The sequence below is a fragment of the Thermobia domestica genome, chromosome 7, assembly GCF_964235325.1.
Source record: "Thermobia domestica chromosome 7, izTheDome1.hap1.1, whole genome shotgun sequence".
In the NCBI taxonomy this organism is placed as follows: Eukaryota; Metazoa; Arthropoda; class Insecta; order Zygentoma; family Lepismatidae; genus Thermobia; species Thermobia domestica.
Genome location: NC_137460.1, coordinates 53,008,789 through 53,460,578, shown reverse-complemented (window position 1 = coordinate 53,460,578; position 451,790 = coordinate 53,008,789). Strand labels below are relative to the sequence as shown.

Here is a 451,790-nt window from a genome sequence, read left to right as displayed (position 1 = left end):
TATGCCACTAATCACGCTTCAGAATTACTCTGCATAAGGCCCGAAATGATGAGGAAATAGAAGAAGCAGAAGAAGAGGTGGTAAAGTCAAGGATCTTATAAAATAGAGGATCTGTCCTTACTACAAAATCTTGAAGCCATACGTCATAGTTTCGTCACCCCTACTCTGCCCACTCTACCCAATAGGATCGCAATGTTTTGAGCCAACAAACATGGCGGAAACTAAAGTAGCCAATCAGACGTGCCGATGCTCGGTTGTTTTCTGGCTTCATTATCTAATATTAAACCCTTATCTGGGCAACCGGGGCCTCCCAGACCCAGTAGCTTCATTTTTCTAAAATTTCTCAATAACCATACATATTTCGAAGACATAAAATACTGAATTCTTCTATCTTTCGTCGAAGTTAAAATCATGAACATATCGAGTTGGTAAAGCTTTTTTTTTTTTAAAAAAAAATTGAAACTCTTTTCCTGACGTAACCGGGCCTAGGAGGCCCCGTATTTCTTTATTGAAATTCCTGTCATATATTAGATCAAATTGTCACATAATTATATATTGAACACGTGACTATTGTAACCTTTAGTCGGAACAGTATGCGGCAACAGACATTAAATTTTGAGTGTTCTGCACTTAAAATATATACTGGGCCTGACAGGCCCCGGTTGCCCGTTTACGTTACAAAAATGTCTGGACCGGATTTGCTATTCTGCTTGGTCGGCTTACAAAAGCGTGACACGAAGTTTCGCTACTTGACAAAAATATATACCGGTACATTCTAGACTAGTCTGAACAGTAAGTGACAATAGGCATTGATTTTGTGTATTCTGCACTTAAAATATATACTGGGCCTCACAGGCCCCGGTTGCCCGTTTACGTTACAAAAATGTCTTGCCCGGATAAGGGTTAAAACTAGCAACCAGCAGAGATCCGCGCAAGCGTGAGAAAATATGTTTAATTCGCTCTAATTATTACAGTACAGGGTTTTCATAAAGTCTGGACGGATTTAATTTGCTTATAATTTTCATAAAAATGCTCATAATGAAATCAAATAAAGTGCAAACGGTAGCGGAAGGATTAAATTTTTAGTTGGCAACACTGTTAGATAAGCGGCAACTCTGAACACGTTGAGAGAGGGAGAGGGATGGCAAGGGTCAGTTTCTTACCAAATTCCATCCATTAGGGAATTTCTCGTCAAGGAACTGTCTTACCTTGATTGCATAGTGAGGGGGTGCCCCGTCCTGTTGGAACACGATGTCGTTCTGGATTCAACGTGCCTCCAGTTCCGGAATGAGGTATTTCTGCAACATATCCAGGTACGAATCTCCATTCACGGTCTCCTCTTCAAAAAAGAACGGTCCAATCAGATGATCATAGGACGTAAATGCAGGGGTGTCATTTAGAGGGGGCAGGAGGGGGCAATTGCCCCCCCAAGAGTTTGAGCAATACATATACTTTAATCGATTGTCTACTAATATACTAATACAAAATCTGAAAATCTTATGTCAGAAGTGCTCTTGCACCCCCAAGCGAAGTTTGAAATGACGCTCCTGCGTAAATGGCGCCCAGTTGGAGGTGTGGCGGTGAATGAACTGAGCTGGTGCAGATTACAGGTAAAAATTTAATCCTTCCGCTACCGTTTGCACTTTATTTGATTTCAATATGAGCATTTTTATGTACATTATAAGCGAATTAAATCCGTCCATACTTTATGAAAACCCTGTAGTTACTAATTAGCTAGCTTATCTGATTATTTTTAAAAATTCATCCTCTCCCACCCCCATCCCAAGGATTGAGGATGAACTTGAACATCTAAAACTGATACCGTTAAACTCAGCGACAACGAAAACTGTGAATTCAACACTAATATTTGTCGTTTTCGATTACTTTTAAAATCTCGCCTACTCGCTGGGGAGTGGAATATGATCTTGAATTTAAAATGGATTAAAACTGTCGCTATTCATCTCAGAGACCCCAAAGACTATCAATTTAACTTTAATATTGGTCGTTTTCGAGGGAGTGGCAAATTTCGTGCGGGGAGGTGGCAAATTATTTAGAGCACAGGGGCGCACAATATATAAATACTGGCCTGCATTATAGTTATCATTTTTCTTGTCGTAAGTGCAGTCTGGTCTATAATGTTAAGTGCCTATAATTCAAAGTTCTGTTTTTCAACTTGTTTCACCCTCAACACTTATTATTAGTAGAAGCAGAATTTTCCAGTCTGTCTTGACCCATGGATGCTTTAACTACGAAAGAATTAGTTTTAATTTGCAGAAATGATCTTTCACAGTTGGCAATTGAAATATTAATGTAATGGTTAACATTATTAACATCCTCATCATCATACTGCACGATGAACTCGAAAACTTTTCAACTGCAGCGTGAGTTCGGAACAATATTTTGTAGTTCAAAATTTCCTAATATGATTGATGTATCACTTTCCTCAAGACTTCTGGTTTTCTAAGTCGTTGTTCTCAAAATTATAACACGTGTGTTGACATCCAAAAGAACAGAACCCGAACCTCTAATCAGCATCTTGCAACAAAATAAAATTTTCATCCATTTTCATGAGAACACGCTCACATGATTCCTTATTACTTTTTACAGCTCGTATTTTACGGGATCTCACCGAGTATAACTTCCTTTCTTCTTTGACGTCTCTCAACTTCAACATTTCATTGATAATACTGCTTGTAGACGATCCAAGAAAGCTTGAACAAGAGTCTTGTTCAAGACCATTCAAGACTATTTGATGAAAAAGATGCCAGCACTGACGCCATTTTTGTCTTGAATTCAATAGTTTCGTTCAAGAAATTTCGTTCCGTTCTCAGCGCTCGAGTTGAGTGCAGGAAAATATGAAAGAACTATGATGGCGTCGTGATAGAACGGCAATTGTTGAATAAATATCTTTTCATTACTCTCTTCCATAATTATCTAATGTTCAGTGTGCTTATAATAATAAACGAAGTCTAATATCTGCGTTGGAAAATATTGTTAGTATTTTTGTTGATAATATACACGATTTATGTAGTTACAGTCAGGCCCGTGCTGGCCCACCGGGACACCGGGACGTGTCCCGGTGCGCCCTCCGAAATGTCACAGTATAAATAAAGGTACAAGTTTTTAGTAGTAAATTCTTACAGTTTTATTGGTAAAGAACCCGTGAAAGGTGCAGTGCGCTCTTTCAATTAGACGCTCTTGCGAGACCACATCAAACATTAACGATTTTATTTACTCTTTTGTATAGCACAGTTCTGTACAATAAATACATACAGTTACTGTTGGTGAAGAGTCCTTGAAAGGTACAGTGCGCACTTTGCGTAAGGCGCCCTACGAAACATCACATTATATATAAGTGGTTTTAGTTATCCTGTATACCAGCTTTGTATAATAAATTCAAATATTGACTGGTAGTACAGAACCTGTGAAGAATACAAGGCGCCTTTTACATAAGATTCCCTGCGAAATATCACATTATATTTTTTAAAGTTTTATTCTTCTGTATTTCAGTTTTGTATTATAAATTCATACAGTTGCTATTAGCAGAGAACAGGTAAAGAGTATAATCACTTATTATAAAGTTATGTAGCTATAAAACGAAACAATGTGATACATCAAGAATAGTTCGGATAGTCAAACGTACGATTCATTTATGTACACTACACTGACACCAGTCTCTAATTTACGATTTTTACGGCATCGAAGCTTTCACAGTCTTAATACGCATCCATATATCCGAACATATTGATTGTTCCTGTGTGTTTTAAAGCAGTGTTCGGATAATCAGTACCTATTGTACAGTATTTCTGAAATATAGCTATATTAATTCCCGTAAAATGTGGTCTTCCTGTCACCACGGCACGGTGCGTCCTCATTGTTATGTTGTGTTATTATTGTTAAAAATCTTTTGTTGTCGCTAATTCTGTTGAGGAATTTGTAGCTCAAAATATAAAACGATAATCATGCCTGTTGTTCTGTATAGTTTCGAAACATGGTCACAGACTCTGAGGGAAAATCGTAGACTGAACGTATTTGAAAACAAGATTCTTAAACCAATATTCGAACTCCAAAGGAACGGGAATGGGGAAAGGCGGAAAGGAGGAACTGCATAATTTTATACCGTTTACCAAACATTGTTATGGTCATCAAGTCTAGGAAACTCAAATGGGCAGGTTATGTAGCCAGAATGGAAGAAATTAGAAACGCTTTCAAAGTTGTAATTGGAAATCCAAATAGGAAAACGACCATTAGGATGACTGAGGCGCAGATGGGAGGACAATACTAAAGTGGTTTTCGCAGAGATTGGAATATAAAGTAGAAACTGGGTCTAGTTGGCTAAGGACAGAAATCAATGTAGAGCTTTTGTAAACGTGGCACTGAACCTCCTGCGTCCATAGGCCATAGAGCTATATTAAGTTGTTGATACATTTAGTTTCTTTTTATTTGATAGAAATTTTATTACAGGAACTAAAAAGTTTTTCTCTAGTAAAGAGGATTTCGATTCGAGGTTAGCTATTTACGTTAATACTAAAACAAATTTGGTGATGATTTTGATATAAAATGGCACCCATACTTTCTTTCAAAGTCTCTCTCTCTCTCTCTCTCTCTCTCTCTCTATATATATATATATATATATATATATATATATATATATATATATATATATATATATATATATATATATATATATATATATATATATATATATATATGTGTGTGTGTGTGTGTGTGTGTGTGTGTGTGTGTATATTCCCGTTTGTATGGGCGCCCTTTCAGTAGACTTGTCCACCGCCCTCATTAGTATCCCAGCACGGCCCTGGTTACAGTGCTTGCATGTCCATAACAATTGTTAAATTTCGTGGCAATGATATAAGTATTAATTTGAGAATTTAGTATACAAGAATATCGGGTGTAGATTAAGAAAGAAGAGTCCATCAAATAAAAAACATATACAGGAGTATCTGACTTTTCTTGCTTTAATCAGACGTTTTGTACTGTTGTTAATCTGGGATAATTTAAAAAATAATTGCGTACAGATTGATTATATGCTCGCAAACTGAAGTACCGTGGAAATGATTACATGTTATCCTATTATAAGATTACAATTATTTTATTACGGAATTCACACGTAGCATTTCAGAAGTTATTTCTTAAGATAGGATTTGCTTTCATACGTGCAGGTTAATTTTACGAGGACTTTCCCGTAATTTACAAATGCGCATCCATAGATATGCCACATATACGAAAGTGAAAAAAAAAAACTAAAATCCAGAATGCTATTTAATAGAACCAGGGCAGAAACAAGCTTTCTTGGATCGTCTACAAGCAGCATGACACAATACAAAATAATCTTCCATCCAGAAACTCACAGACTTACTTTCCATTTCAGGATAAAATTGATTATTGAAATTTTTCAAATCCATGGCAGCATCATAAAGCTCATCTTTTGAATTCGCTCGATTGAATTGAATATTAACAAGGATAGGACGACAATACGTCCCGTTTTGATCAGGACAGTTCCGTTTTAGTTACATGTCCCGGCCTCCCCGTCAGTAGATGGGAAAAAGTAGTATTTGTTCCGTTTTATGCAAGTGGAAAAAGTAATAACAAACCCAGTTCTTTTACTCCTTACAAACAGGCAAGAATTGAGCTGAAATTCCCTACATTAAACATGATCTAATTCGCAGTACTGCTCGAAAACCAGCGGAGATGTCAACAGTTGCTTGTTTGTTGAACAAACTTCAACATGTCTTTCGTTTTTCATAATTATCGAAATACTTGATCCCGCCCTATAACAAAGAGAAAGAGAGAGGAGGGGGAACTCTGATATCCGGATGCTGATAAGAACAAAGGTAGACCTAAAAGTCCAGAGTTGCCGGAACCTGTCCCGTTTTCAGCTTAAAATTTTATGGTCAGCCTAAACAAGGAACGAACATGAACGTATCCTGACATCCCACTTAAGCCTAGTCCATTCGATAAACATAACAAAGATATGTTCATGGGCTAAACATTTGCTGCCATGGACCGTGGAGTAAGTCTCTGGGACTTATTAACTTGTTAGTACAAAGAAAATTATAGAATCGCAGTGAATTAGCTACTGTATCAACCAGTCGTTCTTCAGAAAAAGTGTTCCGGGGAAGCACACGTAGCATTCCGAGGGCTACTATTTTATTTATTATTATATTATAGACGCATTATTTTGGTATCGTCCGGAGGGGCACTCCCCGAGCTCAGGGGGGGGCAGTGACCCCCAAAAATATTTCTGGAAGAAAGACTGCTATCAACATTGTTCATTGGAAAGTTATGGTTTATAGTTCATTCTCTTCAACATGAAACAAGCTTTCCAAAGGTGCCATGTATTGGGGCCCATAATGTACTTGAACAGGGAAAATTGGGAGAATGTCGGGAAAATTCTCTAGAAAAATCCTTCCCAAGTAAAAGCAAATAATTCAAATGTATTTCGAAAATGTCACTCTTGGAGACACACTCAGGGGATAAGAAATGAGTATACCAAATTTTGTTTTGATAGACTGAATAGATACGAGGAGAAAGGTGTTACTAATATGTTCTGTATATACAAAACCGAACCTATGACCTAACCTATAAAGAGAATATAATATTTAAAAAACATATATATAAACGCAGTACTATTTATCCTGATATCAAGATTTGTTCCGCATTCTCTGTAGAATGAAGCAACTGTGCTACAGTTGTATTGGGGTAAACTCACATTATCCACCAACACCCCTACCTATGTGTATTTACACTTCCATAAATTACCATAAAATTAGATTCACAATTCTACTTAAAGAAAATATCGTAGTCACGGCTTATACATTTTATTTGAAATAATACTATGAACTTGTATACACTTGTAAGGAAAATCTTTCATATCTATGTGTTTACAACTTTTTCGATAAATGGTTTCAAACAGTGGCGGCGATTGGACGTTAAAAGTGGGGAGGCATGACATGATCTGAATATCTGTATATCAACGTAAGTTTATCTGGTTGATGATAACACTTAGTTGGACGAAATGTTGTATAACTAATAGGATAGGCCTACTAGCTTTTTCAGTTAAAGTACTATATATTGTATTTCATATTTTATTAAGTAAATTGACAAGAGCAACGCAAGTAGGTACTAGCCCTTTGTACTCTTAAACAACGAAAGTGTAAGAAGAGATTTGATGCCTTGCTCATGAACATCTTAAAATTCTGTCTGGAAAATTGTGTGATCAGATTATTTAATAATAAATTTTCAAAACAATATGCAGTTTTCACTTTCTTGGAATACATCAAAACTCAACAATACAATCACTCCACAGTCCAGTTATACAAAATAATCCTAAAACCTAGAATTATGTTGAATTCACTAAATTTAGATCTTATTGTATATACACTCGTACACACAGGGGTAAAAGTGGATCTGAAAAGGTAGAGGGACTCATAAACAGGGATGTAATGGAGGGTATACATAGTGTTGCCACGAGACGAGACGAGACGAGACTTCAGGCCGTCTCGTCTCGTCTCGTGCAAAGCATGTCTCGTCTCGTGTCTCGTCTCGAAAAAAAATGTGCTCGTCCCCTCTCGTCTCGAGAGGTTCTGTCCCGTCTCGTCTCGTCTCGTTTGTCTCGTCTTGTCTCGTAAAAATATAGCAGCATACCATGGGAACGAAAGTAAAATGTAGCAGACTGCACAATGCTAATCAAGATACAAATAAGTTACAAGAATTACCCAGAAAACACAAGACAAGAAATGTCACGATAGCTACACCGTGAAGCCTTCACCTCTGGTGTATGTGGTAGTCGGTTCGATCTCGGTTAGTGCCATGTGAGCTTTGTGGTGGACAAACATTGAATGTGTGTGGGGACCGCGGTGGCTCAGTGGTAGAGCGTTCACCTCTGGTGCTTGGGGTCTCGGGTTCGATCCCAGCCCCGCCAAGTGAACTTTGTGGTGGACAAACACCGTGTTCGTGGGTTTTCTCGGGGTTTTCCCGTTTCCTCCCACTTTCTTCATTCCACCATTTCATTCATTACTCATCATCACTGTCTCCTTTAGCCTAACCGGCATAACCGTGGGACGTAAAACTCAAAGATTTCATTTCATTTCATTTTTCGAATGGGTGTGTTTTCTCGAAGTTGTCTAGTATCCTACTACTTTCTTCATTCCACTAATTTCCCCATCATCATCCATTCGGCCAAAGTTGCCCAAAGGTCTTAAAAATAAATTCAAATAAGCTCACAAGGCAAGGACAAATAGTTTTCAAGATAATATATCTCTGCTGTTAGTTGTCTGAGGCTTCTCGACCTTGGCTTCTTCTTCTTTTTTTTAACATTCTGAAACTGAAATTTGTTTCACCAGTTTCAATACACGAATATACAGTAAAATGCTCATAGGTACGTCGAAGATGAAGACACTAATGTCAAATAATGTTTACACGACGAGCAAAGTTCGATGTAAAGGTGTCACCATCCCCGACACTACCGTATACTATCAACCCACTTGCTTTATAGTGTCTATATATATATATATATATATATATATATATATATATATATATATATATATATATATCAGAGAGAGAGAGAGATGGGAAGATACCGTATTTATCCGTGTATGCCGTGCACCTTTTCTGCACAAAAACGAAGTCAAAAAACAGGGTGCGCGGCATACACGAGGAAATGTAGAATTGACTGAGCCACCAAGCATTTAAAATCACGGGGAGTTTTTATTAACCTAATACTGGAATATTGTGAGTAATTTTACAAGAGTAGAAAAGTTTTAATATAAAATGACAAGTTGCAGCTCATCTTTCCTCTTTGCATCAACCGACCTTTCAAGAACTACTTGCGGCGACTGTACACTGAATGGATGGCAACTGCAGTACATGAAACTACGGCAACTGGCCGAATTAAGAAACCTGCACTTCGCCTTTTGTGCGAATGAATTATTGAAGCATGGTATTCAATTCCAGAGGATCTTGTCGTCCGCAGCTTTAAAAAATGCTGCATTTCCAATGCCAGCGATGGGAGCGAAGACTTTATTTAGTCCGATGGTAATACGTGCTCCAGCTCCTCGGCGACGAAGAAAGCTAGGCACGGGAGTGATTTCTGTTAATAATCACAGTATTGTTGGATTGTCTCTGTGTATAACAATTTTAATGATTAAAAGTAGGATGAAAAATACATTGTACCTTTTTTTTTTCAGAAAATTGATGTGCGCTGCTTACACGAGTTTTTATTTATTTATTTATTTATTTATTTATTTATTTTCAATTGTAACGTTATAGAAATTGGGGGTGCGCGGCTTACACGGGGACGCGGCATACATGCGTAAATACGGTATATAGATAAATAGAGAGATAGATATGTGTGTACACTTTGATTTCATATATTCCAGCCTTTAGGTTTCACAGTGTTAACCCATACCAATCAAAAAACTACTTTCCATTTTAGCATGTTTAGATTTGTTGCAATAATTTTTTTTTTAAAAAAAAAGCTCGGAACCAAATAATTTTATTGAGTAATGGAAAGTATTTGATTGAAATTTTATATGTTACAGCAGCTCTACATAAAGTGCCATAGTAATGGGAGCTGAACGACACATCGGACGAAAGAATGCTTGGGGCCAGTCTTCACCTCCATGGTTCAAATCTGTTCCCATAACCGCGGGATGTGTGATACTATATGGTGGTTGCCCCGTTTGTGTAACAAACTCATGACAGTACACCCAGATTAGCTAGTGGTCTTAAAAAAAGTTGATTTTTGGGTGGCCATTTTGGATTAAAGTTTGTTGTATTGTCGTGATCTATTCGCAATCATACAACGTACATCTTCATACCAAGCCGAACGGTCTGCGGCGATAGACCATCGGCTTGAAGTCCCCGAGTTGAGTCCCGGAAGGGTCATATGTATGGATTTTAACAGCATTTGTTTTTTCGTATTGTGTCAGGGGGGAAGTCGTACGGAATAAAAGGATTTCAGTCTGAAAAAATTGGAGAGAATATCCTCCCCCAAGATACTTTCATGGGAGTAAGGAATTAGTAAAAATATAGGATATACATTTTATAGCAGGTTTAAAAATATGGTTTGGGTATCCTATTTCTTTTCTGTTAATTATATTCTTCAATGTTCGAATTTTGATCATTCTCATGATATTTTCTGCTTTCAACGGAGTTCCATGAATATTATACCAAATGTTCTTTACATTTATCAAGTTCGAAAGGTTTTATGCGCCTGTAAGAAACTATTTTTGAAGATAATTCAGGTCCTAATGAATATTATTCACCAGGAAAGGGAAGTATTCCCTTCCTCTCAATATGGAATCAGAGGGCAATTTCGCACTCTGGTCAGATCAAACATTTCCGCGTAACAAAAGGAAGGCCCCCCCTGTAAAACCTCTTCACCTCCAGTGGTATTGTTAGTACCATAAATTTGCTGAAAGCAAACAATTTGAAGGGTTCGTCGACAGTATCTTTGCTTTCTTTGTCCTTCGACCGGCTTCCAAACAAAGAGGTGAATTTTACAACATGACTGCTGTATAATAAGCGAGCGATTTGTAAAATTGTATAAGTGTGTTTTTATATGTATGTGTGTGTGTGTGTGTGAGAGAGAGAGAGAGAGAGAGAGAGAGAGAGAAGACAAAATTTTAGTTGCAAGATGACATACTTCAATTGCCGTTTTCGGTTCATATAGCAAAAAGAATACCTCAACTACAGCCTGTGATGAGTGTAGACCTTACCCAGTTTTCCAATTGAATAGCTGGTGGTGGTAGTTCGGTTTCTTGACCTTGTAAAAATCTTCCCTGTCTTTGATTTTGTTTGTCACCATTCCAGCCAGAAATGAAAAAAATGAGAATTCCTCAGGTTACAGCAAGGGGAATTGGGGACAAGACATTAAGGATGATATTCCTGGAAGCTCATGTATCACGATTGTTTCATTCAATAGACAGAGGACACTTTTCTATGAAGGCTTTTCAACATGTTTTCTCACAAAGGGGATTTTCCTTTTGCAACATATGTGACCACTGGCAATTTCAATCTTGGCCATTCCCGCCAGCGTTTTTATTTTCGAGACACGAGACGAGACGAGACATTTCACGAGACGTCCCGTCTCGTGTCTCGTCTCGTTTTCGAGACGGGACAAGTATTCTGTCTCGTCTCGTGTCTCGTCTAAAAGGGTTCTGTCTCGTCTCGTGGCAACACTAGGTATACACGGGTATACGGCGTATACCCACCTCTAATTTTTGGTAACCACCGTATAGCCACCTAAAATTTACGAAGTACGTGGGTATAGAATACGCTACATTCGATCCGTAGCGTACTCATTTCAATGGAACAAACAACAACTGGTTTTCATTTACTGTATTTCAAAACAAAAAAATCTCACTAAACAGCTGGTTATCAGGCTGTTGCTGCGAATGATGTCTAAATTCAAGGGCGCCGATTTCTCTGTAACTTTGGGGGGGGGGCCAAACATAAAAAATACATATAATAATACATATAACAAGAAAAAATACAAATAAAAATACATATTCATAAAAATACAGGGGGCCTACATGAGCTTTGGGGGGCCGGGCCCCCCAGGATCGGCGCCCTTGTGTAAATTCTTTTAAAATGTTTGTGTTTTGGTGGTATGGGAATCTAGTTTTCCGAGAATCCCTTCTATAATGGAAAACAGCACTCTTAAGCTGCAGCCTTTAGCATGGGAGAACCGGGTTCAACTCCCGACGGGAGTTCATGTGGTTCGGATTCCATGTTTATCACTAGGTCCCGTCTCATATAGCCTCGCTGCTGCAAGGGATGTTAAACTCAAAATCAACTCAACTCTGAAGCTCAAGATGTCCCTATCTTCTGAAAGCTGATTTCTGGTATTATAATAAAATAAAGCCAAGCTGTTTCCAAATGTTTTTCTTGGAAACTCTTAGTTCTTTTGTTTCTAAAGATTAGTGAGAGACAGGCTTGAGTGGTTAGGTGAGGAGCAAGGAGGGTGATGTGTAGGGCTTATATTCATGTGGTGACATTGAAGATGTTCTATTTTGACATAGCAATGACTAAAGTTTTCATAGCCTCTTTGATCCAAATTCAAAGTCTGCCGATTGGATTCAATTTGAGAGAGGCAATACAGGATAGAACAAGTGTCTTTTTGATCGTGGAAGGAGGTTCCGAAAAAGAAAAACGTGGGCTTTACTTTAGTCCAAGGGTAAAGAGGAAATTAAATTAACTTGCGCCAAGATCGTTGATCTCCACAAAAATAACAAAACACGTGACTTATCGTCGGTCTAGTTTAAAGCATTCACCATCGTTCCCAATATCATCAACTACAACAGTGAACCTCGGATTAGTACTGCTCATCTGTAATCGCAATTGACACCAAAGAAAGCGGCGATTGATTTCGCTAAATATTCAGCAGCTAGTAGGGTCTACTAGTACTATTTCTGCAACCTGCTGGGCAAAAAAGGGGTAAAAATAAACATTTTTCTTTGTTGTTTCGTTTTCGTTTAGATAAAAAAAATATTTGAAGAACATTTGTTAACAGTAGGGGACAGAAAAGAAAAGTCAGGGGCTTGTCTTGTAGTGTATGAGCGTGTCACAGCAATCTTTGATCATTTCAGTGCGTCACTTCGGAAATATTGGGTTTATAGCGTGTAAACTTTCTTTGTGGGTTCACGAATTAAGAGTCGCTTCACAATTTCGAAGATGTCCAAGAAATTGTTAGAATTGATTAAGAAGGAAAAGAGACAATAGTTACGTAAATTCCATTGGTGAAAATGTAAAAGCAAAGATATCGAGAAATAGCGAAGAAATTCCAAAGAACACGTTAGTTTGCCAGGTATAACTTCAGAGAAAAACGTGAGTATATTTATTTATTCACACTATGAAGGTTGCTATGGTATCTCCGACTTGATGATGAAGATGTCAGAGGGATAACGTCCTTCGTTAAAGGCATTGGAAAAAGACTACTTGCGATCTATAAATTCCATTCCAACATTTGCTGATGCGATTGAAGAGAGACCTCTCTTAGGATAGCTGATCTGCAAAGGCTTTTTCACACCTTCTTGACCGATTTATTATTATTATTTTATTGGACTTTACATAATGAACGGCCCTAGATTTAAATTTTGCTGGAAACAGCTGTTCGACTAATTCTATTTAAAAAAAATCTATAGCCAGCCATTCCCACTGGTTTTTCCAAGCTCTTCTTTGACAGATTAAGTGAATGCTGGAATAGTACATCAGCTACAAGTCTGGGCAACGCCCTTTTAAAATCCCTTTTATCTGATAGTGTGCTCAAGGTTTAATAATTTAATAAGCAGTGATGAAACGTCTTTCAATACCTGAGAAAATGTCTGATCACGGAAACTGTAATCTAACTACACTGCTTGACAAATGCTAAGGAAAAGTGTCATTTTTCGGAATAACTCAGACATGTGGGAAAGAAATGAAACAGTACATATGCAGTAGAGAAACAACGTGGAATTATTCTAATGGAGAATGATACAGATTGCGCCACATGGAAAAAGAAGAAAACAACAAAGAAAAAGATGCTCTACGGAGCATGTCCAGATACCCACGCAAAATGAGTCTTTTTGCCAGAAGGACACAGATATGAGTACTTCAGTAAGATGTGTGACCTCTTCGGAACCAATGCACATTTTGCATCTCTCATTCGTGCTGTCTACTAAACTAGTGAGGAGTCCTTCTGGGATATTGTCCCTTTCCTCTCGCAAGGCGCCTGTCAGTTCTTGTATGGTTCGGGGAGGGGAAGTTCGTAGTGAACCACGTCTGTCAAGGATATCCCAGGCATGCCCAGTAGGATTAAGGTCCTGAGAACAAGTAGGCCATTGCATACATGTAATATATTCACGTTCAAGTGTGTCCCATACCTCAGGGGTCTTGTGTGGGCGCGCATTGTCGGCCGTAAACAGAAAGTCTTGACCTATCGCACCTCAGAAAACGACGAATATGATTCAGGAGAATTTCTCTGCAATATCGCTGCGATATCAGGCCACCTCGCTCAAAGGTGTGAAGAAGGGTTCTGCCATTGTGAATAATGCCTGCCCACACCATCATACCTTGGCCTTAGCTATCACGTTCATGAACATTCTGTTGTGCATAACGTACGTTTTCGCTCTCTCCCAGTTACTGGTGGACAGAATCCCTTGTCACAGTAAAACGGGATTCGTCGGAGAACATCACTCTGGACCGCTGTTGCTGATCCTAACCAACTTATTCCTGACACCACTGTAATCGTTCGCGACGATGACATGCTTGAAGTGAGATACATTTAATAGGCTTCTCTGCATACAAATCGATCTGATTTAAGTGCCAAAAAATGATTCTGGCAGATGCATGTGTACCGGTATCGGTTGCAAGATCTGCAGCTATCTGACACGAAGTGCGCTCTCCGTTCCTTTTCGCGACTAGGGATACATATCAATCATCTTGAGGTGTGATCTTCCTTCGACGACCACCGGCATGCTTTCGCATTGCATTTCCACTTTCCGCATCCTTTTTCAACAGCGAGATGACACTTTCTGACACTCCCATTGCTATCACCACAGTAGTGACATTTTGGCCAACTTTAGCCATCCAGCTGCACGTCCACGATCCTACTCACTCATATGCTGTCTTGAAGCCATTTTGCACTTAATTATTGCCCCACTACTGTGAATTTCATATAACTGAGTTCCACCAGCTACGGCGCTATTTACGTCAAACACCTTACTCACGGGTGTCTCTGGCGGGGGGACGCGTCCCCCCAATATTTTGAAGTACAAAATATTCAATATTTTATTCTAATTTAATTTATTTACTAACGACAGAATATCATATAAATAATAATAATTATATTTATTTGGAATATAATATTCAGGCTGTGAAAGGATTGTAATCGAAAAACGAATTTTTGAGTTTTACGTCTCACGGTTATGCCGGTGAGGCTAAAGGAGACGGTGATGATGAGTAATGAATGAAATGGTGAAATGAAGAAAGTGGAAGGAAACGAAAGAACCCCGAGGAAACCCACGCACATGTGTTTGTCTACCACAAAGTTCACTTGGTGGGGGATGGGATCGAACCCGGAACCTCAAGAACCCGGAACTTGAACGCTCTACCACTGAGCCACCGCGGCTCCTACGATTGTAATCGAGTTCTTGATATACCTTAGGGGGTGCGTGAAGGTAAGCAGAAAGGTAACAAATAGAATCGAAGTTAATAAACAGGTTGGGCTAGGTAGTACCCTTTAAATCACATTCTTTGATGTCCCACCCCTAATTTTACATGCCAGAGACACCAGTGACTTTACTGCATGCACTTTCGACTGAATACAAAGCTTTCGTGCACTGTCTCTTATAGATACCGGGTCCAGCTCAACTATGCCCTCTGCATTGTATTTGACTGTAATTGATCGGCTGCCTGGAATGTTACGTGACACAAATAATTGTTCCATAGCATTTTGTCAAGTAGTGTAGAAGAGCTAGATTTGAGGGTTTTCTTACTTGCTTCTTCTAGGGGAGCAGGCTTTTTATATATTAAAAGCAAATCAAAAGTTTATTTCCAGATTACGAAAGCTTCAATAAGACAATAAATTGATACATATTACACCTGTACATAAATACATAATATTATTATATTTCCAGTTAGTTCCTTTTTGAAACCTGGACCTTGACAAAGCGTAAATTTAAAACCACAGCTTTCGGGAAATGTATGAATAAGTTAGTTATAAGAAATCGGAAACTGTTCATGGAAGTCCATTTGTTTGACTGTATTTATCTTCTGTACTCTTATATAAAAGAGTAAAGATGAGTGATTTTTTGGGCATACTACTACAAGTAGAGTCGTTAAATTTTAATTATAAAATATCATTTTCTTATGAAAGCAGGACATAAAAAAGAATTTTTGGAAATAATTAAAGTGAAAAGGGTGGGGCAAGATTTTTTTAAAGGGTAGTGTATTTCGCAAGTTTCTGAAGCTAGTAAAATGAAACTTGGGATATAAACTTTCCTGTTAAAAAAAACAACTGAAAATTGAACACATAAAAGGGAAAGAGCAAAGGGAGCGCTTTTTATCTTCGAATTCCCCATTACTTACTCAGAAAATATGTAAATAAATTAAGGAAGGATTGTTTAAGTTAGATGCGTGAAACTCGGTATTTGAACTTTTAACTAAAAGTAATAAAATACTATGTGTTTCAGCGTCTTGAAAATTACACTTCTAAGGGAAAGGAGGGTCAATTTCTATAATATTAAAATATCCCACTGCTTATGGGATTTGGGCAACAAAGTGGCTGATTAATTAGGTTCTTTTAATTATTTTTAACATGTTGACGTAGTTTAATTCTTTTAAAGCTGTATTCTTTTACATTCTATTATAAACATCCATCATTTGCTGTAATTATTAAGCACGTTTAATAAACATAAAACAGACTAACCCTCGGTCCCGGCCAGGAATGTGTTTTTGGTGTTAAGCCATCATTTGCCGTTCGTAACATAACCTTTGATTTTAACTTTACGTACTATCAAGACTCAAGTCTCAGAAATGTAGCATATATGAAATATACTACTACTACTTCTACTACTACTACTACTACTACTACTACTACTACTACTACTACTACTACTATTACTACTACTATACTACTACTACTACTACTACTACTACTACTACTACTACTACTACTACTAATAATAATAATAATAATAATAATAATAATAATAATAATAATAATAATAATAATATGTACTTCTGAAATACGTATGTATCTGTGTTATTAATTCTTTCATAATTTTGAAAGAAACTTTTTATTTGTTTTTAGTTTGTAAAAATCAAGGCCCTCTAGAATATCTTGCTGGCTACTCCCTGAATGACTATGTATTCGTTTCTGTACACGTATTGTGTTATCTCTTGCTAGTCTAGTGTTATTTGTAGAACAAGACAATGGTTCTTGTCTTGGAATATTACTAGTTTGGTGTGGTAGTACAGGGATAAAGTGTGACCTATAATTTAATTTCCCTGTAGGATATGCTATCTGCAATGCAATAAACTGTATATGCTTCTTCTTCCTAACAAGGCTGGGCGATAAGCCCCTGCAATTCCATTACAAATAAGAACGAAATTATTTTATAAACTACTTGGTGAACCTTTGTTAATATAACGCTATTAGTTCTTACAACCTTTTGTTAATCTTATTTAACAGTTGCAAAATTGAATAAGAGAGAAAATATATAATGATGATGATTGTTTATTTACATAAGGTATACATACAACAAAAGGGAATCTGTTGGTCACTACTGCGTATCTGCTAAGCCAGGGTCAAACTCTGTGTCACAAAAGTTAGTTTAACAGAGTTTAAAATAATATATATTTTGTTTATATATATTTTGTTTGACTTACAAAGATTATCATATTAGCAAAATGATTTGAAATAACACGCCAGGCATAGGATAAGCCTTGGGCTATATAGCTTAGAACTGTTTTTCTATCATTTATGCATTAAATTTCATTACTGGCTTACACGTTTTAGCTCGTATTGGAAGTCAGCTTCTCGTGTTCTTTTCATATCCCACGATAACTGTTTTAATTGCACACTAATTATAGGCACTACAATTTACTAGATGCATCACGTCTTCCTCTTCCAAGCCTAGAGTAGCGATCAGGTTTGAGCCCACTACAAACCTCTTTGTGTGGCTACGTAGTCGGGATCGAACTTTTGACCTTTAAAGACAGCATCAGTGGTAGCCCACAGCAAACCTCTTTGCGTGGCTATATAGAACGGTATGGATCTCAGGACCTCTGAGGTAGGCAACCGTCACAGCCCACAGCAAACCTCTTTGCGTGGCTTATGGAGATGAATAAAACTGAACTGAACTCTGGGCCTCTCTCTTCCGAAATCGAAGCAGCCTGTTAATCAAGAACTCCTCGGCAAACGTGCAGCACCTTGGCCTACCTTCCGAGAAGGACCTCCGTGACCTCAAAACCCGAAGTTTAAATACTCCTTACTGTTCTTGGTTTTTTAGGTCACGAACTACTTTCTGTAACTAAATTTTACTTGGGAAGTTAATTTTTAGTTTGTGTTCCGTGTCTTAATGCAGCCACAGAAACTTTTCCAACGGTTTCTTGTTAACTTGTAAGAAAACACAGCTTTATTTTGTTTAATATTAGATTTTTTTTTCATTCTCACAGTGTATACTGTCCTGATCGTAGGTGATCGTTACATTTGTTTATTTTTTCCGCTTATACATAGGGCTTCGGTGGCTCAGTTATAGAGAGTTCACCTCTGCCATGTGAACTTTGTGGTGGACAAACACCGTGGGCGTGGGTTTCCTCGGGGTTCTTCTGTTTCCCCCCACTTATTGCATTTCCTTCATTTCTCATCATCACCGTCTCCTTTAGCCTATCCAGCATAACCTTGGGACGTAAAACTCAAAGATTTCATTTCATTTTTACGCTTTTACTCGTACATAGAGTGTGTATTTAATGTTTAATCATAAAATATGTATCTAGTGGACTTTTGTTCTAGACATGAAAGCTTTTGGATGGGTTTTGTCTGTGACCGAATGTATTGCCAGGTGACCATCAAAGTGGAATTTTCTCCATCTTGCTGGCTGCCTATCAAAGTTTATCATCAAGAGTCTTACACTGAGAAAAAAATGTATATGGCGTACTTAAAAAGGTAGGTTACATGCGTAATTCCTGTAGTTTTTAGACTTAACGTACAGCGGACGTATAACTGAAAACGCATGTTTTATAATACTTTCCGTATAAGTGTTCCATCTATACATACTTTCCGTATGAAACAATATAGGCGGTGAGGATCTCACATACAAATGGACGTATATAACATATAGCTGATGAATGTAACATACATATATGTATGTAATATAAGGAAAACTTAGATGTCAGACATCGTGCAATGGCATGATGTAACATCTAAGGGCATTGCGTATGTAGCATATGGATAACGTATGCTCCGCATTGATTTCTTTAGTAAGCAAGAGGATTCCGTATATTTGTACAATATACCGCTGTCCGGAGAATGTTTTTTTCTCAGTGTAAGAGTGGAGATTTTCATATGACACAAAAATTGTATCAAGACGAGATGGCATTTGCATCATACCACAGGAGACAGCCTACAATCTTCTCTCGCCTCATCTCGTGACAACATTATTAAGTAACTTTATCTTAGGAAGACTTTAAATGTCAGTAACAGTCGAAAACGTTAAAATAAATGAACAAGTAGTGAATTCCTGACACCTATCGCATTTGGAGCACTGAATGTAGTTATTCACCACCAACAATTACATAAATGTTGCCACTAAGATGGAAATGAGAGTATTTTTTTCTTTTAATTCTATGAGTACCAGTAGCGAAAAATATGACATTTATTATATAATTTATATGAAGAAATAAAAAAAGTGTTTATAACCTACAAAACGATGTTCCTATGAACGCAAAGAAAAGAAATTATTTTTTAAACAATTACAGTAATTGCCCACACTCTGCTTGAATCGAATGTATTACTGAACTTCTCATCAAGCAATGGAAAGTGTTGTTTTCGAAGCTCGTTTGGTGCAAGACTGCCGTCATGAAATAACCATGTGTTTCGTTTTACCTTCGTGTTCTATCACCTCCGATACTTTTGCTGATTTTGCGTTTTATCAATGAATAATTCGTAAGTTGTAGAAAATTGCTCCATTATATAAAGAAAAGGAGAGTTTCTACCGTAATAGGGACTCGAATCTACGTCCGTAAAATTGCAAGCATTATGCCTTAAACCCCTTCGCTACTCTGTTAACTTAGTAATGGTTCACAAAAGCCGTGAAATATTAGACAGTCCTTTTACCTTGTCATGAGAAATCATTTAATAAAATGAATAATTTACTCTCGTTGCTATCAATACTTCAATTCAATGTAAAATGTATTCGTACAGTATGAATAGTTTCCTAACAAGTAAATAATGCTTCTGTGTTTAAATTGATGTTTCTATTTTTTCTATTTTTTCCTTTCTTTTCCAAAGAACATCGAATGTACACATCACAGAAGCAGAGCATCTAGTGAACCGTATTCTACATAAAAGCTATTCACTTTGGAAAGCTATTTACTATTTGGAATCCCCTCATAATATGCAGTATATTCTTACGTTACTCTTCTGTCAATTTCTCCGAAGAGGAAAGCGAGAGGTCTTTTCCTTATGAACTCGGTGTCTTTCTGTTCTGCCTAAGGGTCCTCTAGCACTTTGTAAAAAAATATTATAAATATTCTTGTCTTTAAGCAGAACGGGAATTCCCGTTCTGCTTAATCTTTGAAGGTGCGAATTCTGTACAGGGAGAGATTTCTCCTAGGAATGTTTTTCTTCTTAATTGTAAGAGATTCTGTAAGAAGAATAACTATTTTTTCAAATTTCATCATAAATTTTAAATGTTATTCTACTTGTTCTTCTCGGAAAAATGAGTAGATACAGTTTTGCTATTAGCAGTATTATTCACATCTATTTTAGTAAAAATGAATGTGATTTCTTTAAATATCTGCAGAGAAATGGAAAATTGATTGACTCAGTTGCAAGAAAGTCGTTTGACATTGTAACTGAAACAAACATAAATCAAACTTAATTCGGTCTAATATAAAGTCATTTCAAAACAAAATTTTTCTCAGTTTTCCAGTAATTCATGCCCAACATGCTAAGGTTAGCAGTAAATAAAAGGTATCACATTTCACATCCCCAAGATATGTTTGGCCACACATTAAACAAATAATCCAAGACGGCCCTTATCCCCGATTATCTGACCTTTTGATTTCGTTGGAACTCTATAAAAAACATACAAGTATTTGAAAGTGTTATATTGATATTTTGAATTGGTGCTATTTACAAGCTTGTACATTGACAATATAAATATGAGAATGGAAGTGTTATCGCATATAGTATAGATTTATGTATAGAAGACAAATAAGCTGATAAGGTGATGCCGAAAAAGAAGTTGTGATGTACAGGAGTAAGACTCTTTCTTAAGGTACTCCTTATGCGTTCTCTTGCATTGCTTACTTAATATGTGGCCAAACATCTCTTGAGGATGTGAACTGTGACACATTTTGCGTACTGAGAGCCTTAGCATGTTGGAAATGAACTTCTGGAAAATTGAATAAAATTTTGATGTGAAATGACTTGATATTAGGCCGCATTAGGTATGTTTTATGTTCGTTTAAGTCACAATGTCAGACGGCTTTCCTGCAACTGAATCAATCGATTTTCCATTTCCCTGCAGGTGTTAAAAAATTACATTCATTTGTACTGAAGTGATGTGAATAACACTGCTAATGACAGAACTGTATCCTAGTCATTTTTCCGAAAAGAACAAGTAGAATAACATCTAAAATTTATGATGAAACTTGAAGATATGGTCATTCTTCTTACAGACTTCGTTAGAATTACTAAACAGATGATTATGAATGCAAGACAAAATCCAAGAGGATAAGACCTTGAAAATTCTTACAAAATGAACTAAAATCAAGGGACAGAATCATAGGCGCAGCCTAATAGAAGGATGATTATTCTTTTCTACAACTGTCACACAACTTTGACAGAGAGAGGGGCGAAGAAGACTACAATTGATGGACGATATCAAAACAGAAAAATCGTACATGAAGAGAAAGAGGTTAGCAGAAGACCGTGGAGCGTGGAAGCTTCTCAGTTGTAGCAACTAACCTGCCAATAATGGCAGAACACCTATGATGATGATGATGTCATGCACCTAAAATGTTATCTGTAATTCTTCACTTTATAAGTAACCTGTTTAAAATACTGAAAACTCAATAAAACACGTAAGACAGTTGTACAGACGTGTTCAAATTATTAGAATCACTCTCGAAAAATGCGAAATTGATGTTGCAGTCCTAATTTCGGAGTTCTTGAACGGATTCTTCATTTGTTTACTGTAGACTTGAAGTGGTGATATCACCGTTGAACAGCAGATGGCATTAGTAGAGGGGAGAGAGTTCTGAAAGTGGTATTTCAGCTTAGACAGCTGTTGTGATTTCGAACAACAAGTTACAATCTGAAGTATTGTGTCGTAAGCGGTTACGACATTCAAAGCGTTCAACAGTTCGTATGGGCAGGGCCGCCCACAGGGGGTACGTATGGCGCAAGCTGCGCCATTGAGAAAAAATTTGGGGGGGATTTTACTCTACTTTCGAACTAGCAATTTTACTGTCGGAATAGCATTAAAACACGATTTTGAGAAGCTAATTTTCAAAAATTTCCCGGGGTGAACCCCCGTACCCTCTGCTTCGATACTCGATGAATGAAGTACCGCGCAAGTAGCCGTATGAAAGGAAAGGTTGGTTCGTTTTAAGAGAGAAGGGCCGCCCACAGGAGGGATGAATGGCGCAAGTTGTGCCATCGATAAAAAAATTGGGGAAGAATTTTACTCTAATGTCGAATAAGTAATTTTGCTGTCGTCAGAATAACATTGGAACACGATGTGATTTTTTTTTTCAAATCTCGAGAATGAATCCCCCTACCCCCTGCTTAGAAACTCTATGAATGAAGTACCGCGCAAATTGCTATATGAAAGGATGGGTTGGTCGGTTTATCGCTTTGTGTAGGTAATTTACCCATTTTCTGCTGGGAGCATTTATTTATTTCTTATTTATACCATGTACGACACTTAATAAGTAATGCTGTTCAATTGCTACATGATGCATAATAAATGAATTAATGATAATATTTTGTATAGTTTTCTTTTTGTGCGATCGATTACATTTTCCAGGGCCTGTGGTAAACTGAAAACCAGCTCAAAAGTGGCATCACTTTGGGGGGGGGGGGAGTGCGCCATCAGCTTTGGGGGGGATGGGCACCCCTGCGTATGGGTCAGTTCGAAATGATCTTGACGTGTTTTGTGTATTAATCTTTTATTCTATGAAGTCCTGTATCGCGGCACAATTTGAAAAGCCAGAGACCTTTATTCCCGTAAAGTGGAAGTTGTCAAAACATTTCTGGTGAAAGGAAGATATACACGACAACTTGCTATTAGAGTTGGGGTAGGGCAAAAATCTGTGAGTAAAATCTCCGTTGCGATGAGCAAGAAGCAAATGTGTCAGCAATATAGGCTTTGGAAGTGTGGGTGAGATCCAAAGCTATCGCTAAGAGGTATCAAAAAACTAAAAAAGATTGGCTCTGGGAAACAGAAACGCAATTTCTAGAGACTTAAGCATAAAAATGGCTGAGTATGGTGTAGACATTTCGCCTGAAAATGTTCGAAGGGTTCTTTGTATTAAGGGAATAAAAGCACTCAGGCAAAGAAAAAAAGCAAACATTACTCCAATCATTGCAAAGAAGCGCCTCGAATGGGCACGAGGCAAAGAACATTGGACTGCTGGTGATTGGAGAATAGGAGTTTTAGTGATGAATCATGTGTCTTCGTGTCTGATGAATGTTCACAATATGTGCGATTAGTGTTGCAAAGGTCTAGGGAAAAAAACGGAAATTTTATGTAAAAAAACAGTTTTTTACCGTTTTCCCGAACCTGAAAAAAACGAAAAGATTGGGGAAAATTGAAATTTCGAATGTTTCACACATTATGCCTTTAAAATGAAAATATTTTATATTTACTACTTTACAGTTAAGATCATTAAGTGGTTATGTTTCTTGTATTAGAATAGGGAAATTTTATGGTAATAAATATATTTACACCATTCCTTTAAAGTTAGCACCGTGATAGAATGGAGTTATGGCTACAAAATATACTGAAATATAATCGAAGTTAGATTAAATAATATAGACGCATTTAAATTATCTTAAGTAATCTTATAAAGTTACCGTTTTATGGCAGGGAAGTGTTAAAATAACAGGATGGGGACACGTATCTTCCTTGTCCTGTGTAAATTTTTGTAAATTTTGAACCCATTAGAAAAAAATCTTTTGTTCGGAAATATTGGCAAAACCCGGATAATGTAATTTAAAAACTATTTATTCGCCTGATGCTAATCTTATTTGCTGTAACGTGTCTGCAGCATCTATACATACAACGTATTTCGCTAGCAGGAAAAATTGTTAAAGCAACATCTTTTAATTTTACTTTTTAGTTTTCTGATATAAATACCTCTTTATTATTTGTATATTTTTCGAAGAACTCAAAAAGAGAGAGGATTTTCTTTACATATACAGACATACACCACATAAGTGCGTAAATTTGAGCAGCGACAAATATATTAAAGAATTTAACATGTGAAACTTCTGTTCGTTATTCTTAAAGACTAGCAGAATACCCGTTCTTCACACGGGGAGAATAGTTTCATTTTCGGTATCACTGGCGGATCCACGGGGAGGGCGGAGGGGGCGACCGCCCCCTCCAAAGGCTTTGTTGCACTTCCAGCATTTATCATTGGAAATACTAATATGGTCTTTTTCCCGAGCGATCCAATCTGTGTGACAAGCATAGCAGAGTCTAATCAAAATGTGTAGTACTTAATAGTACTTAATACAGACATATTTGAATTGTAAATACTTCTCTCCCTGGGGTGGTCACCATAAGCCCTAAAGTAGCGAGAATATGATTCATTCGTTGGATGAACAGCTGTAGGAAGGAGGATAAGACGGCTCATCTTTGGACAAAAATGTGTTATTGTGTCCTAGGAAAAGGATATGAAATGGAATTCGGAATTCCGGATTATAACCTCAATTATCTTTACCTTTAATAAAGAGAAATATAGAAAAGCTCTCTGAATCTAAGAGGAGACTTTTCGGTTGGTTGATTGATTATTATGTATTTAAGTCGTTTGTCAAAAGCGATGCTTTACAGAACGAGAACTAGAGTTTAAATTTGGATCTGAGCCACTGTAGTTGGATCTGAGCCACTGAGCGTTCAATGCTCACTCACCGGGAATTAAACCACAGAACCTCATGCATCAAAGATCATAGGTACGTTCACTAGCTACTAGATCAACAAAGAGAGCTGTGACTTTTAGAATTCAACACGGAAACATTACGAAGGGACCAGGGATTTATTGTGAATTCAAATGGCATTTCATCGTTTCTTGAGAAATAGGCATTTTAATGAACTTTTTTTTCCTTCTCTTCTACGTTAAGTGAAAAAAAAAAAACGTTCAAATACATGTTGTTCAAATACATTTACTGTTTTTCATTTCATTTATCTACAAGCTGTTATTGTAATTCATACATAAAAGACGATATCCTGAGTGAGTAACTTCGCACAGGCTAAATCACTTAAGTCAGAAACTTGAAATTAGAACAGTAGATAAGATTTGTTACGCAGAGTATCACTAAGGAAGTTTTTTTTTGGGGGGGAGGGGGATTCGAAGAAAGGAAGGGAGAATGGGGTTTAATAAGATGGTCATCTCTTCGAATCCGTTAAAACTAGAGACTTGAACTTTGGCATTTGGATTCCTCATTTAAAATAATTTGACACACGTTTCACAGTTTTTTTTATATTATAGTAAAACGGAGAAAAAAGAGATGGAAAGAAAAAGTGGCGGCGATTGCAAATATTATAATAATATATCAATATCTAAGAATCTTTGAAGGTTAGAAACATGAAATTTCGTATATGGACTTTCCACGTAAAATAATTCAATACGTATCCCAGCGTTTTTGATATTTTACCTAGAAGGGAAGAAAAGGGTTGGGGTTATTAATATTATTATTATTATTATTATTATTATTATTATTATTATTATTATTATTATTATTATTATTATTATTATTATTATTATTATTATTATTATTATTATAAGATGCCCATATCTCGGGATCCCTTGCCGTTAGAAACATGAAAGTTGGTAGTTTGATTTTTCAATTAAAATAATTTTAACATGTATTTGAACGTTTTTTTTTTTTTTTTTTTTTTCACTTAACGTAGAAGAGAAGGAAAAAAGGTTCATTAACATGCCTTACGAGGTGTTTGAATTTCGTGACACAGTTTTAGCTCAATCCAATTCTACATGAAAGACAGAAGGAAGAACGCGAAATATTGTGCCACAGTACCACGTAGGAGCATTTGCTATATTGTGCAAGGCCGTATGCCGAACAGATTGGGGATCTGGGGGCGAAGCCCCACCTAGACGAAGGCTAGTATAATATATCTAGGTAATTTTATTGTTGTTGTAAGCATAACTATAATTATATTATGTTTCGTGGACCCCACACAAATATAGAGATAGATTAATTTTTCTAACTCCGGTCCCGCAATTGTTACTCAAAATATAAATGATTAGAGCAAGTAAACTCTTTCGTTAAAATGAATGTTATCGTCAATGCAGTATTATCTTTTGTGCAAGTACTGTGCAAGACAGTGCATCTCATTGCGGTATTGCGGTGACTGTGTGTGAAGTGAATCATGACACCACCACGCCTCCGAAACGAAAGTATGTATTTAATTAAAATCTACAGAAAAAAATACTTCCATTACAAGAAAAAAAAAAAGTTCAGCTCCCAAAGAGGAATCTGGGAATCTTTTTTACACCCACCCCCCTCCAGCCTCGGATTCATATGAGTCCCATTCTTGCAAATTAAAATTCTGGTCACCTTGAAGCTACGCTCATATTCGAGAAAGGGAACCGCCCCTCCCAAACGATCCTTCTGGATCCGCTAGTGTTCGGTATAAGGAGCATCAAAACTGTCACCAGTGAACTTAGGGACCCCAAAACTATGAGTGTGACACTAGTATTAGTCATTTTCACTTACTATTACATGTCATCCTCTCCCTTTAGGATTAATAATGGGGGCTGAATTTGGATTTAAACGGCATCGGAAGTGTCACTGTTCATCTCAGCCACCCAGAAAAGTATGGATTCGACACTGATATGGACCATTTTCGACCATTTTTATATACCCACATCTTCTTCCCCCACAAGTTGCGGTGCTGAATTTGGATTTAAATGCAATCGGAAGTGTCACTGTTCATCTCAGGACCCCAAAAACCATGAATTCAACACTAGTATCGGTCATTTTGGATCATTTATATATATATATATATCCGCCTCCAAGTTGCGGGGATGCATTTGGATTTAAACTGCATCGGAAGTGTTACTGTTGATTTCAGCGACTCTAAAAACTATGGATTCGACACTATTATCGGTAAGTTTCGATCATTTTTACATATATCTCTCCGCCTCGAAGTTGCGGAGATGAATTTGGATTTAAAGTGTATCAGAAATGTCACTGCTCATCTCAGCGACCCCGGAAACTATTGATTTGACACTAATATCGGCCATTTCCAGCCATTTTTATGTATCTCTTCCTACCCAAGTTGCGGGCCTGAATTTGGATGTAAACGGTATCGGAAGTGTTACTGTTCATCAAAGCAACCCCAAAAACGATGTATTCGACTATAATATCGGTCATATATATATATATATATATATATATATATATATATATATATATATATATATATATATATATATATTCCCCTCTCCTCTGTCCCCAGGTCACGGCGCTGAATTTGGGTTTAAACGGCATTAGAAGCGTCACTGCTCATCTCAGCAAGCCCAAAAACTATAGATTCAACACTAATATCAGTCATTTTCGATCATTTTTTATATATCACTCCCTTCCCCCTCCCTAAAGTTTCGGCGTTGAATTTGGATTTAAACTGCATCGGAAATGTTACTGTTCATCTCAGTGGCCCTGAAAACTATGGATTCGCACTGATATCGATTATTTTGCATCATTTTAATATACCTCCCCCTCCCTCAATTTGCGGAAATAAATTTATTTTTTTAAATTGGCATCGAAAGTGTCACTGTTCACATTAGCGACCTCGAAAACTATGGATTCACACTAATATCGATTATTTTTCATCATTTTATACCTCCCTCAATTTGCGGGAGTAAATTTGAATTTAAACGGCATGGAAAGTGTCACTGTTCACGTCAGCGACCCCAAAAAGTATGGATTCACACTAATATCAATTATTTTGCATCATTTTTATGTACTCCCATGCGCAAAAAATATTGCGCGTATACTGTAACTCACAATTTTTCGTAATTATTCCATTTTCCATATGTTTATTGGTAAAATTCAGTTATTAGTACGTGGAGATAATAGAAAGCAATCCATCTAAGGAGATACTTCCAAAAAATATAATAAAATAATAAAAATATAAGCAAAAAACAAAATTATGTTCGGTTTTGTGTATACTGGCAATAATGTTTTCGAGGGAATTTTTGGAGTAGCACAGCACGATTGCAGAGGGAATAACAAGATTAGTAGGAGAACAACTGAATCAAGGAACTGGAAATTGGAGCAAAATATTGCATTTATTGGCTTAAATCTAGGGTGTAAATTGTCTGCCAAATATAAATTAGCTTCTGTAAGCAAGATGTTATACGGAAAATATAAACAAAGAGAAAAACTGTTGTTTTAAGTTTGGAAGTGACATGCTCTATAGCCATGAGCATTTATTTCTCAAGAAAAAGATAGGCAACAGAAGAAAATCTGTGTGGTCAAGTGGGTAGAGTGACGGACTAGTAATTCTTATACTGTTTTGACACCAGATCGAATCCCATCCGGTCCTATTCATTTTTTTTCTTTACAAAACATTGTAGAAAGTGTATAATTTTTATGTTAATAAGAAATGAAATAATATAATAATGAAATAACTTTTTGTTTTTCTGATGACGTATTTATTCAGAATTAGCTTACTATTTATTACTAATAGCGATTGTTTTTAGTTTATGGTATGGTATGCTAAGCCGTTCCCTCTCCGTTTTTACACCGCTTCAACTCACTGCGAGTGTCTGTGAGTCAGGAACAGGAAAAAACAAAACAAGAGCAATCTGCAGCTTTACACACAGCGTGAGGAACACAGTCACAGCGATAGCTCCTTGTCATGAAGAAAAAAAATGTTCTAGTGTTTCTGTGTGTGTGTTTCTTTTTAAAGTATTGACTCTCTCTCTCTCTCCTTTTGTTTCATATCCACAAGTGCAACAAATGCAAGTCTGTGTGAAAAAAAAATCAAGAGTGCTTTCTTTAAACACAACTAAATTTTACAGCTCTCTTTGTGAGGAACGCGAATGCTTCCAAAAGATGCCATGAATATTAACTATAATCGTACCGAATTATACAGTAGCGTGAAAAACTGATAATAAAATGATGTAACATGCATAAGCTTTTTTTTTTTTTTTTTTTTTTTTTAGAGTAACCACACATTAAACATAACAAATTAAATTTTTGGGATTACAAATTATCACATTACGTGTCGGTTAGGCCTATTCGTTTTCACATTCGAGCGACGAAAAAAGAAAGTGTGGTGATAGTTATAAAAACCGAATACCAGATTTCAATAAATTCAAGTTACATGGCTCCTACATAGCGAAAAAAATGATTTTTCGATGTCTGTCCATCTATTTGTCTTTCGGTTCGTCACGCTTTTACACGCACTCAAATAGAGGCCATACTGTTCAACGTATCTGCACCGAATTCTAGACATAACGTTTTAGTAACATAATATCTTTCGAATTTTATGTCCTTCGACACCTAAAAGCAAGGGTAATTTACTGAAGGATTAAAATTTAAAATAATTCAATTTTCTCAAATAAAAAAAAAAGCTATGACGATTTTATTTACTTTTGATAAATATATATTTTATTAACAAATCTCCACCACATATGAATAATTTTTCTGAAAAAATATATATGGTGTAATTTACTGTATGGTATGCGTTCTTTTTGCACAATTTTCTCAACCACATTTCATAAATAAACGTATCATTAATTACCTAACAATATGTCAACTCGTTGGAAGGAGTAGCTTAATCTTAGGGTGAGCTTTCCCCCGATGGTTTTCCCATTAACGCCTCAGGCAATTTTGTTCATATTTCGTAAAGAAATATTTCATTAATAAACTAACATAGAGCATAAATAGTTTATTCCGATAACATACAGAAGAAGTGGTTTTCTCAAGGGTTGATTTTTTTTGGACAATTGTCTCAGTTATTACTGAAATTTCTATTTTTACTGAAATTTGTTCTAATTTCAGTAAAAATATTTTCTGTAATAATCTTACAATATGGTATAACTCGCTTGTTCCGAAAAGAAAAATCCAAAAGAGATAGTTTACTTTGACAGTGAAATTTTTCCCGACGATTAGCTTAAAACTTACTCGATATACTGTCAAAATTACAGATAGAAGAGTTTACCTTTGGGGGTAAGCTTTTCCCGATGACCTTCCTAAAAACAACTCAGGAGATGTTTGTTGTTCATATTTTATAAATACGTATTACATAAATAACCTAGCTATATGGTATAATTCCCTCATCCGGAAAATCTAGAAATGGTATATTACTTTTGACAGTAAGTTTTACTCTGCGATTTTCTCAAGAACGACTCAGGCGATTGTGTTCGTATTTCATAAATAAATGTTTTATGAAAACACTAACAATATAGCATTGCTCGTTTATACTGAAAAGATCCACAAGGGATAATTTATTCTTGGGGGTGACTTTGTGCATAATTTTCTCAGAAATTACTCAGACGCTTTTGCTTATAGTTCACATACAATTATATCCTTTATAATTCTAATATATGGATCAAGTTATTTCTAACGGAAATATGACCAATGGGTACTTTACTTTTGGGCCTGAAGTTTCTTCTAGCAAAGTTTTCCAAAACATTATTTTATTCGCAATTTCCCAAATAAATGTATCAATAACAGTTGCAGCCTAACATAAGTCAGTGCAGTGACGACGCCAGAGGGGGGGCAAGGGGGGCGAGCGCCCCCCTAGTAGCTACTTCTGCCCCCCTGACTGCCACCTAGACTGCCCCCCCCCCAGAGTCCTACAATCTTTAAACATTCTACATGTAGTATTTTATATCAGTATCATAACCAATCTCATTGTCAAATTGTAGTCTACTTTCCATGCATTTACTATGTGGGAGATTAGTCCTCAAGCTTTCTTTTTTGAGCGTCTGGGTATGCACGCATATTTCTGTTTTCAAATTTAGCGCCTTTTGATGTAAATTTTAGTTATACCTCTTTCTTATGATTTTTAATTATTGTGCCTAGCGAACAATAGTAGATTTGGTCGACTTGTTTTCTTCTCATTGGATCAATTTCGATTGGAAACAAAAGAAAGGTAAAACCAGTTACGTAACTTGTTTGTATTTATGCAGGTTTGAAGTTTTCAGTTTCATATTTTGTTTTATTTAAAGGTTTAGTACTTATTTTTTCTGAAACATTATTCTCGGCTTTCAATATTCAGAGGATGTGCTTATAACAGCTTAGTTTGCAACTACCAGGGCTTAATTTTTTGAAGGGGATAAAAAGTGTTGTGTTTTCCCTTCCTGCAAATGATAATAATAAATTTATGGAATTAAATTGATTCCCAATGAAACGTATTGTCAGAGTGCTGATCTTTAGTTAGTAATTGGTTTATACTAGTGCTCCCTTACTTATTTTGTTTCAAAGTACTGACGTGACGTCTACCATATTGACTAGGAACTGCTGAAAAATTCGTAGCCCAACCCAGAAGGAATGCATGTGGAATGGTGAAGTTTTGCTTCTTCTACACTTACCCCGAGAGTCAATATACTATATTGTACAGTGCTCCAGTTTTTGCAGAAAAGTTAAAAAATCTGAAGGTTTCCTCGCACCACTGTTCGTAGCACTACTCCTATCAGATCTAAAATGACGTCCTTTCAAGTGTTATTTAAGTTTGGGAAATAAGTACACGTAATAGTTGAACGGAGCTAAATCTGTGGAATAAGAATGATGATCTAGACATTGAAATCCTAGATTATGCAATGTCAGTTGTGTTTGCAGGGGCTTGATGGACAGGTGTATTCTCCTGAAGGAACAGAATTTTTTTCTTTTCATTTTCCGCGGCGTTGAACTTGGAATTTTTCTTTCAGTTTTGTAAGTAATGTAGAGATTCTGGATTAAATATCTGACTGTTGCGGAGGTAGTCTATGAGTACGACTCCATACTTCTCCCAGAAGAATGTTGCAAACAGCTTCTCAACCTACTTCTGTGTCTTGAACTTCTTGGGGCAATGGAGAAATGAGTGCTACTACTCCATAGACTGTTGCTTAGATTCAGGATCATAGTGGTACAACCATATTTCATCTATGGTTACTACTTGTGAGCAAAATTGATCAGCATTACGGTCAAATTGAAAGAAGACTTCTCTTAATGCCGCCACTCTTTTATTCTCCTGACAGATATTTTGGGAACCCATTATGTCGAGAACTTGAGCATACCCAAGCCATTCTGAATTATGCTACCGACGAGTTCCAAAGAAATGCCCAGGATCTCTGACACAAGTTTTGCTAAGAAGGTAAAAACTGAGAAAGCGGGGTGCAGCCAGACCTCAGATTATAATAAGTATATCGTGAATTTACTATACACTTTAAAAACTATAAATAATAGCTTAAATTATTTTTGTCACTCAAAAACAAAATGTTATAACAGTTAGGATGTGGATGTTCGTGAAATTATCTATTTGGGTACACATAATCACATCAGAGGCCTGAGAAACAATAAGAATTTCATTATTGATATGAAAATTTATTTATACATACAGAGATATGTTTTTCTAAACTACGGTTTCATTTTTCTACCTAGTACCTACACTCCTTCTGGATTGGAGTAGGACATTTTCAGCAGCTCGTCGTAAATTCTCTCTCTCTCTCTCGCTATATATATATATATATATATATATATATATATATATATATATATATATATATATATATATATATATATATATATAATATATAGAGAGAGATACGTAGCATATAGTACTAGACGTATGTGTTACTTGTAGCATACGCAAAAGTAATTCAATTTATGTTTAGGCTTCAAAAGTTTCATTGAAAAATATTTCATGTGCAGACGTTACTTATTTGTTAGTTACAAATTTTACTTGTAATCATATAGGTCTAATATGAAAACAGAAACGAAATTACACAATGTAATGTAAAATAAGTCAAACGTAATAAATATGTTATTTTTGGTATGGCAAATAGCCCCTCCCCGAAAATGTATCTGCCCCTCCTTTGCCCCCCTAAGAACTTAAAGCTGGCGTCGTCACTGAGTCAGTGTAAAATATTCGAGCGAGAAAGTACAGTGCGTTTACTCCGTACCCTTTCTTAAATATATTTTTAAATGTTACACCTAATTACAATTTTCCGAACAAAATCGAAACTTCTTTTTAAATGTGCCTTGTTGTGGTCAAATGGTTCAAGTGCATTGGTTCTGGATTAGATTTCCAGTGAGAGCTAGTGTATCTTCATCCAAGAGATGTGACACGTCGGTGCAAAGAAGAAAGTGTTTAAATAAGCCTAACCAAGCTAATCAACAAAAGAAATAATACAATGTTACGAAATTATCGTAGAAACGTTGTTAATATTAGGTAGGTTCGACTGGAATGTCCAAACAATTGTCAATTCCAAAGGTCTTTGTTTTCGTCCGGCGGGAGCTCATGTGGTTCGGATTTCACGTTAATCAGTAGGTCCACGTCTCATATAGCCTCGCTGCTGAAAGGGACGCTAAACTCAAAATCACATCACACATCTTTGTTTTCGCCTTTGTTTTAGCTCATAAATGTCTCTGTTCATAAGCTCCTTAGTGGTTAGCGTACGCGCCTTTGGCGTGGAAGACCCGGCTTCGATTCCCGGCGAGAGCTCACGTGGTTCGCAGTCCACGTTAATCAGTAGGCCGACGTCTCATATAGCTTCGTTGCTGAACGAGACGTTAAACTCAAACTCAATGTCTTTATTCATAAATGTCTTTGTGTATGGTTTTTCATATACGTGGCATGGACATTAAATTTTGATTTCTACGCCATATGTATCTAATTACATACACATGGCAATCAACGTATTAAGAAATGTATAATAATAAGAATTATTATTATTATTATTATTATTATTATTATTATTAATAATAATAATAATAATAATAATAATAATAATAATAATAATAATAATAATAATAATAATAATAATAATAATAATAATAATAATAATAATAATAAACAGAAAACGATACGATCACTTACATAATTTATAAATATAAGTTAACATTTAATAAGCATATAACTGCAATGGAATTAAGTTGTTTTTCTCTCTCCCTGAACGCTACAGCCCTTATTGTTCTAACGCGTAGAAGAGAACTTGTGGCACCCACGATTTGGGGCGGTGTGTGGTCACAACTTGGTATCCCTTTGTTGTTAGTCCTAGCTTTCTAGACGGATGCAGTTATTACCGGTAGAATATACAAGCAAATAGACTTTTGTATTACTATTAAAGTAAATAATTACACTCATTCCTTCAATGTGATACTTGTGGTTGCTTAACCGTATACAGACAGCTGATCCATGGAAAAATCGTTAATAATAATAATAATAATAATAATAATAATAATAATAATAATAATAATAATAATAATAATAATAATAATAATAATAATAATAATAATAATAATAATAATAATAATAATAAATAACAGGAACTCGACAAATATTCTTGCAAATAATAGGAAAAAGCTTGCGTCACACTGTTCACTTTGCTGGACACACCAGTGTGGCGCGTTATACCGATTGTGGCACACTCGAATATAGGGTATGTTTTTTTTTTTATTTTATTTTTTTTCCAACTATTCCAACTGCTTCAATTGAAATGGATCTATAATAATAAGAGAATGAATTTAGTCTTCTTACCCTTCAATTTAGAAATAAGGTTCGCGAGAATTTCATAAAAGAATAATATACTCAGAATTGTATATAGTAGTTTGTTTTATTCGAAATTACATACTTCCTGCAACTGTTTTTTGATTGAAATGATTTGAAATGAAATTTTTAAGTTTTACGTCCCACGATTATGCCGGATAGGCTAAAGGAGACAGTGATGATAAGAAATGAATGAAATGGTGGAATGAAAAAAGTGGGATAAAACGGGAGAACCTCGAGAAAATCCACATACACAGTGTTTGTCCAGCACATGGTTCACTTGGCGCGAGTATAGATCGAACCAAGGACTCCATGCACCAAAGGTGAACGCTCTACCACTGAAACACCGTGGTCTCTGAAATTACTTATGGAACTACCGAGAACTATGCTGTAATATTTGAATGTGTTTCAAGTTTACAATAATTAGTTTAGTTAAATTCATTATTAACAATTAAATAATTGCATTCATTATTAACAGGTAAATGCTGCTGATGCAAAGACTTAAATCTAGCGATACCGCGAGCGTAAGTATTAAACAGAGGGATTTTAAAGGGCCCCCTGAGCTGGGGGCCCTGGGCTCCATTGGCTCCGCCCTTAATCCGCTAATGCCTATAGATTATAAATCATAGGCCGTTCTAAAAATTCCGGCCCGTGCAGACCTCTAGCTCCTGTGTATATGCTATCTGAAAATACAGTAGAGTTTCGCTTATCCGACATAAAACAGGCAGGCAGAACGCCGGATAATATGGATGTGTTAAGGAAAGACCTATAAAAAGTCAAACTATGATATAATTTTACATATTACGCATCTAATTATCATCTTTGCAAGAAACAAATATAATGCATTGACTCAGTGACGTATCCAGCGTGAGGTCCTGGAAGCTGTCCCTTACCAAACCTCAAGCACTTTTTAATAAGCCTACTTTTTCCCTTTTGAGTTTTTTTTTTTTTTTTATTTATGTCAGATTACTTTGAGTCAGTGTCCAAACTGTGGACAATGCGTTGTTGTTATAATTCTAACAAGTAACACTTCCCAAGTGTAACACTCCGATTTTGATAAAATTTGGCAGGTAGATACTATACATAAAATAAACAAATAAGTGCTTCTTTATTTATTTATTTATTTTTTTTGCTGAAAAACGGTTTTAGGGGGCAAAAGCCCTCACCCAAAATTTGAAAGTTGACGCTCGAAAGGCAAAAACAAGTAGACCAAAGTGAACGAAATTGTGAACAGATATTGCGGACATAAAATTAGAGAATACGTGTTTTGTATTTTCCTGGAAAAAACGGTTAGGTGGGGCACAGATCCCTCCAAACCTTTGATCATGAAATATCAAAAGTGCTAATAACAGTATGTCAGAAGTGCCTAAATTTACATGAAGAATTGGAACAAAACTTTGTGTTAGGACAATAAGCAAAAATAAACAAATTCTGCTTTTTTATTTCCTGCGAAAAACCGGTTTTAGAGGACAAAAGGTCCCCCGCATGAATTTTGAAATTTGACGCAAGAAAGGCAAGAAAAAATGTACCGAACTGAATGAAATTGTTCACAAATGTTGTAGAGGTAAGATGAGGAAATACGTGCTTCGTATTTTCCTGAAAAGAGAAAAAAACCTTTTGAGTGGACCGAGGTGTTGAGTGTCAGAAGGATTGGACCAAAGCGAATGAAATTGTCTGTAGATATTGGATATGAAAAAAAAGCCTCTCGTGTTTCACAAGTGTCTCCATCAGATTTCTTCAAATTTGGCAGATCAACAACAAGCACAAACAGTATAGCGTATTTTGTAGTATTTCACGAGGCAACTTTAACCCTTACAATGTTTTTCTGCATAAACAAAAACACGTGCCGATTAATTTCCTGTTTGCTGTTGATGTGCCAAAATTGATAGGGACATCTTTAAAACACGATAGTCCTTATTTTACATACAGTCTATACAATATCTACACACAATTTCATTTGCTTCGGTCCACTCCTTCCTGCACTTTTACGGTAATATTAACTTTTTTTTGGAGGGGCTCTAGGCCCCAACACTGTTTTTTCATACAAATTAAAATGCATTTCATTTATTGTTTTGCAAATTGTCCCTATACGAAGTTTCGTTGCAATTCTCCATACTCTTTAGGAACTTCTGACGTATACATACTCATTTGCACTTTTGATATTTCCTAATCAACAGCTTAGAAGGTCCGTGCCCCACTCAATCCCTTTTTTTCAGGAAAATACGAAACACAATTACTTCAATTTACGTCTAGAATATCTGTGCACGATTTCAAAATTTTGGGTGGGGAATTCTGCCCCCTAAAACCAATTTTTCGCAGAAAATAAACCTTTTTTTTTTTTTTTTTTTTTTTTTTTTGCGTATTGTCCCTACACAATGTGTCGTTCCAATTCTTCATGTCCTTTAAGCACTTCTGACATACTGTTATTAGCACTTTTGATATTTCACGATCAAAGTTTTGGAGGGGTCTGTGTCCCACCGAAACGGTTTTTTTTTTTTTTTTTTTTCAGGAAAATACGGAACCCATATTCCCTCATTTTTCGTCTACAATATCTGTGCACAATTTCATTCGTTTCGGTTCACTTCTACTTGCCTTTCGGGCGTCAACTTTCATCATTTTGGATGGAGGATTTTGTCCCCTAAAACAGGCATTCGTTTAGTTTTTGCGTATTGTCCATACACAAAGTGTCATCGGAATTCTTCGTCCTTTACACACATCAGACATATTGTTACTAGCACTTTTGATATTTCATGATCAAAGGTTTGGAGGGGTCTGCGTCCCACCTAACCGTTTTTTCCAGGAAAATACAAAACACGTATTCCTTCATTTTACGTCTGCCATATCTGTGCACAATTTCGTACACTTTGGTCCACTTGTTTTTGTCTTTCGGGCGTCAACTTTCAAAATTTTGGGTGAGTGCTTTTGCCCCCGGAAAACAGTTTTTCCGCAGAAAATAAAAAACATGTATTCGTTTATTTTATGTGTAGTATCTGCCTGTCAAATTTTATCAAAATCGGAGTGTTACACTTGGGAAGTGTTACTTGTAAGAATATACCGTAATGCCATTGATACCAGGTGGAATTAAAGAACAGTTTTAAATGGGATTACAATTTCGTTTCCGGTCTGTTTATAACATTACTGTATTAGAACGATACACTCATTGCCATTTGCTATTTTTGTTATGTGATATACGTAGCAGACAGTTTTCCTTACATGTCTCTAGAAAATATTTTTTGATTTCGTGTGAGTTAGAATTAAGTTTGACCGGTTCATAAATGACAAGTAAGAAACGTTTAAGAGAAATACAGAACTGTTGCATTATGATGATGATGATGATGATTATTATTATTATTATTATTATTATTATTATTATTATTATTATTATTATTATTATTATTATTATTATTATTATTATTATTATTATTATTATTATTGATATTTTTGAAACATTAGAATTACGTGCTTACGAGGATTCGTGTCGGGTCCCCTCCGAAAAGAAAAGCTGGATATGTGCCTGCACTGAATGATAGACGTATGAGTCAAGGTATAGACGAGCGTGCTAGGCGATCGAGTCCGGAGCATCAGAAACAGACTAAGACCACAACTTGCAGTTCTTCTTGCCGATTGATGCTGCTTTTTACCTGCTATGATATGTCGGATAATAATGTGAAATAAACGAAGGTCAAGACCATGGCGTATTGGTGTTTCATGCACCTAAACCTGTAAAATATTTGTGCCGAAAACATCTTTCACTCACTAGCTAAATTTGAGGGTATGATCGCTCATCTTGCCTTATAAATTATAGTCTTATAAAGAATATATATAGCATAATAAAAACCTTAAGACCAAATTCAATGATTTTCTATAGTTTTATTTTTTAATAACGGGAAACTTGTTTATTTCATCACGATAAATCATGTTTGATATTAAGATGTCTGTTTCTGACTATATATATTTTTCATACTTTATTGGAGACATTTTTTTTTTCAAGAAAAGAGGATGATAAAAAAAGCTATACAACACCATAAACTGAAAGCAATCGGTATTGCTAATAGTACACTAATTCTAAATAAATACGTCATCAGAAGAAACAAAAAGTTATTTCCTAATTGTATTGTTTCAGTTTTATTAACATAAAAATTATACACTTTCTACAATGTTTTGTAAAGAAAAAAAATTGAACAGGACCGGATGGGATTCGATCTGGTGTCAAAACAGTATAAGAATTACTAGTCCGTCACTCTACCCACTTGACCACACAGATTTTCTTTTGTTGCCTATCTTTTTCTTGAGAAATAAATGCTCATGGCTATAGAGCATGTCACTTCCAAACTTAAGACAACAGTTTTTCTCTTTGTTTATATTTTCCGTATAACATCTTGCTTACAGAAGCTAATTTATATTTGGCAGACAATTTACACCCTAGATTTAAGCCAATAAATGCAATATTTTGCTCCAATTTCCAGTTCCTTGATTCAGTTGTTCTCCTACTAATCTTGTTATTCCCTCTGCAATCGTGCTGTGCTACTCCAAAAATTCCCTCGAAAACATTATTGCCAGTATACACAAAACCGAACATAATTTTGTTTTTTGCTTATATTTTTATTATTTTATTATATTTTTTGGAAATATCTCCTTAGATGGATTGCTTTCTATTATCTCCACGTACTAATAACTGAATTTTACCAATAAACATATGGAAAATGGAATAATTGCGAAAAATTGTGAGTTACAGTATACGCGCAATATTTTTTGCGCATGGGAGTACCTTCCTAAATTTGCGGGAGTAAATTTGAATTTAAACGGCATCGAAAGTGTAACTGTTCACCTCAGCGACCGCAAAACCTATGGATTCGACACTTATAGCGGTCATTTTGGATCATTTTATACATCTTCCTCTCCTTCCTCCAAGTTGCAGTGCTGAATTAGAATTTAAGCTTCATCGGAAATGTCAGTGTTCATCTCAGCAACCCCGAAAACTATGGGTTCGACACTAAGATCGATAATTTTTAATATATATCCGCACTTCCTTCCTCCAAGTTGCACCTTCAAAGTGAAATGATAAAACTATTTCAGGCCAGTGGCGGCCGGTGGATTGTGGTTTCGGGTGTTGCAGTACGAACGATCGGAGACAGAAGATATAAAGTGGACTCATTGACTAATCAGCACAACTTTAGATGCAAATGCTATGTGACATGTTAAATTAAATAAAATTCTGTTTTTAAAAAGTAAAAATGCAGAATATTTAATCCGATTAATCACCTTATTTAATTAGTAAGTTCATTCTTCTCTCTTCGATTGGAATAAATCTGCCTAATACATGCTAGTTGAACTCTAATATTCTTATTGTCAGGTCTTTTTCGATGGAAAGCATAACCAATAGTGATAACCTTTCTTGGGACATTCAATTTCTTGAAAGTGTCTTTTTGATGTGAAAAAAAAAAACTTTTCTTCTTTTACTGACGCCATAGGTACAGTTAATATTAATTTCAGAAGCTTTGTAGATTCACTAAATATCTTTTCTAGATTATTGCGAACAGTTCATTCTAGCAAACTCAGTCCCTGACAGTGATCCGAATTCCTCTTCAGTGTAGACTGAAGAGAGTTCGTAGCAGAGATTAATGTTATAAAAAATGTACATTGAACACGCTTTATTCACAATTTATCTAGAAAAAATTAAAATAAATTGTGGAAATGTACACCTTGTCTCAAAAAGGTTGAGCGCATTCTTTATTGGTGTTTTGAGGCAAAAATTTTCTAAGTTCAGCTTCGGGTATCTTCGGGAAAAAGTAAGCCAGGTTCGAACCTCCAAGCCAGCCTTTGCAATCGGGAAAAAGTTTGCAGATGTGTTTTTCTTCTTTTAAATATAATAAGACTTGTTACCAAGTGTTTAAAAAAGCAACATTGATTGAAACACTTAATGATACAATATTTCGAAACCTTTTTTTTTAATGTTAGCACATGCTTGTTTGTCATTTAGCTCTCCATACGTAATGGAACATTTAAATACGTTAAAGAATCTTTCCATATGTAAAAGAATGCTCAAAGTTAAGAAATAGAACATAATTATCGCCTGAGTACTAAAATAAAAGTCAAAGTAGAACAGAAACAGCGTTTGTAATGGATATGAATGTCATAATTATCTTGAGATCCGTTATACATCGCTAGAAGGTTGTGTTAGTTCGTTGGTAAGCTGTCGGATTTCAAATCATAAGGTTGAGGGTTCGAATCCCGTCTAGGCTAATCCTTTTTTTAAAATTATATTTTCCGCAATGCATGAAAAATTATATAAAATAATTACATTAGAATACATAAATTGTGTATATATAACATAATCATTGCAGAACATAGTAATTATTATGTTTAAAATATAACATCTGGGATAATTTTCACAGTAGGTCGGTATTATATATGAGGATGTAAATACAAGTTAGGAAAATCATTTAATAGCAATAAATAAGTTATGTAGTGTATTTATTTGCATCTATTTGTCATACAGATGTAACTTCTCAATATTCTCATTACAGCATGTCATTTACATTCGTGAAATACAATATATTCCTACGGATATAGAAAGTGTATAAACAGAGTATCCAAAGTCGTATCCTGCTTCAAGACACATAACTTTTCCCGATCCCCTTAACGTCACGGGAAGAAACACAAATTCTCTTTAGAACGGAATGTCGTTACTTTGAGTCTCATTCGAATACGTTGAATATGCTTTTGTATATTCATCTCTCTCTCTCTTTCGCTTTGTTTATGTGTGTGTGTGTGTGTGTGTGTGTGTGTGTGTGTGTGTGTGTGTGTGTGTGTGTGTGTGTGTGTGTGTGTGTGTGTGTGTGTGTGTGTGTGTGTTGCGGAATATCCCAAGTTGAATACAACATTTGCCAAGTATATGAGCATCATCGTCATCGAATACCAGAAATTGAAAATCGTGTTTCTTCAGATTGGGTTTGTGTGTTCATGTTAGCTCACTGGTAGAGTACGGACTTGCCAATAAAGAGGTCTTGAGTTCAAAACCTACAGCTAATTATCATTCTTTTGTTGGTAGGATTGCACAGAAATCGGATACAAGGAGTGGTTTACTTCTAGAAATATTTTCAGAAGCGTTTAGGTAGCCCTGAAAAGGGCTGTTTTCGGGAGTTAAGGCGGGGACATTAATATTGTGTCCAATTTATTACACGCTCCATTCTTCTGGGCATGGAATCTATTACATGGGTGACAAATCTATCTCCTTCCCCTACCTCCAGCCATGCTTCGGAAACAAGATGCCACAGGTCATCCTGAGTTCTTGGTGGATCTGCCTCAGGCCAACTTTCCCTTAGAGTACGCTTCACTTCTGCCCACATATTTTCCATGAGATTGAGGTCTGCTCCACGAGCGGCCAGTCGATTAAATCAATCTCAGGGTGCCCTGCGAACCATTCCTGAATCACACGGGAAGTATGTATTGGCGACTGGTATAGCTGGAACTGAATTACACCATCAGGCTGAAATACTCGTACAGATAGCACCATGATATTACTGATAATGTCTAAGTACTGAGCATTGTCCAGATGTCCTTCAATTCTATGAAGCTGTCCTGCTCCGCGACTGGAAATCCAACCCCAACATAAAATAGATACATGGCCACTGCGATTGCAAGCAGCCACATATCCATGGTCATATCGGGTGCCTCTCGGACGATACACAAAACGGCGTCCCTCCTTTGATGTTGTGAATATGGATTCATCTGAGAAAACTACGTTTTCCCAATTGAGACCCACATTCGCCTGTGCAAACGCGAGACGGTAAATTTTGTGGTCGCCTGAGAGTTTTTCCTTCACGGCAGCAACACGGCCACGTAACCCAGCATGACGAAGCCTTCGCAGAGCTGTATGCTTACTACCAGGAAAGAGAGAAACTTCCCCTAGCTGTCTAGACGTCCTTAGTGGGTCTAACCGGGCTTCGTTTACTAATCTCGCATCTTGGGCTTCGGTTGACACATGCGGACGACCAGGAGATCGTAAATTATCAGTCTGACCTGTAGCACCATATTTCCGAATCCATCGCCTTCCTGTAGAGGCCGGGACATCTACTCGCCTGCTAGCTGCAGTTGCAGAATAACCTTCCAACTCCCATAAAGTAATTACTGCTGTACGTCTATCCATAGTTACCAATGTTCTGAGCTGTGAGAAGGAAGCAATAGGTAAAAGCTAGTACCTGACGTGTGATTGGTTACTTGCACGACACGCCTATTGTGGGGAACAGCGTTGCCAGATCTAGCATAATTTGCATGTCTCTAGCATCTAGCATCTTGCTTTTAGCATCCTGCCCAAATCTAGCACAATTTCAGCAAGTTTATCAAAAAGCCGTAAAACCTGGAGATGAGAAAGAAGTTGGTCGTGGGAAGAAAAAGAACGGCAGAAATGTATCCTCTTCCATTGATTCATACAGTCGGTAAACCATACAGGCAGTCTTATTTTTCGAAGTAAGTTCGAAACGTCTTTGGGCTTTTTTGTGGCTCCACCCAGGGTTTTCTAATCCCTTAACTCCGACGCATGGGCGGAGCTATGGGGGCCATTCTCCCCCCAACTTTTTGACAACTTCACCATCTTTATTTCTGACTTCATGATCATATTTATTCCTGAAATGACAGCTCCGAGACCGACCAAAAATCTGCCCCCCCCCCCCCCAGCAGACGATTCCCAACTCCGCTTATGCTGCGAAGTAATTTTCTTTCAAAATATGTAAACAAAAACTTTGCATTCATTTATACGACATATACGCCATTGAATCTGGCAACGACTGCATTAATTTAGTTGAGTTAAAATTTTGGTGCGTGAAGTATTGAGTTCTATCCATGCATTCTTGCTCTCTGTGTATTTTAAGTTACGTTATCGTATCTCAACTTCGTTTTTTTAAACTCCTGAATTAGTAATTATGAGGATCTAGCATAATTTGACCGAATCTGGCATAAGTTCGATCAGGTTTTGGAATAATTCCGAGCTGTGAGTCTGGCAACGCTGGTGGGGAACGACTTGGTCAACGACTCGCGAAAGAAATCTGAAAATGGTGCGCCGTAATAATAATATTAAAAACAGTTTTTATAAAGGAATATTAATACATACGAAAAGCTGTTTAAAGAATGAATTGTTATACTGACTTTACACGTATAAAAACTTATACCATATACCAAACAGATTGAGCGATATGATGATAGCTGTTTTGAGACAAACACTTTCGAAGTCCAACTTCGGGTATCTTCGGAAAACAGTAAACTAAAGCTGCTGGTTCGAACCTCCAAAGCCAACCTTAGTAATCGGGAAACGATGTACAGATATGTTTTTCCTTCTGTTAAATATAATAAGACATGTTGAAATGGTATTAAGTGTAGAAAATAGTAACATTGAAATACTTAATGATACAATATTTCGAGACTATGTATTCACACTCTCGTTTCGTCATTGTGATTTCCATACGGAAAAGAGCATTTATGTATGAGCTCAGTTATATTTCAGAAGCAGCTTCCGAAAAGCGGTCATATTAGCTCAGTGGTACACCACCGAGCGCTTAAATCGTGAGTTCGATACCCGTTCAGGTGAAATTCTTTTATGATATTCTACTTTCCTCAATGCATGAAAATTATGTAAAATAGTTACATTACAATTCATCAGTTGTATATATCAGTTGAATATATATATTCATATCATCAGTTGTATATATCAGTTGAATATATATATTCATATCATTTCACGACATAAGTAATTCTTATCTTTAAAATATAACATCTGAGGTATTGACAGAACGTCGGTGTGTTATGTGTGAATATTGAATACAAATTTAAAAAATCGTGTAATAGCAATAAATAAGTTATGTAATGTATTTATTTGCAGCTACTTTCATCGCAGATAACTTCTCAATATTCGCATTACAGCATTTAGGTAGAGCATATCGAAAATCGGATCGTGGTCCAAGGCAAAAAAACTAGCTAGCCCCAAACTGTCACGCAAGAAATTCGCGAATCGCAAAAGTAAAGTGAAGAGATTGAGAGCGGCAATTCCTTAATCGCTCTCTCTCAACTCTCTCTTATCTGCATTTATACACATAAAAGTGTATGTATGTATGTTCCAACATAACTCATGTATGCCTAGAGCAGGGTTTCTCAACCTGGGAGTCGCGGCCCCTAGGGGATCGCGAAGATAGGCGGAAGAGATAAATATAGTAAGAATCTAATACCAGAAATTATTTTTAAATATTATTTTTAATTTTGTTCTGATAAGCATACTTTTATTTTTTATACACACTGTAAAGAACAATAAAAAATAAGTCTACTGAACATTTTCAAAGGGTGTAGAATTCGTGTTACTATTCGGTTCAAAGTCTCTTGTCGTCGCGAATTCTGTCGAGAAATTTGAAGCTTAAAATATACAAAACGATAATCATGCCTGTTGTTCTGTATGGTTGCGAAACATGGTCGCTTACTCTGAGGGAAGAACATAGACTGAAAGTATTTGAGAACAAGATCCTTAGACGAATATTCGGACCCAAGAGGAACGGGAATGGGGAATGGCGGAAACTTCATAACGAGGAACTACATAATTTATACGGTTTACCCAACATTGTTAGGGTCGTCAAGTCTAGAAGGCTTAGGTGGGCAGGTCATGTAGCTAGAATGGAAGAAAGTAGAAACGCTTTCAAAATCTTGACTGGAAGACCAATCGGAAAACGACCATTAGGAAGACCTAGGTGCAGATGGGAGGACAATATTAAGATGGATCTCGCTGAGATAAGAATACAAAGTAAAAACTGGATCCAATTAGCTAAGGATAGAAGTCAGTGTAGAGCTTTTGTGAACGCGGCATTGAACCTCCGGGTTCCATAGGCCATAGAGTTAGTTAGTTAGTAGAGTTGTTTAAAAATGAATTTAAATCAAAGAGGTATGATATAAAACTAATGAGAACTGTATATAGAAATACTAGAAAAATACACATGCAACAAAACCTGCACATTGAAATACAATTAAAATTAAAACCTAATGAGATACCTAAGCATGGTGTAATTTCACTAGTGCAGCAATGTCCGGTTCAATCTTCATTACGAACATTATCAAACCATTTTCAACTGATAAGCGATTTCTTATCTTTGTTTTAATGTTTACCATAAAAAAAAAACACTTTCGCACAAGTACGATATAGCAAATGGAATTATTACTTTTAAAGCAGCAATCCCCAGACCAGGATATTCTTCTCTCCTCATCAGGCAGAACTGTCCAAGTCTTCGTTACAAAAAAACCAGTTGCAAAGACTTGTCGCATGATCATTCTATTATTTGGTCAAGAAGTTGTGGGCTTAGATCGAATACGTTAATGGCCTCTTCAATGAAGGAGTTTAACATCCATCTTGAACCAGCACCTTCGTCATTGGGAATATAGATATTACAGTTTACTGTATCCACTGTCAGTGCCGGGCGCCGAGAAAAGGGGCCACACATTTCGGAGGAAGTGTGTTACTCATGTTAGGAAAGTACATGTGCACATGTGTAAAATAGAAGGAAAAACGTAATAAAATGTGCTCAAAATTAAGGAAAGGTAGGGTTTATTTTGAAAATGTTATTGAGCTTCGTGCCAACCATGGTGGCGCTTCGTAGCTAGTCTGTCGACGTCACTCATATATACGGTGACATCGTACTATACTCTCGCCCCGGGCAATGATTTTCCATGGCACTGTTCACTATAAACAAAAAAATGGATTCTACTATTATAGAAATAGGTATGTTAAAAATCCCACACAAGCTTATTATAAAACAAATTATAAAAGGGTCGCTGGCAAGAGCGTGTGATAAAAGGGGATCGTGATAGGAATTAGATTGAGAACCACTGGCCTAGAGTAATTTTAACCACATTTCTTATAGTTTCAAAAAGAGTGCTGTCGGGTTATCTATGGTGAATGGGAGGGGGATACATATAAAAGATTGCTAGAAAATGATCGATATTAGATTCATAGTTTTGGGGGTCGCTTAGATAAATAGTGAGACTTTCAATTTCGCTTAACTACGATTAAGCTCTCGTTAGTGGGGATGGGCACGAACGACTTTTCTTTGAAACTCGACTCGACTCGAAACAGACATCTTTGAGGTCTACTCTTGGACTCGGCGAGAAAAATATCTTCCAACTCGACTCGGATTAGAGTCAAGTCGAACCAAAACGAGCCAAATCCTGTGTGTAGTCCTACCTAGACAATACATAGACAATAATTATTCTATCATCAATTATACTACTATTACTACAAATAATAATAATAATAATAATAATAATAATAATGATAATAATAATAATAATAATAATAATTATTATTATTACTATTATTATTATTATTATTATTATTATTATTATTATTATTATTATTATTATTATTATTATTATTATTATTATTATTATTATTATTATTATTATTATTATGACAACACCGTGTACAAACATGAACAATAGATGGATAGTAAAGGAATACTAAAAGCTAGTTGACTGCCGACGTCGGTAGTCATGAACTCTACAAGGCAAAGACATCGTTCATTACTCTAAGCTGTAAGCGTCGGTGGACTACAGATGGTCAACTATTGACCTCTCGCCAGAAATTGGTGGCCCCGCAGCGACGATCCGTGGTGGCCCAAATTCCATTTTGAAAACTTTACCACCAGCAGCAGAGACACGATGAAACGCCAACAAACCACAAAATTACTCTCCCAAAATATGTCAAAATGCCTATATGTGTGATTTGTTTATATTTAGGTGAATCAAAAAAACACAAAACAAATACCCGGGGTGGACGCAAACTATCAATATTACGATTACTAGGCACGTGTTCTCCTGACTTCCCCACGGAAACGATCATAAAAAGCTTGGTTGTTGAAGGATAAATCATTGACGTCTTAATTTAGCCAACCAGACAAACCCCTACATCTCGAGTTCTAGAAGGTGATACCGTGAACCGTTTCAGATTTATTGCTTCCTGGTGGAGTACTATCCATGAGCAAAATTTGAGCATAATAGCCGACATGCATCTTCGGTGCCTCTTATCTTTAGTACAATTTTAACCAGAGATGGTGTGGGTCAATGAAAATTTGATAAACGACCCACCATGACCCACTATCACCCACCACCCAAATGCCCCATTGGCCCACTCTGACTCATCAACCATCGTGATCCACTCTGACCCACCACCAACTATGAACCACTCTGAACCATTGCGACCAACTCTGACCCACCAAAACCCATCGACATCAACTCTGACCGATGGCCCACGTCCTCCCCTCCATTGACTAAAGAGGTTACACTTGTAATAAAACAAGACTGTGAAATTATCACTTATCGGAGTTTGAATTTCTACCGTCAATGGCTCAAGCACCTCTCTGTTACAATACTGGTGGGTCTGACCTTTACGATACATAATGGCAAAGTGTTTCTCATCTTCCAAATTAAAATGAATTTAAATTTATCATATATAATTATTTCTTTGTTGCCTTACAGACACATTTCAGTAGAAAATAGGGTGAAATTTGAAAGTTTCAAATCAAGGAAAAGTAGACCAACGTAAAAAAAAAAAAAAAAAAAAAAGAGGGAGAGGGAGAGAAACTAATTTTCTATATAATTAAGCATGCCGTACTAATTGAAAATGCCCATGTAATTAAGTTTAGAATACAAATTTTATGGCCATTTTTCTCTAACTTTATGGCTTGATTGCCTTATGCTCGGAACGCTCCATATATTAAACACCAGCTTCAGCAATTAGAAATAGAAAGCAGTGGGTATAAAATTAAAAAAGAACTTTAGTTTGCATTACTCAATTTTTTTCTCAACTAATATCAATCGTTTTCGATTATTTTTACAAATCAACCCACTACCAATTTCCAATATATAGAAAATGCACCCCCGTCCCCCCGCTCATAAAAGATAATTTTAAAAAATGCCAGGACATATTTTCTTTATTTTTAATAAAGAGTTATATGTTGAATTTCAGCTCTCAGTTGAACGGCTTGTAAGATACTAAATTTTTCGCAAAAATTCGGACTTCTACTCCCCCTAAGGATATGTATTATAATGAAAGTGACACGCGTATGGTAACTTCCCAGTTGGGAATGGAGCCTGATTATATACCAAACGTCAATTCATTTGACTTTGCAATTTGACCGTGATGATTACGCAGACATAGTTACTTTCAATTTTTTATGATACATATCCTTATTTCATATGTTACAGATGATTCAAAAATATTTTTTCAAGCAGTTAGCTCCTCTAGAATCTCACAGGCTGCATCCCAAAATCCAACTCCTACTATCCTATGACAATCCAAAAGTGACTGAACTTTTTTATTAGGAACAAATGACAAAAGAAAAATGGAGATCTTGAAAGTAAAATGTAGAAAAGCTCGGTGCCCCCAATAACTACATATTTCTCCACCCCTTCATCCCGAACTTAAAAATAAAACTTAATTCGAATATGGTTAATTAGTGAATTTATTACAGTTAAATTCCACTCACTACATGCTACAGCTACAACTATGTAACAAAAAACAACAACTGTGAAATATGTTCTGAATTACTATTAGATTTCTTACGCTATTATTAAACATATTAGAATAGTAAAAGAGGATTGTTCGTGAAATAGTATATTTGCTCTTGATTTATAACTTTTTCATACGGAAAAAATTAAAATATTATTCAAGTTTTAAACTTTGCACTCTGCAAATATGTTGCCCTCTAGGCAATGGGACTAATGTGAAATGTGGACTAATGTGGACTAATGGGAAATGCTGCACTGTTAGCGGCGCTGAAAACTTACATGTCGCTACGTAACCACCCTGGGTGCTAATGGAAGCTTAATTGGACTTGAATTGAAAGTAGAACTATTCACCTAAGCGACCACGAAACTATAGATTCGATACTAATATCGACCCGTTTCTAGCATTTTTGATATGTATCCCGACAGTACTCTTTTTCCAGACTGTAAGAAATATAGTTAAAATTGCTCTAGATATATCAGAATTATGTTGAAATACACACATAAATCCACTTTTATATTCTGTATAAATAGAGAGTGAGCGAGCGAGCGAGAGAGGGCGACTCAAGGCATCACCACCTCCACATTGCAAAAGCATATATCAGGAATTGAATTGAAAATCTATGTAAAGACTTTCTGCTGTGGCATGCTTCATAAGGACAATTCCAGTCTGCTCACGTGACCTTTGGGGTTCATGAATTTTTTTTGCGAGCGTTCCGACTTTGGATTATCTGTTTATACCTTCTGTTTATGCATCGAATAACTTTTCAAGAACATAAATGACATTCTGTATTATGAATGTTGAGAATTACCCTCTATATGACAAATAGCTGCAAATAAATACACTACATGATTTATTTATTGCTATTGAACGAGTTTCTTAACTTGTATTTACATCCTCATATATAATACCGACCTACTGTGAAAATCATCTCAGATGTTATATTTTAAACATAATAATTACTATGTTCTGCAATGATTATGTTATATATACACAACTTATGTATTCTAATGTAATTATTTTATATAATTTTTCATGCATTGCGGAAAATATAATTTTAAAAAAAGGATTAGCCTAGACAGGATTCGAACCCTCAACCTTATGATTTGAAATCCGACAGCTTACCAATGAGCTAACACAACCTTCTAGCGATGTATAACGGATCTCAAGATAATTATGACATTCATATCCATTACAAACGCTGTTTCTATTCTACTTTGACTTTTATTTTAGTACTCAGGCGATAATTATATTCTATTTCTTAACTTTGAGCATTCTTTTACATATGGAAAGATTCTTTAACGTATTTAAATGTTCCATTACGTATGGAGAGCTAAATGACAAACAAGCATGTGCTGACATTAAAAAAAAAAATTTCGAAATATTGTATCATTAAGTATTTCAATCAATGTTGCTTTTTTAAACACTTGGTAACAAGTCCTATTATATTGAAAAGAAGAAAAACACATCTGCAAACTTTTTCCCGATTGCAAAGGCTGGCTTGGAGGTTCGAACCTGGCTTACTTTTTCCCGAAGATACCCGAAGCTGGACTTAGAAATTTTTTGCCTCAAAACACCAATAAAGAATGCGCTCAACCTTTTTGAGACAAGGTGTACCTAGTGCATACAACATTACTGCCATAAGATGACCTGTAAATTTAAACTTTTTTTTTCGAACACTCTCCTGAATTGCACTTTCCTTGTTTTGTCTAAGCCTTAATTGTAAGTTTTTCCTCAGTTGAAAGCTGGGCATTTTTTTTTAAAAGTTGTTTACAGAAGTCATGGTATGCAATTCATTCAGAATTTGTAGCTTATGTACAGAATTAATGCACACACAATAAAATTAAATCTAATAACTAATAACCAAAACAGCTGATACAATGAGATACTGGTATATGAATTGCGAATGCCACATATTCATACATAGGGCTGTCAACTGGCCAGCTTTTCATTGGCCTGGCCGGAAAAATTGCTTTTATTTTGATTAAAGCCGGTGACGGGTCAAACTTCTCACCAGCCCCTTTATAACCGTTTTTTAAAAATTTGTACCGTATCTAGTTCGAAGTACAGATGCTGAAAATGTTATGCCCCACAATTATTCTTGTTTATACCTTTTGCTTGTCATGTTGTTTGTTTATTTGTGTCTTTGCTTTCCTTGTTTATATTCGTGTTGTCCATTATGTAGATTTTATTTGTTATATGTTTTGTCATATGTCAACTTATTTCTTGGTCGGTATCAGAAATTAATCCTTGGAAAACTAAATTTAATTTATTTAAATATTAGAGGAAGAAGAAAGATATAATAAGAATAATAAGTGAAAGAAATGTAATTGTGATTGGTAATTGTTAATCCGTTAACTTCTAACTGCAAATTTAATAAAAATAATAATCTTCAGAAGTTATTAATGTGTTTGAATCGTCATCGGCTAAAAGTTGTATAATTTAATTTGTAATTATTCAAGTTTCGAACGTGTTGTGGATATTTTAAAAGTGCCAGGAAAGTAATGAATATGCAGAGTTAAATACTTTCTTCTGGGGCTTAGGCCCTTACTCTTCCATACCGCCACATCACCTTAAAATTGTTTTGATGTAAACTATTGTGTAATCTGCAAGTATACAATCCAAATTTTAGTAATCTTCTACAATGTAATTAATATAAATCTCATTTGAAATTAGTTATTTGTCTCGGCACGACTTTACAATAATCATAATGTCTATTATGTTACTGAACCTTTATCTGCATGACTGAATGTCATATGAATCCGCGTAGCATTAAACATAATCTATTCCATTGTATAAAACAGAGTTAGTCAACGAAGTCTGAATATTGAATCATGAAGTTAGGTATCATATACAGCAATGCCAAAACGATTATTATATATACAGAGGCTATATAAAAGGGATAAAAGAGATAATTATAAATATGAATATTTAAAGATAAATGTATTTATGGAAGATAAATGTATTTATGGAAGATTTAAAGAATGTACTTAATATATGACAGAATTTATATTTAATATACGTTGCCTTTGTGGAATTAATGAGCTTTGGGTAATGCTGATTATATAAATAGTAACTTCAGAGTCATAACAAGATAAACTCTGATCATGGAAATGCTAGATGCGGAAATTCTTAATTAAGTTCGGTAACCAAACAGTATTATTGATTTGTCTTAAATTTAGTTGTGGAAATCCGAATTTTACTTGAATATTTCCATACATTCAATCAGTTAGTCACGGTTTCTTTTCATATCGCACCGTGCAATGTGATCATATAGGTCTTCATGGTGTTACTTACTTCCGAAATCAAGGATCTGGAACTAAACACTATTTTCCACGTTTTGCATAAACGTGGTGGCGACTCAGTTTTCGGGCTATACATAACTCCAAAATAAAAGTCAGATTTGTCAGAATATGAAGCGTTGTCGATGAGCGTGACAGAGAATTTGGCGACCTATCAGCCAGGATTGGATAAAGAAGTCAAGTCGTCGTGAAGATTTTAATAAATTGCTTTAGCGAATGTATGAGATATGAAGGAATTTTGTTGAAATCCCCCCCAAATATTAACTGTGAAGACGAGGAAATAAATATGGTGAGTGTGGCGAGAAAGAAGAAAAGGTGCTACGGTCCTAGAAACTATAAATATTAACATGTCAAGTATTGAAGTTGAAAAAGACTTTTTTAAGTGTTGCCGAGAAGTAGTTCCGACAATAAAGAAAGGAGGCAAGAGGAAACTTAATGCACGAGATAAAGCAATTACCTGTGGTAACTGCACAAAATTGTTTCACCAGCGATGTGTGGGAATCATGGAAAACCCAGATGATCAAGATATTGAATACTTTTCGAACTGGATCTGTCAAGACTGCCAATTGAAAGGAAGCGAAAATAATAACAAGACAGATAGTGAGGATGATTTTGAGGATACAGAAGAAGACAAAGGAAAAGGAAAGGAGAGAGAACTGGGAAAAGAAGAAGCTCAACGGAAAGAAATACAGAATTCAAAAGAAGAAGAAGGAGTGCCAAACGAAGAAACTAGACAGGAGGAATTGCAGAATTCGAAGGAAGAAGGAGAAATTGAAGAAAAAGCACAGTCAGATAAAACAAAAGACATTTGTATTCTGATGGAATCAGTCGTTTTACATGAAGCCAAGGAACAACCGAATGTGCCACCATCAGAACTAAATAACCAAGAAATGTTTAAACTGTTCATGCAACAAATATCCCTATTTCGGTTAGAAGTTACCAATAATATAACAACATTGGCTAATAACATGCAAACATTCGGAAAAGAGTTGAAGGAAGAAATACGGGAGGACTTGAATATAGCGATTGGAGACTTGAAGAAAGAAATTGTAGGTATAAAGAAAAAGGAGGAAGAAACGGAAAAACGATTAGAAGAGGTGGAAAAAACGGTTGATTCGTTAGTCAAGGCTCATGATGACGTCAGTATGGAAGTAGCCACGACTAGGAGCAGACAAGAGGAGAATTGTCAGAAAATTGAAAATAATACTCGTCGAATTGAAAATCTGGAGGACGAAGTGAAAACTCGTATAACAAAGCTAGAAGAAGAAATGAGGAATCAAAGACCGTGTGAAGAAAAATCTTACAGGAATGGGAAGGACGTAAGTCATGAGAATTCTCCGGTAGTACCTATACTACTGAGTTCTGCGACGGTATGTAGTACTACTATCACAACGGTAACTAGTAACCAACATAGTACCTATGCCAATGATTCGTTGATGACGAACAGATCCAGTATTGGTTCCATAGTTATACCCCAACCTGTACCTGTATGTTCCGTGGTAGAGCACTCTGTGCCTAATAATCCAGTAATGGGGAATAAAACCATCAGTATGAATCCGATCGAAACATGTGGAACGATAGGACGGATAACAATGAATGATTTAAGTCATTTTCCTAAGTTCGACGGTCAACCCAATGGAACAGCAAAAGCTTTTCTGGAAGAACTTACCCAAACGCTGAATCTCTTCACGTTGCGTGAAGACGAAAAATTGGTAATTACGCAAAGATGTTTACTTAAAGGAGCAGGAGCATGGTTCAGGAACGTGTTGCCAAATCTGCAGACATACCAGGATTTTGTTGACAGCTTCAAGCGACAATATTTGTCCCCAAGACTAGAGAGGGTACAAAAGCGGAGATTGCAAAATATGAGACATGAACGGAACCAATATCCTTCTTTAACGGACTTCGTATGGGCAATAGTTGAGCGCTATCATGCTATAATAACAGATGGGAATGAAAAGGAACTCATGGAAATAATTTTAGACAACATACCGCCAGAAGATGCCAAAATTGTTCGAGCGAACCCTAGTCGAAATGTGGATGATTTGGTATTAAAGATAGCTGATATGGAAGATTACGGTGATCCGTGGAATTATAATGATTCGATGAAACCTCGATACTTAGGGAATAATAAACCATACATGCGAACACCACAAATAAGATATGCGAAAAGGATGAAGATGGACTCCGCATCCCAAACAGAGAATACGGATAATAAGCCATCGTTTGTTAACGAATCACCCTCTGAGAACATTAACCAGAACAAATGGAGATATAACTACGGAGCTTATCCCGATATGAGAAGAAATAATCGAGGATGGTATATGAATCCGTATGGTCCTCCACCACCTTGGTGGAATAGAAGAAGAAACTTTCGAATGGGTCGAAATCAGAATGGAAACTCCAATGATTCAAGAGTTAATGATTCGGAATTGGAGAAAATTAATGTGTCATCATCGGCTACCGATGTGCCACGTCCGATTCAGAATCCACAATCGGGAAACTAACACCGCAGCCTACGGAAACAGGGGTAGGTGGCTGCGATGGAAATGTATCCCCTGATATAGTTACCAATGATGACATCGCACGTAACCCGAAACAACTGGGTCAAGATATTCACCAATTATATGGTAATTTTATATTTAAAGAAGATCCTGATTTGTATGATCCGGAGGAAATGAGGAGGAAGCAATCACAAGATGATTATTGCAATTTATTGAAGAATAAAATAAAAGTAGAAAATTCTGAACATATTAAATTATTTAGATCCTTACTGTTTGTTAAGAACGTGAAACGTGGGAGTTGGCTTCTGGTAGTGCCCCAAACTATGGCCAAGGACATTGTTCGTCGAATCCATCAGAAGGGTCATTTTGGTCAAAAGAAGTGTTTAGCTTTTTGCAAATCAATTTTCTATTGGAAAACATTGAAAAAAGACATGATACACTGTATCCAAGATTGTTTAGAGTGCGCTAAAACTAAACCAGCGAATCGTAAAATCCAATGTGAAACATATCATCTGGACGCAAATTATGCACATGATAAGATCTGTTTAGATTTAGAAGGTAAACTTCCTAACAGTCATGGTTTCCAGTATATTTTATCCATTGTTGATGTATACTCACGCTTTGTTTGTTTCTATCCACTACGTAAAGCTAACACCACGGAAATAATTAGAACGCTAGAAAAATACTACTTTTATGTATTCCCTTATCCATCTTCCATTGTAAGCGATCAAGGAGCACAATTTACCTCGGCGCAATGGAAAAAGTTTTGCCAGGAACGTAAAATTAAACATTGCCTAACATCTCCTTATAATCCTCGAGGAAATGGTATCATAGAAAGAAAACATCGAGATCTCAACCGGATTATAAGACTGTATTGTGCTGAAGAACAAAGTAATTGGAGTAAGTTGTTGAAACCTATACAGGATCTTTTAAATAATTCTGTGAATACCATGACACAACAGGTTCCTGCCGAAATCTTTCTCGGGCATTCATCTGTTGACATATTCAAGAAAGCGTATAATTGGCCGGAGGAATTATATCCTTTGGATATACATGATAGGATCATAAGTTTACGAAACCCTGTCCTGCCGAAATCATCTACTAAAGCTACGAGTGAGAAAGATATTGTGCTGAAACCTGGAGATTTAGTTATGAAAAAGACACACTATTTATCATCTGCGTTCAAAAGTGAATCAGCAAAATATTTGAACTGCTATGTGGGACCTTATTTAGTAAGTAAAGTGTTACGTAATTGTGCAGTGCTGGATACTCTAGACAATAAATCGATTGGAACTCATAACTTCCGAAACTTGAAACTTTTCAAATGTTCACCTGAACAGAAAATTAAACTAATGGAAAAATATGCTATAGAGGCGACTTAAAAAAAATATCACTGATAATTTTTTTTTCTTGAAGAGGGGGAAAGTTGTTATGCCCCACAATTATTCTTGTTTATACCTTTTGCTTGTCATGTTGTTTGTTTATTTGTGTCTTTGCTTTCCTTGTTTATATTCGTGTTGTCCATTATGTAGATTTTATTTGTTATATGTTTTGTCATATGTCAACTTATTTCTTGGTCGGTATCAGAAATTAATCCTTGGAAAACTAAATTTAATTTATTTAAATATTAGAGGAAGAAGAAAGATATAATAAGAATAATAAGTGAAAGAAATGTAATTGTGATTGGTAATTGTTAATCCGTTAACTTCTAACTGCAAATTTAATAAAAATAATAATCTTCAGAAGTTATTAATGTGTTTGAATCGTCATCGGCTAAAAGTTGTATAATTTAATTTGTAATTATTCAAGTTTCGAACGTGTTGTGGATATTTTAAAAGTGCCAGGAAAGTAATGAATATGCAGAGTTAAATACTTTCTTCTGGGGCTTAGGCCCTTACTCTTCCATACCGCCACATCACCTTAAAATTGTTTTGATGTAAACTATTGTGTAATCTGCAAGTATACAATCCAAATTTTAGTAATCTTCTACAATGTAATTAATATAAATCTCATTTGAAATTAGTTATTTGTCTCGGCACGACTTTACAATAATCATAATGTCTATTATGTTACTGAACCTTTATCTGCATGACTGAATGTCATATGAATCCGCGTAGCATTAAACATAATCTATTCCATTGTATAAAACAGAGTTAGTCAACGAAGTCTGAATATTGAATCATGAAGTTAGGTATCATATACAGCAATGCCAAAACGATTATTATATATACAGAGGCTATATAAAAGGGATAAAAGAGATAATTATAAATATGAATATTTAAAGATAAATGTATTTATGGAAGATAAATGTATTTATGGAAGATTTAAAGAATGTACTTAATATATGACAGAATTTATATTTAATATACGTTGCCTTTGTGGAATTAATGAGCTTTGGGTAATGCTGATTATATAAATAGTAACTTCAGAGTCATAACAAGATAAACTCTGATCATGGAAATGCTAGATGCGGAAATTCTTAATTAAGTTCGGTAACCAAACAGTATTATTGATTTGTCTTAAATTTAGTTGTGGAAATCCGAATTTTACTTGAATATTTCCATACATTCAATCAGTTAGTCACGGTTTCTTTTCATATCGCACCGTGCAATGTGATCATATAGGTCTTCATGGTGTTACTTACTTCCGAAATCAAGGATCTGGAACTAAACACTATTTTCCACGTTTTGCATAAACGTGGTGGCGACTCAGTTTTCGGGCTATACATAACTCCAAAATAAAAGTCAGATTTGTCAGAATATGAAGCGTTGTCGATGAGCGTGACAAAAAGTAGCTGTGATTCTGTAAACTCAAAACTGTTACCTTTCACCATCTATCAACGATTAATATATTTTGTTCACCTGTTTAGAAAATTTTAGAGATATGACAGGGACTGTATCAGGGAAAATTTTAAATTTACTTTCAAGGAATTTTATACATTTACTAAGAGTGGAAAAGGACTTTTTAAAGCAATTTCCTATAGTTGAAGTAGAGACTATATGTTTAAAGAGTGAATTTCATTTTCCAAATCCAAAATTGTCACGTAAAGATTATTATACTTTTGTTTATCTGTTTCGATAATTTAAAAAAAATGGTAGCTACTGGTAAATACAATAAATTGATCAATGCCGATTGATCAATTTCAGTTTCTCATTTATAGCACAATGTATCTATTAAGCTTATTAGTGAATGTTCTAAGGACATACAGAATATATGTGTTAATGCACTTTTGTTCACGATGGTACATTTCCTTTCCATGGATGGGTCCGAACAGAGATACTTCACGCTGAGACCTATATCATAGAGAATTTTGAGGAAGTGCCGTTTTATTTTTATTTTACAGAGTTGGCAACCCTATTCATACATCAACACACACACACACACACACGTACGTAAAAGAAAAAAACTACATTCCAAATCATCCGTCTTGATTGTTACGCAATGCACGATGAACACAATATACTTCCACATGAAGAGAAACAATGTTTATCAATTTCATACATTCTGGAAAGAAACCTTGAAACCCGCCAGACATAGGAACTACATGTTCACTGGGAGGGGTCCAAAGTATTTGAAGGAGGTCCAATCGTCTACGTAATAACGAACCTGTCTTATACTGTACCCGAAAAGATAAGTAATTCTTAATTACTGACACCTATATTTTTAGAAAAAATGATAGAACGATTATTTCTATAAGAAAAGAAAGAGTACATGATGAGGCGTAAAATAAAGTATTTAGCGTACATCAATCATTTCTCTGTTAAACAAGTATAGTGCGTTAAGAGAGTCTACAAATGTTAGTCAAGTTTCGAAATGTTTGGGAGGTCCGGACCCGGTGGACCTCCCTCGTGGCTACGCCTCTGAGCATTGCTAACTAGTCCCAAATTCAATGTGGCGTTCCCCACCATACAGTTTTATCAAGAGTATAAAATATACTTATTTTATAAAAGAAATATGTATTTACTAAAATACTATCCACAGAGGGGGGGGGGATTCTGCATATTGACTTATTAATATTTGGTGCCAAATTACTGTAGAAGAAACCTTCATTATCTATATAAGCTAAGAATTAACTTGTAAATGCGGGTCTACTTTCATTTGTTTTCTCCTCTACTAGATATTTTCTTTCTTATTTTGTAATTCTGCAATCAGTTTTTTTAATTGTCTTTATATTGATTTGCTTCAGAATGGTCCTGTAATTTAAAAATATGAATGCATAAAAACAAATTCCATTTGTTAATTGCTAGTGAAATAAAATTCAGAAATCTTATTTAGCGCGAAAAACCTTCTCGTTCACTCAAAACCGTGCTGTGTTGCAGAAGCACTGCAACGACCAGTCCCTTTAACTTCTGAGATAGGGGAAAGGAGACTTAACATTTGCTCCAATTCCCGCGCTGAAGGAATCTGGTCGTTCCATGCTCGCTGCAACACAATGTAAATTAGAGACTCTGTGACGGATTATTTTTCGCTTTTTAAAACGGATTAACGAAACGGACAGTTACAGAAGTAAAAAAAATATGTTATTTAAAGTATATATGGGAGTATTAGAAAGTATTTTTTCTGTTCTTTACTACTATTGCTAATAATATTTTTTTTCTTGAAATACTTTGGTCGTTGCGCAACGCTGCAACACTAACATTATCCGCCACTGTTTCAGGCCCGAACCTCATCTATGTTGAAAGTTTTTGTCGAGATCAGTCTGGTGGTTTAAGTGTTGTTAAGTTACAAATATAGTTACTTTCATTTTATATATATATATACCGGTATATATATATATATATATATATATATATATATATATATATATATATATATACAGATAGATAGATAGATAGATAGATAGATACGTTCTTTCATTTCTAGTCAGTTGCATTCTAGTATACTTTATATATATATATATAAAACTCAGCTATTGCTTCTGCACTATTTCAATGGTTCGTTCTTTAATACATCCCTTCCTCAACAATGGTTGCGGAATTCATTAAGCGTAATGTTCTTGTATTAAATAAATTTATTTTAAATATATCTTTCTCATTAATTTCAATTAAGTTGCTTTTCATAGATCCTCTAAAATTTCAGTGACGCACTATGGGCTATAAGCCATTAACTTCTATGGCCACCCTGCTACAAACTACAGACTTAAATATTCAATAAAGCATTTCAGTAGTAAGTAGTTGCATAATACCAATATGAACGTATTTAATTCCAACGGTAACAACTATGTTAGTAACACTAAAATTATTATTAATAATGATAGCGAGTAAGAGTAGTTAATTACGAGTATGACAAATATTTGCTACAGAAAGACTTCTGTACAAGATATATATATAGAGAAAAACAGACATTATGAAAGATCTGGGAATCACATTTGGTAGGAAGTTAAAATTTTGTCAACATAGAAATATATCATGGAAAGAGCAAGAAAGGACAATAGGCTTCATTTATTTATTTATTTATTATTTCAGAGACAATATTAAGATGGATCTCGCAGAGATTGGAATACAAAGTAGAAACTGGATGCAGTTAGCTAAGGATAGAAATCAGTGGAGAGGTTTTGTGAACGCGGCATTGAACCTCCGGGTTCCATAGGCCATAGAGTTAGTTAGTTAGTTTATTTATTATTTCAGAACGATAGAATATGTATTTATACAAATAACTTGTAAGAACTAAGGTTCTGTAATTTGAAACAGTATATCTAAAACTTTGACTAACAGATTGACAGTATTCTTCTTACGGACGCGATGGTAGCGCCACAAGAGATTTTTTAGGACTTCTGCCTAGAGCTGTTCCGATGATCGAGTAATCGATAACAATTCGATAAAATTTCAAAACCGTTTCATCGATAAAGAATTTTAATTTTTTCGAATTATCGAACTTTCGAGACTCCCGAAATGATTGAGACTCCCGAAATGATTGAGACTCTCGAAATGTTCGAGACTCTCGAAATGATCGAGACTCTTGAAATGATCGAGACTCCCGAAATGTTCGAGACTCCCGAAATGTTCGGGACTCTCGAAGTGTTTGGGGCACTCGAAATGTAAGATACATTAGACAACTTCGAGACAATCGAACTGTTCGTGAGTCTCGAATTGTTTGAAAGCAGCAAATACAGAAATATATCAATATGATCACATTTGTCGAGTCGCTTGAATATTTTGAAAAGTTCGGGGTTATCGGAGTGTTCGGAAGAAACAATGCATTCGAGGTTATCATAGTTGTATATAATATGTATTACATATATGCAGGGTGTTCATATTAAAACTTCTCCCCTTAGCAATGAAGTGAAGGAAAAGTTTTTTTTCCCCCACAGATCTGTACAAGGTTTAAGCAGTCTGTCAGAAGAGAGAAAGAGGAAGAGAAAACATGCATCACCCGAATGGAATTGGAACCCAAGACACCATTAGTCTACTAATAGTCACTTTGCCGATTGCGCCAATAACGGGGCAAGCAGAAAAATAATTTTACATATGATTTCGACAAGTACAACTTTGCAATAACTTATCAGATGAAAAAAGTTGTTTGATTAGTTTGCCTGCAAGAAGAAATCATTGGAGAGGTGAAGGAACCGAACTGTCCATCACTACTTTTGATAATACCCGAAACTTCTATAATACTCGAAATGTCGATATCATCTGAAACTTCGATAATACTCGAAATGTCGATAATACCCGAAACTTCGATAATACTCGAACTTTCGATAATACCCGAAACTTCGATAATACTCGAAATTTCGATAATACCCGAAACTTCGATAATAAACGAAATGTCGATAATACCCGAAACTTCGATAATACTCGAAATGTCGATAATACCCGAAACTTTGATAATACTCGAAATTTCGATAATTTCAAATATTCGAACGGTTTCGAGTAACCGATGACAACACGATAACTTTTCACTCCCGAAGTTCGATAGGTCCTCAGCCTTATCGAACACCCCTACTTCTGCCTTTTAGGACTTCTGCCGTTTAGGACTTCTGCCTTTTAGGACTTCTGCCATTTAGGACTTGTGCCGCAAAATAATTTTTAGGACTTGTGCATATTAGGTCTAATGCCGTTTAGGTCTTGTGCCTTTTAGGACTTCTGCCGCGTTCCCGTCCCCGGTCATCCCAGCCACGTGAGGCTTAGCGTTGTCCTGTGACAGGAGGACACCTTTGCGATTCAGAAGTGCTGGCTCCCGAGTTTTGAGTTTTTCTTGAGCATGGCTCAACTGCTGACAGTACACAGTTGCATTGATGATTTGATCAGCTGGTAGCAGTTCCCGATGCACAATGCCGCGAGCTGTCCACCAAACACACAGGAGGACCTTCTTGTGGTGCAGTGCTGGTTTCGGCTATTTTTGGAACCGGTTCTTGGGATGCTAACCAGTGATAACAGCGCCGCGAAACTTCGTACAGGACCCACTTTTCATCACATGTCAACACCTGTCCAGAAATGCTCCTTCCTCAGACGAGACAGCAAAGAAATACAGGTGCCTGCTTGCATTGCATTCTGGCCCGGAGTCAAATCATGTGGGACCCATCGACCCAATTTGTAATGCTTCCCAAGGTGATGGAGGTGCTGCCGAATGGTTTCTCCACTCACACTGAATTGTAGTCCTTGTTCCTCACATGTCTAGCCCCTGTTAGCCTCAATTGCTGCCTGAAGATCTTCATTTTGTACACGTGTTGGTCTTCCGGCACGTGGTGCGTCTTCGAGTGTTTCGTCACCGTCCTTAAACTTGTTTAATCACCGTTTTACTGTCCATGTAATCAACCCCAGTTTGAACTCGTACAGCATACACGCCCTTATGACGCTCTGTGGAGGATTCATGTTCACTCTGTCTTTACGCAGGTTCACGGTGTAACTGAACTGTCATAGTCAGGTAGTATGTTGAATATACCCACACCAACAATTGACCTTCGCCTTATCTCCATTAGCATTTAACACGGTGTGAGGGCCAACTGAACACAGACCTTCACAAAAAGCGCCAGAAATTTCTTGGGAACCTTCATACTACTGAAAGTAAACTGCAAAGGCGTTTGTGCCAGTAAATACTGAAACATCTCAAGTAAATTCTTCCCGAAAAAATCTATTTGTATATATCATGGAGAATATTAATTGCCAGCGTATACATGGAGGATTGCACACACACATCAAGCATTATGTAGCGGCCCATATGGTCAGCCAGACTACTTCACGGGCTTTCGTGACATGAAGTTTAATATCGTATTTCAGGACACAGAAATGAGGTGAATTGTAGATAAGAAAAAAATACTTTTTTATTGTTTCTTTAGTCACAGAATATTGAAATACTGACGAAATTTAATAAAAAGTACTAAATTAAACTTCGTGACACTACAGTTATGAAAGACTATGCCTAGCCAGATGGCTCAAGTTCAACAGGTGATGAGTAACTAGCGTATCGGTTTGCAAATACCATTCTTTCTGGCTCTCTAGATCGGAGTTAGCTATATCTTAATGCAGGTAGCTTTCTAATTGCCTCATGATGCTCGTCAATACCAGAAAATTTTAGTGATTCCAGCGAGAATAGAACCAGGGATAATGTACTCCGAGATCCCACACGCTGACAGTGCGTCTAAAGCAGAGCTAATAATAAAATTTAAACATCCACTTTCTTTTTTAATGCTCTCGATTCACACCTGCAGGTAGTAAATTTTGATTTCTATGGAAACGAAGAAGAAAATTGAAAAAAGATTAAGAATACGGTATATTACTACTCTCCTGAAATCTTGTGTAGGGTTAAGAATAGGGCTTGCTTGTTTTTCTGGACAAATTATCTATATAAAAGAGTCGTAACATGTCTGTACAAAAGAGTCACAAATTGAACATACTACATAAATTCAGAATTCGTTTCGGTATCAATTTACTAAAGGGAGAAAACTTAAGCAGAATCAGCGTTCTGCCTACGTCATTGATACAAACTAAAAACTGAGAATAAGTGGGGAAAAAAATCTGTCATTTATTTGATAATAAGTGTTAATAGGATATTTTGGAAGTTTTAACTAGAACTGAAGAAATAACGACGTAAAAGTTACTATCAATGTATTTTGGGAATATTAGTTAAGGGATAACCATTTGAAAAGTTAGCTCTTGTCATTTGGAATAAAGCTAACTGCGTAAGAGGGCGCCATTCGAGGCATTGATCTGTCTGAGAATGCGTCCAGTCGGCGCCTTTCTTTCTCTCTGTGAGATGAAAACTCATGTGGAGGTTCCTATTTCTCCATTGGACCATTTCATGCTCTCAGAGAGTTCGAAGAGCTCGAGTAAAATCTAGTGTATGTGATCAATCACTTCTCTGGCAACGAACAGTCAACGAAGAACGGAAACAACAAGAAGTTTTCATATGAAACGGAAGACGAAGAAGCAACAATCTGCTGCGTTATGTACACTAGTAAACAAAGAAACAAACACCTGTTTACTTCCTAGTAACGGCGAAGCAGTACCGTAACTTGGAAGTTTTCCTGAAATTGGGAAACCGTACGTATTTGGTCTCCGCAAGAAAAATATGAAGTTGTCTCTCATAGAGAAATATCAAATATGAAATCTGGGCTCCCTAGAATGTAAACCCTTAATAAACATTTCTATTACTTCTAGGGGACTCTGATGGTATTTTACTGAAGTAGGCCCCATATGACATTTATGCTTCATCACAGGAAATGATACTTTATAAAATAGCACAAAAGTAACTGTATTTAATTATAACCAGTTGAGAATGCTCCAAAACCATTCCCAGAATTAACTTAAAAAGAATAGGGAGATGGGAGTGTGAAGATAACTGTGATTTTTCCTACATGTAAAAGTAAATCATTTTATCCGCACCTTCTTCTGTTTCTCGCAAAAATTCGCAAAATATCATCTCTCTATAGCTTATGGTTCCCGAAATATGGCTCCTTAAATCTTCCGAAATTGAACATTTTTTTTGACCAATATCTCAGAAACGGTAAGAGTGACGCGAAAAATTCCATCACTTTCTCAGGCGGTTTTTGATGCTCTATCAAATGGAGGGCTCAAAATTGAAAAATTCGCTAGTAACAGACAGACAGACAGACAGAGACACGGACATAGAGAATTCAATAACGAACTTTTAAAGTTCGTTGAAAATAAAATTATTTAAAATATATTTTAACTACTGTTGGCTCTTGACAACCAATGTGAATAACAATCTAATAGTCAACACGAACTGTCGCACTGTGTACTTAGGGATATCTTGCTCCTATTTCATACAATCCAAATTTTACAATAATCAAAATTCTGACCTTCATGTCAGTGGTGCTACCTTAAAACTCTTTAAAGGTAACCTCTGGTGCTTGGTGTCCCTGGTTCGATCCCAGCTCGCGCCGTGTGGACTTTGTGGTGGACAAACACCGTGCTCGTGGGTTTTCTCGGGGTTCTCCCGTTTCCTCCCACTTTCTTCATTCCACTATTTTCACTCATCTCTCATTATCACCGTCTCCTTTAGCCTAACCGGTATAACCGTGGGACGTTAAACTTAAAGATTTCATTTTTTTTCTTTAAAGGTAATCTGATTTTATAATGACACAAATAGATCCACGTATCACTGAGGCGAACTGTATTTCACACTTCCTCCTTAATCAACAAGAAGGAGATTAAAATCCTTGACAGTAGTAAGAATGAACAAAATTATGAACCCCTTTATATTTCGGAGAAATAACACAAATAATAGAGAAAAATGTTCTTTGTTAAGAGAGAAAAAAACAACAACATGTAATTAAGTGGAAAGAGTAAACTATTTCCTCAACCATTTCTAATCAGAGGCCCATCTTGAAGGAGTAAAACTTAGCTAGATATTTTAAGTTAAACACTTGTCTCTGTTATTCCAGACTTTATTATTCTAATTAAACACTTAAATAATAGTGTTTAGTATTACGCGTCTCATGTGTTTGCGCAATTATTACTGTAGTTTCGTTGTTTACGAGTGACGTCAAAGATATAGCAGGGGTACCGACCAGAGATGGAGTGAGCTAGTGGGTCGGTGGGTCAGTAGGTCAAGTGGGTCAAGTTTTCTGAGTAGGTCAGTAGGACTTTGGTCAACAGCATGTGACCCACTGTGACCCACCACCCACCATGACCCACTACGACCAACCGACTCAGTATGATCTACCGACTCACTCTGCTCACTGCATTGAAGACAGTATCTTCTGAAGACTGGTAAATTTGTCTTCGTTTTACTTTCAAGTCCTTCATTTCCCTTCCTTTTCCATTTGTTTCTGTCTACTTGCCTGAGATGAGTATATCTAACCAAGTGAAAAATGAACTTCAGGCACTTTTGGATATTGATATTTTTAATTGTAATAATAGCAATAGGACTTACACTACTACTTGGCTTTCGAGACCTGTGAGTTTTTAGAGAAGTTAACTACTGGAAAAAATTACATTTTTGGATCACTGTAATATATAAATTATTATATAAAAAATTGAATGTAACTATGTGTGCCTGATCATCACGGTCAAATTGCAAAGTCAAATGAAATTACTTTTGGTATATAGTTAGGTCTTAATCCAAACTGGGATGTTATATTGCTTTCATTATAATGCATAATATCTAAGGAGGTGGTGAGGATCCGAATTTTTGAAAAAAAAAAATGAGTATCTCGCAAACCGTTAAACTTACGGAGCTGAAATTCAGTGTATTAACTCTTTATTGAAAATAAACAGAATGTGTCCTAGCATTTTTTTAAATTCTACTTTATGGGGGGGGGGCTTTCTATATATGGAAAATTGGTAGTGAGTTGGTTTGTAAAAATGATCGAAAACGATCGATGTTATCTTAGAAAAAAATCAAACAAAAAATACAGTGCTTGGCTTCATATATCCATTGCTTTCTACTGTAATAATTGCTGAAACTTATGTTTATTATATGGAGCGTTTACACCACAGGGCAATCAACTCATAAAGTTGTGAGAAAAATAGGCATAAAATTTGTACTGTAAGCTTAATTACACGGAAATTTTAAGTTTGGATTGTGGATTAAGTTTGGAAAATTTTTCCCCTTATGAAAAATTTTACACTTTTTCTCCCTTTACGTTGGTCTACTTAACTTGATTTGGAACTTTCAAATTTCATTCTTTTTACCGCTGAAAAGTATCGATAATTCAACATTATGATAATTTAATTGAAATTCGTCGTAATTTGGCACATGGCAAACAGCAGTGTGGTAATTGAAGGGGAAGAAGAAGGTAAATTCCCATTCACCTCTGAACACTTTCCAAAAACCTCATTCCCTTTCGCTTTCTAGACGGGGTAGGGAACTTGGTTATGGCATCAAACCTTCATGTGTAATTACAAAAATTAAACTTATAAACAAATAAGAAATCATCAGTTTAGCAGGCTTTAATTGATAATTTATTCACAAGATTCCCTATCGAAGGCGTGGTAGATGAAGTTTCTGTTCTCCATGAATCGACATTGGCAACTGACATGGTCGACATGGAAAAGATGTTGTATGGTGATAGAGAGAGATACTTCTTGCTGAGTATTTCAAAACTGACCAAGAAAAATCGTTAACAGACTTAAGTCTAATAAGCAGATTGTCGATGAGGAGTTGGAGAAATCAGGTAGAAGTATTATCAATTTCCACGACAGAGTGCGAACGAGGATTTTCCCTTATGAATTTACAGATGACTGATATTAAAAATAGACCAAGTGCTCAAACATTGTCTAACTTGTTGTCCATCAATGCTAATGGCCCACCGCTAGATAAGCTCAAATTAGACGAGCTAGTTATTTCTTGGCTGAAGGATGGACATCATTCCGCTGCGGATGATCTACCACGAAAACGTTCTGGAGGCCAACCGGAAATAAACCCGATTTCAGATTTGTATTAAGGTGGAAAATTACGAATTATGGAAAATGTATACTTGTATTACTAATGGCTTATTTGTGTTATTCAACTTTGTACCTAATTTTTAGTAAGTCTCATCTTTGCTTTAGGTAAACTACAGCCCCCCCCCCCCTAATCCGGGCCCGCTTTCCACCGTTGAGTATAACAGGGGAACCAAGTTCAAACTAAAAGTTTTACTTTGCATAAATAATAAATTATTTTCTGTTGTCAAGCTATTCATCATTGGAGGAAATGACAGCTTACATTTTGTCCAATCAATCAGCTGAATGTAGCCCTTGACATCAAGTATTCAAGAAAGGCATAAAGGTTCTAACAGACTTCCCTTCGTCTGTTGATTCTAAGCTTTCAGTATTTTTCTGTAACCCAACTTTCGTATGCGTTGTCTCTCAGACACTATCATCGTCAATAACATGTTTTCAGGATGACAGAAAAACGTGTTTCTCTTATCGGACTAATCATTCTTGATGTTGACATGTGCACCGGGTCTTAAGAATGTTTATTTCTCAAACGAGTCCTACATATGAATTGAAGATACTAGCCACCTACATTGTGAAGATATATCCTGCTGTCCTGTTATATTAACCGTTCAAGCCGAGGGCCGAAGTACGCTCACCATTAAATACCTATCCTATGAGTGGGAGATTCCATGCACTTGCTAAATGCTGAGTATTCAAAAATTCAGCATTGCTCTGACAACTATGGAGTTTAACTGCCAGTAGAGTAGGAAGTAGGGGTTTATAGGCCAGTTTGAGGGATTAAAAGAATACGAATCAGTGAAATACGGTAGAAAGCGCCTCTTGCAAACAACGAGGCATATGGCGAAGAACATGAAAGAAATCATTGATCTAGGCATTAAGAGAAACACGTTCTTCTGTCGGGGATACTAGATCTAAACAGTATTGAATCTAGACGGCATTGGCCCTAAATCCCTTTGACGGTGCAACCTAGGAGAGAGGGAGGGGATATTTTAAAATGATCGAAAATAGCCGATATTAATGTCGAATCTATAGTTTTCTGGGTCGCTGAGAAGAACAGTGACACTTCCGATGCTGTTTAAATCCAAATTCAGCCCAACAACTTGGAGGAGGGGAATATATATATAAATGATCGAAAATGACCGATATTAGTGTCGAATACATTTCGGAGTCGCTGAGATGAATAATGATACTTTCGATGCCGTTTAAATCCATGCCACTATAACATAAACAGCATATTTCACAGTTACCAAACATATGAAAGAAGGAGTTGAACATTTAAAATTTTTATTTTAACCCAGTAATCGATACTATTACTAATATAACATAGAATAAGAATAAAATCTCCTACTACAGTCAGGATTCAAATCCCTGAGCCACCTCAGTAAAACATAGCAGGCAAATATTGGGAGAGTAGATGATCATAAGCCAAAGATTTAAAACATCTTTATTAAATAGACTTGTCTTTTAAAAATAAAGAGTAGGCGTTTTTGGTAGAACAGAAATGTTCGAAATCTTTTCTTGAAAAAAAATCATTTCTAGTTATATATTTTTTTTCAATATATTCTATTACTAGCATCAATTACCCACTTCGCTGGGTTAAATTACGAAAATATAGTAATATGTTCCGTAAGTGAGCCACTTTTTGCTATTATTAAAGCGCTTTTTGCTATCGATCATTTTCGATGATTTTTCTCTCTCTCCCCTCCGCATGTTGCGGGGCACGGCATCGAAAGTGTCATTGTTTATCTCAGCGTCCCCGAAAACTACGAATTCGACACTGATATTGGTCATTTCGATCATTTTTATATATATCCCGCTCCCCAAAGTTGCGGGGTTGAATTTGGATTTAAACGGTATCGGAAGTGTCACTGTTCATCTTAGCAACCCCGACAACTATGGATTTGACACTAATATCGGTCATTTTCGATCATTTTTAAATGTCTCGCCCCTCCACCACCTTCAAGTTACACGGTCAAAGTGATATGATAAAAATCATCTCAGGTTTAGATTTCATCTACTTGGTAAATTTGATCGAGATCGGTCGGGTGGTTCAAGAATTATAAAGATATATATATAATCGTTTGGTTCAAGTTATTAAGTTTTATTTATTTTTTAACTCCGCCCTCCACCATACCCTAAGTTCTATTGTCAAAGTGAATACCATCCCAGGACCGAACCTAATCTATGTTGAAAATTTGATCGAGATCGGTTGGGTGGTTCAAAAGTGATGAAGTCACAAAGACAGTCGCTTTTATTTTTACTTTTTGACATATATCTCCCCTCTCTGATCCCTACGTTGCACTCTCAAAGTTAAATGACAAAAATTATCCCAGGCCCAAACGTCATCTGTGTTGAAAATTTGATCGAGATGGTTGGGTGGCTCAAGAGTTAAGTTTTATTTATTTTTGTATATAAGTCTTCTCCTCCCCTCCCCTCCCCTACATTCTAACGTCAAAGTGAAAATACAACAAAAACTTTCTAGGTCCGAATTTCATCTATGTTGAAAAATTGATCGAGATTGGTCAGGTGGTTCAAGAGTTATTAAATTTTGTTTATTTTTATAGATATCTCTCCTCCCCTCCCCCTCTCCTAAATTCTACTGTAAACGTGATATCATAAAAAGTACCCCCAGTCCGAACCTAATCTATATTGAAAATTTGGTTGGGTGATTTAAGCATGATGAAGTCACAAAGACAGTCACTTTTATCTTTATTTTTTTAACGTACATCCCCTCCCCCTCCACTACGCTGCATCGTAAAAGTAAAATGACGAAAACATCCCAGGCCCGAACCTTATTTATGTTGAAAGTTTGATCAAGATCGGTCGGGTGGTTCAAGAGTTATTAAGTTTAATTCATTTTCATATATTTCCCCTTCTCCCCTCCTCCTCCTCTAAGATATACCGTCAAAGTGAAATGATAGAAAAAAGTTCCCAGGTTCGAACATCATCTATGTTGAAAATTTGATTGAAATCGATCTATGATTTAAGAGTTATTAACTCACGAACATGGTCACTTTTATTTTTATATATATTGATTTTAGTATATTTCCCGCGCCTCACCCTCCCCTACGTTGCACCGTCAAAGTGAAATGATTAAAAAAAAAAAAATCCCAGGCCTGAACCTTATCTATGTTGAAAGTTTGATCGAGATCGGTCGTTTGGTTCATTAGTTATTAAATTTTATTTTTTAAAATTTATAATTCCCCCTTCTCCCCCTCCCCTAAGTTCTGCCGTCAAAATGAATAGCTAAAAACACCCCCAGGCCAGAACCGCTTCTACGTCAAAAATTTGATCGAGACTGGTCGGGCGGTTCAAGAGATTAAGAGTCACAAACATATTCACTTTAAATTTTATAATATAGAAGATTAATGGTCTTTGCGTAACATGAGATAATCGCACTATATGTCACATACTGATACTCAATCAGATAACCCACACAAGAAGAATTCGGAAGTTTCCAGATCTTTTTAATGCAGTTCTTTTTCATTTTTGTGTGTGTCTGGGTAGTGTAGTGTTGGAAAAACAGAAGTGGATTTTGAATAATTTCAGTTTTTAAGCGAAGTGTTTTTAAATCAAATAATGGGACTGATTATATTTATCATAAGAAGATTTTCTTTTTTTTTTTTTTTTAATGTAACTGTTTTTCGTTTGTACAGCCTATGTGTAATTGCCCAATGTAGTGTTGAAATAATAGAACTATCTATATCTTTAGTAAATTCGCTTTTTAAGTGCAGTGTTTTCTATTTATAATTATCTGATAACGTTACATGGAGAAGTAATTTTATAATTTGTTTGTACTAGTAGCGAGTATGTACTACAAAAATAAAGAGAATGTAGTTGCATTGCTTTTATTTGCAGGTTGAACACTGTAATAGCGAATTTGATGAGCGAACAAAAGTCGTTATGGGCATGGGCGCCCAAAAGGGGAGTAGCGGGACCCACCCTCTGGCTCACGAAAATGTATAGGTACGTAATATAGTAAACCACGTATATTAAATACCAGACATAATATAGCAACCATGAAGATGCTTCCCCAGTAAATTTTCTTCTCTGCGCTCATTGTTATGAGTGTGGAATCTGTGTGAAAAAAATCTATGAGCATTTTCAAATGCATTAGGTGTCTGCGGAAAGGGTCCCTGGCTAGTGACACCTTCCCGAAAGCAGGAATGAGTCACTTGCTCCCAGGAATTTTTTACCCTGTACTACGAAAATCAGGAGATTTTTTTTTGAGATACTAATAGGTCTACGATGAAACATGGGCCCATCGCTATCACCCAGAGTTAAATCAATGGAAGTATACTTATTCACCAACTTTAAAGAAAGCCCTCTCCAATCCTCGGTGGGAAGGACGTGCTGATATTTTTTTTCTTGGGACCAGTATGGAATATACGTCTGATGAAAATCTTGGCTAGAAGATCGAAACGTCACGTGTAAATGTGTTTTTATATTAAATAAGTGCAGTCTTGTTCAGCAGTGTGTTTATTTTTCAGTATGAAGTCTGATTATGGATTTCCTGGTGACGGATACCACAATTACAAGGTCGCACTATGTTTCACTGCTACAAAAATTACGGGATTCGATTGAAACCAAGAAGTGTGGAATGCTGATCAAAGAGTCCGTATCCTTCAAGATCACGTTTCAGGCCATATCTTGCATGTTGCCAGACAGAAGCACGATCATTTGGATACGAAATCTTTCCCAATTCTCATACTACCCTGACATTGCACCATCTGATTTCACCTCTCCCACCCACTAAGCTATTTTTGAAGGGAAATCATTTCCAAGAGGATGAAACGCTTATTTCTGGAGTCAAGCCGTAGTTTCTGTTACATTCTATAAACAAGATAACCACAAGTGCATAAAGCTATGAGAAAAGTGTAGGAGTCTATAGAGAAGTACTAATACAGAAAAAATATGTATCGAATTTTGTTTATTTCACGGTCAGTCGATGGTAAGTGGGTTAGGGAAAATCTTTAACGAACATCCGTCGTATAATAGATAATAATCGTACTTGATTTTTAATGTAATAAATTAGAAATTTGATATAAAGGAATTAAACTTTCAAATGCCCCATGAAGCTTCCACCGGTACAGTTGTATTAATGCAGGGCGCAAAATTTCTGGTCGCCAGGTCGCCTAGAAATTTAGAGCTGGCGACCAGTGTGCAGTAGGAATGGTTTTAGCCTAAACTCACAGGGCTACGCAGTTTGTTTTGCACGAAAATAATTGTTACTAAGAGAAAACACAGAATTTTAAAGTCTTCACAACGGAGATGGAAAGTGAAGTCTTCACAACGTTGTAATTCGCCCCTTCTTTCCCACTCACCCACATTTTGTGAAGTTTTACCTGTGAGCACTGCTTCATGTGAGAAGAGACTTCAGCAGTCTCAACAGAGTTAAGACTCCTACAGGAATTTATTGAGACTGACAGACTGGATGATTTGCTGGCAATTTCCGTAAATGGCCCTTCACTTAAGGACTTGATCCGAAAACTGCAATCGACAATAAGTACTTCAGTGCAGAGAAGATCGTTACACAAACGCGAAGTCTTAAGGTAAGATATTTTTTGACATGTACAGTGGCATATTTAGCCCCCCCCCCCGAAATCTTACTTACTATAGTAAAGTATATGAAATATCTTGCACAATTTTCCCATTTTCAGGCAAAGCCCCCCCCCCGAAACAAAATCGTAAATACGCCACTGGACATGTATATGAATTGACCAATTCAAAATTGAGTATCCTGAATCTGTCTGGTTTTGAAATTTTTATGCCCTGATGTAATATTTTTCTTTGTCAAACCAAAGGGTGTATGGAGGGGGGGACTATTTTAATTTGCCCCCCTGAGAGATACTGGCGACCATCATTTTTGGATTGGCGAGTGCGTCTGACTTTGAAATGTTGCGACCTCTTGCTTTCATTGAACTACTGTATTGTATATAACTTAAAGAAGGAAATTTCATAGCAGGGGTGAACCAGGACAGACTTCTGGGGAGGGGGTTGTAATACTGCTACTTAGAGCTACTTTCAAGAGCTCCAAACTCTGGGATGGATTATATTTATATATAAAATAAGAAAGTTTCCTCTCCTGTGGGAGGGCAATCGCCCCGATCGCTCCCCTGGATCCGCCCCTGCTTCTATAGACCCATATATATGTTGGGAGCAATGTTCGAAAACGGCCATTGGCCGAAGAAAGTGATCAATTCTAAGTTTGGACAGATGCAATTATCCAAAGTACGAAGAAGTCTATCATTTCGGGGTTTGGTCGCTTAATAGTATCCAAAGCTAGGTTTGGATAATTACAGTTCATCCAAAGCTCAATTTAGTTATTTCCAGTTGTTCTTGCGAGATGTCATTGCAATTTTTTATTCGTGGCGCATGCGCATTCGGAGAATATAGGGAGGGTAAAGCAGAAGTCAGTCTTCAGTCAGGCGGTAGCTTTATGTGTTAACGTGTATGCTTTCTTTGCCACTCACAATTGTTTATTCGTTGAAGTGAAATTGAAGACCGTGCACAACAATGAGTATGGTTGCAGCAGAAGACTTCAAAGCAAAACTAGACGACTACGTTCGAGCTAGTACAGCAGATAATACGTTCTTGTTATCTCCAGAGAAGTACAATGAATTGCTGTTGGAGGTGAAGGCTTCGCAAGAGAAAAAGAAAAGAGGTGAGTCACTGACGTCACTGGACTATCGTCGCCTGAAGAGATATGATGTTTTAAGTATTGGTGGGGTTGAGAAACGTAAAGATGGTGATAGTGTTATTAGGTATTTCTGTCACACCGGAGAATTATACAGTGTCATTCATAAAGCTCACATTGACACTGGCCACAAACGTTTGAGATGCTTGGACAAAGAACTTAAGCTAAAGTACTGTAATGTAACACGAGAGATCATCAATATTTATCTCAAATTGTGTGGGCAGTGTCAGTTGAAAAAGAAGCAAAAGTGCAAAGGACTGACTGTTAAACCTATTCTCAGTAATCTGCTTAATTCTAGGGGTCAGGTTGATCTTATCGACATGCAGAGTGAACCGGACAAAGGATACAAGTTCATATTAAATTATCAGGATCATCTCACAAAGTTTCTGTTTTTGCGCCCATTAAAGACAAAAAGAGCATCAGAAGTTGCTTATCATCTGATGGATATATTTTGCATTATTGGTGCACCTTGTATTCTTCAAAGTGATAACGGACGTGAGTTCGCAGCTGAAGTTACAAGTGAGCTGGCCTCAGTGTTTGGGTCGAAAATAGTGCACGGCAAGCCGCGCCACTCTCAGTCTCAAGGAAGTGTTGAGAGAGCGAACCAAGATGTTCGAGACATTCTTATTACATGGATGGCAGAAAATAGCTGTTCGTCTTGGGCTGAGGGTCTTCGTTTTGTCCAGATGAAGAAAAACAGGTCCTTCCATAGGGGCATTAACCGGAGCCCCTACGAGGCTTTGTTTGGCGTTCCCATGAGAAATGGACTTTCGGATTCATCTCTTCCATGTGATTTATTACGAGACTTGACCAATGAGGAAGATCTACAAGAAATATTGGCTCGTGATCCACATTGTGACACCATGCAGGAAGGGGAAGGCTCAGGACAGGATGTACAGAATTCATTGACTCGTGATCCACACTGTGACACCATGCAGGAAGAGGAAGGTTCAGGACAGGATGTACAGAATTTATTGACTCGTGATCCACACTGTGACACCATGCAGGAAGAGGAAGGCTCAGGACAGGATGTACAGTATTCATTGACTCGTGATGTACAAGAAGACACTTCAGGACAGGACGCACAGCATTCATTCGTTCGTGATTCCCTTAATAATCTTCGGCAGGAAAGAGAGACTTTTCCAGAATTTCCAGCTTCTTTAGAGACCATCAACACTGCAATTGTGGAAGCAAATGAATCTCCATGTCCGTGCGCAAATCAAGAAAAAAGATGCAACATCTGCACAAGAAGTGAGAGTATACGAGAGGCACGTGAGGGATCCAAAATACATTTAAAGCGACAAGCAAATGAAATGTTAATGGCGTCAAGTAAAAAATTCCCTCGTGCAGACGTAGGACAAACTGTTCTAATCAAAATCCCAGAATTGGACAGAGGCAGAGCTGCTCCGAGGAACGTCATGGCTGTGGTTATGGGGAGAAACGATAACGATCTCTACCAGTTGGGGACTTCTTCGGGAATTATTAGAAAGCTGTACGCGCGCAATGAGTTCCAGTTCGCAGATGAACAGTTTCTTCAGATCAGTGATGTTCCGCAGAGAGACATTTCACTTAGAAGTGTAGCTGAAGCAGAAACACACTCCAGGCAGGGGTTTATTAAGTGCGGCTGCAGGAACTTCTGTTTGAACAAAAAATGTAATTGTGTAAAGAAGGGTGTAAAGTGTAACTCAAAGTGTCATTCCTCAAGTGCGTGTAGGAACAAGTAACTGGACAGTTGACCTATTACAATGTACTTGAAGAGCCTGTATATGTGGCGAATCTGCATTTCAGTTATTCCATTTTATAACTGTAAGTTCATTATATTTTTTCGCACTTACAGCTTAAAATTTTCAGCACACGTTTTTCAAATTCTTCACTGTTTCATTGTGTTAATAACTGAACTTAAAACATTTAACGCACTTTGCTGTTAATGCTTAATTAATTATTGTACTTATTTTTATATGGTGCATATTTTCTAAAAGTCTTCTAAAAAAGAAAGTAAGCTGAATTAGAAGGAATTAATACGAAGAACTATTTTTATTCATATACGAATTTCATACTTCTTATTTGACAGAATTTTGTGATATACATTTTCATTTCTTAAACATTGAAAAATAAAAATCTTGTAAAATGTGTAAAATGTGAAAAAATTAATAAATTTTTTTCTTATTTTCCTTTCTAAATTGAGCTTTGGATGAACTGTAATTATCCAAACCTAGCTTTGGATACTATTAAGCGACCAAACCCCGAAATGATAGACTTCTTCGTACTTTGGATAATTGCATCTGTCCAAACTTAGAATTGATCACTTTCTTCGGCCAATGGCCGTTTTCGAACATTGCTCCCAACATATACAATAAAAAGTGTTAGTGGTGTTTGTTAAAATGCTAAAATCGAAGCTGTAGACCCACACTAGCTGTTTGGAATTATCATATACGTCAACACAGAGAGAGAGAAAAAAAAATTTTTTTTTTTTTTTCATTTAACTATGATCACCAATCTCTAGTGAAACTAAACATGACCAAGTACTTTTAAAAACCAAATAACAAATTAATATTTTATGCGTTTATCTAATATATGGAAGAACGTATAGATAGAACAGAAATTATGTTATTTCTCATAAAGAACGAAAAATCTTATGTGTTGATTCTCATATTACATGCGCCCAATACCATTACAAACTCAAAGCAGAGCAACAGCTGACTAGCGGCATTGCGCGTAACGATTTTATTCTGTCTTCTGCTTGGGGGTCTCCCACTGTTTTCAAGTTGTAGTGGATGTGTGCGGGTGCTTCTGAGAGAAGCTCTACGAACAATTTCGCAGGGGATGTCACAGGATTCTGGAGATCATGTTACAGAGAAAAGAAATGATGCTAGGGAGAGCGAAGACTATATTGATCCGAAATATGGTAAGTAAATTAGACTATAGAGAGAGACAAGTCACACAAGTGAATGCTGTACGTACTTGCTATGTTAAGATGGCATAGGGACCAAATGTATTTTGTTCTGTTTTTAACATAGTGAATATTTGTAAGTACGATGTGACAGTCCATGTAAACGCAGTTAATATTCAATACAAAATTCGAAAATCGTTTTAAATGTAATTCAGCACTTCATAGTGTTTCAAACCTATTATTTTGCGATACACTTACGATTTACTATGTATTGACACTTGTATGAAAGCATGTGTGTAGGAATTCCCTCAAGTTGAGTAGGCCCTATTTTGTAAAATCACCATATTGCAATTTTAAAATATAAAATGCTTTATTATGAATAGTAATAATAATTTATGCAATTTATATTATGTAGTTTTACGATGATTACAAAAAATTCTCGGTAAAACTTGTGAGACATTTACTCCCCAATTCGTTTTAGTGTCTAACAAGCATTTCTTAATTTATGTTTAGAGTTCCCTTGTGGATAAACAGCGTACGCGCCTTTGGCGTGAGAATTCCGAGTTCGATTCCCGACTGGAACTCATGTGGTTCGGATTCCACGTTAAGCTGTAGGTCCACGTCTTATTGAGATTCGCTGCTGAAAGAGACGCTAAACTGAAAATCAAGTCAATCCGATTTGTGTTTATAGTGCATGGTGGCTCAGTGGTAAACACCGTGCTCGTGGGTTTTCTCGGGGTTCTCCCGTTTCCTCCCACTTTCTTCATTCCACCATTTCATTCATTTCTCATAATCACCATCTCCTTTAGCCTAACCGGCATAACTGTGAGACGTAAAACTCAAAGATTTCATTTCATTTTTTGGCTCAGTGGTAGAGCTTTCACCTCTGATGCGAGGGGTCCCGATCCCAGAGCATGTAAGTAAGTAGTGAACAATATCGAGTCCATGAAATTTTATCGGAGCTGTCCCGTTTCTTTTCATATTTCCATTTCACGAATTCACAATCATTTACTTTCATTAATAATTATTCGTCTCATTTAGCCTTCAAGTAGGACATAAAACTGAAAGACATCATTTCCTTCATTTACGATTTGTTCTGGTTCTGAGCTAGCAAGCGCTCTTCAATCCGGATTCTATGAGTCGGCATCAGATAATTTACCCCTCCCCCGCCCTTTCCTAAAAAAGAACAAACCTTAAAAGCTATGACTTTTAAGTATGTTACACATAATAGCATTAATATAATAATAAACCGTTAATAAGAAGAGTTGTAGGTCAGTGATAACATACAAAGTTACAGTATGTTTGTCATGAATTCACCTTAAATTATGAATTTTAAATATTACATTCTTCATATATTTCAATTTAATACCAGCTTTTTGCGGCCCTCCAAAACTTGTCCCCTCTCCCCGTGCAAATGTATGTATTGCTCATACGGTAGAACCGGCTCTGGTCAACACATTCCGTAATCTGGCATTAATTGAGCTGCAAGAATAATCAATTAAATAAATGTTTATTGTTGGAATTTAATTTTATATTCTATAGAATTATAAACAAGAAAGAATATTTTAAAACATATAATGACCAAACATTTTGTACAGTAAGATATTTATATCATTTGCACAGGCTCAGAATGTTCATAAACATATAAAATACAAGTTTTAATATATATTTGCGTAAAAACTATATTGACGACTGATGATCCGGCATGGTCGTGGTCCAGAACATGCCGGATTAAGGAGCACTTACTATACAAACTTAAACATGTGATCCAACGATTGCATAACTTTATTTGCAGTCGCAAGATCTGGATTCACATAAACATATCTCACTTTACTAACAGTGGTTTCGTCGTTTTCTCTAGTAAATTAGTCGCAGTTGAGCATACTCCAACACAGCAAAAACCATCACAGATACATACACTAGAAATACATTTAATCAGGTATATATCTATATATACATACTTGGGTAGTTCGAAGAAGGTATAGTTCTCCCTGTAAAGTAGTAATTTCTGTCTCGCAGATGTATGACGTAAGAGCGGGGTTTTACAAACAGAGCTAGAAGAAAGAGAATAGGTACGGAAAAGAGAGAACGTGATACGTGTATTTGAATAAAACTAGGTTGGCAGTGTACGATTAGTTATGAATCCACGAGCAGTGCATCTGCAAAACTATCCACTACGCTTTGTTTGCCTGTCGTCACTGTCCTCTATCAACGCTAGGTTTGTTGGTTTCATGCTCTCTGAGAGTGATTTATTGAGAATTCGAACCACAAACTGTCACACCACAGATCATCATGGTGAATTAAATGACTGATTTAGAACTTCGGATATAAGAGTAAACTCAATATTTTCATTTAAGGTTTTGTGCACGACGTTTTTCGTTCAAAACATTTTCTGGCAGTAGCGTACGCAGGAATTTATTTCGGGGGGGGGGGTCCAAACTCAATATGAGGTTAATTCGTATTAAAATTCCTAAAATTGACCCTTAAATTAGCCTAAATTTACACGAAAGTCGAAATTTCGTGGGGGGGGGGGGAGTCCGGACCCCCAGGACCCATTTCCTGCGTACGTCCCTGTTTTCTGGGGTCAAACCAGGAAACTTCACGTAAAAGTGAGTTTTATTGTACTCTAGTTATGGCTAATATAAAGTCTGGAACTGGTGCTAAAGACTGTTCTTATTCTTATGACATGTTCGGTCAGAATTGCTGCAAACTTAATGAAAGTTCTTTTTTTATTATTATTATAATAACGAAGATTTCAATTCTGCTTATTAATTTTTAATTACCAGTTCTGTGTTTAATGTTTGTGCCCTATAGGTTAGAGATACACTATAAGAAATGAATTACGGTGATGTAATTAATAATGAAATTTAACACTCATGCTCTAGGGATAATTGATTAAATGGATCAAGATCTTTGTAACCCATAACAAGTAGTCAGACCCATGAACCGGAGTGACCAAGTCTAACCTGGACAGACTCATGACCCAGTAGGACCCGGAGACGAAACTACATCATATAGACGTGTGAGGCTGCTAGTGCAATTCTAACGAACATGATTCTCTACTTTCCCATTGCTTTTTCACTAAATACCATTTTCTTCCTCACTTGTTTGCGTATGCGTGTCAGACATTGCAATGAAAGATAACTACAAGGTTTATTAGAGTACAAACGCCGTCAGGATCACAGAAAATATAATTTACTTGTTTATTTTAAGAGGGATCATCAAAGTTTAATCAATCTGTAAAACTTATTTAGATATTGCTGAGCCGAAACAGTGTTTTGTTAAATGCTCTTGTATAATCTATGCTCAAAAACCACGTATGGTAAGACACGAATGAACATGAAATTGTATTTGAAATGTTCAAGACATAATATCTTGATTAAGAAATGTCAACAAGGAACGGAACAAATGAATGTTTGAACTCGAATAGTGAACATCATTCAGCCACTATAAATTTCTGCAGTAATGCTGCAGAAATGATATTTCGGCTGCTTCTGGGTCACCGGATCTGAGAAGCGAGTCCCAGATCCGAGTGACCCCGACAAAAGTCGTTACCCATGACCCGCTCCATTGCTGCTAGAGAAAACTCGACCTAGCGACTGTCACACTTCGTTCTTAAAATGAAATGAAATTTCTAGTTTTACGCTCCACGATTATATCATATAAATTAAAGGAGGTGAATGATTTACGAAAGAGAATGATTATGAATGAGAATGTGGAAGAACACCGGGAAAACCCACTGATACGATGTCCGCTACAAATCCACATTTCCTGACATTGAAACAGGGATCTTTCCCACCAGAAGTGAGTCCTCTGCCATTGAGTCACCGTGTTCCCCATTAGCCTTGCGCTAAAGATCAGTTAACTATAAAGGCCAGTGAGGGAGATTTTGCTACTTGTACGATATCGCATTTAAAACAAAAAAATGTGTTAATGTACACAGGGCCGTAACTTGTGGGGGCAAAGAAGCCCCCGCCGTTCGAGAGGGCCCACTTTAAGACAAAATTTTCTTACTTCACATACGATATGAACATGAAATTATAAATGAAGCATCAAACAGGTTCACTACATTACACAAACAAAATAGCACACGAAAGGTAAATAGAGTGGTCCAAAAGTAGGTATACAGTCGTGTGTTTTTTATATGTAGGTCTGTATAGTACTTTTGGACCACTCTGTATAATAAAAATGATTCGTTGGCCCATTACAGTAAAAATTGTCTACTATTAGGGGCAATAGATATAATATTTATTCGTATGGGTTTGAGATTTATCAATATTGTTCCCTTAATTAATTTGTCATATATGGAACGGGCCCGGGGGCGTAACTAGCAACCCTGTAGACCTTGGCGTGCGGGAGGGCCCACAGGTTTCGTGAGGCCCACAAAGAGTAAGAGAAGGGTGGTGCCCTGGAATTTCGAGGGAGGTAGAAAAACAACTTTTTCTAGGGGGGCCAAATATTAATGCTTCTCCTCCCCCCCGAGAAAAAACTAATTTACGGAGCTGAATGTGCCTAGTATTATGATATTAAGAGTTACGGCCTCTTTCGCAAACAAATTGTTTGTGATGCCATCTTTGATGCGAAGCCCTGAAGCTCGGATCTCATATTAAACTATAGAACTGTAGAAATATAGATAACATACAAAATATATAGAACTGTCTATACAGAACTATAGAACTTTATAGATAACATGGCTATATACTTATATTATATTACATGATTCAAATTGCATAATAAGCTATAAGCCCATGTCTCATATATCTTTGGTGCTGAGAGGAGAGCTAAACTCCAGTTCAATAATTATAGAACTGTAGGACTATGTTTCATTTAGCGTAGGCGTTGGAAAGGGGCATTGATTTCTAAATAAATAACAATGTGTTTTGTTTGAGTAGTTATAATGACGTAATTTTCATAACACGCTCATATTAGTTAATGGATTACCTTTGTTGTTTCGGAGGACAAATACAAGATGGCTCAAGGTATTTATTATACAAAAAATCAGATGAACACACGTATTTTGCTTATTGAAGAGAAATTAAATAATAAAAAAAGACCGCAATTGCACCTGCATTGTAGGTAAGCCAATAAAATATGTGGATGAATTGAAATGAGGTCAAATTGCACGAAAGTGCATTGCATGTACGTTATATTTAGATTGTTATTCAGTTTACTGGTCAGTTTTTATTGTGTGAATTGAATAGTGGTCAGTATTATTCTGGCCTTGAAACTTGATAAATCGAAGCGATGCCTTTATATGTAAAAATCAATATAGAATGCAGTGAACGATGCTAGATTAATTCATGTGATCTATTCAGTTCAGAATATGTCTATCGTAGTTATATTGATGTCATTGAGTTCTTAGAAAACTGTCCTATTTACACTTTTTTTTTTAAACTCGTAGTTTAACGTCTTCTTTTCAGCGGTAAGGCTAGATGGGAAGTGGACGTACGATTTAGATCTACAGAACGCCACACGTTTATGCTCTGTAGACTACAAGAATCGATTATAAATGTAAGAGAAACATGATCAAATAAACTCTTGTAAAGACAGTAAAGAGGATCAAGCGAATTTTTAATTTCGTCCGGTATATGTCAACCTCTGGAGGATATTTAGTGCCATCTAACGGTGAGATGTGTAACTTCTAGTATTCTACAATGATACACATTTGTTTCATTCGCGCACACAACCATCGTTGATGTTACTGTTATCGATAAAGGTCTTAATGGATTGACTCCAGGCCCGTATCTACTGGAGGCATAGAGACCGGATCCCCTAAAATTTTTACTGGCCCCCTAAAATTTTCACGGTAGGCTTGCAAATGAACTATAATATGGTGTTGAACTATATGTTTGGATCGGGCCCCCCTACATTTTTGGGCTGGCTACGGACCTGATTGACTCTATTAATGAAATTGAGCGAGACAATCGCTTTTGCTTTCTATAGCAATAATAATAATAATAATAATAATAATAATAATAATAATAATAATAATAATAAAGTAATTCGATTACGTTCAAATGTTATCGTGTGGAATAACGGACAGACAAAAGTAAACGTCACCCTTTAAAATGATAACGGATTGACTTCATTAACCTTTAAACGCCCATTGACACAACTGCTGCAGGCTTTAAACCCCAATAGCTCATCCCCTAATTAAGGTAAGAAGATGAATTTGGTACCAATGCATTTCTGAAGGATGCAGCTTTCCGCCGGTGTACATTTTATGTATACCACGACGGGGGGAGAAGGGTAAAGGTCGTGTTTTTTTCAACAGGTTTCTTTGGGGGGTATTCCCTCCATTGGGGGTATACTCATAAAAATTGTTATATGAAGCAATGAAGTAAGCCACTACATGGTAATATCCTGTATTTATGCTTTTTGCTTATATGGGGAAAGTAGGGAGGGGGCAAAATTGGCCATTTTTTTTAGTCTAAATTATTTTGACGTAAATTACATTTATTTTCAGGACGGTTCCTCCAGGTTTCTTCTTCTATGAATATGGTGGCAATTGCTCGAATGTTATCTCGTTGGAATCTTTGGTCTATAAGCTTTCCAATCATGACTCTGTGATATTTAGGAGGGTCACCGGAGCCCCTAACGTTGGAGTCTACGATTTTGTTAAAATTCCTGGTGGGTTTATTAAGGTTAACGAACTCGGTTGAGATAATTGTTGTAACTGCCGTGTGGAGTAACGGACGGACATACGTACGTACTAACATTACAATCCTACTTGCGTGATCCTAATGAATTGGTAGAATGAGAAAGTGGAAAGATACGTTGCAACCACAGAAGCCATCTAATCTCACGTATGATCAGACCAGAAGGAAGAGTTTTACCACTAAACGACCATCTTCCTGACAATGTGAAGCACGAATCATTTATGTCCCATAATAAAGGTCATCTCGGAACTAGGTATTGACAGAAAACATGCCTAGCAACCACTCGACTGTTCGTGAGTAATTCTAATTTATACAAACGGCCAACCAGCGAATAATAATAGGGAAGTATGAAGCTCAGTGGTAGAGCGCTCACTTCTGGTGTGAGGGGCCCTTGGTTTGATTCCAGGACATGTGAATTTGTTGTGAAAATCATCATGTACTTGGATTTTATCTACATCGGTAGTTCTCAAAGTGGGGTCCGTGAGACCTAGCCAGGGCGTCTGTAGTTGTTAGGGATGCGCACGAGTCGAGTCGAGTCGAGATTTAAGCCTGTCTCGACTCGACTCGAGAAAATGTTGTCTCGACTCGAAAATATGTTGCTGTCTCGACTTGTGTCTCGACTCGACAGTCTCTGTCTCGACTCGACTCGACTCGAATTCGAGTCGAGACGTCTCGAAATTCGAGTCGAGACAAAATATACGAGTTAAAATATACACACACATCACCCAGACCATTATGACTACCTACCTAATTGTTAGTATGTCCACCTTTTGGCACGAATAACAACGGCAACGCGTCTTGGCGTGGTCGCAATGTTCCTCGGTGGGTCGCTGGAGAGAGTTGGCACCACATATGCACACACAGGTCATCTAATTCCAGTAAATTCCGGGGAGGGGGTGATGCACCCTCAGGTCACGTTCAATCACATCCCAGATGTGATCGATTGGGTTCAGATCCGGAGAGTTTGGGGGCCAGCACATCACTTGGAACTCGCTCCTGTGTTCCTCGAACCACTCCATCACACTCCTGGACTTGTGACATGGTGCATTATCTTGTCGAAAAATGCCACTACCGATGAGAAACATGGCCGTCATGAAGGGATGTACGTAGTCTGCAAGAAGCGTGTGACGCCTCGGCCGTCATGGTGCCTTCCTCGAGCTCCAATAGACACAAGGATGCTCACCTGAATGTTCCCCAGATAATAATTAAACCGCAGCCAGTTTGTCTCCGCCCCCCCCCCCCCGTACAGATGTCAAGGAGCTGTTCCCTTGGAACACGACGGATTCGCACCCTCACATCGTCATGATGAAGATGATATCGGGATTCATCAGATAATGCAACGCTCTGCCATTGTGCCAAGCTCTAGTGGCGATGGTAACGTATTCATTTCAGTTGTAGTTGCCGATGTCGTGGTGTTAACATTCGCCATCGGTAGGAGTGTTCGGTGCACTGTGTGTTCAGACTAGTGTTGTGAAGGTCTGTGAAAAAAACAGAAATTTTGGGTTAAAAAAAAGTTTTTTAACGGTTTTCCCGAGCTGGGGAAAAAACGGAAAATTTGGGTATTATCAGAACCATCACTTTTGCTAATCACAGAATCATTTTAGTTAATATGTTAATTCAAACATATTTCATACAGATATCTTCATTGTTCTATGTAAAATTCCGGAAATTTTGAAACCATTAGAAAAAAATAATTTGTTCGGAAATATTGGCAAAAACAGGAAAATATAGTTTAAAAACTATTTGTTGGCCTGATGCTAGTAATCTTACTTGCTGTAACATGTCTGCAACATATACAGTGGGAAGTCGAAAATTCGAACTAATTGGGACCACAGGTAGTTCGGATTTTCAAATTGTTCGGATTTTCGAAAATGACCAAGAAAATGCCATTTAGGCTTACATATACTGTACGATATGTTCTTATATCGATACAGTGGTTATTCAGTACATACAGTAATTACAATACCGTACGTAAGGCTACTTACATTTAGTGTTTCTGAAGAACCTGCTTGTACTCTAAATAACACTGTTCTTGTAAGTCACACTTAAAATTTATAGGCCTAAGAAAAAAATAAAAATAAAAATACATGACGAACAATTACATATAAATGAACTTTTGTAAAAACACTGACTTCACATAACGTCGATGGACACGCTATTGTTTGTTTCTCGCTAGCGTTAAGACAAAATGTAAAAAGCTTCTAGGGACCGCGTTCGGATTTTTGACGTTAGGATTATCGACGTCCTACTATATATGCAATGTATTTCGCTAACGGAAACATACTTAAAGCAACAGGTTTTAATTCTACTTTACACACATACACCGCACAAGTGAGTAAATTTGAGCAGCGAGAAATATATTAAGTGAAACTTCCGTTAGTTATTATTACAGACTAGCAGAATATCCGTTCTTCGCACGGGGAGAATACGTTTCATTTTGGACGCAAAGGGCACCAAAACTGTCCCCAATGAAGTTGTGGAGCCCCAAAACTATGAATTTGACATTAATACCAATAATTTTCAATTATCTTTACATGTCACCATCCCCCTTAGAGTACTAATGGGGCTGAATTTGTGGATTTAAACGGCTGTTGATCTCAGCGAGTATGGATTCGATGCCATTTTCGATCATGTATATATATATATATATATATATATGTATATATATATATATATATATATATATATATATATAATATATATATATATATATATATATATATATATATATATATATATATATATATATATATATATATATATATGAAAGAATACTTCTGTCCGTTGCCATAGAAACCGCCGTTTCTAGGGCAACAGATCCTGTCACGGTTAGCCAAAATTGAAAGAAAACGTAAAAAAAAATTTAATGAAGATAAAAGAGCTAATGTAGAGGAGTCGCTACAAATTAATTCTCTTTAACGAGGACGATTACGAAACATCACCTACTGATTGAAATCCAGATTATTTTCCAATAGAGTAACTTCCAATAAACCTTTTGTTATTGTTAATTATTCCATATCGGACTCCCGAAGAAAACTCATCGAAACAACTTATTGACCGTGCCAATAGCGACTACTCTCAACCATGACTCCGTTTTCTTTCATTTAGAAATAGGAAAGAAAGAGAAGAAAGTAGAAGGGTAAAAGAAGGAGGTAGGTAAAGAAGAAAGAAAAGAAATAGGGTATTTTAATGAGAAACAAATTACTGGATAATTCCGGAAATATAGTAAAAGGTCGGGAAAGTCGTTGAAAGATGAATCATTCTAAATGTTATTAACAACTAATCAATTTTGGAATGCGTCGGAATAGACACATGTTCCCTCATACCACCCAGACCTAGCTCCAGGCACCACGATCATGGGGTTGCCCAGACCTAGACCTGGAAATGAGAAAAGTGAAGTTTAATTCTTTGTAAAGTTATTCCAACCGGTGATTGATAACTATCCAGCACCTGAACTCTGTCCTCTAGGATCGACCACACATATGAATTAGCCAAGAAAAAAAAAATCAAACTTATAAACTCAATATAAATTTATGTATCGTATCAATAAGAATCTCAACTTCCTGGAAGAAAGATGTCGTATTTAGGCTTATCCTGCTATTTTTGCTTCACTCCTCGAGCCGATTTAAACCGTTAGTGACGGTCCTTCATGACCTAGGTTATTTACCTTAACACATATATTAAAACATGACACATATATTACAGATGTTAATATGACAAATGATATCACTAAAATTACTTATATTAAATCTATCATGCATTCACACGCTCACTCACTCAGGACAGTGTATATATGGTTAAAGGAAACCAACTAACTACAAGGGTACAAATAGTTTATTACATTCATAGTGAAAAAAGAAAGACAAACATATAATTATGAAGAAAATATTAAAAGCACAAGTTCTTGGTTATATATTAATAGAGTACATAGTATTATATTTTAGTAAATTTTATATATTCAATCATATTGACAAATGGGAAAAAAAAATAATTACATGTATCATATCTTAGGCATGCTAAAACAAAATTATGATTTGCGACATACGCAAAAGAAAAAAAACTTATTTCACTTAAAAAAAATTGGACGAAGAGGAAAGAAAAAAAAACTTTTTGGTGTATTAGAACTTATATGAGTCTCTACCTCACGTCGAGATATTAAAATATTAATAATTTCGAGCGTCCAAATCACAACTCACGCACTAGTCGTAGTGTCCAAAACGTTTCGCTCCATTTAACTTAGTTTGTGGTCATTTATATATATCTCTATATGTATATATATATATCTATTGGTTTACAAAACCATTCGTCGTCTATATTTGGTTTGTAACTGGTAACAGTTTATATCTGCAATCGCACACTGCTACGTCTATACCCATCTAGGGATTTCGAGAAAATAACTTTCACTAGAGGAAGTTTCTCCTCTTAGACGGTCTATTTCCAAATTTATTAATCGAATAATTTCAAGTTATTTATCCAACACTGGGACACTTCACGAGACCTTTCATTAGGATCACTTTCGTATATGTTTATACATGGTTCGGATTAAAAAAAAAAAATGATCTTCCACAGGTGTACGGAGTATGATGGTTCAAATTGAGGATAAAAAAAAAACTGGTCAAGTCACAGGATACATATGAAGGTGAGACGGATTCAAGGTACACTTTCCACAATGGTTTTAGGTTAATTGTTCAGGGATAATATTTGTTATGATGTGGGTAACGTTTAGACCTGCCGATATTTTTTTTCAATGCATGCCATTATATAATTACAGAGGTTATCACTTACATTGATTCAGAAGAAAAGGAAAATTACTTAAGTGCACGGCGGTATTCTTAACAAAATCTACATTCTTAAATTCGTCGGAAGACTTCTGGTAAACTATAGCAACCAATACACGTCTAGGGGGACAGACACGAGCGCTCTTACATATATTCATAATACATTTAATATTATACTTTTACTTTAAAATCATATTCACATATTAAGTACATATACATTTCGACGTATTCATTTCTCTCTCTCTCTCTATATATATATATATATTTATATTCAATAAATGCGCACACATTTAAATTAATCACCCCAATAATAAAATCTTTACAAGGTTGCAAACATTGTCCAAAACAAATGACTTCCGACATTACATATGAAAAAGAAAATCGCTTTTCTACCTGATACCGCGCATCTATAAATTTTTAACTTTTATATACTAAATTCGTGCTTAAATAATGGGAAAAAAAACTTTGTGAAGCAGGCACGTAACACAGAGCATTTCTAAAAATATAACTAGATAAACCAAAATACAATTTCTGGGCCCAGGTTAACTACAAGGTAATTGAAAACAAAACAGAAAGGAAAGTGACCAACGGATTAAAAAAAAACTTAAGAGGAACGACGGTGAAAGAACGTAATCGAAGTATCGTCAAATACTAAGTCTTTGTTCATTTCAGCGGTAGGTCAAAATGTGATGGAGGACCCAATCATTATCTACTCCATTCATGAATCGTGTCTTGCAACGTCTCAGCTGGTAATTTCAGATCAGAGTTATACGTTAAATAAATTGTAAGCAACAAGTTCAAAATCTTGGGGGGGGGAAGGTTGAAAAAAAGTTAAAAAAAAAACTTGAAGAAATGAAGACAGAGAGAGAGATAGAGAAGAAGGAAGACGAAGAATAGGGGCGCCAAAGACTTAAGTGAGAAATAACTAACGCTACAAAGTTAGAAGTCGAATTTCGCTCTCAACAAAATCCATAGCCAAAATATTCTTAACATGCCAAAAGGGGTTCGGCTTACCAAATAAATAGCCGATAAAACTGTCTGCGAAGATGAGACAAGTCTGTGTCCACAATGGGATTTTCGGAAAGACAAAGGCTTTAGGGAAATCCCACCACTCACCGTATCCGGCCAACACCCTTGCAGACCCCGAAATCCTCCGGAAGGTTAGAGACGGCGTTAATTTAGGATTTCAAAAGAAAAAAAAATCATCCGACCTCTTGGAAACTAGAAGATTCCAGGATAGTAATGAAATTAGAGTAATAGCTAAGATATCCCTAATTAGTGATTTGCCAAAATAAAAAAAAAATTAAATAAACTGAATTTTGGATCGGTGATTTCTATTGCCAAACTTCACCGATAGCTACCCTGCGCAGACACGCCACAGTCTGGGATGTCGTTAATTTCCCTCGTCTAATTAAACTAAGAAAAGAAACGAAAATACTTAAAGGGACTAGGGGTCGACATCCGGGTACGCGAAAATAAATTTCAATAACTAATTGTTTTGATTCTGTACCCAGTCAGAGCTGTCGCCTCCATGAACATTGTAAGCTAGCCTGAGTAGGTAACGTGAAGAAAAAAAAAATCTCACGGAGCAGGATATTCTATTTAAAAAAAAACCGACCAGAAAATATAATTCACTACAGCCCTGTTGTATAACTACTACTGTCCTTTCATAATTTATTATTCAATATGTCTAGTCTGCGATTATATGATGCTACCTATTCTATCAGATGGTATTACTATGGTTGATTATTATTATAACACATAAAACTACAAAGTATTACCGTAGTCCGACTATATATCGCCCTCCGGTCCGCGTGATATTATGGTGCAGGGGTCAGAACTTGAGATGTTTGTAGCCACACATATCTATTCAATATCTATATATATCAACACACGGCGAAGTATTCACTGGGCTACTATATATTTAACTATATGGGTGTCCTATATTCTATATTCATCTACTACAATATTCATATACTTATTAATATTCATATTCACATTAATATTCATTTGCCACGACGCTATATTCTACAAACACCCTGTTTCCTCTATCTACGCCCAGCCTATTTACACATTTCATCATAATACTTTAAAATCTATAATCACTACAAACATTTCCCGCTCCGATCACCGCACGACAACCTCACTCGAACCCAAGACTCTTTCATCCCACACACAATACTATGTAATACCTGGTAGCTTTATTAAGAACGAAAGAAAAAAAAATCCTATGTATGTTCACTGAAAATAGAATTGTCTGCGATAATGTTTAATGTTTATGAAATTCTGCAGCAACAATAAGCTTCTGCAGCCACGAAGAAAAATGAACATCTAATATAATTTCAAAGCGAAGAACTAGCATCATATCGCCCGACTTCTGTTAAAAATTTAAGTATTGTTTATTTATTTAAATATTTAGATTTCTAGACTAGGCAGAATGTTGAAATTTTTTAGAATATATTAATTTTGGGTCACTTGACCTAACTGTACATCCATATAGGCTGTGAATTATACCTTCCAGGTTTTATTTTGAAAAGAAAGGTCAATTTCACGAAAACTAAATCACTAAGCACCTCGACAGAAGAATGGCGGTTAGTACTGACTTTTGACACTAGGGCTAGCGACGATATAATGAACCCTTGAACAACTGAATGTGACCTTGTACACGGAATTATTATACTATATTACGTTCACTTAATGACGGAGTAATAAAAATTTATCGCATAGTAAATATTACACTGTCCAACACACTCTTTCATCACTTAATTATCACTATCACTGATACTACATTACAAATATACACATACTACTCGAACTACAAGACACATCATGCCACATTCATACTACACACTACATTAATACATGTTATACTAATAAATATACACAGAAATCATTCAGATTTTTCCATGTTAAATCGGCTCTATGAAAGGTAACGAAAGGAAAGAAATGAACAGGGCCAACTGGCCCTTATATCTACTAAATCATATTCTTGAAATCAACTTGTTTAATCGATGCCCTGAGGGGACATATCGGAGTATTAGCTAACAATAGGACCCCTGCCCTGAAGGGGCAGGAACCCGGAACAAACTGAATGTTCAACTCATCCCGCTGGAAGCCGTACTCCCAATTTGGGAGTCAGATAGGAGCCCTTACTGAAATTTACACGTGCATTGTGATTACTGGACTGACTACCACAAAATTAAATACCGCCATGTTACTAATAGATAAATACAAAAAGAAATCACATCCACTACATACACGAACACAAACGGTAGTGAGGCAGGCCTTACGTAACTAGAAAAGGAATAATTTTAAGGATAAGAATATTTTAAGGGAGAAAACACCACTCCTCCGAAACTGTTTATAGATTCCTAAGAAAACTCGCAAACTGATGCACTTTACAAAGCCTGTCCATAACTAACAATATCTGCTCAACATGGCGTTGCAATGTTGCACTTCCTATTTCAGTTCAGTTTTAGTATGAAATTTAATAGTTTTTGGCTCCTAAAGACTTCCAACGATTTTAGGTTAAAAAACTCCCAAATATTACCTTGTTTGCAGCTTTCTCACTCCGTTGCGACCTTTTAAGCTCGACGATCGAAATCTGGCTGTTGTCAGCAAGATTTTCCGCCTTGGAATGGAATAATTGCGCCCTAATATCATAGCGTGGGTTTATCATCCAATCAAAACTAAGCATTTTGGCGGTGGGGCTTTGAAACGAATAAAATTTGGTAAAATCTGGATTAAACTAGATTTTAGAAGGACCTAGGTATCTAAAAGAGAGGTGAAGGGTGGTCCTGAAAATTCTGTCGAATTTTAGATTGGTTATTTGATCTGGAAAGTTCCGTCCAATAGTGGATCTATATTTTCAGATAGCACTGACACCGTAAGAATTGTAATAATCCATTTACATATCCATATACAAGACTTATAACTAATTTAAAATATAAATAAAGGTATTGATTCCCAAAACTATCATTCCCAATGAATTTTTTTACAGTTTTTCCATGTTAATTTGAAATAGAATAATGAACAATATTACGAATTATATGAACGGCCAGAAATTTTTTGTTAAACGTCAGGTACAGTCGGTGCAAAAAATTTCGGGCACCCTCCTATTAAGAACATAATATCATTAGACTGTAATGGCATATTACAGTTCCCCGGCGTCGTTAAAAAAAAATTTTGTTTGAATAACAAAATTTTGTCGAATAGAATTAACATGTATTAATACTAATAAACTAACTACTCACTCATACTCTCATGCACTCAAATGAGACAGTGTAACATTCACTTTGGGTATTGAGATAGAAGTTCCCGTTTTTTGTCCTCGGTACAGTTGAAAAGCTTAAGATTTTGGAAATTGTGAGTTCCGATACTTTCACCTTTTAGATTATGTAATACAGCGCAATTTTTCAATAATTTAACTGCTAAAAACGGGCCGGTATAGACTTTCATCCATTTTGCTGACTCATGCTTTATAAGTGAGGATAAGTTATGCAGTTTCAACATCACTAATTGCCCTTCTTGCAGATTTATAGCGTTTGACGACTGTTTAACATGACTTTTTAATTTTACCTCTACTTCAGCGTATCGGAAACGGTTATTTACGGAATCTAACTCTTTGGGCCATGGGAACACTTTCCTATAGCTATCAACGGCAGAATAACTAAGAAAGCGTTCCGCAGGCGTAAAGCCAATACTGGAACAATATGAATTGTTCAGAAGGTCCTGAATTTTAACTAAGTACTTGTGCCAAGTGGTTTGATCCTCATGACACCATAATCTAACTAATCTATTGAGTTCTTTATGGCTACGTTCTGTAACGCCGTTAGCCTGCGGGGAATAACTGGAAGTTTTCTTATGTTTAATTTTATATTTGTTACAAAAGTCCTGCCATAACTTAGATTGGAACTGTGGTCCTTTATCAGATAAGAATTCCTGTGGGTAAGGCAATAGATGAAAGTATCGTCTCTCTAATACGGTGATTATTTCCTTAGTATGAGCCTTTTTCAGTGGAAGGAAAGTAACGAAACGAGAATAAATATCTGTTAGAGATAAAATATAATAATATCCCTGACTGGGTGGCAATTTTCCAATAAGATCCACCCCCAGAGTCTCATGGGGTACGGTGGCTTGAATATGATATTCCTGCTTAGCTATAGCACGGTTTGTAAACTTTGTTTCGGCACATTCTATGCAATTTCGTATGAAGTTTTTAATCGTGGTTTTTTGATTCTTCCAATAAAATATAGCTCGACAAAAGCGATAACACTTTTGAACTCCAAAGTGACCGGTAGAATGGACAACACTGATAATTTGGGGTATACAACTCTGCGGTATCACTAAGAGCCATTTCTGAATACGCAAAGGTTTAATATAAATTAACCCACAGTACATTGTTACTCTGTCCAGATTACGGTTGTTTTCATATTGCTTTAACAGGTTCTTACATAATTCATCCGTTATTTGATTTTCTCGAATAAAGTCTAGATTAATATCGGCATCCTGCGTTTTGGTTAAAAAATGAACATAATGTGTTTCGGGCTCAAGCAATACCTCAGGTGGGTATCTACTAATTGTGTCGGCTACAAAATTTTCTCTGCCTGGACAGTGTTGGAAAATTAAGTCGAATTTCTGCAGTTTCAATAGAATGCGGGTGGTTCGTGGCTCAAGGCTCTTTTGGGTGAATGCATGTGTGACTGCCGCGTTATCTGTATGGACATAAGTAGTACGACCCATGATATACTGCTCAAAATGTTCACAGAGGAACAGGACTGACAGGAGTTCCAGCTGAGATATTGAAAGAGACAACTCATAGGGTTTCACCCGTCGACTGGCACATCCAATGACATTAGGATCTAGTTTCTCGACTATCACTCCCTCGATTCACTAGAATTCCATTTCCGCCATTAGTTTGTATTTGCGAAGGGGCAGAATTCTGAGATCTACTTGCACAGTTATTGTTAACATTGCCGTTTTGACCATTACCGTTTTCTCTTCTCCGGTACGCCCCGTTAAAGTTCCTCCTATTATCGTCCCTATTCGGGTTCGATTCCCCCATTGTGCGGTCATAGGGGCGATAACCCCGGCGATTGTTAAACATCGGTCGGTTACGAAACAGACGTCGACCATTATATTGATTGCTTTCTGAGCCACTCCCACTCGGATAGCGAGATCCAGCTTGGGTGTAACTCAGAAAGTCCGTTTGGCAACTAGCCGTTGCCTTGCTTTTCACGGGTTTCACAACTTTGGCTTGTCGGGCGAAATACCTCTTTGGTGGGCCTCCAGTTTCTTTCCCACACAGGGCAGCTAGGCGTGACGTAACTTCTCGCACTGTTTGGCATAAGTGGGAAGCAATAGCCCGCGACTCATCTGGTGGAAGAGCGTTCACTATTATGTCCACTAGCTCGGCTTGCGATGGATTTTCTGCGATCTGGTAGTACAGTTCGATGATCTTCCAAGCATAGTCCAAAAGGGACCCATACTTGGCTCGATCATATCTTAAAGATTGGAGGTTGCGTTTCTGAAGCCTCTCTATATGTTCGTTGCAGTATTCTTCCTTAAAAAGGATCAGAAAATCATCAAACGTATGGATTCTATATTTAATAGAAGCAAACCACGCGCCTGATGCTGCAATTAAAAGTTTTTCAACTATTTGTAAACGTTCTCTATCGGTCAGCCGATACATTTCTAAACACTGCTGCAATCTACGCAGAAAAACACGAGGCTGTCCATTGGTAATATTCCCGTCAAAAGTGGGAAAACGTTCGATGTCCCTCAGCGAAACCTTGGAACCCATACTAACATAAGCAGGGGAATAGTTACTGGGAATTAACATATTATCCTGCACAATCGGAGTCGTCACCGGATTTACCACCGACGACGTAGTAGCGGTGTTATAATTACCCATGTAATTAAAAGGGATTCTATTGGTCGTATTAAATATGTTGGGCTCCATCCCCGGACCAATCGCACCCATGAACAACGACTCAGAATGGCACCCATCTCCTTTTCCCGGCAACACGCTATGTGATTGTATACCTCCATGTAAGGAGGGAGCACTCACGCTAGTGACCGTAGTCGTCACAACACTCGACTGATTCGGCACACTATTAGAATTGAACCACGACTTTGGTTCTGACCGATACATGGGGTAGTGAGTCGCAATATCCCGTGCATCAACTGACGTTAAATTTTCTTTTCCTGCGCTACATGTAGTTGTTATCGCAGGTAATATTTCTGAGAAATCGCTACCGGGGAAAGTATAGGTTACCTCTGATTTTTCGCGACTAGATTTTGTCATTTCTTTTCGAATATTTACTATGTCGTTCTGAATTTTCGAAATTTTCTGGTCAGTTACTTCCAGTTCGGTTTTCAATGATAAGTCTGACAAGGTTGACTTTAAACTATCAATTTCGGCCTGCTGTGTTTCTAGTTTATTGTCGATTTTATGTAATTTTGTATCCATTTCTTCAATTTCAGAATTTACATGATCTAATTTACTTTCAGTCTCCTGCTGAAGTTGCTTTATGGACTGTTGAGCCTCGCATCTGACCAAATCGATGTCAGTAGACGTTTGCTCTCTCAATTTGTTTATTGAGGAAGCAAAGTCCAAACATATGTTGTCTATTTTGTGAGTTAATACTTCGAATCGAGATTCGGTTTCTCGGTTCGAGGCATCTATTTTTTCATTTATTTCGCGGCTATTTTCATTCATTTCGCGTCTCATCTCTCGGCTATTATTATCTATTTTTTCATTTATTTCGCGGCTATTTTCATTCATTTCGCGTCTCATTTCCTGTAGCATTTGTTGCAATGAAAGGAGGAGAGCGTCATTATTAGATGACCCAGTCTTCCTTTGCTTTTCTTTGGTTTTATCACCACTTGGATCCCCATCTTTTTCATCATCATCGAGGTCAGATATCTCCACTGGAGATATTTGGCCTCGGTTCTTCGGGGTACTATACCCTCGTTCACCGTCCGAATCGGGATGTTCATTTCCCTTTTCAGAGGATAAACTCATGGGTTCACGCGACTGGTGGAGCTTCCCTTCACATTCTTTACAATATTTAACTATTTCACCAGCCCGGACCTTTTCTGCATTTTCAGCAGTATCCTCTAAATTAATACAACTGAAATGAATCCATTTCAGCCCACATTCGTGACACCTCACTAGCCTACGAGAGACGCGAGCTCTTTTCTCACTACTTTCTAATGTACATTGTGTACATGAGACTTCCGCGTTCTCGTGTGATACGACTTCTCTATTGGTTGCCATAGCTTACACCCAAAAAGACACAATATAAACACATGCAATTATATACTTATCAACTAACAAGACTTATTATTCAGGTACTATTCATAAATTAAGGGACTCCTATCTAATTCCCTCCTTGGGTCAACTTCCAGCATTTTCAAATTTTAGAATTTACTTTGACAAATTCCTTCATTTCCCCCTTTCTACAGAGAGAGACAAAGATAGCAGAATAGCCAATGACTATAATTATTTAATCTCACTGTGACTTTTTAATTATTCATCTTTGTGGCCAAGTCAATATGTGCTCGATCCTAAACAGTGTTTAATAAATAATTTCAGATTCGTTACCAAGGAAAACAATTGTTTCCATGGTAACTGTCCGATGTCAACGGTCGCCAAAATTGAAAGAAAACGTAAAAATTAATTTAATGAAGATAAAAGAGCTAATGTAGAGGAGTCGCTACAAATTAATTCTCTTTAACGAGGACGATTACGAAACATCACCTACTGATTGAAATCCAGATTATTTTCCAATAGAGTAACTTCCAATAAACCTTTTGTTATTGTTAATTATTCCATATCGGACTCCCGAAGAAAACTCATCGAAACAACTTATTGACCGTGCCAATAGCGACTACTCTCAACCATGACTCCGTTTTCTTTCATTTAGAAATAGGAAAGAAAGAGAAGAAAGTAGAAGGGTAAAAGAAGGAGGTAGGTAAAGAAGAAAGAAAAGAAATAGGGTATTTTAATGAGAAACAAATTACTGGATAATTCCGGAAATATAGTAAAAGGTCGGGAAAGTCGTTGAAAGATGAATCATTCTAAATGTTATTAACAACTAATCAATTTTGGAATGCGTCGGAATAGACACATGTTCCCTCATACCACCCAGACCTAGCTCCAGGCACCACGATCATGGGGTTGCCCAGACCTAGACCTGGAAATGAGAAAAGTGAAGTTTAATTCTTTGTAAAGTTATTCCAACCGGTGATTGATAACTATCCAGCACCTGAACTCTGTCCTCTAGGATCGACCACACATATGAATTAGCCAAGAAAAAAAAATCAAACTTATAAACTCAATATAAATTTATGTATCGTATCAATAAGAATCTCAACTTCCTGGAAGAAAGATGTCGTATTTAGGCTTATCCTGCTATTTTTGCTTCACTCCTCGAGCCGATTTAAACCGTTAGTGACGGTCCTTCATGACCTAGGTTATTTACCTTAACACATATATTAAAACATGACACATATATTACAGATGTTAATATGACAAATGATATCACTAAAATTACTTATATTAAATCTATCATGCATTCACACGCTCACTCACTCAGGACAGTGTATATATGGTTAAAGGAAACCAACTAACTACAAGGGTACAAATAGTTTATTACATTCATAGTGAAAAAAGAAAGACAAACATATAATTATGAAGAAAATATTAAAAGCACAAGTTCTTGGTTATATATTAATAGAGTACATAGTATTATATTTTAGTAAATTTTATATATTCAATCATATTGACAAATGGGAAAAAAAATAATTACATGTATCATATCTTAGGCATGCTAAAACAAAATTATGATTTGCGACATACGCAAAAGAAAAAAAACTTATTTCACTTAAAAAAAATTGGACGAAGAGGAAAGAAAAAAAAAACTTTTTGGTGTATTAGAACTTATATGAGTCTCTACCTCACGTCGAGATATTAAAATATTAATAATTTCGAGCGTCCAAATCACAACTCACGCACTAGTCGTAGTGTCCAAAACGTTTCGCTCCATTTAACTTAGTTTGTGGTCATTTATATATATCTCTATATGTATATATATATATCTATTGGTTTACAAAACCATTCGTCGTCTATATTTGGTTTGTAACTGGTAACAGTTTATATCTGCAATCGCACACTGCTACGTCTATACCCATCTAGGGATTTCGAGAAAATAACTTTCACTAGAGGAAGTTTCTCCTCTTAGACGGTCTATTTCCAAATTTATTAATCGAATAATTTCAAGTTATTTATCCAACACTGGGACACTTCACGAGACCTTTCATTAGGATCACTTTCGTATATGTTTATACATGGTTCGGATTAAAAAAAAAATGATCTTCCACAGGTGTACGGAGTATGATGGTTCAAATTGAGGATAAAAAAAAAACTGGTCAAGTCACAGGATACATATGAAGGTGAGACGGATTCAAGGTACACTTTCCACAATGGTTTTAGGTTAATTGTTCAGGGATAATATTTGTTATGATGTGGGTTACGTTTAGACCTGCCGATATTTTTTTTTCAATGCATGCCATTATATAATTACAGAGGTTATCACTTACATTGATTCAGAAGAAAAGGAAAATTACTTAAGTGCACGGCGGTATTCTTAACAAAATCTACATTCTTAAATTCGTCGGAAGACTTCTGGTAAACTATAGCAACCAATACACGTCTAGGGGGACAGACACGAGCGCTCTTACATATATTCATAATACATTTAATATTATACTTTTACTTTAAAATCATATTCACATATTAAGTACATATACATTTCGACGTATTCATTTCTCTCTCTCTCTCTCTATATATATATATATTTATATTCAATAAATGCGCACACATTTAAATTAATCACCCCAATAATAAAATCTTTACAAGGTTGCAAACATTGTCCAAAACAAATGACTTCCGACATTACATATGAAAAAGAAAATCGCTTTTCTACCTGATACCGCGCATCTATAAATTTTTAACTTTTATATACTAAATTCGTGCTTAAATAATGGAAAAAAAAACTTTGTGAAGCAGGCACGTAACACAGAGCATTTCTAAAAATATAACTAGATAAACCAAAATACAATTTCTGGGCCCAGGTTAACTACAAGGTAATTGAAAACAAAACAGAAAGGAAAGTGACCAACGGATTAAAAAAAAACTTAAGAGGAACGACGGTGAAAGAACGTAATCGAAGTATCGTCAAATACTAAGTCTTTGTTCATTTCAGCGGTAGGTCAAAATGTGATGGAGGACCCAATCATTATCTACTCCATTCATGAATCGTGTCTTGCAACGTCTCAGCTGGTAATTTCAGATCAGAGTTATACGTTAAATAAATTGTAAGCAACAAGTTCAAAATCTTGGGGGGGGGGGAAGGTTGAAAAAAAGTTAAAAAAAACTTGAAGAAATGAAGACAGAGAGAGAGATAGAGAAGAAGGAAGACGAAGAATAGGGGCGCCAAAGACTTAAGTGAGAAATAACTAACGCTACAAAGTTAGAAGTCGAATTTCGCTCTCAACAAAATCCATAGCCAAAATATTCTTAACATGCCAAAAGGGGTTCGGCTTACCAAATAAATAGCCGATAAAACTGTCTGCGAAGATGAGACAAGTCTGTGTCCACAATGGGATTTTCGGAAAGACAAAGGCTTTAGGGAAATCCCACCACTCACCGTATCCGGCCAACACCCTTGCAGACCCCGAAATCCTCCGGAAGGTTAGAGACGGCGTTAATTTAGGATTTCAAAAGAAAAAAAAAATCATCCGACCTCTTGGAAACTAGAAGATTCCAGGATAGTAATGAAATTAGAGTAATAGCTAAGATATCCCTAATTAGTGATTTGCCAAAATAAAAAAAAAATTAAATAAACTGAATTTTGGATCGGTGATTTCTATTGCCAAACTTCACCGATAGCTACCCTGCGCAGACACGCCACAGTCTGGGATGTCGTTAATTTCCCTCGTCTAATTAAACTAAGAAAAGAAACGAAAATACTTAAAGGGACTAGGGGTCGACATCCGGGTACGCGAAAATAAATTTCAATAACTAATTGTTTTGATTCTGTACCCAGTCAGAGCTGTCGCCTCCATGAACATTGTAAGCTAGCCTGAGTAGGTAACGTGAAGAAAAAAAAAATCTCACGGAGCAGGATATTCTATTTAAAAAAAAACCGACCAGAAAATATAATTCACTACAGCCCTGTTGTATAACTACTACTGTCCTTTCATAATTTATTATTCAATATGTCTAGTCTGCGATTATATGATGCTACCTATTCTATCAGATGGTATTACTATGGTTGATTATTATTATAACACATAAAACTACAAAGTATTACCGTAGTCCGACTATATATCGCCCTCCGGTCCGCGTGATATTATGGTGCAGGGGTCAGAACTTGAGATGTTTGTAGCCACACATATCTATTCAATATCTATATATATCAACACACGGCGAAGTATTCACTGGGCTACTATATATTTAACTATATGGGTGTCCTATATTCTATATTCATCTACTACAATATTCATATACTTATTAATATTCATATTCACATTAATATTCATTTGCCACGACGCTATATTCTACAAACACCCTGTTTCCTCTATCTACGCCCAGCCTATTTACACATTTCATCATAATACTTTAAAATCTATAATCACTACAAACATTTCCCGCTCCGATCACCGCACGACAACCTCACTCGAACCCAAGACTCTTTCATCCCACACACAATACTATGTAATACCTGGTAGCTTTATTAAGAACGAAAGAAAAAAAAATCCTATGTATGTTCACTGAAAATAGAATTGTCTGCGATAATGTTTAATGTTTATGAAATTCTGCAGCAACAATAAGCTTCTGCAGCCACGAAGAAAAATGAACATCTAATATAATTTCAAAGCGAAGAACTAGCATCATATCGCCCGACTTCTGTTAAAAATTTAAGTATTGTTTATTTATTTAAATATTTAGATTTCTAGACTAGGCAGAATGTTGAAATTTTTTAGAATATATTAATTTTGGGTCACTTGACCTAACTGTACATCCATATAGGCTGTGAATTATACCTTCCAGGTTTTATTTTGAAAAGAAAGGTCAATTTCACGAAAACTAAATCACTAAGCACCTCGACAGAAGAATGGCGGTTAGTACTGACTTTTGACACTAGGGCTAGCGACGATATAATGAACCCTTGAACAACTGAATGTGACCTTGTACACGGAATTATTATACTATATTACGTTCACTTAATGACGGAGTAATAAAAATTTATCGCATAGTAAATATTACACTGTCCAACACACTCTTTCATCACTTAATTATCACTATCACTGATACTACATTACAAATATACACATACTACTCGAACTACAAGACACATCATGCCACATTCATACTACACACTACATTAATACATGTTATACTAATAAATATACACAGAAATCATTCAGATTTTTCCATGTTAAATCGGCTCTATGAAAGGTAACGAAAGGAAAGAAATGAACAGGGCCAACTGGCCCTTATATCTACTAAATCATATTCTTGAAATCAACTTGTTTAATCGATGCCCTGAAGGGGCAGGAACCCGGAACAAACTGAATGTTCAACTCATCCCGCTGGAAGCCGTACTCCCAATTTGGGAGTCAGATAGGAGCCCTTACTGAAATTTACACGTGCATTGTGATTACTGGACTGACTACCACAAAATTAAATACCGCCATGTTACTAATAGATAAATACAAAAAGAAATCACATCCACTACATACACGAACACAAACGGTAGTGAGGCAGGCCTTACGTAACTAGAAAAGGAATAATTTTAAGGATAAGAATATTTTAAGGGAGAAAACACCACTCCTCCGAAACTGTTTATAGATTCCTAAGAAAACTCGCAAACTGATGCACTTTACAAAGCCTGTCCATAACTAACAATATCTGCTCAACATGGCGTTGCAATGTTGCACTTCCTATTTCAATTCAGTTTTAGTATGAAATTTAATAGTTTTTGGCTCCTAAAGACTTCCAACGATTTTAGGTTAAAAAAACTCCCAAATATTACCTTGTTTGCAGCTTTCTCACTCCGTTGCGACCTTTTAAGCTCGACGATCGAAATCTGGCTGTTGTCAGCAAGATTTTCCGCCTTGGAATGGAATAATTGCGCCCTAATATCATAGCGTGGGTTTATCATCCAATCAAAACTAAGCATTTTGGCGGTGGGGCTTTGAAACGAATAAAATTTGGTAAAATCTGGATTAAACTAGATTTTAGAAGGACCTAGGTATCTAAAAGAGAGGTGAAGGGTGGTCCTGAAAATTCTGTCGAATTTTAGATTGGTTATTTGATCTGGAAAGTTCCGTCCAATAGTGGATCTATATTTTCAGATAGCACTGACACCGTAAGAATTGTAATAATCCATTTACATATCCATATACAAGACTTATAACTAATTTAAAATATAAATAAAGGTATTGATTCCCAAAACTATCATTCCCAATGAAATTTTTTACAGTTTTTCCATGTTAATTTGAAATAGAATAATGAACAATATTACGAATTATATGAACGGCCAGAAATTTTTTGTTAAACGTCAGGTACAGTCGGTGCAAAAAATTTCGGGCACCCTCCTATTAAGAACATAATATCATTAGACTGTAATGGCATATTACATATATATATATATATATATATATATATAGGTAGATATATATATACATATATACACACAGAGGCGGATCCAAGGGGGCTTTCGCCCCCCCTCTCTTCACACTCAAGTATACACTAGAAAAATGGGGCACATATTGTTGTTGGGGCACGGAAAACCTTGTTCACATGGCTCATGACACAAGACGGTTATGTGTGTACCTCTCGAACTGCTCACAAACAGGCAAGGCAACAACACTGATTGTTCCTTAATATGTCATATGATCACTTCGAATAGCCAACAGAGCCTCGCACCTGCGTGGCATGGATTCAATCAGATTATCGATGAGTTCTTGGGGAATGTTGTGCCACTCATCCAGAAGAGCGACTTCCAGCTCTGGAATGGTTAATGGATTTACTGGCCTAGCGGCAATTCGTCTGCCATGCATATCCCAGACATGCTCAATTGGAAATGAAATCCGGAGTAGAGATGCAAAAAAGCCGGCTTTTTTGAATCGATGGTTTTTTTCACATAAAAAGCCGGCTTTTTTGGGAAAAAACGAGAATTTTGGAAATTTTGGCTTTTTTCATTTTCATGATTTTTCTATCTAAATAGCTATTCTATACTTAGATAAGAATTTCATGACCTAAATGCCATATTTCGCTCTAAAATTCACCATCAAGATGGATGGAGCACATGTTTTACGAATTAAAGCTAACATGAAGAATGTAGTATTTGAGGGCAATTTTAAAGGCTATTTAACTTTATTTTAACTTTTGAGTTATCGATATTTTTTCTTCTCGATATCATTTCAGTTTGTCGTCTGTTTCATTTCTAAGAGCTTAGTACTCTACCTTCTAACGCAGAAGTTAAACTTACGTTTTTCTATATATCCGTCAAAGCGTACGTTTTTCAATATATCCGTCTAACCGTACTTCCACATTTCTGTTATACTGTAGCTGTGCAACGATTTAGCAATAATTTTCCGGATACAACCTTGAATACTAATTTGTACAAATAATCAGTAGCGGATTTAGAAAAGTACTTTGGGACGGGTTTCTCTGATTGTTTCATTTTCTAAAATCTCCTAATTTTATTTGGGAGGAGCTTGAAGTTTATGAGTACAGGCATAACTAATACTGTATTTCGTTTCGTTTATATATTTAGCGATAATCTTCCGGATACAACCTTGAAGATCATTTTATACTGAGAATCAGTGGCGGATTTAGAAAAGTATTTTGGGAGGGTTTTTTTCTTACTAATGTTTAGTTTTTCTAAGTATTCGTAATTTTTATTTGACGGCAGCTTAAAGTTTATGAGTAAAGGCATAACTAATAGATATTTCGTTTGTTTTAGACATTCCGTAATTTTGGGGAACAGGCTTCAGTCCGAAAGACCGCCCCCCCCCCTAACCCTCGCAAAACCGTCACTGCTGGTAATTAGTAATAATAACGATTTAAAAACAATAAGAAATGAAGTCAGCCAACTCACAGTACACGCACTATTTCTACTTCATAGATGGAATGAAGAAAAGTTTTGTCAGAATGGTCGAATGCTGAGTTGAATTCCGGACTTCTCGATAGAAGCGCAAAAGCTCCAGTCAATCATGTTTGTTGTGCAGTTGTATTTATCTTAACTTAAATATATTCCGTAGTCCTTTTTTTGTGTGTTTGTGTTGGTGGGGTGGGGAGAGTTCCATAATGATATGAAGGGTGTGAGCCAAGAACATGGTAACTAACAAATTTTCAATTGCTGAGTTACGCAGCATCAGATAGGCAGCAACGCATACAGCTTCGTTTAATCCCTCATGTATAGACTTATGTGAAAAATCAGCTTTCCGACTTTCAAAATGAATTGTGCAGCAGAAAATGTCTAATTTCTTAAAATAGTAAAATTATGGGTTACCATGTTCTTATCTCACACCCTTCATGTTCAATCCCTCTTGTTAAAAATACAGAAAACTTGAGGACTGAATAAACCGTGATGGTGCTTATATAAAACTGTAGAATTTCAAGAATATACAAAACCAAAAGCTCTAGGTGTGCAGCCTTTAAGTGTATCATATAAATCTAAATATTTTTCTTATGTTTTATTTTAATTTTATTTTGTTCCAAAAAGAGGGTATGGAATATTTTGAAGTAAAAATACTACATAGAATTTTGCTACTTATTTGAGTATTTTTTTAAAAGAAGTATTTACTTTTAGGGTTGGCTGGTTTACACCAGCTGTTTTTCTTCTTTTTTTTTAAATAAACAACTGGTTTAAACCGAAAAAAAAATAAAAGGTACGAAAAATGCGAATCGTGTGAACTTCATGGGACGTTTCCATACATCAAACCATCTGCATTAGTTTTATTTCCTTTTCACCTTTTAATCAAGGTGTCCCATGTTCAATTCTCGGTCGAACCACAAGCCCTTCTTTCATGCGTAAACAAAGTAGCGGTTCGGATGTCACTTTAAGCGAAAGTCTTCTCCTTGATAACCTCGGTATTACGTAAGGATGTTAAGCCTGAACATACGAAACGAAACTAAATTGTATATTTCTGCATGCCTAAATGCCTGTTGTTTTGTAAAGAAGCCAAGATTGCTTAAATATACTGATATAAATTGACAAAATTTATCGATTGCCTACGTAGCTTCCAACATTAGCTTGGATTGTATTTTCAATGATATATACGCACTAAATTTGTAATTTAATACCTCAGTTTTAGCGTACTGATTATGATACGTTGACCTTTAAATTTTACATGCAAAGCAATAACAGGATTTTTTCCGTTATTGTTTTACATTTAGAGTAATGACGGGATTTTCCCGATGGCTAGGGCGGGAGTTTCTCAATTTAAGAAATTTACTGACCGGGCTTCTTTAAGCTTATGTGACTTCTTCCAGCATAACCCCGTTGTTGCATAATAACACCAAGGCGAAACAAACTTATATCTGTCAATATGTAGACTAATATAAATACATAAAGCAAAATATCTAAACCCAAAAAAACCTGGTTTAAATCAAAAAAGCCTAGTTTAAACTCCCCCCAAAAAACGGGTTTTTGGCATTTTCAAAAACAACCATGGCTCTTGCCAACCCTGCTTACTTTTGTATGTAGGAGGTTAAAAAAAATCTTATTATATACATTGGTTAATCCTTTGGAATTCATAATGTAAATATGTTGAGAAGTAAAACTGTTTGAAATATCTGTTCGAAATTCATGGTTTATTTTCGAGGTTTTATATTATTATCGGCATCAACCCCTAATTAAATGACTTTTTGTGTTGTAGAGAAGCGAAACAAAATCTGGTTTATCAATTTAAAGCAGAATTTTCAAAAAAGCCCAAAATTTCCCAAGCAAAAAAGCGAAGCAGAAAAAACCGAGTTTTTTTCCCAAAAAAGCCGGTTTTTTTCCGAGCCCTTGCATCTCTAATCCGGAGAGCATGCTGGCCACTTCATCCGAGCGATACCCTCAGCATCCAGCATCTCATCTACTAACCTAGCTCTATGAGGACGAGTATTGTCATCCATGAAAAGGAACGAATCACCAGTGGCACCAGCATAGGGAAGAACAAGAGTTTTCATGATCTCATCCCTATATCTGAGAGCCGTCAAAGAGCCATTTCGGATGATGTGGAGCTTAGTACACTCATCAATTACTGATTCCTGCCCATACCATCAGTCCACCACCATGATACTGGGATCTTTCTCGCACAAACATGGGATTCTGTCGTGTTCCACAATCTCTCCAGATTAAAACACGTCGATTATCAGGCTCCACACTGAATCGAGACTCGTCAGAGAACAAAACATTGCCCCATTCATTGCGTCCCAACCCTCGATGTTTCTCTGCCTTCGCTCTTCGATCAACACGAATGGGACACACACCATAGGCCTACGTGCGTAGAGACCACCTTCTCGAAGGCGATTGCGGACCGTTTGAGTGGATATTGTGCGTTCTGTTGTTGTTCGGAAGGCTTGCGGGAGCAAAGTTGTATTCTGACGCCGGTTTCGACGGGCTGTTAACAAGAGATAACGATCGTCTCTGGCTTTGGCTGCTAGTGGTCGGCTCTGTCCTTGTCTTCTTCGAACACTTCAAGTTGTTTGTAATCGATTCCACAATCGGGAAATCACACTTTGTGCCACTCCTATGGCATGTGACACCTCTCGCTGTAACTGACCAGCTTCCAACCTGCCGACAGCTCGCCATGCCAACGATTCTGGCAAATCATGTTGTTGCGCAATTTCACTACGTAGATTTGTGACGCACTAAACACAATGAGAACAAAGGTATCCTGGAGCTGGAATGTGTTGGCAGCGCCACACTACAAAATGATATCTGTTAGCGCCACGTCACTAATCACGTGCACAGATGTTTCAAACGGTTCGTTTGCACGTTGGGCCTTCAGGATTTACAAGATACAGTGTTCTCACATTATTCGTAAGAAGTTTTACATGTGTTTTCATCTGATTCCCTAATTTTTTTGATCAATATATATATATATATATATATATATATATATATATATTAGATAAATATACCCATTCTTCGCATGGAAGTCAAGCCTGTGGAAGTATTACCCTCATTTCCGCGACCGCGAAAACTATGGATCTGAGACTAAATCGATCATTTTGTATTACTTTTACATGTTTCGGTATCCCCACCCCCCGCTGACTCCCGGCCCACATGCAATGGTAGCTGAATTAGCAAGTGATCACTAATGAAAGTGTCACCATTCATCTCAGCGACCGCGAAAACTATGGATTTGACACTAATATCGATCATTATGGATTACTTTTACATGTTTCGGTATCCCCACCCCCCGCTGACTCCCGGCCCACATACAATGGTAGCTGAATTAGCAAGTGATCACTAATGAAAGTGTCACCATTCATCTCAGCGACCGCAAAAACTATGGATTTGACATTAATATCGGTCATTGTGGATTACTTTTACATGTTTCGGTATCCCCACCCCCCGCTGACTCCCGGCCCACATATAATGGTAGCTGAATTAGCAAGTGATCACTAATGAAAGTGTCACCATTCATCTCAGCGACCGCAAAAACTATGGATTTGACACTAATATCGGTCATTGTGGATTACTTTTACATCTCTCGGAATATCCCCCCCCCCGCTGATTCTCGGCCCGCATACAATGGTATCTGAATTTGCAAATCATCGCTAATGGAAGTGTCACCATTGTTCTCAGCGATCACGAACTATGGATTTGACACTAATATTGGTCATTTTGTATTACTTTTACATGTTTCGGTATCCCCGCCCCCGCTTACTCCCGGCCCGCATGCAATGGTAGCTGAATTTGCAAGTGATCACTAATTAAAGTGTCACCATTCATCTCAGCAACGGCGAAAAGTATGGATTTGACACTAATATCGGTCATTTTGGATTACTTTTACTTGTCTCGGTTCCCCCCCCCCCCCCCCCCGCTGACTCCCGGCCCATATGCGATTGTAGCTGAATTTGCAAATCATCGCTAATGGAAGTGTCACTATTGATCTCAGAGGCCGCGAAAACTATGGATTTGACACTAATATCGGTCATTGTGGATTACTTTTATATGTCTCGACATCTCAACTCCCCCTTCCCGTTGACCCCCGACCCGGTGCCGCATAGCATGAATTTGGAAGTTAATGCGATCGGAGTTTCACTATTGATTTCAGCGACCGCGAAAACTATGAATTCAACACTAATATCTGTTATTTTCTACTACTTTTACATGTCCCGGTAAACAACCCCTTGTGGAGTGCAGGGGAAGAAAAGAGAAATCTCCGTATTAAATTCATATGTAAATCTCTCTCTTACTACCCCTTTACTTACAGGAATGTTGTATAATCCAAATTTAAAGAGAATCAAAAGATATACCAAATAAAATAATAGAAATTACTGAAATTTAGATAAAAGTCGGTAGAGCTAAGATAAAAAAATATAATATATATATATATAATTTCTATAATGCCATTCCTGTAAGTGTGAGTTCCTTATTTAAAGTCCTGTAGCCCCTTTCGGACTTTCTTTGATATGTGGACTTACGCATGAGTTATCTGCCACCTTGGTTTATCAAAGAATAGGTGTGTGATTACCTTACTAGTTTCGAACATCTGATATTAAAGAACATGGAATCCAGCAAACCTGCAAGAAACAAACAAATTATTCTGGTACTTACCATACCAGCCGAAATTCCGTTAGGGAAGGTGATAACTCCATGTAGTTTAATAAACACTTTTATATATATATAAAAAAAAGAACACAACACTTAATCACTTAACCACAACACTAAATTGATATCGATATAAGATATGCTCACAGTTGAACTAAAATAAAAGAAAATCTTATGATTTTTTTTATCACTAGTTCATAGTTAATAATATGTAGTTGTATATATTGCACAGTTCATCTTCTTTAATTTCCAGGTAGGTGTGTCCGTTACTTCACAGCGTTAATCACAATTTTAGTGTCTATTCTTTCATGTTGATAGTATTCTATTAGAACGGTTTCCGTAGCATCCTAAAGTAGATTACGTCCTTGGTGCCTGCTTATAACTAAGTCCACCACTTTGTAACCACATCAAACTTGCTTTTAGTTGCACTTCTATCTCTCTCTATCTATATATTTTAATGGTTTGTTGCTGCATACGTAAGATGTATGTATTCGTTTCCAGTGTTGTCCGATTGGATCTAAAAATGCATATAGTCTAGAAAACTGACACACTTTATTTAACTTATTTTGAACACCAATGGTGCAACTTATCGCACTTAACTAAGTTCACTTTGAAAATAAATGTATGCACCTATCTTCCAATTCAACTAACTCTGTTGAATCTATAGATTTCATGATGAAAATAACTATTTTCACACGAGCAGCAACTTCACAGGCCCGATCTAAACGCCAACTGCCTTGTTCTTCTCCAGAATTTCGGTTTTGTAAAAGGGGTTTGACGCCCAAGAGTCGTGCTTCGCATCAAAGCTACTGGCTTTTCAATAGAGATAACCTTTTCTATTGTCTATCTACCTGCTAACGGAACTTTGCAAGGAAGTATGCTGAATTTTATTTACATTGACATTATACGCAAATACTTCACTTCTTATAGATTGTCACCTAATTTCAAATCAAGCACTAAAATCTGCATTCTTTGGCCTTTCATTAGATACCAAATATGTCATAGTCCCCTTCTGATATAACCTTAAAATTTTGCATTTAAAATAGGCCGGTTAATATATTTTTCACCACCTGACATGTTCTTTTCTTATGTTTGTCTAGTCACTGGAGCCCTCTAGCGGAAAGAATTAACAATGTCACGGACAACCATAATAGTTCGGAGTTTTCTGCTTCCGCGTGACAATTTTACAAATTATTGATTATAGAATGAAATTAAACATACATCTACTTTACTTACAAGTATATACATATCTTTGCTACCATATACATATGTGGTATGGAGTTATCATCCTCTATTAACTTTATTTGATACAATTTCTTAGGGTAAGGATTCCCAGTTCCATCTGTCCCCAGCAGAAAGCCAAAACTCCACCCTCCAATACCAGATAGTACTTGTTTTTTTTTTCTTCTCACGGCTAAAAGAAAGTTTTATGATACGATATACGGAAGGACGGAAAAGGTAAAACAAACAATAAAGGTACGCGTAGCTTTCCAATACATAATTGACTCTTAAACACTAATTCTTACATATTTTAATTATTATTATTATTTGATATTACAAACTGCTTCATCTGGTAAACCTGGAACGAATTCACAGCCTGTTTTGATAGATTCGCTACGCCAGCTCGAATTCTTGTGAAATCGGCGGTTAACCCAAGATTCTCACACATCATTGTCCTTCTGTTTTTATATCTATGTGTTAAATTTTGACAATAGACAAATATCCGACTTTCTGTCGCCTTTTCGGTAGAGTTACAACTCAGGGTGTTTTATGGTTTTTTAGTTCTATACAGTATTCTTATAGCTGCTTAACAGAAATAAAAGAGTAATTTTTAGTTTCAACTCACAATATAGTTGGCTAGGCTGACCAAGCATAGGTGACTGACCTTTTGGAGCTTAGTTGTCTTCTACAAGTTTTCCTTAAAAAAAATCTAACTCACTAGAGTCTATCTTTCTATATATGAAATCCAATATATATAGTTACATTCTCGATATAAACTTGAATCTTACCAATACTTAGGAAATAAAATAAATATGATTCTAAGTTAATTAATAATATAAATAATATTTGAAAATAAAGAAAACCATTTCCATTTTGATATGCAAATTAATGATAACATTTAAATATACTACTATATAAACTTTATTAATGAAACTAATGTGAGACTGCGTCGTACATTTCCCCCCTTTGAGTTATATATTAATGGACAGGACAATTAATATATTACTCACAGATACAATACTTAAGAACTATAATAACTATGTAATGACTACTTGACAAATTAATATTCCTAACTTATTTTCAATAATAACATTGATAATACATACATATATAGCATAATGATGATACAGAATTCTGATACATATGATAGTTTTAAGATATGTACATAGACATTGTTATTTCTCTTTTTTTATTTTATACGAGGAGAGACTATCTCATGTCTGTTGCTCGGATGTGTTATTTTCCTTTTCTTTGTCTTCTCTCAGATGGTATTTCTTTAAGAGAAATGTATTTCTTTTAATTATCTCTTTTCCTGTGGCTACATCACAAAGTGTGTAGACATTTTTATCTGTTTTATCTACGATACGGAACGGTCCTCCATAGATTAACATCAACTTTTTAGATATTCCCGCTAAAGCATCGGATTTAGGGAATAGTCTGATGAGTACCAAATCACCTAAATTGTACTCGATTGTCTTATGCTGCTTGTCAAAATAAGCTTTACGGGATTCAGCCTTTTTCTTCAGATTTCTATGTGCTAGTTCAATGTAATACTTCATATCTTTTCGTTTATCCACGTCTGGGATGTCAAATAATTTAGCGATATCACTAGATTGTGACAATCCTAAATGGACTTCGTACGGGGCTAGACCCGAGCTGAGGTGCTTTGCTGAGTTTAGACACTTTTCCACTTTGTTTAAGTATTTTGGCCAATTCTTATGATTACTATTCGTGTACTTCTTTAACATGCAAATAGTGGCTTTGACAGCAGTTTCAGCCATCTCTCCTTGAGGATAATACACGCTACTCATAATGTGTTTTATTCCTAAACTCTGGAGGTGATTTTTCCATTGTTTCGAATGGAACTGTGATCCTCTGTCACTTAAAATGAACTCTGCATTTGGGCATAATTTCAGAAAGTCTGTTAACTTCTGAATGGCAACGTGTGTAGTAGCACGCTTGCAGGGATAAAGTCCAACTAATTTCGAAAATGCATCTAAAAATACTAGAATATATTGGAATCCACCACTGCCTTTTACAAGAGGCCCGCAAAAATCGATACAGATCAGCTTTCCAGGTCTATCTGTAACTACAGAGTGTAATTTTCCTGTATAATAGCATGTTGGTGGATTGGCCTTTTGGCATAAATCACATGAACCGCAATATTTTCGTATACTGTGCCTCATTTTTGGCCATACAAAGTTTTCACTTAGCTGTGGCAACAATTTACTTGCTGACAGATGGCCATTCTGGTCGTGATAATAATGGAGTAAGGGATACACCATTACTTCAGGGATACAAATACGTACTCCTATTGTATCACGTTTACAAAGTTTTCCATTTATTAACTCGTATGAGTGATGTTTCCTCTTGATGCATTTAGATGTGTCGTTTGATTCGACTTTTCGTTTTATGTTTCCATAGAATGTGTCAGAGGTCTGTAACTCTGACAACATTGCTATGAAGTTTCTCAGTTCACCTGGCAGTTCCTCTATGATGCCCATTAGAGATTCTTTTATTACAGGCTTAGCATCTATCTCAGAAGTAAAATTTCCATCAGGAGGATATCTTGAATGGAAATCTGCCAAGTTATCCGTGGACCGAACATGTTCAAAAATAAAATCTAAATTTGCCAAAGATAAAGACCACCTAACTAAACGTTGGTTCGTTAACCTGCAATACAAAATAAACTTCAAAGCCAAGTGATCAGACCTTATTTTAAATTTTCTTCCTATCAAATAATGCTTGAATTTTGAAACACCCTCTATTAGTGCCGCTAATTCTTTTTCAGTTGTATTATAATTTCTCTGTGCTGCATTGAACACTTTTGATGACATGCCTATTATTCGTTTGTCATTATTGTCATCAATTTGATAGAGATGACTAGAACAAGCTACATTACTGGCATCTACCTCTAAAATCATCTCTTTATTAGGAAGAGGCTTCTTGAGTACTATATCTTCTTGAAAAATCAATTTAATTTTCTCAAGAGCATCTTGATGTTCTTTGGTCCATTTGAATTTAGTATTCTTTTTAAGCAAGTTAAAGAGTGGGTGTAGTACTTCTGAATATTGGTGGCTAAAACATCTATAGAACCCTAAGTGTCCAATCAACTTTCTCAACTCTTTTACGTTGCGTGGTGCTCGAAACTGCATTACATGTTCAATTTTCTGTGGATCTTTCCCAATTCCTTCATGTGATAATTCAAAACCCAAAATTTTTATTTTCGGCTTAGCAAACTCGCATTTCTTTAGGCGTAAAGTTACACCACCTTCTTTTAGCAAAGTTAATACTCTATCTATATGTAATAAGTGTTCTTCAAAGCTTGTAGAAGCAATAATTGTATCATCTACGTAATTATTACAATAGGGCCTTACTTCTTGTCCCAAAATTTGATCTAATGCTCTAATGCAAGAGGCTAGACTAGTCTTAGTTCCAAAAGGTAATTTCATAAAACAGTATGAGAGGCCTTCATACACAAAGCCAAGGAGTGTTTGGTCTTCTTCTCTGACTTTTACATTCAAGAAAAACTCAACTATATCTAGCTTAGTAAAGAAAGATTTATCACTTAGTGATTCTAATATCTCAAGTGCTGGAAGAGGTTTATCTAATTCGCTTTTTATCACTTTTGATAACTTACGGCCATCCAAACATAAACGAATAGACCCATTCGTTTTCTCAACGACCACCAACGGATGATTATACTCACTAGGCGCTTTCTTGATAATATTAAAAGCTAACCACCGATGAATTTCATTTTGTATCTGATTTTTGTACTTAAGAGGAAAAGGATACATTTTTGATTTTATTGGTGTAGGATCTGTAAGTTCTATCTTATGTTCATAATTTTTAAATTGTTCCTGGCTTTTCGTCAAAAATGTCTATGTGTTTTATTAACACGGACGCTAATTTACCCCTTTGTTCATCAGTGAGATCTTTATAGTTATTTACATGTTCATAAATATCTTTCTCAGTGGCCTTTGTGTTGATTTTCTCCCATTCTTCGGGAGACAACACTCTTTCTTTCAGTTCTGTGGGAGTTGGGAATACTCTTTTACCCAACTGCAGTGTGGGGTCACTATCAAATAGCCTTGCCTTTGAATTCCCCAATCCTACCTTAGGAAACTGTATACTTTCTACATTCTCTCCTATCCCACTTTTCTCACTTAACTCACTAATAATGCCACTTTGCAATGATTCCTCTAATTGTCTAAGAACTAAATAATCACTCGATATTTCTTGATCTCTAAAGTTAACTTCAATATAGTGGGGTCTTTGTAATATCAACAGCGCTCTTGAATAATCTAGAATAGCAGAGGATTCTACGAAAAATTGGGATCCTAGTATATCATCTTTATTTAATCCTTCTACAATGATGCCAACTGTATAATAAGTTTTCCCCTGTACAATAACCTCAAGAAGAGTTTGACCTTTGACCGTGGCTATCTTCTTACCAAACGCTGATGTAACTTTTATGTTATTTGCTTTTAAAAATGGTGGTTGTGTTTGGCTACCTAGTATCGTTTCAAATAAATTGTTATTTATTGCGGATATACTTGCTCCAGAATCTAACAATGCATTTACAGATTGAGCATAAATATTTACATTTATCTCTGGTAAAACTACTACATTGTTTCTCACAACTGGGTCGTCTTTTGTATCCAACAGATTATCAAAAATTCCATTTGCCTCATTAAATGTTTCCCTCTCTAATTCTACCTTTCTACCATCTTTCAATAACAATGAAATAGTGTCTTTAGTATTACTTTCAAAATTTTGAGTACTATTTATTTCTTCGCATTTTACATATTTATTTTCATTCTCCTCAATACTTTTAACATATGTTTCATTTTCGTCTGCCAAGTCAGAACTATTGTTTGCGAGCACACACAGGGCTTTATTCGTCTGTTGGATATCATATGTTCTATTCACAAGTACTACATCCAACTTTCCCGCTGTATGTGCTGGAAAGCATCAGTTGTTATAATGAGGACCACCTGTCACACTTGGTGCATTTTGGTTAGTTTGGTAACCTTGTCCTTCGCTATTATGATAGGTTTCTAGCAGTTGTATTTGTTGCTCCGGAATGTAGTTGTTTTGATTTCTACTTCCATTCCGTGTACTGTTGTTATTTCCCCTTCTCGAACCTCGCTGTCCTCTGTGGTTTTGTCTATTTTCAGGTGAAGGGTAGCGCTCATTACGGGGTGATTGACCTCCTTCCCTTCTCCCGTTATGACCTGAATTTGGGCTCTCATTACTATTGCCTCTATTGTCTCTCTGTTGCTGTCCTTGTGTGTAAGGGACATTCCTTCTATTATTCCTACGAGGATGTGTGTCTACCCTCTCAGAGGACACTTGCAACATATTCATATTTCTACGAGGAGGAAATCTATCTCGGTCGTAATGAGTTCCCTGTACTTCGTTCACAATCGCGAGTAAATCTGTCAGAGATTGTGGTTTCGAAGCCACTAAGGTCCTAAATATATATACAGGAAGTCTTCTCGGTAAGAGTTTCAATAAGCAAGATTCGTCTACAGGAGGATCCAATATTGAATTTTGATGTAGGATGTTCAACAGAAAATCAGAAGGATTTTTATGAACCTTATTGTCGAATTGAACTGTTAACAAATTAGCTCTTAGTGTAGCCAATCGTTCCTGACTTACGTAGGTTTCTCTAAATTTAATCACAAACTCTTCATACGTAACAATTTTCTGACGCATGACTTTGAACCACGAAAGTGCTGGCCCTTTTAACGTTCTACTAATAAATGACAAACGTGCTTCATTAGGTACACCTGTTAATGCGAAGTAATTGTCTAAGTCTAGCAAAAAGTTATAAGTTTGTGGTTCGTCCTCTGTACCCCGATAATTTGGTAGGCTTAGATCACGATGAATAAAAGGGTTCATGACTGTCGACAACTGTGCTGTCTGATTATCGAGTGGTGAAACAGAGGATGCAGGTGGTGCTATGCTCGGCGAAATTGTTTCATTAGGAATAGTACGTGAACATGAGGGCATAGCCTGTTCTGGTGGAATGCTAGTGTGTGAGGAGACTTCTATGCGATTTGACTCAATGATATTTAGCCTGGCAGAAATCATTTCTTCTATGGCCTCTACTTTTCCGGTTATTCTCGAATCTACACTCTCGATAGTGTTTCTTAATTCATCAGTTACATTCGCGTGTACAGAAATTATATCACTTAATTTTGTCTCTACTTCTGCCCGATTTCTTTCAACATGACCAATAAGATTATCACCTTGCTCTTCTAAAGATCCTATCTTATTTCCTAAATCATTTCTAACTTCTTCTAAATTTCTAGCTGTCTGATCTAAATTTTCAGAAACTTTATTTACTGTTACATTTAATTGTTGTACGGTGTTCTCTATATCGTTATGTAGTTGTTGCTCTGTATTTTGTAGTGACCTACTCAGCCTAGATTCAAGCTCTTTCTGTGAATGTTCTAAATCCCTTCTTGTATTTCTCAGCTCTTCATTTGTATCTTCTAGCTTACTAGACAATGCACTAATTTTACTATCTAACTCCTGGTGAGTTTGTGCTAGTTTCGAGCCCAACTCTTGCACCTCTTTCCTAATTTCGGTTTTCAGTTCACGCTGTAACTCTTGTTGGGATCTATCTATCCTACTATTTAATTCTTGCTGAGATTTAACAATTTTGTTATTTAATTCTTGCTGCATTTGCATCAAGAATTGCAACACTGGGTCTGATGAACTAGTTGTGTTTCCTATCCCATCTGTCTCATTGCCTACTTCTATGTTTTCGTCTCCCACTTGAATTTCATCTCCCTGATCTCCTACTTCTGTAAATGACATACTTTGCGCTTGTTTTAACTCTCTAAGTTCTTCATTCATCTTTCTGCTTTTCAGCCTAGTCAAAACCATCAATTCTAATTAATCTAATGAATTCACTAATAAAAAGGAAAGAATCTCTATTTTATTTAAATGTTATCTCTATAAAATTATCTCCCCCCTTCAAGTTTACAACTTCTTAAGTATTATATATAAACACATTTCTACACACATTTTACTTTTATATCAATTATGTTTTGGAAAGCATTTGGGACAAAATAAATTCATTACACGAAATATGTACCAATCTTTAAGTAATCACACACTCGGTTATACGCTAGGATGCGAACAACAGTGTGTAACCTGCACACTTCTTGCTAAACACGTAGGGTGTTCAAACATTTAAGTAAAGAAATGATCAACGTGTTTAAGCACTCACACATGGACGCCAAAATTATGTGATTGTACTGCGCCTTTGCCTGTAATCCTAGCATTTAATATGGCTACTACGCTGGGTGCCAAACTAATGTGTAAAATAACTATGCACACAAGCGTAGTAATTGCCTTACGCTGGGAAGCCAAACTTATATGGAGTGCAGGGGAAGAAAGAGAAATCTCCGTATTAAATTCATATGTAAATCTCTCTCTTACTACCCCTTTACTTACAGGAATGTTGTATAATCCAAATTTAAAGAGAATCAAAAGATATGCCAAATAAAATAATAGAAATTACTGAAATTTAGATAAAAGTCGGTAGAGCAAAGATAAAAAAATATAATATATATATATATATATATATATATATATATATATAATTTCTATAATGCCATTCCTGTAAGTGTGAGTTCCTTATTTAAAGTCCTGTAGCCCCTTTCGGACTTTCTTTGATATGTGGACTTACGCATGAGTTATCTGCCACCTTGGTTTGTCAAAGAATAGGTGTGTGATTACCTTACTAGTTTCGAACATCTGATATTAAAGAACATGGAATCCAGCAAACCTGCAAGAAACAAACAAATTATTCTGGTACTTACCATACCAGCCGAAATTCCGTTAGGGAAGGTGATAACTCCATGTAGTTTAATAAACACTTTTATATATATATAAAAAAAGAACACAACACTTAATCACTTAACCACAACACTAAATTGATATCGATATAAGATATGCTCACAGTTGAACTAAAATAAAAGAAAATCTTATGATTTTTTTATCACTAGTTCATAGTTAATAATATGTAGTTGTATATATTGCACAGTTCATCTTCTTTAATTTCCAGGTAGGTGTGTCCGTTACTTCACAGCGTTAATCACAATTTTAGTGTCTATTCTTTCATGTTGATAGTATTCTATTAGAACGGTTTCCGTGGCATCCTAAAGTAGATTACGTCCTTGGTGCCTGCTTATAACTAAGTCCACCACTTTGTAACCACATCAAACTTGCTTTTAGTTGCACTTCTATCTCTCTCTATCTATATATTTTAATGGTTTGTTGCTGCATACGTAAGATGTATGTATTCGTTTCCAGTGTTGTCCGATTGGATCTAAAAATGCATATAGTCTAGAAAACTGACACACTTTATTTAACTTATTTTGAACACCAATGGTGCAACTTATCGCACTTAACTAAGTTCACTTTGAAAATAAATGTATGCACCTATCTTCCAATTCAACTAACTCTGTTGAATCTATAGATTTCATGATGAAAATAACTATTTTCACACGAGCAGCAACTTCACAGGCCCGATCTAAACGCCAACTGCCTTGTTCTTCTCCAGAATTTCGGTTTTGTAAAAGGGGTTTGACGCCCAAGAGTCGTGCTTCGCATCAAAGCTACTGGCTTTTCAATAGAGATAACCTTTTCTATTGTCTATCTACCTGCTAACGGAACTTTGCAAGGAAGTATGCTGAATTTTATTTACATTGACATTATACGCAAATACTTCACTTCTTATAGATTGTCACCTAATTTCAAATCAAGCACTAAAATCTGCATTCTTTGGCCTTTCATTAGATACCAAATATGTCATAGTCCCCTTCTGATATAACCTTAAAATTTTGCATTTAAAATAGGCCGGTTAATATATTTTTCACCACCTGACATGTTCTTTTCTTATGTTTGTCTAGTCACTGGAGCCCTCTAGCGGAAAGAATTAACAATGTCACGGACAACCATAATAGTTCGGAGTTTTCTGCTTCCGCGTGACAATTTTACAAATTATTGATTATAGAATGAAATTAAACATACATCTACTTTACTTACAAGTATATACATATCTTTGCTACCATATACATATGTGGTATGGAGTTATCATCCTCTATTAACTTTATTTGATACAATTTCTTAGGGTAAGGATTCCCAGTTCCATCTGTCCCCAGCAGAAAGCCAAAACTCCACCCTCCAATACCAGATAGTACTTGTTTTTTTTTTTTCTTCTCACGGCTAAAAGAAAGTTTTATGATACGATATACGGAAGGACGGAAAAGGTAAAACAAACAATAAAGGTACGCGTAGCTTTCCAATACATAATTGACTCTTAAACACTAATTCTTACATATTTTAATTATTATTATTATTTGATATTACAAACTGCTTCATCTGGTAAACCTGGAACGAATTCACAGCCTGTTTTGATAGATTCGCTACGCCAGCTCGAATTCTTGTGAAATCGGCGGTTAACCCAAGATTCTCACACATCATTGTCCTTCTGTTTTTATATCTATGTGTTAAATTTTGACAATAGACAAATATCCGACTTTCTGTCGCCTTTTCGGTAGAGTTGCAACTCAGGGTGTTTTATGGTTTTTTAGTTCTATACAGTATTCTTATAGCTGCTTAACAGAAATAAAAGAGTAATTTTTAGTTTCAACTCACAATATAGTTGGCTAGGCTGACCAAGCATAGGTGACTGACCTTTTGGAGCTTAGTTGTCTTCTACAAGTTTTCCTTAAAAAAAATCTAACTCACTAGAGTCTATCTTTCTATATATGAAATCCAATATATATAGTTACATTCTCGATATAAACTTGAATCTTACCAATACTTAGGAAATAAAATAAATATGATTCTAAGTTAATTAATAATATAAATAATATTTGAAAATAAAGAAAACCATTTCCATTTTGATATGCAAATTAATGATAACATTTAAATATACTACTATATAAACTTTATTAATGAAACTAATGTGAGACTGCGTCGTACACCCTGAGACCCCCCTGGTTCGAATTTTGACAAAATCGTTTAACTGGTCTGGAGCCTGGACCAAGGTATTCGTGACTAAAATTTGGTAACTCTCGGTCAATTTGTCTGGTTCCCAAGTCGGTTCCGGTAAACTCCTCCCCATGAGACTCCCCTGGTTCGAAATTTGAAAACAACTTTTGGTCTTGATCTCGGGCCTAGGCCAAGGTACCCCTGACCAAAATTTGGTAACTCTCGGTCCACTCGTCTGGTCCCCAGGCCGCATACAGACAGACAAACACACAAACAAACTGTTTATTTTATTTATATTAGATTAGATAGATTCTTGGAAATTATACCAGATTTTCATATTATCTTTCCGAACTAATTTTAAAGACCCGCTCCTACTTATCTTTATATGTATACAGTATATCTATATTTATATCTATATATGTATATAACAAACGCAGGAATTACGCCATAAATAACGCTCCTGGAGGACCCCTTTCTCAAAGAAATTGCTGGGGAAACACTTGTACAAACTTCAGTTTTCGTACCGGATGATTACCGAGACCTGGTGGAAAAAAAACTGCTTTTGCGTTCGAATTAAAAAAAATAGTTCTCCTCAGGTTAGTATTCACTGATAATATTTTTATAAAATTTAAATTTGATGGGTAAATCAGTGGACTTTGAATACATCCACATCGTATCCACTGAGTTGCGAAATTGTGTACCTCCAGACATGGACGGCCGAAGAAAATTTTCTAGGAGAACATCTTCAATGTTTGCTATATTAGTCTGGCATTTAATGTACATGGTTTGTTATATTACGTATACATTTTCGTGAGCCAGGGAGGTTCATTCTTATCAAACACGGAGATTATGAAGGAGCAGATCTACTGTACAAAATATAATAAAAACATCTCTTTCGGATTTCTATCATCCCGCAGTCCAACCCCGAGACGGAAACATAAGAGATAAGCTTTTTGTTTTTAAACAAGATAACGTGTCTAGCGAATGCTTTACATTGTGAAGATTATATTAGTGAAAATTATACGAATATAATTTTACAACTTAATATACATATTACTAAATGTTTAGCTCCCCGTTGCTATGTTGTTAGCGATGCGCCTTTCTCGAACGAGGTTTGATTCATGGTAGGAGCTCATGTGTTTCACATCCGACATTAAACTGTACGTTCACGTCTTGTAGAGCTTTGCTCCTATAAACGACGCTAAACTATAATCTAATTTAATATTATTAATATTAAAAAAAATAATGACTTATCAGTGTGACGTCAATTTGGCAGTCATCAAATCCATTTTATACTTTCTCTTAATCCAGTGGATATTAATATAACAATTACGAGACACACGCGCATATAAATATTCAGAAACAAGCACATACACACGTACACATACACAAATATGAACACTTCAAATCTATTTACATGTGTTGGACTGCACTGCATCAAGTATCTTCTCATGTATCTGCATTTTCTGATTCATCCACAGATTTGTTATTTGTACGCATCAATCATTTTAGCATTTTCGGGAAGGTTCAGGGTTCGTTCTTCATTTAAAGAGTCGGTTCTCTGTAATGGAAACAGAATGAGGGGAGGGTGGGGGAATTTATACTTTATGAATGGATAACATTTTAAGAAATATATACAAAACATGCCGCTTCCGACGCAGTACTAAAACATTTCTTTTAGCGGTGTACTACTAGTGGTACCCTGATGATAATACCCCTCCCCTCTCAAATTGTAAAGTGAGAAGGGACAGAAACATCCCAGACACTCTGGGTTCAGTTGACAATAATAAAACTATGGGTAAGTAAACATCTTGTGCAGAGTCACGTTTTGCTTATTTTTGAACATTTCTGTGAAATCAACAATACAACAGCGGAAATACTAACTGGTTTTATTGCTCCAACCATCGCTTCAACAAGGGATAATTCCCAACGGTCAGTGTTCTCTTTCTCTTTTTCTGTCCTCGTTCTTATTCTCCACATCTTTAGGGCCGCGGTGGCTCAGTGGTAGAGTGGTAGAGCTAGGGGTCCCTGGTTCGATCCCAGTCCCCGCCAAGTGAACTTTGTGGTGGACAAACACCGTGTGCGTGGGTTTTCTCGGAGTTCTCCCGTTTCCTCCCACTTTCTTCATTCCACCATTTCATTCATTACTCATCATCACCGTCTCCTTTAGCCTAACCGGCATAAGCGTGGGACGTAAAACTCAAAGATTTCATTTCATTTTTTTCTCCACATCTTTAATGAAGTAGCGGGCGCCCAACCCCTCGACATTTGGACGTCTTTTCCTCTTGGTTTCGCCACTTGTTGAAGACAATCACCACAGCACTCTTCGAACACCTGACAAGTCCTGCAGTTTCCGAAATTCTCGTGCCGAGTGTTTCTGAGCGAGTACTTTCTTCAAAATAATATTAAAAATTATAGAAAGATTTTCGAGACATTCGAGTCGAGTCGAGATTTTTATCAGCTGTCTCGACTCGACTCGAGTCTCGACTCGAAAATTCGAGTTGAGAAATACGTTTGTCTCGACTCGTCTCGAATTTTACAAAGAGTGTCTCGACTCGAATCTCGACTCGAATTCGAGTCGAGTCGAGTCGAGATTCGAGACATGTCTCGACTCGAGCGCATCCCTAGTAGTTGTACATTAACTGTACGACGCCTCGGAATTTCATGGATTTCATCGTCAAGTGGCGGAAAGCTTCCACCACTAATACCAATTCCAGATTTTAAAAAAAGTAAATGTTAGTCATTCCTGTGCTTATGAACATCAAGCGTCCCCCCAATTCTAGGATTTCTAATAAATAAATAAATAAATAAATAAATAAATTAGAAACCCCTCCCAAAATATGTTCCTAGATCCGCCACTGCGAGTAACTTTTGACTCAAATTGGTTTGCGTGTGCGCTGTGAGTTGTCTGAAAAGGCATTGTAACATTTGATGCCTTTTCCTACCACTTACTTATGTGAGACCTTTTCTGCTCTTAGCAGTATTAAAACCTTAAAGCGAAATCATCATAAAGTGGAATCTGACCTTAGTTTGATGGTGACAAAAATCATTTCAGGTTTCAATTCAATTATAGAAGAACACAAACAATTTCATTCCTCAGATTAGTGACCCCACACTTAAGAACATTGTTTATCAAGGGGATTTCCTAAATAATAATAATAATAATAATAATAATAATAATAATAATAATAATAATAATAATAATAATAATAATAATAATAATAATAATGTCTTGAACGTTACTGTATTTGGAATTGAAATTTCGCTTGTATCTTTAGAATGTTACTTATTGCATTTTTTTTTTTAATCTTTTTGTCAGTGATAATTCTAATTAGTACCGTATATCCTTTAATACCATGGGAAATTTCAGATACAAGGGGGCCCGCAGATCACTTTCCGATTGACCTGGGGGTCCGCGTTATCGGAAAGTTTGAGAACCACTGATCTATATTGTTTCCTCCCACATTCTTATTCCATCAGTTCTTTTAAAATTATTTTATTTAATTAATGATCCTCCTCCTTTAGCCTGAAAGGCATTAGCATGTAACATTAAATTGATGATTTACTTTTTTTTCTTAGAGTGTAATTTATTGTATTATTGTATTGTATTAGACTAAAACAAAGCACAGTAATTTGATACAAGAAACCACAGCACAAAATAAAGAGGCGTTTTAATAAACATGAATTGGAAGTAGCTTTGTTTTGCGTATATTAATACGTTTACAGAAATTCGATTGCTACATATAAGTACTTACGTATTGTGTCAGTTCCGGACCAGGTAATTCGAATAAAGATAAACTCAATTATACAGCAAACCGTAGAGAAAGACATGCTTGATTTTATAAAATACTTAGGCCTATTATGTAATAGAGCTGAGAATTTCAAGTGAAAAGTTTTGATTAAATAGGTGTAAAATTTTGATTAAAAGCAGGGGGTAGAAGTGAGGGGGAACGCTGGTGGATGTCGTCCCTCCACCTCCAAAATATATGTACCCCGTTCTCCCAGTTTCTAAAAAATTACACTGAGCAAAGATAGACAGGGGGACGGCGTGATCTCCCCACCTTTTCAGGTCCACTCTTACCCCTGGTAAAAACGAGTACTAATTTCAAATAAAAATATTCATTCATAATACAAAATTACTTACATCATATCCTGAATAGGGATTAAATAATCAGTGATGTATTAGCAATTATGATTAAAACAAGATCTAGAACACAATGTTATTAGTCACTATTTTTGTTTATTTATTTTGTCAGTGAGGCTACATCTCCGATCTCTAAGTAAGGCTTGTGCCATATGGTTAGCGTACGTGCCTAGGCGTGGTAATCCGGGAGCTCAAGTAGTTCAGATTCTATGTTAAGCTGTAGCTCTACGTCTCATGTAACTTCAGTGCTAGACAGAAATAACATTTATATGCACAAGAGCACTCCAACAATACCAATTGGTGAGTTTGATGTCATCTCCCTTTTTACTTTTTATTCAACAGTTTTCGGCTAACGAGGTTGGAATAAAGCGAAAGTAATGTGATGCCACACATGATCAGTATTTCTTGTTAATATAGTGTTGCAATGCGAAATAGGAAAAAAAGAAAAATGTTTTCAAAAGTTGAAGAACGTGATGACATGTAGTAAAGATGCTTGTACTGAAGAAAGAAAGTACAAAAGAGTGCAACCAAAACAGGTAGGAGTTTGTATTTTAGAGATAGTCAAAATTTTCCGGAATCGGAAATTTCATTTTCCAGATTTCGAAAAAAAATCCGGAATTTTTCCGAAATTGGTATTTTCTAAATTCCGGATCTTTTTCGGATTCCGGAAAGTAAAATTCCGCAATTGACCATCACTAGTTTATTTAATGTTTTCTTTGCAAGACAGGCTAATTTGAGACTTTCAAAAGAAAAGAAAAAATAAGGTACAACTCCTAAAATTCCGAATTCTGTATATTTATTTTAGTATTATGATTCTGTATGCGAGCAGTTCAAGAAATCATTTAACCTACTGCTTTACACTGATTATTGCAAGGGAAATTCGATAAAGAAGGATAACTTTGAAAATATTAAGATGAAAGTAATAACCACATATCTGTCACCTTCAACTTCGTTCATAATTAGTCAATTGTATCTTTTTCTTCTCTTACAAGCTCGTGTCAAGTAGGCTATATGACAGGCGCGTGGATTTTCTTGGGGTTATTCGACTTCCCTTCCACTTTCAACATTCCATCATTTCCTTCTTTCTCAGGGTCACCATCTCCTTTAGTCTACACGGCGTAAACGAGGGACGTAAAACTAAAAGAAATCCATTTCATTTCTTCTGTCACATAATAACGCTCTAACATTTTATTGCCTCTTAGCAAAGGGGAAAATGAAGTTTCGTTCTGTTTTAGTTGAATGAACCTGCACATAGGCGCCGACTTGAAGAAAATATTGGGGGAGCGGGCCAAAACAATGAATAAATATATAATCATATTCAGCCGTTTTCTACCAACTGCTGGATAAAGGCAGATCTCCCTCCAAATCTCGGTCCGCTGCATCCGCTCCGCTGCTAAATTCATGACCTAAGTCAAATTTGTGTAAACGCATTAAAACAAATTCAAGTTCAAATTCTGGGAACTTCACTGCGCCACATTGATCTTCACTTCTCATATCAGTGTTGCCATAGTGCTGGTTGAAGCTTCAGTGCTCTATTAAACACCGTTTTGAAAATGGCGCTTTCTATCAAATACGAAGGCTGTTTCTAATAATGAATTAAAGGCACAACGAAATTTACAACAGGAATTCTCGCTCCTCTTTGTTAATTCTTCCTCAACTGAATTCTACTAAGGGGGGCGAGGATCCCACCTTTAAATATTGGGGGGAAGGGGGCAAAAGTGTCCTGCTTCCCAAAGTCGGCGCCTATGAACCTGCAAAATTTTATTTAATACATTGTAGAAAAATCGTCCGAGTAATTTTACTATATCGGTACTAAGGATATAGTCGTGTCGCAATGTTTCCCCTAATCCACGTTCTAGCTATCCAATTATCTTATGTTGTTATGACTAGGGATGCGCTCGAGTCGAGACACACTTTGTAAAATTCGAGACGAGTCGAGACAAACGCATTTCTCGACTCGAATTTTCGAGTCGAGACTCGAGTCGAGTCGAGACAGCTGGTAAAAATCTCGACTCGACTCGAATGTCTCGAAAATTTTTCTATAATTTTTAATATTATTTTGAAGAAATTGCTCGATCAGAAACACTCGGCACGAGAATTTCGGAAACTGCAGGACTTGTCAGGTGTTCGAGGAGTGCTATGGTGATTGTCTTCAGCAAGTGGCGAAACCAAGGAAAAAGACGTCCAAATGTCGAGGGGTTGGGTGCCCCACCTCATTACAGATGTCGAACGTCGTAGGCTGGGCAGACTGGTAAAACAGAACAGGCGGCGAACTGCGTCGGAACTAAGATCAGAGTTTAATGCTGGGCAAAGTACAAGTGTGTCTGAACTAGTGTTGTCAAATTTCCGGAAATTTTGAACCTGTTTTTTTTTTAAAAAAAAAACGTTTTTTTCGATTTTCCGGAAAAATTGAAAAGATAAATATGTTTGTATTAGGTTAATTTTACTAGTAATGATATCTCTTTTTTTTTTTTCAAACACGCGAAAAATTTAAGTTCAAAAATTTCAATATTGCGAATATTAAAAAATAGCACTCAAAAATAAAACTATTCCAATTATTATCTATATATTAAAATACTAGATACACCGTGTGCGTGGGTTTTCTCGGGGTTCTCCCGTTTCCTCCCACTTTCTTCATTCCACCATTTCATTCATCACTCATCATCACCGTCTCCTTTAGCCTAACCGACACAACCGTGGGACGTAAAACTCAAAGATTTCATTTCATTTCATTTTAAAATACTAGATTTACGCGTATATGTTTCTCCTCACAGAAAAGTTTATATGTTTGTCTCCAATCCTTTCAACAATGAGATCTCGATCCCAGAAGTGCTAGAAACGTGCCGTTTTCATTTGTCGATTCGAAATTTTATGTAAATTGTCCAGTTCTAATTGAATATTTTTATATTAAAAAAACATGGCCATTAGTTCTTTATTACATTTATAGGGGTACACAAGAAGTACTGTGGGGGCGCGGTGACTCAGTGATAGGGCGTTCACTTTCGGTGCATGGGGTCCCTGGTTCGATCCCAGATCGCGCCGTGTGGACTTTGTGGTGGACAAACACCATGCTCGTGGGTTTTCTCGGGGTTCTCCCGTTTCCTTCCACTTTCTTCATTCCACCATTTCATTCATTTCTTATCATCACCGTCTCCTTTAGCCTAACCGCAATAACCGTGGGACGTAAAACTAAAGATTTCATTTCACTAGAAGTACTGAAATTTCTGAAAAAGTAAAGCATCATACCCTACGAGAGCTCCTCCTTGGCTAAGCGGTTAGCGTACGCGCCTTTGGCGTGGGAGATCCGGGTTCGATTCCCGGCGGGAGCTCATGTGGTTCGGATTCCACGTTAATCAGTAGGTCCACGTCTCATATAGCCTCGCTGCTGAAAGGGACGCTAAACTAAAATCAACTCATACCCTACGAGTTATATATTCCAACATCACATAGTTGTATATAGGGGTTGTATATCTGTCAGACGTTTGTTTCATGGCCAAATGATAATGAAAACGAAGGATAACCATTTCTCCAGTCTAAGATTAATCTTCATTGTTTGGAGAGGGTTTTTTTTTCAATAAACACCGTTTATCACTGACATAATTAATTGTGTGTGTACTTTATTTATTTATTAAATAATGCATGCAGATGCATGCATACACGATATGAGCATTCAGTAAATGAATACTTGAATATTTGAATTCAATTATCTATGTCCAAACTACTCTTTGGGATGAGCTTCTTACCAGATGTGTAGCCTACCGAAGGACCACACATATGTTATCGAAACTATTGTTTATATATATATATATATATATATATATATATATATATATATATATATATATATATATATATATATATACAGTGGCGGATCCAGGATATGATCAAGGGAGGGGCTAAACCATAATTTGCCGTTTTATCCAGTGTAAAGCAGAATTGAAGCCCATTTTATCTAGTGTAAACCTGAGCGTCAAGGGGGGGGCTATAGCCCCGTAGCCCCCCCTTAGATCCGCCCTTGTATATATATATATATATATATATATATATATATATATATATATATATATATATATATATATATATATATATATGCTTTGGCAGAAAGTTCTGTAGATATCGAAGCCCGCCAGTGAAGCCATATCCAGCATCTTGGTGCTAGATCTAGCATAATTCACTCCCATTTAGCATATAACATCTTGACTTTAGCATCTTGGCAAAATCTCATTCTTTCCTCTGGAGAACAGAAAAAGAACGAAAATTTAGATGGCTCACTGACCGTTGGGAATTATCCCTTAGTTAAAGCGATGGTTGGAGTAATAAAACCAGTTAGTATTTCCGCTGTTGTATTGTTGAATTCACAGAAATGTTCAAAAATAAGCAAAACGTGACTCTGTACAAGATGTTTACTTACCCATAGTTTTATTATTGTCAACTGAACCCTGAGGGTCTGGGATGTTTCAGTCCCTTCTCACTTTACAACTTGAGAGGGGAGGTGGTATGACCGCTAAAAGAAATGCTTCAGTGCTGCGTCGGAAGCGGCATGTTTTGTATATATTTCTTAAAATGTTATCCATTCTTAAAGTATAAATTCCCCCTTCCTCCCCTGATTCTCTTTCCAATACAGAGAACCGACTCTTTAAATGAAGAAAGAACCCTGAACCCTCCCGAAAATGCAAAAATTAATGATGCGTACAAATAAAAAAATCTGTGGATGAATCAAATAATGCAGATACATGAGAAGATGATGATGAAGATAACAGTGTTTGATGCAGCGCAGTCCACCACATGTAAATAGATTTGAAGGGTTCATATTTGTGTATGTGTACGTGTGTATGTACTTGTTTCTGAGTATTTGTATGCGCGTGTGTCTTGTAATTGTTATATTAGTATCCACTGGATTAAGTGAAAGTATAAAATGGATTTGATGACTGCCAAATTGACGTCACCTTGGTAAGTCATTATTTTTTAATATTTAGTAATATTAAATTAGATTATAGTTTAGCATCGTTTTCAGGAGCAAAGCTCTACAAGACGTGAACGTACAGTTTAACGTCGGATTTGAAACACATGAGCTCCTACCATGAATCAAACCTCGTTCGAGAAAGGCGCATACGCTAACCACATAGCAACGGGGAGCTCAACATTTAGTAATATGTATATTAAGTTGTAAAATTATATTCGTTTAATTTTCACTAATATAATCTTCACAATGTAAAGCATTCGCTAGGCACGTTATCTTGTTTAAAAACAAAAAGCCTATATCTTATGTTTCCGTCTCGGGGTTGGACTGCGGGATGATAGAAATCCGAAAGAGATGTTTTTATTATATTTTGTACAGTAGATCTGCTCCTTCATAATCTCCGTGTTTGATAAGAATGAACCTCCCTGGCTCACGTATACGTAATACAGTATAACAAACCATGCACATTAAATGCAAGACTAATATAGCAAACATTGAAGATGCCCCCTAGAAAATTTTCTTCGACCGCCCATATCTGGAGGTACACAATTTCGCAACTCAGTGGATACGATGTGGATGTATTCAAAGTCTACTGATTTACCCATAAAATTTAAATTTTATAACAATATTCTCAGTGAATACTAACCTGAGGAGAACTATTTTTTTTAATTCGATCGCTAAAGGAGTTTTTTTCACCAGGTCTCGGTAATCGTCTGGCACGAAAACTGAAGTTTCTACAAGTGTTTCCCCAGCAATTTTTTTGAGAAAGGGGTCCTCCAGGAGCGTTATTTAGGGTGTAATTCCTGCGTTTGTTATATACATATATAGATATAGATAGATATAAATATAGATATACTGTGTGTATATATATATAAAGATAAGTAGGAGCGGGTCTTTAAAATTAGTTCGGAAAGATAATATGAAAATCTGGCATAATTTGCAAGAATCTATCTAGTCTAATATAAATAAAATAAATAGTTTGTTTGTGTTTGTCTGTCTGTATGCAGCCTGGGGACCAGACGAGTGGACCGAGAGTTACCAAATTTTAGTCAGGGGTATCCTGGCCCAGGCCCCAGATCAAGACGAATCTTTTTTTTTTTCAAAATTCGAACCAGGGGGTCTCAGGGTGCGCTTACAGGGACATGTAAAAATGGTAGAAAATGGCCGATATTACTGTCGAATTCAGTTTTCGCGGTCGCTGAAATCAATGGTGAAACTCTGATCACATTAACTTACAAATGCACCCTATTCGGGCCGGTGGTCACCGGAGGGGGGGTCGGATACCGAGACATGTAAAAGTAATCCAAAATGACCGATATTAGTGTCAAATCCATATTTTTCGCGGTCACTAATATCGATGGTGACACTTCCATTTGCGATGATTTGCAAATTAAGCTATAATTGTATGCGGGCCAGGAAAAAATCTTTAAGTTTTGCGTCCCACGGTTATGCCGGTTAGGCTAAAGGAGACGGTGATGATGAGAGATGAGTGAAAGGGTGGAATGAAGAAAGTGGGAGGAAACGGGAGAACCCCGAGAAAACACACGCACACGGTGTTTGTACACCACAAAGTTCACTTGGCAGGGGCTGGGATCGAACCCGGGACCCCAAGCACCAGAGGTGAACGCTCTACCACTGAGCCACCGCGGCCCTCAATGAGGTTGGAAGCTGGTCAGTCATGGCGGAAGGTGGCACATGCCATAAGAGTGGCACAGAGTGTGATTTCCCGATTGTGGAATCGATTTCAAACAACTGGAAAAGTTCAAAGAAGACAAGGACAGGGCCGTCCACTAGCAACCAAAGCCAGAGAAGATCGTTATCTCTTGTTAACAGCCCGTCGAAACCGGCGTCAGAATACAACTCTGCTGCCGCGAGCCTTCCGAACAACAACAGGACGCACAGTATCTACTCAAACGGTCCGCAATCGCCTTCGAGAAGGTGGTCTCTACGCACGTAGGCCTATGGTGTGTGTCCCATTAACTGCACGACACTGTGTTGATCAAAGAGCGTAGGCGGAGGAACATCGTGGGTGGCGACGCAATGAATGGGGCAATGTTTTGTTCTCTGACGAGTCTCGATTCAGTGTAGAGCCTGATAATAGACGTGTTCTCATCTGGAGAGAGTGTGGAACACGACACAATCCCATGTTTGTGCGAGAAACATCCCAGTATCATGGTGGTGTACTGATGGTGTAGGCAGGAATCAGCATTGGTGGGCGTACTGAGCTCCACATAATCCGAAATGGCTCTTTGACGGCTCTCAGATATAGGGATGAGATCACGAAAACTCTTGTTCTTCCTTATGCTGGTGCCTTTGGTGATTCGTTCCTTTTTATGGATGACAATACTCGTCCTCACATAGCTCGGTTAGTGGATGAGATGCTGGATGCTGAGGGTATCACTCGGATGAAGTAACCAGCATGCTCTCCGGATCTCGTTCCAATTGAGCATGTCTGGATAATGCTTGGCAGACGAATTGCTGCTAGGCCAGTAAATCCAACAACCATTCCAGAGCTGGAAGTCGCTCTTCTGGATGAGTGGCACAACATCCCCCAAGAACTCATCGATAATTTGATTGAATCCATGCCACGCAGGTGTGAGGCCCTGTTGGCTATTCGAAGTGATCATATGACATATTAAGGAACAATCAGTGTTGTTGCCTTGCCTGTTTGTGAGCAGTTCGAGAGGTGCACACATAACCGTCTTGTGTCATGAGCCATGTGAACAAGGTTTTCCGTGCCCCAACACCAGTATGTGCCCCATTTTTCTAGTGTATCTTAAAACATTCCTTCTTGTATGATAATATGAGTCAAACACAAGTTTATTCATACACTATCGTAAGGTCTTGTGTGATATTTCAGCTGAACCCCTAATTTTTTTGAGCATTATATACAGTATATATATATATATATATATATATATATATATATATATATATATATATAGTGGCGGATCCAGGATATGATCAAGGGAGGGGCTAGACCATAGTTTGCAGTTCTATCCAGTGTAAAGCAGGATTGAAGCCCATTTTATGCAGTGTATACTTGAGTGTGAAGGGGGAGGCTATAGCCCTCTTGGATCCGCCTCTGTATATATATATATATATATATATATATATATGATCGAAAATGGCCTCGAATCCATACTCGCTAAGATGAACAGAAGATGCCGTTTAAATCCACAAATTCAGCCCCATTAGTACTCTAACTAGGGTGGTGACATGTAAAGATAATTGAAAATTATCGATATGAATGTCAAATTCATAGTTTTGGGGCTCCACAAGTTCATTGGTGACAGTTTTGGTGCACTTTGTGTCCAAATATGAAACGTATTCTCCCCGTGCGAAGAACGGATATTCTGCTAGTCTGTAATAACTAATGGAAGTTTCATTTAATATATTTCTCGCTGCTCAAATTTACTCACTTGTGCGGTATATATGTGTAAAGTAGAATTAAAACCTGTTGCTCTAAGTATTTTTCCGTTAGCGAATTACATTGTATATACACTAGGACGTCGATAATCCTAACGTCAAAAATCCGAACGCGGTCCCTAGAAGGTTTTTACATTTTGTCTTAGCGCTAGCGATAAACAAACAATAGCGTGTCCATCGACGTTATGTGAAGTCAGTGTTTTTACAAAAGTTCATTTATATGTAACTAGCAGCGTTCACCCCGCTTCGCTGCGGTCACCCCGGAACGCAATAAACGTTGTTACTTAGATAATTTTTACTCTTTCGCTTTCAATGCAGTAAATGTTAACATTATATCGCCTGTCATTTATGTTAACCCGCCGAGTGACACGGTCATGCGGGTTGCATATAAATACGTTTATTTTTACCTATGATGAACTAACAAAGGATTTGTACGTTATGGACACTTGAATGGTCAATTATCTCAAGACACTGGTAATTAAAAATTAAAGTGATATGATAAAAACCATCTAGGGTCCAAATCCTAATAACCCCCCAAAAATGAAAGAAATTGGTTCAGCCGTATTAGCGTGATGAGGGAACAAAGGATTTGTACGTTCTCTTTTATATATAAGATTGTTTGTCATGTATTTTTATTTTTATTTTTTCTTAGGCCTATAAGTTTTAAGTGTGACTTAGAGTACAAGCAAGTTCTTCAGAAACATTAAATGTAAGTAGCCTTACGTACGGTATTGTAATTACTGTATGTACTGAATAACCACTGTATCGATAGAAGAACATACCGTACAGTATATGTAAGCCTAAAAGACATTTTCTTGGTCATTTTCGAAAATCCGAACAATTTGAAAAACCGAATACCTGTGGTCCCAATTAGTTCGGATTTTCCACTTCCCACTGTATATGTTGCAGACATGTTACAGCAAGTAAGATCACTAGCATCAGGCCAACAAATAGTTTTTAAACTACATTTTCCTGTTTTTGCCAATATTTCCGAACAAATGATTTTTTCTAATGGTTTCAAAATTTCCGGAATTTTACATAGAACAATGAAGATATCTCTATGAAATATATGTTTGATTTAACATATTAACTAAAAAGATTCTGTGATTAACAAGAATGATGATTCTGATCATACCCAAATTTTCCGTTTTTTTTTCCCCAGCTCGGGAAAACAGTAAAAAAAACTGTTTTTTTACCCAAAATTTCCGTTTTTATCACAGGCCTTCACAACACTAGTCTGAACACACAGTGCACCAAACACTCCTAACGATGGCGAATGTTAACACCACGACATCGGCAACTATAACTGAAATGAACACGTGACCATCACCACTAGACCTTGGCACAATGGCAGAGCATTGCATTGTCTGATGAATCCCGATATCTTCTTCATCATGACGATGTGAGGGTGTGAATCCGTCGTGTTCAAAGGGAACAGCTCCTTGACATCTGTACTGCGGGACGGAGACAAACTGGCTGCGGCTTAATTATTATCTAGGGAACATTCAGTTGAGCATCCATGTGTCCAGTGGAGCTCGAGCAAAGCACCATGACGGCCGAGGTGTCGCACGCTGCTTGCAGACTACGTACACCCCCTTCATGACGGCCATGTTTTCCATCGGTAGTGGAATTTTTCGACAAAATAATGCACCATGTCACAAGGCCAGGAGTGTGATGGAGTGGTTCGAGGACCACAGGAGCAAGTTCCAAGTGATGTGCTGGCCCCCAAACTCTCCGGATCTGAACCCAATCGATCACATCTGGGATGTGATTGAACGTAACGTGAGGGTGCATCACCCTCTCCCCGGAATTTACGGAAATTAGATGACCTGTGTGTCCAACTCTCTCCAGCGACCCACCGAGGAACATTGCGACCATGCCAAGACGCGTTGCCGTTGTTATTCGTGCCAAAAGTTGGACATACTAACAATTAGGTAGGTAGTCATAACAGTCTTGCTGATGTGTGTGTATATTTTAACTCGTATATTTTGTCTCGACTCGAATTTCGAGACGTCTCGACTCGAATTCGAGTCGAGTCGAGACAGAGACTGTCGAGTCGAGACACGAGTCGAGACAGCACCATATTTTCGAGTCGAGACACGAGTCGAGCCAACATTTTCTCGAGACGAGTCGAGACAGGCTTAAATCTCGACTCGACTCGACTCGAGCGCATCCCTGGTTATGACATACATTATAAGATTTATCTTCGCTGTTTTGGGCGAAAGAAGGTAGCAGTTTTGCCTAATTCTCGTTTCGGCTAAAATGACAGACAAAAAAAAATCACGGAATTAAAATTGGAGGGAAATTAAGGAAGGAAAATCCCTGCTATGTAAAGAATTGAGAAACTGATACACAGTGAAAAATTCCTTAACAGCCTCCTTTGAGAAGCGGACACTTCTAGAATACGGACAAACTTTTTTAGTCTCTGGAAAATATGTATCTTCCTGAAAGGAAATCTTCTCTTCTGCGAACTTGGACTTTAAAAAAAAAAAAAAAAAAAAACCTCGAACGTTTCACTAACCTTTTCATAACGGACAGGAATAATTGTTGATATATAAATGTTTGGCACAGAAAATACTTCTGCAATTTAAAAATAAAATTTTATCACTTTAAAAAATAATTAGCGTTGCAAGATTACATGGCAAAAAACTATTGTAAACTTTTTCCCAAGGAAATTCATAAAACGTCATGATTGGTTAGTTCGGTATATAATTTCAGTATTTAACAATAATTTTGCATGTTCTTATTGGATAATTTTACTTATAATACAAAGTGAATTAATAGGCTTTTATAGAGGTATATCTTACTGGGAAAGAAAATTACCAAACAAGCATTAGCTGTATTTTGCAGTACACGTTGGTGAGTATTTCAAATTATGTCTGTAACCAAACTCATTTTATAAAAATTGTTGCGTGAGTATTGTAGGAATCTGAAACGTGTATTTTTGGATAGCGCACATTAGTTCCTAAGCAGAATCTTGACCCAGCTACGATAGATCCCATAGTATTGGAGCTATGAACATTTAATTTTTTTTTTTTTTTTTTCATGTTTTCGGAAGCCTATAACTCCGAAATGACGGATTTCTGCACCCAGGTTAGTCTATACTTTTTGTCTTATCTTGGTGTCAGGAATCGCCTCCCAAACGTCGGTGTAGTTTTGAAATACCCTGTATAGTTTGAATGTTAAAAGGGACTCGATACTTCAACAAACAAACAAATCGTTCTATGGGCACCCCGATTTTTGCTATTCTCCTTACCGTGCGGTCTGTGGGGCAATTTTTTCCGCCACTGAACTTAGTTTATTTACCAATAAAGAAGAAGAAGAAGAAGAAGTAGTAGTTAATAGATTAAAGCTTCTGGAGAGAACGAAGAATATTCTTTGGTTGAAATGCAAAGAAGAAAGTAAGGTCGATGTATCCATACAGGGTCCGGTTTATTATGATCATCATTCTAATTGTCTAACTAACTAGATTTCTTAGGTGGTAATAATTGTTTTTCAATTACCACTGTTGTTTCAACTCCGTTTGTTATTGCAAAAGAATAAAGGGAGTAGGGTGTTCCCCCGCAGTGGGAGTGCAGTGTTTTCTCTTTGTGTCATTGATCGATGCATTTGTGCTGTTTGTACGCGGTAACAGGCACGAGAAAGTGGTTTGGAGACATTGACTTCAAGGTTGCCAGTCCATTTGCATCTAGCCATGATCAATTTGCGTCACAATTTTTGTAGTAAATGGATAACGTAATGTCAACCATACTTTAGGCTCTCATAATGTTCTATCTTGTGTTATTTTGCCTTCGAGATGTCTCTCCACCTGTTTATATTTAACAGGCTATTATTATTATTATTATTATTATTATTATTATTATTATTATTATTATTATTATTATTATTATTATTATTATTATATTAATACTAGTAGAAGTGGCATTCGTCACACAGTTATAAATTTAATGGAAACAAAATCGGAAATTTTGATATTATAGAAATTGGTCCCCTTTCCCAGTTAAAAAAAAGAAAAGTTAGATTATTATAAATATAGTTTATAAAAGCAGTTCCAAAACGTTGTTGCTGCGAAATCATAATTGATTATCATTAAATTATATTATAATCATTGATTATATACAGAATTACATACGGTATGATCAATGCATTTTATGTAAATTGTTGATGAATTTGAGATAGTTTTAAATCTACCTACCTGCATTAACTAGAGATACAGGGACACAGTCGGGTTCGATCCTCGATGGGGCTGGGAATTATTTCTCGTAGCTCCGTTCCAATACAGCTCAAGGATTCTCACAGCTTTGCAAGGAGATATTTTATACTACCACTGTGATTGATGAATGATGAGCTAACTCTGCATTTAGGCTATATTCGTTTACAGTATAATGAATATGAAATGAAATCACATTTTTAGTTTAGCCTCTCACGATTATGCATCAAATTGAAGGGAGACGGTGGTGATAATGAAATGGTGCAATAAAGAAAGTTAGGGGAAACCGTAGAACTCCAGAAAACTCATCCACACAATGTTCGTCCACAACAGAACCCACTTGACACGATCTGAGATCGAATAAGAGACCTCACGTATCAGAGGTGAGCTTTATATCACTGAGCTACCACAATCCCTAGTATTATGAATTTATTTCACTATTTGTTGTTGTTCTGTATGCAACGGCGTAGCGAGCATTACAAGATTTGAGGGGGGGGGGATGAAACTTGAAATTGCCAAGTCTTGATTAAAAAAAAAAAAATACCAAGTCTTGATAATAAATTGCCAAGTGTTTCAAAAATCTTAGTCTCACTTACACCAACCCTGTGGAAAACTATTACAGCAACATTATTTTCATATTCACGAGAAGTCAATGGAAAATTATGTATCTTGCTTTATTTCTTCGACAATTTACCGATACATTCAACAAATAAGTAAATCTGAAAATAGTAAATGCAAAGCAACTGAGGATAATTGTGCAACAAAAGACTCGATTTTTAAAGTGTTTTTCCACACATTCTTCATTAAAGAAAATACACCATCTAACCCAGTTTGTTTTGGCTTTTTATTTTTTCATGTTGCATTTTAAATACTTGACTTACATTTGGCAGTCCGACTATTTCGCCACCTTTTACTGGGACGTGGGAGAATGGAGGACGGGGGGTCCTGACGTCCTCATTATAATCCTCAATCAATCAATCAATCAATCAATCTGAATCCATGACGATAGTGTGGGGAGGATCCCAAATTGAATTGTGAATGAAAAATATGTTAGTTCTATTGTGCATATATTTAATATTCACTGGGAATGTTTCTGCACTTTCTGACATACTTTTACATTTTTATAACATACCCCTCCTTTGAATCGCCACCAACAAACAATCAATTTTGCTCTCCCCGCTAGTATAGTGGCTAGAACGCGAGCCTTTAGCGCTTGGGGTCTCCGGTTCGATTCCCGGTGGGAGAGCATTGAACGACCAAAGTGGTTCGGATTCTACTATAATCAGTAGGTCCACATCTTCTTTAGCCTAACCGGCATAACCATGGGACGTTAAACTAAAACCAAAAAATCTTATTGTCTCACCCTTTAGTTAACAAAGTCGTAAAGGTCAGTGCTGTTTCCAACGGAATAATATTGTACACAAATACCTCTTTAGCTCATCTACTTCATATTTTAAGGACGTTTGGTAAAACACTGGAGCTTGTTGGGTAGGGTGCAGAACAAGGTTCTGACAGACAAGGGGAAGAAAGCCTGAGAGAGTATCTTTGTAGAATAATTTTCTACCAAAATGAATAATGTCTGTGGTTAGAGAAAAAATTCACTATAATACATATAATGCACTGTAATACTGTACATGTATGAGATTTCATTCTACATTAAATTCATTATTTATTATTGAATTGAAATAGTGGAATTTATGATGAAAAGTAGGGTGCGAAATCCTTGGGGAAAAGGGAATTCCCCCCCCCGATTAAATATTTTTGGCAACCCCCCCCCCACACTAAAATCTTGCTGGGTAGACAATGCAGTGAAATAATGTCAGAAGTTTGCAAAATAATTATAGTAATTCATATGTAATCATCAACGTGTATTTTACAATTATTAGGTGAACTAGTAAACAGTACTATACTCGTAATACACTACCTAATTTTGTATAGTTTACTACTTATGAATGCCCAAATACGTGAGCTGCCTATATTGAAACTTTGAAGTGTAAATATGTACAGAGCTTTTGTTATTTATTTATTTATTTATTTACTCTTCAGTGCTCCGGTCTCCTCTCACTTCGATCTATGACTTCGCACTCTGATGAAAAGTATTAAATACCGGCAGGAAAATCACTGGGGCACGTGCCTCGCTTGCTCCCCTATAGTTGCGGCTCTGTGAGCTACATAAGTAACATACAATGGTTACGTAATGTTTAGAACCCAAAAATGTGACTTTTGGAATCTTGCACGTAAGTTCACAGCTGAAGCGACGAAATGACTTGACTCATCCATTGTAGCTTTCCCCCCACCGCACAACACCGCAGAGAACTACTGTGATACCATTTCCAAACACACTTTTATTCAGTTTTCTCTACTCGAAAAGCTCTGTAAATAGAAAGTCTTACTGCAAAACAGAACTAAAATAGCCTTTTGTTGTCCTTTGTATTAATATGATCACCTTTTGTTTCAAAGCGAAAGATCTATTCACACTCAAAGAAGACACGGTTACACAAGTGATATTCACTCTGGTATCAAAATCTACTTCCTCCTGACATTTTAGTATATAAAAAAAATGTCAAATTTACATACTATACTCAAGTCCGTATTTATATATTGTGCACCCCTGTGCTCTAAAAAATTTGCCGTTCCCGAAAACTACCAATATTAGAGTTGAATTCATAGTTTTTGGAGTCACTGAGATGAATTGTGACAATTTTAATCCAATTCAACTTCAAGGTCATACTCCACTCCCCAGGGAGGGGCGAGATTTGAAGAGTAATCGAAAACGACATATCAGTGTTGAATTCATAGTTTTCGAGGTCGCTGAGTTTAACGGTATCAGTTTTCATGATGTTAAAGTTTATCATCACCTCTTTGAGTGGGAGTGGGAGAAGGCGACTTTTTGAAAATAATCAGGTAAGCTAACTAATTAGTAGCTACTGTAATTAGAGCGATAAGCACATTATCATGTTTTCTGGCATTTGTGCGGGACTCTGCGGGTTGCTAGTTTTAAATATTACTTTATTGTGAATCTTTTTTAAAAATCCTGAGGGCCGCGATGGCTTAGTTTTACAGCGTTCACCTCTGGTGCATGGGGCTCTTGGTTCGATCCCAGCTCGCGCCATGTGAACTTTGTGGTGGACAAAATCGTGTAAACCAATATACGTTGCCAGTAAAGTAGTTTAGATTGATGGAGCTCCTGGGCCTTCAGTATTTCATGTTACCCTCCCCCCCACATTACGAAATCCTGGCTAAACGAACCAATATATGTTCCAGTAAAATAGCTTAGAATAATCCAGCCCCTGGTGTGATGACTACAGTTGTTCATGGCACGGACCTCCCCGCCCCACTTTACGAAATCCTGGTTACGTGCCTGGTTCTTATGATTCCGGGAGCCGTGCCACTTTGATTCTTCTTTCTCGGTAATTAAAACATTTTACAGTATATATAATTGCAAATAAGAAGGTATATAATATGAATTTTGTAATTGAAAATTTAAAAATACAGTATGATTAATTATAAAGTACTAATTTTATTTCATCACTTTCAGAACAACAAATGAAATTCAAACAATTCGCACCCTGGGTCTTGGTTATCAATACTGCGTCTTATTCTTTGTCTTGCACAGTCAAGTCTTGGTCCTGCATTCCGTAGTGGTCTTTCATGCTATACAGGAGCCAAGAATGCTAACCTCATTAGTACAAATGAAGACCAAGTGTAATTTTTATTATGGTCTTTCATACTATACGAAAAGCAAGAAAATATGCTCATCGCTACTTGGTGATCACCAAAACAAGGCCAAGAGCAAGATTAGTATGCACTTCGTCTTGCATATCCAATCTTTATTTTGGTCTTGTATCGATGTTCTTGGGCTTGGTGAAATGAAATGAAATATTCAGTTTAAGGTCCCTCGATTCTGCGTCGAGGCTAAGTGAGATGGTGGTGATGAGAAATGAATGAAATGGTGGAATGAAGAAAGTGAGAGGAAACAGGAGAACCCCGAGAATACCCACTATACGGCGTTTCTCGACCACAAAGTCCACTTAGCACAAGTTGGGGTCGAACCATGGATACCACGCACCAGAGATGAATTCTGTACCACTGAGCTACCGCGGCCCCGCTTGGTCTTGGTCTTCCATATCCAATCTTTCTTTTGGCCTTGCTTAAACAACTGCTAGTTTTGTTCTAAATACAGACTCCATCATGGTGGAAAGACTACACCATGGACTACAAAGTCTTTCCACCATGGACTCCATATTGGCGTAGATATTAATATTCCAGTCGATTGGCAAAATCAATCTTCCACATTTTAAAAATTGAAGTACACACAAGTACAAAAATAAGCACTTACCCTAAAAGCACCAGCTGCAAGTGTTCAAAATAGATTTATGGTTTCTACAAAATCAATTTAAAATTGTTCAAAATAGATTTATGGTTTCTACAAAATCAATTTAAAATTGCTATTTTTAATTAGGAAACTAGTGAAAAACAGCAACTTTCGACTCCAGCCGAGTTCAAACTCAACCTAAACTCAGTTGACCAAAGTAATCTGACCCGACCCGAACTGACCCGACCAGACAATCCGACCTGAGCTGACCCGAGCTGACCCGACCCGACCCGTTTGAGAGCACTAACTGTCATACTAAAGTTATCCATAAATGTTGGAATTAAACTTCCAAACTATGCTATGCATGAGTGTAGAACGGCTTTGTCCGTCCGTCTTAAGAGACATCGAGATGCGATTTTCTGCAATCGATTCAGCGTCCCAAGAAAGGTCCCATCTTCTTCGTTAACTCTCTATTCAGACCGGAAGTGACTCAAATTAGTCAATTCCGGTTTCAACGTTTATCGCCATTTAACGAAAACGGTAAGAGATAGCGAGATTTTTTTTTTTTTTACACACGATTCAGTCTCCAAGTAACATATTATGGCTACCCTGAATACTCTACTAAAACCGAAAGTGGTTCAAATGTAATATTACTTCCGGTTTCAATATCGATTTCCACGGAGCAAAAATGGTAAGAAATATCGAAATTTTAATTTTTTTGAAATTAATTCCCAAGAATTGGCTCCGCCTTCTCCATTAACCCTCTTCTTAAATTGGAAGTGGTTGAAATTAACTAGTTCCGGTTTCAACATTTATCGCCATAGAACAAAATGGTATTAGATAGCGACAAGCTGTTTTCTAGAATCGATTCGGTTTCTTAAGAGTACATACCATCACTACCCGCAACATTTTATCAAAACCGGAATTGGTTGAAATTTACTACTACTTCCGGTTTCAATACTGGTTTCCGAAAAGCAAAAGGTTTCAAGGTCTGAAGATTCATTTTTTCTGCGGCCGATTCAGCTTCCCAAGAATAAGTTCTGTCACCTTCCTTAACCATCTATTCAATCGTGAATCGGAAGTGAATCAAATTAACGATTTCCGGTTTCGACCTTTATCGCCATAAAACAAAAACGGTGAGAAATAACGAGTAAAGGCTTTTTGATATGGATTCAGCGTCCAAAGAACAGATTTTATATTTGATTTTATTAACCTATTGCAACCGGTATAGGTGTACTGCTTCAAGTTTGAGTATTGAATTCTCATAGGTATGATTTTGATTTGATTTGATTTTCAGTTTAGCGTCCCTTTCAGTAGCGAGGCTATATGAGATGTGGATATACAACTTAACGTGGGATCCGAACCACATGAGCTCCCGCTGCAAACCAAACCCACGTTTCTCTCACCAAAAAGTGCGTATGCTAACCGCTTAATCACGAGGGAGCTCCCCATAGGTTGAAAGTGAACCGTAGTTTCGCAATGTAAAACGAAACTCGCTTCTTTTTGTGCTAGAATCATGTTGTGCGTCAACGTATTTGCTCATCCAGTACATAGATGGCAGCATGTATTCTAGTGAAGTGTGTGTTTGTATATCTAATAATATCTACACTACTGCTCAGTGGTGGTACTAACGGACTATTTGTATCAGAATAAGTAGAAGTTGTACGAGTAATGGCAACTAGAAATGCAAGGGTTCGGAAACAAATCAGCTGTATTGAAAAAAGAAAAAAAAAACTAAGTTTCTGCTTTTTTGCTTGAGAAATTTTGGATTTTGTTGAACATCTAAGCTTTAGTGAAGTAATAACAGAACATTCACCATTCTTTTCGCATTGTAAGACAAAAAATATTTGATAACTACATTCTGAAGAAAATAAAATTGTAGAAGTTCACTAATTAAGGTTTGTTTAAAGGGACAAGCTTTGCTGATAGATGTCACTACAGTCTTCGTATCTCTCTTATGTATTTTTTATCTTTCACGAAAATTTACGATTTCTCTTACAAATTACAATCTAGAGACTTCAAATTTTTAGAGAAGGAACTTCATAACCTGTCGAAGGCAATAATCCGTGCCATTTTTTTTTTATTTAGAATTTTCTTCATTGTTGAAATGGCTTGATTATTGAAATGGATATCCAAACCTTTAACAATATAACTGTTTCAACAATGAAGAAAATTCTAAATAAAAAATCGGCGCGGATTGTTGCCTTCGATAGTTGTGACGAATTCGTTAAAGATCTTTTATATTAATGTTCCACGATAAAAATGTTTTAGTGAAAATTTAATGATCTTAGCACTGACTGTTCTCAAAAGACAGTAGTTAGACATAGTGGAACATAATTGACAAAGTTTATGCTTGAATTGTTATATTGATAGTTTTTGAAGCAAAAGACATTTTATGTCGGAGGTTATGCGGAACGAGTTTATCTATCTAATACATAGCATGGCATACATGTTCTTAAATGAACTTGTAGTAGGTTATAATAGAATATCTGAAGGTCACCTTAAAGTGTTTCAGAAATCGAATTGTATACCAAAAGAAAATGTTTTTTTGTATCTGTTCTTTGGTTTATGATACTTTTCACTTGTGCCAGTTTGAATTTAGCCAAACGTATCATGTGTAATTTTTAGGTAGATCTCTCTGCCTAGTGGCTAACGCGGTCCCGGGTTCGATTCCCGGTGAGATTGCACAAACAACATAGGGTATATGCTGAAAGAATGCTATAATTGTGTTCCGTACATTCTAAAAAAATGGCTGTGTTAATTCAACCCAACCAGGGATTAATTCAGGGGGTAGCCGGGGGAATCTCTCCCCCCCCGAAGAAACAAAAAATTTCAGTCACAAAATATACAAATTACTTCACCCAATTATTAGCTTTTCTTTCCGTGCACGTGCAGACGAAATCCGATCTCTCAATATACATATAAATGGCGCAGACCCGTTCTATATAAATAATAAACGTGTTACATCTAAGATAGGATACCAAATAGTCAATAAAACCTGTATTTCTTAACGCTATGACCGAGTTTAGCAGAACATGAAATTGTCAACTGTTGAAGAAAGGTTTGTATTTTAGCAGGTACTATACTCTCGCCCTATATTATATATTAGTAGGTAGCACTAGCACAGATTGAGATAGGAAAGGAAAGATAGGGAAGATCTTTCGATCATCCCATATGATATCTGATGTCAGCAGATTTCAGTTCTTGAAAATGTACAGTTCTTGCATTATTTGAAATAGAGCGCCTAAATCCCATTTCTCGCATCGGAAGTAACAGACGTAAATGTGTTTTACGATTGTTAAAGTAAACACACCTTTCTTTAATTAAAAAGTCAGTTAAAGGGTGAGATTCAGAGGGCGTTATTTAGAGGGATCAGGGAGGAACAGTTATCCCTCCTGGGTTAGAGATTTATATAGAATTTATCAATATAACAGTAGTATATAAGTGAAAGATTGCTATTGAAGGTGATGAAGATCCTGCTCAGTGCCGTGCTATGGGGAAGGGGCCAGTGGGCGACGGCCCCGGGCGCCGAAGTAAGGGGCGCAAAATTCGGGAGAGAAAAGAAAAGAAAAAGAGGAATGAAACACATGTGCACATGAAATGCTTTATTCTAAATACAATCAGTTGAACCCTCTTTCATTCTATAAGTTTGTATTTATATAGAGAGTGGATTTTAAATTGAAGACCAGTGTCTCATAACTCAAAGTAAACAATGGTAAGGAAATGTAGAGGGAGACGAGGAAAGAAGCCATAACACGTGTACTATGTCTGATAGTCTACTCTTAAAGGCCAAATAGATGACGTCATGACTCCCATGGACAACTTTTTACCGCAATTGAGAACCTTACATTCTTGTTTTGCATTATCGGAGCCTATCCAGCTAAGAGTTACGCCCTTTCCTGAAATAATCTCCGACAAAAATTGTTCGAGGTGATAATAGGTGATTGTATGATCAGGAGCTATGTGGAATATAATGTTAGTAGACGTAGCAGTTATGTATAATAATCGACTGTTAGACTATCATGAGCTGTGTCGAAAAGAGTTGTCTAGCATTATAATTAAGAAAACATGAATTTTCATATTTTCGATTTTTCTATTTGATATAACACAAGGAAAGTCTATTCAATGCTATTAAGAATCATGTGTAATTAGATAGTTCAACGTGATATGATGGGCTATTCAGAGATTATGTGGTTTAACCCTTTCGGGATTTATTGTAGTTATGAGTTGAGTTGATTTTGAGTTTAACTCGCCGTTCAGCAGCGAGGCTATATGAGGCGTGGACCTACTAAATTAACGTGGAATCTGAACCACATGAGCTCTCGCCGGGAATCCAACCCGGGTCTCCCATGCCAAAGACGCGTACGCTAACCGCTTAGTTACGAAGGAGCTCGTTATGGTAGTTATATACAGAGTGTCTATAAATTTCCGAAACCCGAAGTTTGATTGTGTATATCTTTTGAACCAAGAACGGCAAAGACCTAACACAAGACTTGAAACAAGTGTAAGCGTGTTCTATGTAGATATTTTCGAGATCATGACCAATGCTAGAATTTGTAATTTTTTTGTGTAGTAACGAAAGAAAGTACCGAAAGTGTAAAAGAAAAAATGTACAAAATGAAAAAAAATCAATATTAATTGCAGAAAAGTTATTTCCTGCGGATGAACCTCTGTGTATATGTGCAGTATGCATCAATATTAATCCATTGGTGCGAAAATGTGATAAAGTTGATGCAGTGTTGCCATGTAAAACGGCTATTTAATGCAAGCCCGTAAAATGGGTGTTTTTTTTTTTTTTGGCAGAAACGCGGCCCCTGCAAATACTGTTGTAAAATTACTGTACCAGGTATGTTTTGGATTAACTAATAATAAACAATGAGAATTTGCACATAATCGATAAATCTGTTCTTTTTTGTAAAAATTGGTGATAAAACAATTACTTCCCTACAGCTGGCAACCCTGGAATCCTCGTAGAAAGAGAAGGGCGCTTTACAGCAAATGTTAGGGATTTTTTTTTGTGACCACATCTCCAAAAAAAATTGTGGCCCTCCCGTTCTCCAAACTTAATATCACCTGACTTTTTTTTTTATCAGGTTATCTGAAAAATGTGGTGTATAAGAATAACCCCAAGTCCATTGAGGAACTGAAGACGAACATTGGAATAAAAATTCAATCAATCACCAGGAACACTCTTAAAAAGATGTCAAGAAACATGATGAAGCATGTAAATTTGTTCTTACGAGGATGCGGCAGCCACTTCGAGCATTTGCTATAAAGTGCCCTTCTCTTTCAATAGATTCCAGGGTTTCAGATGTAGGGCAGTAATTTTTTTTATCGCCAAATTTTGCATAAAAACTCAGGTTATTAATTATGTGCAAATTCTCATTGTTTATCATTAGTTAACCCAAAACACACCTGCTACAGTAATTTTACAACAACAGTTTTTGCAGGGGCCGCGTTTCTGTCAAAAAAAAAAAAAAAAAATTACGGGCTTGCATTATATAGCCTTTTTACATAGCAACACTGCATCAACTTTGTCACATTTTCGCACCAATGGATAAAAGTTGGTACATACTGCACATATACACAGAGATTCGCACACAGGAAATCAGTTTTCTGCATTCTGTAACTGAATATTAATTTTCTTCATTTTGTACATTTTTTTTATTTTACGCTTTCGATACTTTCTTTCGTTACAACACAAAAACATTACAAATTCCAACATCGGTCATGATCTCGAAAATAATTTCATAGAACACGCTTACCTTTTTTGTTTCAAGTCTCAGATCTTTTTCGTTCTTAGTTCAAAAGATATACACAATCAAACTTTGGGTTGAGCAACTTTACGGACACACTGTATATATAACTACGTATGTATTGCTTTAAAACACTTCTCTTACTGCTGGATTTTTTATTGTTCAGTGGTACATGCATTGTGAAACAGTTCGCATGTGGTTTGAGGAGCTCATCAAGTTAATGGGAGTCATGACGTCATCTATTTGGTCTTTAAGAGTACAACGCAAAGTGCTTATTTTGGTTCTATCGCGCAATGCTGTCTGAAAGGTTTCATAGGATCCAAGAACATATACCTCGTCGATATGACCATCAGACATGGTACACGTGCTATGGCTTCTTTCCTCCTCTCCCTCTACATTTCCTTTACATTGTTTACTTTTAGTTATGAGACACTGATCTTCAATTTAAAACCCACTCTCTATATAAATACAAACTTATAGAATGGAAGAGGGTTCAACTGATTGTATTTAGAATAAAGCATTTCTGTTCATCACAAAATGTAAACGATGGACAATAAGCTTTTATTATTTTTTTTAGTCACCACTACAACAAAATATGAGGATAAATAGTGATATGTTAGGAAATTTTTATATTACGTCCTATTTATTTAGAGACTTCTGGGTTATTTTTGGGATATTCATCTCACATTGGTTTTCACCTCTTTAGTTTTCAAGATATCAGATTGATATTTTGTACACGCATTGCGCACATTACTTAGTATTTTTCAAGTGATATTGAGATCTGTACGATAACACAGCACTAGTCCAGAGGGGAATAAACTTTAGAAAAAGGGATTTTTTCAGGAAAAAAACAATTTCCCTCGAACTCCCCTTTTCAATTATACGATACGGAAATGCGAATTGTACCGTTTGGAAGATCACTATATTCTGGAGAGAATGAGGTACGAACCATGATTGTAGGAATGATGCAGTAGCTGCTTGACTGAAAGCCTAAAATTTAACTTCAAAATCCCAAAAGGGTTAAGTAATAGTATTTACTGCTTATGAAGTTTGTCAGGAGCTGAGATTTAGGCTACATATCCATATAATAGTACCGGACGTGTAAAATACTTTTAGCGAGATTGTTTTTATTCTCTTACTGAATATGTAGAAATAAATAGATAATATCAGTAAATGTCTATAGCGTAGCATTTGATGTATTGTATACAATGTATTTGCTTACTTTTTGTTGTAGCTATATTACAACAAAATATTCTTACATATGTATAACTATGCATTAACTCGACATAGCATCATGAATTATGGCCCAAGAACCATATAATCTTGGCCACACACACACCCACACACATGATTTTTTCCAACGGGGTGTGTGACAAAGACCAAAACAAACGGTATGTGCAAAATACCCAACACACAAGCGAAGTCGTGAATATACACACCTTAATGCACATAACACTTAATGTAAAATAATTATTTTCGCACGTTGCGTAATTTATACACAATACTTAACTACAGTAAATATATTAAATAGATACTGTAGCGTGTATCTAAGCACATCTAATGTGTTTTGTTAGGTATTTCGAATATCCTAGGGAAAATGTCTCCCTCTATGCAGGGCCAAATCTCCCTTGGAGCTTGGTGATGTCCAAATCCTCTGAATTATCTCGAACACCACTGAAAGTATGGTAAAAATCTTTCCATTGAGTCCAGAGTTAATCGAAGATATCGGCACACAGACACACACTATACATACTGATCGGATATGAAATTTTCCTGTTTGGAAGTCTGTTAATGAAGCTTTTATCAAACAGAAAACATATTTAAATGTTGAAATATTAATTGAAGTGCATATAAGCAAGCTTCTACTGGTCCATGCGTTGCTGTTCCACCTTAGCCTAACTTTCGTAAAATATATTCAATTTAAGTGAAACTTCATGTGTACTACTTTTTTCCAGAATTACTGAATAGGTCCATTGCTTTTGGGAGTTAAAAACCTGTCAGCCACAATGTTCAGGATTGTGCAAAAACAAAATGTGATATGAGGACAATGTTCCACAATAACGTTAGTAAAATTTATCCGATTTTGATGGAATATAGCATTTTCTTTTTTTTATGACTTCGCGGTCTATCTGTTGCTTGTAGTTGAAATGGGCGAGGAATAAGGGGACATATTTTCCTGATCTTAAAAATTGTTTCAAGATAAATTTCATAACTGGCCTCCGATTTTTATTAAACACTAGCTGAACATGCGCTCTCTACACAGCGCATCATTCGCATATGAGCATAAATCTCCTCATTCCTCGCAACATCTGTACATGTCCCTTTGCAGACACAAGTAGAAGATGTCTTGATTTAAAAAAAAAATCGGCAACGAATACAAAGGGGAGATTTTTTCGATTATTTTTTCTCAATATCTCGCACCGTTTGCAAGATTTGAGCCTGTTTCCGGTTGGAGTTTTTATTCATATATGATCAGTGTCTTCTTTCTTCTTGCATGTAGTATGTAATAAGCAAATATATTACACACACAATTAATTATAATGTCAGTGATATATGGTGGGCAAAACACTCTATTGGGCAAAACACTCCGAACTATAAAGATTCAACTTACTGTTAGAGTGGAGAAATGGTTATCCTTCGTTTTTCATTATCATTTAGCCATGAAACAAACTCCTGAGATGGATGCAACCCCTTTATACAATTATGCTGTTTTGGAATGTATAATGTGTAGGATATGATGCTTTAGTTTTTTTCTTTTTTAATTTCAACACTTCCAGTGTATCCGTAAAAATGTAATAAAGAAATAATGGTCATTTTTTTTTTTAAGAACTGGACAATCTACACAAAATTTGTAATTGAACAGTGAAAACGTCATCTTTCTAGAGCCTGTAGTTTCCCAGATCTCATTGTCGAAAGGATTGGCCACAAACATATAAATGCCCACAAACGTATAGTTTAAAAGAACTCATTCATTAGCTTTGATTTTGGAAAAGGCTTATTAAAATACAAGGGCTTTGAACAATAATTTAAAAAAGTAAACTTTATATGAAAAACGATCTACTTAAATAATTTATTAAAAGTACACACAGTTTAAAATATTTGTTTCTGTTAAACGTGAAATCACAAATAACCGTAAATCAAAGGTTTGAAATCAAAGTTTGTAGGTTGGAGCTCAGGGGCTTTTATTGGTATTGTAGTATTTTAATAGATAGATAAAATTATTCAGTCAGCGGCAAGCTCTCAGCTTTACACATTTTAAAAGCAAATCGAACGATAAGTATTTAATTTTAAGAAAATGTTTGATAACTTCTATCATCATCATTATCAATAATAATAATAATAATAATTTCTCACGTACGAACACATTTTATGAATTTAACAAGTTAATCTGAGAAATTATATCTATTCGATAGATGTAAACTTGTAATTAGCAATCGCGCTCCTAACGTCTGCAATGAATCTGAACATTATTCCACGCTGCTACACTTACAAAACATATTTCTTTCTTATTTTATGATGCAAATTCCAAGAAATTTCTCACTTCGTTACATGTCTCATAAACAAATTACAAATTGTTGATCCTGCATAGCGTTCAAAATTATATTGGCTTAGTTACTTTTGTTGCGTATCTGTATGAACCAAGTAAAAATCTGTGCCATGCTGCAGATTTCATGCCATTATTTTTCATTCGTTCAATGTTGCATACCACGTCTGAAGATTTTTTTTTTTTTTTTTTTTTGCAAGATAGAATTCATTTTTCATCTTCATGGTGTTTCTAGCAAGTATGTAGTTTCAAAGGAGATCGGTTTAAAAACTAGTCAAATAGGAAGGAAGCGAAATATTTTCGATTTTCGTTAATTAATTTATAAGCATGGAGAAATGTTTGTATTTCAAGCATCTGTTTTTGTGATGTTAAAGAACTAACGATCATGTCACTAGTAAAAACTACCTATTCTTGGATAAGTTTCTAAGTGTGCTTTTTATACCTACTAATTCATAGATGGTGAAAATCCAATAAGACTATTTTTAGACGTATCTGTCCATGGGGTCACGAGAAAAATTATCTCAAAATTGTGGTATATTTATTTATGTCCTATACTTGAAAACACTTTTCTAGGAATCCCACACATTATGTCCGTGGGTTTTCGCGAGATGCAGCCGTTTTCTCCCATAATCTCTTTCCATCAATTCTTCCATCATCATTCACTTGCATTAATCATCCATCTCTCTTTACCTAAAGGTCATAAGCGTGGGAAGTTGAACTGAAAAATTTCAATTCATTTCTAGGAACCCTATGGCTGCACGTTATTCAAAATACTTTCATTGAATTTAATGTCTTCAAATTGGCATAAAAAATACAATCATAAAAATATCGAAGAGGTACTTTTACTGTTGGGTTAAGAAGTACTTCAGATATCCCCAATTTGAGGTCATTAGGTCATTGGACTCGCATATTCCAATAACAGCAGAAAATATTTTCGGATAACAATTTTTGAAAGCATTAGTAGGGATCCTTAGTGTGTATGAGGTATTTGTATCTTGGCGGACATAAATCATTGATCAGGAAATGGCGACTGCTTTCAAACAAATGCAGAGTATGAGAATTAAATCTGTCATATCAGTAGTTTGGTGTTGAGAAGAAACAAACTTCTAAACCAAAGGCTTAAGAACAACTCAAGTTATTAATATAAACCATGCCGAAGATAATTGACTTATGATAAAAGAAATACGAAAGACGTTTTGAAATGAAGGAAAGTATCATACAACTTTTCAAGCAAAGGTAAAGAAACCTAACGTAACCACACTAAAGACGAATCATTTACCGCGTAGTGATCGTGGTTCAGTGGTCAAGGCGCTCGACCAGTAATCTGGAGTTTTTTGGATCAAATCTATGTCGGGGAAGTATTTTTCTTTCTTACTTTATAATTTTTGGTGGCGATGACACATGTTTTATTATTTTCAGATATTCAATACTCGGATGTTTCAATATTTGAACTATCAAATCTTCAGGAATAATAATAGGAATAATAATAATAATTATTATTATCTCGTAGAAGATTAAAAGCTAGGAGGAAATTATCTCTCAGGTCATACCATTACAAGCAGAAACGCAAGACAACATATGATGGTTGATTCCTGACACCAATATAACATAAAAAGTATAGACCAACCTGGGTGCACAAATGCTTCCTTTCGGAGTTATAGGCTGCCCGAAAACATGAAAAAATAAACTCCAAAACTATGGGACACGTTTCAGACGAGGTGCCTCGAGGAAACCCACGTGCACGACGTTGTCCATGTCAAGTTTACTTGCATTGGGAACGAACTTACCTTGATTTGGGACTTTAAAAATTTTATCCGTTTTTCCACTGAAAAGTATGAATAATTCAACAAGGAAATAATTAGACCATTATAATTTAATTGAAATTCATCGGATTTTTACCCATGACAAACACTTTACCATTTTATATCGTCAAGGTCAGATCCATAGCCATTGTAACAGAGCGGCGCTTGAGCGATTGACCGTAGAAATTCAAACTCTGATTAATTAGAATTTCACAACCTGGTTTTATTACAAGTGTAAACTCTTTAGAGAAGAGGCCGTGGATCATGTGTCAGAGTTGACGATGTGTTTTGGTAGGTCAACGGTTCATGGTGGGTGGTGGGTCAGTGGGTCGTGTGCAAGTTTTCATTAACCCATGCCATCTCTGGTCGGTTAAATGGTTTGGGTTCGGTTTAAGCTCCAAACAGAATGTGTCCTTTATTTAAGAAAACGAACCGTAATTTGGTTCAGGTTTGTTTGAAAACACACTATATTGCCACTTTTCAGAATATCCGTATATATTTTGAAAAAGTTTCAAACTATGTAATGGTTTCGTTTTAGGTTAAGGTATTATAAATCTGTTGTTTCACTTTTGAATGTAATTACAATTCCCCATTTTTTCCTCTATATATTTTTTGTGAAAACACGTTAATGAGCAATAGAAAATACAACTGTTTTTCGGCTCGGATTGGTTTGGGTTTACAGCTTGAAAATGTAATCTTTACATTTGATGTAAGAATATTATGCCTGTTAGGTTGAGGAAGACCATGATTAAACGAAGTGAATTATGATGGACGAATTGGTGGAATGAGAAAGTGGGAGTGTTCTCAGAAAACCCACGAGCACGATGTTGTCAGTCTCAAGCTTACTTGCCTTGGGAGCGAGCCAGGTACCCCACCCATCAGATAGTTTAGTGGGCGGGGTCTCAGTTTCGATTCCCGGTGGGAGACCCTTTAAAAGTATTAAATGTCCTCGATGTATCTATGTTCGTGTCCCTGTCGTTCAAGGTTGTTGGAAATAACTGTTAAACAAGAATAACCGAACATAATACAGATAAGTTACGCAGATACTTTCGGTGAATCAGAAAAAAGAGTGGTCTGAGGCACCAGGTTCCAGTTAATGATTCGAATTACACTTAAGACCACTTTCTCCTTTATATTCTTGCGTGTTTGTAAATCTTTTTTTTATTTAAATTTGAATTCTCTGGATTATAGTATTTTATCATAACCGAAATCAGTGTTTCATCGTTAAAAAATATTGGAATCATAAACATTTGCAATTTGCTACATACACGAGTATTTTTTGACTCTTTCTTGAAAAAGGAGTCTTAGGGCAGTGACTTGAGAATTCGTTTCGTAATTTAGGGGTCCGCGGTTCGATTCCCGCCGAGAAAATTAAGAAATATTTTATAATTTACAATGTTAATATTTCTGACGTATAATAATATGAAAAATAGTCAATTTCTCTCGTTCTTACAAGTTAGAGTTGAAATAACTTCCTTCATAGAAGAAATACTGACAACATGACGTCACAGTCTACAATCTCGATTCGTACTCTCTAAAAACAGTGTGTTTGGCAAACAATTCATGAATGCATAACGTATGAGTCATAAATGTGTCTGAAACATTATTGTTTCATTGTGGAATTAACATAAGTTCTTCCACTCTTACTAGAAATGAAATGAAATGAAATCTTTGAGTTTTACGTCCCACGGTTATGCCGGTTAGGCTAAAGGAGACGGTGATGATGATAAATGAATGAAATGGTGGAATGAAGAAAGTGGGACGAAACGGGAGAACCCCGAGGAAACCCACGCACACGGTGTTTGTCCACCACAAAGTTCACTTGGCGGGGGCTGGGATCGAACCCGGGACCCCAAGCACCAGAGGTGTCTTTTTAGAAATAATAATAATAATAACAATGTTTTCGTTCGCCATTTCCAACACGTTTCGTATATCTGTTCAACCAAAATTTGTAAATAGGAACTATTGTTTTTTTTATATATATTTGTATGTATATTTTGTTAAAAATATCAATATAACGCATACATAATCCAAAGTCTTTTACCTAAAGAAAGGGCGTTACTATGTATCGTGATGAAGACAAATCCTACTTAGTTTCTGTTAAGGCATCCGAAGGTTCGAATTTCATATTGTCCAGGAGCTTACACCTTTCCCCCTTCTTTTCCTTCCAAAGCATCTCTTATAAGGCAATTCATCCTTATAGAGGTCCAAAAAATTTCTTTTCAGTTTCCTTAACTTCAGTATGCTAATTTGCATTTTAATAGAACGTAATATTGAGGTCTCAAATATTCAGTAATAATAATAATAATAATAATAATAATAATAATAATAATAATAATAATAATAATAATAATAATAATAATAATAATAATAATAATATAGAAAACGAATTCCGTATGAGGAAAGATTGTATTAAATCTGTAAAATTGCTCCTAGCGTTAGGCAAAGTTACAAAATAGTCGGGATTGGAGAGAAATGTCAGGACCATCAGGACATACCCTCTGCATACGTCCCTACAACTAGCTAAATGTTAAACGGAATGTTTTCAGGGAAATTTCATGTAGAAAGTAAGGCTACTGAACTCATAAGAGCCATAAGAAAATTTGTTTTAAGTAATGGTTATGCTGGCTAAGCTACACAAGACGCCGATGATGAGAACGAAAGAAATATTGGAATAAAGAAAGTGGGAGGAAGCGGAACCCGGAGAAAACGTACACACGCGGCGTGTGTCCAGCACAATGTCCGCTAAGCAGGAACTGGGTGGAACAGGGTGATCCATTAAATTCACAACACTTCAATAATAATAATAATAATAATAATAATAATAATAATAATAATAATAATAATAAGAGATGTAATGGTATTAAAAGTTTGGAGTTGCCCTAAAATTTGGTAAAACTTACTTAAAAATAGAGATTTCGGGGAAAGGTCTCCGCACCTTCAAGGACACCTCTACAACTACCCAAATTTTAAACGTAAGTATTCCACTTAACTTTCATGTCGAAAGTATTCTACTGTATGTTTTAAGGAAAATAACTGTAGTAAAAATAACTGAATATCACTCAACAGTAAGGTATATAATAAACTATTTTTAGGATATGAAGAGGTAATTATAAAAGCTTTGTTACAAAAATACCTACACAGGCCACAATTCAATGAGCTCTGAAATACAAAGTAACAAAAAGCCTATAAAATTCAGTCTACAGAGCAATTGTTACTTAAAGGATGGACATACACTATTTCGAGAATCGAGACAAGACGAGAAATGTTTCTTATCTCCAAAGCGAGACGATAATTTGTGTTAGCCTTGTCCCGTCTCGAATGTATAATGTTAATTCTCATGTTATTTTGTTTGTTTTAGAAAAGAGATGAGAAGTTCCTCTTCTCGTGGACAACATTAAACAAAACCGAAATATTCTTTCCTAATGTCACGTTTCTGCTTGTATGCTCCTAGCTTTTAATCTTCTACGATATAATAATAATTATTATTATTCCTATTATTATTCCTGAAGATTTGATAGTTCAAGTATTGAAACATCCGAATATTAAATATCTGAAGATAATAAAACGTGTATCATCGCCACCAAAAATTCGAAAGTAAGTAAGAAAAGAAGAAAGAAAAAAGAAGAAAAAATACCATCCGGACGGAGATTCGATACAAGAAACCGCAGATTACTGGTCGAACGCCTTGACCACTGAATCATGATCACTACGCGGCAAATGATTTGTCTTTAGTGTGGTTTCGATAGATTTCTTTGCCTCCGCTTGGAAAGTTGTATGTTACTTTTCTTAATTTCAAAACGTCTTTTGTATTTCTTTTATCATTATATAAGTCAATTATCTTCGGAATGGTTTATATTAATAACTTGAGTTGTTCTTAAACCTTTGGTTTTGAAGTTCGTTTCTTCTTCACACCAAACTACAGATATGACAGATTTAATTCTCATTCTCTGTATTTGTTTCCAAGCAGTCGCCATTACCTGATCAATGTTTTATGTCTGCCACGATTCATGTGCTACTGTCGATACGCGGTAAATTATTATCCTATATTATTATTATTTTGAGTTGAACATAAATAATATTGAAACTAGGATAACGGCTTATCTCTGCAAGAAGAGAAAAACAAGGAAAGACAATAAGGAAAGAAAGTTACGAATGTTACTAAAAGCTGCTTGAATCCTCTTTATAAAGATAAATGATGTTCTCGCAAGCGAGTATTTGCTCGTTTTCCTATAGAAAAGTTTGTTCGGGGGAGAAATCACAATGAACTGGGCCAAATTTGCATACCATTTGATATACCTTAGCTTCGGCGCAGAGTGATGTTTCAACTCCAAGGGTGAGAAAAAGTACACCTAGAAAAAAAAACTGAACTAACTTGCTGCCGATTGTATTCAGCATTTGACATTTGAAAATTAGTCTCGCCAATATTTTCCTCATGCTCTGCCACAGATTTGTGTGTTCAGCACTTCATCAGATGATGTTATAACCAGGGTTAGAAAAATACAACAATAATAATAAATAATAATAATAATAATAATAATTATTATTATTATTATTATTTATTTATTTATTTATTTATTTATTTATTTATTTATTTATTATGGATGATAAAGACCATAGCCAAAGCCATAATGGTCATATATACAATTATGTACAATAAAATGTTACAAAAAAAAAATACAAGCAAAACAAAGAGAAATTAAAATACATGAAGTCATAACAACCAAATACAGAAAAAAATTTATACCAGTTGAATACAAACTAAATTATAAAATAAAATTACAAACATATCCTCAATTCAGTAAATATTAAATTAAGCAGGATATATTACTAAGAATTTACATATGTTGATCATAAAAAATAAACAAATTAGAAAAATATTACTAATAAAACACATGGACAAATATAAACAATATAGGTAAAAGAAAGAGAATGAAAATTCAATAGACAATATACAAACTAAGGTTGAATTTTATATATTAATTAAATACAACAATCCAAAAACTGTCTTCTAAGCATTGTAAAATTCGAATCAAAGAAATCAATTTTAAGTGACTTTTTATTTATGTTGTCAACGCAAATAAATATTGGAGAACCAACTAATTTACTATTACACAATATAGAACGATAAACCCTAGATTTGTACGGGGAACTTTAATATACAAATATTCAATTAAGTTCAGTCTAGCATGTATTATATCATGAATAAATTTAATTTGCTTTAAATTACGTCGAACTTCAAGAACAAATAAATCCAGTTTAGCAAGAATCTCCCTATTAGTCAGATTGAATAATTTAAATTTATATTTTAACCAAGCCAAGAAGGAAATCTGGACTGACTCCAGAATTTGAGTAATACTAATAAGATTACGGTTCCAGATTAAACTAGCAAATTCCAAGTGGGATCGAACATATGCACAATATAGGATTTTGCATGTTGCAATGTCTTTAACATCTCTAGCAACCAATTTGATGAGTCCCAGATTCCTTCTAGCCTTGGAAACCATGGTAGTAACATGATGATCAAATAGTAATTTAGAGTCCATTATAACACCTAAGTCTTTGTTGATTGAAACAGGTTGAATTGTATGCTGATTTATTGAGTATGAAAAATACGATATATTCGTTTTCCTGGAGAACGATATACTTTTTATTTTGTTCATGTTCAAGGGAAGTAAATTTTGTACAGACCATTGATAAACTGAATTAATATCGGCTTGTAATTTAAGGTGATCCTGATTACTTGCTATTTCTGAAAATATCTTCAGATCATCAGCGTACAGTAAAAAAGGACATTTCAAATAATTACCAATATCATTCACATATATTAAAAATAATAATGGATCCAAGTTGGATCCTTGAGGAACACCCGAAGAAATCTTGTACACAGATGACTTACAACCCATATATCTAACTACAAATTTACGATCAAACAAGTAGGAAGCGAACCAATGTATCAAGGATTTAGGAATTTCAAAGGAATCAAGTTTGTTAAGAAGCATATGATGAGATATTTTATCAAGGGCTTTAGCAAAGTCAAAATAGATAGTATCAACTTGACCACGATTATGCACAACAGGAGAAACCAAAGTCAAAAATTTATTCAAATTTAGTTCAGTTGATTTACCCCTCAAAAAACCATACTGTTCAGGTATAATAGAATGTTCAACGGAACTATAAAGATAATTGTAAATAAGCTGATCAAAAATTTTTGGTACTACATCAAGAATAGAAATAGGTCTATAATCAGTTACGAACTTTCCATTAGTTTTCGGAACAACAGTTTTCCATACATTAGGATAGAAATGAGATGCTAAACTCCAATTAAACAATGATGTCAAAATTGGTGCAATTATTTCAGATATACCTTTAATTATAAAAAATCGGAATTAGATCAAGACCTACAGAAGCTTTAACATTTAAAGATTTAATAACATCAATTACCTGTTTAGTAGAAAAGAATATTTGATCACTACAAAATTGACTGGCCATAAAAGTAACATTATCATCATTCACATTAATATCATCTTTATGATAAACAGCTGCAAATTGTTTGGCCATAGCTTCAGATATCAGTTGAGGATCAGAGATAAATTCGTCGTTAACTAATATTGCTTTATGTCCATCTTTAGCATTTATTTTATTATTCGTATACTTCCAAAATCTTTTAGGATTATTTTTTAAACTATTCTCAATCTTATTATAATATTCAGTTTTATCAATAGTAAGTTGCTTCTTAAAATCAGAACGAAATTTAGAGAATACATTATAATCTTGAATAGATTGGGTTCTTTTATACTTCTTGTGAGCATTATTCTTTTTTTAAGCAAGTAAATTAAATTACGAGAATACCATCTCGGATATTTAGAAATTGATTTGGTTACTAAAGGAACATTATTCCTAATTGCATTCAATATAACATCATTAATATTTTGAGCAACAAGATCAATATCTGGATTCAACAAAATATTGGCCCAGGGAAACCCTTGGATTTCTTTATATAAAGAAAGATAATCACCCTTTTGATATAACAAAAAGCTATCACTTGGTATGTCCTGTATTAGAGATAATAATTTAACAGTAATCTCAATCGGATCATGATACTGATCAGGCGGAACCAAAGATACTACTGAATTATTAAATTGAACATAAGTGTTATACAAAATTAAATCAAGACCAGATGTTTCTGAAACAACGTTCAAATTCATATCATCTAAAAAAATTAAATAGAATTTTAGCCTTGGTTTTAGAATAATAGTTTATATCATTTGAAAGATTTCTATTCGTCCAGTCAACTTTGGATATATTAAAATCACCAATAATCACTAATTCATAGTTCAAAAAGTTCACTTTGGAAACAATATGATTAAGATAATTCGTAAAACTTGTAACTGAATAAGTTGGATGAAAATAACAGCATGCCACTAATAATTTTTTTTTCCATTAGACGTATCAATCTCAATCCAAACACACTCACTTTCAGATTCCAAAGGAGATTTTCAAAATCTCCTTTGACAATTTATATTTGTTTTCACTGCTAGCAAAACACCACCACCTCTGCTACACTGATCAGTAATATAATTCCTATCGGAGCGAAAACATTTATAAGTTTCAGGAAAATAGTCATCAGTATGTTGTTTATAATTAAACCATGACTCAGTTACAGCAATAATATCAAAAGAACAGTCGGCAACAGAAGAAAAGAATATATTACTTTTTGTATACTAAGTCCTCGAACATTTTGATACAAAATATGGACTTCCATATTGAACTAGTTGTTGTTATTAATATTATTAATTTGATTTTCAGAATTAGTTGTTAAAAGTTTGCCATAAAATGGACCAATTAATATGCCACTGGGCCAAATCATAGGATCATCAATAATCCCAAAGTCAGATTCAAACACTTCAACATGAAAAGAGGCATAAGTATCGTACTTAGTTTTTAATCTAGTACATTTGACATAGGTTACATTTCTATCACTCACAATAGACTCAACATCACTTTCTTTTACTGATGGATCAAATCTAGTAACAAATAATGCCATTTTTCTACTTTTAGCAACCAAATCAATTTTATCAGAACCACTACCAGAAGTCAACTTACGTTGCTTTTTATGTAAGCTGGTACTAAAATTCCCTCTATTATCTGTCTCTCTTGATCTTTTGTTCTCTAATCTCCTTTTATTACGTGAAATAACTTGAACCCATTGATCTTTGTTCGCATCAAACTCAACTTCTTCCTGGTTCACCTCTGGTGCTTGGGGTCCCGGGTTCGATCCCAGCCCCCGCCAAGTGAACTTTGTGGTGGACAAACACCGTGCTCGTGGGTTTTCTCGGGGTTCTCCCGTTTCCTCCCACTTTCTTCATTCCACCATTTCACTCATCTCTCATAATCACCGTCTCCTTTAGCCTAACCGGCATAACCGTGGGACGTAAAACTCAAAAGATTTCAAAAAAGATTTCTTCCTGATTAGAGTCTACAAATTGTATATTCTCATTTCTACTTAATTCAGGGAAATGATCAGGATCCTTATATCTACAAACTTAGGATTTTTACGAGAAGGTTCAACTGATACATTCCTCAAACAATTACAGGATTTATTCACAAGTAATTCATTAAGTTTTTCATTTTGAGACCTTAATTGCACTATTTCCTCTTTCAAACTTTCAAATTCCCTTAGAAATATTCTCTTCAGATCATTCAGTTAATTTTCAAAAATTTTCTCCAGAGAATCTTCAAAATTTGACTTTTCAAAATCTCCAAAGTTACCAACTTTATGATATATTTCAGAAACCCTTTCGCCCTGTATACAATTATTACATAAAAATTCAGATAGCTGAATGGAACTACTGTCCATTTTCGAATATGATTCAACGCATGCAAAATGACAATAATAATAATAATAATAATAATAATAATAATAATAATAATAATAATAATAATAATAATAATAATAATAATAATAATAATAATAATAAAAAAGAAGTGTGTTTAAAACATGAAAAAAGTGTTCAAAATGTTTTAAAAGACACACGAACAAAACATGTGTTAAACATTTTGAAGAGTTTAAAACATTACACGATTTTGAAATATGTTTAAAATCATAACGTATTTATTAAGAATTTTTTGCTCTTACAACCGATCTTTTCATTTATTTTATTCTCGTGAAGACTACCCTGTGTTGGGTACAGAATATTTCAGTATATATAAGTAATTCTCAACTTATTTCATACCACGACCCTCTTTTGTTACACCCTCTTGCCAGTGATTCTCGTAAGCGGTACGTGACGTTTGGGCGCCGCCGTTTGGGCGCGGGCGTTTGGGCCCCGCCGTTTGGGCACTGGACGTTTGGGCGCGAAGCCATTTGGGCGCCAGACGTTTGGGCGCGAGTTAAAAAGTCGTTATGTTAGGCGCTGAGTACTAAGTTCGAATCAAGATATCACAAGGTGTCTACTGTAGTGGAAGTCCTTGAATTATACTGGATTTTGTTTTACATACTAGAAATACTGGAATTTCAAAATTATAAAAACTGAATTAACAATTAAATTTTGTAAATTTAAGTTTCAACGAAAGTTAAGTGTGCTTTTTATTTGATAACTTTTCAAGCCAAATGTAAGTCGACCAGACTACATATGATTGACTGCATTACATACATAGTGAGCCTATTCCATTAAGAAACTTAAAGCAGGCCTTCTGCTGTAGTTACGCAATAAGTGTGAATGTCAAACACATTTCTAGTGGCTAAATGACCAATATATGTACACTTAACTAATATTTTTCACTTTGAAATCGTTGTTTTTTTTTTTTTCTTTCGCCACTTTCTTTAATGCAGATTAAATGCTTACAATGGGACGAAAAAAATGTGTGTTAAGTTTTGATTTTTATATTGGAATGTTAATAAAAAAAAGTGATGCCAGAAATACGGCATACTACAGTTCCTAAACTCAATGTGTTAGACATCCTGTATGCAAAATATCTATCCCTCAACTCGATTAGGATATAGGATTTTTAGATTTCTGGGCTCTCGGCATCTAAGGCCATTTAGCCCATCACGTTTGAGGGAGCACACTATCCGGGGAAAGGGAAGGAAGAAAGGATTGGGGAAGGAAGGAAGCTGCCTGGACCTATAAATTAGGTACCACCCCGGCATTTGCCTGGTGTGAATGAAGAAAACCCAGGAAAACCTCATTCAGGGTGGCTGGCCTGAAAGAGCGTGTTACACTTTTTCGACCGAGTGCCCCCACCGGGAATCGAACCCGGAACCGATCGCACCGAAGGCGAGAGTTTTAGCGACTACGCTGCAATCTTTTATTGGTAGTTCTTTATTGGACTTAAGGAAGAGAAGAGTTTGGCAAACGTAATACGAAAGAAAACAAATTTTAATATTCATAAATATGTAATTATTAACTTTCTTTAAAAAAATACAAAAATTAAATCAATATGTTTTAATTAACATTAAGAAAATTAACAGTTCGTCTGATTCCTTTATTTCCTAGCTTTCTTATATAATACAAAAATTAGATCAGAAGTACAAGAATCGTGAACAAGCGAAAAATCAATCCATGACGAGGTTAGGCAACAAATGCCACAAACGCATTAAAGTATTTAATTTAGATGAATAAATAAGATAGAGATAGAAAATATACAGATAAATGAGGTGAGATAAAGATAGAAGTGTAGGAAATATATATATCTTGATTGGCGCTTAGTTTTCAGTGCCTAGCTTACTTTATATGTCGTAAATTGTGATTTTTACTATGTACCTCGCGCCCAAACGTCTGGCGCCTAAACGGCTTTGCGCCCAAACGTCCGGCGCCCAAACGGCAGCGCCAAAACGTCCGCGCCCAAATGGCGGCGCCCAAACGTCCTGTCCCGCTCGTAAGTACCTTCTTGGTTGTAATAAGCTTTTTAGGTAGATTTTAAAATCTACCTCTATGGAGATCTCTCACAATCTATCAATATACATGGTGAAATGAAAGTCCTCACCACCCTTGTGTGTTGAGAATGAGTTGAGAGGGAATGCTGAAACTTAAAAGTGGTCTGATACATCAAATGGAGCTATCAAGCATCATGGCAACTATCTTTGATTGGTATTCGAAATTTCAAATGCAAAGGGAGTCATGTTACATGTTTTAAGGCTAGAATTTTACCAAAAATACGGTTGTATGGTTGTTGTAGCTCTATAGCAAGTCATTTCGAAGTTACCGCTTCTGAATGTTTTCTAGTTATGCCTTTAGGAGTTAAGCTCGCGTTTCGTGGAGGTGGGTGAGATTTTTGTTGCAAAAATTTGATTACTTTCTCAGAACACTGATGCTAATAAAATTATTTTAAAATAATATGTACATTTTCGAAAAGTAATGCCACTTCATGTTGTGCTAACTTTAGAATATTTTCTGCAAGCCTATGTAATTGGTTGTTTTTTGAGTTAATAATTTAAGATTTGGGGCGTTCAGAGCACAATGGATTCGAATCCATTTTCAATAAAATTCAATTTTGCTCAGCAAATGAATTCTATTTCAAAACGTAATATCTTCACAGTCAAGAGTCCAAAACAAATGTAACTAAAACCATGCGAAAAGGCGTGGGGTAGTTTCATATCACAGTCGCTAGACAGGGGGCGTCAGTGGGACAGGAGGGCAACCACTCCCATCCACACTCTGGATTTCAGATTTTGGGGGCAGTAAGGCAGTTTTAAAAATCTTTTATTAAGCAAAGTCAAACAGAACAAGCTTGAGGTCCTTACACCGAATAAATACGGAGAATATACAGATGATTAAAACTGGAAGGATTGCTTAGGCCCAGTTTCCAGAATTTTAAGCAGGACCGAAACTCGAAAGTAGAGCCACCTTTGGAATCCTTTAGCCAAAAAAATATACAAGAGAGCAATACAGGTCTATAGCTCGTTACAGCGAATGAAGATGGATTATAACTTATCAAAATCCGTATTTATTCGGTGTAAGGACTTCAATTTTTTAATGTTGCACTTTACTCAGCAAAAAGTTTCAGAATTTGCATTACTGCCCCCAAAATCTGAAATTCAGAGTAAGGGACGGATGACTTCTAAACGAACGCTCGTTGCTAGCGGTAATTATATAAAATTCTAGATTGCATGTTGTCATGTAATTTTTCCTTCTTTCATCTCGGATTCGTGATTGTGAAAATATGACGTTTTCCGTCGGTATATTCTTTTGGACACACTCTGCATTTATTTACCGTAATTATGTATCATTGACTGTAGCATTCGGAGCTTAACTTGTAAATCATTCCCATGCTGAGCGTACACAACATAATGTTAATATCTTAAATTTATGAGCAAGGAGGGGTAAATTAGCCCTCCTCCCCATTCCATCAACGCCCTTGTCTATCGGTTGTCCTATGAACCTCTAATCCACACCCTTTCACATGGCTTTTGTTAAATTTATTTCGTACCATTGGCTACGAAGACACTACGTTTACTGAGCAAAGGTGAACCTTTCTGAAAATGGACTTGGATCCCTTGTGCTCTGAATGCCCCATATTCAAAAATATTTTATGGGAACTGAGTTGGAACCTAATTTATCCTGCAACCCAAATTTGTTCGAAACGCATAAAATTAATTTGTTTAGTTTGATTGATTACAGTCTTGCCTTACATCAGTAGCAAGGCTATATGAGATAGGGCTTTTTTTTTAAAGTTGGAACCGAACCACTAATTTTGAAATTTTACGTTGGATTGCATTCAAAATCTATACAGCAAATTCGGACGTCTCGTGCCTCTACCTTCAAAACTTAATATTGAGAAACCGAAAATTGCGTCCAGCGTTGTGCGTACATACAGACAGACGAACAAATTGAGATCAAATTGTCCCAGACACTGATGTTACAATAAGTATAAGGTTTTATGGTTAGTTACGCGAGCGACTGCCATACTTTGCGCTTTCTCGTCTGTTCCATTCATACAAGCTATGCCAAGATGTAAAGTTTTTAAGAAAATTTAAAGTGATGTGGGAAAGAGGGACGGAATAAAATTTTCATAGTATAATGAAAAAGATATTGTTGATACAAAATTAATTCTTATCTGAAGTTTCCAATTGCATCTCAACCACATCACTGACGTTAGAATCATCAGAAGCAATTTTCGGATCAACACTTTCAATATTTGTTTGGGTTTCCATTTTTTTTTTCACAGCATTGCATTTTTCATTCTTTGAACTAAACCAACCATTTCTTTCTTACACGTTTTGCAGCCAGCTCGTATGGTCGTTTTTTTTTTTTTTTTTTTTTTTTTATCTGATGGAGTTTGAGTTACTTTAATAAATTTGCTCCAAATGATGTCCTATTTTTTCTTCCCATAAAACTCGTGTTAAACGATTCCAAGTTGTACGGAGACTAAGAACCAACATGTACTGTTGTATCAACGAATGCCTGTGATATTCCAATTTCAGAACCGCAATTTAGCAAATAATCTTTTTTGTATGTTTTCTGAATGCAACACAAAACTTTGTTTCCATGATAATTATTTTATTTATTTTTTAATGTCAATTCTACAAATAGTCCAACCTTCAACTACGACACTTTTTCGCAAGTTAACTGAGAAGCATTTAAACAATACACGTTAAAAATAAGGGGAAAAAAGAGACAAAATAAATTGTGCATCACCACCTTGACCTGCTGTAGCCACGAGAAATCAAAATATTCACATGGAAAGAAAATAGTCTTCTGAATGGGGAGCACTTTTGACATTTTTTTCCTCTGGATTTTTTTTTTTTTTTTGCAAAAATAAAATAAAACAAAAATAAACATTTGTTTAAAACAAGTCTTAAAACTACACGTGTTTAAAACAAAATGTTTAAAACGTATACAAAATTTGTTTTAAACAAAATCAATTGTTTAAAACCAGTTTTAATATTTTGTTTTAAACAAAACAATCCTGGTTATAACCTCTTATAGGAAATGCCAATAGCTTCTATAATATACCAAAGGTATTCGATTCTGCAATACTATGTCATGGATGACATCAATGTTTTCTGTTGAATATGCACTGGATTGAAGTTCATCATCAATGAACGTGTGACACTTGAAAAGCTGCAATTCAATTTCTCACAGTAGCATTAGAAGTTGCACGGTTTCTCAATAATTGGCAAATATCAAGAGTTTTTTTTTTTTTTTTTTTTTTGTTGTTGTGATATCCTTTTTCTAGAGGTACTCAATAACAGCTTTTTTCACCCACTGTTCCCTGGTTATGCCTATTCACGGGACCATTCTGTCTGTCATGGAGCTAGGAGGCAGAAGTAAAATGTAAAACCAATGATGTAGGTGACAATTCTGTATACAACATGACTATTTTTTTTAATGTTAGCTTTAACAATTCATATCAATTCCAGTGATATTTCGCTAAATGTTTAACAATAAAGATGCAGGTGTTGGTGGTACTACTACTACTATAATACTACGCGGTTAAATAATGCATGTGTGTTGTCTTGAACTAAACAAAGATTTCTGCATTTGCCAAGGTACTATTTTGCTATGAAACTAACATTGCAGTAAGTTATGGAATAGGACCTGAATATTTCAAACAACAACCAACAAAGTGTGCTGGAAAGGCTTCACTACTCTTTTGACTTCCCTTCCTATTACTGCGAGTGTTTTGTTGCCAAATTCTCAATTTTAAGGGACTTAAAAAGGGAAAGCAGACTTTGGTAAATTAACTTCAGGGCCATCTTTCGCAAGGTAAACACACTTAAAGTGTTAATATTACAAACTGGAAGAGCGCAATGGCCAGTAATAGTGGAGAAAAAGCGTCTTAAAGTTTCCGACTCACTGCTTATATGATACTGCGCGAAAACTTAATAAGTGACGGCGTGGCAGAGTGAGGAGCATCTATGACTCACGTGCAAAGGATCCCTTGTTCGATTCTCGCTCGAATTAACTTTTTTTCTTTTTGCTTTAATCAATAAAGTAGCGATTTGTAACTACAAGTAAAATATCATTTCACAATATGTTGATCATTCGTCAAAATAAGAGTTCAAATTGTTTTGAAAACTTGCTTTTCCGTGTCCTCTTTATTAGTAATGATCGACAAAATGTATGCTATTCTGGAAAGGAATGAGTAGTTACATTTTTACAGCGTCTCCTATGCATTGATAGAATAGGTATCACGAAGGATGCCAGAACCACCACATGGTCTAGTAGATAGAGTGCTCTCCGTCGGTGCTCGGTATAAAATCTGTGGGGTATACTTGAATGTAATGATGCGAAACACACTTTACCAAAAAAATGTAGGTGCTGTCCACAGAAGCTCAGTCATTCAGAGGAAACAGGATGGGGCAATTGCCCCATCAAAAGTTTGAGGAATACATATACTTTAATTGATTGTCTACTAATATATTAGTACAAAACTTGAAAGTCTTATATCGGTGGTGCTCTTGTCCCCTCAAGCAAAGTTTGAAATGACGTTTCTGGTTATAGCACACATGCAGTATTACCAAAGGGGATTTCCCCTTCATCCTCCTTGTAGTTCGTACACTGTCCACAGATATAGACACGAAGCGTCAAGAACATGTTTTACACAATGCTTGTGCTAACAATACTATAACCCGTAATATCTATATATTTACGGAATAGATTCTGTTGCTAGTTAACATGGAACGATTTTACAACTGATTTGAAAATTTCCAATGTTTTATGCACTTTAAACATATGGTGAATCAATATTTTCCTTGTAGTTACAAATTGATACTTTATTGGTTAAAGCAACAAAAAAAATGTTGACACGAGCGGGAATCGAACCCGGGATCCTTTGCACGTGAGTCGTAGATGTTTCTCACTCTACCAAGCCGTCATTTGATAACTTTATGCGTAGTATCATATATGCAGCGAGCTGGAAACTTTAAGACTCTTTTGCCGATATTTCTAGCTATTGCACTCTCCCAGTTTGTAATATTAACACTTTAATTTGCAGTAATACTTTGTGAAAGATGGCCGAGAAGTTCATTTACCAAACTCTGCTTTTCCCTTGTTAGAGAAAAATTTCAGGTGCGTAATTATATTTTGGAGAAGTGTACAATTGTAATTTTTGTTGTTGATATTGTGTTAATATGCCTTTCTTTCCTGACGTATTTTGACATTAGTAAACATCTTGAATGCTTACCTGTCGATAAGGTTACACGGTATATGGTTGTGTGTTAAGGGACATTTTACTAGTGGAAAAACGGAACAAAGAATTTGCATTAAAATTTTGCTTAAAGCATGAAATAAAGTGCAGAATGAAAATGTTTAATGTGGCTTTCAGAGAGCCTTTCAGGAATAAAACTAGGATTTAGAGTGGTACAAATATTAACAAAAGTGTCGTGATGACGTTGAAGATACCGAGCACTTACTGTTAGATGCCCCAGCTTATCAGCAACTAATAACAATGTCAAAAATGAAGGAAATTATAATGGTCAATCCTTGAATCACTATCAGAAAGGTTGCTAATTATGTTATTGAAGCAGTAGAAATACGTTGGCATATTTGGCTCATGCCAATTATTATTATTATTATTATTATTATGTTTTGTGTATTCGCTGGACATGATCTTCCACAATTTCTTCTTATTCTTGAAGATAAAGTAAACCATGAAAGAAGGACCTTTTGCTAGCACTGGGGAGATAGATATAATCGTTGAAAGAAATGCCATACCAAAAATTGCGTTTTAGAAATGCTTCGAAGATTGGAAAAATCTGTGGCAGCAAGTGCATCATGTTTGATTTGATTTTTAGTTTAGCGTCCCTTTCTGCAGCGAGGCTATATGAGACGTTGGCCTTCCAACTTAACATAGGATCGCAACCACATGAGATAGCGCCGGGAATCGAACCCGGATCCCCTACGCCAAAGGTGCGTATGCTAACCGCTTAGAACACGGGACAAAATTAATATTGATAAATATATAACTTTTTTCAAAAAAGAGAAACTAAAATTTCGCATATTTTTTATCAAACCTCATACACTTTAATTAGTTCGTCCTCCTGTCCAGAGAAACTTAATGGGAGATTCAGCAGGCTTTCCACATTCTAAAACAAACTGAATTTTCTTGTATGCTTCTGATCAAAAGTTGATCTTCAATTTTTAAGTATGATCTTCAATGTTGGTCTAGTGGCTAACGCGCGTACCTTTAGTACACGAAGTCCCGGGTTGGATTCCCGATGGGGAAGACTGGAAATTTGAACATATTATAGTGATTCGGATTTAACTTCAAACTGTAGGTCCACATCTCATATAAGCCCGATGCTGAAAAGGAATGCTAAACTCAATCAACCTATCGATTTGAAATAACATGCTTTTGCCGAATACTTAATTTCTTAAATGAAATGGGCAATTATAGTGCAGATCTGAAGTTATTGCATCATTAGAACCTTACTACGAGAAGAGTATTCGTTAGAGGAGTTTCATTTTTGAGTATAACAGCAACGAAAAAATAAACTACGTTGAACTGTACATCGCAGAACAGGCTGTATATTTTATATTCGAGATTACAATGTCCATTAAGTGTCTGTATAATGAACACGCTCCGTAATTATAGGATATCAATTTTGATTGAATCTTTCAGCCGACTAGAATTTCACCACGTACATACGAACGTGATTAATTAAAAGTCTCTCTTCAAATATTTGAGATAGTGCTGTCTGTCTCCAATCGTTCCATCCCATGGAGTTTACTCGTAAATTACATTTGCTCTCAACATTTGATCATATATTCCATAAATTAATGTTTCCGGTCTGGTAAGTTCTGTGTGATTTCAGTGCACAAACAAGATATGAGAATGGTGTTTTAAAACAAGAAAGACCTTGAAATAATACCTACATATGTCTGGAGAAAATCACGCAACTTGTATGTCAAGGTTGAGGTTATGACATAATCCTTACCCTTGAGGGGAAAATTTGGGGCTAAACATAGATATAACAACAGACTGAGACATTGCTATGGAATTCATCTTAAGAGTAGTGATACTATGACCTTTCTTTTGTTTTCCTCTTAGGAAGCAACAGATCAAAGACTGACTCACAAGGATAAATGCTGCATGTTTCCAGCGTCCTGGTAGTACGACATCCACTATAACACTTAGTGTTACCCAGTGGTGTAATACTAGAATTTTTGGTTGGTATACGCTCGATCGTTTTCAAAAGTGTATTATACGCAAGACTACTTGGCGTATACGCACATCAATATAAGCTCATTTTTTCGTAAATTTAAGGTGAGTATACGCTGGGCTATAAAAATTTTAGGTGGGTGTACGCCGTATACTCCCGTATACGCCCCATTACATCCCTGGTGTTACCATGCTTAATTTTCTGCTGAAATAGTGCAAAAAGTGGCATTTCACAGTAGCTTAGGTCTGGGTTCGAGTCTCGTGAAGCTGAAGAGCCAGGTCTCTTATGTCCTCCGTACTCTTCAAGGAATGCATTGTGGTCTTTGTAGGTTGAACATTTGATTCTATAAAACAGAAGATTAAAATTCAAGTGAATAGTTGAAAGTTTCGGGGGAAAATGAAAATGAAATGGAATTTTTCAGTTTAATGTTCCAGGTTTATGTCCTCTAGGCTAAAGGAGACGGATTATTAAGGCAAGTGAATGATGATGGAAGAATTGGTGGAATGAGAATTTGGGAGGAAAATATAGTACCTCGAGAAAACTAAAAATTAAGCAAGTTCCAATACCTTAATATACCTGTAGTTGTATTATTATAAAGTATGTATTTTTTATCTATTAATACGATATAAAATTGAGGAAATTTTCACTAATATTATTTTTAAGATATGTTCAAAACATTGTAAGAAAATGATGAATTTGATTTCGAAGGGGGCAAGAGTAAGGTGATCCATAGTACATTTTGACTAATAAAAGTGGTCACTATTGGAAAAAATAAATTCAAAAACGCTGCTTTAGAGAATCGGAAGCTGTAGGAATTGGGTACACATTTGAACTATTGTTGTTTAGAGAATCTGGTACGTTATTGGTTTAATTGTATCGTATTTGCCATAAGACATTCATTTCCTTTTTGGTTAAATTACTTACCAATTCTACTTTATAAATTTCTTTTAAAAAAGTTTTCCGTGTATAAAATAAGAATTAGTGTAGGTCAAATATATATATATGACGAATTTCATCTAAATTTTCCTTATATTTTATCTCCTTACCTTATAAAGCAAAACTCCTTGAAAAGTTGAAACTTTCTTAATGGCCCCAGTACTTTTTCCTTAACCACAGACTTGGTTAAAACTTTTTTGCTATAAATTATACACTAATACAAATGTTAGTTGCTTCTTACTTTAAAATTTATAGTACTTTTCCTCTGTACTCTTTTCTACGATGTCAAATGACACATTTTGCGTCATGATATCTCCTTGTGAATATATCTTGTGTAATTTTATATTATATTTGTTGAGATTGATAAAGATCTTCATTGATGAGTAGTGTTACGAGCAATTTCTCGTCTCGTCTCGTCTCGAGAAAGGAGACGAGAGAATTACATTTTCAAATTCAAGACGAGACAAGAAATTTATTGAGTCTCGTGGGGGGAAAACTAGTTCGCTCAAGTCTTCGATAAGTAATTGTACCAACATAATGAACATCATTTATCAACGTTTAAAGGTACGCAAGTCATTACACAATCAACTGTAACAATAAATATGGTTTCTTCCCGGTGGGAGCTCATATGGTTTGGATCCAACGTTAAACTGTACGTCCACCTCATATAGCCTCGCTGCTGAAAGGGTCGCTAAAACTCAAAATCAAATCAAATAAATAAATATAGTTTTGATCTTGTTATTAGTTTGTCGGGCTTACCCTACTTGTTGGTATATATATAGTAAGAAGAGAATAGTGTTTGTTATAATTATATTAGCAGCCTTATAAATACTTTTCTTGTGTCTGATGATATTTCCTCGTCTCTAGGTCACGAGTTTGTCCATATCGTTAAAACTTTTCAAATGTATACCGTATTTTTTTTTCTGCAATACAATTGGGTTTATTGGAATTGAACACAAATGATAGGTTTACTTCCCGATCCTCTTCGCTACAATTTTTATGGTGGACAATATCGTGTCTGTGAGTTTTCTCGGGGTTCTTCCGTTTCCTCCCACTTTCTCATTCTACCAATTCTTCCATTATCCTTCACTTGCCTTGATCATCGTCTGCCTTAGCCTAAAAGGCATTTTTGTGTGAGGATAAACTAAAAGATTTCATTTTTCTTTCTTTCTTTCTTTTCTTTTTTTTTTTTTTTTTTTTTTAGTCTACGCTACAAATTCATTTAATTGTTCTCGAAAAACTGCCTACTTATTATCTTCTTATGTTAAAATTAGTTAAGCAATTATGTTTACTTTACTTTCATGGCTACTGTCTACATTTAGGTGCCTTCGTAAATGAATGCACAAGAGCCAATATCCACACTTACTTTTCTTCTTAAGATATTGGTATTTATTGAAATCAGTTCACATAAGAGGTGGAAAAATCTTCACTAACCTTGCAAACATAGTCTACGTTTTCTTGGTACACAAACTGCACAGTGGGATCTAAAAATGAAATGAAAAATGAAATCTTTAAGTTTTATGTCCCACGATTATGGCGGCTAGGCTAAAGGAGACGGTGATGATGAGAAATGAAGCAAATTGTGGAATGAATAAAGTGGGAGGAAACGGAAGAACCCCGAGAAAACCCATGCACACGGTATTTGACCACCACATAATTCACTTCACATATGATTTTAAAAGTATATGTAAAATTATCTAAGAACTTTGACCCCACTGAGCGGGCCGCGGTGGCTCAGTTGGACAGCGTTCACGTCTGATGCATGGGCATAGGCGGAGCTATGGGATCATAGGGGGCATTGCCTCCTAACTTTTTGATAAAAAAATAAAAATGCCACCTATAAGATCCATCCTTCAATTCTCATATGCATTTACCGTGCCCCCTGCAGACAAAAAGTCTGCCCTTCCAGGAGACAATTCCTAACTCTGCCCATGTGTATGGGGTCCTTGGTTCGATCCCAGCTTAAGTCCTGTGAACTTTGTGGTGGACAAATACCGTGTGCATGGGTTTTCTCGGGGTTCTCCCGTTTCCTCCCACTTTATTCATTCCACTATTTGCTTCATTTCTCATCATCACCATCTCCTTTAGCCTAGTCGCCATAATCGTGGGACATAAAACTTAAAGATTTCATTTTATTTTTAGATCCCACTGTGCAGTTTGTGCACCAAGAAAACGTAGACTGTATTTGCAGGGTTAGTGAGAATTTTCACCTCTTATGTGAACTGATTTCAATAAATACCAATATCTTAAGAAGAAAAGTAAGTGTGGATATTGGCTCTTGTGCATTCATTTACGAAGGCACCTAAATGTAGACAGTAGCCATGAAAATGTGATGATTTGAAATCAAACTTGACACGACATACTTTCCGGATGAGCGATTACTTACATTTGGTCTATATTTATGAAACACTAAAACAGCCTTGTAAATACGAATCGGAACGGAGGAAAATGATGTTTTGCCCTGACCCTTATGATGAAACGAAAAAATACTTTTGCAGCAATTGTAAATTAAAACTGACCCACATAAAAGTTGGAAACTTCATGCATATTCACAGGGAGAAACAAATGGAGTTTCGCACGCAATTCGAAAATCTTGTATTGATCTTTGAGTTAGTTTGCCATTACCTAAGCTATTTTCTTCTATATTGATGTAAAATATTAATGTTACTGTTTATGCAACATAGAAGTTAAAATTAGATATGGATTAGTTTTATAGTTTTTTTTTCTAACAATCTAATTTCTTGCTATCGAGTTTCCAAAAAAAGAAAAAGAACCTTCCATTTATGTTACTTTTTCGTAAAAGTAACATGTTCTGTTCATCGTTCTACCCTTAATTTTTTTTTTTTAAAAAAATAAAAATCATCCCATTCCTCATTCCGTAATATGGAGTGAATTTGTTTCGTTACCGTTTTTCAGCGTTCAACTCCAACTCCTTTCATTTATTTATTTATTTATTATTATTTATTATTTATTTATTTATTTATTTTAAGGGCAATATCAATAAGTAAGTCTCTGGACTCTGAATGCCTCAGAACTCGAACAACGTGAAACCTGAACAAAAAATTCCAGCAAATTTTGCCCTGGAATCTGAACGCTGCTTCATAATCCGAATATCCAGCTCATTGTTCGTGTGTGCCTGTACACACAATTTCCCTGCGCTCGGGCCAACCGGCCAATAATAATAGAGTGGTCCAAAAGTAGGGATACAACCCTGCATTAATCAGTATGACATTTTAGTTTAAGATAATGTTTTTTTTTTTTTTTTTTTGTTTGCTTCTGTCTGTTCCGAGCTTGTGGAATAAGCGAAAAGAAATTAAGAACAAATAATAAACTAAATCAATACCCATGGGCGGCTATTAGGGGGGCAAAGGGGGGCAGTTGCCCCCACTTTTCTGAAGTGACCCATTGATGTATATAGTTTCATTTGGAAATGTGAAGTTATTGTATATATTACTAGTTCATAGAAAAGAATGATGCCATGTATTTGCCGTTGCGTGAGTACGTATTGGTTATTTCTCTTACGGTGGTGTTAAGAAAGCTATAGGAATTGAGTTTCAATTGCCACGGAAAATGGTCCAAAATTTAACCTATTGGAGCGCAATAATTGCAGCATACTTTCATTTCTTACTTACAATGTTAATCAGCCGTTTTGAAAGTAATTGAGATAACATTTCGTCAAAAAAAAAAAAAAAGTCTTTCACAAGTTATTCTTTAATTGCATAAAAATTGACAGTTCCCAAAATGTATTTTCTTTTTTCTAATAGTAAGGAACATTGAATGAAAACAGTAATAAGAAACAACTTCTACCTTTTCCATTGTTTTGCAGTGTAATATACGAGTAAAGTGGTGTGTTTAGGGAGGTACGAGTGTATACAATTAAATTTAGTGAATTCAACATAATTCTAGGTTTCAGAATTATTTTAGTATACCTGGAGTGATTCTAAGTATTGTTGAGTTTAGATGTATTCCAAGAAAGTGAAAACTGCACCTACTGGCAACGAACATGTTTCGGGAAGCTACAAAAGTGTTTCTTTAAATGTCGTAGCATATGCTCGCAGTATTTACTGTCTTTTTAAGAGTAATAACATACATTTAATAGCATGTGGGGAATTCAAAATAAGTTGTTCATTATTCCCCGGTTTCTTGCAAAACAAGCCTCATTATTCCTTACTGGGATTAATATTATCTTTTCTATTTATTTGTTTTGCAAATTTGTTATTAAATAATATCACACAATTTCCAGACAGAATTTTAAGATGTTCATGAGCAAGAAATCAAACTTCTTACACTTTCGTTGTTTAACAATACTTCCGTTGCTCTTGTCAATTTACTTAATAAACGATGAAATACGATATACGGTATTTTAACTGAAAAAGATAGTATCCTATTAGTTATACAACCTTTCGTCAAACAATGTGTTAGCAGGCAAGCAGGTAAACTAACATTGATATACAAATATTCAGATCATGTCTTGCCCCCCACTTTTAACGTCCAATCGCCGCCACTGTCAATACCTGTATGGATAACAATAAGCAAATGATATAAAATGCCATGAGGCGATCAGTATGGAACTTATACCTGTTTTTGGGCCACCCTGTATAACTTGTGCTAATTCTTCTTCTTCTTCTTATTCTTCTTCTTCTTCTTCTTCTTATTATTATTATTATTATTAATAATAATAATATTTGGTCTAGGAATTAATTCGTGCGGTTGGTACGCACACATTGAAGCTGTAGTACAAACACAAAATACATAAATACCTTAAGAAAAATATTGTCCATCGCTAGCCACCACTTTCGCCCATCTGTCAGGCAATGTACGGATTCCGTGGCGAAAGAAGTCCTCATCCTTGGAAGCGATCCAGTCAGAGACCCATGTTTCGATATCTTCTGAAGAAGTAAACCGCTGTCCAATCAAATCGTTGTTCATGCAATCGAACAAGTAGTAGTCCGAAGGAGCAACGTCTAATGAATACGGCGGGTGGGGTAAAACTTCCCATCCGACATTTTCTAAATAGGTTTTGACCGGTTTTGCGACATGTGGGCGAGCGTTATCATGTTGAACAATAAGTTTATCATGTCTGTTCTCCCATTCTGGTCGTGTTCTGGCCAGAGCTTGCTTCAAACGCATTAATTGTCGTCGATAACGTTCTCCATTCATAGTTTCACCCGGTTGCATCAGCTCATAGTACACCACACCTTTCATATCCCACCATATGCACAGCATAACCTTTGCACAGTGAATATCTCGTTTTGGTTGTGATGGACCTAGTTCACCTGGTTTCACCCAGGCCTTTTTTCGTTTAGGGTTCTCGTAATGGATCCACTTCTCATCACCCGTAATAATTCGATGCAGAAACCCCTTTCTGCTCTGTCGTTGAAGCAGCAATTCGCAAATGGTTTTTCGTCTTTCAACGTCTCTGTCTTTCAATTCATGTGGAACCCAATGTGACATCTTTTGAATCATTCCCATGGCTTTCAAGCGTTTGGAGACTGTTGTTTGATCAACGCCTAATGCTGCTGCAAGTTGTTCCTGCGTTTGACACGAATCCTGCTCGAGCAATGCTGTCAATTCTTCGTCTTGAAATTTTTTTGGCTGTCCAGCTCGCTCTTGGTCTGCCAAGCCGAAATCACCACTTCTAAACCGTGCAAACCACTTCTGACACGTTCGCTCAGCTAGAGCATGGTCACCATACACTTCCACCAAAATACGATGACTGTCAGTCGCACTTTTCTGCATGTTAAAGTAATGCAGCAGGACACCCCGCAAAAACACTTTATCAGGCACAAATTGCGCCATGTTCACTTAACTACAAACTGGTGTTGTTGACGCTTTAATCCACTGCCCTATACTACGAACGATACGCGATGAAAGGGGTTTGCAACACATGTGTGGATACACGGAACTGTGGGACGCTCCGTTCGTTGCGCCATCTCTTGTCCACCCGCACGAATTAATTCCTAGACCAAATAATAATAATAATAATAATAATAATAATAATAATAATAATAATAATAATAATAAGACAATGTAAATGATACCATGTGTATATTTTAAGTACTAGATATACCTGCAACTCTATCCATCACGACTCTGGAACTCACTAAAGGAATAATGAACACTTCTGACCAGAGTACATATACTTATTTATTAAACTCTAGTCAGAAGTGTTAATTATTGCTTTAAATATACCTATATCATGCATTTGAGGATTATTTTTTTCTTTTTAAAGACCGAAAGGAAAATAATAACCATATTAAAAACTTCAAAGCAATTATTTTATATAGAAAGTGCTAAAAAGGAACATGATCTATCTATCTATCTATAATATACAGGGTGGCCCAAAAGTAGGTATACAGTACCGTACTGATCAGCTCATTGGATTTTATATCATTTCTTTTGTTATCCATCATGTAGGCTTAGTTTCTTTATTATTTGTTCCTAATATTCTTTTACTTATGCCTTAAGCTCGTAACAGCCAAAGCAAATACGTGGGATGACTGAAAAGTTGTCGGCCTATTCAATAAAGATTGTCAGTAGCATAAATGTTTATAGTTATTTTTCGACATACTCCCCCTTTTAGGGCCACTTTTTCTACCGGCCCTGCAAGGCCATTATACCCTCCGTGTAGAAGGTTTCTTCCTACGTGTGCAAAAAGCTCTCTACCGCAGTCTTGACGTCATCATTTGATGGAAAGTGGGTCCTGCTAGTTTTTTTTTTAAGTTATGGAAAAGATGAAAGTTTCAGGAGCCAAATCGGGGGAATAAGGCGGATGTTGAACCAGCACGAAGCCACAGGATTCAATAGCAGACGTCCCAATGGCGGATGTTTGCACGAGTGCATTGTCCTCATGAAAGAGAGGACACAGCATTCCTGGACGTTTCAAGTTGATTGCATCCCTTAAACGCTTCAGTTGAGCAGCATAATATTCTCCGTTCACTTTCTTGAGGTACTCAGCCAGAATAATACCTCACGAATCCCAAAAAAACAGAGACCATCAACTTTCCAGCTAATGGGAGTGGTTTGAACTTCTTGGGGGGAGAAGGAGGGGTGTTTCCACTGTTTCGATTGAACCTTGGATTCTGGCTGAAAATGGTAAACCCATGCTTCGTCCATTGTCACAAAACGTTTGAGAAATGTTACAAGATCTTTTTCAAAAAGGGTAAAGTTTTCGACGGAAATGACGTGTGTCTGTCGTTTTTCTTTTGTCAACATTCTTAGAACTCATCGACATGACACCTTGTGCATGCCCAGTACAACTCTTATTATGTGTCCAACGCGTTCTTGAGATACGCCCACTCTCTCAGCAATGCAGCGTTCTGTCACAAGCCGGTCTGCCATGACGATATCTTGAATTGCAATGTTTTCCTCAATACTGGCCGTGACTGGTCGGTCTTCCACTGCGAGGGGCATCTTCGATAGAGATGTTGCCCCGCTTGGATTCCGACACCCACTTTTTAACAGTAGAATAGGAAGGGGCATCCTCCCCTAATGTTTGCATCATGTCATTGTGGATCTTCTGTGTACTCATGCCCTTTTTCAGCAGATAGTGGATGACCGCACGTTTGCTCGCTTTATCCATTTTTCAAAATGTGGTCATCTTGGCAACTTCAATATCTGAAAGAAACAAAAGATGTTAATGTGAAGTTTGGTATGTAAGCTAGCAAAACTACATACTATAGTTACCAAAAGGATATTTGGCTAGGACAGGGACGTAGCTAGGGAGGGGCACGGGGAGCACCGCCCCCCCAAATCTTGGTTTGGACCCCTCAAATATTTATTTAAAATTATGTTACAAATTGTTTTTATCCAACAATAAATGAAAAAATTATTCATAGTAAACTTAAATTATTCGTACTTCTAAGAAAAGGTTATTTTTTAAACCCATTTATAGGCTATTTCTTAAACATTAAGTGAACGGTAATGTGAGTATAAGACCAGTAACTTTGGGGCTGGGAGTCGTCATTTTTAACATTGCTAGGTTCTTCCAGCCCATAGTGATTCCAGCCTTATAGTCGCTTTGAGGTGCCAAGGGCTAAAAATCTATGCGAAACCACTTTTTATAACCGACTAACAAGTAAAGGGTCCAAATGGATGAGTTGAGATGCAGGATGAGACATAGAGTATGTGAAAATATTTTTATGTGCAAAATTATAGCGGCTGAGCGCCATAAGGAACGGAGGGGGAGGGAGTCAAATTTGGTGGGAGAAGGGCTATGTTACGTTATAGAAATATATCAAATAAACTGTTGAATTGTAAAAATGGTGAAAGATAGACAATTCAAACAGTGGTAGTTTCACATATTGACAAGAGAAAAATGGGCAAAGTAGATCAGGAACCTCCGCCGCTATTTTGCAATTTGTAATTTTGAAATATGTGATATCTTTTTGAAATGGAAAGGTATTCACGTCATATATCAGTTAGGGCCAACATGTTCTTAAACAGTCAATTATGAACTTTAGTGATCGTTACCTGTACTTATTTGGAAAATTTAGGACCATCTTTATAGTTATTTACGAAAATTTAGGAGAATGGTGACAACATTGTGAGCGAGTTTGTCAGAAAATTCTGCAAGGAAAATATATCTGTAATTGGTGGCATTCAAGCATGTCATCCTAAAACAAAACTGTTCTTGATGGAGGAGGCAACGGAAGAGTTTGCTACGCAATTCGAAATAGATTTTCCTGAATATGAATTCGTTATTGTAAAAATTACATAGAATCTCTTATGGACAAAGAAATTACAAATATCTCGTACCTGAAAGCTGTTCTGCCCAAGGCAATTTTCCCCAAAAATACGAATTTGGTGGAAATAGTCTTGACGCTACCTGTGTTATCAGCTACTTGTGAGTGTTCTTTCAGCGTGCATAAGACTCTCAAATCCAGTGGTGTATTTACGATTTTGTTTCGGGGCTTTGCTAACTTTAGTCCTGGAAATATGAAAATTCTGCAAGATATGTCATTTACTTTACTACAGTAAATAAAATTTCGTGGGGAGGGCTTAAGCCTAGAGCCTCCATAAATACGCCACCGATCAAACGTGTCACTAGACTAATGTGTCACAACAGTCAATAACAGTGATGTAGGCCTATATGAAAGTTTCCTATTGTCAGTTTGCTGTTAATATATCTAAACATTTTTGATACTATAAATAAATGGAGAGAAAAAAAATCAAATCTTTAGTTTCACATTCCACGGTTATGCTAAAGGTGATGGGTGATTAATAATGAAATAAATGTGAATGAATTTGTGGAATAAGAACGTGGGAAGAAACGAGAAAAGCCCGGGAAAGCTCATGAACTCAATATTATCCATCACAAATTTAAATAACACGCACCTAAGGTTAGTGCTCTACCACTGAGCTAACATCTTGACCTCTGGATTGAGACCTGACTGTTTTCGGAGGTAGTAAGTGTGGTTCTTATCTCAAATGAAAAACCATCAGAACAAAGGGATTAAGAAGGACCGGGAGTGTTCCAAAGGATGTCATGGGGAATATACGTGAGTCTGTGATGTATATTCACCTAATATTTTTATAGTCTGGTGTATGGATACTTTAAATTTACGAAAGAATAATCTATGCGGGAGTGGGTATAAGCTATATTTCTGAAAACAGACTATAAAAATTCCAGCATTACATCACTGAAGCGTTCGTTCTGCAGGTATGGAGAACAACAAAATTGGTTAGGTTTAACAAAGAAACCCGCGACGAAGTGTTACGGAGAACATTGGAAATAATTGTAGTGTTGGAGAATAGTTAGTTAGAAGAAACTGGTCACTGCACTGTTTGAGAAGTTGTATTCCGAGGAAGATAATGGAAGGCACTAGTGCCAACCCTGAGGGGAAGATAAGGTCCCCTTTAGGCAGGCATGAACCCTCGTATTTATATTAAAATTCCATTGATTTCTTGTATACTGACAATGAAATACCCATACCAGAACGCCCTCTCCCCGAAGTCTACAGAACTCAGGGCCAGTGACGAAATGTATTGTGGAAGGAAAACGAGGGAGAATGACACGATAATTACAGTAACTGATGGACAATATTCATAAAACAATTCCTATGTTAGTCCTCCCCGCTTGTCCATTTGCTAGAGCATGTCTCTTTGGGTGCACCTGGTCTCAGATTCGATTCCCATTGGGAGAACATTAAAACTTTGAAGGCGTTATGGTGGTTTGGATTCCACCTTAAATTGTAGGTTTACGTCTCATATAGCCTCAGTGCTGAATGAAGACAAAAAGATAAACTGCGAATCATAATGAATGAGTTATTCTCAATTTGCTGCATGCAATCTGTCAGTAATGTTCGTATACTAATGATGATAGTTCCACGCTAAATTGTAATCCAGGTTTAATACTGTTAGTGTTGTAAACGGATTTAAAACTCCGAAGATTACTATTGCTTTTTAAAATCCATAATCTGTTTGGTTGCGTGTACTTCCTTTTGAAGATTATCCACAACTCTCATTGATATTTAGAACTTTGCACTCCACTTCCTTCACGTTGTCAAATGACTTCCTACTTCCACTTGGTTTCCTCTCAGCGAACACCGACAGAAGTGTTGCCAAATGTAGTTAATAACAAGCCTGTAACTAACTTGACCTTAAGTGTATACGTGAAGTTTGGTTTAAAGAGACTTTACGTAATCGCTATTTGTATGGTTTCGCTCTCTCATGTTTGTATTTCGAAAGATAAAGTTATTTTCTGCTGGGTGCAATGGATTCTGATCCGTTCCTGCGACACAACAACAAAAATGGTGAGTAACATTTCTCATTTTAATTAATTCCATCATTAACGTGAATTACTTAACAAGTAAGATTATAACTTTTAAAACTTTTTTGAATATGCATACGTCAGTTTGGTGATACTAAACTTGATGTTAGTTTCAAGACTATTCAATGTCAGCAACAACATACTAAGAAGCGATGATCTTGAAATTTAGTTTTACCTTTTTAAGCAACCATTGTTTCTGATAATCTTGAGCCTGCTTTACTAGCAATTCCATTATGTATGTACCGGTACATGGCAGATATCGAAATCCTCATAGGGTAATTATTTACTATTTGACAAGGAAATGTCATATACACTTTCATATAACATTTTAAAACGATATCGTCATACGCTATATTTGAATCTGATTTTTCATTGTAGCGACACTTACTTTTTTAACACCTGATAAGATAAACGTTAGGTAAGAATTTCCTTATTCGCCAGTTAAACAGAAAAGATAAGATTAGTACTAGTTATCTCTAGGTACTATTTGATATCTGTAGCCAGTGGTGTAACTACAATGGAGCAAGTGGAGTTGCTTCAGGGCGCACAGTAAAAGTGCGCAAGGGCGAAAAAAATACGGAAAACTCTTCCGTATGCAAAGAACGTTTGAAAACATTTCAAAAGGTACGCTCAGTTAATTGGATACCGGTGGGTGGACCCAGGAATTTTTGAGGGGGGGGGGGGCAGGTCTGAAAAATAAACTTTAGACATTTTTTCGATATTTGGCTCGCTAACTAAAAATGTGGACTGCAGTGCTTCATAATACGTATTTATCTCTGCCCTTCTGGAGGCGGCATTGAGGAAACCCATGTTGTTCAACACGAGAGAATCTAGGATTACCATGAACTGGAAGTGCATATATTATCTGCAATGAGTGGAGAACTCACTCAGAATCTTCCTTTTGAGAAATTTTAAAACTTTTTTCCCAAGGGCTTTGATCAAGCGCTTCTTTAGGGACTAATTTATATATTTTACTCCTCATGGAGGGGCGCGCGAGCCCCGCGCCCCCTTTCTGGATCCTCACTGGGCGATACCCGGACAATCGTCGCTGCAATGTTTGTCTAGCTAGCTGCCTACTAAAAGTCTTGTGTAAGGAGTTATTGCAATCATCAGTGCGCCGCGCCCCCTCCTGGGTTCCACCGTCACCTGGGAATAAAACGAAAATTGGGCCTGTTTCAAACCTAGTTGACACTTATAAAACTATTCTGTACTAACGGCTTACATTAAGAATTATAAGCAATGATATCATTCTACCTTTAATGTATAAAAGTAGCAGTAAAAAACAACAACAAAAAACTTTTTGTCTAAATCATCCTCATTAAAATAATAAACCTGTGTACTAAAGTAATCATTCATAATTAAATATAATTTACATTTTTTTACTAACCATATAAAAGAATTTTTCGCATGCTCTCCTCCTCAACTGTGTGAGAAAAATATTTTCCAGGGTAAAATGATCTATAAATGTGTATTGATATTATAACGCAGCAGCTGAAATGCGTGGGGCATTGGGCGGATATGAATAAATCGATGATCGATCGATCCAGGGCGCAGTAAAACTAATTACGCCACTGTCTGATGTTGGCCGAATTGCTTAGCTTAGACCCCTATACGCAGTGTTTCTTCTAGACATATTTTTGGCCGCATTGCCTCCCCGGAGCTCTGAGAGTGCTCCCCCCCGGAGGGGATCAAAACAATACGTTTATAATATACTAATAAATAGAATAGTACCTTGTGAAAATATGTGGCCCTCCGAATACTAAGTGTGTCCACCCGGAACATTTTTCTGAAAGAAACGTTGCTTATACGTAGTTATGCTTGCATTATAATCTCGATATCTTGGGGAATTATTTCTATGGGCGACAGGAATGTATGCAAGATATCGGTCCTCGGGGAGCCAGGCTCCCTCGAAATCTCGACTTTTCTGTAAATTTAGTATAATTTTAGGGGCAATTTTACAAATGTTAATATAAATTATTCTCATATTGCATTTAGAAACTTCCAAAATCTTTGGACCCCTGAAATAGATTCCTGCGTGTGGCCCTGAGTTGCGATATCCTGATGTACCATGTCTAAATTTGCGATAAGTCTCTTTCATTAGAGCGTATAGAAGTTGAAATCGATGAAAGAGCGAGAGAAAATTTTCATATCTATATCTATATCTATATCTTTATCTATATCTATATTTATATCTATCTCTGTATCTATCTATCTATCTATCTATCTATCTATCTATCTATCTATCTATCTATCTATCTATCTATCTATCTATCTATCTATCTATCTATCTATCTATCTATATCTATCTATCTATCTATCTATCTATCTATCTATCTATACCTACCTATCTATCTATCTATATAACTTAGTATTTCCTGAACTGAAGCATTGAAGTGTGTACCTGAGTTTCCGCCGGGATTGGAGTGAAAAGGAAGGAAATATTGTAGCTTTCAACATACGGATATACAATAACTGATGAGGAAATTTATGCGGAAACAAAATCAAAATATGAAGAGACTTCACTGGGACATTATTTACTTATGACTGTATCTTGCACAAGGATAACATGTAATCGCAAGTTATCTTTGCTCCCAGGAAGAAGCGGTTCGGAAAATGCAGGAACAGTTTCTTGTCAGCAACTATCCTGCCTACATAATTTGCAAGATAAAGTCAAAGAAGTCGTTTATATATGAGAAAAAACTCCCCCTCTTTATCATTTTTGTTGTATGTGGATCAATATTGAAACCAGAAGTTGCAGTGGATTCTTCCCTCTTCCGGTGTCCATAAAGACTTAAGGGATGGAGGTGAAATGTATTCTTTGGGGCGCTTAATCGATTACAGGAAACCGCTCGGTTTTTGTTCTAAAGTGATCAGCGTTAAAATCTGGACCGGTTGATTTCTATTACTTCAGATTTTAGTATCACCTCCATCAACGGACTCGGGTTCTTGACTTTTGGGAGTGGCGGATCTGCAGTGTGTCCATTATACAATGCAACCCGGAGTTTAAACTAATATAACTTTTAAACCTGAAACGATACACAAACAATAGTTATACCAAAATGAAGCTTTGTTCATGCATACATTTTTAAACTAGGAAGCAACGACTGGAAGTACTACGAACCACACAGTGCTGCCAGACGTAACCCAAGATGTAAATCTTTTTTTTTTTTTTTTTTTTTTTTTTGCAAAAACTTAAATTAGCTCATACGTATGGATGTTCTGTCGTTAATTTTCAGTTTGTTTATTGGAATAGCTTGAAAACTATGGAGCAGAAAAAAGAAGTTTTCTTTTCCAGCGAAAACTAATTGGATGAAGCCTTTGTAACGGGGAACTAGGGAAATCGTAGTTTTCATAAATTAACACTGAATTGGCAACACGACTTATGTTTCAGTGCATCAAAATGTGTTGTAAGGATCTGTTTACATTATGAAATTCCTAAAAACAACGAAAAAGAAACTTTGAAATTATCATGAAAAAACTTTTATTTACATGCACCCGGCAATACTACTATTCATTTCTATGGGAGCAAGAGCAATCCTCGAACTATGTAAGACCTGGAAACGAACATTCGCAGTGCCATTCAGCACATTAACATTTTTTTTCTCTTCGTAAAGTTGCTGCCAACATGATAAAACGTGTGAACCAGTGTTTAATCAAAAGAGTCACTTCCAGCATCTGTTGTAGAGCTAATAACTTATTTCGTGGTAACAGCAGTGTTTCTGGGTGCATATAAGTAAAAGTTTTATCATGATAATTTCAGTTTCTTTTTTGTTGTTTTCAGGAATCTCATAATGTAGATAAATCCTTACCACACCTTAGATGCACTGGAACATCAGCAGTGTTGCCAATTCAGAGTGTTAATTTATGAAAACTACGATTTCCCTATTTCCCCCTTACAGAGGTTTCATCCGATTAGTTTTCACTGAAAATGAAAAATTCTTTTCTCTGCTCCATAGTTTCGCAGCTACTCCAGAACATCCATACGTATGAGTTACTCAATTTACGTGTTTTGCAGAAAAAAAAGTTACAACTTCGGTTACATCTGGCAACACTGTGTGGTTCCTAGTGTACTTCAGTCGTTGCTTTCTATTTTAAAAATATATACATGAACAAAGCTTGATTTTGGTATAACCATTATTTGTGTATCGCTTCAGGTTCAAAAGTTCTACTATCCCAAACTGCGGGTTGCATTGTGTATTGGACATGGACACCTTGTAGCAGATATAAAATGGGAGCAGCGAGATCCCAGACTATAATAGGTGTATCATGAGTTTATTATAAACTTTAATTATTTAGAAATTTAAATAGCTTAAATTGTTTTTTGATTCAAAATCTAGGAAGAGGTATGCCCTCCTGGCCCCGGACAAGATCCGACACTGAATTTTGTCCCTCTCCGGGCGAAAATCAGTGATCCATCAAGTAGGGTTCTTCTTAAGATTTGTTCCCTCTCTCGGACGGACAAACACACATGTAGACAAACAGGATAAATACATCAAAGAAGTTTTAGTAAATCAGACTGCTTTATAAAAGAAAGAAAGAGAAAATGGTGAACTTCAATTTTGAGTAACGTATACTTGTTTCATCTCTATTAAATTTTATCACTACAAAGAAAAGTAACTTTACATGGGAACATTGATCACGGATCACCTTCCTGCATATATATTTTTCGTAAGTCTTGCTACAAAGGTGAAAGTGAAAGCATTAATTATCTCTGGAATTTAGGAGTCTTCCTTCTGTCATTTACGGACCATTATTATTTTCGTCCGTAACCTTGGCGAAACGAGAAGTGCTGCCACCTTTCTCGTCCTTTTCAGCTTTCGTGGTGTGCGTGTGCTAATAATTGACCTTTCGAATAATAGATGCCGCTGGCGGTTACATGACCGTATCATCGGAGAGGAAAGATAGCAATGTGATTATTATTGTTTTCTTCAGTAGTGCACATGTCTGTGTGCACAAGCACCTGTTGGTTGTGCCAGTAGGGAAATCAGTTCAGAGTGAGTCGAAGAACGACGCACAGCGGCGTGGCGGTCAGTGCTGTTTGTCATAAACTGTCTTCCTTTCTAGAAAAAGAAAAGAAAAACTATTTTTATGTGTGTTGACGTTTGTGATATTTAGTTCGTTAGTCAGCTGTGCAGTGCTGTATTTGTGATTTTCTTATCAGCGGCATTGCTATCTGTAGAGCGTAACTTGAATTAAAAAAAAAAAAAATCTACGATAGCATTGATATTGCGGCAGTATATTTGGACGCTGTGAAGGTATACATGCGAAAGTTGTAAACAAGACCGCGCCTCCTCTAATAACGTTGTCAGTGAACATCTGTGGGTGGCAGCGTTGAGACGGAGGGTATTTAAATTTAAACACGCTCTCTCGGCAAGTTTTTAAATGGACTTGTGAAGAAAACCCTCATCTCTCTGTCAGAAATGGTGAAAACAACTCCATCAGAACTTCGTGGTTCCCGTGGTAAGTGCCATAAATATTAAATATCTTATTTAATTCCTATGATTAAGATCTGTTTTTCTCTCAAAGGCGATACTTCACTCCAGTTAAGTAGCCATTAGCTATTTAAGCGTTTTATTGCCTACATCTTTTCGACGAGTTCATTTATATGCTTTGTGTGTGCAAACGTGTATCGTTTATATGTAGTAATATAATTCCTGTCATTGTTTAATCCAATTAAATTATCGTTACTTCTCTAAACTATGTTAGTATGTGTAGTTTATATTTTCTGTGTGCGAATTGGAATTGCACACAATCTGATTATGATTCAAATTTAAAGTGTGTAATTAACATTCTAGTGTATTGCGGTTTGAGGCAACCTCAATGCAGGCTGTTTATATATATATATAATAGTTATTGTATGTTCAAATTGTTATTTAGGCCTATTGTTTCTGTTGACAGTGGATAGTGCGAAATTGGAATCGTGTTGACAATATTTTCCCCACGCGGTGAATGTTGGCATAGTGTCTTTTAATATATATAGACCTGACCGACTTCCAATAGTTTCCTCCACATTATTATTAGTAGTAAATTTCCGTTGTTATGTGGCCACTAAATAATACAACTGTTGTTAATAGAGTCCTGGGTTCGCGCCTTCGGTATAGAGTACGGGGGGTTCAATCCCGATGGCAGAACATTAAGCATATCATAGTGGTTCGGGTTTCTCATCAATTTCTCATATAATTAAAAAACCTAAATGTCAAACAAACTAGTAATTGTGTGACAAATTATGTTTAAATCGACTTAAATATCCTTTTGTTTGTATCTAAGCGGCTGCATTTTCACGTGTTAAGAAAGGATCTCAGAAAAAGGCCTGATCAAAATTGTAACTTTAAATTACGATTCTGGTTGTGATTTGAAGTAACGAATAGTGGTGTACGCAAGAGGGGGGGGGGTTCCGGCAAGGGCGCCGATTTCTCTGTAAATTTGGAGGGGCTCTTTGAGATGCAGAAGGTATACATATGAAGATTTTAAGACAAATTGCACTCAAATTATGCCAAATATTTGCATACTCATAAATACAATAGGGGGCCCACATCGGCTCCCCAGGATCGGCGCCTTTGGTTTCCGGATGTAACCCTCTCTCGAGCAAAGTATGCATAAATAAAATTAAAATATGTATTCAAACACCTGAAATGATGGATCCACGTGATAAAATCATGCGTATTCCACTGCTCGGATATGTCTAAACCGAGCACGTTACGTTAAGTTTGGTCTTCATCACGTTTGATCTAGGTCTCAAAATGCATCAAAGAGATAACTGTCATCGTGTCATGTCATTTGTAAAACCAACAAATAACACTAAATTGTGTTAAAGTGGCTGGTTGATTTGGGAGTTTAGCGTACTTTTTCAGTCACCAAGGCAATGTGTGAGCTGGACCTACATCTTAATGTGAATCTCCAAACCATTTGAACCTTCATTTGAGATCAAACACCGGTCCCACATGTCTCGTAATGAAACTAGAACAGATTAGTGCATAGCTTATTAGATTTATGCTGGTTAGTGACATCCACGATATGAGGCACGACAGAATTTTCGTGGCGGGATACAGGACGAGACAGTCTCAAATATATAGAGTATCACATGCAGTAGCGTCATTTCAGTTAGTAGGCCTATATTATTCGTTAGTATATTATTATAGTATTGATTAATATTTATTTATCAAACTCGGGTGAGGCAATTTCCTTTCCTCCTACCTTTTCCAAACGATGCATCTGCTCGTGGACAACACTTATGCAGATTAGTGCATAATAATAATAATAATAATAATAATGTTCTCTGTAAAGTGGTAGGGTAAAAAGATTTTACTTATTATTATTATTATTATTATTATTATTATTATTATTATTATTATTATTATTATTATTATTAGAGGGATGTTAATCGCTGCTTGAAATTTTCTCTGTTAACAGCAACATTATATTAGGCTATTAAATGCAAATTATGAATTATTTCCTAATATCATGTGGGAAAGATTAATCCGTTGTCTGAATGAACTGATCTACTGTGTTGCGTCATGGATTGCTACTGTGATATGTTTTGCTTCTGATCTGAACTGTATGGTTTTAAAGGTATTATTAAATAATGATTTTTTTTTTTTTTTTTTTTTGTAATTACACATGGAAAATATTATTTTGATAATATTGCTATAACATATCTATACATCTGTTAAATATTCCTGACAGGAACTCAATTTATTTATGATTTTTTGAGTATATGCTCCTGATGATTCAATTATGTAGGTTTATTTGTGAGTGAATATTTGAAAAAAGATCTAGTCTAAATGTTTTAATCATCTTCATGTAAACAGCGAGTATTGTAACTGGGTGAAGGTATGTAATGGTTGAATTGTTACTCTCTCTCTGCTCTACGTATCTTTTTATGTAAAGAAGTTGCAGACTGCAGACCGTCTGGTTTCATTCACGCAACCAAGAACGATTCTCTCCTTTATGCGAATGAAAGGAGGAAAAAGAAAAAGATCAACCCTCAACTGGGGAGCGATAACTGGTCTTCATTCGTTGGTTGGTATTAGAAGCCAGGAAAGAGGGTGAATGTTGAGACTTCACGTTGTAACACAAACGAATGGAAAATCTGTAGGCAAACTTGAGTGTGGTTAGTTTTCTAGTATCCTAAGCAATAATGCGCTACGTCTTCTATTAAGAAACTGTTCTATTGACTATTATATATTTACATATAAAAGCTTGATGCAATGTACGTATACAGTAATGTAAGCATGTCTAAGATGCATCCTTCTCTCACGTAATCACAAATTGTCGATCAATAAATCTGTAATAATAATTCTCTACCAATCTTTCTGAGAATTTAGTATATACATTAATATATATATATATATAATATATATATATATATATATATATATATATATATATATATATATATATATATATATATATATATATATAAGGTAAACACACCGGATTTCGAGAGGTTAAGGACCTTTTTCAAAATCAATTGCCTATTGTGGCCATAATATTGGTCGGTGTTGGCCCATTTTTTTTCCTTGAAATGTACAGTCTCTACTAATACTAAAATTCACTTCAAGGCTCAAATGCTAATGTTAAAACTTTTTATGAAACTGGAACTCGCCAATGGAACCCGAATTCGACACACTTCACCTGGTTTCGACAGTTGCGGTATCTAAATTCGACACCTTCAATTATATCCATGTAAAACATTAAGTCGGCATTATTAGTAGTAGTAATCTCTTCTAGTAGTAGTAGTAATCTTTGCACTACTGAGCATGAATTCGACAACCTTGACGAAATCCGGTTCACGTTACAAATAAAGGCTCGTGTTTTCGACAACCCCCCGTTCAGGTTACATCACAACCTTTGTCCTCACAGAAGAAAACAAAACGCACTGATTGAAACTCCTTTACAACATTAAAGTACCACTATTTGCTTGAAGCAAACCTAACTTTAATAAAAGTCTTACGAGAATAACCTGCCATCTTATGATTTTCTTAAGATTATGTGTTTTTTCTCGAAGAGTGTATCACACACACAACAATGTACTTCTTTTCTCCATGCGTATGACTCATCTACTGTAACCGCACTTTTGACACGAGAAAAGACACTCTCATAATGTTGCCACTTCTATTCACGATCGCAGGGATGACATCTTACGCTTATTTCACAACATTTAAGCACAGGTATGTCGAATTCAGGCGCGTTTACCTTTTATATATATATATATATATATATATATATATATATATATATATATATATATATATATATATATATATATATATATATATATATATATATATATATATATATATATATATATATATATATATAATATCCTTTCCAGCTATCAAAGAAAATACGTGGACACTTTAATCAATGAAAATGTAATTCTGCCGATGTACATTATGTTCGTGTTTATTTGTGTGACATGTGTTTATAGTTTTCTGTCGAAAATGTCAGTTTTACGTTGTACTGACACAAACCGATATGAAATGGAACTCTGTATGTTTTTGAGATTTTTATTTCACTCACACAGGCACCGCAGCTATGTTTCATAGTTTATTTTTTAAGATCTAATCGGGAAATTGAAAGGGTTTGGACGGTTACGAAACTCAGAATATTGTGTTACAACTGTTACTAGTATCATTGTAAGTAATAAGCATACATAATAATATAATCGTATAGCAGTAATATTGATACTAAGTAAATGAAATCTTTGTGTTTAACGTCCCACAATTATGCCATTTTAGGTCAAAGGAGACACATGATTAACTCTTTGACTACCAACGGGACACATGTATCCCATGCGAATATTTCAAACATAGCTGGGATTTTTTTTAGAAAATATATATATATATATATATATATATATATATATATATATATATATATATATATATATATATATATATATATATATATATATATATATATAATATGTTGTTCTCCCATCGGTTCAGATGTGATTAGGAGACTGTTTAGTTTCCAAAACTGTGTACAGATGTCAGGAATATCACATTAAAGGAGTCATACATGTACACTCATGTCCAAAATGATTGTCAAAGAATATAACATAGAATATAATTTGAAAATGATTTTGCAGGGCACTTTTAATATTGATACTATGTGTATAATGGGGAAATGTATATGTGTGGTAAATTTCATAAGAAAAGAGTTATAAATACGAAAATTAGAATGAATAAAACAAAATGTTGCTAAATGGACAAGAAAGTCTTATTTTCGTTTTATTGTTCTTATTTACTGCTCTTTTGACATGAAAATTACAACTCACATGTCTTTGCCGATTATACACATGCTAACATTATACGAATACCGCCCGAATTCGTTATCAAATTATATTCCTACAACATATTTATAGACATGCGACAATAATTTTGGACATGGGTGTACATATAAAAGAATATTCCCATTTAAAATTGCTAGTCAAAGGGTTAAAGCAAATGAAGGATGATGGATGAATTGTTGGAATTAGAATGTGGGGGGAAACAGTACGAGTACCCTGAGAAAACCCACGAACACGATGTTGTCCACCACAAACTAACTTCCTTTAGGGATTGAACCAGGGACTCCATGCACCAGAGGTAAGCACTCTAACTCTGACTGTGAGCCAACGTGCCCCATGTTGATACTAAGTAATTATGTGAATGACACCACTGTTTAGTGCTTACAAGGATAATAATCTCCCCTCTCCCAAATGAAAATAGCTTGAATTCATCACTGAAGATGACTACTAGTGTAAAAGTGAAGAAAGAACACAATTTTTACCAGTCTCCATGTAATAAAACTTAATAATAACTTTAGGAAAGGCGTAGTGTAGGGGTCTATATAACTAGCATCGTAGATGAAAACAGCAGGAAAAGAGAATACAGAGCTTTTTTCATGGATTTTTTTTAAAAAGAACATATTCATAATTCTGCTTTTGTACTTCGTCGTTTTGCGTGGTCGTGGCGTAATATGTCCAGTTTAACCTACGCTTGTTTCTTTGTTCCACTTGTTGATGTAATTTCTTCCACATGTTTATTTCCGTGTGACTTCTAAGAAACGCTCGTGATGATTCTTTGTCTTCACTCGTATCGTATAAGAAAGGAAATGTCATTTACGGAGCTTAACCATGTTCTAAATAAAAAAAAAAAAAAAAAAAAAAACAGTACATTATTCCTTCCTACTTATTGAGTATCGATGGTTACGCGGATATTTGGGATCCCTGCGCTAGGATTGCTTTATGTTTCGGAATTTCCGGGATAGTACCGGAATTGAAATCTGCGTCCCAGCGTCCGAGACAAGTTTTCCTCAATATTAAAAAAATTTAAAAAAAAAAATCTCTGTGGTTTATGGATATAGCAGTCTAGAGCACAAAGAAGTTGAACATAAACTGACGAATCCATAACAACATTTATTGTAGTATTATCGCTATTACTCTTTCCATCCGTCTAGAAATCAGAAGTTGATATTTAAAATACAATACTGTCCTCCACTAATTTCTTTTGTATTTCTCGAGCTTCTATGTGTAACGATGCAAAGAGAAAGTTAAGTTTATGGTAGAAGATGCAAATAGCAAATTTTGATTAGGTTTCCAATAATGTTGAAATGATGTAAACTATGTCAATATATCATTTATTTTTCGTTGTTAGGAAGTAAATGTTACTTTGCCCTTTTTATTTCGCCCATTTTAAAGATGAAAGCATACTGTTCTGAATTTTCACTTTCGAAATATACACCTAGCATCCCTACTCCATGTATGTCTCACAATAAATTAATTTCTCAAAAGACAATGGTAGGGGGACACGGTGGGTAAAGTGGTAGATACCTTACCTCTGGTGCATGAAGTCCCAGTTCGATTTCCGGCCAAGTAAGTTTGTGCTGGACAACATCGTGCCGTTGGGTTTTACAGCGGTATTCCTGTTCATTCCACCAGTTCATCTATCATCATTTACTTGCCTAAATCATGGTCTCCCTTAACCTAACAGGCAAAATCGTAGGACGTTAAACTGAAATATTTCATTTCATTTTCAAAGACAGTGGTGAGCCGTTCAGGAATGTGTACATTTATTTCAATTCAAAGCAGAGAATGTACTAATCTCCTGTAAATGGAGACTGTTCGCTTTGTATGTTTATACTTTTTGATTCCTAGTGACTTAAGTATTTCTTTCATGCACACACATGAATATAAAAGGGACTTTCTTTGTTTTCGAGTAGAAAAGCAAGGGTTGACTGCTGGTGCTCGCTCCCTTTTGTTAAGGTTTCTGTTTTAATCACTGTCCGTGTGAGTTTATATGCTAGAAAGTGTCCGTGACTTTTCTTTTTTTTTTTTTTCCTGTTCTTACAATATCATTCCTCCCAATTATTTCATCACGATTCACTTTCGTTTACCTCCCTCTCTCTTTAGTTTGCAGGATATAATTGTGGGTTTGGCGGGACAGGTGTCGTATCTTTTTTTTTTTTTTTTTTGAGACGAGATGGTGAGGTGAGAAACGACCTATATTGCATGCTTGAGCGACTCGGCTCACGGCTCAGTCACCACCGAGCCGAACCGAGAAGTGAGCCGAGCCAGCAGCTCACTCAACCGAGCCGGGTCGAGCTCTCGGGTCAGGCTGGACCGTACCGAGGCGATGGCTCACCCCAACCGAGCCGGCTCGAGCCGATGGCTCAACTGAGCTGAGCCGAGCAAGGCCGATGGCTCATTCCTGGCTCATCTCGACTGAGTTGAACTGAGCCGGTGGCTCAGCTGAACCGAGCCGGTGGCTCATTCCAATAGAGCCGGCTCGAGCTATTGACTCAATTGAACCGAACCGAGCCGGTTGACATCACTAACTGTATGATGGTCTGCGCACCCACCAACTGCATCGTGTGAAGCTCTGGTTGTGATTCCGAGTCTCATATTGACACGAATATTAAGTCCTATCGTTCATAACGTCATAAGGATGTAAAATTATAATTGTGGATTTGAACTTAGTAATTTCGTTTTTTTTTTTTCTTTCTTGTTCAGTTAATATGTAACGCAAGGTAGGCTATCAGAAACGTTATTAACTTCTTGTGATTAATATATGAAGAACTCTTTAAGTATTCTTCACAGAACAGGTTAATTATGTTTTGTATTCTTCCTAATATCCTGTGGAGTGAGAAAGATGTTCCGACGGAAATCGCTTATCAAACTTACACATGCACCAGAAAAAAAGGATAAAGAGTATTGTCGTATGTTACGGTGTTGATTTAAGGAACGAGCGTCTGTAGCTGAAGTGTGTGGGAGAAGGTAACTCGCCAACATGGTGACCATCCTAATTAAACAGTTTTTAAGCTCATTTGTTATTTCAGTTTTGTTACCAATAATCTATATTTTTGATCAGCAGATCGATTATATTTCAGTCAAAAATTTTCTTTTAGGCTTTATATCTGAAGAACTACATATAGTGTAGCCAAGCTCAAGCTATCACTTAACTCAGCATGATGTGCTTATTCCGTAAAAATTAAGAAAACTCGATTTAGGGGCCGTTCAAAAATTTTATGGGCCCTAATCCAAAAACTAATTATTGGCCAAGATGGCAATCTTTTGATCCGTTTTTTAAAATCATTCCTAACATTCTTGTTGGATACTTTTTTTATTTTGGGCGTTTCTTTATGTATATAATAGTATCAAACTCAGAGGGGCAATTGCACCCTTACAGTCTCAAATGAGGCCCCTGTATACGCTATCTTTGTGATATTTTAAAGAAAGATAAAATGAATGACTAAGAAAAAGGCGAATACTTTTGCAATTTAATACATTCAACAGCCAGGATCAAAACAGCGTAATTTAAAATTAGAGAACTGTCATTTTGCTATTTGGGTAGCATACGCGCCTTTGGTACTGGACACGCGAGATCGGTCCCGACCGTAGTCGCTAACGCTTTTGCCTTCGGTGTGAGCGGTCCTAGGTTCGATTCCCAGTGAAGATACTCGATCGAAAAAGTGTAAAAAGCTTTCCAAGCCAGCCACTCTGAATTAGGTTTTCCTGGATTTTCCCCATTCACACCAGGCAAATGACAGGTTGGTACCTAACTTATGGGTCCCAGATCGCTTCCTTCCTTCCCTTTTCCCAGATAGTGTGCTCGCCGAGGGACGCCATCCCCCAAACGTGACGGGCTAAATGGCCTTAGATGTCGAAAGCCTAGAAATCTAAATCCGATTCCCAGCAGGAGCTCATGGGGTTCGGATTTCTCCTTAAGCTGTAGGTCCACATCTCATACAGCCTCGCTGCTAAGCGGAACGCTAAACTCAAATCTAACAAAAACAAATTAGAGAGAACGGGAAAAAAAACTACTTCCGGATTGGAATTGTTAATTTTAAAATTAACTTCGGTGAGTCTAACAGAAATTAACGGTCCTATTTCTATTATTATTATTATTATTATTATTATTATTATTATTATTATTATTATTATTATTATTATTATTATTATTAATAATAATAATAATAATAATAATAATAATAATAATAATAATATTTGCTTAAAGGAAATATTGAAAATATTCGGTTTCAATTTCTTTATCTAACAACATTCTAACTTTATAGAAAGATATTTTTTTCCTTCTACAGTATTTTATCTAATTTCATGCTATTTTCACATGTGTATATTTCTTGGAATAATGTCATCCATCGAGGTCAGCTGGTTTGTACATTAGTTAAAATAAGTGATCATAATATCGCCGTTTCATACATAATAAAATGTTTTTTTTTTTTTTTGTGATAACATTAGGTTGAACTGTTAAATATTGATTAAATACTTTTCATTCATTTTTCCTGGTGTACCTCCGTGAAAATGTATGAGTAATATAATATCAATGGCATTGTTTCTACGCGATTAGATACAAACACTTTGGATATAACAACGAAGTTTATGTATCAATGTATTAATCAGAATCTTGAAACAAGTCTTAAGGCTTATTAAATAATTGACAATTGGGAATTAAAAGTGTGTTGATAAAATTCATTATCTTATATTGATGTATTATTTTGTTTTATATTGTTTAAGGAAAAAAAAAAACGAAAAATCTTCATACATGAATTTCTTGGAGCATTGAGTAAGTTCTAATGGAATCTTTAGACTAGACATGTGAAAGTTGGACATGAAAGTGACTTATTGGCGTCGAGGACCGTACGAGACAATGTATAACATTTTCACAAGAGAAACTCGTTCATATTCATAGAGAAACTCACTCTTCGTAGATCGTACACTAACGTCACAGAAAAAAAAAAACTGTTATAACGGTAACCAAAGTATTTACTTACAAAAGAAGAACAGAAAACATCTTTTTAGGTGCCATTTTAGTGGGAAATTTGACGTTTTTATATTCTGAACGCTCAGTGTTCGGTGGTACACTGGATGTTCCAATGCGGCGAATATATTTTCAAAGTGGATATCAATTATTCAGGGGAAAAAATCAATTCTGTGTAAGAGATTGCGTAAGAAATAAAATAACGAATCAGATAGACCGATTAAAAGGGTTCAGGGATTGCGACGTCATAGTAAATATAATCAGTGTTAATTTCAGGCATACTTGCGGGACGGTGGACAAACCTGTCTCCCAGAAAATGAAATAAATATCTAGTTTTACGACCTATGGTTTTGCTCATTAAGTTAAAGATTATATTGTGAAAGTGAACGATTATGAAATATTTAGTGAAATAAGAATGTAGAAGGAAACGTGACAACCCTAAGAAATTCCATACACACATTGTCCACCGCAATCTCAGATTGCATATAATTGAATCAGGGATCCCTTTCACCAAAGATGAACGCTCTACTACTGAGTCACCGTGCCCCAATCCCATCTGAAATTGGCCAAATACCCCTTTCTCCGGAGCTAAGATATGGTTACGTCACTCTTGTGCAAGGAGCATAATTTAGCAGGTGATGTCAAAAGAACTATCGTCTGTCGTTCCTTCGGCCAAACATGTTTAAGTCCGCGTCTTTGTATTTTCAATGAGCTTCATTATACTGTATCTATACCAAGATATGTAGTGTCCACATTTCACAAGCCCAGACAGAACTTTCTGGAATAAAGCTTGAATGTAAGTAAATAATCTTGAAATAATGGAGAATCGAGGAAGTCTGAGAGAACACCAAATCAGTAGGGACAGAGGCGGCTTGTATGGGAAGTCACATCAGTAAAAATTAGTTTTATAATTTCAAACTAAGGAAATGAAACCCAGGATTTTTTTGATAGACAGAAAGTAGTGCATCAGGTAATTTTCCTTCCCTTAGTTTGAAGCAATAAGACTTCAATTTTTACCAAAGCGACCTCTTACAGAGAATGTGTAAGCTCAGGCCTCAGGTGTCTTGATTTCACACTTACGACCGTGCGCCCACCAGCGAATCTACAACTCTGCTGGGGTTACAGAATGGTGTTTGGCTGTTTGAGAGGGAAAAAAAAAGTGTCTCCCATACGGGACAAGCCTTTGTGGCCGATGAAATGTATAAAAGTTATCTTCCTATTAGTATGGGCACACAGGCATCTCTAAGGTGGCGTTTCTGAAACTGTGGTCTTCAAGTATACCCTTTCGATCCTTTCAAACATTAGTCTTAGTATTACAAAATAAAACGAGTTATAATAAAATTCAAGTTAATGACATATCGCGCACTATGGTTGAGAATCTCGGACATGTATAAATTATATATAAATGATTTTTCTTATATAGGCTACTAGCAGCGTTCACCCCGCTTCGCTGCGGTCACCCCGGAACGCAATAAACTTTGTTACTTAGATAATTTTTACTTTTTCGCTTTCAAGTGATATGATAAAAACCATAGAAGATTGCAGTAAATGTTAACATTATATCGCCTGTCATTTATGTTAACCCGCCCCGCTTCGCTGCGGTCACCCCGGAAGTTTTCGCTTTCAAGTGATATGATAAAAACCATAGTAGATTGCAGTAAATGTTAACATTATATCGCCTGTCATTTATGTTAACCCGCCGAGTGACACGGTCATGCGGGTTGCATATAAATACGTTTATTTTTATACCTATGATGAACTAACAAAGGATTTGTACGTTATGGACACTTGAATGGTCAATTATCTCAAGACACTGGTAATTAAAAATTAAAGTGATATGATAAAAACCATCTAGGGTCCAAATCCTAATAACCCCCCAGAAATAAAAGAAATTGGTTCAGCCGTATTAGCGTGATGAGGTAACAAAGGATTTGTGCGTTCTCTTTTATATAATAGACTAGCATATATTACCCGCTTCGCTGGGTTGAAATGAAAATTTAAATGCACAACTCCATATCTCATGTGTTTAATACCCGTGAAATATGCTTGCAGTAAATGTTAACATTATATCGCCTGTCATTTATGTTAACCCGCCGAGTGACACGGTCATGCGGGTTGCATATAAATACGTTTATTTTTACCTATGATGAACTAACAAAGGATTTGTACGTTATGGACACTTGAATGGTCAATTATCTCAAGACACTGGTAATTAAAAATTAAAGTGATATGATAAAAACCATCTAGGTTCCAAATCCTAATAACCCCCCAAAAATAAAAGAAATTGGTTCAGCCGTATTAGCGTGATGAGGGAACAAAGGATTTGTACGTTCTCTTTTATAATATAGATATATATTTTTTCTTATATAAATGAGACATGATGTCCACAATACTCATCCACATGTTGCACAAAGGATGGTGCAGGTTCTTCTTGAGTTCCAGTATGAAACACTTCCTCACTCACCATATTCCCCGATATCTCTTCCATTGAGTATCACCTCTTCCAGCTCGATCACTTCTTGGGAGGGAAGACCTTTCCTGATAATCAGAAGGTGCAATGTGCGATTGGGACTTTCTTTTTTACCACAGTCTTCAGAGTTCTTTCGCCACGGAATCTAACAATTTGGGTGATGGCGACTATTTTGATTATTAGTTTTCTTTTCTTTCTTTCTTTTTTATTCTTCTTCTTTTTGCATTTGGAAGTTACGCCTTTGGAGTGGACATTTCGTTGGCATCAACCTAATATTACGAAAATATTAGTACATGGTATATGCTGAAAGCATTGTTTTAAATGTTTTGATAGATATGATAAATTTGTTTTCGAAGGGAAGAGGTGATCCCTAGAACATTATGACTAATAAATCTTGTCCTCAGTTGAAGAAGAAAAAAAAAAGTTTGGGAAACGATGCTCTATGGTGTAAGTTTCAGAACCCTTATAAGACAAGCTATAAGATTTTAGTTCAGGAATAACTAACAAAATAAATACATTCAGCAACTTAACAATTTTCATATTCGTACACATGAATGCAAATTGGCTGATTTTTTCAATTTTATGCTCAATGCTATTGATTAATTACTATATACAATTCCGTTTAGATTAGGAACGCAGCAATTCATTCAGGAAGAAAAAGTGTATACAGACTCTTCATCCTTCTGAAATGTTCGTAACCCGTTCCTCATGCATCATAACATGTCTTGTATTAGGATACTTGCTTTGTTTTACCTGACAACTGCCAAAGCATACGCTTGCCAAGAAAAATATCAATCAACTCTGACGTATACAATAGTTACGTCACAATAGTTAAATGTAACCACGTTCAAAAATTTTTTACTAGCCTCACTTTAGCTGTTAATAAAAGTTGTCCTGGCTTGTGGATATTGAAAGTGCGAAGCTTATAATGTACTAGCGTTTAGAATAAAGAAATAATACATCTGCAGTGTGTGATTCTATGTAAGTGTATGCATTTTCTGTATGTAGAGCTGTAAGAAGTACAGTTTGTTTTCTGGGACTTCTGTGTTTCCTTTTCGTTTTAAACTGTTTGCAGAAGAAAGTAACTCCACTCCGTCTTCACCCCCGTCCCAATCCCTGAGTTCATCTGCAGGATCAAAATATTTATTTTCAAATTAAGGTTTTACACAAGTTCAGGTTTTAGACCGTTTACCTAGATTGTACTTCTTTCCAGGCCCGTAGCCAGCCCCAAAATTTAGGGGGGGGGGGGCGATCCAACCATATTACCACATTATAGTTCATTTGCAAGCCTACCGTGAAAATTGTAGGGGGCCAGCCAAAATTTAGGGAGAGCCCGGCCCCCCTAGACCCCCCTGGATACGGGCCTGCTTCTTTCCGAAAACCAGCTCAAAATATGTTCAATGCGCATAATACTGTATATAAAAGTAGTTTTAATACGCAACTATGAGGTGATATCGTAGTTATGCTATCATTATAATATTTCTATCACCGGTTTCCAATTACCAGCAATTTTTAAGGAAGAACAGTAGTATGAGTTTTAGGAATGTGCAGTTTTATTTTAACAGTTATTCTCTCAGTGGCGTATTTAGTCGGGCTCAAGTCTCCCCGTAATAAATTTGTTGGTTTAGGAGGGAAAATGAACTTCATTAAAATGAAAAATATAAGTACTTATTCACGTGTATTGAAAAGCCCCTTCCCCGAAACTAAATCCTAAATACACCACTGTTCTGTATTCAGGGAAGAAGAAGAAATGTAGGGAAAGAGTCAGAGGAAGAGTGTAGTTTAGCCTTGTTTACTTCTCAGGAGTGTTATTTCAGGTTTAACATGAAAGGAAGGGAGTACTCTCCATCGATATTTGCAGAGGTTCATGTTTTTTTTATTAACATACTAGCAGCGTTCACCCCGCTTCGCTGCGGTCACCCCGGAACGCAATAAACTTTGTTACTTAGATAATTTTTACTTTTTCGCTTTCAAGTGATATGATAAAAACCATAGAAGATTGCAGTAAATCTTAACATTATATCGCCTGTCATTTATGTTAACCCGCCCCGCTTCGCTGCGGTCATCCCGGAAGTTTTCGCTTTCAAGTGATATGATAAAAACCATAGTAGATTGCAGTAAATGTTAACATTATATCGCCTGTCATTTATGTTAACCCGCCGAGTGACACGGTCATGCGGGTTGCATATAAATACGTTTATTTTTACCTATGATGAACTAACAAAGGATTTGTACGTTATGGACACTTGAATGGTCAATTATCTCAAGACACTGGTAATTAAAAATTAAAGTGATATGATAAAAACCATCTAGGGTCCAAATCCTAATAACCCCCCAAAAATAAAAGAAATTGGTTCAGCCGTATTAGCGTGATGAGGGAACAAAGGATTTGTGCGTTCTCTTTTATAATATAGATTGCCACACTGTTGATAAAAATATATACAATACATAAAACTCAGGGGACGGTTGCCACTATTCCCTAAATAGAGTCTTTGTCGCTGTTGATTTCTTTTTGTTAGTAGCTTCCTTATGGTGCGTCTAAAATTATAATTTCGAACTTGCAATTAGAATGTTACTCTTGATTATGGGAACTTAGAGATAAAATCGCAGGAAGATCCGCCATCAAGTACTGTGTGTGTGAATATTACTTCCACAGTTCAAGGATAATCTTCCTCACTCTTTTGTGAAGAGTTACGTAAGACCTGCCTAATGGAGCAATAGTGTTCTGGTATAAACACCACCCACATTCATCAGTAGCCATTTGCAATTGTAGGTAACGAGAAGAATGACTTTGCTGATTGCTGCAGAGTTCATGATTTAAATGCATTGCATGACTTGACTCATGAATAAATAGTATTAGAGCAAGTAACTTGTCTTTTTTCAGTGTTGGACATCTGGCTGTACAATTGTTGGAACAAAGTACAGTAGGAAACGCTGCTTTGTCATATACAATACATGGATACATGCTTCATGGCAGATGGATGTATTGAGTCTCTTGTTTTCTTCCGTGAATTTTTGTTTTCAGCTAGGCATACAAGATGCTAGGGACTTTTTACTTCATTTAATACAACTATTAACATTCCATTTTTATTACAACAAGCAGGGCATATACGGATATGTCAACAAGAATTCAACCATCGAAGTTCATATCGCTTCAGAATGTGCGCGAGTTAAAAGAAATCAGTAGAAAGGAGTATGTGTTAAAACCTGGTTAACTTCTTTTTTGCATACGCACTGATAACTAATATCAGTAAGTTTGAAGTGTCATTCGGTTTGCATAGGAGGGCGGTGGCTCAGTGGTAGAGCATTCACTTCTGGTGCATGGAGTTTCTGGTTCGATCCCAGCTCGCGCCAAGTGGGCTTTGTGGTAGACGAACACCGTGTGCGTGCGTTTTCCCGTTTCCTTCCAAATTCATTCCACCGTTTCATTCATGTCTTCTTTAGCATTACACGGCATAAAAATTAGTATTAAATGAAATCCATATCTCCATCGATATGGATTACAATTTTGTTTTTTTCCCCCTTCAAACAAAATTGTATCCTCGGACGTAAAACTGAGGTTTCATTTTTCGGTTTGCATAGGGAAAACTTGTGTAATTTATAAATATCAATTAAAAAAAAAACTATTTGATAATAAAAGAACTGTAGGATTTCGTAAGCAAATAAATTGTCTATTGATTTATTGTAGAGTACGTCCCGTTCAGCAGCTAGGCTATATGAGATGTGGACCTACTGATTCACGTGGAATCCGAACCACATGAACTCCCACCGAGAATCAAACCCGGATCTCCCACGCTAAAGGCGCGTACGCTAACCGCTTACCCACGAAGGAACTCCTATTTACTATCGTACAGGGACGTATCCGGATCATTGCGAAGAGGTTACCCAAGTATGCGGTAAATTACCAGTATTTCTGAGTCTAGCTGAATAACCCGAGCTATAAAATAATTTATCTTATGACATCTCATTCGCCATATCAGACACTATGCGATTTATTCTTTCCGAATTCGTTAAAGATATTGTTGAAATACAGAGGTTGGTTCTGTTATATTGATCCACATTCAATGTCCAACTGTACCGCGCATCACCGTGACATTACTACGAGGCAAGCAACAGTATCTCGTTAGTCACGTAGTAGAGTAATGTGTTCGAGCGTAGTCTGATCCCCGCCGAAACTGAACAGATTCTGGGAGGAGTTCCTTGTGGCCCCTTCCGACGCTAAGTTCACGGCGCAGGCGTCATGCATCGTAGAAATGTATAAAGTGCGTAATTTTCTTGTAGGTCATACCATTGTGAATCTTATTATGTGGAAATATGCGGCATAGACTCTTGGCTCTACCATACCAACGCAACTAGCTAGAAACTGACCTCCCGTGAAGAGGATCCAGCTGCTATTGTGTTTTGTTCGTCATATGGCGATCTTAGAAAATCCTCCTGCAAAGTGTGCGATGGTCAGCAATTGCCGCACACCGTAAGCGACATATAAACCGCGCCATTCACAGACGCCGCAAGAGCAGTATGTACTTCTTGAAATCGTATCATATGGCTGAACGAAAAATGAACTGCAGGAGACTGTATAAATATCTCAAGGATGGGCTTAGTCTTGATGAGGTGTGGATTTACCTCACAGACAGTTGCAAAGTTCGTGCTATTACATACAAAGAGTTTCCCACTCCCATAGGGGCAAACTGCGTCTTCGAAAAAATGGAGTGAAACGTCAAAATCAATGCTACATACTACCAGATTCGTGTCTTGATTGAAATATACCGCGGCACTAAATAACAGCATTATACGGCCAAGACATGAACCAGGTTGAACTGCACCAAAGACAAGGCATCCAGCCACACAGGAAAAGCATTACTGAAATTTTATCGCGGCACGGAACAGAAAACTGGAATTATGGTAATTCCCTTCACTTACATCACTGTCAAGGTTCCGAATGTCAGCCCAATGAACTGTTGGGATTTCGGACTCTTCAAGCGGCGCCTGTTCCATCATCGCGTCCGCACAGTCTCCGGCCTGGGAAAGCCTGTAAAGAGGAGTAGGATGCAATACCCATGATCGAGCTGCAACGCAGTCTCCTGCAATGGAAACTTCGACACCGAATAATAGTCAGTAGAAGTGGCTTGTAGATCGCACACAACCGGTGATGGAAACACGGCATTTAGTAGGTAAAATCCGGCTCAATATAACTGAATCAACATCTGTATTATCATTAGAATATACTCAAATCGCTTCAGTATCTTGCTGATCGATTAGCACGTATACTGAGTGATCTTTGTAGGAACTTCAGTACTGTGTCGATATATGCAATGTGAACAAAAGTGTGCCCATTGAGTGATTGTGATTAGCGCGTCTCAAACTTGCACAAGCGCTCTCCTTAATGGAGCAGCTTATACCCATTTAAATTAACAAGTATCTGCTTTATTTATTTGCGAAATCTTTCCATATGAATATGCTATACAGTAAATCATAATCATATGATATTATGTTTAAAATGTATAAATTAGCGCTTACTGTTTTAGTTTATACATTGAAAAAGAAAATCTACCAGCAGTGTTGGAGATACATGCGTACCCTCGGATCCTGCAACCTATGGTTAAGTTGCAAGCAAAAGAGTCTTGGATGTAGTGGAATTATGAAAAGATAGGACCGTAATATGGGGGTTGTAGAAGGAAGTGAGAATACCTATCTCCACTGCTGCAAGTAGATCAGAAGTATTGCTTTGTACGTATTTTAGCGTGGAATGATTCACTCTTTGGTGATTTCATTATCATGCGATCTCATTACCTCTTTTATCTATTGCCTTACAGGTTCATTATTATTAAGAACCTTCACTTGAGTTAAACTAACATTAGTAAGATCAAAGTCTAACTTTATGTTGATTCATATATTATGTTGTGAATGTATTTTTCTGCTCTGAGAAAGCATCGGTAGTTTGTGGTCTTCATTACGTGATTGCAGTTCAGCGTCCGTTTGATTTTCATTTGCCGCAAAATGAGCAATGACATTGCATCAAATTTTGTCAAGGTGATAATCATCTATCTATCTATCTATTGGAAAATTCACCATGCTTTCGGCGACGTCTCACAATTTCAGAAATGGTATATACAACCGCGTGAAAGAAGGCCTGTGAAGCAATGTTTCCTATGAGACAAGAGTGGAGACTATCTTGTCTCGAAAAAGTCTCGTGAAGAATGTCTCGTCTCGGAAGGGGTTTGTATTAGAAGTTCTCTGTCTTGTTTTGTATCTCGTTTCGTCTGATGGACAATCCTATTGTGGAAAACTATCAAACCACATAGAGATTTTGGTCGTCGACATACCGAAAGAACAAATGATTGACAAAGTTCAAACTGATTTTATAAGGTTGTACTATTGTCTAGAAATTTACAGAGATAAAATAAACACTACTGGTGCCGTACATTTCAGTTTACGAGAGAATTTGACAGTGCGGAGAGTATTCGCGAATTTTGTATCGAGGCTGATTCAGGCAGGCAGTGTTTCTTTCGAGAGAAAAAAAAAAAATGTTCCCGGACTTTCGGAGGGGCACATATTATTTTGACATGGTACTATTCTTCTTATTATTAGAGTATTATTTTGGTCTCCTCCGGGCGGACACTCTCATGAGCTCCGGAGGGAAACAGTGCTTTCCCAAAACTTGTCTGGAAGACACACTGGTGAAATGGAAATTATAAAAGGAAGTGCCGATGTCCATATATAAACATTCTTTATAATTTTATTGCAAATTCACTGTTTGATCCACACTTTATTTATTTATGCATCGTTAACCCCACGGTATGCTTGGTACGTTGTTTGTAAACTTCTTTAACTCTACATTGTTTGTATTATGGTTCAGGATATTTTAAGAAACCACCACAACGTTATTACTTTTACTGAAGAACAATATTCAACTGTAACATTTCTTGTTATTCACTGTTCATGTACATTCTTTTATTACTTATCACATTTTACCACACTCATTAATCATTTTCCATGTGAATGGTGCATGAAGTAGCATTCTAACCGTGAATTATTGCTACAAATAATTTACAAGAATCATTTGCTAATGTTATTGTAGCTTTAGCATTATTTACACAAATGTCTTGCTTATTTAAGATTAAAGAATCTTTTCTCACTGTATAATTTATATAATTACTGTAGTTGGATAATTAAAAGTAAAATTAGTGGTATGTGAGTGTCGAGTACTTTGGTAAGTGTTTGGAACACCATGCTTAAGGAAGTTTAAGTTCGAATCTTCGTTGTAGGATGTGAATTATGTCTGGTGTAAATAGACAGGTATTTATTTATTTATTTATTTTATCATGGCTATACTGGGAAAGGATATTGCTTTGGTTTTACTATTTATTGCTTCATGGACCTGAACATTGCATATTCTGCCTTTGAAACTAAGTTGCTTATTCTAGCTTTGGAACTAAGTATAAGCCTAAATTAAATAGAAATAACACCCAGTTTTGATTAAAATATATTTTAATTAAAACATTGTGTGCTTTGCTCAGATGTTGTGTGGATTATTTCTGTTTTCAGTTACTGAAGCAAAGCGAACATGAACCAGAAGCTTAAATATAAATAGTAATAATAACGATAAAGAGCAAACCTGTGTTTTAATAACACGTGCTACAGTTTAGGCAATATATCAGACACAATTTAATGTGTCTGATGAAGGCAATGATATATTGCCAGGAGTAAAAGTAGATTTGAAAAGATAGGGAGACGCATGACGTCACGTCATCTCCCGAACCTATCTTGGTCCATTTTAAATTTTTGGAAGTGGGAGAACTCCAGATATTTTTGGAAGTGAAGGAAAAACGTTTCCTTGCGTTCCTCCTCACTTTTATCCCTGTATATTGCCAAACATGAAACACAGGCTATTAAAATATAGATGTTTTGCTTTGGTCATATTTTTGTTACAATACTCGTTTTTTAGGAGTTTAATATTGTTTTTCGGCAACGATACTATATTAGATATCGATTGATTAGCTCGAATTTAACGTGTGATCCAAACTTCTTAAAATCCCACCGGTAATCGAGCCTGGGTCTTTTTCACGCCCAGGCTCGATTACCGGTGGGATTTTAAGGTGAGAACGCTGTCTCTTTACCATTAAGAGAGCTCTTTGAAGTGGTTTGATTGATTAGAGTGTAGCGGCCCTTTCAGCAGCGAGGCTATACGAGATGTGGATCTACAGCTTAACGTGAGGTCCGAACCACATGAACTTCCACCGGAAATCGAACCCAGATCTCTCACTCCAAAGATGTAGGCTAAGCATTGAAGAGGTTCGAGTTTATATCTTGATCTAGACTGTGAATTTCAATCACGCCAAATAAACGTTCGGATTACTTAAGAAGTGTAATCCCAGTTTCGATATGACTTAGGAAAAAATGAACATATCGCTCGTCTATAGGTGTCACACAAAACAAGAGTTGAAGTTATCTTGTCTCGGAAATGTGTCGTGAAAGCGATGTCTCCCCCTGAAAAAATGTAGCTGTTTCTTTGTATGCATAGAGTTCTGTTTTGTCGTCTGTAGATTTCTTTTCATTTCTCTGTTTGTTTTTGGATGCAGATATTTGAGTGAACTCCTTTGTGTTTTGTACTGAATGGTTGCTCTAATAAGTTCCTAATACTACTTCGTCATGCTTACATATGCATGTAATGTTCAAATTAAAAACACGTGTATAGTAAACTTACGTAGGAGAATAGTAAAAAGAAAAAAAATGAATATCTATTTTTGAGTGGCAGTTGAGAAGTCGTTGTTTCTTCTTTTTTTTTTATTAGCTGAAAGAGGAAAGAAAAAGTGTTTTTCGAGTTGTGTTTCTGGTAAATTTATAGATATGTATCCACATAGGTACTTTTTTTTCTAGTAAAAGAAAAAAAGCAGTAAATGTTGATCTTACTGATAATCTTGTTTGAATAATAATCAACCTAACTGTTGATCCGAGTTGATTAATAATATTCAGATGGTATCCAAACGCTTAGTAGATAAATCTATTTCAAAACATGTTATTCTGTAATTTAACGTTGTCTGATTGTTGACTCGGGGATTCAACAACTGTTGAAATTCTTTTATCAATGCTTAGGAGAATAGCTGTTGAACTTTTGTTATGTATATCTGTAACTAATATTAAAGTGTAAGCGTGAAGCAGGACATTTCCTCAGTCTGTTTTTAATGGACTTCTGAAACGAAACAGATATCTTGAAAGATATTACGTTGTTTTGTTTTAGCTCTTTCGGAAAAGGAAACAGACAAGTGCACTGGTTTCATTGAAGACTTACTTAAATATCAAAGATTTATTATGTTTGCTAAGAGGAAACGGTCTGTTTGTGATAATCCCAGGACGGATATTACTAAGGACGTTAATTTAATTAAATCTTAGTTCCTTTCGTTTTAAGCAAACTGCATTTCCAAACACCTTTCCAAGAAGCCTTTGATAAGCTTTACAACATATTTAACATGTGTTCCAAAGAACTGAACCTTCTCGAAAATATGAGGGAAATTACTTCCTTCCTCCCCTCTTCTTGAGGGGAAAGGGCATGATTTCAGTGCCTTACGGAGAAAGATGTTATTCATAGATGTCATAGCCGAAAATAATGACAAGTTGTTATCCACATTGTACGTATGTAAGATTATAATAATGCATTTTTTTTTAAGTAAAGGTTCAGTTAAAAAAAAAAAAAACGTATTATTATTTCCCCCTCAGAATGCATATATGTACACACAATATTAAACCCAGGGAAACTAAATTCCATTGTTTTGTGATGTAGAGAATACCTTATTCCTCTCGTCCTCTTTTGTATCATGGGCACCGTTATTGATGTACCCGCATTTAGACAGATGACTTGGTTTTCGTCATATCTTAACGTTCTCATGTATGTATAAGAAACTTACGGTACTTCACTACTTAACGGAATAAAAATAGATTAAGCAAGTGATTCGGGAATCGTTCACAATAAGAAATTTATTAGTTAAACATGGGGTCAGTTGATAGTCAAACATAATTCGGATTCATTTCATTATATATAAGTGATGCTGTTAGAAATAATGTAATTATTGTTTATATATGATGATTTCATCATATTACATTACATTCCAAATTCAATATTTTCGAGAGGAAAGTTTGGACCAGAATTTCTTTCTCCTTCGGAAAGTACAGTTTGCCACAAAAGTCAATAGTCCTTATATATATATATATATATATATATATATATATATATATATATATATATATATATATATATATATATAAATACAGGTTTGTCCAAGCAACGAAATCGTAACAGTGGAAGTAGGGAGAGACTTTTTCTTTTCTTTTTTCTTTTCTTTTTTTTCTTTTCTTTTTTTTTAAGCAAGCTTCGCACGTTTCGAGCGACATGGAAAGCTTCGCACGTTTTGAACATCCATAATTACTAAACTGTGTAAGATTAGGGATACGGTAAACCATTAGGTGGCCTACATGTCAAATATATATGTTAATTAGCCCTATATGTTAATCTGCAATTAATTTGCTAAGTTTTTGACAATAGTATAATTTTATTCACTCCAGTAAATTTTTAGTGAGAGAAAATTTTCTTCCAAAAAATAAAAATCAAGTGGGAGAGTATTTCGTACCTTGGGCTTGCAAAAAATGAAATTGAATCTTTAACTTCTATGTCCCACGGTTATGCTGGCTAGGCTAAAGAAGACGGTGATGATGAGAATGATCTTATATTCTATTCAATAGTTTTACTCGTTTGGATTATCGCATTTAATAATTATATATATATATATATATATATATATATATATATATATATATATATATATATATATATATATATATATATATATATATATATATATATATATATATATATATATATGATGAGTGTTCTAAAAATGGCGCCCACGGACTAAGGAGCATTATTCTACAAGTCAAAGCAAACAATATATATGTTTGTATACCTTTTCAGTCCTCGTCTGGAGACACAAAGTGCACTATGTGGCAACGTCACAAATAACCATAGGTTAGATCTACCAATCTATCAAATAGTTATATCGATTCTTTCCAGATGGCAGCTAAAGTCGATGTTGATTGACCATAGCATGACTTATTAGTGTAGCAATCGATTCAACTGCTTGTTGTATTCGTCGAGTAATGCTAATGGCTCCAAATTAATCTGCGACGTTGCCACATTGTGAAATTTTGATTACCCATAGCGGCTGAAGCAGGCCCCGGAGGGCATACCATCATATAATACTTTCGCTTTATTTTGGCCTGTAGACTAGTGTTCCGTATTTCATGGGCACCATTTTTAGAACACCCGATATATATAATAATAATAATAAAGCACGAAAGTTTCAGATGTTGCAGTGTTGTCCACCAGACGCGATTTTGAGGCAATCTCAGAGAGGTGTGGTCAAAGTGATACGAGACGAGAAAAGTACATCAAGAAAACCCGGTCTCGTCTCGTGTGCAATACCATCCCTTAGTGGCCGAATAATTCTTCTAAGTATTGTGTTTTGATACAGTTAGCATCAACTTCGAAGATCATGTTCAATGATTTCACCATCCTTGGTTGTTCCCAAGGGGGGCAAGGTGGGACGCTTGCCCCCACCTAGAGGAAATGGTACTTCAGAATATCGAAAACCCAATAGAATTTTTACATTACTTACAGCAAAATTTAAAACTATATTTGAAACGTCGCTTATACTTGCTCCCCTTGGAAACCACAACATGGGCGCCCTTGGTTGTTCCTTATAACGTATGTATATGATTCTCTCTTTCTAACATGTAGTACAAAAATACATCACATCGAGCATGATCGATGGTAGCCGGGTGGAATATTGTCATCTTTTTCCCATAAGAAGATTTCAGTTTGTTTAGATGGAAACAGATGTATACGCTTTGTTACCGATCATTTAAATTAAACCGAAATTTGTGCATGTGGGTCCAAATACTTTGTGCTCTATTTGCGTCTCTAACAGAAGAAATAACTTTCTGGTTTGCAAGAAATGGTGGGAAAATGCTGGCAATCCAATGTACGCTTGCAGAAACATTGCTATTTCTTTTCCTATTTGAATGGCTGTCATATTTGCATTTTGCGTGAGGCTTTATAATCTTCCGTCCATTGAGTGATAATCTTTCAAAGGCGGGGACTCGTGCACGAAACGAAATGGCACCGATCAATATTCTTTTCATCTGTTGAAGAGTTATCATTATGTCTAGAGATTGTAAGATCAATAATGTCAGCTATACATCACTTTAATCCCGTCGTGAAACTGATTATCATTACTGATAAAATTCTGAAGAATTTGCCTGATGTCATTAACAGTTTTTGTGTGAATTTCGTTTCTTTTTTTGTTGCTAGAAAAGAACAAATGATTAGATCTGTATTTAACATTGAATGTATTTACAAGTTGGTTTAATTTTCAATATCTCAAAACTTGCAAGAAAATTATATTAAAACTTTTATATCGTAGCTCTTGAATAAACTTATCTATACTTGAACAAAAGAAGAAACGAACTGACTTAGAGGAAGACGTTTTGCCACATCGTGAGTGTTCCGCTGAAACGTCCTCTGTAACTTATCTATCGTTATAGTGGACGCCTCAGCGGGATACTCTCGATCTAGAGGTCTGCACGGGCTAGAACTTTTAGCCCGGGCCCGGCCCGGCCCGTGAATTTATAATGTGTGACCTGACCAGAGTCTGAAATGTATTTTAGCATTTAGGCCCGAGCCCGGCCCGAGCTCGTACTATAATCAAATAAGCCCGAATTACAGAAACTTAATAATTAATTCGAAATTGAATTTTTATTTACAGCAACTAAATGTTTAATTTTCGGTTGTTCTTTAAAAGTTTAACAGAAAGAACGGCCTCATAAATATTGTTGTACATTATTTACAAAGTTAGGCTCGAAAAGGCCCGAGAAATATGGTTGTATATTTAAAAGTTTACTGCCCGGTCCAGGCTCGAAGTGATAGAGAGGCCTGAGCCCGTAGAGACCTCTATCTCGACCTAAGAACATAGTGACACGCCTTCCTTTAAATGTCACTTCGTTTCTTATTTTGCTCCGAGTATATTAAGGTATTTCTTATTATTAACTAACTAACTATATGGCCTATGGAACCCGGAGGTTCAATGCCGCGTTCACAAAAGCTCTTTACTGACTTGCATCCTTAGCCAGCTGGATCCAGTTTCTATGTTGTATTCCTATTTCTGCGAGATCCATCTTAATATTGTCCTCCAATCTGCGCCTAGGTCTTCCTAACGGTCGTTTTCCGGTTGGTGTTCCAGTTAAGACTTTGAAAGCGTCCCTACTTTCTTCCATTCTCGCTACATGACCTGCCTCTGAGCCTCCTAGACTTGATGACCGTAACAATGTTGTGTAAACCGTATAAGTTATGTAGTTCCTCGTTATGAAGTTTCCGCCATTCCCCATTCCAGTTCCTCTTGGGTCCGAATATTCGTCTCAGGATCTTGTTCTCAAATACTTTCAGTCTATGTTCTTTCCTCAGAGTAAGCGACCATGTTTCGCATCCATACAGGACAACAGGCATGATTATCGTTTTATATATTTTAAGTTTCAAATTCCTCGACAGAATTCGCGACGACAAGAGATTTTGAACTGAATAATAACGCGAATTCCCTGCTTTAGTCGACATTTAATTTCTTCGTGAATATGATTTTCGACTGTTAATATTGATCCTAGATATTTTAAGGTATTAGGAATGCGCACGAGTCGAGTCGAGTCGAGATTTAAGCCTATCTCGAGAAAATGTTGTCTCGGCTCGAAAATGTTTCTGTCTCGACTCGTGTCCCGACTCGACAGTCTGTCTCGACCCGACTCGAATTCGAGTCGAGACGTCTCGAAATTCGAGTCGAGACAAAATATACGAGTTAAAATATACACACATGTCAGTCAGATGTGATCGATTGGGTTGAGATCCGGAGAGTTTGGGGACCAGCACGTCAGTGTTCCTCGAACCACTGCATCACACTCCTGGCCTTGTGACATGGCACATTATCTTGTCGAAAAATGCCACTACCGATGGGAAAGATGGCCATCATGAAGGGGTGTACGTAGTCTGCAAGCAGCGTGCGATACGCCTCGGCCGTCATGGTGCCTTGCCCGAGCTCCACTAGACACATGGATTCTCGCCTGTATGTTCCCCAGATAATAATTAAGCCGCAGCCAGCTTGTCTCCGTCCCACAGTACAGATGTCAAGGAGCTGTACCTTTGGCATACGACGGATTCGCACCCTCCCATCGTCATGATGAAGAAGTTATTGGGATTCATCAGACAATGCAACGCTCTGCCATTGTGCCAAGGCCCAGTGGCGATGGTCATGTGTTCATTTCAGTTGTAGGTTGCTGGTGTCGTGGTGTAAACATGTCGTCGCACATGAATGGGTGGAGGCCCATCGTTAGGAGTGTTCGGTGCACTGTGTGTTTAGACTATTGTTGTGAAGGCCCGTGAAAAAACGGAAATTTGGGGTAAAAAACAGTTTTTTACGGTTTTCCCGGGCTAGGAAAAAAACCCGGAAAATTTGGGTATTATAAGAATCATCATTTTAGTTAATCATAGAATCATTTTAGTTAATATGTTAAATCAAACATATATTTCATAGAGATATCTTCCTTGTTCTATGTAAAATTCTGGAAATTTTGAAACCATTAAAAAAAATGAGGACTATATTACTTTGCCAAAACTATCACATACGTATTATTAATCTATTTAGTGCTTTGTTTAATTTTGTTTTATATTTGATTAGAACATACATGTATTATATCCAATACAGCCTATGGGGAAACTATATATGTGATGCACTTCAAGGCCATACTGTTGTCGAGACGAGTTTATTGTTCTTTCCTCTAGGAAGGAGAAAGTACCGTGTATGTTGATAAACTGCTTTCATTATTTTTTTTATAATTACAGTGCTTTTGTTAAGCTACTTTTCAGTCGTACATTAGAGTCAAATCTTACAACTTAAATTCCTTGCACTTCGATTCTAACTAGAACTTTGTGAAATTTTGCAAAGATACGTAAACTCGGTAAAATATAATATTTTAAAATAATTTTTGCTCTATCTTATCGCTGCTGTGTAAATTATGTTATTACAAATGTATTTAGATTATGTATATGGGTTGGCAACTTCAGTTAGGTAAGCGTTACTTCAATAGATGGAGAAGTGGTTTAGTATTGGTTCGAGACATTTATGTGGCATCTTTAACGGAAGAGATAGGAAGTGTTGTTTTATCCATTCGAAACCAACGTTTATGCAGTGATTTATTTGTGGATTTTGTAGAAGGGGAGAATGTCTATGCAAGATTGTGTTCCGTATAACGTAACAACTTTACAGTGGGGTTGGGACAACGCTATTTTTAAACCTACCTACTGTAAAACTATGCTAGTAGTTTGATAGGCGGTCTCCAAGTTCATAGTTTTTTTTCCACCTTTTTAAAAAACAATTTTATAATAAATACGTTAAATAAGATTTAGTTAGGTAGATTAGATTACATGCGTTACTTGCCTTGCTACTTTTCGTCCTACTACTGAGGACAAGTGTGCAGCATCCATATAGTTACATTGCAATCTGCACAACTTGTTGTAACAAGTGTCACTCCTACGTAGAACAGTTTTGTTATGACTAGAGACCGGATGTTTAGGCACTAAAAACCTGTAAAATAGGCAGGCAAATAGGCACTAAAAATTTTAAAATAGGCAGTAAAATAGGCACTAAAATGTAACTCGAAATAATGAAGATAAATACTCAATACCATTAAAAAATAGGTTCAGGTCATAGATAATGTTCAAAGAATATAGAAACATACCTGTTTGTTAATATCTTATTTTATTGTACATATAAAAACGAAGCTTCTTATGCATTTATACATGCTGGGTGAACCTAAAAGATCTGCACATACTTCGGAAGGTAATTCGTGATATCAAAAGAAGACCTGTTACATGATGAATATCAAACGAAGGCAAAAAGTCCTGTTGCATGTTGTGGAATTCCGCGTCGTGTACGAGTGACAGGGGTGCCATCTTAAAATTGAAAATCGAATCCTGACAATTGGAACGAGACATAAAAGTCTGCACATACTTCGGGAGGTGTTTCCTGACATTCAAGAGGACTTTTTGTCTTCTTTACATGTCACGAATCATCTGTCGAAGTATGTGTACGATTTTCGATTCCAAGTTGGCACCTCTGTCACTCGTACACTACGAGGAATTCGACAACATGCAACAGGACTTTTTGTCTTTTTTTCATGTCACGAATCACCTCTCAACGTATGTGCACACCTATCTGTTCCGTTCCAATTGTCAAGATTTGATTTTCGATTCCAAATTGGCACCACTGTCACTCGTACACGACACAGAATTCGACAAAATACAACAGGACCTTTTGTCTTCTTTTGATGTAATTAATCACCTCCCAAAGTATATGCAAATCTTTGAAGTTCACCCTCTTATGTACATTGTAACGTAGCACGTGTTTGTATTTATAAGCACTTATTATACGTATATATGCGTCTTTATTTATGTTGTATAAATTATATATTTTCCCAATGAAAGCTTATTTTAAAGAAAATGCATAAAATAGGCAACATTAGGCACTAAAGCAATTATTTAGGCAGTAAAGGTCGAAATAGGCAAAATAGGCAAAATAAAATTGGCTTAAATCGAAACTATAACCCCCCACATAAACTTTGAAACGTTATTTTTGATCATATCTATATATATAAAAGAGAACGCACAAATCCTTTGTTACCTCATCACGCTAATACGGCTGAACCAATTTCTTTTATTTTTGGGGGGTTATTAGGATTTGGACCCTAGATGGTTTTTATCATATCTTTAATATTCAAGAATAGGCATTTTGCCTAACATCCGGTCTCTAGTTATGACAAATAGTTCTTTAGTCCGTTCTGATATGGTCTTTGAAAACCAAATTCCTCGCCCGAACAATAAATACGGTAAAAAGTAAGAGTTTACTTTGAGCAGAACAGTAATAGGTGCACATACACTTGAACCTGATTTTATTAAATAGAAATTGAAAGACGGTACTAGGTGTCATTCCTCATATCATAAATGAGTTTTGGCACTTGCCCCCTTGTACTTAATAAAATTAGATTCAGGGGTGTGTGACCCTAGCACTGCACTGTTCTGCTGAAAGTAAACTTCTGGTTGACAAAACATACTGGTATTAAAATGAATCCAGAATTCAACAAAGACTAATCTGGTCTCCGAAGACTCATGAGCATATATTAAATAATTACCAATATGATGCTTCCTAGGAAAAAAATACTTTACTTTTCTATCACTTTTACTCTCGAAATTGAAACAGCCATTGTAGCCTACAATATTTACAGTTTTTACAACAATATCATAAGTAAAGATTGACTGCCGATTTCACCCTGAGTTAAGCTGAGGCATGACTTATGGCGTGTTATCTAACACTGTCTTGAGAAATTAACAATACTTTCACAGCGTACCTCACTTTGAATAGTGAAGCAATAGGAGGTTGGTTTGCATTGGACACCGTCTTTTTCAGTTGGTTTGTCGGTAGCAGCATGATGTCCACTTTTTATCCAGCTGAATGCATACTTTTCTGCATTGAAAGAAGTAATGTCTAGTCCATTAACGTTTATGGAAATAACAGGTTCGAGTTTTTACAGATAAACGGTTTCTAGCGTCAGTATGCTGTAAGTTTAAGTTGGAAAAGCCTCTCTTACACTCTGCAGAAGGAACTGGAAGCAATTCTATGAACAATTCTTCCGAAAGCAATGCTATAAACAAGACCAACATAGCTCGCGACAAACACACTGAAAAAATAAAGAATCGCTACTAAACATAAAGTTGAATCATTGTACTTCAAAACAGATTATATCTTGAGAAAGGGGGAATATATCTTTCCAGGCTGGGAAGACTGAATTAAATCCAGAGACAAGGAAGTCAAAACTTAGAAGGGAGGAAATTCCCAGGTTTCCCCGGCTACAAATAAATCCCTGCGTTTATATACAGGGTGTTTCGAAACAACACCGACAACGTTTGGGAGGTAATTCCTGACACCAAGATAAAACAAAAAGTATAGGCCAATCAGGGTGCACAAATGCTTCTTTTCGGAGTTACAGGCAACCGAAAACATGAAAAAATGAACTTTAATGGTCCATAGCTCCAAAACTATAGGATCTACCGTAATCGGGTCAAGACTTCACTTAGGAACTAGTACGTGCCCTATCCAAATATAAATATTGTTATATGTATATAACTCCGCCTATACATATTGTTACGTGAGTACCTTAGGATTCTGAAACCTGGATTTTTGGATATGGCACATATTAGTTCTTAAGTGAAGTCTTGACCTGACTACGATACGCACCATAGCTTTGAAGCTATGGACCTTTAAAGTTCATTTTTTCAGGTTTTCGGCAGCCTATAACTCCGAAAGGAAGCATTTGTGCACCTAGGTTGGTCTATACTTTGTCTTATCTTGGTGTCAAGAATCACCTCTCAAACGTTGTCGGTGTTGTTTTGAAACACCCTGTAGACCTATATTTATAATAGAAACACTAGACAGGCGCGACGAGAGAGTGGGGAGCCGTTGCTTTTACCCCGGGGCCCGGACTGCTGAGGGGTCGGCAAATACAGAAAGTGTTATAGCCCTTGCGTTAAAGAGAAAATTGCTACAAATATTTTCCATATTTTTAAAAATATGTTTACCTTCATATCGTTTAATGTTTATTTATTTATTTATTATGTTTGATTGTCAGGTTGTTTATTAATTCTTGATTCTTTTGCTACATTTGAAAAATGATGTTTTACATCACTTCCTCTGTGAAAAGAAAATATTTTCCTTCTGAGAAAGATCTGATCTGAGGGATTTGAAAGAACTCAAACTGTGTCTAAACTCTGTATGTCATAAACGAGATTGAAAATTACCTAATGTAATGAAATTATAAGACTAAAGTTTGAAAAAAAAAGTTCATCATATTATAATATATATATATATATATATATCAGAAAGTTGTTATTCTTAGTCAAATAACCAATATTGTTTTGTATTGTTAAAACTAGCAATTATATATATAAGATAATACTTAATTAGGTAAAAAAGGAATTTTAACAAACAATAACACTTATCGTGGACTAATGAGATTCTCCGGCAGTCACGTTGCGTAAAGAGTAATTAGAAGAACAAACAAAGCTGTTATGGAGAACCTCAGGGTTTAAATGAGGAAAGTTATTGCTTATAAAAAGGTAAGGGAGAGATACAGGAATTATCCAAACATCAACTCATCTAGTATTCATTTAAGTCTTGATCCAACAATAGCTGGACAACATGGGTGGACAATTACTATTGTTACAGTAAGATCTAATACTACTACGCAGTAAATGGGAAAACATTTTGCAAAAATGTAAACTTGGGAGCAGAAATCTAGGAACGACTTCTGATTTCTTGATTACGTGCTTTTCTGGGAAACGTTTAACAGACGGAACTGTTGAAGAACAAGAACAAACCCCGAAGAAATTTCCAAACTTTTTTTTTTAATTATTCTGGATTGTGTTACAGTTAACGTTAAAGCCACTATAAGGCAATACATGATCTAAACACGAAATTTGATTTCTTGTGGAAGTATCCAACGTTGAGCAATGATAAATTTGAGGGAAAAGTAAGAACGTGGTTAGAACTATACAGCGATGATGTATCAGATAATATCATTAATGAAATGATTTATCTACAAGCGATTCAATCTGCCAACTTCAGTGTTGCTCTGACACCATTTCAGTTGCTCAACACAATTCTTGTTCAAAAACTAGTCAGCATTTTTTTTTTGGGGGGGGGGGGGGAATGTTATTCTTACTATTGCTCTTCGTATTTTTTTTTTTTTTGTGTGTGTGTGTGTGTGTGTGTGTGTGTGTGTGTGTGTGCTCTACCAGTGTCTGTGGCGGAGGCTGAAAGATCATTTAGTGCACTGGCAAGAATAAAGAACGTCCTTCTGTCATTGATTACTCAACGAAAATTATACGACTTGGAGACTTATAATGGAATCTACTTTAATCTACTCAGGTAAACTTTAGTAATACCATAGATACATTTGTAAGCAGGAAAGCAAGAAAGTTGTTTTGTAAATTACGAAGTGTAACTCTAGTAATGTAACTAGTAAATATGTTATAGTTTGCCAGTTTTTATACCGGGACCCGAGTTGGCTCTCGACGGACCTGACATTAGATATGTGTGTGTGTGTTTATTAAGGAAGTTAGGCGTAAAAAAATCAATTGGAGAATATTAAATAAACACAGAAAAATAATAGTAACAGTAAAAAATTATTAAAAAAAAATTAAAAGCAATGTTTTTATTAAATGCACTAAAAGAGAGTGATAAAATGTTCAAATGGGGCTGACTAAAAACATTGGGAGCGTCTAGAAGGTGAAAACTGGGAAGGAAGGAAGGGGGGCCAGAATCCAGACTATGGTAGGTATATCATGAGATTACTATAAACTTCCAAAAATAATAATAATAATAATAATAATAATAATAATAATAATAATAATAATAGATTAAATTATTATTTATCACTGGGGGCTAAGCCCCTCGACCCCGAACTAAATCCGCCACTGTTCATAAAATCTTAGAAAAAGCATCCAATAATTTTAGTCTCAGTCTCATTTCTTCATTGTACTCCATCAAAACTCCACAAAAAGTCCTTTTTAATGTATTTTAGAAAAACATTGTTTCTAAGGTTTTTAAAATGATTATTTGAATTCAGGTTTTACTGGAAAGAGGAGAGTATATTGTGGGCATCCAGTTCGTGCCCCACTTGCTACAATTCTTCCAGTTAATTGTGTGGAAGCAGCTGAAGTACCACAATTGTTTGCGAAACGAAGACAGATCTAGCTGAGCTCACATACTTCATTTAAACAGAAGAAATACAATTGTAGACTGAAAATAAAATCGGTGCTAAGTGCCAAAAATGGAAAAGTTCAGTTTAAAGTTAAGATGTTGCATATGTGCCTAATACTGCTCATTAAACAACAGGCTATCCAGTATTAACTGTGGAAGGAGTTCTCGTAATCGCAAGAAGAATGCGCGTGGGTATATGTCCCACCGATTCTGAAGTGAAATCTGGACTTTTTACTCAACTTTTTCATTTTGGCACTTAGCACGGATTTTATAACCAGTCTACAATTCTCTTTCACGTTGCTCTGTATCGCTATAGCATGTACTTCATCCTGTTCCCTCTGAATTTCTCTCTTAAATTTTTCTGAAAACAAATGTCATCGAAAGAATACAGAAAAAAAAAAACACGAAGGTAAAAAGTGAATATCTGAAGCAAGCACTTCAATAGCATGTTTTCGAGTTCATTTTTGATGACAAGGAAAACTGCATTAAAATTTCATCCCGTGAAGGAAGTTTTTGAGGTGAATGATCTGATCGATCTAGCAACCATAAAAACAGGAAAAGGAAGAGGAAGAGGAACTTTGCTACGGAACTGCTGAAAAGAAAATATTAAAAAGACAGAAAATACATTAATAGAAAATAAGCAGATGCATAAATGTGGCGTGAAAGGCAAAATTGAAAGTGTGTTCACGCCCTCTTGGAAGTAATGAAATAACTATTCATTTTCGTGATATTCAGGATATTTAAGTTCTAATGTCGCGCTATCACTGACGGAGAATCAACAAGTGTTGGACAGATCTTTTCTTTTTCTAAATGTTGAACAGTGGTTCTCAACGTGGGGTCCACGACGCCTAAAAAATTGAAATGTGTTGTAATAAAAGGGAACTCACAGCTGTTATGCAAGAAGTATTTTTAAGATTAAGAAACTACAGCTGTTAACAGTACAAGTACAAAACAATAACTATTCATCATTTTCAGTTCTCAAGGATTTCATTGACTCTTCAGGTGAAAAAAAACTCTGCGGAAATGCACAAAACACCTTTAGAACACTTGGAAGCATTAGCTGCAAGTTTTCGAAAATATTTCCCTGTCCCACAACCTGGTAATGATTGGATTGAAAATCCTTTCAGTAATGTAGAAATCCATGACATACAAGGTATGAATCTCTCTAGCACAGTACAAGAACAACTGTTGGAACTATCCTGTAATACTTCATGGGAAAATGTTTCCAAAGAAAATGAATTTTGTAGCTTTTGGTTGCATGTGCACTGTGAGTATGAAGAGTTGTCTAAAAAGGTATTGCAACATTTGATACCTTTCCCTACCACTTCTTATGTGAGCAGACCTTTTCTGCTCTTTTCAGTATTAAAACCCTTAAGCGAAATCGTCTTAACGTGGAATCGTGCCTAAGATTGATGGTGGCAAAACTTATTCCAGATTTCAATGCAATTATGGAAAAACACAAAGAATTTTCTCATATTAGTGATCCCACATTTGGGAACACTATCAAGTGGATTACCTCGAAGAAGAAGAAGAAGAAAAAAAAAGGAAAGAAACATTGATTTTCAGTCTTGAAAGTTACTGTCTTTTCAATTGAAATTTCGTTCACTAGGAAACAATGTTGTAGCTTTAGAATAAATTGCTTATTGCATTATTTTTCTTGATCTTTTACTTGTCAGTGGTAATTCTAATTAGTACCGGTATATATATATATATATATATATATATATATACGGTAATATTTAATAACATGTGAAACTTTAGATAGCATTGTAAAGGGATCCGCAGATCACATTCCGAATGAACAAGGGTCAGCGTTATGGGAAAGTTTGAGAACCACTGAAATATAACTTGTCTCTTGTCTCTCTCTCTACCAATGGTAAAAGTATTTGAATAAAACATAGTTTAACGATTTATCAAAGTTTACAGTAGTCTCCCCATTACTTCCGTTGGAGGTGAAAGACTGATAATGCTATTATCAACTGTCAATATAAATAATGAACTTAAGAACTGTTATTTTTGAGTAAATTGTAAAATATTTATATAAAATTACAAAGTATCTTAACAATCGTGATTCCTTTGCATTGTCATTAAATTTCAGTAATGGCTAGAGGTCTGCGCGAATACAGAATACTGCATCCGCAGCATCTGTATCCGCATCTGCAGATAATAAGGTAGCAAATATATAAAACTTACACATTTTATAATAGTCATGATTTCGAAAATATTTTTAAATACATTACCTCTTGTAGTTTTCTGAATCAAACGAAACCATACATTATATCAGTTTCCTCGTGATCAAATACCAACTACGATAAATAAAATGTAATATAAACCGTGCAGATACAAATTAGAAATTAATGAACAATCTATGTACTTACCCAAGGTCTTCAAATGCAGATATCGGACCAAAATAATGCCGCGTAGGTGATATCCCCTTTATCAAGTCATTTTAGAGCACGTCACTAAGTTTTTAAACTTCATCTTACTCATAAAAAAAAAGAGCATTTGTTCAAAATACAAAGACGAAATATTAGTAACCGTTAAGAAATAAAAATTAATCGCAGCACCACAAACACATGCACATATCCCGAACTGACACTAGCACCAGCAATTGCACTAAATTAAAAAAAAAAAAAAAAAAAAAAAAAGTGACGAAACTAACAACACAACACAATCTGCATGCTTCACGACCACGCTTTTATTGAAATCAGAAGAGCAAATAACTTCGAATAGACAGTCTCTGACTGGGGGATATAGGGTGCTGTCAGGAGCCTCACTTTGAAGGGTTCTATCTTCCCTTCCCATGTAAAATGTAAGAGCCTCACAAAGTATGCTAAGTTTCATCTTTATTATTATTATTATTATTATTATTATTATTATTATTATTATTATTATTATTATTATTATTATTATTATTATTATTATTTTCTATTTATTTATTTATTTTTTTACTTTTGCTTACAAGCTTCAAATACACTTGATTTTAGTTATTTTTCTACCGGTTTTAAAACTTTTAACTCAAAACAAATGTTTCTTAATGCTCTTTCCACCATCACAAATTTCATAGCGTCTTTTTAGGTAGAAAAAAGATGTATGAAGCCATATCCGCAACTTCGCTATCCGCACAGAAAAAGATATATATCCGCATCCGCGCAGACCTCTAGTAGTGGTCATTACAATGTATACGAGCAATAATAAAATAATAGGGGAAGGTCGGGTAGTATCGGACACTTAAGGAACATGTGATGTAACAACTATATGATAATCAGAAATCAAATAAAAACCTCATATGTGCAATCCTCATACATATCTTTATAACACTATATAAACCATATTTCACTTTTACTACAAAATTTAGAGAAACTGAAAAAAATGTAAAAGTCTAATTTTTCAAGATATAAAAATCTGGCGGGTTATATCGGACAGATCTGTTATTATCTTCTTAGATTCCTTACATGTCTTCTTACATACCTTAGAAATTGCAGATTGTTATGTTGTATTGCAAATATCACATTTATAATAAAATGCATCTCTCTCAAGACTTGCACAGTTTTCATGTGCCCAGCCTTTGCACGAATTACACTGTATCCAGTTTTCATCAAAGATTTCCCCACAAATTACGCAATCAGTCTTTGTTTTAACGTCGAATTTCAGAGACTTTCTTGCTGATCCAACTGCTTGGTTGAGCATCAAATACGGCTTCCTTCGGGAGCATCTTCGTAAGTTCTTTGTCCATTCTTACTCTTGGGAACCCAAATAATGGAGGGATAAATTGATCACCTGACGCGTTTATGTACGGAAGAATTGTCACGTTTTTGCCTCTTTCTCCAGATGTAATTTCCCTACCTGCTTTTTCCCTTTTATAGACAAAACTTTTAACTGATTTTCGTGAACTACTGACACACCAGTTTTATCAGCTTAAAAATTCTCGATGGTTTAAAAGAATATTTATTCATAAGTTCAAAGAGTTTGTCAAAAAAAAATATACCAACTTTCTCCTTGTTGAATTCTATAGCCCGCTGCGAACTTGTGAACTCCGCGCACCTCAAACTTAAATCGGGATGTCTCTTCATGAAAGAATAATAAAAATCTTTCCCGGCTAGTTCTTTATTTCTGTTGAATTTATGGTTCAGTTTCAAGTGTTCAGCGAACTGAAATCCTAGTTTCAAAAATTCTTTCTTGTTGAGACTCATGAGCTGGCTGTCCAGATCTTTGACAAGATTATACAGTAACTTATCTTGTTCGTCCGTAAAAGTTTTTTGAAGTTTACCCATTGGCGGTTTTACTTGAATTTCTTTTCCCAAGGAAAGAAATCATACCCTGTCACCTAAAGTGATTTTCAGGACGGAAGACTGCTTACTTGCTTCTCTTGTATTCATCCCACCAGCTATCACTTTTTCAATTGCTGTTTTCATATTTTCATCTGACCATTTACCTCTCTTTTTGTCCATTTTTACCTGAAAAACATGAGAGAACTATAAGATTTCGCATTGAAACTTCGAATATTGCTGTCCGATATTGCCCGCCAACACCCTGTCCGATACCACCCGACCAACATGCATGATAATAAAGAGTCTTGAAACAATTTGTCTTGCAATGTAGGCAGTGATATAATGCCAATTAGGATACAAAACTACAACAAAAGTGTACAACTACTTAAATTCATATTTCACTTACCTTTGTTTCTGTAATTAGCCGACAAAATTAAGTACGTGCAACCACAAACTGCACAAAAACTACAAATCGTCGCACCACATGTAAACCTTTCAACGTACTATCTCAGAATGTTGGCACCGCGCTTCCCTCACAAAGAACTACTAATACGCGGCTAAAGAGTGTCGCCATCCTGTACCGAAAATAGTGAACTATACACTGTCCGATACTATACGCTGTCCGATACTATCCGACTTTCCCCTAGTGATTGATACTAAAATAACGATCAATTATTGTTTATTTAACATTGACTATATTTCTTATTTCACACATTTCTTATGTCACACCACTGTAATTTAGTAGTGAGCTAAAGGCAGAACAATTGTCAGTCATACATTAAATTTGACTGAAAAATCTTAAAATGTAATGTTGAAATCTCATATCAACAGGCCGGGTGATTGTGAAAAGGGATGTCTTTATGCCACTGAATCCTTACATAGTTTACTGTTTCATATTAAACTTAGTATACCCTATCATATATATATAAATCAAGGGCGGATCCAAGGGGTGCGATCGCCTCCGCCCAGAAGAGGAAACTTTATTTTATATATAAATAAAACCCATCTCCGAGTTTGGAGCTCTTAAAAATAGCTCTAAGGAGCAGTATTACAACCCACCGTCCTCCCAGAAGTCCGTCCTGAATCCGCCCCTGATATATAATCCTTACTTCCTATATACTTGTACTTTGGATCCTGAAGCTAACTAACGCACTTTAGTAAATCGCACATCCAAAGTAAGTATATTAATACACACAAACCCATAATTGGAAATGTATCAAGTGGTTTATTGGACTGTAAATTTATTAATTACTACTGGTTTCATTAATGGATTTATATCTTTTATTTATTTGATTTTTCCTTTTGGAAGGTATGTAGGGATATTAATATTACTCGTGTCAATTCGTCCGATTTTACAGGGAAAAATACATATTTGAACGGCATATTTAATTTGATGGTATTGTGTTTGGAATCACATAAAGTCTACTTGGAAATCATCATTGTTCTTACTTCCTAAAATAGGATAATAGACCCCCTACAATTCTTTTCTCAGTAGTTGATACTAGTTTAATCTACTATGATATTTCACAGATGTTAAAAAATCTTGAATAGTATTTATTTCGTAGAGTAGAACACATTCCTCCTGTGTTTTATACATACTGTAGTTGTGTTTCATGGAGTATGCAACAAGGTTGCGTATAGAAATCAATAAGAAAATTCAATGGTGGTACTGAGTCACTAGGAATCTGTTGAGCAGTGAAGGAATTATTGTATAATTTGCATACTTGAGCACGGCACTTAATAATAGATCACGAAAGTCGAAGCGAACTAATCAAATGGAAAGGAGTCAATGACCAGACTTTTATGAAAGGATCGTAAGCCACTGTTTTGACGTATATGATTTTTTTTAAATAAAATAATTACAATGAAGTGTTTTTAAATCGGTCATTCTTGGTTGTTAAAAAAAAAGTGATCATCTGGGCAATTTACAAGAGTAATGATAGCGTATGGTTGTATCAATATGGTTGTAGCGTATGGTTGTATCCTAATTTTAAAATCATTAATATTTTGACTGGACGAATAAGATAATTTTCATGATTCTTATTAAACACTAGAAGAATATCCATTCTTTGCATTAGGAGAATTCTTTCATTTTGGACATAAAGGGCACCAAAACTATTCCTACCAATCAACTTAGGGACTCCAAAAACTATGAATTCGACATTAATATCGGTCATTTTCAATTATTTTTATGTCACGATCCGCCTTAGTAGTATTAATGGAGACTGAATTTGGATTTAAACGGCATCGGAAGTGTCAAGTTCGTCTCAGCGATCGCGAAAGCTATGGATTTGACACTAATATCGGTCATTTTCAATCATTTTTATATATTTCTACCCTTAGTTGCACCGTCAATGTGAAACGATAAAAACCATTCCAGGTCTGAACCTCATCTATGTTGAAAATTTTATCGAGAACTGTCGGGTGATTAAAAGTTATTGAGTCACAAACATAGTCACTTTTATTGTTATAGGCTATATCGGTTAATTCTCAAGTTGCGAAATATTAAAAGCAAATACAATGAACCGATACATTTCTGATTTGTGGTCGCTACTTATATTCTAGTTTTGAACTAAAGCAAGGATTGATAAATTATGGAACTGTGATACTCTTGCAGCATACAGAAGAATTACTGATTGGTAAAGGCATCAATCTCTCATTAAACCTGACAGCGGCAATTGACTTACGCCATAACATTTCTTGCATTGTTCGATGATAGTTCAACTTTATTGATTTTTCTTTGTGATATCTCAAGATCCATGTCATTTTGTGTTCTATTATCATACTTGCTATAGACTGCTTCGTTAGGATGCAAATTAACAATAGTTTTTTTTTTTTAAATAATCATCCATCCTGGGCAGTTCTAATAGGTCTACTTCATTGTCATATCATTTGTCTATAATATACTATATCTTTGTTCTTTGTCTTGCCTTTGTCGTAAAATACATCAAATGACAGAGAATGAAGTTTGTTTAATTATTATATTGTCATCATTTCTTACTCTTCTCTCGGACTGTACTTTTAATGATAGAAAATTAACGTCATTCTCGGTCATAATTTCTTTACATTGAAAAGTTGAGGAGAACTGCGTTATATTTATGGTTTCTTCTTAAAGGTTGCTCGTTATGCTCATTAATTAAATAATAGTTACATTAATTACTCTGTTTATTATGTTTAAATTATACTTGAGTAACATACACTCTCACTTTCTTGTGCACCGTTCTATGCACTGCTCACAAGGATGCCAGATTGCCTATAGTGTTGCCAGATCACATTCATTACAAGAACATTTTAACTTTGAAATTTGTCAACTTTATTAGTAATAATAAAATGACATGAATGTGTGTGTGTGCATAAATAATATTTATCATCGCTTACAAGGAATGTTTTTTTTTTGGGGGGGGGGATCAAAATATAGGAACACCTTACCTGTATGCAACCGACACAACAAATCTTAGCGAGCTTACATAAAAGGAGAGGATAAATACATGGGACGACTTATATTACCAACAAATCCATAGTTTTTGGGATCGTTGAGATGAGGAGGGACACTTTTGACGCCATTCAAGTCCAAGTTAAGCCCCCATCTTCATGGGTGGGTGGATGGCAAAATATAACGTGTACAAAATGTTGATAAAATTGTTGTTGACTGTTGAATTACTCGTTATAACGAATAAGGCCAAAGGTGCTATTCAACGTTCTCCCTTTTCCAACTTTTGAATTTCCTCTAAAGAATAAACGGTACTTGTCTTTGGATTTAATGTTGTTATGGCAATGCAAGCATTAGAAAGAGATAAAACGGATATCCATTTTATACTTGGATGCTTAATTGCAATTTTATTTTCTCTACTCATTTTATTTCATACGAGCAAATGTGCAAATTCCAATTTGTGCCTATTTCCTTCCCCCACTTTTCATCAAAGAATTCATAGACCCACATTAACCTTGTCCTTTATAGGTATTTTTAATATATAAATACATATGCAACTTATTATATTTGTGGACAGCATTCAATATTCGCTTGAAACATCGTTTAATTTGTGTGAGAACGGTTGTGTTACTTTCTTCTGCTTTGTTTCAATCATAAATACTTAAAATGACATGGTTTAAATGGTTAATTATCATTAATTAATAATTGATTAGATTTTTCATGACATTACTTCCATTTTTCTACATTACTAGCTTATATATTTCATATTGATGTTTGTTTATTTTCATGCTTCATTTGAAAAATGAATGACAAGGAAACTGTATAGCGTGCGAGTTCAACCTAACTCCTTCAATCTGAATGATACTTGGCATGGTGCCACGCCTTGACTTGCTATACACAAAATATTATTGTGTGCAGCCATTTGATTCGTAAGTTTAACGTAAAATAAAAATCAAATGAACAATTTTTACGACTATGCATAAGGATACTAGTTTGAAATACAAGCAGATTTTTTTCTTTGAAAACATCTTTCAATCTTTATTATCTTGCAGTCTTTATTATCTGTTCTGGTATGATCATATTGTTTCATAAGATATTTACATACAGAATATCTTGGAAATAAAGGTCCCTTTTTAGGTTCAAGGAACTCCCTTCATATTTCCGAAATCAAACCACAATGCCGGAAGTTAGAATCTGTGCTTTCCTAGTACAAAACTAGTGAAAATATGTTTTGCACAGTCATTTTTCTTTGTTCCATTTCTAATTTTAGACATATCATTTCCCTGAAACGAGAATAAATAGAGCATTTGTCAAATTCAGCTGCATTTTAGTAAAGATCTTTCTTTGTGTGAGTTAGATCAAGTTTATTCGTTCGTTCGATAAGAAAGTTGAAAAAGTAGTGATAACTTACTGTCAGCAGTACTCATTTCAAAGAGATAACAAGTGATTATCTTCAAGGTATATAGTAAAGTTATTTTTCCTTGATGAAGTTAACTAAAATTTGTGCGTGAACATAATAATCGAAAATTAGTAGTCGTTAATTGAAACTAAAATTTAATTCCATGTAAAGTTATATGATGAATATAACTATTCGAAATGTTTATGACCATAAAAAACCCAAACTCATGAGTTTCGCCCTCACGAGCGAGCTCGAAACTCTCACTTACTCGATCGCAACCTCCAGAAGTGAGGTCGGATGGAAGTGATATTGGGCTCATATGAATGTGAAATAACTTTTGCCTGAGATTGAGTGAGCGTAGTACTGGGTTGATGATCTGTCTGTGTGAGGTCTAGTTAACGTGATGACGGGTTGATGGTGTGTGAGGTTGAGAAAAGTTAGGTCAAAGTGTGTACCTCTGTTCATACAAGAGAGAACTTGGTCTTACTTTGGATAGCTACTTTTCTTTTACAGTAAAGAAAATTCAGAATTAAAGATGATGGGTCACCTGTAATGAATTTTAAAGTATTTTCTTAGATACAGTTACTGTATTACGTTACCACTCTTTTTCATTTTTTCAAGTTCATGGATTTGTATTGAAGTGAGAAAATGGTTACCTCAAGTTCAACCTGAAATACGATTTAATCTTGCTGTAAAAACTCCAAGCTGGGTGGAAGTAAAGATAAGTACTTATGGAAATTTCGGCACATACAGGATATGATATAGTCAGAACCATGCTCCGTATGCCTTTGTACCGAAAGGTTTCCTTAGATACCTATTTTTACAAAGACTAGGTTAGTTAAATCCCTGAGTCGTAGTGGAACGAGTATAGAACGAGAAAAAATCCTCCATCTGGAATCGAAGCTGGACTACCAAGTTGGGAGATAGACGCATTACTGATGACGTCACAAATAGCTAATGAAGATTTCACGTTCACGCCTTCCGTGCTCACACTTGGGTTCGATCCACTGTCAGTAAATATGACTGTGTTTCAGATATCTTACTTCCAGCTGTTAGTCCATATCGTACACCAGTGGCATTCAACTTTTTTTTCTTTCTTTGTATACTACTAACGATACCTGGACCCCTGTCTGTTATAATTCCATTACTTATGGGGTTCAGGTACTTATGTGGGTGACTGTACCTTTCAGTCAAATATAGGTAACTATACCAAAAATAAATTGTAGAATTTATTGCTTATTAATTTAATAACTCAGTTTTATTATAAACAGGAGAATTATCTATAAATGTAACAGAACTATGTTAGACATTTTAAATTTTAGGTACTTCCTAAGAAGTTATCACGTACCCCAGGTTGAATAAGACTTGTTTTACACAACTTTGTGTCAAAATTAGATGATAAACTTAAGAGAGAAATATAGTAAGAGCACGCAAAGTACCTTTATATCAGGTTCAACCTGGAATATAATTCGATTGTTTACATTAGGTTTAGTAGATGGAGCTACTAATATTCTGTGCAGTTACGCCGAAATCTAAAAATGCATAGCTTTGATTTATTTATCTGTACAAAGTCTCTCTTATTGCATAATCCCAAACACACGCGGTGTTTTCGATGCTTATAGCATGCGCATAGCGTAAAACTGTGAACGACTGTTTTAGAATGCGAGAAATAAACTAACGAAAGATGTTATTACTGCATCTTAATGTGTGTTTGAATATTTTATGGTCTCAGTATTCCCGGTTAGTAAGCAAAGGATAAGCAATTCAAGTCACGAGTATAGGAAACATTGCTTTCTACATCCTTGTTTTCGCTTTTCAATTCACCGCACTCGACCTTGACTCCATTTATGCGGAACTTAGTCATCCGAACAATGGAGAGAAACCCTCAAGGGGGATTTCCCTCATTATTTGGAAAGAGGTTTACCTTGGAGGCTGAATGGAACAGACAATTAAAAGATATTAAAATACATAATTATAATCTGTGGCTTTATAATATTGTAATGAAACCATGAACTGAGAATTTAAAAAATCATTTTTTCATAAAAATTATAATGGCAATTTGGTAGGTGAAGATGGAACTAAGTTTTCTGTAATATTTTAACTTTTGGATACATGTATCACATTATTTTTAAAACTCACAAGGACAGTACTTGTAATCAAGAAATCGTTGGAAGCAGAAGCAAAATAGTCAAAAATCACCTGTAGTTAAATAACATTGCTTGTCAGTAGTAATTAACAATTTGGATAAAATCATGAAAAAAGATGAAAGCAAACCTCAGGGTAAATTAAAATTCAAAAATACTTATTTTTACATCATTAGATAACAACAATATTTTGTCAGAAAATGTAATTAGGACTTTCCTAAGATTTTGTAAATTTTTATGTTGGCTTTTGGCAAAGTTAAAAGGAAAAATAATTAAAGTAAACAAGGACAATAGTCCATATAAAATGACCAAGTTTGCAAGTAAAAAAGGATTCTGCATTCTGCATTCTGGGTCCTGTATCCAGAATCGCAATGGAATGGTCTATACGAAATTACAAATGCCGCAAGAAAGACCATTGTCCGGCCAAGACCAAGCGAAATATGCAATAAGGTAAAGTATGACTACAGAGAATTTTAACTGTCTATTTTGCATGTGACATGATATTAGGAGGTCTCTGAAAGTGACAGGCAGATTTGAATGTTTAAATATTTAGCTTATTCCCGTTTGGTTAAGCATTGAGTAAAATTATAATAATCTGCTATACAATTAATCTGACATACTATGTCTGGTTGTGAATTCAGTACTCTTGGATGCTCACTGTTAAATAATTTATATTGTTACAAAAATATCCACAATACTACCATTGTAAATCAATTATTTCATTAATAAAATATTGTCATTTTGTGACAATAAGAAATTGCAACCACTAGTTTAATTGCACTCTTTAATTAAGGTACAAATTCGCTATTCCTTTTGCAATTGATATAACACAATTTATGACTTGATACAATTTACTTTAATTTTTATTTCTTTAATTTTAATTTTTTTGACTTACGGTACAATATGTATAGGTATAATTTACAATGTGAACACAAAATTGCTCGAGGGAATTCTTCTGGTAATTTTTTTGAAGAAGGCAGTACAGTCAAGGTTGATAATTTGTTAATTTTGAGAGAGATACCATATATATTTTTGGAGGTGGGGGAATGACGTTCCCCGCGTTCCCTCTTACTTTTGTTATAATAATACATACATTATTTGACTTAGAAGGGAACAAAATGGGGTGGCCAGGTAAAACGGATGAGATTTCAATTATTATAATAAGATGGAGATGCCGGTATTACCCAGAAATTTGTATAAATAAATAAAATAATGGTCATATCTCGAATCCTTTAACGTTAGAGACATGAAATTTGGTTTTTGAACTTTTCATCTAAAATAATTATGAACACGTGTGTCGGCGCTTTTAGATGTTTGACCTAGAATTGGTGAAAAATGGTGGGGTGGTTCCTACTACCCAATCGAGACGTTCGAATTTTTAGCGAATCTTCGAGATCAGAGGAATACTATATGAAACGTACACAAGGAAGAACACATTGTTGCCCACAGCAACAAGCAGGGACTTCACTAGTATATCCATACATTCTATTCACTGAATAAAACCCAACTTACTAAGGGCTTCTTGTTAGGACACACTACTATCTTGAATTAAACGTAAGATCATTTTCTTCTTTGAACATTCCATAGACTGTATGCTTATTCCGAAATATCCAATGACCCCGCGTAGCGTAAGTCGTTCACGTTCTCGTCTTTGGTGGGAGGGTCCAAAGTTCGATTCCCGTTAGGGACACTCGGTCAAAAAAGTGTAAAAGCTTTTCCAGGCCAGCCACCCTGAGTGAGATTTTCCTGGGTTTTCCTCATTCACACCAAGCAAGTGCCGGAATGGTACCTAACATAAAGATCCCAGGCCGCTTCCTTCTATTTCCTCGGATAGTATGATCGTCGAAGGATGTCTTCCCTCATACGTGACGGGCAAACGTAGCCATAGATACCGAAAGCTCAGAAATCTAATTCCTAAATCCGAAATATCAACCCGCAATTAAAATATAACTGGAGTATGATAAAATATATATGTATTTCTATTCTTCTGAAATGCTTAATAAGAAGGATGTTTCTGACTATTGATTATAATTATTTTCACTCGTTTGTTTGATAATAATGATATGTGGAACACTTAACATGTTTCAATCATAATCAGTTGCGAAATGTATTGCGTTAATAATTTTCAAAACACCCACTCAAATTGTAGTCAATGTTTAAAGTTACTTCAGCTCTTGTAGAGTGTTCACAATGAATCATTCTGTTAAATAGAAAACAGTTAAAAGGTCATTGTATTGTAAACTCTTGTTCTTGACATGTAAACATGGGTTGTTTTCTTTTCCTTGAAAAAAAAAAAAAAACCCTCAAATGCAGGATTTTGAAATTGATTTTCTCCTTCCGTTAAGTATTTTGTTTGTACTCAGATTCATTTTAGTGTATGTGTGAAAACTCAGATTCATTTTTAGAACAGGGACTTTCAGCAAGCTCGGAACAATATGTAGTGTGCACGAAACAGAATTAAAATTCCATTTCCTCTCACTGATTCAATATACATGCGCTTTAAAAACAAAAATGTTAAGAAAATGAATTAAAAAAAAATGAAAAGAGAAAAAGTCGTTATAGTATGCTAGTGAATTGGTTTCTTGTTTCAAATCTAGGTCAGCTCCAGCTAAAACATGTCGGAAGTGCAAAATCAAAGAAGGTTATTCAAACTGTTTCCTGATATCTTCCGTACCAGTAGCTAACAACGAGTTAGAAGCTGAGTATTTTACAAGCAAAGGAAGTGATGAACATTACCATTGACCTTCTGAAGTAATTTCCTGTGATAGATACCAAACAGCATCAAGAGCATAGAAAAGGCAGTTATGAGCAATCAACGAAAAGAGGAGCAAACGAGTTCTTTAATTAACTGTCTACGTCTTCGTACGAACCTACGCAAAAATAATCCCTTAAAATGTACTCCGTATTTTCTAGAATGTTAAATGTGAATAAAGCGAGATAGTCTCTTTGTTTCATAACTAGGAGGTCTGGTGTTTTTTTTCTTTCTTTAAATTTAATGTCCCAGGATTATGCTCCGAAGCAAAAGGAGACAATGATGATGATGATAATGAATGAATGAAAGAAAGAAAGTGGGAGGAAACGAGGAAAATCCCGATAAAGCTCATCCACATGGTGTTTGCCTATCACAAAACCCACTTGACGGGAGCTAAGATCGAACCAAGGGTTCCATAAACAGAAGTGAGCACTTTACCACTGAACCACCGCGGCCTCTCAGTTTATAATTTGTTTGCTTAGACATTTATTCTTCATTCAATCCAATTGGTTAAGGACAGAAGCCAATGGAGAGCTTTTGTGAATGTGTTCCATAAGCCATAGAGTTTAATTAGTTAAATTACAATCAACATTTTCATTCAACGTCATAATAAGCATTTCTAAAATTCATACGTTGAGCTAACGGTCACATGAGAACTGCAAGTATCTCAGAATCTATCTTGGTGATAAAAATCTTATTTCAATTGTACCTGTATAAATTTATCAGGCAAATCTCGAGTTCAGGGCTAACGAACTTACGGAAAATATAGGTAAATTTTTTAGTTTTACCGTTATTAGAACTAGCTAACGAAGTTACAGGAAACGGAAATACTCGCAGGAAATCAGCAACATTTGTTTGTTAGCTACAATACTTACCTTCGTGGAATCAAATCCGAGACTTGAAGAGAGTATTTTCTGTTGAATTATTTTACGAATCTTTCATAAACAGACTTTAAAGTAATTTTCTTAGAACTTCCTTCAGTTGCATTTAGCGAATGCCGGAATGATATTTTGATTCAAGGAAGGGCATCTTAGGACAATATGTTCTGTATGAACGATGTCACTTGTCAATTCTGTATAACTTTAATTAAGATCAATTGACAGTTCAAAATTACTTTGGCTTCTGCGGATAGTGTATATCTAGTTCATTAATGCGTAACCATTAACTCATACCTTCTATTACACATATTTGGGTTGGTTAGTAATAAGTTAGAGGGTAAAAGGTATTCATACAAACAGTGTGAATCAGAAGTTAGTTGGTGAACCATTTCTTGTAGAGCAGAGTTTCTCAAACTTTTTTCAAGTGGGATCACTTTTATTAATTAGAATGTTATACGAATCGCCCTACTCTTGTTACCCTAGAAAGCATTTGTTCCAAAAATGTTTTGAGCACATACTACTACACCGGTATGCTTTAAAAAAAAATAATAATAATAAAATTAAAGTCCTTCATTCATTCCTCGCTATATTCGTGTCTGCTGGGGTTTATTCGGTAGAAAACATTTCTCGCAGTACCGACAACTGAAAGTTGAACGGCGCGGCGTTTCACCCTTGCAGAACAGACGATATAGAGCTTGAACGTAGCTATGGACTACTTGTGGTGCATTGACCACAGTTTGAGAAGCGCTGTGTAGAGTGTAGAAAAATTGTTAGTGTAAAGGTATTTATTCATATTTTCTGTGTTATAGATGTATTGAAGTACTTGTAGGCATGGGCTCCCGAAGGGGCGGCAGTTAGGCCAGCGCCCCTGGCTCACGAAAATGTATATGTAATATAGCAACCACGTACGGTATATTAAATACCAGAAACACAAGACGTACTATAGCAACCATGGAGATGCCTCCCCCCCTAGAAAATTTTCTTTGGGCGCCCCTGCTTGAATGAGTTTGTTTATTCCTATACTAGTATTTCAGTCACTGAAATAGTGCTTTTGTCAAAAAGCTATAATATTGGCTAGTCCAATCGTTCATTCCAATAGATCTGTACCTAGTGAGTTAATGGTTGTCATTTGTGTATTCTCCACAAGCTAGGAAAAGAAAAACATACTAACAGCCTATATTGCCATTCTGTAAAACAATGTCTTTGGATAGGTTCATAGAACTGTCATTAAACTACATTCCCAGTAGATGTATTGCCGTCAAGTCTTTCGGGATCTCCGGATCTAGCCATACCTTCCGTCGTTTTTTCCTGTCATTGGGTCTGTCTCTGTATATTTTATGACTGTTATTATTCTATCAATAATTTCCTTGATTGTTCAGATTTTCATGTTATCAAACTGTTATTTTCGAACAACATGTTTGCTATACTATCCGAAATTGTGGACATTCTTCTTAATCTAAGAAGATCGTTTGCGTGACAAAATAAAATGAAGAGTTCTCTGGCACGAAAGAAGGGAAACGTAACGTATATGAAAGAAAAGAACAACCTGTGCGTTTGTCCTCTTTTTCTTGTACTTTAAATGGCATTGTGTGAGAACATACAGGTGATTTTTTTTTCCTACACAAAAGGTTTGTCCAGAGAATATTCACACATACACACAATAGTGTCACGAAAATTCTCAAACTCGTTTTGGATTTAGGTATACCAACTTTTGAAATTTTTCATCGGCTACCACATCCAAAAGATTAAGGGAAAAAACTAAGATAAATGAAACTAACAAGAAGATAATCCAGGGTTGATAAGTTTAAAACAAAATGTTTAAAACAAGTGTTTAAAACATGTTTAAAACGAGGGCTGTTGTTTTATTCAGTTTGTTTTAAACGTTTTAAACAAATTGTTTTAAACGTGTTTTTTTTCGATGGTGGTTGAACATGTTTAAAACAACTAAAATATCAGATTGAGTAAGTTAATTTAATTTTCTAACAAACAACCCATCCTCCGCAGGATTTATGCATGAAGTAAATTACAAGCAGAGTTATATTCTTATTATAACAGCAATTACTGAACGAAATTCTGCATATAAATGTGCGTATAACTAACCCAACAAAAATTCAAATGAAGTATTTCAACATTTCTTAATTTACAAGAATAACGGAGGTTAAACACACTATACACTATTCTAAGATCGAAATTCACAAATTCAAAACTTGCGTATTTTGTGATCACTATCATTTCCATAATAATGAAGAGTTCTCACATCATAAGCTAGAAGAAATGTTCTGACAAATACAATACAACTCATAGAAAAGAGCAGTGACTAGCCTACAAGGAGCAAATGACATATTTTAACTAAACAGTTTTCAAGATACATCTCTATCTGCAACATGGGTAGCTAATAATGATTAATGTCTACGGCATAACAACACATAGACGCCCGTCAGGGATTTTAACAAAATGGTAGACTTTCACATTCGGGGCTCTGGTGACCCTCCTAATTATCACAGTCATGAGTTATACACCATTGGAAAGCTTATAGACCACAAATTCCAATGAGGTAACATTCATGAAATTCCCGCCGTATTCGTAGAAAAAGAACAGACATGAAAATCATTAAAAATATGAAAATATTGACTTTGCGGGGCCCTGGCAACCCTTGCAGTCACCCTACGCTGACAAAATTATGAATGTGTAGGCCACATACTTGTGACAATAATAAAAGAAATGGTAGCCATTGCTGCTATTGCTTAGTGAATTCGTTTTATGTAGGAAATATTTAAAAAAAAAAAAATGTGCAGAAAACATTCACTGAATTAGACATTCTCTCCCCTCCCCACTATAGTACCATGTCTATATGCAAATCATTTTTGCTGCACATATCATGTATACGAACAAGAATTATGCTTCTAGACTACTTCAGTGAAATATATCTTGTGTTATATGGGACCGTCCCGAAAATAAATGTAAATTAATCAAATTTAACCCCCTCTTCCTCTATAAACAACAAGTACACATACAGGTTACTATTCTGTAGGGGGCTACCTCATTGCTTCACATACCAATTTTTATAAATGTACCATAAAGGGAGGAGGAATACCCGCCAAAATCTGATGAAAAAAATTGATAAAAAATTAAAAAACAAACTTCATCCTTCCTTTCTCGGCCGTACATATGTACCCCCTATATACATAAAATGCAACTGACGGAAAGCTTCATCCCTCAAAAATACTTTGGTACCAAATCATCTTTCTAGTTTAATTAGAGGCTGAGCTATTGATATTTGTTGTAAAAATAAATGTAATTTACGTCAAAAAAAAAAAAAAAAAAAAACAAACTCCAAAAATTGGCTAACTTTGCCCCCTCCCTGCTAGCCGATATAAGCAAGAAGTACAATTACACGATATTACCATGTAGTGGCCTACTTCATTGCTTCACGTAACAATTTTTATGAATCTATCCCCCAAGAGGGGGAATGGCCCCCCAAAAGACTGTTGAAAAAAAAAAAACAGGATATTTACCCTCCTCCCATATACATAAAATGCACACCAGCAAAGCTGCATCTTTCAGGAATAAATTCGTACCAAAACCGTCTTCCAGCTTTAAACGCCCATTGACGCAACTGCCTGTGTCAGGGCTTTAAACCTCAATGGCTTAGTCTTAAGAATGCAGACGACCAGTAGAATGTAACACAAAGAAACTAAACCACATATTCCGTGAACGGAGATCGGGAAAATCCCGATTTCTTTCTCCGGAATTGAACATTTGGGCGGACCGAGATTAGGGAAGTTCCCGAAATTTGATCTAGCGGTTGAATATAGATGGCAAGCAATACCTAAGAGTGTAATGTAATATATATGCCTATTTAGATTATTGTTTTAAACAAAATAAACATTTTAAACATGTTTTTTTTTGTTTAAAATAAAGTACTTTGTTTTAAACGTTTAAAACGTTTTAAACAAAAAAACATGTTTTAAACATAAAAAACGTTCTTTTTGTTTTTTTTAAAAAAAAAACATTTTTTTTTCAACCCTGAGATAATCACACACACACACACAAACACACACACACACACACATATAATATAATATGTGGCGCATTCACTGCACTGCACATCTGAAACTCCTTTCAGAGCTTAGAGCTTAAAAGATTTATGTTCAGATATTGTAAATAACGGTTATTATTATTATTATTATTTGTAATATTAAAGATATGGTCAAAAATAACCTTTTAAAGTTTATATGGGAGTTATAGTTTCAATTTAAGTCAATTTTATTCTGCCTACTTTGCCTATTTCGTCAATTCCTGCCTAAATAATTCCTTTAGTGCCTAATATTACCTATTCTATGCATTTTCTTCATGGGGGAATATGATTTAGTATTTCAAGAGAGGATTCTGCCTCTTCCAACAAATATAAGTGCTGTTTGTAGTGATAAGATGCCATAAAATATTGGACTGCTATGTGTACAGATAAAGTGCTGCAAAACTTTGAACTGCTGTATATACTGATAAGTGTATAAAATTTTGGTTGTGTAGAATAAAGTGTGTAGAGAATGTATTTACCAAATATACACGGAATAATGTCAAGCTTCCTTTTTATATATACAGTAAAACAGTGATGCAAATAAGCAACAAAATTTTACTAGCCCAAGAAAAAAGCTACTAGCCCACATCCCAGTCTTTACAGTTTGAAATAAATAATAGTTATATTAAAAACTCCTCCGCAACGATAAACCACTTGCCCCGGGCGAGTGATTACTTGCATTCCTGCAGTAAAAGATGATGTTAACAAACAGGTATATTTCTATATTCTTTGAACATTATCTATGACTAGAATTTATTTTTTAACCTCTTCACGAATATGGCATCAAATGATGCCACATATTTATCGAGAAAATAGTCCAAATTTTTTCACGAAGAAGAGTGCGAACTGAAGGTAAGTAAAAAGAAGTGCTTCAGAATATTATTTTTTTTTCTCGATAAATATATGACATCATTTGATGCCATATCCGTGAAGAGGTTAGTTGTATTGAGTATGTATCTTCATTGTTTCGAGTTACATTTTAGTGCCCATTTGCCTATCTATATTCCAGGGTTTTAATGCCTAAACATCCGGTCTCATAATAATAATAATAATAATAATAATAATAATAATAATAATAATAATAATAATAATAATAATAATAATAATAATAATAATAATAATAATAATAATCTTTATTTTAGTGACGCGAACAGCTTTTGGCAAAAATACAGCACTTGGTATCAGAGTAAACGTTGAAATAATAATACTACTAAAAAATGAATAATAAGAAAGAAAACAATAAAAAGAAGGGTACTAATATAAAACACAATGTAGCTAAAAGTCAGCTAAGCAGAAATAATTCCTTGTCAACGCAGTAAAACTTATCAAGTTTTCCATCCATCTAAAACAAGAAGAAGCTAAGAACAGCAGTCATAAAATTACATTTGGCTTAATGTTTCTAAACGTCATTGATTAAAAACTATCAGTCAGATCACATAAAACTTTCACATTGTTTGATACAATAAGTCTAAAATGATCTTAAAGAATATGTCAATCTTTTTAAAATTTCACATTTCCAATTCAGAGGAACTAAAATCATGGTATTTCTTATGCTATGGTTTGGCACTTTAAAATCTATGTTTTGTAAACAATATTCACTGATATAAATGTTATCTAGTATTTTTTGCATGCATACTCTGTCGAAATTTTTTCGTCTATTCATAAGGCTTTCTAAACCCCAATAATCAGTCCAATATTCATAACTATGTGAGTAATAGCTCATTTTCATTTTAAAACATAGAAGTCGAATAAAACATTTTTGCACAGATTCAATCTTGTTTGTCAAAATTTTAGAAATGCTGTTCCAAATTACCGAACCAAATTCTAATTTTGGTCTTACAAGTAATTTATATAGAAATACATACGTTTTATCTCTTTGAAATACAGGCCACTGTTTAAAAATAAAACCTATTATCCTTCTGGCACCTTGTACAATAGAATTTATATGATTAGAAAACTTTAACTGACTGTCAAATGTAATACCTAGGTCTTTAATAATGCTTACTTTCTCAATTTGTACACCATTGACCTCATATTTACTGACATAATATTGAGTTTTATTGGTGTATGTCATAAATTTTTTTTCTTATCATTAATTTTTAGAAAATTATTTCTACACCACGTGTTTACTGCATTTAAGTCTTGTTGCAGTAAATAATTATCGAACTCATTGTTGACATATAATAATAATAATAATAATAATAATAATAATAATAATAATAATAATAATAATAATAATAATAATAATAAACTTTTCAGTGTACTTAAGAGTACCATGCAAACTTTCTTTCTCACAATTTTGGTGATTGGATTTGATTCTCTTGTGCTCTGAACGGTCCATATGACGTTCACCAGTAGGAGAAATCACATTTATTACATAGATACTCGAAACAAATTACAGGCTACAGAACAATTTTTATAAATTAGTTTTATGACATGAAAATTTAAAGAACCATGCTAATTTTATTTTGTATTTTGTTGTTTTTTTTGGTAATAATGGTTAATTTAAGAACATTAGAAAAAAGCTGCGTACTCCTCTAAAAAAAAAAACATAGCGATGCGAATTGCTAAACAAATTTAAATTTGCGTAGAAACGTGTAAGTTTTGTAATACATTTTTTAGCAGGAAAAGAATTATTATTATTATTATTATTATTGGTAGTAGTTGTAGTAGTAGTAGTAGTAGTAGTAGTGCAACATGAAATTTTGAGCAACATGAAATAAAAAAATGAACTCTTGTATATCACAAATATGTTGATAAAACAAAAATACAGAAAAAATAATGATAAATATACATTCAAAGAAAAAATAAAATGTCAAAGGACATATTGCCTCGTTGTCACGTTACGGCGTGCCCTGTAGTGGATTGTTTTTGAGAATCTAAAAGACATATAAGAGGAAATGGTTATTCGATGGGGCGTAAACAGTATTATTCCATACACTGATAATTTCAGAAAATATCTACCGGACGGGGGGTAGTTTTAATACATAGGTATGATATTTTTAGTTGGACGTCCCACGATTATTTTCCTAGGTTAAGAGAGACAGCAAAGGAAAATGTGGAATTAAGAAAGTGGAAGAAAACAGAATTTCAAGAAACCCCAGACACACGGTGTTTGTTCATCACAAAGCCCATTTGGCGCGAGCTGGGATCGCACCAGGACCTCACGCATCAGGGGGCGTAAAATGCAGGTAACGCACGATGCAAGATAATGGTCTCGGTTGGGGAACTTTTTATTAACTACGGAGAAGTATCCAACTTTGAGCCAGCCCCTAAAATCATTTCTGGTTCAGTTTATAAAATGATAAATTCAGAGCTACAATATATGCAAAATGAATATCATAACGTATGTAATTTCCCCATTAGCAATTCCATTTAATGCTTAATAAATGAAATAAATAAAGATAACATTAAGAAAACCCAGATTACTAACGATTTTGAATTTTGAAGTTTTTTTTTTTTTATGAGGAAATTGTATTGGGTCGATGCATAAGTTCGTGCGGTTCTTATGTGTTATATACTTTTATTTAATCTGCTGTTCTATTAATGCAAATACAACATAGACATAACATTAACATATTCTACGAGTGAAACAATACATTTTACTGTCACTCACATTAACTCACAATCACTCAGTGATGTATTCACCTCCGCTATATATGATCTGCTAACATTCAGGTAGCAGTCCAATGACTCGCCTGTAGAACTATTTTGGTTTTGACTGGAAGAAATCTGTCAGCCATTAGTCAAGTGAAGCTTTCTTTCATTCCCGTACACTGCACAAATTGTTCTCGCAGCTTCTGCTGCACTGAATGCTCGGTTAAACTCGAAGAGTAAAATGGGACGGTGACGGAAATGATCACTTTTCTCAACTTGACATTCCAGATTAGTTTGTCTGAAATATATAGAATAATATGTTCCCACTCAAGAAAACCTTTTTCACAACACGCAAACTACGGTAAAACAACGGAATAACGATAAACAATCGATTCATGCCGCATTGTTACCAATCCAAAAGAAAACCACACGAACTTTTGCATCGACCCAATATTGACAAGTGACCAAACACAGTCGATAATTTGTCTTGATTTAGCTATTTGTTCCTTACAATGACATAGGGGAAACAAACTTTCGTTAAGTTGTTCAGAACTTTGGTAGAAATATAGTTGGTTTAAGCAGACATCTGTCTTAGGTTTATGAACTTAAGCCGATATTTGGTTTATATACAGGAAGCTTACGTGCCTGAACCTTCAAGATTTGTTGTTTATTGCAGAATAACGCATAATTAAGATATACAGTAGGCCTACACTGGGTGAGGATATATTTAGATTCCTGTGCTCAATGGGACGCTTCTTGACGCCGTTTGCATCATAATTTAAAAAGAATTAACAATTTTACCACTTTATTTCCGAAGAAAAATCTAAATTTTGAATGCATTGTATTGCATATTTGAATTTTAGGTCCTACGGTTATGCTATTTAGGCTAGAGGACAATGACAATTGAATGATAAAAATATAATACGTGTCATTCTTTATCCTCAGCGGGATTCGAATCCGCAACAGACAGGCCTTGGTCAGCATAGTAATAATTTGGAGTATTATTACTATTTAGTATTCTGCCTGTTTGCAGATCTTGGGACTAATTAGTTTTTTTGTTTTTTTGTTTTTTTTTTTTTTTGCTTGGAAATGTGTCTTTCGTGTATCTTTACCCTCAGCTTCCTTTTTTTAACTTTCAATATTTTCTATTATTTTTCAAATCATTGATCAGTTGTGTTCTTTTTCATACTCCTCACTTTAATTCCATCTTTTCTCTATGGCAACTTTATCTATCATTTATATACACGTATTATACAGTGGGTCCATAGAACCCCTTTCACACGAATTATCTAGTACTATATTTAAAATAGCTTGGAATCGTTCGAGTTGAAATGTAGTAAGTATAGCATAGCAATAGTTTTCATTTTATATTTGAACCCTGACTTAGCAATCACCGAAAATTTGGTTGAAACCTTCCCCGATTCATCCATTAATAATGTTGAATTCTGGTGACGTTATTGACTTGGGAAAATACATAAAATTGTAAGTTTTGATTATAAACTAATGATTCACATACATACAATACAGAGATAACGAATATTTATCTTTTGCATTATAAAGATTAATGCTCTTAGGTACTGCATCATAATATTTATCGAGGTTATATACCTGTCGTAGATAATTTTTTGATTAATTTCTTTCCTCAATGCTATTTATCTTTTTCTTGTAATTGTCTGTCATTGACGTAGTAGCTAATATGACTCTTCGACGAACAGTGTTACTTCAGTTTATGGAATCGATCAGAGGTGCATTCACTGTAGGGTACCCAAAGCTGCGAAAATAATGTATATATAATATATATATATATATAATATGAGGGCTTTTGAATCATATTCTTGTGTAGATGAATATTTTTAGACCCTAAATATTGGAAATTATATTTTTCTGTACTATCTTTTTTATTTCAATGTTGATTCTTAAAATATTTTCAAATACGAAAAAAAATGACACTACTTCAGATTATTCTCCCTTAACTCTGGCAGGATGAGAGGGGGGTTATAAAGTGTGCATACATTTGAAATTCAGGTTTTTAATCATGAAGATGTGTGATCCCCCACTCTATGCTTTTATTTTGTGACCATAGAGCAAATCACTTTCCTCTGTTCTCTCTGTAAATAGTAAGAGCTTAACAGTGATAATTCAGATTGGATATTGAAACGTGCTGACTTGGCGTGAACAGTTCCACTGATACTACAAATTTAATTGCATCAAAATTAGCATGTGAATGTGTTAGTAAAAGTAAATAGTTAGGTAATTCAAAATTTGTGGAGTGATATGACTGTTAGGCCTGCTTTTGTATGTGGTATTATAACCGCCACCAGGTTATAGAAGTATTTTTTTGTAGACGCCCTGTATATTTCGTGAAGACAGTGATTATTATTTTCGATTTGTACTTTATTCTGCAACGCATATAAGTTCTTTCTTTGGTGGGAATTGCTTCTTTCCCACATAATTGGACAAAGAAGTCTTTCATCGTTTTTTCATATATATATTTAAATCGTTGCTTTCACTGAGAACATTTCAGTTAGTGACTAACCATTTCAGTGTTTCTCCCTGACTCATTATATGCACAGTATATGTTCTATAGTTAATGGGGACTGAATTAAGTGTTTTCTTTAATCGCTTATGGAAACATTATAATAGATTGGAGAAATACGGGCTGACCAGATGTTTCAGTAACCAAAGTGGCACCAACTGTGTTGTTTCGTAGTTCGTTATCTGTACTTTCTCACGCCAGTGTTATCGCCGTGTCTAGTGCATTATGGGCAGTTGACTAAAATTAACAGAAATTGTTTTCTATATTCTGTTTGTATGTGCATACAGGTGAGTAACTGAGTAATTTTTGAAATGAACTGCCAACACTATTCCGTTGACCATTGCAACCCGTAGCTTGAGCTTGGACGCTCGAAGAGTTTGACTACCGGTCTGGAAGATGCAACCACGCATCTCGCGTTGAACTTCAAACATAAGTTGTGTTAAGGGGCACAAGCTATTTAGCCGGTGAAGGACGATTTCTTACGGCTAGCCCCAATCAGTGAAATCCCAGGTCCGCAGACCTTGTGCGTTTCAAACGTTATATACGCGCCCTCCAATATCAGAATTCAACTGCGAAGACCTTCTTTTCGTTTATTTACTCAAGATTTACTTTTACGCTGCAGGACTGTTCAGCGTAACAACTGGGTTCATCGTGGGACGATCCAGACAACTTTTCCCCAGTGCGAATCCCCCAAGTGTGTTCATGGTGTGAGCAAAGTATTTCTAGTGATACCTAAATTATAATCATATCTACATAGAAAGGGCTATATCTCCCGAATAGGGCAAAACGTAATTTCAGCGGCAAAATTTATTAGTGTCCAGTGTTGTATTCATTTCTCTTCGTTATTTTTTTCAAAATAGTGTTCCAATAAATAAGTATAGTGTCAATTAATCCAGTGTGTTTTCGTTGTGTGTATGAGTGATGTTTGTGTGTGTTATGGTCTGGATGACCGTCTGATCGTCCGTGAGGTTTTCGAGACGAGACACCCGAACCTCTCGGCGCCTAATGCTCATCTCATTATTGAGACCGACGAGCTTTTTGGGAAACAGTTTGTAATCTTCTTTGGAGAGGTCTTCGTCGTCCTGTCCAGGTAAGTTAAAGTATCAGGAGTATACTTATTGGTAATACCACGAGCCGAGGACAGCGATCAGATCAGAACTCTAGTTGGTTACAAATAAATGTTCGCCCGAACATGGACCATGAACTCCTGTCGATTACAAATAAATGGACGCCCGAACAGCGACTTGAACTCAGGACGGTTACAAATAAATGACGCCCGAACTACCGACCCGAATCGAGACCGTTGGTGCTCGAATATACATTTAAGATTAATATTTTAATATATCACTTCTTTTCCAGCTTAGAACCAGTAATCTGAAAAAAAAACTTCTCTTGCAGGTGATTTTAATAATATGTTTTGTGATAGCATATTTTATTGTAATTGTATGTTTTAAGCTTTAACTTGTTCAAGATGGCATACAACGAAGCAGATTTGTTTACTAAGATAGCTTCAGTTTTTCAAAAGCATTTTGCTAGGTTAGAACGAAAACTAGATAAAAATAATGAAAAAATTGAGAGATACATAAAGGAAAGTAAAGTTGATTTTAAAGAGAGCTGTGTTGAGTTTAAAGAGAATTGTGCTCGCTTGAAAGAGAATCTCGTTGAGTCAAAGAGTGGATTAGGTCAAAAGATAGACGCTTTACGGGACGTGTTTCGTGAAAATAGTCAGCAAACTGAAAATGCTGAAAACAAAACACCGGAATGTGAACCCCAGTTACAGTCAGATGTTCCTACTGAATACGAAACACCGGAATTGGAACCTCAGTTAGTGACTGATATTCCTAGTGTAAATAAAACATCGGAATTGAAACCTGAGCTAGAAACTAATACTCCTAATGAAAAGGAAACGCAGGAATCTGAACTCCAACCAGAGACAGGTAGTCTCAGCCAACCTCGTAACAAATCCGATAATGATTTTATTCATTCAGAATCTAGTAACACCACTTGTAGTCACAGTAGTAGTAGTGAAAATCACGAACATATGATTGTAGACGACAGAGGTCGTAAGCGCACAAAAACAACTACCACAAACTACAGAGAGAAAAAGCGTAAACGAAGTTACAGTTATAGCAATAAGCAAAGATACCAAGTTCAGATCGTAAACAACATGAAATTTAAAGGGAATCAGAACCAAGACCGCACACGAAAAGGTAGTAACAGAAACAGAAGGAGTCGTAAATCACGGCCACGTAGCCTGAGTTATCACATACTAGACAGGAACCGCAATTTGTGTGACATTAAGCATAGATTTGTACGGAGAGGTAACCACCGTAGAAATAAACGAACAAACCGTAATTATCAAAGTAGAAACAGTAATCATAGAAAAAGAAAAAAAAAAAGTAACCGAGACTTTGTGTGTTGATACAAATTTTTCTCCTAGGAGAGCGACGCATTTTAAGCGATAGACATTCATTCATTTCTCTTCCTTTTTGCTTTTAGTTTTTGATCAGAACACCTGTGTAGGAAAAGAGAACTACGCATTGTTTTTAAAATTCCTTTTTGCTTCCAGCTTTTAACTGTTCGGTAAAGAGCAGATAACACGTTTTCTTTCTTTATTGTGATAAGATAATCGCTGCATTTTCGATCACCTGTTAATGTCGACGAATAACGGACGGTATACAGCTGATTCATTCTTTTTTTTTTTCTGTCTTTGCTCTGTGTAGCGCTTCGTACCTCAGTCAGCTGTGTATGAGTGTTGCAAACCTTATCATTGACTTACTATTAGTTTAATGTCATTAATTTTTTCTTGTTTTCATTTCAGATGTTTGAATTTAGATTTTTTAGTAAATAATTAACGTATCCAATACGTAGAGGGACCGTACTTATCCAAAAACGGTTTGATATCTTGGCGAGATATCCGTACCTCAGCTAGTGGGAAGATGTTTTGGCGTTATAATATATATTTTTATTGTGTTTTAAAATTTAAAAAAAAAAATCTTTTAGGATTTCTTCCCACTTTCGAAATTCTTAAATATGTTATTACATGTTATTTAGAATTAATGTTTGATTTTCTTTTAGAAAAAAAAAAAATGTATCGAGATGCCCAGGATAAGAAAATTTTTAGTTGTTAGTTACGTATATATTTCTGTATTTGTAAATGAAACTGAGTATGTAATCTCATGCGTAGAATATGAAACTTTACACTTATAATCAATGTTAAATTTATTTTTCAGTGTAAACCTTAGATTTTCGTTTTCATTTTGAAGTGTTTACTGTAATTTTATTGAACCTCATTTACGTCATTTACCCGATTTTGACTTATTTGAATTTCCAGGATGTGACATGATATATTTTGTTCGAAGAGAAAAGTTTAGAACGGAAAGTAGGCTAAGCCTTAAACGAGTGAAACAGACATTTCCTTGTTGGTCAATAGTGTGTGTAGGAATGTCGTGTGAATAGTATATTCTCCGAACGAAAGCAGTAATCTTTTTATTGTAGAAGGAACTATATGAACAGATATTCTGATGGTGAACGGTCGTTTTTCCCCTCATATTAATATATATGCGGAAATATGTTTAACTTCTATATTTTCTTGTAATTTCTAATTAACATTTTTTTTTTTTTTCGTCTTCTCTAGACCACTGAACGACCGTAGGGAAACTTCTTCGGGTAGGATATTTTATGGGGATAAATATTTTTTTTTCAGGGAGGCAATTTTTCCTGGAATTGCAGATCTGTTGCAAAAATGGATGTGGCTAATCCATTGGATATTCCATAGCTAACTGTATTTTCGCCATCAATCGCAAAATATAGTTTTCATTTCCCTTCTTCCTTTATGGTATCCGTAACTAAGTATGCGTATTCTTAGTTTAAATTTTTTAGTATATTTATACGTCTAGTAATATTCTAGTGAATATTTTAATGTTTATGAATCGTAACTATATTGTGTACTTGTATGTTAAGGTGTTGTAATTTTTTTATTAATTTTCAGAAAGCTATATTTTAATCACAGTATGTCCCAAAACTATTTGGAATTTTTTTAGTAAAATTGTTTTTGTTATGGAGGATTTTTTAAATCAACATGGCCAAAGGTTTTGGAATATAAACCTTTAGGTTTCAGCCATAACAAACAGTATGGAGGATTTTAGAAATCAACATGGCCAAAGGTTTTGGAATACAAATCTTTAGGTTTCAGCCATACTGCCAATGACGGATGATTTTCTTCAAAAATCGACATGGCCCATTATTTATGAGGTTTCAGCCGTCTTAGAGATATTGATATAGATCCCGAAAAATAAACTTATTTTCTTTCTTTCTAACAGCGTGAAGCCATAACGATTTTTGACAATTATTTTGTTAATTATTTCCTATGCTCGATGACTTTGAATTTTAATGTGTCAATAAGAACATTTTGAATATTTTGTAGCGAGGATGCCTAAGAAAGTTTAACTGTTGTGAAATTACATAACCATTTTGTAGGGAATTTAATCTTGACGTTTCAGATCGACCAGAAAGTTGTAATGTCGTTGACTATATTTTTGTTTGTATCCCATGTTTTTCTTTTAGTAGGTCTCATGTATCTTGTCTTGCGGAGACATATTTTACGATGCTAGGAGAGCATTTGTATTTCGTGTGTTTACACATCTTTTTCCAGGTGGATGATGTACGTTATGTTCCAGGGAACATACGTGTATTTTACTGAATATTAGTGTTGATATTTCAGTCATGTATAGAAACATTTTGTAAGTGCCTATGGTTGCAGGCTTACGCGCGTTTCTAGTTTTTTGCCTCGCAGGTGTCGATGGCATATTGTGTGTGTAAGTACGTGTAGTATTACACATTTTTCCCACCTATGGTTTTGGTCAATTCATGGTGTAATGACCATTTGTTTTCAGGAATGTTTAGACTAGTGAGTCAACTTCCTTGATTCAGACCTTTGAAAAACTTGGATCAATTTTGAATAGTTTTCCACGCTTTATTAACAAATTTTTTGCAGATAATACCCATCTATTCTGGTAACCCTACAATGTTTACGTTTTTGGAAGTGAACAACAACCATTATTCTAGGCCTAAGCTAATAATAACTTTGTTTCAGAATGAATCATTTGTTGTATTGAGCATTATTGAATTAAAGTCTCGATTTTCACGACGAGCAGATGGCATTTGATCTTATGGCGTGCCGAATTTTCTTCATACATGTCAACGAAATCACAATCTTTTTCTTTGATATGCAGAATCATGCTTATTTCTTGGAATTACTATGAACGTCAATTTTGACACTTAAGTTTATTTTTTTTTATTTTTGAAAAACGATTTTTCGTTCTTTTCTGCCAAACAACACGAGGCACAGTTAAAAAAAAAAAAAAGAGAGGACATACAGGTGAAAATCTTATTTTGTTTATATATTGTTAGTTTATCATGTGTTTACATTTTCATTCATTTTACTTTTTCAATGATTTTCATATTTTTCAAATATATTATAGTGATATCGAAACTTTAATAATAATTTTAATATTTTAGTACCTTTAACATGTTTTGCTATTTGCTTAATTCATTCACATTTTGATATTTTAAATACGGATATCAGTATATTTACTAATTTTTATTGAGATATTTGATAATTCTTCAAGTCGATGTTTTCATAAATAGTTATCGTGTGTGTATATTTATTTCATATTACACAAAATAAAGTGATCGAAACGGAACACTTAAACATTTTGCGAAAAGAATTTATTAGTGTTAAAAAAAAAAAAAAGAGCATTTAAATAGCCCTATAACGTATTTACTTCATATTATATCAAATAAAGTGATCGAAACGGAACACTTAAACATTTTACGAAAAGTATTTGCGTGTTAAAAAAAAAAAAAAAAAAAAAAAGGAATTTTAATAGCCCTATAAACGCTTTCTGCGAACTTAAAAAGTTATCATACAGGTGTTATAACCATATCTCGTTTCTCACACCAGTGTTATTTAAAAAAAAAAAAAAAAAATCTCCCCTTTTTCCCTCATCAACTCATCGTTGGAGAATCATGGAGGATACTCACACAGGAAGACAGCATGGTTTCAACATGTGAGGAAACGGAAGATAAGGAAACCCAACTGCACCAATTGTTCAAGAGGATCTTATTACTTCATGGAACATTTGGATTGGACATTGCTCATGCAGGAACCTCATCATGTTGTCGTGAGTGAACAAGTTCTTTAACTATTTTAAATAGCCCTTTTCTCAGGTGAAAAACCATTCATCGTTTATGCACGTAAGTCTCACACCATATGACAGTGTTGCCAACTAACTTATTTTAAATTTTCAGGTGAAAAACCTAATTTTATTCATACTTCTTCAGACGGCCAAGGGTTCTCAACCTGTCTACGTGTGCACTTGACAGGTTGTTCCACTTTCGGACACCAATCTATAACCGCCACCAGGTTATAGAAGTATTTTTTTGTAGACGCCCTGTATATTTCGTGAAGACAGTGATTATTATTTTCGATTTGTACTTTATTCTGCAACGCATATAAGTTCTTTCTTTGGTGGGAATTGCTTCTTTCCCACATAATTGGACAAAGAAGTCTTTCATCGTTTTTTCATATATATATTTAAATCGTTGCTTTCACTGAGAACATTTCAGTTAGTGACTAACCATTTCAGTGTTTCTCCCTGACTCATTATATGCACAGTATATGTTCTATAGTTAATGGGGACTGAATTAAGTGTTTTCTTTAATCGCTTATGGAAACATTATAATAGATTGGAGAAATACGGGCTGACCAGATGTTTCAGTAACCAAAGTGGCACCAACTGTGTTGTTTCGTAGTTCGTTATCTGTACTTTCTCACGCCAGTGTTATCGCCGTGTCTAGTGCATTATGGGCAGTTGACTAAAATTAACAGAAATTGTTTTCTATATTCTGTTTGTATGTGCATACAGGTGAGTAACTGAGTAATTTTTGAAATGAACTGCCAACACTATTCCGTTGACCATTGCAACCCGTAGCTTGAGCTTGGACGCTCGAAGAGTTTGACTACCGGTCTGGAAGATGCAACCACGCATCTCGCGTTGAACTTCAAACATAAGTTGTGTTAAGGGGCACAAGCTATTTAGCCGGTGAAGGACGATTTCTTACGGCTAGCCCCAATCAGTGAAATCCCAGGTCCGCAGACCTTGTGCGTTTCAAACGTTATATACGCGCCCTCCAATATCAGAATTCAACTGCGAAGACCTTCTTTTCGTTTATTTACTCAAGATTTACTTTTACGCTGCAGGACTGTTCAGCGTAACAACTGGGTTCATCGTGGGACGATCCAGACAACTTTTCCCCAGTGCGAATCCCCCAAGTGTGTTCATGGTGTGAGCAAAGTATTTCTAGTGATACCTAAATTATAATCATATCTACATAGAAAGGGCTATATCTCCCGAATAGGGCAAAACGTAATTTCAGCGGCAAAATTTATTAGTGTCCAGTGTTGTATTCATTTCTCTTCGTTATTTTTTTCAAAATAGTGTTCCAATAAATAAGTATAGTGTCAATTAATCCAGTGTGTTTTCGTTGTGTGTATGAGTGATGTTTGTGTGTGTTATGGTCTGGATGACCGTCTGATCGTCCGTGAGGTTTTCGAGACGAGACACCCGAACCTCTCGGCGCCTAATGCTCATCTCATTATTGAGACCGACGAGCTTTTTGGGAAACAGTTTGTAATCTTCTTTGGAGAGGTCTTCGTCGTCCTGTCCAGGTAAGTTAAAGTATCAGGAGTATACTTATTGGTAATACCACGAGCCGAGGACAGCGATCAGATCAGAACTCTAGTTGGTTACAAATAAATGTTCGCCCGAACATGGACCATGAACTCCTGTCGATTACAAATAAATGGACGCCCGAACAGCGACTTGAACTCAGGACGGTTACAGTATTTGTTACACCTAAAAAAATATACGGAAATCGTTATGTATTTTCTGTATACTCCTTACAGGGAATAATACTAATAATAACATGAATTGCAGATACAGATAGCCATATGTATACTTGTGGAAAATTTAAATATGGTATGTAAAGCACTATACTTTAAATTAAACTCAAAAATAAAATCTATTTTAATTAGATGATTGCATTGAACATATTTTAACCGCCTTCCTTGGTCCACGCGAAATGCGCAGCCCCTTGGACACAAATAAGCTTGGTCGAAAATTCTGTGGTTTAGGTGCAGGATAATATCAGATAGTTGTCTTGTAGATCACCTATACTCTGAATTCCTATACTCGAATTGTGTTTGAGAAACCAAATGACTGATTCTGTTCTTGTCGACTGGTCTTGTACTTTTTAGAATCAAGCTGCTCGGGAAATGCTGTTTGATTGGATTAAGTTTAGCTATTCAAGACGTGGAACTAGATTAACGTGGGATCCGAACTATATGAGCCGCAGCTGGGAATTGAACCCGGATCTTCCACGCGAAAGACCATGTGCGCTACCCACGAAGATGCTCAGGTAACTGATATACAGGGAATTAGCCCGAGTTAGTTCCTCCGCATTAAGCTATGCATAGGAAAAGAAATCAAAGAAAGGATTTATATACAAGCTGGATAATTTATCTTGAAACGCTCTTGTAAGTTTTAAACCAACAGATATGATGCAAATATCGACAGGTAAAAATCGTTTTACATACCCATCAATGTCTGCAGATTAACAGTGTTACCAACCCAATAATAAGTTTGATTTCTTCAGATTATATTACTTCAGATTATTACAAGTTTCAAATCAAATTTACATACATACGTTTAACGAAAACCTACAATATCATATCAAGTATTTAGTGACAATGCAATACCACAAACATCTAAATTTTGCAGCCCTCTGCACCAGTAATAATGAAAATGAGACAGACTAAAAGGTGCAATGCGCTTTCAAAGTAGACATATTTTAGTGTTAAATATTGTACTCTTAATATGACGTATTTCGAACAAGTAGGAATGAAGTTACAATGGATTGAAAATTTGGCTTTTTTTTTTTCAGAGGGCTTTACTTCGAAAAACTGTTTAGATTTGGATCGTATCCAATCACGCAGAGGAAATTCTATCATACATCATTAGCCGCTCAATTTACTTTCGCCCTTAGGAACCTGAGGGATGGCCCTGGTTGCAGTATCACATAATTCTTGATGTATTACTTACTAATATCTTAACGGAAGATAAAAAGTGCGTCCTTGTTTTAAAACTATACAAACATTGAATGTGAATCACATTATTTTGGTAATGGCGGTAGAGGTTGCGAGCACAATAAAGGAGGAGAAAAGCTGCTATTTTTTTTACATCCTTAAAATATACGCAGTTGATTTTGTAATTAACCTAGGAACAAATGCATTGTATACTGTATTATAGGTTCTTGTGCTTTGCATCAACAGTTTTGTGACTTATTTAACACTCGCCATTGTACCTTTGTTCTCCATTGCATTTTATGGATTTTTTTGTATGTGGAGAACAAACCTATTATCACAATCAGTGAGCGTTCATGAGTGAGAAACATTCATATTGAGTCTAGCAACGTGGAATTGTAGCTATAAAACTACTTTTAGTCCATATAAAACTGGATAATTGTTACCATTTCTACAAACGCTGAATAATAACCAATTTTCAGTAATTGAAATAATAAGAATCTAGTGAGATTGGGCACCATGTTGATCTTGTTCGGACAGGAATTTATGGAGAAAGTTAAAATTTGCGGATACTCGTACATATGAGTAAAGAATGCTGTAAAAAAGAAGCATCTAGACAATTCGTTAGGTGTAAGCATACGACATACCCCTGTATAAGCTCCTGTAAGTCTTGTAATATTTTCACAACGCAAACAGCAGGCGCGTGATCGACAGTGAGCACAAGGTCAAACTGGCCCAAGAGGAAGTGCAGCAAGCGAATTATTTGACATGGAGGTCGCCATTCTGTTAGTATCATCAGCTTTTAATGACACTGACTATGAGTTTTCGACGTGTGATACGTAAACTGTTACTGTATGAGTTCGACTCGGACATAACGCTATGGCGGGAACCCAAAACGTTCATCATCTGAGAGGGGAATGTGCAGTGAGCCACTCCAAAGCAACTCGTTGGTTCCAGATATTTCGTACCGTGCAGGTTATAAAAATGTCGAAGAACAGTCAAGGTCTTGCCGCCCCCTGGGTAACATTCTGAGGTTATACGACGCGCCATTCAGGAAAATTCATTCACCAGCACACAACAATTGCCAAACCTACGTGGCATGTTCCAATTCAATGTAGTGCGCCACCCTCAAGATTTCGGGAAAACCATCAGTAGCTACCACATTGTGCCATGTGAGTTGATCCCAGTTCAACCTCAGAGGAGAGTTGGTGTATGCAGACAACTGCTGCAAAATCCAAATGATGTAAGTTTCCTGAAATGGATTGTCACATGCAAAGAAAAGTAGTTGCTTTCCCGAAATCAGAATATACAAAAAGTGGTTGAGCAAGGACCAATTTCCAGAACCGGTCGTTTAAGATGGCTGTTTTGAATGCTCTGTGTGTGGTGGAACTACGAGAGTCCATTCCTAACAGTTTTACTATCAATTTCGGCCTTTATTTTGAACAGTTAGAGCGGATGTTTGCTGCACTATGTCAAAAATGTCATGCATTGGTGAACCGAAAGCGTGCCCTACTGGAACATGATACCGCAAAATCACATTCGGCCCGAAAAACACAACAAAAATTTCAAGAACTTGATGACATCAATGTGATGCCACCCCCGGGATATAGTCTTGACCTTGCCCCTGTTTGTCCATGGCGCACTTCCTAAAATCACGATTCTTCCCAACCAGCAGGAGACTGAAAGCAGTGGCTGTCTTCTTTGCTTCTAAGAAGAAGATATGGTTTTGACATGGAATAGAAGAACTGGTTGGAAGGTGACTGCATCAGACATCTAACACGGAAGGTTGTACTTGGAATGTTAACTTGTACTGATTTCATTATACTGTAATAAATACAAGTATGTTGTGTACGAATATTGTAAGTTTAGCATCACTCGTGTAGTATGTGAAGGGTATTGTTTTTCTCGATACTACTCGTCTGATCTGAACGAAATTTTGGTGAACAAGTAGCCCGGCAACATATGCTGTATTCTTCAGCTTTGTACGCCGGGAGCTTCTGATTTCGGCTCACCGATTGTATTCCGCTTGTTTATTTTGTTAGTTTCTATCTTGTAAATGAATTGGAATGAGGAGAAATATTACTAAATGATACTGAAATTGGAGCAAATGAGAGAGTAACCTTAAGCAGTCTTGATTTTAAGATCGTTTTCCGTGTAAAACATTTAAAAATGTTTATATATACCGAGTGTACATAAATGAATAACAGTTTAATTTCTTTATATTATCACTTAGGTAAGATGTACAAAGTTGTTTGTAGCCTCAAATTAAAGAAAGAAAAAAAAGACAATTTTAGGTGTATGCATGCACAGATAGCTTTTCTTTTCTTTGTTTACGTTTAGTAGCGACAGTAACAAAGATGGCAACTTCTCAATAGAAGGCACTTTGTGTTTTGCAGTTTGCTAGTTGTAAATAAGTTATTACAGTTCCAAGTCCGTTTCATAGAGAGTTTAGTTTAATCGTGATCCTCCAAACCCCAACAATAGCCAGTTTAAAACGATCGGCTCTCTGTGTAAGGTAAAAGTACGATCGACCAAGTGTGTCTGAAGAGAGTGTTGAGCGCGTTAGGCAGTGTTTCTTACGAAGGCCTAAAAAGTATGTTAAGAAGGCCAGTCGTGAACTTAAGGAAACTCTTACATATAAGTCCCTACCGCTTTAAATCGTACTTACTACGCTGTGCAACTTTCTTAATCAGTGATGTGTTCAGTGATGAATCAATATTTCATCTTAGTGGTAAGGTCAACATGCACAATATTAGAATCTGGGGATCTGAGAATCCCCACGAACTCTTACAATGCGAACAAAGACTCCCCAAAAGTTAATGTGTTATGTGCTGTTTCCCGACGAAAAGTTTATGGGCCGTTCTTTTTTGCTGAAGATACCGTAACTGGAATGACTGGGGATGTGCCCTGAAAATGGTTGTTTTCCCAACTACAAGATGAACCAAATAATTCCCTTTCGTACAGGATGGCGCACCTGCACATTCGTATCACTATGTACAAAATTGATTGAATGGTGATGTCACTGACCGCTAGATTCGTCGCCAAAGACTCCATGACAGGGCTTATCTCTGGTGACCTCTAAGATCATTGGATTTCAAACCATGTATTTTCTTTTTCCTTTGGGCTTTTGTAAAGGACCGAATCTACGTGCCTCCACAGTTTCCTAACCTGCCTGAGTTGAGAGACAGGATTTGAGGATCTATTGCTGCCATCACTCCAGACATGCTGATTGTAGTATGGGAAGAACTAGCCTAAAGGTTAGATACGTTTCATGTGACAAGTGGGGATTCACATTAACACTTAAAAAGTAAATGGGGATGTTACTCTTTCATTTCACATAAGTTTTGTTATTGTTAGTTAAAGTGCAATTAAACACCTTTAAAGCTACTATAGGTTGTACATAAATGAATATAATATATAATATCAAATTTATCTATTTGTTCGAAAGATGATATCGTATTGACGTTGATACACTTAAAGCCGTGTTAACAATGATTATATATATATATATATATATATATATATTAATGATTGTAAATGAACGGACTTTTTGACTTTCTTCTGATTAATCAAAATATATTAATACCGATAAATCAATGAAATACGAGATTACAATTCTCAAACTGAACTCAGAGAAAACCCTGATGATACAGCAGTGATGCAAACCGGAAGTACTAAGTAGTTATTAAAATATCCCGCTTTTAAATTTAAAATATCTGGTTTCTTAATCAGTATGCATACTAAACTATAAAGATAACCAAGAAGTTCTGTCGCTTTTTGTGGAGGTCTGTGTTAAATTGGCCCTCACACTGTGAAGTTGAATGCGAATGGAGATAGGTGAAGGTCAGTTGTTGGTGTGGGTATATCCAACATATTACCTGGTTGTGGCAGTTCAGTTACACCGTGAACTTGCGTAAGGACAGAGTGAACATGGGACCTCCACAGATCGTCATAAGGGCGTGTATGCTGTACGAGCTCAAACTGAGGTCAAACACAGCTTCAGCGGGCGGAAGATATGGCAGGCCTTTGGTGAAGGTATCATGACTACACGTGCAGTGCAACGGTAGTTTAACAAGTTTAAGGACGATGACGAAACCTTGAAAACGCACCACATGCCGGAAGACCAACACATGTACAAAATGAAATCTTCAGGCAGCAGTTGAGGCGAACAGTCGCCAGACATGTGAGGAACTGAAACTACAATTCAATGTGAGTGAAGATACCATTCGGCAGCACCTCCATCAACTTGGGAAGCACTACAAGTTGGGTCGATGGGTTCCATATGATTTGACTCTAGACCAGGAGGCAACGCGAGCAGACACCTGTGTTTCTTTGCTGTCTCGTCTGAGAAAGGAGCCATTTCTGGACAGGGTGTTGACATGATAAGTGGAGCCCTGTACGACGCCATCATCATTGGTTAGTATCCCATGAACCGATGTCAAAACAGCCGAAACCAGCACTACTCCAGACGAAGGTCTTTCTGTGTGTTCGGTGGATTGCTCGCGGCATCGTGTATCGGAAATTGGTACCAGCTGATCAGAGCATCAATGCAACTGTGTACTGTCAGCAGTTGAGCCGTGTTCAAGAAAAACTCAAAACTCTGAATCGCAAAGGGGCTCTCCTGTTACAGGACAACGCTAAGTCGAACGTCGCTAGGATGACCCGGGACACCATTCTACGCCTTGGGTGGGAAACACTATTGCGTCCGCCGTACTCCCCGGCCATTGCATCGTCCGATTATCACCTGTTCCATTCCTTGGACAATCACCTTAGAGGACGCCAGTTCAAGTCCTTAGTAGAGGTGCAAAATACACGTGATACCTTCTTCGCTTCACGACCCACCAAGTTCTATCGCGATGAAATCAATGGCCTTCCAGAACGTTGGCAGAAGGTGGTGGATGCTGATGGGAACTATAATGTTCCAAGTAAGTCTTAGGTGACATATCGATGTTCGAAGGTGGTCGATGAAAAAGCATCCGAACTTTCTTGGTTACCTTTATATATTTTTATTTATTTAAAAAATTACTATTCAAAATATCCTGTTTTGTATCACTATATGTGACTAAAGAGCAACAATTTGTGTTTTTAGTCGTAAAATTTTATGCACCAATTATTATTATTTACCAGGCCAGTGAAAAAAAAAAAAAAGGTAATATTTCGAGAAGGATAATTAATATTCGAGTGTTATAACAAAAATTATCGAAGCATGTCACATGCAATGTGGGCAATTGAAGTTTATATTTGCCTGCGAATTCAAGTATTCTCTCGTTTATACGAATGACTGATAGAACCAATTACGTATGGTAATATTGTTTGGTTTCTTTACTGAATTTGATTTGAAGACCTCAAGTCTGAAATATTATTTCTGTTTGACAAATACTGTTATAGAAAAACAAGGAAAATAAAATGTTCTGAGCTATAGTGAAATACAAGTACCTTGTGAGACTGAGGGGAAAAAAAGAAAAAAATATTCGGTTATATAATTGAGCCAAGAACCTCCCGATTATAAAGTATGTCAATTCTTCCGTTGTCCCGTTGCCGTCATACTTGAGAAACCAGGCCTTCTTGAACGTTCTGTCGGCTTTATCTTGATCATGAGATGCGGAATATTTTATCTGATCTGTGTATAGCCGTAAATGTGTTTGTGTAGATCTTGTTTCTCAGAAGCACGTTTGAGTAATAAATCTTGTAATTCTTTTTAATAAAATCTTATCGTTATAATTGCAGTTCCGTAGAAAAGAACGTAGTTTACTATGAATGTGTTATTGAAGCCTTTTCTGTGTGACCTTTCTTCTGTATTTTCTGTTCATTTCAGAGACGTTATAGTAGTGGCGACATCCGCTGTAGTTCTAGGGGAAGATTTGCAAACAGTTTGTGTTCCTGCGATCCGAATAGTAAGTGCGCGCGCCTTTAGTGCTCGTGGTTCGCGTTTAATTCCCGGTAAAAGAACAACATATTCGAAGTTACACCATAGCATTATGAGGAGATTATGGACCTATTTGAAATAAGAAATTACAAAATCCGGTCTTGGGAGTCGCAAATAACTGCGTCGATGTTCTGATTCAGCATTTCCAAGTAGCTAGTAATTGTGCGGGATTGTATTACCAGGGTGTTTATTTTTCTTCAGTGTTGTCTGTTTCCTGGTTAATGAGAGTTGAATATAAGTTTGATTGAGCATGAGACGAGACGAGACGAGACCTTTTCGTCGAGAAATTCCAGACGAGACAGAGCTCTTCCAACGAAGACAGATACGTTTTCGTTTTGCCAGCCGAGACACAACTTTTACGGTTCATTTCGAGACGAAACGAGACAAGGTAATTCACTCGTGCATATTTCTGTATGAAAAGCGAATTTCGTTTCACAGTGTATACGTATAGAGTTCCAAACTATGCGAATTCAGTACACAATATTGAACAGTACATCTATGACTATTGGTTGTAATAGAGGAACAATATCAAAGATAGAACCTGTTCCTGGGACTCTGAATTCATATGAAATCTCTTACTATTTTCGTTCTATAGAAATTAATATTACAACCGTAAGTGCTAACTAATGCCTATCACTTCCAGTTGTCATAGAGGAGTAAAGGCAGAGGTGGAACATACTATTGTAGACTGAATCCATATAAAAAAAACTGCTTATCGATATATACCTGCTCTATCCATTATACAATCAGTGTTGTATTCGAAAAATAGTATTTTTCACCACTTCCGTTGGGAACAGATAGATATAAGTTGACATAAACTCATTCTTGGAATGCCACATATGTGTCAGAAAAGTACTTATTGGTACCTCGTACCGGTTTTGCTCAATGGAAATAAATATTGAAACCGGAACTACTAGTAAATTTCAATCACTTTCTGTTTTGGTACGGTGTTACTCTTGGGGACTATGTTCTCTTGAGACTGAATTGATTGCAAATGAACCGCCGATCGCTGTCTATTAGGGCATTCAGTTCTTGTTCTATGGTATTCAACGTTAAAACCGAAAATAGATTTTTTTTTCTACCAATCCGGTTTGAATAGGGGGTTAACGGTGTAGATGGAATCTATTGTTGGGACGCTGAATCGATTGCATAAAAACCTTTTTTCGATATCTTACCGTATTTGCTCAATGGAAATCAATATTGAAACTGGAAGTACTATTAAGTTTTAACCACTCTCTATTTCTATAAACTGTTGTAGGTGATGATTGTTCTGCTAGGACATTGAATTAATTGCAAAAAAATCGCTATCTATCACCGTTTTTGTTTTATGTCGATCAACGTGTAGGCTAGAAATGGTTGATTTCTAGGACTTCAGATTTGAATAGGTAGTTAACGGAGAAGATGGATACCATGTTTGGGAAGCTAAATCGATTTTTTTAGAAATCGATAATTTTACCGGATTTACTCTATGGAAATCAGAATTGAAACCTGAAGTACCGGTACTAGTAAATTTTAACCACTTGCGGTTTCCTTAAAATGCTGTGGGTTGTGACGATACGTTCACTTGAGAAGCTTAATCAGTTGCAAAAAAGACACTTGTCGCTATGTATTACCGTGTTTGTTTTATGGCAATAAAAGTTAAAGCTGGAAATGGTTGATTTCTACCGCTTCACGTTTAAATAGGGGTTAACGGAAGAAATAAAACCTATTCTTGGGACGTTGAATTGATTGAAAAAACTCTATATCTTTACTGGATTTGCTCTTTGAAAATCAGTATTGAAACCGGAAGTATTAAGCAAATTTCACCACCTTCGGTTTCGGTAGTGTTGCGGGTCTGACGATATGTTCTCGTGAGACGCTGAATCGATCGAAAAAAAAAACTTGTCGCTATCTATTACCGTTTCTGTTGTATGGTAATAAACGTTGAAACCGAAAATGGTTAATTTGAGACATCTTTGGTTTCAATGAAAAATTAACGGAGGAAATGGAACGTATTACTGGAACACTGAATCGATTGCAGAAAGCCGTTTTCCGAAATCTCTTACCATTCTTGCACTGACAACTGTCGACAGCCAAAGAAACGGAGCAGTGAAGCCATATCTAGCATCTTGGTGCTAGATCTAGCATAATTCACATGCATTTAGCACCTAGCATCTTGACTTTAGCATCTTGGCCAAATCTAGCATAATTTCATTCTTCCCTCTGGAGAACAGAAAAATTACGAAAATATAGATGGTTCAAGGACTGTCGGGAATTATTCTTTTTAGTTGAAGCAATGGTTGGAGCAATGAAAGCCAGTCAGTATTTCCACAGTTGTAATTTATTGTTGAATTCAGAGAAATGTTCAAAAATAGCAAAATGTGACCCTGAAAAACATATTTACTTACCCATAGTTTTATTACTGTCAACTGAAACATGAATGTGTGGTTATCTTGGATATTTCTGTTCCTTTCAATTTACAGCTTGAGAGAGGGGGGGGGGATATGAGCATCAGGGGATAGCTAGTAATACACTAAAAGAAATGCTTCAGGGCTGTGTCGGAAGCGGCATGTTGTGCATATTTTTCTTAAAATGTTATCCATTCATAAAATATAAATTCGACCATCTTCCCCTCTAACGTGCCATTTACCATCATTACTGACAGTGTCATATTAGCTTTGTATATGAATACAGTTAAAACAGTTTCGTTAAAATAATGAAGATAAGTAGGAGCGGGGCTTTAAAATTAATTAGGAAAGATAATTTGAAAATCTGGCATAATTTACTAAAATCTAGCATAATTCAGACCCGTGTTTGGCATCATCGCGAGTCTCGAGTGTGGCAACCCTGAAACGGAGGGACCCGATACTTATGCATAACATACAGTAGTTTGGAAATGAAATTCCGACAGTTATGGGTAGCCTAGTTTAAAATTCTAAAAAAGGTCGAGATTGTTGAGGCAATCTTGAAATTATGGTGTTGCTTCATGAGGAAGAATTAGAAAAATGTGCCTTGCATTTCGGAGCCTATTTGCATTTTTTTTTTTTTTTTTAATATCACTATCATAACACTCAACCATTGTTAATGCATTATTGGATAAAGATCCCATCAATTTTTTTCCACTACTATCTATTTTTGGTATTCATTTGTACGTTACACCACATTGCTTCTTCATTTTGTTACATCACCTAAATGTTTTCTAAATCTTCTTGTATCCAGTCAAAATTTGCTTTAGTCCGCAGTAATGCTGCCCACAAGATGAGACTTTTTTTTTTTAATGAAATATGAGACGAAACAGGTCTTCCAACATAAGAGGATACTTTTCGAGACGACAAAGTTCTTTGACGACTCCTTTTCGAGTCATGAGCAGGGTGTAAAAGTGAAGGGGATGCGGGGGATGCCGTCCTCCCATCTTCATAAATATGTACGGCGTCCTCCCAGTTCCTAAAAGATTACAATGGACAAAGATAGGCAGGGGGATGATGTGACGTCATTCCGCTACCTACCGTCCCCCTACCTTTTCAGATTCATTTTTATCCTTGGGAGTGCCCCATACGTAAATCTTGTCCTGTAGACGTAGGTATTCATTAGGGATAAAATCCGGAATTTTTACTTTCTGGAATCCGGAAAGTAAACTCGGAAAAATTTTCCGAATTTTTCCAAAATCCGGAAAGTAAAATTTCCGATTCCGGAAAATTTTGGTCATCCCTGGTATTCACATCTAATGCTTCATCTTTTCTTGCCCCACTTTTTTATACTAAATTTATCAAATTTAGCTTCTACTTGTCTTTCAAGTTCCAACCAGACTTCTTTGCTCAACATACTCCGGAGTTACTTCCCAAGGAGGATGAAATAAAAACTTACCTACAATCATTTGTCTTTCCATGTTAGAATTGTATTGAGAATGAATGTAGCTATTTATGTAAACTACAACAAGAAGAAGGAAAAATAATAATGACCAAACACAGCAATCAGAATAAAATTGTAATTCGTTTCGTAGCTGTTGTGCTGAATTCGTGTTATAAAAGTCAATGTACATTGAAAAGTAATAAGTGTGAAATGTTAACTGTTATTGTGAGCTTAATTAAGTTCAGCACCATGAAGAACGTAATCGCAACCAATACTACTAAAACTTTCGCAGGAGTAATAAGGATGAAAAATAAAAATGATTGAATAAACTCGTCACAATATGTTCTTCATTCATGATGTTGATGATGTAAATCCAATATATATATATATATATATATATATATATATATATATATATATACACCGGGTGCACCATTTATAATGTCCTACCTTTATAACAGAGGAACTAAGAGAGTGAGAGAAGCGAAACTTCGCACAAAGCAACTACAGGAAGGGGGACATCTGTCCATGTATTGGGTAACATCACTCGGTGAACAGTGTTGCCAACTCAATATAAAGTTATGATTTTTTAAATGGAATGACCTAAATTTAATATCATAATTCGAATCAGCAATGAAAACAAAGACGAAAGAGATGACACTCGCAGTCAGTGTTGCATACTTTTTGAGAAATATTGTAAAACATATGTCAAATTTAAACGCCTTTAACACACACAAGGAATGAAGTAGTAACTATTTGTGCACATTAAATAAAATACTGGGAAGAACTCTTTAAAATGACTTCAAGTTTAGAAGGATCAGTTAAACAGTGTTGCCACAACAGAAGAGAGAAAAATTGAGTTTGGAAATAGTGCAATAACTTCGAAAAGGTCCCTAGTACAGTATGGGTTTAAATGCATAGAGGAAATCAGTATGTCATAAGGAGCATTGTCACGTTTATTTGAGATCGATAAGTCAAGTACTTACTAAGATATTCAGTACTCTGTAAAAGCTGAGAATTTTGTACTGTACAAGATGGTAACGCTGTTTAAAAATTCCCTTTTTTCCCTCTGCCTTGGAGAAATATTAAAGTACTAATCTGTGACACAAGTTATATTCTGTGACATGCTGAATTAAAGCAAAATATTTAAAATAAAGGAACAGAATATTTTTTCTGTTTCATGAATTTTGTAATGTATACAAAATAATAATTGTTTCTTGATCATCATAAACATATATTTCTTTAATTTAATTTCTTTCTCCTGAATATAAGTTGGAAAAGACAATAAAACGTAGATATTAATAGTCGTAAAATTTGAATAGAAAATACATAGGCTATGTTCGGTTAAATGGTAGCAAAATTTTTCAGATCATCCAATTTTTATACGTACTGACCAATTTTAGGGGACGATACACAACTTATTTTGTATTTCATTCACCACGAAATTAACTACAAATAATGTATAAATTGTTTTTAAGAAGTGAGTTGCATTTATGGATTCATAGGTGCCGACACCCTTATGAGGACCCAAATGTTACGAGTAAAAGTACAGCACGTAGAAATATGCAATAAAAGCTATAATGGAACAAATACCAAACAACCCCTGTTAGATGTCCATTAAAAACAGGAAATGTATCTGATCGGAAACGGAGAACCTGGTGGATCCGTAGTGAGTTGATGAGTAAACGAATAGAGTGTAAAAAAAATCAAATCTATGCTGGATGGCCACAAAAAACAAGGAAGTATTTAATCAAGTCAGGGCTGGGCCAAAGTAGTGGAAAATCAAGGTGTCTATAGGGACCAGGCGCGTTAGCAAAGGTGGGTATGCTTCTAAACAAAATAGTGTAAACATACTGTGTAAAGAATATTACATAGTTCTTCTGCAAATTATATACGACATCGTATTACTTAGCGCAGCGTAACTTTCTGTATAACGTCCCACGTTTATGCCATTTAGGCTAAGGGGACAATGATTAAGGCAAGTGACTGATGATAGAAGAATTAATGGGATGAGAATGTGAGAGAAAGCAAGAGTATCCTACAACCCCATGGACATGATGTTATCCACCGCAAACTTACTGCATCGGAAATCGTATCAGGGACTCCATGCACCAGAGGTAAGTGCTCTACCACTGAGCAACCGTGCCCTCAACAGTTTAACTTCAAGAAGGCTTAACCACAGTATTTTCCTATTATAATTCAATCAAATTTTTTGTTTTTTGTACAATGATTCACAATAATTGAATACAGAATTATGATATACTGCAAAATGATATGTCTGAAAAGCGATTATTCTCGGAAAAATACGTGCAAACCCATGCATGCTGGTCACTAGAAACTATCATTTCATCTATTTGAACTGAACGAAGTTGCAAACTCACACGGGCTTTTGTCCGTATGGAGGAGACATTTCAGCGACAGTGTATATGCGCATGATGATAAGCGTTCCTATATCAACATCGAAACTCTATGTGGAAAGAATTCAACTGAAATTTACAGTGTTTTGCGGGAGGTTTGTCGAAATAGTGTAGTGGATCATAGCACTGTATTTCGGTGCTCAGCTCGTTTCCGTGAAGGTCGTGTAATCATTGCGGACACCTCAAGATGTGAAAGACCCTGAACTGCAACAGACTACACCCCTGAGATTATTGTGAATGACATTTTGAGAGAGGGTCGACAAAAATATATAAGAAAATTGCATATGAGACCAAAATATCTGTCACTTCACTTTACAAAATTATTACTGAAAAGCTGAAAATGAAGACGAGATGGGTTCCGCATGATCTGAGTAAAGAGCAGAAAGCATGTTTCAAAAGAATCGCAGAAAAATTGCTTCAACGTTATCAAACAGAAGGAGATCAGCTTTTCAAACGACTGTTGCAATTGATGAAACCTGGATACGAGAGTCTGAACCAGAACTGAAGTTTCAGTCGTCACATTAAAACAGTTCAGACTCTTCACGCCCGAAGAAATTCTGCTAGCAACAATCAAATGTTTTACTCACGATGATCTTCGCTTATGATACGAATGGAGAGATGGCTACAATAGAGTGACATAGGGGACGTCTATACCAGGCGTATATTACAAGCTGTTTCTGCAAAATGTTTTGCGTCCGAAAAGTATTGAAAGAAATCCCGACATTCTTGCAGCTGGTGTATTCTGAACGATAATGCAAGGCCGCATACTGCTCTACAAATAAGAGTGACACTTAACAAGTATGGATGGGAAATACTTTCCTTCCCAATATAGTCCTGATTTGAGCCCACCAGACTTTGAATTAAAATTAAAAGAACCCAAATTAATTCCCAAATTAAAAGAACCACTCTCTGGAAAACGTTTTGATTCGATTGGTGAAGCTTTCAGTGAGGTGACCCGAGTGATCAGACACCTCAACAATGAAGGTGCCCTATCCAGAATACAGAATTTGCCAAATGTTGGGAAGTTGTCATAAACAAGTATGAAGATTGTATTGAACGCCTGTAAAGATATTTTGTACAATAAATTATTAGCTTGCATAACATCTTTCAGTGTGCAGAACTTTCGAAGTGACTGTCGTACAATATATTGCAAAAAATTTTCCGAACAGTTGCTAGGACATAATGTTGTACGTAGAGGTACATCTAAATACTAATTGCAAACATTAGAAGCTATTGGTACCATAACAAATAACAGGCTATGTGCCACGCTAAATAACAGTATATGAGTCTAATTTCGTAATAATGTTCGCAAAATTTGCGAATCGCAAACGAATGCAGAAATGATGCAATAATTATTATTATTGCATACCGATAATCGAAAAAAAGCCATATTTTAAATTTCGTTAACACAATTCACTGCAGAATGATGCCGTATAAAACATTTTAAGACATTCAGTAATTACGACCTAGCAATTGTGTATGTAAGAGAAAACTTGAACCAATGATTTTTGTGATATTAATGCAAAATTCACAATTTTTTACGTTTGCTGCAGTATCATAGAAGGAGTTTACTAAATGTATACTAAACTAAGCTAACCAAAGCCAACCTACGTATCCTAACTCATATTTTATGTTCAAGGACAAAAAGAAAGAAAAAAACACCTAAGTAAAATTTTTTAGTGAACCCCATCAGCACTATATTACAAACATATCACGCATTGTTGTGCGTGAGCCAGTGTATAGTACATTACGTCAGTCTTACTACTTGCTAGTACTTGCATTTTGGTCAATTTATTTACCTTTGAATTTATAGTAAATATGGTGCTTTTTTTACTTTTGGCGCAACAAATTTTGAAAGACTTACAGGCAAAAGTCCGTATTTTGCATGAAAAGACATAAAGAACAATTTTCTGCAAGCAATAGAGTTAAATACAAAGTAATACACCTGTATTTTATGTTTACAAGTGTAGATTACTATAGTTCGCGTCCCTCGAATTGGTGTGTGGCATCAGCCAACAAGATAGTAGTGCGCTGTTACTATACCTTCAGGGAGGAACCTATTCATTCATAATTGTCCACATATACGAACAAAATTAATTATAAATGATTTGATTCCTCCCTGAAGGTTTAGTAACAGTGCACTGTGAGTTTATTGGTTGATGCCACACGCCAATTCGGGTGGCGCGGAGTATAGTGTAAAATTCTTACGAGTATTTTACTAGGGATAAAATAAGTGAGTGCATATAAATGATGGTTGTATTAGAAACTATTTTCCACCGGTGCTGTATTTGAGCACAGTGTACATAAGTTGTATTTTATGTTTACAAGTGGAACGCTACAAGTATGAAACTGTGACAAGTATTATTGAAACTCATATCATTACCAAAATCCACTCATTTCACTATCCTTATTTTTGCATATAGCAACCTTCGCTGACTCACCCCCTCTCTAGAGATGCCCTTCAGTTTCGCCCTGCCGTGACTCGGTTAGATAGCATTCGTGCTTTTTAGTGGCCTACTAGCAAAGGTTGTTTCTTGTTTTTTGCATTGCAGTTTTTATGCATACATCCGGACGCCGTATTTACACGCAAATCCTAGAAGAATTTTAATTTTTCAACAATTGATTATGATGGTCCCATTGAAATTTAACTATTCCATTTGACATGTTTCCATGTCGGCCAGCGCAAATCATTTAGTAAACAATAATAAGGAATTTGTAAAGAATTGTAATTTTTGAACAATTATTTCGAGTTGTACGGCAAAAGTAAAGCTGCACGAGAAATCTTCCTAAAAATGTACTTAAAACATTATGTTTAGCTTCACATGAAAAGCAGTAGCGCGTTTCAAACTTATTCGATGATTTGTAACTATACATTCAATAAATGAGCTGACAAATACAAAAGATAACGTGCAGTTTGAAAAGTTGGCGGCAAAGTAGAAATTTAAAAAATACACGAATTTTATGGTGCATATAATTAGGTACTTCCAGAAAAAAAATGCCTATTTCATTGGTGCATATAGGCTACAACTCATACAGCTAACCTTTGTAGCGATTTATAATATGGTTGCAAAATAATAATAAATAAAAACATTGTCAATTAGGGCCAATAACTTTAAAATTTTAAGTTCCTAAGTGAGAGTTCATCTGTACAAAGTATACCACACAAAGAAATTTGTTTCGTGAGCTGATGGGTAATGCCAAAGACTTGGGGAACTATTCCGATATGGGTTACGTCAACGCAAAGCAATATTTAACATTTTGTTAGTGACCATCGGCATAGCAGTTATAATGACTTCTTGCATTTCTTGTATGAACAATTTCTTGAACAATGCTTCCGAATGATCCTCTTAGACCTGCAAACGAAGAAAGTGAATAATTATCTTGATTACACCACTTGGCTACTCCCAACAGCTACAATACAGCCAAAGAAATTGTGCTCACAAATCATCCTTTGTATTGCTTCAATTGGAACACTCTTACTTATTTCATTCATTCGTGTTTTAAAAAGAAATAATAACAAGTCGGTAATATTTACAGATAATATTGAATTGTTTCGATATTACTCCCCTAAAGTTGCACGAGAATAAGTATAGCTATTAGGTAGGTCTCGTAAACGTATTTCTACCATCCTGTTAAAATTTGAATTGATATTACTAACTCAAGAACAAATTATTGCACTATTTCCAAACTCAATTTTTCTCTCTTCTGTTGTGGCAACACTGTTTAACTGATCCTTCTAAACTTGGAGTCATTTTAAAAAGTTCTTTCCAGTATTTCATTTAATGTGCACAAATAGTTACTACTTCATTCCTTGTGTGTGTTAAAGGCGTTTTAATTTGACATATGTTTTACAATATTTCTCAAAAAGTATGCAACACTGATCTGCGAGTGTCATCTCTTTCGTCTTTGTTTTCATTGCTGATTCGAATTATGGTATTAAATTTAGGTCATTCCATTTAAAAAACCATAACTTTATATTGGGTTGGCAACACTGTTCACCGAGTGATGTTACCCAATACATGGATAGATGTCCCCTTCCTGTAGTTGCTTTGTGCAAAGTTTCGCTTCTCTCACTCTCTTAGTTCCTCTGTTATAAAGGTGGGACATTATAAATGGTGCACCCGGTATATATATATATATATATATATATATATATATATATATATATATATATATATATATATATATATATATTAATGGAAATACATAGTACCAAATTTACTACCTGTAAACTTCCACCCATTGTTACAGACGCACATACTATGATTCTCAAAGAAAATCAAGTTAAAACATAAAAACTGGGAAAAGTATTCCTGCTACATTAATATTAGTGCAGATTAAATCATTAGCTACATGGATGCAATTAAGCAACAATATTTTACTAGCCCAAGAAAAAAGCTACCAGCCGACATCCCACAATAGAAATAATTTGCTAACCTTTGAAATATATAATAGTTATATTGAAAACTCGCCCCGGGCGAATGGTTATTTGCATCCCTGCATTAGCAATAAACTATAAATCATTAGCAATAAACCCCAGGTCCGTATACTTGGGGGACTAGGGGGGAAGACCCCCCTAAAATTTTCACCGTAGGCTTGGAAATGAACTATTATATGGTGATGAACTATAATATGGTTGGATCGGGCCCCCTCTACATTTTTGGGCTGGCCTGAAAACCCTCATTTTACTTTTTTCTTTCTTCAAAATCAGGTAAGTAGAAGATATACTGTATAAAACTTAGGTAGAAAATACTATGGAGTGAAGTGGAGTAATATATGATTTTGGACATATTTGTTACTGCTAAAAAATACAAAAGGGTCGCCATCTCTCCTTGGTCAGTGACGCAACCACGAAATTTTTCTGATATTATCTTTCTTAAAAAATAAAACTAGGGGGGAAGCAACATGTACGTGATTTAAAAAATCCGAATCTTTAATACATCATCTACTACGGATAGCATGAGTTACGAGTCACTGAACTTCTTTTTTTGTGTTGCTTGTCAGACCCAGAAAGATGCGGTGACCCACACAGATCCGGTCTCGGACAAACCCCGAAGACAGCCGAAATCTTTACAGCATTACTGTAAAACTCTACAGTGGGTTAATGGTGCCCATTACTCGAGCTTCAATATTCATATGGGAGTATGATGCCTTAGTGGAAAAGTGCTCACCCTTGGTGTGAGGGGTATCTGGTTCAATTCCCGTTAGTGCAAGTTTATAATGGAAATATCATTTCTTTGAATTTTCTTGAGGTTCTTACTTTCCCTCCCACATTTTCATTCCATTAAGTACTTACATAATCATTCAATTTCAGTGATCATCCTTCTCCTTTAGCTTAAAGGGGATGAGCGTTGGATATAAAACTGGAAATTTCGTTTTTATTTGTTTGAATAAAAATGCATGCGTTCAATTCCAGTGGCGTTCCCTTCTTAATGACAATACATTTAATCAGTGTAGTCAGTGGCGTACGCAGAATTTTATCAAAAGAATTTCAAGCACCCAATCCATTATTCTTTAAGAAGCATGGCTTTTGTATAAGGTGCATTGTTTATAATGTGCAACCGTGATAACGGAGAATCAAAAGAGGAAGAAAAGCAAAACTTTAGACAAAACAGCTCTAAGGAGGGGGGGGGGGGCAGAAACACCAAACAGTGTTGCCAACTCAATATAAAGTTCTCTTTTTTTCAAGTGGCACTACGTCAGATTGTTACATACATCAAATTAACATGTCAAACAAAAACCTAAAATACCACATTATTGTTATTCAGTGTTGCAAACTAAGGATGTTACAGTATCACAAACATCCGAAGTCTGGAAGCCTGTATCATACATACAGCACAACAGAGATGAACAGGATAATGCACATCGAAAGTACGTTAGCGTTGGATACCATGATCATGGTATGACTTTTTTGAATGAATAGCAACGAAGTTAGAAGGGCTTAATTTTTTTTTTCGAAAGGTTTTATTTCGAAAACATGCTTAGATATAAGTATCATATCTACTTACTTGCATGGTTTACAATTGAAAAACAAATCATTTTGCCGTTAACAGCACTTCGATATCTCAAACGTTCCCAAGATATGATAAACATTGATAGAGTTCCCAACACTGCTGAAAATGGCGTAATTGTGGAAAATATTTAAAATGGTTGTTTTAGTTCTCTTCTATAATATTACAGCAATAGTTTTTTAGTAGCTTCAATTAAAAGTTCTCGCAATTACGTGATTTAAACAATGTTGCAGACTTCAAGAATGCTTTAAAACGAATGGTGGGTGGCTGTTAAAAATAACCTTTCTTTCTTACATGAAATATCTGCTGAATACATAACTGATTTCTAATACTTTAGAATTAGTGTTGTTCACAAGACGAGATGAGAAATGTTTCGTAGTCTCGTCTCGTAAAATTGTGTAAAACTCGTGTCTATTCTCGGAAAGCTTTCCTCGTCTCATCTCGATTTTTTTTGTATCGTTTTGAAAATCTATATATAAAATTTATGTCCTGATGTTTTCTGAATTTCATCCGTAAGTTAACTAGAATCCTTACACGTCACGAGAAGTCCACGAAGGATGTAATACATCATTTAAATTATATTTATTATTGGAGTATATTGTATAATGACTTACATATTTTTAAACGTTGATAAATGCTCTTCATGATGCTCATACACTGTAACATTGTTTGATGTATAAGACTTTGTTGAACCAGGGTTGCTCGTGAGACTCGAGAAACTTCTCCAATTGCCTTGTCTCGAATTTGAAAATATACTTAATATATCGACCCTTGTCTCGTTTTTCGAGAGGAGACAACTTTGTCGTCTTGCAAGAGATCACGAAAATAGTTTTAGGCAGTCCTCGCCAGAAAACTAAAAACCAACACCTGCAAAGTTAATAGTCAAAAACTTTAAAAAAATATAGCGTAGAACAAATGAAAAGAGTAGTCATGCATGGGAGACAAATACAATTTTGTCGTGAAAGCAATGTGGTAATACAAACTTTCGATGACACACAGTTCTTTAAATTGTTTACCAGTTGCTGACGTCAGTGTAACATTTTTCTTTTTATTTGTACTGAAAATAAAAAAAAGTATATAATAAAAAATGGTGGTATATATAAAAATGCAGCCACACCCTGTCACGCGTAATGCGATGTTGCTATTTGTCATTTAACTCACATAAAAAGATGATCATGCATGTATGCATGTTCGTACGAGTGTATGCAACGGAATACATTGTTTCCGCTTGGGAGATGTAATGATGATTAAACTTATCTTCCTTGTTAGTCCTAACGTGTTGAATTTAAAACTACAATAGACCTTGATTTCATTCTAAATTAAAATGCAAGGCTGTTTATTATTTTCGTAATTATTATTTATCGGAATGCAGATAATGATGGCCAGGATGCAAAATTATCCAGTCGAAGTGGAGAGACTGGTGTTTAAAAATTCCACACAAATTGACACAAAACATGACTACTTCACTTTTTGCTTCTATTTTGTTCACAAAGTTGCCAGATCATAAGTAACTTCAGTTGTTTACGGTATTACTCAATATCTAACTCACCTGTTAATTACAAATGGAATACAGTACGTGTTTATTTCTTTTATAATTACTTATGAATAGCTGTAATTAATTTCCAGATTTCTAATAATAGTGTTATTTCATTTACTCCGTAGTAGCTTATTAGTAGGGATTTTATTTTTAAAATACTGTATTAGGTGAAGACATTTTCCTCCATTCCCTCAGGATTTCGCACCGAGATGACTGCTTCTTGCTTTTCAAATTCGAAATAAGTTTAAATCATACTAAAAAATACAATGCGGACAAACACTTACATTTTCTCTCCTGTTTCATTGCTGCATTAAAGTGAACTCAATGTTTTAGCTTCTTTGTATATATCAGACATATGCAAGTTGGAACAGAGGGTGGACCAATCACAAAAGACTTCCTGGTGTCGAGGGCCGTACAAGACACTGTATAACATTTTCACAAGAATTGAATAGTCGTACTCAATGCAGAAACTTGTTCATCGTACAGTAACACCACAGCAAAACTGCTATAACGGTAACCAATATATTTACTTACTAAAGAAACGCAGAAAAATTACTATATTAGTCTATTTACTTATTATTTTAGTGGGGGGAAACTTGTTCTTTCATGTTTTGAACTGGTCTCTCAATGTTCGGTTGTGAATTGGATGTTCCAACGCGAAGGATATTTTTAAGGTGGACATCAGTTATCCAGGGGAAAAAAATTAAATTTGGGTTAAGAAGTTACGTAAGAACTAAATTTCCAATAACAGGTCAGGCGGGCCAGATGAAAGGGTTCAGTGGGCCGCAATCGACCTGAGGGCTGGCTCTTGCACATGATTTATGTAGATCATGATATATTAGTGGGTTTATCATAACCCCTTGGGGATCTTATGGTACAATTTGTACCATACGCGTTTTTCATGGTACATTGTGTTATTTCTCTCCTATTTGAGCTTTTTCGGTTTTTGTTTTTCAAGTCCAGAGACATTGTAGAAGACATTGCGTATGGTTTCAGACCGTCCTGCGTCCAGACATAGGAGGTGATGACGTCATAATCTTAAAATGTATTTTTTTTCCCTTTTTAAGCCTATGTTCATTATTTTTTGGCGGGCTTATTTTTGAACGTAGAAGATCGAAATTTTGCACAAACATTCAGTCCACCGAGTAGTATTTACCAGATATTTTGTTCCGATGTCAGTGTCAAAACAGGGGGGGGGACCAGAGGGGCAAAGGGTTAAAAAAAGGGATATTTTTACCCCCAAAATCCCGTTTTTCGTGATTTTCCCGCCTCACATACATGATGAAGACACGTGAGTCATACTGTCTGAAAGGTAGTTCCATTCTGAAGAGAATGACGGTCGACTTATTATTCTAGGGTAATTAGGGCCGTCTCAGGGAATTTTTAAAAAATATACTTCTATATAGGGAAAAATGGGAGAAGGTAGGTTTATTTTTTTTGCGGGCTTACTTTTGCACCTAGAAAATTGAAACTTTGCATAAACATTCAGGCCACCTAGTAGTATTTATCAGATTTTTTTCAGATCTCTGCATTAAAACATGGGGGTCCAGAGGGAAAAAAATTGAAAAAAGAGATTTTTAGACCTAAAAAATCCCGTTTTTCGTGATTTTCCCGCCTGACATACATGATGGAGACACGTGAGTCATACCGTTTGAAAGACAGTTCCGTTCTGAAGAGAATGACGGTCGAATTATTATTCTAGGGTAATTAGGGCCGTCTCAGTGAATTTTAATTCAAATATACTTCTGTATAGGGTAAAAGTGGGGCATGGTCGGGAAATTTTTTTTGGCGGGCCTATTTTTTCATGTAGAAGATTGAAATTTTGCACAAACATTCAGTCCACCGAGTAGTATTTACGAATTTTTTCCCCGATTTCTGCGTAAAAACAGGGGGGTCCAGAGGGGTAAAAGTTGAAAAAAGGGATTTTTAGACCACCGCCTTACATACATGATAGAGACACGTGAGTCATACCGTCTGAAAGGCAGTTCTATTCTGAAGAGAATGATGGGCGAAACATGACCGTAGGGTAATTAGGGATGTCTCAGGATTTTTTTCCCTGAGATCATGGTGTTTTGCGGTAGTTTTGGGCATGGTGGGAATTCCTGATAAAATCTCTCCCGCCCTTACTCTTCAAGATAGAAACTTGAAATTTGGTACACACACTTAGTTTACCAAGTACTATTTATCAGATTTTTGGGAGGTCTCTACGTACACACAGGAGGGGGGGGGGGCAGGGGGGCCCAAAGTTGGACAAAAAAATTTCCCCTCAAAAATTTCCCTTCGACATCAATTTTCCCTCTCCTGAAGAGAACGAGGTATGAACCATGATCCTAGGATAAATAGTGACGATACAGTAGCTGCTTGACTGAAAGTCTCAAAAATAGCCCAAAAAGCCAAGATCCGGAAAGGAAACTTGATTGATTTATGATAGGTAAACTTAAAATGATTTTATTGGCGTTACAAACTAGTAAATAATAATAATAATAATAATAATAATAATAATAATAATAATAATAATAATAATAATAATAATTCTACAATATTATTAGAAACAATACATAAATAAATATTATTTTTTTTAAAAAAATTAAAGATTGAAACACATACCAATCGATAGATCTCATTGAGCTGAGCAAAATGATATGAGCGGGTGTAAATTATCATGCGTAGTTTTCGAGAAAATTTAGAAAAAATGTTTTAACCTAAAAATTGATGATGTACGATAACGGCCACATATTAAGATGAAACTGATAATGAAGTATACTCTCATTATACCATTAACAAGACAAACGGTATACACTATAGTAGCCTATAGTTAATGAGGTATAACACAAAATCATGATTAACTCAAACTTTATTTTTTCAAAATACTATCCAAAGATGATACGTACACTGTATATTAATCAATAAACTACATCGAGGTGAACAAAATAAATGATCTAATATAAATTCTCATGCTTAGTTTTCGAGTGAATGCAAAAAAATATATATAGCATTAAAACTTATGTCATTTGTTGCCAATAATAATTTATATTTTTATTCTGCTAAAACACACTGTTTATTTACTTATGTACTGTTGTGTAAAAAAAAAACACTGTTAAATAATATATTGTATTTATTGGTGTTGGTTTTCTTCTATTGGTAACACATTCTCCTAAGAGTAACACATCGAGGAAATGTGGGAGCATTAACGGGTAAAACTGGCACGTAGCCAGTTAGTGGAGGATAACTAGTCAGAAATGAATAGATTCTTCTATTAATATCTATTGGTAAAAATATACCCATATTTACATTTATTTATTAGGAAAAATCCAAAGAAACTATATATGTATTCAAATTCAGCCCTTTATGTTCAAAATGAAACATATTCTTCCCGTGCGAAGAATACCCGTTCTTCGCGCGGGGAGAATACCTTTCATTTTGGACATAAAGGGCTAAATTTTGATTTAAACGGCATTGGATATGTCACTGTTCGTCTCAGCGATCCCGAAAACTATGGATTCGACACTAATATCGGTCATTTTTCATAATTTTTAAATATCTTCACCCTCCCCCTCTGCTAAGTTGCACCATCAAAGTGAAATTATAAAAACCATTCCAGGCCTGACCCTCTTCTATAATGTTAATATGGTCGAGATCGGTAGGTCGGGTCAAGAGTCAAGTCACAAACATAGTTACTTTCATTTTAAAGATTGATAGATATTATTTCTCTAACGAATATTGGTAATTATCGAGGGTGTTTTGGTGGTTGTATACATTACTAAAATAAACTGTAATGTTGTACTTATATTTTCTGATGCTTATTTTTTTTTTAAAAAAAAAAAAGATGAATCTATAAAATACATACTACTATAATATCCCATTGTTATATATGCATATTAATTTAAATCGCGATAACACATTCACATGTTATTTACAAAACTTAACATTTCTTCTATTGAAATGATACATAATTGGAATAATATATGTACAAGTCTTCAAACCTGTGAAGTATTTCTTATTAAAGGTATACAAAGGACTTACTTATAATTTAAAAAACGAAAGAAGGTAAATTAACTTATAATGTTACGAAACTGAATTTGCCTTAGGAAAGAAACGTAATACCCTTTTCATAGATCATATTAATATAAAATAAATAAATGTTTGTACCTAGGTATAAATCTGAGACTTTTAGTATAAATCTGAATTTATTTTCTCCATTTCATGCCACGAAACAAGAAAGGAAACTTGCAGGAATCGGATAAGATCTGAAAGTTTCTAAATGTAATACTTTTTTCTTTACAGGAGAGCGCCTTCAATATGATCCAACCTTCGCTGGTCCTCTGAAGAACCGATCATGTACGGATATAATTTGCCTCTTGCTGTTTGTTGTTTTCATTATCTGCTGGATAGGTATAGCAGTTTATGGTACGTACTATTTTATTTAAAATCTAAGTTTTAAGTCTTAAATATTTAGTTTTTTTTTTTTTTTTTTTTAATATTGCTATTCTATGTAAAAACATTCTCCTTATTGAGGGAAGGACATTTTTACGTACAGACATTGAATTAGGTCCTAAATTTTATAGTTATTTGTGGAATACCACTATGATCCTACTTACTTGTCCTACGTAGTGCAATTTTGTATTCTTGTAACACTATATATCGTTTAAGAGGAGTGTTTCGAAAGTTCGTGGACAGACAATACTGCCCTGATTCTGTGTTAACGAGTCTGCTTGCCACACAACCTGTAGCAAGCTTTGTTAAGAAAGTAAAGCCAACGTGCAGTTGTCATTTATTTGCTCGCTATAAAAGTCGAACTGTAGTGACATGTGTTTGCTCACTACAAAAGTCGAACTACAGTTATATTACAACGGCGGATGGGAATGTTATATGTTCAATCACCAAGCAAAAAATCGCTTTGAATTTTGTGTGGAGTTACACAAAAGTGACCAGGGAACATTTGAGATGATCAAACAAGCATATGGTGAAGAGACAATGGGCAGATCGGTCGTATTCAAGTGATGAAATGCTTTTAAGGAAAGCAAACACAATGTGCAGGACAAGGTGGGTAGTGGGCGTCTATCAGCACCAGTGAGCGATGAGAATACATTGTGAAAGTAGAGACGGTACTGAAAATAGATAGACGTTTACTCATTAATGAATTGCCACCTAAAATGAATTTTGGTGTAGCAAAATGTCACGAAATTAAGGAACACCTGAAAATCCCTTGTGTTTGTGCAAGATGTGTGTAAGTTTGCTGAATGAAGAACAGGAGCTCTGTCGCGTTCAGTGTTTGCAGACACTTTTTCAGAGTGGACCAGTACCCTCAGTTCTTGAACAGATTAATCACTGACGAGTCCTGGATCAGGCATTATGATCCTAACCTAGCAAAAGCAGCTAAGCAGCAGTCTAGCGTAGTGAAAAACAGTGACTGACTGACTGACCTCCAAAATATTTCGGTTTTCTAGTTCCTCAGAGCAATGGCCGAAGTGAGACGGTATGCGGTGGTATGCCATATCGTCTCTGGTTTTTAGTGATGAAAGCATACCACGTCTGGTTTTTCAGTGGTCAAAACATACCGTCACTGTGGAGTAGATGCTAGTTACCTTTAATAAATCCATTTTATATATAAAATTGACGAATAGCTTTCACGTAAAATGATTTTATTTTTTACTTAGAAATAATTTCTAAGTTGACAACACCGACATTTTTATCTTTTTCCTTCCTTTTGTTTTTAAAATCAGGTATCTTCAAAGAAGTTCATCTAGTTTATATTTTGATGTGCCTTATTGAATTGTTTCTTTCTTATGTAGGCCTATTTCTGCATTCTTATGTAGGCAGTCATCATAAGGTAGTGCAGAATATAAGTAATATGAAACTATGGAAAAGATCCTATTTTGGTGTTGTTTTCTAAGTTCCAGGTCGTAGCTTAGAGAGTTCATTAGCAGGGATCCTTCAGTTACTCCAAGAAGCAAAGGGAACACCTGGACAGGAATATATTTCGAGCCATGTTAATCGTCAGTGCAATCGTAGATCCTTCATGTGAATGGGCCATGGATCCTCCATGTGAACATTAAATAATTTGTTGTGGAGGTCTATGTTTACGCAGTTCTTTCTCACTATTACTCTGACAAACTGCTCATTTTCAGTGGTTTTAAGAGACACGGCAATTAGACTAATAAAAATTGGTGATGTAGAGCAAGGAGAGTGTTTTCTGTCTTGAATAGTGGTGGCCATGCTTGTCTTCATAGACAGACAAGTAGAATAATCCAGCGTCAGTTTGTACCCGCCGGAGTACCCTCATCTGGCCTTTCGGTGCGAGAGACAATAAGCTACACCGGCCATTTCCTGTCCTCCGGCCTTATCTGGACACTGCGGAATTCCATCTTGCAGCAGGATAATGCGCATCCACATACCACCTTTATAATCCAGCATACTTTATTCGTTTAACTCCATGTGTGTCCTCACCTGCTACATCTCTGAACGAAAGCCCTACCGAGCACGTGTGGGGATGGTGAGACAGTGCATAACTCCAAGTTGCAAAAACACAACAGTCGAAATGGAGAAACGGAGAAGATAGGAGTGTAAAACTAAACAAGTAAATAATAATTAAAAAAAAAAAAAAAAAAAAACTTCGCATTGGAATTTTTCGACGTAGAGTTTGCATATTTGAGCATGAACTATGTTAAAGTAGGAATACCGTTAACCATTATTTCATTTATTAATTACATTTGAAATAAAAGTTTATTATATATGAATTACTGTAAATAATTTGCAAATTTCTGAAAATAGTGTCACTTTACTCAATCCCCCAAGAAGTTTCTAGTAGAGATATTTTTTTCCTTCAGAAATATCAAGTTGAGAGTAAATTCCACCTCATTTCCACAAGATTTCGCACCCTGCATGACCGCCAACCTGCAGTGATTTATCCAGAATTTTTAATTTAGGGGGTGTTCAAAAAATCTGGGGGGGGGGGGTGAATGATGTGATTTAAAAAAGCCACCTGCAGAGAAATGGAAAATTGATTGACTCAGTTGCAAGAAAACTGTTTGACATTGTAGCTGAAACGAAGATAAAACAAACTTACTTCGGTCTAGTATCAAGTCATTTCACAACAAAATTTTATTAAGTTTTCCATTAGTTCACCTTCAACATGCTAAGGCTTGCAGTCAGGGGCGGCTTTAGGATTTTAATTTTGGATAGGAATGCTCCCTCGCGTATGGATACATATGCACATTTGATTGATTAATGACAATAGGAAATTACTTTAACAGTAGTGGTTGATGCTGTTTATTAAATAATTATTTACCTTAATATAAAAAGTGGAAAATATATTTACTCTTTATTGTATCTTTTAAATGTTTATATATTTTTCAAAATTTTTGGGTAGGCCCGTGCTTACCCGGCCTACCCGCTAAAACCGCCATTGCTCGCAGTACGTAAAAGGTGCCACAGTTCAGATCCTCAAGACATGTTTGGCCATATATTAAGCAAACAATGCAAAAGGATGCGTTAGACGGCCTTTATCCCCGATTACCTTTTGATTTGATTGAAACTACAAAAACATACAAGTATTTCAATATTGATATTTCGTATTGTGGCTATTTACCATGACAATATAAATATGAAAATAGAAGTATATATGTTACTATTGCATATAGTATAGAATTATGTTTATAAGACAAATCACCTGATAAGGTGATGTCGAAAAAGGAGTTGTGATGCAGAACACTAACATTCTTTTTTAAGACACGCCTTATGCATTCTCTTGCATTGTTTACTTAATATACGGCCAAACATGTTTTGGAGGATGTGAGCTGTGGCATCTTTTACGTACTGCGACTCTTAGCATGTTAGAGATGAACTACTGAAAAAGTGAATAAAATCGTGTAAAATAATTTGATATTATACCGAATTAAGTTTATTTTATATGTGTATCAGTTACAGTGTCAAATGGCTTTCTTGCAACTGAGTTAATCAATTTTCCATTTGCCCGCAGTTTTTTTTCTTCTTTTTTAAGTCACATTCATCTTTACCAAAGTAGATGTTAATAACACTGCTAATAAAGAACTGTATCCTCGTCATTTTTCCGAGAACAAGAAGAATAACATCTAAAATTTATGAAACTTGAAGAAATAGTTCTTCTTCTTACAACTTCTGTTAGAATTACCAAACAGATTATTACGAATGTAGGACAAAATTCAAGAGGACAAATCCCAAGGAAAAGTCAGACAAAACGGACTAAATTCAAGCGACAGAATCATAGGCGCAGATTAATAAAAGAATGATTATTTTTTCTTGCATTTAAATCGTTATCTGAAATTCTTTACTTTACGGAAATAACATTTTTTTAAAAAATGCTGAAAACCCAATAAAAGACGTAAGACTGTTATAGTAAGTATATATTTCACATTTTGATCTTTGCTAAACAACAAAAATCTTGATCAGTATTTCATAATTAAAATAAATATTTATACATTACTCAAAATAAAAGACTGCTATATGCTACCACACAAGAACGATTTTTAAAAATCAAATAGCAACACAGTTACTTTTCGTAATTAAAATGGTCTTACTGTAATATGTTAAACATGTTTCAAATGTATTAAAGAATACCCAGAACTTTTCATGTGGGTATGTGTGAAATAATTAAAGGTAATCTACCCTTTTATTATAAAATTTTTACGTTTTATTGAGTTTTGCATATAATATTGACTATCTATTTTTCTCTTTATTTTATAGCATACAAAACCGGTGACCCAGAGAAATTACTTGTTCCAACAGACTCTTTAGGGTTGAAGTGTGGAATTGACTCTAAAGTAAAGAACAAAAAATATCTTTTCTTCTTTGATATTACAAAATGCCGCAATCCTTTAGTAGGCTGCCAAACACCGCAGGTAAGTATATTATTATAATAATTTTAAAATTTTCTTAGGTTTTAAGTTTTACGTCCAGTAGTTGTAACTTTAAGCCTAATAGATCCTATTTTCTCTCTTGATGAATTAACAATCCCTCTGTCGGATGCAAATCGACAGTTCTGATGGTAGGTATGATCGAAGGATCCTGATGTATTTTCACCTTAAACTTATATAGATTATTTACAAGGATATTAAAGCGTTTGTTTGAATTCTTGTGAGACTGCTTGTTAGAACGAATTGATGACAAAGTTTGAGAGAGAGAGATTTACGAAGGTTCTGTAAGATCGGATGATTCATAGGCATACCAGAGGGAACTGGATGTGTGCGCGTCTCACCCAGGATGGAGCAATTTTAATTACAAGTTGGACATTCAAAAATCGAAATCTCCGGTCATCAAGAGTGCCTGAATTTCGAAAATGCTGGGTTTTGGATGGTCATATATGTTGTATATTTTCAAAACAGAAATTGACTACTTGTACTGCCCTTTGTAAAAATAAATAAATATAATAAAATAAATCAGCAAATGTATGATAAAATCAGAACGGATGAGCAAAAATACCTGTTGGCAGATGGAAGCAAGATAAAACTTATTATCTAGGGATGGTATCGAGACAAGACGAAATAATATTTAATACAGTCGGTCTCGTTTCGGTCGGCAAAAAGTAATCTGTCTTGTCTCGAGCCCAAAATCGTTGTTCCTTGGTGATCGGAAGAAATATGTCAACTATTCTTGCACGATACCAAGCAACTCGTCACTTTAATCATGTTCCCACTGCTAAAAATTTGACAGTTTGTAATCTTCGTAACCGAGCACGCTACTTGATTAAACAAGGAAAACTACGTATCTTGCGCGAGTATGTCTCCAGCTTGACAGCAAGTAGTTCCATAAGTGCTGTTTGGTCCAGAGCTCTACAGGCCTATTCCACTTCCGTCGACGTTTCTGCACTTCATGTGCAAGACGAACTGATAATTAACCAAAGGGGAATTGTCAATGAATTGGGCCAGTATTATGCTGTGGTTTCTAGTTCGGCTAATTATTTACCTGACTTCCTACAAGTTAAAGCACGAACCAAATGTAGACCCTTATAATTTATATCATCAAGTAATAAAGATTACAACTTGCCTTTTTACTATTGCTGAACTTACCATTCCTCTTACTAGTACTAAAAACACTGCACCTGGACTAGACTCCATACATTATTCTATGCTTTGCAATCTTCCTGCCAGTGGCAAACATCTTTTCGATCTATATAATCGTATCTGGATTGAAAGATCCTTTCCTGCTGCCTGGCGTGAAGCTTATAATTTTTCTATTCTGAAACCTGGAAAATCGGCTACATCCATCTCCAGTTATAAGCCAGTTGCCTTAACCAGTTGTTTATGCAAGTTATTAGAGAAAACGATTAATGCACTCTTAGTGTGGTATTTGGAAACTAACACCTTGCTTTCCAATCAACATGGTAGTTTCTGGAACTTCCGATCCACTACTGATCATCTTGTTCATCTTGAAAGTGGAATCCAGGATGGTTTTCACCATCGCGGACATCTTACAAAAACTTATGACACCACATGGCGTTGTAGAATTTTACGTCAGCTGCGCCTCGTACTACATTAGTTTCTTGAAGATCGCTACTTTCGAGTCCGAACAAGATACTCTCTCTCCGACCGATTCGTGGGAAAAACAAAGAAGGAGATCCACAAGGCAATGTCTTAAGTATGACTCTCTTTGCTGTGGTGGTAAATGGTCGTATGACACATATTCTGGCTCCCATTCATGGAATGTTGTATGTTGATGACCTGACATTTTATTGCCGCTCTTGCGATCTCCGTGTCGCTGCTAGACAATTATAAGTCACTCTAAATAGGCTTTCACGTTGGTCCATGATCAGTAGATTTACTTTCTCCATCAACAAGACTAACTGTGTCTACTTTTGTCGCTTACGCGACTGCATATATCATTCAGATTTTATCTGGATCTTACACGCTTGTCTTTTGTTGACAACTTCCGATTTCTGGGCTTTCAGTTTGATCACCGACTCTCTTCGGGAAGTCCATACATGAGAGCTAAATCTTTTAATTTCTTGTGGCGCTTATGAATTGTCCTACGATTGCGTACTCTCATCTGTTCAAATGTTGGACTATAAATGCATTGTTTTATGGATCCGCTAGACTTATCATGTTACTACAACTGACACTGTTCATCATTTTGGCATATGTTTGCTGATTTGTGCATTCTGTACCGTCCAATTCCCAGCTTGTGCGTTGAAGCGCATGAGCCATCTTTAACTGAGCGCCGTCATCGGCTGATGCTCTACTATTTTGCTAATCTAAAATCAATGTCTCAACATCCTTCATTTTTTGCACTGGAAGCTGTAAAGCGCTGTCAGTGTTACCAGGGACGACTCAAAGCTACCAAGCCTTTTAAAATTTGTGCTGTGGAACTTTTGAATGACTTTGCCGTAGAAGTTTCCCCTTTATTACACTGCCATAAAAGATACTTCGTCCAGTTATTTCTTTCCATCTGGCCCAGTACAAGAAGCCAAGCATTAGCTCTCACGAACTTCAACAAAAGTTTTGCTCTGCTCCCTCTTACAGCAATTTCAAGACTTTACCGTCTTTTTAACTGATTGTTCCAAAGATGCTGATTTTGTCAGATGTGCCTATTTTACAGCTGCACGTACTTATGATTTTAAATTACACTCCTTTTCTTCAATATTCACTGCTAAACTAAGTGCAATTTTATAGATTTTACCGCATGTCTCCCCATGTCATATACGCAGCATCTTGTCTGTTGCGACTGTCGAAGTGCTCTGACTAGCTTCTTTGATGTGCAAATAAACATTCTTTCGTTCAGTAAATCATCCTATCATATCATAGATTATTAGGAAGGGATTATACATAATTGTGATACTATTGTGTTGGTTTCCGAGCCATGTTGGGGTAGGTAGTGATGAAGAGGCAGACCGGACAGGGAAAGTTGCTGCCCATGAAGGAAGAGAGCTTTGTCTCTCTAATACCCAGCAGGAATCTGCGTTCCGTATTCAATGCTCAGTTGTATCAGCGCTGATACCTCGAATGGGACCAGACTGTCAACAATAAATTACATGTACTCGAATTTGTACTTGGTATCTGAACCATCAGCTCAAGATCATCTCGACAAAAGAAACGATCGTGTAATGATGACTATTACAACTGTTTAAAATCTTAATTATGAAAATGGTAAGTTTAATATAACAGAATATTATTAACGCATAATTTTAGTACAGTATTTTTAATGTATAATTTTATTTTATTTTTGTCAAGGTTTGTGTCGAGCAGTGTCCAACTGAGTTTTTTTGGGCTGATAAATGGGCTCAAGATGGGGCGAAACCAATTTGTGTATACGATGTAAATCCAACTACTAACAATCTGATGGAATTAGTTGAGAAACAGAAATGTGCACAATGGTATGTGCCAAGCAAAGCCTGTAAGTATTAATTAACATTGTTTTAATTCTATTGTCTTTTTGTGTATTAAATTATTTCGAAAATAAATTATTTTATAGACACTTAAGTTAAAAGTGAACTGTTTTCAGAATTTCTTAAATTATCTTATATATAATTTGTAAGTAACTTAATTACTTATTCTTTTATCATAATTGGAACCAATTGTATTGTGATATACAGTGTGTTCGAAAAAGAATTCCTTAGTTTTAATGTGTCGTAGAATCTGTACAGAGTGTCCGCAACAGAAAGCGCAGTGTGTTATTTGGCTTGTGAAAACTGAGTCAGTTATAACAGTGCAACGTAATTTTAGCGTCAGTATAATGGTGAACCACCTACAGCAAAAACTATCCGTTATTGGCTAAAGTCTTTCAAGGAAACCGGTAGTGTACAAATGGATCCCACGTTGAAGTCTACCAACATTAAACAAAATTTGAAGGAGTTCTCTTTCATGCTATGTACTCATTGATGTAAGTTTTCATTCATTTCCCAATTAAATTTATACTTAAAACTAGGGAGTTCTTTTTCAAACACCCTTGAAAACTTTGGTTGATATGAATTGTCTGTAAATGGTTTTAGCCATTAGTACGTGTTGTTAAAGGAAAAGAGAAATGTTCTTTTTACTTGTATTTTTTTTTCACTACAATTCAATTTAATATAACTAATATTTCATTTCACCACAACTTTCATTATCATTATAGAGTTTACGAAATTTAAAGATGTACAGTGGAAAATCCGTCACGAAAAACTTCAGGTTATAGTTAAATTGGATAATTGTATCTTCATCATTCTAAGTAATTACCTCTTAAAAGTTGGAAAAGAAAAGGTTTTGATTTAGAATTCTTCTCTTTTATAGCAAAATCTGATATCCAATCCATTATTATTATTATTATTATTATTATTATTATTATTATTATTATTATTATTATTATTATTATTATTATTATTATTATTATTATTATTATTATTATTATTATTATTATTATTATTATTATTATTATTATTATTATTATTATTATTATTATTATTATTATTATTATTATTATTATTATTATTATTATTATTATTATTATTATTATTATTATTATTATTATTATTATTATTATTATTATTATTATTATTATTATTATTATTATTATTATTATTATTATTATTATTATTATTATTATTATTATTATTATTATTATTATTATTATTATTATTATTATTATTATTATTATTATTATTATTATTATTATTATTATTATTATTGTGTATTCTGCCTTTTGGCAGGTGCTGGGACTAATGAGGTTTTTTTTTCTTCTTTCTTTTGATTTTCAGTTTGGGCCTGGAAATGTTTCTTCCAAATTTCTCGATTTTCAGCTTCCTCTTTTAACTCCCAATATTTTTTTTCTATTTTTCAAATAATTGATTACTTGTGTTCTTCCTATTCCTCGCTTTCCTTCCATTTTTCCTTCTATAGCGGTATGAAGAAGACAATTTCTTAAGACGTGTCCAATCTAAATTGGCCTTCCTACAAAGAATGGTGGCTAGAAACGTCCTTCTCTCTCCTATCCGTTTTAAAACATCTTCGTTTGTTACTCTTTCTGTCCATTTTTTTTATCTTCATCTTCCTCTAACACCATATTTCGAAGCTCCTCTAAATATTACTTTAATTTCCGTAATGTCCAAGTCTCTCTCCTCTAAATATTACTTTAATTTCCGTAATGTCCAAGTCTCTGAACCATAAAGTCCAATACTCCATATATAGCACTTGACCGACGAATTTCTTCCTTAGTCCAATATTAAGGCTGCTAATTAAGAGTGACCTTTTCTTGCTGAATGCTTCTTTGGCTATAACAATTCTAAACCTGATCCCTTTAGTGCAGTACGCGCCTTTCATCAAGATACTTCCCAGATATTTGAAATGGTCGACCTCTTCAAGTATTCTTTGTTCTACTCTGATCCGTAATGACGTATTTCCACGGTATATTCTCATGACTTTCGAGTAGTGTTGCGGTCTCTGAGAGTTATATAAAGTTTGCCTTGTAATCTGTCTGAGTCCTATAGATCTAATCTTACCGTCTCTTGGCCTTCATTCAAAACCATAGTTGACTCCTCTTAGTGCTTACATCTGGATCATCTGGATAGGGTGTGTGATTGGAATAGATTGGAAGTGTAACCGAATAACATAGAAGAGTTATAATTGAACATAAAAATAAGCTATAAAATTATGAAAAAGTTTTTTTTCCTCTTTAGGTAAAATGCTTTCATTCTGTTTAATAGAAATAGTAAACTTTTAAAGATTTTTTTTTTTTTTTTTTTTTTTTTTTACTAGTCATAATTCTCTTGAAAGTTTTATGTAACTAAACAGGGATTAAAAGAGGAAAAGTAACCTACCAGAAATCGTATAGTTCATTAAAAGGTATAAATGAAGCTTCTCTAAGGTACTTTCTAGTATCATAATAAGTATTAATCAGAAATTGTGAACGTACATCTCCTAGGAAGATTTTGAGTATTTCTTCTTTCAGCTGCTACAATATTATGCTTTCGTGAAAGTTCAAGCATTATACGGTGTTCCATAAACGACTTCTATGTTTAAATTCTGGGAAGGCTCATCTACACTGTCTTATTTTCAGAGTAGGGTACTTCAAATAAAGCAATACATGAAACTACAAGAAGTGCAAGGTATAGAAATTGATAACAGTAAACACAAACGCAATGTCTTTCGCAATGGCCTACGCGTCATACTCTAATAAGATATATATATATATATATATATATATATATATATATATATATATATATATATATATCTTTAAGATATGTCTACTGCATATTACTAATTGTATTTTTCATATTTGTTGTGAAGTATGTGGCTGTATCTCGGCTCTATATTGCATTAGTAACCAAAGGAAAGTACTGAGGAACGTTTGATAAGGAAGTTCCTAATTCTCAAGATAAGTTTTGGTGGTTAGTTTTTAGCTTAAGAAGAGGTGCGGTAATTATAAATTCTTAACGTCTGATGAAACTAAATTTTTGTTAATCCCTTTAGACATTGACTCGTATATACTACAAAAACTAGAAATCTATGTTCCTGGCTTAAATTTCATAAGAAGCAGTCTGTAACCCTGTCGGGACAATCTTGCTGATACAATTTCTATATTTCTTGTTTTCACACTGGCTAATTCTGTTGATTTAATACCAGTATCATCCAACGAATGTAACGAACATTTTACATACTTGAAATTCTGATTCCTCAGAATACCTTGTACTTCCAAGTTTGCAGCTCTCTCCTGAAACCTTGTTCATGGAGGATTAAAATAGGAGAAAAAGCAATAAAAACATCAAGGTAATAATGAGTTAACTTACTGGGGTACAGCAGTGTGAAAAACACCTTGTCAATTGATCGTTAGGTGGCAACCTTCCCTGCCTGACAGGGGCGCCCGAAGAAAATTTTCTAGGGAGGGGCCCATCTCCATGGTTGCTATATTACGTCTGGTATTTAATATACGTGGTTTGCTATATTACGTATACATTTTCGTGAGCCAGAGGGGGGGCTCGGGCCCCACCCTGCCCTCCCTTTCGGGCCCCCATGCTGCCTGAACAAACTAACATACAATAGCATACTGCACTACCATTTGAAGTATGGCTGGAAGGAATCGACAAAGTATTTTTCGCACTGCTCTATCCCGACGAGTTCGTTCCTTGATATTATTTCTCCTTCTATTTTTTATCCTCTGTGAGCAATGGTCCAGAAGAAAGTCGAAAGGTTGTCAGTACAATACATTTTCAGGAATCAGAATTTCAAGTGAGTAAAATTATTATTAAAATTCCTGATCCTGTTAGTGTATTGTGTAAATGTAATAAAGATTTGATTTGATAGATGAATTTAATCATAATACTAAATCGATATCCCATCTAGTGTCCACATACAATGTCAGCATCTGTGTTTTATGAAGCTGATTGAATCTGTTTTAACTAGATTTGATGCATAAAATACACCAATTTTTAACTACCTCAAGGACACTATCGACATGCCAAACAGCAATTGCGTGGACGAGAAATTGACCAAGTAGTCACTCAGAAAGATGATGTAGTTCCGCCGGTTTTTGGTTCTGTTGTTTTTGGTTTGTTACTATTAATTTCAAGAGAAGAAAATTATATCTAATATGACGGTTAGAGTTCAGCAAACCTTCCTTACTCATAATGCTACAAGTTAAGCATTGAATAATCTAATGGCAAAATTGTTATACTATAATCTCCGTGTGTGTGACTTTACTTTTTTTCTGAGTATTTTTAGTATAGCATTAAAATGTTAAAAGTTAATAAAAATTTAAGAATAAACAAGGCTAATTAAACCGGGAATGGTTTTGTGCAATCATTGCATCAATCATTGCATTGTGAGAAGGAATAAGCTGAAGGAAGTGAAGATCGTCAAGAGGAAAGGAGCTAAACGTTAAGCTGGCTACTCATAGACTGAATTTCACAAAACTAAATTCTACTTACAAAAGCAATAAAAAAAATAAGAATTTGATATGAACCATAAGTGAAAACGATCTAGGTTTTCAAATTAGTGAATATTTTTTCAATATCTTCATCTTTATACTACTATTGAATGGTTAATTTTTGAACTATCTATTAAATAAGACCATTGATCAGTGTGACAATACATTTGCAGCATTTCTTAATAATCTCAGGAGAAAGTAATATATAGTATTATTTATTATTTATTTAAATTATTTATTTTACCTCGCAAATTTTCAAATAATTCTATAAGCAATTTAAATAGTTATTAATAAATATGCATAAAATAATAACTTTCCCTCAGGAAAATAAGTAAATTTTGGATCATATTATTTGTGTATTAAACAATAGTGTAACAATTAAAGTATATTTAACGTGTGATATAAGCTATTATTATTATTATTTGTTTTAAGATGTTTTCTTGTTTCGCGTCCAATTTCTGAAATCTTTGGATACAGCGCAGTGGACACTGCATATTGCAATTCGAATTAAATGACTCTTCTTTATCTGACATTTTCGTTTTCCTTGAGATGTTGACAGTTACGTTTTCCTTCCTGTAAATAAACAAAGAAATGGAACTAACGATGTCTATATTCTTTTTCTAAACTCTGTGATTCTTCAAACACCATTTTTCTCTTTTACATTAGCTTCCTCTATAAAATATAGCAGTGACCATCCACCAATCAAAAATCCACGTAAGTAAACTTTCTAAAAGCGACTCAATTTTATTTGTGCTGCATGCCAAGTATCGTACTGCAAGATTTTTTTTTTTTCTTTATTTACGGTATGTTTCAATATGTGTATGAAAAAAAAAGAGAACATAATATTCTTTGTAATATGAAATGCAACGTTATGATGCTTCACGTTTACTTAGTAACTGAGTTTGCTATTTCATTAATTGTATTTTAAAAAGCATGATGAGGTAACAAATAGTGCATTACTACTTTTACAAGTATTACTATTATTAATATTGTAAAATTAGGTAGAAAATACTGCGTATGTACTGTACTCTAATTTTTCGTGTGGCTACAGCATGGATGTGTATTTAACATAAGTCGTAGAAAGAAAAAGCTGTGAAGATTATAGTGTTGATGTAGATTGGGAAGATATTTTGTCATTGATAGTGTATTCAACCAGTTTTCCGTAATTTGATATTGATAGTCACAAAATATTGTACATCCCTATCAAAAAATACAAGTACGATTGTAATTTTAAAGATTTACTATGAAAATCTTTCGAAGTAGGTATGTGTAATTCCATATAGATATCTCAAATAAAGATATCCTTCAAACATGCATTTATTTTAATACTCAAGCTAATGAGGGATTACTGTTACTATAGTATCTTTATCAGGTAAAAAGTTGATCCAATCAAACAACTGAATTGTAATTTGTAACCTAAGTCCTGAGAAAGATATAACATAATATGATAGTAAAACTAAAATGTTACGGGTATTTGTACGCATATAGATACATTATTTGAAAATTGATACTAAGAAAGAAAGAGTACTTCGTCGACCCATTTTATTTTATTACTCTACATTTTTATTATTTAAAATATAGTTATTTCAGAAAAATAACGCCACAGTAATTTGATGTGTATATTTTACAAAATTTTTCAGTGTTAGGGAGATGCATACCTACGAATAATGGGTCAACAGTATCAGTACTATACCGTTATGGTCTTGGACTCTTCACTAGTAACGAACGACATCTTAAGGTATTCTGCAGCTTGTTGATAAGTATAATGCTACTCAAGGCCTGTATTCCAAATAGCATACATACTTTAGTTTCTAAACTGCATAGTAAGCTTTGTACAGCAATTTTATCTCATTTGACAACGACATCTGTGAAAGCACGGCACATTATAAAAGTCTGGTGAAACATGGTTTTTTAGCTTTGTTTTAAACAGATTCTAGCTTAAGGCTAATCTCATTTCTGTAGCATTTCTAATCTATTTCTTATCCTTAATCCATAGTGCTTCGATTTTATAGTTTCACTTATACAAAGTGAACCTTCGCGCTCTGTTCGTAGCACGATGGATAAATACGGTTGTTGGTTTCGTTATTGATCTTGAGTAGCACAAAATCTCATTTCCAAATTATTTTTGACATACATCAGCTTTATCTCAATTGATCTTCTCAGAAAGTCTTCCCCATCGAAGTTTAATTTTCTTATTGTTCTTTTAGTGTATTAAATGAAATATTAATGGAATCATGAGATTTCTTTGCGTATTCGTATCTTCTGTATAATCTAAGTCTTTTGTATATCATAATTGTAGATAGAGTTTTGACGTCTTTGGATACTTCCTACCATAGTTAACGTTATCTCTAGAATTTTAACAGTGATTTACAGTTTTTAGGGTACTTAGTGAATGTGCGGTATTAACTAGAACCTTTCTATTCCATCTGTGCCCTTGCTGGCGCTGCTATCGATGTGTTTCCCTTCCTCCCTCCAATGAGGAGGGACAAGTTGCTGTGACCGAGCTGCTGCGGCGGACAGCGTTGCCACATTGAAACACCTTATTTCAAGTATTATTATTACATTTCTTTAAAAAAAATTTTTAAAAAAAGTTGTCTATAAACGAAAAGCAATACAAATTACCTGCATTACTCAACAAAATTAGATATTATAGGCAGATTAATCTAATATCTGCAAATGATAATTTCTAAGAACAAAGAAGTTAGTTGAGTTTAATTTTGTGCTATATAAGACGAAACTTCTTTTTTCTATTTTACAATTTAACCTAGGATTCGAACTGTATGTTTCCAGCCGATAATCGGACCTGAGTTTTCTACATGGCATGCGAGAACACTAAGCACTTAGGGGAAAAAAAGTGGGAAAGTTCAGAGAAAAGTAATATTTTGTTACATAAATTGGACACGTACATAATTAAGTATTCTGAATACTATACAATCTTAAATCTTTTAGTTTTACATCTCATATTTTTGGCATGGGGAGTAAAGGGTGTTACGTGATTGCTCGAAATGAATGACGATGCAATAATTGGTAAAATTAGAAACTGGAAGGGAGCAAGAGAACACCGCGAATACCCACAAACACAATGTCACACCATCGGCGCAAATCTGTCTTCAACATTAGGGGCAACTGGTAAGACCATTCCCATATTATTATTATTATTTTTTTTAATTTTTTAAGCTATGTTAATTATGAAGTTGAAAAACAATGCTGTGGAGGATCAGAAGAGTAGAGTTGTCTTCAACATTGGAAGGCGGGCAGATTTGAGGCCTACTCTGGGGAAGGGGAGATATAAGACTCTTATTACGGTACGTGAATCTGATTTCTGAGATGAACCTGTCGTATATTATAGTCTACATACAGCAAGGGACATCAATTTCATCTCATTTTTCTTTGTGGCAGTCGGACACAAATCATCACATTTCTTCCAAAAAAAAAATCGTATTATTGGGAGGACAGTCCCCCCAGTTCCAAGATTGGGGGACATGTCCCCCTTTATGATTTTTTTTTAAACTTAAACTAGGGGGTGTATATAACAGTATTCACACACAGACATACACTTAACGTTGTACAGACGAAAATCACCTACAATACGTGTACTACTGGATCTTTTTTCCCACCCTCCTTTGGATTTTACAACATTCTCAGAATAGCATTTGAAAAAGACACTATACACCTTATTGGAAATTTAATTTTAATATTCTGAAAGAAATCCAACTTCGTAGAGCAATCGACGAGTTTCGTATAGCAAACAAATTCCAGAAGTACGACTGTAAATATTTAAAAGACAAATCAATGCAATTGTCAGCTTGGCTCTCAAAAGAGCTTATTAAAAAGTCCAGAGTAAAGTTCTTACATCAATGTGTGATAAGCTGTGTGTGTCGTCGTCACTGCTGGTCTCAATTTCGTAATCGTCATCGCTGGAAAGACTTTCATCATCGTCGTCGCTGTCAACCCCACAATTAATAACAAGTCTTTCGACTTCTTCATTTGATATTCCATCTTGCTGCCGATACATATTCTCTAAGCGTTCAACATGATCACAACACCTCACCCATTCCTCAACAGAAACTGAACGAAATGCTTCTTCTGTCAACTTCAATGTATCTTGCAGAGACAATTCAACATTTTGTGCCGAAACTCTCTGCTTCATAATTCCCCATATCTCTTCAATGGGTGAAAAATTACAATGATATGGCGGCAATTGTATGGGAATGTGGTCGTTTTTTTCTAAAATGCGATGGGAATAGTATGTTGAATTTGGCTTATTTTTCCTGAGAACTTCGATGCGTTCTATTTTCGTCATATTCTCATCGAAGGGAATATTATTTAAACGAAGTCAATTTTGAATATCTAATTTTTTCGCACTGGTCGATGGTGGTTTGTTTATCTGACGAACGTGATAAGATGCGTTGTCCATCACAATTACACTCTAATTCGGCAGCCCTGGTATTAACTTCTGCTGCAACCACTTTTCAAAATTTGTAGCATTCATATCATCATGGTAATTACCTTTTTTTATATTGTGATTCGAATATAAGTAGCGTATTTTGAACAAATTCTAATCTACTCCAAGCATGAACAACAATGAGTCGTGGTCTAGAACTGCTATTTACAAGAACACCATCTTCGTCTACACTTTGCCAACATTTTTTAACTTTGCAACTAGGGTGAATATACGTTTCATCTACATACACAATATTTTTCCCTTGTTCCTTTTTTTTTTTTTTTTTTTTTTTTTTTTTTTTTTTTTTTTTTTTTTTTTTTAATATTCCTGAGGAAATGTGCTCGCCATGCTACAACATAAACCCTTTCCATAAGTTTGTACCGCTTATCTTTACACCTCTTATATTTGAATCCCATTTCGAGAAGAATCTTCCTTAACGTTTCAACACAACCCTTAAATCCTATTTCCTTTTTGGCACGTAAAAGCATTTTGCGTAGTGTAGGAACTTCTTTGTTTGCGTAAAATTTATGTAAAATTCTACGAAGTATACATTTATCCATATCATCAACTTCGATAAATTTTCTTAGTTTTTTCTTACCTTGTGTTGATAATTCCTCCTCCTCTTTGAGTGTTCGTTCCTCTCTTCTTATTTTCTTAATAAATCGTTCAGATTTATTAAGCATTTCCGCTGCTCTTTTCGTAGCATTGTCCCGAGGTAGTATCCAGGAATTGGCTTCCTTTTCCCTGTCACAGAAATCGATGACATTCCGAATTACTTCACGGGCTTCGCTATGCATTGTCTTGTTAGCCATTCTAAATAGCTTACGATCTTCACTCGCCAAAACCAAACGACTGAATGACAAATTGGCAACACAGCCGAGGTCATTCACTTCCTCCCCCAAAGCAAAGGGAAGATTTCCTCCGCAAGAAGAAGGCGGGGGTGGGGCCGAAGTATAGTTGACATATTTTCCGAGGGCACAAATGAGTTAGACAGGCTCTAGTCATCGTTGTGATTTACAATTGAAAAAAGTTCTGTCCTGTTCTTCTTTAAAATTAAGTTCAGACAATCAAAAATAAATTCTTATTCATTAACATAATTTCAGTCAGTTTGACGCCATATTAAGTTTTCATTATTCAGAAGCACCAGCACTTCCAACAAAAGTTGTACAGTAGGTAAAATCTAAAATATTTACATATTTACTCTTTTACTTTATCATTAATCCAGTTTCTATTAAACTTTGAATTATTTTGTTCATAACAATAAAGGCTTACATTGACATTTTCAATTTCTTTCTCTTATATACTTTTCAAAATATAGGAAAATGATAAGGATAATATTAAGATTCTCTAACTTTTCTTGTTAGTACAAAATACCCAGTGTCTTCACGAAGTTTCTGAGCGATTTGGTTGAAGCCAAGAGCACCAACACATAGACAAAACATATCAAACTGATGAGAGAAGGCTTCGAGATTTTTCCTTCGTGTACGAGGCTTGGTCAATTACGTTCAATATTAACATTGTCTTTTCCATTTTGCTTAAATGCGATAAATGGGCTTGGGGTCGGTGATAAAACACTGAGTTGTTTAGATCCTTGCGCTTTGTATATACTACTATGTTGTAAAATTTTGTCTTTATTGTCGTTATTTTTCATTGTTTTGAGAAACTTGAAAATAGGTTGTAAATTTGTCCTTGATTTAAATATGAATTACTACATTCATATATCTAATATTCATTTTCATAACGAATTGTAGATTTTATGGTTAGAATTCAATTCTTCTAGTATGGGTCTAATAGAAAGTCTCTTTCTCTCTGTCTTGCTACTGTAATTTTGGACTAAAGATTGTGAGTAGAATATTAAATTGATGCCGCTAGTGTATAGATAGGAATTAAGTCAATATTGCAGTTAATTTGCACAAGTGGTTTTCTTCATTTGTGCAAATTGACTTCAATATGTCATTCTTTCAATATATATATATATATATATATATATATATATATATATATATATATATATATATATATATATATAATATTAATGTATTACAATATTAGTACATTAATTAACTTAAATATACTAAGTGTTCGGTTATATGTTTTTAAAGAACTAGTTGATATGTATACGTTTTAGAAAAAAAATAATTGTCAGCAAATGAAAAATTGATAAACATTCAACGTCGGACCTCTCTTTTGTGCCCTGTCCAGTTGCGATTTCTCCATGGAACAAACGGAAAACCTTCTTCCCCCTTTTGTGCCTTTCTAAGTAAGGTTTACATTATTCTGAAACCTGGATTTTCAAGGGGAAAAAGTTCATTCGCTACCTTACTCCATGCAAGCCTCATGTCGTCTGCTCTGCAAAGGTGCAACACAGTTTAACATTCAGTATTATCGGTGGTGAGAGGGATGTTTTCTTCCGAATAAAACAGAGCAGACACGAATATAACGAGGAAGCCAGAGGAAGATGTGCGTTTGATATGTTACCGATCAGTATATTGAGCATAATGGAATTTAGCGCTTCACACAATTCAGTTTGTATATGTAATTTTATTTTGCTAAGAAATAAATCAATTTGTTTGTCCTTTGATATAACGCTGTATGTGATGTTGTATCACTTTCCTTGTTTCAAAAAATCGGAAAAGCTTAGGTTTCTGTATTCCTAGTTAAATCTGTACATAAGGCAATGGAACAGGTTGGTGCTAACTATCTCAAGTTCATGAATTCGGAAATTTTGTGTTGCATAAAAATGAACCAGCAAATGTATGACTGACGAGGTGAAATTGAATCATTTTGCTTTGCTGATTTTCATGATAATGTATTTTTAAAAAATGACTAATTTAACCCTCGCCTTACAGAACTTAAAACTTGCACAAAATCTTAAATTATGCATTTCCAAAGTAGCCATCATAATTCTACGAAACGGTTAATAGAGTATTCATTAAGTGATATTCATATTAATTACGTTTATTTTGTTACTGAAAGAGAGTTTGGAAACATCTCAAAATTCAGTGACGTAAATATTTTTTATGTAAATAGTGGACGTTTGAATAGTCTGAAAACCATCTTTATGCAACTACTGCGTTAAAGATATTCGATTACACAAGGATTCACACCGAATGAATTTGTAACATCACTATAACATAATTTTAAAAAATAATGAAAATGTAAAGACGAACAGAAAAAAAAAAGAATGTCTGTTAATGTCAGAGATTTTCTTTACCAAAATCGGAATAAAGAGGACAGCTAGTCAATGAACAAAACAATTACACTGACCTGTTGAATTTGATTGTAAAATTTGATTAGGAGCTTGCGAACCATTTATTGAACGCAATTATCTTTGCTAGAACTTAAAATCGAATTCAGAATGACCTGAGTAGCTCTGTGGCAGAGGAAGTGTTTAACGAAATAGAGCTTGATATTTTCAGTTCTTCCTTTGTTATAACATTTCTTGACAAAATAACAGGCGTAGCAACTTCGAACACTGTTACAATACATGACAAACGGTGACAAGGTGGAGAAATGGTTCCAATGACTTGCAGATTTCTGAAAATCGACACATTAGCCAAGCACGAGTAAAAATAAAATGCAATCTTTAACTTAATATCCGTCTATTATGCCATTTAGGCTAAAGAAGATGGGTGATTAAGTTCGTGGAATGATAATGTAGGAGGAAATCGGTGATCCTTGAGAAAACCCATGGGCATGATGTCCATATTATCAACGCATACTAATGTTATCGTACTATTTGTCAGCATGACGTAGTGTAGTAACATCTCGATGACATAGTTAAAAATTATGAAAATGTAAAAACGAACAGAAAGTTATCTTATGTTTGTCATCGTCAATGTCGAAGGGGATATTGCCATATATGAGTTCTCTTTTCTCGAATGCGAAGTTCAATAGATGTTAGGAAATATTATACTTCGATGCTGTTCCCGTAGTTTCGCGATTTTTATTCTTAATTTGCAAATACTGTACAGATTGAAATTCAATTGTTTATTCTGTTTCGTTTTCGACTGGATATACCAAACTTCTATGAAGCCTTAAGAATAATTGTTTATTTTATCCTAGGACAAGAGTACTTTTACTTCATGCTTTCTATCTGTCTATCCATTGTAATATTCAAGCTTACTGTTTATAATAATAGAAAAATAAAAAAATAAAAAAGAGGAAAGGAAAGCACAATTGCTTGTTGGTAACGGTTTCATAATCAGTATCCTTACATATGCACCACTCTTTATGCACACTCAAACACTAACACATGACTTATCAACTGGTTTTGGTACTTGTATTTCAGCGAGACGATATCCATTTACAATCATGAAATATTTCATGCCAATATTCTAGCGAACCTTATGTAAGTGCTCTCGTAAGACTATCTGTAGAATGGATATAATGCAAATGTTAATGCAATTTTTTAAATTCTGGGACTTCAAAAATTCCTTTTTTTTTTCTTTTTAAACACGGATAACTGTAAAAGAAATATTCAAGAAATAAATTCTGAAATTTTAACAAGATAAATTTATCAGTTAATATATTCTTCTTAGGCCAAGTGTACAATTCAATACATTAATGTGTATGTACAGAGATAATATTTTGAGAAAATTTCAGATGTGTTAATTCGAGAGCAATAACAGATTTGAAGCAAGATGCATTACAACAAGGTTTCTGATAAGCTGAAGTTAACGTCTTCAGTAAGGATCCTGTTCCGAGAATGTTTCTTAAAATACTTATAATGCATTTTTCTTGCCAAATATTTGTATTTAGGGGTAGCAGGAAGGTAGTTTTATTTCAAAATTTATCCCGTGTTTTCTTTATGCATATAACCATTTCAAATTTGCTTTGAAATTATGTTCTTATCTAATTGTCTGCGACTTACTAATTATTACTAATTCAGGCATGCAAAAGATTGTTTTTAATGGCCATTGATAAATTTGCTTACATTTAACAACTTATTCCAATATAATTCACTAAAATCATAAAAGTTTCCGCTACAAATTTGAGTATCATACCCTAGGAGAAGAACAGGAGTGGATAGAGTGTGTATGGATTAAGAGCCTCGATCTAACTTGGCTCTTAAATACTTTTATTATATATTTAGATCACATATTTATGAAGTCTTGGGGGGGGGGAGAAAAATGGACAATAATTCAGTGAAAATTTCTAATCTGTTAATTCACCTGTAACATGAAAACTACAGTGACTATGTTTGTGACTTAATAAATTTTGAATCACCCGACCGATCTCGATCAAATTTTCAGCATAGATGAGGTTCTCAATCATTTCACTTCGACGGTGCAACGTAAGGGAGGGAGACAGGGGAAGCAAGATATTTAAAAATGATCGGAAAATTACCGATATTAGTGTCGAATCCATGGTTTTCGGGGTCGCTGAGATGAACAGTGACACTTCCGATGCCGTTTAAATCCAAATTCAACCCATAATAGTAATATTTAGTTTTTAGCTATATAGATTACTTATTATTTTCTGATTTTTTATTGTATTTTCTTTTGTTCCTATCGATTTGAGCGCGCTTCAGTAATAGTAAAAAGTGACTGATTAACGGAACATATTACTTATTTTACTTATTTTAACCCAGCGAAGCAGATAGTCGACGTTAGTAATATATACATTATACATATGTCCATGAAGCTTCCATCAGTACAGTTGTAATTACGTATCTGGCATTGACATTGAATCATTGTGCCACTTCTCCTCCCTCCTAAATTATAATTCCGAGATATGTAATGAAAAGTGTTTATAGCCTATGCTAATTTGAAGGTCTTATTGCATACTAGCTGTATCCACGCGGGACTCTAACGATACTATTTAAAGAATAGTCTAGCATTAAAAAGTTTTGAATGATTATGTATATTTCTTTGTTTTAAAAAATATATTCTTGTATGTACAATACATCGTATTATGTCCTTAACTTCTGCGAATTGTGTTGTAGTAGCATATGGTACTTCTGAAAGCATGACATCCACGTGGAAATGAAGTGAAGCATTTTGGGATATAATTGTGCGATTTTACACACACACACACACACACACACACACACACACTCACACTCACACACACACACTCACACTCACACTCACTCTCACTCTCACTCTCACTCACTCACTCACTCACTCACTCACTAACTAACTATTCCATCTAAATCCATGAAATTAGACACACATAACACAAGAAGTTCAGGGTACCAACCTCCTAATTGTCTTGAGTAGTTGGATTGTGTAGGTCAAATATAATCAGTGTTTAAAATTACCAAACTTTTACACAGTCAGTATTCGTGTGCTTGTTAATTAACACTTAAATTTGAAACTGATGATCGTACACTCATTCAGCTATGAGCCCAAGTTCTGTATGGAAGAGGGTAAAGAAGTAATTAAGTAATTTCTTTTCAAGTTAGTGATATTGCTTTTATTGTAGTACTGCAACGTAAAACAAGACGTTGATATTTATGATTTTTGGTTTATGTCCTTAAGAACACCGAAGCTGTGAAAGATTAGTACCAACTGTTGAAGTAGGATCCGAGCCATTACTTCGATTTTAAACCGAAACATTATATTCCCAATAGAGTTTCAACCTGCGATCGCGCTAGCCAATGATGCTACGGGTAAATCTTCCTAATACAGATATAATGTATAAATTGCAAGTAGAGTTCCGTAATTTTAATAAAATTATGGTAACACTTAAATAAAACTTGTAATTGTTTTCTGAAATCCTATTAAAAAGTATTGTAGCCACATGGTTGTAAAAAAAAAAAAAGTATTAATATCAGTTGATAATTTGTAGAAAAGTAGTTCTATATTTCAAACAAAAACTTTCTTTCAGGTATTGTAAACATTTCTGGCTAAAGTACTTCTGCTGATAAGCACTTACAATGATTGCTTGTAATGATCTTTGGTAATCTAAGCCTGTTGCTTTGCTTTTGTAGTGGCTGGTCGCTGCATTCCTACTCTTACTAATGAAACAGGGGACTACACAAATATGCACGACAAAGAGGAGATGATAAAACAGGGTATAGAAGTACTTGGTAAAATTTCTAAAGGCAGGGAGGTAAATTGATTTCCTTCTTCTTTTTCTTTGAAGTGTGCTGTATTAAGATCAACTTGAATCTGTGTACGTTTTGGTTAAATAGTGCTTGGTATTTTCTAAATGAAGCACTCTCTCTCTTGACTTTGAATATGGTTACAAATTCACTGTACGTGTTTTTATAGGAGCATGGTAATGCTTTTGAGAAAATAGCATATTTGCAGGGGGTATATAGCATTTTTTTGCAAACGCAGAAATAAAACAAAGGACATAATTATAAACTTTAATTTAAAAGTGAAACATTGCTATTTTCTAATGATTTTACGTTTGGCATGTTATGGAAGAATATAAACTGTATTTGAGCTTTGTATAATTAAAATAAATACAATAAACATGAACCTGTAAATTATAGTTTTAACAGTCGCGCAACTGAATAATATTACTTTTGTTTCGCTCATTGATGTATTTATTAGGAAATAAAAATATTCTTTAAAGAATCATCGTCGTAAAACAGAATTGAATTCATAAATTGAACCTAACTAGATGTTATTTGAAATAACTATCAGGAAATAAATGCATTGTCAGTCTATTCAAATATCCTTTAGAGTCAATAGAAAGAATTTTTTAAATAGTTAGTACTGAAAATTCCTTGAAATGAAAATTATATTTTTAATCTCATGTCTATACTTGATAGATAGAATCAGTCACAAAATATGATATCATCAGAGATCTTGGATATAAACCAATGACAAGATTAATGATATGTGATAAGTAATCCTAAACCTTATCTTTTAATGTAAATATCTTGGGATAATTCAGAATTATATTTTGAGAATATCTTTTGTTCTCTTGAAATGAAACAAAATTTTATAGTTTGACGTTCCACGATTATGCCCTATAAGATAAAGGAGATGGATGATGCATGAAAGTGAATTATTGTAAAATAATTAGCGGAATGAGAATGTGAGAGCAGAAGGGAGAACCTCAAAAAAATCCCGCGGGCATGATGTTGTCCATTACAAATTCACATGGTCTTCGATCAAGTAAGGTACCACTAGCACCAGGAGTGGACGCTGTACCACTGATCCTCCGTGTCCCGTTTTCGTCCTTTTGTAAGCATCATGTGACAGTGGCTGAAGGATATTTGAATCAAACTTCCAAATGAAAGGTAAATTGTCGCATCACAAATATTACTGTCTTAAGTCTAGTAAGTCACGCTCAGAGATATTTAAACTTAATGCTGTGTGTTTATTAATTCATTATATTTTATTATGTTTACTTTTTAATAATAATAATCTTACCCTCAGAGGCGACTAAATTCCATCTTAGAACATTTTGGGCTAAACACCTTGTCCTACATTCTGCGTAAACTGTCCGCAACTTCCACATGCCAACAATAGCTAACACCAATATTTCCTCAGCAATCACTATTCAGACTCGCCGTTCACAAAAAAAAAAAAAAAAAAAAAAAAAAAAAAAAAAAAAAAAAAAATAGCCAGTGATTATATGACTGGTTAGAACAACTAATGAATCTCTGTGTATGATAAATTTCAGTGAGAATTTCAAAAATCAGGTGTTGGCCTTATTTCTTTCTTAATACATTTAACTTTGTAAATAGTAGGCTTTAATTTAACTGATTATAGACAATATTAATACAAATCCAACAACATTTTACTGCTGAGTAGGTTTTTGTAAAAATATTTGAAGGTATTAGTTGAACCTCATATATAATATTTCATTTTTTTTTTTAAATATTGCAAAACTTAAATGATAGTAAATTTTTACAACGCATCTTTCTGTTTCCTATTAACTACTCTAATGTAAAATAGTCAGTGTTGGCAGTTAGTTTCTCATTGTAATCACATTTATAAGTCAGTGATAACGTCGCAGGCTTGCTTATAATGAAGTATGCAAGTACAGGGATTTACTTTAAGAAGTATGCAAGTACAGGGATTTACTTTAAACATTAATTATTTCAATGAATGAATGATTACGGTTTAATGAGGACGTCAGCATCGAGGCAATTTCTATGCGTTACGATAAACACAATTCCTCATTAATTATTTCAAACTGTTGTGTGCTTTGTAAGTATTAGACAAACGGAGAGAAGTTCTCAGATCTTTAGTGCGGAAAATTTAAATTTATTTAAATATTAGGAACTTTTTTTTTTTTTTAAAAAAAAACATAAGTTCACGAGGGAATTAAAAAATACTGTAGATTGATTGCCAGAAGTTTGACATCACTCTGTGCAAGTCTTTTATTGCACCAAAACCATTCCGTAATTTAAAATTCCATTTCAAAGAAAATTATTTGTTTATAGTGTATGGATGCGAAACTTGGAACAGGGGTGAACACTGCCTTAGCGTATTCGCAAATAAAAGTATTGAGAAAATTAAATGAACAAGAGGTAAAATTGAAGCACAACCTTAAACTCCAAAATATGTACGCTTATGTAGGTAAATTTTGTAGATTCAAACTTATATTTCCAATGTTTTAAAAAGTTTGTAACTCGCTGTTTAAATTGAACAAGTATTGATAATAATAGTAAATGGGTAACAAGTTATGTGAATTGAATATTTACTATAAGACCACCATTTTAGCAGCTGTTAGGAAAATATATCTCTACAAATGCTAAAAATTAATATTTATTATACTTTCACAATTGCAATCTGACTCATTATAAATCTGTCAAATTGTAATTCAAAAGATATGTTCCACGTTCATCTCTGTACACACGAGAACCCTATTGCTGTGACTAGTTTAATAAAACAAATTTCTTACAATTGAAAGTATACTTAGAGTTCTTACGCAAGGAGATTATGTAGCTAAATACGGAAATAAAATTCTGCAGTAACTAGGTTAATCTTCATTCACAGTAAATTATATATGGACATTGTAGAAGGAAAGTTTACAATGAACTTTTAGTGACAACTAATCTGAATTAATTCAAAATTTTCTTAGTAGTTGTCACTGTAATCGGTTTCCAATGCTTATGTAATTATCAGATTTTCATAAAATAAATTTCACATTTTTTTTACAAGGTTGTGCTTAGGTTTTTAGACGCATATTTTGTAAAATATTGAATTGTTATTTTCTGTACATGTAATGCTAATATACATAACAAATCAAAAATACAGTAATAGCCTTGCACCTTTCTACACAAATTATAACACACATCAATACATTACTCTAATATTGGCCCATACATAAATATAAATTTCTTCTACTATTCATATTCTATAATTCACATTTCACTACTTATAATTAAACACACATTATCAAATTCACAATCTAACCATTTTTTCTGGGCCACTAAGCATGCATCTGTACCAGAATCAAAATAGGAAGGTAATCAAGTGTAAATATTTGTGGGAATTATTTTTGTAAACAGCAGCAAAGAACAATTCTAAACAAAATGAAAGTATCCATTAAACTGTATTTGTTCCATTGATATTTATTTGCTGTGACTTTGCGCAATAATAAGTATTATTCTACGGAACTAAACTGGTTTGAAGAATTTCGTCAATACTAAATTTTTTGTCATTAAATTAAAAAAGAAAAATATTTTCACGAAAAATTTTCTATTCTGCTAAGATATTAATTTAGATATGTAGTAAAATATTCTGCAATGCTCAAAAATACAGTCATTTTACGCTGTGGAAGGTGAAACTAAAATAAAGCTAGGCACGAACCATGTCCGTTGCCTTCTCCATTCTCTCAAAATGTCACTCGTGTCTAGTAAAAGTAATTTGAACTGCAGTATTAAAACCTTCGAAACATTCTATCTAGTTTTACTTTAATTTTAAAGAATCTCTCAGTCAACAGAATGTTCGAACTTACGGTACTATCCAAGATTTAACCATCAGCAAGCAGATGAAACAAGTTGTCACTGATGAAATCGTAGCATATTTGCTCACAAGAATTTAGAAGCATTTTAACACTTAAGTTATTCTTCCAATTGTTGTATTTAGGATTCCTCCCCCCCACCCACAATTTCAGTTCAGTAGTTTCTTTTGAATTGTACTAATTAATTACACTTCAAGTGTATAACGTACCTTACTCCTGCTAATAACAGCAAAATGCTAAAATATATACAGGAACAGAAATTCGTACGACTGTTTTTCGTTTTAAAACACCATCAAATAGCTAGTCTTTACTCCAGACGTTCAACAAATCAAGGATTCACACTCCTGTTTCCGTGTCAATGTTAGATTAAAAGATATGAGAGTGTAAACATGTACCATTACAACCTGGTACAATTCGAAGCGAGAAGGAACTTCCAAGAGACCCTGTGATCATTCCATTCATTGCATACAGTTGACGTCAGAAAACACAGTGGCAGGAGGAGCAAGAGTTAGGGTATACAGAGTACAGATAGAAGTGTCTAGGATAGGCAAGATATGTGGCTCGCATGGGATATACGAGAGCGCTGGCTAGGAAGATTGTAAGGATCTCTCCTTTGTAGTTGGAAAGGGTATGGGAGGACAATATAAAGTGAGATCGCAAAGAGACAGATGATAATTTTCACTAAATTGAATGAAAAAATATAATAAATTGGTGGAATTCTGTTTCTGGGACGTTAAACTTGCAAGTTCTATAAGCCATAGAGTGAGTTAGTTAACATTATTTCGATAAATAGAAATGAAAGTAATCTTATTTGTGATCGTACCACGGGAAAACAACTGAATCGTTTGAAATGAATTTGGGGACTTAGTACCTATCTCGAACTGGGTTTTATCATTTCACTTAAATTAAAATGCTTATTCTAATTGAAGAGAGGGGTTCAAATATTTTCTATTAATCAATTATAGAGTATCTCATGAGCTTCTGAAGTTGTGAAGATAAAAGTCGTAATGTAAACTCTTAAAAATAAGCGAACATATGGTTCAGCGTTTTCGAAAATTGCGTTTTTGAGGGGGAAGACGGGCAATTTATGTAATATTTTAATTTCCCACTCTGTATTCGTAAAATGGGGGAAGTAAAAAGAAACGATTGCGCTGTCTAAAATGAATTGTTGAACATAGTTATCACTTAGGTTGACCTGAGTTTCTGTAACAACATTTTCATTAAAATGCGTAATCTAAAAATAGAAGAAGGTTCAAATATTTTCCATAAACTTATTCTTACATGCGAAAAACGGGCATGTGGGCAATTTAATATATATATATATATATATAATATTTATTTGATATTTTGTTTCAAAAAAGTGAAAATGAATCTGAACAGACATTCTTGATAATCCAAATGAGGCGTATTATGGTGCTCCTTAGTATTCCTTCAGGTATTCACGCGTGGCCGTGTATTTAGAAAATTGATTACTTCTATGGGAAAATCAGAACATTGTTTACACTATATAATCACTAGTTTGTTTTCAAACACCATATAAGTTTTTTTTTTTTTTTTTTTAAATGACAGCTATGAGAAAAGAAAAGTAATTAATGGAATGATTAAACTTGAGCATGTATTTTTCAAGGAACTAATTATTATGAACAGCAAGGCATAATTTTCCAGTATACTAAAAAATTATGTAAAAATGATAAATAAATGCAGATAATTCGTTATGAATGCTTACTTTGAGATAATTAAGCTTTCTTTGAGATAATTAAGAGATAATTACTTTAAGATAATGAGCTTTTTTTTTTAGATTTTTTTTTACATATTTGAAGTTTTACTAGTATTTTTTTATAACATAAATATAAAACATTTAAGGATGACTCTTAAATATAATAGGGTATTTATAGGATTATAGATTGTATTGTCATTTAGAGAGCCATCAGGAAATTGCTATCAGGATTGTTTGTTTTATATTAATGTTCTTGTTAAAAGATATGTTTATAGCGCCTCATTTCACCTTGTTATTGTATTTTCAATTTCACATTAGTAACTCTATAATTTTTGCTCCATATTTTCTAAGGTCGGTGAAAAAATATTTGAAGATGTGGTCATGTGTTGGCCATACATGGTGGGAGCATTTGTTGTGGCGATGCTTGTATGCCTGATTTACATTATCATCATGAGATGGCTGGCAGGAATAATGGTGTGGTTTTCTCTTCTTGGAGTTTTAGCAGCACTGTCATTTTGTAAGTAGTATATTTACTTGCTGATAATTTTATTTTTGTCCTTCGTATTTCACAAAATTTCTCCGTATTTGCCGCGGAATGGCTAGCAGGAATAATGGATAAAGTTACCTCGTATTTCATATTCACATTCTTCAAGTGCCAGCTCATGTAGTTAAGAATATATATATATATAATATTTCATTTATCATTGTCATGCTTTCTAGCTTTCCGATTAATATATTCCATTAACAAGAATTTTAGGAATGATAAAAAAAATGCATCAAAAAATTGCGATCTTGGCCAATAATTAATTTGTGGATCAGGGACCACAAAATTTTTGAATGGCCCCTAAATCGAGTTTTCGTATTTTTTTATGGAATAGGCACATCATACTAATTTAAGTGATAGTTTGGGTTTGACTACACTATATGTAGTTCTCCAGATATAAAGCCTGCAAGAAAATTATTGCCTGAAATGCGAGGGTCATTTAACTCGACTTGGCAACACTGCTATGATTGGAGTGTTGTGTAGGTAGGAGACTAATGACGAACGTAGTGTGTTCCGTGGATGTGTATGAGTCAGTTCAACGCTGCTGTGGTCCCATATTACGGTGTATGTGGCGAGTAGACATTATTAAAGTGATTATTGTGAAATACCGCCCTAACGCAATGTTCACGCTTGCAGAACAGCGTGTGTTTATGAAATTCCAAAAGATCCTACGAGCCTGAATTGAAACGTCAGTCGAGTGAATGGCGCCACCCAGAAACTCCACGACCGAAAAAGCTTAGGCAAGAGCCAGCAAACGCGAAGATAATGATGATAATGTCATACGACCACGAAGGCATTACATCAAGTTCCACCGGGCCTTATCGTCAATGCTGCATACTATGCTTCATACCTCAGTCACCATTTGCGACCAGCATTGCGGAGCAAACGTCCACACCTCCTGGAATCTGGACCAATTCTCCTACACGACAATGCCAGATGCCATACAGCTAATCCCGTACAGACTCTGTTCCGATGATGGGGTTGGGAGGTACTGTAACACCCGCCATACTCCTCGGATATGAGCCCCTGCGATTTTGATCTTTTCCCAAAAATGAAAGAACCTCTCAGGGGCAAACGTTTCAGAGACATTCCCAGCATTGTTCGTGCCTTAGGGCGCACTGTCAACACCCTTTCACAGAGTGAGGCGTTGACAGTTATTCAGCGGTTACCAGACATATGGCGAAGGATTCAACAGGCTGGCGGAGACTTTATCGAAGGACTGTAAGCTTCTTGAGGTGAATGATTGACTACATTCCATTTCACAACTATGTTGCCACTTCGAGTTAAATGATCCTCGTATATTGGATCTTTTGATCTAAAAATGGAAATATGATGTTACTTTTCGAATAAACATTCTAAATAAATATCTACGTTGTACTCATTTCTAGTTTTGAGTTATTGCTCTCAGTAAGTTAAAAGTATTCTCTGAAAGATTAAAAAAAGAAAGAAAGAAAAGATTGAGTGAGTTGGGCAGTAATCTTTCAAGTTTGTGTCTCAAATTTCAGTTCAAAAAATTGGAATCTCGAGATTGATAACAAACTAGTATTTCTAGTTCCTTCTTTTTGCTTTATTTTAAATGTGTCAAATTAGCATTGTTTATGTTAATTGTTTCTTAGTCGTTAGTTATTAAACGATACATTAGCGCTATTAGATGTTATAGATAAGCTTAAGGAACTATAAAATTTAATTGCACTATTCGGAAAAAGATAGAATGTACGTTTACTATTTGTTTAGATTTATCTTTAAAAATAAAAACGTCATGTATCACAGGATTATAAAGAAAATATATATCAAAAATTTACGGTACTGTATTGTAATTATTTCGAACTTTTTTTAAAACAATATTTTGATGAACTTAAACATAAAGGGCGCTCAAACACAAAATAATTTTGCTTACTCTTGCAATAGCACTATGTGCCATATGCTAAATGTTAAGCAAGGAAACAAACTTCATTAAGTTCATGGTCTGAAAAGGCTCCAAACCTTATGCAACTTTTATCCTGTTTACTCTTGTATAATAACTCTTATTCGAAGAGCTAATCCGTAATATCATATCATATGGTTGTCAAGAACTGAAACAGCTTAACGTTGAGATATTATTTCATATTAGATTGCTTTCGGTCAACTATTCAACTTAAATGCACATAAAATGTAAAAATAGTGTTATTTATTAGTGATTCCTTGTGCTAAAGCATTGAGGTAATATAAAGGGCTAGAGATTTCCTAATGCGAGATCTTTGATGGTATTCAAACTCGCATATATCAAATCGATCTGTCATATTGGAACAGGATAAAGAGGTGTTTTTCACGTAAGGCCACATGGTAATTTGTCTATTTTATTATTGATTGTATGTGCTCCTAGGAAAAGTTGTACGACAAAAAAGAAAGAAAAAAAAAAGTAAACGTTCTTTAGAATTTCAGAAAATGTCAAAGGCAAGCCATTTTCTTTCTTCTTTTACCCTGGTCAATAATATAATGTGGTTGTGAACTTGTAATAACATTCGGTGAATAGGCATATGCATTGTATTTACACTGTCAAAAGGCTCGTAAAGACTACTACCTAGAGAATTGTCAAACTATTATTTATTGAACTATATGTTTATGAGTTGTTGGAAATTTTTGCCAAAATTATGTAACGTACACTCATGTCCAAAATCATTGTCGCATGTCTATAAATATGTTGTTGTAGGAATATAATTTGATAACGAATTCGCCCAGTATTTCTTATAATGTTAGTATGTGTATAATCGGTAAAGACATATATGTGGCAAATTTCATGTCAAAAGAGCAGTAAATAAGAATAAAACGAAAATAAAACTTTCTTGTCCATTTAGCAACATTTTGGTTTACTCATTCTAATTTTTGTATTTATAATTCTTTCCCTATGAAATTTACCCGAAATATACATTTCCCGATTATACACATAGTATCAGTACTAAAAGTATCATGCAAAATCATTATCAAATTATATTCTTACAAGAAGACAGTTGTAGATATGGGACAGTCATTTTGGACATGAGTGTACAAGTGTTCTGTGACACCTTGGAAAGGCAACTGTTTGGTTGTGGAGGGAGTAGGCCTACTTTGCCTACGTTAAAAATTGCTAATGATGTCAATTACTGCATAAAATAATCCTCACTCACTGTTAAAAGAAACAATAGATCTATCTCTCATACAAGTCGCACGTTATTTATCGATATTCTGTACAAAAAAAGTACATTTGTAAATGGGTTCACGTTCATTTTAGCAGACGGTTCTACCAAATTGAAAATTTATACAGTGAAACCTGTCTATGTTGGCCACCATCGGTTCCATCGAAAAGTGGCCAACTTAGACAGGTGGCCAACTTACAGAAAATAAGTGTGATTTGTGTATTTTTAGAATAGGATTTCTAGTATTACTTGATTGTAAAATTTTAATAAGCAGTGGCACGACAGCTACTTATAAATAATGTATATAGAGTAATCTTAAAAATATACAGTACTAGAAAATATTACTATAGTATGCAAGAGCGCCGATTTCTCTGTAAATTTGGGGTGGCCCATTCAGATGCAGAAGGTATATATATGAAGATTTTAAGACAAATTGCACTCAAATTATACCAAATATTGTATACTCATAAATAAAATAGGGACCACATGAGTTTAGGGGGACTCAGGCTCCCTCGGTCCCTCCAGGATCGGCGCTCTTGATAGTATGTTTAATATATATGCATACCTTTCTCTTCCTGAAAACTATACTGGTACATTCGATTATTCGGATTGAAAACACAATAACACAAACAACCATGAAATAGAAGTGTATGTACGCAGTTTATTGAAATTGATATTATAGCACTCTGAGTTATTCAGATTGAAAACAAGAAAAGCTAAGTTATAAATTGAGAAATTCATATGCAATTTATATGACTTCTTTTCAGTTGTTACTGAATGGTGGTTCATTCTAGACATATTTGCTTTATTCTTTTTGGCAGATATGCACATTCTAATATTGTAGTTAACTACCTCTTGTTAATGAGCTAGAAGTGTTTACCTCGGAGCAAAATGTTTTGAGAAAATCTTGAGGGAATTCATATATCAAAACCTCCGCTACCTTTTGACATGCAGTCAGGTGCCAATAAATGACAATTGAGCTTTAACCTTGAGAATTTTCCGGAATTACTAACGCTTCCCACTGATGAAAGGAGCCAATATAGCTAATGGTTTTACCAAAACAGACAGGGTAAACAAATATGTACAACCATTTCCTGAATTCCTGTACGTGCCTTTTCTTATTCACATCTTCCTTCACCACCTTTTTATGAGGGTAGTGTTCTGGCCATTGACCTCCAAGAACAAATCGTGCGAATCTATGCTCCTTTGTGTCCAGTCACAAAACAGAACATCTGCCTCTCATATGGGAATTCGAAAGAGTTAAGAAAAATAACTAAACTGTATTTTTCGTGGACAAGATACGCAGGTAAATTTATCATTATCATCATAGGGTAAACATTGCTTCAGTGTGGCCAACTTCCAAGATAGACAGGTGGCCAACTTACAAAGTAATAAGTAACGAATGCCTTATGGGGAAATGCAGGTTCAAGACGAACTAGGCCAAGATAAGCAGGTGGCCAACTTAGAGAGGTGGCCAAGTTGACAGGTTTTACTGTATTTCGTATATAGTATATAATTATTTTTGTTTTGGTGGATTTTTTTTTTTTTTAGTTAAGAATCACAGGCGCTACGATTTACCTTTAAAAATAACAATTTCCAATTTAGTGTCGTAAAGCGTAGAGTGGATGACGTAAAATGGTGTAGCATTTGGTATTGTTCAAAATTTACGGTAATTTTTACGCACTTATTCCAAGTTGTCCTTCCACAGATTTTCTTAACTTCCACTTCGCTTACGTCTTACGTCTTAAGCTTGGGGGAATTAAGCTTAGTTAAATACCACAAGAGCAGAGCGCTGAAAAACATGACAAGTAATACAATATATGGCAGAGGTGTAGGTAACTAGCCCACCATTTGTGTACCATTAGTAAGTGTAGTATTCTCTCAAAGGTACAAGGTCCAAAATGTTACTAATTGGCAAGTTTCGCAGGGTTATTGTGAAGTATACATACTTCTCACATACAGTTGCCTATGGTTTCGTTATATACTCTGACTGAAACTTGCGGAATACGCCATCTTGGGAGAGGATATTTCAAATCGAACGCTACAATCGAGAGCACGCTTGAATCAACACTGTGACATAGGGAAGGGCATCTCTAGTTCTCTATATTATCTCGATGTGCTAAAGTTATATATATTTTATTTATTTATGACAGATTTCTTATGGCGCATAACTCAATATAATTGATAGACATATTTTTGACACATATTGATCTATAGATTAAGCTTCAAATGTTTTAATACCATAAATGCCACATCTCTCGTGAAAGCTGAAAAAATATGTAAATACAGTAGAGCCACGATTGCCCGAACCTGAACGTTTGAACGTGCTATACAGCAATTAATATAGGCCTATTTAGTTATTATACTATACCTCACGCCTTCACTACTGTACGTGCAGTACTGCTCTTTATTTTGTAGAAAGTTTGCATTATCCGAGGTTGGTTAGGTCCACATTAGCTCGGATAATCGTAGCTCTGCTGTACAAAGTTAGTTACTATCAAGAAAAGCAATATTAAAGGTGAAATAAATTCAATAAATAAGGCTCTTGGTATTCCATCTGACTACCTTTATCCTATACTAATACGTATATTAATTTAGGGAACTGGTGTGTAATAACGCAAAGAGTGAAAAAGTGATTGACTGGACCGGAACACAAACCCGGAACCTCCTGCAATAACCATTATACCACCAGTCCGCTTTCCAGAACAGCCACCCACTCTCTCACTCTCGAGGTCGGTGCTTTTTTCTCGGACCACGTGGGTTGTATAGTCCGCAGCAAAAACCTGCAACATGAGCATGTAAGTTTATTGTGAAACTACGCCTAACAGCCCAGGGAATTAACATAACTTTTAAGTGGCACGAATCACGCAGGAGAAACCTTGGCGTCCTCCCCTGCACACTTATTTTGGAGCAAAAGACTTCGTCGTTTCACAATAAACTTACACGTTCATGTTGCAGGTTTTTGGCTGCGGACTGTACCACAGATCTCTGCTGTGATTGGACAATTCTGTGTTCATATACCGAGCACCTTATGACAGTTGTGATTTCATATATACTAATGAAAAGAGAAAACAACCGGTTTTTTTTTTTTTTTTTTTTTTTTTTTTTTTTTTTTTTTTTTTTTTACACACACACCAAATTCTCTATAGGGCGAATTCTAATGCAAAGAGTGAGTGGTGTATAATAGTGTTTGTTCTCTGTATATCTACTAATATACATCAACTCTCGAAATTAGTACAACTCATGATAAAGGCAGTCAGATGACTTTGAAACATTAATTCAAATAAACTAGAAACATGGATGGGATATCAAAAGTACTATTTGTTGAATTACAAGCACATCCGTGAAAACAATGTGAAAAATATAAAGACGAAATAAAGTTGCTACTGTATTGTGTTTGGGTATCTGGAATTGAAATAATGAAAATAAGTCTTGCATTACTGACAAGAGAAACTATATTAATGTATATTCTCCTAATTCCAGGTGTATATGCGTCTTATGAAAGATATACATTTCTTCTAAATCAAGCAGATGATCAGAAAAATAAACAAGACGTCGCGGAAGAAATTTTTAAACTTAATTTTAATCCATTGCTGGAGAAAAAAGGAACTTGGATGACTTTCCTAATAATATCTGCAGCTGCACTTGGTATAATTTTACTTCTAGTTATTTTCCTTCGAAATAGAATTAGAATAGCTGTGGCCCTCATCAAAGAGGCAAGCAGGTAAGTGTTAACGATGTTCACAAAATTTAATATACACAACGTATATAAAGACAGATATATGTCATTCTTGCCTTGTATGTTCACTTAATATATTCTCTGGAGTCTTGTTACTGTAGCTTTTCTTCATTCAAGCAAAATATAAAAATGGGTATTCTTAGACTGTGCTATCAAGATAAATGCAGTGAAACCTCTACTAACGGACACCTCTATAAAGCGGACATCTCCCGTAACGGACATATTTTGTGATCCCCAAACACTGTAATAGGAAAAAACATATTGTCAAACCTCTCTAAAGCGGACACTTTCTAGTACGGACACGGACTGTCTTTTCTGTCTTTTATAGGTATTATTTACCTCCGTACTACGGACACTTTCTCTAGAAACAAGTTGAAAAGTACTGTAAAAGTACATCTTTAGTAATTCATACATGTGTCACCAAGGAAGTATAGTGACAACATTTTGCCTCCTCAACTCTCTGCTCAGTAACCCAGACGAAGCTTCTCTGTTTAACAACACACTCATGTTTTTTGCTTGCATTCCATTTCCATCCAAGCTCTTTTAGACACAAAAGTGATTGGCAGTTGCCCGAATTTTGGGATGACACATTATTCTTCTGTTCCGCTGGAATCTCTAACCAAGCAGAAATGTTCATTATTTTTTGCTGCAGGTATGCATATTGTCTCAAAAAAGACACTAATGTAGTGCAATTAACCCACAAATTAAAGCGACATACTGAAAACCTAGTAAGTAGTGATAAATGTAAAGTGCAGAGAACTATAACATCTTATTTGCATGTTGTGCCTAGAATATAAAGTATTGGATGGCGAAGGATAATACACGTACAATAACATTTTGGTAATATTCGCAGTGGCGTGAGTATATGATATGGTAGTGCCAAAAACGTACACAATAAATAAGCGCATATCCGTAAAAAAAATGTACATGTAAAGGCACAGATAACATTATTTTATTAGTTATACACACAGACACACACACACACACACACATACATATATATATATATATATATATATATATATATATATATATATATATAGAGAGAGAGAGAGAGAGAGAGAGAGAGAGAGAGAGAGAGTTATTTAGAATGAAGTTATTTGTGCCTACAGTAAACTTATTATAAACATAAAGCAGATTTTGTCCAGCTTGCGACTCCCCCCCCCCCTCCAAACAACACACGGAAAACAAAGGATTGGCTACATCACAACCACAATTCGAACTGTTTTTCAAATATATGTTCATGTTAAATTGATGCAATCTTTCCTTAGTACGGATCACTTGCTTAACACACAATTTTAAATTAGGCATTTGCTTTTCTAAATTTCCTGCTTCCAGTTAGTTTGTCGTCATATTATAGGGACGAAAACGGATATTTCACTAAATTACTTGCCGCATTCATCATAATATATTGTTCTGGTTTCACGGGAAGTAGTTACAAATTTAGAGAAAGAAGAAAACAGCACTACACTTTAATACTCAGCATCAAAACTTCGCAAAAATATATAATTGATAAGTTACATACACACACCACATTCAACACCACAAACAGTCAGGCGCACATTGTGTTTATGTCTCAATCAGGGGGGGGGGGCATACTTGATTTGACAACACAATAGCGAAATAAACTCTAAATCGATTTTTGGGAGGGTCAAATCTAGATGGTACATATTGGTATGTAATAAGTAACTAGTTTGGAAACACTGCAATAGGAAGTGAATCAGGAGTCACGTGTTAGAATTGCATTCAACTTAACTCCAAAACAAAGACCCCTTTCCTAGAGCATCAAAACATAAAACGAAACAAATCTCCCGCTTCGAGCCACCTTCGATCGTGGCACAAAACGCTAGTTATTTCTCCGTAGTTTCCTTCTGCTTTCCAACTAACGAGCATGCGCACAAACCATTTTTAGAACAGTCGGGAGAGCACGGGAGAACTTGGCACGAGCAAAGTAGAGATAGGCCAATGTACTGCTAGTGTGCGAGTAATTCTGAGCGCATTCAATCACCGAGCGCGACTCAAACCAGCTTTTCGTGAGCAGTGATGACGTTGCAAGTAAAGTATTGTGCATAAAATTAAAAAGTTTGTTATTTAGTAAGATGCAAATATTATTTATATTATTTTTTGTATTATTTGTGGTAGTGCCACGGCACATTGGCTCCCCTTCAGCGGCCGCCGCTGAATATTCGTGAATACATGATTCATGCAAAAATATTTTTTTTTCTAATTGCATATTCCTTATTTACTAATTTACGTAAGAAAATATTGAAACCTCTTTAAGGCGGACACCTCTCTATAGCGGACAATTTTTTGATTCCCCACGGCTGTCCGCTTTAGAGACGTTTCACTGTAACCACTTCTTAAGTAAGGCTTTATTTACCATTACTTAGTAGCTGATTTCTTCTAAAACTGCAAAGTAATAAACTTCTATAAATACCAACCATTTATGAACACCGAATTTGGCCTAATACAAATATAAAAAAATACATCGATATCAATACTTTTTTTTAAAAAAAAAAATAACGTCTCACATTTATGCTTCGAGGATAAGGGAGATGGTGATGATGATGATGATGAATGAAATAGTGGAATGATGAAAATTCCACTATTTCATTCATCATCATCATCATCACCATCTCCCTTATCCTCGAAGCATAAATGTGAGACGTTATTTTTTTTTTTAAAAAAAGTATTGATATCGATGTATTTTTTATATTCAATGAAAATAGGAGGAGACGGGAGAACCCTAAGAGAATCCATGAAATAATTTTTCTGATGGGTTAGTTTAGTTTGATATAGAACCATTTTAGGGGTTGAGACTAAAAAAGTCGAAATTCAAGGACAACCCTATAATACATAGTTTATTACGAGTGGCTTGGGTGAACATAATGGTAAGCGCCACTTCCAGTGAAATTGAGTTATTAGGGGAGTTATTATGTTCCCCTGAGCCGCTTCTATATATATATATATGTTGCAAATATAAAGTGATATATTAGCAAGGAATATATGTGGAGTTACCAAGTTTAATTAAACGTAGAACTGGAAGTGCTTCTGGGAACATCTACGCCGCAGCGCGTCCAGAAAGTAGCGTACGCATTGAAACGATAAATTGAGCGATTGTATGTAAACTGCAATTACTGAGTCATTGAATGGTGCGATGTACAGTCGTTGTACATCGTAACGAACCAAAGATGATATCAAACAACAAAGAAAAATCTGGAAACTTATTGAAATTCAAATCACAAAAATCTCTGTATTCAAAGGAAACAAACGAGACTTATTTTTATTTAGGCATTAATGATGTCACTTCTCTTTACAGAGCTGTAGGCAACTCCATAAGCACACTTTTCTTTCCTGTAATTCCCTGGATTTTGGAATTGGCAGTTCTTGTGTTTGCTGTCACTGTTGGTCTTTACTTAGCTTCTTCAGGTGAAAAAGTTTATATGGTTGCAGATATGAATTCTAATGAGACAAGCAAAGCTTCAACGGAAGATTGTCGGTGCACACGAGAATACGAGGTTGGTACTGTATTTTTGCCTACAAACGTTATTTGAAAATAGAATATCTTACTATGTATGGTTAGACGTAGATATTCTTCGATTTACATGAATTTCTATTTCTGTGTATGTAGATCATAGATTGTTTCTTACCATTCAGTATTTTATTTTTATATTTCATAATTTTGACACTGGTTTTGTTTTTCTCTCATAATTAATTAGTTTTTTTTAAAATCATAATATTAGCATAGAAATAAAGTGAAAGAAATATTGTAAATTTAATCTTTTCTCGAAACTCCGCTCCGAGACAAGAATGTGTGTTCGTGTGTTTACACGGTTATTTAAATTTAAAATATAGTTACTATGTTACACGGAGCAATTACGTGATCACTCGTTTCAAAGGTTTGAAGCCCAGTCGTATTTCTTTAGTTCTATAAAAAAACGTATTATACGAGGGCCACTATTTATATTTTGAGCCTAACAATGAAACAACAGTAATTTGTCGTTGAAAATTGATTTATTGTTTTTCGAAATATTTTCCTTTATGATCAATACACTTTTGCATTCGTTCGAACCATTTGTTAAAGCATTTTTTCCAATATTCTTGAGACACCTCCATAATATGTTTTTTGAACACATCAACGACTTCTTCCGCCGACGAAAATCGTTGTCCACGTAATTTATTCTTGACATTCGGGAACAAGAAGTCGTCATTGGGTGCCAAATCAGGACTGTACGGCGGATGACCCATCAATTCGATTTTTTGTGTTCAAATAGTCGGTTGTTAGACGAGATGTGAGAGCTAGCATTGTCTTGATGAAGAATGATCCAACTGCGCTTGTTTTTCTGTATTTGACCGTTCTACGTTCCTCTAAAGGCACAGATGCCACATGACCAGTTTTCCCGAAAAAACAGGCGACCATTTGTTTCGATATTCTTCGAGCGCGAACAACTTTTGTTGGATTTGGTTGATCCTGAAACACCCATACAATTGACTGCTGGTTACGTTCCGGCTTATATGCATATATCTATGATTCGTCACTTATTACAATCTTATATACGTCTTTTGAAGCACTGCCATTGTGTTTATTGAGCACTTATCTATATAAATAAAAATGAAAGTGGCTATGTTTGTGATTTAATAACTCTTGAATAATTCGACTGATCTCGATCAAATGTTCAAGAGCGGTTCGGGCTTGGGATGAGCTTTATCATTTCACTTTGACGTGCAACCTAGGGGAGGGGGAGGTGAAGATATATAAAATGATTGAAAATGACTGATATTAGCGTCGAATCCATAGTTTACGGGGTCACTGAGACGAACACTAGCATTTTCGATGCCGTTTAAATCCAAATTCACCCCACATACAAGGGGGAATGGTGACTTGTAAAAATAATTGAAAATGACCGATATTAGTGTCGAATTGATAGTTTTTGAGGTCCTTAAGTTGATTGGTGACAGTTTTGATGCCCTTTATGTTCATAATGAAAAGAATTCTCCCCGTGCGAAGAACGGGCATTCTGCTAGTACTGAGATAATGCGTGAATACTACGGTATATCAAGGGTCAAAGTTTCTGCTTCTAACGTAAAGAAAGATTTATTTTGTTCGTTTTTCATAATTAAAAAATGCGTTCGTTTTTCGTAATCAAAAAATGCGAATTAATTTAAAGGTGGATGTAGAAAAATGAGAAACTGCTAAGTGTAATAAAGATATACAGGAAGATCCGTAATTTTTAAACTATAGTTAAAAATGATGAAATGTTGAAGGATGCAAATATTGGCATGAGAACATTATTTTAACATACTCTGCAATACTACCAGATTAACAATGTTGCAAACCCAACATCAGTGTGTGTTTTTTCAAAAGACCCTACGTCAGTTTATTACATATTTCAAATATACTATTAAGCGAAAATTTAAAATAACTTATTAATTATTCAGTGCTAGAATATGTGAGCGCTACAGTGTCACAAACAACCAAACTTTGAGTTGGTTTTAAAACGGTAATACAAGTGAGATGGAGGGTCTAATTGAAGCATTCTCAAATCTCTGGATTATGGATTATCTAAACGGTCGCCTCTTTCTTGTAATCTTTCAGTATTTTCTTCACCTAGACTTCGTTTCTAGATATGCAGATCCTTGTATAACGTTGAATATAAATGCTAATTAGTATTTATTACTTCACTATTTGCTTGAAAGGTGAATAATAACTCAAATATATTATAATAATTGTTTAATATTCATTATTACTGGGTTGACAGAAAGTGAACCTGAACCATGACAGCAAAAACAGCTTGATACACAACTAGGCGAACAAGAGAACGTATCTCAAGTGGGAAGATTTGCACATTCTGTACGTTGATTGTGTGAATAACGTATTAATTTCCAATATTGACATATAATTGTTACCAAACAGTGAATATTTGAGGATTAGTTATTTCTAAATTTTTACTGTCATGAACTGAACAAATTCCAGAAAACACAAAACATCATTTAGACAGATACTTTGTATTTCGACTATCAGTACGGTTAAGTTTGCCCTTGTTTTAAATTTAAGCTGCCATATTTATTGTTCTTTCATATACAAATAAATATACTTTCTGTTGAATTGTGAAAATATTTATAAGCAGTAAATATATTCTTACCAGGAACACTTTTCTGAAGATGTTAACGTAATTATATCTCTCGTTGCTAAGCAACGATTTTTCTTCTTTTTTTTATCTCTAGAAATCTTAAAGTATTCATAGTTGCTAAGACCACTGAGAAATTGAATTTCTTTCGTAGATAAAAATAACCTGTTTATATTTCAGTATTTTAACTAAATCTCTGCTCCAAAGATATTTTAAAGCTTAATTCCATTTTAATCTTAAATTTAAATATGTTGATTTTTATAAGACATTTTCTTTTATACAGTAAAATATAGTTCAAGTAATTATAAATGAGTAAACATAAAAATGTAAAACAATAAAAAATTAAAATAATAAAAACTAAAATTGTGTTGTAACATTTGGGACAATACAACGCTGCTCTTCCTCTCAGAAAATAAAAACTGACAAATGAGAGAAAACGAAATTACAGTTTTTATTTTTGATTTCTCTTAATATGATCTCTATATTTCGTTATATTAATACTCCTTTTAATAAACTAATAGTTAACTGAAACATTGATTGCAAGGTATGGTAATGTAAATCTCGTAGAAACGTTATTTTTTTCAAGAACAAATGGAATTTTGAAATTAAAATTCAGCAATAGTAAATGAACTGTTTCCTATATACATATCTTAAACATACATTCTCGTTTTATTTATTTATGCATAATTATAAACTTTGAAAATAAAAACACCACAAAATCGATAATATTCAAAATAGGGAAATACGGGTATTTAAAACTTACATAATGCACGTTCGAAGTGCCTTAGTGTTAAAAATTATAGTCGTAATACGATGTACAGTATTTCAAGTAAGTAGGAAGAAAGTTAGAGGGGATTGAAAATTTTATTTTTTTCCAAACGGTTTTATTCCGAAAAGGTGTTTAGATAAGTACCACATCCTGTTACACAGATGGTTTACAATAAGTGTAAAGATCGTAACTCCGTTTACAGCAATTTTATGTCTCAAACTATTCTGGACAGGTCGCTGTACAGTTTAAAATATCGTATTTCTTATTATCACTTTCCTGGTTAAGGAAAGTTTTTTTCTCTCTCTCTCTCTCTCTCTCTCTTATTGATGCAGGCTGTAATCTGTGACCATTTACACTAATATTGTTTTTAATTTTGTCTATTGGGCACGCTTGAGGCCCTTCCCTGTCTGTGTCCAATAAATCAATTATTATTAAATCAAGATAAAAACTTCGGTGCCAACTCGAATGCTTTTTATTATTATTATTATTTATTCCTTTTTTTTTTTATTTTGATTACAGAGCGGCCAATTATGCGACCCAGATACATTTAATCAAGACTGTAAAACTCAAGGTAGCCTACCCTGCGCTATGAAAGTTTGCCAGTTTTACAAATATCAAACACTGGACTACGTTGGATGGTTACATTTCTTCAATGTATTCGGATTTTTCTGGTTAATATTTTTTGTATCAGCATTCGGTGAAATGGTTTTAGCTGGAACATTCGCAACTTGGTATTGGACTTACAAAAAGTCAGATGTGCCAACGTTCACACTTCTGGGAAGCTTCTACAGGACAATAAGGTAATATGGCTATATTTGTATACAAAAATATGTATATCATAAAGTGCCATAAAAGCTTTGTCATGACTAGAAAGAAAGTGTTTTATCTTGTCTAAAACTTTATTTTTAGATTCACTTTTTTTAAAGAATTCAGATAAAATATTTATTATGATCAAAATTTCACAAGCAAGTGGAAGCAAATATGTTTTTTTTTTTCTGTGTAGCTGTTAGAAGTTTTGAAAATTTGTTTATAAAGGAGGAAATAATGATTTATATTTTTCATATTGGATCTTTCTTTTTTAGTATTACTATTTTGAATGTACATTTTATATTTGTATTAAAGTTATACAAAACATTAACTTAGAAATTTACAAGAAAAGGAACAACTCCCATTTTTAATGCACTAAGCAGATACCCATCATATACACAGAAAATTTTAACTACAAATACAGGATCATGTCACGCTAAACAACTACAGTGAACGCGGTGGAAACTTGTGTGGTTCGGATACCACGGTAAGCCATAGAACCACGTCTCATATAGTCTTAGTGCTGAACGAGACGCTAAGTTCCAAATCAACCAACAATGGTGCAATATATATATATATATATATATATATATATATATATATATATATATATATATATAATGTGTGTGTGTGTGTGTGATATTTACATGATTGCTGAGGACTACACACATATAACACAAACAATAAACAATGTAAATATATATTGATAGACATGAATATATATTATAAGGAATATTTCATGGTTTCCCAAACTGTGGAACGCGTACCACTAGTGATACGCACGACTTTATGTAAAGTTGTGCGAGAACACTATCTTGCTTGTGAAAAAAAGTTTGAAGTATTGAACTTTCCTGACATTTTGTTTCATCTAGTAAAATCAAAAAGTTGAGTGTTAATCCTGATTTAAGAATAAAGTAAATAAGTTGAAATTAGACATTAAGAAGCTGTACACCATTTACACTGAATAAAGAACGTGAATTTTCTTTGTTACATTCATTACTTATTCTGACAGCAATTTATTCAGAACTGAAGTACCGTAATCAGCGTACTGTGTTCACTTAACCTTATTTTAATCTTTAAAAATTTGTGTATTATAATAAATAATATGTTCAGTAGATTTAAAGAATAGTTTACATTCAATATATATATGCATTTATAAAAATTAAATTTATACTTCTCAAGTACAATATTTGACTATTGGTAGAGTAATATTTTCTGAATTAAATATTGTGATACGTTAGTGGAAAGATTGAGAACCTGTGCTTTAAATAAATACAATTTTATTACTGTCAATTACTATTGCTAATTACAAAATATGTAACTACCTAAAGCGGTAATTATATCTAATATTCTTTTTTTATATATTAAATTTACAGGTATCATTTAGGAACCCTTGCCTTTGGATCACTTATCATTGCAATTTGCCGAATGATAAGAGTGATGCTAGAATACATAGATCATAAATTAAAGAAATATGACAACCAATTTGTAAAATGTATCCTTTGCTGTCTGAAGTGTTGTTTCTGGTGCCTAGAGAAATTCTTGAAGTTCATTAATCGGAATGCCTACATCATGTGTGCCGTCCACGGAAAGAATTTTTGTACTTCTGCGAGGGAGGCTTTCTTTCTTCTGATGCGTAATATTATACGAGTTGTTGTTCTAGATAAGGTGAGTGATTTACGTGAGTTTTGAGAATTTATATTATCATTTATATATAAAAAAAAATGTTATCATGACTTTTGATGAATGGTAATTGAAAATTATTAAAGGAGAGCTTAATGAAACTGTGAATACGAAAGATATTAAAACTTTTTTGTATCATGCCAGTGATCAATTGTACTAAATTGTAATACAATGATTGTATATTATTACAGTACATTTAAAAGCAGAAAAATATATAGTCCGGAACTTTCAGTAAGTTGCACAAGTGTGTTAATTTAAAATGTTTCTTGTGAACTTACTGTGATTAAGTGGAACTGAGGTGGCCAATGATTTTTTTTTTAAAAAAAGGGTTCTAGTTCGTTTTTATTAAATCAAGGGAAGATACAATTAATTAGATGAAAATTGTGAAGAAGTGCTACAAGAACATTTATTTATTTAAGAACATTTCAGCTATGAGACCACTGGAATAATTAACAATAGGAAGTGGGGAAACAATTTAGAATGAAGTCAATTAAGGTGTATGTTTAAATATGTCATTATGCAGGGTGTCTACTGATACTGGAAATACTGAAAATACTTGAATTATATTGGAATTTAATTTTGATACTGGAATTTTGATCCACATACTGAAAAAATCATGAAACTGGTAATTTGTCAACAATACTTTTTTTTTTAAATTATTTTAGTAGTCTTAGAAACAATTTCGTATCCATTGAGATTGTAATTTTTTCCAAAGCAAGAGTTGTATACATTTTATAATTAGACATTTAAAGCAATGGGTGGAGTGGAGGGCTGTGAGGGGAGTTGGGAGGCCCTTTAAAAATTATTAAAAATTCATTATATTAAAAAAATCAAAGTTAACTAAATTTATTTAAAATAAAATATTCTTTTGGTGGCAAAACAATTACAACCTGAAATCATCAAGTGTGTGATTATTCCTAAAGAACTTTTAAAAACCTCATTGTATTAGGTACAGGAATTTTGCTGATAGTTATACTGAATATACTGGAAATGTACTGAAATTTTGAAAATGAAACTCAGTAGACACCCTATTATGGTATTTGCCTGTTGGGGCTGAGGGGAAAATCGTGAAAAATGAGGCCGTGGAATTTGAATCCGAGACCTCACTATTGCGAAGCAAGAACATACTAACTGGGGCGTGCAGTTTGGTCTTGAAATCCAGCTCTCCTGGATAGGAAATTGTGTGCTGGAAAAGGACTTGTTCTGTGCGAGGCCTCTCGAACTCAACCGGTCGGTTGGTTCATGTAGAGTATAGTCGCTTTGAGTACCAAGGCTGTATGAGACGTGGATCAACAACTTAAAGTGGGATCCGAACCACATGAGCTGCCACCGTAAATCGAACTCGGGTCCTTCTCGCCAAAGGTGCGCACACTAATTATATAGCCATAAGAGCTCTCGAGCTCAGCCGAGTTTAAATTAGTTACTAATCCGTGACAAGCTAATTAACGCGAACCCCTATCAGTGCGATACATGTAAGTGGCTAGCGACCGAGATTCCGAGTGGGGTTGTTAGATTGAACTGAAAGCAGGCGCGGAGAATCACACCATTTGTGTAACTGGAGACAGTTTCTTTTTCTTTTCGCTGTCATTACCACCGTTGCCTGTAACATTTATAATCACTATTACGAACTAAACAAACATACACTGTACTAAACTATATAAAAATAACACAAATCATTAATACATCTACCTTTATTATTCACATTTCTTGGACTTTCTCGCTGCTGAAGAAGAGGAGTCCTACTTTCCAGAACAGTTTTTGAGAAAAATTGGCAGACCGTTTTCCAATTCATCTGAATACACATTTTGGCCATCACAAGTTCCGTTGACATTCTGTTTCTAGCATCTAATCATAAAGCTTTCATTACACTAAATACTCGTTCGACAGTCGACAGGTCGATTACTAATTGGTATAGCACCAGTATGCTGTATTATTTTCATCAAGTTTGGTACATCTATTTTTCCGAAAAAACTCATTTCATAATTGCCCTTCCTTCTGTACAGTTCATTTCCATTAAAATTAAGTTTCATTCCCACTTCTGACAAATCATTAAATGAAAACATTGTTGGTGACCGCGATATTACAGGCGCAACAATGAAAAGAATTTAAACTTAGTCTTTTGTTACAATAAAATACACAATCCTTATAAATAACTAAAACTAAATACGAGATACTGTATAACGATATCGTTATATATACTTTTTATTCAACTCATATTTCCCGTGTTACGCGACGATCGAATATTGATATTTCCGCGCGCGTATTCACGGTTACGAAAGTTAGTTGACCGGCGAACACAAACATTATTCACAAAAATGAGAAATCCATCCACAGGTTGTTGGGATCCTTTTACTTCTCCTGCATGCTGGTTCCATTCTGACTAGCACAGACAATTCTGCTGCATTATTTTGTTGGTGATCGCATTTTAGACAACTTAGAGGCACTTCCATGTCCACGATATTAATGAGCTTAGTATGAATTGTATTAAAACTTTTAGCGCTTGTGTTATTCACTAAAGATGAGAATTACTTGTTGAGTGCTCCATCCTCTTCCGATGTTGAAATTGCACTCTCGCGCCAAGTCCTGGCTGCTCTCTTCGTTGACACAATATAGGCTCATTGATACATTATTGGCTTAAAAAATAGTTCGTACAAAATATGTAGTTTTTATATAACTGCTTCGATAATAAAAAGTGATTCATTAATTATCACTTGATTAAGAGTACAGTAATTATATTGTCGTACATAATAGTGTAAATAATTAGTAATTATTCATAAAAATTCACATTATGACGTATGATCCACTGTTGTTGCTCAGAAAATCATCTTTGCGTGGGTGTGAGTGAGGAGACAAGCAAATACCTTTCCAAATACGGTTCAGCAAGAGGTGCAGAAATGTCTTGAGGAAAGAGCACCATCTGGGTAGAAAAAATCCACTGTTTTGCTCTTCTGCGAATTCCGACTGGCTAAACATTAGTTCCAAGAACTGAGATTGGTAATATAAGGGTTGGTTAAAAAGTATATATAACGATATCGTTATAACTGTATATTATTAGGTATAAATGGCATAATAATTAATTATATGCAATGTAATTTTTAAGCCCGTAGATTAATTCGTTGGCCCGTAGACCTATAGAATGTATTTCAAACTCGGGCATTCCGAGCGGCTCCTGGAAATATGACAATCCGAATCCCGAGCCTAATCGAGCGTGAGCGCTAATGCGGTTAGTAGGATAGTGAATCCTAGCGAGATTACTGACTGTGCGAGCCTCATTGCAGATAATGAACCCGATGTCAAGTGACTACGAGCCTGAGTTAGTGCGCGGGGCATTTGTATCTCGGCTTCATAGGTCTCGCTTGGTTAGCATTCTCCCACTGGTAATTTCACAAAAAAACTTTTCGACTCTAGCGTTAAATAGTTTAGATTTTCAAAAGAGAGAGTATTATTTCGTTTTGATAATTTCTGTTTTAAACAGTTTCCGATACCTATTGTTTTTACTTTTGGTTAAGGTGAGTTTATCGAATTGTGAATATTAGTTATTTCATAAAGATGTCCTAGTGCATTGGAATGATTGTCTACTGATGAACAGCTTCTCTTTCTAATTATTGCATATACTAGGTAATAATTCATAATGTGCTGTGTGGGAGACAAAATGTTTGTTTCCTTATATTGAGTATTATTTTATGGTAGAGAACTCTTGTACAAAACTTCAGTACCAACCAAAATTATATTTGTCTTGTTCCAAAATTTTGTATAATTTTCTTCCTTTCAAAATTACTGAAGTTCTTTGTGTGATAGCCAATGTTAGATTCATACACCAGACCATCTATAAAATTGCCATTCGATTGTGGTAATCTTGAATCATATTAATTTCTGATTTGGAAACATTGTGTAATTCCTTTCTTTTAATTCAGATGTGTTTATTATTTTCTGCTACGTGTACACCCTTGGAGGGTTTACTTTTCTACTTAATTTTATTATTGTAAGTAGTTTTTTTTTCTGTTGCGTTATTTATAGAACTACCAGCTATAGGTCACTTTGTTATTTGAAGATAATATTAATATGCAGAGAGCATTCTCGAGAATTCTTGGTAATTCGAATTTTGCTTAAGATTACATCTTATTAATAATAAATTGGGTTAAGGTCTAGTAAACAATATGATTATTGTCCACTTTCACTTTAACAATTTAAATTGTTTACAGGTTACTGATTTCATGCTTTTCCTTGGAAAAATAATGATAGTAGCAGCAATGTGTGCAGCTTCATTTTATGTCTTCAGTGGTAAAGTAGAAATTTTACAAGTTCCGGAACTAAACTATAACTTTGTGCCCATTGTTATTGTTGGAGTGGCCACCTTCTTCATTGCTTCAATATTCTTTGGAGTGTACAGCATGGCAGTGGATACGCTATTCCTGTGTTTCCGTAAGTATAAGAGAGGATAGGCTGTTTCTACAAGGTTGAGTCATAAATATTGAAATATTCTGGTACACAATATACTATACCTTTATTCATTACAGTACAATGAAAACAGGTTCATGTTCAGAGTATAGCCCCTCGTGTTAGATTGTCTGCAGGCACCTTCCTGCCACGTCCTCGATTCCACACCGATACCACTTCTGGTTCTTAGAGGCAAAGAAGTCAATTGCTACGGTTTCCACCTTCTACTTGGTTCCAACCAAAACATATAGTAATCGAAAGGAGCAAGGTCAGGAACCCCATGAGCAAGTGTCCGCCGCACATCGTCGGGCCGATCGCTACTATGGCGGTATATAAGCGGATTTCGAGCGGGAATGAGGCGGGACATCGAGTCGGTTGAGTAACTGCAACCACTGGCGGACCGATAAAGGTTTTGTCGGGGTACCCGCGAACGTGGTACTGCGACGGATGTAGCCTTCGGACCATACGCTGATCGTGGCGGTTGTCCCTGCTTACGGTCGTGTGGCGGGAACGGATCGGCTTTGCATTATCCACAATTCTTCACTCTTCGCGAGGCGAACGTCATTTGTTCTGGTTTTCATATAAACAGAAGAGAACTTGGTAACGTCTGCTGACCTAGGATATAAGAGGAACAGGTGGCAGTACTGTACTCATGTAACTATTGTCAGACAGTTCGTTGGCTTACAAAACTATTTTCGTGACAGGTTACAGCAGAACATGTTACGTTATTTGTTAGTTGGCAAACTGTCAAATATACTACCTAAAGGTTTGCTCATTGCAAACAATCAACTCCAAAATTACAATCCTCACTGACAATTACGAGATAGTAGTTCAGATATGCTTGGAAGGTATTGCCTTCTACAGCCCACCCATCCCCAGATGGGAATAGATTTCTTTAAAAAAAAGAAAAAGAAAATGGTGTTAAATCTTTGTATTTTAAGTATGTATTGGTATAAAGGTTTCAGCGCTTATGTGCCAATACGTTGTTGCCAAAATTAAGAGTAGATGATTAAAGGCGGCATGAAGAGAAATTTTTGGAGGCAATCCGCCGTGGTTTGCGGTAGATCCGATTACGTCTTGCACATGTGGAAATACGTGGGGGATTTCAGCGGCTGGGTATCGGGAAAGGCGGGAGACCAGCGGGATTATGGCGGATACCCCGTTGGCGGGACGAAGGCGTAATTAGTGTAATCGAGCAGGTGGCCCGACGGCGGCGTCCGCCAGCGGCCCGCCATTCGCATGTTGATGGGCCTACGGCGGCCCACTAGCGGAATGCTTATGAGGAATATATGCTGGGTATGGTGTCAGTTCGATGCGATCAAGTTCCTGAATTTTTTGTTGGGTTTTTCGAACTGTGTGTGGGTTTTGCGTTGCCCTGTTGCAGCAGGCGCGTTTTCGGTTCATCAATGTAGGATGTTTTGACATAGTGTAGGAGACATCCGCATACATTCATGGTTTACCCGAGTTCGTGAAGGTGACTCACTACAAAATGAAAGAAAATGAAATATTTCAGTTTTACTTCCCATTGGTATGCCAGCTAGGCTAAAGGAGACGGTGATGATGAGAAATGAATGAAATGGTGGAATGAATAAAGTGAGAGGAAAAGGGAGAACCCCGAAAAGACCCACGCACACGGTGTTTGTCCACCACTAAGTTCACTTAGCGCGAGCTGAGATCGAACCAGATCCTCACGCACCAGAGGTGAACGGTCTACAACTGAGCCATCGCGCCCCCGTGATGCACTACAGTGGACAGGACCATACCGAGTTAATTTGAAAATCCTCGTATGATGGTGGATGGGTTTTCCTCAATGGCGTGTTGTATGACCTCAGAATCTGTTAAGCAGGGGCGGCCGGACCTTGGCTGATTTTCAGCATGTTTACAACCTGCACGAAATTTCTGGAACCAAGGAGTTGCTGTGCTGGGGTTCACTGTATCTTCCCTTTTCGCATGACAAAGGTTTTCTGTTGCTGCCAGAACGTTATTTCTGAGTTCGAACTCATATAATAACAGTTCACGTATCAAATGTTGCTGAGCACTCATAGTCACTGCCACTAAAAACTGACGAAGTGACACCCTCCGTGTGAAATAGTCCGCTTGTCACATTAGCTCTTGCACCAGTTATACCTTTTATACTTACGGTCGATCACGGCATATATACGCGCCAACTGCATGGACTATGGAAATATTGTAAGACTTACGACTTATCTTTGTATTATAATCTAATATTCTTCAGTGATAACCTTGTTGACCTTGCTGAATATTTGTTTTCAATATAGAGCAAAAAGACTTCATAGAAAAATAGGGAAGATGAGAAGATAGAAATGAAATTTCTAGTTTTACTTCGCACTGTAGGCTACTGGAGACGATTATTATGTAAGAATTAATTTAATGAGAATATGGAGGGAAAGTGGAATTCCTCAAGAAAACCCATGACACAATGCTGGACATAACAATCTCGCTTGGTCTGGAATTGAACTATGTATCCCTCGTACAGAGGAGAGCACTTTACCAGTAAGCCAGCTTGCCACCAGATGAGGGGATTGTGTAAATAACAGAATAGGAGTGGAGCGTGAGTGAATTTATTGATTAAAACAAAATGTATAATTCTGTGTGGTACATTATTTGAAATAAACGAAAATAAAAAAAGGAACAACTCTTGCTTATATGTACTAGGAATGCAATGGATATACCCGATTGCAATGAAATGAGCTGAGCGAGCTTAAACTACGTAATCAGGAAGCGTTTTTCGGTGATTATTCCTCGATGGTACATCGGATTTTTTATTTCCACCTATGTTCTCACTCAGCACGACATACTCTATCAGCGTGCTAAGTTTGGTTGAGATCGGCCAAACGGTCTAGGAGGAAGCGTTTTTCGGTGATTATTCCTCGATGGTACATCGGATTTTTGATTTCGACCTATGTTGTCACTCAGCACGACATACTCTATCAGCGTGCTAAGTTTGGTTGAGATCGGCCAAACGGTCTAGGAGGAGTTCGCGGACAACCAAACGGCTAACCCGAGTATAAGAGCTTCGCTTCGCTCAGCTCAACTAATAACAGTAATAAAGTGTCACCAATATATGGGTGTATATCCTTTGTGTTCCTCGTTAAGAGCAATTGTTATCATTGCCACCAACTAATTGGAATATTGTAAAAACTACTTTTGCTTATGAATACTCTGTATCATGCAGAAAACTCAATATATATTAAGTAAACTCTCTTTCTTCTTTACTTACACCACTATTCTGTACTTTGTTGGGTTTATTCATAGTTGTGGACTTTATCAAATGATAGATGAGAATAAGGGTTGAAATTCGGAAGGATTAAAGATGTAACTTCTTTGACAAAGAAAAATAATTAATCCTGAATGTGAATGAATTAGGAAAATTATTGTGAATATTATGAATACGTCATAGCCCTTTTTGAGATACAGTTTGTTCTAATGAATTGAAAAAAAAAAAAAAACAAATCTTAAGAACTTAAGAAAAAAGTTGAAGTTACTCCAAAAAAAATTGGAAAATGAAGTAAAACTACTTAATTGAAGATGACTAATGATGAAAAAATATTAAGAACCGATAAATAGTCACTTTTTTATACATCGTTTGAAAATAGAAATGTTATTGTATGCTTTTTTCCCTGAGATCACCTTTCTCAAATTTAGGATTCAAAATTATCTTTCAATGGAGACTATGGTAATGGAGTAAACAATGGATAAGAAGTGGTTTGTATCTTTGAGATATAATGAACGAGCCTGGACGTAAGTTTGGAAATGATAGTCGAATAAAGCTGAAATACTTTTGATAGGGCTATGAGAATAGGAGATAGTAAATCATCTTAAGTGCCAAGTATATTACATACCACTATTTTACTCAACCATGACTTTCTGCCCTACTCCAACTAATTCAATTTTGTTAACCACAGACAACTTGACAATCGGAACTAATCAGTATCATATCAACTTCCCTTGGCTACCTCATAACCAACCTATTCATGGAAACCAAAACAACAAATTCTCTTATCTTCAAAAATCCAACCATTATTTGGCTTCGATTATTAAACAGTATTTTTTCGACTATATATTACAATGTATATGTGCTTTTTTGTTTATAAATTATGATCTAATGTAACTGAAGTAAAATCTTATTTTTTCTTCTTAATTTCTCTTGCAAATAGTGGAAGACTGTGAAAGAAATGATGGATCTCCTGAAAAGCCGTATTACATGCCGAAGAGATTAATGAAGATTCTTGGGAAAAAGAATAAATTTCATATTGACTGATCTATATATTAGGATCAAAGGACACAACACGTTGGTGTAGAAGTGCTTTCTTTTGTATTAGTACACGTATTTTCAACCTAGTCAGCATTTGTAAAAAAAGAAAAAAAGAAAAAGAAATTCATTACTCTTCGCAAAAAAGAAACATTGATGAGAATAACAATGTTTCATTCTCAGTTGCCAATTTTAGGTCTTATTTAAATTGCTTGTATTAGTGAGACTTGTCAAGTAAAAGTGTAATACGCATATTTGTTCCCCAGGTTACTTTCTGTTTGCTCAACTAAGTCAATCACAAATCCTATTTAGTCTACGTTATGGTTACCGAAATTTTAACACAAAAGAATACCCGAAAAACCTTATTAGAAATATTGTAGTTTTTCTCTGGTAGACATAATTCTCAATATAAATTTAACAGTCTTCCACCAACAAATAGCTATACTGAAGAGTAGTAAAATTTACAATTAGGACAAGTTCCTCAAACTCAGGGACAATTATCCATAAAATTAAAAGTTTCTCTTTAGTGCACAATTATACAAGAAAACTGCTTTACTTTCTCTCTCTTTGTTTGACCCATTCTCAAAAGTAATTAGTATGTGAAACTATTTGTATCAAATAATTTACAATATTATTTACTAGCAACTTATACAAATAATTTTGTTTTCTGCTCTTTCATTTAGTATCTATATACTTCCTTTTTTATGTATTTAAATATACCCAAAACGATACAATATTTTCCTAGTCTTTATATACATATATATTTTGTCTGTATCCAGAAGGAAAGTTCACAATATACAAAAGTTTATATTGATATTTTCAGGTAATCATTTCTACTATCTTATCCCATTCTTAAACAATACAACCTTTAACATATTATTTTCTTTTTGGTTTTTAAATAAATCAGCTTCTTTCCTTTCCCTATTTTAAATATTCGTAAAACAGATGGTATATCTTCCTTTTATAAAATTGCTCTCTAAATACATGTTCTCCAATCAAATGTATTTAGTCTGGATTCATCGGTTTTTCCTCTTTACGTCATTTAAAGCAAGTATAAGTTGACGTTTCAACTACGTTTAAAAATACATGATAACGTCAACGTAAAATAAAATAAAATAAAATAAACATGCTTAAAATTATTAAACTTAATTAGTCATTTGATTATGAATGTTTTACGCGTAAACACTGCTGTTGATTTTTTCTGACGTATTCGATACACAATAAATTGTCATAATTTCGTGTTGACATTGAAACATTTTGCTATGTACACATAACTAAGAACAAAAGCTTATGGATGTCAAGTATTTTAGTATTTTTCTACTTAATTGATATTTAAATAATAGAGTCCCTAGGTTTCCAAGGTGGAACAAAAATATGTATAGTTCTAAGAATATGGAGTGATAATATATTATATGAAACATTGTTATTTCTTATTGTATAACGGTTGGATCCAAACGAATTCAGAAGCACTTGTTTTTTATACGTGACTATTTTGATGTCAATTTTTCTATTTTATTGTATAACAAATTTAGTATTGCACAATGTTGACTTTCCCTGATACACAGTATATTTGATACAATATACTATATTTACACAAGTAGTACAATCATTTGCTACTACGTATTGTGCGCATTCTGTGCCAAAGACTGTTTCATTTATACATATATATGTATATGCAGTATTTCCTACATTGTATTTAAATTTTATACTGTTTCTTATGGTTGTGATTATTACATAATATATATATTTAAAATGTTATACATACGTATTATTGTATTATAATTGTGAGAGTATATAGGCATAAATTGTTTATAATAACATAACCGTTTGTATAAGCTGCCTAAATGTAGTACTTTTATGCTCCCCCATTTTTGAACTTAAAATTATACCTGTTATGTTGTATATTACTCAATGTATTACTTTTTTAAATTGTATTAAGAGACATGTCTTCATGTTGCTGTCAATTGTAGAATCATAACTTATCCCATTGTATGTATTATTTTAAAGGAGAATAAAAAATCAAAATGTTAAAATAATATTCAGAGTATGGAAATATAAAATGTGAGATATGAAATGTAGATTAAAAAAAATATTTAAATACATACCGTGTTCAAATCATTTCGTGAACTGTAACGTCAAACATGCCGAAATGGGACCCTTAGCTAAATTATATGGGTCCCATTACGACCATATATATTCCAATACAATTGCTTTTTGCTTTTGCTGAAATGCTTGTCCACACAGATTCAGTCATGCCTTCCATTCTTCTCAGTAATTGTATTTGTATTACTTTAGAAGAATCCAGTTACGCAAACCATGTCTTATGTAATCTTTCATTCAATAAAAGCTAATGTTCTCGGGAAATCACAACAGGAAACATTCCTAAGTTTTTGATACTAAATATTAGTCTAGCGTGGAAGTTAACGATATTTAATAAACTGTAGTGTTGCAATTCGTGAGTAGTTTCATCCACAAATCAAATTATTTAGTGCGAATATTTGTGTGTACAATATTCTGCTTTGCTATGTACACTCATGTCCAAAATGACTGTCGCATATCTATAACTGTCTTCTTGTAAGAATATAATTTGGTAATGATTTTGCAGGGTACTTTTAATACTGATACTATGTGTATAATCGGGAAATGTATATTTGTGGTAAATTTCATAGAAAAAGAATAATAAATACGAAAATTAGAATAAGTAAAACAAAATGTCGCTAAATGGACAAGAAAGTTTTATTTTCGTTTTATTGTTCTTATTTACTGCTCTTTTTACATTAAATTTGCCACATACATGACTTTGCCGATTATACACATACTAACATTATAAGAAATACCGGGCGAAATCGTTATCAAATTATATTCCTACAACAACATATTTATAAACATGGGACAATAATTTTGGACATGAGTGTACTTTCAAATATTCTGAGCTTATGGACAGAGTAAAGCACATTTATCTTTTGTTTCTGTCCGTGCCTGATGTGCTTCTTACAAAAAAAGTTCTCGGCTATGTGAAATATAAAACCATTATTTCTTCAGTATTCATAAACGTGAAAAATCTAGTATTCGATTTTAATATATAGGGTGGTCCAAAAATGTGGAAACACCCAAATAAAAAGCGATAGATTTTGTATAGCATTCTAGGCGGAAATGGAAATTATTTAGCCCTATTTGGTCTTACTGTTTTACGTGAACATGAAATAATAGAAGGTGTATATATTAAATGTGCCATAACGGCATTACTCTGATGAGACTGAGGAAACCTGTAAAGATGCCCAACCGTCGGAATTTTAGTCGAAGATTTCTCGATTGCCTTGCGCCGGCGCTAATTAGGTACTAGTACACGTTCCATCTTGTTTAAGCCTAAGAAATCACAAGAAAAATAATGATCTTTCGTTATTAACTTATATTCTGCACGGTGAACAAAACTTAGTTACAAACTTCACACGCAAAAACAGTCGCAAATTGGTAGAATATATCCTGCTCATAAGAAGTGGGAACATTTTTTAAAAATTTGAAAGGTAGTATTGCCTACGAGACGAAAAATTTCTCGTCTCGAATACAAGATGAGAAGCACGTTTTTAAATTTGAGACTAGACAAGAAATTGCACGAGTCTCGTGCACAACACTAGTTCACCCAAGTCTTAGATCTCATACTGTTTTTAGTGTTAAATAGTTCATAATATAAAACTATAAATTGATAGTGATTGTACGAACATAACGAAAACCATTTATCAACATTTAAAGGTACGCAAATCATGGCACAATATACGCAACAATATGGTTTAAATCTTGCTATAACACGTTTTTCGTGCACCACTTGTGGCGCGGAAGGATTCTGATAGTTTGTAACTGAAATTAAGAAAAAATTGACTTTTTTTTTATATACATAAATTTACAAAAGGAGAGGTCTTCGAGAATCGAGACAAAACGAGACGAAACTTTACAAAATTTGCGAGACAAGGCGAGAAAATATCGTTTCTCATGTCGACTCATCTATTGGGCAACAGTATTGAAAAAACACGGCGTAATATTATAATTACATATTTTATGTCGCGAAAACTTGTGTTTAAGAATATTTATCATATGATTTTAATGGTTATCAACCGTCTGAGAAAGGTAAATATAACGTTTTATATTTTTGTTAGTCTCATCAAAATTAATAAAATTGTTACATTATTTGTTAGCATAATATGTTGGTCCTTAATTGTTTGTTCAATTTAATAGTGAGTGTTTTAGGCAGTCTTCTTAAATTTTGGAAAGGATATCGGGAGTTTTAGCGGGAGAGAAGTATATTACATTTTAAAATGTACCTGTGGTTAACACACAAAAGTTGAAAATTTTGGAGTAATTTCTTTATTGAAGGAGGAGTTTTCCTTTTCGAAGGGACATGGATGAAACTCAATTGAAAAATATTGTTTGTATTCCGTTAAAGGACCAAGAAGTTTAAAAAAGAAGACGTCAACCTATTTTGAAAGAACTACAATAATAGCTAGAATTGAGACAGTACCACACGAAAGGAATTGGTAGGAAGGCTCATTCCATATCGATTTGCCTCAACGCAAAGCAATATTTGCGTTTTAGTTACTGCGATAGTCGTCATTGCAGTAATAATTATCTGTTGAATTTTTTGCGTTCTTTTGCGATCTGTCAATTTTGCAGAAACAGTTACGGAATGTGATCCTAGGAAGCATACTGCATGCTTCGCGGTGTTGCTGTAAGACTGAGCTGAGGCTATCAGAATAATGTCAGTTAGGCATTGCTCGTGATTGTATTATTTAAAACATATGTTAATAATAATTTAACCCTCGCTCTGGCGTTAAAATTAATTACATTGGTCGACAGTTTTTTTTTTTTTTTTTTTTAATGAAACAAGGTATTCCTTATAGTTTTCGAGCTGCTAAAAATTAATCTGAACTTAATTTTGGTCCTGCAGCCTCAGATATTGAAATAATGTTAGTCACAATAGATTTTGGTTAAAATTTTAAGGAAATCACAGAACTGCAGGTTTGAAGCCTCTGTGCTCCCTTTCTAACTATCCTAGAATAACAAATGATACCTAGTTGGAAAGCGTATGGAACACATTCCAACGGTAAACGTTTAGGATCCATTGCGCTTAATTTGTACAAGAAGCAGAAACAATATTGAAAAATAGGGGGGAGGGAAGGTTTTTTTTGTAGGAATTTAGGAAAGTTTGCAACACTGACAGTCAAGCTTCGTAAACATAAGCTCAGTAACTCTACCCTAAACACTCAGCTGTACTATATTTTTTAAAAAATCATAGAGACAGCTCAAACAGAAGGGGAGTAAAGGAATGTGGAGTTAATTTTAGAAAACGGAAAAATTTAATGTTTGGAGAAATTGAAAAAAGTTTGCAATACTTGGACTTGCGAAGCTCAGTAACAAATACCTCATACATTCAGGTAAAATATTCACAAATGTTACCCGAGCAAAAGTTCAGAAAATTTTGCTAAATGAAGTTGCCATGTACGTAAATTGTCAACGATTATTTTGTAAAATTTCAGCTTTTTTTTTATTATTATTATGGAGAAAAGAAACATGGTCAGAATTTCTTGAATTACACCCAATATCTCAATTTGTGAGAAAAAGTGGCCTATTGAAGTCTGGAAACATTGTATTTTTCCTCCCTCCCTGCCAAACCCTCTACTGTTTCTCAGTCGTTGCAGGTTTGAGCTTGGCGCAGGGAGTTTGTGTGCGTCTTTATGTCGTGTAAGTGTCTTTGTGACTGTTACAATGCCTCGAGATTGTGTTAACCACACAAATAATTTTTTGTTATGTGCGTGGAGAATACATAGTTAACGCTAAGAGGAGAAAAATTAACACCTTTGTTGCAGAAGGCTTATGAACTATACTTCGACAGCAAAGTTGATTAAGATAGGCAGTGTGCTTTGCGTCTCCGGTAGTGGTTGAAAAACAAACGTCAAGCTGAAATCCCATTTGGTGTTCCGATGATATGGCGCGAGCCAGCCAACCACATAAGTGACTGTTACTTCTGTGCTGTAAACATTCAAGGCTTGAAAGGGAAGGACAATTATAATAATGATAATAACTATCCTGGCAATATTTGTCTGCAATAAGACCTCTTAAACACAGTGATAATGTTTCGGTTCCTGTACCTCCAGCAACATGGTCTCTGTAAGAGGATAAAACAGACGTAGCTTCTTCAGAATTGGAGAGCTCAGTATCAGATTTTGAATTTGAACAGAGAAACAAGCCACACTTTGGAACACATACTTATTTAAATGATCTTGTGCGAGATTTGAAACACCAAGTCGCAGGCTGAAATTCTCGGATCCAGACTTAAACAATGGAATTTACTTGACGTAAGTGCCACCGTTTGTTCATACAGGAAATTACATGCACCATTCAGTATTTCTTTTCAACAGGAAGATACACTTTGTTTTTGTTTTGATGTCAATGGTTAGTTTGCTGCTCTTGGTACGATACATGTGGCACAGGAGTGGATACTTTATATCGACTCCTCAAAGAGCAGTCTTAAGGGTGTTTTAATACACAGTGGCAATCCTCCCAACTGTACCAATTGCTTATGCCACACAGGTAAAAGAAACATATGATATCATGAAACTTCTATTAGAAAAAGTTCCGTACAACGCTAATAAATGGCACATTGTCGTTTTCAAAGTTACAGGACTACAGAGTGGATACACGAAATATTGCTATTTCTTATACAAATGGGACTCTCGAGCCCGAGATAGTCACCATCAAGAGGAAAGAACGGTTACGACGCAGTACAATGCAAATATGTGTTGAGAATGTTGCAACCCCCCCCTCTAGTTAAATCTAAAGACATATATCTCCCAACACTCCATATAAAACTTGCCCTTATGAAATCTTTTGTGCCTGCAATGGACAAGAGTGGAGCTGGATGTCAGTGTTTTCGACACGTAAATTTCCGAATCTCAGCGACAACAAAGTGAAGGATGGTCTGTTCTTCGGCCCCTAGATAAGAGATCTAATGCGGGACTATGACTTTGATGCAGCGCTTGGCCCTCTTGAACTACAGTGTTGGGTATCATTCAAGAGTTTGTGTTCCGGTTTCTTAGGCAAGACAAAGGCTGAGAACTACAAAACACTCGTGGACAATTTGTCGAATAGCTACGAAAAGCAAGGATGCAACATGTCGCTGAAAATTCACTTGCTACACAGTCATCTAGACTTTTTTCCCACCGAATCTCGGCGACGTAAGCGATGAGCATGGCGAAACGTTTCACCAAACAAAAGCAGCAATGGAGAGGCCTTTCCAAAGTGGATGGAAACTGAATATGCTTGCGGACTATTGTTGGGGATTGGTTAGGGACACCGAAGACACAGGAGAAAGGTCAAACGCAAAAACAATAAACTAAATGAATCATATGCAGTGTTCTTTGGTCATATATATATACTTCTATATCGCAATGTGAATATTCGTATTATACATACATTTCTTTGTTTACCTGAGTTAACCAACTTCTTCTCACCTAGTAAACAGCAATCTTTATGAATCCTTTAATATAATGAATGTATTGGATGTGTGTTACTGAGCTTGTGTGTGAGTATCGCAAGTGTAAGTGTTGCAAACTTTTTCAATTTTTCCAAATATTACATTTTCCCGTTTTAATAAAATTAATTCCACACTCTTTTACTCCCCTTGTGTTTAAGCTGTCTCTCTGATTTTTTAATATAATACAGCTGAATGTATAGGGTATCGGTTACTGAGCTTATGTTTACGGAACTTGACAGCCAATGTTGCAAATGTATACGTGTTGATGACTTAATTAAATAAGTATATAATGTGGTATGTCCAATATGTATTTACTGCTTAAGTACGTGTTTTTCCTGTTTTCTGCGAAACGGATTTGTGACTTACTCACTTCATGCTCTCAGGTACAGAAATATGACAACACTGCAAATTTATATATATACTGGGAGGATCCAAGGGGGCTATAGCCCCCCTTGACGCTCAGTTATACACTGGATAAAATGGTCTTCAATTCAGCTTTACACTGGACAAAGCGGCAAACTATGGTTTAGCCACTCCCTTGATCATATCCTGGATCCGCCACTATATATACAGGGTGTAAAAAAGGTACGTCAAAATTTCAGAGATGGATTCCTTATGGATAGACAAGCAAAAAAAAAAAAAAAAGTAAGAAAAAGTCCAAAAGACAGTATACGTGGGATCTTTACAGATCATTCAACCGCCCGTTTTTCTCTTGAAAGATGACTGTATGTGGATCCTTTGCTAGTAATTTGGTTCGATTCTATGGGGGGCCACTGGTGGTATTTTCCATTCATTCACATAAAAGATTTATTTTTTTATATATTGACTCATTTATTGTCAATTTTCGTGGGATCTTTACGGATCCCTCAATTGTCCGTTTTATATTTAAAAGACGACAGAATGTAGATAATTTGTGAATAATTTGGTTCGATTCTATGGGGGGCCACTGATAGTAATTTGCATTCATTTACATCAAAGAGTCATTTTTAAATATTTACTCCGTTTATTGTCCGTTTACGGATCCTTCAATTGTCCGTTTTACGTTTGAAAGATGATTTTATGTAGATAATTTGCTAGTAATTTGGTTTGATTACGTTGTGGGCCACTGATAATATTTTCGATTCATTTGCATAAAAAGTTTTATATATATATATATATATATATATATATATATATATATATATATATATATATATATATATATATATACTCCGTTTATTGTCCGTTTTCATGGGCGGCGATTAGGGGGGGCAAATGGGGGCAGTTGCCCCCCACTTTTTTGGTGTAACCCATTTGTGTATATAGTTTAATTTGGAAATGTAAAGTTTTTGTATGTATGTATGTTTATAGAAAAAAATGGTGCCATATAATATTCGCCGTTGCGTGAGTACGTGATGGTTATCCTCCCATGGAGTTAAGAAAGCTGCAGAAATTGTGTTTTAATTGCCACGGAAAATAACCCAAAAATTAACCTATTGCAACAGATCAATTTCAGCACACTTTCACTTCTTATAAGGATTCAATATATTAATCAGCCGCTTTGAATTTTAAGACGTTCAAGCGTAAGGAATCAAATCTCTGTTTAAGAGTACAAAGAACTAGTACATACTTGCGTTGGTCTTGTCAATTTACTTAATAAAATATGATATACGGTATTTTAACAAAAAAAGATAGTATCCTATTAGTTATACAACCTTCCGTCAAGTCTTGCCCCCCACTTTTAACGTCCAATCGCCGCCACTGTCCGTTTTCGTAGGATCTTTACGGATCCTCCACCTGTCCGTTTTACGTTTGAAAGACAATACCATGTAGATAATATGCTAGTAATTTGGTTCGATTCTGTGGTGGGACACTGATAGTATTTTCGATTGATTTGCATAAAAAGTTATTTTCTTATGTATTTATCCTGTTTATTGTCCGTTTTTGTAGGATCTTTATTTACCCAACCACTTGTCCGTTTTATGTTTGAAAGATGATAGCATGTAGATAATTTGTTAGTAATTTGGATCGATTCTCTGGTGGGCCACAGTATTTTCGATTCATTTGCAAAAAAAGTTATTTTTTATATATATTGACTCCGTTTATTGTCCGTTTTCGTAGGATATTTACGGATCCTCCACTTGTCCGTTTTACGTTTGAAAGACGATAGTATGTAGATAATTGCTAGTAATTTGGTTCGATTCTGTGTTGGGCCACTGATAGTATTTTCGATTCATCAGTAAAAAAAAAAAAGTTTTTTTTTTTTTAATATATTGACTCCCTTTATTGTCCGTTTTCATAGGATCTTTACCGATCCTCAACTTGTCCGTTTTACGTTCGAAAGATGATATTATATTGACAATTTACTAGTAATTTCGTTAGATTCTGAATTTGGCCACTAATGGTAATTTCCATTCATTTGAATAAAAAAAAGTTATTTTGTTTTAATATATTGATTCAGTTTATTTTCAGTTTTCGTAGGATCTTTACGGATCCTCAACTTGTCTGTTTTACGTTTGAAAGACGATAGTATGTAGATAATTTGCTAGTAATTTGGTTCGATTCTGTGGGGGGGCACTGATGATAATTGTTATTCATTTGCATAAAAAAGTTATTTTTTATATATATTGACTCGCTTTATTGTCCGTTTTCGTAGGATCTTTACGGTTCCTCAACTTGTCCGTTTTACGTTTGAAAGATGATAGTATGTAGATAATTTGCTAGGAATTTGGTTCGATTCTGTGTTGGGCCACTGATAATTTTCATTCCTTTGCCTAAAAAGTTATTTTTTATATATTGACTTCGTTTATTGTCCGTTTTCGTAGGATCTTTACGGATCCTCAACTTGTCCGTTTTAGGTTTGGAAGATGACAGTATGTAGATAATTTGATAGTAATTTGGTTTCTTTCTACTGGGGGCCAATGATGGTAATTCGTATTGTTTTACGCACAATGGATCTTTTTAGTCACTTTTGAACATGTATCTTTGTTGTCAGTTTTCTTTCAATCTTTAAGTCGTATTCAGTTTTCCGTTTTACGTGTGAAAGATAATTATATGCAGATTATTTGTGGTCAATTTGGTTCGATTCGGTAGGAAGGTAACTTAGTTATGGATTGTGATACATAGTTTAACGAACAAAATTTTTTGTATCACTGGCTACCCTGCTTTTGTGATGCTTTGGAGCTGGCAGAAGTCTGCCAAAATCACAGCGATACGATATTCTGGCCTTACGTTTGGCATAATAATGCATGCCAGAAAGGAAAACCCTATTAGCCCAATCAACCTTTGGGATATTATAAATACCCATAATAGTAATAATAATAATGTTTAAATGTTTATTAGGGACAAACAGCTACAGCCACAAAGTGCCCCAAGAAAGATTATACAAATATAGGGCGCTTACATTTAAACATAACATAAAAATGAAACATGCAAAAAAAAAAAAAAAGCAATGGGTATTACAGATAAACATACAATGAAAATCATAATGAAAAACAAATAAACATAATTATCATCTCAAGTACATCTCAAACGAAGTACACCCAGTCATGAGACTAAAATAATAACATGTTGATATGAGTATACAATAGGGAAAAAGTATATAACATATTAAAAAGGAACATACATATAGTCATAAAGTTACAAATGAAAATACATGAAAATCATAAAAGAATATAAGCGTAATTTTCAAATCAATTTACAACTTAATTAAAGTACACTCATTCAAAGACAGAAATGAAAAGTAACAAAATAAATATACCAAAGAATACAAAATAAGCATATGGCATGTAAAGCTCATAACCAAGATATAAAAGAAGAGTAGTATCCAAAAAAGGAAGCAAGAATAAAAGAGAAAAAGATTATGGGAAAAGAAAAAGAAAGTTAAAAGAGAGAACAAGAAAAACAACATAAAAACCTAAAAAACAAAAAAATCTCAAATGGCACCTTACAAGTTGAGAAAAAAATTATATATCCTTTAGAATTTTAATTAAGTATGAACGGATTTTAACAAAATTACTTTGAAAGATATCTATAGCATAGTAATACTTATTGGCTGTATCTATAGTTTTATAAATTGAACATTTCAGGGTAGGAACATTCGAAACAAAAGGTACAAAATTTCTAACATTGCGATATGGAATTCTTATGGACCATAGACCATCAATAGAAAAGACACCTTGAAGAATATTATGAAAGAAACTCAAATCAAAAATACATCGCCTATCAGTTAGAGGTAACAAATAAAGCTCTTTAGATATACAAGACAAACTCATATCTTTGAAGTTTTTAAACTTCCATCGTAACCAAGCCAAAAAATTGTTTTGAACAGATTCTATAGCATTTACAAAATACTTAGTTTCACTATTCCAAATAAGAGTGCAGTACTCCAAATGGGATCGCACATTACAAATGTACAAAGTCTGACAGGTGTTGACATTCGAAAAATTTCGGCATAGACATTTTAACATAGCTAAGTTCTTCCTAGCCTTAGAAGTTATTACCTGTAAATGCTTATTGGATAATAACTTATCTAAAATTATTCCTAAATCCTTGGCATAGGCTCCAAAATCGATTCTCTGTTTACCGACTGTGTAATTATACAAAAAAGATCAGTTTTCCTTGAGAAAGTTATACCTTTAGTTTTGGTAATATTCAAAGGCAAAAAATTGTTTTCAGACCACTTGACCACTAAATCAATATTATCTTGTAAGGTTACTTGATCTTGAAAGGTTTAAATTTCTTTAAAGATTTTTATGTCATCGGCATACATCAAATATCTATAATTTAACTTCTCAGATAGGTCATTTACATACAACAAAAACAACAACGGACCAAGATTAGAGCCTTGAGGCACACCAAATGTTATATTATGAATAGAAGACATATAGCCGTTATACCTTACTTTGAATTTCCTATTATTTAAGTACGAATCTAGCCACTTTATTATTTGATTCTTTAATTTGTACTTATACAAGTTACTTATTAATAAGTGATGAAGTAATTTGTCAAAAGCTTTGGCAAAATCAAAGTAAATAACATCTGTCTGACCACCCGATCGAATGACAGAAAACAAACTATGAACAAAGCATGCCAAATTTGTAATAACTGATTTATCATTTATAAACCCATGTTGATTTATGTCCAAATGATCACGTACAGCATTATACAAGTAGTTGTACATGACTTTTCAAAAATTTTAGAAATAAGATTCATTATAGAAATTGGTCTATAATCATTAATTTTGTCACCTTTAGTCTTAGGTATTGGTATTAGGGCTACAATTCTCCAGGCTTCAGGATAAATATTTTCATTTAAACTCCAATTAAACAAAGATGCTAACACTGGTGAGATTACCTCAGCTACACCTTTTATAATAAAAACAGGTATTCCTTCTATACCTGACGCATATTTAGTCTTTAAGGATTTAATAGCATCTCTTACATTTCTAGTTGTAATAGGATGTATTTTCGTTTCACAGAAAGTTTTTGATGATGTTGAATAATTATTTGTATTGCTAATATTTGAAAATGTCTGGTAGACTGATGTGAAGTACTCTGCAAATAAATTTGCCAACGACTCGCAGTTGGTAACCAAAGAATCATTTACTACAATTCCAGTTGTAGTCTTGTTTTTACCCTTAGATACATATCTCCAAAATTTCTCAGGATTGCTATTTAATTGATTTTCCATTTTAAAATACTGAATACGTTTGTCATCTTTTAATTCAGTCTTAAAAGCCTTGCGGTAATTAGCAAATAATAAATAGTCTTCATGCTGTAGTATAATTTTATACTTTTTGTGTGCTGAATTCTTTGCTTTTAATAAAGAAACAGATTTTTTGGAGTACCAACAAGAATATTTAATGTTCTTGGCCTAGATTTCGGAATATTTATTTCCATATAGCTGATACAATTGCTTTTTCAAAATCGAAAACAGCTTCATTTATATCTGGTTTTAACAAGATATTGTACCAATCTATATTAGCCAGTAGTTGATATAATGCGTAATAATCACCTTGAAAACGTTCAGAAAACTTATTTATTTTACAACCTTTAGGTAAAAACACAATGATTTCAATTGGATAATGAAAAGTATCAGGATAGACCATGCACTGATTAGTTTTTCTTGACATAGGAGTAGCATATGTAATAACAAGATCAAGAGCAGAAACTGAAGGTTCAACACACAGGGTAGTATTTTCAAAAAAAAAAAAAAAAAAAGACAATTGTTGAAACTTCAATTTGGAGTAATAATGTATTCCTGGAAGCTGTTCATTATTTAACCAATCAACTTTGGATATATTGGAATCTACAAGAATCAGTATATCATTTTCCAAAGGATTCAACCTACTAGAAATATGGTTCAAATAATTTTCAAAATTCACAGGGGAAAAAGTTGGTTGAAAATAAACACGATATTAAGAGATTCTTTCCAGTATTACATTTTAGTTCAATCCACAAATAAACGCACATTCACTTATAAGTTCAAGATCAGGCCTGCGATTCACCATGAAGTTTTTCCTTATTGCTATCAAAGATCCACCACCTCTTTGACATGACTCTTCACTATATAGTCTGTCGGCTCTAAAACATGTATAGGTATCTGGGAAATAATCGTAGTCTCTATGAATATCGGATAACCACGTTTCTGTTACTGCGATTATATCATATTCACAGTCAGAAATTGAAGAGAAAAATCACTACTTTTAGTTCTAAGTCCACGAACATTTTGATACCAAATTTTAAGGTTTAGGTTCATCATGCTTAGTAGGAGAATTATGATTAGTAACTTCGCCATAATTCCGCAATCTACCATAGAAAGGACCTATGAGAATACCTGTAGGCCACACTTTAGGATCATTAATTCGGGAAAAATCTGATTCATTTATCACTATATGAAAGGAAGAGTAAGAATTATGTTTAGTCTTCAATCTGGTACAAACCACTTCTTTCACATTGTGTTCCTTAACAATTCCTTCAACTTCTTCACTAGTAACTAACGGATTAAGTCTTGTTACAAACAGTGCTTTTTTTCTTGATTTAGATACCAGGTTTGAATTACCTGAGCCGCAGCCAACGGTGAGTTTCCTTGTTTCTCTTCGAGAATCTGAAATCGGCAAATTGTGAGCTCTCAGAGCTTGAAATGGTTTGTTATTTTTGGATATTATTTGAGACCAGGGTGAAGGTGTTAATTTAGAGGATATTTGCTCATCTTTTCCAGTTTCACTATTATCCGTTAAATGTGGGAAATGATTTTGATCATTGATGTTAGGAGTCGGTATAAATTCTTGTTCAAAGTCCTGGTTAGAAGTTGAGATCTTACGCGTGTACACTTGTTCTCCAGAGTGACATTTTCTCTGACAAGTATTACATTTAACAGTCTTCTGCTTTCCATATATACATTGATTACATTGTGAACAATCATCTGCTAGATGTGCCATTTAATATAAACTTAATAACACTAAAAAAAGGAAAAGAGAAAAATAAAAAAAAATAAAAACAATGAACGCACACACAGACGTACAAAAGACTCCAAACAGCCAAAAAGGAATCTGTTCACAAATTAAAAAGAAAAAGAAATCAGCTTCTCGACCTGCCAGAGGATCTAAAATCACTGAAGACCTCACGACCTAACCTATTATTGTGAAGCTTAGGAACAGAGAGGATGGAAAGGTCCCTGCTTAGCCACCATAGAGCCCTGCTGCGAGATACTAATGCACCTCGACTTACTGCTCACGGTGTTTCCAGCCCCACCTCGTGGAGGAAGGGACAGTTGCTCATTGATGATAATTGGCCAGAAAAAAGGAAAAGACCTTTAAGAAATGAGCAACCACGGGGCCAAAGGCCGAGAAGCGATAATAATAATAATAATAATAATAATAATAATAATAATAATAATAATAATAATAATAATAATAATAAATAATAATAATAATCCTATACCAGTGGTTCTCAGCCTAATTCCGATCACGACCCTCATATTATTACGTTTTCTTGCCAGCGACCCCCTTATTATTTCTGGTTTGTAATAAGCTTGTGTCGGATTTTTAATATACTTATTGCGGAGATCTCACTACATACATTTATTTCTATAATGGTATAATCCATTTCTTGTATAGAAATATATAGTGGATGCAGTAACTTCCGAATGGATTAAAACCAAATTTGGCCCATTTATTCATATTATAAATATCGAATCCGATCCTTCATACTGTTTCAAACTGGAGGCCGCGTGAAAATTTTAAAACTTCATAACTTCCTTAATTTTGGGTCATATGATAAAAAAAAAGTGCATTTGCATTCTTCTGGTATTTCAATATGCAGTTCACATTAGTTTCATATCGTGCCTCTTTCATTTAAATTGATTTTTAACCAACTCTGCACTTGTTGAAAACGTATAGTAGACCATTTTTTAAATGTTCTTGACAGTATGTATACAAATATGTAAAAATTGTCTATCAGAACAAAATTCAAAATAATAATTATTTAAAAATAGTTTTCGGAATTAGATTCTAATTATATTTCTCTCTTTCGCTTATCTTCACGACTCCCAGGTTGAGAAACCCTGTCCTATTCTTTATCTTCTTCTTGCAGACCTCGTGTTCGTGTGAGTTTATGTGCCAAGCCAGAGACTCAAGGGCTCCGAATTTGAATCCCAGCTGGGATATCGTTGTTTGTGCATTCTAGATCTTTTATAGCAGTGCTAGAGGACACTCAAGACGAGCCGAAGTCCTTCGTTACTTAACGGGGTCAACAATATACTTGTCTTCTTCTTCTTCTTCTTCTTCTTCTTCTTCTTATTATTATTATTATTATTATTATTATTATTATTATTATTATTATTATTATTATTATTATTATTATTATTATTATTATTAGTAGTAGTAGTAGTAGTAGTAGTAGTAGTAGTAGTAGTAGTAATAACAATAATAATAATAATAATCATAGAAAGTCATTTTTGCGTTGTGGTTTCAGCGTGTCCCTTTTCTCCACCGGGTAAACTAAACGTGTTCGTTTGTAACTAACGATCGTGTATCGTATACCATTTGACATCGATTCGCATCAATGACGTGCTAGAGATCCCAATCACCACCGACTATTATTGTCTTGAATTTGCAATATTTATCTTCGTGAGAAAACAGGTTTCAGTGCATCACATTCTGGCGTGTATGACCAGAGTACATAACTTTCAGGGGCTATGGGAGAACGATCATTCTACTTCCGGTTCGACGACGTTGCGAATCGTAAGAGTAAGCATATTTCCATCTTTCAATATGTCCTTCCACTTGTACAAGTTCCAATGCGATACTCATCGAGGAGTTGGATAGCTTTCCTTGTTAGTTGAAGTTATTGAACTTCATGTGACAGTGCATAATCATATATCCAGTATACGTCTTACACACTGACTTATTGAACTGAGTTGTAAATACTTTATGCAGCACAAAGAATACACGTTATGCAAGAAGTGGAAAACAATTTATGTTTCCAACAGTATTCACCTTCAATTTGGACTCCTTTATCGACATAAAAATCTTCCGGTTACTCACTCACGAACATACATACGTCTTAAGAATGTAATTTGAAATCGATACGAAAACCACGTACGTTAGTTAGCTTCATTTGTCGTATATTTATAATATTTATTAACTTGTAAAATAGAGACATGATAATAGGTCTAATTTCATAATACACTGGGAGTCAAGTATGTACTCGATTTCGGTTGTTTCTAAAAGAAATGAGTAAGTCGTTTGAACACTCATTTTGATCATCAAGACGCAGACCTATTGTTTAACATAGAATCTGAATCACACGTGCTCCTACCGGAAATTGAACTCCTGGATCCTGTGCTACAGACGCATTTGCTAGGAGCCTAGGGAAAAAAGGGGGATGTCCATTTTTACTAATTTTTCAGGAAACAATTTTTAGAGTTCAAAACATTTTATTTCCTAAACTAATGGTAGAAAATGCTTCAAATTTGGTTTACAAGTTCCTTATTGTATTGGAAACCAGCTCGCAAAATGTTATGCTCAACGCAGTGGTGCCCACCCCCCCTTATGTCCATGACGCACCCCCCCAATTGTCTATCCGTAGGTGTTCTTCCATGAAAAAAATCTTCTTTTCGATTAATTTTACCCCCCCCATCAAACATATTTATATGGATTTTTACCCCCCCACAATATTTCAATGACGCAGTTTGCGTCATAGCCCCCCCTTGTGGGCACCCCTGCTCAACGTATATTATTGTAAGTAAAAGAATATAAAAAAATCTGACATGAGGTTGGTTTGTACTGAGGAAAAAGGGGTGTATTGAAGGCAAAACAAAGGGGAAAAGGAGATTGTGTTTTTTAAATTATAAACAATATTATTAAAAATAGATAGCTTTCTTCCTTTGTCGTTTTTATTCTCCTTTATTTCGCTAATTCCTTCTTTGATGGTACCATATATCATTTATAGAAAGTTTGAACATCTGAGCTGCATAAGACCTTCAAATGTTGCTGATCCTGCCATTTTTCTTCCAAGATAGGCAACTTCCATTTAAAAAAAGAGGAAAAGATCTAATAAATCACATCAATAATTATCGTGTTGATCATAGCATCCTATTTAAACTGTTCTCAACCGATTTAACCTAGTACTTTATTGTATCGTGGTGGACATCAGTCTTTGACCAGGTAATGGCGACTGCTTTGAAACAAATGCAAAGTATGAGAATTAAACCTGTCATATCTTGTTTCGTGTGGAGAAGAAACAAACTTGTGAACCAAAGGTTTAAGAATAACTCATGTTATTAATATAAACTTTGCCGAAGACTATTTACTTATATCATCATAAAAGAAATACGAAAGACGTTTTCAATCGAAGAAATATAACATACAACTTTGCAAGCGGAGGCAAAGAAACCTAACGTAACCAGACTAAAGACGAATAATTTATCGCGTAGTGATCACGGTTCAGTGGTCAAGGCGCTTGACCAGTAATCTGGAGGTTCTTGGTTCGAATCCACGTCGGGCGGATTTTTTTACTTTAGGATGTTTAATGGAGATTGATCGGCGATGACATACGTTTTATTATATTCAGATATTTGAATACTCGGATGTTTCAATATTTGAACTATCAAATCATCGGAAATAATAAAAGTAATTATTATTATTATTATTATAATCTCGTAGAAAATTAAAACCTAGGAGCTAATTATCGCTCAGGTCATACCATTACAAGCAGAAACGTGACATTTGGAAAGAATATTTCGGTTTTGTTTAATGTTGCCCACGAGAAGAGGAATTTCTCATCTCGTTTCTAAAACAAACAAAATAACATGAGAAGTAACATTTTACATTCAAGACGGGATAAGGCTAACTCAAATTATCGTCTCGCTTTGGAGATAAGAATCGAGACGAGACGAACAGTATCGTAAAGATTTCTTGTCCTTTCTCGATTCTCGAAATAGTGTATGCCACTCTTTAAGTAACAATTGCTCTGTAGTCAGAATCTTATACGTTATTTTGTTACTTTGTATTTCAGAGCTCACTGAATTATGGTCTGTGTATATATTTTTCTAGCAAGGCTTTTATAATTACATCTGTATATTCTACAAGTTAATTTATTATATGCCTTACTGTTCAATGATATTTACTTATTATTTTTTTACACTTATTTTCCCTTTAACATACAGTAGAATACTTTCTACATGAAACTTTAGCGGAAAGCTTTCGTTTATGTTTGGGTATAGCAGAGGTGTGTCTTGAAGGTACGGAACCCCTTCTCCGTAATTTCTACGTTTAAGTAAGTTTGGCCAAATTTTAGGGCAACTTTAAAACTTTTAATACCATTATTATTATTATTATTATTTAAATATTATTATTATTATTATTATTATTATTATTATTATTATTATTATTATTATTATTATTATTATTATTATTATTATTATTATTATTATTATTATTATTACTGAAGTGTTGTTAATTTAATGGTTCACCCTGTTCCACCCAGCTCCCGCCTAGTGGGCATTGTACTGAACAAACACCGTGTGTGCATGTTTTTTTTCTCCGGGTTCCGCTTCCTCCCACTTTCTTTATTCCAATATTTCTTTCATTTTCATCATCGACGTCTTCTGTAGCCTAGCCAGCATAACCATTACTTAAAAACAAATTTTCTTATGGCTCTTGTGAGTTCAGTATCCCTACTTTGTACATGAAATTTGCCACGAAACTTTCCGTTTAATATTTAGCTAGTTGTAGGTACGTTTGCAGAGGGTATGTCCTGATAGCCCTGACACTTCTCTCCAATTGCGAATATTTTTAACTTGTGCCTAACGCTAGGGGCGATTTTACAGATTTTAATACAATCTATCCTCATACGGAATTTGTCTCCCAGTTTATTATTGTTATTATTATTATTACTGAATATTTGAGACCTCAATATTATGTCCTATTCCAATGCAACTAAGCATCTATCTATTAAAATGCTACAGTAGCAATTATAAGTGTTTTTTTTTTTTGTCCGTCGTCCCGCTAAAGGGTTTTGCCCTTTCTTCGGGTAAGTGCTTTATATAAAATGTAGTTTGCAATTTAATGTGGTCGGTCTAAGAGGTGCACAAGTATATAATATTTATTTATTTATTAAATACATATAAACAGAGAGGAGATGGAAGGGTGACAATAACATCTAATGAAGTACAAGCATACTATAAGCATGAGACAGCAATATTGTTGAAAATAATAAGTTTATTACCATGTAGTGCGGAGTTAAGACGAGTGCAAAACTGGAATGAATATGGTACAGGAGGCAATATGGAGAGAAGCAGATGAAGATGAAATGAAGTGCTCTGAACGCCACATCACAAGGTATTTGTTAGTACAGACGAATGCGAGTTATGTTCTGTTCCTGGGGCGATTCAGGAACTGATGGAGACAGAGGAAGCCCATGTTAATAGGTGGTTACGGTGCGTGTGATGGATATATGAATGATGAAAGCTCACGTGGTTCGTAGATGTGAAAGATTTCGGGATCCACTACACCATCATCGAGTTGCAAATGATAAAGAGTCATGAAGTGCTGTAGGGGAGTATCAACGTAAGCTGAGGGTGCGTCGTACCGTAGGATATCAAGTAACATGGGATGCTGCTGGTCAATTCGCTTGCAAACGTACCGTGTACGAAGCTGTTCAAGATGGTGCAATAAAGGTGGAAAGTCAATCAGCTCGTAAAGTAACCGTGTCGGATGCGGTAAGCGGATACGATGTGCTAGGCGTAGAGCATGGCGCTCTAGGATAGTTAACTTCTGATAGAATTTGGGCGGTGCAGATGTCCAGGCAGTGTGACCGTATGTTAATGTACTGCGCATAAATGCTTTATATGTATGAAGTACTGTTAACGGTTTTAAACCCCAGGTTGTACCAACTAGGCGCTTGAGGAGGTTGAGCCGATTTTGCGCTTGGCGTATGATGTTGGTGAGGTGTGGGGTCCAAGTAAGTTTGGAGTCAAATATGACACCAAGATAAGTAAGAGTATTTGACGGCACGACAGGTGTATGGTCTACTTGGAGGTTTAATCGACTTGGATTCCTGTAGATACGTGAACGGCGTCTACGTGGCAGGAAAACAATAGCCTGAGTTTTGGTAGAATTAATACTTAATCGCCATACATTGCACCAGTCAACGAATGCATCAATTGCCGTTTGCATAGTTTTACTAATGGATTGTACTGTGCGGGCTGTCGTAAAAAAGGCGGTGTCGTCAGCAAACTGAAATATGTTGATGTTGTTTGGAACCACAAGGTCGGCAACATACAGTAGGTATAATAAAGGAGACAGTGACGAGCCTTGAGGAACGCCAGATTGGATGAAGATCGGATGAGAAAGTGTTCCGTTAATAGAGATATATGCTAGTCGCCCTAGTAAGAAAGAATGGATGAATCTGATATAAGAGGATGGTAGAAAATAGTTATGGAGTTTGTACAGTAAACCAGGGTGCCAAACTTTGTCGAAAGCTTTTTCTAGATCAAAGGCTACCAGACAAGAAGGAAAACCTGTGTTGTATTGATCATAAATAGCCGTAGATAGTCGTAATAACTGATCCATTGTACTAAAATGGGGTCGAAAACCGGCTTGATGAATAGGAAGTAGATTATGAGTTGCAAGATGAGCGTGCAAGCGGCGGACTAGAATGCGTTCTAATATTTTGCAAAGGCAACTGGTGAGATGAATAGGGCGATAGGACTGTACGTCAGTTGAAGGTTTGTTAGGTTTGGGAAATAGAAGAACTTTCGAGTATTTCCAGTCGATTGGAAAAAATCCAGTTCGCAGGATGAAAGTATATATGGCGCTGAGAAAAAGTAGAAAAGCAGGTGATGCTTGCCTGACGAGAACATAGGTAACAGAATCAAAGCCTGGTGCAGTGTTTCGTTTACGGAGCAATGTTTGGCGAATATCATCTGGTTGGATCGGAGTGGTAAGTTGATTATTGGGCTCTAAAGAGTGGCTGATAGATGGGCGCAGAGAAGCAGATGTTGGATCTGTACGTCTGTTTATTGAATTTTGTAGGCGCTGCGGTGTATGCCAACCAGGAAGAGGTGTAAAAATATCTTGAAAAAATGATGCAAACGTATTCGCTTTATCCATATCAGTGATCACTGCCTGATTATTGTGAACAATGGGGTATGGTGTGCGGGATACTGTACCGGTGAGTTGATGGAATTTGCGCCAATATTTACTGGGGTGTGATTCACTTGCAAGTGTGTTGCAAGTTTGAATCCAATGGCGTTTCTTATAGGCAACAATATAATTGTGCGTAATTCTAAGGTATTGGCGATGAAGTCTAAGCGCTTCAAGATTACCCGTAGCGAGGTACTCACGATGTGCTCGACGAGAAGCGGATATGAAGGGTAAATAGTGCGGAGGCAATTTTGGTTTATGTAATTGTACTTCTGCTGTTGGAATGGAACGGTGTGCTGCTTCTTGAATAGATTCAGTAAGATTAGCAATTGTGTGATCAAGATCGTATTGTGTAGTAGGTATGAGCAAGTTATTAACAGCAGTGTCCAGATCGGAGCGATATTGTTCCCAATCGGCTCGTTTGTAGCAGAATACTTTCTGAGGAGGTATGTTAGAGTGAGAGCGAGGAGAACAGTGAAGTGTAAGTTTGATAGGCACATGATCACTACCAATTGAATCAAGCACATCGATATGAATACTCTGCGAAAGAGATGTTGATGTGATGACAACATCAGGAGTAGTATTGCTGACGGGGCGTGTAGGTTTCGGTAGAACATGGAACTCAGCAACTGTTTCAGTGCGAAGAAAGTTAGTTTTGTCCCTCTGTGACCGACTATGAATGTTTAGATCCGCCATGATAATGTAGTGCCGAAAGGTAGAATCGATGTATCGAAAAAAGTCGTAGTTGATTGATTTGCCTGGTCGAAAATATATGGTAGCGAAGGTAACAGTGCGACCTCGAAAATAAATAGTCGTGACATTATGCTCAGGAAGGTGGAGTGTGAGCGGAAGTGGAACCGTGACTGCTCTATAAGGAAGGCGTTGGCTAACACCTATAGCTGTACCTCCGTAGACTCTTGGACCAGATGGAGCATCATGTCGGAGCAAGTGATATTTCGGAAAGTAACAGTTCAAATGTGGTGCGAGGTACGTTTCGTTAAGTGCAAAGGCTGCAATTTGTTCTTCTTGAAGAAGTTGTGTAAAGAGCACATGGTGTGTTAAGACTGATCGAATGTTAAGAAAAAGTAAGTTATAAGCCATAATGATACGTATTATTCTAGCGTATGCAGAAGTACCCATATTAAACGTAGACTTCGAGTGGTTGAATTTGAAAGTGAACTGTAGGTCCGGAATATGTAGCATGAAGTTGTAGGTTAAACAGTAATTTGGCTGCATACATGATCTGATTCAGGATATGATTGCGATCAAAAGGATGGATATTTTGTAGAGAAATAGTGAGGAAGCGTAATAGGTCTTCAACAGTTATTGGATGGCGCAGCGAATTTGCTGGCGGTGTTGGAGTGTCAACAGAGCGTATGGGTACAACGAGTTCTGGCTTAGCTGGATCGGGTTTAGGTTTAGCTTTACTCTTTTAGCTATAGGTAGGGTGTCCCTCAGAACATCGAACGCAATGTGGTGGCTCCTTAAGATTAGGGCAGCTCTTTGTGGGATGGTCAAGTGAACAGTAGCCACATTTGATGGTGTTCGGACACTCAGATGTCGGATGGGAATTGTATTGTTGGCATTTCTCGCATCTAACAGGCAGAGGTGCTGGTGTGCGAGATGGTTCCACCTTGTAACGACGCCGGTATATATAGGCACCGTGGAGAAGCAGTTGGTCGATCAGTTGTTGTTGATCAGTAAGAATGCGGACTAAGTATGTTCGACCCTGGTTATTCTTGATACGGATACAACGCTTGACAGGTAGTCCTTCTTGGTGTAATTCGGAGTAAATTTCCTCATCAGTGAATTCAGGTTCCACTCCCCGTATGACGACAGATAACATTGGAGGACGCCGTGGTGGAGGTGGTGTTTTTCGTCCGCTGGAACTTAATGTTGATATTTTTGCTTTTAACCCAAAAATTTCGAAAGTAGCTTTGTTGCGGACATGTGTAGCGAAGTTCGGATTTGTCGATTTCAGAATGATACCCCGGCGCGTCTTGATGATTTCTCGTATTTCTGGAAGAGGAACATACTTTACTAGTTGTTGAAAGACAGCGCGCACTGTGTCATATTTTGGATCGAAATCAGTTAGTAGGAAGTTATAAATTGTTTCTTGGTGTAAAGTTGATTGATTTCCAGTGGAAGTGGATGCCCAATCCATATTGTTGCTGCCATTAGTAGCAGTAGGATCTGTTATTGGTGTAAGCCGTTGTTTCTTGGGATCTAAGGTTTGTTCGCCGTCAGAGAGGGATCTGGATCGAATTCGTTGTCCGGTAGTGACACAGTTTGCATAAGTGGTAGGAACAGTGGTGGTAGTTGGTACTAGCCGTGTAGTGCCGGTAACAATACGCGGTTGCGTTTTTTGGCGACCATGTGGGCCAATGTTCAATGGAGTCGATGGACCGGAAGCATTGCCAGAGTCCGCCATAGGGATGAGAGTTCTAGGGCCAAAGCCGAAGAGGAAGCACTAATAAAATCGGTATCCGGTGGAGGTGCCAAAGTCGTCAATTAGGTTCGGTGATATAGTCCTCCGAAGAGGAGAATATCAAAAACAAATCGTTAGCCCAAGAGAATTGCAAGATCGTCAACAGTAAAGTCAATTAGATAATTTAGCCTCCGTAGAGGCTTAAACCAATTCGACGGTTGTTTCCTTAATCCTCAGTGAGGCAAGTAATCCAACCGTATTTCAGAAGTTCGCGATGGGGATAGATAATTCAGTGACTCGCTTATTTTTCTCCGCCAGCTACGGATACCCTATTTTTTTACCTGGTTAGAGATTCCAGGTGGCCAATTATAAGTGCCCGAGCTCCAACATATAACTATGACTTTCAAATCTTTCACTTACGGTTATGTGTGATTTCACGTTTAACAGAGACAAACATTTTAAGTACGAGTACCTTAAATAAATCAGTTAACTAGATCTTTTTCATAAAGTTTATGATATAAAATTTTTGTTCAAAGCCTTTCTATTTTAATAAGTCTTCTCCAAAATCAATGCACATGAATTGTGCTTCCATCTTCCGAGTTCTTTTAAAATATATGTTGTGGAAATTTATGTTTGTGGTCAATCCTTTCGACAATGAGGTCTCGGAAACTACAGGCTCTAGAAAGATGACGTTTTCACTGATCGATTGGAAATTTTGCGTAGATTGTCCAGTTCGAATTGAATATTTTAAAAACATGACCGTTATTTTTTTATTACATTTTTTAGGGTACGCATGGAAGCGTTGAAATAAAAAAAAACTACAGCACCATATCCTACGCGTTATACATTCCAACACCACGCTGTTGTATATATGGGTTGCATATGTCTCAAGCCTTTATTTCATGGCCAAATAATAATGAAAAAGGAACGATAATCATTTCTCCAGTTTAACCAGTAAGATGAATCTTTATTTTTGGAATGATTTGCCCAATGAACACCATATATAACTGCGATTATAATTAATTGCGTATGTAATGTATTTGCTTATTACATACTGCATGCAAGAAGAAAGAAAACACTGGTCATGCATGAATTAGAAACTCCAACCGGAAGTGGGCTCAAATCTTGCAAACGGTGCGAAATATTGAGGTCCCCTTTATGATACGCCTTGCCGATTTTTTTTTAAATCAAGACTTTTTCCACTTGTATTTGTAAAGGGACATGTACAGATGTGAGGAATGAGAAGGATATTTATGCTCATATGCGAATGATGCGCTATGTAGAGAGTGCAGGTTCAGCTAGTACTGAAGTTAAAAAAATGAAAAGATTTTTTTGGACCCTCTATAAGGATGAATTGAATTATAAGAGATACTTTGGAAGGAAAAGAGGGGGAAAATATTGTGTCAGCTACTGGAAAATATGAAAATCGAACATTCGGATGCCTTAACAGAAACTAAGTAGGATTTGTCTTCATCACGATACATAGTAACATCCTTTCTTTGGGTAAAAACATTGGATTATGTTTGCGTTATATTGATATTTTAACAAAATATACACAGAAATATATAAAAAAGAATAGTTCCTATTTACCAATTTTTGTTGAACGAATATATGGAACGTGTTGAAAATAACGAACGAAAATATTATTATTTCTAGTAAGAGTGAAAGAACTTAGAAACAATTCCACAATGACGTTTCAGAAAAATTTATGACTCATACTAGGACTTAAGGATGACCCTTTTGTATTCATGAATTGTTTGAGAAACAGGCGAAATTTTCATACAGTAGAAATCAAGATTGTACATTGTGACGTCATGTTGTTAGTTTTTCCCCTGTGAAGGATGTCGTTTCAACTCTAACTTGTAAGAACGAGAGAAATTGACTATGTTAATGTTATTATACATCAGAAATATCAACATTGTAAATTATGATTTTTTTCTGAATTTCCTCGGAGGGATTCGAACCACGGACCCCTATCTCACGAAACGAATGCTCAAGCCTCTACCCTAGGACTGCTCTTTTAAGTAAGAGTCAAGAAACACTCGTGTATGTAACAAATTGCAAACGTTTACGATTCCAATATTTTATTAACGTTGAAATACTGATTTCGGCCATGATAAAATACTATACTCCAGAGAATTCAAGTTTAAATTTTTAAAAAGACTGAAAGTATCTCCGTAACTTATCTCTATTATATTCGGTTATTCTCGTTTTACAGTTATTTCCAGTAATCTTGAACGACAGGGACACGGTACATTGAGGACGTTTAATATTTCAAAGGCTCTCCCACCGGGAATCGAAACTGAGACTCCGCCTACTGAACTATCTGATGGGTGGGGTGCCTGGCTCATTCACAAGGCAAGTAATCTTGAGACGAACAACATCGTGTTCGTGGGTTTTCTCGGGACACTCCCACTTTCTCATTCCACCAATTAGTCCATCATAATTCACTTGCTTTAATCAGTCTTTCTGAACCTAACAGGCATAATCGTGGGACAGTAAACGTAAAGATTATATTTTCAAGCTGCTAACCCAAACGAATTCGAATCGAAAAACAGTTGTATTTTCTACTGCTCATTGTGTTTTCACAAAAAATATATATATATATAAAGAAAAAAACATTGAGAATCGTAATTCCATTCAAAAATGAATCAGCAGACTCATAATACCTTAACCTAAAATGAAACAATTACATATCGTTTGCACCTTTTCCAAAATATATATGGATATTCTCAAAAGTGACAATATAGTGTCTGTTTTCGAACAAAACTGAACCAAATTACGGTTCGTTTTCTGAAATAAACGGACACATTCTGTTTCAAGTTTAAACCGAACCCAAACCAGTTAACCCAGAGATGGCGTGGGTCAATGAAAAATTGACCCACGACCCACTGACCAGCACCCACCGTGACACACGACCCACTGACCCACCACTCACCGTGACCTACTCTGACACACCACCCACTAAGACCCACTCCGACCCACCATCCATCATGAACCACTGACCCACCAAAACAGCTATAATACTTGCTGAAGTTTGTTTATTATATGGAGCGCTTAGAACACAGGGCAATTAACGCATAAAGTTGTGAGAAAAATAGACATAAAATTTGTAATGTAAGCTTATGTACGTTGGTGTACTTACATTTATTTCATCCTTTTTTCCACTGAAAAGTATCGATAATAAACAAGGAAATAATTAGATCATGATAATTTAATTGAAATTCATCGTAATTTTACCCATGACAAACACTTTACTATTTTATATCGTAAAGGTCAGATCCATCGTTATTGTAACAGAGCGGTGCTTGAGCGATTGACCGTAGAAATTCAAACTCCGATTAGTTAGAATTTCACAACCTGGTTGTATTACAAGTGTAAACTCTAGTCGGTAGAGAAGAGGACGTGGGTCATGTGCCAGAGTTGATAACGATGTGTTTTGGTGGGTCAGTGTCAATTAGCGTCAACTTTCTCATGCTTGGTGTGACGTCGAGATGAAATTGTTGGCAATCGATTGATCAAACGTTGTTCTGACGATCACAGCCGTGTAAAGGTTGATTTCCATTCAATCCTTCGTTGCGTGCTTTGCTTGAAAATTTATCTTGCCGAAAGTAAGTTGTTTTATTCTGTTGCCACTTAAAAACAAGAATTCAAAAATTTTAAAAAATCAAAATAACAAGATTTTTAATGATGTATTCCCGTACTGACTAAAGGCCCTCCAGCAGTTTGTAGAAAACATCTTTTCTTTAGACAGAACGGGAATTCGCGTTCTGCCTAATCTTTCAAGACGAGGAATTCTGTCCAGGGAGGGATTTCTTCAAGAGAATTTTTCTTTGGTAATTGTAACAGATTCTGTAAGAAGAATAACTATTTCTTTAAGTTTTATCATAAATTTTAGATGTTATTCTACTTCTTCTTCTCGAAAAAAAAAATACTAAATACAGTTCTGTCATTAACAGTGTTATTCACATCTATTTCAGTAAATATGAATGTGATTAAAGAAAGATAAAAAGCTATCTGCAGAGAAATGGAAAATTGATTGAAGTTGAAGATAAAACAAACTTACTTCGGTTCAGCATCAAGTCATTTAACAACAAGATTTTATTCAGTTTTCCAGTAGTTCACCTCCAACATGCTAAGGCTCGCAGTCAGGGAGGGCTTTAGGATTTTAATTTTGGGTAGGCTCGCTCCCTCGCGTATGGTTACATATGCGTATTTGATTGATTAATGACAATAGGAAATTACTTTTACAGTGCTGGTTGATGCTGTTTATTAAATAATTATTTACCATTAATATATAAAATGGAAAATATATTTACTCTTTATTGTATCTTTTAGTGTTTATATATTTTTCAAAATTTTTGGATAGGCCCGTGCCTACCAGGCCTACCCGCTAAAACCGCCATTGTTCACAGTACGTAAAAGATGCCACACTTCACATCTCTTCAGACGTTAGAGATGAACTACTGAAAAAGTGAATAAAATCTTGATGTGAAATAATTTGATACTATACCGAATTAAGTTTATTTTATGTTCGTTTCGGTTACAATGTCAAACGGCTTTCTTGTAACTAAGTCAATCAATTTTCCATTTGCCAGCAGGTATTTTTTTTTCAATCACATTCATCTTTACCAAAGTAGATGTGAGTAACACTGCTGATAAAGAACTGTATCCTGGTCATTTTTCCGAGAAGAACAACAAGAATAACATCTAAAATTTATGATGAAACTTGATGAAATAGTTATTCTTTTTACAGCCTCTGTTAGAGTTACCAAACAGATTATTACGAATGCAGGACAAAATTCAAGAGGACAAATCCCAAGGAAAATTCAGACAAAACGGACTAAATTCAAGCGACAGAATCATAGGCGCAGATTAATGAAAGAATGATTTTTTTCTTCAACTGTTATGCATCTAAAATGTTATCTGAAATTCTTCACTTTACAGAAATACTTTTTTTTTAAGTGCTGAAAACCCATTAAAAGACGTAAGACTTTTATACTAAGTATATATTTCACATTTTGATCTTTGCTTTAAAAAAATCTTGATCAGTATTTCAGAATTAAAATAAATATTTATACAATACTCAAAATGAAAGACCGCTGCATGCTACCACACAAGAGCGACATTTTAAAAATCAAATAGCATCACAGTTACATTTCGTAATTAAAATGAATGGTCTTACTGTAATATGCTAAATGTATTTCAAATGCATTAAAAGTATAATAAATAGGAATACCCAGAACTTCTCATATGGGTATGTGTGAAAGTAATTAAAGCTAATCTGCCATTTTATTAGAAAATTTTTACGTTTTATTGAATTTTCTGCATTTTAAAAGAAAGAAAAAGTTATATCAGCTGAAAAAATACAGATAACATTTTAGAATATATGACAATTGAAGGGAAAAATAATCATATAGGGTGTGTCCTGGTACATCCAATATATACTCCTGTATTTTTTCCCCTTGGATTTTGTATTCGTCAGAATTTTTCTTGTATTTTGAACGCTTGGATTTAGTTCCTATTTTATCCTACAGCCCTCGTTACCACAGCCATTTTATACATGATCTGCATTCAAACACGCAAGCTTTTCAGTGCTGCATTTCCCTAAACATTTCCTCCTTGCATAGAATTCCCTGTCTCCAAAGATTAGGCGGAACAGGAATTTCCGTTCTGCCTAAAAGTAAGATTATTTAAAATATTTTCTACAGAGTCCTGGAGGGCTTTAGGCAGAACGAGAATGAATCTTTTTAATATTGCTTCCCCCTAGTTGGGGGAGTGTAAGGAATTCATTTCGGGGGTGTCTGAAAATTTTAGGAGGGTACTGGGGGGGGAGTAGATAAATCACTGTGTGCATAGGTGGATCACCACCCGGCAGTCAGTACATATTTTAGCTCATTCCCTTAACTATTGCGCAATGAAACGTTACATATTATAATTATTGTTCTATAAGATAGAGTTACGTTTCAGCTACAATACAAGTCACTGATTCATTTGATTGCGGCTTCTGATATCGAAAAAGGTAACAAATAAAAGAAAATAATTGATTCATTTTACAATGAGCACACAAGATGGCACTTGCTGTTAGATCTTACTAGAAGTGCTCAGTTTTATGAAATATTCATTTGTATGCATAAAGTATTTTAAAGTAGCTGTCTTATTACGAAACAAATATATTATTTGACCGTTTTTCGTATTATGTTTTACATTTTATTTCAATATTAATTTACATATAAGGAAATAGATTTTGAGAAGAAACTTGCGCAGAACTACATAATGCGTTGTTGCCAAATTTGTACGTTTACTGTGGTAGTCACAATAAGAAGATTCCTGGATTCTAGCGTTGCAGTTCGAGAAGCGGAACTTAACTGTGAATTGCGATAAGGCCGAAAATTAATTTCTCCAGTAAGTATCCAAGCAGAATTCCATGATTACTTCCTTTATTATCTGACATCAGTAAACACTCGACACTATCTGGCAACGCCGCACTATTCAAGCAGTGTTTAGCATAGCACCGAGAGCACCTAGTGATCCACCTTAACTAAACATTGTGCTACAAAATTGTAGACGTTTTCAACATGTAGATTTACTTTGAATTAAATATTGTTCTATCAAACAGACAACTTTCTAAATATGCAGATTTTCTGGTACTTAAACATTGATCAACAAAAGAAGCTACTTTTTAATAATGTAGATTTATTTGTAACTAAACGTTGTTCTACTCATCTGTAGTAGGATCAACCAAGAAGTTAAATTACTGGCAATAATCACAAACAAAGGATTTCCACGTTTTTGGATCAGTGCCTGCATATAGCTCGTGTGCCCATTTAAGACATCGCATACATCGTATCCATAGTTCACCACCTTTGTCAAGTTTATACGGCTGTGAACAAAACATTGAAGATTTTGGATGCCTTAAGAAACCCCATTTTCTTTCCCTTGACAGCAGCAACAGTCTGGAACATAGCCCCAGAATCCCACTTCTTCCTCCGATCGATTTCTGTCAAATCTAATAACCGAAGAATGACATCAGCAATACCGTTCCCTAATATCTAATATCCGATATTTGGAACCTCTGTACTATCCGATATTTGGCAACGTAGGTCGTGTGGCAACTTTCAACTATATACATTATGTAAACAGAAACAAACTACCAAAACATCATATAATTTAAGACTACTCTTCTTAGCCTATATTATAAGTATAGCATGAATATGATTAGCTTATCTTTATGGACGACATAACGCAATCAACTGTAGTACTGGGAATATTTCATAAGGTCAAAATCACAAAACACTTCACCACATAAATAAACATGTTGTGAAAGATATCATAATTTAAGTGTGTAATGGCCCACCTATTATTGTTCAGTGACGATAGGCCACTAGGCTGCAGCACCTCGCACGGAATATTTCTCGGTATCCGATATTAGGAAACCATCCGATATTCGGCACCTTGAGCCTACTATAATTCCTGAAGATTTGATAGTTCAAGTATTGAAACATCTGAGTATTCAAATATCTGAATATAATAAAACGTATGTCATCGCCGATCAATTGCCATTAAACATCCTAAAGTAAAAAAAAAAAAAAAAAAAAGTGCCCGACGTGGACTTGAAACAAGAACCTCCAGATTACTGGTCAAGCGCCTTGACCACTCAACCGCAACAACTATGCGTTAAACAATTCGTCTTTAGTCTGGTTACGTTAGGTTTCTTTGCCTCCGCTTGCAAAGTTGTATGTTATATTTCTTCGATTGAAAACGTCTTTCGTATTTCTTTTATGATGATATAAGTGAATAATCTGCGGCAAAGTTTATATTAATAACTTGAATTGTTCTTAAACCTTTGGTTCACAAGTTTGTTTCTTCTCCACACGAAACTACAGAGATGACAGATTTAATTCTTATACTTTGCATTTGCTTCAAAGCAGTCGCCATTACCTGGTGAAAGACTTATATCCGTCAGATACAATGAAAATTTTGGAAATGCACGTTTATTCTCGAATCAGTATCAAGTATGGGAGAGTGGGGCAAGGAAAATAAGTGGGTTACAAACGTTTATTGACTTTGTTGACCTGATATTTAACGTCGTATAAACGGCTATCCAACATTGCTTACGGAAAGGTGCAATTGCTTAAACAAGTTTGACGACATTAGAATGTTAAAAAATCATTTTCTGGGGCAAGAGTGATATATTTTAAACTCATTTAGTATATAATAATTCATTGAATACACCTGTATTTTACATAGACCTATGTCCGTAATAGAGCAGGATAGATAGCATGAAAATCTAAATTTGTCCAAAACTGGATATCCCCTTTTTTCCCACTGTAAGTGATGACGATACCCCCTTCTTCCATTTTTGAAGATTTTTTAAACGGCTATAGCAGGCTAACCGTAAACCTTTTCCTCCTTTTTGATATATTGAGTGAAACTACTCAGTGTGCTCTACAAGATGGCATGAAAATCTAAATTTTGCTCAAAAGTGGACATTCCCCTCTTTTTCCCCTCTGTACGCGCCTTTGGCGTGGGAGACCCGGGTTCGATTCCCGGCGGGAGCTCATGTGGTTCGTATTCCACTTTAATCAGTGGGTCCACGTCTCATATAACCTCGCTGCTGAACGGGACGTTAAACTCAAACCCAACTCAACTCTTTTTCCCTTGGTCTCTTCAAATATGTTTGAAGTTCCGAGAGTCTATCGCGAACCGAATTTATGAACCCCGTTGAGTATTCCCCGTTTTAAACATAGTTTACATGATAACTGACCCAAGTTCAAGATAGTTCGCTTTCAGGCTAGTAGAAATAATAGAAATTTATGTTTAAGTAAATTTTCTTTATAAAGTTTGAAACTTTATTTTTCCGTAGAGCGTTCACCTCTGGTGCTTGGGGTCCCGGGTTCGATCCCAACCCCCGCTAAGTGAACTTTGTGGTGGACAAACACCGTGTGCGTGGGTGTTCTCGGGGTTCTCCCGTTTCCTCCCACATACTTCATTCCGCCATTTCATTCATTACTCATCATCATCGTCTCCTTTAGCCTAACCGGCATAAGCGTGGGACGTAAAACTCAAAAGATTTCATTTCATTTTTTTATTTTTCCACATTTTGCTATCCTCGACTTATTGGGATTTTATTGTTATTTATTTGAATTACAAACGTAACACTTACATATTTGTCTGTTACTTCGCACTCATGCTGAGTTCAAGAATAATCATTCGTTCTTTAAATGCTTGGAAACAAAGTAAAAGAGTTAGTACATCAGCTATTAATAAATCCTGAAATTCTAAAGTGTATTAACAAAGTATTCGATTTTCCCTTCATAATTTATACACAAGTGTTATAAAGAACAATCCTTAATCAAAAACCTACTCCGGAGTTCTCTTGTCCTTGAAACAATATGAAATAAAATCTTTGAGTTTTACGTCCCACGAGTATGCCGGCTAGACTAAGGGAAAAAGTGGTGATGAGAAATGAAGGAAATGGTGGAATAAAGAAAGTAGGAGGAAATGGGAGAACCCCGAGGAAACCCACACACACGGTGCCAGGCGCGAAACCAGCCACAGAGGTTTGGGGAGGGCCATGAATATGTTAGGGGGGTCAAGTCATCAAAAATTCTCTAACAAATATCTAAATTGTGTTTTTTGTATTAATAATAGCATTTTGTATTGAGGTCTGGAGGGGCCACGAAAAGTTTAGGGGTCAGGCCCCTTATCTCCTTCTGGTTGCGGGCCTGGTTTATACACCGCAACTTTCACTTAACGCTATCTGGGATCGAACCAGGGACCCCAGCACCAGATTTGAACTCTCTACCACTGAGCCACCGCGGCCCTTGAAACAATATGAGTCATTTCTTTTCCCGCGAGAAGCAAAACATATTGATCTTTCGATTCTGTTCTTTCCTGCTATGAAGCATACAGCAGAAATCCACCCAATTTCCTTCCCTCTCACTAGTCGGAAGTTCGTAGAAAAAGAAAGGCTTCCCAGTCATGAAAAATTTGTGATTACATTGTACATAAGTGCAGGCTTTTATAGGACTGTTTTGTAACAGTGGCATAAACTAGAAAAGTCCAAGACAAAACACCTAATCAGAAGGCAATATAATGGATTTTGACTTACGGTATGTTGCCATATCCCTCATGCAAGGGCACCGATTTCTCTGTAAATTTGGGGGGGGGGGGCATTCAGATGCAGAAAGCATATATGAGTATTTTAAGACAAATTGCATTCAAATGATGCCAAATATTGTAAATTTACAAATACAATGAGGAGGCCCACATGAGCTTTCGGTTGCCCGGGCTCCCTCGGCCCCCCAGGATCGGCGCCCTTGCCCTCATGGACATCAATCAGAATTGCAGAATCAAAATTAATGAACCAAAATTTGAGTTAGGTCTTTCCTCATTCGTAGGAATAAATGTTAATAATTACTTGTTTAAAAATATTTTTCTTCATATTAATTGAAAAGACACGTGTCTTTGTAACTACATTATATAACCTTATAGACATGAAAGAGTCATAGTTGGCGCAAAAGAATTTATTCATGTTCAATATGGAATTTTCATGTACATTAGTGCTCCCCAAATAGATGAGATCAGCTTTGCTACTTTTAATCACTTGTAAGAGCACAGGAACTCAACTATTTCAAGAGTAGATACTATCTACAGACCGATTTTCAATGGCGTTACTTCAGGTTTTCCTGGTGGAAAGACTCTCCGATACACAAAGTTTCACGTTTTCCATTAGTATATTATTATGCTATTGATTAAAATGTATATACATCTCGAATTCAGAGTAGTTTCCCTCTGTTCTTCCCAAATGATACTCTTGCCTACTTTTCAAAACTACTAGTCTTATAATACCGGTACTACTGTAAATATTTTCAAAATAAAATATTTTACAATTGTATACATCATAAAATCAAGACAAATTAGATGTATCGGCACTAGTATTTAGAAATTACTTCTACTATTATTTTTAATATTTCTACTTCACGATATTTTACGACTTGTAAAAAAAAATTACAAGACTGGTAGTTTTGAGAAAAAGAACCCGGCCGGAATTAGATAATAATCGGGAAGATTTTTTTTTTCATTTTCCAGTTGAGATATGAATAAGCCTATTTCCAAGAAACAAGGATTTACTCTTTTTTTGGACCTTAAATATCTCTTCAATAACTCCCGGTCCTATTTTTAATGTAATACGAAACATGAAGCACTCCATGACTGCGAGGACTATATGTATACAGGTAGTTAAAGTCGATATCCATTATTTTTTATAGACAACGCACTCTTTCAATATATACAGTTTTATGGGCAAGTGTATGGGAGTAAAAAAATTTAAAATGAATATTAGATTAGTTATTTTTTTCCTACTTCTCCAGTAAGTAAAACTTTCTCCCGATTTTTCGCAGGCTCTTAAGTATTGAGTTGAAAATCACTGGAAAATAGTACCAACATCGAAAAACATGTTGCGAATAGATGTAATCTAATTTCGCTTCGGGAAAAAATTGTTGAACTAATTGTTTCGTGTGCATTACACACATGAGACACCAGTTTCATCATATTCGCTCACTATTGTTTATTCTTCATTACAATAGTAAGCCTGTGTCCTGTACTCCAGTGCCCGGTAGCTTCATAATTTTTGCCTAGTGCGCACTTGGTTATGTCTGGTTGTTGTGATACGTTTGATTGGTAGTCTGCGTTTGTAGTAGATGATCAGCTGTAAATACATGTATATTCTCGAAATCACAAAATAATTTGGTGTAGTTTTATACAAAGGAAGGCAAATTATTGTCATTTGTCATCAAAATCTACAGAAAAATGTCTCAAGCTGACTGGGAAACTGTTACAATTTTGCGGAAGAAGCCACCGAAGGCGTCAGCAATGAAGACTGAACAGGTAAATCGCAAAAAAAGCTAGGTGTGTAAAATCTGCCATGATTAAACGTCAGTAAAATTGAATTAATCCAAATCCTTCAGTAGATAATTGACACGCGAATTTGAGATATTGCGTAATGTAATGAGACTACACTTTGTTATTTCTTCCTCTGTACTCAGCAAAGCAAAAGCGAAAGTAGTTCATGACGACGACCGTATCATAGTGCGATCATGGAGCAGGTAATGTGATAAGTGCGAAACTGATTTATTTTCGTATAATCAGAACAATTTATGTATGTTAATTACACGCAAGTGTATGTAGAGTCTTATATAGGAAACTAAGTACTTAAAAACAACAGAAGAACTCAAATAAGTTTGTTGTTAAGTTGGATTCCTTGCACATCAGTTTCGATGCAACATGTTACATGTTTTTGTTTGGGATTAAGAAAACACATATTGCTATTTTCACAATTGGCTTGAAAATTTATCAGAAAAGTAATAGGATTTTCTAGGATCTTTAGAGTAAATTACAAACTATGTCATTTTAAAAGAGAAATTTGATGTAAATGTTTTTATTTGGCGTTTCAAAACTGTAATGGACACTTAAGTGTGAAACAGTCTAAATGTGTGCAGGAGTAAATCGCAATTCAACTGGAGCTAACAACTTATATGCGAAAGAATCTCAACTGTTGTTAGTAAGTACTCAGTAGAGATGCAGTTATTATTCCTATATATATATTAGTGAATTGCCGTAGTAATGTTTGAAGTAATCCTAAACCAATTAAGAACAACTGAATGTTCATTATACGAGGATACCGTAATGTGTTCCGTAGGAAAATATGACTATTTCATTTTCAGTTGATTGTACACAATACAAGAGCTTACTGACCAGGGCATATATCGGACAGATGGGAGCCAACATTTATTACCAAAAAATGTTACTTCCTGGTAAATTTTCAGTACTTTTTCTAAAACTATGGTTAATTTTAGTTAAGTTACATTAGGATACGCCAGGTCCGACATAACCCCTGACCAGGTGGCACAGTTGAATGACTAGTATTTACTAGTTACTACTTGACCAAAAAGATATAAAAGCAGGTGCAGGTGAAAATTTGGTATGTGGCGGTGACTCTGGGCGGTTTACTTTACAAAGCTCGTTCCTTACACGATCTGAGAACAAACCGTCGTATTAGCAAATGTTGAAGCGAAGTAATCTTCCTTTATGTACATACCCACCTTCACTAATGCACCTGCTTCCTACGTACTTCAACCTCTGCTGTTTTGCACACTCTCCCCTGACAGATTAGGTACTTATGTATACCTTGTAGTGACTATCTGTATAATCCTGCAGACGGTTATCCTTTAGTTTCTCCCCCAATCTTTCAAATAGGGCCTATAAAATCTCCAGTGTTCACAAAATATAGCTGAGTGAGCGAAGGAGGGTCGTTGTTTTCTACCTTTATCACAATTTAGACAGAAACAAGGTAGTTGGTTCTAGAGCCTGAAACGAGTTGGAGATTCTAAATGCCATTCTTGCAGACAAGCGTCGTCGGCTTATTTTCTATACATTTGAGCCACATATGAATTCATGATTTGTGTATTTCTTTGATCAGGAGATACACTCGTAGTGCTTAATAAATTATTTTGGTTGGACTTTACAGTGCCCGCTCCAGCTGGTATCTTTACGCCTCCATATATTACACTCGATTAGTTTTAACAAAATGAGTAGTACAAACTTCCCTAACTCTGAGTAAACCCGACACTAGTCTACTCTACCTTACTTTACCTTTTTAAAACTGTCCTAATTATCGACGAGCATCTTGAGCATGTATTAAAGTTTACCCTTTATTTCTTGTGGGAGAGCTGCATTCCTTGTTGCCCTTGGCGCAGATTAACTTTAGGAGAGCTTAACCGTTATGGGGATAAATATAGGGTCAGGATATATGCCGTAAAAACTATAGTGCAGAAAGCATCAAGCACCCGTGTTGCCACATAAACCACGAATTTCATCCAACCGAGTCGGCTCAGGGGCGTAGAAGATGGGCCCTCGTAGTGGTGGGGTCCCTAGTTAATAAGCGCGACAGCGGCAATGAGTATACTCGTAATCAAGGAAATTGCTAATGAATAATATTAAATTTAAGTGATACACTGGAACAACAAAACGATGATATCCAGAAACTTTGGGGTGATATCTTACTTCTGTAAATTTTCCGTTTTTTTAGTAATTGTGGCTCACATCTTGGGCAGTTAACCCGCGTTGTCAATTATGGCCTCTCTATTTCAACTGTGCTTCTTCTGGCGCTACTGTCGATGTGTGTTTTCCTGTACCTCCCTCAGAAGAGGAGGGACAAGTTGCTGCGGCCGAGATTTTTCAATTGTTGGATGCGGGAGCGTTGCCACAATAAATTATTTCACACACTTTGCTGTGCTTTGTCTTATTACCCATTTTAAGTAGGTACATATTCAATGAATAATTCCTGAAAGTATGGCGTTTCTCGTCCTTCCCTAAATGGGAAGTACGACTCCTTAACTATAACCTTTCCTTCGTCAGAGGCTGGCGGGGATGGTGAGGCCGAAGTATATTTCGCATATTTTCCGTGGGCACACCTGAGATAGATAGGCTCTAATATGTAATGATTCAGAGCCGCTAATATTGTTACTTAGTAATAGTAAAGCTTACAGGAGCTGTAAAATATTAATTAAGGGCAAAAGTTAGGATACCTGTTATATATACAGTACTCTCACCATGTCACATAGAATGTGATAATTTTCTGCGACCATACAAAAAATTGACAAAAATGTTCTGTTCTCAAAGTCGATTGCGGCACACAGGTTCGTAAAGATAGAGTTGAAATAACATTTCATTTATTCTAAATTGCCGGCAAATTTTTCTTTTTTGCGCGTCGATAGATTTTCAACATTGTTTATGAGAACAGATATAATTTGGATCAATACAATGTTTATGATGATTGATAATATCATCAAGATATATTCCACTTTGGATTTGCGCAGTATTGTAAGCTGGCCATCAGGGTTGGCTGGTTTAAACCAGCTGGTTTTTTCAAAAAAACCAACTGGTTTAAACCAAAAACCGAAAAATGTTCGTAAAAGTGTAACTATTCGTAAAATCTTTATGAACACACAGTTGTGGGTTATCACGTTTCACTCCCATATATTATTCGTACTATATTCAGACTTAAATTCCCCATTCATTACTCAGAGAGATTATATTACAAAAGCAACCTTTTTTATGTAACTTTATGGATGTTTCTTTTGTGATTTTTTAATAATTTGTTATTATTGTTATGCAACCAAAGGAAAATTCTAAACATTGTTTCGTTTTAATAATGTTTACTATTGATAAAATACATCGAAATGTCGTACTTTTCTGGGAGGGGGGCCATACAAACCCCACGAGAGGCAATTATTGAAATCACAAGAATCTTTGGTAACTATTTATGTATAAATGAGTCAGAGCCAAAGTGGACTCAAATAATTCGTACCTTCATTCATTTTTCTTACTGATATGCAAAGTAAGTCGTTATATTTCTTTAACTTGGACTAATAAAAGTCGTAGTGAACTGACTTGGACTAAATTACTTCTTCTGTACTCTGTAGTACTTTGAAATTGTCCATATGTAATTCTGTATAATGGTTCCACTTGTGCAATTGTTTATCTTTTTGTCCTTCTGAAATGACTGTTGACGATTATATTAACAAATATGTAAAGATCAGTCCAACGTATTTTTATCAGGAATCCTTCGTGAGTGAGTCGGCAGACGTATCGCATTTGTGCTAATTAGTCTCTGTTTCGAGTTCAAATGGAGGACAATTTCTCTTGGATGTAAGCCGAGAAGCGGTTTGGATTCCGCTTTAAGCTTATGTGACCCCTTCCAGCATAACCCGGTTTTTGCATACTAAAACCAAGGTGAAACAAGCTTATTTCTGTTCATATGTGATATAAATACATAGAGCAAATTATTGAAAACGAAAAAACCTGGTTTAAACCCAAAAAACCGAGTTTAAACCAAAAAAACCTGTTTTTTGGTTTATTCAATAAGAACCATGGCTTTTGCCAAGCCTGTTGGCCATCCATCTGAAATTGTATGGTTTTTCGGAAGTGTACGCTCAAAAAATAAATAAATTAATTAAATGTAAAAAATTAATAAATAAATATTAGTAAATAATAGTCTCCCTCTTCTTGTCTGGAACTTGGACAAGGAAACATTTCCCACTACCTATCTGGCTTCTGTCGAAAACCGATGCTCTTCCCATCATAACCCCCATATGATATTTTTTGTGGCTAACTTATTTTAATCAATTTCGACAATAACGAATAACGATTTCCGTTTGTGACGCAAAGTTGGTTGTTAACAGGATGCAATACTTCGTAGCCCTGAAATTACTGTATTCTAATTGGTGATGTTTGTTTGCACGATTATGAACCAACTAGCGTTGCAAAATGTTACGCAGCGTTAGTAATTTGGGTGCAAATTAAGAATAGGGGGACTTGTTTTTTCTTTCTTTCTTCTGTTTTAATTAAATGTAGGATCTGTTAATTCATAAATATTTATGTAGGCGTACAATTTGCAAGTCTTGTGTGAACATAGAAACGAATTAAAAAGAGTGATTCACTACCGTACAATTGTAATGCAAACGTGACTTGTAGTGATCACGTTGGTGCATATTTTTCCGCACTGGTTTTCCTTTATATACTCTTACTCCCCTTCGCTGGCACGGCTTCTTATGAATGCGCTTCCGCGCGGACTCTTTAGCTGAACCGGAATATATGCAATGTAAGCTTGTAGTAATCACTTAGAACACGTTGGTGCGTGTTTCTCACACGAGTAGTCGTTTAATAGCATAGAAATTCGTAGGTACATTATTTATGACCAAGGATCGAGAAACTGTGCTTCTAACCTAGGCACTGTTCTGAAAACCAGTTGCTACTATCACATAAATCTAAGTTGATACCAGGATTGAAAGAAAAGATTTGTAAAGAGAACAAAACGTGTTTAAAACATGAAAAAGTTTTTTTTTTTCATGTGTGTTTTAAAACGTTTTAGACATTTTGAACAATTTACAACATGATTTTAAACATATTTCAAGATCGTGTAATAACATATTTATTAAGACTTTTTTGCTCTTGCAACCGATCTTTTCATTAATTTTATTCTCGTTAAGACTACAGTGTGTTGGATACAGAATATTTCAATATAGATAGTAATTCTCAGCTTATTTCATATCACGATCCTCTTTTTGTACATAAATTAACAAATGAAGATCAATTTATCTGAAAAGTCGAAGTTTGCGAATTTTTTTCGAGCACTTCCGGTTCGAATTTTAAAATTCTGTTTTCACGGTTGGTAAGACCTGGTTACCCGCTTTCCGAAAAAAAAAAAATGTATCGCTTCTGTGCGCAACCGTTTTGTCGCAAAAAATTCCAGAAATTGTAAAATTTTCAAAAATCGCCATTTTTGGGCGCCATTTCCTCGAAAACACCATCTTTTAAAATTCTGAAATTTTATCAGATGGTTCAACTTTACATGAATAATAAACACACCAAATACCATTCTCGACCAATGCTTCATGAATTAACTGCAGCCTTTTAAACTTAGCGAAGTTTCGTTAACTTTGATGTGACAGTTAGCAACACTGGGAACAATAAAAGTGCAATGATTTGATGATGTTTGTGGTTCACATTCATTAAATGAAGAATAAAAGGTTTTCTTGACTGTTTTTTTTCATTATTTTGATCAAGAAGGCTCTCTGAAATAGTAAAATGGGCCTCCCCCTACTCCTTCGTTTTCTTAAACCGAAATAATCTGAGGTAGAAATTACGATTACGAAACACACAAATTTTAAGTTTACTTGAAATGGCCATCCAATAAATTCTGATGATCTACAAAAAGCCTCAACTATTACCTCAATGATGATTTGGAATGCTCCAGACAAAGTCTTAATTAAGTGCGATGTCATTACAGTGATCGAAAAAGGACAAAAAGTTTAAAAAAAAAATCGAAACGTTTTCTTACGCGTTCCAAAGAAATTTACTGACTTTTTAAACAGAACAATCCCAACATAAGAATGGGTCACTCGGAATTTTACAGAAATCGACTAAAGTGAGTCAGTCCGCAACCTGCGAGGGAAGTGTGTGTATTGTGCAAATTTTAAGTTAGCTGCTACTGCGTTGCTACAAATCAAAGGTGCAGCCTGTATTGAAGCTGTCATGAGTGACTTATTTCCTTTAGTAGTATGATCCGTAGAAAATGACAACTGTTTTCTTCAAGAATGTGGTGAATGTCCTGGAGTGGAAGGAATAAGTGTGGACTCTTTAATTATTGATCCTGATGAAAATGAAAGTGTTACGTATGTCATATGGGAAAACAATAATCTCGTTAAAAAAAACTGACACTTTCTGTTTTCGTATCGTACATTGCTTGTTTAACTGTAAGAATTGTAATTCATAACTACATCAAGAATTAATTGCTACCGAAAAGCATCGTATAAAATTTCAAGATACAAATTCTATTTTACTTCATATGGACTTCGCTGAAAACTGGACTGTTATTCTGCAAAGTGAAATTCAGAGTTATCACCGGAATATGAAACAACTGACAGTTTTGTTGTAATAAACGACGATAAAACACACGATTCGGCTCATGCACTCATAGCCATAGACAAGATTCTAAAAATACTCGAAGAAAAGCGAAAATATACTTTATAGAAAAAGGTTTGAATACAAGAAAATAAGTGTCTACAATTTCCCAAACCGTGTCAGTGATTTCTGATGGGGCTGCATCGCACTTTAAAAATCGATTTCAGATGTTCGAGATGCAGACAGGTCCAATAAAGCAGTTGTGTTGCAGTGAAACCGGCCATGCATGGTCTCTGCGACGGTATTGAGGGAGGGGGGAGGTGTAAAGAATGTGGCAAAGCGACATAACCTTAGGCAAATACAGATACACAGTACTAAAACCGCAGAAGAAAAAAGATGAAATGAAATCTTTAAGTTTTACGTCCCACGATTATGCCGGTTAGGCTAAAGAAGACTGTGATTATGAGAAATAAATGAAATGCAGAAAGTGGGAGGAAACGGGATAACCCCGAGAAAACCCACGAGCACGGTGTTTATCCACCACAAAGCCCAAACGGCGCGATCTGGGATCGAACCAGGGACCCCAAGCACCGGAGGTGAATGCTCTACCACTGAGCCACCGCGCCCCCACTAAAACCGCAGAAGAATTCGTGAGTATAATGCAAGTACAAACTCCGGGTATTACTCTCGTTTTGTTGCCTGGAACTGAATTCGACGACTTCCGGAAGAAAAAAAAGGGGAAGTATGCGACCGGTAACTGGTATTCAACGAAGTCATCTTTGGCTTTCGGAAAATGACAAAGTTTTTATTGCAGTAACGGGTCACCATTAACTAACTTCATGCTTCCCCCAAAATCGAACTTCTGCAATTCGAAGTGTAGATTTAAGAAATCTGCAAAAAGGAACTTTTGTTACATACATATGTGTATGATAACCAGTGGTGCGTAGCAGAAATATTATGAATAAATCCTGAATTACGTGAAGTTGAAGTGCTGTTTATGCTTCCACATGGACCTTCAGCATTTGTGACTATAGACAATGTGCTACGCAGGGGCGGATCCAGGACGGATAGGGATGCGTTCGAGTCGAGTCGAGACAGGATTTTCCTGACAAAATTCGAGTCGAGACATCACTTTTACAGCACATTTTCGAGTCGAGACAGTCTCAAATCTTCTCTCATGCGCATCCCTAAGGACGGACTTCTGGAAGGGGGGGGGGGGTATACTGCTACTTAGAGCTACGAGCTCCAAACTCTGAGATCGGTTTTATTTATATATAAAATAAAGAAGTTTCTTCCCCTAGATCCACTCCTGGACAAGTTGTGAGTGAGCCAACACCTATTGGAGCACCTGCACGGTTACATGCTATTAGACACCAATCAAGCAAATGATTGGTCCATGTAAAAAATAAAAGAATAAAAAAAGTCAGTGAAATATTGTTTCCGAAGACCATTTTAAGTAAGTGAACTTGAAATTTGTGTGTTTCGTAATCGTAATTTCCACCTCAGATTATTTCGGTTTAAGAAAACGGAGGAGTAGGAGGAGGCTCATTTTACTATTTCAGAGAGCCTTCTTGATCAAAATAATAATAATAAAAAAAAAAAAAAACAGTCAAGAAAACCTTTTATTCTTCATTTAATGAATGTGAACCACAAACATCATCAAATCATTGCACTTTTATTGTTCCCAGTGTTGCTAACTGTCACATCAAAGTTAACGAAACTTTCCTAACTTTAAAAGGCTGCAGTTAATTCATGAAGCATTGGTCGAGAATGGTATTTGGTGTGTTTATTATTCATGTAAAGTTGAACCATCTGACAAAATTTCAGAATTTTAAAAGATGGTGTTTTCGAGAAAATGGCGCCCAAAAATGGTGATTTTTGAAAATTTTACAATTTCTCGAATTTTTTGCGACAAAACGGTTGCGCACAGAAGCGATACAAATTTTTTTTTCGGAAAGCGGGTAACCAGGTCTTACCAACCGTGAAAACAGAATTTTAAAATTCGAACCGGAAGTGCTCGAAAAAAATTCGCAAACTTCGACTTTTCCGATAAATTGATGTTCATTTGTTAATTTATGTACAAAAAGATACGCATGCGCAAACCAAACTATAATAAAATATAGTTTATTTATATCCCTGTGTACATACCACAACAAGAATTATAACTCTACCTGTCTCCATAGCCGAATGGTGAGGCTCCGAAGTTGACTATTTTCCATGTCTTCTACAATTCATAAATTGTACACCCCGTCTTTGATGGCCCATTACTTGGCGGGAAAATTTTTTTCGACAAAACAAAAAAATATGGGTCTCTTAAAAACATGTCTAGTTGCTATAAAAAAAAAAGTTTCAACAATATCTGAGATGGTGATGGTACAATTTTATATTTTTTTGCCTGAGTTGAAATGGAAGGCACCTGATGTAGTTGCTTTTCTACGCTTCTCTGGTTTGCAATTTTTAAACCCTGTCTCACAAAAGCATGAAAACTAGACGTCGCATCAGTTTTTAGTACACTCGCAAGTTTCAAGATAGACCTACGTGGTGTACTCTTAGATATGCTGAAGTTTAACTTATTGCGTCAACCTTCCGCTGGATTGTTTGTTCTGTGTCTTTGACCATTGCAGTTCTGTATTTCTCTGAATGTTTGGAATGTCCATCCATTGTTCAATAATCGTTTAACTCATCGATTTTCTGGCCAGACGGACAGTAATCCATGACGATTAACCAACCTTCATCGATCTTGCTTGATGATATTAATGCTAAGGCACTATACATACGAACACGATGACGTACATCTTCACTGTGGAGGTATCCTTCGACGAGAGCTTTGAAGTTTTCACCAGATGCTGTGGTTAAAAGGGTAATAGCAGCCAGAAATATGTGAATTAGGAAACGCTGTACACAAAGCATTGATTGCAGCAAGCTCAAAATTCACTGTCAGTACTCGAGATTCGTTCTGGCCAAACCACATTTTTAAGAAATGTAAACAGTTCTTTGTATGCTTGTTCTATTTTATCTGTCATCAATGCATACGCGACTAGTATAACCAATGTCATCATGTGTGGTTCCTATATCTGCATGTATGGTGTACAATTGGGAAAAATACTTCACTGTGTATTGGGAAAAATACTTCACTGTGAAAAATACAGCTAGTACTGTATTAATTCAATTGTTCGTATTTATTTTAACTTGTTTGCTCTGTTTCTGTTCTTGCTTAGTTGACATTTGTTTTGTCCTCCCACCTCCTATAGTGAAAGGGTTCCAGGATGAGTCACATGATTGACAGGTGGACCGTTTAATAATGCACCACACCTGTAGAATGATTAATCTGATAAGGAAGACAGTGCGAAATTGCTCGATAATGAGCACCGTGTGAAACTGCACTGTGAGAAATTGCACGGAATCTATGAAAGTCTAGTCCACACCCTTTCACGTGGTTTTTGTTTCATTTATTTCGTACCCTTGGCTACGAAGATACTACGTTTGCTGAGCAAAAGTGAACCTTTCTGAAAATGAACTTGGATCCCTTGTGCTCTGAACGCCTCATATCTAAAAATATTTTATAAAAACTGAGTTGGAGCCAAATTTATCCTGCAACCCAAGTTTGTTCGAAGCGCATAAAATTAGTTTGTTTAGTTTGGTTGATTATAGTCTTGCATCAGTAGCAAGGCCATATGAGACAGGGCTTTTTTTTGTTTAAAGTGTAATCCGAACCACTAATTTTGAAATTTTACGTCGGATCGTAGTCAAAATCTACACAGCAAATTCGGACGTCTCGTGCCTACCCTCAAAATTTAACCGAAAATTTAGAAAACCGAAAATTGCGCGCTGTAGCGTGGTGCATACATAGACAGACGAACAAATTGAGATCAAATTATCTCAGACATGATGTTACAATAAGTATCACACTTTAATGGTTAGTTACGCGGGCGACTGCCATACCTTGGGCTTTCTCGCCTGGCCCCTTCATACAAGCTATGCCAAGGTGTAAAGTTTAAAAAAAAAATTAGAACTGAGGGGGGAAAGAGGAATGAAATAGTTTTCATAATATAATGGAAAAGATAGTGTTGATACAAAATCAGTTCTTACCTGAAGTTTCCAGTTGCGTCTCAACCACATCACTGGCGTTAGAATCATCAGAAGCAATTTTCGTATCAACACTTTTCCATTTGTTTGAGTTTCCAGCTTTTTCACAGCATTACATTTTTCATAATGATTCTTCATTTTTGAACTAAACCAACCTTTTCTTTCTTACACGTTTAGCAGCGAGCTCGTATGGTCATTTTCTTATCTGATGGAGTTTGAATTACTGTAATAAATTCGCTCCAAATGATGTCCTTTTTTCTTCACGAAAACTCATGTTAAACGATTCCAAGTTGTACGGAGAATGAGAACCAACAAAAATTTGTTTCCATGATAATTATTTTATTTATTTTTTAATGTCAGTTCTACAACTAGTTCAACCTTCGACTACGACACTTTCTCGCAAGTTAACTGAGAAGCATTTAAACAATACATGTTAAAAAATAAGGGGTAAAAGAGACAAAATAAATTGCAGATCACCACATTGAAGTGCTGTAGCCACGAGAAATCAAAACATTCACATGGGAAGAAAATAAGTCTTCTGAATGGGGAGCACTTTTGACAATTTTCTTTCTCTGGAAGATTTTCTTACAAAAATAAAATAAAATAAAAATAAACATATGTTTCGAACAAGTCTTAAAAAATACACGTGTTTAAAACACACACAAAATTTGTTGTAAACAAAATCAATTGTTTAAAACAAGTTTTAATCATTTGTTTTAAACAAAACAATCCTGGTTAATACATAGGACTACATGTTTTAGTCTTAAACTATGGTTACTGTTATAAAAAGTACAAACGCCTTAATCTACAAGAGGGTCATTCCATATGAAATCATCGAATTTGAAACTAAAATGTGCATCATATGTTTTAAATTTTCTTCAAATTTTGTACATGTGTTGTGGTATCCTAACATAACACACCTGTCAAATTTTACAGCTCTACCTCAAAGGGGACTGCTGTAAGAGCCATTCGAAATTTGGGGGTTTTGTGCAAAAAGCACATAAGTCCTCCTTCGACTTAAAGTACTGAAACCGCTAGATCTCTGAAGATATTGAAGCTATTTGAAAATGGTTTTCACTAAAATATTCTTAGAATTTGTAGCATTTAAAACATTGTACTTGTAAACTCTTCAAGTGGGGTTAAGCAAATGAATTTTGCCATCCAAGAGAAAAAAGAAGAAAAAATAATGTCAAAATTTGGCATTTATTTCTGAAAAAGGCCCACCTAACACCAATCTCAAATTTTCAAAATAAGTAACTCTGGTGTTCCTCTTTAACATATTAAAAAATTAGGAGGGTGTTTTTTGGTATGTTGAAGAAAAACAAATTACGACACAATGTAAGTTGACGGCTTACTTAAGCACTTTTTGCACAAACCCCCAAATTTCCAATGACTGTATCCAATTTTCCGTGTTGAAAATGTTTATAATTGTCAAGACTGAGGTAATTGAATAAGTGAATTGTGCCAGAAATCTGAAACTTCAAGTACCATTGCTGAAAGGACTCAGATTCTGCCAATAGTTCCAAAATCATGGACGACTATGAAAACTGTTAAAACATTTCAAACAACCGAGTATCACGTTCGTAAAGCTCAGAAGATCAGTAAGAAACATGGATATTAGCCAAACCTGTTTCTAAAAAGGGACATAATATTCCTGCAAACATCTTTAGTCACAATGATAAAGCTGGATTCAGTGTCAGTGTCAGTAAGTATATAAATTTCACCATCAAAGAGAAAACAGAAGAAAAAATAATGTCAATTTTTTAAAATTATTTCTGAAAAAGGTCCACCTAACATGAACCTCAAATTTTCAAAATAAATAGCTCTGGTATTCTTGTTTATTATATTAAAAAACTTGGAGGGTGTTTTTTGATATGTTGAAGGAAAAAAAATTCAAGTCTCATATTATTTAATTTTCTAGTAATACGACTTTCATGGCTAAGTATGTTCCTTTACAATAGTTAATGGCTCTTATGAAAAAATAATAATAATAAAAAACAAGTAGAAACCCTTCGTTAAATGTAATTTATAAAGTTATTTTAAAACAATATATGCCTATTACGCAGCCTATATAGTGCTGTTTGATTTAATAAAAGAAACACTGAACAATAGTGAACTATCGTTATATAATACACAAATACAGTAGGGCGTCAAAAATCCGAACTAATTGGGACCACAAGTAGTTCGGATTTTCGAAAATGACCAGGAAAATGCCATTTAGGCTTAAATATACAGTACATACAGTAATTACAATACCGTACGTAAGACTATTTATTTACATTTAATGTTTCTGAAGAACCTGTTCGTACACTAAATTACACTGTTTTGGTAACTCACACTTAAAACTTAACTTTTATAGGTCTAAGGGAAAATAAAAATATATATGACAAATAATTACATATGAATGAGCTTTTGTAAAAGCATTGATCTCACACCAAGAAAACAATTAGTGTACTGTCACTAGCTTCTAAGGACCGCGTTCGGATTTTTGACGTCCGGATTATCTACGTCCTACTATAACATTTACATGTTTGGTTGGTTGTAAGCAATTTGGAACATTGAGCCTAAGAACTCTTATCAGCAATTTCAGAGAAGGTCTTCTCAGTAGCTTGAATTTCTTCTTCAGAAATGCTGAGATTTCTGCCAGTACCCGTAGAAATACTGGTACTCCAATATTAATAATGCAGTTTTCGTATGGAATCCAACATGTGTCAGGTGTTTTTAGCCAGAAAAACATTTTCTTGTGTCCATAGAGATTAAGGAAATTCACATTAGTCACGATGTCCTTGTGAATTCCTTTCCAATCCACCATTTCTCTTCAGAAATGCATGCAATAAATTGCTCACATGAAAAGATTAATGTCTTTCGATTCTGCTCAAGTATTTAGAGTGAATGAGATATACGACTTTGAAGAAGATACACGACTGACTTCAAGTTTCAGCAGGCTGATGGGTTCATAATGATGAATTTCACGCATCTTTTGCAACGTGTAGGCTTTAATAATCTCTTTTGAAGTATTGGACGAAGATTTCCAGCATAAAAAAGCGTTTGGTTATAGTTTGACATTGGTTGTAGTTTGACAAAATTCGAAGAAATCGGCAACAGTAAAAATTCGGTTTTCCAGTGGACTCTGTAAACTAGCATGTCTCGCTAGACATGTCAGCGTCCCAACTATGTCATCGCAAACACTTTTGCCGTGATTTGTGGCAAAATGGTTCCACTCACAAGCGAGTCCAAATCACTCATGCAGGCACAAGTTGACTTTTTTTTTTTTTTTTTCGGTCTATATCGGGCTTCTGACCCATCTCCGAAGTAGATAACGTGTTTATTCTGAGGAAAATCGTAGTTAACATATTTCAGAAGAATAACTTGAAAAGCATAAAATGTAACTGTGTCGTGTTTTAACATATCACTGACACAACATAATGAAACATTTGATAACAGAAGTTACAGGATCTCTTACGATGTTGCATTTAAAAAGATTAGAATGTTGCACAGTTGAGTAAAATGTTTGTCCAGTGGTACTCTTGAACTTCATCTTTAATAATACAGGAATAGTTTTCAACTAAACCAACATGATTTGTCATCCAAAGTCTCTACTGTGTGTATTTGAAGTAGACGCTCTGGGATTTGGCTATGAAGTGATGCTGCGCTAATTTCTTTCTTTTTTTTTTTTTTTCCTACAAAAATCTCAATGTAGTCGTCTGTTTCTTTAATAATTGTCCTAATTTGGATTCCGTCAGTTTGAACCCATTGTTTGTACTTATATTTTCTGAGTGAGTCAGTTCTTTTAATGCACGAACGAGATTCTCAGTTGTTTGACATAGTTCAATTGTTTTATTAGTCGTCCATGATTTTGGAAGTAATGAAAGAATCTGAGTCCCTTCAGCAATGGTACTTGAAGTTTCAAATTTCTGGCACAATTCATTTATTCAGTTACCTCAGTCTTGACAATTATAAACATTTTCAACACAAAAAATTGGATACAGTCATTGGAAATTTGGGGGTTTTGTGCCCGCCCTCAACTTACATTGTGAATTTGTTTTTCTTGAACATACCAAAAAACACTTTCCTATTTTTTTTTTTTTTTTATACGTTAAAGAGGAACACCAGAGCTACTTATTTTAAAAATTTGAGATAGGTGTTAGGTGGGCCTTTTTCAGAAATAATTGTCAAATTTTGACATTTTTTCTTCTTTTTTTCTCTTTGATGGCAAAATTCATTTGCTTAACCCCACTTGAGAAGTGCTACAAATTCTAAGAATATTTTAGTGAAAACCATTTTCAAATAGCTTCAATATCTCCAGAGATCTAGCGGTTTCAGTAGCGGTTAAGTCGAAGGCGGACTTAGGTGCTTTTTGCACAAAACCCCCAAATTTCGATTGGCTTCTACAGCAGTTGCCTTTGAGGTAGAGCTGTAAAATTTGACAGGTGTGCTATGTTAGGACACCACAACATTTGTACAAAATTTGAAGAAATTCTAAAACACATGAGCCACCTTGATTTGTTGATTTCATATGGAATGGCCAAAGATGTTTCTCAAAGAGAACACCAGTTAAGGACAATGAGTGTTCACAAAGTAGCAGTGTGTGTATTTGCCCAGGTACATGTCTTGTAGTTTGAGCACTGAGATACCAATTATGCACTTTTCTGGATGGATCAATATTCCCCAATGATGGCCCATTCATGGTAAGGTTCAACATAGATTGGAAACTTTGAACTTCATAACGAATTTATGATAATTTGTTTGTAATGCATGGAAAAACATAAAAATCAAAACTACTGACAGGTAGAATTGGGGAATACTAACGTCGAAAGAAGCTAGGCACCAAACTTGTATCAAATGAAATGAATTGAAATCTGAGTTTTACATCCCACGGTTATGTCGGTAGGCTAAAGGAGACAGTGATGATGAGAAATGAATGAAATGGTGGAATGAAGAAAGTGGGAGGAAACTGGAGAACCTCGAGAAAACGCGCTCACGGTCTTTATCCACCGCAAGCTGGGATCGACCCAGGAACCCCATGCACTAGAGGTGAACGCTCTACCATTGAGCCACCACGGCCACAGCTTGTATCAAGTAGTATAAAAGACAAGATGACGTAAGTGCTCCAAATCTCGAGTATATGAGTCGCGGAGTGGTAGGGCTAACGTAATTTGACAACTGAAAGTAGTAGCTGTGCAAAAGGCATTGGATTTCTTACCAGACGTAAAGTATTCCGCCGTGAAGATAAGTGAACTTTCCGGAAAGCTGGTTACATTGTTCAATTTTATTCCGATAAAGGCGCAGATGCTGTGTAGACCCGTGAATCGCTTTCGTTCTGTAAATTTCGATATCCTAGATGCTCCTCTCAAAGGAAAGTACTTGTGCTCGAACGGATGAATACGCACAAAAAGGAAAACAAGTGTAATGTGAGCACCCCGGAAGCAAACAGTGATGTCCGTTTCTCTCAAGATCGTGTAAACGTCCGCAAGAGCAGGGTAAAGTAGAGTAAGTGCCATCACTATAGGGCGTCTGTAAAGCTGACCCCGGGCTATTTTTGCGGAAAAGGTTTGGGTGGATGGAAAAATCGGCGAACATATATCCCATTATTTTTAGGGGTACACATGAATGAAAAAGTTGTGCCCAATGGTCCCCCCGGAGGGTTCCACACAGGGTCTAACCAAAATTTTTAAATGGCAAAGGGGGGGGGGTCAAGTAGTAGATCGTTGAAAAGGTATTGAGAAAAGAATCAAGCTGCAGCAAGTCCCGAGTTCGTATGCGCACCCTATGCAAAATGATGGTCACAGACTCTTTAATGAGAGCTGTTGGACATTTTGACTGCCTACCATTTTGTACAGGGTAGGCATAGAGACTCGTGACTTGCTACATCTGGTTTCTTTTCACAATACTTTTCCAACGATATACTACTTGACCCCCCTCACCATTTGAAAATTTTTGTTGGTTCCTGCCTGGAATCCTCTGGGGGACCCTGGTACACTACTGTTTTAAATTCAAAATGTATGTCCCTAAAAGTAATGAGAGACGTGTGCGCCGATTTTTCAATCCAATCAACCCTTTTCCGCAAAAATAGCTCGGGGTCCGACTTTATAACGCCCCGTAGTTACGGCTTGTGTTCTGCTTTTGCCCTGCTCTTCCGGACGTTTACACGATCTTGCAGAAAACGGACATCACTGTTTGCTTCCCGGGTGCTCACATTGCACATGCTTTCCTTTTTGTTCGTATTCATCCGTTCGAGCCCAAGTACTTCCCTTGTCAGTGGGCGAACAATCACAGCAAAAGTTTATAATATTGTGGCAAAAGTCGGGCTAGACCGGCGTGTAAGCACAGTCATGACATCGCCAAATAACCCAAATATCCATCACCAAACCGTTTTTTAAAGATTTGGAGAAAATACAGAAATAAGCTCGAAATTTGGGTGCCAAATGAACGAACTCAAAAACATTTACTCGATCGAAATGAAATGAAATGAAATCTTTAGTTTACGTCCCACGCTTATGCCGGTTAGGCTAAAGGAGATGGTGGTGATGAATGATGAATGAAATGGTGGAATGAAGAAAGTGGGAGGAAACGGGATAACCCCGAGAAAACCGCGCACGCGGTATTTGTCCACCACAAAGTTCACTTGGCGGGAGCTGGGATCGAACCCTGGACCCCAAGCACCAGAGGTAAACGCTCTACCACTGAGCCACCGCGGCCCTTCATACTCGATCGAATTTCCATCTGCAAATCTATATTGAAACTTCAAAGAACTCTAGCCACTTCTGAAGCGGTTGCTCACGCGAGGTGAAAAGTGACTTAAGACAATAATGTGCGAAAAAGCTCGTAGTCGAAGCTGCACCGTCAGTTGCAAAGTCTATACTGATATCAAGGAAGGCTATGCTGTGCGTTTGGTGGGATTGAGAAAGCATCGTGCGTCATGAGCTGCTGGTTCTCGATAGAACTATAGATTCGGATCTGTAGTGTCGACAATTAGTGCAAGTGCACTTAGAAATTCAAAAGAAACGGCCGGCCACAGGTTCAAGATATGTTGTTACTTTTTATTTTATTTGAAAGATAATAAATTACTGATTCAATTGATATCCTCTGTTTGGAAATAAAGTGTCTAGGCTCACGTGCGGTAGCCTTCTGATTTTTTAATTTTATTTATTTATTTTTTACTGTTGATCAGTATTATAATATCTGAAATGGAGAACTTCCACTTTTGAGTTTTAACAGGTTTTATAAACAGTGTTCATGTTTTAATTTCCGTAGCTTATGTCTTGATTGCAGTATTCTTTTATTTACTTATTCTCTCAGAAACACCAATCTTAAATGTTTTGAGAATTGTACAGGAGTTGCATCTGTAAGCGTGACCTAGCCTGAAAAGGAAAATAGGCCACTTTGTTACTGTATTTTTTTCATAATGGTTTTGTAATATATATATATATATACTCTTGGAACAATGTGTTCAATGTGATGGAATGAAAACTTAAAAATTAAGCAACGCTGGAATGGGTGAAATATGGGTGCCTCTATAGAGTATACGTAGTTTCTATTAGTTCGACAGAAAGGCATCACTCAATATCAAAGGAAAATTCTGATGCAGTTGAACATATTTTTAGTTCATTGAATTTCAGTTCTGAGGAGAGTGCACAGAAGTGGTATGCTTTGGAACCTGTAATGTGTTTCGGAATTGCACATATATTTTGGAAGCTTTATTATATTTAAAAGCTGTATCTGTTACTTATCTTCGTGCAGAATTAAAATGCCATGTCAAAATAAGATTCGATTTTGATTTCATGAGACCAATAAGTAAGAATGTGGTAGCGATAACTGGCTTAATATTTGTAAAAGTTGCTATGTTTAGCAAATCAAATACTGCATAGGTAAGTGCATTCTTTACTTAGAACGGAATAGATTTTTAAAGAAATAAACCCTACATCTTTTTCGTAGAGGTATATACAAATCACTTGTTCACGGGGAATACCGCAAACCTTTCTTCAGGCAGGACATCCACAACGATTACAAAAGAAGCAAATCCACTTAGAAGTGCTAAGAGCATCTTAGTGTTCTTACACCCGCCTCGAAAGTGTTGGAATCTTGTCTGCATCACGCACAGAGACAGTCGACCTCGGATTAGTTATCTTTGATCTTCCGTTAGAATAATTTCGTCGAGAAATGTCTGAGCCATTCGGTACAGATAACTTTAGAGAACCATTAGCCACGTTCGAACTGTTTGATGTATATGTTAATGAGTATATCCGTATATCCATGAATATGAATATCATTAGCCATATATTCATATATTGTCTGCTTGATAGAATATTATGGACTTTATTAGTATTTGATGTGATTTTGATATATTGTATGTTAAGCTAGTATAAAGAAGTAAATAGGTACAACGAATCACATTATAGTATATTAGTGCACCACTTGTACATACTGTCAATGCTACTATACTTCCTCTTCTAAATTGCATCATGATAAAAGATCATTCCAGGCTTTTCAATGCTCCTATTTTTCCTATATATTTGCGTCTCTTCCTATAAACTTCTGTATTTCCTACATTTTAACGAAACCACCTATATTTTTGGGGCATTGCTACTTCCACTTGTGAAAATAACATGAGGAAATACGGCGTGGGTGGTTGGATGGAAACTCTTCTATATTTTGACCTTTCCTGTTTATTGTCTGAAGATAATTACACCAAACAATATACAGTTAACGCAACAAGTATTCATACACCTACAAAATGAATGAAAAAAAAAGCTAGTTTCGTCATAATCATTAAAAAGTTCTATGGAGTAGTGATTTTAAAAACTTAGAATTTATTAAGGTGTAGAATATGTTATTCACATTTTGGAGACGTATACTTACAAATACCGACTGTCTGATGCAGATCCTTTTTACGCTTTTCTTCTGGTCCGTTCTTAGTATTGGTGAACTACGTACGAAAACATTAAGAAACTCGTATAAAATTTTGCAACAAGACAGTTACCCATTTAGTTATATTTAGAGTAGAATGTATGTTCGTATAACAATTGATGTAATTTCCATGTGATTTTTTTATTTTATTTTATTTATTTCTACCTATTGGATAATTGAAATGTTCCTTTATCACAGCTTCACGAAACCTATATTTTTTTGTCGTGATGTCCTGTTTTTTAATTTTTTTATTTATTTATTAGCATTGGAAAGCTTGTCATTTAGAAGTACTCAATTATATTTAATAATGTTGTCTTTTTACTCGCAATATTACTACTTTCGTTGTCTCAAGTAAATTACGTTAAACGCTGTCTTGTTTATTTAATAGCAAATGACGTATCTGCTATTACGAGGTTGAACCAAAACAGCCAGTGTAAATTTTCGTTAGATAGGATTTGTTTGTTATAGACAACTGTACATTACTGAAATTGTCACAATATAAAACCTAACTTTGCTGCATTATTATTAATTTAGTCCATATACCGATTTGTGAAGATATTAAAGGGGACTATTAAAGTCCGAACACTTGTCATTCTCAGGCAGTAGATTTATGTAAAATTAGTAAAGAATAGAACCATTCTGATTCGTTACCAGATACTTGGCCTCATCACATTGTTACGTTACGTTTTATTATTATTATTGAATTCAACGAAAATTTACAATAAGATTTGTTTTTATTTTACTGTTTTGTTTGTAACTGTTAAAATCATCTTCAATAGCTTAAAATCATTAAAAAGTTTATTACTATTAACTAAAATATGCATATTGTTATTGTTGTGCTATTGGTATCAGAAGGCAGTTTAATTTTTAAAACAAATTTACTTGACCCCCTGATTATGATAATCAGCATAGCAAATTCCAGAATATCAGCATTAGCCGATGTATTTCTTCGGCCTTACAGCATGTTAAATTTTTCGTTTGTTTTGAATCGGGTATCTGATTTACTTGTGTATATTCTAATTAATTGCGTAATTATTCTCCTAGCACCTTGGAGAGACTGTCATGAGGAGAATAGTCCAACTATTGTTATTATTGTTATATTTTTGTAGTATTGTTCTTACAACAGGCTTGGAGAGATGAATTTGGAACCCCGTGGATTCGACTTCAGCTTCCCAAGCCCCGGGTTAGTTTGATTCTATCACTAAATCGTAAGATAAGTTAGTACTCGTAGGAAAAAGGTCTCTCTTGCAATAGCTAACCTGCAGACTAACGTATACAAATATAACGAGCCCTAAAATTTATTTATGCAAATTCCAACAGGCCTATTATAACAGAAATTGGTACACAGAAATCGGTGTCATTTATTTTAAAATTGGCTAAATTTGGCTTACCCGAATAGTAATTCAGGTCAAATTTATTTCAGTAAAAATTTGACACCTGCGATCTATGACAAAACCAGACACCATAGTCAAATTTAAACTGCCTTGTTTTAAATTTAACAACGCTCAACAACTATTACAATATATGACAAAATTTCAATTGTTTATTAACCTTGTTCACAGTAAATTATCTTTCAAATGAAACAAAAAGCAGCAAAATATTTTGAACCGTTCCAGATATAGGGCATTTTAATATTTTAGCGAAATTCGCACGTAAGAAATGGCGACCGAGACGCTATCTTTGGCGGTCTGTATCTCGGACCAGGAATTTTGTTTGGAAAGAACAAACATATAAGGTTTCTTACTTTGCCTTGAATTTTAGCATCTATTAAATTCAGTAACATCTGAGACTAACAAGGCAAGATTTTTCCTTTGTGTGAATCGGTCTGAACTATGATGTTGAAGTTAACTCACATTAGTTAGGCACAGCACACAGCACACAGCCCAACTATAGCTCATACGTATCTGTATTCCTGGAATCCGCGTGGTGCCCAGGAGACTCTCACTACCGTGCTGTATTATTTATGTAACCTGATGGGGGCCCCCAGAAAAATCCTGCTGTTAGATAACTCACAGACGTACAATAATAATAAAATAATAACTTTTTCATTGAAGTAGAAAAGTAGTTTTGTTCAAAAAGTTTCTAATTCAGTTTTCGTAGTGAAACACCTTGGCATAAAATTTTTCCCACTGTTTGAATCAATGTGTTAAACAACCTTACTTAATCTAAGAAAATACTATGAAGGGCTTAAAACAGAAACAGAAAAACTGCAAGAAGTACAGCAATTTACTTGACAAATATCATTTTGTCACTGTAGCTATCGAATCAGGTGGTTCCTGGGGTCCCGAAGGTCTTAATTTTATAAAAGAAGTCGGACACCGCATTTATTTATCGTCAGGAGACGCTAGAGCAACCTCTTTTTCTACTGCAACGCATCAGTATGGCAGTACAAAGAGGGAACGTTGCATCAGTTTTGGGAACGCTACCCTCTGGTAAGGAACTGGAGGAGAGATTTTTTTCTGTAATCATCTCGGCGAAAAATATATATATAGATTTAATTCTACACACAATGTAGCGCTCATAACTTAGAAGAAAGCAAAACTATTTACCAAAGTTGTGAGAAATTTGTGTCAAGTGTGTACGGTGCGCTTTATTTGGAAAAAGTAATATTCATTTGAAAAAGTGAATAATATTATGTGAACATGATCTTTTTAAACTCCGAAAGGAGCTTAAGACACAGACCATAAAAATGAAAAATTTTAGAATAAAGTAAAAGTGGATTTGATTTAAACGTGTCATATGCTTCAAAATTTTGAATGTATATTTAAATACAGTGGTTAAGTTAATTCCAGTTTGTTAATATTGAGTTGTTGAAGAGAAAGCTTTCTTCTTTGATTTTGTATTCAGTTTATGTTGTGATCAGTGTTTTGAACAAGTTTCGTCTTGTACTCTCTAAGTGATTTGTAACAATATTTAATTGTTACAAAAATATAAATAAATAAATAAATAAATAAATAAAATATATTTGGTAGTTTTGTATACTTAATGTAGGAATTGCTAAGCTTTAAGGAAGGCAACAGTATATTTAAAAGAAAAACTATGGATATTACTAAATTTTCTAAACGTTCATTTACAAGACATTTCCTTTGTTTTCATAGGCAATTAATGCAGCTCGACGGCAAGGAGTGGCTGTTGAAACACAACAGAAATGTAAGTGAGTTTGTAAAGTTTCTGATGTACTATTATTTACTTGAATTAGAATTTTCAGTTGTATGAATGTTATATGTATTTCCTTTCCTCATAATACAAGCGTGTAATAACTTTTACCTGATGATTAAGTTTACACATTCGGCTGCTAGTACAGTGGTATCTAACCGCATAAACTTCATGGTAGTAATGTAAAGATGTCTAAACAAGAAATGAACTTCATTTGGATCAATTAATAGGCACCGTTAATACAGATATTGCCAATAGTTATGACAGGATTGTCATAAAGAATGGCAAAGGCAATCTTATAATATTTTGAATTCGGGCAATAAAGGAGAACCACAAAATTGGTTTTTTGCCATGTTTTTCATTCAGAGTGTTAAAAATAGCTAAAATACAATCTGAAAGTTAGCTTCAGACCACCTATTAACGCGTAAAAGAGTTTCAGCAAATTTACGAATTACTCGGTGCGGAAAAATTCTTTAAGTAACGTTTACTAGATGTACTGTTCTTGTAATGATTCATATATAGGCGTGACAACACAACAACAACAACAACAACAACAACAACAACAAAAATCGACTTGAAGAACATTTAAGGGAATTCAGAGAGGTCAGTGATATCCTTTCCAAGAATCTTAAAAACTCGAAAAATAATATTGAGGAGAACATTACAGTTTTTCATCGTTCTTCATTGTGGGGTATTTTTGAAGTATTAGAACCAAAAATCACAAACTCAGCACAGAGAAAGGGAATTTAGGCAAAGATTGGAACAACAACATCACAAATTGTGTTCATAAAAAATGAGCACATATATAATTATTTATATTTTTATTGCATAAATGTATATTTTTATTAGAAAAAATATAGTATAAAAATAAACTTCATTTCTTTCATTAATAAACTTACAAATTTCGACAATATATTTTTCGATTAACAAATTTCGACAATATATTTTTCGATTACAAAAAAATCACGTTTTATCAACAAGATAAATCTGTTTTTGGAGCTGGCAAACCTAAATTTCACGAAATCTGTCATTACGGTCAATGGAATGTAGGCGTAGTTCTGGCTTGCGGAGTTAAGAATTCACAGTGGTTGTTCTAGTGAAGAAACTAAATTCGTAAAAGTCCTGAAAAAAAAAAAAAAAAAAAAAAAAAAGTAGATAGTGTTTTGTATGATTTATATTTCATTACAGTAATTGAGTTCGTTATGAGAGTTATAACATATGTAGTAATATCTTATAATCAAATAACTATTTAAGAAATTTCCATAGGATGTTAAAGCAACAATAATACGTGAGGAATTCCATATTCATCTTGAGTAATATGCATGGACACTGATGAAAAATATTAAATATAATATTTGAAATATTTGGCAAATGCAATTCATTGGATTGTTACTGGAATATGCGGGTAAATAAAATGGAAATTAAAGGAAACTAGTACCACAATCTCTAGCTAGCCACGTTATTCCCACTAATCTTATGTAGTGTCCCAGTCATAGTTGATCACTGAAAAGCTTTCCATCAATAATGTTCATTATTATCATTACTCCTTATATATATAAAATAATATACTCTCACACTATATATTTTATTTAATTTCATGTCAGCATCTGCAAAAAATTATATCTATCGTTATCCTAATATTAAATTACCATCGTAACTTATCTGTAAATCATATAATCATAAGTGTCATATCCTGACATAAAGTCAGCAACTATGTTCTACTTTTATTAATCAATCGATATGGCATTAAGCGTTTGACATATATTTGCCAGCTGTTATTAGCAACTTACTCCCAACATGACCGTATTGAGAAAAAAAAAAAGTGTTGAAAGAACATCGTAGTGTATTCTAATATAAGTTCTGTGGTGCTGACAGCGACACTTTGCAACTACACTGAGAGGCAATTTGTCGAAATGTTATCAAATAATCGAAACGTAAATCCCTTCGAATTTATAAGCAGATTATCAAACACAGAAAAAAGATATGTAAAAATTCATATTGATCAGTACATATAACAAGATTAACAGTTTAATGGGTAGTGTAGATAAGCTAGTTTAGTTTAATAAGCACCGAATCATAATTCAAGGTGAAAATGTGGAATATTTCTGTTCTCTATCGTAGGTGGTATTCAGTTGTTTTCTCATGTGTATCCCTAACTATATTTCTCCATTCAAGCGTGTATTTCCAGATTTAAGTTCCGAAGGCTATTCTCAAACCTCTCCCCAGTTTACTATAAGCAGGAGAATCATCTATAATAAATGTAATAGAATTATGTTACAGACATCTTACATTTTACGTGGACCCTAAAAAGTCGTCGCATGACCCTGGTTCAATATCTGTGCACTATTATATTGCGAATGGCAGCATGACCATGATCATTTGTGACTTTATGCGGAGTATTACAAGAACATACGCCCATATGACACACGTCTGCGAACCTAAACATGCTGGTAGACCTCGTTTGAATGCGTTCTTGTGGTAGGAAGGATTCCATTCGATACGAGAGCAGGCAAGTGCAGCAAACGGCTATAAATGTTGTTAGTAAAACAAATGTTTGAAAATCGTATACGAATTAAATGCCATCGGGCTGCGAGTTGAATATATGATAGAATGGTGTAGGTAATAATGTTCTATCTGATTTTAGTTTTTGTTGCTTTAGAGTTTGTATTTGTTCCAGTGATAGATCAAACTTCACATACAGAAGACATGGTACAGGCAATGTTTAAAAGGTGAAGGCGTTTCCGCATACAATTCATGGGCTTTTTTCGTGTGTATACTTGTATTTGCGTATTGAATTGAATCCAATAACTCTTTGAAACAGTGGGGTTTTTAAAGGAAAATGTAGACTTTCAATTAAGTATCTGCTGCTTTTGCGCTATTCATCCGAGCATCATAGTTCATACGTAATTCTTTTCAAAATAAACCAAGCTTTCAAAGGGACCAAATCTGCAAGTGTATGACGCACACGAAAAGTGAGATTTGAGAATTGTGGAAATTTCTCCTCAAAAGAAATTCCTTTTGGCAAGGTGTGTGCCCCAGCTGCACGTATCCGGATACAGTCTACCCTGAAATATACTCCTGTCCCTTCGTATCTTATATGTGTAGTCATATTGAAGTACCTTGAATAGTTGCGATTGCGAGGGAAAAATATTTTCCAAACTTTATAAGCACACCAAGCATTCAAATCAAAACAACCCCAATCACTTTCCCTATTCTAGCTTCCAAATTATACATAAAACCTCATGCTGGGAGAATAAATAACCAATCATAAAACTAACTTGTACAGTAACCACTGAGCACTTCTCTCTGCGAAAACTAACTGCGAACTCTTTCTTTTAACACAACTGCACTCCGAAGATAAAGGCTTTCTGACCTCTGTGAATAAATAGGGCGTTCAAGGGAGAAGTTGATAAGAGTTATTTTGTCATCTATAGTCATGCACTGTGAATTTTATATATGTAAGGCTGTCCTACAACCTGGCTTGAGCCTTGTTTGAGAACAAAACAATCAAATATTTTTAGTCGTGTGAGAAACAGGTGCAGATCTCAGAAAAAGATATTTAAATGTGACGTCATTACCCCGCTCTTGCTTGTCAGCAATCAATAAGTACATATTGCTTCCTTTCTAGCAACCTTTAAAAATAAAAGGAAAATAACAAATTCCAAAGAAAAACTGATTTCTTAAATGAGGGTAATAGGGATTATATTCTCATGACAACATATGCTATGCCGTATCAGAGATAGTCTATACTTGTAATCACAGCACATGTGCAACACTTCTGATTGTATTTGTTCAAATTGAGAAACCACGTAATTCACGATGTCTAATATGCAGTGTTTGTCAGGGCTTCTGCTAAGACTTTAGAGAAGAGTTTTCGGATGTTCTAAAAAGGCTATTAACAAAACCCTTGCTAAATGTTTAGTGACAAGAATTTACATTTAAAATTCTGTAGTTAATGGGGATAGTTCTTAAGATAAAGAAATCTCATACGGTAACTTATTGTGTATTCCTTTCATTCTTCAATAACAATATCGATACATTGAATAATGTTATTTGTATTTTGACATCCCTTCCACAGGTTAAGATTCCTTGACATGTTCTTTGACTAGTGTGACTAATTTTTAAAGACTATGTGAACTTTAAAATTCAGCTAGAAAGCTAAGTGCATATATAAAATTCGAAAGTGGCATAACTAACTCTATGGCCTATGGAACCCAGAGGTTCAATGCTGCGTTCACAAAAGCTCTCCACCGACTTCTATCCTTAGCCAATTGGATCCAGTTTCTACTTTGTATTCCTATCTCTGCGACATCCATCTTAATATTGTCCTTCCATCTGCGCCTGGGTCTTCTTAATGGTCGTTTTCCGATTGGTCTTCTAGTCAAGACTTTGAAAGCGTTTCTACTTTCTTCCATTCTAGCTACATGACCTGCTCACCTGAGCCTCCTATACTTGACAGCCCTAACAATGTTGGGTAAACCGTGTAAATTATGTAGTTTCTCGTTATGAAGTTTCCGCCATTCCCAATTTCCGTTCCCCTTGGGTCCGAATATTCGTCTAAGGATCTTGTTCTCAAATATTTTCAGTCTATGTTCTTCCCTCAGAGTAAGCGTCCATGTTTCGCAACCATTCGAAGGTGGCATAACAAACAAAAAGCAGACTTTGTAATACTATATTATTACGTTGCTTTGCTGACACTTTTCTTCATAGCCAGCCTTATTTGATACGGACAATACAAACCATGTATTTATTTATTTAGTCTTATTTTACATGGCGAAGTTAAGTCTCCTGGCTCGTCTCCCACTGGACCATGCAATACAATAGTATCATAATTAGTAATACAGTAATAATAATAATAATAATAATACTAATAATAATAATAATAATAATAAAATATGTATAAAATATAAAACACTCCCAATCATACTTGTATACATACATACATATATATATATATATATATATATATATATATATATATATATATATATATATATATATATATATATATATATATATAATTATTATTATTATTATTAGTAGTAGTAGTAGTAGTAGTAGTAGTAGTAGTAAGTCTCTGCTTCGTAGACTTATGGAGGATCTGCTCAACCAACTTCTTAAATAGGTTGATTGATTGAGATTGTCTTGTGTTGGATGGAAGGTCATTCCACGCACCGATAGTGGATGCAAAGAACGCATTCGAGTAGAATTTTGACGAATGTGGGGGAAGAGAAAGTAGTTTATTTACACCTGACCTTGTATTGTGATCGTGGTGAACATTTAGTGGTTGCAATCGTTGAAATAAGTGGGAAGATTGTTGAAAGCGCAAAGTCTTAAAGAGAAGTGTGAGTTGATGCAAATCACGTCTATCGGCAAGTTTCCAAAGGGCCAGCTTTCTGTAGTATGGAGTTAAATGATCTGATCGTTTGAGATTATAGGCAAACCGTATACAGGCATTTTGGATACGTTGCAAACGGTACGCTAATTCTTAATTTAAGTCTGATAGAGGTACATTACAATATTCAAGGTGAGGGAATATTAGAGATTTTACAAGTAGCAGCTTTGTTTCAGTGGGTAGAATTTTCTTTAGTTAGTGAGTGAATGCAAAGACCAGAACGCTTTCTTACACACAGCGTTAATGTGAGGTTTCCACCCAAGTAATTGATCTATTACTACACCAAGATTTGTAACAGTTTCAGAAAATGGAATAATTGTTCCATTTATCTCTACTGTTGGTATATTCGAACGGTGCATTTGTATAAGTCGTTTAGAGGAGAGACAAATGCACTTCGATTTAAGTGGATTTATGGTTAACCCATTTTCAGTTGACCACAAGTAAATGCTGTGCAAATCGTCATTCATTTGTTGAATTGAATTGTCCAAGTTTTCGGGTTGACCTGAGATATATATATTTGAAAATCATCTGCGTATAGGTGATATTTACAGTATTGTAAGACAGAAAGAAGGTCGTTAATGTACAAACAGAATAAGAGGGGACCAAGGACACTTCCTTGAGGGACGCCGTAAGTGAGATTCCGCAGTGCAGAAGAAGTATCGGCTACGGTTACAAATTGCTTCCGTCCCTGTAGATAATTTTTGACCCATTTCACAGCACCATTGGAGAAGTTAAATTTTGGTTGCCAATTTATGGAAGAGAATCTTACGTATAATTGATTGAAAAGCTTTAGAGAAATCTAGTAGAGCAAGAACAGTTACTTGCTTTTTCTATCCATTGCTAGTCTAATGTCGTCAGTGGCATAAGTAACAGCTGTAGCAGTACTGTGGTACTTTCTGAAGCCTGATTGAAACGGATCAAAAAAATTGTATTTCATTAGATGGGTTTGTATTTGACAGGGTTGGCAAAAACCATGGTTTTTATTGAAAAAAAAAAAACAGGTTTTTTGGGTTTAAACCCGGTTTTTTTGTTTAAACCAGTTTTTTTTTGGGGGGGGGTTAAATAATATACTCTTATGTATTTATATTAGATATCGACAGAAATTAGTTTGTTTCGCCTTGGTGTTATTATGCAACAACAAGTTATGCTGGAAGGGGTCACATAAGCTTAAAGCGTAATCAAAATCGCTTATTTCGACACGAAACCGGGACTAATTGGTCACAAATGCGATTGCCGACTCACTCACGAAGGACTCCTGATAAAAATACGTTGTACTGATCTTTACACAGGCCTAGTTGTTAATATAATTGTCAAGAGTCATTTAAGAAGGACAAAAAGATAAAGAGTTACACAGGTAAAGACATTATACAATTATATATAAATCGGGAAACTCCCGCCTTAGCCATTGGGAAAATCCTGTTACTTTAAATGGATTTGCATATAAAATTTTAAGGTCAACGTATCATAATCACTACGCTAAAACTCAGGTGTTAAATTACAAATTTGGTATGTAGATATCATTCAATAAAATTAAAACAAAGTCAAATCCAAGCTGATGTTGGAAGCTGCGTCGGCAGTTGATACATTTTGCCAATTTCTATCAATATATTTAAGGAACGTTGGCTTCTTTATAAAACAACAGGCATTTAGGCAAGTAGAAATATATAATTTGGTTTCGTTTCGTATGTTTAAGCTTAACATCCGTATGAAATACTAAGGTTATCACAGAGAAGACTTTCGCTTAAAGGGACACCTCGAATCGCTATTTGATTTACACTTGAAAGATGGGTTGTGGTTCGACCAAGAATTGAACATGGGACCCCTTGATTAAAAGGTGAAAAGTACATAAACGTAATGCAGATGGTTTCATATGTGGAGACGTCACCATGAAGTTCACACGATTTAAAGCATTTTTCGTTCTTTTTTTGTTTGGTTTAAACCAGCCAACCCTGGTATTTGATCACTAACAATGTATTCTAATGCCTTTGAAAGAGCAGGTAAAACACTAATTGGCCGAAAATCATTAATACTTGTGATATTACTTGTTTTGGGAAACGCTAGGACTTCAGCTGTTTTCCAAGCAGATGGAAAAGTGCCGCTCATAAGAGAACGGTTGAAAATAATAGTGATGGGATTTAGTATAAAAAGCAAAATTTTAAAATAAATTTATTACTATGATCAGCTCCACTAGCAGTTGATTTTATTCTATTGATGGTCTTCATGACTGTTAGAGGACTGATACATTCAAAGGAAAAAACGTTTTCAGTACATTCTGGACTCTCATCATATGTAATTTTAGAATCTGTATTACTTAAAAACTTAATGTCACAAAAATTGTTATTAAGATCATTCATCTGCAGTAAATTTATTGTTAGCCATATTTTGTTTCCTACTGCTCTTGATTCCTAATATATTTACCTTTTTCCACAAAATTTTCGAGTTACCAATGCTGTTCGCTAGGTTCGAGGCAAATTCCATTTTGGCTTTCCTAATTGTGTACGGATTTTTTTAAAACACTCGTCAGCCTGTACTGGATTATCTGTACGAGATTTCGTGTATTGTCTATAAGAGCAATCGCGTTGTGCCATTAAATTTAGAATTTCTGTAGTTATCCACGAGGAAGATGGTCGCGATACTGCGCGCTTAATGAGTGGAGCATGCTTATCAATTAGTGTTAATATCGCGTTATTAAGGAAATTAAGTTGTTCGTTTATAGACGAGGAGTTGTAGATTACCTGCCAAGAAATATTTGCCGCTTCAAAGAAAAGGGTAGCTTCATTTATTTTATTCAAGTTTCTGTATGAGATAAATTTTGACTGTCTCGTCGGAGTATGTATAGAGTAGCAGGCGAACACTAGATCGTGGTAAGATATACCTGGAATTAGTAATATATGAACTCTGGAATCAGATATATAATCATATGTGTAGAAGGCATGTGTCATATTAAACAGATAATCAGAAATTAACAATGTAATAGTGGTTACTCACAATGCTTTAAACCTTTCATTATACACTAAGAAGACTACGTGAATATCTTATCCTTCACATTCACATTCCTTCACATTCCCCATTTCTGATATGGTGTAGTTCAAAAACGTTGTTCAAACTCAGCCATTTTCTTAAATGAAAATACAGTTAATTTTTTTATTCTATCCTGTTTTGCAACTTGCTCTGCATATTTTTTGTCCCATCTTTTAGGTTTTGACTTGATTCTAATTCCCTGTTACGTCAAATTACGTCTGTAGTTCTTGCTTGCGTTTTTCACGTCCTGAACTATTACCATTAAGTTCATCTATTCTACCAACAGCATTAACTAATCTATTTGTAAGCCTTCTTGGGCTTCTTATGTTTTTCTATGCTCCTAAATTTTCCTTTTCGTTTCGTCCTATTTCATCCCTGTCTGATGAAGGTTTTAGCGAAAAACACTCACAAAGCACCCTGTTAATAGTGTAATTATGTTTTCATTATCTTCTGCTAAGGAGTTCATTTTCTATAACTAAAGAACCGGCAGTTGTGGCAAAATAAAATACCTAAAATTGTAGGCAAAATTGCGCGGTAAATTCTAAAAATGGCAATTCGTATTACGAGAATGAATATATTCATTGTATTTCTTGTCATTAATTTACTAAAACTTTTCACTAAATTATTAATTTACATTAAGAACTGCAAATAGCACTCATTAATAAGTGTAACTTTGAAATATCAATAACAGGGCTCATAGCAAGTCACTTTTTCTTTTTTTTTTTTTAACTAAAAGTTACTCTTTTTTAACACTTAAAGATCCATGGACAACTATAGTTGCCCTCTTGTTACGAGGCGTTCAGTCCCGGAGACAACTTTAGTTGCCGCGCACCCATCAAGGCCAGCTCCCGCACTTCAGCACGCAGTTGACGAAAGAAGCCAACAGCTTCATACAGCTAGTCCCTTCTGTTTACTTTTCACTAATATTTATCACCTTCATGCCTACAGGTCACGTACTGCGTCGATTTATATGAAATGCTGTGTCAAATGTATATACCCCAAAAAGATATGAGTACTCAGAAGGAAAAAAACATGTAGTTATTTTTTTCTCCTGTTTTATAAGCCAGTGGAAGTGTGTGTGGTTGTTTCGACATCCTTCTTGTAATTTGCTTAGGCTTCACTTCCTCTTTTTAGTTGAGCTTCTGGCGATGAATACCACCGCAACAAGTCGTGGTTCTTATGATAGTGGCGTATTTTCGCCCGGAGAAATTACGGAAATAATAGATGATAGCGACTCCGATGCTTTTGAAACGGACGATGAATCTAATGTTTAGACATTGCTACAATATTAGAATAACTAGAATCTTCCGACAGTGACACAAAAACAACACTCGATGCTGTTCTTAGCACTAGTTCTCAACCATCGCGCCGCGCTTCTAAACGTCCTCGCACCTAACATGTCACCAAAAGGGACAGGAGGGGGCCGAGTGACATATTGTGATATGTAGTGTATATTTAAACTTATTTATATTTAGTTGTATGGTCGTTTGCAATTTACACGAAATTATCGGACAATATATCTTTCGATTGGATTTCCAACATGCAAAAAATATTCCTTAAAGTTTGCAACACTGTGTATTCAACGGTAATAATGCTAAGTGCATTAGTGTTTTTCTGTTATATTAGTACATTTTTATTCGATTGAATCTGAAAGTTTCATTCACTTTAAAAGGGTAGTTTCTGAGTAACAAAATTTTAAAAATACATTTAAAATGGCCGGGATCCAAGCGTTTCTACATTTAAATCCCCTCCGGGTCTTTAAGTGTTAAGTTTGTCACTAAAAGTTACTTTTTTTAGGGGTAAAGTCATTTTTTGTGTGATTTATGTTTTGCACTGACAGTTTTCTAAGGAATATATTATAAAAATAAATGAAATAAGGCAGAAACTTGTTACTTACTATTCTTCTGAAAACTTCAGTGCTTACTGCAGGGTGTCTATCGGTCACGAAAGTCATGAAAAAGTCACGAAATCAGAAGTCAAAAGTCACGACATTTAGCTTTTAGGTCACGATTTTTTAAATCTGTACAAATATAAGTATAAACTGGAAAATTTTGTTCTATAAAATGTCAAAATTCACTACCAAAAATGTCTGTTTTCGGCTCTAGACGCTACCAAATCGCAAGCAAATCACGCTTCTTTCGCATGCATGAAAATTCAACCCAATTCGCACCTAAATTCGCTCTGGAGAATGTTACGAAATTTTATGGTTTGGTAAAGGAAAGGTCACGAAAAAGTCACGAAATTTCATTTTGGAATTTTAGTACACACCCTGTACTGCCATGTGAGCTGTGCTGCCACATGTAAACCAAGTAAGCTTTATTCTTACTACAGCCTTTTATTTTTTTTAAAGCACAGTGAGTGGTTGGTGGGTGCTTAAGCTCTCAAGATGGATTTGAGCGCCCTTCTGTGTCTATTCTTTCTTCTAGAACCGTGCCAATATGTAATTAATAACGAACCTCTAAACACAAGTAATCCAAATTTTTTATTAGCTGACAAACTTAAGTAAAATAATTTTTAATCTTAACATGTTAAAACATTACGTATTTCAGCTGTGATCCACCCGGCCCTATGTTGGTTGAAAAAAAAAAAATGTAAAATTCAATTTATGTCCAAGTTTGGCATCAAGATGATGAGATTTTGGACATTTTTTTGTGTGCTTTTGGTCACTTTTCAACTATTTAGAAGAGACCAGACCACTATGAGCCTTGCAATAACCAAACCGATGAAAAAGAAAGAAAATTACAAATCTGAAATATTAGGATTATAAACACAAAATTACAGAGAAAATATGCTGAGTATTGTGACCAAAAAATTCATGTTGGGTAAATTCTAGCGTGGCACTTGATGCAGTGTTGCCATAGAATCCATAGATCATTTTTGATTATAGGTGTACAATACTTGTAATTTCTCCAACTTGTCCACACATAAGTTAAGTTGTATATTCGTTTCAGATATGAAAACGTTCGTTCAACATCCAACAATGAAATAGGAGCATATTTGAAGCACGTTGGAACCTTAGGATTCATTGCAACATCAATCGCGCTTTCCGTGTATTTGGTTTGTTAACCTTGAAAGGCTTTAAATTCCGTATTACTAGTGATTCATATTCAGACGGTGAACATTGTGATTTGTATTTTCGATAGAGAGGTGAACTTAACTTGAGAAACATCCATAAAATGACAAATAAAGCTGTTGACCACGATAAATGACATCAATTCATTATTATTACGTGTAAATATGGCATTTTGCCACAATTACCAGTCTTTAACTATAATGCTTCGTCATATAGGGGGGGGGGATAAGAAGTAGGAAGAAAAAGAAAAATTAGAGAAACTGTGAAGCGTGCAGCTCGACACCCATATTGGAATGAAAGGTAAGAGATTCTTGATATTTATGCTGTTTGTTATATTTGTAACTTTGATTGTAAAACATTTTGTTAACTGTTTCAAATAAAAACAGTAGAGCACTTTGATATTTATTTCACATTCTTTCTTCATTTTCTTAAGGGGGAGCAGGACAGAATAAGCAGCATCAAACAACAAAAAACACAGCTAAATTGGATCGAGAAACAGAAGAATTGAGACATGACAAAGTACCTCTTGACGTGGGAAAGCTGATTCAGCAAGGCCGTCAGTCCAAAGGATGGAGTCAGAAAGAACTTGCAACTGTATGTATCTAATAATACTGAATTGATTTTAAATTAATCTTTATATCAGTACCATTTTGATCTCCGTTGAATGCAGAAAGCGCTATAATCGTTTGTCCTCACTCTTGGTTAATTAACAATTCTTGTACTGCTTCTACAACCAAAATATTTCCATATTCCAATTTTAGTGTTTCTTTACTTATCGATATCCTTAAATTAATTATGCGTACCTATTCTGTTACATTTAATACTTCCATACTGTCTCTTTCATTTAAATATGTGTTTACATACACATAACAATGATATTTAATGGTGAAAAATTTAAAACGTAATGACGGATCACCTAGCAAACTACCGAACAGTTACATTTTGAGTAAGCCTCAGTGTGCCTCGTTAGGGTTAATAATAAATAATTAATCCGAAAGATACACAATTTAATATAGAATTCAGCACGAACCTTGGTCAATTTTAGACATGACATCAGTCCTATAAGATTATTTATTACTTACTGTAGATTTGATTTATACAGGAAAAATATTATCTTTTAGTAAAAAAAAAAAAAAAAAAAAAAAAAAAAAAAAAAAAAAAAAAGTGGATTTCGAACATCATTTAGGTCAATATCAGATTAGTTTAGAATCTTCTCTCGTTAAATTACAGAAGCGTATTATTAGAATCACACAAGTGGGACTTGTAGTATTAGTGTTTCGTTATTCCACACAGTAACTCATGAACGGGAGCGATTTTTTTTTCCCAGTAGATAGCTAGACTGATTATCTCGGTTGAGTTCGTTAATGAAGTCAATCCATTAACGTCCTAATGGATAAGTCTTAAACAAAAACGAATTTTTGAATTGTTTTTTGCAATAAATAGCTAGTGATTATCTCGGCTATGTTCGATAATAAAGTCAATTGTTAATATAGGGCCGCTGTGGCTCAGTGGTAGAGCATTCATCTCTGGTGTGCGTGATCCCTGGTTCGATCCCAGCTCACGCCAAGTGGACCCTTGTGCGTGGGTTTTCTCGAATTCTCCCGTTTCCTCCCACTTTATTCATTCAACAGTTTCATTCATTATTTCATCACCGTCTCCTTTAGCCTAAGCGGCCTAACCGTGGGACGTTAAACTTACAGATTTAATTTTTTCATTTCAATTGTTGATATTTTAACGGCTAACGGAAACTTATGTTCGACCGTTACTCCAAACGATAACTCTTGAACAAAAGAGAATTTTTGAACTTTGTGTGTGTGTGTTTACAATAAACTACTAAAGCGATTATTTCATCTGAAGCCGTTAATGAAGTTAGTCCCTTAACATCTTCACAAATTACGATGACTTTTAACGGTTGTTATCCATTTTGTACTGTTGAAACAAAGAGTACAAGTTACACACGCCGTTAGATGACAGCAAACATCCGGCAGCGGCTAACATCTACACGAAGAAATTCAAACTTCTAATGCGTGGTGCTTTTAATGTCTACCAGAATTTATTGTATCTAACCTTTTTATTTATAAGAAATATTTATACAGTGTGGACCATTTATATTAAAACACGTTTATAACGTTTAAACTATACGATGTAAATCGATGAGAATTTGCAACATGCAAATATTGATAGGGGGCATTGGCGTACTACGAAGTAGTACCAGATTAACAGTGTAGCCATCCGAAGTAAAGTTATATATATTTTTTAAAATGGCACTATATCAGCTTATTACACATTTCAAATCTATCTATTAAACGAAAAATCAAATTGCTGTTAAAATGATGCATTTTGATGCTTAATTGTCACGTTTTATATGATTTAAGAAATCAAAATATTATAGAGAATGCATTACCCACATAGGGTGTGAGTTATTGTTCAAGGAATAAAATAGCGTCTATATAAAAGTACATTTATTGAATAATAACAACCATCACCTTGGATAACTCAAAAAAAAGGAACTATACAAATGGTGTGTACAAAGTCACAATAGAAAACTCGTGTAGTAAAGTAATAGGTGTTCGATTATCAAGGAGGCAGTCTTTGAGCTCCCTCGTGTGTGTTCATAAATTATGTGTTCTCTTTACACATCGTTATGTCATGTAATAACAAGCACAAAGCATACTCACAGTCCATAGTGTTCTTCTACAATTGTCAGCACTGCACGGGACATCTCGAAGTTCCAGAGATGGCTGTAGTATCCAAACGATGCACTTCGAGTATTCATTGACTGTTCAGATGACGAACAAATGATCGAATGATAATGACTGTACAAAATTGCCAGTTTTTATACTAGTTTGTAAATTATTTTTGAGATCACTAAAAGAAAAATATGTTTTTCTTTTTTTGTCAGAATAGTCAGTTAGAAAGTGTTTATATAATGTTTTTGATTGTTTTAGAAATTCCTTTTGCACACTCATTTCTGACAACAAGGTCATGGGACTTGTTTTTCGTTTTAATTTTGTTCTTGGATTATTTTTAAAGTTACCTTCACGCCAGAAACAGAATTCACGTGAGTATAGAAATTCTTTAACTTTTTCATCACTTATGCCATTGGAACATAATACTATAAACAGCATTGTTCTTCAGATCTAGTGAAAACAATCTATGCAATTGAATGAGATACTTATCTAAGCATTTTTTTCCCGAAACTAGGCATTTGGAATAGATCAGATTTTCGATCCCTTGCAATTTTGTTCGTATTCATTCGAAATCCACCGTATCAGGATCATAGCGTTAGGTACTTTGCGATACTATAACGTTCTTAATTTGCAACATTTGATAATAAATGCGATATTGTACGTTTTCATTTAACATGTGATTTGAACTGTGTAATAACGTGACGTAGAGCCATTCGAAAAAAATGTAACTTCTTGTTGGATTGACAATACTGTCAACTTGGTGGTATCGTAGAGTATGTCAGTGTTCCTCGTCTGATATTTGCATGGTACAAGATTTCTGTTGTTGGTCTATTGAAAGTTACAAAGCCGTATCAAGATAAATAATTCACGATATATATATATAAAATTATGTAGGTAGGTAGATAGATAGATACATGAACGATTGATGCGTAAAAAATTGAAGGGTACCTGAAGTCAAAACAGGAAGAAAAGTCCTCTGCAGCTTTTCTCGTGTCGGCGTAGTTTCGGAACTACAAGATGCTAAAAGCATGAGAAAATTAACTTTAGAACCATTTATTTCAAATACCAACAAGCACATTGCTTGCGGCCAATTAAATTTATAAAGAAGTCATACCTGCTCTTTCCACAAATGCGCATGTGGAATAAAGGGATTCGCCAAAGGAAGAGAGATTCTCGGTCATTTTTTCAGATAAAGGTAGGTCGAAATGAGCCTGTATTGAAGAAGCTTACAATAGCACAACAGGTAACACTAATTTTTTTGAACAATTCGATATTTTAAACTACATTCCGCGTATTTAGAATTTTGTATCATGTTGTGTGTGGTTGCATAATTTTCATCAACTAAAAGAAACTACATGACCAATGAAAGGGAATGGTCTTATGCATTATGTAGGTAGATACAATGTACAGTAACAATCGTGGAAACCTAATGTTACGGCCAGTGGCGCAACCACTAGAGCGCAAAGGGCAGTGTCCCCAACTTTCGGTGAGAACCTAATTTAACAGGACTTTCTATCCGACTTAATGTAAGTGTTCCTCCAAACAAACGGAGACGTCTGCGGCAGTCCAAAAGTTCGGTTCTTCCAATGGGACTGTCTAGTTACGCTACTGATTTCGTTTTTGTAGTTTCAGCCGTCATACTGACGAAAAGCTGCTATGAAATGCCATACCAACGGAACCAAACGAAAGGGGGGAATTATTCTATTATTATTATTATTATTATTATTATTATTATTATTATTATTATTATTATCTGTGTAAGTGTAATGTTTCTTTATCTGGTCATGTGTGAATTTAATATGTCCTCAATTGGAATTCCACTTCTGTAGCTGTAGAATGAGCAATATGTTTCTCTTATACTTTTAATATGCTCATGTTCTACAAAAGTCGTAAGTACACGTTGTATTATTTTTTGGCTTACTTGAAGGTTATTTTTGAAAATGTTTACTTTTTTCTATGCTATTTTAAAACTTCCTTTTGTTGTGCATGTCTTGCGGTATTAGAGTTTTACTTATGACATTAAATAATAATATTTCTTTATGCGATGTTGGATCATATTTCATGATTATACGACAGGTTTTTTTTTCCCTTAAATTTTACCGATAATCGTAACTATGGAGAGAGAGTTTTTTTTTTTTTTCATTAATTAACGTTATGAGATGTAATTAAAACAGCAGTTGTTGTTTATGTGAGAAAGCCGCTGACGATTGCGTCGTTTCCATTAAAACTGCATTTAAGTGATATTTCAACTCACTCCAGAGTTTTACATTTGCTCAATTTGGCGTAGTACAGTCGCCAGCCAAAATAGATATATGCAACCTATATATTTCTGAGTATACAAAGCGGTTCGTTGAATTTAATTCGGTGTTCTTTGATATGGAGAGAACTTAGTTCTGTGTACAGCACTGAAAATTGTGTAAGAGACGTGGAACTACAGCTTAACGTAGGATCCAAACCACATGAGCTTCCGCCGGGAATCGAACTCAAGTTTCCCACGCCAAAAGTCCTCACGCTAACCGCTTAGCCACGAAGGAGTTCTCCTTTTCTTTCTTAAAACCTGTTTATGCTGTAGCCATATCGTTAAACGTCATATGGACATTTTTTAAACAAACTGTATGATGATCAACGCTGCTAAACAAGAGGTAGTTAATTATGTTTTATGTTTGTTATCATTTGTAATTTTTAAGACTTTTGGTAATATCTTATTACCTGTTAATGTTTAACATATGTCTCTTTATTTACTTATTTATTCTATAGAGAGTCAATGAGAAACCACAAGTCATCAATGATTACGAAGCTGGTAGAGCCATACCAAATCAGAATATCCTCGGAAAAATAGAAAGAGCAATTGGTATGTAAAAGATAATGAATCATATGGTTATACTTTTATGTCATTATTTGCTTCGAAAAATCAAGTATATCAAAACAACGTTAAATGTGCAATTCTTAGTACGCAATGTAATTCTTTACTGTGGATATTTGGCATAGTGTTATTTTTATACTTATACGGTACAAAGCGGATTTATAGGATCAGCTCTAATATTCTTGTGCCTTTTCAGTGTACATGATATTCAGTAAATCATAGATATTTACGGTTTGGTTTATGGGATCAGCTAAGAACCTAAATATAGCAAATACTTTACATTACCTGGTTCTATATAAATTAGTAAGAGTATTGTGAGACTTCTTGAAATTTATTCATTTAAATATTTTTTGTCATCCAGATCAACTAATTTATATTGTTGGTATCTCCATTTCCGCACTTGATGTGTAAAAAAAATGAGTATCATATTCTCGTTTTCTTCTTCTGAGCCAGTTTCACATAAAACACTTTCAGCCTGATACTGTATTGTTATGGAATGGTGGCCAAACAATGGAAATTATACAAAATTGCAATTAAGGTACAATTTTCGGTAAAGAAAGAAACTTACTTATGAATCAACAAATAAGTGTTAGAATAGGGGAGGAAATGACAGAGGAGAGTGCAGTTGGAAGGGAAGTTCCACAAGGATATGCTGTCTCTCGCCTACATTATTTAATATATATATCTTCTAGATAAAAAAAAAAGAAAGTGTATACGGTTCGCAGATGATATGGCGCTTGTTGCATAATCTGAAGGGAAAATCAATAAGATGTTAGAAAACGTGGGGAAGGGCTGTGAAAATATGGGATGAAAATAAATGTTAGAAAAACAAAAGCCATGGTGATTGGAAAGAAGCGGTCGGTGTCAAATATAGAAGTAGGAGGGGAGAAAATAGAACAGGTGACTAGTTTTCGATACCTGAGTAGTAGTATTAGTGATTATTGAAGTGTGAACGTGAAATAAAGAGGAAGGATAGGAATATTGAAAGAAACCTTTAGCAGAAGGAAAGGACTATTTTATGGGATATTGAATAAAGAGTTGAGAAAAATACTTATAAAATGCTTCGTGTGGAGTATTGTACTGTATGGCTCAGAAACATGGCCATTACGCAAAAAGAATGAAAAACGAATGGAAGCTTTCGAAATGTGGATTTGGAGAAGGATGGAGAGAAATAGCTGGCTCGAGCGGAAAACTAATGAGAGGGTGTTGGAAATGGTGGTGGGAGAAAACAACAATTTTAGATGTTATTAAGAAGAGGGAGAGAAACTAGTTGGGACTTCGGGTAAGAAAGAACTGTACCATGAGGGACGTGCTAGAGGGTATGGTGGCAGGAAAGAGGGAGGGGGCGAAGGAGAGTATAATTAATGGACGATATCAAAGCAGAGAAATCGTACATGAAGAAAAGAGGTTAGCGGAAGACCGTGGAGCATGGAAGCTTCTCAGTTACGGCAAGTGACCTGCCAATAATGGCGGAATACCTATGATGATGATGATTCGGTAAAGAATATCCGAACTGTAAAATGTAATATGTTGTACATTACATCAGGGCTCATAGCGAGTCACTTTTTTTCAAGTTGGTCACTAAAAGTTATTATTATTTTTTTTTTTTTTTTCAAATTTGTCACTAAAAGTTACTTTTTTGGGAGGTAAAGTGACATTTTCGTGTGATTTATGTTTTGCATTGGCAGTTTTCTAAGAAAAATATTATAAAAATAAATGGAAAAAGCCAGAAACTTGTTACTCATTACCCTTCTGAATGCTTCAGTACTTGCTGCCACATGTAAAACAGTCAGCTTTATTCTCACTTCGGCTTATTCTTTCTAAAGCACAGTGGATGGTTGGTGGATGCTTAAGTTCTGAAGGTGGAGTTGAGAACCCTTCTGTGTCTATTCTTTCTTCTATCATAATAGTCTTTAGTTTTCTCTCGTAATAGTTAACGCTCCGCTCAACGTTGTGTGTGTGTATTTGTATTGTTCATTATTTTCCTCTTGTGTTATCAGGGTGCCTATCGGTCACGAATGTCACGAAAAAGTTACGAAATTTAGCTTTTGGGTCACGATTTTTTTTTTATCCGTACAAATGTAAGTACAGATTGGAAAATTTTGTTCTATGAAACGTCAAAATTACCCAAGTTGTCTATGGTCGGCTTTAGACGCTATCAAATCGCATGCAAACCACACTTCTATCGCATGGATAAAAATTCGGCCTAATTCGCACCCAAATTCACTCTTCAGAGTGTTACGAAATTTTATGATTTGGTAACGAAAAAGTCACGAAATTTCATTTTGGAATTTTAGTAGACACCCTGGTTATGCTTCTTGTATGTTCTTCTTAAGAGTAGGTATGAATTTGAATATTTCATGGCTTTGAGAACTCTCAATGCTAAGTTAAATATAATGTCTGGGATGAAGAAATTCGGAAGTAGCCCAGAACTGGTTCCACTTACTCAGAAGCTTCTTACGTCTGCTAAGTCTGCTTACCGCAACTACAAAGCATACTTAGAAAACCTAAGAAAGGAGGAAGCTCAAAAAGAAGTAAAGAAGAAAACATGAAACAAAATAACAAACAGAGAGAGGTGATGGAGAAATTGACAGATGAAAAAAAGGGGCATGATGAAATTTTGGTCACTTTTACGTGTGCTTTTGGTCATTTTTTCTTGTGCTTTTGGTCACTTTTCAACTATTTACAAGAGACTAGACCACTATGAGCCCTGTTACATACATCCCTTTATCCTTTTTTAAGTTCTTACATTTGATGGAACCTCATTGCTGTGAAATACTAACGTAAGATAATAAAAATATATGGAGTACATTTACATACTATACTTACTCTTGCAATATTTAAATATTTAACAATTCATATATTTTCTTATCTCATATATTTCAACTGTTTAATTATTATTTTATTATATTAATTCAATCAGTTCTGTAACTTTACTTGTAAGGCAATATATGTGTGATAATAATATTATCTTTTAAGTTGGATACAATTATTATCTATTAAGAATTAATTTAAATTCCATCCCATACGTTTACATAAATAATAAAAGTTAGTAAATACAACATTAGATACAGATTATGGCCACAGAGAATTAAAGTGGGTACTAAAATGTGGATCTGTTATTAAGATTACGTATATACAGTCCGATATAATGAGACTGATTTTATTGTGGGGAAAAGAAAGATGTTAAAAGGAAATGATTGTATGTTAACAAAAGACGTAACCTTTGTATACGAACTCAACATTGCTTCACTGCACTCAAAGAATGACGGGAACTATGACGTCATCTTCAGTCAAGAGCGGGAGATTGTCACGGTAGCGCCATTAAGCAGCGAGCAAACATTAAGTTCTGTTTTAAACTCGGCAAAAGTGCAACCGAGACCGTGGAAATAACGTGACAAGTGCATAGGAATACTTGTTTGTCTTGTGTGCAGGTATTAGGATGGTAGGAGCGATTTAAGTGTGGTGTTTAGGCAACTGAAGATGAAGGAAGACCTGGTCGTCCAATTTCAGTGTTTACGAATAATCTCATCACAAAAGTGAAAGAACATTTTACAGAAGATCATTGTGTGACTGTAAGACTGTTGGCAGGGGAGTTTGGTGCAATCCGAGGAACGAATCATCACATCTTAGTGCAAGATTTAGGCAAGAAAACAGTCTCATCTCGGTTTGTGCACCATTCGTTGTCTGACTAACAAGATGGCCGTGTTCATTATGCAAAGGACATTTTTAAAATTGCTCAAAGGAATAGAAATTTTGTAAATTTCGTTGTTGCGGAGGACGAAACTGTGTTTTCACTATGATCCAACAACAAAACACCAAAGAGCTGAATGGAAGTCACCATCATCTTTTAAAAAAAAAGTACATTTGAAAAAGTCGAAAGTGAAGTCAATGCTGTTTTGTTTTTACGACAGAATTATTCACCAGAATATCTTCCAGAGAATCAGATCGTCACTGCAGATTGTGTGTGTGTGTTTTGGATCGTTTATGAAAAGCATTCGACGTGTGCTGCCTGAGTATTAAACACCAGGCAGTTGGTTACTGCTTCATAACAATGTTACCGTTCACCGGGAAATAGCTGTATAGGAGCTTCTGACCCGAAAGCAAGTGTGTGTATGTGTGTGTGTGCTCAATCGCCTTTCCTATTCGCCCGATCTATCCCCTTGTTACTATTTTCTGTTTCCCAAACTGAAGTTCCCATTGAAAGGGCGACTATTCGACGATGTTCAAGATATCCAAAGGACTGTGACATCTACTCTTCGGGATATACACAAATCGATATGCAGAGATCTTTCCAGTAGTTGTTCGATCGTGCTACTCATTGTAACGATTCACGAACAATGTACTTTGAATAAATAAATAAATTAAAAAAACATTTAATTGTCTTGCTTTTATTGCATAATTTTATTATAATTTTGAAGAAAACTAAGAAAAAACTAAACAAAGCGCATAATGGAACTATACATTAAGTTAAGACACTAACGTTAGGTTAGGTACAATCCAAGGGTGAAAGTTTCAATAATTAACGATATAGCATTGAGTTCCCCAACAACTTTTGGAATAAAATATGCTAATAACAAATTGTAATAAAATGAATAATAAATCTAATGTTATGAGCACACAAAGAATAAGTATATATTTAAAATATTATAATAAAAATAATTATGAAAGTAACCTACTAAGGAAAATGTCAATAGTGAAAGTAACAATTAATGAGTATATAAGTTACACGAGGTGTATCCGTTAAAAATAGGTCTCAAGGCGCTGGAGCCTTAAAGAACGCTTTGACGTGAGATCTGACAACACTGGCATGTAGCTTGACTCTCCTTTTAACACCACCACCAAACAGAGCGCACTGCGATGTTCAGTTTGGGGTGGGCAACCATTCGTGGTGGAGCTCCCTCGCTTCTCTCGCCAGGTGCGAGTTGCGTGCAGTGATCCGTTTTTTGAGTGCCAAGGGCACTATCCCGATTGACATCCATCGTCAGTTATGTGAAGTGAATGGGCCACAGTGTATGGACGTCAAAAACTTGCGAAAGTGGTTGAGAGAGTTCAAGGACGGACGTACAGACATCCGTTCTGGTTGGCCTTCGGTTACGGCCGAAACAATTGAAAAGTGGAGCAAGCAATACTTGAAGACCGGCGTGTGAGAGTGAGCAAGCTGTGAGAACGGATCCGTGGCGTACGTCAGTAAAAGAATGATTTTGACCGAACATTTGCATTATCACAATGTGTGTGCGAGGTGGGTCACCAAAGTGCTCACCGAAGACCAGAAACAGCAACGTGTTGAAGCGGTCCGCGGATTCCTGGAACACTATGCAGAACGGAACGAGTCAATAGTCACGGGCGACGAAACCTGAGTGCACTTCACGACACTTGAAACTAAGGAAAAGTCGCGTCAGTGGTGATATTCGAGTTCGCCGAAGCCGCGAAAGTTTAAATAAACAGTGTCTGCCGGCAAAGTGATGGCCAGTGTGTTCTGGGAGAGAAAAGGTGTATTGTTGTGCGAGTTTTTGCCTACTGGCACAACAATAAACGCTGATCGCTACTCTGAGACTTTAAAAGAACTGCGTCGTGCCATTCAAAATCGAAAGAGGGGAATGCTGACGAAGGGAGTGTATTTTCATCACGACAATGCCTGTTTCTATACTGCCCATGCAACAGCCGATCTCCTGGCCCAATTCAAATGGGACATCCTCCCCCATCTCCCCTTCATCCCAGACTTAGCACCTAGTGATTTTCATCTGTTTCCTGAGTTGAAGGCACCCCTGGGTGGAACGTATTTCCAAACCGATGACAAGTTGAAAAACGTAGTCGAGTGCTACCTGCACAACGTGGCGGGAGAGTTCTATAACAAGGGTATACGAAAAATGCCACAGCGTATGCAAAAGTGCATCGATCGCAACGGTGATTACGTCGAAAGTAGCTGAAAGCCCAGCCTTTCCATTGACGTAACATTTGTTGCCAGTAAACGTGTTTTCTATGTGAAAAACAAATGGAGACCTTATTTTACGGACACGGCTCGTACATAGTAAGGAAAATATGGTATTTTCAATACATAAAGTTTTCTCCTTTCATCAACTCTCTTACGCTGGTGAGTGAATATTGCGACACAAACTAACCTTATACGATACTAACTGTAAGTATATTAACACTAGACATTCCCTTTCGTTACAGTTTCGTTGGGTTGTTTCGAGTAAATGAATATGAACTAATGAGCACTGGTTTCTCTATTCACAAATACGGGTTACCGGTACATCAAAATTAGGTTCACTACTGTCTGTGTGTGTGTCAACAAATTGCATGATATCTCATGGACTTATCCGGTTATGATTTGCACGAATCTAGTTGTATCTACTTATTCTCATATCAGTAAAACTGCTTTGGGTCAAAATACTTGGTACAAATTATGTCTTTAAACTTGATTACTATTTACTGCAATACTGGTTACGGCAACAGGTAGACCATTTAGACCCACTCCATCATTCGGTTTTTCTTTCATTCTGCTGTTCTTTGAGTCAACGCACAAGACAATCTTAGGTTTATATGCATTCACATGATCCATAGCGAAGTCCGATATAATCGATTCTTGACTAAATGTATTACATATAACATATAAATGGTGCTTTCTGATCATTTTCACAGCCAGTTTTGTGTTCAGAATAGGATACGTTGTAAACTGGTAAACTTCTTTGACTTAAATTTTTTGTTTTGCTTGTCCCGAACATAGTCGTGTTTGGTGTAATTTCTTCGAAAAAGACCTATCTCATTCACAGTCTCAGTGTAATTCCCGTCATCTTCATCCAATACCGAATCTCACACACAAATCAACATTTAGGTTTAATTCGCAGGAAGTTGCATTTCATACACATCATTAGAAAAATAATTAATATTTAGTACGATATCTTCAGGGGTATTATTTGGATTATGCTTCACGTGCACCTTAATCTTCTCATTCTCTTCTTTAGACTTAGAAGTGACATTATCAATTATTGAGATAATGAACATGAGGGATTCCTGACATTTATGTGTATTTCTCGTAAATTCACCTGTTTCTGTTCTTATAGTAAAATTGTAATGGCTCTCTCTGATTCAATTCATTCGACTTGCTTTATGTGAAATTTACATCTTCTCCAAAAGCTTTACATAAATCATCTGTGGAGGATTGAAATTTATTACACAGCTCTTTTTTCGATTTCTTAATTTCTATACTCATTTGTAGAAATAGTGATCATATTAAATTTTGCAGTTCACTTTTAATATGTTCTGGTATAATATATTATTTACATCAGAGTCCGCACCCAACCGTATTCCATGAAAACTGGAATATGCTGTGAATTTCGTTATCAGACCTTGAAAATTGTCAAATTAATAGAAAAGTCTTATCATGAGAAAATAAAAGTCGTTTTGAGTTGCAGAACTGTGCTTTGGAAATATTTCAGATTTAGAAACTGCAGGAGAGGAAGGAGCGGGGCGCACACAGACTCCGCAGCTACTGAGTTCTGTTGCTTCTTAAAGGTTTCTTCCTCTCTCAGTGCAGCGCTAATTGTCATTGTTTCTGCCTAGTAATAACAAACTCTGGATAGGTATCAGTGTTGTAAAATTTTCGGAAATTTAAAAATAAATAAATAAATAAATAAACCTGAGAGAGATTGGAAAACTGGGAAAGTAAATGTTTAGTGTAGTCATTTTCCAAAATATACATTACCTTCAATAAACTTTAAAATTTAATACTATCTGCTTCTGATTTAATAACTATAAAGGATACAGTGCTCCTAGCCAATAATAATAGAATTGAATGAAGAAACCTGACGTTGAGAATGTGACGATCCCATTGCCCAGTTCTTCGGAACTGCAGTAGCTCACTGGTTCTCCAGGGTGAGGTGGGGGGGGGGGCATCACCCTGCAATAAAACCCTTGCTGCGAGTCATCACCTCGATCAGTGCAACAAAACAATGAGTTACTGTACAATATGATGTCTCGGATGAAGCCCTGATTTCTTGTTGTGACCTTGTACTGACAAATGACTACGATTTGGATAACCCCAGGCGTATCCTTTGTTGTGAACTGCCAACAATTTCCGATTTGATTTATGGCCCAGATTTCCATTTTTTAAAAATTGTTTTGACCTGGCTATGGTTCTTAGATATGATTTTGGTTGTCCTTGGAATCCTGTGACTGCGGAATGAAGCTTGTTGGCTCCTAGCGTACTAGATGGAGTGATGCCCTGAAAGGGAAAACTACAAATGCGACACATTGGACCTCCAAAGAAGCCTGGCCTCTCCACGAACCGGCGAGACGGGGTGTCCTTAAAAGCCCATCAGTCGAGGATGCAAGTGGCGCTCTCTTCTCGAATATTGGGCCTGGAGTCATCGCTCAGCTTCTTGACAAGGTTAGTGGTAGGTAATACGTGCCCGCCTCGTTGGTCCTCCAGAACTGTGATGGGGAAGTGGAGATTATCTTTACCTCAACAACATGGCACAGCATCAAACTCCTTTAAAAGACAGATACAAATCATTAGTTAGAGAAAGCGAACGAGGAAAAGATCGTGGAACATGTTCCACGACATTTAGTTCTTAATGATCCAAAGGAAGAAACTGCTGGTAGTTTGAATAAGTTTTTGGTAGTTTATTCTCCTTAGAATTTGCAACAAATTGACACTGAACTTTTCCACCAGGGCATATTTGCAAACATAGAAATGAAACTCTTAAACTCTAAACGACAATTAAGTCAAATTAATGCTCAAATACATCACATTTTCTACATTCCTGATAAACGTTGAACCACATCAGCAAAAGGCGTGAGTACTTGTTTTGACTTTCGAAGCTGTCGGAAGCCGAGATCAAGGACGAATTACTTAAGCAGCATGTTGTGGACGTTAAATGAATCCATGCAAGCAAAAGTGGCATGATACAACTGACAGTTTCATATCGTTGGCATCCCAGACCTCCCTACCAATCTTACTGTAGCATACTATCGCTTAAAGATGAAACCATATATATTCCTCTCCCTTTGCGCTGTTTTAATCGCCAGTATTTCGGCCACTCATCTACATTACGCAATGCCTCTGCCATCTGTGGCAATTGTTCTGACACAGCGTATGGTCCAATACAGTGTATGGTCCCGGCTAAATGTGCCAATTGTAAAGTTACATATCCAACTTGGTCTCGAGACTGTTCAGCATTCAAGGATGAAAAAGTAATGCGTGAATTCATATTGCTGAAAAGATTATATGGCTTTTTAACCTATTGGCGCAGACTTTCCCTCCCCTTTCTCCTGCTTTGAAAAAACTGTAGAAAAACATTTTTTTCCAAAACTTCCAGTTTCTCCGACCCTTTACGATACTAGACAGGATAAAGTAAATTAATATTAATTATTAAAAAAATTTAAAAAAATGTGTTTTTATCGTTTCTTGTTTGGACAGTTGACATCGTAAGGTTAAACTTGGGCAAGTTTAACTATCTCACTGCAACGTACCGATCGTCACGCCGCACCTTATGTTCCGCGCGGGCGGTTTTTATTGTCGTTGTGCAGTCAGTAGACGTTATTTTTTATTAACTTTCCGACCGTGAATTGAAAAAAAAAAAAAAAAAAATTAGGTCATGAAAACTGTGAATTCAAATATTTAGTTTGAGTGGGAACCTTATGCATTCAAAGTAAATATGTTTACCTCAGCAATATTGCCCTTAGTATCGGGTATTATATTCTGATTTCATCCTTGTATACGTTTTACGCGTGCTCCTGAATATTGTGAGATACGATTTTGCTCATAAATTTAGTTCTAACTGCTCAGAATTATTATCTTGGTAAACTTTACTGAACTTCCAAGTCTTCAAAGTCCCGGGTTTCTGCACTACAATAAATAGAACGTAAATATTGCAACTACTTTACATTATCATTTTTTTTTCTTTTAAATAAATAAATTAATTACAGCATAGTGAGACTTCTTGAAACTTTTCTTGAACTAACCTCTGTCATCTGGATTAACTAACTTATATCTGCATTACCACATTTAATGATGTGCAGTGGCGGTTCGTGGAATAAAAGGTAAGGTGGGCCCAGCTTGAAGACAAATACTTTATGGTTACTACTAGTAAGCGAATTGCTTAAAAACGTCGAAATTGCAGTCAGGAAAACTTAAGTATAATCATAGGGCAACAACGTAATATAAAATATTTTCTGTAATAAATGGCACTCACCTAATTATTTGTACATATACTCTGTTCTTCTATGCTTAAGGCTGGAGATTTACTGATCACCTTTGTGATGAGTTCCTTTATTGTGGTAGTATTGTCTTTGTGTGTAGACAACGTTGTTAATGTATTGAATCTGTCTTGGCTCATCGAAATCCTTCAAGTGTTCAGCCTTTTTAATGTACTGACAACGTTTTGATCCTGCTTTAGCTACAGGTGTTGTCAACACTATGTCCACCAGTTTTGACACCTCAGAAAATGTATCTGTTAAGTCATTGTCACGCAGAAATAGTAATAAATCACTGGTGTTATTAATTGTGCAAAGAATATCGTTGCTGTATGCGACCGATAGTTCAGATTTGAGTTTTTCTTTCTTCAGCATCGGATAGGAACGGGATACAACTGTTAAGTCATTTTCCGGGAATGAATATTGAAAAGTGGAAAAGTGTTGAGGATTTACTATTGAAAACGCGCGTAATACTTTCTAACAACACGCTTACTTTATTCATTTTCGCACAACCACACGAAAACACAGGAGGAAAAAATAACACAAACGACACTAAGAAGATGCACATCTAAACTGAGGGATGAACACGCTGTTGATTTTGCATCTCTTCAGCAGAAGTAAGACAAGAGAACAAGGTCAAGGGACAAAACAAGTGAAAGTGCGGGATCAGCAACCTCTACAGACAAAGTGAATTTTGGTAACAAGCAAGGTTCAAACCATTTCGTTCGGAAGGGGTCGGGTGCAATCGTGTGATGAGGGCTTACAATTCTTGTCCCATGCCACCTAGTAGTAATGGGGTCACTTTGCCTCACTTTTTGGTCCCTGGGTCCCTGCCTCAGGACCCATGGTCCCTGGCCGGGGTCAATGACCTAGGGGTACATAGGACCACCCCCTCTAAATTTTGGCAGGGGTACCTTGGCCCACCCCCTAAATTTTGGCAGGGGTACATAGGACCACCCCCCTTAAATTTTGGAAATTGCCAAATCTAAAAATTTGGTATGGTAGCCTAGGACCATAGTATGTACCTCTATCAGTATTGGGTGTCTATGTCGTTCCCTTTCATGGGTAAAAAATTGCCAAAACTTCAAATTTCGGGGGTTTTTGACCTAATTTATCCCCTTGGATGAGGTATTATTACCCTATATGGTTGTATGGGCGTATACAGGGGTCCATTACCTTTCATAAGACATGGGTATATTAATGCACCCCTTGAAAAATTTGGGAGGGGTACCTTGGCCCACCCCTTAAATTTTGGAAATTGCCAAATTTCAACATTGGGTATTATAGTACAGGACCCTAATATGTATTATGATAAATTTGGGTGGTCCACCTCATTCCCTTTTAGGGGTACATAGGACCACCCCCCCCTTAAATTTTGGAAATTGCCAAATCTAAAAATTTGGTGTGGTAGCCTAGGACCATAGTATGTACCTCTATCAGTATTGGGTGTCTATGTCGTTCCCTTTCATGGATAAAAAATTGCCAAAAATTTAAATTTCGGGGGTTTTTGACCTAATTTATCTCCTTGGATGAGGTATTATTACCTTATATGATTATATGGTCATGTATAGGGTCCATTACCTATCATAAGACATAGGTACATTTGTGCACCCCTTTAAATTTTTGGGAGGGGTACCTTGGCCCACCCCTTAAATTTTGGAAATTGACCAATTTAAACATTGGGTATTATGGTACAGGACCCTAATATGTATCATGATAAATTTGGGCGGTCCACCTCGTTCCCTCCAGGGGCACAAAATTGCCAAAATATAAACGTAAGCAATACGTTATACCACGTGTTTGGTTTTTGGTCGATTTTATCCCCTTTGATGAGATGTTATTACCTTATATGGTTATATGGTCATGTATAGGGGTCCATTACCTTTCATAAGATCGGTATATTTGTACAATCCTTTAAAAATTTGGGAGGGGTACTTTGGCCCACCCCCTTAAATTTTGGAAATTGCCCAATTTAAACATTTGGTATTATAGTACCGGACCTTAACATGTATTATGATAAATTTGGGTGGTCCACCTCGTTCCATTTTAGGGGTACAAAATTGTCAAAAATATAAACGTAAGCAATACGTTGTACCACGTGTTTGGTCTTTTGGCCCAATTTATTCTCTTGGATGAGGTTCTATTACCTTATATGGTTATATGGTTATGTATAGGGGTCTATTCCCTATCATAAGACATAGGTACATTTGTGCACTCCTTTAAAAATTTGTGAGGGGTACTTTGGCCCACCCCTTAAATTTTGGAAATTGCTCATTTTATATATTTGGTATTATAGTACTGGACCCTAACATGTATTATGATAAATTTGGGTAGTTCACCTTGTTCCCTTTCATGAGTAAAAAAAAAAAAAAAAAATGCCAAATTTTACTACAACCACGTGTTTGGTATTTTGGTTCAATTTATCCTCTTGGATGAGGTCCTATTACCTTATATGATTATATGGTTATGTATATTGGTCCATTCCCTATTATAAGACATGGGTATATTGATGCACTCTTTAAAAATTTGGGAGGGGTACCTTGGCCCACCTCTTTATTTTGGAAAATTGCCCAATTTAAACATTTGGTATTATAGTACTGGATCCTAACATGTATTATGATAAATTTGGGTGGTCCACCTCGTTCCCTTCCATGGGTACGAAATTGCCAAATTTTACTACAACCACGTGTTTGGTATTTTGGTTCACCCCTTGGATGAGGTCCTATTACCTTATATGATTATATGGTTATGTATATTGGTCCATTCCCTATTATAAGACATGGGTATATTGATGCACCCTTTAAAAAATTTGGGAGGGGTATCTTGACTCATCCACTCAGTTTAGAAATTGATTAATATAAGCATTTGGTATCTTCGTACAGGTCTTCAATATGTACCACTATAAATTTGGATGGTCCACATTGTTCCCTTTCATGGGTAAAGAACTACCAAAAATCAAATTTCGGATGTTATTGACCCCTATTTAATACGTTATATGGTTTATTACCTCTATATGTTTATGTTCTCTTTTAAATTTGGGAATTATCAAATAACAAAATTCGGTAAACGTTGTCTAGGACCCATTGGTATTCCTCTTACGGCCAAATATTCAAAATTTAAAGGTTATTGACCGGCTTTATTATTGAATAAGTACAGGATTTATTACTTTTTCATAAGACACAGGTGTATTTGTGTACCAATCTTAAATTTTGGGAGGGGTACATTTCTTATTGTCATATCAATAATTGGTAATTGTTCTTTGGGTAAATCATTGTGAAATATGAGTATGATCACGTGATCAGTTATTGACCTATGATGGGATTAGGACATTGGTACATTTAAACTTTGTAGGATAATTTGAGAATGCGTCATTGGTATTGATTATTCCCCGCCAAATATAAACGTAAGCAATACGATGTACCACGTGATTGACCTTGATGAGGTAGTGTACAGGGATACATAGCTATCCTTATTGAATCTTATGACTCATAGTCTTAAGGGAATACATGCTACAACACTGGCAAAGTTATTGTTAATGCAATTTCATTGGTTGATCACTATCTTTCGTGCAATCTGATTGGTTGATCACTATCTTTCGTGCAATCTGATTGGTTGCTGATTTTCAAATCTTTGCTGTATTCAGTTTTAAGTTTTGTTTAACATTTAAAAATCTTGGTTTCGTTCAACATTTTGCACTCACTGATAAATATGATCAAAACCGTTTATTTGTTAATCGAATAATTAAAAAACCGGATAAAGTTTGACGGTTAACCGTGAAACGTAAAATTTTTTAGTTTGAAAATTTTTTGTTTGAAAGTTTTTGTTTGAAAACTCTTGTTTTAAATTTGTGTTTGAATTTTTTGTTTCAGAATTTTGTTGGAAATTTGTTTCAAAATTTTTTGTTTGAAAATTTTTTTGTTTGAAATTTTTTTGTTGCAAAATTTTGTTTGAAAATTTTTTGTTCGAAATTTTTTGTTTTGAAATTTTTCGTTTCCAAATTTTTTTGTTTAAATTCTTTTTGTTTCGAAAGTTTTGTTTGAAATTTTTTGTTTGAAACTTTGGTTTGACATTTTTAAAAGTTTGTGCACTCATTAGTAAAGAACCGGAACTGTTAGAACTAAAACCTCTGGCAACATTGTGGTGCAATAGTACACGTCAGAACATGGTGCAATAGTACACGTCAGAACACGATAATGCAACGTCATCAGTTTTGCATCATATATAAGTATCGTTCGAGTTAGTATTCATGATAACTTCATCATGGCTACTTGTCTGCAGTTTCTAAACACACGTGATGTGATGAAATCATTTACCAAGATTACTGATTTACAACAGAATGTACCTTATAGAATCTTAGCTAGCCAAATGATACCTACAAAGTTTGGATTAAGAATCGTAGTGAAGCTTGAAAATGATAAGAATATAATTTTACCAGCAAGATATTTTCCCATGGAGGCATCAAAACAAGAAGAACTGCTGCGTTTCTTAAATACAGGATTTGTATCTTTATGTTACAAAGGATTCTTGGGTCGAAGTCATCAATTTGAATTTAGTACACAGCCGGATTCGTCAACAATTGTGATGAAATCATGAATCAGCACATCAAACATAGTTGTATGAATTTGGTTGGTCAGCATGACGTCAGCAACTGTGATGAAACCATGAATTCAAACGTCAGCACATTCCTTACCAATGACGTCAGTAATAACTATAAATCAACCAATACACTGTCATCCCACGAAATCATTTGAGCAAGTGCTTTTCAGGAGGAAAGATGTGTACTTCTAACGATAAAGAGTTCATCTTCGCAAGCTATTATCCAATAAATATATTTCAAACAAAACATGTGATGATTGGTATCAGTGCTAGAACATTTGAACCTGTGATTCGATTGGGCAAAGCAGAACAATTTGGTGTACAACTGACCTGTGAAGAATGGCAAATATTATGTTCACGAATCGACCAAATGAACGATTATTTTCATGATGAGCTAAATGTGACCATAGTCAAATCATTAGGCTCAAATCATGAAGTGGTTATGCGTACAGTCCTCGAAGAGAAGATGGTGCTGTTACGTAAAAAGAGTACATTTCATGTCCCTCGCAACATGGTGTATCTAACGGAAACAGAATGGAACAAATTCATCAGCGTATTTCAGTGTGTGAAACATGCAGTGGAAGTGTGCAACAAAACCAGTATATTCCTGAAAAAGTACTATTTTGAAAAATGTGTTATGCATATTGTACAACATGTATCTAGATATTGTGATGGTTGTCAACATCGTTCGTGGGTGCATACCTGTATTGATAAACAGTTTATTTGTGATCAAATGGACATTGAGTTTCCACCAATTGATATTGCAATACACCTTAAAAGACTTCAACTGGAATTAAAATTATATGCTAAAGACAAACTAGTGCAAGAAGTTCAAAATACATTGTATCGACAATATCCAGAACCACTATCTGGTATGGATGTATGTGGAGTGTAATAAAATGATCCATTTCAATGAATTGTGTTTTTTTCATTTCAAGTACAACCCTATGTTCTGACGTGTACTATTGCACCACAATGTTGCCAGAGGTTTTAGTTCTAACAGTTCCGGTTCTTTACTAATGAGTGCACAAACTTTTAAAAATGTCAAACCAAAGTTTCAAACAAAAAATTTCAAACAAAACTTTCGAAACAAAAAGAATTTAAACAAAAAAATTTGGAAACGAAAAATTTCAAAACAAAAAATTTCGAACAAAAAATTTTCAAACAAAATTTTGCAACAAAAATTTCAAACAAAAAATTTCAAACAAAAAAATTTTCAAACAAAAAATTTTGAAACAAATTTCAAACAAAATTCTGAAACAAAAAATTCAAACACAAATTTGAAACAAGAGTTTTCAAACAAAAACTTTCAAACAAAAAATTTTCAAACTAAAAATTTTACGTTTCACGGTTAACCGTCAAACTTTATCCGGTTTTTTAATTATTCGATTAACAAATAAACGGTTTTGATCATATTTATCAGTGAGTGCAAAATGTTGAACGAAACCAAGATTTTTAAATGTTAAACAAACTTAAAACTGAATACAGCAAAGATTTGAAAATCAGCAACCAATCAGATTGCACGAAAGATAGTGATCAACCAATCAGATTGCACGAAAGATAGTGATCAACCAATGAAATTGCATTAACAATAACTTTGCCAGTGTTGTAGCATGTATTCCCTTAAGACTATGAGTCATAAGATTCAATAAGGATAGCTATGTATCCCTGTACACTACCTCATCAAGGTCAATCACGTGGTACATCGTATTGCTTACGTTTATATTTGGCGGGGAATAATCAATACCAATGACGCATTCTCAAATTATCCTACAAAGTTTAAATGTACCAATGTCCTAATCCCATCATAGGTCAATAACTGATCACGTGATCATACTCATATTTCACAATGATTTACCCAAAGAACAATTACCAATTATTGATATGACAATAAGAAATGTACCCCTCCCAAAATTTAGATTGGTACACAAATACACCTGTGTCTTATGAAAAAGTAATAAATCCTGTACTTATTCAATAATAAAGCCGGTCAATAACCTTTAAATTTTGAATATTTGGCCATAAGAGGAATACCAATGGGTCCTAGACAACGTTTACCGAATTTTATTATTTGATAATTCCCAAATTTAAAAGAGAACATAAACATATAGAGGTAATAAACCATATAACGTATTAAATAGGGGTCAATAACATCCGAAATTTGATTTTTGGTAGTTCTTTACCCATGAAAGGGAACAATGTGGACCATCCAAATTTATAGTGGTACATATTGAAGACCTGTACGAAGATACCAAATGCTTATATTAATCAATTCTAAACTGAGTGGATGAGTCAAGATACCCCTCCCAAATTTTTTAAAGGGTGCATCAATATACCCATGTCTTATAATAGGGAATGGACCAATATACATAACCATATAATCATATAAGGTAATAGGACCTCATCAAGGGGTGAACCAAAATACCAAACACGTGGTTGTAGTAAAATTTGGCAATTTCGTACCCATGGAAGGGAACGAGGTGGACCACCCAAATTTATCATAATACATGTTAGGATCCAGTACTATAATGCCAAATGTTTAAATTGGGCAATTTTCCAAAATAAAGAGGTGGGCCAAGGTACCCCTCCCAAATTTTTAAAGAGTGCATCAATATACCCATGTCTTATAATAGGGAATGGACCAATATACATAACCATATAATCATATAAGGTAATAGGACCTCATCCAAGAGGATAAATTGAACCAAAATACCAAACACGTGGTTGTAGTAAAATTTGGCATTTTTTTTTTTTTTTTTTACTCATGAAAGGGAACAAGGTGAACTACCCAAATTTATCATAATACATGTTAGGGTCCAGTACTATAATACCAAATATATAAAATGAGCAATTTCCAAAATTAAAGGGGTGGGCCAAAGTACCCCTCCCAAAATTTAAAGAGTGCACAAATGTACCTATGTCTTATGATAGGTAATGGACCCCTATACATGACCATATAACCATATAAGGTAATAGGACCTCATCCAAGAGGATAAATTGGGCCAAAAGACCAAACACGTGGTTGTACTAAAATTTGGCAATTTCGTACCCCTAAAAGGGAACGAGGTGAACCACTCAAATTTATCATAATAATACATGTTAGGGTCCAGTACTATAATACCAAATATATAAATGAGCAATTTCCAAAATTTAAGGGGTGGGCCAAAGTACCCCTCACAAATTTTTAAAGGAGTGCACAAATGTACCTATGTCTTATGATAGGGAATAGACCCCTATACATAACCATATAACCATATAAGGTAATAGAACCTCATCCAAGAGAATAAATTGGGCCAAAAGACCAAACACGTGGTACAACGTATTGCTTACGTTTATATTTTGACAATTTTGTACCCCTAAAATGGAACGAGGTGGACCACCCAAATTTATCATAATACATGTTAAGGTCCGGTACTATAATACCAAATGTTTAAATTGGGCAATTTCCAAAATTTAAGGGGGTGGGCCAAAGTACCCCTCCCAAATTTTTAAAGGATTGTACAAATATACCGATCTTATGAAAGGTAATGGACCCCTATACATGACCATATAACCATATAAGGTAATAACATCTCATCAAAGGGGATAAAATCGACCAAAAACCAAACACGTGGTATAACGTATTGCTTACGTTTATATTTTGGCAATTTTGTGCCCCTGGAGGGAACGAGGTGGACCGCCCAAATTTATCATGATACATATTAGGGTCCTGTACCATAATACCCAATGTTTAAATTGGTCAATTTCCAAAATTTAAGGGGTGGGCCAAGGTACCCCTCCCAAAAATTTAAAGGGGTGCACAAATGTACCTATGTCTTATGATAGGTAATGGACCCTATACATGACCATATAATCATATAAGGTAATAATACCTCATCCAAGGAGATAAATTAGGTCAAAAACCCCCGAAATTTAAATTTTTGGCAATTTTTTATCCATGAAAGGGAACGACATAGACACCCAATACTGATAGAGGTACATACTATGGTCCTAGGCTACCACACCAAATTTTTAGATTTGGCAATTTCCAAAATTTAAGGGGGGGTGGTCCTATGTACCCCTAAAAGGGAATGAGGTGGACCACCCAAATTTATCATAATACATATTAGGGTCCTGTACTATAATACCCAATGTTGAAATTTGGCAATTTCCAAAATTTAAGGGGTGGGCCAAGGTACCCCTCCCAAATTTTTCAAGGGGTGCATTAATATACCCATGTCTTATGAAAGGTAATGGACCCCTGTATACGCCCATACAACCATATAGGGTAATAATACCTCATCCAAGGGGATAAATTAGGTCAAAAACCCCCGAAATTTGAAGTTTTGGCAATTTTTTACCCATGAAAGGGAACGACATAGACACCCAATACTGATAGAGGTACATACTATGGTCCTAGGCTACCATACCAAATTTTTAGATTTGGCAATTTCCAAAATTTAAGGGGGGTGGTCCTATGTACCCCTGCCAAAATTTAGGGGGTGGGCCAAGGTACCCCTGCCAAAATTTAGAGGGGGTGGTCCTATGTACCCCTAGGTCATTGACCCCGGCCAGGGACCATGGGTCCTGAGGCAGGGACCCAGGGGCCAAAAAGTGAGGCTAAGTGACCCCATTACTACTCACCTACATTTAAGCTGGGTTTTCACGTTCTTCGCCACACGAGTCAATACAAGACGATACTAAGTCTACACTGAAACAGTCCAGGCCCTTTTCCCCTTTATTTTGTACTGACCGCGTGAATAGCGTGACCATAAGCGTAAGTAGTATATGAAAAAACTGACTTGAAGGAGTCAGAACTACTGTTTTTGCTTCAGAGGGAAATTATAGCAACAATACTAGCAGGATAACGTAAGATACATACATTTTTCTATATTCATACAAAAACGATGGGAGGGCCGGGCCCATTGGGTCCCTTATGACAGTCCGCTTCTGATAATGTATATTAAAAAATTGACTTAGCTACCATATTTTCATTTCCTTCTTCTGAGCCAGTTTCACATAAAACACCCTAACCCTAATACGTTATCGTTATAAACTCTAATGTTCACATTCATTTTCGTTTCAGTTTTAATTTTTGTATTACTTCAGTAAACAATTAGATATTCACTAAAAAAAAAAGAAAAAAAATGTGGGATCAATTCTAATATTCTTGCTCATTTTCAATACTCATTTTTGTATTCCGTAAACCATTAGATATTGACGTTTTAGTATGGCTTAATTTTTCGATGGTAGGATAATATTTTGACGTTTTGTCTTCCCAGTACAGTTGCTAATATCTTGTTATCAGCACCGAACCTATGTTCGAATATTACACGCCAGTCTTTCATCTTTCGTCTGAGGACAATAATCTTATAGTTAGGTTACATTGTGACAGGAGATGCTGTTTTTTTCGATTTTAGGGTCCAAAATAAATAGTATTGACAAATGTGTGTGTGTTTAAAAATAAAGAAAATGTGTAGCGAAGTAAAGTGGACTTGAAATATATATATACACATTGAAACTAAAAGTTTGCTCATTTTGTGTCTCTTTTGGGTTTTCAACTAATGCATAAACCTAATAGCTAAATTAAGAAGGGATTGTTTTCATATAATACTGTGATCGGAACTTCGAAATATTACTAATCGTTTGCAACTCATTATTTTGTCATGAAATAATAACTTGAGATTTCAAATGATTAGGAGAGTGTAGTAATATTATTTTGGGAAATGTGAAAAATGTAAAAAATAAATGACAATTACTTTATTGAGATTTTTACATCAGCTTTTACTATAAAACTCCACAGTGGAAGAATGAACGCAAAAATTACAACTAATCAGTAACAAACGATAAAATAAATTTAATTCACGAATACTGTATTGTAAGAAGCTTACAAAGGGTGTCACAAGAAGATAAGAGATTTTGAGCTTTTATTTAGGAACACGATGAAGTTGGTGGCACTATGCAACATGCAAATCCATGCGAGAAACGTATTGCCATTTTGTTATGGAGCAGTGAAGTAGTGCACATTGCATATTTATGGTAAAGGTCTACCGTAAAAACTGACTGTGGCGATCGGATGTCGAAAACATTTAACACAGCACGACGTATAATAATTTTCATCCATCCATACAACAACTACACAGGTACGAAAATTTTGAGGAAACTGTTTCAACTCTGAAAACAACTCCAAGAGACTAAACAATTGCACAAGGAAATACCTAGGATCATCGAGCTGCTATAATCAAAGAGCTCAACATATTCCGTGTAAAGCCGAATGACCTTCCAACGATTGTCGAATATAGACGTAGGGTTTTAAGTTCCAACCCTATAACTTGCAGCTAGACCACCTTCGAAAACTCAATTTCTTTACACACTAAAAAACTAATCATATGCTGCAGTGTGTCATTGTGTGACATCGTGGACTATTATTGTTTTAAGATTAAGATAGTGGTAAACTTACAGGAATGTATCGCTTTCTCCAGATGTGTGGCAATGTCTGGTTTCAAGAATGTGGAGAACGTCCCACACTGAAGGTGACTCAGTTCTGTATAAGATTCCTCAACTTAATCCTGTGTGTGTGTGTGTATATTTTGGGGGTGGGTGGGTGAAAAACTGAAATAAAGAATCCTTAAAGATATAGTCAACATTTCTGTGATATGTTACGTGAAGGTAGGCAGCATGTTCCTCGACGACTTCAGGAATATTTGAACATAAATTGTGGTAATCTACTGGAAGTCATCTGCAAGACAGCTTACCCATCTTTTCAGCGGTATATATGTTTGTAGTTGCGTCCTTTATAATATTAATTTTCAGTTAAAATCTTGAACTGTAATCTCGTCTCTGTATTCCCGTTTCAAACTTTCCGGTCTATTTAGACCCTTTGTATAGCACAACGATTTGGCAACATAATAATAGCGATCTCCAAGTGAGGATTGTAGCTCATAAATAATTTTATGTAAAACTTTTTGCAGTTACCATTAGAACATATAATTTAAAATTACTTTACATCTAGCCCTCCCTGATAGAGACCAACCTTTACGAAGCTTAATTTTTGTATATGTGTAGTTAGTCTCTGGTGTAGTCCATCGAAATCAAATTTGTCTAAATGGAGTAGCAAGACGAATTACATCTTGGGAGAAGGTAATTATTTTTCTAGTGGTCAGATTGTGGAAATCGTAGAGATCAATGTTACTAATTTTGGGCGTGATCAGACTATCAGAGTGACTGCAACTGCTGGACTGTACGATTAGACAAGCAGCGAGAAAATACCTATCACATTAGCTTCCCCAGTTCGCCTCAAACGAAAAATTTCATTCGTGGTGATAAAATTCCGTGTATTTGAGGGGGAAATACTATTGGACAGAGGCATAACGTGGAAACATAAATATTACTATAAAGGAAAGTAAAAGATTGAGAAGAAAAGCGTGAAACACCATTACGATATTACATGAAGGAAAATCAGAAAATTTGAAAAATAGTGTTGAAGTGATTTAAGGAAAACGAAAATAATGGAGGTAAAGTTTCGTAGATGACAAGGTTATAACGATCAGACAATGTGAAGGAGACAGATGTGGAAGTAAACATATGCGACAATCACTTCGTACACGACCGAAGAAGCAAGTAGAAAAAAGAAATGAAAGTAAAGGATATCATAGGTAGATAGAAATAGGGTACATGATTGATTGCAATGGGGGATTTAAAGGTGTTGTGCCGGAGGACAGAAAGATAACTACAGTAGGTAAGTACTATTTAGAAGAAATTAGAAATGAGAGAGATTGGTGAGCTTTTGTGGACAGATAATAAGAAATATTTCGCTCAGTCAACACAAGAGAACAAACTATACTGGAAATCCTCAGTAGACGGGCAGGGAGATAAAGCTTTCGAAATAACTTGAACTTAAGCCGGAGTCTCGCCGACCTGAAACTCCTGGAAAACCTGGGAATGTCGGAATTTCATGAAAAGCTGAAGAAACTTCAAAAAGTCAGGGTATTTTAACTTAAGAGGATGCCTATTTACCTCTTTTTGCCGTTGTAAGATTAAATGAAAAATTTAAACATTCTGGGAACATTTCATTTAGGGCGACTTGTGAAAGCTCATTTACAATATTAATAGCGTTTGACGGGAATGATGTCCAAAGATAAGATATATACCAATCAATAGATCTTATTGTATTAAATATATTGATAAGTGTGAGTAGAAAAGCTGATGCGTAGTTTTCCAGAGAATGAATAAAAGAATTAATTTGAAAAACTAAAAATTGATGCTGTACGGAAACCGTGCCACTCATGAGGTGTAACTGATATTGAAATACACCCACATTAAGTTACTCTTTCCGACACTATCAAGACTATAGTACATAATATGGTTAATGAGTTACAGTATAGTGATATTAAGTGTTAAATTTTATTTTTTGTCTAACTGAAATATTATACAAATATAAGACATGTATCAGTCGATAGGTTAAATCGACCCGAACTAAATAACATGCTTGAGGGAAATTTTTATGTCGAATTTTCTAAACAATCGAAAAAAAAAATGTGGCGCGAAAAGGTACGATTTTCGTTGCTAATAATAATTGACAGTTTTTATTTTACTGGAATAAATTATTATTCATATACTGTATATACAGGGTGTAACAAAAAGATACGGTAAAATTTCATGGGTATACCTTATGGGTAGACTAGTAAAAAAGTTCATATGACCATAGGTCGGGAAATGCATCGTTAGAGTTAGACCATTGAGTCGCCTGACGGTGTGAAAGAGTCACATTCTTGACGCCCCTCAGTGTGCCTCAATTTAAAACTCTGTGACCATTAGCATGGCCACAAGGTTGCACTTTTGGACAGACTGTATTTTCTTAACATTTAATCATCATGCAAAATCATTATCTTATTCACGGAAAACGAAAAGTTATTTTTCTTGCTTGGCTCTGAACGCTTCCGAGCTGGTGAGAAACTCTGTTCTTTCTTTACCCGCAGGTGTTCCTCAGACTTATAGTCTCTGACGATAATATCAAAGAAATCGTTGTTTCTGAACCGAACTCTTATCTCATTAGCAGAGTGCTTTGAAACCGCAAACTTTTTTTATGTCTTCCTATGTCGTATTAATGTCTTCCTGAAGGATGAAGCTGTCCACTGATTAGCATTTTCACAGGTGGGCGTAGAGCCAAGGGCAAGTTACCCAATGCATCCAGGATGTGGATTTCCAGGAAGTATCGATAGGTGTTGTAATAAACTTATTTGTGCATTATTTTTTGTGTGCCCAGCTCAGACAATTTAATCATTTAATTTAAAGGCTGCTACTTTTAAACAAATAGTGTAAGTAATCGTTGTACGTTCTTGCAACGGATAGATCAACAACGAGGCAGACGAAGCAGTCGACGGCCTTGGCCATTGACAGCAGTCAATCACAGTCCTACCTGCGCTTACGTCACTTTGGTAGGTGGGACTCACGTGAGCAGCTGGGACAAAGAGGACAAAGAGCGTGGCGTAGCTAGCATTCGGTGCCAACACTTTATGAGAAGAGAAGCATTTTCCACTCACTGCTGCAAACAATTCATATAAAAATGTAAAGTTTTGCATATCCATTTATATTTTAGTAATCAGAAGATATCCACATTTTCTATTGTTATAATTTGTCCATGTCATTTGAAGAAATGTGAGTATCGAGCTAGCACCAAATATAATCACTGTTTTATGCGTATCATTGGCGTTATTCTGACCTAGAAATTATCACCTCGTGTTCTTCATTTTGGTGTGCATGGTGGAATATATTGGTATGCACGAATTCTTACTATTTTATGTTCTTTTTGAGTTCAAATGATGCTGAAGTTTTATTCTATTCTTAAGTTTAAAGTGGTTGTTAGAATTTTTGCCTATGTGTGGTTAGCGGTGAAAGGAGCTATTACTTTAGTGATAACGTGTTTCGTCGTTAACGCTGGGGCAAAATATTCGATCAGTGACTACCTAATGTAACGCTTACTCTACTTGGATCTTCATCTTATAGGGTAAACATCACAAAAATGGTGCCGGGATATATGTCGAATCAGTAACCTTTTTCTTTTTCGTAAATTCTCAGTTTTTTTGTTAATTGGTGTAGGCCTAGGAATCCTCGGTGATCGAAACTTGCTGCGTAATACTTGCCGCTATCTTGACGTGTTATAAGGTGCATGAAAATTTCGTGGCGAAATCTAATTCAATCACATTCATCCTAAGCTTAAATAATATAAAAGTTCTTTCTAAATTTAGAGTTTTTTTTTTTTTTTTTTGTATCATTAGCAACCTTAGATTCTTTGAAGAATTAGGCAAATTGTTGTGTTAGCAAATTTGTTGTATTCACGTCGTCATGGCAGAAGGTGATCTTAAGACGGTCATACTCGCTATGCAACGAGAATTGACCACAGCGATCAAGGAAACTAAGGAGAATCAGAATGAATTGAGTGATAATCAAAAACGTGAGAGTGAAAGTGTGCTTGTCACTATCAGTACAAAGTCATGTCCAGGAATGTTTGCCACAATCAGAATATAATGGAATCGTTAACTAATCAACTCTACTTTTAACAAATCTAGTTCAGCATTTCTTGTCTAAGAAAAGAAGTTATCATAAAAAATTCAAAAGTAATGTTTATTTATTTTTTATAACCAAAACCAATATCTAACCAATCAAATTCAAAAGCAATGGCTAATACACAATCACCAATACCGGATGCGTTCCCGCAACATGAGTTACAGTGGCGAGGTCACTGTACCGCATGTTGTGGGCAAGGAACAGATGATGGATAGAGTCAGGGAGCTATAGGTAAAATATACAAAAAACGTAGTCCGGTATCATTTAAATGTAAATGCTGTTTGAAAGCAATCCCGAGTCGCCATTTTGTCAACATTATTATTTTACTCTCCTTTTAACCATAATTCGTATTATATTAATGTCAAAATCCAAACATCAATTTTGCTGGTTATATACTGGCCGAAACAGAATTTAGAAATGCAGTACACAACCCAAAGATACTGCATAGCTGGGGCCTAATTGGGCGCTACTCCAATTTCATCGTTTAATTTTGAAAAATAACGATGCCCCTAAGAGGGTGAAACATTTATATATATTAACTTTTAACTCTTCTTGACTTATAATATCGTTGTCCCTTAATAAAATTTCAAGTCTCGTCATGATCACAGCGAATACACATTGACTTTTCATGGTGAACACCATATGTAAAGAAATTCAAAAATACCTTTGCTAAACTCAATATTAATTATCAATTACTTTCAATATGGCTTCAAACTATGCCCAATTTACAATATCTCAACGCCAAATTAATTTCGCATTACGAATTTAGTATATTTTTACCATTATTCAGTAACAACACCAAGCAAACACATTTATCAACCAAGGAACATTTTTTTTTAATCAATTACCCAAAATTCGAGTTTCGTAATTAAGTGTAATAGTTGCTGATATCCCTCTAAATAGGTTTGTGAATATCTCTAAGTGCCTAATATTTCTTTAAATGTGTCATTGTATGAGGATAGCTAAACATTCATATAAATATGAAGGAAAATGAATAAAACTCGAAACAAGATTAAATAATAAAATTTTATTATGAAATCTGGTCCCAAAATTGGAAACACCTGAAAAGAAAGAAATACAGAACACAAACATCCTAATAAAGATTCGATACAGAAATTCCATATCCAAAACGGGATAGCTATACTTTTCAAAAGTGGTGGGGCAATACTAAAATTTCTAAGTCCGAATTCGCGTTCTACATGAATTACCTGTTTAAAATGTTCAGTGCTGCCCTTGGTCTCTTTGAAGTCCAATCCAATATCTCCAAAAGCTGTAAAGAAATCAGAAAACATGACACTTAAATTGACGTACCACATTTATGAATAAACGTCGATGGTCCCTTGGACTGGCGCGTTGACGACGGTGGGCACACGCTTTGAAGCTTAAAAATAAATTCCTAACTTTGGAAATTCGAGGGAATAAGTAAACAAATGAATAATTCTTTTTCATTCTCACTAAAAGCTTAAAAAGTTAAATTCGATATTTTTGGTTTCTCATCTCTTCTGGGATTTAATCCAAGTTCGGGAGAAATTCTAATTTCTGTTGCGCTAAGATTTTGATTTTTCACCGATTGGTACGCCTTCAATCCAACGCACTTACGAATACCTTTCCAATTAGTTTCTCTGATTCGCGAGACTTTTCTTCTTTGTACAGCAGATTTACTGAATTTCCACGCAATCACACGCCTTCGTTTACGACGGTTGGATTTACAGTGCATCACGGTACCTTTCTTTTCGCGTTTGCGCTTACTATTACTATATTTGCCATAAAATTTGTTACAAGCTGATTTTATATTTTCGCGCTTGCTTTTCTTAAAATTCCTCTGAGTCGATGTTCTTCTGGGGACCGCGGTGGCTCAGTGGTAGAGCGTTCACATCTGGTGCTTGGGGTCCCGGGTTCGATCCCAGCTCCCGCCAAGTGAACTTTGTGATGGACAATACCGTGTGCGTGAGTTTCGTCGGGGTTCTCCCGTTTCTTCCCACTTTCTTCATTCCACCATTTCATTCATTACTCATCATCACCGTCTCCTTTAGCCTAACCGGTATAAACGTGGGACGTAAAACTCAAAGATTTCATTTCATTTTTTCGATGTTCTGCTGTTCCGCATGTCCGATTCGAAATAAACTCGCCTACAGCTTGAATTCAATCTGCATCTAGTTCATCTGTGACCGCGTTTAATTCGTCCCAAATTACGCTTGCTATGGCACTTTTCATTTATTCTTGGCTTACTTTCTTATATATGTCTGATGTTTGCTCATTTGCATTTCGTGCATACTCTGAGATTAGGTCGACGAATATCGTTGTCACCACGAGCGATCTGCTGTTTCGCCTTTCGACTATTTGTACAATCGAACTTCCCTTTTACACATTCGCGATGGTGGAACACTAGCTTTAAAACTTGTATATGCTAAGGAATTAAATTTACTATGCTCATGACCCAATGTCTCGCTATTTTTACGTTTATGGACCTTAATCTTGTTAGCTATGCGTAGTGACATCCCTTTATTTCGAGCTACTATGCTGTGGAAAATTGGTTGACCATTTCGAACTATTTTATCTTCCCTTTTGGCCTTATTCTTATATTTTAATCACTTTGCTAGTGTATGTTTACTTTTCAATCTACATTCATTGACAATAACTTTATTTTCTTGCCTGGTTACGGGTAATAGTTCTGACCAATTAACCACGCAAGAGCTATTGACTACATAAAATACAATTTTCTTTACGGGCCTACATTTTAAACTTTTCATTTGAAGTCGTTGACCTATCTCACTATGTTCAAGTCGATACGGACAGAATCGAACTGCAACATAAAGACGTAACTCACACCAAATGACACGTACGGTACTACAGACGCATATGTAATCGTGAAATCGCGCAAAACAATTTGCTTGCGATACAAAAGTAACAACATTAAATCCTCAATATCGCACAAAAATAACTCTCATACCTTCCTTGGCTTCTTCGAGAGGATGGGTACGCGCTACAACTACGCTACCGTTCATTTCGTACAATTCATCGGTATTCCTTGCCGGCACTGCAACTACATTTAAAATATGTCTGTCTGCGGGTACTCGCATCAGTCCTTGTTTAGTTACTGTCTCTGTATTACCTATTTCTTTTCTCTGGACACTGACATCCTCCTGTTTTGTCCTACATGTATTTATTATCGACTTTCCTTCAAACGTTACGCACGACACATTAAGTTCCTGTTCGAACCTACAAAACAGTTCGTTCGCCACTGCGCAGAGTTGTTCACCAAAATCATAATCAATAGTCTCACTAACGTTTTTTCTAACGATTATTTCCGGTGTAAACAAATATCGGCAAGTACGGCATGGCTATTACATGACTCAAACTTTTCTTCCGCAACCTGGGCTTGTGCATACTCAAGTGTTTTTTCGATCTCTAATACTCCTTGCACTTCAAATTCTACGCTCAGAAATTCACTAACACTAGCCTGATGCACTATTAAAGATGGTAATTCACAACGAACACATTCAGAGTGGATTTTATTCATACAAATTTCCCTAGTTTCATAGCTAATCAATGGTGTTACTACTTTAAACACTTCCTGATTGATGTCAACTGTGCTTGCTTCTTCAAAGTATACTTTTATTTCATTGACGCTAGCCTAACGTAAAACTAATGGTGGTGATTCAATAACTATGGGTGCAGAGATCTGACATCGTTCTATGCATTCATCTTCTGCAATAATAACATTACCTTGCGCCTGCTCTACATGATTTTCCACTAAACTGTTTTTACTTTCTAAACATTCAAAATCAGTTGACCTAATTTTACAGCTGTTCGACTGGTTGACACTCAACGGTGGTAACTGTGTTTCAGCAGAGAGCATGATTTCATATACTTCCTGACAACTTGTCTACCATAACTTCTGTAGCATACTGTGGTCCTACTTTCGATAACGATTTTAATTCCACGCATTTTTCAAAATCTGTATATTCAAAGTTATGATTCGCGCGTCTATTCAGTGGTGTATATTTAGTTAGGGTCGCGTATCTAGTCAATGGTTCTGACCTACACAACAGTTGCTTGCCTGAATCCGTGTCGGATGTATCAGCGGACTTTTTATTCTTAGCTTTGCTAGAGTTCTCTTACGATTTGTTCATGTAAATATTGATCATGCCTAGGGTCTCCTATTTTCTGATACTGTTCTAAAATAGATTGCAAATCTTGCATTGTGCGTCTGCCTATGACTATGATCCGTCGTCTTACATCTGTGCTCACTTCTGCCGTAACATCAAGTGCAAATGGCCAACTTTGTGCGGTGAAAGTAATTTCTTTGGTATCAAGCGATCCTTTAACAAAGTTTGAAATTGTTCTAAAATGCTGGGCTCCATATTGATACAAATTATGAACAACTAACTCAAAGCATACACTGTGAGTATCCAAAGTACACAAGTGATGAATAAATATTCAAAACATGAAATACTAAGAATGTTAAAATTTCAACTGTTGAGATCATTCGTTTCTATCCATTTTTTTTAGTTGAAATCTTACTCTGCCAAGCATTTCAATTGAAAATATTGCAACTATAACCACATTAAAATTAACACAAATATAAACTAGCACCATGTACAAAACATTCTGTCTTATTCATAAACTCATATGAAAGTGTGTATATATATATATATATATATATATATATATAAATATGCATGCTCGATCAGCTGATCATCATCCGATTGCGTATGCTTAATATCCAAAATCAACAAGAACAATTTTCACAAATAATAAATTCAGTCTTTGATAATATATAACAACTTCAAATATACAAACAAATTTACTTCAGTTAACTTTATTTTTTATTTACTTATGCACCTAACTCAGCGTATCAGCTGACGGAGATTGATTGTCAACACAAATTTAAATCTAAACGCGTTGTGTGTATGGCTACTTAAATAGTAGTTTAAAAGCAATTATCCGAAGATTGCTATAATTTTGTCCTGGCTTGTCCTGTCGCCAAGTTGGATAAGACCGTGGTATTCGTCGTGATTGGGATTTTCTGTGAACATGTATACGACACTCGCTTTTATTTTTCTCCCTCTCTATGTAGTGTACTTTTATCTCTCTTTCTCTCGTTTTTCCCAGCTACGCCACGACGAATCACGAGTCGTCCGATACCTACATCCTCATCCAAACCGGAGCTGGGAGGCGGCAGACAAGAATATAAGTACCGTAAAGTGAAAGCATATACATATAACTGAACTAAACGTAAGCTACAAGTTATAAATTAATTTCATGCATAAATAACAAAACCTGATTTAAAATATATAGTGTATATATAATGACACTCAGCACGAATTATACTACATTTAGCATAACATCAAGATTACAAACAAGCAACTTTCTATTTTATGATATTTCCGGCCGTTTTCGATTTGGATTTTACGGTGGCTCTGTGGTGTGGTCAATAGTTTAAACTGTGTTATACTCAATGATCTTCGACCGGTCAACTCATTCGGTTTTGGCTGGAGAGGCGCGAATGAGTTTGCTTGTCCAACCAACTTCTAGCTGTAGCAACGCGTGGGCGAAGGGTAACAGTCCCGAAATCCAGACACAAAGAAACAAGTCACGAAGCATGTAGATATCATGTCATCAGAGTATTCAGGGGATCAGGATATCACATTATTTTTTGACCGTTATATGGTCGTAGGATTGGAGCTAGACGTACCAACCAGGGTTGGCAAAAACCATGGTTTTTATTGAAAAAAAAAACGTTTTTTTTTTTTTTTGTTTAAACCAGGTTTATTTGGTTTAAATAATTTGCTATATATATTCATATCATATATGAACAGAAATAAGTTTGTTTCGCCTTGATATTGTTATGCAACAGCCGGGTTATGCTGGAAGGGGTCACATAAGCTTAAAGCGGAATAAAAACTGCTTCTCGAGCTACCTCCGAGAGAAAATGTCCCCTATTTGAACTCGGAACCGGGACTAATTGGCCACAAATGCGATACGTCTGCCGACTCACTCACGAAGGAATCCTGATAAAAATACGTTGTACTGATCTGTACATGCTTCTTAATATAACTGTCAAGAGTCATTTCAGAAGGACAAAAAGATAAACAGTTGCACAAGTGAAACATTATACAGAATTACATATGGACAATTTCAAAGTACTACGGAGTACAGAAGAACTAATTTAGTTCAAGTTAGTTAACAACGACTTTTTTGGTCCAAATTAAAGAAATACAACAACTTAATTTGCATATCAGTAAGAAAAGTGAATAAAGATACGAATTATTTGAGTCCACTTTGGCTCAGACTCATTTATACATAAATAGATACCAAAGATACTTCTCATTTCACTGAATGCCTCTCATGGGGTCTGTATGACCCCCCCCCCCACACACGCACACAAAAAGTAGGGCATTTCGATGTATTTTATCAATAGTAAACATTGAAACGAAACAATATTTAGATTTTTTTTTTGATTGCAATTACATAACAACAACAACAACTACAAAAAAATCACAAAACAAACATTTATAAACTTATGCAAAAGAAAGTTGCTTTTGTAGCATAATCTTTTTGAGTAATGAATGGGGAATTTAGGTCTGAATATAATACGAATAATATACGGGAGTGAAACGTGATAACCCACAAATGTGTGTTCATCAAGATTTTACAAACACTTACACTTTTACGAATATTTTTCGTTTTTTGGTTTAAACCAGCCAACCCTGGTATTAACACAGACATAAACATACCAAACTGGTGAGAGCAGCTTCGAGATGTTTCTTTCATGTACGAGGCTTGGTCAATTAAGTTCAAAATTAACACTGTCTTTACCATCTTGCTTAAATGCGATGAGCTGGGGGTCGGTGATAACTTCCACCGATAGACCTAGCCCTATCCAATGGGAAGAGGATAGGTGCAGAAGATTGTCATCGAGTGTTCATTCAATGGGAAGAGAATGAACGAAGAGGATATTCCATTGAATTGGTGGACAATGTGAACAGTATTGTGTGTGTGTGTGTGTGTGTGTGTGTGTGTGTGTGTGTGTGTGTGTGCAGACAATAAACAGTATTAATGTTGTGTTCTCTGTGAACAGTGAAGTGTTACTCTTCAAACATATATATATATATATATATATATATATATATCTTATAATTCTGAACTGAATAAACATTTTATATTAGTGAGTGCAGTGTTAACCAAAGTGCTTGTGCGAACTAGCCAATGTATACCTCAATAACTTACAGTGTGTCTCCATCATACGCAAGTATAAACGATAAGTGTTGCCAGGGTTCTTAAGGTAAACGCATCTCATCGGAACTTCACCTATCAGCTGTTCGGGAGCCATTTGTAATAAACTTATTTGTTAATTATTTTTGGTGTGCCCAGCTCAGACAATTGAATCATTTCATTTTAAAGTCTGCTACTTTTAAACAAATAGTGTAACTAATCGTTGTACGTTCTATATCAGCAACGAGGCAGACGAAGCAGTCGACGGCCTTGGCCATCGAAAGCAGCCAATCACAGTTCTACCTGTATTTACGTCACTTTGGTAGGTGAGACTTACGTGAGGAGCGGGGACAAAGAGGAAGCTGCGTGACGTAGCTAGCATTCGGCGCCAACACTTTATGAGAAGAGAAGCATTTTCCACTCACTGCTGCAAACAGTTCATATAAAAATGTAAAGTTTTGCATATCCATTTATATTTTTGTAATCAGAAGACATCCACACTTTCTATTGTTATAATTTGTCCATGTCATTTGAAGAGATGTAAGTATCGAGCTTAGCACAAAATATAATCACTGTTTTATGCATATCATTGGCGTTATTCTGACCTAGAAATTGTCACCTCGTGTTCTTCATTTTGGTGTGCATGGTGGAATATATTGGTATAAATGAGTTCTTACTATTTTATGTTCTTTTTCAGTTCAACTGATGCTGAAGTTTTATTCTATTCGTAAGTTGATGGTGGTTGTTAAAATTTTTGCCTATGTGTGGTTAGCGGTGAAAGGAGCTATTACTTTAGTGATAGCTTGTCTCGTCGTTAACGCTCGGGCGAAATATTCGATCATGACTACCTAATGTAATGCTTACTCTATGTGGATCTTCATCCTATAGGGTAAACATCACAGTGTTTCGCGTCAGCGTCTACGGGAGTATGTGAGGGCCTAGTAAAGTGTCACCGACAATACCGCACCACACACTGAGAGCACATAATTGTTAATGTCTCCTGAGACTGATCGCACGAAGATTATTGTCCGCTCAAATATGTACATTATGTGCCCTTTATATGTGCCCTCATCATGTGAAAATTACCATTATATGTGCTATTATTAAGAAACTTAACGTTAAGGCCATGTCTAAAGTTTTCTGCCAAAACCACTTCTTCGTATATAACAAAATGGTGAATTTCTTTCCGAAACACTATAAAACTATTTGTCATGTGCAGTATAAAATGTTTCGCGGTGTTAACCTATCTCATCACTCCAATGTACACTTTATTTTAAAGCTAGCTTTCAAAGTTCATCAATATTATTTTTGATAAATATGACAACGATGAATGGAACATGTACATATAGAACATGTCTCCTGAGACTGATCGCATGAAGATTATTGTCCTCTCAAATATGTACATTATGGTAATTGAAGATGTCTTCTCGTGTAAACTGCTAGAAGTATCACTGGCAAAAGCGTACTCGCGGCAGATATTCTGCTGCTGACAAAGACTGTACTGACTAGGTGAAAGGGATACAGGCTCTCTCGACAACAAACACGCCATATTTGCCTGTGGTTTACACGTAGTTCACCCTTCAGGAAGACATTGATACCAAATTTCTTCGTAGCTTAATTAGGAGAGGAGGTTTAAATTGAGTCACATTGAGGGGGTGTCCAGAATGTGACTTACTTCACACCGTCAGGCGGCTCAATGGCCATAACTCTGTAACGATGTCTTTCCTGACATATGGTCGTAGGAATTTTTTACTTGTCTACCGATAAGAAATCCCTGAAATTTCGCCTTACCTTTTTGTTACACCCTGTATATATGAAAATACACCGTAATCTATCAAATTGTATCTATTGTTGAGTCTTTTTCGACGGTAACACACGTACTCCTTACACACATACTACTTGTAAAATCTCTTTGAAAATTGTTTTTAGTTTTAATTTGAAATAGTTGCGTTCATCTCTTCTTTTCGTTGCAGGATTAAAGCTTCGGGGAAAAGACAGAGGCCAGCCAATTCTGCCCTCTGGAGGACATAAATAATTACCTCTCAGAGGGCAGAGAAGGAAGAATCATGCAAATACGCAAAATATCCTTACCAGTTTGCAGTACCATGAATGGAGTGATCTTGTGGCTGTTTTATACTTCATTTTTGGACTCAATGTTCATGTGCAATTCAAGTACTCGTACAATAGCGGTATGCAAATCGGTTGCGGAGGGAAGTGAAAATCGGCTAATCCAGTAACAAATAGCTACATTCTGTTTAAGAAAAAAAAAAAGAGAAAAAACAAGAAAAGAAACTTAGTTATTGTTGAGACTTCAAAATTATAAATATTTTTAAGTTAACGGATGAGTATGAAAGTATCGTGAAGATGTACACAATAATGCTTTTAATTTTCTTCCAGTAACTGTAGAAAATACAATCTTGACACAAAGAGTATTAAATAAAAAAAAGTCTTTTTGGAGGTCATTTTCATCTACTGCACATTATTTTCAATCAGCTGATGATAGTGCAAGATCCATTTTACGTTTTCGAATGTTCCTGCTGTAACTAGGTTAAACTCAGACTGGAGTTATATTCAGTTCAGTAGCTGCACAGAGAGCAACTGTGTGTAAGTAAATGCTAGTTACGTGGTATATGTGATTCACTTTCGTCTTTTGAGTTAAGACTAATGAGTGTCCATTAAATGTCTTGCATTTTTATACTAGGCTTACATATATTTTTTTTCATTTTGTAGTGGTTTTGGTTTCAAGGTATGATTCTTTATTCTTTCAAATGTAAATATTTCGTAAGAGGATATGAAATTTATTAAATAAGGTACAAAAGTATTGTGTGTGTAATGTATAAAAATGAAGTACTACTTGAAAAAATACTGTAGAAATAAAAAAACCACACAAAGTGCATATTATTTTCCTATTTTTCTAATCTCACATTTTGGCTGAGGAAAGTGATTTATTATTATTATTATTATTATTATTATTATTATTATTATTATTATTATGTATTTCGATCACTTGTTCAAATGTAATAGACGACAAAAATGAAATGTCACCAGGAAATTGTATACCCCGTTTCTCCTCCCTCCGATCGACATGTGTCCTTTTATCAATAAATTCAGAATGCATGGGTTAATTTGAGTGCTGTTTCAACTAATGTACGTCACAGAAAACTGTACTCAAGTTTGCAAATTCATTCCGAAGCTATTGATAAAGGAAAATGATGGCAATACATTTACTTTGTTATACAAAGTGGTCTTGTGACCTGCCGGAGAACCTCCCATATCACTACGTCAGCGTTTCCCAACCGGTGTGCCGCGGCCGTTAATTCTATAGCAACCAAATTGCAGGACAGGAAAAAAATGTATATTTTTGTATTTCACATTACTATGAATTTCTACCATGGAAAAATTACTGTAATTGTAATATATTATTCTACATCTATTACTGTGTAGCAGACAGCATTTCGGCTCGTACACATTTCCACGGTTAACTGCTATGTTACGCTTCAATTGAGTCATACTAACACCGAGAAATGGAAGCACTTGTACGGTACGCGTCAAGTGAACGTTCGTAGAACACTCATTCGCACGTGAATGACAGAACAACATTTTATGCAACAGGTGTGTTTTGACTTCGACGCATCGCAAGTGTGTGATTGCAATAATATGCTCCGGTTTTGGTTAAAACAGCAAAGTTAAAAGTACAAGACATTTGTTTGTTCGTTCGTTATTTAGTAATCTTCGTTTTTAGTGAAAAGTTGGATACAGTTTTCGAAAAAGAAAGCGTATTTTTTTAACAATCTGAGTCCTATATTTCATTGCAATTGTTTTCTATTTTAAAATTAGAATAAAAAATAAGCATAATGAATTAGCATAGGGATAAACCCGTGATCGAGCTTTCATCTCTGTGAGAAGGAGATCAGTAATCACAGAAAAAAAATTACCATGGTATTTTATATTTGCAAATAATAATAATAATAATAATAATATCTATGAGTGTGCCGCGAGAATTCAAGTTACACCCGTAGTGTGCCGCAAGTTGAAAAAGGTTGGGAAACGCTTTACTACGTAAAGGGATGAAATTTAGTAGTGTTGCTGGTTCTCTGATTACCAAGGATTGTTCGCGATCTATGCAAATTAAAACATTATTTATCTTAAGAAAGTGCTCGTCAGTAGCAAGAAAGATGCTCTGTTTAGTGACCATAGAAACAGTGTTGATTTGCACCAACTTGCAGTGCAGTATAGTTCATTCAAGTACAATTATGTTGATATTTATCTTATTCTAGCAGTAGGGCATTCCAGAGATCCTCCACTGTTTGAAGTCATCTGCATCAAAAGATTAGCAGGCTAAATATACAGAAATCCATTGGCTTGTGTATCGGGTCAATTTACAGGAATGGCACTGTATGGTATTTATTCCCCATGAAAAGCCAAGATAGGTTTGGTAAATTAGACGTAAGGTTTATATTTTTATAATAGACAGATAATTTTAATTTTGTCAACCCAATATATTGTTTACTTGTTCTTACCCTGCTATTACCATGAAACTTCTGAGAAATTTTACTTTTCAAAATGTTGTTCTCCCCATGGCAGGTGAAATATCATCCGGAGTTTTGTTGTTGTTATTGAAACATACACGCCTCAATAATGTATGTCATAAAATATCTCCATTTCTCTCCGGCGAGGTAGCGTTTGTTCATTTTTCTGCTGGTGGAGGTCGTGCATTAGTACATACTATGGTACTAGGTTTAAATCCCAGTTAAATAATTTCGTTTGCGGTAGTCTCCGAGACACGTAATTTCAGTGTAATTTCTCTGTGCTATTGGATTTGAACCGGGGACAAAGATCGTGAATCTACCAAATTATGTCTGGGCCACGATTAGTGGTAGGTTATTGAGTTGCCTGTTGTCTTGCTATTAGGCATTAGTCCCATTCTGGCTGTGTTAAGCACACATGAGATGCCTTTCCTGGATCTTCATGATATGCATTATTGGATAATCCATACTGTTTTATTTCGTAGAGAGCAGGAATGTATTCCCCGCACTTGTTCTATCCGTGATGGCGTTTTGCTTCGTACGAATGTAATGAAAAACACAAGCTATGTACATCTCATGTTATTGAGGTTCAATTCACTGCCGTCGCTGGACATAACGCTACTCTTACTCGAAATTTGCTTTCGTATATCGCGAAGAATACTGTCTGAGAATTGGAAGCGAAAGGATGTGAAAAAAAATAGAACGATTGTAACTGATATATTGATGTTCAGTATGTATTTTTTTTTCTGTGTGATTATGTCTTCAACGTAATAGTGACATATATAATACATAACTAATAGTGTGTCTCTGTATTATTAACTCCAGTGAACAACAACGTTCTTTTATTTAAATATTGAGTAAAATTACTACAATTTTAAGTTCTTCATACAAAAGGCAATGTTAAAATTTGAACCTATTAGCTTAAATATAGCAAGTGCTGTGAAGAAAAGTGAAACCAGTTTTAGACTTGTTTCTAGGTGAAAAATAGAACATAGTGTTATTATGACTTCATAATATAATGATGACATTTTTCAGCTGAAAATATCGTGGCAAAAACTTTTACCACTCTGTTTTATACTCTTACATAGTTCAGGTTCCTATGGTTTCCATGTATAATATTGGCTTTTGTTTTACAGGTACGTTACAAAAACGAAAAATTGTGTGAATTTTACTGAAACTATCCTTTAAGAGCACAAATGAGGGACGAGAATCATGCCATAGACTAATCTTTTTCTGTGATAATAGTTTTTTAATTTTTTTTTAAATTGTATATTCATAATTATTTTTTTAAAAAAGTGATCAGATGTTGAAAGGACTCAGAGGTGAAACGATACACTCAAAACTTCATAAGCAACGTCGCTTGATCTCATCAGATGCCTTATTTTTTAAAAATTTTCTAAGTATGTTTTTTATGTTCCAAGCTGTTTTTCTCTTGGCGTCTTTTTCTCTCCTATCACTGTAATCCTTCCTCCACCATGAACTTCTTTGTAATATTCCACTAACCGTGGCCATTTGGATGTCGATATTATCAACTGTATGCGTTAAGGAACTCATAGGTTCGACCTCTTCAGAAACAAAGCTCCTTATTGGCTCATATTGTTCGCCAAACTAAACATCGGGATTCTTATTACTCATTGGATCGGATTCAATCCAATTTTGTATTAGCCTCCCGCCTTATTGCTTTACCAAGCAGTGGCGAACGTGCGTGCTTTATGTACGCGAGATCCTGCTTTCGATCCTCAAACTTGCCTTGATTTCGAATACAAGTAGTAGTAATACTGGTCCTATTTTATTAGAGTCTCTTCTCAAATCCTGATGCTGAAAAGGTTGCCCGACCTCTGGTGTAGATATGGTAAATGCCGATTTCGTCGGTTGATATGGCTAGACATAGTGAAACTTCGTCAATTACTCATCTTCGGATTTGACTATATGAGCAATAGGTAACACTAATAATCGATAACCAAAATAAGGAATCTCGTTCCTATATTATAAGTAATAAACCTCTGTTTTAAATTCAGTAGTGTATAGTATTGTTCTTTACTCTTTGTTTAATACAATTTCTCTGATTGTGTTAATTCTAAATCAATATTCGATTGTTGGAAACATTGATTTGGTTAAATTCATGCAACGAGGACTGTGTAACGTAGAGGCATAACGAAAATTCAGAATCACAGTACTGCGTGAGTATAGCGAGCTCTGAGGTTGATCGTGGCTGAATTTACGATAATCATGACTAGCGAGCTAGCTACTCTTCATACATAAAATTCTGGTAATAGGACCTAATCTGAACCAAAATTTATGGTCCGAACATGGCTCTATAAAGTGGAGTGCACTGCAGATGGCTGTTAAGATCTAACATAATAATACAGGGATTTTCCTAGTAAATCCTTGCAATGTGTAGAAGATATTTTCTCCATGCATTCAATTATTAAGATAATAGCCTGGCGTAATTTAATAAATTACTTTCTATATTTTTCTAGGCAATAAAGTTCCAGATTTCGATTTCTTAAGTTTTCGTGTAATTACGTTCAAAAACGTTAATGGTCTCCTGTTACTTGAACTCGTATGTACGACAGCATGATTTAAAAATAGAAAACATATATATATATGAATAACTTCTGTTTGATGAGTCATCAACTTATCCAACCAAAAACTCCTTTTTTAATGTCTTTTGGGTTTCCCCAGTTCCCTTTCATATTTCATTCCACTTATTCCTTTATAATTATTCACTTTAATTAATCACCTGTCTCCTTTAGCCTACGGAACATAAGCATGTGACATAAAAGTAAAATTTCATTTCAGTTAACATTTTATACCCCTTCCCCCGCGCAATATATCCCGTTGTAGTGATATGTCCTACCCATGTTAGATTTCTCGATATTATTATTCGCGCAATGTGCGATAATGATCGATCTATATGGGTTTAATGGAAGAAACAGTAACGAGGCTGTTAGCCTCTTCCCCTTACGTTATAGTACAAGGGCCTGGAAATTTAGCTCATGCAAGGACTACTGTATTAAAAAGTAACAAATGTTTGGAGAGAAAATAGAAACTCTTTAAGATAAAACCACACAGATTTGTAGGAACAATAATTTTAAAGTTATGTAGAGTTCATGGACAGAATATTTATTACGTCGTTGTGTATGGCTCTCAGACAAGGAGGAATAATTATATAAATTGTATTCTGAATAGTTTAAAACACAATTTATATAAAGAATCCTGGACCGTACATCACTTCTGTAACTCTACCATGTTCAGATCATCACTGTTTTCTAATATATTGAATGAACCTCGTTAAACAATTAGTCTTAATTGAAATTATTCTATCTCGTTGAAATGAATGATGAAATATTTTGATGTCTTACAAAAATGTAGTTAACCATTACCTTTCGAACTCATTATGTGAATATACGATAAAAATTTATACAAAATATATTTACCTGTGTTATATTCACGAACTTCACGTAACATTTTTTTCCCATT

At 35.5% G+C, this 451,790-nt stretch overlaps 2 protein-coding genes and 1 long non-coding RNA gene across 8 annotated transcripts; all 3 read left to right on the top strand.

The window, feature by feature from the left end:
* Window positions 1–77,293: 77,293 nt before the first annotated feature.
* On the top strand, window positions 77,294–337,083 carry Ctl2 (Choline transporter-like 2). 4 transcript variants are annotated; one of them, XM_081764665.1, is made up of 13 exons: window positions 77,294–77,465; window positions 279,826–279,948; window positions 284,263–284,417; window positions 287,742–287,904; window positions 293,074–293,121; window positions 303,789–303,910; window positions 309,801–309,966; window positions 316,629–316,869; window positions 320,204–320,402; window positions 324,301–324,581; window positions 325,965–326,256; window positions 330,474–330,693; window positions 334,887–337,083. In XM_081764665.1, the coding sequence occupies exons 1-13, from the start codon at window positions 77,384–77,386 to the stop codon at window positions 334,988–334,990; spliced, it is 2,196 nt and encodes a 731-aa protein (XP_081620791.1). In that variant the 5' UTR covers window positions 77,294–77,383; the 3' UTR covers window positions 334,991–337,083. The 4 variants fall into 4 exon arrangements, with proteins under 4 accessions (XP_081620791.1, XP_081620794.1, XP_081620793.1 ...); XM_081764667.1 differs by lacking the exon at window positions 77,294–77,465 and adding an exon at window positions 182,885–182,939; XM_081764666.1 differs by lacking the exon at window positions 77,294–77,465 and adding an exon at window positions 187,825–188,416.
* LOC145688872 (uncharacterized) lies at window positions 232,696–235,816 on the top strand. The gene is made up of 2 exons (XR_014132007.1): window positions 232,696–233,286; window positions 235,434–235,816. It is a non-coding gene; the product is annotated as an uncharacterized LOC145688872 (long non-coding RNA).
* A 34,116-nt stretch (window positions 337,084–371,199) lies between the features above and the next one.
* Window positions 371,200–446,677, top strand: mbf1 (multiprotein bridging factor 1). 3 transcript variants are annotated; one of them, XM_081764661.1, is made up of 5 exons: window positions 371,200–371,455; window positions 394,123–394,174; window positions 406,103–406,263; window positions 411,117–411,210; window positions 445,755–446,677. In XM_081764661.1, the coding sequence occupies exons 1-5, from the start codon at window positions 371,378–371,380 to the stop codon at window positions 445,814–445,816; spliced, it is 447 nt and encodes a 148-aa protein (XP_081620787.1). In that variant the 5' UTR covers window positions 371,200–371,377; the 3' UTR covers window positions 445,817–446,677. The 3 variants fall into 3 exon arrangements, with proteins under 3 accessions (XP_081620787.1, XP_081620790.1, XP_081620788.1); XM_081764664.1 differs by lacking the exon at window positions 371,200–371,455 and adding an exon at window positions 371,501–371,673; XM_081764662.1 differs by lacking the exon at window positions 371,200–371,455 and adding an exon at window positions 372,042–372,128.
* The last annotated feature ends 5,113 nt before the right edge of the window (window positions 446,678–451,790 follow it).

Coding starts and splice junctions, on each gene's coding strand:
- Ctl2 (XM_081764665.1), top strand. CDS start 77,384: ATGTCACAGGATTCTGGAGATCATGTTACAGAGAAAAGAAATGATGCT. Junction 293,122..303,788: donor TCCACCAATCAAAAATCCAC/GTAAGTAAACTT, acceptor TTGCTTTTGTAG/TGGCTGGTCGCTGCATTCCT. Junction 320,403..324,300: donor GGTGCACACGAGAATACGAG/GTTGGTACTGTA, acceptor TTTTGATTACAG/AGCGGCCAATTATGCGACCC.
- mbf1 (XM_081764661.1), top strand. CDS start 371,378: ATGTCTCAAGCTGACTGGGAAACTGTTACAATTTTGCGGAAGAAGCCA. Junction 394,175..406,102: donor TGTTGAAACACAACAGAAAT/GTAAGTGAGTTT, acceptor CATTTTCTTAAG/GGGGAGCAGGACAGAATAAG. Junction 406,264..411,116: donor GTCAGAAAGAACTTGCAACT/GTATGTATCTAA, acceptor TTTATTCTATAG/AGAGTCAATGAGAAACCACA.